Below are 576716 nucleotides of genomic sequence, written 5' to 3' on the forward strand. Positions count from 1 at the left end.
AAATTTTCATTAGTGCTAATAAAATTTACTCTGTAGGTTACTAATTTAAAATTTTGTCCACAGGTTGAACTGATAGTTGCTATAAAAGTAATAAAGTATTTATATAACCAATTAAAATTACAGTGTTAATGCTTTAATTTTTATAAATTGACTTCATGTTATTCAATGTGACTACAGTGCTACAATACCTAGTTATTTCTATGTGTGAGTATTATTTAATATAAAGAATACTGGATTTCCCTGTCATTCATGTGAAGCAATCTTAGATTGGAAAATTTTCCCTCTGCTACTTCAAATGTTTGATGTAATATGCATGTATTTTATGATCAACTCTACATACTGTTACTTGAGCATAATGTTCATAATCAGCATTGAAAGCCTTGGATAGTAACTTTACATGTATGTACCTAACAATACTAAAAGAAAATTACTTGTACATATTGTTAAATTAACTTTTATTGACCGTTCATTGCAACTAATGCAAAGTTACGCTGGCTGCATTGCACTAGCAAACAACTAAATACAGTGGAACCTTGATATAACACGGGTTTCGGGGGACAGCTTCAGGACCTGCATTATAAGTTACCTGTGTTATATGTGAAATATGTAAAACATATGTAGTCTTATTTAGGGGCATGATTACAGCCACTGTATATCCGAGTCCGTGGTATAAGGAGGCACGGTGTATCAAGGTTCCACTGTATTTATCCTCCAGAGCTATGGCATGTCTGTAGAGGTTCATATTTCCAATTCCCATAAGATAAAGGTTAATGTTCTTCCATTCTAAAACTACATATATAAGAGACAGCACCTTGATTTGTATGATTGATATAAACAGTCTACTGGCATATTTCTGATGGTTGCATGATCTCTGATATTTAGGGCATTTATTTTGAAATAATTTGATTGGTATAGTATAGCTACTTTGAGAAGTCAGAATCAGACAGTATGTGTATGGTTTAACAAGGTTGTCTTCTAAGTTGCTTCTTCTTCAAAGATAACTAACACCTATATATTCCATTTTTGTCAATAATGTTAAAAATAATGTGATTTTAACTTACAGCCACAATGCATTATAAGCCATTGATATATCTTTGTGAACTATACTGCATTGTAATGTATACTGTTACCATGTTCCTGTAGATTAAAGCCTGGTTTGTTGAACTGCATGTTTAGTTAAGGACTTAGAAGTCTTGTCCATTCTTACAATGTCTGATTTTGATAAATAAGGTGAAGAATTGTTGTAAGTTTGTGGTGCACCATTGATAGTGGTGTATGTCATAATTGCCAAAGTATTTGCTGTGAGGCAACATTAAATAATAATAATAAAATAAATTTCCTTCCAATTTAGCTTGAAAAGTTGATCACTTACTCATTACTGGTATCATTAATAACCAAATACTTTGAATACTTGCTGAAAGAAAAGCAAAATAAACATTAACTTGAATGAATAGTTCATTTAAAAAAACTGAAATGTTTTCCTTAATTTAAAGACTAATTCTTAATAGGTGTGTTAATATTAAGTATTCATGATAATCACTTGTACAAATGTATGTTATTATAAATTATAATTATATTATTACATGAATTTCAGTTGTTGTTATGATATCCCTGTAAGCAATTCATTGAAAGAAGCTTTGATTTTTAGATAATATTTGTTCTTCATATAACTGAAAATGCAAAAAAAGTGAACTGAACACTTCAGTTTAATTGTTTATGTCTCTATGTTTAAAATTGTATCTTTATTGAAAATAGTTGTAAACTTAATAAAGGTTATGTAGTTAAGTCCAGAAGCACTTGCATAAATCCCTTTTTAAAACTGACCCATGTTATGGCCTAATTAGTTTTTCTATTAAGTTGTATAATATTAACATGATAGTAAGCTGTTATTTTAAATTATACATCTTCTATCTCAGGAGACACATTTATACATTGGTTGTGTCATTAGCTACTTGGTTATACCTTGTTGTTTTAATGTTGTAACATCAAATATTACCCAATGGGGACTTCAGGGATCACATTTTTACTTTGAAAGTGGTCCTCCGGCATGTGATACTAAGTAGTCTTACAAATGGTTACAAATGCTTTGGAGGAGTGTTTTCATCTTCATCTGCAGAGTAGATGAAAATAGGTCTAAGAAGTTACTCCAAGACATTGGCAACCACCTATAAGATTACACATCATTGCAACCAAGAAGACTACACGAAACACATTTTCACCATTGTCAAAACCTCTTAATGTCACATATTTACCTTCCTTATAACATCCAAAACAAAATAATGATGGAAATATCAAAAATCAAAACTATTATAGTTAACTGTTCTTTTAAAGGCAACAACCATTTATACCAACAGAATTCTTCAAATTGAATGTCTTATTATAAGGTAAGCTTTTTGAACCAATATGGATCATTGACAGCCACAGATGAAGGCCTGCCACCCTTATTGTAATAATGAAATTCAGACACTCCACGGCCTGGGATGCCATTGACTGTGTACTGAACAAAGCGTTCTACCATGCGTGCTTCCCATTTCCACCCAACGTAATGAACTGCTGCATACTCCACATTCACCTGTACTGTGTATATTGTTGGACCTACAAACAGAAGATTCTTGTATAAAGATGGGTTTTAATTACCTTTAAATTGAAAATAATAATTTTTTCAAACTGTTCTTTCTGTTGTTCTGTCACTTAATTAAAATATTCTTTATATTTTTGTTACAGTGCATTAAACCTGTCACGGAATGTTCACTTGCATTAAAGTTAAGCTTAATTGTTTAGATTAAAAGATTGTATAATGTGTTATGTTCCATAGATCTTTCACAGTACAAGCCAGGGATATGGAACGTGAATATCAATATGTGATACAAATAGAGTACCAATACAAATATACCTACATAGTTGTTTCAGCTATTTGCATAAATATGTACAATATTTAATAATTTTCAGTTTGAGGCAGGAGTGAGATTAAAGATAATCTTTCAGTGCTGTCTTAAATGGTTTTATATCTTGACTTAAACTTTTGATGCTAGATGGAAAAGTATTGAATAATTTTGTCCCTTCATCTGTATGCCTTGTGTTTATACTCTGTATGTCAGAATTTGTCCATGTAGTTTAACAAAACAAATTTAATTTAAATTTTAACAATAACTTTATTACTAACCCTTTGCTTCTCCTCATACAGTAAAATAAATTAAAAGGATCATGTCCCTTCTAACATAGTAAATTCTCATTTAGAATTAAATACCCCCCCCCCCCCCCCCCCAAATGGGTTGACAGCAACATGCATTAGTGTTTTAAATGCAATGGGCAAAGGGTTAAATCAGTTGATTGGGATCTTGTATTGTGACACTAACCTGGTTTCTCCATTATATCTGTAGTTCATTCTTAATTAACTTCCTGTAATTAACCCCTACCAGACCACAAAAACTGATTGTGCGAGAGATGGATATGCTGTTGTATTGTGGGACAGAAGCAGATACTTGATAGGCCTACTTGGCCTGCCTCCTTGGTTAGTATAAAATAATATTGGAAAGTTGTAATCTGTACTGGAATACACTGAATTTCACAGATGATGTAAAGATACTGGAGTGAATTCCAATCCAGTTTACATACTTTCCACAGTAATCACCACTACAATAAATTAATGCATGTTTTAAACATTTTTTCTTTCCACTCTTCCATTTTATTTGTTTATCAGAAACTGATTGTTTAGAGAACAATGTAGTTTCAAATAGAGGGCCTTTATAGTAACTGTAACAGCATTGGAAATGAGTAGTCCAAGGAGATGTACATATTTTACTTTTCAAATGCATTTCTTGCAATTTTGTGTATGTCATTAGCATGTTCATTTATTACACGTACAAATCAGTTGCTGCACACCAAAATCACTCTACACAGTGTATTTTATATAGAGACAAATTGTCTCTCTTAGTATTCTGTTAAATAATTTTTAACTGTAATAAGAAGTGTTTCAAATAAAAATTGTAGATCCAAATGACATTGATAAGCTATTTTATATTATGTACTAACATTTTAATTATGATATTTTTTTACAAAAAGATCATTAAAGTTGAACTGCAGCTGAATGAAAAACATGAGTTATATCAGATTGATATGAACTAAAAGTAAATTTACCTGACAAATTTTGGTGTAGACAACCAGTACCATATTTCATCAAAATTATTTTAGAGACATCAGAGATAAAACATGGACAGACATTACCTCAACATCATGCATTGATTTTATGCATTCAAGGAATGGATAATTATTGATATAGCTGTTCTGGGTTGTTAATATCATTACCCATACCTGCTTTGAAGCTGAAGCTGTAGTCAGTTGGAGGTCTCCCATCTTCTCCATGTTCATAGAGCTCAAAATCACACCATTCCAGTGCATAAACTTCACCACTTGGAGTGTATACATAACCTACCTCCAGCCTGTGTGCAGAGATTTTATAGTTTTTGCTCATTAACTTTATAAATTAATTGAAGACAAGTGCATCTGATGTGAAATGTATTTATGTCCACATCAAAGCTTCAAATTTCTTTTGGCTATGTGTGACTCCTATTAAACATGTTTATAGTTACTCTCCATAACTAGATACCATCTCATCTATCACCATCTAGAAGACATACCACATCACATGAAATGGGGTCCATTTAACATCACATTTAATAGTGTTAGGTATAAAGAATCTTAAGTAATAATATACAGAATTAGAAACATTTAATACTGCTGCATATGACAAAGTGTCAAGATAAGAAAATATGAAAATCTCTTGTTTGATTTTAGCCAACTTTATAAAGGTGGTATAATTATGTAAAGTCTAAATTACTGTTTTGTAGATATAGATGTAGATATACAGAGCAACTTACCTGGAGGAAGTACAGGGCTGACAGATCACCCCAGTTGTTGCCTTTGTCCCATCATCTAGGAAGATCATGTGGAATGCATATCGGTGCATCAGATTCCAGTCTCTTCTTTCCCCTGTATGCATGTGTGATATATCTTACGTGCATATATTATTGAAGTGAAAAGGCCAATGCTAAATACTGCACTCAGTACTCCTTGATTACAATGTAAATCTTTATATACAGGTTGTCATGAAGGATTAAAAAGCACAGAACCATACATTTTGGTTTAGTGGTCAGCACGCATTTGGGAGGCCATAGGTTTGATTCTGATTGGCATGCTGTCAATTTGGTTTTTTGCATTTGTAAGTGAAACTGGTATAGATGATAATGAGTAAATAAATATGTAAACAAATTATTAATTTTAGGCAGCAAGAAATAACCTTCAATCCAATACGTATGTTTCAAAACTACAACTGATCTTACCGTAACTATGGTCACGAAATGATGGCATTTTGACAGTGTGTTTTTCACCATTGATTTCAATTGTTGCATTCAAATGTCCCATTTGTTCGTAGTGAGATTGATGAGCTCTGGAAACAAAGTTATGTTTCATTCAAGTGAATTTTTTATTTTACATTAACTCCATGGGAGAGAGTCATTCTTGAGAAGTTGATACTTGCTCAGATGGTTAACATATACCTTTTCTCTTCTGTAAACTCAAAACTTCATTATAATTTTCGCAAGAGCCTGCCCTCGGGCCCTGTCTTGAGCCATTTGTACTAAGATGGGTGTGATCTGGTAGGCACTAGCTGACATTTCAGAGGAGTTTATTGCTTCCTCTTTAGGGTGTTGATTTATCACTCTGCTGAACTACACAGTATAACATTCCAGAAGACAGCCATACAAATACCATGAGAACCATAATCAATGAAGTCCAGTGCACATCCATATACCCTACTTTTAAGATTCATTTGAATATTGCCCTCAGTTCTACAATTTAGTCTCCCAACTAAGCTTTAGTATGTATTTCTCATCTCCATTCATGCCATATATTTCACCATGCTATTCTACTTGATATGACCACCCAAATATTCTTTAATGAAGAATACATGAAGTGCCTCATTAAACCATTTTCTTCAGCTCCTTATTACTTACTTTTTCCTAGGCTCAAATAATCTCCTTGGCACACTTACACACATTAAAATGTTTGTATATATTTTTCAATTCAGCCAGGATGCTTCATGAGAGGTGAAATAAAATGAAAAACAAATTTCGTGACATCAGATTGGATCAAGTGAATCCTACCAGTTGAAAACTTACAGACAGACATACACATATAAATGTTTTTAACATTATCCCAGAAATTCTGCTGACTCAGTTGCTTGGAAACAAGTAGTAACCTAAAACAGTTTCTTTAAAAATTCATTAGACTCACTTTTTAAGGGCTTTGAAATATTCTCTTGTCCATGTTTCTCTGGCGAAAGCCCTAGCAGCAGAAGGCGGATACATATCAGTGTCATAGTTGAAAGGTGGTAGGTCTGAGCTCCAGGCTCCTTCAAAATTCACATCAAACATTTGAGAGGGATCAGACTGCAACCTGCAGAAATTTAAGACATACACACGTACTCAGGAGTTATAAATAAAACAAATTCCAATATCAATATGAGCGCTAATACAGAAGGTTCTTTGACAAGGAAAGCTATGTGTTCTACTATTTGATTCTTTAAATATAGTGCATGAAACATAGTGCATAGCTAGGTGGGTCATGTACAAAAAAGTTGAATATCGGGAGGTTGTGAGTTCAGAGATTAACTATCCTGACTGAAGTTTTCCATGGTAATGAGCCCCTCTAGGAAAGTGCCAGGATACTACATTAAATTAGGCCAAGACTGATACATTCCAAATCTTTTCCAATTCATTATACATTAATCATTCTGTTGGCCAGTATTGTTTAGTGTGAGCTACTAATCACAGTGTTAAATAAACCACAAGAAAAATGACCGACTTTATTGATTCTTAGATAATTTAATAATGCAGTTTCAACTGAAGAATTTACATAGCATCAGATGAAGTGGAAATCTGATCTTGAATGAAAGCACATAATCATGGTCTATTAAGGTACCATTCTGCCATTAGTTTCCAGTTCCTAGAGGCTGGATTAAATCAATGTATAATCTTAAGAGAGATCACAGTATGTTAAAGGTTCAATTATGATACCTCCTGAACAGAAGTCTAGATAATACTGTCACTGTAATCAGCTCAGCATTCTGGTTACAGTCTGCAGAAGTACAAGAATGTATTGTCAGTAAAAACTTCTGTATTACTTTACAGTAACGTTTATACCTGACACTTACTAGCAAACTTTTACATTACTCTGTATCTTGAGAAGTCTTAGGGTTTTTCAGCAATGAATGATACTTGCCTGGAATAAAAGCTGAGAGATGATAACAGCTGCATAATTACATTTCAGCACACATAAACACTCCCCATTAAGGTTAATGCTATGTTGCCATCTTTCTGATAGCTTTCTAACGGATACAGCAAACCAGTCTTTCAGTATGGTACACGCCAACTTGTGGTTACCGCTCTGTAAATTGTCATTCTTGTGAGATTGGTGGTAGCACAATGGCTCACATGTCTTCCATTGCATGGCCACTGCTGGATACTTAATGTTGAGGTAAAATCCAAATGCCTGACATTATCCTCCCATCTACGTCTAGGTCTCCCCAGTGGTCTCTTCCCCTCAGGCTTCCCAACCAATACCCGGTTCACAACTCTTGTCCTATCCATGTGTGCTACATGCCCCACCCATTTCATTCTTCTTGACTTAACCACCCTGACAATATTCGGGGAAGATTATATAAATTTTTAACTTCGTCATTATGCAGTTTTCTCCATGTCCCATCGTCTTCTCTCCTAGGCCCAAATATCCGCCTCAACACAAACACCTGCAATCTGTGTTCCTCCCTCTGAGTGAGAGACCATGTTTTGCACCCATACAAAACAACAGGCAAAATTACTGTTTTGTATATTTTAATCTTTGGGTTCTTAGATATTAGACGGGAAGACAAAATATTTTGAACTGAGAAGTAGCAAACATTTCCGGAATTTAGTCTCCTCAACATTATGTTTAAATTGTATGATGGATTTTGAACTTTGCAGTGATCTCAAATATGTGTTACTTATATAGGAAATAAGATTAACTTGAGAAATGTAATGATCTTAGTATATATCCATCAGATGCTAGTAAACATCTAGCCATGTTTCACAGTAATTAGACTTTGCTTTGACACAGTCATATAAGAAAATGACTAACCACATCTTTCCTTTGTAATTAAGTTTCCACTTCTTCATGGGTCTCACAAGTTTCAGCAAGAGTCCTTCTGCACCAAACTCTTCATTCTTTGCACCAAACAGGACGGTGTCAGGTAACTTGTGGCTGCACAGTAGACCTTTACCAGGTACCTATTTGGGGATACATTGCATAACATTTATTATGCATTACAAACAATTAGTAAGATATTTTAACGGATGAAGATACAATATGAAGGATGAGAAAATGATAAGAAAAATGAAAACTAAAAAGCATTAAAAATCAGTAATTCAGTTAAAAAGTTTATAACATAACACCTGATGACGGCTCTATGATAGCCGAAACATGTCGCAAATGTTCCATATGTAAATCGAGTACTCGATACGGAACGAAAAATGACATTTTAATCTTTTAATTATCTTATATTGTGATTGACGGCCAATTTTAAAATATTTTTAAAACAATTAGTAGTTAATGATATTCTCTCTCAGTCCTTATGCCATAATTTATATTTTACCTTCTTATGTAACTATGGAGTTAATTCTTCTTGAAAGATAAGAATAAAAGTTCTTAACTTCTTCAAAATCTATCTTTGGTTGACAAATTTAAAAACAAGTATTGAAAGCCAGTATGGCATGTTCTAGGATTCCAAAATAATATTAGAAAGTGTTTCAACATACGGCCACATAGCAGAGTCCATTGATCACGCCATGCTGTCTCCGCTCTGTCCCTGCTGCAAAGTAGTAACCATCTTTGTTAGCGGCCATAAAGAACACAGCATCAAATGCCTGTAATGAAGATGAGACGTAATCAATATAGATTGCATCTGGTTAACTATTGTTCATATCGTGCATCATGGAAGATTTAGAATTCCTTGGAAAGAATTTTATAGAGGCCCATTCTGGAAGTGAACCATGTCGTGGTAGGACCGCAGTTCTTAAGTATCAGAAATAACAGGATGAAGGGTAGTGTTGGGTTCAAAATATGCAGTAGAAATGGAATAGCAACTAAAATTGCAGCACCACTCAAGATTTACGAATCTCCCAAGGAACATTAAACAAATTCATGGGTAAACAAGATTTGAATGGTGTACTCTGCGGAGGATGCTAACATTATAAAAGGAGTTCTTTATGCCACATCATGTAAGCCATTGTTCCACTGGTGTGGTCCTTAGGTAATTCTTGCACTGATGCAATCTAAGGTAACTTTTGCACAACTATCTATCAGAACAATTACCTCCTTTCCCATTGTTAAGTAATTTGTTCCAACAATGGGGCTTCTGGTTTAATTGTGCAGGTTGCCTACTCCCGTATGAAACACAGAGCTCATTATGAATTCTTCACTCACTCTACAGTTTGGGGAAACATAACTAAAAAGTAAAGATGATGGAAAACTTTTTATTTTAAAAATGCACCATCACAAACGTTTAGATTTGAGATAACTAAGAAGTAATTCAATCATGTGTTAGTACATGCTCTGAGAAGAAATATTACTACATAACTTACAGTTGCCGTTACTTACGATATGATTTTAATATATTGTCATAAATGAGAAAGTATTTTGGATTAGTCTCAATTCCTCTTCCATTATTTAATGATCATTGTATGTTTTATTCTCCTATGGAAGTAAACATTACACAGGAAGAAGGATAAGCTACAAATAATACACATAACAAAGGAAATTTTAAAGGTAATTGTTGAACATTAACATGAAAATGTTTATTTCTGGCTCTTGTTGCGATCATATGAGATATGAAGCCATGTGATAATAAGTATATGTGAAATACTGGTAAGCACCAAGCGGCCTACATATACAGGAAACTCTCAGTTTACGAATAATTGTTGTAATAAATACTTTTTTTAAAAGGTTATTTATTTAAATCTTACAATTATGCTCACTATACGTTTGGCATTTCGTTTTATAAGAAATTCTATCTATTGGCGAATTAAAGAAATTTTGAATGAATTGTGACGTTCGTTATGGCAAATGTTCGTAAATTGAGTGTTCGTACACCGAGAGTTGCCTATATTGGCGAGGGCATGAACTAATGTAAAGATAAGTGAACTGCTGCACCATCTGTTGGGAAGGTATAAACTAATGGGCCCGCGAACATTTTCTGACCTTTTACCTTCTTGGTTATCCTATAACCTGGATAGAAACATCGAAAACTCAAAGCTAGGTGCTTAGCCCCCCTCTACTGGCAAAGACACGAACTAATGTAACGAACAACGTCTTGGAACGGAGCTCGTTCGTAAACCGAGAGTTGCCTGTAATCGTAATGCAAAAAGATGGCAAACCAGACTTTTACCAAAGTTAAAGTTCAGGACAATAAGTTTCTCTGAAAATTGGTAACTACATATGAAGTGATATGGCATCATAACCCAGAACACCAGCATCCACATCTTTAGTGCCATGAAAATGCAGTTTCATATTAATATGGAGGCATTATTTACCTCCAAAACGTTGGTAATTCAAGGTTATTTTGGTATCAAAACCCTCAATGTTTAATGCAATGATCATGTTATGTTTCGCACTGTATGGACTTAAACATTACACAGGAAGAAGGATATTTTACACATAACACATCTCATTCCTATCACATAAAATAGTGTTGGCTAATGGTTGACATCACAAAACAATGCAGCTAGTTGAAATGCTACAGTCTGTTTTTAATATTATGACATGCTGAGGTGAAGTGAACCTTAGCATCTGGAGAGAGAGGCTGTGCAACTTCCATATCAGCAAGAGATAAGCGTGTCTCCATGCCATAACCAGCTTTTTTCTTGCCTGCCTTGTTACCATGTCTGTTCTGCCACTGCAACACAACAAAAACAGTAACGATGATGTAGGATAAACTTGTCAACTAATTAACTACATGCAGCAAAATCCTTATTCAGAAGCTAATAGTTACCCAGCTAGTCAAGAAATCCCCACCTATTATGGAACTTGAAGGTCCATAGGAGCTGTGGTCCCTATGCTACGACACTTGAATCCACTTCACACCCTCATACCCTGTTTCTTTAAGATTTTTTTTTCCATATTATCCTTCCCTCTATGTTTAATTTTTCTGAGTTGTCTCTTTCCTTTGGGATTTTTAACATAGATATTGTTGCATTTCTCATAACTTAAATTGTCATACTTGAGAAGTACGCCGAGTGTGATAAGTATTTCTGAGGGTCCAGGAAGGTGCAACTGGGTGATATTTCTGGCGAAGAAAGTATTTATCCCGCTACACGCCATGTAGGCGCTTGGAGGGAGAGGAGGTATAGCTCCTCTCTTCCTTGACCTCGGCACTAGATGGGGGTGAGTGGTCAGCATCACGCCCCGGCCGGCTTTACCCCCGGGAAAGGACCCCGGTGCCCATTGTAGAGGAGGCTGGGTGGGCCCCAGAGCCGGTCTGGACGCAGAGGCTAATGGGAAGAAAAAAAGGGGGGAAAAAAAAAAATTCCTCTGCCCCCCGTCGGGGATCGAACCCCGGTCGTCCAGCTCGTAGCTAGTCACTATACTGACTGAGCTATCCCGCCTCAGAAATAAACATTATACATTTAGTATTTTTGCTGTGGTTGAAATAATTTTAAAGAATTTTTTTTATTGAGTCAGCATAATTGTACAGACGGACATACAAGTTTAGATACTTTTCTCTATACAAAGCTATCTTTACTGAAAGATTATCTAAGTGTTGGATCTGAGATTAAGCTCCTAACTTTGAACCAAGGGTATGATAATGTGCTGCGTGACCATAGCTGTCACGTGAAGATAGACAAGTGTCAAACATAGTGAATAGATGATTGGCAGGGGGAAATGAAGAACTCGGAAAAAGACGTGCACTACAGCCAATCTCACTTGAAGGCAACCAGGACTTGTCATGATAAGCCAGTATCCAGTCTCTGTTAATTATTTACTACACTGAAGTGCATTTTCGACTAAATCTGCAGCCATTAATAAGAATAATAGAATATTCAATGCAGCTACATTGATTAAAAAATATATATTTTCTTAGGCTATGTTAAAGCTGAATTAATGTAGATGTAATATGTAAAGAAGACACCGTCATAATATGATGGACAAAGTGTTTTTGGTGGTGAAAAAACATCCGTGTTTTCTCATTGGTTGCAAAATTTTTAAAAAAACTAGGTTACAGATAAATTTAGCTTAGTACCAAGTTTCTTGGGAACATATTTTGTTTTCAAGATTTTATTAAGATCGTGAATAATTTTTGTGAATTTTTGGTCTAATTTGTTTGTTGAAACGTTGTAAATATCTGAAAATGCATCATATCTTCATGGAAATAAAAGCATTCGCTACACGAAATTTTGACCAATATTAATTTTCATGAAGGAATTTCATGAATTTTAGTTAATTTGATTTAATTCATCTAAGGATTGATAGTTACATGTAAATGAATGACAGAAGTGAAATTAAGAAATTACATTGCTTGTTGAGAAATGTGTCTGAAATATATTTGATGTTCTTACTGTGGTGAATAAGACCATGGTCAGAGGAACATACTCCATCTTCAGCGCTGACGATCGATACAGTATGTTCCTCCAAGACACTGGCAACCTACTAAAAGTCTGAATGGTGTCATAACCCAGAAACCAGGACGGGAATCTAAAGCAGATTGTTACAAGCATGTAGGATGCCTTATTCTACTTTGATGTTATGAAGTATTAATACACATTTTTATATGCGACTTGAAGATTTCGTGGCGACTAACAGTGATAAAATTCACTCTGGCGATTAAAGCCTCCCACAACGGTTTTTAAAGAAGGAAGAAGATAAACATTCGAAACATTAAATATTTAACGGTAAATTTTATCCATCGCGTGTTCAAATGAAGATACGAATAACACACTTTGAGAATTTTTGAAGAATCCAATTTATTAAAGATATCGTTATCCCTACGCACTACGTTTGAAGATGTATATGGAATAGAGGTACAGCTTCGTGTTTTCTTAATCCCGCCACCAGATGGAGGTGAGTTTTCAGCTTCAAGCTTCGGCCGTATTACTACCGGGCCCTCCATTCCCATTGGGTAGGAGAGTAGGATTATTTCTCGGACTGGGACCTGTTCATAAACGTTCTTGGCAGATGATCCAGAAGTGGTTTGCCATTGCCTTCTTCTGTGTGTGAATGGAGTAATTGTTGGGATGCCACGGAGGAAAACTCCGTGTTGCCTAGACCACGGCCTTGCCCAACATAAGTTATAAATTCGGGCACCGCCGGGAATCGAACCCGAGACCCCAGGATTACAAGGCCAGCGTTCTAACCGCTAGACCACCTCATCTTATTATTATTTAGTGTTCTGTCTGAGGACAGGTCCATATGAACAGGATCCTTCCATCCTTTTCTCGGACTGGGACCTGTTCATATACGTTCTTGGCAGATGATCCAGAAGTGGTTTGCCATTGCCTTCTTCTGTGTGTGAATGGAGTAATTGTTGGGATGCCACGGAGGAAAACTCCGTGCTTCCTAGACCACGGCCTTGCCCAACATAAGTTATAAATTCGGGCACCGCCGGGAATCGAACCCGAGACCCCAGGATTACAAGGCCAGCGTTCTAACCGCTAGACCACCGTGGCGGTCAAGTGCGTATATAACTTAGTAAAATGTATATATCTACTTTGGATTCCGTGCAGAATGAAAATAGTAGCATTTATGGTTACTTACCCTTCTGAGTTGTAACATGATGAGAAAGATAACGTACTTGAGAGGGAACCATTTTCCCGGTTGTTTATAAAAGCCGCGTACAGATGGCGAATCCGGCTGTCTATAGAATATAATAATTGAAATTAAGGCCACGAACAATGATGCCCAGAGCAACATTACAGCCACTGACTTGTGTCGCAATTAATTGTTATATTTTATATTGCTCACAGACTGCTATCTTATGATAGTGATAAGACAGCAACACGGATTGACACAGATGGCACGACTGACCGTGTTACGTGAAGCTGAGATAAGATTAATTTCAATGGAAATGCTGTAAATTTTCAAAGAAAACATTAGAAACTTGTGCTCCAATCCAAGTTTCGTCTTCCAATTGGCGATAGCTTATTTTTTCCACCACGAATCCATGTTCAAGAGAGGGTTTTCTGCAAGCCACATTAAACCTTCAGATTCTAGAGCGAGTTACACTTAACTTGGATTTCACCTAGGCTAGCTGTTGCTACTAGAATGTGACGGCTATGTTTTGCGTTGAGACTCTCCATTTCCCGACATAGAAGACAGAAATATTTTAACTGAATGTCAATGAGCATATCCTTTCCAGATTATAAAATCACACGGTAACATAAATCATGATGATGTCAAAGATTCAGGGTTGTATCTGCCAAGTTTTAATTTGGTAATAATAATTACTAATGAAAATTATGCATTGAAATGAATCACAAAATTAGATATTATCACTTGTTCCCACTAGCGTCACCACACACACTGAAAAACTTGATGGGGAAAAATACAACTGAATTTATTTTCTAAATTGCATCCACAATCTAATGGTCACATAACATTTGGTTTACCTTACAGCCTTGATTAATGAAGAAGCTAGTTACAGACTTTTCAACTAGGATTTGATTACTAGCAGATTGTCTTCAATTTAGGGCCTCACACATCTTCCTATATAGTGTGATCTATGTCTCTGGCAGTGAAATAGGCAGAGCATGAAGTTCATAACATTCATTATTATTTTATTCACTTCACACTTCTAACAGTCGTAAATTATTTAAAATAGACCTTGGACATTCAACATTGTACTTACATAACCTCAAATTCTAAATTTAGAAAAGTGCTGAAATATAATATTCATATACTTCCAAATAATACACATTAATTTAACTAGGTAGGGCTGAAACAACCTCTTTCCAATGCTAGTCAATAACATGAATGGTTTGTTTCCTTCTGGCCACACACAAAAAGTGTTTTTGATTTAGCACAGATGAATAATTAGATGCATGTTTTTGCATAAGTGCTAATAGGATTAGTAGTCTTAGTGTAGCAGAATGTAATGCAGACACAGACACACTTTCATTAAATTTGCAACACTTAATTGAGGTATCAGTTCGAAGTAGGCTTAAAACATGCTGTTTATATGAGGGAAACTGCGTGCTACAAGATATACCCACATCACAGCAATTATAATATAAAAACCAAAACGTTAATCTGTTCATTATGCAGTTTCCTCCAGCTTCCCGTTACTTCTACTTCAACAACCATAGGCCTACTTAATTTTCTCTAAATTTGTGTCAATGTTATCCTCCTTGGTAGAGAGAATTTTCCACTACAACGACACCGAAATGCGGGACACAAATACATTTTTATGAGCTCATTAACACAGCCAAAGTCAAATTGATTTCTTTTTCTCTGCTACATCAAAGATTATACCGAATTTAGGTGAGGTGAAACTTTGATTGTTACAGAGTAAAATAAACATACTTGGCCATGGAATAAATAACTCTTCTTTGGAAGCATTGTAGCTGAGTTTCTATGGAAACGTATTTCTGTTTGTTTGTGTGATGTTTATGGTGTGTTATTATAGCTTCAACTTTGAACTGTAACGCCAGGAAGAGAGAGAGATTATAGTTTTTACTATCGTACACAATGAATGGCAATAGTAAGTAATATATTTTGAATATTTAAATTTAATTTTAACTTGCTTGTGTGCTACTTAACACTAAAAACGTTTATTCGGATGCAATTTTGTAAAGACAGGAACGTGATAGATTTCACAATTTTCATCACGTGCAATCCTCTGTGCAGAAGGCAGAAATACTTCAAAAAAATTTTCCATTTCGTAATTTACCTAGTAAGGATAAAGTAAAAGTGATTAATTTCTACTTAACCTTGGGTACCGGAAAAATGTATAAAAATTGTAAAACCGGAAATATATATATATATATATATATATATATATACACATAGGTAAATCTCGATTTGCGCCGATTCAGAATAACCCCGCTTTTGAAACCAGCAAGTCAAAAAAAAAGAAAAAAATATATATTTAATATTATTTATAACGTTTTACAATGTTTCTCGTACTGATTCATATACTAAGTCGTAATTCTTACATCGCTGATTTTGAATAAAACTAGGGCAGAACGCTCCTTTCGGAGCTCCTCGGAGGGGCTGGTCAAGTTTTTAAAAAGCAACCAACCCCTTCGGGGGGGTTGGTTGCGTTTTAAAATCTTGTGTAAGAAACTAAACTAAACCCCCCGAATGGAGGGTTAAAACACTTGACCAACCCCTCCTTCGGGGGGGTTGGTTTGCGTTTTAAAATCTTAAGTAAGACACTAAACTCGGCATTGTTGTGTTCCACAACAATGCCGTGTAAACAAATATCTGTTGACATTGTTGATGACGTCATTTTTTGACGACAAATTGGTTGACGACAACGACTAATCAGAAATTTTTATAGTAGAAGATTATAAATACAGTCACCTCTGCACTCATTGCTAACTACTTGCGAGATAATCTCCTCAAAATCCGCCAACATTGCGCAACAGTCACGTGAGCATTGGTCATTCTCTACGGTGAATCATTTGCGCTCAGTTCGCTACTTGTTGACACATTGAATGTGTTGAAAACTGTGTGCTGAACGTGTCTGTGTTGTTGTTCGACCACTGTTCTGCAGTAGCAACTGTTTTATATTTATAAATTGTAGAAGAGCCACCATGTCTGTTAAGAGAAGTGAATGTGTTGCTAAAAAGTTGCATAGGTCTATTGCGTTAGGCGATAAGATAGACGTAATTCTGACCATGTCCAGATTTGTCCTCGAGTCCACACATCTTAGTGACTGGTACTGGTCCTCTTTCTCTAGGAAGTAGAGCAGCTGGAGGTGAAACTGGTAGTTTACCTCATTGAATGCCAAGGTTAAGAAAGTGTGAGGATTTTCCTTAATTTTTCTTATATGCCAATACATTGTAGTGAAATTTTACCTTTGCTTAATTCTGTGTGGTGCCTTCAGATCGTAAGGGTGACTGCGAATCTCAGAAAGGATATCCCGTTCAGCCTGGTCCCTCAGCAGACACAAATCAGAGTTACCCACCTCCATATACAGACACTCCAGGCTCTGTAGTGCCACCGCCAAATGCTCCTCCATCAGGCTCCGGACAACCATGCGGCACCACGCCAAACCAACAAGCCAAGCCTGGTGGGGAAGACCCCCCTGGAGATTCAGCTGAGAACTTTGAATTCTCTGACAAGACCATTCGTCTTGGGTTTATAAGGTAACAGTATAATAAAGTGGATTGTTTCGAAGGTTAGGTGATTTGACTAGATGGTAATGTAATGCTGCTTATATCGTACTGTTTTCTTATTGATTGACCACTGGTGTTAAGATTAATGTTCGTTGTTGTTTCAGGAAAGTGTATGGGATTCTAATGGTGCAGCTATTGATTACGGTTGCGTTCATTTCATGGTTTCTATACCATGATGCCACAAAACAGTATGTTTTAAGTCATCCAGGGATCTTGTTTGGAGCTTTTGGTGTAACGATCGTATGTGTGATCGTGATGGCCTGCTGTGGCGATATACGACGCAAGTCACCCATTAACTTCATCTTCTTGTTTTTGTTTACAATAGCAGAAGCATTCATGTTGGGTGCTATATCGTCTACTTATGACACAGAAACGGTATGTTACTACCATTGATGCTTGTTATATTTGCCTGTATTCAGTTAGAAATTAAATTAATTGATATTGGTCAAAAATTATTATATAATTGGTACTAATAATCTGATATTTTTGGGTGACTAAATGAGAAAGGATAACATGAGCTGGACATGTAGCATGCATGGAGGAACTGACAATTGGAATAATTTCAGTGAAGGAAATCTTATTTGAGGTGAGGAAAATAGAGAGATCTAGGGACACACAGAAGGGTAATATTAAATGTAATTATAGATAATTACGTTGCAAAGGTGCAAAATGGCCCAGAACTGGGTCCATTGATCACTTTATTTTACGATAATTGTTTTGAAACTTTTTGTTCGAAAACAGGAAATACATCTGAGCCATGTGAATAACTATCACTTGTATGATTTGAGGTTTTCACAGCAGTGAGTATGAAGATTTCCGTCTTCTGGGTTGTTGCGCCGTGTAGTCTGGTCGATGTTAACCAAAGTTTCAGAGGTCATACTGCCTCCGTCATCAGGGCGATGAAGATTTCTGTCTTCTGGGTTGTTGCGCTGTGTAGTCTGGTCGATGTTAACCAAAGTTTCAGAGGTCATACTGCCTCCGTAATCAGGGCGATTCACCTCTGAAACATTGGTTAACATCTACCAGACTACACGGCACAACAACACAGAAGACAGAAATCTTCAACTATCACTTACTTAAGGAAGATCTCTTATCTTTTGATTTATTGACTGTTTAATGAAGGCAAATTAATATTAGATATTATGTAAGGTTTGTGAAATGAGGATGATTGTGAACAGTCGTTAAGGAATCAGCAGAATTAAAATTAAAAATCGGCATTTTATTAGCAAATACATTCATAATGAGATTAATCTGTTCAGTTCTGTTTCCAAGTACAGGACTGAGGAAAAAATTCATCTACCTAGACTATGATGTCTCAACAAGTCAGACTAGTGCTTGGTATTAGATCTTATATGTTTATGTGACACGCAAAGAGTAAAGGTTATATAAGTGTTAAATATTAATTAATTTTTTTAGAGTCTTGGGAAGCATTAGAAAACAAGGAAGTTGTGCGTATTTGCTTCCTTTCTTCTGAGCGATTGATCACTGTTCTGTATTGTTTCAGGTCCTGATGGCTGTTGGTATGTGCTCCGCAGTTTGTTTTGGTCTGACCATGTTCGCTTTCCAGACGAAATGGGACTTTACAGTAATGGGCGGTGCTCTGTTTGTTGCTCTCATTATCCTCATGGTCTTCGGCATTGTTTTAATTTTCATCCCTGGGAAAATCTTAACACTGATATATGCTTCATGCGGCGCACTGCTGTTTTCTCTGTATCTTGTATTAGATACACAACTTATGATGGGTGGTAATCACAAGTACTCTATATCGCCAGAAGAATACATTTTTGCTGCTCTAAATCTGTACCTGGACATTGTCAACATTTTCTTGTATATACTTTCCATCATTGGAGAACTCAGAGATTAGTATTCCACTTCATTCTTGAAGCAGCATCCAGATGTTGCAGCTGATGTTCATAATATTGACTGAAATTTTGTGACGAGGGTTTTGTTGTGGTTTTGTTCTAATATGGTACAGCAGTTATTAAGTTTCAAGAAAATAGAGATTTGAGGTTTCCATGGCAGTGATGATGTGCTTCTTGGTTTTGATGCTTTGTGGACTGTTTGGTAGATGCCACTGTTTCGGAGAAATATTCTGTCTCCATCTGCAGGGCTGAAGAGGGGCAGAGGGAGGATAGGAGAGAAGAAGTCAGCCCTTTTCAGGGCCCCACTAAGTGGGATTGATTCCGTGGTGAGAAACTCTCTCCATTCTTGATGCATGCTTGGAGTCTTCCTGGCTTAGTCTCTACCTCATTCCATCCTTATTGACCCGTTTCTTCGCACTTCCCTTCCTTCCCATGATTCACAGCATCATTTCTTCAGCCCTGAAGATTGAAACAGTGGCATTTATTGTTCAGTCCACATGGTGCCAAAACCCAGAAGATAATCATCGTTATAGACATTTGTCTTGCTCGTTTACTTGAAATATTTCTGTAGTCAACTGTTAATGTTGTTGAAGCTCATTGATACTTTTGTGCATAGTACTTATGCTCAAGGTCTACCAATTGTATTTTATGTGATTTAATTTGACACATAAAATTCATTTATAAGTCTTAACAGAAATTAAATGCATATTGTTTCTTAATGAATAAATCATGAAAGAAAAGAGATACATTTAAGTTTCTTTACCGTGTCATGATTTAGCTTCACAGAAAGCATTTCAGTTTCCACAAGAAGAATGTTGCTGTTAATTATATATTACGGCTTCAGCAGGGATTTTTGATTTGGTTCTCACAGAAAAGGAATGTTGACTTAAAAGTTGCTCAGAATACTTCATAGTTTTGCTTACAGTGAGCTATGTAATAATTCTATAGTTAGACACTTACTGAACATGTAGCATGTGAATCTTCTTCAAAATGACCATTCTCTTTTGCATGACTGTTTCCTGTTTGTAATTCTTAAAATAATTCATATGAATGCTCCTAAGGTTGAATCAGAAGTTGTGACTTCTGATTCAACTTCTGATGATTGAGTTGTCGCCCTTGGTGGACTAGTGGTTAGCATGCTAGCCACTGGACCCATGGTTCATGGGTTCAAACCCGACAGAGGTCGATGGATTTTTAAGGGTGATAAAAATCAATAGCACAACTTCCTTCAGAGGGTAAGTAAAGCTTCGATGGTTGTTTGAAGACGTCATATCATATAATTGTTGAATAGGTCAAACACTGCTAACGCTAAGTTATATTACCGTGGAGCAACTCATACGTCATGTTCCTTCAGAAATTACTTTTTAATTGTGAAATACGTTTCGTATTAACTTTCACTGCTCACGAGAACGTATTAAGCGAATGTTGTGTTCGAGGCTGCATTACCGACCGCTCTCTGCAAGTACAAAATGCAAGAATGATCTAACCTTATACATGTGGTACGTCTCCAGTCATCATAAGAACGTTCTTTAAAGTTGGAAACTATGGTCCGATTAAAATTGGCAAAGTTACAGGCCCATAGTTGGGGTTCTTATATTTCGAGTTTTCAGAACGTGAAACGCACGAATCTGGAATTTCGTTTATAAGCAGCCTGCGAATTCTCAAATCATCGGGGGGTGTTGCTAGCTGCTTCAATATGCATATAGATACTGGACGATATGTTATTTAATATCGGATCTTGGCTGGACTTGTGCGAAGACGTTATATCAAGCATATGTTATAAGAGGTGCTACTCAAAAGTTCAGAAAATTTGCCCATAAAAAATATTGCTTATCATAACTCGTAGTTTCCACCGTCCCCTTCGAAGTAGTCCCCTTGGGCATGGATACAGCGATCCCAGCGTTTTTTCCATGATTCCATGCATCCCTGGAAGTCTTCAAGTGCGAGTGTTTTAAGCACCTCCTGTGATTCTGCCTGGATCTCCTCGATTGTGTCAAAACGACGGCCTTTCAATCGAAATTTCATTTTGGGGAACAGGAAGAAGTCGCAGGGGGCGAGGTCAGGCGAATAGGGTGGGTGGGGAATCACCGTCGTGTTTTTGGAAGCCAAAACTGTGTGGGCGTTCGCGTTGTGGTGGTGGAGAACCCAGTTGTTGTTCTCCCACTTTTCCGGACGTTTGCGCCTAATGCTCTCCCGTAGCCGCTTCAACGTCTACGATCTGCAACCACAGCCTCTCGCACTTTCGCGATGTTTTCCGGTGTTGTGCTTGTCGATGGTCGTCCTGAACGCTCATCGTCGTCGACAGGCGTTCGTTTATCCTTAAAGCGTTTGTACCACAAAGAAGTTTTACTTTGACTCATAGCATTCTAACCAAATGCTTCCACAAGCACGCGGTGGGTTTCTACAGCAGTTTTTTAAGCTTAAAGCAAAATTTGATGTAGATTCTTTGCTCCTTGAAATCTGCCATTTAAAAAGTTGTCAGTGGAACCACGGTTTCGGAGAATTAGACGTAAATACGTTTATACAATGAAAGGAAGTTTATATATTGGCTTTATTCTAAATATTTCCTTTATACCCTCTTTACAATTGAGTAAAGTTTGACTAAGACTTTGCTTATTTAACTTAATTAGTTACGCTTAAGATGGGTCTGTGGTAGATAAATGTAAAGTAATGTAATGTAATATAATGTAAGGTAAGGTAATGAAAGGTAATGTAATGTAATGAAATGTTTTAAAGGTAACAACAATTCCGAGTAATGTAATGTAACGTTTCCTAGGTAACAACAATGCCGAGTAAACAATTGACGTTTCCTGGGTAACAACTATGCCGAGTAAACACGACGTTTCCTAGGTAACCAGGTTACACTTTTTCCTTTCCCTTTTTCGTTACACTTTTTTGCCGAATGACCCTTCAATATGGACGTATTTACGTCAAAAAATTGCCGAACCACTACAACACAACGATACAAAAACGGGTTTTACTATATTATTAAGAGGGAAGATGTCACTAATGGCAATCACGGAAATTCTTTTCAGGAACCCCGTTGCTGCCGATTAGTTTCCAATCTGAGGTGTTGTATTTCAGGCAGCATTTCAAACGGCAGTGCAATGGAGTGTGTTCGGATGGACATCTACTTCAGATCTGTGGTCGGTAGATGCCAGGGTTGTTCGTCACGGTGCGCATAGAACGATCATTGAATATCCCTACCGCTTAGGCCGGATTTGTTCACTGTTTTTCAGACGTTGCTATCACTGCCTGCGAGGTAATGGCGTAGCCGTTCGTTATGGTTTGTTTTATTGGGTCGGCGTCAAAGTAGTATGCGTTCTGAGTCCAATGTAGATCTTCTGTCATATATTGCAAGGGCGTGCAAGTTAATTTGATGTTATTTGAGCGTGTGTTGAATTTATGTATGTCATCTTACCCTTGTGTGGAGGACGTAAAGTAAGAAATATTTTGATTACATTGAAGGTCGGTTTAGTTGGCCAGTAGGTTATGAATGAGGTGTAGTGTCTCCATAGAAACAATTACTACTGGTCTCTCAATGCGGATGTTTATTTCAGTACTTGGTTTTGTTTCAGGTACGCGTGCCTGCAAGCGGATAGGATACTTGAGTCTGGCAGTTTTGGGTCCATAATTACTACGGAGGTATAGATTGCGACTGTATGCGGTATTCTCCAGCTTCCCGTCACTTCTACTTCAACAACAACACATAGGCCTATTTAATATTCTCAGAATTTGTGTCAATGTTATCGTCCTTGGTAGTGTAAATTTTCCATTACGGCAAAATTATACGCAGCTATGACACCGAACTGTGGGAAACAAATACATTTTTATGAACTCAGTCAAGAGTAAAATTAAATTTCTTTATCTGTGCTACATTAAAGATTATACCGAATTTAGTTGTGGTGAAACTTTGATAGTTATAGCGTAAAATCAACATAGTTGGCTATGGAGTAAATAACTCTTGTTTAGAAGCATTATGACAGAGTTTCTACAGAAACGGATTTGTGTTTGTGTGCTGTTTATGGTGTGTTATCATAGTTTACTTTTGTGCACAATGGAAGACATGGACATTAGTAAGTGAGATATTGAATGTTTAAATTGAATTTTAACTTGCTTGTGTGCTACTGAGTACGAAAAGCCTTTATTCTGATGCAGTTATGTAAAGACGAACGTGATAAATGTCACCACGGCAGAAATACTTCAAAAAAATTTCCATTTCGTAATTTAACTCGTAAGGATAAAGTAAAAGTGATCAATTTCTGCTTTGTCACTTAACATTTCATAGAAATGTTTTTAAGTCGTAACTTACTAGAAACTATGCTTGCAGGTTGCTGATGTAAACGTTTAAGCTATACTGCAATTTAATTAAAGGTGACAAAATTTGCTACCCTAAGGAATAATCGCTTCATTTGCGAAGTTCAAATATTTGTGCAGAAATTACTACAACTCAAAGTTACAATCATGTATAATATGGGGACAGATTAGATTCTGAGAATGCTTCATACAGTGTGGTTCAGGATCTGTGTTGCCAGTTTTTATGTATAAAAGTAAAGATGATACATGCAAAACTACAAATTTACTGACTGCAATGTTTAGGTTTGAAATTTGTCTGTGAAATCAACGCAAGAAATGAGACTAGGGCTTTCAAAGAACATGGTGCTGTTCTGGTCATTGACCCATGCTGGGTAAAGTGATGGGAGGTTGAAAAAGTTCTTTAAGTTTCTCTTTATATAGAAGCCTTCTATTGTGTATTTGAGTGTGTACTATTATTGTAATATTATTAATATAATAAAGTTGAGAGTGAGATGATTAAGGCATGTACCAATGATGTGATGTTCTGTTACAGTTATATTGTTGTTACAAGGCCCAGCACCAGCGATTGTTGCGTACAAGGACAAATATGTGGCATGGCTAATAAACGTTGTGGATCAAATATGCACTGCATATCTCCCGAGATGGTTCTGCTCCACTAAAGTAGTTTGGTTCCTGATAGTGATGTTCGTCATCTTATGTTTTTTCAAGGTAGGTACAAGAAGGAACAGATACACAGTTTTCTTTGGATAATATTGAAAGGGAGAGATTATATAAGACTCTGAAGTGGACTGATTTCACTTCTCAAGATTCAATGATGGGTTTTGGTTATTGTGATAAATCAGGGGACTTCTTCATAGGCTATGTAAGTATCAGGAGTGAAAGTGACTGTCTTCTGGTTTCACTGCAATGTAGCTGACATGTTAAGAGGTGCTTGTTGAATAGAGCAATGTTCCATATATTTTTGTTAGAAATGTAAATGCCACATTTATTGAAGACCTTTCCATAAATAACAGATTACTGTGACACACAAGTGTAAATGTTATTTTCTCTTGGTGGCAGTTCGTTATACCAGAGATGAAAGCGAGTTTCTTAAGAGTCGGCTACTGACCTCAATCCTGAGCCAGTTAAATCCATCCACAGTTTCACATCAAACAGGGTATACACAAAAGAATGGTGCGGTTTCAAAAGTTAATAAAAAAATTATTTCTCACCTTACACGGGCACAACATACACCGTCAGCGGCGGCAATAATTTTGTTATTATCTTTTGAGACTGCATCATTCTTTTGTGTATACCCTGTGTTTATTTAAGATACATTTCAAAAACCGCCACGGTGGTCTAGCGGTTAGAACGCTGGCCTTGTAATCCTGGGGTCTCGGGTTCGATTCCCGGCGGTGCCCGAATTTATAACTTGTGTTGGGCAAGGCCGTGGTCTAGGCAACACGGAGTTTTCCTCCGTGGCATCCCAACAATTACTCCATTCACACACAGAAGAAGGCAATGGCAAACCACTTCTGGATCATCTGCCAAGAACGTATATGAACAGGTCCCAGTCCGAGAAAAGGATGGAAGGATCCTGTTCATATGGACCTGTCGTCAGACAGAACACTAAATAAAAAAAAAATAGTTGACTAATGGAAATGTTGCCCAATCGCATGGACTAGATTCATCTGGCTGAAGATTGTGTGCAGTGGAGGAATCTTACAAACACGAACATGAAACGTATGTTTGTGTAACATAGAAGGCGGAAAATTCCTTGATCACCTGAGCAATTACAAATTTTTCAAGTATGGCTCTGCTCCATGCAGTTAATTTAGTTAAACTATAAAGGTAAGAGCAGGATCATACTTGATAGGACTGTACAGTGCGGAGCGGTCTAGAAACTGTTGCACTCTTAGATTATTCATACGCGAACTGGAAAGTGTCAGCTGTTTTATCTTGAGGTGAGTAAGACTGCTTCTTGGTTTATTTAAAAACCCTTTTTTTTAGAATTATCTGTGTGTAAAATATTAGAAAGGAAATAGCACTCATTTCATTGCACTGTGTACTCTTTTGGTTGTAATGAACAAATAGAGGAAATAGACGAGGCGAAGAAGTAAACGAGAGAAGGCAAATTAGGAGAATTCGAAGCTGGGGATGAAGTTAAAGAGGAGAGAGAGAGAGATGAGGAGATGGGTGTCCTGCACATATGAACAAACAATGTAGCAGACCTAATTTGCAGTAATTTTCTGATGGACAAACGACGCAAGGGGACTTTTCCATCCGTCCTGTTTCAACAAGTAGAGAATGGCGTTTCGTTAAAACTCGATTGAATCTAACGGGCCATTATTAAATAATTACACTTTCATTTAATTAAAACTGACAGGTCAAAATTCCTGGCTTCCTATAGGTTGCAATTAACCAATAAATATCCTAGTCTCTGCGATTGTTGGTAACTTCAAAGAACTTTGGCCGAAGTTGCTAATCACGTTTATATTTGACAGCATGTCAAAAATTATTGTCTTTTATTTGAAGGTAATTTATAAATGTATATCAAATTAAGAAAGATAAGATTGGGGGAAGGCTGGTTGCATGGGAGGAGAGATGATAAATTTATAAAAAAAATTAGTTTCAACCCCGACAGCAAGAGGCCACTTGGGAGACCTAGGTATAGATGAGAAGACTTTGAAATGTTTTTTTTTATTATTAGTGTTCTGTCTGACGACAGGTCCATATGAACAGGATCCTTCCATCCTTTTCTCGGACTGGGACCTGTTCATATACGTTCTTGGCAGATGATCCAGAAGTGGTTTGCCATTGCCTTCTTCTGTGTGTGAATGGAGTAATTGTTGGGATGCCACGGAGAAACCGGGGAAGCCCCCGGAGGAAAACTCCGTGCTTCCTAGACCACGGCCTTGCCCAACACAAGTTATAAATTCGGGCACTGCCGGTAATCGAACCCGAGACCCCCAGGATTACAAGGCCAGCGTTCTAACCGCTAGACCACCGTGGCGGTAGTCAACTATTTACGCTTAGATATCCCTATAGATTTTCAGGTTATAAATTAATGCGTTTCTTATATTCATTTTTAGATTATAGAAGTGTATTTAAATATAGTTAAATAAAACCTACATAAATTTAACAAGGAACCAAATGTATATTTGTTTGTTCCGACACCTTATTAAGAATATAATATTCTTTTGAGGTTTGGCGTGGTATTACAAAGGATTATGGCAAATTTCAGACAGTACGCTTTTCCAAAATGCTGGCCAGTCCACACTGTGCCAGAACCCGCAAGAACGTCATAATCAGAAAGTTTGTTCATTCTCAAACGTTAATTAACATCGAAATCGTTTGCTGTTGTTTATCGGAAGTTTATCGATTCGTAACTTTACAAGGAATTACAGAGTAAGACAATAATTAATTGGCTGGTAACAACGTTTCGGGACATAGGAAGTGCTCGTCGAGAGACAAGGGAGCTGAAATTACGACCATACCGATTTCAAGAAATACGTCTACTGCAGCAAAGGGATTTTTAGGGTCACGTTTTTTAATCCCAATAATAATTTTTACAACTACAGCTACGGTTATTTTCAATAAATAAATACGATGCTAGTAAAATTATTATAATTCATGTGAGCTAATTATAAAATTTGTTAAAGTTTAAATTTAATTTCGTAATCAATAGTAACTATTCTTTTGGCACAGCTATTGGCTACGAAAATGCTTTACTTCTACTTATATTTACATTTATCTCGGATATATGTATAAATAAATGTAATATTTACCTTGAATGTAATAAACTATATTCTCTATATCGAACGCTTTCGATATCCTGCACTTAAAACAAGTTTGAGATATTTTAGAACAGAACGTGTCAAATCGGCTTTTTATTTGTCAAGTACGTATATATACTAATATTGTACAAGAAATAATGTAAATGGGAGATTATCATCATAGACATACATTAAGAGAGGGTTACAGCAAGGAGCCATTTATTTTAAATGTTCTAATGAATGAAATTATAAATCTATAAAGGAAAAAGGTGTATGAATTGGGAAATCGGGACGAAAGAAATAAGCAGAGTCTGAAGTGGAGATGAAGTAGTGTTAATTACAGATAATGAAGATGATTTATAGAAGTAATTATATCATTAAATTAATTGTCAGATGTTTGAAATGAGATTTTCCCCAACGAAGACAAATGCTGGAAATTTAAAATAAGATTATTTTACATCCATAGGTTCTTCCAGAGTGTCATTAATAAATTTCAGTACATCAGCAAAATGTGATGGAATTACTACGTGGTAAGCGCAGTTATCTGTCAGCTTCTGACGGTGTGATGCGTCACTAGAACATTGAGTGTAGCGTCGGTGTGATATCCATTAACACAACGCAGCGAAGACGAATACCTCTCTTCCTATACGCTCCAGGACACTTCCAAGACATTCAAAATTATGTTTCAAGGCAATACTCAACGTGATTTTGATTATCAATTCCAAAATGCTATTTGCATGATGAAATGTACAAATGTATTTGATATTAATGCATCAGTATATGAGAACGTAAACCAATATCTTAGATAAATATTAAGTTTAAACACTTTGAAGTTTAAACAGTAAGGAGTGAAGTCCTATAAATCGAAGTCAAACAACAGTTTAAGACAACCAGAATATCCGGGCCTATAAATACAAATAAAAATGTCATCAGGTCTATTGTGATATATGCAGTTAAAACAGGAGCAAATATAAGAAAATAAACATTGAAACTATCACAATTTGGCGTATTTAGAAAGGCGGTTGGAAGAATCATAATGATCCTGTGGTAAACCGAGACGTTAGGCATAAATGTGATACGTAATAAATAGGACCGATTAAAATAACTGTGCATCTCGAACGGCACTCGGCAGAACACAGCGCGAAGGACCCATACATAGTTTATGCAGAAAAGAATCGTATGGCCTGAGGAAAATACAACGTCGAAGTTCGAAGGTTTTTTGCGATAGCGAAATACAGTTTTAGATTTTGTTATTTAAACCACAGTTTCGGAAGTTAATTCTACCTCCGTTATCAGACGGAAGGAGAACAAAGTAAAGGTAATCCTTTGTACCTCGTGTTTGAGCTAGTCTCAGACCTTGAGGTTTGACGTTAACTCTGCCAGGGAGGCTTACAAATTAGCTCCTTCCTTGTTCTCCTCTTACCTGATTAATCAGCTGCTAAAACCTTGCGGTTTTAATAACACCTGGACATCGGAAAAGTTCAACAGAATAATTTAATAAAAATGAGGTAATGTTTAATAATTTTTGTATACACATAAAATTTAAGTTGTAATTATATGCTTAAAAGTTGAAGTGACTCCGAAAATATAAGTAAAACGATCTCCGAATGCTCTGTGAGTGTTTGTGTCTCATGAAGTTAACAGTGAAGTCCTTTGTTCTTGCATTATACCTTACTACATAGGTCTAAGTTTGTAAAAGCTAATTGTTCACAAACAGCAATACATCCTACTGATTACTCTTTCGCAGTGACTGTTTTGAGGTAAACTGGACGGTAACATCACAGCAGCGGAGTTGCATAGAAAGTTAGTCCACTTTAATGGATGTCAGGAAATACGGCTGTTCTATAGCAGTCTGTTTTAGACCCTGAAATCGTCTTAAAGTATTCAGCTAACACGGTCAGGTGTTTCGTGTAAGCAGCTTTACGTGCCACGTTCGTACGTTCTGTGGTAACGTAATTACAGGGTTGTACATCGCACAGGGTTACAGAATACGATATTATTAAAAAATAGCAAGACATGAAATATAGTTCATAAGAGGACATATTATTATTATTATTATTTAGTGTTCTGTCTGACGACAGGTCCATATGAACAGGATCCTTCCATCCTTTTCTCGGACTGGGACCTGTTCATATACGTTCTTGGCAGATGATCCAGAAGCGGTTTGCCATTGCCTTCTTCTGTGTGTGAATGGAGTAATTGTTGGGATGCCACGGAGGAAAACTCCGTGTTGCCTAGACCACGGCCTTGCCCAACACAAGTTATAAATTCGGGCACCGCCGGGAATCGAACCCGAGACCCCAGGATTACAAGGCCAGCGTTCTAACCGCTAGACCACCTCATCTTAATATTATTTAGTGTTCTGTCAGACGACAGGTCCATATGAACAGGATCCTTCCATCCTTTTCTCGGACTGGGACCTGTTCATATACGTTCTTGGCAGATGATCCAGAAGTGGTTTGCCATTGCCTTCTTCTGTGTGTGAATGGAGTAATTGTTGGGATGCCACGGAGGAAAACTCCGTGTTGCCTAGACCACGGCCTTGCCCAACACAAGTTATAAATTCGGGCACCGCCGGGAATCGAACCCGAGACCCCAGGATTACAAGGCCAGCGTTCTAACCGCTAGACCACCTCATCTTAATATTATTTAGTGTTCTGTCAGACGACAGGTCCATATGAACAGGATCCTTCCATCCTTTTCTCGGACCTGGACCTGTTCATATACGTTCTTGGCAGATGATCCAGAAGTGGTTTGCCATTGCCTTCTTCTGTGTGTGAATGGAGTAATTGTTGGGATGCCACGGAGGAAAACTCCGTGTTGCCTAGACCACGGCCTTGCCCAACACAAGTTATAAATTCGGGCACCGCCGGGAATCGAACCCGAGACCCCAGGATTACAAGGCCAGCGTTCTAACCGCTAGACCACCTCATCTTAATATTATTTAGTGTTCTGTCAGACGACAGGTCCATATGAACAGGATCCTTCCATCCTTTTCTCGGACTGGGACCTGTTCATATACGTTCTTGGCAGATGATCCAGAAGTGGTTTGCCATTGCCTTCTTCTGTGTGTGAATGGAGTAATTGTTGGGATGCCACGGAGGAAAACTCCGTGTTGCCTAGACCACGGCCTTGCCCAACACAAGTTATAAATTCGGGCACCGCCGGGAATCGAACCCGAGACCCCAGGATTACAAGGCCAGCATTCTAACCGCTAGACCACCGTGGCCATACGAGGACATACAGGGAGTTTCTGAAAATTTCGTCGAATGAAGTCTGTATACACATCCTTGGACGCTTCATCTTTGAGTTGTGGCCCATTTTATTTAGGAAGGAGAAGGATGAAATTGCGATTTTCTTCAGTCTTTCCCGATCCAGGTCTGGCTGCTTGTTAATCCTCACACAATCATCATTAGGGGAGGACGGGGGAATGGCGATCAGTGGGTAATGTCGGTCAGGCATTTTTCCGACGAACGGTATCAGATAGAAGCTTCAAGCTGGTGCTGACATCTAGTGCTTGATTCAGTGAAGTTCAACAGCGTATTCCGCCATTTGCTTCAGGTGCAGTTACCGAGATAGTAGCGTGTGTCTCTTTTGTGCTCCAGTGACATAATACTTGAAATTGAAATATCTGAGGTGAGCGAACTTTCTTTGAATTATATGAATATTACTACGTCATTTGAACCGGTTAATATCGTGTTGAAATAACAAGAATTTATCCGCTTCCGGCTTGCGTTGTAAACTTGTAATTCTTGTGTTCGTCTCAGATTTCAAGCATGACCACTTTAGACAGATGGAACTATGGGAAAAGTTAAAAAATCTCACGCAGGTAACCGGGAAAACGCCCGAGTGGTACTTTGTTATTTTCTGGTTGTTGTCCATTGGCGACGTTTCAGACTAACGTTTGTTCATCATTTAAGTTTATCTGAGTTTCACAGAGAAAGGTTCTTGATTCTCTTGTGCTTAGGAAGGACAGACAGGCTTACTTATTATGTCAAAAAGAAAATTATTTTTCTTTTCATCATATTAAGTAACATTGACGATGCTTGAGAAAGACGTTCCGAGGAAAATATTATGGACCTAATAAAGTAGAAGCAAGAGAATAATGGAGGAAATTATGTAAAAAGAGTTTTATAATTCTTAATCTTCAACAAATGTTTTTTGGATAATCAAATCGAAGAGGACGAGATAAACAGGAAATGTGGGTCTTCGTGTCAGATAAGAGAAGCTTACAGAAATTTAATAAGAAAATTTAAAAGGAAAAGACCACTGAGAGACACGGGTTTAAATAAGAGGACAATATTAAAATGGATATTAAAGAAATAGTTTGTGGACTGCGCAAACATAATATTGAATATTTGAGTTTTAAGAAAAGTAGTGAATTTATATCTAGCTGAGGGACTACAACAAGCCTCTGACGAAGGAAACTGCTACATGCATTTAGATTTTGAACCTTACGTCGTTCAGGTTCAATATGGTGGGGCGTCGCAATTTGCAAATCTCTCTCCTGATGGTAGAGGCTATGAAATAATCGCTTTGGCCTAATTGGCTTCTGTTACGAAAACCAAGACCGGGTTCGAATCTAACCTAACCTGCGTAAACCCGATGAGAGGGGTGTGGTAGGGGCAGGACGTGTTGAGGCGCATGAACTGTTTTCTTATGGCCATCGCTCAGTGCTTCTCTGTAAGCGACGCGGGGCAGTCGTTGGTTCTCAGTGGTGCGCTGCGCGAGGCAAGTGTTTACGTGTTTCGCTCGACATGAATTGTACTAAGTCAAATGCGGGAAAAAATTTAAATTAATCGACGTTCTTCACGTCTTATGTTTACTCAAAATACTTGTATTTAGGCAAGTGTTTTAATATAAAAGCCCTAAATTATATTACGTGGTAGGAATGTACTATAACTGTTGTATAATAGGCTTGGTGTTTCGAATTTAATGATCTGGTTTATTAAAGACTTGACGAAGAAACATTCGACAGTCGTCAGAGTGTGACAGTGGGTTAATTAGATGTTAAAAATGGCAGATAATTTATTTTGCGGAGGATTTGAATTTATTGTCTGATGTCAAAACAAAATATAGTTCCAAAATGTTCATAGAATGGTGATTTATATCCGAAGTTCCGATATACAGTAATCTGAATTGCTTATACAAAATGGTTTAAAAGTGGTGATAAGAATATTTGGCCCTAAGATAGAGGAATTAACACGAAATAAAGAAAATTACATAATTAGGAGCTTCATAATTGTTGCTCGTCACCAAACACTGTTTTAATTGTAAAACAAAGGACAATGAGATAGGAAAGACTTGTAGCACGCATATAACATTTTCAGATATTTAATGGGAAAAAGACTACTTGTGAGAACCAGACGTAGATGGGAGAGTAATATTAAAACGGATCTCAAAACAATGGAATGTGGACAGGATTCAAGTGACTCAGAATAGAATATTTTTTTTATAAACACTGCAAAGCAACTTCGGACTTTGCAATTGTAGAGAATTTCTTGTCATTTTAGTATTGGCTACTGAAACAGAACAGAACCGTGGAGTTGGTTGCTTTTTTCACGACGGTTTATAGCCTTTGTAGTCTCGTACGTGGTTACCAAAATTTCGAGGAGAAAATCGCCTCCATGTTCAGGGTAGCTAAGGTGCAGGCCGAAATGAAAATCAGGGCAAACGAAATATTAAAAATCACGACGAAAGAATCCATAAAATATGTGTACTCCATACACTTTCATAATTTTTTTTAACTGTTTGAGTCAATTAATGTTTATGGAACTCTTGGTGTGTAAATAAAGTTTGTAGGAAAAGAAAGTGTTTGCGTTATTCAGGCTTCAACATTTCATTCGTCCGTCTGCACGCAAAGGCCGAGTCCATGCGTCATCTGAAGGATCTCTCTGCACCGGAGTGCTCGATTCGTTGCCCCATTCGTACGTTTGTTGTGGTCTGTGCCAGTGTTAGACTTCAAGCGGCGTCACTACTGAATACCCGTGGATCAAAGAAACGTGTATGACAGATGCGTGGTCATCTCGTTATCTTTAATCTCTAAGTAGACTACTTTATTTAACGACACTCGTTCAATCGCAGAGATTATTTAGCATACCTGTGAATGTTGTAATTTGACACATACACACACCAGCATTTTTTTGGAGGGACTGAGGAAAAACACGAGGAACTTCAGAATATCCTATAATAAAACCTGGTTTTTTTCGAATATAAATTATTTGTAGTTTATTTAACGATGCTCAGCTACTATATACAATGTCGAGTCGTTAATGAACAGAGAATTTGAAAGGACATGGAAGGAAGCGGTCGCTGTCTGTTTAAGGTACTATCACGGAATCTCCTGAAGTGACTTAGGAAAACCAAGAAGAACCTAGGCAAGGGTAGCTTGTCTCAAGGCCGAGTATGAAAGAAGGGACCTATTGATTTTGAGGGCTATCCACTTGGCCACGATATTCGGCTTGGTTCCTGTTGAACAGACCTTATAGTGGGCGTGAAATGTAGTACGCATGGGGAAATAATAAATGGGTACAAATGTCCTTTGGAAAAGTTCAAGATAGATCAGGAAGAAGATGGTATTTTTCCAAATGGATGTCAGAGAAATGAGTGTGAAGATCAAGTTCAGGTTAAGATTAAGAGGTTGGTTTTTGTCATCATGGCGATGAACCATCGGGTTGTATGATAGAAAATTCATTGAACAGCGAGATTTATGAATTATAAATTGTATAAGGAAATTGCATTGTGAAGCTATATCGTTCGCTTGAAAATATAGCAATAATAAGTAATTTTTTACAATAGAATTTTTTACGTGAAGCTTAGGTAAGTTTCAGAAATTAAGGGCGTACTTACGAACATTCTTAGACAAATCCTTATTGAGAAGCTAATAGTTGCTTTTCTAATCAAGCGATTTACCTCTTGTGATAATTCATGTTCCAGTGTGCTGACAAGAATCCTACATTAGACTTATGAATCCAGACGACAATTATATTTTTAAAGAATATTAACATTTAGTTTTGAGTATTCAATCCGACTGAATTTTAAAGTCACTCAGTACAAACATTCATTCCTCTTTAGTTTGTATGTGGCTCTGGATTATGTAATTTTCTCTCTTATGCAAAGTATGCCTGTAATTAAGATTAGATGTGAATTATAACTCGTGAATCTGTCAACAGCTCTTACTTAAACGGCTCAAACACTAAATAATATATATTTATTTTCGTGTAGTTATGAGACTAATGCGAATTTCGTAATGAGAAATTCTCTGTCTCCTTAAACTACAGGTGAGTCCTTTGTTCATTGTAATGACTTTTGCCCATTATATATAATGCAGATTGTTTGTCGTTGCTTGAACTCACAGATGAGATATTTAAATGTGTAAAACGCATAAAAACATGGATGATATGTTCCATTGTCTTTTTCTTGTAATGACGTGTTATGAGCGATATAGTTTAACTGTAAACTATTTTAAATTAATATTATAAAGTAATTATTAATTTTTACGAAGGATATGATAAAAAGGAAAAGTGGAGAGGTTTAAGGCGACTAAAAGATGTGGAAGGAAAAAACAATATGGTGGAAAGAAGGTAACAAAAGAATAAAATAAAGCGGAGTGTGGGGTATTAAAAAAAATCATGTCCCGTTGAATTACAATAGCCTTTTTTTACACTAGTTAATTATATTCATTATTATTGACGTTTATTCTTATAAGACTTACGTGCATAAATATACAGAATGTTTCAAAATGTGGCTTCTAAATGTAATTATTTCACTTAAACAACGAGACGTAAAAATCTCATTCAGATCACTATCTCAAGTCATTTATATTACGATGTGTTGAATGTGTTTGCCCTCGATCTTTTTGAAATATTGATTTCAGACCTTTATGTTGAAGCCCTGCAGCTTCAAAACTGATCCTGTTTTGCAACTTTCTTGACAAAGTTTGAAAATGTGTGCCTGTCAACTCCACCTTAACGTCACAGTTATCATGGAAGGCTCTTCTAACCTTTTCTGGGCTTTCAGATGGTCGAATATACTATTCGATGATGAATATCCGCTATTAGACACTTCACAAAATTAAACGAAAACAAATGATAAAAGAATTGCTTGAGTACTACAGTATTTCAGCAAACTTTCTCAAAATTACGACTCGTTCCGAAGAAAATTGAGTTCAAACTTGGCAGATACATGATAGACCATGTTGAAGGCAGCAAGGATTTGGAAGAAAGAGCCATAATATCTTTTGGGGCATACAAAAACTTTAGCCGGATAATCTGGAGAAGAGACAATTTGAGAAAAGAAGGCATATATGGGAAGATAAAAATATGATAGGCCTATAGTTAGCCATTCCAATACTCCGTATATAAATCTAAAAATAACCTAAATATGCAACTATATCACAGTGATAAATAGCAATAAGCAAGTAACGAAGTAAATTTAAATATGGTATTTGTTAGTTATCGGGACACATCGCTTTAAAAATGGGTTAGGTTAATGTGTGTGGATAAATGACATATACTTGAAAGTTATTATATTTTATTTCAATAAATGACAAATTATTATATTTTATCTGGATATGCATGAGATGTTAATCGTTGTTAAAACCTGTCTCCGGAGGCCAAAATTCGCTTATAGATTTTAGAATCGTTTTAAAAATATCGCCGTTATTATTTGTACGCCGCCACATGAATATGAATCCAGATATTCGACTCTCCCATTTTGTGTCCCGATAACCCACAAGTACCTCAAATATAATTTTAATATATATATATGTTATAATTTTTGGGAATTAAGCTCCTCGACTTTCATCGTACGTCGTCCAATGAATTTTAAAGACATGATAGGCTACATAGATAGTATACTCCCACAGTTCCATCAAAAATTATTAATAGGCCTGTGGGGGGTTAGAAAAAATCAAAGCTTCGGTAATCTAATGAACCATATTAACTAAAAAACGTGAGTGTGTAATGGTACATAATTTGGGAAGTTAATTAACTGTAATGAAGTTTTTAATTGTATATTTTTATAATTAAATAAATGAAAAGCCTTTGAACAGGTGTCACAGAATTTCACAGAAAATTATTTTATGTTGTCCATATTGTGAAAGATAGACGTGATTTTTAAATGAATAAGACTCTTTCGTATGTTTTAACTTCTTTCTGCCCTTATTTATTTACCACTGCGAGGGTCTAAGCCAGGGGTGGCCAACCCAAATGATCTTTCGGGCCACTTTGGAAATGCATCATAACTCCGCGGGCCACATATAAAATTATATATCCCCATATTAGATTTAGATACGCTATAGACATTTTTTGGAGTGAAAAATTGAAACATAATGAGTTATTATTATTGTGTTTACTATTATTCTTACATGTAAACATAGATAATATAATAATAATGATACTAATAAATATATTTTGTAAAAGTGTGATGAATCTCGCGGGCCGGAAAAATGTTCAAGGCGGGCCACATGCGGCCCGCGGGTCGCGGGTTGGCCACCCCTGGTCTAAGCACTTACATTTCACACATTTCAAAGAGGAAGTCAAAAGCGTAGCATGTTTTACTGGAACAGATAGTACAAAAAAAAATGTTTGCTTTAGAACGTGTATTCCGTTGTTCCAGTGCCAGTATGGATTTAGATGCGATCCTACCCGATGTGGGTGAATTCGGCTCCTACCAACAGCTGCTACTCTGGTTCGTCCTTCTGCCTGGAGTTTTACCCTGTGGATTCCACGCGTACAATCAGCTGTTTATGGCGGCAAGGCCAGAGCACTGGTGCCATGTTCCAGAACTGGACGTGCTGGCAAATATGAGCGTGGAACTTGCGAAGAATATGAGGTGAGTTTCGCCTTCACGTAACTTAACCAGGGTTTTATATTGATTGCCCCATGCGTTATCTGCTGCCAACGTCAATTCTAGATGAGTGAGATGAGATGTTTACGATTGATTGATAAATTGATTTAAAATTGGTGTACTGCTCTAGCTACTAGTGTATGTCTCTTTGTAGTAGTGATTTTTATTGCTTTGAATTCGAAAGGTAGCGAGTTCACGACCCGCAGACCGACCTCTTCTGTCGAGGACATGATGACAAAATAGCGTAACAACAAAATTACTGATTTACAGGAAACTAAATTCTTACGTTTATTTGTTTTGACAAATGTGCATTATTAGTATTCGTACGCCAAAATGTAACTGTCTCTATCTCTGTGTATAGATACATCAGTATCACATCTTTTTGGCATTTTAAATTTCCGAATCTCTTCAGTAGATTACCTTAGTTGGAATCTTGGGGCAAAGACCGACTCCTACAACATTTTTAAATACTTACCACTTACATAAGATTTCTAGTTCTCACGGCTGTAAAAATGTGGGTTGTGGTGTTCTGAGTTGTTTTTTACGCCGTGTTGTCTAGTAGGTGCCTCCATCATCATAGCCCTGATGATGGAGACAGCAAGGACCTCTGAAACGTCGGTAAACTTGTACCAGACTACACGGCGTAACAACCCAGAAGACAGCCATCTTTAAACTCCACGTACTTTTAAGATGGATGTGTGTGACAAATTAAATTATTTCAAACCCCCTTCTTCTACCACTTTTATTAGCAATTGTTCAGTGACACATAAAGACGTTAATTTTCTAATTGGTTATAATTATATTGTAGCCGTCAGAAAACTGCACGATTCAAGGCCATGGGATTGTCCCATTCCCACGTGGCTTAAGTCACCAGTACAGAGTTGTTAGGTTTGCTACGCTGTGTCTCCACTGTTCATCGCTCTACGACTTTGATGTGACCTTGAAGAATTTTAGTGGCATTTACTATAGGTTCAGAGACCATTATATGTGCTTGTGTAATGGGAGACAGATAGGGTCCCTGTCGTCGGTAAACCACAGCTATTTTAGCGGTGCATGAATCAAAGGCCGAATGATAATGGTTTAAAGTTTTCAGTCGCGAAACAGAGAGTTTCAATGAGAGCTTATCCATATGGTGCCTTTCAGTTGAACCTACTAGTGACGCTGATAAAGCCAAGTTTGCACAAAGTTTCTCTTGCAAACTTTGAAACAGATAAGGTCCATTGTTTGGTGACGTAGGCAGAATAATGGTCTATGTGAGGTAAACTATGCTTTCCACACATGGGAGTCGTAACTACCTCAGTACACTAGATCACAGCTGAATTATTGTGATACCAAGGGAACTGTGAAGCTCAGTACAGGACTTCCGAAGTAAACAGTTTAAAATAAGGACTAGTAACACGGATGTAATAAATAGTAATAATTGATTTGCCTTCCATGGGGAAAAACTTATTATTCCAGTTTAATCATCGTAAGCCAAGAATGTTTATGGCGATTGTCAGGTTTGTTTCGTTTTATAAATATAATTACGTATAAATATCTTAAAAATACTTAAACACCGAGGCAAGTTGAACTGAGAGTTCGATTCGGGCAGAAATTTTCTCACCACCACGTCCCAACGCGCAGTTTATACCTAGTGGATGCATCGAATCAGCTACGTTACAAGGAAATGTCTGCATCCACGGTATGGTGTTGAGGCACAAGGGTGAACTTTGCTTTTCTTTTACTACTGAGAAACGTGGAACGTTTATGGGTGGTATTTTTATGTTTTCACATAAAGACGACTTTAATTTTACAGTGTCTGTACCACTTCTCGCCAATTGCAACATTTCATCGCTGCGCATCGGTGAGGTTAACAACAGGCAAATTTAACTAAGCCAGAATCTGGGCTAGTGAAAGCCATCCACAGAAATGCATCACGAATCGTGTTCTTCACGAAGATGGCTGTCTTCTGGTTTTTTATGTCGTGTCGTCTGGTAGAAGTTTACCGACGTTTCGGAGGTGCTTACTGACTCTGAAACGTCGGTAAAACTTTACTAGATTACACGGCGCAACAAACCAGAAAACACCTAAAGTTATACTTGCCGCCGTGATAACCTGAAATCTCGCAAGTTTTCTCCATACTTCAGCGTCAGCTAAGAACAATTTATGGGCATTTGGCTGTTTGTCTATCCGTCTGTCTGCCTGTCTGTCGTTTATAACATTTTTGGAGCACATTATTACAACAGTGTCAGCCAATTAAGGCCGCGCGAGTAGTGGTGGCACATAAATGCGCGATGTGTAAGCCGAGAGAGGGGAGTTCAGTAGTAGGGGAGGGGGGTCGCAAGGCCTCAACTGCGGTGACGCACCGAACTAAACACAGCTAGAGCTACAAACCAACTGAAGCTGACACCCCTCTGGTGCGTGCTTCGGACGAGTCCATCTCATAAGACCAAAATCAGTTCTTTGCGCAAGTGACAGCACTTCTCGCGCGACCTCTACCATTCTTCTTCTCCTTCTTCTTTTATATTCAATCCTCAGATTGGTTTATAGCAGCTATTCTGAGCTGCTGATACTTGTGAAATCCTGATAATCTTTAATGCGGTGGATTCCCCTTGCCTTCCGCATGATATGTCGTTGACCCATCCGGGTTCATCCGCCTTTAGGGGTGATTTCTTACCTCAAGGACATGAGGGTGCCCTGAACCTCCACCCACTCATCCACCCTCCGAAGAGGCTGTTGGTAGAGGGTGACCACTTACACCGGTGGTCACTCGGTCTATGGACTCAGTTTAACGTCATTGGCATTTCTTATTCAATTAGTTACATGCTGACGTCATAGCCCGTGATGTGACGTGAAGAAAACCTATGAAATTTTAATGTACTCCAAAGAGTACACTTTCCATTCAGTCTTATGTAGTTTTTCCTCAAGTTTCATATACGAGAAGAAGTGAAGTGAAATAGGCTTCATACGATCTTCATAGAACTTCTTGATAAAGTTTGACTATTTTTCTTGTTCCTTGTGCCGTACACACTAAGTTCGCATGGAACCTGTCGATGTTCTTTTGACGCCGGAAAGTTTGCTTGTTTCGTTCTCACGTTTCTAGAGTTGACATAGAGATGGCAGTATTTCTGATGTCGCCTTCAAGACTCATCGCCAACTCTCAAGTTTCTTACGTTACATTTCAGTCTTCACGTACAAGAATGGCGTTTTTCTTGCGTATCATGTTTCTATAGAGTTCCCATTGAACGTTATAGAAAATAAAATAAAAAAAAATAAGGCAAGCGTTAATTTAATTATGATGTTACAACCTTTCAGCAGACAACTTTGATGAATCTTTTGGAAAATTGTGGAGTGAATAATTTAATCGAACACTTTCAATTTGTTCTGAAATTATTTCAATTCCCTCGACCAATTACAAGACCAGGCAATAGATGTTCTGCATTGCGTTGTTAAATTTGTCGCGTCATACTTTTAGCTTTATTTAAATTCGTTGATATTAACTCAATTTATGTTTCTTTTTAACAGTTCCCTTAACTTAAAATAAATTAATTCATAGGACATTGTAAAAGGGAGTTGAGAATGTACTGATTAGTCATGGCGCTTCCACGTCAGTTAACGCATTTTACCGCTCTCTTTACTTCAGCGTTATGGGGTATCTGTGTTCGCCATAAGTAATTTTTTCATCGCATACACGTTTTTAACACCGAAAAAAATTTATACAGCTGAGAATTCTCAAACCAGCGGTTTCTAAAAATTCGACAGTCTATTCTTCTGGATAACATCATGTGAACAGATATGTAGTTCTTTAACAAAGCAGTACTCACTTTGTTGTTGTAAAAGTTAATTATCTGTGTGAAATTAAAATAATTTTACAACACATACCTTTTCGTATTGTCTTATACTTCTTATGACTTATAATTAGATACGTAAGGGTCTTGAGATAAAGTAACTTATGTGTTTCAGAATAAATGTCCATCCCCATTTCCAAAGTATACTTTAAATAATTGAATGTAAAAGTAAATACCATATAGAAAAATGTGTAACATAATTAAAATTATATTTTATCACGTTCGATTTTTGATAAAAGTGACTATGAAAAAATAAAGATTTGACTGAAAAGATACAAACGAGATCTCCCAATAGTTTTAGAGATAAAAAAACAAATGCACGTGTTTCTTTGATAGTTTTTATGCAATTAATCTGCATTAATATAATAAACTATGCCCGTCACGCTTTTGAGTGCTGTTATTGTATCAGTTATGGCAACGCTACTAAGCGTTAGTTGATTCATAAGACTCCTATGTATTTGTTACACCCCAAATTTTCCACCGTAATCCTGTTAACGGATTTCCGACCTTTGCATTACGAAAAACTAATTAGTTCGGTTAAAGACTACAATATAAATTTAATCATTCCTCCGATTCGCAGTTTAATGTAGTTCTTAAATAAATAGACAGGTAACCTGCGGTTCCTATTAATATTATTATAAAAATGTGTTTTTTTATTTTCATAAGGACGTACAACACTTACATTCTTAAGAATAATTAATTATAATACTTTTATATTAAGAATAATCCTTAAAGTATTGTTGATGTAAGTTTTCTTTCAAACATATTCCTATCCGTGCAAATGGAAATATAGCGTAAATATTTATTTATTTACTTACTTATTTTTCTCAGTTTTCAACTGTGTATTTCAGAATTTAACAAACTTAGGGTACAACTAACTTGGGGAGGAAGACATAGCTGTTATTTATATAAATACGGAAAGAATTCGTAAAATCCTGGCAATTATTTGCTGTTGCAAAGACAAGTGTTCTTGGGTTTAGGGATAATAATTTTTTCGTGTGATATTCAGTGATACTTATCGAACGATGAAACCTAACCTAACATTTCTAATAATAAATGTAAGTATTTGTCGAAGGACAGTTGTGGGCAGTCTGATATTATAGTGTAATAAAAACATTCCCTGTGTTAATGATCAAGTAATTAGAATCATATTACATCTGTTTTGTTACATCCTGTGATGTGCGTTCATCGATTCTGAAGCTCCTTATACTTTGCACCCGTAGGCCAATTAGGCTGGATGTGTTCATATATGTGTGATAAGCTTTTAATCGTCCCTTGACAACATTAATCGACTGTTCTGTTGAGTATAAGTACCTACAACGGGATGTAGTCTATATGGCTAGAGCCCATGTTTACTTTAGTAGCTGAAGTCGATATATAAATCGACATATCGATAATGTATACATAGACTTAAGGTGAGATTCGTGATACTCAGAGCTACACTGGACCATGTTCTTTTCAGATTTCTTCGGGTTTCCTTTGTAACTCTTCATTCCGCCATTGACCCACACTAATCTATCATCGCCCCACGAGGTGTGCGACAGCTCTGACCAACCAGCACATCAAAACACCCTCGATCCAAAGTTATTGACTTTATCTCTCACCCGACACTTGGCTGGCCTCGAAGTGAAGGTTGTTAAGTTTTCATAAAACGTTGATTGCTGCAACTCTTCGAGACTTATATTTCAGAGGTTTTCGGTTCAAGGCTCAGTCTGGTAATAGGCCATTTTGGGATAATTTATATTTTTCTTCAGTAATGACTTTCGATATTATTTAAAATTCCATAAATACAAACAAACAAGAGATGGACGAAAACTGGACTTCGGCTTTTATTCCAGTTTGTATGCTTAGAAAGGCGCTTAAGACAGATTTTTTTGGGCAACGCGTTTCTTAGTAGGATTTGAGGTTCTCACGACGGTGAATCTGAAGATGGCTGTCTTCTAGGTTGTTGCGCCGTGTAGTCTGATAGATTTTACCAACATTTCGGTGGTCATTGCTGCTTCCATCATCAGGGCGATTATCGAACCTCAAGTCCTATATTTTAGGTGCCGTCAAAAATATTTCCCTTGTATGCTAAAAATCTAAAAATGTTTTTGTGTGGATATGTACTTAACTTCATAGAACAGGCTTCTTTCTTAGAAGTTGATATTGCTTAAGAAATTCCTCGCCTGTTATGAAACTCAGATTTGATTTCTGTGTTTGTAAGAGGCCATAACTGAATCGTGTCTTGGGCCAGTGGAATTCAGTCGACGCCATCACATGTCTATTTTACAGATTAAATTTAATATTATCATGCCATCTCTTCCAATTTCTCGTAACCTCCAAATTTACTCTTCCGTTTAGGTATTCCATGATACATGCCCCGCCTATCTCATCTTCGTTTATTTAATCACTGTACAAAGTTTGATGAAATTTTCTCCTGTGTCCTGTTACTTTCTCCCTATCTGGTCTAGGTATATTCCTCAGTACCATACGTAGCCCGTGATTCATATTTATACACTACACATTGACAAAACTTGGAATAATGGGTTAGAAAGTATAGTGACGTATTTCAAATAAAGTTAACTCAATCTTTGTATGAGTACAGCGCACATTCACGAGTAAGTTAATAGCAGACTAAATTCCAGGAAAGCTTACTACCATGGAGTTCAGAATAATTTCCTTTCTGATATCCAACAATTTTAAAATTAACATATGAAAATTATAAAGTTCTTGTTGTTTTGAATGCCTGTGAAACTTGGTCTCTGACGCTAAGGAAAGAACATAGATGAATGGTGTTTGAAAACAAGCAAATATTTGGACGTACTTTTTCACATTTTAAAATTTCTGATGTCGAGGTGAGTCGTACATTTGATGGCGTGTAAGAATCGATACAGCATCTTTTCCCCTGAAAATCTATTACTCAATCTAGAATACGTCTTAAAATTTAGAAAACACAACATTAAAATTTACAAAACCAAAATACACAACTCACAAGTGCATTGCTTTTGAGCATAGTCCCCCTTCTTTACAACGCACACGGTCTAGCATTGTAGAAGCTTCTGTATGTCCTCAGAGAACTCTGTTGTGGCTGTCTCTTTCGGATCGTGGTATTTGCCAAAATGACTGCCTCGTAATGAATGTTGAGGGGCCCAAACAAATTACTGACCGGTGTGTGGTTGATATTCTGTGGCCTCAAGAGTGTGGCTGCTTAAGTGTTTCAACTGTGCGAACAACAATATTGGATCAGGTATCGTCATGAAACAGCACAACTCATTAAGTGAAGCAATTGACTTCATCCTGTCATCCAACATCTCACTGTAACACGTAATTTTTATAATCACACTGCTTTTATAATAATATTCAAGAATTGGCCTTTGAAAATTCCAAAAAAGTAAGAGCATCATTTTCGTGCTGTAAGCTACGATTTAGACATATATTTAACATACTTCCAACCCCCTCCCCACCCAAGCGACGTACATGGCGTGTAGCGGACTGCTTTACTTTTTACTTTTATTTGACAGGTTACGTCTGATGAATTAATTCAATACTCTCGCTTTTGAATTCCTGCTTACAGTGGATGATCCATGTTTCGTCAACGCTGAAAAAAAGAGTTTTCCTCATAATACTGGCTCAAAAGGCGGTTATACATTTCGAAAATTTTAAACCAAAGCTTTTCTATGAGTTGTTTTGGAATCCATTTGTTTAAATCTTGCGGAAGTGAATTCTATTATGGATGAATTCACAGGCGGAACCGTATCTAATCTGAAGCTGGTTTTCCGTTTCATCGACAGCCACTTTTTTGTTGTTCAAATAAGCACTCGTATTTGTTGAATGTCCTCTTCAGTCTTCCACGGGCGAAGCCGCAAAGACTGTTCTTCGTCAGTGACACTTGTTCAACTGTTTTTGTCATGTTAGCCATTCGTACGTGCTTTACTGCTACAAAACATGGTCACACCCTCTGCTGAGAGTCTGCGATGAATTTTCCCTCCTCTGACGCCTTCACCTCGCAAAAACTTAATCCCTGTACGCTGCATTTATTTGGCACATGTCGTGAGTGAGTGAGTGAGTGGTTTGTTAATGACTTCAGTGGGGTAATACAGCTGTATAATAAAGGTAAAATACAGAATATCCCAAAAACATATATAAATATTCATTATATAAAATAAAGGAATTTAATTAAACTAAATTATTATATACGTCAGCATGGAAACGTAGTGCTTTAGCGAATCTAGTGTAGGTGTTCAAAATGACCACCGTTCGCTTCGTGGCGCAGATGACAGCGGTGAACAATTGACAGGCAAGCTGCAACCAAAGTTGTTTGTGTTCACATCTTTTGGGACACACTGTACATCAGTACCGCAACAAGTGGGATATTCCATGAGCGTACGTTTAACAGGGGGACCAGTAGAGAAAAAAAAATGACCACATTGCGGATACTTTTTGACTAAAGGTCGTACACATCTATAAGACTCCTGAAAGTCGACCTAGAAATAGGGGAGTTTTTTTATTCAATCCCTCTAGGGACTTGTTACTCCAGTCTTTTAATTAGGCTACCTTTACTTCCACACTTCTAAATTCATTATTCTTGTCAAACTATCATTAGACACTAAACTTGATAAAATATTGATCAGGAAGAAACTTGTGTGACAATGGAATACATCTCTGAAAGTAACTATTTGTAGAATATAAAAAAAAACATTGAATTCACCTATATTAGTCATACGATTAAGGACATTTTGCAATAAAATAATGTTGTATAACACTCTCAAATATTATAAACCAGTCGAAAGTCACGGTTGATGGGTAATAATCAGATGAACCGGGTTTGAGACTTTTCGTATCTCAGAGTTACTGGAGAGCCTGACTGAGGGTTTACGCGGTTTTCTCCAGTCTTTCGAAATTATTGAATTAGGGCAATGGAGACAAATTATGAATCAATATGTAGTTTAGACGAATTTGGAAAATTAATAAAATATAAAATTCCAAATTATACTAATTATTTCAGAAGATGTCAGTTAATTGATGTTGAAATTAAACATTCTTCGTTAAACATCGCTGATGAGGTTAATTTGTCAGTTATATTAGACTACAAAAATTGTAATAAATCTCTAGATTTTTCATACCTGCGTGCTGTTCGACCTATGATCTATTCAGGATATACATAGACTAGACATAAACACTGACCAAGGAGCGTTAATATAGTAGCTTCCTATTGATCGATAACCAGGGACATACCTATGAGCGCGGTTTACATAATTAACGTCACCTGCCACCTTAAATTTCATATGGGCCAGATTAATACGGAACTTAAACTGTGCAAAAACAAATTTATAAACGTTGTCACGAAGTCAGTCAACACTCGGATTAGTTTATACATTCCATTTAAATGATTTATAAATAATTATTCGTCACACTAAATATTACTATAATTATTTCACACATTTTATTTGGAAATCATAGCGAAATTAAATATTAAATGTTGTGCTCAGTTCGCTTGATTTGTGTGAGTTTTAAAAGTTTAATTTTATGGTGAGTTAACTTTGAACGTAGTTTATCGTCGTTTAATTGATTCTGAATTACTGGAATAAAATACCCTCTCTGTCTGCCTGTATAATTTCAATTTAACACAGTAAAACACAGGTTACATGCAACTGGTAAACAAGTTTCTACAAATTAATATTTCATTAAACATAAAACACGTAAGTGGTTTCTGGCGTATTTCAAATTTATAAATTAATAACATTAGGTTTTAATTAATCAAATTTTGCTTGTAATAGTTGATAACAGAGATGTGTGTGAAATATAAAATGGATATACCCAAATAAATAAAGTTTTTTTTTAGTACAGCAAATACAGCATGAATATTAAATTATCAAGTAATGGGGCACGTTACATAACGCACTTGCTGTATTACGCTGATGAACTAAATGTAACGGGGGGTTGGGGCTGACAGAGATGTGAGAGATGAGACAAATCTCTAAATCCTCGCGTAGGGTGAGAGATTACTGTTGTGATAAAGTTATAGGCAATAGAGATTTACTCTATTTTCGATTAAAACAATACAAATTAATGGTAGAAATATGTGTTTAACATACAAGTATTACACGATATTTACACAATTTAATGTTGGGGTTAGCACTTACGGGAGATATTAGAAATGCATTTAAAATTTATGTCTGAAAAACTGAAGGTAAGAGATAACTTGGATGACCTATTCGTAGATGAGAATGTAATATAATATTAAGATTGATAATAAATTCTTCTCGGGCTACCAGCCGTGAACTGACAGTACCCTGAGGACGAGGACGAAGATGGTTCTCGAAACGTCGATATTTTCTTCATTAAACCAACTGACAAGGCTGGTAGTCCGAGAGGAATCCATTATACTTTGTCGCTGTGAAAGTTTCAGATCACACATTAAGATTGATCTTAGAGAAATATGTTAGGGATTCTAGTGTTTTCGGATGATGTCCAGTGACGAGTTCCTGTGAACACTGTTTTTAAATGAGTTGGCTTTATAAATGATTGATACTTAGCTGCTAGTAGCTTCTAAAAATTGATTCTGCTCAATGTAGCCAGTTATTGCTTAAGGACATACGAGCCGGGTTACGTCCATGAAATTTGTTTATTTATATATACATAATTAATTATAATATTATTTGGGATTTCACAGGCAGTAGACAAAGAAAGCTATTTAATTTATTTCAAGCGTATTGTACTAAATATTCTCAATGCCGATTGTCTTGTTCCAAAGTTCTGACCGTCCTCAACACTCTACCGTAATTTAACCTCTGCCCCAACTTCGAAAATTCCAGTTGGAATTCAGAAGCGTTCGCTGCAAGCCATTTCATCTCCTTTATTTATACATGCCATCACCAAGTTCGAACCCATTCCAATCAAAATAGAAATGGATGTTTTTTTTTATTTTTCAGAACTCTAAATCCTGAAGTGGAAAAAAATAATAATAAAACTTAAAGTTGTAAAAGAAAATCCCCACGGAAAACCGATAATAAAGACTGAAAACCGAGTTCATTCCCTACTTCTTTTGTAGATTGTCTACATGTGTGAAGAAATCCATTAAATGATTTCATGAACAAAAGGAGCGTATCTTGGCTTGAAGACCGGCTATCCTGAGATGTTTCATGGTTTTCTCCAGACCCTCCAGGAAAATGCCTTGTTGTACCTTAACTTAGGCTATCCTTTCACATCCTTTCCAATTCATGATTCACTGCAATCCTCTCATTCGGCTCTATATAGTCTAAGATAATGAAAAAGCTCAGTTAAATAAATAAATAAATAAATATTAAAGATGATTGCGACTGTTGGGATTTAAGAGTAAATTACGAAACGTGTGCGTTGTAACTCGAAGGAAAGAAACTACTTGATAAAACTAATCATAGATAACATAAAAGTTACGAAATTTTTTATCAGCGTAATGACCGTCAACTTCTCAATCATAACTCCACCTCACAAACAATTTTTAATCAGTATTATAAAAAGAACATTGGAAATACCAGAATTCTTATTTCGGTTCACATCGATTTGAATTAGTTATTGTTAAAATGTATTTTCAAAGCTGATCTAACAATGTTATTATGTGCTCAGTGTTTGAACCGCCGGCCTTTATAATTAGACAGCATGCATGGCCTCATTAACAAAACTTTATTCGACTTTGAAGTTAGATTAACGTGGTTCCAGAAAATCCATTGAATATTTAACAAAGATTATCGTTAATTAAAACGATATCATTATATAAGTCTCTTCATTTGGCTTTGTAATATACAAGTTTAAATGGGAATTTGGATGTTTTAAAATACAGCGTATTTGCTCATTATCATAATCAGCATATTTCATAATTAAATTAGTTTAAGGTTGACCTATTTCGGTCATAATGGCCTTTTAAGTGGCCATATTTCTATTTGGGATTTGGGATTTATTTTGGGGGCCTGAAGTCTTTCAGTCACTGAACGTGGTGAAGCTAAGTAGGATTTGAGCTTTTTACGGCGATGAGTACTCATCGCCCTGATGATGGAGGCAGCAAGGACATCCGAAACGTCTTTTAAACTTCTATCAGACTACACGGGGCAACAACCCAGAAGACATCTTCTCTGTTGAAGGGAGTTGTTTCTGTATCCATGAAGTATTTCTTTTAAGGTTTCTGCACTTCTTTTGTGGTCTATAAGAGTATGTACTTGCATTCATTCTTGCAACTCGTAGTATTACATTTTTGTCACCCTTTCACTGCCGTACAAATAACGGAGAATTCGAAAAAGTCAGTGTCGTGCATAATTGTAATATTAACGTTTCCTAAAACAAGAACATCGTTAAACACGTGTGTATATATATGTGTATATATATATATATATATAGTATGTAGGCACATATAATCTACAGCCCACCGCAACTTGTCGGATATCCGCTCGATTCTCAAGACACAAGAAGTTGTTGCCGAAATTTTAAACAAATTAAACGAGAAAAATCTTAAAAAGTATTCATAAGATAGAAATATCGTAAGCGATGAATAAGTTCTTGCTATTGACTTTATAATGGATGACAAATTAATTTACAACTTTGAATTGTTTCCCCTCAGAATATGACAGTCTTCTCAGTGTTTGAGTGCGTGCTTAGAGTTAGAAAAATACAGTCGTCATGCGTAAAAGAAAACTCGCATTCCGTACATTATTTATGTTCTTCAGGTGCCCGTTTGAAAAATCAACCCAGAGATCTGCTACAATTTGTGTGTTTGTATTTGATCGTTCGAGAAATAGCCCATTGCCGTGTCTTTCCTAACCTCTTTTTTTCAAAGAACATCGTACACAAATCGTAACATCGGCGTTAAATAACCAATGCAGTTGATAAAACTTTATTAAATAAACAAATATATATTCCTAATGGCAACAGCAACTGTGCATTGGCCCATTACTTTTATTTTATTTAAAATGAACAGAATGTTATCTAGTTGAATTATGTTTTAGTGTCATTCGTTAGTAGGACGAAACGAACCTTTGATAAATGGTATGAAGAATACTTTATTCTGCTTTGCTTTGCTTCGCTTGAATTTAAGCAGCCCGAGAGGAGAAAAAAAAATCTTGCAAAGACTTGAAAATATTTATTTATGCAGCTCGTCAAGGAGAAGTCCTTACAAGTTTTCTTGAAAGGACCTAGTGGGAGCCTCTCAGACCTGAGAAATCCGAAGCACGAATTTAATCGAAATAAGACTGAAAAGGCGTTGTTATAGTAAGTAAAGTATGCATTGTAATATTTGAGGTTTTCACAGCGTTGAGTACGAATGGGTTGTTGCGCTGTGTAATCGCCCTGATGACGGAAGCAGTATGACCTCTGAAACGTTGGTAAACATCGACCAGACTACACGGCGCAACAACCCAGAATACAGAAATCTTTATACATATGCGTTCTTTACTCCTTGTATTATTGAAGGTTCCTAGCTCGCAGATACCGTTCTTATTAAATTAACAGTTTAGAGCCTTAAAGGTGATTGCTCCGATAACGACCCTTATTAATGTTAATTACTGTGTTCTAATTGTACTGTGCAGTTAAGAGTGAACGTTGAATGGAGTACATTGAAATCTCGAGTGTCATTTGTTTGTGGCCTCAGTCATTATGCTTATGAACTGTTTCCTACTACGTAACACGTGTTAGTGTGCCAATGGCCTTAAGATCGAATCCCACTTGGGTTACATGTTTTTATTATTACTTGCAATTGTAAATATTCCAAAGTATGTTGTTACTATTTTAGGTGTTAATGTTAACCTATATTTATTTTGAAAGGGTTTATTACACACAGATTTTGTATAGGTTTTGTTAAATTTCTCGGATTTCATATAAATGTTTAACATCGTCACTGTCTTTGTAATTGTTAACTTACAAATAATATTTTATGTATAGTTTATAGATATGTGCATGATTTGTCTCTTTATGTTATTTCACATGCATAGCTTTAATGGTACTATATTAATTATTGCAGTCAAATTGAAAGCAAAAAAAAAAATGCAATGACAAGTTTTTTTACTTTGTATAAGAAAAAACATTTTCAAAAATTGCATAATGTTTATGTATATATTTTGACGTACAATATTTATTTATAAATACTGATATATATGTCCACAGTCTGCTATAACGTTCAGTAACATGCAGAACCTGAAGAGAATATTTCGTGTGGTTCTCAGAATATAAACGGCAGTGCTACTTCAGAACGTCATTTGACATTTCATTTTCCGATTAAAATTCAGAGTGATGTCTGCTGACCTTGTGAAGGCGGTATCGTGATTATAAATCAGTCCTTTTTCGTGAATTCGCATACAAAGTCTTGTGAACATTTTCAGAAAACAACGTGCGATTGGCCTCTCAAATTCTTTCCCGATATGATCGATTATTTTTTGTGCTTCGATGACGCAGTTTCAAAACGTGAGACCATTTGTTTCGAGCAAGATGTGAAGATACTTGGGGACCATGAGTAATTAAGATATTTTCAGAAATACGGTCATGGCCATGGCTTATTTAAAAGAATTATCCCATTATTCGTTTGGAGAGACTGGGTAGAATCACGAAATATCTTAGGACAGACCGAACGCCGGAAGAGATCTGAGCTAATATACTATGACAGGGGTTAGAAACATTTTCACTACGGCGGGCCGCATTGGGCGATTCATACCTTTGTGTAGGATAAAAGAAAAAAAAAATATTCTGTAGGTAGAAAGCGAAACTGTTTAATGAAAGAAAGGAGTGTAGTTTGTGTTCACTTGAAAAAATACGTTGTCATAATTTTTAAAAATATTTGTTTTAGCATTTACGTGTTGTTAAAACGACTTAAAATTATTTGTAGTTACGCTGGCTTTATTGAAACTGGAATACCATGTACTTGAATTTGACGATATTAAGATATAAACTGTAGAATTTGGCTGTTTTATATTATATTCTGTTGTAGATGTGCCCCACCAGAAAAATGACTCACAAATCACGACTAATAACATAGCATTATTATCAACTGAATTAGAGTTCAATAATTTTTCTCCTTCATTTTAAACTTAGACCCCGAAAACGTTCCAATCAGGAACTAATGCAGATTCTGTTTGGCTATGTCACATCTGACTACTACCAACATATTAGTACTGAAGAAGTAACTATTGCGGGCTTAGGTATTACTTGGAAATTAAGGCATTGTCGTTGACGGTCCCAGAAGCGCGCTAAACGAGCTTCCTCTTCCGCTACACAAAGTAAGGACGCAGATGGAACGTTTTACTGACATGGAAAACACGAGGAGTGCTTATTAATTATGAATATTATGAACAATGCGGAACACAGAACGTGCTAAGTGCGTCCCTTGTCACCACGACACAGCGCTTTATGAGGTTGAAGATGCAATTATGTCGACATCCGACAAGGGGTGGTCTTCAACCTTTGTAGTTGGGTGTGGGGATAATAGTTCCTTGCCGTAAAGAAATTATACGTTAGGAACTTTTTTGAAACCAGAATGATCCGTCATATATCTTATTACCAGAAGAAGCGGATGTTGTTGTAAATAACTTGTCTGTATAATTAGTGTTTTGTAAATACATTATCCCTTGTACACGAAATGATGTTCTTTATTACGTCTGTACCTTCAACATTTATTCTCTTATTCCAGCGTATTTTCCTTGGGGTTTTCATTTAAGTTACGTGCGGGTCACGAACGGAGTAGAGTCCGAACGAACCCGTGGACAACAACCAGAACCATTTACATGTGCCCTGTTGATCATGGCTTTACAGCGTTAGGAAGGCGACGTATGAATTAAGTGGTTAAAACGCTGGCCTTGTAATCCTGGGGTCTAAGGGTTCGATTCCCGGCGGTGCCCGAATTTATAACTTATGTTGGGCAAGGCCGTGGTCTAGGCAACACGGAGGTTTCCTCCGTGGCATCCCAACAATTACTCCATTCACACACAGAAGAAGGCAATGGCAAACCACTTCTGGATCATCTGCCAAGAACGTATATGAACAGGTCCCAGTCCGAGAAAAGGATGGAAGGATCCTGTTCATATGGACCTGTCGTCAGACAGAACACTAAATAATAATAAGATGAGGTGGTCTAGCGGTTAGAACGCTGGCCTTGTAATCCAGGAGGTCTCGGGTTCGATTCCCGGTGGTGCCCGAATTTATAACTTGTGTTGGGCAAGGCCGTGGTCTAGGCAACACGGAGTTTTCCTCCGTGGCATCCCAACAATTACTCCATTCACACACAGAAGAAGGCAATGGCAAACCACTTCTGGATCATCTGCCAAGAACGTATATGAACAGGTCCCAGTCCGAGAAAAGGATGGAAGGATCCTGTTCATATGGACCTGTCGTCTGACAGAATACTAAATAAAAAAATAATGCGTTTGTCTTGTGAGCAGTAACAGGGAAATTAAAATTTTTTTGATGTCGAATGAAGAAGTATTGTGAAGATGGCTGTGTTCTGAGTTGTTGCGCCGTGTAATCTGGTAGAAGTTTGACGACGTTGGTAAACTTCTACTAGACTGCACGGCGCTACAACCCAACTTACAGCTATCTTCATACCCACTGCTGTGAGAACCGCAGATCGAACAAGAAATATTGTGGTTCATACGGTAAATATTTTTTCACAGCATACACAATTTGTAACGATATTAGTGTCACTACTCATAATAACAATCGAGATTAATGTAATTTAAGTAGCTCCACTTAAGTATGTGTGTAGCAGTAGCCAAACAAGGCCAACAACAACAACAACAATTTGAAACGACATTTCTTTTCGCGAATCCGTCCCGTCAGTTGCCTATTTGCCAGGTTAAGACACTTTGCCAAATGCTTTTATAACTTGTCCAGTTGTATACTTTACAGGAGGCTTCCGCAACATTTTCATTATCGCAGGCCGCTTTGACTGTTCACGTCTTTTTTGAAGGTCGCACGAAGAAAATATTTTTACTGTTTACTGAGCTTTCAAGTTGTTTTATTTTAAACTCATTATTAGTTTTATAAACATTCAAATATTATTGACACAGAAATTTTATATTATTTTTGTTAATTGTATACGATTTAAACAGAGAATTTTACATCTGCGCATAAATGCAATTTTAACATTATTGTCCTACATATTAAAAATGTTAGTTTTATTAAATATTTTCTTTGGCGTGTTTGCCCTTACGCTTAGATAATGCATGCATAATATCAGTGTTATTCTCAGCAGTAGAAAAATTTTGCCCTTCTAACATTGGATAATTCGAAAATCATGTGACAGCCAGAATAAAAACGTTGCGAGGGCCACATGCTGTCCAGTGGACGCAGTTTGCCGACCCCTGCATTATAGTCAGCATTAGTCATTTTCTAGCGATACATGTCGTATCACAACGATAATATAGATGAATTTTATTAATACACTAGATTTGCAACGATGAAGTATGGTATGTCTACCAATGGGGGAAATGATAATATAAGATAATATTATATTATTAATAATACAAAATTTGAAATTTTGTCCAAGCGAGTGAACTGTGAAAACAATTCTAGTGTAAACTTGTAGAAAAATGCGTATAGGTACATTACAATTCAGTATCAGCAAACAACTGGTAAATTTATTTCTAATGGTTGTTTCTTCAAGCTTTTGCGTCCAGACCGGCTCTCGGGCCAACCCAGCCTCCTCTACAATGGGTACCGGGGGTAAAACACGGACGGGGCGTGATGCTAACCACTCATCTCCATCTAGTGTCGAAGTCATGAATGAGTAGGAGCTATACCCCTCTCCCCCAAACCCCTTCTTGGCGTATAATGGGACAGTTTTACTTTTTGATTTTATTTCATTTGGTTGGTGCAGTTGGAAATAAATCCCCATTTGACATAGGTAGAGTATTATATTTTCTTAAAATTGGATGGCCCACAGTTAAATCGTTATATGTGGACTGGTGTTACAATCAGCACTTTTCATAACGGCAATAAAAGTTTACTACAAACTCAGACTGCATATAACAGCATTAATTTTAAGACAGTTAAAAACTTTCTTATAACTTTCTATAATGAGACCATTAATAACGGTTCATTTATTCTGACATTTTTCATCTAAGGAATAATTTTAGCTTCATAATGTCTCCATTCTCATTTAAAGTTCTATTGGGGGAGGGGGGTTAAAACATTGTATTTCAGGGACCATCTGCTTTTGTATTCGGCTAGTAATTGGAAAGTGGATGAAATATTAAGATCATGAATGTCGCAAGTTTTGACGCCTAGCTTGACGGTCAGAAGCACAGTGGCCATTTAACTTCGAGGAAATTAAATTAAAATCTTAGACTGTTACCATAAGAACATCCAACAGCTCACTTAATTCCTAAGGAATTTATTAAAGGGTTTAGTATCATATTAAGAGACCACAAGGCTTTGAATTCTACGGTTCTTGTAACCCAATGCCAGCCAAGTGACTAACCTAATTAACCAACTAACTAGTGATCAAGCTACGTAAATAGACCTAAGTAGCTACCCAATTAACCAAACCCCACCTACTTATACAATCATATAGGTTAAATGGTTGTACAGGACACGAGTCCTTTCTGAGAAGCTAATAGTTGTTGTCCGTGCCTTTCATAGTATCCGAATGCATATTGCTGTGTTTACAGGAGACAATTATAGATTCATCTGTCGTGAGAAAGATGAGTCTAGTATACAAATATGATTACAATGATGATATAAAGGTAAATGTAATGTATGAGAAATGCGTGCAAAAGTTTGGTTTGGAAACCAGAAGGGAAGACCTAGGAACACCAAGGCGTGAATGTTAGGGTAATAATAAAATTGTTATTACATGTGAAAATGTTGACTGGGTTTACCTGGCTTTGGCAGGCTGTTATGAACACGGTAATAAACCTTGGTTTTTTTTATTTGAGCATCTTGGTTTGGGACATATTTTGTTGAGGTCCGTAAAAGTGGGATGCACTCAAAAATGAGAGATTAACACTTTCCTATCATTTCTAGGGGCAGCGTTTCAGCAACAGGTGATGTCATTGTAACTTCGTTATATGTACTAACTTCATGTAATATTAAGCGTTTTCCAGGATGATTAATTTTTTGTAACTGTACAGAAAATAAATTTCGAAGAGGATTTAAAACACACACTGAAATCTATATTAACTTCATGGTAATAAGAAGTTGGTGAATGTTAATAATAGGATTTTAGTCAGTACATGGAAATGGATTGTAATGTATTTAATCAGTGGTTAGAATAATGAGGTAAATAATAATACATTAAAACGTTGAGTACATAATTCAAATTTCAGTGTGTCTCACAGCCAGTCAGGATGCTGTGGGGGAAAAATAAAAAAGTTGATTCCATTCTGTGAATGATGATAACTTTGGATATGAGTTAGTAAATTTAAGATCTATCATGCATTGTGAATTAATTAAAGTATAATTTCACCATCGCAGATGCTGAGTTTCTTTTTTATGAAGTCAAGACAGGCAATGCTGTTGGTTCATTGTTAATCGCTTCAGATACAATTAATCTTAATTAAAGCATTTCCTACTAGATGCCACCAAAGCAAGCCCGATTATCGGATTATCTGAGCATTTAAATTTTTCCCATAACGATAGAATGATAGTTTACTGCAATCTGTAGCACCAAAACAATTATGTTGAAAAATGGGTTTTATTAGTTTTCACACAATTATATAATTTAACTGTTTGAATATATAGGTACTGGCAGTGTCCACAGTGCTGCAGGTGGGAAATTTGACAAATGCTTGCCTTTTATACCAATATTTAATGCCGGAAAGTTTTAATAAATATCGTTGAATATCATAGGAAAAGATATTCCTAAGCCCAACATCTTCACAGGGACCCAGAAAATATTTTAATGTTGTGGCCCAGTACCTGTAATCTCCTCTTCGAAACAAAAATTACATCACGCTTTGTTTCTACACTACAGAAACCATCAATATCATCCGGACTCGAACCCAGGATAGTTTTCCTGGGCAGTGGCCCTGTTTCTGCATTCTTATTTTCGATGTAAAGAACGCTGGGCTTGGCGTCTTTTTCTAATCGTGCTGAGATTCCGACATGCAAGAAACTCTCTCACCAGGAATCGAACTTAGGACAATTTTCAGAAGTTATGGCACTTCTGTTCTCTTTCCCTATTCTTAATACGCAGTCCATGTTTGGTGAAAATCTATGTATCCCTTCTCGTGCTATAACGAACATAACATGTGATTACACCGACAACATTTACTTTATTCTTAGCTAGAAGCTTCGTAAAATTTATGAGAAATTTGGCGCAGCTGTAGTGGTTTGATGTTTTGCTGAAAAATGCGTTGGAACATAGTAAATCCATTCTAACTACAGGTTTCATCTTAGATTTATCATCAACAAAATGGTGGAGCGACTTACAAATCCTGCTTAAAAATATATAGAAGGAATAAGGGAAGAAACCTACAAGTCAAAGTGAAATAATGAAGCGGGAGAAAATGAGAGAAAAGGGAATGGGAATTAAAGTGAAAAAGGAATAAACAAAGAAAATCAGAAAAATGGAAGGCTAAAGAACGTAAGTAAAGTAAAGTTTGTCCCACTACACGCCATGTAGGCGTTTGGGGGGGGAGTGGAGGTATAGCTCATCTCTTCCTTGACCCCGGCACTAGATGGGGGGTGAGTGGTCAGCATCACGCCCCGGCCGGCTTTACCCCCAACTACGAAGTTAAAATATATAGGATCTGAGGTTTCCACGGCGGTAAGTCTGAAGTCTTCCGGGTTGTTGCGCCGCGTATTCTGGTAGAAGTATACCAACGTTTCGGAGGCCCTTGCTGCCTCCATCATCAGGGCGATGAGTCACCGCTGTGTAATGATCACCTCATATATTTCGAACGAACATCGCAACCGAGTTGATAACATGTTACATATTACTCATGATCCAGGTTCAAATCCCTGTTGTAACCTTTATCTCAAGTCTCATGATCCCAAGCTTGCCTCGGGGTCTTGAATGCGATGGCGGGCCGAGTCATTCATTTGTTTCTAGGCCCAACAGACCAACAGCTCGTACTGAACGTACGTCGTTTATAGACAATATGACGAATTTCAATGAATGATCATGGATCCCTAAGGCAACGATTCGGTCGGTGTAGTCTGTCTGTAAAATAAAATCCACCAGCTCAAACAACCAATCAACCAACCAGCGAGCCAGCCGACCAAAAAGCTAACTAAGATCTGTGTCCTGCGCAAGCGCAAGACATCGTCCCCTGTTTGGTAACACCATTCCTACGTACGAAACGTGTTGCTGGAAATGATAAACAGAGTTTAAAATGTACGAGATAACGGAAACTTTGTCGTGGCCGGTCTTTGCTGTTAAATACAGGGTATATTACTATTGGTGGGATATGTTAACATTCATGATAGTAAAAGTCGTAATTGTTAAAGTCCGTTTAATGTCAAAGACCGAACTGATATACAAAATTCTGGTTAAGCAAGTTACGAAATGTATTCACATTGTAACAATTCTCACGCGTTCGTCATAATTCGACCTTTAACCTTTGCGAATGTCAGTAGTGACGTCGGAGTTATCCGAGCCTATGACATTTGCCTGGGAGAGGCGTCTGATGCCATCTGGATGGGCAATGCCGTCCTAATTAGTGTTTTCACGCGTAGTTGCGCGGCTGACTGGGGATTCCCCACGCAATCACTTCGTGCCCAAAATCTCACGTAGGTCTTCATGTAACGTGCTAGTTTTTGTTTTGCGATCTGAATCAAAATCGGGATGCATTGATACATTTTATTAAAACTTCCTCAAATCATATTTTTTAAAAGAATTCCATTGAACGATCTCGAGTTGTTAGACGCAGATAGACAGACGAACATGGCGAAGCTAAAAGATGAATTTTGCAATTATCAGTTGTGAACGCTTCTTAAGGGTGAAAATGATAATTGTTCATTAAATAAAAGACAAAAGTATTTTTAAAAAATGTTTCAGACAAGGGAATAGAAGCTCAGTTGGTCACGAAACTCTCCACCATTTATGGAACATGGAGTTCTGCCAACATTAGACTCTATCTTGAGCCATTTAAAACAACAAAACACCTTCACAAAGTTTCTTTAAAATGCGTTTAAAATACTAACAGATAAATACCTAAAATTGGTCTTGTTTAAGGAATTTTGTTATACCTCATCTTGGTGATAAGTGCATTGTTGTGAAAATAATTAGTAATTCCTCCACAAAACATGCGAATGGAAACTTTATTATAAGTTCTAAAATTTTATAATGACTAACAATTTTGCTACTGTTAAACTTTTAGTTTTCGACAAAAATAAATTACGATTTCGTTTATAATTCAGGAACTTTAATATTTTCTTCGTTTCAGATAATATTAAAATAGTAGTTTTATACTAAACTCGATTGTACCACTTAGCACTCAAAGTGGTACTTAAAGATGGCATATTTATTTATACCGTCTTGTGAAATAAACACATTAATTTATTTTGATTGTCAGTGTAGATTCTTAAGAATCGCCTTCAGATATAAATTGAGCCAAACCACTAATTAAAATTGCCACTCTTTAATTACTAAGCCAATTTATTAAAGTTCTATATTTAAACGCCAATTCTGAAAAACTAAAATAACGTATTTCCACTCGCTCGAGTATTGTTTTGTCATTTCTCTTCTAGACCTTACTTGAGATTTTCATGTAAACTCACTCCACTTCCTCGTTTCTCTCTGTTACAGCTATCCTCCTTTTCATAAAAAGAACCTTCCTGAATTTCTTCAGCCAACGTCCAATAGCTTTTATAGACCAAGAAGTTTACTTCATATTGATGTGGGTTTCTAAGAGGCGAAGTCTAAGAATGCCCCTTCAAAGTTAACGCAACATTGGCTTCACACAATAAAGCTCCCAGTAGTGGCTTCTCACTTTTGCACAATACGAGACAAATTTAAAAGTTTTACCTCTACAGCAAATATGGCTTGTTGATTTCTTGCGGACTCACGAAATAAAAGAACGGCGACAAAGCAGTTCAGAAAATAAATTTTATATTACACTTATTGAAAATTTATTATAATTCTCCGTAGAGCAGTCATTCTTGAAAATCGAATTGTCATTCAGTTTTACCAAGAAGTTAACAGCCGTTTATTTAACCCGAGATTTTATAACAGCCCATCACTGGACCCCATCGTCAGTGAAATTAACCCATCTATATCTCATTTAAATGCATTTTAAACCTCAAGTACAACATTTCATATTGTATTGATTTATAATTTCCCAGCTGTTAAAAGTCGTGAATAGGGTACGCCATCTTGAAATAGTTAGGTCTGGAGTTATTACACTCAAGTCTCGTGACAGAAATTAAAGTCCGGTACAGCACTGATACAAAAAATCTGCTACACCACAAACATTCGCAGATCTATATTTCTACACTGTAACTTAATCACAATATAAAAATAATTTTTCCTGTACATATAACATAAATTGGGCGCCAAGGAAATTATTAATCGTCAAGAAGGAAGAAACATGAGATTGGAGAAAATTACGTAATGAGGAGCTTCATAAGTTGTAGTCCTCAACAAATATTACTAGGATGATGAAACAATGATGTTGGTGTGACCAAGACAGGTAGCAAGCATGGGAATGATGACATTATTTCAGAATTTTAAAAGGAAAACTTGAAAGTGCTTGGGAGACCCAGATGTAGATGGTAGGTAATATTAAATTGAATTTTAAACGAACGGGATATGTGGGTGTGAAATGGATTGAGGTGGCTCAGGAGCACCTGTAAACAGGAACTGTGCTTTCGGATTCCATAATAGAGTAATTATCGGCTTCTTATAGGACCTATTTAGTCTAAGATATTATGAATTGCTGTCTCCCAGGTCACGAAACTGCGAGTTCAGATTTTTGCGCATCAAGGCTCAAAGTTTTAGTTGTAATAGACAACTTGCATTCTATAAATATCCAGTTCGTATCCCGGGCGAGATACTGGCTGTCCTGATTGAGCTATTCGGTGGTTTTCCTCAGTCTAGTATAATGACATTAATTTAACAGGATTTGAGGTTCTCACGGCGGTGAGAATGAAAATGGGTGTAGTATATGGGTTATGGTGTCGTAGTTGGTAGAAGTTTGCCAACGTTTCTGAGGTCCTTGCTGCCTCCATCATCAGGGGGATTATCGTTGCTAAACTTATACCAGACTACACGGCGCTACAATCCACAAGACAGCCATCTTTGACATTGAGAAAAGTCATGACGGCCGCTTCCAAATTCTAACCTATTCAGTATAAATCGTTAAGATTCTGATTCGCATTAAAAAATTTCGTAGTCAACGTGAAATATCCATTAGAATAGATTCACATTTCCAACCCAATGACTTATAAATCGAGACTGTTTTACAAATTAAACTTTTTCATCTTTACATTTCTTTGTTTTCTTCATTAATCTTTTTATACAAATGTTTGAAGTTTAAAGCTGTCTAATGTACATTTCCCCTTTGCTATCAGAAAATTTTTAAAAATGGCCAATTTAACTGAAAGTTATTATTGAACCTAGTCTTCTATTTGTTCCATAACACGAAAAAGCGGAGGATGAAAATTGCCGTCAATGTCGATTTAAACATAATAATGACAGAACAGGGTATGTAATGAAAAGGACAGTACAGTCTACGTCAAAACTCAATATATACGTCCGGCCTTCAGGCCTATAGACATGAAATCTTTAATCTCTAATACAGAGGTAGATTTTGAGCTAATACAAGTCAATAAAGGTATACAAAACCTAGTACACATTCGTCTCTTGTCACCAGAATGCAGCACAAAATTGTAGCGTTAATATTTATAGTAAAACCTTCAGAACACTAAAACTTCAAATATTTTAGAACCAGAGTAAAAAATCATGATTCTATTTACGAATTATAGAACTGGTTAAATTCGGTTAATGAATGTTGCATATCAGCTCAAAATCTATTGTCTACGAGTATTCTGTCTGAAAGGTAAAATTTTCGCACACGTGAGGGCAAGATCTCAAATGCCGGCCCGTAATTGAAGTTTTTCATTGTTTTCTTCAGTCTCTTCAGGCAAGTGAAGGTATGTAGGCTGCGTCAACTTTCTACCACAACCTTTTTAAATTATTATTTATTACCATAATACTTTGGTAGGACATTATACATTATACATGTTACTTAATAATTAAAAGTCTAATTTTAATTTCTTAAATAGTATACACTGGATTAGGTTGCATACCATAACAGTGCGCGCATACCACTGTCAAAATACTTCACGGTTATATAATTATTCATTAATTGTTTCACGTTACAATTAGGCTTGTAGTGTGAGCTGCTGATAGAGACCCGACCCCTAAAAAAGAAATTTTTACGAACAAATCAAGGAGGATGAGATTTGGGGCTGATCACGTACCAGAACTTACAGTTATCTTTGGAATTTAAAACGTCAAAAATCGAACTGCTTCTCTGCACAAAGCTAAACATGAAGTGACTGCGACAGTCTCTACAGATGTAAATTACTGGGCAGCTACAGACGATCAGTCATTTCATTGTGAAATTGTTACTATAGGCCTATGAGTCTTACCAAACGATTTACAGATAAAATAAAATAAATCAGTGTGAAATATGGTTCTCAGTGTGGTGAGGATGTATTTGTTGGTTCTGTGGGTGAAAAATCTGCATAGAATCGTACGTATATATTATTTAGCCCTGAATATGGGAGCTGTATGTATCTCCGAAACGTTGTTATCTGCCTGAGTCCATACCGTGTCACAATCCAGAAAACCAACATGGACAAAATAAAATCAGGTTTATAAAAAATAAATTGTATCTTAGAACGCATATTATACCAGTCATAAAATATTTATTTTAAACTACCAAATCCCGAGGGAAATCGATACACAATTCACAAATTTGCTATCGAAAATGGAACGTGGAACTGAATACTAATTACTTACCATGGCCAACATCTTATACCGATAAATATGTAGCTTTTCTGTCTTGCCCTTAATACGTCATAAGGTCGTACATCGTAGCAGATAGTCACAAGTAATGCATGGCAGAAACCTCGAAGGTTTTCATGAAAGGACCTTGGAATTTAAAGTGACATTAAAGTGGGAAAATTTGCTAAATATAGCCTGTAATTTAAAATATAATAGATGCTGAAAGAAAATTAAATTCCGTAGTTAAAATGTTGTCTTTCCTTTAGAAATAAAATCATAAAAGCTGAAAATGTGAACTCAGATTCTTCATTAGTCTATAGCCAGCAGCGATTTGTCGCATTGTCGCAGTTGAAATGTAAATATTCCATCCCATAATTACGTCTACGTCATACTAGGTACATATTTCATAGAAATATAATAATGTAACTTTGTCTTCCATATAGACTGAAAATTTGAAATGTTAATGTTATGACATCTAGATCAATTATAACTTTTGCTTCACAAAAACGGACATGAATTTGAAACAACGGATATTATAATTTCTGTCATGTTTGCTGGAAGTACAAAAATAATATGGAGCTATGACGTCAAACTTGGTTCCTTTCAATTTGTTTTTACTCCTCTTATATTCGTTTAAATTAATTCAAGAACGAGAACGTTACGAAATTATTATAAATTTTCACTTGAAGAATCAAAACTTCCTTAACAAGAAATAAATTCAAACTTTGACACAAACGTAGGGACTGAATACATTTTCAGTGTAAAAATAACACGCGTTTGATTTTTGACTGATCGTTCATCAAACAGAACTTGATTTACCAAGGCCTCAACAGTCTAACTTTACAGTATGGGGCACAGCCCGTCGAGAAACTGATAGTTGCTCACCCCTTTATGAAACCGACGATTAATCACCTTGTTTACAAGAGCCTGCTACTGTTCCCTATTCTGAGTCAGATTAATACAATGCATGTATTATCTGAAACTTTCACGGCGACTAAGTATAATGACGTTTCAGAGGTCATACTGCCTCAGTCATTGCCCTGATGACGCAGGCAGTATGACCTCTGAAACGTTGGTTAACATCGACCATACTACACAGCGCAACAACCCAGAAGACAGAAATCTTCATACTCATCGCCCTGATGATGGAGGCAGTATGACCTCTGAAACGTTGGTAAACATCGACCAGACTACACAGCGCAACAACCCAGAAGACAGAAATCTTCATACTCTGATGATGGAGGCAGTATGACCTCTGAAACGTTGGTAAACATCTACCATACTAAACGGCGCAACAACCCAGAATACAGCAATCTTCAGACTCGCCGCTGTGAAAACCTAAAATCCAACAACTATAGGACTACATTTTTCGTCATTTAACGAGATCATTACGACTCTGCAGGTTACAAAGCGTCGGATGAAATGTAAGACGGTTATCATGTAAAAATGTGCTCACGAAACATCTCAGCGATATGTTACTTCCAAGATACTAATTGTGCATCCAGCCGGATACAAATCAGACGCATTTTTGCTGCTTAAAATTGCTTGGTCACAGGGTAGGAGATTGGGTAGGAAGCGGTAGGGTGAGCCGGGAAAATGTCAAGCAATGTTCGTTGTTTTTCGAAGATCCTGTCCCAGTGTTAGAAGACATAAAATGCAAACTAATGCTATGTCCTGTCATAATGTAACCCTTTCTGTGACAGGATGGACAAAACAACGCGCTAAGAGCTATGCTTACCAACATAGTTGGTACACCTACGTAACAGCTGTGATTCCTTGTACAGAATGAGAAAGGTGATGTGACCCCCATATTATATGTTTTTGTAATGATAATATTTTAGAAATTCTGTTTCATGTTGTGCTGTCTGGTTGGAATGTATAAACGTCCCTTGAAACACATCAGTGAGCTTTATAATTATCTCTCAATGTATTAAATTGTTACGACTTTTACAGAACTTTATCTGACAAACAGGGCTAAAATATCGTGTTAAAAGCTGAATCACAAGGTTAAATTGTTTTATATAAATCTGAATATTTATATTTTTTCCCTCTTTTTTATTAAATTCATGTAAACTTACCTACAGCGTATGGCATTTCTTACGTAAAGAACACATAATAATGAGCGTATAAGAATCGAAATTAAATTTACCTTACTTTTGGTATGGAATCTCCAATATCGAATTTGACTTAAATCTGTTTAGTGCTTTCGGGAATAAATTAGACCCATTATGCTTCATTTTACGTAACCTGCGAAAAGGGTATAAATTGAAGAACGCCACGGTCTGCCATAAACCGAAATAGGGATTATCATAAAATTAATAAATAAAAAACAAGCACATTATAATAAATGTAGTTACACAGTGCCAAATCTGAATGAGTTATAACGACAGTCCTGTTTCTATGCCAAAGTAGACCAATCAAAACTTCATTCTGTAGTTTCAACGACGAATAATACGACTTGAATCTATACAAATAAACGGTAATTCTACCTGAGATGATGAAATTTCACTGAAAGGAATATTTGAGCACAAGAGAGAGTAAATTACATGATGAGGGGCTTCATAATCTCTATTCTTTACCAGATATCTGAATATTTGAAGGGAAGGAATTAGTTGGGATACATGATGGTCCGTAGGAGGATATTAGTAAAAGTAAGTTTTAAGGAACAGGATATGATTGTGTGAACTGGAATTATGAAACACAGGATAAGCCCAAGCGGCGGGCTCTTGTGAACATAGTAATGGACCTTTGTTTTCCATAAAAGACGAGGAATTTATTAATTTATGAAGAAGCGCTCTCCTACATGGAGTTAGTAGGGGTCTAGCTAGAAAATTGAATCATATTCTGTTTTTTTCCCCCAGTCAATCCCTTTTAGCTAGCTCAACAGGGTTTATCGACAAATGCATGAGGACTTGACATAAAACGTGATAATATTTAAACTTATTGCAGTTTTGATAATTTATTTCAACTCAATATAGTATTAATGAAAATTAAATGCTTGTTTATAACGGAGTAAAAAAAACAAAACAGGCTTTGACATGTCACCCGTTTAAACATTTATATCTTGCAAAGGAACATAATCTCCTGCCACAATTGATAAACACGCATTTACACTTTTAGGTTATGTTTTCCAACAGGATGCCGCATGAATTGATACCCGATTGGAAGTTTAAATAAAAGCTTTATTATTCATATATATAAACACAATGAACAATTAATGGAGATTTAATCCTTTATGAATATGGAGGAACACAGATTGCAGGTGTTTGAGAATCGGGTGTTGAGGAGGATATTTGGGCCTAAGAGGGAAGACGATGGGGCGTGGAGAAAACTGCACAATGACGAGCTTAAAAATCTGTACTGCTCCCCCAGTATTGTGAGGGTGATTAAGTCGAGAAGAGTGAGATGGGCGGGACATGTAGCGCGCATGGATGGGACAAGAGGTGTGCACCGGGTACTGGTTGGGAAGCCTGAGGGGAAGAGATCTCTGGGGAGACCTAGACGTAGATGGGAGGATAATCTCAGGCGGGATCTATGGGAGATAGGAGTTGAAGGAAAGTGGATTTTGTTGGCCCAGGACAGGGTCCGGTGGAGGGCTTTTGTTAATTCGGTGATGAACCTTCGGGTTCGGTAAGCCATCTAGTTAGTTAGTTATGGATATAAGACCACCATTCTGTCGTGAAAATTCGGATACACGAAAGGCTACGTTCGTGATCACTCGACAGGAAATATCCCCCATAATTTCACTACATATCAAAATAATCAAGACCCTGAGTTTTTTTAACTCCAAAGGAGGAAGTCTCAAGGGTTTATGTGCGGGCTATTGAATGGCCACTTCTGTTCACTTCCACAGCTAGCAGGGTATCATTGGCCACACTATAGCCCGGAATTGAATCCCTGCGACTTTTTAAGGAAAAACTGTTGTAATAAAAAACAGCCTCAATAATACAACTCGGGGCTTTGATTCTTGAAATGTATGGTGAAATTTCGGAGGATATGTCCCGTCGACTGATCATGAACGTTCGTGTTTCGAAATAACACGACAGAACTGTGGTTTTACTGAGCATGTAATCCGTAAAAGGATGAATCTCCATGAATTGTTCTTTGTGTTCATATATATAATATATATACACACCATATGTACAATTATATGAATTTTAAAGCTTTATTTAAACTTTCAATGGATATCATTTCGAGAGCCACGCTGTACATCAATGCATAACCAAAGGTTGATAACCTAATATCTGCGGGATGTCCGAGTTTTAAAAAACTTTTAAATTACTTTCTGTACCCATGTGCATCCAAGTAGACATATTACATTCTGTTTTAACGATTCACTATTTCGTTAGAATGAGTTTATTTTATAACGATAGAGTTGTAAGTATAATGTGATAAAATCAGTGTGGAATATTTTTTACATTTATTTAGTAGATTGGTGTCGAAATAATATTGCGGTTGAATAATTTGATACAAATTAGTTTCTATACAAAAATAAGATCTTGCGAGAGAGTTATTAAATATTAAACTTTAATCACTCTTTATTGCACGATTGTTGAAACTGCAATAAAATAATATAATCGTTGCAAAATAAATGTGTTAATAAAGGAGGAAACTATTTCACCAGATGTTATTTGCGTGTTAAATATTAACAATATCATGCCAGACTGTAGACACTTATCATGTTGATCGAGATTAGTGATGAATTAGTTTATAACAGACTACCTCATATTGGAGTTAAAAGCGTGGTGATGGATTTTAACACAGTATTCGGAGGGACAGTGTGTTATATTCCAGAGTCAGACAAAAGCTCTGAACTGCCTGTCTATACACAAATGATCTTTCCATTTGCAACAAGGTTAACTGACGACTCGCTTTGTTAAGATTTAATTAATAATACTAATAAAGGAAAGGATATAGCAAACAGTTTTTATAGAACAAGTTTCAGGTTTCTTGCGTGCCTTTTTGTACCTGTCTGCAATAATTTTACATGTGTACAAAATTATGGTTTGGAACACTTGAAGTTCTTAAGGAGATGATGATGTCAATGTTGTTCTTTTGGATCGTGGCTTCGTGTGGAGTCGTATGTGGATACTAACGTTTCGGAGAAATATATAGTCTCCATCTTCAGGACTAAAAGGTAAAAAGAGTTCACAACCCAGAACAACATGGAAAAGATGATGCTTGATTAAATGTTATATGTAGATAACCACATTGAGAGTTTTAGTACATAACTCATTAATTTAGCTCACGAATCTAACTCCTGTCTAGGTAATGGACCATCGAGTGTAGAATGTTCTAGAGGGAAGCATGGGGCAAATGAAAAGTGCACACATTTTTGTCAGAAAACCTGAAAAGAAGTTATGAGTTGAGGGATCTAGTCATTGATGCGAGGATAATATTAAAGTGAATTTTAAAGTAAAGTGTGATGCTATGGGAAAATTCAGCTGTCTCAGGATAGCCTGTGGTCAGTTGTAAACACGGAAATTAAGATGCGGGTTTTATAATAAGCGGGGAATTCCTTGACCATCTGAGGAACCACAGTGACCCTTAGCGGCGGCCGAGTTACTGCTGTCTGTATTATTCCGCCACGGATTTTCAACAGCGAACTTGAAACAGAAAACATTATGACCGACACTAACCTGTTACTGCATTTCGCATTCTTTTATATTATACTTACCAATCGAACCTCTGTAAAGTTTTACGCTAGTTCAACACCTACATTTGTCTTGTGACATTTCATATAAATAAACACTATTTTAAATGTGTAATTAAATTATTTCATATCAGAATGTATTATGATGTTATGGGTTGTGAAAGTGTGGATTGGATTCAACTGCCTCAGAACAGTGACTATGGCAAAATGGCGGAAGCATGATAATGAATATTCAGGTGCATGGGATTTCTTGACTATCTCAGCTTCTCAGAAAGGAATTTGTTCCCTGGAGTTAGTTAACCGAATTACCTGACTAATAACGGAATTTGTGGCGAAGACGTCTGTCTTCTGGGTTGTTGCGCCTTGTAGGCTAGTAGGAGTTTACCGAAATTTCATAGGTCTTTGCTGCCTCCATTATCGCCTTAAAACGTCGGTAAACTTCTACTAGCCTACAAGGCGCAACAACCCAGAAGACAGACGTCTTCAGACTCACCGCCGTGAAAACCTCAAATCCTACAACGTAACTTAACACTGGTAACTTCCAGAAGGCGGACGCCTATTTAACAAAAATAAACCGAACGGGCATTAAATGTTACTGATGACGTCACGTTGTATACGGATAAAAACCAGAATTAATGTGGTAGTATTTCATAGACAAGTGAATGAACAGTGACGCGTATATTGATCGTTCTCACTTATGATACAATGTGGTCTAGTTCAGTTGAAAAGCTTGAACCACAATGGAAAACTTATTTTTGGCTGTGTGTGCGTAATAAATTTCTTGATTACCTTGACAATAAAATTATTATTGCACATCAAGTATAAAGAAAATAATTAAAACACATCTTTTCTTTAACTAATTACAGATGGATTCATAGGAGCTATACAGAGTTGGACCAGAAAACTTTGTAAATTTTAAAGTTACAATAAATCACGGAAATTCAGTTTTTTATATCGATACATCAGGATATAAATACACTAAAAATAACTTCTGAACAACCTAAAATGAAGCATCGAGTTATTTATTATCGTCAATGTAATAAAATTATAAATTTATTCTGTGTGTTATACTTCAGGGCAATAAAACACAGTTGTCAAATTTGCGTTGTCTGTATCTGATTAGAAATAATTGAATAAATCGTTTCGTCGTTAATTTGTAAGTATTCATTATTTTTATAGACATTTTTAAATTTAAAAAAAAATGGCCGCGAACATTCATTCCTGAGCTTACTGTTTATTTATTAAGTTATTTCGAAAATTTGTGGACGTACTGTCTATGTATGCATGTACATGAGTGTGTGTAAACACACAACGGATTTCGGTTCATTATTAATCGTTTGAAATAGTCTGCGAGAATGATTATCTAAATATGACCATTGGATAGAAACAAATCCCTATAGAGTCCAGCTGACGAAGAACTGAGTTGAACGTCAAACGATCGATAGTTTCAATCTCTCCAGAGCTTTCAGTATTGCACATCGGATCAGGGAACACAGCTGCAAATATCTACCTGAAGAGAGTGATCAATTTACAAACATGTTAATCAACAATCACATAGTCGAAGTTAACGTACTGATTTCTCATAGATTCGTGTGTTTTTTGAAAACATTAAATTGTGTGTAATTAAACCCTTCCAACATCATAGTTATTTAAAGACCAGCCAAATGCCGAGTTAGAGATGAAGCCCCCAGCTGAGGGCCGAGGGTATGAAAATGTGCTACTTAGTGAGGTGTAGGCCGGTGACAGATGCGTATAAATCAGTCGCAGAATTATGATTACTGGAAAAAAATCGAAGAACTTAGATAAAAACCTTCTTCAGTGCCACTTCGTTTAATATAAGTGTACTTATGCGTGATTTTCTCGCAGGACTTCTGACTTAAATTAATCAAAATCATACTTTTTCTGTGGAGACCATTAAATTATGCAACTTTCCAAATTATAATTTTAAAATATATTATTCAGAAAACAAAAATTCCGCTGTGTTCGTCTCAAGTTTATACTACGTACCATTTTAACCTCTTCACTATCATTCTGTTCATATGAGAAAGACGAGCGGACACTGCCTGGGAACCTTCTCACTTTTCACCATAATTTTCTCTTTGCTGTCACTCTCTGCTGTCCTTAACTCTCTCCCTCTCTCTTTGTTGGATTTTAAAGGGAAACTTTGCATGGATTAAGCTGTCTGGACGTTCATTTCGATTTGAAACTCGAACTTCAACCTTAGAATTCTATCACTACTGCAGAAAAGTCTCATCGTGTAGATTAATAAACTTTTACGTGGCCTAAAATATAAATGCCATTCCATTCTTATTCGAAAAAAGCCCGATGTGTGATACATTTAACAAAATAACTAAGTAATTAATTAACTTCATGGAGCATAGTCCTTATTGAGAAGATGACAGTCGCTCAGCTAGTTAATAAGTCGCTCACCTTTAATAGAACTGGACTGTTCATCACACTAACCGGCCATTGCAACCTATCCTGAGTCAGCTGAGTTAATTCAAAATTTTTGCAACCAGTTCACTTTGAATCCATTTTAATATTATCCTTCCATCTACCCCCAGATCTGCCAAATGATATTTTTTCTTCTGGAATAAGCAACAATTAATTTACTTCAAGTTGAATTTCACTTAAACCACTTTGGTTTACAGTCTGTGTAATCTCACGTGAGTAGTTGACAGCGTTTGAAAGACTTTTGGAGTCGTAATTTCTTGTTTTCGAATTTATGATCTGTGATGAAGAGCTAGAAATCGATATCGTCTCATTTAAATGCAAAGGAAATTCAACTGATGAGAAGTTTTGGACTAATGGAGTGTGCTGTTCTCCGATTGGGCGATTGAAAATAGACGCTACCTAAATTATATACAAGCGATTTGAATGGCTTCAGAATTCCGGATATTATACGAAGCCAGTGATTCTGGAATGCCAGCAATATGTTTATAAAATGTGTGACAACCATTTAAACCGTAGAAGATTCTGTTTGAAATATTATTTAGATTTATAATTCCTGGACTAAGGGAAAAATACCAGAATATTCATGTACTCTACAGCAGCAACATTAACAGTAATATATAATACGGAATATATATTTAAAAAAATTAATCAGCGGCAGTCTTTCGCTGTCGTTAAATTAAAATTGTAGGTTTAATGACGCTGGGTAATGTACGGACAAAGCGGTTATAATCAAGTCTGTTAAAGAACTGTGATACGCATGAAACAGGATTACTCCATGTCACACAGAATTTCGGTTGCCTTGGTAACCACGAAAATTCTTTGTGTACGGAGCTCCTGTCTAATGAGTTCTGCCATTTCACGTTTACCTGAACATGTCGGATCTCACAATGGAAAAGACGACATCTCATTGCTTGATATCTGTGCATTTGAACACGAGAAGAATAAAGTTTCTTGCTGGGACCTAAGGTTTTCACAGCGGTAAGAGTTCAGATTAATGTCTTATGAGTTGTGACATCGTATAGTTGTAAATGTTTAACAGTGTTTTAGAGGAAGACCACTTTTTGAATTTTACCGATTGTTTTGTGTGTGTGAAACATGGCTTCTAACAGCAATGCCAGAACACACAAACTGAGCGTTTTACGTCAGAGGATAGGGCACTGAGGAAAAATTTGAACCTAGATGAGACAAAGTATTAATAGAATAGGGAAGTTACGTAACGGAGCTTTATAATTTGTACTCTTTATCAAATATGAACAGGCTAATAGAACCAAGTAGCGTGAGATTGGCGGAGCATGTAGTAGGCATGAGGAGTTGAAAAATGCATAAAAATTTTACTTTAAAACCTAAAAATAAGTTATCGATTCGGAGACCAAAACGTATATGAAAGGATAATATTAAAATTAAACTTAAGTATGTTGTGGGTTGAATTAAAATTGCTCAGAAGGCCCAGTGACGGGTTTTGTGAACAAGAATTGTGCCAGCGAGTTAAAAGATTAGTAATTTCTTGATCAGCTGAATAATTATTAGCTTCTCATGCTCATTGGAATTTCTTAACGTCTTTCCGTTTGAAATCGCTGGAAGAGGTCACGGAATTCAGTGTCACCCAGCAAGGCCTTCTGTATATTTCACTTGCAGTAGGACGAAGCACCTGCTCTCTTGAATCTGTATTTTCGAATAGAATCGAGTGTGTCACACATTTTACATGCGCTGCACCACGTCCTATAGTCGAGAGCTCTTCATGGGCAGAAGCCTCAATCTAGCGACGATAATGTATTTAGATAAGAAACCCAAATATAAAACTCTAGTGCAGGGGTTACCAAAATTTCAAGATCTGAGGCCACATTTACTCTTGCATAACCATTCTCGGGCTTCTGAGTTGTAAAGGGTAAAATATCGAAATTATGCGGCAGTTTATTAAAGATTTTACTAACTTACTGTCGTAAACAAATAGATATATTGGTGAGATTTAAGGTTCTCACGGCGGTCAATATGAAGATCAGTGTCTTCTAGGTTGCTGCAACGTGTAGTCTAGAATTCATCAATATTATTATTAAAAGTGGCCCTTCGCTGGGACCGTGGGTTTGAATCCCACTTAAGCCATGGATGTTTGTCCGTGTTTTTATGTGTTGTGCTGTCCTGTGTACAGGTAGAGGCCTTGCGACGGGCCGATCCCTCGTCCAAGGAGTCCTACCAAAATGTCTATAGATCAAACCAACGAAAAGTTGGGACCCGCAATGCACAGACACTTGAAGAACGGGTCGTTACCAGCATCCCCATTATTATTCTTAAAAATACTAGACACGCTTCGCTTTATTAATCTGTCAATGTCAGGTTTAATTCTGTTGTTACGATTCTCATACTTCCGTCCAAGCGTTCGTTAGTAAGATGTGTTTTGGTTATTGAGTTGATGTTCTTCACAGCAATATTAATTAGGAAGTACTGACGACATTAACAGGACGTATTTTCTGAAGTCACATAATAATTTATCATAAAAAGTGACACAGTATTTTAAAAAAACATCCGCCACCGGGTAAAAACAAATTTGCATTTAATAATAAATAAAAAAATATATGTGTGCAGCATGCTACTCACTGGTCGTCTGTTGAGAACCCCTGCTCAAGTTGATTAATTTCCGATATCGTCAGACACGGAAACGGAGTGTTGAGGGAAATTTCCTGTTTGCACTTAACACATTTCATTCACAGAAAAACTGACTACAAGCTGAAGTGTGACTGAGTGTTATGTTCACCACAGTTCCTTCTCAAACTACGTTGTAGAGTACTAGAGGAAAAACAAGTTCAGTTTAACCCAATCCACGCTTTCGAATCATGTTTTAACACCCACTGTAATATTATTCTGCGACGATTCAAATGATATTCAGAATAGGGCTTCAAAAATTACCTTTGATGATTAAATTACAGGATCTTCGACGTTCGTAAATTAATTATGTAACCGCGCTTTTTAAATTTCAGAAAACATTTAGCAGGAGAATGTGTCAAGGGAACTGAGATAATTGCATGATGAAAAATCTTATAATTTGTACTCTTCAACAGAAATAATTATGGAGGTCAAGACAAAATAAGTGAGTTGGTTCGGGCATGTAGCAGTAAAGGGTGAGATGAAAAATTAATACAAAATTAGTCGGAAAATGCCGCAACAAGGTAGAATGGATCTTAAAGAAATAAGTTGTGAAGACGGGGACTGGATTCATTTGTCTCAGGATAAGGTCCAGTGGTATGAACACGGTAATGAACATTTGGGATTCGTAAAACGCGGGAAATTTCTTGATCAGCTGAACTATTACAGGATTCTCAAGAAGGACTCTACTGTGTTGAGCTGCTATTTGTTTATTAACATTCACAGTTTCGCGATCGATGGTACGAGGCTCGTCCACAAAGTAAGTTTCCCTGGGGCCGTTTACAGAAACAAAATACAATTTCATGGAAATATTTATTGCAACAGATACAGCAAGTGTCCAGCTATTTTTCAACATATTCGCCACCGGAATTGAGACATTTGTCATACCGTGGGACCAACTTTTGAATACCTGTGTCGTAGAAGTCTGCCGCCTGGGATTGGAACCACTGTGTGACAACCATCTCCGCCTCTCTGTCATTCTCAAAACGCTGACGCTGACCGGACAGGAATTTCTTGAGGTGTAGGAAAAGATGGAAATCACTGGGAGCGAGGTCCGGGCTGTAGGGTGAATGATTAAACACCTCCCAGCTGAACTCCTGCAGGAGACTTGCTGTCCGTCGAGCCGTGTGCGGCCTAGCGTTATCACTGACCGCACTTCACAGTCGGCGGGAGCTGGAATAAGAACCTCCATCTTCAACAGCTGCAACGATGCTACTGTGAGAACGCGGGAAGTACCGTTAGTGCATGCGCCATGCTACGTCATTGCTCTATCACGTACGCACAGTCGCTTCGCGCAATATAAGGTTTGCTAGCTGTGGGACGAGTGGGAAACTTTCTTTGTGGACGCGCCTCGTATATTCTCTACTCGATGCGTCGTCGTTAAGCATAAATAAGAGTAGTTACGCAAACTGTAATAGATTCTTAATTCGATTATACAAATATTATAAGAGTGAAATAGATTAACTTATCTGACACAAAGCTGAATTTAACCGTTTTCAGTACCTCTGGTAAAATTAATATAGGCCCAATGTTTTCAATGTCATAATTAATTTTGTTTGTCATTAAAGTAGAATAAACTGTACTAACAATAGCAATAGGACCCGTGGCAATAGTTGCCCCTGGGGGATTAGTTTACCATGAGTACGGCAACTTGTTTTTTTTTCTGTGTTCTGTACAGGGGAAGTTTATGTTACGAATTATTAAAGTCTGGTCAAACAAAATAAAAATCAAAACTACTAATGAGACTGGGACCTCGAAATACACACTTACAACATGAAAGTTATACAGCCGACTCCTATATAAATCCTGAAATAAAATAACCACATGTTTTGCGATTATTTCATCTGCTTAGAAAGATTTAAAATCTAACCTCACTTTTCATACTAATCAAATATCCTATCTTGCTATTGTAGTCTTCTTTACTTAATTAAGGGGTCCGCAGTGGCCACGTGGTCTGAGGCGTGGGCCTTGTGCCGCTTGGTCGCTGGGACCTTGGGATCGAATCCCACTCAAGCCATGGATGTTTGTCCGCGTTTTTCTGTGTTGTGCTGTCCTGTGTACAGGTAGAGGCCTTGCGACGGGCCGATCCGTCGTCCAAGGAGTCCTACCAAAATGTCTATAGATCAAACCAACGAAAAGTTGGGACCCGCAGTGCTCAGGCGCTTGAAGAACGGGTCGTTACCAGTATCCCAGTTTACTTAATTAATCTATGTATGCGAAGGGGTGTCATTAAACTGATTCATATTCTGGGACAAATTTTTAATCCGTTTATTACTTTAGAAAATAATACAAAATTTCTTAAGCTGTCTCTGCAACCGCCATCTTATGAAAATATACAACATAATCAGTTGGATCTATTGGGTTTGAGGTTAGCTTTATCCAATCGACTCATATGATCAAGCTTTGTAGTTTTATCTGATAAGTTAAGCAAAGCCAGCTTTCGAAACGTTAAGCATTTTTAAACTAACAGACGAAGAATAATGCTGAAGAATAAGCATTGGTTAATACTGTGCGTTCTTTGCACGGAGTGTGTAGGGAGAACGCATTATGGGATGGTGGTATATCCCTCCGTCTGTTCAATAGCCTCTACTGGAGAACAACTGGATAGATTGGGATTAAATTTTTTGCGGAGTTTGTGCTATTCTGCGCGACCTCAGGACCGTACTTTTGTATGTCCTACGAGCGGTGATAACAAAATGACGGATGAGGAAAGTCGTGATTTAGACACTGAGGTGCTGCGATCTGGTGGCCAGAGTTAGTGGCGGATTTTATACCACTAAATGCACGTTGTAAAGATAACAAGAGAATTTCATGTATGTTCCGGTATGGAAAAGAATTTCCGAGCTTGTTCATGTTTGTTGATAGCTGTCTTCTGGGTTGTTGTGCAGTGTAGTCTGGTAGAAGTTTACCGACGTTTCAGAGGTCATACTGCCTCAGTCATCAGGACCTACATGGCGATACAACCAAGAAGACAGACATATTCACATCCATTTTAATGTTATTCTTCCGTCTCATTCTCGAACTACCAAAAGGAAATTTTCGAAGAGACTTTAACAAAATTCTTTATACCGACCCTTATAGAATTTAGCCTAAAATTTTATATAGAATTGCGTTATATTACGATAAATCAAAATCTCTACGCATTCTGTAGCTATCTTAACACTAAGTACAGTCTTAAACTTTCTTATTTTTCATCCTGAAAAATAACCCCCCTGAAAGCATTCATACGGAGACTTCAGAGTTGGTTTCGACATCATGGCAATCAGAGATATTTCTGTCCCTACCTGTAATCGAACTACGCTCGTTTAGCCGAAAGACAGTCACTTTACTGAACGTATATCTAACCTCATAATTGAAAAATTGTGCCAAAAGTATTTATAGTTCTTGTGTTCTTGAGGGCTGCTGTGTTATAGACAGGCTATATGTTAGTTTTTTTATATTCTACTCGTACATGGTATCTAATGTGCTGTAGGTTTTTATGATGGATCACTTCAACCTTGTCACAGTAGCACAGCCAAAACAACAAATCCTTTAAAGCAGTTCCAGGATAGATCATAAATCTATAGTAATACAAATCTCATTCTAGTATAAAAGTACGGGTTATTAAATAAATAGAAATTAACTCGTCTAAATTATAGGGAATTCAATAGTAGCAAATAAAACACTTTCATGAAAAGTGTAGTAAAGTAACATTTAAAAATGAAAACCACGAATTTACTTAATTACGAAAGATGGGGAACGTTAACATGTATGCATATGTTCTGTTGTATTACATAGACGTTTATGTACATAGCAGGCCATGGATGAGTAAACAGTCTTTTGTTTTATTTCATTATTTCCACAGAGTATCATACAAAAACTAAAAATAAACAATATTGTGTAAAAATACGAATATCATTACTCGTGTTTGCTTAATTAAAGTATGTAATATGATTTCATATACCGAAATCTCAAATATGTTCCTATGTCGAGGTTATAATAATTGCGCTTCATTTTACTAGGCTACATGTACGTAAAAAGGCGTCCTTTTAACAGCATTACCGTGGCAACGGTTATTATATTTCGTATAGCCCAAAATCCCATAACAGCAAATGATCACCAACCATGCAAACAACATTGCATATTATACAGGTAGAAGCTTTGATAGCTTAAAGATGTAAATAGCTGTATGGCGTCTGTTATAAAATGAGAGTAATTTGAAAACCCACCGGCTCCCTGGAGCCATGATTTCCACACAAGCACGGAGTGGGTTTACAAAATTCTGACTCGCATTCAAGAGGCAGTGGTTTGAACCACGACCGGTAAATGGAGTTACTTTGCCTGTTCAATTGAATGATCATTTTGAAGTAACTATTTGAGTATACCAAGGAAAATTACGAAATGCCTTGGCAGTTATTGTTTTAATGGCTTATTTAACGACAGTGTCAGATTATAACTTCAATAATGAAATGTTTAATAAATTGCGAATTATAAAGGACATGGCAGAAAACAGTCTTCTGCCTATAGATTTTGTTTTTGTGTGGAATATTATTAGTTACATGTGGGTATAAATAAAAAAACTAAACATTGATGCATTTAGTGGGATTGGGGTTTTTACGGCGATGAGTAAGAAAATGGCTGTCTTCTGGGTTGTTGCGCAGTGTAGTCTGGTAGAAGTTTACCAACGTTTTAGAGGTACTTCCTGCCCCCAACATGAGGGCGATCGCCCTGAAACGGAATAAAAAAGGCGAAACACCCCAGATAACGGTAAGCTGAAGTGTTTCTGTGATCAAACTAAAACGACAATGGCTGTAAGTAGAAACACGAAAAGGTTAACTCAGTGGTGAGTTCAGAAGTGTCTTTTTCATTACTTTTGAGCTGCCAGTGAAAAGAAACAGAGCATGTCAACTTCCTTCCTCCAGAAAGTCCAATGTACTTTAAAGCCATGTCCAGTCTGTATTTTATTACAAGAGTTCTGTTTCCCAATCCTTTGTTAACTATCACCGTGACGCACTCCATACCAAGATGAAGAAAATACGACCTAAAAAAGTAATAAAAGCTTAAAATCTACCCGGAGTAATAGTTCAAAGTCTTTTAATAATTATACCTTTGACAGATTTTACATTTTTTTGCAAAATAGAAAACTTGCCCTGAAAATGGTGGCAAAATGTTCTCCGAAACCATCCGATAGTTCCACTCCGAGAAATTACTCATAAATTAATCATAAAAGTTATGAAACTGTAGTTCATCTAGTTAAGAAATTCCCAGCCATTTACGGAACCCAAGTTCACTACAGTGTCCATAAGAGACCGCCACTAGAACCTGTCTTGAGTCAGAAGAATTCAATCCGCTAGTTCATATGTTCTTTGTTTGCATCCGTTCTAATAATATCATCACATCTATACCTATGCCTTTTATATGGTTTCTTTTATCCAAGTTATTCACTAAAATTTTGCATGCATTTATCATTTTCTATGATAATGAATTTCTGAGAACATATCTACGAATACTACTTCCGCATTTAAATTTGCTGTTTATACACTCAGTAAAAAGAATTATAAAACTGGGTTGCTTCTTCTTTTCCAGTTTAGTAAAGAGTAAAGGATCCTATAATAAGAATGCCTACATATGTGTGTGAATTTGATGAAAAAACAATTCACTCCCGATTATGCGAATTAGAAAAGACCGGAAAAACTGTCGGATTATCGAAAATGTCGGGTAATACGTAAAAATAATGAAAAGTTGAGGGTAAATATTGACTCAGTTTACGATAATTTTAAATTACATAGAAAATACAACACGACATCAAATGACAGTACGTCGGATTAAAAGGAACGTTGGATTATCGTTTGTTGAGCCACGTATAATTTTTGTCGTGTGATAACATTTTTGAGGAATACAGTACCTCCATCTTGAACCCTGAAGATAAGGGCACTTTGTTCCTCTGGAACGTTGGTACGCAGCCAAAATGCTACACAGTGCAGGAACCCGGAAGGCCATCCATCGTCTCTATTCAAGTAGTCGTGCAAACCTCAGGTCTTAAAGCAGGAAAACGAGACGCTGTAAGTTAATTCACTACTGAGACTTTGCCTCCCTTCGCACGTTACAGAAGGGCACAAAACTCTCTGGCAATATTCGTGAACGTTTTGAGTTATGTGAGTGCAAAACTGGTGCTTGGCACGTCAAGTGTAATTCCAGCCCGTGTTGTTATACGGCGGGAGGAAGTGTATTCTCGCCTCGCGTTATTAAGACCTTACAGCTCAGCGCTAATTTTCAGTGCCTTGTAATTTAATGTTTTATAACTAGCGGTTTCGCATACAAAATATATTTTGTTTTCCAGAATAAATCGTGATGTTTTCATAAACATTAGCAGACTTTTTTATATTTTTTTTTCTAGAGGTTGGAATCTCACTTTTGTGGCTTATGAGATGCGTGTGGTTGGGGGATTTTCACAGCTGGGAATGCTTATCACTGTGCTAACAAGAGTCCGCCACTGTTACCTACACCGACCCACATGAATCCAGTCCACTCTCTCACAACCTCTATCTTTAAGATCAGTTTAATACACAATGCTCATAAAATGGCGGACGATTTGAAGAAAGTGTAATTGTTTATCGACAACACATACAAACAACTTATGCACTACAAGACATTCGCACTAGAACGTTCTATCACACGTGGTCACAGGTCTTTATCAGTTCCTTTTTCATATAGGTTCAGATCGACTTCCAGGTTTAATTTATGGACAACCTGTGCTATTCTCCGCTCCAGAGTTATGTAATGAGTGGAATAAGTCGCACCAAGAAGCGAACTATAAATCTGTCAGATGTTTTGATTTTCAAACTAATATTTTATCTCTCCCAATACGTGCTACATTAGCAGTTTGTCTCATTTTCCTGTAGTCTGATCATATTAATAATACTGAAAAAGAGTATAAATTATGAAGCTCCTCATTATTTCCTTAATTTTTCGTTATTATATTTCCCGTAGGTCCATTATATACAAAATATTCGTCCTATTAAATAAGCAGAACATTTTTGTTTAAACAAATTTTCTTCTCTTTCTTAAAATTAATCATTTTCCGATATGTAAAGGTTAATTTTTTTCTTAAAATACTTGAATGTGCCCAGTTCCTTCATAGCACAGAAAACACCGAAAATATTTGTATGTGGTTTATTTAAAATAAGATTACATTTAATATTTGAAATTCCTTTAATCGTTAAATTAGTTCTTCCACTAAACGTAGGCTATTGAAATTCTACGTTTTAAAATGCGATAATAAATTGTTACTGCAGAAATTTAAACGTTTACATAAAGGTAACAGAAAAATATGTAAAATGGCAAAGCTGATATATCATAATAAGGTAATAATAATTAACGTTAATAAAGTCGTATAAGAACGAAGATAATGATAAATGGTGGAATTGTTGAACAGTTCAAAACTTCTGTTACCTTAGTTGTGCAATATTTTATTAATGGAGCTATGACGTAGACGAAACACAAAACGTACATAAATTTCTGAGTGTAGGGTAAGATATGGAGAGATTTAAGAAATAAATAGATATAATTCTTAAAATTTTTATGTCAGTATGTGTACGAGCTCGTACCTTTATATAGTTATCAGAATTGGGCAATGAATAGAGCAGACCGAATAACAACAAAAATAGTATAAATTAAATTTCCTAAATAGGTTTCTAAGACTTTACCTCAAATACCAAGCAAACAATACAAATAATCGATGTCTCTTAAGAATTTAAGATATCATGAATAAAATAATTCGAGAACTCTGTGAACATATTTGGCACAATTGAAGCAGGAAGAAACACCCAATATGTTATGTACTACAAACTAAAAATAATCTAAGACTTTGGATGACCAAGGAGACACTGGGACGAAGCAGACTTTCTGTGCCTTTAAGATGGCGATTATGATGATGTTGATGACGAAGGTCCTGCAACGACGGATGCTTTACTGTTAGAGCGTAAAGGTAGGAGGCCGGGTGGGCTCCAGACTGGCCACTGGTACAGAAGGGAGGACTTTCTGCCGGTGGCACAAATCGAACCCATATCGCCCAGCCCATGGTAACTGACAACTGTCTTAACGCAGCAATTGAGCAGTTTGCATCCCAGAAGTCTTGGGTTATGTTCTCCATTCGAAAGTTCAGTTTTCGTGTCTTTGCCTAGACTTAACCAGAGAAGATGCTGGGTTGGTTCCATAAAGTTGGCCACCACCACTTCCATCTCAAGTCTTCCAAATTAATCATTCGAATTCATGCTGACTTTAAATGTTACGTAAATTTTAAAGTTAAGAGAGAAAAAAATCTTCATGTAAATTATGAGAAGTTTTCATTTATGCATCTTCATATTTTTTTTATAAATAATGAATTGTGGGAAAATAGAACAAATAATGACACGTAATAGAATTCTGCGCATAAAAACCTTGACCTTTCAAGTACTTTTTTTTTGAATCGATTCCAGAACAGTAATAAACCGGAGTGGCGTGGTGGAGAAGTATAAAAGTACGTTTCAGAAAACGTAATGAGGTGAGGACAAGCTTCCATATCCTGGATTTCTATAGGCTCTATTCGAGTGCTTGGAATTTCTTACAAAGGGAAAACAGATTACCACAATAATAAAAATGAGTTTTATATATATCAGGATGTGTCTGTTCATTCAATTTCAGTGGACTCAATATTAAGTTCAGTTATTATGGAGTTATCTGATATTCTCTTAACTACGAACAATAAAGAGAAGTGGTCCAAACAAAATAAATATTCTATATTAATCGTTATTATTACTTATAAGAATATTCAGACCTCTGTTGAGACGTAATTAGGCATCGATACGAGGATACTATTAAACTGGATCTTAAATTTTTATGAGATTGCGAACTTTATTGAAGTGACTTAAGATAGGGTAAGGTGGCGGGCTCTTATATACACGGCTTTGCACTGTTGGGTTTCATATAAACGGGTAAATGTTAACTACTCGAGCGATCATCAGTTTCTCAAAGGAACCGTGTTATTTACATCTTAGGAAGACCATAGATTTCAGTGACGTTACACTTTAGGAAATGTGAACTGTTGAGTTGGTATCCAGACGTGCACCGAGTGTACGTACGCCCTAAAAGTTCATAATTATTGAACGTACTGGGAATTGAAAAGCAAACATACAAACATTAATAAACTAGAACCAGTAATAAATGGACATTATACACATTTCACTGTACAGCGTATAGAGTAATCAAACGATTGAAATGTGCATTTTCAAATATTACCCACAATGCATCTCTATGTTTATTTACAGTAAGCGCGTTACTAAGACAACGGAGCGTCATACGTACTCATAGATCAAACACAGAACTGGGAGGTATTTTGAAAGGCTGTGCGCAAATTCTGACCATCACAACACCAACTAGTTTTATGTCACTTGATGTTGCATGTGTTCACGATGTATTGAGGAGAAACAAAGGCTTTTCTTTTGTAAGACTTGAGGTTTTCACAGCGGTGAGTATGAAGATTTCTGTCTTCCGGGTTGTTGCGCTGTGTAGTGTGATGACGGAGGCAGTATGACCTCCGAAACGTTGGTAAACATCGACCAGACTACACAGCGCAACAACCCAGAAGACAGAAATCTTCATACTCACCGCTGTGAAAACTTCAAATATCGCCCTGATGATGGAGGCAGTATGATCTCCGAAACGTTGGTAAACATCGACCGGACTACACAGCGCAACAACCCAGAAGATAGAAATCTTCATACTTATCGCCCTGATGACGGAGGCAGTATGACCTCTGAAACGTTGGTAAACATCGACCAGACTACACAGCGCAACAACCCAGAAGACAGAAATCTTCATACTTATCGCCCTGATGATGGAGGCAGTATGACCTCTGAAACGTTGGTAAACATCGACCAGACTACACAGCGCAACAACCCAGAAGATAGAAATCTTCATACTTATCGCCCTGATGACGGAGGCAGTATGACCTCTGAAACGTTGGTAAACATCGACCAGACTACACAGCGCAACAACCCAGAAGACAGAAATCTTCATACTTATCGCCCTGATGACGGAGGCAGTATGACCTCTGAAACGTTGGTAAACATCGACCAGACTACACAGCGCAACAACCCAGAAGACAGAAATCTTCATATTCTGATGACGGAGGCAGTATGACCTCTGAAACGTTGGTAAACATCGACCAGACTACACAGCGCAACAACCCAGAAGACAGAAATCTTCATATTCTGATGACGGAGGCAGTATGACCTCTGAAACGTTGGTAAACATCGACCAGACTACACAGCGCAACAACCCAGAAGACAGAAATCTTCATACTTATCGCCCTGATGACGGAGGCAGTATGACCTCTGAAACGTTGGTTAACATCGACACAGACTACACAGCGCAATAACCCGGAAGACAGAAATATTCGCTTTTCTTTTCATTTATCTAGGATGGAAAATTAGCTAACCCCATGGTGCAGGCTTCTATTTGAGGTTTTTATAAATAAACAATTTGTCGAGAAATCTCACAAATGAAACTTCTTTAATCTTTCATCGATAAGTTCGATAGTATCTCATTCATAGTTTAATATTTTCTTGTGATGTAAATGTGTTAATTTTTTAAGATTGTAAATTGGGTGAATAAGATGTATGAGGACAGGGTGCTGAAAAGAATATTTTTACCTAAGGAATTTCATTATGTATACGCATCAACAAATATTGATACTATCAAATGAAAAATAATGAAATGGACAAAGCATGTAGAACATGTGAGATAATTATTAATTTACATACAGTGTTGGTCGGAAAACCTGAAGTGAAGTGACCACTTGATGGTAATGGAGGAATACAGGATGTCCGAGAAAGAGTGCACACATTTTAAACATTTTTATTGAGAAAATAAACAGAGCTAAGAGAGTACAGTTTTCACCACATGAAACAGCAAATCAGAAAGTTTTTTCCCCACACAAAGTTTCCTGCAATATGGATTGGAAGAGGAGGGCCCTTTGCATGACCTGCAAGATCTCTGGATTTAACATCCATGGAATTTCTTTCTTTGGGTGCACACAAAGGACCAGGTGTACCACACACGAGTCACTTGTTTGCAAGAATTGAAAAACCACATGTTCCATTCTGTGGAAGGAATGATGCCTCAAATGTGTGGCAACGCTTTCCGGACATTTGAATACCGGGTGGACATTGTGCGAGCAACAAAGGAAGCTCAGGTAGAAGTACAGTTGGGGAAAAAAAAAACTTTCTGAGTTGCTGTTTCATGTGGTGAAAACTGTACTCTCTTAGCTCTGTTTATTTTCTCAATAAAAATATTTTATATGTTTACACTATTTCTCGGACATCCTGTTTATTAATATGGATCGCAAGGAAAAACAGGATTTTAGTTAGCAGACTGTTCATTCTGGTAGGATAGGAAACGTTTGCAAATCCCTGTGGTCATGGTGATAAATCCTTGGTTTCTGTAAATGGAAGAAATTTCTATCAGTCGGACGACTATTGGTTTTACAAGAACGGTTGTGCTCCATGGAGTTAGTTTGTTAAGTATTTTGATTGTTTCATTATTGTAAGTAGTTTGTCAACATTACGAATATGCTCCTGACATAACAAAAAGGAATAGCATTGGAAAACTATTTTAGTTAGACTTTATTATTTAAAGCCCCATTAAATTTCTTCTGGTAAATCAACGCGAATGCAGCAATCAAGGATTCTCAACATAGAAATACTTTGAACGTCAGTTTCTTGGACCACATTAAAGTTTTCCTATTCCTCAGAGTGAATACGAAGCAGCCTGTATACATTCACTTTGTGCAAAGAACACAAAAAAAGAGACATACGTTTTTGTCGAGTATATTTGCTCTGTGTGTGTTTAAAAACTAGAATATTCTATTAAGAACGGGAAGTCATGAATTCCAAAGAGAATTCCAGTTAAAGTATAATGGAATTCCAGATAGCACATTTATTTATCATTATAATGATAAATGGGAATCCTTCAAGTCAGTTGTTAGGAATTTTCTTGGAAGCAACAGGGCGCCTAACTAAAGGTACAGATGCAAACTAATGGTGGAAAAATAACTGGTTTTGTTTTGCTCTCAGAATTAAGAACAATTACTTCTCTACAAATTAAAATACATTTGTGAATGTATTACGTGTTTTATAACTGATAATATCTGAATTTTTAAATATGATTTAAATGATCGTTTTTTCTGAAACCGTAGCTTTTCTAAATAATACTTTAATTTCAGTTTCTGCTTAAAAGTAAACATTAGGCTTCTCCATTACATAGATTAGAAAAATATTTAAGGAAATAAACTCTTCTTAGAATCATGTGAAGCTAATAAAAACTGTGGTATATATGGTTACCAATGAGCTTGAATGAGTCTGAGTGTTAACCATTACTTGTTTGTTCAGTAGGAAGAGTTTATGGCCTATCTGCTTTCTTTGCTTTCCGCCATTGCTCTTTCTGCGCGACACTTGTGTACATTGACAAAACCCCTGGCGATATTCCCACAGCGTCTTGAGGCTGCATGAAGCTTCCATGCATCATCTTGACTCTCCCCTTGTCATGTTTCAGAATTAAGCCCCTTAAATGTTCTATCTCCCTATCGCGTGATGCTCCTCCCGGGTAGCCATGAATACTGGCGTATTTAAACTAACACAGTTTAACACAGGCTGAATAAATTAAATCATCGGTTGATTTTAATTTAATTCATTATGTCATTCCCATCTGTGAACACGTCTCTGAAGCGGTCTTTTTCCTACTGGTTGTCGAAATAAAATTTTATATTTCTCATCTCCCGTATGCGTCGTACTAAGTCCCCCCCCCGCTAACTAATTTGACTTTTCGCGTGTCCGCAGTCATATTTCAGTGTTTAGAGTGTCAGTATCCTATTCGCTGCTACAGTAGAAGTTGCCGCGCAATCTCACTGAGTTGCGCGCGCATTTCTTTGACTCCAGGAACTGCAAACGAAGGTCTCTCATGGCGTATAAATCAAAAAAATCCACGGGAATGTTGTACGGAATGCGTTTTACGCGTTTTAGACACACGCGGCAATTATCTGAAACGAAACTCTTGAGTATAAAGAGAATCACCGGTATTTGAAGAAAGCATATTTTGAAACTGAGATTTGAGGCTCGCACCGGGGGGCGAATATGACAGTTTTTGACTTATGAGTTGTTCTGTACGGGCTTACCTATAAAATCAGACGGCATCAGAACACCACAAGTGACAGATTATCCATCGTCCTTTATTTTGATCGCTAGAGACGCCGATGTCGTCCTAGTAAACAGCAACATTAAAATTTTAGTGTTTATTAATAATTAATTACACATATTGAGTATCGTGTGTCGTGTGTTTTTGGTTCCTTTAATTTCGTCTGAACTTCACGCATGGCGGTTCTGCAAGTTCACGTCTGTTTTCAAGGATATAACCCACACAAACGACAAGGCTTTACTGTACTTCAACATGATATGGTACTCCAAAGATTCTGTTTCATTAATTCGATTCAAATTGTCCAGTTTGTAAGCCCTTACATTTCGTTCTTTATCTTTGAAACCTGAATCCTTTGTCGTACTCATCACCCCTAACGTTGAAGTAAAAGAAGTCTCCAGAAGATTTTATTTCATCATTTTGTTACTTTTGTCCTCGAAATTGTATAAGACACAAGTTGGAAGGCCACACGTAATAACTACTGTAACACGGATAAAAATATGAAACAAAGACTCGAGTGTTGCTGTCTGCAGCTGAGAGCGTACTTGAAATGGAACAATAGGTTAAGTGATTTAATTTGTCATTTTTCGCTCAACTTTCTTATTCTCTAAGAAAAGGCAGACATTTGTTTGTGTTTTCTTGTTCCTTATTCACAATTTATTTGCCTTTTCAACGGCAGAATTTTTAGAGTGGAATTGCAAAATAAATCGGATGTAGACGTGTTTTAAGTGACTTCCCGGTTTTCGCCTAGAGGAAAACAAGGAAACGATAAAAGTCCCAAGACAGCTCAACTGCTGCCAAATGTTCGAACCAGATAACACCCGAATGAACAAATTCTGTATGAGGCAAACCTGGAAAATGTCCCAGTCTCTATACTCAAACCGGCAACATTTTAGAAATTAACAACAAATTTCTGGAAGAAACTTGCAAGCTGCTATATTATTATTATCGCTGGATAAAATTTAGTTTCATCCAAAGATTATAATCAAAACTGAATAGTTACTGATCTATATTTATGAATAATTTACGCCACCATACCTACCGTCTTTAGAACTGAAGATGGAGGCAGCAGTTCCTCTGAACATAAGTAATCGTACACAACACTATTTTATTTTTTGTAGTGTTCTGTCTGACGACAGGTCCATATGAACAGGATCCTTCCATCCTTTTCTCGGACTGGGACCTGTTCATATACGTTCTTGGCAGATGATCCAGAAGTGGTTTGCCATTGCCTTCTTCTGTGTGTGAATGGAGTAATTGTTGGGATGCCACGGAGGAAATTTCCGTGTTGCCTAGACCACGGCCTTGCCCAACACAAGTTATAAATTCGGGCACCACGGGGAATCGAACCCGAGACCCCAGGATTACAAGGCCAGCGTTCTAACCGCTACACCACCTCATCTCATTATTATTTAGTGTTCTGTCTGACGACAGGTCCATATGAACAGGATCCTTCCATCCTTTTCTCGGACTGGGACCTGTTCATATACGTTCTTGGCAGATGATCCAGAAGTGGTTTGCCATTGCCTTCTGTGTGTGAATGGGATGCCACGGAGAAACCGGGGAAGCCCCCGGAGGAAAACTCCGTGTTGCCTAGACCACGGCCTTGCCCAACACAAGTTATAAATTTGGGCACCGCGAGTATAAAGATGCATGTCTTCTAGGTTATAGCACCGTGTAGCCTGGCAAAAGTTTCCCGACGTTTCAAAGATTTTTGCTGCCTCCATTATCAGGGCGACGAATACTCACCGCCCTTATAATTTAGGCAGCAAGCACGTTTGAAACGTCTGTAAACTTCAGTTAGACTACACGGCACTATAATTCAGAAGACAGCCATTTTCATAATCGACAACTTTGTCGCCATGAGAACCTGAAATCTCATAAAGTACTTCTATTATTTACGATCCAATTTAACGTGTCATACTCCAGTGAGTAATTTTGTTGTCGCATAGCAACTCGGATCATGGGTCCAATGAAAATAATTAATTTTTTGCCCAACTAAATAACTATAAACTGTATAATTAAGTTAATACTTTAGTCGTAGTGGTAGCAAGCGTTAAAATTACTCTTCGTATGTCATTATCTAATCGCACTGCAGAATGTCTGTGTTATAATACGCCTTATTGTATGTCAATTTTCTCATGTTAAGTATTTCGCGACTAAAATGCGTCCTTGAAAAACAAATTTATTTATTTGTTCTTTATTTAATGACGCTTTCGGTATCTAGACTATATAGCGTCAGATGAGAGGGCGGTAGTGAATAATGAATTGGAAAAGATGTGGAAGGAAGCTGTTGTGGCCTAATTTGAGGTAATCTAATTTGCCTGGAACATATCTAAAATTGGATGTGCAAATTGAAATCGTGTTGAAGTATTTCAGGATCTTACTGAACCTTGACATGATAAATGACTAATCAACCAGACAGCTGACTAACCATTTATACGATTCAAGACGTACGTCTACTCTGAAGACTTTGTAGTCGTCAAAGTGGTCAAGAAATTATTCTTTCATTGCCGAGTTCGCAAGATCCTGCCACAGTACCTTTGACCATTTGTAGATTAATTTAATCCACAACTTCTCACTTTCAATCTAGGTTTCCCGAGTGATCCTTTTCATTGATTTTCCGTTTCTCCCGCGTGTGCTTCATGTCACCCTCGTCTCATCCTCTTTGGTTTGCTTGTCCTTATAGTACGACCCTTTAAAGCTGACGGGAATGGACTTTCTTGTATTGAACAGCAATAAAATCTATCGCAACATCGCAGTCTTTGCAAATCGCATTGAAAGTACATTTTTAACATTTCTTCTTAAAGTAAAGAAGATTTGAGAACTTCCATACAGCGACTGAAGCCAGTTTCTTGCCAAACGAACCAACATAAAACCGACTGCCTTACTCCAGACTCTTAACAAACGTAGACTCCGCCAGACCCCAATATAGACCCTTGCATAGCTTCGTTTGCATATTTTGCTACTAGAGTCGCCACCGTCAGAACGTAATTTCAAATTTGTTCCCACATCGCACGAACTTCGTACTCGTAGAGTGAAGTGTGACGGACATTGGCTGTTATACGAGGTGCGATCGGAAAGTTTCAAGACTGCGCGTATAAAAACCCGTACACTTATCTCAGGTATTAAATTCATCCATCACCCTCGAAGTAGTTCCCCTGGGAGTGAACACAACGATCCCAGCGCCGCTGCCAAGCCTGGAAGCATCCCTGGAAATCTTTCTTTGTCAGCCTGTCAAGCACCATCTGCGATTCTGCCTGAATCTCTTGCCAAAGACTCGCCAAAACGGCTACGGAAACCTATGAAATGCTAAAGCAAGCATTTGGGGAGTCCGCAATGGGTTGTGCACAAACTTTTGTGTGGCATTCACTGACTGGTGTAATTTGCTTGTCTTGGCATGCCCCTCACAGTCTCAGGTGTTTAATTCAATTGGGTTCTGTAAGTTAAACTGAAATCCTGTAATTGAGCATTGATCTAATGAAACATAGAAGTTTCGCTCGTCATCATCGACAGAGGTTCGGCGATTTTTAAAACGTGAATGCCACACAAAAGTTTGTGCACGACCCATTGCGGACTCCCCAAATGCTTGCTTTAGCATTTCATAGGTTTCCGTAGCCGTTTTGGCGAGTCTTTGGCAAAATTTGATGCACACGCCATGCCGAAATCGCAGGAGGGTCGGTGTAATGCACTACCAAAACGCCCGTAACTAAGAAACAAATGCTAATTCGATGATGCCGGCTGGCACACTGATTCACTATGAATGTAGGCCGCACCCCCTAGCGGCAGAAGCTCGTACTACATCAGGTTCGCCCTCTATTGACACAGTCTTGAAACTTTCCGATCGCACCTCGTATTAGGAGTGTTTAGATTATGGCACGGTCTGCAGAAGCAAGAATTGCAGTTTTAATGTGTGTAACCGTGTAAGCTGCTAGACTGGACGAGCACCTCTCTTTGGTGACAATATCTGTTTTTAAACTTCTTTCGTTCGGCGTAAAGACATATCCTTGACTCTACGGACTGCATGTCGCGTGGTAATGACGCTTAATTACGTCGCTTTTAAATGTGCTGCTTACGTCATCAGCCACAACAACAGCATCCCACATCTTTGTTTATATTTGACTGTGCTTAATGAGGAAATGTGGCTTCCAGGGGGTTAAACTAGCTATGAAATGGCAGATCCTTCAGACACGATGGGATGTCTTGCCAGGGAATTAGTCTGTCATAAAACAACTGAGAGGAACATAAAAATAACAAGTCTGGTTTTATTTTGTCTTTATGAGCTTTGAAATTCTCACGGTGATAAAATTATTTTGCGTTGTGACGCCGCGTAGATTTATAGATAGACACAATATTTTAGGAGAAATATAAGCCTGCTGGCTCCATATTTGGGATTGAAGATGGAAAATGTATGTTCAGCTGAAATATTGGTATATGTGTACGTGTGAAAAGTTGATGCAACGCGCAGAGAGTAAAACGTAAAAGTACCTGAGTTAAGGTTTACTACAGGTACGTACTTTACACATAAATAAAATTAAAGTTATATTTATAAGCCTAATCCAGACCACGGGTCAGAAATTTATGATGCACCTTTACTGAGTACTAAATACTTTTCTTTTATACTTAGCGTCAAATATAGCCTATAGACTGATAATAAAAAGAAAGAAAGAAAGAAAGAAAGACATACAGTTTATTTTTATATTGAAGGATTTACCTGCTTTTAAAGAGCTACTTCTCTAGTGAAATGTAGAAAATAAATAAAAGAGTGCAGATCTGTCTTGAGTTTCTTTAGATTTCGCTGTTGTGAGTATATCTATTGCAACTATAAATTTTAAATCTGGTACTGACATACAATATAAACTATTGACACATTTTGCATTAAACTTTGTTTTATTTTACTATTTATCTACTTATTAAACTATGAATTATAAATTGTTATAGTTATTTATTTAAAATTCCCCTTAAACTTTCGATATAGATTAAAATGTTTAATGTATTTCTTTTCAGAACTACTTGTTTGTAGATAGAATACTTTAGTAGGCCAATATGGAGAGTCAGTTTTTGGTTTTTAGAGAAAGTCACAACTTTCTCAATCAATTCCTTTCCCAAACTGTGTCAATAAGGTTAGCAGGCACGTGGTTCGGATTGCAAGACCAATTATCCGACTGCTCTATTGCTGTCTCTCGACAATGTCCTTTGCGATGCATGCTGGGATACGCGTGTTAAAATGGAGAATGTCCCAAAAACATGTGCACCCATAATACGGAATATTAACCTTATGGGTATAAATATTTTTGGGACGTTCTGTATTTTTTAGAGGATCATGGTTCTTAAAACGGATGAAATGGAGAATGAAAGATTGAATATTGTAATATTCCACGGGACGACGGATTTGATTCTATAATCTCCATGAACTCAAATGTCCATTAAAAACGAATAAAACAGACATCCGAAAGCAAAATAAACTAATGGATAAGTAAATAAATGAACGTTACAATCAAAGTAAAATGTAAATTTTAGTTCCCTCGGTGTTTTAAATTTAATAATCGGCACGTTACAAAAATGCATTTTAGTTTACTGAATAACAGCAGGAAGTTTCTGGCGAATAAATCGAAAAGTTGAGATTTCAGGTTCTCGCTGAGGTGAGTATGAAGATGGTTGTCTTTCGGAATGTTGCGCCATGTAGTGTGATAGTAGTTTGCTGACATTTCAGAGGTACTTGTTGCCGGCACTGCGTAGAATCTCAAAAGACAAGTCATCTTCAAAACTGAAAAGTAACTGATCTGTTGAGTATTTTCAATAGTATACATGCGTATCCCCCCCTCTACGTAACCAGCATTTTAACAGAAACATAGACGAAAGTGAGAAATGTCTTGAAAAAGAATTGGACAAAGATTTGTCGAAGGATTTTGTCAGTATCATCCTACACCAAACGAAAAACGGAAAGACAGTAGAAAATAAAGATAAGTTATGAATACAAACACTGGAGTCGGTATAAACTACGGAAACTAATGCATGAAGCCGTTCAAGAGAATATATTTTTTTGTCACACATATTGAGCATGGAAAATGAATCGTCAGTCTTCTACTAATGTCTACTTTAGAACTACACTATTTTACTCTATACTTGAATTCATCCCAGTAACCAGTTGTATGAACGGACTCGAGGTCACTGATAAACCTATAGCTGAATCGTACTTTCTTCAGTGAGTAAGTTTGGTGGCTGTGCCGCGTGAACTAAGAAACTCGGCAACAGACTCGCACTAGTAGCCCATAGCGGAAAGGCCACGCGATGCAGCCAGCACACACCCCAAATATCCTTACTGTATAAAAAGTTATATCAACTAAGTATTTTGTATCGAAGTAATTTTATAAACATACGCGGGATAAAATTCGATACATTTTTGTGTAATTTTTTTTATACAAATATAAAATGCGTTGGCCCTGGTATAGAATGATAGATTTGTGTTAATAGCGAATTACTTTCGAATTTTAACCCTTGCAGCTGTTATCTATGCAGACTTGTCCAAGTTCTTCTAATATAAACGGTGAAGTCTTTATGCTCAGAGAACTACCGCTAGCAACGCTGCCCGAGATGATTCGAATTCATGACCCCAGCAATAGGAATCCCCATCAGATGACACTCGTCTCGGTTCTGCAACACGCGAACTTACTCACCTCTCCAGAGGAGTAATAAAGACACAGTCATATTCAGAATTATAACTACTGATATGAAATTCATGTCGACTGGAAATGTACATGGTCAGAATACCAAAAGGGAACTAAGACATTTCGGATGAAGTTCAGAGTGAATTATCACTGACCAAGGTCTAAAACTACATGAATAAATTAATATGTCAGGTTTGACAGACTACGGAAGGGAAAGATTTTCAAACTTAGGCGTAATGATGAAATACAGACCATGATGAACAAGACAGGGTTAACAGCAGAAGTCGGAATTGGTCGATAAATGTCTCGGAAGTTTGACGGCGACGATAATGATAATGAAGATATTTAAAATAATCTACAGCACCACTTTGTTCGTCAATTGTTATTTAGTCATCCAACAACATTTACTGTCTTGATTATTTTTCAGACATTGACAGAATTATTTTAAATGAAGCATTGATGATACAGTATGTTAAATTCTTACAATTCTTGTTCTTTGTTTGAAACTCTTTATCAACATAAGAGAGAGAAAATCAGAGGGTGTTTTAGAACACTGTGTCTATGACAGTGGAAATGACAGCAGAATGAAGATAATTATATAATGTAGGGCTTCATAGCCTAATTTGTGATCTTCGTCAAATGATATGTATGATTTGAGGTTTTCACAGCGGTGACGGAGGCAGTATGACCTCTGAAACGTTGGTAAACATCGACCAGACTACACAGCCCAACAACTCAGAAGACAGAAATCTTCATCAAATAACTTGTTATAAGGGTGTGTTCAAATACAGGAGGGGTCAATTAGTACACGTAAAAGAGATGAAGAATGCGTACAACAGTTTAGAGAGCTTTAGTCGGAAAATCTGAAGGAGGAGACTTTTGGCAAGACCTCGAAGTAGAAGGGAGGGCATTAGGATGGATCGGAAATAAAGGTGTGAAGTTGCAGATTGTATTAATTTGGCCTCGGCTGTTATTAGTACGATAATGAACTTTCAAATTAAATAAAACACGGTTTTCTTGGCCATCTGGGAAGCTGTCATCTTCCGAATGAGCTACGTCACGACGTTACAGAAGCTAGATTTTTATACATTCTGTTGAAGATTATATGTATTTTTAAGTCACAGTCCGGGATGTATCCGTGTGTTCTGTGTTCTATGGCCTTTTTATGAGGCAGCAGTAGTAAACGGAGCATGTGTACTAAAAAAGACAATTTACTATGATAATAAATAACGTAATGATAATCTAAGAACATTTCTGTCGTATTTTATACGAAGTTTGCGTGATAAAAGAATACAACCTCACGTGATACGTCTGATATTTTGCTTGTTGCAGTATTCCTCATGAGATGAGAGATGGAACGCTGAGGTACAGTCAGTGCCAAATGTTTGACCGCAACTATTCAGCTCTGTTGGTGCAGGTAGAAACTGAGGAAGACCTGGATCGTCTCGAACAGCAAGTATCTGCCAGCAACCTCTCTCTTCCCACCACAGGCTGTTTGCATGGGTGGAATTTTGACTACACACAATACGCCACTACCGTAGTGACAGAGGTAGGCCACGACTTTTCTTTAATATTCAGATAAATGTTCAATGCCTTTGAACTTTATATGTTTCGTAGTCCCACACAGTTTGTTAGATTCTTACTTGAAAACATAAGTTTTTGTTTGTTGCTGGAGCAGGTGTTCGAACTGGTGACGTTCTTGGTTTATTATGTGCAAAATAACGTCACAGCTGTCTTTGTCTTTCAATTTATCCCATGTCTTATTTGATGCCTTCATTTCTGAATGTGACAGTATTTTACTGTTGCATAAATAAAACCAGCAACTGGCTCTTAGTCCGTTAATGCACAGCTACATTGCGGTACCGCTGTAATTATTCCCATACCAAGCAATTGTAAAACCAGCACAAGACTTTAGACACGTTGCGTGGGACTGCATATAAATTCGAAGACACTGGACATTTAATTTGCGTATGTTAAGTACATTACGTAGACAACGTATGGAAGACAGTTGCTAGATGGTCGCTGACTTGTTGCTTAGCTGTTTCTTTAAGATCCCTCTTTCAATTAGCTTCATTTATTGGCGAGAAGGCCCGAAGTATATACAAATAGCTTTTTTACTTAAGCCTCTCTTGCAGAACATTCAATATATTATATCACAACCAAGGTGTATTGTTATGTGGCGAGAATCGGAACTATTCACTCAGCAAAACGTTTTAACCTTTGACTGCACCATTGAATTTATTAGAGAGTTCAGCTCATTTACAGGCTGGATAACCACTGGATAAAAATCGACTTTTGTCGGGTTATTTATCTGGTAGGGCTATTAGAGTTAAAGGCAAATGTAAATAAAAATGTACTGAGGATAACAAGACGCATATTTCAGTCAATATCTTTATAATATCACTAATTTTCAAACTTTAAACATATCTACGACGTAATTTTTATATTAAATTATATGTTTATGATATTGACATTTTTATTTTTTAATGTTATGAGCTATTATTAGAACATTAATTTACAACTTTAAAAAATGTTGCTGTATTTGATGAGATTTAAGAATCTCATGGCGGCGAGTGTGAAGATTTCTGTCTTCTGGGTTGTTGCACTGTGTAGTCTGGTCGATGTATCAGGGCGATGAGGGCCGTTATGATTGTGGTGGTAAGCACCTCCGAAACGTCGGTAAACTTTTACCAGACTACACGGCGAAACAACCCAGAAGAGTCATTATCCTTATTGTAACTGATTACCACTCTTAAACTGTTGACGCGAAAAATACGGATGTCGAAAGCCTTTGAGTAGGCCAAGAGCCTTTTGTTCACAAGTTTATGAAAAATTAAATAAAATATGAGGATGCGCCCTGTACTCATGTGGTTCTGGAAATGGTCTGGTATCAGCCTCTTGTGAAAGTAGCAGTAACATTTCTGGTTTAACAAAGGACTGAGAATTTTTTTACCAATTGAGCGACTGTTAGCTTCTCAAAACACCTTCCGCTTCTTGGAATGTTTGTTAGGTGTGGATTAGATTTATCTAACGCAGGAAAGCGATCAGTGGCGGGCTCTTAACGGTAATGGACCTTCTGTCCCATGAAAAGGTGGAGAATTTTTTGGACCAGTTGAACGACAATCAGTCTCTTGGCATTCCTCCATGGAGTTAGGAGGTAGACAATGCGATGATGTATTTCACTGTAGTTTGAAGATAAGGTCTGCTTGTTCTATCTGCATCCAAGCAAGCGAAATGCACTGTATTATTCCTATGAGAAATAGGGATGATGGATTGTTGCAGACTAACGAAGCTAAAGCCCCGAGACACACAGCGTCTTTCAGACAACACCGTTCACTAACCGCACATAACAGCACTTACATCATAACTCGTAATTAAAATACCTTTTATGACGTATTTATAAAAAAATAAATGTAAAACCGCGTAGCGTATTAGATGCGACGTGGAGTTTCGTGGCATTACCGAAACTATTGAACCTATTTCGTCCAAATTTAATCTATTAGACAAATACGAAATTCTGTCGGACCATTTTATTTCTCTTTAGTTAAATTTATTTCAAGACTTATGTCCATCCAACACCATCCATCGTCATAGTATGGTGGTTAAACGTGGAGAATACTTACTCTTTACATTTCTTGGCTTATTTCTCAGGGCCACTTTTCTTCATTAAACTCTGGAGTAATATATTTTGTCACTTTCACAGAATTTTATAAAAATCTGTATTTATATTTTACGGCTGTTACCATGTGTATTTCCTGTTGAAATAGCTCAGGAGCCTAGACGCTGATTTGTAATAGCAGAAACCTGGGTTAAATACCGGGCGACTTTAAGTGAGGTTGCAGCATTGACCTGAGGATGGAAGAGGTAAACTCCTGTGAAACGCCGGTGAAGTTCTACCGCACAACTTGACGCAACAATCCATGAGAAAACCATTTTTTTATAATTTTTTTCCAAACTATTATGTTTGGGACTTAAAAATACTTTCTTTAAAATAGATCTTTGCTTTTCAGAAATAATACACATTACAAGTTTGCTACTGTATGTGTTCAGTGTATACAAATTGGCGATGATTAATAAAAATTGTTTTGAATTTTACAATCAGCGTTCCTTAAATGACGTTCAGAATCTATGCAGTTAAGTTTCCTTGCCTTCGTCTGCACTTAAGGTTTACGGTCGATCTCCATGTAAAGGCGGAGAGAATTTACTGCTCTATCATTAATTTTTACAACCTCAAAACAAAGTTTGTAATAATGGTACCGGGACCTTAAAATATGAGAGGAGATGCGAAAAAACTCAGGTGGAGAACCGAAGAATTAAGAAGATTTTTCAAGCTCCTCTTTTATTTACGGTGTCAGCTTCTTTACATAATTACATGGGTTGTCTTCAGCCTCAAAGTTTAAAAACATAAAGGAAAACACGTTTCGTAGTTCACGTCTTTCCTCCATTTATATTTTTGCTTTAAATCTGGTTATCATGACACCCACGGTTCAACAAATCTACTTAATCTTCTGTCTTAAACTAGGTCACATATTATGCGACCTACTTTTCTTTAAGTAAAGGTTTTGAATTCCAGAATACATTTAGTGTTTTCTTACGTTACATTCAAAATATGTTGCAACTCTTTCAGAGAAAATGAATTCATGTTGTTTCAGACCTCCAATTGTTCAGAACCTATTAATATGCAGATAACCTCAAACCCAATTGGTTTGACTTAACGACTGACGCGAAACTCCAAATAGTAGCACAGTATCATATAAATTTTCTTGCTGATATGATTATCACCTGTTAGAATGTTAACTTTATAACTACTTATTCCGAAGAATCTACAAGACTCTATGAGAAGAGCCCTTATTAAGAAAACCAATAGTTATTCAGCTGGTCAATAAATTCCTTGACCTTTATTAACTGGAAGGCCTATTACCGTGCTCAAAATCCACACCATAGCCCCTAACCTGGGACAATTAGATGTAGTCAACACGCTACTTCTGAACCATTTTAATATTATCCCAACATCACCTAATATTATTCGTCCTGTAGGGATGCATTTAGAACAAAGTTATTAAAGAGCTTAAGAATAAATCAATAAATTAATAATTGTAATCAATACGTATGAATTGAAAATGATATTTCATTGCGAAGATTTGAAACACATCAGACGTAGTCGAGTTAAAATGGTAATGTGACGGTCTTCGGATGTTTCGACATAGAATGTGTACTTGAACGTAACCCGAAGGGATTCACTCTGCGATTTAATTTGAATAAAATGGAACTGATCTATACAGAAACTCAATTTCATCGAGGAGGACTGGCTGAATATCTGGGGGGGGGGGGGGAGCTTTAGCTGTAAAAATCTGCTGAAGATACAAGAATATTAAAACTCATTATCGGATTATCTCAAGCATGTATGAAAAATTATGGCTTAGAAAAAACGTCGAAATTAATAAACAAAGAAACACGATACCTTCGACATAACTATTTTACATTTAAGTCGAACTGAATACGAAAGTTTATAATAATCTGGAATATTGAAATAATACATGTTTATGATTTGGATCTTTCAAGAACAAATAAAAATAATTCATGGGCTTTATGAGGGGATACTTGTATCTGTGAAATTAGGCGTAAAAAGAGATACAGTGAAGGTAAATAATAAGTTTCTCTGAACTTGGAAGAAATTATTTTATTATTGGTTTATTATTTTTGTTTTATTTTACGGCACTGTGTTTATTTAAGAGGTTTCGAATTACGTAATTACAGAAATTATGTTCAATAATACATCGTACAAGGCAGATATTAATTGTGGCAATCTGTGTTTGACCCTGATGGTGGAGGCGATACGTTCCTCCAAAGCGTTCATAACCAACTACAGGACTGCAGGGCGTCATAACCTAGAATACCAAAATAATTATCATCTTTATCAGAACATTTGTTCCCACATAGCACCTACCTTCACTTTGACGTCCGCATTTTTCGTCTATAAACATCTGCGCAGATCCCCCCCTCCCCCCCCCCAAATAACATAACCTAACCGACCCCAACCCAACTCAACGTAAATCTGAGTAGCCATCGCAATCTCGTGTGACGTCATTCGTCATTAATAAGATCGAGGTTGCTGCATTATGCTTCTTATGCAGTCTTCTCGATTGAAATAAATAAAGATTAAATCCTTGCTTTTTGACGCCACTAAATTCATTTTATTTACACATTTTCCATAAAGCAATAAAATTGTATTTCCCATCGGCGATGAATTGCGATAAAAGTTAATGAGCACTATTTTACAAGTAACATCGTATAAATGATTTAATAACGTTTAAAAATGCTGCAAGTAAAACTTTTGATGATACAGATATCTCTAAAGTTTGTTTAGTCTGTGATGAATGTACGTTTCTAGAACACGTTGTGCGGTTAAGTTACGTGTTTCTTCGCATGTGACACAATTCACCACTTTAGATTTCCGTAAGACTGGATAGAGCCGTTTCGAAACGTGATTTGAGTTTTGGCTATGCCGTTGGACTTAACGTGCCTGAACATCTTTGCTTTTTTCTTCTTAATGTCGAACGGACTGCTGTGTGTGTGTGTGTCGTACGGATATAAATGTGAATCAGTACTTCAAGCTCTCGGTGTGGTTACTTCATAGCCATCGCTGAGAGAAGCAAGTGAGTTCATAAGAATATTGGAACTATTCAAAATACGATCAATGACGTCGTGCCATTGGATAGGGATGGGGGCTTACTTCGATTCCAACTTTATTGCTTTACAGTAACGGTCATGTGGTCTCGGCTCTGAACCTTCCCCTGTTCTAAACGGTTGAAATGCCCTTAAAGTAACGACTACTTCAGTTTTCATTTCTCAGTAAGATTGAAAACAACGGAAGGTTTGATTTAAATTGAAAATTTAAATAATTTACCACAATAACGTCTGTTAAACTGTCTCAATTAAATTTTCAACTACTAACGTAGTTTATTTAGGTACACGCTAGAGATGTTACGTATGCAGAAATGGGAAATTTTACACGCATGAGGTATAAAGTTGCTTAATCTACAAACGTTTGTAGTTACAGGTTCAAGCAGGTGCTGAAGAACCTATTGTTTCTATTCATTTGCATCTTAAAAAAATCATAAATTTGTGGAAGTGGACAACTTAACGTTCCATTAAAAAGTACATTTTTATACTATGTTTTCAATGAACAAATAGTTTGTTACACGACATTTTATAACGAATATTCTTACGACATACAATATTACTTTTCTGGCTTAAAGGACGTCAGTGGTAAGTCTGGAATTGCTTGTGGACAATCCACATTTGTACATATTTATTTCAGTAGCATTTTTCCCCTAGAAATTATCCCATGGTCCACTAGATGCCTTATATCGTTTTAGATTTCATGACATATTTAATTTAACCAAAAATGCAGTTTACCTAAACACAGAAATGTCCCTCTTGTGAGTTGTAAAAATACTTCAGACATTAATGTAGCGTCTTACCTTAAAAAAGCATAGACCCGGCTGTTTAAGACGTAGCAACCCCGGGTCATGGCGAAAAATGTAACGTTGTTGCCAGCTCTTCATTTAAACTGTAAACGTAAAAGATTGGAGTTCCTAGATTGTAGACTATCGGAGATAAATTGTCAGGTGGCATTGTGCCTTGAAAATACGTGACTTTTAGCCAATGTCGTAAATCGAGTGGTCGTCTAATCGAGTACATATTGAAGTGTTCCACGGTACAATATCGATGAAACACGTCGACATAAACCCACAGCCTATCATGTGCATTCATGCTTCCCTACGCCTTGATGTCTAATTGTTACTGACAATGAGCTTTAGGAATGCATTTCTGATGGGTGTATGTGAAATAGTGTAGCCCTGTCTCTCTGTGTGAGGAGCGGTAACCCACCAGCGGTGTTCTGTGAGTTACACTTTAATAGTACTGAAGCCTTTAAACAGGTACGAAGCTAATCGACAGGCCTCAGGAGAAAGTGCCCTCAAGCTTTTGTTTGGAAAGTAAAGCAGCCAGTTAGGAACGCAGTTTCACGTTCAGATCCGTTCTTACAAAGTTCGCTGAATAGTTCGGATTATCTTTCAAGTCCCTTGCAACACGACACAAAATTTACTTCAAACGCAAATTGTTGGAAGTTGAAACTTTGTAACCTAGCGAAGTTGTTACATAACGCGCCCTCTGACCATGCATTTTATGTATAAGTAAACGTTCAAATATATATTTCGGTTAAAATAAGTATAATTTCATATGCATTCCAAATTGTTATAATCAACTTTATTGTACAGAGTGTTTTTTGAGAAGCTGATAATCGCTAAGCTATTCAAGAAATTCCGTGTTATATGAAACCTGAAAGTTAATTATCTTGTTTAGAACATCCCACTTGAGGCTGTTTTCAGCCAGATGAATGCAGTCCACTCCCTCACACATCTAAACAAAATTAAAACATTTTAGCATTTGCTATAGATTAGCCAAGAAATAAGGAACGTTTTACACCACGAAGGAAAAATATACCCCGTAACACTGGAATATGTTATTTTTAATGTAATATTTACTTTTAATTTGTCTATATTTCCTTATATTTTAATATTTGAATAAATTATATAAAAGTGATGGAAACTTTACAAAATGAATATCTCCTGATAGGCTATATATTGTGTAGAACAAGGGTCTGATGATGGCACAGTCGTGTCGAAACATGTAATCTTATGATACGCAAAATATTATATCGAATATTTCGAAACATAATTTTGTGTTTGACTTTATTGTTTCTTTAAGATCCAAGCAGATAGTCAGAAAACACAATTGATTGTCTTTCGAATAAAATTAAACCATAAACATTTGCAAAATATCACTTCATTAGTTGATAAACTGTGTGGTACGTATAATTACCAGAGTTACGAAAACGGAAGATATTCTCAGTTGCGAGATAATTCTATCTGCATGTCTTAACGCTTATACATTATTCAGAACATCCCGGCTTCTGATTTTATCTGACAAGTCATCTCGCTCGACGTCGTTAAACAAGCACAGTGCCGCTGCCTTTTCATTAGTCACATTCATGTTTACTCACCAGAGGCGATGCTCCTGTTTAAACACTGCTCGTAAGTATTAATAGTTTGTTCCGTCTAATGAACTGGCTAGCACGTCTGCAAGATCTGAAGTAGCAGTTCGAAGTGGATGAACAGACCACTTCTTTTTTTCATTCCTTTCCATTTCTTTCCATTTCTTTCGCGTATTTCCTTCTTATATCCCTTTCTTTTTCTTTGACACTTCTCGCTGTTCTACATTTATTCCTTATTCCCGTCACAAATTGCAGACGTTAGCCATCAGTGAGGTCACTGCTTACACATGACAATGAAAGAATAAATCGAGGTTTATCTGCATATATTTTAAATGAATATGTCTGCTTCTGGAATGTTGTTATGTGTAGTCTCGTAGAAGTTTACCAACGTTTTAGAGGTGTTTTCTGCCTTAATCATCAGGCACTGATGATGGAGGTAGCAGGTAAGTCTGAAACGTCGGTAGTCTTCACGGCGCTATAACCCAGAAGACAGCTATCTTCATAATTCCCGCCGAGAGAACGTGAAATCTCACTATATTTTACGATTTGCTAACCACCGAAATAATTTCTGAGTTGTTTTTTGAGGTATTTATGTTCAAATACGCCGGTTTTGGTACCTGTGTCACTGGGGATTCACCCCCATACGATTTCAATGTCATATCCGCGCCTGCTGAAACATATATACTTGTACATTATCAAGTGTCACATTTTATCCAAAATTGGAACGCGTAGATACGTTTTAATAAGAAGATTCAGTATTTAAATTCATGGAAATCCATTCAGCTGTTCCGGGTTAATATGAACGGAGATATGGCGAAGTTAAAGGATGAGTTTCTTGCAACCTTCAGCTGCAAACACGCCTGAAAGTAAAAGAGTAAGTTGCCTTCCTGTATCCAGAAATAAAGAAACAGAAACTGAGAAATAAGACAGCCCAGTGTGTTTGTGTTTCTCATATCCGCTAACTTGAAGCGGAGTTCCGTACGAATATGAAATGTCGTAACTTTTTCCAGTTATCGTTTCTTAGTTCAGTGACACCGGCTGCTTCAAAAAATGTAAATTAGTCTACGCTTTCAGCTGCTAAAAATTCTGTTTCTTCTTCTGTGAAAAAATATTAGAGAACTGAACCATACAAACAAGTTATCATATATATGTTAATTTTAAAATAAAGTCTCTTCTTTTTCATCGCTAGAACGTACGGGTGTAGCGTTAAAGTTATCACGTTGCACGGTATAAATGACTGAGTTTCTTGTCTGTTAATGTTGAGCATGGAAAGAGAAGAGAATTTCTGACTTCTGCAAATAGTTGCGCAATACGCCATGCTGTGAAAAGACAAGACACGTCGACTGTGGTCTGCTGGACTCTGAAGTCTTGTGGACTTGTCGTTGGTTAAAACTGTTTCCTAAGCGACAGCTCTCATGATCGAAGCAGCAAGTCCTCTGAAACGTCGGTAAATTTGTACATTACTACACGGCGTAAAAACCCAGTAGACGCCGATTTCAATTACTTTCTCTTCGTGTGACATCTTTATTTGTTCACTTAATACATCCTTTGTAGGTCTAGATATTTCCTGGGCTCTAAATAAATAATTTATTAAAATTGCTCAAATGCAAATAAATGTGTTAGGCGTATAATTTGTAACAAATATCGACCCTTGTTAGGTTTCGCGTTTATGCGTACATAAATAAAATTTTAAATACTTATTTTAAAATGTAGAATTGACAGAGAGGTCCGCGCGGTCTGAGGCGTGGGCCTTGTGCCTCTTGGTCGCTGAGACCGTGGGTTCGAATCCCACTCAAGCCATGGATGTTTGTCTGCGTTTTTCTGTTGTGCTGTCCTGTGTACAGGTAGAGGCCTTGCGACGGGCCGATCCCTCGTCCAAGGAGTCCTATCGAATGTCTAATTGATCAAAGCCAACGAAAAGCTGGGACCCGCAGTGCTCAGGAACTTTAAGAACGAGTCGTTCCCAGTATCCCAGAATTGACAGAGTGATCTGTTACTTCATTTTTTAATGGGATCGATATGGTTACATTACAAATTTCAGTAAACATCAGAGCACGCAGTTCAGTTGAAGTTACCAATTATTAATCTGTTCACTGATACGTATGATGTAACCACCAGGTGGATATGATAATTTGCACAATATAAGGGAAGGTAACGAATGTGTAACACGGGATAAATTTGCGAATTAGGCTTAAATAATGAATGTGCTACAAGTGTTCAACTGATAATAGAACGATGCTCATAACAACATACAGTTGAAACATCATCGGCAGTTTTCTTATTGTTAAACGGATGTATGATAACAAGACGAGAGTGTCCCAATCAGTGGTTCACTGGCCGATAGCTGCCCGCAGCCTAATTTACGACAGATTGATAATTATAATTATGATGAAAGCCAGACGAAATGCAAATCTTACAGAAAAAAAAACACTTGCGAGGCCCAAACGTGAATAGGAAGATAATACTAAAACGAATTTTAAAATAGGGGTTCAAATGTACAAGACAATTAAACTCGCGTTACATAAAAGACAGCGAATGTATTGACCAGCTGAGGTACTGCCAGTTTTTTAAGGACTCTGCTTCATGAAGTCTTGCTTCTTTCATGAATATCTCAAAATGCTTAATTTAGTCTAAAAATTTTACGTGAACGATGGAAGTTAAAAGTAGACCTACTGTAGGTTGTAGTATTTAAGGTTTTCACTGCGATGAGTCTGAAGGTGGCTGCATTCTGGGTTGTAGCGACGTGTAGTCTGGCAGAAGTTTAGTTAACCGAGGTTTCAGATGTCCTTGCTGCCTCCATCATCAGGGCGACTCATCCCAGCAAGAAAGCAAGGACATCTGAAACGTTGGTAAACTTCTACCAGACAACATGGCGCTGTAACATAGCAGACAGCCATCTTGTACTGTAGGTTATCTGGTTCACATGCCTCTGTCCCTCAGAAAGGATATTCCTGCTGAAGAATATAGTCACTTCCCATCTGGTGTCAGTAAAAGAAACTATGTGATCAATCACGAAAGTGAAATATGTAAGCAAGATTGATTACACGAATTTTATTTTGATTCGTTTTCCAAAACAAAGAGGGAGGGGTTGGAGTTACGTACACTATGGGGGGGAATAGGAGGAAAGCTAAACAATTATTATTTTTTTCTTAAGCTATTAAAAATATTAAAACTTTATTGATATGTTTATATACCGGTATGTTTTAGATTAATATCGTTTAAGAGAGAAATATGCAATATATTTACAGTTGGTAAATTACGTTTCTGAAAGCTGTCCATCACATGACGATGACAACTCGTCGGTGATCACAGCATTCCACTAGAATTCAATTTGGTTTGTTTTTGTGATGTGGATTATGTTGATTGATACGGGACTAATTAATGTAGTTAATTGCAAAAAAAAAAGAATGAAGCATCTGTTTCCTGCTCGCCTGAACTGCACAATCAAACCAGGAACTATTCAGTTATTGTTTACTGATTGATTTATTGAACGATTCTATTCCAATTACATTGGTTATAAAGCGACGAGTGGAATCATGGCTGAGAACGGTAAATTGGAAATAATGTGGATAATTGCCATCGTGGCCTTTGGTTGGAGAGGCTGAGAAAAATGATGAAACATGTGTTGTATCAGTAATTTGGGGCGAAAGAGAAAGTGGTATCTCCGGAATGGAAGTTTTAACCACTGAACCTCAAAGATCGGTAGATTTATTTCATATTTATTGGGACGTATTAATGTTTCGGTATTGTATTTTATATGTTGATATATCAATGAGAGAGCCTGGAAATGTCATAATTTAAGTTAAAAGTTACACGGACACAAATACTTAATTTCTCATGTTTTAAAGTCTACGTTTTCTAAGGGATTTACCATCAAAACTTCTACATGTATTCTTTGACTCCCCTGCCCCAACCACATGTCCAACCCAAAGTAGCCTACTCGATATTATGACCTAAAATACAATTTGAAATGTACAGTTCATAAGCGCTTACTCTGATTTTTTAATTTAATATTCTATATATCCTGTGTCCTTTGCGATATATTCCGATATATTTTCTTAGAGAAATGAAGAGTGATTGAGTGATAAAGTAGGTGGTACATATAATTACCACTATGCTTTAAATGGTTAATAAAGTGATAGGTTATAGTTAAGCCATATACGCCATATTAGAATGATAAATACATATAGCGATTTCAGTATTTCAGAGAAACAGGAGTTGTGGATTTCAGAATATATTTTAGATTTGATGCATAGGTTTAATAAATATAATTGTTTGGGATTTGTACATCCGGAGTTTACTGTTTATCAATTATTTATCATTATCGGGAACCTGGTTCTAAGATTAAAACGTACGTAATGAGGATTTTGATAGCTTTCATTAATACAAGACAAATAATTTAAGGTGGTGGTGTCAGTTGGAATTTTCCTTTAAACTTTGTTGTTAAGCCCCAGACTATAGTATCATGTTTCTTTTGTTGAGCTGGTGTAGCTCAGGCAGTGAAGTGTCTAACTACGGATCTGACGACCGCAGTTCGACTTCGGGGCAGGGTTAAATATTTTCTTGTTCAGCCTCTGCATCCTAACTGTCTTTGGGGCCCAACCAGCCCCTTTTATTAAGTATGTGTTCTGTTACTATAACTGATATTTTACGCTCAGATGGCTTCAAAACGGCCGTTTGACATTTTGCTTCTGAGCGCATCATAGACCGTGCTTTGTCCCGTAACTAGTGGCGACACAGTTGTCCATGTTGATAAATGAAGTTAGTTGCCTAGGTAACACACGGACAGGTTCACCAATTTATCCACTCACTGTAAGGGTTGTAACTGCGGACTTTACTGTGCTTCAAATGTGATTAATGCAATGCGGTCAGAGGGAATTTTAATTTAAATAGTAATTAAATATCTCATGCGAATATATATATATATATATAACGCATAGAACTACATAAAACTTCATAAAATGAAGCGTAAAAGGTAATGTTTCTCGATGTATTTCTATAAAAAAAAACTCGAAAGAGAAAAGCACGTATTGAAAATCTGATTGTCGCTCAGCTATTAAAACATTATTATTATTATTTAGTGTTCTGTCTGACGACAGGTCCATATGAACAGGATCCTTCCATCCTTTTCTCGGACTGGGACCTGTTCATATACGTTCTTGGCAGATGATCCAGAAGTGGTTTGCCATTGCCTTCTTCTGTGTGTGTGAAAGGAGTAATTGTTGGGATGCCACGGAGGAAAACTCCGTGTTGCCTAGACCACGGCCTTGCCCAACACAAGTTATAAATTCGAGCACCTCCGGGAATCGAACCCGAGACCCCAGGATTACAAGGCCAGCGTTCTAACTTTTTGGTCGGTCTTTTTGGAACAGGGCTATGTAAATTTTTGTTCGTCACTACATCATTTATTGAGCCAGTTGAATCCAATATATACCGATGCATTCTGTTTCTTTAAGATTCGCTCTAAGTGGGTCTTTATAATATGTTTTCTGGTCAAAATGTGTGCGTTTGTCAGCCAGTATAACCTATAGTCGAACATCGAAGAATGGTTGTGTAGATCAAGCTTATAGACGGACAGACAGATAGGCGGGCAGCCAAGATATTCTTAGAATGTGTTCATTGTATCAGTGTAAAGAACGCCTGTCGGTACTTCGACGTCAGATTTGAGGATAAGACAAATAACATCGATCGCCCTGATGATGGAGGCAGGAGAGACCTCTGAAACGTCGGTAAACTTCTACCAGACTACACGACGCAACGATCCAGAAGACAACCATCTTCAAACAAACCGCAGTGTTAACCTCAAATCCTACAAATTAGCGGCAGCCAAAGAGTCTTGCGTGCTTCATTTCTGTTATACAAAAATTGTGACTATTGTTTAACAGTTTCGAGGTTCTATAAAAAAACCCCTCCATTTGCGAATTCCTTTCATTTTCTGGATGTGAGTCTCCATTTTATCGTCATGTCAACTGTAGCCATCTTAATAGTCATTTTATGGGATACGTCACTTTTCCCGCATACTACGAAACATTTCGAAGTTCACAATATGATATTTATTTCTGTATGCTGATAGTTTTATTTAAATAAATTTCTGAAACCACTAAGAACATTTGTGTTCACAATGAATATTGTTAAAATAAAATATATAATTTATAGCCCCATAGTAAGGTTATTTTTAATTTGATTCAATTATTTTTCGATAATCGGAAAAAGCCGATGTGAATTCTCCTAGATAATAGTTGTTTATTACGCACGCTTACATTCCCGGTACAATTTATGTTAACACATTTTAAAAACTTTAAAACTAGCGCCATCTAATTTGGTTTCGATGTTAATTGGTGGTTAACATTTCACTTGATGCAGTACTCAGCGATTTAATTATATTTCATGTTTAATGGACCTATTTTTTGCAAATTAAAAACTACTTTTTATTATTAAAACTTATAATTTTCTGTTTTAAAAATAAAATTTATAGTGTTATGTGTCGTTATTAATCACCTGAAGCTGTAAATAAATTCGAAGTGTATTAATTCTGTGTTACCATTGGTCTATCTATATAGATTATGTTTACTAAGAGACTGTAACTATAAATGTAAAATAACTCTTGGATTAATTAAGCACGAGGCCAAGAAGACGTGTGGGGGAGTGGCAGTATGACTCCACGAATTCCAAACCTCGACACTGAACGGAGTAATTGAACAGCTTCACGCCCTGTCAACTTTACCCCTGGTAAAGAATTCCATTCCTTATTGAATAGGAAGCTGTATGGATTCTATTATGGATCTGAAATTGTAGCGAAGGGAAAAATTATGTCCCTGCCGTGAATCGGGCTTCGATTGTTCAGCCCGTAAAATAATCACTAAAATACCTTCAGGGAAATGTAAGCGTCAGATGTTCTCAGTAGAATGTGTTGTTTATGAACTTGCTGTACTTTGAGAGACCATTTATTTTATGTTCCTACGAGAGAATGGTTTGCGGAAAGCCTCTGGCCTGTTCGGTGGGATTTCGGTGCAACACCCATCTCTTTTGTTGATTAATTATGTCCACGTCCCTTGACACTTCTGAACAAGGTAACGTCTAATTGCGTGTCTGAAAGAATTATGCTTTCACTCTTTATGCTGTGTTTGATGATGCGCTGGAACAACTCTACTAAATTTATATGTTGTTTATGCTAACTAACAGTAGTGATAGTGTTTTATTATTCTTTTTATGCAGAATGAGGCTGTTAGAGAAAAATGATTTAGTATAAAACTATTAATAAACAGATTTTAAAGCTACTGTGAAACTATGAAACACGCTATTAGGGAAATATCAAAAGTAAATATATTCGAAATTTAGTAATACAATTTAATACGGATCTGAATGTTGGACGTTGAACAGAAAATAATAAGAGAAATGAGTTTCCTCATAGTAGTAGCAAGATGCAGTACGACGGATCACGAACGTAATATCAAATTTAAATGTTGTAATAAAAACTGGAAAAACAAGTGGCTGGAATATTTGTAAAGAATATTATAAACAATTAACTGTCGCTATTATTAATATTTATTATAGCTATTGTTGCATGCATGTAACAATCGTTGATTTATTTTTTTATTTGTAGTGTTCTGTCTGACGACAGGTCCATATATTATGAACAGGATCCTTCCAACCTCTTCAGGTTGTCAGGGACCTGCTCATACATATATACATTCTTGGCAGAGATGATCAGAAGTGGTTTGCCATTGCCTTCTTCTGTGTGTGAATGGAGTAATTGTTGGGATGCCACGGAGAAACCGGGGAAGCCCCCGGAGGAAAACTCCGTGATGCCTAGACCACGGCCTTGCCCAACACAAGTTATAAATTTGAGCACCACCTGGAATTGAACCCGGGACCCCAGGCTTACAAGGCTAGTGTTCTGACCGCTAGACCACCTTGGCGAATCGTTGATTACCACAGAAATAATTCCTACCATAATTTATTAAATCTTTACACATAATAACCATTTATAAAAAAAAATTATGTGATTGTTTTGTAATATATATATATCTGAAATGTGCCATTACACTACGAAATCCGGCAATAGACCATACACAGAAAGTTAAACTCTACCACACTGTACGCGGTATTTGACAAAACTCTGGTACCTATAGAAAGATACATTTGTAAAATATTATCCATGTAAACCTTTTGCAAATATAACATCAGTTGGGAGAATAGTGACTGAATTTATTTGGTTAATGATAGAAATCGGTGATTGGCTGTTATAAGACGCTAATGAACCTACGAATACCATAAGAAGAACGGAATTTTTCACCAGGTGAGAGACTGTTAGATTCTCAAGATAGACTTCTTTGCGTGTTAGTTACCCTGCTAATAATATCGGGTATTTAAAGATGATAGAATTTACGTTTAATAGAGCCAGTGTTATGTCCACTTCACAAATTCGCAGGAGAATGTTTGTCAAGGTAGATCTTGAAAAAAAGGGAACCAAATTTGTATCCTGCAGACACTGGCATTCAGTTTACTGATTGAATTGATGCAATTAAATCAGTTTTTGTATAATCACGTTCACAGGTCATTCTTTGAGAATCGTATGTATTGTAAAAAGCAAAATGCTTCTTTATAATAAGAACTCATCATTTATTCGATATCAGTTCATTGTGACGTACTCAACAATGAAGTGCTGGGTCCATCCTGTATTCTTCATTCATATTAACTGTAACCGACCTGTAACCGCACACAATAGACACATTCTATACATATTTTCCGCAATAAATCTCCAGAGAAAACCAATTATTCTTGAACAATAGCATTCCGAGGGATTTGGGAGTTTTAGATTGATTAATGTTTAAATGCTATTTATAATCGTACTATACCATGGTTGAACAAACTTATATTCATGGTTCATTCCTCCTAAAAAATTGCAGATAAATAACGTGATATTACAGCGCTGGGAGCTACATTTACTATTAGTATATCACTGTGAATCTTATATGGACTTTCTGCTATTAGTATAATTTATGAAGGCTGTATTTTGTTTGTGTTAAAGAGTTCTACTTCTTTGGTGTTTCTTGATTATGTGGATTGATGCGATATCAGGAGAACTAAGTATATAAACACAGTTTCATAAAGGACTGTTTTTATGGTGTGGAAAGTGTAATTAAAGACGCAAAGTAGAAAATTAATAAATAAACAGGCCTGCTATCAAGAGGGAAACAGTTTTAGACCAACATGATAATACTATGTAATGGTAAACACGAAACATGTATGACTGTTTAAATTATTTATCGTTGCCACGTGCATAATTATTATGTGTTAGTGCTGAGTGTGAGTTGTTATGTAGTCCATTATGCTCAAATGTGCAGAAACTTTAATTTTCGTAAGAAATATTAAACGTGTAGACGCGCTAGTTTTATGTAGACTACTGTGTAAAATGAGACGAACGGGACATTGTTCCTTGAAATTCAAAATTGATGCCCTGTGACACAAAATGTCTGTAAAAGTAGTTAACTCTCCAACTGTCAAAATGTCGTTTCTTTATAAACCAAATGAATACAGGAAAAGAATATAAGAAAATGTCCTAACCGGACGTCGCCGTCGAATGGTTGGTAGGAAGGCTTCGTATTTTTAAGGTACCGGATGCTGATTTCAACCCTGAAGCAGGCTATCCTCACTGAGATCTTTCGTGGTTCTCTCAGTTCCTTCGAGCAACTACCTACCTTAAACTGGCCATTACAATTTCCTGTCTTTCAAATTCATCATTCATTAATCATCCTATCGTATAATCTGATATACTGAAAGCCACGTTAAATAAAACACAAATAAATAAATATAGCCTTGAAATCACAACACACTTGAACGTGGTTTATCGAAGATCAAAGATGTAAGAATTCTAATACAAAATAATTATAATAGTTTATAGTAAATTAAAGTTTTTGCTACGTTTCTAAACATCAACTCAAGAAAAAAAAACTTTAATTCAAAATCATTAATCCCAACAGATTTAATTAGGGTCATTATAGTTTGACTTTTGGTATACTTGTCATACTGAAATATAGACGTAATTCTGTAATATTGGAAAACGAACCAGAGGAATCAGTCTAGTTGACCGAATGTAACAAGCCATCAGTTGGCAGTAATTGAGCACCTGATACAACTAAAACCATTAGCCAACCGATGGACCAGCGTGTATAATTTCATTGGTAAGAAATCGATATATCGCTATCGATAGCTCTACCTGTATACCCACCTGACGTCACCGCAACAGAACTGACTTACAATTTGATGTATTGCGTCATTTGCCCAACGTGGCACGTACCACGCATACGGAAGACAAGAAACGCGTACAAAGTTTTGGTCTGATAATGTGAAGGAAAGAGTCTACTTGGGCGATCTAGACATAGATGGAAAAAATAATATTAAAATGAATTTTAGAGAAATACTGAGAAATAATGAAACTTTGCGTTATATAAGAGGAGGAGATTTTATTGACTAGAGATCAGTGACTATCATATGTTCCATGGAGTTTAGAATCATCACTGATGTGGCCCATTACCGCCTCCAACTTTCTTCTCGGTGAAATAGAATCTAGTTCACATTCCGTACAAATCAGTTTGGATCAGCGGTGGCGTTACCGACTTGTAGAATGTCCGTCAAGACAAGAATCCTAATCGAGAGTTTACTAAATTTCCTTGTCCCTCTAAGCGAATTTTAGTAAATTACACTGAAATTGGCCTCGGCGCATTGCTTAACGACCATTTCAAATTAACTGAAAGTGATTAATCCTTCACACCATTCGAATCTAAATAAAGCATGAAAATGATGAAGTGTCGTTAAAAACTTCGAGGAATTAATTCCAGTGGTTTCGTATTACACTTTAGCTGGGAACCCAGGTTTCGACTTGGATGTTTTCTACTTTCTTCAGTTTTACGACAAAAAATCAGGTCTTAAATCGCAAAATAAAACATATTAATGTATTGTAATCGGGTGGAGATTAGGTAAGAGACGCCTAATCCGATTAAAGAATTACAGACCTTGCTCAAAGTATTCTAAAGATTTCATATTTTATTCAGTTACATTCTTATCTGCCGTTGAGTGTTTAAGTGCTATTTAAGAATTGATAAATTATTTGTGTACACTTGTAGCGAATGTCACATCCCTTCATACGCCTGCATGTTTAGCAGTAATGAACGGATTTAAGTTAAATTTGGATTGCGATCTATAATAACAATTTTCAGACAAATTTAATATTTCATAATCTGGACTTCAGGGAATAATACGCGAAGAATATTGAAAGTTTTCAAACATTTTGACAGAAACTGAAGGCTTATTCTCGAAAGCCGAAGTTATACAGACATGAAAATCTAAAGACAATAATTAAATTTTGGTTTAAGTCGGTCCAATATATTACATACTTTACATGAAGCTAAAAGGGCGGGAAACGAGACGGTAATCTGAAATATATTATTGTTATTTCTTTGTTTCTTCGACGAACAGCGTAGAAAAATCGTATGTAAAGCACTTCCAATTTTCTTCTATCTCCCTTTTAGATCCATTCAATATTCTGGTAATATATTTTATTTTTATTTTCCTGAAATTTGATTTACACAACATTTATTATAGATTATATATATATATATTTATAGACCTATACAAAAAAATGTTCGTCCACTGTTTCATAAACAAAACTCGTATTATCTTTCATCCTCCTATTCTTCTCCTTTATCTGGGCGTTTTACAGAGCCCTCTGTGACGTTTTGTGCCTAAATTCTAGTCGTTATTCTTTATCCGAGTCGCTCTCAAAACAAATGAAGTCAGTTCTATTTAGTCTTCAACAAATGAGCAATAAATCCGTGATATTGCTCCTTGAGCATCTCTTAGTTCGAGTCATATAAAGAGATAAGAAGCAACATCAGGCGCTCTTCAGTGGAACAATAGAATCTCAGATCGCTAAAATATCTTTCCTTTCATTTAACCTGATGTTTAGCGCTGCAACGGGCGAGGTTGTAATTAAGGCAAGATTCTGATACGGGAGGGTTTCCGTTGTAACCGATACCAAACTGAATTCTTCAAGGTCACACAAAAACTTTACTAACCTTACTACACGTCACCAAGTCGCCAGTGCAGCTTTGCTACGCTGCGAGTTGCGAACTTCACTTCATTATACTGTGCTCCAGTGTTCGTGTCGCGACCTTGAAGCATTCAATTTTGTGACGGTTTGTGCAGTTCATCTTAAGTAAGTCAAACACATAAAAAGGAGGTCTGTAGTCTAGACAGGGCGGAGTCCCTGTGCGTTTTTTGAATGCAGGGGAACCTCCCAGGCATTTAATTTAAAGGGAGTGATGTTAAACACTGGGCTGAGGTAAGAGGGGTCTGATGTGTAACCATCCGCGTATAATATACAGAGTTCGCGTTTATATAGACTTTTTACGTAATGTTATAGTCAAACAGAACATAGAACTTGTTTAATTTCCGATCGCTGTATTTGAAGGGGAACCATCCATATCTTTAAATAGCCTATGTGAAGTTCGCGATCTGTTTATTGTTCAATTCGGAATTTAAAAGTGTAAAGATATCTTAATTAATAAGGAACTATAACGGCTTCTTATCATTATTCATGACCATTTTATTGAACACGAAATTTCGTGCTAGACAGACCGGAAAATTTTGTTACAGAACTACGTTCTTGCAAAAGGCCCTGGCTGTTTGATCGGTGAATTTTAGTGCGCAAGGATAAAGTTAAAAAAAGCTTTTTCCTGCAAGAATAATATAATAATTCAACTACTGCCTCGTTCACTGACGCTGACTTTAAGTCCATGGAGCACATTGGCTCTTCCAGAAGCTTCAAGTTACATATCTGGTTCAGATTTTTCATATTTTTTATAGAACCTGAAAGTTCATTACCATGTTCACAAAATCCCAACGACTGGACCCTATCTTGATCTGACTGAATACAATCCAAAACCAAACACAGCCAACTATTTCTGTGAGCAGTGACTATGTCTAGTCTCCAAAGCAGTCTTCAGATGTTACGTTTAAAATTTTGTACGCATTTCTCATCACTTTTATTCTTTCTACGTGACTCGTCCATCTACCATTTTTCTGCTTCATTGACATAATGAAATCTGGCGAAGATTACTAAAGAAATGTTTTTAAAATGAAATTACGACTGAAGAATGAAGATAAATCTTTTATAGCCACAGTATTTGAAACTTGAGTTAAAATGTAATGTTGCTAGATATAGAATCATGGTAACAAGGTCCATGCACCCCTCCCCAACACATGGCAACTTTACTCCACCATGTTTCCTACTTTGCTGCGTTTTCCGTTGTTTCAGTCGAAAATAATCTGAAAAAGCGTTTAAGAGAAGTGTAAATACACAATGTACATGGTTGCTACTTTAAAGCTCTCTTTAAAACTAATCCTGCCTGAGTTTGTGGAATTAACCTTTGTCGGTGTAGATGTGACAACAGTGGGGATTTGACCCAAGTTTCATTTGACCTTCGTGGCCGTAGTAAAGAGATGTGCCCATTGGACAAGTAAAACTCACCCCGAAGCATGGCTTCTCATTGTAACAACTGCAGTGGCTTGTGACAGACGCCCTATATAAAATACACTAAAACAACGTCGTCCAGAAACAAATTACTGGCGCCATGCTAATTGTTGTTGTGACGTGGCGATGCGTTGTACGGTGCATTGTCTGCATTTCAACGACTATGTTCGTAACTTATTATTCATGAAAGTCTGCCTTGTTCGTTTGCTAGCACACAGAATTATATTTAGCAATGATTACCCTGAATTTTACGCTATTTAATTGTGAACGTACTAAATATAATTTCTAGCAGATATCATTATAAAACAATTATTCTCAGCAAATAAAACTATTAAATTAATTATTCGGTTTTGTCCGTCTAATCACAATTATATTTAAAATTTAAAATTACAAATAAGATAATTAAATTATAATTTTATGTTCCACATCGAATAATCGATTTACATTTGGAACATTTTTACAACATGTTTCGGTTTCATCGAACCATCTTCAGGTGTAATATTATATCAATAAACTTAAAACTCAACTACAATTTCTGTTGTGTAGCTTTTTGTGATGCTCATATCCATATATATATTTTTTTGTAGTTGAGTTTTAAGTTTATTGATATAATTTTACACCTGAAGATGGTTCGATGAAACCGAAACATGTTGTAAAAATGTTCCAAATGTAAATCGATTATTCGATGTGGAACATAAAATTATAATTTAATTATCTTATTTGTAATTTTAAATTTTAAATATAATTGTGATTAGACGGACAAAACCGAATAATTAATTTAATATTTGATTCACAATATGACGCAATTATACTATTTTATAAATAAAAAGTAGTTACAGACATTAACCTTAAACACTGGCAATATAAAGTTAAACCAAACTATGTAAATAATGAGAAAATGTAACAGATGGAATAAGTTAGCAATCCATAGGTTTACGTCGCGCCACGTTCTTAGGTTGTTGCATTAATGTTATCCGAGACAATTGCCCAGAAATGTCTGTAGGTCATTCTTGCAGTGATACTGATAAAAACGCTTGATTGATTTAGACGTCCTGGAGTGGCATCGGCCTACCCTCTCAATATAGGGACGGTGGAAGTACAGGGGTGTCCAGGCCTCATGTCTAAAACAGGCGCCATATGGCCTGTGGGACGAAGTCCCCTGGAGCAATAATCCTAGCGAAGGTCCAAGAAGGTCGTAACCCTACAGAATCCATATATATATATATATATATATATATATATATATATATATACACACACACATTAGATGAGAAATGAAAAACTTGAGATTAGTAGCTTATCCAATTTACGAAGTATCATATATCATGTGTCACGTTCACAATTTTGTCCAGTGTAGGGGATTGGTCGATGAGACCCCTACGGGATACCCTGTGGAGTCAATCCTCTTCGGTAATGTTCGTGCGGAGGCGAGGAAATTAAAAATGTGTGCTTCAAGGTTAATGGTTTTTATCGACGTTAAAAGTACAGTAGATTCTCCTCTGACCGTTTTCAAAATAAGTGATTGTTTATACACATTTTCCGATTGATAAATCATTTCATTACCTTGAAAGCAGGAATCCGGGGCTTCAAAAAAATTTAAAACTCCAGTTTTCTACCTGAAATAAAACACAAAGCATCTTCATTACAAAGATCAAATGGCTAATTATGTTTAAGGAAAGAAACCCTGTTTATTCAGATAATCGTATGAAGTACTCTGTGGAAAAAATGCTGAGTTATTGCGTGTTGTATTCGGTACATATAGGTGACCACTGTACTCTGAGGGTCTGGCCATTATATCAGTTTCACAGTTCTATGGTTAAATATTCATGCTTTTATGTTGCCTGTTACTGTCTCGATAAGAAGAACATTAAAGTTGTATCGATTATTCGTGATTTTTTCCCACCAGTCCCTCCAGCCAAATGCTTCCAACAGTAGTAAATTAAAATAGATCACAACCACTTCCTTTCAATTGTTTACACTTCATTTAAAATATGAATTTGTCTTTTCAAGATGCGCAGAATGAACAAAAGACACAAGAAATATGAAAACATTTTTTAAGAAGATTACGACTACATATGTTTTTCAAGCGTAGGGATTATTTCGAGTTTGATACAGTGACGTGTTACAACCGGGACAGGCATCTCTCACTTTTAAACTGTGCCAGTGACGAGATGGAATGAAGTCGAGTCAAAAAATTACTTTAGTGCAGTTTCCAAAAAATTGATTTCCCTACATCATTTTATGACCCTATTGGAAATACAACTAGTGTTTATCCAAGCATAAAAGTTTGTTCGTCCGCTATGTTGGTACTATCGATTTTGGGAAAGTAAGAAACTCGATTTGAGGGTAGTCCCAAATGGGTACATGCCCATATCAGTTTTTATCGAAATCTGTCTAGACGTCCTCGAGTTCAATCATGCGAACAGATCGACAGAAAGACAGACAGATATGAACAGCCCTTGGTGCGTTTATTTTATGGATATCGTTCAAAGAACGAATAATAACCGACTAAGATAGTAAATTGAAACAGAAATATCATTCACGTGTTTGTATAAAACAGAATTAGACGAATTGATTGTTTAAAATTAACGGCGGAAGAATATTCCGAACACGTCGCAGGAAGGAACCACATGTTTTGAATGCTTATGTGACCCAGCAGACCGGTACACGCGAATTCGATATCCAAATGAATCAGTGTGTAGTGACGCCATGTACACAGATATGTGAACAGTTACTTAGAAATGAAAATGTTACAAGTTGCGTACGCAGTTGTCTAGAATGTAATCTGTAACATACAACTAATCTTCATCAGAAAATGTATGTGCAGAGTGAAAATAAATGTAATATAACCCGTGATACAGATGAAAAAATCAAACTGAATTGTAAATCTACACGATACAAAGGTTTGAAATGGATTCAGGTGGCTTAGGACAATTCAGTGGCAGGGTCCTATGAACACGATAATGAACCTTCGGCGTTTCGTGAAAAACAAGTAATTTCTTGACATTTTGAACCACTGCTAGCTTTTCATGAAAGCCTACGCTCCATGGAGATGATTAGTTAAACAAGTTTTAAAAATGAAACAAGTTGTCAAGTAATTTAGAGAGATTTTAACAATATGACTCTTTTTGAGTATTACGATGATCGTTCTGATGATGGAGGCAGTAAGCACCTCGTATCGATAGTAAATTTATGTGAAACTGCATGGCGTAACATCCCGGAAGACACTCATCTTCATAATAGCCGCCTTCAGAATCTAAAATCTCACCTAGAATGACACGAGTTCACGTGTGTAGTGGTGACCAATTTGTTTCACAGAAGCACATGATCTGCGTAAGTGTTAACTGCTATAGCAGGAAGTGCGTAGCATTTAGCCGCATCTGTCACGTCATCTCCACATGTATTACTCCGTCAGATCCTATTGTGATGACAAGTCCTCAAGATTAATAATATAAAAAGAAGTGTATATATTGATAGGTATATTCCAGTATCTAAATAAAATCAACTATCATCTAATCTACTGTATTCAATTTTAACCTCGTCGCATCGCTTACCATTTCATGCATCTGTAAATTTATAGACCCCGCAAATATTTGTATCCGTAACAGATTTTAAACTTAAAATTTATTAAATTTTTAATGTTGATCCTGTTTGTGACTTATGGCACCGAGTGGAAGTAAACCCCGTTGTCGACGTTTCGGAGGAGACTACTACTTTCATCTTCAGAGGCAAAGTGTATAGGATAAGAATATATTACACTACACACCAAATTATTCCATTTTCCGTGAGTCTACATGGGGGATCACACGTGTCTTGGTATTTCCTATTTGATGGATTTTCAAAACGCTCTTCAGAATTGAACTTAACACACAAGTGTCAGTTTACATGACAAAATCCATGGATCAGAGTCCTGGAGAAGCTGGTCAATTAATTCTCCATGTTTTCGGAATCCGAAATTTCATTACCGTGTTCATAAAAGCCTGTATTAAACCCTGTCCTGAATCACCATTAAGTCCCCTGCTGAAATTCCCATATATATATATATATATATATATATATATATGCACAAGCCTCCAAAATGGTCTCAATTGTTAAGGTTTCTCTCCCAACCCCCGCGCCCCGGATTATAAAGCATTATCCAACAAAAGCGTTTGCACAGAATACTTGGCGATTAGTTGGAATTGACCGTCCGGCATAGAAGATTGTTTGGTGACTCACTTGTCTCTGTAAGCGTGGATTAACGCTGTTGTCAGTTCAATATTTCTTCATTCTGATGGTCCGCGCATATCACAGATTATAAAGTGGGTGATCCACAGAGCACTGGGACATTTCGTCCTCAAAACAAAGGAAAGGTATTTCGCACTCAGTACCTTAGGGTATTTTACCTCAGGCAGAAGACACTTTGTGGATTTTTATTTTATAGAGTTCCCGCAGTGCTAGGCTACTGAGGCTGAATTCGACGAATGATTTCATATTTTGTCAATATTTATTGCGTGAAATCTTGTCATGAGCGTTATCATTCGATATGAGTCGCTGAATATCATAGGAATTATGATAATTTAAATTATTCGTAAACCATACTTCTTCACCGAAACTCGAAGCCAGGACGGTTTTTGGTTTTTGTGACGTCATTTTCTGTAATCTCCTCGCCAAATTAAGCGATTTTGTTCTTTGTGCCGTTCTTCTATAATGCTTAGTTTACGAGCTGCAGAAATCATCTTCACTGGGATTCGAATCCAGGGTAGTATTCAGGGTTGTGGTTGTTTTTTTTTATTATTATCTCGTCGTCGATACAACTTTTGTCCTCGAGAAGCCTTCCAAGATGTAGAATCAACCTTTACCGGGTTCAGAACCCAGGACATGTTTGTAGAATTTTAACCTTCCTGAAATCTCTTTTTGGTTTGGAGCAATGAACATGCCGAGTGTGGTAAAATCGGTATTTTTATTCTGAAGCTGTAAGCAAATATACATACAGACAGGCACGCCCACAATTTAAATTTTATTTTATTGTAGTTCTCCACACGTCATGTCGTGCACTGAGAGAAACTTTCTGAAAGAAAATGTTCTGGCTTATTTTAATTCCTCCAGACAATCAGAGTACTTCAGACCACGATCAGAAAGTGAGATGCAAAGTGCAAAATTGGATTCGAATTCAGATTATCACCTCCTGTTTATCTTTCCCCTTTCAACTATTCTTGATCTTCTGCAGTTCTGCAGCAAAGAGATTTAGTGAGATTCAAGTCACGGCTGTCTTGATACTCTCTTGTTGAGGTCGAATAGAAATATTTCTTTAAAATGTAGACAATTTATTGTTATGTTAAAAAATTGAATTGCTCATTACAAGAAGTAGCCATGTAGCCATGCTAAAAGCGGGAACCCCTAAAATACAAGCACGGCTTGATTTACTTTTGTTATAATCTTGCTATGTTATGTAATAATATGTTCTACCCCAAATATCATTGATACTAGTTTCTTTATTTCACTGTTTCCTGATTATTCTATCATTGATACCGACAACAAGTTATGTGTTACGGAACATAAGGTTAAATAAATAAGTCAGGAAATATGTACATAGAATCGCCCTAACACGAGAAAAGTTAATTACACATAAGATTTTGGTTTCATTTTTATCTACAACTTTTGTGCTAATCATGTTTTACCCCGATAAATATTCAGCGAATTTCGCTCTTGATTTGAATATAAACGAATGTAGGTCTCCACGTAATGAGCCTATTAAATTCGATTTCAAATTTTCACGGCCGTGAGTTTGAAGATGGCTGTCTTCTGGATTGCAGCGCCGTGTAGTCTGGTAAAATTTTACCAACGTTTCATAGGTCTTTCCTGCCTCCTTCATCAGGGCGATGAGCACTGCATTGATGTCTCGTGAATGGCGATATTAACTGACTTCACCATTTTCCAAAAAAAAAACTTCAGACAGTTGCATTAGTTATATTTCTGTTCGTGTATGATTTGTTGTTTAAATACAGACGTTGAAAAAATCTGACGACAACGAAATTATTACACAGGTTTAAATGGTTTTAATTTAAGATAATGAAAAATCAGCATCTTTATACAACGACGTTAGTGTTAAATTAACTCTTTAACGCGAAAGCTCTTCCAAATCACAGCGAAAACACGACATTTCACCAATACACAGAACAACTGGCCAAGACTCTTCAAGGAAATAATCTCTATTTACATTAAGAATAACAAGAAAAACATGCAGACTCACTGAGTGTTAAAACAGTAGAGATATGTATTAGATCCCAAGAGGCTTTAAAATTTGGGCTTCATTTACATGTCATCAGATAGAAACTGACACGGAAATGCCATACAAAGTTAATCTCGTTACACGTAGAAACTCGACTGTAGCCTATTCGAGTGTGATATCTTTTTCTTCTTCTCATTACACGCAGTGAACATCCAGTGGAATGGAGCATTCATGCAATGCTCTTTCAAGTTCCTTGACATTTTAATGTCAGACACGAGGACGTAGAAAATAATTTTGGGATTTCACATTTTAATTATTGTTACAGCGTATACATTAGACACAGAAACGTGCGGTCCACTTCCTGTAAATCCATTTCATATAGTGGAATAATATCCAGAGATACAAGCGTTACAATTCTCATGTCGCTTGTTTAATAAGTCAATAAAACAAGTACGTGGTACACGTAAGGATACAAGTTTGGGGAAATTCTGGTAAACAGACGAAAGATAACAAATACTGCGAAGATATAATGAGAAATATTGTTTTATTGCGATCCATATGGTATAATTCGTAATATCATTAAAAATTATTCGCTTTAAATAGGCCTAGAACAATAATTGGAAACTGTTCTATTCCAAAAATTAGGCAATTGTACAGTATTCAGTTATTTATTTGTTGAATTCTGTATACAGAAGTTTGTCCGACTAACTGGGTAAATTAGACACTCAGAGAATTATTTTACAATAAATTAATATTAATTGGATTCTATTGTCTTGTTTGCTCGAAATATCGTTAAGACCACAGAGAATTCTCAATTTTGGAAAAAGTGCAATGCCTATGCGCCCACTTGTACGTGATAAACCGAATCTAGTCATCAGAGGTCTGCATTCTGACGTAAGAACATGCGCTGAGGGTGTTTGAGAATAGAACTCTGGCGAGAATGTTTGGAACTAAGAGGAACTGACAGGGCGATGTAGGAAATTAGGCCAACGTAATGACGAGCTTTGTATATACCCTTGACGTCTGCTTTCCTGTAATTCACCTACACAGACTAAAGAATATTACGAATCGATCTTCGTTCAGCGTGTTCAGTAATCAAGTCGAGAGTCATTGGATATACAAAGGCACTAATTACTACAAATCGGAGTTTTGATATGCAAATCGGGTGTACAGTTTTTGATGCTTGATTTTTTACAGTAACAAATGTGCACTGAGAGTATTGCCAAATGTGAAATTCGAATTTCAGATCAGCATCCTGTCTGAAACAGTTTTCCTGTAATCGGTTTAACAAACGAGTCTCCGCCATCATATTATTGTTTGATAAACACATTCATGTGCCTTGACAGCACTAATGGAGCGCCTTCTCAAGTTCGCTTCCCGGCACTAACAACAGATGACAGCACTGGCGTTTTACTGTGTCGATCTTTATAACCTTCAAGTGTTCGCTCGCAGGGAAGAAAAACACAGCAAGAGTGGTATTAAAAAATTCAGGTCATATTTATTCTATTGGTTATTTTTGTGCTCTTGTCGTTTGGTATGTAAAAGTTCTGAATATTTGAATTTCTTCCAAACAACAAAAAAGTTGTCTTAAAAATTTATAGGGAATCTTACACAAACCTCCACATATAGAGATTGTAGGTTACAAGATGCAGTGTGAGATATTAATTAAATACGTTTAGAAATGTATGCACGATATAACAGTTTTTGGCATGTTGTTTCAGTTATTGCCTCTGTGTAGTGTCTTCCTCTTCAATTTCAGTTTAAAGTACTTCTTGCTTTGATTTATGTTTTGTAAGTTACGCACGAAATGCGTGCAAAAAAAACGAATGGATGTCTTCCTGTAAATTGTCCGTCATTGTTATCCGATTTTAATGAAAATGGGAATGCATCGCCAGATTTTAGTTAGACACCCTCAGAATCAAATTTAATTAAATTCTCTTCAGTTGTTCTCGTGTTGTCACATTTGGCTAGTTGGACAGACGGACATGGCGAAAAGAATAGGAGCATTTTTAAAAATTTAAGTTTCGGGACCATCTAACTAACTAACTAACTAGATGGCTTACCGAACCCGAAGGTTCATCACCGAATTAACCAAAGCCCTCCACCGGACCCTGTCCTGGGCCAACAAAATCCAGTTTCCTTCAACTCCTATCTCGGATAGATCCCGCCTGAGATTATCCTCCCATCTTCGTCTAGGTCTCCCCAGCGGTCTCTTCCCTTCAGGTTTCCCAACCAGTACCCGGTGCACACCTCTTGTCCCATCCATGCGCGCTACATGTCCCGCCCATCTCACTCTTCTCGACTTAATCACCCTCACAATACTGGGGGAGCAGTACAGATTTTTAAGCTCGTCATTGTGCAGTTTTCTCCACGCCCCATCGTCTTCCCTCTTAGGCCCGAATATCCTCCTCAACACCCGATTCTCAAACACCTGCAATCTGTGTTCCTCCCTCTGAGTGAGAGACCATGTTTCGCACCCATACAAAACAACAGGCAAGATTATTGTTTTGTATACTTTAATTTTCAGGTTCTTAGAAATCAGATTTGAAGACAAAATATTTTGAACTGAGAAGTAGCAAGCATTTCCGGAATTTAGTCTCCTCCTAACTTCCTCACAAGTATCATTTTGATTTGTTATTGTTGTTCCCAAATATTTGAACTTTGTAACCCTTTCAAAGGATTTATTAGCTACCCTAAGATAATTTTGCCCGCCTGTCTTCTGATGACGAGATACTAACATGTACTTAGTTTTTTCTGAATTTACTTCCAGCCCCACTTGTCTACCAGCCTCTAGTAAAACTTCTGCGTTCCTCTTTATTGTATTTATATCGTCCCCCAATAAATTAACATCATCAGCATATGCCAATAGCTGATGTGTCCCGTTCAATTGCAAACCCTCCTGCCTACCTTGGACCTTCCTGATGGCGTATTCTAGCGCAAAGTTAAAGAGCAAGGGAGACAAAGCATCTCCTTGTTTTAGACCGTTCTTGATGAGGAATGTCTCAGATACATATTTACCTACTCGAATTTTGCTGCAGGTTTCATTTAAGCACATTTTTATTAGACCCACTAGCTTCTTTGGTATACCAAATTCAATAAGAATATTATATAGCACTTCTCTCTTCACAGAGTCATAGGCTTTTTTGAAATCTATAAATAACTGATGTACAGTCCCACCGAACTCCCATTTTTTCTCTAGTATCTGACGAATGCAAAAGATCTGATCAATCGTTGATCTGTTTCGTCTGAACCCACACTGATGATCCCCAATAGTTTCATTCGCATATGGGGTTAATCTTGCCAAAAGAATGTTGGATAGAATTTTGTATGAGGTTGATAGCAGCGATATTCCTCGGTAATTACCACACTCAGTCTTGTCCCCCTTCTTATAAATAGGAATAATTATGGATTCCTTCCATTGATGTGGCATCTCTTCCTTATCCCAAATTAACTGAATAAGCTTATGGATCCTCATATGCAACCCTTTGCCACCTGCTTTAATTAATTCGGCCGGAATCTGATCAATTCCTGGAGATTTATAACTTTTCAACTTCCCAATGGCTAGTTCCACTTCATCTAAGCTAGGTTCTGGCACCAACAGTTCAGCTGTATGCATTTTAATCTGTCTAATATCACCAGTATTATGAACATTTAAGAGCTCGCTAAAGAAATTTTTCCACCTATTCACAATTTTTATTGGATCTGCAAGCAAATTGCCACTATCATCCTTTACCAAATTGGTCTGGGGTTGATATCCTTTCTTAAAGTTATTAATGCCTCTGTACAGGTCTCTGATGTTTTTTTCCTTATTATTTGTCTCAAGTTCAGCAATTTTGCCCTTCAGGTATTCCCTTTTCTTAGTCCTAAAGGTTCTACTAGCCTCACGTCTCACGTTACATAGATTATCCGCATTTGTTTTGTTTGGGTTCTGCAACCATTGAAATTTTGTTTGCTTCCTTCGATCTATTAATTTTGAACATTCTTCATCAAACCACGGTTTATTTTGCTTTCTCCTGTAGTATCCTAGTTTCTCTTTTGCTGAAATTTTGATGCAGTTTTTGACATTTTCCCACTCCCTGTTGATGTCCACACTTTCATTATCCTCATTTGTCTCTAAAATTTGAAACCTATTCGAAATTTCAACTTGATATTGTTCCTTTGCCTCTCCCTCACTTAATTTTTTCAAATCAAATCTTTCTGTGTCAAAATTTTGTTTAGTTCGTCTACTTACTGAAAGCCGCTCCCTCACTTTTGCTACCACCAGATAATGATCAGTGTCGCAATCTGCTCCTATGAATGATCTCACATCAATTACATTTGTCTGCCTTCTCTTATCTACTAAAACATGATCTATTTGATTGTGTGTTCTGCCATCTGGGGAAGTCCAAGTGTATTTATGAACATCACGGTGTGGAAATTTTGTACTTTTTACAATTAAATCTTTTGACGTAGCGAAGGTCACTGCTCTGACGCCATTATCATTACTAAGTGCATGGAGACTCTCGCTGCCTATTGTGGGTTTGAAGACATCCTCCCTCCCAATTTTTGCATTGAAATCTCCTAGCAGAATTTTCATGTGATACTTGCCAAATGTATCAAATACTGATTCCAATTCTTCATAAAAGCTATCCTTGATATCATCGCTTTTGTCTTCAGTTGGGGCATGAACATTAAGGACAATGATGTCGCACCAACGTCCTTCCAAAATTACGTAAGACAACCTGTCACTAACAAATTCTACTCTCTTAACTGCTGCCCTAATTCTGCTATGAACAAAAAAACCCGTCCCTAGCTGATGATTGTCATTCCCCTTTCCATAGAAAAATGTAAAATTGTCCACTGGGATCGTGCCCTCCCCCTCCCATCGCACTTCCTGCACTGCCACTAAGTCTAACTTATAATTCCCTAATTCCCTACACACTGATTTCAGTGCCCCAGCCCTATAGAGGCTCCTAATGTTCCAGGTACCAAATCTCATGTCCTTTTTCAATTGCCGTGGTCGTGCCAAAGAGTCCGTCCTGATCCGAGGCTTGGTTGATTTTTTCGTAACACATATTTTTTTTAAAGGTGAAAGGTTGTTAGCCCTACACCCAACCCCCAACCTGGAGGACCAGGGTATCACTCTTAGTCTAGCGCATCTCCTTAGACCTGTCCGGCTTGGGTGACCCTACCATGAGCCGAAGCTCAGGCCGGCATAGCCCTAAGGGTCATTTGAGCACGCAAGCCTCCTCACCCGGCAGATTGCCTTCGACAAGGTGGTGATACCTTCGAGAAGGTCGGGACCATCTAAAAACATGTTTTTCAGAGTCTGCTCTTGGAAGCGTAATAAATGTGGTACTAAGTTTTAATAAGACTTCAGTGCATTTACAAAAGTTCACGTAATTATATAACATCACAGGTTGGGAATGCAGCTCGATTTATGAGCAGCGTTATGTGAGTAATGTTCCTGACGACGGGGTGGATGATTGGGGTTTGATTCCAGCCAGGGTCAAAATATCATTCTTAATCATATTTTAAATTTTTTATTTCCTTATTTACGTAAATTCTCTGTAGAATAGTTCTTTGAACTAGGCTAAATTCTGTAATCTTAAATGGCAAATATGTCTGTAGCCACATAACACAAATTATGGACGGCATTGAAATCCCTGGTCTCCAGTTCTTGCACCGTAACTCAACATTGAAGTATCATAATCGTTCTTGTCAAGAATCCAGATTTATATTCGCCACATCCAATTTTCTATGGATTCATACCACCTTACTAACCATGTAAATTACGCATTTTACTAAATTTTTATGACGATGGAGATTTTACCAAAACGTGTAGTGTAAGCTTGTTTTATTCAATTTTATTGACGGTATTTAAAAGTCTTTTTTGTTTCGTCCTCTCATTCTCCTACCTTCTTCATTTCCCTTTCGACGTCTCTCATCCTATTACTATTCTTTCCAGCATATTTGCTGTTTTATATCAGATATTCCAGCATATTTGAAAGCTACCTAGCGTTTATCATCTTCGTGCTGGGACTCCCCACACTAGCGAATTTGAGGCTGTAAATCAACCTCACGTTTCCTGAATGTTCTGAATATAGGTAGCAAACTGTTCATGGCTAAAGCGTATACTCGTTAATATTTGACACCGTGGATCGTAACTCTGCATTTATTGCCTGTAACTGTAATAAACTGTTCATCTGAACTACACAAGGCAACTTTAGTCGTGTAAAGACTTCAGAGTAACTGAATGTTACATGTAAGGTATCTTTTTCTGATGAGAATCTTTGGTTTGAATTTTCTTTGTTTTAAGCCATTTATCGTAATAGACGCGTGTCATCCATGTAACACTGCTCTATCTCGTAGTCATAGAAACATGTCTGTCCTTCCGGAAAATTACGAATAAAGGAATGAAGATTTTACAGTATGAAAGGTTTAAATTCGAACTTTTTCTTATGTTGGCTGTCTGCCGGTATTGTCACACATTTCAATTCTTTTAATACCTTCTTCAGATTGTCGTAGATGCTTATGTAAATTTCTGTGCCTATAATAAAACCCGAAAATATAGCTATATTACGAGTCAGTTGAATGTAATTCACGTCGTCATATCAAATTTCCGAATTATCTATTTAAAATTACCATCCAACCTATCCCTAGGTTTCCGGAATTGTCTCTTTTTTCTAGGTTTCCGTACTATACCTGCCATATGCCCATTTAATGATTAAATCATCCTAGTTATATTAAATACTGGGAACGACCCGTTCTTAAATTGCCTGAGCACTGCGGGTCCTAAAATTTCGTTGGCTTGATCTATAGACATTCGATAGGACTCCTTGGACGAGGGTAGTTATATCAGATGAGAGTACAAATTATGAAGCTACTCGTTATGTAATTTTTCGATTTTCCTTTACTTCATCTATCTTACATTCGTTCCATATATTCTCATGTCTAATTAGTGCTCGATTCGTTCTTACATCGAGGCAGAACTCCGTGTTCTTGAGCATTGTACATGAAATAGTCTACATCAAGATCACTGACCTAGATCTTTTTGAAAACCAATATCTCACATCGCAAGTTAGCGGAATCTTTAAAAGAATTTTGATATTTCCCGTCTCCAACAAAAGCGTCACTTCCATTCTTCTATCTGCTTCCGCTAGGGCGCCATTCCGCGGAGCGTACTGGAACTAACGTATTGTTTGTGTCCATTGGAGGGGAGTTCCCAAGCCGTCTACGGCCTTGTTCTGAATTCGTAGGAACTGTAGGTGAAACGAGCTTTTCTATCAGCCGTAGTAGTCGGATTGACACAGATCACACAGCGTTGGTTTCCAGTTTCTGCAGATCGAATGTTGTGGTTTATGTAGATAGATAACTTTGCAGCTTCGTATTCAGAAGGTATAAAAAATGTCTGCCTGTCGCAATATATCTCCGAGCTCCGATTTCGGACTCCGTGATGAAAGAAATCTGTTGGTTTCCTAATATATCTAGCAATCTTCAAATACTCAATTTTTGGTTTTTCTTAATAATATTGATTAATTAATATTGATATTGCTATTTCCTAAACACCTTACGGATTTACGAACATTACAGTTCAACTGTTCATAATTTTTTCTGAGATAAATTTGACTAACCTTGAAGGGGTGGCGGAGATGATCTCACTGTTCATGCGCACTCCGCCTACACGTACCCAAACACACCTTAATCTAGTAGTCTCCAGTGGTGCAGTGTACTATATATAGAATAATGTTGCAGGAGTAGACGCATGTTTTTGAAATGATATACCGTAGATGTTCATGACCACTCCATTTCCAACGGACTTCTCTTGATCCATTATCAATATATGTGTTAAGATGTCCAAAGGATCACGCTTTCGTAATTAATTCTGAATTGAATATTTTAAAATCGTCTAGCCCGTGCGTGCTGAGAAGACAAAGAGTAGAATACCGATAAATATATAGCGTTGATTTAAACTGACATACCTTTCTCATATAGGAAAGTCCTTTCCGTCCATATAGACTAGTGGTAGAAATACTGAGTCACATATATCAAGAGGACTTCTCTTCTAACGCCTGGCTTAGTGAGAGAGAAGGAAAGTGAAGTGGTCTCTATATTGAAAGATATTGAAAGGGGTTGCAATATCTGTAATGATGCTGTGAAAGCCTGTGGAATACTATCAGAAACGTGGAGCGGATGTCACTTTTTTGTAAAAGTAAAATTCCTCCACAACCATTCTCTAAAATACATTTTATTTCGTCCTAAATATGCCTTTTATTTACAGAGTGTTCCACAAAACGTCTGCCAAGTTGAAGGTGGCTATTCATCGGTCTCAACCGTTACATAATTCTGTGACAAATTCTATTTTAATAATCCTTTTCTGTCCTTCTGCCCTCCTTTAATATTTTAAAGAACCTGTAGATGTGGTATGGTCTTATCCACAATCACTTTCGCTAATTATTCTTGAAGGATTTATAACAGCAGAATCCTACCTGCATTTTCGTCGGGGTAAGATACCATTTATTTTGGAAGACGTTCGTCTCCAAGTCAGATTAAAAACGTGGCTACAACACAATACTCAATCGGTGATACATAATTTGTTGGATTGGTCGTGGAGGTCCACGTGTATGGCCATCCTGTTCACCAAATATCGCATACACGATGTGAACTCATACGGTGGTGATGCCATATGGAATAGTCATGAAAGCATACGGAAAGCAAGACGTGTTGTTTTAAAACGGGGTCGCTTATGCAAATCCAGGACATAAGGTCTGCATGGGGCAAAAATTCAGATTTGGCCCTAATGTTAGTAATCCTTGAATGAATTTTAATTACGTTATTAGAACATCTGAGGTTATTTTTGGCTTTTTGAGGAACGATAAAAAATATTAGTAGTCAAGTGTGTAAGGTCTTATCATGTTCTGCTGTTAAGGAGGAACGAAGTTTTAACGAGCTGTACGAAAATTAGGGAGTCAACCTGACGTTAAAAGTATAGCCATAACGTGTCTAGAGACATCTGCCACATCCCAGTGTCGCTGACGACATAGGGACTTTCCAACAGCTCACTTAGTTGCTTGACTTCTCACTGCGGAATCTCTGGTTCTGTGCTATAGCAATCATGGTGGGATCTGTGGATAACCAAATGACATTACGACAGGTTTATCTCCTAGTAATTACGTTTTCTCTTAGGAATCATCATGAGCCGCACTCAAATCGATGTCGTGGCAAAGTGGTTAGTATTTTTTCTTCGTATTCTGGAGGTCCTGTGTTATGATATTGACCCGGAGACCGGTTATCATTCAGTGGAGTTTTATTTAGTATGCGGAAATAATACATGAAATTAGGTCATGAGTTTCTTATCCCAGATCATTTCCAATTATTAATTAATTAATCATCTGTCATCCAACGCTGCGGTATATAGCAGGAGCCGATGACAATATCGTTAAATAATACACAATAAAATATTAATCAGTTGTCCTCATCTCAGTGCTGGCAGAATTACACCCAGTATTCGCAGTGCCAATAAATTCGGTCTCATCCTACTCTTGTCATGTTAACTTAAAATTCTTTGTCTTCGTTCTTTACGATTCTTTCGTATCGTTTCCCTTCATACCTGTCTCACTCCTCACACGCCCGCATCAACTGGTTTGGCGCTGCTGGGAGATGTCTCTCTCTCCCACTCATTGAATGATGGCGCTCTGCGATAAATTATGCGCGATGTGAGCTGAACGGACAAGGGTCATCGTGAAGTTTGTTCCCAGAGGCTTGCATCTATGAAGATGAATGTTACACAACGCACAAGTCAGAGCCCATACGTCACGCGTTTTCAACGTGTCTAAATTATAAATCGGACGACTGTAAGTTTGACAATGCAACCTTCTGATGGACAGAGCTGCGTTGTGAAAATCAAATGACGTATACTTGTTCTCTACCCCTTGGTTTTAGTGACTTGTGGTGAACTTGTAGTTTGTCATGTGTCGACAGTTTATGACCATATGCTGTTTTAACGTTATCAGCTTCCTTTCTATTGACACAGGCCGCAGTAAAGTAAATATAAATGCGACAGTATACTTGTCGTCATGGCCGACACATATAGGAAGAATCAAGAATAAGGGCTCTGAGAAGAGTGTTCGGAGCCAAGAGATCAGAAGTGAACTGAGGATGGAGAAAATTGCTTTGGCACAGTGGCCGCGCGTGGGCTTTGTGCCGCTTGCACACTGGGACCGTGGGTTCGAATCTCACTCAAGGCATGGATGTTTGTCAGCGTCTTTCTGTGTTCTACTGTCCTGTGTACAGGTAGAGGCCTTGCGACGGGCCGATCACTCATCCAAGGAGTCCTATCAAATGTCCAATAGATTAAGTGAAATAAAAAGAACGACACCTACGGGTAGAAGATGATGGACGGATAAAGAAAGAGAAATGTCTTTATTGTTTGCGCACTACACCAAACATTTTGTGGGTGATTAAATCGCTGATAACATTGATAGATATGTAACCATTATGGAAATGATAAATTATCACTATTTTAGTCGGAAAACCTAAAGGGAACAAATTGCTTCTGACAACTAGGTGTAGATGGAACGATAATATTAAAATGTATGTTAAAGACATGACGACTATATTCAACTGCCTTAGGATTGTGTCGAGTATGGCGTTTTCATCTGAAGGAGGTAATGAAGTTGGGGGAATAAGCAGGAAATTTGTACAGTTAGAATAATAGTCAACAAATCTATGTAGGCACTTGGGAAGAGCGAAGGTATAACTCATACTTATTCCTGACCTCGACACTTAGTGGGGGTTAGTGGTCAGCATCACGCCCAGGTCGGCTTTATCCCCGGGAAAGGACCCCGGTACCCATTGTAGAGGAGGCTGGGTGGGCCCCAGAGCCGGTCTGGACGCAGAGGCTAGAGGAAAAATCCTCTGTCCCCGTCGGAGATCGATCCACGGTCGTCCAGCCAGTAGCTAGTCACTATACTGACTGAGCTATTCGTATTAAGATCTAACACTCTGGCTCCCAAGCGAATTTTTCCAAATTTAAATTTCGTCCTGGAACACCCCAGTGACCCTAAATCCCAAAATGCAGGAACTTTACTGTATAAACCGTATAACATTTTGGGGGCTGTCAAAAACCTTATGAATCTTTCCTGTCGAAAGTGATGTTAGAAATACATTATTTGACTAAATGAAGACTGAGCCTGCATTTAAGCGATACGGTCCTGTGAACCACCGGTGTTTCTCGCGGTACTGAAATCGATTCTCATGAGATTCGCCGGTGACCCTCATGGGAGCCAATGGGGAAGAGACAATTTAACCACCCATACTGAATATTTTCGATTAAGATTATGTATTTGATAACGAGAAACGATAACAAAGGAAGATGTAAACTGTTTATTTTAGTAATATGTAGGCCTACACTTGTACAGCTGCCCAAACTGTAATGAAATAATGATACAACTTGTTTAATTGACCACTTCAGTTAACCCTAAGAATACAGGAAGCAGAAGTGCCTGTTATTTTCCTCAGTCGTTCTGGGAAATAAATGTTTTAAAAATAATGCGACATCACAAATTTATAACAATGAAAGAGGCATGGATATACAAGCTAAGATATGATGTGGTAGTGAGCCACGGTGGTCTAGTGGTTAGAACGCTGGCCTTGTAATCCTGGGGGTCTCGGGTTCGATTCCCGGCGGTGCCCGAATTTATAACTTGTGTTGGGCAAGGCCGTGGTCTAGGCAACACGGAGTTTTTTCTCCGTGGCATCCCAACAATTACTCCATTCACACACAGAAGAAGGCAATGGCAAACCACTTCTGGATCATCTGCCAAGAACGTATATGAACAGGTCCCAGTCCGAGAAAAGGATGGAAGGATCCTGTTCATATGGACCTGTCGTCAGACAGAACACTAAATAATAATAATAATAATATAAGCAGAATCTGCGTGCCACCGCCTCAGAATCCGAACCATTCCATTACCGGAACTGCAGTCATTTCGAGTCGGTACAGGTACATGTTTTTTTGGGCTTCTATTGTTACCCTCAGGTTCCACGGTCATTGTTTCGTGATGCCATAGAAACGTTGTTATAAATTAGTATGATAATAATGGTGTATTAGTGAGCAGGTATCTGCAGTATACAATGAAGTTCATTAGACCCCGTGGCCTGAAGCCAGTGTGATTGGCTTGTTAGCTTCAATGAATGCCATACACAAAGATAATTATTCATCGTGATGTTGTAACTGCTCGCCCTTGATCACCGTCTCTTTTTACATAACTTAACCACCCCATCGGTCTGAAACAGGAACTTGTTACTGAGGTACAAATGAAGGGAAGAGATTTTACGAATAAAATTTTGTATTATATTCATTGCCCACATGCGTGCTACATGTCTTTACTACATTATCGTCCTTAATTAAAATCTCGACTGCATCTAAAGCAGCAAAATACAGAAAAAAATCTGTAAGTGGTTAATCACTCTGATAATAACTTATTGCTTGAAGAACACATATTAATATTTCCTCTGTGGGATTTGAGGTTTTCACGGCGGTTAGTCTAAAGATGGCTGTCTTCTAGGTTGTTCCGCAGTGTAAGGCAATGATGGAGGCAGCAAGGACCTCTGAAACGTCTTTAAACTTCTATCAGACTAGACAGCGCAACAACCCATAAGATAGCCATCTTGATATTTCCTCATTATGTAATTTTCCACTTTTAGCCTCTTCATTAGGTTTCAATATTCTTCTTGTCACGTTGTTTTCAAACAGATTACTCTAAAAACAGATAATTTGTCCCCTTGGGACAAACAAAATCAATCAGCTAAAGCTGTAGTAATTATAATGATGAGTTACCTAGATCCAATGTATTGTGAGTTGTCTACCCTCTAGGGACTGTTTAACTTAACTTAGCTTTAACGTTCCTGGATACTCAAACTGAAAACTTCGTTCACTGATAAAGATAGCAGAGATGCAACTGAACAACAATTACATAGTATAATCGAATGGAATTGACCTTATCGACCCAGGAAAGGAATTGAGACGCTGTTCATTCGTTCGTCCAGAAATCGATTGCAAATGGAAATTCTATTTGCTTAGTCACATCTAACTGATGCCAGATCTAGATATACAGACTGGAGTATCAGTATCATACGAACTGCAGTAATGAACGTCTGCTCTGTTATTGGATAGCAGCCCACTCTTCCGCTCCACCAATCAGCACCATCAAATCAAACTCTCCGCTCACTGCTGCGCAAATAACGCTCCCAAAAACGCATAACCATTATATATTCACCCTGAAGATGGTAACTGCAGTATTTTCCGAAACGTTGGGTAACTCTCAGCATTAAACTCCATCCGCGAAAGGTAAGCGGTCCTTCCCGGGAAACGGGTTCAGCCATATTGACGTTCGTTGGGTCACACCGAAAATCGAGGCGGTGACTTCTGTCAGCTGTTATTTTATTTTAAAAAAAATCAAATAAAATTTGTTAATAACGAGTTGGGATGGATAAGGAAGGGGACGATCGTGACCTATTTTAAAACACAGGCCGGTCATCTGCCTGTAGGGAGTGAAAAAAAACTACTACAAAATTTCTTCCTACCAGATGTTACGACAAAGATCCAAAACTGAGACCTCTTGTATACGAAGAAAGAATTATGACGACTCACCCGGGACTCGCAAATGCTTTAGTATTCGCGTAGTTGACGTCTGTGGGTTTCTGTGAATAAATCGGCACGAAATTATTCCAAATGCTTCGCTGGTTTCCTCTCGTTGTCTCTGCGACATTCCTAACTTCTTTCTATTATGGTTCGTGAGGCAGTATTTTGCTTTGTTTGAGTCGGATCCTTAGTGATGATTTGTCGGTGCAAAAAAGGAAAAGAGTTTTTGTTCTCCGACACGCTCTAACAAGGAGATCCGCTGGGGATAATTAAAACTTCAGGAGCAGGTCCGCTTTTTCCAACCCACCTTACAGACAAAAAAGAATGTTATAGGAACACCCCTTACTCCTAGCAACCATTCTCGCCGTAATGGTTTTCTGTACTGAATGAAGAATGCGTCCAGCACCACTGAGACTGTTACGTACGTGATAAAACAAGGGAGCGTTAACTGATACATGTTTACCAGTATGACTCCCTATACAATTCTACGCCAACGATTATAACCCTTTCAGAATCAAATTTAACCAACTCCATGTTACACAGTCCTTCTTAAAAAGAAACAGTCGCTCAAAACATTTCTTGTCCATTTATGCAACCCACAAGTTTTATTGGTGTTGTACATGATAACCCGCAATTGAAATCTGTTATAAATCCTGCCGATGCCCTCACATCTGATTTTTGAGATCCATATTATTATTCCATCCATTCACCATTTTATAGGGTATTTACTTCAATGTACCTGAGACAAACCTTGCCACTGAGGTATAGTGCAGCAGCTATTTCTGAAATAAATTTTGTTTTTTTAATACGTGTTACATTCATTACACAGATTTTGGGTGGGGCATTGTATATTTTTCATGGGAGTCTTTAGAATGATGTATGACGTTCCTAGAATGGTGGTTTTCTGAAGTTCCCTAAGGTCGTTTTCGCCCGGTATGTTGGCCAAATATTTTTTGAGTGACATTATTATTATTATTATTATTATTATTATTGTTGTTGTTGTTGTTGTTGTAATTGGCCCTATGGTACATAGTGCAGCAGCTATTTCTGAAATACATTTTGTTTTTAATACGTGTTACATGCATTAAACAGATTTCGCGTAAGTCATTATTATTATATCTCATCTATTCGCCACTTTATGGGGTATGTACTCCCATGTATCCGAGACAGACCTTGTCCCTAAGGTACATAGGGCAGCAGCTATTTCCGGGATACATTTTGTTTTTAATATGTATTACATATATTATATAATTTTATTTTACGACAGCGTCTTTCGAATGATGTATGAAGTTCCCAAAATGGCAGTTTTCTGAAGTTCCCTGACGTCGTGTTCCCCCGGGATGTTGGCCAAATATTTCCTGAGTGGCCTGGAGACAGTTCCTGTCGCTCCTATAATTATTGGGATTACTTTTCCTTGAACTTTCCACATTCTCTGTATTTCTATGAGAAGGTCCTTGTATTTCAAGATCTTCTCTGCTTCCTTCTTAATCACATTCCTGTCAGTCGGTATTGCTATGTTATTATTATTATTATTATTATTATCATCATCATCATCATCATCCTTTCACCAATGCTTATATCTCCCAAGTAGTCCCTTCCCTTCAGGTTTTCTAAGATGTATTTATCATCTTGATGCATACTATGTTTCTCGCCTATCATATAAATTTTCAGTGAAAATGAATTATATCATATCTTAATATCTTGTCCTATTTCTTTCCTTCTTTCCTTAGTTATCTGTTTCCTTCATATTTATCCTTCTCGCCTTTCTCCCATAATCCCTTCCAGCCCCTTCCACATCTGTCTCCTTCCTTTTTCCGTATCCCTCTTTTCACTTCACAAATCACATTGCAAGTTTTAATTTTTCTTAATTATTATCGGAAGTACCCACTACATTTCAGTATCTATCAGACAAAATTTATTCTATTGAAACCACCCAATGATGTATTGAGCGCTCGTGAAAACATACAACCTCAGTGCAAAAAAATTTTCCACCTAACGTCATTACTAAGAAGTCTTTATAGAAATCGCGTTATGTGCCGGAATGTTTTCTGCGAGGTCCGTTCCTGCCATAAGGAAGCGACCAAATTTATAATTTTAACGGAATATAGTCCTAAGAAACTTCTGTTTCCTAGCCACAAAATTAAACCCATCACAACGCTTCCACTTCTCTAGAACTTACCTTTACCAAAACGACCAGTGGGCATTGTCTAGGAACCTAATCCTCGCCCACTAACAATTGTAGTGTCTCTCAGTGCCTCTCCGTCTGATTCTCTTTGTCTTTCTCAAGAAGTGGCGTTTATATAATAAACTAATCTATAAGAATAACAGTAAAACCTCTCTAAGTTGGACACTTGGGGTTCCACGAAAATGTGTCCAACTTACAGAGGTGTCCAAGATAGAAGGAAAGAAAAAATCAGATTGTGGTCTAATGACAATATAATCTATTTACTTACATACACTAACTACTCTAGGCTTACTTGAATTAAGAATTAATTACAATAGTATTAATAATAATCTTTTGAAGCCCACTCCCATGCATTGCGCATTACACCCCAGCCTCAATAACATTTTCTAAAGTTAATTCCACCAATTTTCGCTTCGATATCGCAAAAAAGGAAAATTCCATTTCTGTTAACACAGTCTGAACTCAAATTCAAGCACAGTACTGATGGAGTTAAAACTGTGTCTTCTGCAAAACTGTAGTCCAGTTAAGGGTTCAGCAAAAGAATAGTTAAACACTTGCAATGCATTCCAAAGATGGCTTCAATGTCCATAAGATAATCCTCCAAAGACGAGGCATTCATCAGTCAGAAACTCAAAATAACAAAACATGTAACTGAAAAAGTTTCCCTGAAAAACATCGAAGCTAAGTGCATGAACCTGTCCAACTTACAACAAAAGGGGTGTTCAAGTTCCAGGATAAAGGGGTGTCCAAGATATAGGGTATTGTGGACATGTAAAATTGTAGGATGTTCGCCGGTTCCAATTAAAAGTGTCCAACATAAAGGGGTGTCCAGGATATAAGGGTGTCCAACTTGAGGGAGTTTACTGTACAAGTCGAAGACGTGGATTTAAATACTTTAGGACAGTCACCAGTTGAGGGTCAAGATATTGGCTCTTCGGTATTAATGAAAGTCACTAGAATATACTGACCAGGTCACCGACTGTTAGCTTCTAAAAAGAACTCTGCTGCATGGAATCAGTTAATTAATATAAATTGGCTAGTAAAGAGCTTGATTTTAAACTAGCTTGAAGATTTAAAGAAAGTTACAAAAAAAAAAAGAACATTACATTCATAAAGACTTGTTGATTTTTGCTCAGCTGGAAATAATTACATTATAGTATGTTACCTTTCTTCTTTCTCTGCTCTCTGCTCTCTGCTCTCTGCTCTCTGCTCTCTGCTCTCTGTCTCTTAAATGACTTTATCGTGGATAGATTTTCTCTCTCGCCGCTACCCACAAAAATTCTCTCTAATTACAACTTACCCTTCTCTGTTCCACCAAATGCTTTATGTCAGATCCTTTCGCGTGTCAGTGTTTATCTTCATCTGGTTCATCTACTTTCCTGTCTTTAGACATCAGCGTTTCATTCTTCACTTAGTCGATAGACCAATACGTTATTAATCTCAATAGTATCTCAATCAGAGACTTCCGTTGATAAAAACCTAATACAGCAGAATCTCGATTATCCGACGTGCCGCGTCGGAACTCTCCATTTTATCAACAACAAACTCGGCATGTAGCGGGATGAATCTCACTCTCCCACTACCCTCCTTCTACATTTTATGTATTCAGTCGCTACAGACGTACTAATGTTAGGGCATTGGCGTGACCTTGCCGCAAAGAAAAGTAAGTAGTCTCAGAAGCAAATGCTCATTACTAACTTTTTCAAAAAAGTAAACTCTTTCATTTATAAAGTCTAATGGTTGCATAAAGCTCATATAGAGCTTTTTAATTTATAAAAAATAGCTTTATCGACCATAAAATTAGTACGTCGCATGAAGGCCCTGATTTTCCAAGACATGTTCTTGCATTTCCAGCAACTTTCCAGAATTCGTAGTTAATAAGTTATACCTTGTCCACGGTCATATTTTAAACTAGACATAGTAAATTGCAAGAGATTGTATGAGAATATGTCTGCCATACTGTGGTTTACTCAACAAAATTGCGGGTTACACAGCTCCTGTTATTTGTAACTAGGAAGAGACCGTGTTGGTCAGCTGTTTAGTGTTTTCATGCAGAATGAAAATTCAGCTGACGGTTGGTTATACGCTACGTAAGCTGCCATCTAGATTTATGGCCAGCGAGATACGTGAGTTGCTTCTCTATGTGCTGAAGTTTAATTTCTCTGCTAGCAACCGATTGGTGTTCGCATTTATTCTCGAAATATCTCGATCGATAATAGTTCGATTTATATAAAACATTATTCGTTATTAATAGGATACTTAACTTCAGTGTTGGAATGAAATCGTTCTGCTTAAATTACTCTAGATTTTCTTGGCAATATTTAAATGACAAATGCAGGGTCATAAAAGATGATTTAATGAAGTTACTGTATAGGATGGGTGGGAAGTAAGTAGGCATTAAATAATCGCTATACATTGGAAATATAGAGGTTATAACCATTTCTCAATGCCTACTTACTTCCCACCCATCCTATAGAATAGACCCTATAGTTTGCAGTCGTTCGAATAGATATCCGAATGCACTCATTTCTTTGCCAACATTACAATAAAAATCTGATTACATTCATTGAATTGTAACATTATAATAAAAATCGGAATACATTTATTCGATTTCCCATCATCAGAATACAAATTCGAATTAATTTAGTTGCCAAAAACCAAATAAAATTCTGAATACATTAATTAATTCGACTGTTGCATTCGAGTGTTTCAAAACATATGCCCAAAAATTATTTCAAAACCGGCGTACAGCTTAACTAAATCTGTTGGCCAGTAACAAAATAGGGTTTATATAAATAAAAAGCAAATTAGAGAATGTACACATACCTTAAATATTCTGGTGCGTTTTTTGAATTTGTCATTCGATCTTAGTGAATGGAAGGAAAATTCTTTAACCAGTCACTTCGAAGCGCAGAAACCCATTTGACTGTTCATGTAGATGGCCCATAATTTTGTCCGGTTTTGGCAAAAAATAGAATGTCTGGGCAAATTTTAATAAAACTCTCTAATATATAATATTGTGAAAAACCGTCCAACCTTTTTCCATTTGGGACTGAATGATTTTCGTATGAACTTCGCAGGGATGTAAACGCACTTAAGAACAGCTTTGTTCTAATTAAACTGTTCAATTCAGGGATTTGCCGCTAGATCTAATCACCGCTTGTCCAGAATGTGGTCTTTCATGGGCATTAGTTATTGCATTTATTATTGTTTAGTATTACACAGGCTACGTTTTTTGATATAGAAAATGCAAGTTGAAAATGCCTCATACAAATTTTTGGTTCAATGGAAACCCTTCACGCGAATGCTATACGAAAATAAGTTATGATAGGCGTGTAACCTCATGGGTACGGTTCCAATTGCTGAGAGGTATAGACTGCAACATTCACAGGAGAAACAATTCTAATTTTCTGCGTAAATTTGAATTGAAAGGTTACAGAATTCATGAATGAATACATATGAATTTATAAGGAAGTTGTGTTGACCTTTATGTGGAGAGCCTGTTATAATTGGAACAGTGGATATGTATATGTGTGTATGTGTAAAGAGTGTCTCGCTGTTCATTTGCGATGATTTGAAACTTTTATCTTCTCGGGAAGGTTTCTCTTATGATTGAAGTTTTAAATTGTGTAAATTTCTTCCAAAGATCTACTAGTTATGGCTTCGTACTTATTAGTGTAATTTGTTCTTCGTTTAATTTAATATATGCCACCTCGACTCTGCCACCAGACACTCAATTCCTGATAACGGCTTATGTAAAAAAGTGAAGGTTTTTATTAAAGTGGAAAACCTAGTAAAAAGTCTGAAATGCTTAAAAAAGCTGAAAAGTCTGGTAATCATATACCTTACGGCTCAATATGCTTTGTAAGCTTTATTATAAACCCATTTAACCATCAGCTGTGTTGTAACTTTTTTCAATGCAAATCGGATAGAAGTCTAATAAAGAAGACCTCGTCATTGCAAAGCCCCGGTCCTGTAAAACTGTCACGCGTGTCGCAAATGTTTTTATCAGGGTATGGTGATCCAGACAAGTGTGACTCGCTGTCGCCAAAGTTTTCTTTCAGATAAGAGTCTTCGAAATTATGGGTAAAGGCTGAAACCAAAGAACTCAGCGAATGAGTGACCTGTTTATGTAGTTAATTTCAAGGGATTCGTCATCTGTCTGTTTATCAAATATCGACGAACTAAATAAGAGTTTTTATTTATGTTTATGGACAATGTGCAGAGGCAGATCGCATGGATAAGGTAAATGCGTACAAAATTTTGTTTAAAATTCTTAAACAGAAGAGACCTCACGGAAGACTTAGTTTTAGGTGTCAGGATTATTTGTAAAATAATTTTAAAGAAAGAATGTGTTCACGGGATTCACACGACTTAGGACAGGGATCATTGGGGCCATTTTAAACACCATAATGAACCATCGTGTTCCATAAAACTTTGAATTTTTTTAACCAGCTGAGACACCAACACTTTACAATAAGAACTCTGCTTCATGGGGTTAGTTGTGTATGGACGATGGTGGTATGAGTTTTACTGAAAATAAGCCTTAGAAGATATGTGACCAATATAGGGACTATAAAACTTTATTGTTTAATTATTATATTTCGAGGGGGAAGATATTATCCCTGTTGTGTTAAAGAGGTGTCTGTATAAAATTATCTAATAATTATCATCCCCATGATGATTATTTATTTTTGAGTCATATTTAACAAGATGTCATTACAGTAATTGCCTAAGCATGTCTCGATTCTTATCTGCATGTTAGTGAATCGATATAACCCTGATTATTCTAGGAGATGTTTCCACAAACAGTTCTACAGCTTTCTGGATTTTTCTTTCAAGGAGCCGATAATTGCGTTGTACGTCTAATGTGGGCGTTGGGACGATATTGATTACTGCGTGTTTTCTTGCTACAAGCTGTCTCAAAATAATGGATTACACATCTAATGGATTACTCTTCTCAGACATATCCGGCTGCTGAATACCAAAGAGCTTTACAGATCCGTGAAAAACGTCATCATTCGCGCATTGTAAGAGCATGACTCATGAATTATAGGAGACATTTCTGAGGTTGAAGAAAAACTAAAACCACTCAATGTAGCGACCTAAAATAACTTATGAATGAATACTTTTTCAGCAAACTTTATAACAACATGACTATGATGAGGTACTTTGAGGTAATTTATGACAAAAGTAAAGTGTTTTTGGTTGTTTATTCTTCTTATTTGACACAAAAAACAACAAAAACACCGTTAACCATAGCAGGAAAATGTAAACACGGGGTTTCTATGAACATTACTGTTGAGAGACGAATAGACACTGTCCTTCTCAAACTACATCCAAATTAGATGGACAAATGTTTCTAAACAAGATATGTGCATATCATGGAAGACGTTAAAATAAAATGAACTTCTTAATAAGCGGATATAATCTTGAAATACACAAGAATAAGGTTTATTTCTGTTATCATTTCGAGTTATAATTCAGTCACTCACTGTATAGTGCAAGATATTGTTTGAAAAGTCGATTGTATACTCTGCTTATCAAAGAATAGCTCACTTTCTTTATGGAACCCGAAGGTTCATCAATGTGTGCTCAAAATCCCGCCACCGGACTATCCTGAGCTAGCTGCATCCAGATCGCTTCATCGATTCCTATCTCCGTAAGGTTTATCCTCCCACCTAAGCCTATGTCTTCATAGCTGTGTCCCTCAATCAGGACTCCCAACCAATACCTTGTAAACACCCCTCCCCTCCCCCATGATGATCGCCCTGATGATGGAGACAGTAAGGACCTCTGAAACGTCGGTAAACTTCTACCAGGCTACACGGCGCAACAACCCAGAAGACAGCCATCTTTAAAAATAGCTTTAGGTCGCATTAAAAATTGTCACATGGTATGGAAAATGACGTAAAATAAAGATATTATTAATATAGGCAATTCAAGTTTATTTACATCTTCTTTTCATTAGGGCGTATAGTAGAGTAAAGTCAGACAGTTCTTTGTTCCTAATTGGCTTGTGTACAGACGTAACAAACCGTTTCAACGCTTCAGAGCACAAGAGTTGAGTACAAGTTGGGTAATACGAAAAAAGTAGGAAGTTTCTTTTTGTGTCTACAGTGCGTCATGTTTGTGTTGAAATCGAATATATATTTATTATCTCAGTCTATACACAAACGTATTTAAAATGTTGTTGTTAAAATTTATATACCACTATAATATCTGTAGTATAAAATATTACAATAAGTTATATTATGTTATATTATGGCGCTTTTATCGTAGTATGATGTTACATTTATTATGGCGCTTATTATTAATTTGCACGACATGTTTCGATGTTTTATGACATCATCTTCAGGTTTATATCGTCGTTTTTATCATTTTAAAACTATTATATATTTCGATGCAATGCATTTATTGATTTATAGGTATATTTGTAGATTTTTCTTTCTTCATAATGCTCTTCATGTCTGTAGTTAGACGTTCATTTTTCTGTGAAATTAACGTCCAATTTTTACTATTATGAAATGAGCATGGAAATTGACATAGAAAATAAACACAAAGAAATAACACATGTAAAATATAAGAAAACATACCGATTTTGTGTTTTGTGATGTATCCTAACAACAACATTTTAAATACGTTTGTGTATAGACTGAGATAATAAATATATATTAAGTTTCTTTTTGTGTCTACAGTGAATGAATATTAAGAGGAAAACATTGGTAATTTTATACACAACTCTTGTGTTGTCCTGTGCAGTTTATTAGTTAATGGTCTTATTTTATATCAAAGGAATCCTATGAAGTTTGTTAGAATATTTATACCAAAGAGCTTAACTTAAACAGCTGTAAGAGGCATAATACATGTAAGTAGAAGGAGGAATTAAAACAAATAATTAAAAGAACTTAATTACTTTACAGTAAGCGAAATCAAAGGCTGAAATTAAGCAAACAACGCTATAAAATGTGTTATTTATGTTGTAATCGTGTTCTTTGTCCAATGGAATTAAATTTTGTTTTAATTTTGACTTTTCAAAGAATTTCCTGCGCCAGAGAGTGAGTGAGTTTAATTTATTTTTGTTTAGACTTCATTAATTTATGGTGAACATAAGGTACTGCTTGTGTATGGCTTTTTGATTTATTTGAATAGGAAGTTAATCTCAGTTGCTGAAATGACTGTCAGTGTACTTGAAACATGGCTGTCTTAGTGGCATACCTTTCATTTCTGTTACAGCTGTTAAAACTTAATAGCCTAGTCTCAACAGGGAGCAGCTGACCTTTTTAAAGTGGCAGTATAAATTCGTAAGTCAACGTTTCACACGTACAAGCAGAAAGTTAAACATCGTTATGATTAAATCGGTACAGTAAAGTTGAAATATTTGTTGGTGGCCGATTAGTTTCGCTGCGCAGTGATGTTGGTCGAGTCCATTCTCAACATCTCAGGGGGTTGTGATACATTTTTACTGATGGCTGCGTATGGAACACCACAGGTAAAAAAATTATGTGTGATGACAATAGAGATCAAGGTGCTATTCTGCGAGCCTGTTAACATGTCGAAGGGTCTGGGCGAGACAGCGGTCGATTACTAGCAGGCCTGCAAACACCAACCTATGATTGTAAATGTAAACGATAATGTCTCTCACCCGATATTTTCAGGTAAACTGGTGTTTACCTTACATGAAAATATATGTAACTAGGGTCAAGCTCACCACTAATATTAACTTTATGTACAGAAAAATAAGGAAGTTAATCACAATGCTAGTGTCGTAATATAAAAATTTGTTGGATGATTTTTAATTTAATTAACGTTTAATACTTCCAGAATATCTGTAGGCATTACCTTTTCGTCCATTACCGATTGTCCTTGACGTACACTTGTACGTGCATTATTAAATTTACCAATTATCGCCGAAGCGCCATTCAACCTAATAAGTAATTTGTATCAACATTCTAGTATTCTCAACTAAATATAGAAACGTAACATTAATTTTCTCTCAAAGTGTGGAAAGTTTACAATAATTCTGTCTATGTAAACATATCTAACGCCAATACTAAACTGTTGTGCTGAAAATATGCTATATGCATTGTTTACTTGAAAAATAGGTTTTCCCGAGAAACAACACAATTCTCATGATTTAATGTTTGTTTAAAAGTATCGCATAACATTTTCATGTTGCACCTTTGGTGAGAAGTGTAGGGTGTTAGTGGCACAATACCTCAAATGTGGTAACGGCAGGAAGAAACGAAAATTGCTTTCGAGTTCCACAAAAGTCGAGGGATTTTTGATAAGCTGACTGATTATTAGCTTCACAGAAATGAAACTTAAACTTGGATTGACTTAACTGATATGTCAATAGACCCAAAGCTCACAATCTGCCATTATCACACAAGGGACCATGGAATGGAGCAATGGACTTATAGCGCAGGCAACCTGGAGGCACGCTGTTAACTTACAGTGTTACAACCCCACTGGAAGGCAATGAGTCATGTAGACATTGACGTCCTGTCCCACTGGCTTGCTTAATGTGGAAACCGCCGCGGGGTCAAATGCCTCTCAGCCTCTTGATACACAACCTCGTTGAATCCACAATCGCGTGTTGATATCCGCGTTGACCTGCGTGGTAAAGTCTGTTCCCACGCTATCTTTCGTCTTCCCCCTGTCCCTCAGAACTGCCATCGTCATACTGTTATGCCCCAGAATCTTAACGGAATATTGGTTCAGACGACCGTGAGAAAAGATGTTGACAGGTGTTGTGAATATTCTGTTCCTGATTTAACTGCGCTGAGACTTCAATGAAAACGCAATTAAACTGGGATTCAAAATATAATTAAGATGGCTAAAGACAGCCATCTTCAGACTCACCGCCTTGAAACCTTAAATCCTACAAAACGTAATTAATTCACAAGAAAAACATAATATAATTATTAGTAATTTTCTCTCATGTAAGCTTATACAGAAATTATATATAATTATTTTCTCAAAATATGATTTAAACATTATACCTCCATGACTCTGTCTGCGGAAATGGCGTAGTGGAATTTCATCCTGCTCAAGTGAAATGATTATACCGCCACCGGTTGGTAATGTAGTTGTATTATCTAATGTTGCGATATAATGGTTGGTATCACCATGAATCAATCGAAAGGGACACTTTAAAGGGAATATATCGTTCTACATACAAGTATTTTGGGAATTGCATAAAATAAACATGTTATAAAGGGGCGATAGACTAGCGGTTAGAACGCTGGCCTTGTAATCCTGGGGTCTCGGATTCGATTCCCGGCGGTGCCCGAATTTATAACTTGTGTTGGGTAAGGCCGCGGTCTAGGCAACACGGAGTTTTCCTCCGTGACATCCCAACAATTACTCCATTCACACACAGAAGAAGGCAATGGCAAACCACTTCTGGATCATCTGCCAAGAACGTATATGAACAGGTCCCAGTCCGAGAAAAGGATGGAAGGATCCTGTTCATATGGACCTGTCGTCAGACAGAACACTAAATAATAATAATAATAAAAAGGGGCGATGACCTTCTTTATGTCTGTCCGATTCTTTCATTTCTGAAACTACTGGATTAATTTCGACTAAATTCTGTATTGTTGGTCTGTATTAAAATTGTACGTAAAATATAATTTTAGTTACTATCAGTCAATTGTAACCTATTATATAAATGAAACTCAACTAGAATTGGTAGATTTTTTAAATGTCATTCGTAATGAAAATAGTGCATGGCTGAAAATACGTAACTCGCTATGGTCTATGGTCTATACAAGAAAAATGAATTTGTGCCAGAAATTAATCCTAAAATTTCAAGGAATGAATGGCATTTTAGAGACGTTCTCACACATATAGTTTATTGCTTTTCGAGATTTATATAAATATGTTTATACATTTCAGAAATATACTTAATCTTTTCTATACAGGGTGAGTCAGAAGTATATTTACAAACTTCATGTGTGTCCTAGGATATAAAATAAGAAAAAAATGTTCCTATGAACATGGGTTCGCAAATGTTTCATTTTCGAAATAATAGCCAAAAATAAGTTTCAATGAATTGACTCTGTATCAAAGTGAATCCAGCTTCCAGCAAAGATTTTCAATTAGCGTTTGGGCAGGAATTGTTGGCGACATGCTTATTGGTCCACACATGCTTCCATCGCGTCTAAGAGGATCTTCATATCGGCGATTCTTAAGAAGACACTTGCCACATGTCCTTGAAGATGTACCACTGACTACAAGAAGACAAATGTGGTTTATGCACGACAGAGCTCGAGCACACTTCTCCCGTCGCGTCAGATATCATCTCAATGAACAGTACCCTCAGCGATGGATTGGGCGTGGTGGCCCAGTAGCATGGCCACCGGAACTGACTCCATTGGACTTTTATCTGTGGGCTCACTTGAAGTCTATCGTTTATGCAACACCCATAAACAATGAAGACGACCTATGAGAACGTGTGCAGAATGTATGCCAGATGATTTGAGGAAACCCTGGTGTGTACGAACGAATCCGTCAGTCTTGTGTACGTCGTGCTCGGGCATGTGTGGAGAATTGAGGAAGAACCTTTGAGCATCTGTTATAAAGAAGCATCCCTGTCCTTATACTTGGCAATAAAGGCATAAATTGAAAATTATTTTTGGCTATTATTTTGAAAAACTAGCATTTGCGACCCCATGTTTATAGGACATACTTCTGACTCAACCTGTATAAGAAAATGATGGCTTGTAACTTTGTTTGTTGGTTGGTGATTATTCACTGTTAAGGGATTTTGGGCCTTATAAAGTATTATTTTTGAATATTTGTGCTGTTGTAACCGTTGCCATGGCAATACTCATAAGGATTTTGGACTTAATGAGATAATAATTATGACTATGTACAGTATTAATACTGTACATTTTTCCATTATTCTTGTCGGGAAATTTATTAGTATGAAATATAAGGGGACAAGTATATTTTAGTTGTAATATCTCAAATACGCCGTGGGAGAATTATTCTTGGTTCTATGGTGTTTGATAACTGTAATGCTTATTTCTGTATGCAACTCCATAAATAACGCACGTATAAAATATGTATACTCCATTGAATTACAATTTACTTAGTGTTAGCGTTGGAGATGCGGTCTATCGGTAAATCGCATCCACGATGGAAACTAATCTGTCTTGTTGATAATACATTACAGGAAGCTTCCATCTCTCTAGAGAAATCTTGGAAGCTGCCTTCAATCTTACGATGTTATGGTCGTTCCTTTGCTATCTCATCGCCTGTGTCCGCTTCAGGCGTTACTGTGAACAAATTCTGGTTCTGTGGTCCTGATACGTGCTTCACCTATAATTCCTCGTCGAATTGTATACACAGACTCGCGAGCCACCAATCTATTAGTTTAATCCTCGTCTTTTGAATTAGTTCTGGGTTCATAACCAGTCACGTTCTTATTTGCATGGATTTAATCCATTACAGATTTCTTTCTGTATCTAACCACTATGACATGATGATGCATGGATGAATGTAAAGTTCCGTGTAGTCCTAACCACAGTACCAACTTATATTTCTTGATATGGTAATCCTAATAACTTCTGATGAAAAGTGTAAATTATGAATCGTCTTATTGTGCATTTTGCTGCTAAATATTGCCTTCAGCATTCTGGTCTGACTAACCACGTTATTTCTTTAGGAGGAGAGACCAAAATTTCATAGCCATATAAAACGTACAAAATTACAGTGCTCTGTATTTTAATCTCTACGTTTGTAGGTAACAAACGGAAAGTTAAAAAAATTCCTAACTCAATGGCAGTATGTATTTCTCCCAATTTAATATCTTTTTAATTTAGTGGTGAGAGTAATTTTAAATTCTTACTGCCTTCCCAGATAATTGAAACATGTCACATTTTCGAAAGACGTATTAGCTGTTTATATATTATGAGCTTTTCACTTTATTCTGATCATATTACGTGAGCATTTAATTGTATTCATATTTCTTTACTCCTAAACCAACCTGCTTAGTATCGTTTAATAAATTATACTACGGTGTTTATGTAAATTAACTTTACCATACATCAGAAATAATATTTAGGATATATGAAGATGTGGAGATAGAGATAAAGTCATTATTTATATATATATAAATGGAGGTTAGTGACCACTTATAACAAAATTAAACTAAATTAATTCAATACAATTTAGTTTATAATTTATTAACGCGCTTGTCAACACCGAATAACGCCAATTAGAGTAAAGCACTAAAAATAACAGAACAAGAAAAATGACATAAAAGATGAAGAAATAACACAAAAACAAAAAGAAACATGGTCGAATGTACAGCATAAAACCAAAATAATAAAGACGACGAGAAACTATATCAAACCATTAATTAAATTAAAATATGGAGAATTGTATCGTCCCTTTTGAACTCGGAGAAGGCACAACGGTGTTAGGTTAAGTAACCAAATTTGTTGAGATGAAATTATGTCATGCTGAAAAGAATTTAGTCATCGCTAAAAAAAATATATATTATAAGTGGTCATAAATAACAAATTGGAAACTTTGGAAAAATTGTTCAGTGTCTGTATAGGTCCACATTTGCTGACGACAGAACGGCTAACGTCCTTGATATTGGAAAAGCAGGATGAAACGGACACATTTTCTACAATGTCAAAATATGTGTTGAGTGTAATTAAGATTTCAGAATAACCCTTAATATTAAATTATAGAACGTGATGTAAATCAACGCACATGGATGATTTAAGACGTTTTATATCTACGTCGACTTCATAGACGGTAGAGACAGATGACGTAGGTAAAAAATCTGTCATGACATAACAATGAGGAATAACAATCAGACAAGATGTGTTAGATTTAAAATGATTGCTAAGGGTATCAGAGACATGTTAAGTCCTGTAATAAATTTTTCATTCAATTTAATGTAGGTTTATTATTATCCTTTTTAAAATTAGAAACATATTTCTAAAAGTGCTTAGTTTGAGATTTAGGTCTATCATTGGCAGACTTTAACCACCTTTGTCTATAGAAATTTTAGAACTTTACAAAAATATAAAAAAGAATATAATATTGTAGGCAGGACATCTGGTATTTTGTAAGGACGAAAAAATTAATTGTTCGTATTAATGTAATGTTTTAAAATACCCGAAAACCAGCACCTAAACTGTGTCTTTCTAGTATAGGTATGAGTTATTGAATCAATAACTACAGAATTCAGTAGATTATGAGAACAGTTAACTGCCTGTGCACACAAGAGCAGATATAAGAGGATAACGTTTCGTAATGTAAATATCCTCGCACGTAGTTGAGAAAAGAATTGTGAAGCTTAAGAAAATATACTTAGGTCAGCGCGCTAAAGAGGATGTTAAGTATAAATAACTGCCAGTTCAATATCGGAAATGGTAACGTTGACTTAATAAAAATTGGCACACACAAGATTAAGAAAATTCTTGTAATTTTATAAGATAATGTGCGACGTTTTGAACATTACCTTTAATTTTAGTGTTGTCATGCAAAATATCGTGAGGAAAGCTACTAAAATCTATTAAGAAGACTACATGGAAATTATATCTGTCTTAGTTTTCAGAGAATTAAAATAATTTTCAAATGTTTTATTATGTGGTTTAGGCGAAAAATAATTATTTCTGATTAGTAAGGTTAATGTCTGTTAATTTATAACTACCTGCCGAAGATGGAACATATATCGTGTTTAGATAATTTTTAAGATACTCATTTTATTTGTGTAATTGTTGCAAATCTTCAAAATCTTTCAAAACCTAACCTAAACCAAATTTTCCATCAAATTATGACTGATAACTTCTTAAAGCCGAAATTTAGGGAAACATGGCCCACAACATTGAACAAATTTCTGTTTTCCATTAAAGCTTTCTTATACACGTCACATATGTCCCTGTTGGTAGTCGTCGTGCCAAAAAGCTGTGATAAGTAAACCCACGAACGATACCATCTCACACTATAGTAACCGTCATCAAGTTGCACCCTTCAGGCCACGAAAGGACTTCAACGCCCCTCCGCGCCCCTCGCTTACCGCGCTTCTCTAAGTCACCAGAACAACGTTGATATCTGCGCTGCGCTCCGAGCTCTGAGCTGTCTTCATTCACTTGGGCTTCGTTATTCGTGCCGCGAAATTGTACGATATTGCTGTGACCTTGAAACATTACATTTGTTGACGGCTTCTGTAGAACACTGCACGTTTACTACGAAGGCGCGAGTAGCTTTGGTAATTGTGTAACAGTGCCCTAGTTGAATGTCCCATTGCCGTATGAATTAAATACATAAAGACTTTGAAGCAAAATAAGCACCTGTATGCACCTTCTGTCGCTTTTGCACACATTCTGTGTTATCTGGGACAACTACAGGTTGTGGTACAGGACCCCTGCCCTTTGATATTCAAATGAGCCAATAACACAGCGCCCTCAACTGTATTGAGGGGCTGGATGTCAGTGATTGCCGAACATGTTGATTTGTGAGGGAAATAAAAACAATCAAAAATTGATGTTAGTCTGCCCTCATTCTATAACATTTTTCCACATGCATTTAAAAAAATCATTGTATTTTCCTCTCTAGCTTTGACAACTTTTGTCCTAATGGAATACTTTCAAAAAATAGTTTGTTAGAGAACAGTCAGTTTCATTTATTATAGGCGTGCGTATTTTCCCACGTAAATACGAGTGAAACGAATGAAGTCTACTTTCCTCCAAATTATTTCTTCAGTAAGGCCTATAGAAAAGTAAGTGTGAATTTTAATTCGATATTTATTCAATTCAATAACAGACGAATGCAAATGTTACGATTTCAATAGTAGGTTACAATCAGAGATCTCGAGTGGTAGAAGTAACATTTAGACTAATACGGGTGTAAAATAAAGATCCCGGATAAATCGGGTGGGAGGATATAAACTGAATTCATTTAGCCCAGATTAAGGACCAGTGGTTGTTTGTTACGAGAACGACAATGAACTTCGGGTGTCACACAAGACCGGATATTACTTGACTAGCTGAGAGATAATGAACTTCTCAAGGACTATGCTCGGTGGAGTTCATTACGTAACCACAAATTCCTACCTTATTGACTAAATTTGTAAGATACAACACCAGAATTTTGCACCAATTCCACATTTGTATCTGTATAATCTTTAGTATAGTATTCATATGTTTACCTGTTTAATTTTTATATCTCTGTGTCAAATTTTATATACCATACTTAAATTAGATCATTTGTTTTAATTAAATCAAAAACCGAATATGTATTTTAATGTACAGAAACAATTTACTTTTAAAATTTTTGCATTTTATTCGACCATTTATTAAAACTTAAGTGACTGGATCTTTAGTCGCTCTGACCTCACAAATGCTGATATTATCGATTGTACGTAACAGAGATGTAAGACGTTTGGCTGGTGTCCAGTGGCATGATGTTTAAAGACTTGCAGACAAGAAAATTGGCCTACCATAGGAACATTCCTTTCAAATAAATAAGGAAAGTTGTCTACGAACAGAATCAGATTTGCAACAAACACTTCTTTGAAGGTACAGTTAACATTTTTGAAAGCACGTCTCTTTACTTCGAATTAGTTGTTTTCCTCGACCCTAAGACAACGTTTCATTCTACAATCTTAGCGTTACTGTCTGATCTAGACTTGGAATAAATTCAGGTTAACAGCGCCTCACTTTCTAAGTTGATTTCGTGTATTGCAACTCCTACAAAATTATATATTATTTTGTATTTCAGTGGGAACTCGTCTGCGACAGCGACTTCTACACGACACTAGCGCTGATACTACTCGGAACTGGTGGTCTCATAGGCAACTACATTTTTGGGTACCTGCAGGATAGGTGAGTATCACTTAACATCTAATAATTTGAAGTAAACTACTATATCGAAATATGAAGTTCGCCGATCACGGTGACCGTGTTGTCCAAGACACGCACTGAGGTGGATCATCATAATAATTAGGTCATTGATTCCAATCCTAAAAACTCTTGTTTTAATGCACCATAAGATGAGTTAAACAGAATGTTTACACGTCAATTTAACCAGAATTCTTTACACCCTTAACTGAAAGTAGTAGACTAAAATAGGCTAAGAAAAGGCGAGAATATCCTTTTTAAGAAGATGATTCAATTCACATTTTGTTGTCTCTTTAGAAATGAACTAAAGGTTAAACGCCACTAACACCTCAGCCCACTATCGGAGTCTATTGCAATTTTTCCCATACTTCTCTCTCAAAATAGTCTTATGAGGGTTTTTCTAAAAGCTTATTTTTCTTTGAAATTGTAAAATACAGTGTAAACTCCCTGACATAAGAACCAACGCTAGGTGAGATGTATAAATTCAAATTACGAATTTATTCAAAATGTGCCTAAAATACGAGGTGCGATCGGAAAGTTTCTAGATTGTGTCAATAGAGGGCGAACCAGATGTAGTACGAGCTCCTGCCGCTACGGGGTGCGGCCTACATTCATAGTGAATCAGTGTGCCAGCCGGCATCATCCAATTAGCATTTGTTTCTTAGTTACGGGCGTTTCGGTAGTGTATTACACCGACCCTCCTGCGATTTCGGAATGGCGTGTGCATCAAATTTTGCCAAAGACTCGCCAAAACGGCTACGGAAACCTATGAAATGCTAAAGCAAGCATTTGGGGAGTCTGCAATGGGTCGTGCACAAACTTTTGTGTGGCATTCACGTTTTAAAAATGGCCGAACCTCTGTCGAAGATGACGAGCGTTCTGGACGACCATCTTCGAGCACAACGCCCGAAAATGTTACGAAGATTCGGCAGGCCATTCACGAAGATCGACGTCGTACCATCAACGACTTGTGCGACATTGTTGGGATAGGCTATGGGACCTGTCAGCTGATTCTAAAGGAAGAACTCCACATGCGACGCATCATGACAACGCGCCAGCGCACACCGCCCTCGACGTTCGGCAGTTTTTGGCCTCAAACACCATGGCCGTCATCCCACACCCTCCTTATTCGCCGTGTGACTTCTTCCTCTTCCCAAAGATGAAAATTCAGCTAAAGGGAAGGAGATTTGAGACGATAGAAGAGATTCAGGCAGAATCGCAGAAGGTGCTTGACAGGCTGACAAAGAAAGATTTCCAGGGATGCTTCCAGGCTTGGCAGCGGCGCTGGGATCGTTGTGTTCACTCCCAGGGGAACTGCTTCGAGGGTGATGGATGAATTTAATACCTGAGATAAGTGTATGGGTTTTTATAGGCGCAGTCTTGAAACTTTCCGATCGCACCTCGTATAACCGAGAATCTAGGAGCCGAGACACAGCACTTCTATAACAATTTCTGGGACGTTGCGCCGCGTAATCTGGTAAACGTTTACGGACGTTTCAGTTGTGTTTACTGCACTTATCTTCGCCCTGACGATGGTAGTTCAGCTGGTCAAAAAGTACCGCACCTGTTGTGGAAACGGAAGATTTTTTACCATATTCACAAACGCTACCACCGGCCTCTATCCTAAGGCTGATACATCGAAGATGTTTGAAGCTATGACGGCAGTCAATACGAAGAGAGGACGTCCTGGTCTGCGACGCCCTGTGCTTTTACACGTAGATACCTCGGCTTCCTTCGGCCGTCTTTGTTCCCAGTGATGTTGTCAGGAATCGACCCTTATTGAGGCCCATGCAGGAATTGAATTTTTCATTACCTCTATGTCGATTTCTCCCTCTTTTTTTACTCCCCACTGCCTTTGGCCGCCGTCCGCCTATATAAAACTTTCACAAGCCGATCTTGATTTATTTTACCCCGATGATGGAAATCATCCATCTCGTACTCTTGTAATTTCATCATTCTGATAATATTTTGTTATAAAAAACATGAAACTACAAGATTACGTTGTCATTACGCCACAATCTGGAAGGACGATTTTTCCCTTTCCCATTATCTTGGACACCTCTGTAAGTTGGACACATTTTCATGGAACCGTAAGTGTCCAACTTAGAGAGGTTGAGCTGTACAGTGAAATTTCGGGTTCTCGTGGTGCGGAATATGAAGTTGGCTGTCTTCTAAGTTGTACATTATTTACTCCGGTAGATGTTTACACGAGTTTCAGAGGTGTTTGCTGCCTGCATCATCAGAATGTAGCTCGTTTCCTTGATGATGGAAGCAACAAACAAGTAAACTTCTACAGAATACATGGCTCAACAACCAACTTTTTCTCCTGTACACAAACATTCTTCAAAGTACCCTTTTCTCAAACACTCGCTGTCTACGTTCTTCAGTTAGAATGAAACAATAAACCTGTATATTTCTCTCCACTTCTACAAATGCCAAAATGGTGGTCATATAAACTATTTAAGTCGAAATGATATTAACGGCACTGCAATGTTGTCTAATAACATATCTATAAAAAAATATGTAATCTACTCTTATGTTAATGTACTTTTAAGATTGTCTACAACATGGTGACAATGCGAAATATTGCGTACATTTAGCATCAGATATTGTACTGAGCATTGGTATAGCCCTTGTCATGTGAGTTATGACGTCACATTTCAGATGACGCTGTGAGGCTCCTAGGGTACAGAAGAGTCTGCATATTTCGTCCGCAGATAACAAAACACAACACCAGGAATTTGTGTGTTTACTTTTAATTTTTTCCGACTAGGGAATTTTCATATGCGTTGTATCAACACTGATGTCCTGTTTGTTGTGTAAATCTTTTAATCTGTAAATCCTACTGTTATACGCTTGGAATTTAGGTTACGCGACAGGGTTCAGTTGTACTGTTTCCTCTTTGCATAATATATAATTTATTTTCAACAAGAGGCCTAGTGTTTTGCGTCAACGCTACTTACGGCAACTGTTGTGTAGTAAGAATATATGCAATCAGTACAGTTTTGTGTTTTAGAATTCCGAGGTAAGATATAAAGAGCGCGCGTACTGTCGTACGGATTACGCATTTTCAATCGTGTTATGTTTACCCATAGGTCCCTGTTCTTCCGCCCTTCCTGTTTATAACAGAGCATCAAATGTCAGGATTCGCGAACTGAAAGTCTAAATGTAATAACAAAGTAAATATTCTAGAGTATTGCGCTGTGCGTGCATTTCGTAACTTCTTTAATGTGTGTGTGTGTGTGTGTGTACATGGAACTTCCTTACTATGAGATTCACATTTTCTGTTAGCAAGGTTTTTAAGGGATCTCGAGCGAGTTCTCTACCTTCCAGAACAAATTTGTGATGATAATTTTTATTACTTTATTGGTACTTTGTATTGTCTAAGTCAAGTTACTCAGGCTCTGATGAATGTTAACAGCTGTAGTAGTTCCCGTATCAACCAATTTCCCCTAAGACCTTGGTCTTGTTCACCAATGTGCTTTTTAACAACACGTCCGTACAGTTTGCGGGCGACTGCTGCCAAACCCTTGGTGTGAGTGAATTCTCACGTTACGTAACTTTCTTACCGCAGCTCAAATGGAGCACGTAAGCAGCCTGACGTGCTGGAAAGGACATAGACGAGTAACTGAAACATACCCGGTCCAAAACTTCTGCTTAATTTTCGTGGTTTCTGTCCGTCTTTCCTAGCGATCAGGTCATGATCTGATCGGGTTACATTAAAAGCTGGGAATTTTTTGATTACCCGATCACACTGTCAGCTTCTCACAAAAGACTCTGTTCCATGAAGTTAGTTGTCCCCCATAATCTTGTAACCTAACAATGAACCACCGATTCAGGTTACAGTGTCCTGTAAAGGAAGATATACTTCTAAATACTTTGTAGACACGCGGTAGGGTTCCTATAATGTTTGTGAGATCATGACAAGATATCAGACAAGACAGGGCAGATATTCGTACCCTGGAGGGGATTCAAACTACCGGTCTTACGTGCTTAATCAATCTAACGTCGCACTTCTAGAGTGGAGTTGTTCAGAGAACGACTTTGTCAAAGTAAGAAATGATAACTGAACACTTAATGGTACTCAAACAATATAATAGAAGAAATTGCTGATCGGGAACTACGACGGTGTGCCGGAAAGTAATTTCCACACTTTTTCTAAGAAAGAAGTCAATATATCGATATAAGCTGAACTGCACTCTTTCAGTTAGACGTTCCTGCATTATAATGTAAAGTATCGTAGTTCTGCCGCTAGAGATCTCTGAATTACAGTTGTGAAAATGGCGCAGTGGGAAGAGTTCGTCAGTCAGTGTGGAATAAACAGCGTGCAGTGACTAAGTTTTGGCGTCAGAAAACTCTCTGCCGATAGACATACATCGGAAAATGAAAGGTGTTTGTGGAGATGACTGCATGGACATCAGTATTGTTCTATAGTGAGCCCCACGTGTCGAACATGCCAGCCTGAATAAGAAACAGGTTTCTCAGCAGGTAATAGTAAACAAACCTGCCGTTTAACGTGAGAGAGTGCATTATGGTTACGGATAAGAAATGTGCGCCCAGTAGGTTCCCCGAATGACATTGATATCATGTATTGGAAGTGTTTGTCCTGACATGGAGCAAGGTTTTCTCCAACAAGGCTTCACCCGAGCGCACGAATGTCTGTACGAGATATTCACCACGTTTGTTTTACTTTTTTGTGAGATTACAACGGTGATACGGTTCTGTCAGCAAGACGTACTGTTCTATCGTGACGGACTCATGATACTAGCTGGACTTTGGCGGAAGTTTGTGGACTGCAGAGGTAATTATATTGAAAAGTGCTGTGTAGATTTGCAGGCCTAAGATCAAGGAAAGCACCAGCTTTGTTTCATGAAAACATCTGTTCCCTTTACGATATGAAATGAAGCATTCCTTTAGAGCGTGGTTTCGGTTTCAGTAGCAGACCCCGCAGGCTATATAATTTATGCTTTTTAAAGCAAGGTAATTAAAAATAGTTATTAGAAATGATAGAATAGGTGCTTTCTTGGGTAACGGGAAGATTCTACCGTAGAGTCAACAAGCCCACAATACCGGTAACTTTCCAGACTAAGATGAAACCAGTGTCTTTATGTTAGCAGAAACATTACTTGCTGAAAGTCCGACATAATGAGGAGTGTGGACTATATAAAAGGGCCCAGTAACTAATGGACGGCTGGAATCCCCTTCACTTTGATAAGGGTACAGGGGTGTACACAGAAATAAATTAGTGTACATATATTATTGGTTCCTGTTTTGATTGTCGTGTATGTTATCGTAGAAAATTAATCTTTTCTGCTATATCTTGCCAGTTATGAAAAATTAGTCTCTAGTTCTTTAATAATGATGATTAAAAATTCAAAAGCATGAAACTGGTTTACCAAAATTCTCAGGCAAAAATGTTTTAAGTACGGTTAAAATATTTCATACAGTTAAGGATATTCTGTTGCAGAGGTTATATGACGTAGAATTACATGAGCAGATGACCATTCTAAGTATCTGAATACCTGGAAGCTATAGTCTGTGTTTGTAGCTGCTGGAAAGTGTGGGGTAATCCCCACACTAACCAGTAACCCGGACGAGATTCAAACCCGTTACTTCCCCAACACAGATCTAATGCGTGATAGCTACATAAAACATGTCCTCTTTTTGTATTATTTAACGATGCAATATCAGCATCGTGGGATATAAATCTAATGACACAATGAATGTGAAAGTTTAATTCGGAAGGAACTGGAAATTTTATTCTAAGAAAATAAATTAAATGCGAGGAAAAACAATTTGTACTTATCACAGTTTCATATTTGTAGTGCGACCATTCTGCAATTAATGAGCATAATGAAAATGAGGTGTAGAAACTGGCGAAAGAACGCGTTTAGAAAACATTGGCTCCTACAAATTCGTGAGTAATTTTTACTCCCATGTTTCGTGCTGTAGAAAGTTAGGAACAGTTCTGTATATTAAAATAAGTTTATTAAACATTTCACAAAAATCACATGACCGTAGACTAAAAAGTCTATCTGAAATAGAAACTTCGTTTTAAATTAAAAATTCATTTGTTTCTGTGAATATATAGGGTGAACAAAAACGTGAAATTACATCTAACGTATTGCAACGTGGATATGAAAAGGTGAAATAGAAATTAAACGAAAAAGTGTTCTGTTTGTTATGTTCATATAATTTTATTACGGACATTGATTCCTGGAATTTGTGTTAGAAAGAAACACCCGTAATCTAAATATTAAACAGTGAAGCCAGACCGTCGAAAGACTATGAATATATGTAGAATTTCTGTAATGAACTACGTCATGAACATCGATATACTAAGGAATTAGGCAGAAAGGCAAGAATGAATAAACAAGAAAAGAAAAGTGATGGAGAATACAACTAGAATTACGTATTTCTAAGTAAAAGTTCACTACATGTATGTGACATGAATTTCTATCACAGTTACATAGGATATAAAATGTGAAAATTTATAAATGTAGAAATAAGTACTTACGTTAATTATTGTACGCCGTGGCTCACTGACGCATCTCGTAAATCCCTTCAACCAAAACTTCTGCCCCCTCTATATCACAGTCCTAAAACCCCCATCTTCCTCTTAAGCCCATCACGCACAAAAACTCCATATAGTCAGTCGGACTAAAATTATACAGCACAGCAAATTCTTATTTCCCACTGGTGTAATTTGTAATTTGCTTTGCATACAGTTCCATATCTGTCAGGCGTCGTACCACAAAGTTCTCACCGTCTTTCTTCAATAAACCATTCGTATCCTGCATGGTTAATTGTGCCCGAAATGATTTGTTCTTTGTCAGAGCCTAATCCCTACCGAACGTCTCAGTGTAGTGGAGAATTTCGTGGATTTCCTCGGTCCCTACAGGAAAATGGTGGGAAAAATACTTCAAAATAGATGTTGTCTTCTGGACTGTAGCGCCATGTAGTCTGGTAGATGTTTACGAACGTTTCTGAGGTCCTTGCTTCCTTCTTCCTATTTAGGTCGATAGAGAAATTACAATAATTATGAATGATTAGCTCAAAATGATTTATGTGAGGGCAGTGTGATCGGGTTTTAGATGATTTGATCAATGGGACTGAGGAAATAATAAAAAATCACGATAGTATATTTTTGGGTGGAGATTCGAACCGGGTTCTTTCCGAATACGAAAAATAAGTAGCCTCAATGTTTCAGTACAATTCGTTCCCTTCTACATCCCTTCTAATTCATTATTCATTAATAATTCTCTCATCCGAAATTATATAATCTGAATTACTCACAACGTCGTTAATTAAACCACAAATAAATAAATGTATTGGCTTTTACTGGCCATCGTTTCTCAGTGCACTTGCTCTGAGTATATTTTTATTTCACTATATGTAACTTGTTTATTTTAGATTTTGGTTTTAGCTGCCCCATATTCTGTATTTTGAACAAATGCTTATTTTTTTCGATGATAAACTCCCGCACGACCGACAGCGATGTATTCTACCCTTCTTTCTGATTCTGCCCCGTCCACATTTTATTTAACTCATTTTCTTTGATGTCTTCATCTGGTTATTGTAATAGATGGTCTCGAAATTGTGTGAAAATCATGTAATCTGTTCCTGTTTGCATCTGTGTATTTTTTTTTTGAGTGGGGATAATGTTAAAATCAATTCTAAAATAAGTAAGCTGAGAGAATGCAGATTGGGTTTATTTGGTTTAGTCTACAAACAATAACATTAAAGAAAATTTCTTGATAAGGTAAACGAATATCAGCTTCTGAAAAAAAGAACTTTGCTCCATGCAAAAAATTTAATTATTTGTTTTTCATATGAAAATTAACATAAAGGTTGACATTAAAATGAAGACAATTGTTTTCAACACAGCGGGACCTCGACATAACGAGGGGTTCGGGGGACAGATTCAGTACCTGCGTTATAAGCTACCCACGTTATATGTGGAATTGACATTTATCTAGCATAATACATATGTAAAAGTATTGGGGGACATGATCACAGCCGCTGTATATCCAGGTTATACTGTATTTAGTACACGATCAGAATTTTGCTTCTAATTGTAAATAGTTCTCTGAATATCGTGATGTTCATCTTGGCTGTTGAAATTTTCATTCTGTGTTTGCATATTAACTGACTCAAAGGGTTTAAATTTAATTTGTTTCCGACTATGCCTTATCATAAACACCACTGTCGTCTCTATTTCAAAAGGAATGCTTCAAACACGCTGTAATGTTATATTACAGTTTGGTTTGTAACTGTGACAGCAGAGAGCAGTGCGGTCACAAGAGGCTGCGGTGTAGAGCTATTAGGGCGACACTATGCGGTCCGGTGTTAAACGTGAGACTTGAGGCTTGGTTGTGGCCGAGTGTGAAATTTTCATTTTAACTAATATGGGCCATAGTGATTTTCTTGTACCTGGCGATCGATATTTGCTGGTCCTGTGACACCACGTCCGAATTTGGGGTGAAGCAGAAAATCTCCGGACATTAAGGATACCTGTGAATGTATAGAATAAGCAGTAACAGCCGACACGAGGTGCTTCTCCACCTTGGTGTATGGTAGAGCTAGCATGTTACGAAACGTTTCGCAGAGCCTCGGAATTGGTCAAAGCCGGAAGGATAATATTAAAATGGTTCTTAAAGAAATGGAATGCGCGGGTGTGAACTGGATTCATCTGGATCACGATGGGGAATATTGGCGGTTCTTTTCATCACAGTAATGAAAATATGGATGTCTTAAAAGGAATGGAGATTATTGTTTAGTTTACTTAGTATACGTATCTCAAGAAGAACTTTGTACCGTGGAGTTTGTTTCTGACTGTCAGACAGTCGCCATATTTTATATAACCCGAAGATGCATTACCGAAGATTTCTGTCTTCTGGGTTGTTGCGCTGTGTAGTCTGGTCGATGTTAACCAACGTTTCAGAGGTCATACTGCCTCCGTCATCAGGGCGATGAATATTCACCGCTGTGAGAACCTCAAGTCTTACATGCATTACCGTGTTCACAAAAGAAATTTTGCTCTGTCCTTCACCAGTTCACGGTATCTCATATTTCTCTGTGATCTGTTTCAGTATTTTCCTCCATGTCCACACTTCTCGGTATCCCCAAACTGTCTCTTTCCCATAATTTTTCCATTATTATATTAACAATTTTACTGAGCAGATATTTAATTTAATCATTAATTTTCTTTTGAGCTATTTTACAGTGAAATGTTAGGTTATTCCAGTCTTCACTTGATGAAATACAACTATAATATCGTATTTATAAGTTATCTTCTAGATACCACAAAGACGAAATCAGGGTTCATCGAATTCAGAATTAAAGCTCAGCACCTTTCTTCTGGAGAGAGTGGTTATAACGAAACAGTCACGTGGTCGTGTCACCGGTCTCACCCGGACGTATCTTACGTTTGCAGCATCGGCCGAAGACCGGCCTACTTCATCTACCTGTTCATCGAGTGCCTCTTCGGAGTAGCCACCGCATTCGCACAGGACTTCGTCACTTGGAGCGTCTTCCGGTTCGGTGTTGGCTTCACGGTCCCTGCCATCCTGGGGACACCGTTCGTGCTCGGTGAGTCACCTTGGCTATGACGTCACACGTTCACTTTTATTTATTTATGTATTCATCTTCGATTCCGTATTACATCCAGTGTGTTTTCCACTGCGGCAGTTGGGGGTTTTGCAAGAACTTACTCTTCGATGCTGAGGTGTTTAAGGAAATGTGATTAAATACAGATTTCAATGATTAAACATTCGTAGTTACGCCACGCCATTACAGTAGACAAATGTGTGAAGCCACATATTCTCATTGGTAGAACCTGAATTTAACAAAAGTAAAAATAATTGAGTGTCACTTGAGAATGTTCTAGAAGATTGAAGACTAAACTCGCGGCCGATGCGAGTATTCAGGAAGTGCCGGGTTAAAAAATCTCGTCTATTATAATTTATGCTTATCGCTATTTTCCTCAGCCCTTCAAAGCAACTCCAGGGGTTGTGCCTTAAATTAGGTACGACTGCCTTTCTTTTCAGTTCTCTTTTTCTGATTATTCTATTACTCGATGTTTTATGTCTGATGAACTGAAATCGTTCTTAAGCAAGGCATAAACAAATAAATAAATAAATAAATAAATAAGAGAAACGGACAATTTAAACAACTGCATTCTTTCTGCGAAGTTTATTGTAAGAAAATTTCGGATGTAAACTAGTACTTCAGACAACTTCCCTTTTTAAAGCAATATGTGTATATATTTTTTTTTCCCAAAGAAAATCTCATTTGACTCTTTCAATTAGTTTCTGATTGATATATTATCTTCTTGTTTGTTAAATGATTGCATGATCCTGTACCAACCGGTGAACTGCAGGTGGTAACGTAAAAAAGAAAGGATAATTTAGGCGTGTGTCCGTGTATGTACAGTGCCCTCCAAATAATTGTTAAAACTTTTGTTTTTATTACTAGTTAAAAAGGAGAAATGACCCTCTGGCCTGACCTGACCTGACCTGCGAGTTCGCCCCCTACCAACTCTTTACGACTTCTGCCTTTGTCATTGTCTCTGTAAAATTTATGCCGCTGATAAATCGTCGTTAAATAAGCCAGTAGGTATCCACGATAAAAATTACAGCTACTGTGTAGGTAGGCGTATAATGTTAATACATTTGTTGGCTTCTGAACAAGTTACAAGATAATTTTTGCAGACTAGATAACATACAGAGGACTTGATTCGTTCTTGTACTGACTTCTGCGTGTGTTGTGTCGATTGCAAAAATAACACGTGAAACTGAGGGTTTGGGATTAATGCTGTGGGTTATGCCATAGATCTGTACATAAGGGAATTTACTTTTCTAAAAAAATATCGTTACTAGCTACAAGCTATTCTTTTCTTTTATTATTATTTCTACTGTCTAAACCACACCGAAGAAAATAAAGGCACTTGCTAGGGGTAGGAATTCTTTCCAGTGACAAGTTAGTATTATCGAGAAGGCTGGCATAGCGGGAGCTCAGACCTTTTCAATCATCAGCCTAGTTACCTAAATCGTGACATATTTTCCGTTGTTTTTTCAAAGTCTACATGTAAATGTCGTGGTGGCACCTAATAATAGGCCATGGCTTCGTCCTCCTAAAATATTTATGATCGTGATAACTACTAACGTTCTATAGGGATGTCTTAAGAAGGCTAGAACAGTGTGGACTGGATTAATCTGGCACAGGAGAGGATTAACTGGCAGGCATTTGTGAACACGGTAATAATTATTCGGGTTTCATAAAAAGTGAGAGATTTCTTGACAAGAAGGACTCTGATTTAAGGATTTAGCGTAATTTATATTCTGTTTATCTTAAGTTGATATAATTGCGTCATATTGTGAATTAAAATTTAATTATTCGTGTTTTTGTTTCCGTCTAATCACAATTGTATATAAATAAAATTATACATAAGATATTAAAATATCATTTACATATTTGGTACATCTTTTTACTACATGTTTCGGTTACATTGAACCATCTTCAGGTGTAAAGTTAAAAGTTAAAAATTATAATCTTATAAACTAAAACTTAATTACTGTTGTTGTGTAACTTCTGATGATGTTTACTTCCAAATTCATTGGAGTGAGGTACCAAATATGTAAATGATATTTTAATATCTTATGTATAATTTTATTTATATACAATTGTGATTAGACGGAAAAAAACACGAATAATTCTGTTTATCTTATCGAAAGAAATATAATGTAACCACTGTAGTTGAAGTAACGCCATTAGTTCTCCTAAGAGTTAATTACTTTTGGTTATCATTAATTAATTTAACACGTAGGCTCAAATGCAACGGTTTCAAAGTGGTTTTGTTGCAGCACAGCCTCGCAATATGCACACTAGCGGGTAGTAAGCAGGGCTGTGGAGTCTGAGTCGGTAAAAATGTACAGACTCCGGCTTCGACCTCGATATAAAATCTTAAGAACAATTTCTATACCTTATGAGCTGCCGGCGGTCTCACGTTTAGAGAGATTCAACGACGCGTTGAGCCACATGGTGTGGGAATAATGCTTTGTAACTTTGGCTCCGGCACCGTAAGAATACAAACTGGCTACAAATCAACCCATTTCTGCAATAACCATTAGACGTATATTTAAATATAGGTTATAAGTCTAAAAAGTAGGCTGGTGATGAAGAAATCTCTTATGGTGCCATTTACCGTTTTAGTAGGTTTACCCTTATTGATACATATTGAGATTTTATGGAGGAGTCTGGGTCGGTTTCGGAGTCGGCGTCGGCGTCGAAGTCAGAGATTTTAGTACAGACTCCACAGCCTTGGTAGTAAGACGTTTTTAGTCTTTTAGTAGTACTTCCGTTTATTTATTCAATGGCTTGGGGGATTGTGAGTTCTCTACACAGAAGATTGTGTCCGTCTAACACCGGGTTCTTACGGACCACAGCCTTAAATGTCTCTATGTCTCTAACTTTACTACACAGTTACACAAACACATTACAACTACTGTAGTCTTCACCGAATTGCATGCTTCAAGGTCACAGCAAAATGGTAACATCGAACAGCGTAATAAATTTATCAACTGGGGATTCTGTCCAGCGTGATTTGGTGGCGGGGAGGGGAGGGGAGGGGGTTTTTATTCTGTGACCTTGAAACATGAAATTCGGTAACTGCTTATATGGAAACCATGTCTTCTCTTATTCTTTCATTTGCATCTCGATTCATATAAGCATTCTCCTCTATTCCTTAATTCTACACCCTTGATACATTTTATCATTCATATCACAAAACGTTTTATGAAATATTTAAAAATAAACTTTTCTTCTCTACATACAGAGAATTCCATTTACTCACAATTTTTGCCGCTCAGCGTCCAGTTTCAGCACTGAACCCCCCCCCCCTCCCCGCCGTTTATGTACGACAACCTGTGATAATAGTCAAAACTCAAAAGCACTGTTCTATAAAATTTTAATACCCTAGGGTAAGGCTGCAAATTTACTCTCTACTGGTCTCTGGTACCTCGTTCGCAGACTGGAGAAGCGTTTTTCTGATCATCGCGGTACCCCTGAAGTAGGTCAACACACAGTCATGAAGGCGTTTAGCTTTAAGGCCTATGGCATAATTCATCCAAACAAATAATTGTGTGCTGTATGATGTGTGTGCCCGGGGAAAATGTTTTGTATTAATGACAGACACAGTCAGAATTTATATATAAAGCTCTGCATGTATGTTGACAGTTCAACTTCAACATATCAGAGAAAATTATTTAACTCTTTCCCAAACGATGTCATTTACAGACAGGATGTAGATATTTAACCCAAATAATTGAAAATTACAATTTAAAGTTCACGCTCGGTTATGACGCCGTGTAGTATTATTATAGGCTAATATCGTCGTTTCGAAATAAAATATCGCCACCATCTTCAGGATATCCTCTCTTCCTTCAAAACTTTGGTAACAATCCATAAGACGTCGTAGTCTGGAAGACCAAAATCGTTAGGAATTTTCGACAGTTTTCTGGTGAAGGAATTATAAGGTCAGAGACAATAAAACAACATAATTCAACTAAAGGTTTTGGATAGATATAGATGTTTAAAAATAGTAAATTAATAGAAATCCTTGTGTTATGGTTCATGCACGCTATTTATTTACATGATACAATCACAAAATTATCATAAATCTTCATAATTCATAGGTAAGCTGATTGTTTATAGTCTGTTTATGGTTGAATGGCCACAGTATGATAAATCAAACATGACATAAATCAAACATAAAACATAACAGTAGCCTAGGCTAACAACATTAAACGTCAATTGCACTTCAAAACTTTTCGACGTACATGTCTGTATGTCATTTACGGGGACACATTTGTAAAATAGCCTTGCTGTTATGCATACACTGTTTGATAATTTACAAAATTCTATTGACATAATTGATAATAAATGCGTCATTAGCCCCGATATTCATTTATAGCAGACATAAAGCAATTATTTCAAATATAATAGGACAGATGGCACGCTGTTTTGAACCAGAAATGATTTATCCCCGTACAAACACACAGTACTAAAAAGATGTTTTAATGAAAGTTGTAGACTCGTGAGTTTTATATATAGGTACTAGAAAATTGCCCGTCAATAATAAGTACAAGTTAAAGTCATTCTTCAAACACATTTTTATTAAAAAGTGTAACAGATGAGCATATAAAAATTAAAATCATTATTTATAATTACGAATGATGCAAAGCGTTAAAACTTAAACATCTCTTTTGATACGATATGTAGCAGTACATATACATAGCAGGCCATGGCATACTTAAAGAGCCTTTTGTTACAGTGAATTGTTTCCACAAAGGAGCATATAAAAATTAAAACTATGTAATGTTGTGTTATCAAAGGTTAATATCCTTCGATTTTGAAGAATCTACAACAATTTTACGTTTTACAATGTCAAATATGGTCTTATGTACAAGTTTTAGTAACTGCGTTGTGTTACATACACATATTAGGCCTCCTTTAACTGCACTGACGTGACAACGGTTATAATATTATCCCACAAAGCCCAAAATTCCACAAGAGTAAATGTTCACTATACCACATCAATGGTAAGAGCGCACACATTCATAACTATTAACACATAAGACCCAAAATCCCTTTACAGCAAATGATCACTATTTACTCAACCAAGCAACCAACATTGTTTGTTGTATGGATAGAGTTTTCTATTTGTTCGGTAAATTATTTATTATAAAATGTATAATGTTTGATTTGAACTTCATGTATATCAGGGATTATACTAGAACAGGATAGAATAAGCTTAGACCTGTCAATAAATTCAGTCCGGCCCGCGATGTTCTATAATTAATAACGTAGTATTTGATTAATTTCCCTTTTCTCAAGTACAGAATAAAAAAATCCTATCCGGTTCAGAGAAAAACAAATGAACGTTCCTGTATTAGACGGATATGAACCAAAATTAAAATCGACAGACAACGTTTTGTACAAACCTTCAATGTTTAATTAGATTTAAATCAGTTCTAGAGATTTTTTATATAAACGCGGGCGGTCATGTAAGTCCACTACCATCACGTACGTATTTACATTCACTTCACTCAGTTTGTTGAGAAGAGATGGTCAACGTTTGTGCTTTCTGTAACTGTAAAAAATAAATTCAAATAGACTTTGGTATACATATTGTATCAGTGACTTTTTAACTGAACAGTAATACTGCCATCCTCGAGCCGGTGATACTAATACAAGTGGCCATAGAAATCCTATGTCCGATAACCGTGGTTAGTTACACATTAATTGTGTAGTCAACAAATATTACCGCAATCAGACAGTACAGCATGATGGGTGTTCATATGAAATGTGGGCTGATGAGAGTTGGACTTGTATTAATTATTCCTATATTTCCGTATTGTACGCGTCCAAAATTAAAGGCCAGCTGACGGACAGTGACGTTGATGACTCAAACAGTACGAATTTGTTAACCATCTAAATGCATGATAAAAGTAAAGGCGAATTTTTAGGTTCTCACGGCGGCGAGGATGAAGATGTCTTCTGGGATTAATATCCCAAAAAGACAGTCATCTTGTTGAAAGAAAAGTTTTAAGAAGGAAATTTATTAACAGAAATATTTTAACCATGTGATAAAGATCGTACTCCGTTTAAAAGTATTAGAACAGTGTAAATTGAAGTAAAATTACTCTTATCGACTGAGTCAGTAAGTGTAGCATAGAGATAATTTATTAAGTTCCAAACCAATGTAATTTGTGTTGTTATGACTCTCATTTCGTAGCTGGGATGACCCTTTTCAGATTTTGGACCTGGAAACAGACTGTCTTGACCACTCCAGACAAATTTAGGGCTTCCACATTGATATAGGCCAAGACCGCTTCCTTCTGAAGTCATAATTCATAATTATTATTCCATCTGACACTGCAAACTATGCAAGTGAAGTGAACTGAGGAAAAATTAGTGAATCAAACCCGGTTTTGCCTCTCCGACAGCCTGAATGACATTACCGGACTTCATGATGGATAATGCCTGTTGAAAAGTTAATCACCGCCCTCTATAGAACTATAGGTTTGTTACCATGTTCAAAACAGCTTACCACTGGAGCTTGTCCTAAGCCAGTTTAAATTTGTCCACGTGCTTCGTTAAGATCTATTTTAATATTATCCTACTAGCTTTGCCTAGTTCTATCAATTGGTTTCTTCCCTTCAGGTTTATTTATCAAAATTACTTTGGCTATGCATTTTACATATATCCCATGCGTACTACATTCCTCGCCCATCTCACCTAATTGAATTGATCAAATTAATATCTGGTGAAGAGTAAAAATTATAAAACTTAAAATTTATGGGTAATTTTACTTGAAAAATGTTTCTTCATACATTTAAGTAGCTGGTTTCTAGGTAATCTACGTTGTATGGTAGTAAAGTATAGATGTCCCGCTACACGCCATCGAAGCTCTTGAGGGGAGAGTGGTATAGCTCCTACTCATTCGTGACCTCGGCACTAGATGGGGTGAGTGGTCAGCGTCACGCTTTATTCCTGGGGAAGGGATCCCCGGTATCAATTTTATAGGACGCTGGGTGGGCCTCAGAGCCGATCAGGACGTACGATGACCAATGAATAAATTCTTAGCCGTCAAATTATTCTATGGAATTACCTCCTTAAGCTATCAGATTGTGACTGTGGATTAAGGAAAGAACCAGTATAATAAAAGATTTATTCTGAAGAACTTTGAATGTGTATGATGGTTCACTGGCCACGCTTTGAATCTCCCTTTGAGTGCTACTGTTAACAAGTGCCCTGGTGTGGAATTTTTCTGTCCTGTTTCGCCTACAAATTGGATTATGTTTCCTCTGATGGTATATGTACGTGATTAAATGGCTTTACAAAGCGCGGTGATGTGAGACGAGAAGTCTGTTATCCGTCATTGGCCAGGAGAGATGAGGTACAGCGGTCTTCCAACTCTAAAATTGTTTGCTGTTCAGCTGTCTGAGTTAGATTACCTGCATTGAAGCCAGTTGTAAAGGATATGTAAATATATTCATAGCGACTTTATTGCATTTATCAAATGCGGATTGGATTCATCTAGCTGAAGTTGTGAACATGGTAATTAACTGTTAAAACGTATATAAATAACCGTCTACACAATTTTATTTAGCTTTCTACTATATGTTTCGATCTAACCAAGTCATCTTCCGGTTTGAGAGACTTGTATGGGAATGGCTTACATAAATGTGTGTATTCATGTATCTTTAAATGCAATAACAGATGTTAGGTACACGGTCATGTGAGTTTGGCTAAAGACTAATTTTAAAGTAAAAGTTAAAGATTTATTTAAACGTGTTTATTAAATTAGAGTTATATGTGACACCATTTTCTAAAATTACGTATAATAAAAGTTAAAATTAAGTTATTGTAATTTAAAAATTAAAAATTACAAGTTGTGATCTTGCAGTTAATTTTTAAAATATTGTTCGTTCTAGTTCAATAGTTTAAAATAATAATCAATTCGTAGAGAAAATTAGATTAAAATATATTATTTATTATTTAAATATATATTATTAAAATATATATCTCATGAATAGATTAAAATAATAACTAGCCAATATGTATAACTCGCATTTGCTTCCAGTTACAAAAATCAACTAAACCATGAAACCAGCAGCGAGTAGCAAACCGTATCAACATCACGTAACACTTTACCATTGATAATCTAAAGAGTGTAGCGCCTTAACGCCTCGTCCTAGGCAAAATATTTCAATACTTCAGATTGTAAACACATGAATTGCTCCAACTTTTCCTTCTTTATATTCTCTATATTTTTCCAAATAATAAATTCTCCTAAGACTATGAACTTATGGGACACGCTGTATAACATTTAATCAATGAACAAAGTGATATTATTTGTTTACATACAGCTAGTGTTACGAAAAATCAATCATTTACTGTTGTTTCTTGGTTTACGTAACGACACTTTAACAACTACCGAAGTCATTACTACGGAATGGTAGGACTTGAGAATGATGAATTTTTAAGACGTAGAAAAGTGGTCATGGTATTTTTCCGGGACCTTTGTGAACGAAACAAGGTCTACCTTGGTGTTCGATAAAGTAATTATGCACAGAATCTTACAAAAATACGTATACACACATTTAATTAATTTTCATTGCTGGAAACTCAATCGACCCTCCGCTATTTTCCATGGGAAAAGATAATGCGCTGTCATCTGTTAAGTGTAGACCGCACTAGCTTCTTCTAATTAATACAACCCACGGAGAAAGATAACAAGGTTAATATTCCGACGCCTATTTGGTGCACTCTGTATTATTATTATTATTATATATTATTTATTGTTCTGTCTGACGACAGGTCCATATGAACAGGATCCTTCCATCCTTTTCTCGGACTGGGACCTGTTCATATACGTTCTTGGCAGATGATCCAGAAGTGGTTTGCCATTGCCTTCTTCTGTGTGTGAATGGAGTAATTGTTGGGATGCCACGGAGGAAAACTCCGTGTTGCCCAGACCACGGCCTTGTCCAACACAAGTTATAAATTCGGGCACCGCCGGGAATCGAACCCGAGACCCCAGGATTACAAATATTAAATGTCTGAGGAAGGAGGCGAGTGACTTGGTTGTATTCATTGCCATGTATTTCGTATTTGCTTTGTACTGCGCGTTACCTGCCACAACTACGTAACGAAATCTCCTTAATGACAGACGACATGAATATTCTGAACACGAGCTCTGACATGTTAACTTGATTGCTCCTCGATGCCAAGTTTGGAGATTTGCAGTCTCTTTCAATGTTCAGGAGAAGATGCCAAGTTCGTCACATGCAGATGGCATTCACGAATGAATCGGTCTGATTAATTATAATATACAGAACCTTATGCACAATTCTGTGCCTCGGTATCTTACTAGACCCTGTTCTTACAATCAGTATGGTTTTACGTCCTAACAGCACCAGTTTCAAACAGAAAGGTGATTCTTAACACTGACTATGTTTCTTAAAATTCATTATGGATGTCGTACTTTTCGATACTCCTCCGTCTTCAATAGTATTTAACTTTATCAAATCTAAAACTTCTTGACGATGGTGAAGAGTCAATTGAATAAAAATTTTCTTGGATATTATCCATCGTCTAGTAAAATATAAAACTTAAAACGACGTTTCGGAGATGGGACTCTATCTCCGTCTTCAGGTTCCTACACAGTTGGGCCCACTAGATAGAGCTAATCCCTATCTCCGGACTTTATTTCGAAAATGGTCCGTTGAAATTAGCACTGTGAACCTTAGCCTTTCTTTCCGTAGGACTCTTTTGATGTTGGAGGGGTTGATTGTCCCGTTTCGAAACGTCTACCTACACAAATCAGTGCCTCTGAATGCTATTCGAACACAGAACACGATCTCAGTGTTCGAATGACAAACATCCACACTTGGGTAGACACTGACGACATAGAACATTATTAATTGCCTTAATACACCTCACCAAACAACATAGTGGTGTATGACCTAAAATATACCATAGATCACGTTAATACTTTTTTTATTTGTAGTGTTCTGTCTGGCGACAGGTCCATATGAACAGGATCCTTCCATCCTTTTCTCGGACTGGGACCTGTTCATATACGTTCTTGGCAGATGATGCAGAAGTGGTTTGCCATTGCCTTCTTCTGTGTGTGAATGGAGTAATTGTTGGGATGCCACGGAGGAAAACTCCGTGTTGCCTAGACCACGGCCTTGCCCAACACAAGTTATAAATTCGGGCACCGCCGGAAATCGAACCCGAGACCCCAGGATTACAAGGCCAGCGTTCTAACCGCTAGATCACCGTGGCAGGTCATGTTAATATACGCAACTTTTATTGAAATAATTCTGATGTGAATATTTAACGAAATACAAGTAAACGTACTACATTGGTCGGTGTGGTATTTATGACGTAGTGTTGGGACCGAACCTTACGGCTGAGTGGTTAGAATTTATGATTTGTTTTCAGGCGATTCCGGGTTCAAATCTCGACCCAGATACCCGTTATCCGCCGTTAAATAAACCACAAATTTATAAAATAACAAATACGTAACACTGGAAATAGATATGTAAATAAACTAAAAATCAGTGAGTAGTGCAGAGTTTCAAACAAAGCATTTGTAAACCATGTGAAATCGATTCATCGCACTCCGTTGAGTTTCGAATGTAACTCGATACATTTACTATTCTACAATGATAAGAATATTCCGATAGTCCAATCCTATATCCAGCGAGACCTACAAACTGTGCAACACATTCAGCTAACAGAAACCTTTGCATTTTAACTAGAATTGTAGGAGTAATCTCGACCAATGACAGAAGGGGAGACAGTAGAGGGAGTGGAATGCTCAGACAGAACGACGAAAACAGTTGAGTGTTGCATTACGTTTCATCTAGCGGCAGTGAATCCAATATTTTGAATGTATAACCTGGTTACTAATCGTACTATCCAATATCATGCACTGCTGTAATGTATTAAATACACTGGTGACTCAGACAAGAACAACAGGACGCATAGGTGACAAAGAATTGCAATATTATCACTGGAATCAAAATATGAAGCAGAAGTTAAGTGTGAGACACTGAAGCTGGTCTTAAAAGGAGGAGCTGTCATTATTTGAATTTAGTTTATGTACTTATAAACACAGAACGTAAATTCGTTTACAGAGGGAGTAAGGGTAGATTATTCTTTGAGAATATTCTCATGGACTACGGGACCTCTAGGGAAAACGGTCTCAAGTTGATTGAACTAGACGTATTTGCATTTCACTCAACTTATAACACTTTGTGTCCAATAACAACGTGTGCAATGCATTTCATTAAACATCCAAAATTCAGTTACAACCAGAGAATATTTGTCCATATTCCCCATTTGTTTGCGAATGGTTCGTGTGTTCGTGGTTGATTTAACGACGTACGTTCCATAAAAGGTTGAGAATTTCTTGATCAGCCCCTCAAGAATAACTCCCATTAATGGAATTACAGTTTGATGATACAGAAACTTCTGTGTTAATACAAATAAATTGTCGGTTTCCATAACAATAGGAGTTTTTGACGTTCTGAACAGAAGCTGCGGTATTGTTAAGTCAGTTAGTTAGATACAGTGCGTTCACTGATAAACCGGAAAGCAACTGTCACTTCCCGGATCCTGGCTCCAACGACATGACTCACAACCACGCGCTGCGAGGTTTTCCCGATATGAATTAAGTATCGGTCCATAAGCCGGGAAGTGACAGTTGCGTACAACTTTATCAGTGAACCCACTGTAATTGCTGCTCAGGTCACAAGATGTCTGGTTATTTTTTATAGAGCTCAGTTTGTGTACTTTTTAAGTTAAAATCATGCTGTAACTACTTAAAATGTATGTAACTCAAAGTTATATTTAATTTAACTTGTATTTATCTTCACAAATAAAATACATGCAGGGATTTTTAGGGAAATTTCTTTGAAAGCTACGATCGGGAATAGTGATGGACACTCAGCTAATCAAGAATTTTCCTCCTTTTATGGAACGAAAATTTCATTACCATGCCCACAAAAGCAGGCCACTGTATCCTGTACTATTTAAGAACGAATGTAATGTTATATTCCGAAGTAAGTCTGGGTCTTACAAGTGGTATATTCCCTTTGGGTCTTCCGCCTGAAATGTTTTATGCATTTCTCATTTCTCCCATTGATAATATTAAACATATATATTTTAAGATGAAAATTCTATTGAATGGCTTAAGGAAAATATCAAACGCCATGTTTTAATATTTCTTACAGTAACAATACTTCGTTTTATTTTCAAACATGCGCATTTTAAATTAATATTATGAGCAATGAAATAATTCCTTAACCTAGTCACTAATGTCCGTGTGAATAAATTTATTAATTTTTTAAGTTTACTTATCAGAACTAGTTCTTCGAGACTGTCAGTGAAAGAATAAATTAAAGTAAAATTTAAATTCAACTGGTTTGACGTAAATATTGGTGGTAGCGTTTCCATCAAACAGGATGCAATGGGAATACCGCAATGAATTTGTCTCCTTGACGTAGATGAAGTTCGTTCTCCTGTCACACATTTCCCGGAGCTGTACTTCATGGCACAAAGCAATCTCAGTGTGTATCTGAATATTTGAGCCCTCATAGCGTTCCGATTCTAATTTCCCTTAGTCTGTATGGTGTAGCAGTAATGAGTCAACATTTGCTCGTGAAACGGTCGACCCGCAATGGGTCTCATTATATCGTATTTTGCTTGAAATCATTTGGTTGAAATCAGTTCAGAATTAGAACCCTCACTTAAAAACAATAGAGACTTTCATAAGAAGAAATTTTAAAATTTTTTGAGTGTTTGTATTCCTCGTTACTTTTTCTTTTTATTTCAGACAAAAATTTGTTGTTAACAAATTTGATCAGCAGCATGAAAATATGTTTTACTGCACAAACGTCAATATTATTTTTCCCTCATATTATTTTTAAAATAAAGAAAATAAATATGTTTAAATTTTCACTAACTGTATTACTTGAGAAGCTGATAGTCACTCACTGGTCAAGAATTACCTGCCTCTTATGGAACCTGAGGGCCCAGTATTGTGTCTATAAGAACCCGACAGTAAACATTACCCTGAGACAAATGAATTTCGTCCACACCCTCAGAAAAGTCTTCTTTATCGATTTTAATATTATCCTCACATTTAAGTCCTTCAAGTGATTTCTTCTTTCACGCGTTGCTGACAAAAATGTTATACGAATTTATAATCTGTACCATGCGTGCTACGTGGCCCTCCCATCCCATTTTTCGTAATGTATTCAGCCTAATAATAAAGTATTTGATACTAATTGTGCAGTTTTCTCCAGCCTTTTGGTAAATTGTCTCTGTTACGTCCAAATATTTTTTTACATCTCTGTGTTCTCAACAGATACCACATCCATATAAAACCACACGTACAATTATAATTATACGTTATATATTTTAAGTGATCAGGAGATGGGGAAGTAAAATATGATAAGTACTAACAAGGCTTTCCTTATTAAAGTCGTCCAAGAGATATCAAGTACCAAATATTACGGAATATATTCATAAATTCAACATAATGGATAGGCGAAGTACACTACCCCATTAATATTTACGCTTTATGGAAGGAATACAGAACATAAGAAGACAAAAGAATTTTTTAATACCTTTAAAAGAGACTGCTTTGAAGTCGAAACAGGATTTAACTTGTTACATGGACAGAAGAGTAAGAATAAAGGAAGAGAACCATACATAACATCCCAATCAATAATTCATATTCACCCAGACGTCTGTTCGTATATCCATTCATCAAAACTGTGTGATTTAATCAATCAGGATAACATTGACGAATGAATGCGTCGTGTCTGACGCCTGCTTGCCTTGCTGACGTAGACAGACTGAGCGACAACCAATAGAAACCCCTCACCTTTGTACACAGAATCTCTCGAAACGTCTTCATGATTTCCTTTGAAGCGAATCGGGTTATAAGCAAAGACTGCAGGCCAGCTCCTAGAAGCTTTAATCTTTGTGAGCTCAAGTTCAGATTCAGTACTAAACTGTTTCAGTAATATGTCTTTTAACTCGAAACTCTTTGTCTGTGGCGAATATGTATTTCTTTATAAATGCATAACAGAAATGTATATAAACAAATTTGATCTGAAACTTTCACGGTGACTAAGTAGTTTAAATGCCAAGCAAATTTGATCACTTACAACAAACCTGGTGGCGTCTCTTGAACACCTGTTGTCCTGGCACACTTTCAGTGGCACTGAATACTTAAACGGCGTTTACATTTTATACGATTCTCAGCTGCTGGAATAAAACTTTTGAGATTTATGTGCTTCGAGCGCATATATCGATTATTAATAAACATGAGACAGAACTGCCTTTCTACATCAGTGTGCGCCTTTATGCACATCAACTGTATTTGTTATTCGCTCTTGATTATTCTGCTGGAATAATACAAAATTTCATGTTTTTAGTGTCTTTTAGTGTCAGTCTAGACAGAGTGAACATCAAAAGCAATCTCATTGGGATACAAGGCCTTGAAACTACAAATATAATTACAATTACTACAAATATAAAACCATTTGAAGTTTGCGTTATTGCATTTTTAAATAAGTACCTATATAAAATGTGGCTGTAGACGTCATCTGCGGCCCGCGGTACCTTTTAACGTTGTCCCACTAACTTATTAGTACCTTGGTAGTTATGCAACAAATGTACGTATCTTTGAAAACTCATTTTTTGTTGAAATCATTATTGTCTCTGAGAAGTTGCAACTTCAGTTGATTGAACTATGGCATGACTCAATATTACTTAGTACTTTCAAACAGAAACTTTTAATAATCTTTTATATGCTTTGCCAGTATTCTACCATCATGGTTCTCTGGAGTTATGTTAAGTTGGCACGAAATTTGGCAAGTGTATTTGGTAGCCCAAACACAAGCACTGGATAAATATATCCAGGCTTTCTCACGTATGAAGAAAATGGTAGTTCCGTTCAAGAATTATATGAAGTAATTCAAATTGGCGTTTGAAAAAAAAAAAAAAAAGGAACCACATTTTATTCTCTTGCGCTGAAAAGGCAGACTCAAGTCTTATATTATCGTTGTAAGTTTCGGGTATTTTTATTGTAGTGTTTAGTTGTTATGGTTGGACACATCAGCTATTGGCATATGCTGATGATGTTAATTTATTGGGGGACGATATAAATACAATAAAGAGGAACGCAGAAGTTTTACTAGAGGCTGGTAGACAAGTGGGGCTGGAAGTAAATTCAGAAAAAACTAAGTACATGTTAGTATCTCGTCATCAGAAGACAGGCGGGCAAAATTATCTTAGGGTGGCTAATAAATCCTTTGAAAGGGTTACAAAGTTCAAATATTTGGGAACAACAATAACAAATCAAAATGATACTCATGAGGAAGTTAGGAGGAGACTAAATTCCGGAAATGCTTGCTACTTCTCAGTCCAAAATATTTTGTCTTCCCGTCTGATTTCTAAGAACCTGAAAATTAAAGTATACAAAACAATAATCTTGCCTGTTGTTTTGTATGGGTGCGAAACATGGTCTCTCACTCAGATGGAGGAACACAGATTGCAGGTGTTTGAGAATCGGGTGTTGAGGAGGATATTTGGGCCTAAGAGGGAAGACGATGGGGCGTGGAGAAAACTGCACAATGACGAGCTTAAAAATCTGTACTGCTCCCCCAGTATTGTGAGGGTGATTAAGTCGAGAAGAATGAGATGGGCTGGGCATGTAGCGCGCATGGATGGGACAAGAGGTGTGCACCGGGTACTGGTTGGGAAACCTGAAGGGAAGAGACCGCTGGGGAGACCTAGACGTAGATGGGAGGATAATCTCAGGCGGGATCTATGGGAGATAACAGTTGAAGGAAACTGGGTTTTGTTGGCCCAGGACAGGGTCCGGTGGAGGGCTTTGGTTAATTCGGTGATGAACCTTCGGGTTCGGTAAGCCATCTAGTTAGTTAGTTAGTTTGTTGTTATGGTTACGTTAAAGATATTTAGATGATCCGAACCTCGTAGCATATTATATATTTTAATGTGTCCCGTCTGCCTAAACTGTTCTAACACCCCTGCTGCAGACTGTTAATAACATGATAAATATGTTAAATGCGTGAGTAATATGCATTGAATAATAATCTGTTTATCGATTAATACAGTTGGTGTATGATTCTAATTCCCCTAGTGATAAACCACAAATGGTTTGTGGCTGATAGATAAGAAAATGCCCATCTATTAAGTCAATTATATGGACATTGAGTACAGTTGCTGTGGTTTCTCGGTTTCCGTAATTATTAATTAAAACTAGGAATGCCAGGTGCGGGGCTACGCAGTCATTTGTTTCTGAACTGGAGGACCGTGGACCGGAACGTATACAGATGAATGAGAAATATATAATGAATATAGGGGAGAAAAAAAGAAATAATAAATAGGAATACGAGTCGGAGGTAGAAACAGAGACACGCAAATGGAAGAAAATGAGACGGAATGAGGATAAACATGGTAGAGAGGGTGGGAAAGAGAATAGAAAGTTAAAGGCTTTGATATTAAAGCAGGAAATGGGGCAAATGTGAGAAGAGGTGGTGCAGGGAAATGGGAGAGATAAGCTAATTGAAAAGATAGGAACAAAACACGGGGGACAGAAGAAGTCGTGTAAAGTAGGCTATGAACAAACACAATTTATAAGAGAAAGAGTCAAGGATTAATACGGAAGTCGCTAAAGATACGGATCCGATGAAAATAAACTATTAAATATCAGTTTTTAATTAAACAGATTTTCATACAGACAGCAGATAACAATTATAATCATCAGGTGCTTTATAAATAATGCAGAGCGTCAACAAATAATTATTTATTCAAATACAGTAGATTCCAATTAATTGGGCCATAGGGTAATCGGGGCAGCCGTTTATTTGGGACACATCTTAAAGAACAAACCATTTTAACTCTTTACGTGGAACTTCGCATAATTGGGACAGCTGCTTAATTGGGCCAAAATGTTCTAGTCTCGATGTGTCCCAATTAACCGGAATCCACTGTACTTTAATTGAACCAACGGGGGGAAAAATCTAAAGCAGCCAGGCTTTTATCTACGGTGTAGGTCCTCAAATTAATAAATTTATTCAAAACACGTCTAGGGATGATTACATTACACCAAGACGAACGGACACTTCCTTCACATTAAGCCTTAATTTAATACATTTATTGAAAGCAACTCACAACAAATGGTATATCCAGTTTTTGAGTAAATAATTAATCAAATAAATGTAGGAAAAACGCATGAATTAGGATTCATTTCAAAGAGACGAAACAGTTAAAAAGTAATGGAGGCTAATAACACGGAATCGACAACCAGCATGTAAACATAGTAAAGCACAACGAATGATGTGCATGTACATAAAGAAGAACAAATAACGGATGTGGGGAGAAAATACACAAACTTTGGCAGAGGTCGATAAACAGGAAGATTTACACAGAGAGAAGTTGGTAGTAGTGTAGCGACTCACCGTCAGTTTTGTAACCTGCTTTAAAGTGCAAACCATTGAGGCTAGCTTCTTGAAGTCTACGAACTTGGTAAAGCTTTATCAAAGAGAAACATAACCTACACAAATAACATTCTGCCTTTACACAATACAGTAATCACTTAACAGACTCAATAACTTGTTTTCAAAAGCTGTCCTGAAGTTGGACCTGAAAGTTGTGTTGACCGAGATCCAAGTCTTCAACACCACGACGTCTAACTCCATGGAACAGAGAGAGACCTTGTCACACAGCTAGACAAGAATCTCCTCACCTTTCATAGAAACATAAGGTTCATTGCCGTGTTAAGAGAGGCTGCCACTCGACCCTATCCTAAGCCAGTTTAATCCAGTCCACGAATTCTACATCCGCTACTTATTTAATATCAGTTTTAATGGTGGGCTCTCATTTGTAACGAAGTCTTCGCGTCATCTGTACTTTTACGTTTTCAGACGAAGATTTCGGACATGTATCTTTCCCTTTCGTGCTACATGTACCGCTCATCTCAGTCTCTCTCATTTGATACCCTAATAATATTTGAAAAAGACTGCAAACTGTGTATATTTGTCATTTTCGCTGTCTCTTAGTTGCAAATAAACTTCTAAGCACCAAAACTACAGATACTACGAACGAATGAACGTACTTCTTTCTGTTAATACGAGAGACAAATGTTCACACCCAACGTGTAAAATTGTAGTTCTGTATATTTTAATCGTTATATTCTTAGATAAATATTATGCTCTAAATGGTAGCAGTCATTGCTGATTCAAGGGGTAATATAATTCAACAAAAATACGGAATATTCCACATAGAACACAACCCTGACTACAAAACTTGAACCCTTCACGACGCATTGCTAAATTATTCAAGAACCGCATCGAGCGATTTCGATGCGATGTTTTTGTTTTATTTTTATTTTTCCCCTTCCTTCTTCTTCTTCTTATTCTTCTTCCAAAATGAAAACACGATCTTCTCGTAAATATACAATGTTCGTACCTGCACGGTTTCTGCGCAGCTGGCGTGCTCTGCGGTCTAGGAACAGGGGTGACCTTGAATCAAGTGCCACAGGGGAGGTTAAGGCTGGGCGCAGACCAATGTAGCAAAGCTGCTTTTGCCAAAAGCGCTTTTGTTGCAACGTGCTGAAACATGCTTTCGTATTGCTAAAGATAGGACTGGCGCACACCGATCGAGCAAAAACCAAAGCGCTTTTTAGCACGATGTAGCAGAATGAAGCAGAAAGCATTTTGCTCGTCTCACTTTCTCAGACCATTGCTCGCTCGTGAAGCAAGATGTAGCATTTTGTTGTGCGCATGCGCCAGCTGCTGTTCATAATTTGTATTCAAGTTAAACATATTACAGTGTCGTGTTGTGATCCGTTCTCCAGCTGTAATCCGAAATGGAAATTGATGCAGAAAAGTTAATCGTCGCGGTAGAAAAGAGACCGGCTTTATATAATTATCTATTAAAAGAGCATCATTTGAAATATGTAATAGAAAAACTCTGGGACGAAGTTGCCAGGGAAGTGGTTGCTGTAGCAGGAAAGTGGAGAATATGTTCTTTTATAATAATCTAAATATATTTTATCCATTGCCATAACAAAACACACAGCTTTTCTAAACCTTTTTCCATATATTTTTTTACTCAAGTATAAATTTTCCCAACAATACCACAATAGCACAGCAACATCACCATCTTCAGCCATGATGACGACTGAGGTACAATGAGCAGAAATGCTTTTGCTTTGATTAGAAGCAAGATGTAACAAATTGCTTTCAGTGGAAGCAAGAACGCTTCTGCATAGAGCACACGCGCTTTTGCCAAAAGCAGCTTTGCTACATTGGTCTGCCCCCAGCCTAAGAGAGTAGGCCTGCTTCTGAATTCATTTCTGTAATTGTTGCTGGGTTGAGTTTTAAACGATAACTAATAATGGAATAATCAGGTATGGTTTAACGCATAGCTCACTTCGTAAGTTAACAGTACGAAGGTTTCTGGAACTGATCTTAACGAATGTTCAGTCATCAGACTAAACGACGTCTAGACAGAGTATGACATTGTTTCATCCAGTGTCAAAGGTACTGGCTCTCCTGAATAGCAGTGGTTCCCAGTCTCAGACCGCGACTCAAACTAGGATCACAGAGGATAAGTTTGTTCTTTGAACGATGAAATATTCCAGAAGTGTTGATCCTGAGAATAGGAAGGTCCTGTTTATTGCAAGTTCCTCATTTCGGACATGCTTCAAAAGCACTGCGTTTACAAAAACCCCTGCAATTCTATCTATGATGAAGTGGTAAATTCGGTGGTGAGATCTGAGGTTCTCACTGTGAGGACTATGAAAATATCTGTCTTGTGGGATGTAGCACTGTGCAGTCTGGTTGACTATTGGCTGACGTTTCACTGATAATATAGGCAATGAGATCCTCTGAAATGTGAGTCCGTTATTACCAGACTAGACTGTGCTACATCCCGGAGAGCTATTTTATTAAAATACAGTTCACATTTTCAAACTATATTTAACGTAACATATAATTTAATATTATTTTTTCTTCTATAAATTTCTCTACCTTACCTCAAGGCATAGGTCTGTTATATGAAACAAAAAGTTGTCAGTGGAACCAAGGTTCCGGAGAATTTGACGTAGATACGTCTATACGGAAAGGAAGTTTATATATTGGCTTTATTCTAAATATTTCCTTTATACATGCTTTACAATTGAGTAAAGTTTGATTAAGACATTGCTTATTTAACTTGAATTATTTACGCTTAAGATGGGTCTGTGGTAGCTGAAAGTAATGTAAAGTAATGTAATGTAAGGTAAGGTAAGGTAATGTAATGAAATGTAATGTAATGTTTCCTAGGTAACAATAATGCCGAGTAAATAATTGACGTTTCCTAGGTAACAATAACAATTGAAGTTTCCTAGGTAACATAACAATGCAGTTACACTTTTTCGTTTCACTTTTTGCCGAAAGACACTGACCCTAAAATATAGACGTATTTACGTCCAAAAAAAATATCCTGGAAAATGAATTATATTTCAAGCCAATATTATTGAACGAATTGCGATTAGATAAAATATAAGCCGCGCCTAGACTCCTAAAGGAAAAAAAGTCAACTTGAGATACATACTCATAGATGGGCGGATAATATTAAAATGTATTTTAAATATAGTGAGAGTGTGTGAACTGGATTCAAATAGCCCAGGATAGGAATATAGTAATGAGCATTCGGCCTCCGTTAAAGACGTTAAATTTCTTGACGAAGCTGGTCAATAGAGTTAGGTAATTATGTCAACAAATTAATACTAGCCGAGAAAAAAATCAAGTTGTTGGTTGGTTCAATTCTCCCGTATAATAACTGTAATACAAGACTAATTTAATTTAGATTTCTTTAGGAAATGAAACTTCTTTCGACACATAACAAGCAGTTCTGTAGATAGTTTCCTCTAACTCAAGAGGATAGATTATAACAAAATAACTGCTATAGTTATGTTCCTGTTATTTTTTATTATTATTTAGTGTTCTGTCTGACGACAGGTCCATATGAACAGGATCCTTCCATCCTTTTCTCGGACTGGGACCTGTTCATATATGTTCTTGGCAGATGATCCAGAAGCGGTTTGCCATTGCCTTCTTCTGTGTGTGAATGGAATAATTGTTGGGATGCCACGGAGGAAAACTCCGTGTTGCCTAGACCACGGCCTTGCCCTACACAAGTTATAAATTCGGGCACCGTCGGAAATCGAACCCGAGACCCCAGGATTACAAGGCCAGCGTTCTAACCGCTAGACCACCGTGGCACGGTGTTCCTGTTATAAGTAGGCTTATGTCTTACTGTCTGGAAATGACTAGTTGGAAACTAAGGGATGTCCTACGTTTCTGTTATTACACGTCTGTGCGACTGACATTAAGAGACGTTACATTTCGCCCTCTGGAGAGAATCCTGGAGTAGTATAATGTAGAATCTCCGTCGACATTCCAGGGACACAGAAAGCAAACATGAGAATTGTCCCCAGAGAAGGTGTGCCATGTGCTTGTTTCTTCTTGCTAATTCATGGAATTGACTACTTTCGAGAGACACATCATGTGAAAAGACTTCCAGCTCGATGGAACACGGCTTTTCTTCAGAAGCTAATAATCACTCATCTAGTCAAGGAATTCACTAATTCTTTAATGGAATCCAAAAGTTCATTACGGTGTTAACAATAGCCCGCAACTAAATTCAGTCTAACGTTGTAAAATTAATTTTAATATCCTCTCATTTAGATTTAGATTTTCAGTTTGATCCATTCTATCAGATTTCTGTTAGAACTTTTTATTTTCTTGGTAGATACAATTTCCGTTATTGATTTGGCCATCCTAACCATAAGACTAAAAATTATGTACTTTAACCTCTCTCTTGAGCATACGCTGATTTGCGTAAGAACTACGAGGAGATACTGAACCGAGCACCGCGGATAGTTATCTCTGACTGCGACCGAGCAAGAACGGCTCATGTCTGCACGAAGCGTAAACAGAGGCTGTTGTTTGAACATAGAATCAACTGTAGTTAGGACTATAATTGTATAATTTAAAATGGCTGTTTACATAATGGTAACTATATGTACAACCTTTCTTAACAAGCAGTAACTCTGTATTTTGCGTACAGAGTATAATAAGCAGCGATTATTTTTTTAAACAGCGATAACCAATTTATGTTTCTCTTGGAGACGGGCTTTATTTCCTTTCAGAAAGGAACTGAATATTTTAATATTACTTACGTAAACTAGATGCTTCAAAGGCTTTAACTGTTCCCGTGAAATATAAATGTACTTTATCCGACGCCATAACATGACTTAGACGTTCTATTTCCGTTCATTCCCTGCTTTTTCTCTGTTTCTCCCTCTCTCCTTCCTTCTGCTTGTTCTTAGCCTCCTTTTATTTTGAATAAAGATTCTGTAGTACATATTAGAGCTTTAAAAGCAGCAGGGAGCATTTTACAACGTTTAATTACATTATGCATAGCAAGAAGTTTCAAGTGATCCATAACTGAACGTCACAGTGCAATGGTTAGCACTCCGGCTTCGTATTCGCGGGGCTCTGTTTTCGAATCTTGGCTCGGAGACCGTGTACATTGATATCAGATTTTGTGGTTTTCCTCAGTAGCTCTATGTAATACTAAGATTATGCTTTCGAAATAAGGCCAAGGCAACTATATTCTGCGTGCTATCCCTTAGAGGTACATATATTTTTTTGTGTGTTTAGGTTGTTACATATAGATATTTACCGACGTTTCAGAGGTGCTGCTACCTCAATTATTAGGACTCATAGTCCTGTTGATGTAGCCAGCATCTCTGAAACGTCGGTAAATTTCTATCAGACTACATGGCGCAACAACCCAGAGGACAGCAATCTTCATACGTGCAGTCGTGAGAACCTGAGATCTCACTAAATAAACTGAATTTGGCATAAACATAAGATAATTGCGGAAATTTTTTGAATGATGTGTCTACAAAAGATGAAATGTTAACCGTTTTAATGCTTTATAGTTTTTCAAGAAAGTTAGCTGTTCTATTTCTTTGTTTATACTCTGCTTTCAGTGTGTTTATGTCAGTCAGTTTTCAAAGTCTAGATTTGAAAGCTTCGTTGAATGATGCGTTGAGTAGACTTGTCGTGCGTAACTATAGAAACGTAATATCCATAATGACAATTTCTTGTGTTTTTTTTTAATATAGTTGTCCTGGTCTGAAATATTCTCATAATTATTTTGTTGTTATTGTTGTGGGTGCTTGGACAGAACTCTTGCTTTGTGGTAGTTGTATGAGGATGTTGTTGCCCTGTGTTTCATTTAGTGGGACGTTGACCGTGAACTTTTAACTTAGAAAGACAGAAAAAAATTGTAATTTCAACCTAATTTGGAAAAAAAAACTACAACCCAGCATATTTAACGATGTAATAATGCGTGAAAATAAACAAACAACTAAAAATGGGTTAATTAGGCCAAAATATGTAGTGATGTATTATATAAGGTGTGAATAAATATTTGTCTGTTGTGTATTGAATTTATCTGGCTCAAGATTGGGACCGGTTGTGGGCTGTCGTGAACACGATAATGAAAGTTTGGATACCGTAAAACTAAGAAAATTGTTTACGGTAGATTGAAATCATTACAAAATAAAGACACTCCTATTGAAATAAATATTAAACTGTGAGCACTCGTATTTAATGTAGGAATCATATTTTATATTTCTGTTTTCAGAGAAAGTCGCTCTTTATTTTTAATGTATGAATTCAAGTGATCATTCAGTTATTTAAAAGAACGAATAATATTTAAAAGTTTCTGAATTGCTTATCTCACTATTGGGAATGTGTAACAGATAGTCTATTGTGTTGTCTTATGACAAATTGGTAGTCAACTCATGCATATTTAGGGAGTTAGATAATTGGTATTACAGCACTGCTTCGCTAATTAAGGAAGTGTCTGTAACTGATTCTACATTAATAAAGCAGTAGTATTTCCTAGCTAGTTAATTTGCCGGAGTTCTTAACAGTCGGACGGAGTACTTTAAGCATTGTGGATCTATGTGTACGTTCAGTAGACTGCGAAAATGGGTAGTAAAGTCAGGTCCCACGAGAGTTTCGTCAGATATTAAAGTTAAAATAATCAGGTTCAATTCGTACTATGTGTGTACCGCAATTAAACGTGTTACTTTTTTGCGTGATGAACCCTGAGATTAAACTGGAAGCTTATCAAATAGATTTCACTAAAATGTTCCAAAAAATTTAATAGAAATATTTTTAATTTAAGCGTTGTATATATAGTGTGCATCTTCTTTATTAACACGGAATCCGAAGCTCGTCTAAATAAGAATCCAGTCTATAACGAGAAGAAAAAGCACTCCCCCATTACAAATATCAACTTCTTAAATTAATTATTCGGTTTTGTCCGTCTAATCACAATTATATTTAAAATTTACATAGGTTTCTTACTATTCTCACTGTAATCAACGATAATTTTCTTAAACATAATTAAGAAGTTGATAAGATAGTATAATTGCGTCATATTGTGAATCAAATATTAAATTAATTATTCGGTTTTGTCCGTCTAATCACAATTATATTTAAAATTTACAAATAAGATAATTAAATTATCATTTTATGTTCCACATCGAATAACCGATTTACATTTGGAACATTTTTACAACATGTTTCGGTTTCATCGAACCATCTTCAGGTGTAAAATTATATCAACAAACTTAAAACTCAATTACAATTTCTGTTGTGTAGCTACACAATTTCTGTTGTAAAAATGTTCCAAATGTAAATCGATTATTCGATGTGGAACATAAAATGATATTTTAATTATCTTATTTGTAAATTTTAAATATAATTGTGATTAGACGGACAAAACCGAATAATTAATTTAATATTTGATTCACAATATGACGCAATTATACTATCTTATCAACTTCTTAATTATGTTTAAGAAAATTATCGTTGATTACAGTGAGAATAGTAAGAAACCTATGAATGAAAAACGATAAGTTGCTGATTTTTAAGCAGATTCTACATTTAGTTAATAGTTTAAAGGGTTTCTTATACGTACTGCATATCCTACACATCTTGTCCTCCTTGATTTAATAATCCTAACAAAACGATAATTTTTATTATGGAACTTCATCCTGCAACTTTCTCTTACGTTGATAGTGCTTTATAAGGGAATCCTGGGTGAGAGGAGGCTCGGGTTCGATTCCCGGTACCGGAACCAAAAAACCTAACCTAACTTTCCTAACCAAAACTAACCTAAATTAACCTAACCTAGCTTAACCTAAATTAACGTAACTTAACGTAACCTAACCCTACCTAACCTAACCTAACCTTACTTAAACCTACGTAACCTAACCTAACCTAACCTTACTTAAACCTACGTAACCTAACCTAACCTAACCTAAACTTGCTTTATAAGGTACTTTACGCTAGTGTTTAAGTACTCTTATAGCACAGAATTCAATTATTTCCTGTTTCTGACTCCACTTAAGTTGTAATGTGTGGGTTAAATGTGACAGTGAAAAGTACACTCGGATCTGGTTATTCAATAAAACAAAACTTTTCATCGACGAATGGTGGTTATAAACAAGTGAGGTGTTCTATGTTTCAGGGTTAATTAAAAGTTTGTAATATGAGTAATTAGTCTTTTATTTCTAGTACATTATACATCAAAGCGACAAATCAGATGGCAGTAGTTTTTGTTAGTCATTTATTAATGTCAAAGTAATATGAATGTTGGGAGAGAGTTTTCATAATCGCGTTTTCATTCTGTTTTCCTCTCATCTCCTCGTTTAAAAAAGTTTGTAGAAACTCTACAGCTTTTCTCGATTATCAACGAATGGACATTGAAGGAAAAGGTACGCATTTCGAAGGCAGTTTAGTCACAATTAGGTTCCTATTTAAATAACTTGAGACCCTGAAATTATCTCGCGGCAGACATACTGAACATTTATAAAAGAAGTAAATTATAAAACAAAGATGGCGTTTACTCCAGTATGATGCACTTCGTATCATATCCACAGCTTTTTTAATTTCAGAGTTTTAATTTATTTTAATCTGTGCTTAACTGTGACTCATTCTGTATATGTAATATACCCGAAAATTAAATAGCCTCAGAACTTTTAGTTTTATTAATTATAATATGTCCCTTTTCCCTCATTTTGAGATATAAACTAAGAGCCCCTTGAGGCAACTTTCCATTTTGTTGATGAAACTTTTTATTTTCATTAGTAAAGAAAAAAGGAACTAAGTTTTAAAATCTCGATCGCAGAATCATGTAACAGCGATCCCTAGACGAACTCCATGTATTTTTCTCCTTTCTGCAACGTAAAATACTTTAGAAAATGATAAAAAGTTAAAGTACAAAACCCAATTTTTTAAATGACTAGCAACGGTGTAGGCTGGTAGAATTTTACCGGTGTTTCAGGGTGATTCTATGATCAGGAATATCACTGTCTTCTGAAACGTCGGCAAACTTCTACCGGACTATACGAACCTGAAATCTCACCTATATATCGTATTCCAACGTGACCATGAATCATGCAATTTGGTGGGCCTGCAGGTAGATATCAATGTTTCGGAGGAACATACTGTCGCCTTATTCAGTGCTGAAATGTATTTCTCTGAATCGTTGGTAACTACCTTCAAGTCCGCATGGCACTACAACGCAGAGGAACAAAGCCAACATATTAACCAAAATAAGAACGTAAAGTCTCTAATGCATAAGTTATCAGTGTGTTTCTGTATACCATTCTTCGCCTGCCATTCAAATTCTCAGAATAGGTTTTCTAGAAATGTCTATAGATTACTTCTGTCAACCGAGTTGTTATATTTATCATTCATATGAAGTTCAACATAATGCAGTGTGGAATAATCTAACAGTACTTGTCACAACACAGAAATCAAAAGTGTAGAATTGTATGATATCGTGTAGTAGCTACCTTTCTGTTTGTAAAATTTTTGATAAGGTCTATTTAAGGATGTAGTAGAAATATGAAAAATTCACGCAGGATTTTAATCTAAATACCTAAAACGAAGAGACACTTGTAAAACCTAGGCATAGATGAGATTATTAAGATGAATTCTGAAGAAATGGATTGGAAATGTCTGGAATTTATTCATCTGACAGAAGCAGACTTGTGGTAACACGATAAATTTTGTTTCCATAAAGTCTTTAAAATTTATTAACTAGTTGAGCGACTATCAGCTTTTCAATAAAGATTCTGCTGTTTGATGTAAGTTACATGTCACCACACAGCAAAATTCAATCTTGCCATCAACTCTTCATGCAAACACAGAATAATACTTTATACTGTAATTTGTTCATAGCATCACGAAGGAAAGTCGAATAGGTAATTATTTATATTTGAATTATATTCTAATTCGATATATCTGAAGTATAAAGCCGTATCTGACAACCTCTCTGCTGCAACTGAATTCTGAATAAATACTATTTTTTAATCACGCGGCATTTAAATTAGATATGATAGTTCTAAGACCATTATAATAAACATGAAATTCTATATTATAAAATGCCATTATCAAGACGTCGGAGTCACATGTCTTTAACCCTCGCCCTTTAACCTTCATCATTCTATTTTACCACTCCCATTCGCTGGCCTCCGTAGAAGCTATTCTTACCCACGTGGACGAAAATTTACATCGAACGTGTGCGAGAATTTTCTCCGAAATATTGGCAACCGTCCAGAGGACTGGATTACAACCCTGAAGACCAGAACGACACTTACCCACGTACAAGTAGTTGGTTTGGTTTAACACCGCCAGTAAATATTTTATGGAAGACATTTTCTTTTGAAATTATGAAATGGCGTTTTGGCAAAGCTACTCCACGAACGCTTCTCGGGTTTGTAACGTGTACATTTATTTTCCGATATTTTTAAGTGCAGCAATTACATTAGCAGCTGCTTGTGTCTGCTTCTACGATCAGCATCTGGGGCTGTTGCATCTACCGCGAAGAGGACTCTAGCCAATTGATACGCCTCTTCGCAAAGTTATATTAACAGTTTTCTTTATTTCAAGTTCCATGTCTGCAGTTAGAGAGGCTGGACATGTAGCATGCATTGAGGCATAAATGCGCGTCTCTGGAATACCTCATACGAAGTTAACACATGAAAAATCAAGACATGGATGACAGGATAATATTAAAATTGATCTTAAGAAACATGAAATAAATAGCTTATGAACCGTAAAGGAAAGCGGGGGTGGTAGAAGGACGCAAATTAAGATTTTTAAAAAAAAGTAAATTTCCGAAAGTAAAAATAAAAACCACAGAATTTAATATAGAAAACAATAAGCAAATGATTTTAACAAATATGTAGGACGTACAAAAAATTCGGAAGAATAAGTAATAATTTAAAAATTACAGAATGAAGGAAAAGAACGAATATAGATTGAAAGAGGGAGACAGATAAATAAAAAAGAAAGAAAAAGTGGGGGGGAAAATGGAACAAACTAATAAAGAGGGATACTGGGAACGATCTGTTCTTCAAGTGCCTGAGCACTGCGGGTCCCAACTTTTTGTTGGCTTGATCTATAGACATTTTGGTAGGACTCCTTGGACGAGGGATCGGCCCGTCGCAAGGCCTCTACCTGTACACAGGACAGCACAACAAACATCCATGGCTTGAGTGGGATTCGAACCCACGGTCCCAGTGACCAAGCGGCACAAGGCCCACGCCTCAGACCGCAATAAAGAGGGAGAAGTAAGAAACAAAATTAAATAAAGAAAGAAAACAAATAAGTAAAGAAACAGAGTGAAACATAAAATATACGAACATGGGAATAAAAAGAATATTATGGCTAAAGTGAATGGGGGTGCTTTCGGTTTATGCTTGTTTCATGAAGAAATTTGCAGTAGAACACTGCAAACTGTCGCGTTGCTACAATGCTTGCTGTGAAATATGCAGATATTCCCGACTGCTCCAGTCCACAAGAGCAGGTTCCACGGCGCGAAGCAGTGGCTGTTAAGAGAAACATTTGTACCTGCCTTGTACGCTTCGTTAAACCTAACCTAACCAATGTAATATATCAATCGACGAACATGAAGTGAACACGTTACAGTAATTCCACTGAATGGCCAATAGTTATTTATTTCTTTACAAGAATTGTCTGTAATTATCGAATATGAAGATTTGTATGTTCATATATAAAAAAATAAATCTAATCAGTGGACCCTATCCTTAACAGTTCGAGTTTATATCTTTAAACATAAAACTGGAATTGTGTGTGTTCGCTTATTGTTCGAGAACGGATAAACCGATTTGCACTAAACTTAGCACGCTTATTCCTTGGCACCAAAAATATAGTATAAAATGGTAAAATATCCGGAAAATTATCCTGGGTTTGAGTCCCGGTGAGGCCTGTTCCTTCAGCTCGGAAACACTAAGATCAAACTTAACCATTGTTTCAAAAGTCCTTGCACACGGCACTGCAACCCAGATGACTGTCATCTTCATGACCAAAATTGTCTCAAATTGTAGATTAGAAAAACCAATGCCAAAACCTCAAAAAACTGTCCTGGGTTTGAGTCCTGATGAGAACTCTTTTGTAGCTTAGAAATTAAGCAGGACAGAAGAAATGTTGAGGTTACAACACTTGTTCAGAATAGACAGTGGGATACAAATAACTTGCATCAATATTTCTGGAAATACATAGCTTGTGCTTCAAACATTCATTAGGATTATTTTTAAATAAATACAAGGAAATTAATACAATTTATCTCCGTCGATATATGGATGAATATATATATATTCCTGTGTAAATCTACTTCACGAAATTTTGTTGCTCATTCCTCTATAAACGTTTCGACGAAATACAGATGAAAGACGAAAGGAAAGAAGAAAGTAATTTGTCTACAATAAATTAAAATCAAGACCACAGGTGGAGTTCAGTTACAAGAAAAGAAGAAGCTTTTAAAAAATATCTAATCCCATCTGCTGTATGACTTACCACTGTTCTGTGGAAAACTGAATATTTATCGATATAAATCAGTTTTAAATATTCTCTGATTGTTAAAAACAGTTGAAATGTAATAGTCTCTAGACGCCTGAAAGCGAAACAAATTATTCGTGGAACTGCAATACTGAAGGTTGGTTTCATACTTATGAGTTCAATCTGACAATTTTACTTACATATTATAACCATTTTTTCTTCACTGTTACATCAGGGTGTGAGGAAGTTATAACCAGCTACGAAAAGATACGAACACATATACTATCGTATGAAAATTTAACTTCCATTTCTCATACATAACGTCGATAAAAAACAATTTTAATGAGATACAAGGTCTGAGGTATTCACTGCAATGGTTTACTGGGTTATGACGCTAGATCATTTAAATGAAGGCGATACATTCCTCTAAAACTTTTATAACCGCCTTCAAGACTATGTGGTGTCACAATCCGGAAAATCATAATATGTAAATTCATTGATAGTTCGACCCAGTTTGTCATTTTGCATTTTGTTTACTGTGTACATTAAGGGACGTATAATACAAAAACATATCAAGTATAAAACGACAAGGCTTTTGAATTTTCACTGTCAGCCTCATATACTCGAGTTTTGTTGATAAATGACAACCCTCGCCGAGAAAATGGGATTTCTGTAGCAAAATCTAAGCCGTGTTGCTCCGTAAGTCACTGCTTGAATCACGTTGACATCTTACGCATATTGGTTGGCAGTTGTACTGTTTCTACCAGCGCCTGTCATAGAAACACTTCTTTTACTCTTTTTTTCCTTGCAAGATGTTTGATATATGTCTGATAATGGATCCCTCACAACAGTCTACACCAGTTTCCATAAAAGAATTTCGGTATTTCAAACATAAATATTTATTGAATTTGATAACGTAGAATAACAAACCGAATTTTGACTTACAAATAACAGTACTGACAGGGCTCAACAAATCTTGACTCGCGTCACCATACACACAAAAATTTTACTTGTCAAATATTTCCTCCACAAGAGAAACCTTCATGAAGAACTGTTATCGATAAACGGATGACAACAGCTGACCTGCATAGTGGAGAGATGAGCCACTACTGTCGACAGCTCGTGACATGTTCAGTGTGTCGAACCGTTCGAAATGAGACAAAGCCACCGATCATTCACACAGTGATGAATAAAAACAACAGGCGAATTGTATTAATCTTTTCACTTTATCCCGAAGTTTAAACACGTCATTGTCGTATTAACAAAGGCCCTCGCACACACGCCGGTTACGAATTTACAGCTCAACATTAAAGAGAAATCAAAGCAAAATGACAGAGGGAATTTTTCATTAGTCGGTCCACAAGTGCAGGCCTAAATTTCTTTGTTGCATGCATTATGAATATTTGAGTTCGTCTTTCTTCTCGTGTACCAATGGACATGACTTTTGAAGGGTAGACATCCTTTGTTCTAATACATCCCCAAAACAAAATTCACATACATGAATATATATGGGCGTATAATGAAAATAAACGAGGAATAATAATATAATAAACATAACATTTGTAGTTGAGAGTGCAGGAGATGATGGAAAACAAAATGAAAGAAAATGTGGCTAAAATACGTTTACGACAGATTGAAAGAACTAAGAACACAGAAACTTATGAAAAGAAAAGTGAAACGAAATTTCAGTGCCACTAACACTAAAGCCACCGATTGAACAGAATACTGAGCCAATTTTATCCACCTCTTTCCCTCACAAATTCTTCATAAACGTGAAGATAATGTTTTCGCTCCTGAAGACCACGCTAAAGGGCTCTCGGGCAGCGTTGAGGTTGTCACACGTATGATATATTTCGTGTGCAGATTGAAGTAGCTTCACGCCTCGGCTACTTTACCCACTGCTTTCATTTGAAAGGTTGTTGGATTGGCTCCAAAGTCAGTTTAAACGTGGTCTCAAAGGGAAAAGTTTTTTCTTCTACCGGCGTCTTAATTTTTATCCGTAATATCAGACATGCACAGAACTTAATAATCTGCATTTATCTCAGTTTGATTAAATCAGCATTTTAATGAAATCGGGTTCTGGAATATAATGCGATGACTGAAGAAGAATTTCTAATAAAGATGTAGGGATTTTATTCAATAAGGGATGTTTTGGTCTCAGGCAAGACTCGTGCTACAAACAGACGCTAGCATCCGCAGACAGTCTCTGTAAATGGATGGACGCTAACCGTCGTAATACAGAAATACAACAGCAGAGTTTCATACTGAATGAATGTACGTGGTGTAAGTGACCTGGAATTTTATGTATACTTTTCTTTGGTCGACATAAAAACTCCATACTTGTTCTTTTATCCTTCTACATTTATACAACTCCGTTTATCTTTCTTTTTCTCCTTCTTTGTATCTATCCTAACAACTTCTCTTCTGTGTATGTCCATGTTTTCTGCTTTTATAACCATGCGGTATAACCTATCTAACTATCAACTCCGATCTTAACATTAACATCCAAAACCTCGTCTAATTAGCCCGTTTTCCGACCGATATTTGAACCCAGTACCTTCCCAATGCGAAGTGGAGTAGCTGATAATCACACCACGACCAAAAAATTATATTGGTTACACAGCCCCAGTACAGAGTTTCGTTTATAAAATTTCCATAGCTCAAGGTCTTATCTTTGAGCTCAGTTAAAATAAAGAACGTTCCATTAAACACGTCCGAAATTCATAATCGTCTGAAAAATATAGGCACTTTTAAGAATTAAGATTGCTGACGTAATAATTATACGAGTAATTTACATATCATAAATATAATTAAGTTAAACTTACAGAAATTATAACTAATAATGGCATTTTATTGAGTTTTTATTCGAGATAACACCCTTGATTATCTATGCACATTGTGCCCCTTCGCGAAGTAGTATTAACAGACCTCAGAAGTGACTATTGTTCGTTTCTTGTGTGAGTGGAAACTTCCATTATGTGATTTAACAGCCCAGACCTTCGTGCTCGATTTCACTGCATGCACTAGGGCAGAGGTTCCCAAACTCTTATACCTTTCGCCCCCCTCTTAAAACATTTCATAAATTCCACGCCCCCCTTCCAGAACAAGTGCAAGCAAACAGATTTGACATAAAATTTGGCTATTAGTATACAGCACTGTAATACAACTAAACTGCCCCAACCAAGCAAAGGATGTTAAAAATATTTCTCCGTATTTCGTTAAAAAAGTTTTTCATACAAACAACAATTTCCCCCCCCCCCCAAATAAAACCACTCGCGCCTCCCAGGGGGGGGCGCGCTCCACACTTTGGGAACCTCTGCACTAGGGAGTTCATACGTCCCGAAACATAATAGTCCGAAGTAGTGAGGTCAGATTACCTCGGTGGCCAAGCAACCGGACCCTGCCACCAAGTCCAACGGGTTTTATAATGTTTATTGAGAAATTCAGTTATCTGTCTACCAAAATGCGCCATCTTGCTGCAGGCACAGTTCTCGCCTAACGCTGAGAGGAACGTTTAACAACACCCACAGCTCATTTTATAGGAAAAGGAGATAGGGTTCGACTGTCAAGCGTCCTTCAGCTACAAACGGCTTGCTGAGTGGGTTTCAAATAATACCGTACCAGGTGTTACACGAAAAATGGCTCTCAAAATGTGTTTCCGTGAATTCTACGCAGTTCTGTCACCCGCATTGAAAAGGCCATATCTTCATAAAGATTGAATTTCATACATAAGTTTATTGGATTTCTTCGATTCAAACTGTGCCCCCCCCCAGCCCCCCCCCCCCCAAAAAAAAAGACGTCCGTGAGTTATGGAATAAGTATTTCGGGGTATCCTGTGTATTGAGTTTTAGTTTATCGCTAGGAATGTATCTCATTTTCCAATTCGATCCACACAAAAGGCATATTTGTCATTAACATACATGGACCGATTTGATGTGGCATCCCACAACTTCATTTACTAATTAAAAACCTTGAAAAATAATTACAGTTAATCTTCCTGGAAAAGCAGAATGTAGTTAAAATAATTGCATTCGTAACATACAATTTCTCTCCACTACTGTTTTACATTTTTGTTGGGAGTTGGTCCCTTTGACAGTGTTTAACAAAGCAGCTGTTGTCACATGACACGCGGATTATTCGGGATGGCGACCATCTCGATGTAATGCACGTAGCCTCCGCGTATATGTGATTGTGTAACAAATTTAATGGAAAAGAATCTTGAGAAATTGATAGTCGCTCTGATAGTTAAGGAATTATCTGCTTTTATGGACGAGGAAGGTATAACACAATTATAAGTAAGATACGGATCCAACAACTTCCTCCGAAACACTTCTAACCATCTGCAAAGCCCACAAGACCAAATTTTCACCCAAACTCCATGGTCAGACCCTGTTATAAGCTAATTAATTCCAACCCACAGCTCCACACACTATTTCTTTAATATTTATCTCCCATCTAGGTGTTCGCTTATTATTTGAATAGGCACCACTATATGATTAATCTATTGAATCTGTGGTCAATCAGTCTTATGCCGACATCCAGAGTAAATAATCTCGACCTGATGATATTCATTTGTATGTGTGTGTTATGCATTACTGACCGCGTCCTCAATAATGACGTCACATGGCAGATTCTATTTCTCAAGTACTGTTGTGATTAGGCAGCTTTTGTAAGTAATTTTAGAGAAGATGAAGTTTCTAAAGGTACAAGGGAAAGAAAGAAAGAAAGGAGTAAGGGTTAATTATCATCTAAATTCAACGGGCCTTTCCCACTGACAATTTAAATTATTTCAGCTAGTCTTTAACTGAAATACCATATTCTCTCGATTCTTAGACGCAATCGATTGTAAGACGGACCCCGATTCTATTTTTTTTAATTTTAAAAGATAGTGTAATTGCGTCATATTGTGAATATTATAACAATTATTTATTTTAATCCGTCATATCACAATATTTAAAATTTCTTATAATTAAGATAATAAAATATCATTCATGTTCCGTATCGATTGATCGATTTACATTTCGGAACATTTACACAACATGTGTCAGTTTTTATAAAACCATCATCAGGTGTAAAATATTTTACACCTGATGATGGTTTTATAAAAACTGAAACATGTTGTGTAAATGTTCCGAAATGTAAATCGATTAATCGATACGGAACATGAATGATATTTTATTATCTTAATTATAAGAAATTTTAAATATTGTGATCAGACGGATTAAAATAAATAATTGTTAATTTTAAAAGCTCTTAAAATCGAGTAAATAAAATAATAAGAATAGGAAGAAAACTCTTAGCACAAAGCGTACGTCTTGATTATAAATAATCTTCCTCCTTGAAGCAAGGGCCTTCATGGGAAGTTAATTGTCGCTCAACACCATTAATGCAATCACAAGATTCATTTACCTCGTTTACGATCATAAGTAAAACAGAGAACAAAATGCAAATTAGGAACTTCAGGAAATCTTTCTTTTGCTGGATAACGATCGCGCAATGTCGGAAAGTGGAAGGATGAGATTAAAACGCTTTTAGGATTTGAGGTTTTCACGGCGGTGAGTCTGAAGGTGGCTTTCGTCTGGGTTGTAGTGTCGTGTAATCTGGTTGAAGCTTACTGACGTTATTTATATGTGTTGAAATTTATTGAGCTTAGTATGCAGGGTAAATAATCAAATGAACCGTTTATTTCCTTTGTGCAAAGAATTTTATTGCATACGGTAGTAAATAAGCTTATAAATAGACTAAATTCTACAGAATGGCCACAAAGTCTCTTCGCATTTCTATTACAGGATATCTGTATGTTACCTTGTATTCCCTCGCTTGCTTGAACCGTTTCAATGTTCTTTCTGGCAATTTAGTCTACGTTGAAGGCTGAGTATCTTATTTTATGTTATGTGACTTTGGCATTGCCATCGGACTTATGTGTGGCCCGCACTGCAATGTCGAAGGTTTTATGTTGAGTAGCATTTCATCGCCCTGATGATGGAGGCAGTATGACCTCTGAAACGTGGTTAACATCGACCAGACTACACAGTGCAAGAACCCAGAAGACAGAAATCTTCATACTCCATCGTCCTGATGACGGAGGCAGTATGACCTCTGAAACGTTGGTAAACATCGACCAGACTACACGGCGCAACAACCCAGAAGACAGAAATCTTCATACTCTGATGACGGAGGCAGTATGACTTCTGAAACGTTGGTAAACATTTACCATGCTACACGGGGCAACAACCCAGAAGACAGAAATCTTCAGTCTCTAATAGATGTTTTTAGACGTTGAAGATTTGTAGCCACAGTTGAGAGATGTTTAAAATGCTCCTGAGGAAATCGTGGCATGTCGCCAAGTGTGGGCTTTGTGGAGGACATGGTATAGCAATCGTCCACTGATTATGTTATTGCGATATTCTTGATCTGTGGGAAGGAGTCCGCAATGTACCAGTGTACTGTCTTGCCGGAGGATACATGTTGATTATAGCCCGTTCTGACGCAGAAGCGGAAGGAACTACGTTTTAAGCTTCTTCAGACATGTCATGTGATTGGCACTTCAATGAAAAAATATTGACTAATTATGTGATCTGTTGAAATTGCTGAATATATTGTATTGTTACGAACCAGTAAACAGATTTTGTAACCATTTCGTATGCACAACTGGTCTACTTAATAACACGTGTGATGTCCAATAAAATGATTATTGTTTTATCTAGACATATTATTGAACAAATGTTTTACATAAACTAGCACGTGTTTATAATTACAATATGGCTCGTGGTCTGAAAAATGGGTAATAGTAACCCATTTACAGCCATAAATAACGAGTCTATATTTCACATCAATATTCAACAGTTAACAGGTACACTTACACTAAAAATGTTCTAAAAATTATATTCACATCTTTATTCTATTATGTTTGTTTTTTATCTTAGTGTATCTTACTATGTAAATTCTAATGACAGGATAATTAGTTAACAATGAAGTGGAAAATATGTGTAATGAAACGGTCGTGGCCTGATTTAAAATATTATTCTTGCGGGACTGAGCCAATCGGAGTAGTCATTTTTCATGCGGAGATTTAAACACGGGAATTTGTACATGTTCATGCAAACATCAGTTTGTCAGGTTTCGGATCTTCGTATTTTGTGAATTAATGCTCACTATTATGTACGGAATCTTATACGTCATCATTGGCACGTAGTGAATTATCGAATCGAGTGTAGGTGTTCAAAATAATCACCGTTAGCTTCGTGGGACGCGAAAATCAATAACAAGGTTAATATTGTAAGACTTGAGGTTCTCACAGCGGTGAGTATGAAGATTTCTGTCTTCTGGGTTATTGCGCTGTGTAGTCTGGTCGATGTTAACCAACGTTTCAGAGGTCATACTGCCTCCGTCATCAGGGCGATGAGTATGAAGATTTCTGTCTTCTGGGTTGTTGCGCTGTGTAGTCTGGTCGATGTTAACCAACGTTTCAGAGGTCATACTGCCTCCGTCATCAGAGTATGAAGATTTCTGTCTTCTGGGTTGTTGCGCTGTGTAGTCTGGTCGATGTTAACCAACGTTTCAGAGGTCATACTGCCTCCGTCATCAGGGCGATGAATACAGAAGACAGAAATCTTCAAGGTTAATATTCCGTTTTATATGTGCACATCTGTTTGTGACACCTGTAAATTTAGTGAGGAAAAGGAAAGTGGTGTGTTGTTTTGTTGTGTCTCATTTTTCTGTTGTTTCTTATTGTTTTTGTTGTCTTATGTTTTTTGTGTCTTATTGTAGGACCACTGCCACCGGATAAAAACCCATTTGCAGTCAAATGAATAATAATAATAATAACAACAACTATTAATTTCCTGTTTTGATAATTCGTAACTTTTATTTCTGAAACCTAATGTAAATAAATAAATTAATCCTACGCATAGTTTATGAACGCATTCGTGATTTTAAAACAAAGTTAAAACCGTTGTTTGTCTTACGGTAATCTATTTCGTGCTCATTATTCATTTTAACATTGATCTTACCAGTAACGACCATTAGTAGACGTAATAACTTCCTTTTATACAGTTCAGTAAATTGTTTACATTGCAGGTCGTTCCCTAAAACAAAATAACCAAACAAAAACAATTTAAAATTTCAGCTCTAAAATACACCCGCCCTTTCTCTTGCTTGTTTATCCCACATTACTTGTTATCCGTCTGAAAATTATTGAGCAGACAGACGGTGGCCGGAAAAAGCAAAGTTATAGATCTGCACATACACCCCTGGTGATAAAATTAGCAAAGCGTTTTCTTAGTACAAAATTATATTTCTTATCTACGAAAACCAACGTACTTGGAAATAAATTTTATGTACAGTATTATCCTACTAAACGCTTTTTCGTATTAGGAAGTTCCGGATTCGAATCTTGACCAAGGTATCATTTGTCTGACCGAAATTTTTCGTGGTGTTCTACAGTAATGCTTCAAAACAACCATGATGGCTTCCTGCCGTACACAAATTTTACAGTTCATTACATATAATAATTTTATATTTCGACGCTTTATAACCTATGTAGTTGAAAGGGTGTCATTAAACAATCCAATACTAAATCAGTGATCATTACCCCTTGTAACAAAATATTTGCTGTGTAAGACGACTTGAGTATTGCTACACGCTGAATGTTTTGCTTGAAATGGTCCGCGTGCCGGCAATTGGTGTTTGTATGGAGAGGAACACGTAAAAAAGTAAACAAATTTCAACCCGTGGGATTATCAATATATATAAAGTTTATGTTCCAACATAACAATAAATATACCGCGTACATTCCAAATTACTGAATTCTAATTCACACCTTTTGTAAATAAGAAGATAACTTGGTAGGATTTGACGCTGTTAACGCAAGCTTACTTTTCTATGTCGTTTGTAGTCTGTTGGGACATTCACATGGACACTGCTTATGGTACCACTTATGATATGTATAATTTAATATAGTTTATATTTCAGCTAGGAACATTTAGAATGCAAATGCGCACAGAACGCAAATAGAAACCTTTGTACAAAGGTATGGATTGCACCTTTCCAATCTTGTTACTAACAGACAATATGGCACAGATCACAGCTTGAGAAACTGATAAATATCAGCTGGTAAATATATTATCGGTCTTTCATAGAAGTTCAACGTCCATTATCATATTTGTAAAAAAATAAAGTAATTTGGCCCTAATTCGAGCTATAATATTCTAGTCAAAAACCTGGCACGTTCTAATATTATACTCCCATCTATGTCTAGATTCAATTTGTCATTCAGGATCATCATTTTCACAGCCTCATTCGAAAGTTCAAAACTCCCAGAACCAGTGCTTCATATTTCTGGATGTTGCTGGTTCAAGTCTTCCAATTCGCACAGATAAATGTGGCAGGGTCACATACTAATGTTGTGTAAACGACTTTCTTGTAAGTTGTTGACCACTGATGATAGAGGCAGTATGACCTCTGAAACGTCGGTAAACTTGTACCAGACTACACGGCGCAACAACCCAAGAAACAGCCATCTTCAGACTCACCGACGCGGAAACCCCAAATCCTACAAGTTTACATACAGTTTGAACCCGTAACTTTTATTTTTCATCTAGCCTTAACATTGCAACGCCATTTTGCTACAACTGACCCTTCTATATATTTTACAACACGTTGCAGGTCATTTCTTTAAATAATCATGGGCTTGGGGTTTATGTTTAATGCAAACTGTACTTTTGTTGTCTAGCTTAGAATCATGGGTTGGGTAGGAATGGAACTATTTTCCTGGGCGTCAGGGGCGAGTCTCTGGAGGCGATGGAATTGTTGATGAGTTTAATAAAAGAATGTTGCCACACTGTTGACAAAGGACTTTAATATGAACGTTTTACATCGAAATATCTACAGTTTTTAACACCATATTTGTTAATTACATCAACGCCACGTGTACGGTCAGAGACTTGCCCGTGACGCTTAGGGACAGAATTTAATATCTCCCCAGCCCACCATTTTGAACTGCGCAACGTAAAAACGACAATCAGCATTCTGGAAAAAAAAAAGTGCAAGACATAGATGGGTAGGAAGGCCATTTACAACAAATGGCGCTCCAACGTTAAGACATATTGTCTTCACTGTTCCTCCAAGCGCGAAAGTACAGATAAAAACAAACATTCCGTGAAGATGGCAGTCTTCTGAGTTGTGGCACCGTGTAGTACAGTAATTTTCCAACGTTTCAGAGGTATTTTCTGCCTCCATCATTAGGGCGACGTGGCGTTACAACCCGGAAGAACCTAACCTCAATTGTTACAAATATTTCCTGTTCAGACAGGTAATATCCAAACTCGTGTGCCGTATTGTCTTAAAGTAGAACACAGTCAAACGCACCCATCTTTAAAATCATTGACATTCTATGCTTTGTGATACAGTTCTTTTAATGACCCGACTGTCTTGTGTTTTAGCAATCGAGCTTGTGGGACCTTCCCGAAGAACAACATGCACTGTTCTTACCAACATAGCGTACTCAGTTGGACTGGTGGTGCTCTCTGGTGTTGTATTTCTCGTCCGCGACTGGAGACAGCTCGCTCTGGCGACGTCAATTCCTTTCCTCTCATTCTTTCTTTACTGGTGGTGAGTGAAAACAAGACACTTTATATTAGTAATTTTTGTGCATACGGATACACGTTTATACGTATTATTAATGGAAAAGTGTTTCAAACACGGGCACATTATGTGTTTTTAAAAACGTTGCACGTCAATAATACGTGTGAAAACGACCTAAATCTCATTGTAACGAATGTAAACACTTGGGAAGAGTAAATACAGTTTGTCAGCGAAAATTAAAGGATCCTATTACCAAACGAGCAACGTAGTGGGCCGACTTATAAAAATAGTTCTGTACCTGTAGGTCTGAGAAAGCGAGCGTTTAATGTAAGGAGCTGCGCTCTAAGTGTTCTCTGGAGGTTATGTGGTTTACGTGGAGGTTTCTATGACCCATCGCGGTAACTTACACTCTGATATTTATTGCCCCATTCATACTTAAAGTGGATTCACTCATTCTTTTGTTGATGCGTGCCGGAAACATGGCAAAAGTCTGACATAGTGTAAATAAATACTGAAGATTTCGGTCATCTGGGACTGCAGAAGTTTACCGACGTTTCAGAGGTGTTTGCTATATCTGTCCTAAGGGTCTGTACAACACGGAAATTCGAAGTCTGAGTTGTAATTGTGATTGTAAATCGAAAGTTTATTATATATTCCAGGTGTGGGAATAAGTCGTACACGGAAGTCGTCATTTGTTTTGGAACCTACATAGCACGTACGTCAGGATTCCTAACTGACGCCCGCTCCCTCTTCCAAAGCGTTTTAAATACAGCATTTGCTTTTGAAAGATTTATAAAATGCCTACACCGCCTCAAAACACCAAGACCGGTGTAAACTGTCAGTTATCCGGATTAACCGTGGAGCAAAGTGAAAACGAATCGTTAAACGTTGTTATACGTACGTGGAAATGTATATTCGTTTATACGGACTTCATAACAGCATAAACGTGGTTCGTGTATTTTTTTTTCACAAAGACCCAGGAAAACCATGCTCCCTAATTTACGTACGGGGTGAATTTTCAATGAATTCAAACTTTTTATGTTATGCAGTCCCGCCCAACAGCCGTTATTCACGCAAACTTGAAAACATCGGTCTTTATTTCGTACTATAGCAAGTTTTCGAAATGGTAAAATTCTTGGTCTAAAAATTCCAGCAAAAGACATCGTGTGCAGCCTCCCCCCCCCTCAATCCTGTGGCCAACTCCACACATGTTCCAGCCCTTTATGTCCCCGCTGGGGTTAAAAGTGCCGCATATTAATAATATATAATTCTTCTGTATATGCGCATATCTTGTTTGTACACTTGTTGCAAGGCATCTCCTAACTTTCTTTGACTGTTACAAATTCAGACGTTGCTGGCCAACCAATCGTGGTAAGGGGAGGCACGGGTAGGGATAGAACATAAGGTGTGTTGCTCTCCCAACCATTTGAATATTCATTTCTCCTCTTACTGTGACGTATCTTAGGCTTGCAGATATTTTGCTTCAAGTATACATTCACGTTTATAAAAATATAAAATGGAGCATACATAGTAGTAGCTTCAGTTCCGTCATCATGGTCCAGCCTGCTCATAAAATAATGTTAACTATAAATTATCCTTCTAATATCTGATATATAAATTATTAAAAGTGGTGGATATTCGAATTTTACGATGGCTTGTGTTGTGGCAATCACGTGTGCCAGCAAGTGAATGGGTTAGGGAGTTGAGCTAGCACGTAATCTGGTCCCGATTGTAGATAAGTATTACAACGCCCAGCTAGCTCACTTAAAGATATACAAACGTACACGCCTTTTTTTTCATAAACTATTCACAACCAAGGCTTTATGCCTGAAGATGACGTGGCTAAGTCTGAACATGAAGAACATAATTCATGTGGAATGAGATTCTGTAGACGGTTATTGACATACTGTATTTTCATTATAGTTCATGCACAACATAAAAACTCATAAAATTATTTTCGTAATGGTTTATTCTCTTATTTGGATACATTACTTCTTATGATTGATATACCACATGAGTCCCTCATGAAAGCGGCAAAGACAGTCTTTGAAAAGTGTAACTGTTGTAAGTGTTGCTCAGACCAATTAAATAAAAAAACTTGTTTGACGTTAGAACCGGGACATGCCACATTTCGCACTAACTCGTGTTTCACAACGTCGCTTGGGAATTCAAGACGTAAGACGCAATAAACAATTTTATTGCGTCATCTGTACGTTCTTATATCAGTGGAAAGAAAATTTAATTTAGCCACATTTTCTGGTCACGTGTAGGGAGGAACAATTCCTCGCTGGAATATGAAGCTGAACTCAATGGAGTTCGTAAGTATATTAAAGCTGAGCGAACAGAAGGAACTCTTAAACGTTATAACTTAAAATGACGTTATGAATAGACCTAAGAAATGACAAAGTTATGAGCTACGTAACTTTGGAAACGACAAATTTTTGAAAGTTTTTTTTTTTTGCTATTCGTATTATTTAGATTTATTGTTTATCTAGAGATAGGTTTTTAACTTGTGAAACGAGTATGTCTTTAAATATTTTCTTTAAATATTTTCTTAAAATAAATATAATAATTGATATTATAAACGTTTCATTAAAGTCAAATACGTGTCGCCTTCTTTTTCATTAGACTTTTCTTGCCATTTTTTGTAAGCATTTTGAGCCGGCTTTGAAGATCGAACTATTTTCTTTTTATCACTTAGGACACGATCGTGAAAAGTAACATCATTTGTTCTTTTGTGCCCTTTAGGAAATGTAGTGAAAAATAAGTATGGATCATCAGAGATAAAAGATAAAAGTATTGGGATCAAAATTTAAAATACGTGAGAAATCTAATATCGATAAAGTAAAATAACTGAAAATAATACTACACATATAAAAACATGCAAAGACAAAAACCAGAGAAGAATTTAGCGTTCCATATCAATTTCAATTAATTAATCATATTCTAACTCGGCGCTACATAGTCTAAGCCGTAAGAGACGTTAAATTAACCACAGAAATAAAATAATAAGGTTACAATAATCTTAGGTGTAAATACACAGATAATATTAATGTGAGGGTTAGTAATAAATTAAACTCACTGATGACAGATTCACGTGGGGATCTGAAGATGGCCATTTTTAGACTCACCGCCGTCGAAACCTCCAATCCTACAAAGTGGGAAACACGGTAAATATCCTCCGTGCTCCATAAAAGACAGGGAATTTCTTTAAGACGAGCGAGTGTCATCTTCTCAATAAATACTTTGTTCCGTGGAATGTTTCTTATTTGATACTAATTTTCCTTAAATTACAAATCCAAAATTGAATCTCCTCTTATGGAAACACCTACCTTCATTCTGAGTTCCGGGGTTTGGTACATACCGCTTGTTAATTCTGTAAGAATATTTTTGATTTACTTTATCCCAAATAGAATGCGAGGTTAGGATTCTGATTAACAAGTTGTTTAAAATGTATATTCTGATACAATATTCCTCTTAACAAAAGTGTTTTTTTTTCTGAGTGCGAAATCCTGTCGCATTCGTAATGTGAAAACAACACGACACTGCAGGACATTGTTAGGCTACACTTCGTTCATGATGTGTATGGGGGTGCAGGCGAACATATGCCAGGAAAATAATGACGTATTTCTAGTCCGCAGTCGAGGAAATGCCCATAAGCGGAATTCACGTGACGTTTCTCTGTGTTACACCACACCAACAGGCGGTCAGGAAATGAGTGAACAAATAAATTTATAGGATTTTTGGTTCTTACGGCTGTGACTACGAAGATGGCTGTCTTCTCAGTTGTAACACCGTGTAGTCTGGTAAAGGTATACAAGCTTTCAGAGGCCCTTGGTGCCTCCATCATCAGACTGATGCCAGCATATATCTTTCCAGAACCGCCATGAGGGAAACAACAACGACCTCTGAAAATTTGTTAAACTATTAGACTACACGGCGTTAGAACTCGTAAGACACCCATCTTGACAATGTTCGTGTCCTTGGGTTTTCGCGGCAGGAGTTCAATGATGGTTTCAGGAATGAGGCGCGTCGAATGTTGAGGGTTGTCCAACGTTTCGGAAGAAATTTCGATTTCGTTCTGAGGGGAAATATGTACATTGGTCGTTTCTTGGAAGCCAGGCAGTAGGCACTTGGTGGTGATTGCGGTATGTTGATCATTCATGATTTAAAATGTCATCAAGGGTACGTGTTGATCATTCATGTCATCAAGGGTACGTTTAGAAATTAGGTAGACAGTTACGCTGCAATGTCACCGCAATGTGGATGATCCCCTGTGTCAGTTCTCAGCACTGTCCACCTCGAAAAGGCACTGGCTGACATTTACGTGTATACCAGGAGTTTTAACAGTTTTATATTTATTTGAGAACTCTGACCCACTGGCCCACTGCCATCGCCGCCGCTCACACAGCTGCAAGATGGCGATCGCACGCTTCAAAATGTGGAGTTGAAGTTAACAGCTCCTGCATCCGAACTTGTGGCTTCCTACGTCAAACTCAGGCCAAAGTACCTAGGATGCGTTGGGAAGACAAGGAGAGTCTCTACTGAAGATCAGGAACAACAGACGATTTACTGTTCCGGCTTGTAGGTCCATCAAGTTATCAGGCAGCCTGTGGCAGCCGTCCGGTTCAGCAGACCACTGGAAGTAGCGTGACGGCTTTTAAAAGCGTCCCCAGGCGACGCAGGAATAAAAAAGTGGTAAACGAGAAACTGTCTTCCTGTAGTAACAGAGCTGCTGACTTTCTCCTGGGGAAAGTGTGTTGAGCTGATATGGATTCAAAAGAGGAACAAAGCTCAGGACACTGTTCGTCGTGAAGATACCACCAAGATGAGATCCGAGTGTAAAAATTTGGTTTCCGATAACTAAAGAAAATTTCGATACAGTTTATAAATAGTATTTAGAAGATGAGATCAGATTTTTGTATTGCTTTCTAAAGGGAAATGCGAAATATAACTCCATGGATCGGAATCATTATTGAGAAACTGTAGTCAAAAACTTCCCTGTCTCATATGGAAACCGAATGTCATTCACGACATTTTTCACATCATCATACGATTGATCTCTATCCTGAACCAGATGAATCCAGTCCACGATCTCCTAAGTTTTAATATTATCTTCCTATAAAGATAAACCCAAATATTACGTCTTCCTCTCACGATGTCTGGTCAAAATTTTGTATAAAAATGGCTGCCCTTTGCGTTTTATCGTCGTGTAATCCGCTAGATGTTTAATGACGTTTCGAAAGTCCGCACTGCCCTGATGATGGAGGCATCAAGGACCGATAAAACGTTCGTAAACTACCAGACTACACTGCTTTGCAACCCATAAGATAGCTATCTCTACGCTCGCCGCCGTGATAACCTTAAATCTTACGTTCAGTTGTTGACTGCCCTAGTCGGTCCAGTGTTACCAATACTTTACACGAAGATCAGAGCGAATTTGTGTTTAAATTGTTCGAGTTTCTTAAATAAGTATAAGTATGAGTCGTTGAAAATCCTCTTCTTGGGTCGCCCTTGGTTCTTCAATTCACGTTCTTTGTTACATTTAATGGTCTGATAAGTCTGTCTCTTTTCATTACGTCAGCATAATACATCCATTTTTTTATGGTACAATTCAAAATTTTGTCCAATATACACTTGGGTGTTGTTTTAGTTAATTTAATATGAGATGATAATGTTGCGTCATATTGTGATGATTATAATTGTTTAATTTCGATAGAAAGAGCATCATTTCAATATATTTTAAATATTTTAAATATTAAATGTTAATTGTAGTAATAATATTTTAATATTTAATAAAATATTTTATTGTGATTAGACGGTTAAAATTAAACAATTAATTTAATATGTTTATATTTATTTTATATTCGTTAAAGTGTTTTTAGCTGTTTTCAGGAAAATAATTTCAGCTTCTATAATTCAAAATGTGTCTTTTTAAAACCTACAAATTTCACTCGAAACAAGTTTCGATATGACGCAAGCATGAATGCAAGCTTATATCTAGTGCATTTAGTTTTGCAGCAATAGATTTGTGTTTGCTATAAATAAACATCAAGACCTGTGACGCATGAAAAATCTCGAAGAACATATTTATAACATGAATTAAAGTAAACCTTGAAGTCTTTTTAACTAAATTAATACGTGTTGAATAGCTTATTAGCTTAAAATACATCCTAATAACGTACGAGAAACATACTTCACTACAAGACAACATCAATGCTACTGGTTCCAGCTATATCTTCTTATTTCAGCGACAGTCTGGCATGATTTGGGTTGCCGTGACAACGCAGGACTTGTAAGTCAATAACAAAAATTCACTTCGCATAGTGTTCTGGGCACGTAAAGGAGAAACCTAACACACAGAAACTTTTATTTCTTTCTCCGTAATGGATGATGAGATTTCTATGTCGCTTCGTTTTACGCCTAATCAGAATCTGGAATGGTTACTCATGTTTATATGTGGGTTTCTCTATTAAATTTTAACTCAATGTTAGGAGTGTATAAAGATATTCGTACCTATTCGTGTGCAGGTATATATAATACCGTGGGGAAAAAACAGTTCATAGTCACGCCTCAATTTCTGTCATATTTTTGTCATGCGTTCTGTCCGTTACTGAAATTCTCAGTTATCTTTATACGTATTTACTGCTAATGCAATATTAAAACCAGTCACCAGGAAGTACAGGGTAATGGATTCAATTTCTGGAAAGAAGAATGATCAACACAGATATCACAATCCATAAAATATGAGTAATTATTTTCATTTACATGTTGTTTAAATATGGCAGGAACCTCAGTTAATATCGAAATCGATACGATATTTTATTAAAAAAATATTCTATATGTATATGGATTCAGCAAATCGATATAATGTGTTATTTTTTGTTATCACAAGAGAACTCTTAAATATCGAAAACACGAAAATCTGTCTTCTGCATTATAATACGTTCCGAGTGATTTTCGGACGAGAGAAAATCACGAATAGCCATGTCAGTATTCAAAACCATTCTGTTATATACTTCAATAACGTATAAAGCCACAATATTATTCGATATGATTATACACGTATACAATATCGATATATAATTTTATATCTATTGAAATCCCTAATGTACTCCGAGGAGGATGTTGAAGGATAACATTAGGCCAAGAAGAATATTAAGAAGATAGGTTGAGAAGATGGCAAGTGGACGGGACTGGATTAGTAGGGGTTTGGTATTTTGCGATTTTAAACCTTCAAAGCTTTGTTGTCAATGTGCACACACACACATGAGTAGAATTTGTAACAAAGTATTAAAACATAATTTGTTGACCAGAATACACTTCATATTTATGTCACACCAATTTCATTTTACGTTGAGCCGTTTTAGATAAAAATTATACATTTCTGTTTCAGGATCCTGTAAAGTTGGGATTATATGCTATTGGACCTGTTGGAATGTAAATGGAAAATGATAGATACGTATGGCATGTTTCAATAAAATCCGTTAAATTGTATTGGAGATAAAATTAGAGAACCAACCTCTCCATTAAGCATTCATTTTGTGCATAGAAATGCCTTCTCGTTCTACAGTGGAGTTAAAGTCAGCTATGCGCAAATTTAACAGTTATGGCTGCTAATGTTTATGTAATTGTGGAACTATGGTTTCTAATTCACTGGAAATTCTCCCACAGTTATTAAAAATAAGCGATGACGTCTTTAAAATTACAAGGCGAAGAAGACATATGACATTCCTTTGTATAGATGATAAATTGCTTTAGACTCGTTGAATGTTTGAAAGGGACTTTTTCATGGCACATGAAGCTACATAGATTTTTCCAATTTGTTATTTTTATTTTGTGTTAGCAAAAGCGCCCATTGTCTTCTGGAATTATTTTATTATTAATTGGATATATACATATAGCCCGCTGTTTAAATACTGTAACACAATGGGAAATGCTTTATAAGTTATATAAAAAGTGACCTTAAAAATCAAGTGTATATTTTAAACATTTGTTGTAGCTAACAATTCATTTTTTTTGAAATCCTCTACAGCCGATTGGTACCAATATACCACCTGCTGTAGCAATTAACAAATCTGCGTTTTGTATTAATGGATTTCGCATGATTCTCACTACAGAAAGCTAGTATTTCGTTAAACTTTAAACAATTATTCACTGTAATGGTGACGTATTTTTGTTTTCTTTGAGGTACGGATTGAGTGGAAAATTCGATTATGCGCGGTCTACCAAACACGCTGTAGTTGCTTAAGAAAAATGTTGTTGCATCTTAAAACGCTCAAGATGATTTATCTTTTATATATGTATTTGTGTTACCAACTTGGTTTGTTTTATTCAGCTTGAGTAAGAGTATAAACATTCAGTTCAACTGTTATTCTTCAACTTCTTCCTCAAGCGTTTTCCAATCTCTCTTCGTCGCGAAAACTGTTTGTAACTCGCGGCCTCAGTCTCGTGTTAACTGGAGTTATATTGCGTGTGGCATCGCCCTACGTCAGCATTATGGAATCAACACGTAAATGTAAAAGTGGTAATAAAGATGATAAAACAACAGAAAGAAAGAAAGTTGAGAAAATAAAGATTCTAGACACGTTGAGCGGTGGTAAACATTCCGTGAATATTTTATTTTAAAGTTTAACTTTCCGTTTCTATCTTACTTAAATGCTTAACTTTCCGGTGGTATTTTATTAAATTATTACACAGTTTCTTCTTAAATAAATATCATTACTGTATATTTATGATTTTTAGTTCATATACTATGAATTTCCACAGCCGCGTTCACATATCTCCCATACAATATTACGTTCACCCAAAGCGGATATACCGAGAAACGTATCCTCCTCACAGGACAAGAGTTCACTATACTCTAATTTGCCTAATGATTATTTTTAATTTTTCAAATAGGAACATTTTTCAAACCTGACGTTTTGTCTGTACCTGTTTCCTCTGCCAGGTCTGTCTGTCAGCTTGAACTTCAAGCAACTTTTCCGGACTGTGTGTAATGCTTGCAGTCGTCCAAAATGTTTTCTGAATTGTTAGTAGCTAAGTGAGACTGTCATTACACCGACGAATATGAAGATGGCAGTTTTCTGGGTTGTTGCGCCGTGTAGTCTGGCAGAAGTTTACTGATGTTTCAATGATGCTGTTGCCTGCAATCACCTCTGAAACGTCAGTAAACTCTGCCAGACTAAAAGGCGCAACGACCCAGAAGAAATCCATCTTCATGTTAGTAGACACTTTCCGATTCAGTTTCCAATACGTTGCTTTCGCTTTGTCACAATGTCCGATGTGGTTTCTGTTACCCACAGTCCTTTGTTTCTGAGTGGGCACTTTCCCAAAAATAAGGCGGCTGTGGCCGAAGTCAAGAATGAATCTTTATTTCATTTCCATACATGAGACCATTTAACAGCTGTTCTGTGATGGAGTATATTTATAGTTATAATTTTGGCATTAATGTACTCTGTATTTCTTGTTGGGTCTACTAGAAAATGACACTTATGAAAGATGTCATGGCCAATATAGTTCGTCCATATTTATTTTTAAAATTTACTTTGATGTTTTTTTAATTACTACGAAGGCAATGCACAGCGGTGTAATGTTCTGCGTTCATGTGACATTGTATCTCCGGACTAGTAATTCATTACATGGATTTCCCTTTAGCAGTCATTCAGTTCAAAATATAAATTAAAACTCTGAATGGAAAAACTCGCTGACTAAATCCCACCCATGTTTTAACTACCTAAGTTCGACATATGATGTGACTATACCACAGAATCGTCTATTCCGTCGTAACATATGTAAATGTAACCGCTAGTTTAGGTATGCGAAATGAATGCTTGGAATTCTGTAAATTAAACCACAAAATACTTGTTTATTCATATATACGCCTATCTGTTTGTGTATGCAGGATGAGCTATGATGGCTTTCTCCCGATGTTGGAACCAGTCAGTTGTTAAACTCATTAACTTATGCTATAATGAAACCACGGGCTGCAGAGCTGACATATCATGAAATAATTGTTTCAAAAAAAAATATTTATTTTACGTAATCTTTTTCTCCTCATAAACACATGTGATAACTTGTTTTAGTTAGAGAAATATGGAGAAGGCATTCGTGTAAGACAAAATGGTTCTGAGTATGACAAATTTCGCCACAAAAGTTCTCGCAAAATAAGATTTCTACTAAGACATCGGTTAAGGCACCTTAATGATTCAAGTTTGAAGTAAAACTGTCAAGCATTAGTGAATTAAACTGGCAGATATTCGAACAGGTTTTTTAAATACCATACTAACCACACTAAATCTATGGTAAGATATTCATTAATAAACCACTGAAACTTCATATAGGAGCCTGTATTAATTTTTATAATACTGAAACATGAAATAACGCTAAATTTCCATTCGGGATCCCGAAAGTAGTTGCCTCACCACGTGACCCTCAAATAATTTTTATTGTGCCATTGGATAGCATTTCGCTCTTCCGTTTCAGAAATCAGCATTATCAAATTCAATGCTCCATCTACTGCTTCTGACTTCCAATAATGCCTGACCATTAACATATTCATCCTGTAGATGGAAATTTCAGTATATGTCGAACGCCAGATAATTCTCAACATTTTCATTACCAAAAGGTGGTAGACATGTTGGCTGTAGTCTTTTGTGTTATGTTAGGCTGTTACCTACAAGACTACACGTCATCACAATCCACAACAAAATTCCATTCGTCGACCGGGTATTTATATTGAAACAATTAAACTGTATATTTCTTATCATCGCGTATTTTAGATAAAATCGTATTAATTAATTCTTGCAAATGTGTGTTAAAATTTTATTCTCTTTTAATGAAAATACTATTACTTACTTTCGTGTTATGTAGTAAATATACAAATTTAATTACACGTCCTGTTAAAATATCTAATATGTCTTATGTATTTTTATTGAATAACTCCATGGATCTAAGTCCTTATAGAGGAGCTGGTAATTAATCTACTAGCCAACAAATTTGCCGCCTTGTATGAAAACCAATTACTGTAATAAAAACAGCCCGCTAGTGGGCCCTTTCTTCAAATGGCTAAAACATTTCACAATTTCCCTCCTTATTTCTTTAAGATCCTACCATCTGCGACTTTGTCTTCCTCCAGGTATTCTGACTAAAATCTTTACACATCGTACATGGATCTACACTCTATAAACTCATGAAATGCCTTTGTAAACATGTACCGGAGTTGTGTTACGGATCAACACATCAAGAAGTTTATCTCTGGAACGCACTTCTTAAATTAATGAACACACAGACCTAAAGTATAAAACTTAGAGGTGGACTGTGTACGAAGGTGCGATCGGAAAGTATCAAGACTGTGTCAATAGAGGGCGAACCGGATGTAGTACGAGCTTCTGCCGCTAGGGGGTGCGGCCTACATTCATAGTGAATCAGTGTGCCAGCCGGCATCATCAATTAGCATTTGTTTCTTAGTTACGGGCGTTTTGGTAGTGCATTACACCGACCCTCCTGCGATTTCGGAATGGCGTGTGCATCAAATTTTGCCAAAGACTCGCCAAAACGGCTACGGAAACCTATGAAATGCTAAAGCAAGCATTTGGGGAGTCCGCAATGGGTCGTGCACAAACTTTTGTGTGGCATTCACGTTTTAAAAATGGCCGAACCTCTGTCGATGATGACGAGCGTTCTGGACGACCATCTTCGAGCACAACGCCCGAAAATGTTACGAAGATTCGGCAGGCCATTCACGAAGATCGACGTCGTACCATCAACGACTTGTGCGACATTGTTGAGATAGGCTATGGGACCTGTCAGCTGATTCTAAAGGAAGAACTCCACATGCGACGCATCCCAGCCAAGTTTGTGCCAAGGCTCCTGTCTGAGGACCAGAAGCAGAATCGACTTCTCATTTGTCAGGAGCTCAAAGATCTTGCCGGATCGCCGGATTTAGCTCCGTGTGACTTCTTCCTCTTCCCAAAGATGAAAATTCAGCTAAAGGGAAGGAGATTTGAGACGATAGAAGAGATTCAGGCAGAATCGCAGATGGTGCTTGACAGGCTGACAAAGAAAGATTTCCAGGGATGCTTCCAGGCTTGGCAGCGGCGCTGGGATCGTTGTGTTCACTCCCAGGGGAACTACTTCGAGGGTGATGGATGAATTTAATACCTGAGATAAGTGTACGGGTTTTTATACGCGCAGTCTTGAAACTTTCCGATCGCACCTCGTATTGTTAATATTAAGAGAATATTTCGTAATAAACTGCGATTATATACACTGATCTTATTGCAAAAAGTCGTGCCAATAGTACAGATTCATTGTGTAGTCTTTCGTGTATCGAAAAGTGTTAAAGTTACAAGCAATGCCTGCGTTTAGTAGGAATTTGCTTGCAGCATTATGATCATCGTGGCAGAAGTACATGGTACCACAAGGTATGTATGGAAGTATGCAGTCTGTCACAACTTGCCACATCTCCGGTGTAAAGCTATGAGAACACGTCCGTCCGAAACGTTGGAAATATCTTGTCGACGATAAGAAAGAATGTGTGTGAATGTATTGATGAAACCTAGACTGTTGAATCTTCTCCTAAAGGGAAAACATCACGTCCTACCTGTTTACTTCCGTTGTTATCTGTACTATCTTTAAGTCTGCCATTAGCGTGTGATTATTCGTTGTAGTTGGATTGTTTCAAATATGTCGGCAGTCCGCAAGACAGATGCTAACTGTTCAGCGCTAGGATGGAATCGATGTTTTCTAGTTGCATAGTATCTATACCCTCGCCTGTCCTTGTGGCCAAGCAGGTTTTCATTTCTCTCGAGGAACGTTTACATACAGTATGATCGTTTTGATATGAGGGCATAGTTCAGTGCCAGCTTTACTTCAGTAAAAACTTTGACAGTGAAAGAGGGAGATTAAAGTAGATTCAAAGCAAGTCAAATCCGATTTATGTGAAGTGTGGCCGAATATCGGAGAACCGACTAGAAAATTAATCAGAATATTATAGAAGAATTAAAAGTTTTTATTCGGCTGTCATGGATTATGTCCCCTTGCTTGGTCAATTTTATAACTAACTTCTTCTGAAATAGTGAGCGCACATTTTCAGATTTCGGCAAACCTCTTTAAAGTACTTGAAGAATTCTATTGTAGAAATAAACGGATCGTTACGGCATAGAATAGAAGCCACACGAAAACTTAAGAGATTTATGATTTACAAGTAATTGACGAGATAAACTGTACATTCGGTAGGCAAGCAAAATGTATAACTTTCATAAGTGCTACAGGTCCCGCCCAATTTATTTCAATATAAAAAGCTAAAATCAGATATTCTGTTATGAATCTCATTCAGTTATGGCTACAACATCCTTATGTCAAACGGTGACCGCTTATAAATATATTATTTATTTATTTATATATTTATATATAAGCCGCCAGGTGGTCTAGCGGTTAGAACGCTGGCCCTGTAATCCTGGGGTCCCGGGTTCGATTCCCGGCGGTGCCCGAATTTATAACTTGTGTTGGGCAAGGCCATGGTCTAGGCAACACGGAGTTTTCCTCCGGGGGCTTCCCCGGTTTCTCCGTGGCATCCCAACAATTACTCCATTCACACACAGAAGAAGGCAATGGCAAACCACTTCTGGATCATCTGCCAAGAACGTATATGAACAGGTCCCAGTCCGAGAAAAGTATGGAAGGATCCTGTTCATATGGACCTGTCGTCAGACAGAACACTAAATAATAAAAATTTATATATACACCTAAAGTGTTAATTTTTTCTGCATTGGTTTGACTCCGTCTTTAAACTGCTTTCACACGTGAGCCCGTGAGCCGCTCAAGTGAGCGGCTCGCTGAGCCTGTATGCAGCTCATGCGGAGGCGATAAGCAATTCAGAGTTCGGCTTACATGACCCTCCGCTAGAGTTACCAACTTCACTCAGTCTCTCCAGCAACATATTTTCAGTGTATTAGCAGCGTTCATCAAATCATGTTGCGACTTGAAGTAATATTAATATTTTAGAGCATAAATATTATAAATGATTAATAAATAGTACCTATTACAAACAACTTAATGGAGTTTTTTTCCCCCCACAATGTGACTCTCCCGTATAAATGCGTTGGCTAGACTGGCTTGATCTGCAGCTCACTGAGCCTCGTGTGAAAGGGTTCCATGTTAAAGCAGGCAAAACTCTCCCCGCCAGTAGCCGCTACTAGCGGCTCATGAGCCGCTCACACAGGTTCAGCGGCTCTCGTCTGAAAGGGTGCAATGCATTTTGCTGGGATTTCTATCCCCAGCAGTCGCTTTGCTGCGTCATGGTGATAAATAAATAAAATAAAATTAGTTAATAGTAATGCATTGCGTGTATTAATAAATTTTGCCGTAATAGATGAGCAGTCTCATTATTTAATTGAATAAAAATTTTCTTGGATATTATCCATCGTCTAGTAAAATATAAAATATAAAACGTAAAACGACGTTTCGGAGATGGGACTCTATCTCCGTCTTCAGGTTCCTACACAGTTGGGCCCACTGGATAGAGCTAATCCCTATCTCCGAAACGTCGTTTTACGTTTTATATTTTATATTTTACTAGACGATGGATAATATCCAAGAAAATTTTTATTCAATTAACTCTTCACCATCGTCAAGAAGTTTTAGATTTGATACTCATTATTTAACCTTCTATTACAGAAACCCGGTCGACAAATGGAACTTTCGGTGGTTTTTAATACAAAATGTTATCATAGATGTTACATCCAGGTATTAGAGTATCACATGCACCATGTTCTGATGGCATGTCGAGTTCAGATGTCAGACTGTCAGCTCGATATAACTGCAGACTCGCTCCTTGATACTCAGCGGACACATGCTGACTGTGTCGGTGGTCTCGTTCTACAAGTACGTCAAACAATTCCATTACGAGGTCCGAAACGACAGTTGACATTCGAGTTTATCCTGACACCTCGAAACTCTCTACTCAGAAACTAAGAACAATGTACAATGTATTACTGCGCAGATGTCAGTCGGTTATACTGTCAGTTGGTTCGATCTGCTGTTATTTTATGACAGTATTAAATGATGAGTTTTATATGGACATGTGAATGAATGATATATTCAAAGAGGACTGTTGGAAATTCTCCATGGTTTATATCACAGCACTGTCTGAGGGTTTGAGCGGTGAAATTGTGGAAAATCACGGAAATCTCATTCAGAATGGCTACGATACGGCCGGTTACATATAAAACATTCTAAGGACAGTTACCGCTGTGATAAGATGTTCTGTTTTATTTCGTAGTGACGACGTTTTATTCCAAAGCTCCCTCTCCCTATCTTCGGTCCATATATTCTTCTCGACCCGTTGTCCTCTAAAGGCCTCAATCTGTGTTTTTCCCATGGGTTGAGCGACAAAGTTTCATACTTATACAAAACAGCATGTAAAAATAAGACTTTTTAAATGTTAAGATTTACGATTTTAGACACAAACATGACATAAAAGTATTATTCAAAATTAACCTGGTCTTTACTTCCTCTTGAGAATTATTTTTATATGTTCCCATCTTTCGCGAATATTTGAACTATTGATCTTTTTTCGAATGATCAATTTATTGTATTTCTGTGCAGTCTGTTGACGAGATTTGAAGAACAGAATTGCAACAGTTTAAGTTAACATGCTGTAGCGTATATAGATGGAGCTTAAATATCGTTTTAGGCATTGTACGTGTGACAAATGGTGCCCATGTTGAATGAGTGTAATGTTCAGAACAGACTTTGAGAGTTAACTTCGCAGATGACACTCAGATAGTGTGTCTATGTATTTTCATAAAGGTTTTATTAATGAGCAAATTTGTTAAGATAATTTATTTACATTCTGTATAGCTACTGCGTATTCTCAGCCTCTATATTTAAACCAGTGTCTCTGCTGTAATTTAATATTGTCTTTGGTATTCTTTGCGGTACTCGAGTTTCTGCTCAATAAATTAACATAACCAGAATAGACCAGAAGTTTGTTCTTAGTCCCAAACCCTCCATTTTGTGTGCATTGTTAATGGCTTGCTCTGAATAAATTCTAATAAAATAGGCTATTAAAATGTGCGCTTGTTAAAATATAAATATCCGCTAGTTCTGTTACTGTTTATAATAATTGGCGTCTCTTTTAACCGTTTAAAGCCAAGTGGAAAATTTGAGGTCATGACCTAATCGTTGTTGAGTCTTAGATTGATGTCTTGAAGGTGTGGATTGGACTAAACTGGTTAACATCCATTTTCAAGTTCTTTAGGTGTAAAGGATTTCTTGATCACCTTGGTAACTGCCGCAGTTCAGAGAACCCTGCACCAGGGAGTTATTTTGATTTTTGATTCCTAAACTTTGATTAAGGAATTTCTCAGTATGCAATTAAATCTGAAGAAGTCGACATCGGACCCCGTGAAAGAGACCTTCTTGAGAAGCAGACAGTCTCTAATCTGGACAAAAATAACCCTGGTACACCTGGGAATTTTTAATATTATCCTCACACCTACATGTTGGTCTCCTGAGTGGTCTCCCTTCCAATGTTAAATCTAAAATTTTGCATGCATTTCCTCATTCACACTCGATTTTATCGTCCCTGAGCCGAGTTGTAATCACGCCCATTTTGTATTCTTGAGGTTCTGGGTTTAAATCTTGACTGGGAGACAGAAAACTTGTATCTTTTTAGATGTTCTTTTTTCAGTACCACCAGGAAATTTCGGGTTAGTACCTTAAATTAGGACACATCTTCCTTCCTTATACTTCCAAATTCATTATCCGTTAATAATGTTATTATTCGATGCTACATAAACTGTGTTATCGGCAGCCATTTTAAATAAACCACAAACCCCCTTCATCTGTTCGCCACAATAGCAAACGTATTTCGTGGAGCTTTCTTTAAATATTGAATCAGTACACAAGTTAAAAATAATGTTTCTTTCGTTTGGAAAATTTACAACGCGAACTTTTTTCACAGAAGTCCACATTTTTTCTTCGTGTGAACTTTTATATCACAGCGAGTAATCACATGTCAGGAACAGTGCACAGCACAAAATCGCCCGATTAGAGTCCAAATAAAATATGCAGCACAGTTGCCTCATTTGCGTTAAGGAATGTGGCATTCAGGTAACTTAGATGTTCAGGCAGCAGACGTCTGTTTTCAACGTTAAAACCTTAGGTTCAAACTCAGGGCAGTTCAGTGCGGGATATTTAGCCGACAAAATTACCATTGTCAAGTCCCGTTGTAGGATTTGTGGTTTTCACAGCGGTTAGTCTGAAGATAGCCTGTCGTCTGGGTTTCTGCGCCGTGTAATCTGGTAGACGTTTATCGACGTTTCAGAGGTCCTTACCACCCAGGAAGATGGAGGCAGCAAGGATCTCTGAAACGTCGGTAAAATTCTACCAGACTACACGGCGGAGCAACCCAGAAGATTTTTTCTGTGTACTTCAGTTGTAGACAGTTTTATTCTTGAATATTTTTTACCTATCATCAAATGTTTTGTCTGTTAAACCATAAAGTAAATAAAACCCAACATTGTGGGAGCAGAAATCACGGTTAAACACCTCTGTGGTCTTCAACTAGCATGTAAGACCAGGCTTCACATCTGTGCGGTCTGATGTCGTAAAGCTTTTTCCCATTCTTTTGCCGTTGGAATATTTATCTATCGACTTTGTCTTTACATATGTTTTTCTATCAAAGATAGGGGACCATAATTAAAGATTCACCAAAAGACCGACCTCAAGAATCTTTCAACTGCGTGAACATGATCATCTATTTTCTTGTACTTAGGGTACTTCCCGAGTCACCCAGATGGCTGCTGGCTCGCGGGAGATTCGAAGAAGCTGAGAAAATCTTGAAAAAGATGGCGCGAGTTAACGGCAAATCTCTCCCTGCCAACTATATGGTACAGCTCAAGGTGAGGGAGTCAGTGATTATATTTGACAAAAGACCTATAAAATTATGCGACTTTTAATGTCGGAGGAGTTCAATGAAAGACATCGCTCGTCATACGAAGTTGATTTCCGTAAGTTCTGTAGTCTACATCTATTGTGCTCTGCGCATTGCAGGTAACCAGAAGTCCAGAAAGAGAGATCACGTGTAGTTTACAGCTCAAATCAATCAACTACTACTGCTACTAGAATGCGTTTACTGATAAAGTTGAACGCAACTGTCAATTGTGGCTCCCGGGATACTCTCTTTTTTGCGGTAGATAATTTATTTTCTTGGAGCTATACTTGACGAGTTCCGAAAAGACTTTGTAGCGCTTGGCGGTGAATCATTGAGTACCAAGCGGGAGCCCACAGGAGACATTTACGTTTAACTTTGTTAGGGAACGCTCTGTACTACTATTGATACCTCTGTGATGTGCGTTGTTACTATTTCTACTAATGCATTACTAGAAAGTCTGAGAAAAAACGTAAGACGACCACATTACTTCAACATTTAAATAATTAAAGCGGCACTACCAGAATAATTAATTGACAATTATATAATTTAGTAATATAATTCTTTGTATAATTAAAATGATATAGTATTAAACTACATTCTATTTATTGAGATGTATTGGCAGTTCACGCTGTAAGGTGTCTTGAAATTTTAGTTGGTATCGAACCAATAAAGTCCCTGCTTTATATCTACATAAATTTGTTATCAATCAGATACGTTTATGAAGATGACGTCTTCTCGGGTGTTGTGCCGTTTAATATGGAAGCGATCGCCTGATAATGGAGACAGTAAGGATCTTTGAAACGGTGATATAATTCCGCCAGACTGCACGGCCCAGAAGAGAGCCAACTTCATATATAACGCCGCGAGAAATCTGACATATCCGTTTATAATCATAAGATCACTAAATTCATTTCAACTTGCTTATAGTTCCAATGTGGCATTTATTTCATTAATGAATTGTCATTTCAGAGGAACCTACTGCTTCTACTTTCAGCGCAAGTACCAGGTTGAACGCTACGTGAAGCAGAAGGAGAGGCGTCGTAATTATGGCGTCCTGGATCTATTCAAGACCCCTAACCTGCGCCGGAAAACTCTAATCATCACGTTTATTTGGTGAGTCTTAAAGTCATAGTTGTTTCTTTGTCACGAACATGCGTAGGGCACTGACAAACTCCAATGACAACTAACTAGCTGTGTCCGTCTTAGAAGGTAACAGTGTACTCATCTAGTCAAGAAATTCGCCTTCATTAATGGAACAGGAAAGTTCAATACAGTATTTACGAAAACCAATCACTGTTCCCTATCCCGAGTTATTCGAATCCAATCCACACCTCAAACCCAACTCCCCTAAGATCCAATTTAGTAATATCCTCCGGTATTGGCTTAAGCCTTGAGAGTGGAATTTTCCCTTCAGGATTTCCAATCAAAATGTTTGTACTCATTTATGATATATATTTTGCGTGCTACATGCCATGCCCACCTAATGATCCCTGATTTGATCATCCTGATAATATTAGGTGAGAAACACAAATTGTGGAGCTTCTCTGACTATCGCCCTGATGGTGGAGGCAACAAATACTTTTGAAACGTCCGTAAATTTCAATTAAAGTAAGATGGCTGTCTTCTGGGTTTGATCTCCTTGTAGTCTGATTGAAGTTAACCGACGTTTCAGAAGTGCTTGCTGCATCCATTATTAGATCGATGAAACGTCGATTAACTTCTACCAATCTAAAATCATCTTTGTACTCATCGCCGTGAGAACCTAAAATCTCACCTACTTTACTTTGTCTACCTATGCTACAAGCATTTCTCCTTCGGCCAATGGTTGTAGCATGCATAGAGATGATATAACTGTATATCAAATCTAAAACTTCTTGACGATAGTGAAGAGTCAATTGAATAAAATTTTTCTTGGATATTATCCATCGTCTAGTAAATATAAAACGTAAAACGACGTTTCGGAGATGGGACTCTATCTCCGTCTTCAGGTTCCTACTCAGTTGGGCCCACTAGATAGAGCTAGGTCCGGAGATAGGGATTAGCTCTATCTAGTGGGCCCAACTGAGTAGGAACCTGAAGACGGAGATAGAGTCCCATCTCCGAAACGTCGTTTTACGTTTTATATTTTATATTTTACTAGACGATGGATAATATCAAAGAAAAATTTTATTCAATGATATAACTGCGTGAAAAGTTTTAGGATCATTTGGTAGACCTAGACTTAGATGGCAGGATAATATTAAAATGTATCTTAAGGAAACTGCACTTAAGTTAACATGACGTAGACCAGTGGCGAGCTCCTATGGACACTAATAAATTGTCGGACTCCATAAAAGACAAGAAACGTCTTGACTAGTTACTCGAATTTGTGCTTCTATAGTAAGACTGCTTTATGGAGAGAGTTAAATTAAATATTATTCTTTCGTCTGTGTATAAATTTTCTAGTAAGATTATTTATATGATTCCTTATTGGTTGGAGTTTGACGGATATTATTTCAGCTATGTATCGTGGATATTTCTGATTCGTAAACTTGCATGAACAAGCACTGATAGGCACCATACAAGAAACCTTTATTTCCTCCTTGAAATTCAATTGCTCTGGCAACATTATACTGGAAATTCCATGTTCCACAGCAGGAAATTGGAATTCGTCAGCTGAGACCACCTCCTGTTTGTCTGGGGAAAAGAGCTACTTTGTTTACTCAAGTAGCTGTATTGGAACCGCATTTCAGAGCTATATTTACATACATTTCCAGATCAGAAGCCAATTGTATCAGCCTGTGTAAAATATTGATTTTGTACTCTGGTAGAATTCTAGATCGAAAATCGTTACAATCCATTTAAATTAGCATTACGCAATCTGTCACGAAGCCCTTCCAACTACGTTGCTCATACGTGGATATTTTACAGATGGTAGGCCACGTAAAATAACAGTGCGATCAATACGACATTGTAAAATAAACTACTATTTAACTAAAGCGTGTTCTGAATTACACCAAAACCTTGTGTTGTATCTCACAAAAGTTTGGTGCAGGAACTTAAGTGATTTAGAAATAATTACAATTTTCTTTATACGTAGGATTTGAGGTTCCTTTATACGGCTTATATATAGCAACGAGGAATGATTTCTTTCGTATCATAATTTCTCGCCTAGATTCAGCAGGGATTCGTTTGTTGAAAGTGTGTTCTCGGGCCAAAGAGTCGAATATTTGGGATTGTTTTTCCATCGGGTTGGATGTTATAATAGGAAAATGCGTTCTCGGCCAACCAGAAAAATATTAATGACCTCGCTCTTGTGTTAAATAATTAGAATATTAATAATAGTAATACGATTTATAGAAATAAAAAAAAATATTTTACTGTCTAATATTTACCCAACATTTTAAACTTGGCTTACCGGACGTGAATTAACAATTGTGAGGAAAGAAATATCTTGTTATTTGTTGGTCTTTGGAATACTGATCGGCTAAATACCTCTGGTGATTTCAAAGGAGACTTCGAAGTTGAAGGCTGTGTTGGAGTTTCCTTCTTTCTAAAGAAATTGATCCGCTTTCAGTTTAATTGTGTCCCTTCTGCTTTGTTTCGTCTTTCTTCATAAGGGGCAGTGCAGCTGGATATAGCTGATTCTGGAGTTGTTCTAGCTATTAGTGTCCTTTCCTCCAGTGACGTTGATCAAGCTGTCTAGCTGGTTAAAACCGTATTTAAAGTCCTTTAAATCCATCGGCGTTTCATTTCTTTTAATTTCAAGCGATTTCTGAAGTTCAGTATAATCCATCTTTCTTAGTTTCCCTGGATGAGAGATTCCTAGCTGATCCACATTAGCCTGGTCCATTTCAAAATCAAGTCAAAAACTTGTTGGGTAGACATTTTTAGTGTCATTTAAAATCCCTAAAAATTATTAACATATTGAGGACAAAGTCCTTCCAGGTGCCATTTACAGTGGACTACATTAAATCATTCTAAGAATTAGCAGTGTTGATAACATTATTTCAAATGCTGCGCTCCTTTCTTAACGTCCTCTAGGTCTGGACTAGATTCTATATCAGTTGCCTTAATTTATTTATGCATTATCGTATGTGCATAGTAATTTCTGTACGTAGAAGTCACTTTCTGGACCTTTGGTTGCGGTAACGGAGTGGTGTTAAGACGCAGAAACACCTTCCTTCACATTTTGTATAATGTCATTAAGGTTCTCAAGGTAACCATGAGAATTTTTTTCTAAATACGTAAGGCCTTTAGTGATAAATTATTCTATGAATATTTCCGTCTTCTGGGTTGTTGCGCTGTGTAGTCTGGTCGATGTTAACCAACGTTTCAGAGGTCATACTGCCTCCGTCATCAGGGCGATGAATTCATGGCCCTGATGACGGAGGCAGTATGACCTCTGAAACGTTGGTTAACATCGACCAGACTACACAGCGCAACAACCCAGAAGACAGAAATGTTCATACTCATCGCCCTGATGACGGAGGCAGTATGACCTCTGAAACGTTGGTTAACATCGACCAGACTACACAGCGCAACAACCCAGAAGACAGAAATCTTCATACTCATCGCCCTGATTACGGAGGCAGTATGACCTCTGAAACGTTGGTTAACATCGACCAGACTACACAGCGCAACAACCCAGAAGACGGAAATATTCATACTCACCGCTGTGAGAACCTCAAGTCTTACATAAATTATTCTCCTTACAACAACTTTTCGATATAATAATAAATCAGTCAAAGAGTCGATCTTTTAACAGTGACCGAGTACTTATGATCGGACCTTTACCTCACCGACGACACTACTTTGACCCTACCCTTAAAACTTCATAGAGTTTTCAGTATAAACTAAGAAAGACTCCCCCTTCTATATTAGCCCAAGCAGCGGGGCCAGCTTAAATCTTAGTGGAATTTCTTCTTCCTTGGCAAGATATGTTCTGGCAGGTAAAAGAGACCTGTCTAGTCCACGTCAAACACATGCATTGAAAAGCAGCCCCCTCTTTAATTAAGTCAGCCAACTTAGGAGCGTTGTCAGTAGCAGCCAGCACGTCTCGGTTTGCTGCCTTACCAGTCAAATTCAAATTGCAGAAGTTGTCCCTTTCCTTAATACTACGTTACCAGCCATGCATGTCCCCAGATGGTGATTCAATAGAAGCTTCACACAACCACCGTTTCAAATCACCACAAAGGCTCGTAGCCTTTTAATTTCCACAAGACTACACGATAGTAAGACGTGTTTAAAAACAACACTTTCAACCATTGAAAAGTTATGACGGTGATGGTGATTGGATTTTGCTGAGAATTCGATCCAGTGGCGGCTTTTGTGAAAAAGATAATGAACTATCGGGTTACATAAAATTCATGAAGTGTCTCTTATTCTTAGCAGGTGGCAGTTTCTCAAGAACATTGTCAAATGAAATCACTACAATCATCCAACTGTAACGTCGTATTATTTAAGACAGCGTCGTTATATACCCTGGGACACATTCACATGACAAAAACTCATAGGCGAGTGGGAGTTCCAAGGTTCAAATATCAAACCTGAGACTACAATGTTGAGTACTTTCAAGGTCTTTCCCATTCATTCTATAAAATGTCACTATGATAAATTTGGCCACGACTGCTTCATTTCATACCTTAACATTCATTCTATAATTTTACTATATGATCTGATATCATGAAAGCAACGTTAAATAAAGTGCAGATAAAACCACGGAACGAAAGAAATAATACGAGGTGCGATCGGAAGGTTTACAGACTGCGCCTATAAAAACCCGTACACTTATCTCAGGTATTAAATTTATCCATCACCCTCGAAGTAGTTCCCCTGGGAGTGAACACAACGATCCCAGCGCCGCTGCCAAGCCTGGAAGCATCCCTGGAAATCTTTCTTTGTCAGCCTGTCAAGCACCATCTGCGATTCTGCCTGAATCTCTTGCCAAAGACTCGTTAAAAACGGCTACGGAAACCTATGAAATGCTAAAGCAAGCATTTGGGGAGTCCGCAAAGGGTCGTGCACAAACTTTTGTGTGGCATTCACGTTTTAAAAATGGCCGAACCTCTGTCGATGATGACGAGCGTTCTGGACGACCATCTTTGAGCACAACGCCCGAAAATGTTACGAAGATTCGGCAGGCCATTCACGAAGATCGACGTCGTACCATCAACGACTTATGCGACATTGTTGGGATAGGCTATGGGACCTGTCAGCTGATTCTAAAGGAAGAACTCCACATGCGACGCATCATGACAACGCGCCAGCGCACACCGCCCTCAACGTTCGGCAGTTTTTGGCCTCAAACACCATGGCCGTCATCCCGCACCCTCCTTATTCGCCGTGTGACTTCTTCCTCTTCCCAAAGATGAAAATTCAGCTAAAGGGAAGGAGATTTGAGACGATAGAAGAGATTCAGGCAGAATCGCAGGCTGACAAAGAAAGATTTTCAGGGATGCTTCCAGGCTTGGCAACGGCGCTGGGATCGTTGTGTTCACTCCCAGGGGAACTACTTCGAGGGTGATGGATGAATTTAATATCTGAGATAAGTGTACGGGTTTTTATACGCGCAGTCTTGAAACTTTTCGATCGCACCTCATATATATGCGTAAAATATTGTTCGCATTATTACAATATCTGTTCCAGTCCATTGTTTAGTCTCATACATTACAGTTCACGTCGAAGTTCAATGTCTTCTTGAAATCCTGTAACTAAAGTTGTAAGCCTGTGATATATCATGAGCCGTAAATAGTGTTCTTAGTATCTATATTTATCGGGATTTGACAGAAAATAATACTCAAACTTATCGGGTATGTGGTACAGTCGACACGTGATTTCTATTTCAGCTCCATCAGAGACAAGTGTGGAAGATGTGAGTAAGTTTGCAAGCTCGTGCAGAACGTTGAACAAATTCACATGCTTCGCCGATCACGAGGTTCTTAAATTTTTGACTTACTTCAGCCTTTTAAATCAATACGTTTTACTGATGTATTTATTTTGAAAGAAATGAATTAAATAAGATAAAAAATACTAAAACTACTAAAACATCAAGCGGGCTTGATGGTGTAATGCACCAACTAAATTTAGCTTCACTAAAGATTGTATTTTAATATATATATATAAATTTTGCCACGAATAAACTGATTGTTTTAAGATTTTAATAAATTGTTTTGAGGTATTAATTACAATATATTCGCTAATACAAGTCTCAAGTATTACAGATACACCAACGATTTCCGCACGTTTATTTTAACGTGACGTAATTAAATGACACCTTTCCTCATAGCAGGATTTGAACCTTCGACTTTTAAAATACATTTAAATCTGCTCTGTGTCGTAGTATGTAGAATTTTCTCTTGTTGCTGTGCTACTATATGGAAGAGCAGTGCCTCGTGGTAGATATCACATCCTTCCTTCATATATATATATATATATATATATATATATATACATACCAATACAATCTGTGAATCCATTTCCCTTTTAATCGAATGTAATGGAAATCTCTCCGAATGGCTTGACTTCTGGACATCTGCGTCACAAGCAGACGTCAAGAACGTCAAGTTCACTTGAAGCACTTCGTCATATAAATTCGTTATTTGAGATATAACATTTTGATATTCCATCTATCATTCACAGGTCTGAAACTTGGGGAGGCATTGCAATCGTGCGTTTATACATGACATGTCTGCCGTCTAAGTTTATTATTATTTGTAGTGTTCTGTCTGACGACAGGTCCATATGAACAGGATCCTTCCATCCTTTTCTCGGACTGGGACCTGTTCATATACGTTCTTGGCAGATGATCCAGAAGTGGTTTGCCATTGCCTTCTTCTGTGTGTGAATGGAGTAATTGTTGGGATGACACGGAGATACCGGGGAAGCCCCCGGAGGAAAACTCCGTGTTGCCTATACCACGGCCTTGCCCAACACAAGTTATAAATTTGGGCACCGCCGTTAATCGAACCCAAGACCCCAGGATTACAAGGCCAGCTTTCTAACCGCTAGCCGTCTAAGTAATATAATTAATTCGTTTTAAATCGAAGGGACTACATTTCAGGTCGATAGAAGGAGTTTTATTAACGATTCTAATTGCTGTTTTCGGGGTATGTTGCGTCGTATAGTCTGTAGTTTACCAACGTTTCAGGAAGTGCTTGCTTCTCTGATGATGGAGACAGTAAACATCTCTTAAACGTCGGTTAACTTCTACCACACTACACATGCATCAACCCAGAAGATAACCATCTTCATGCTCGGCTCTGTGATAACCTGAAATCTAATTTAACGGGTATTTAATCGAAATTCATTAATTTTATGCAAGCTTTACATACGTTATTAAATAATGTCAATTTATTTTATTTATTCAAGATATTTTTCTAATGTCAACGTTAGGTAGGTAAGTATAAGAATAAGATATTTAGATCTGTGAATAATGTGAGGTTTAAAACTAATATGTTGATGGAATTTCCAAATATCAGCAGTTCTTAGTTTTTTACTTTATTCAACGACGTTTCGTACACAATATGTATATAACGTGAAAGATGACGTAATTTTGGATGGCGTATAGGGAAATGGCCGTGACCTACTTTAGTGTATCATTATAGCCTGTTTATTGGAAAACTCTACGTCAGCAACATACGTTTCTGAGCAGGCAAGAATTATATTTGGAACCACCAGTATACAGACTAGGAGCAGACCGTTCAAATTTATCGCCAATTGCTTTTTGGTTATTGACAATACCGATGAGGAACACTGTAATTAGTATATCTGATGTAAGCATTCAGTTCGAAGGCTTCAGTATTTGGGGAGAAAGGGCAGGTAGGAATTAAAAGGCTTTGCTCAAGCTACGGTGTTCGGATTCCTTTCGCGAGATTAATGTCACTGTCCTCTATCTTTGTCCGTTGCTTGGTTACGTGATAATAAGACGCTGTTAGAATTATAAAACAGTTGGATTTTCTTCTTCTAAACTTAACTGATATTGCACTGATTCCTAGCGAGGTAAATTTATTTCGCATTTACATTTCGGACGCGAAGCCATCAACGTTTCTTTTGCATTTTCTCCAAGGTGTAGGAAATGAAGCTCCTAAAGGTAAAATAACTACAAATTCGTGTTTTAAAAAGTAACGTCTTGGACTAAATTTGTTTTTATGCAAAATTAACTATATCAAACATAGAGACATTCTTTACAAGCTAATTTTCCCGCCTTTCATAAAAATCGAAAATTTGTTTGTGTGTTCACAAGAGCCGGCTATTGGTCACTATCCTCAATTTAATTAAATCCAACCTATAAACTCCCACCCTATTTCCATAAGACATATTTTAATATTATTCAATAATAATATTATTCCTTCAAGTTTACAGATAAAATTTTGTACAAAAATGTAAGAAACATTAACTTAATCTTTGTACAAGGTAAATTATTTTTCTCTTAGTGTTTTGGTTTATAGATGACATTGTTTTGTTACTTCAACACTTATGTTGGTAACATTGATCATTTGTACCATCTTCTCTTTTACACATTTAATCAGAGTTATCATAACGCAATCAGTAACCACCGAAATTTGAGCCCAGAAAGAGGTTCGGTTTCTCACCAAACAAAGAAAAAAGTTAAACTTCTCGGTGAGTTTATTAATTTTTACGTATAAATATCGTGTTTTATTTTACAATGTTATTAGGCTATTTCATTTGATGTAAACATTTATTCAACAGACAACGTCGTATTTACGTATTATGTTTTATTATTAAATAGCACAAACTAAGATTAACATTCTAGTTGTAGCCAATCTCAAAGTCGTATGATATATCGTTAATTACCCCATGCAAATCATTTTAATGACCGATAAAAACTTCTTAATTAAGTTCATAATTTATGTTCATCACCAAGCATCAATTAAGTTATCGGGTCAAGGTTATATGGACGAGGCATTTAGTATGCATAAGATATATTAGAAAGGTGTACAGATTTTAGTCTTTAAGAGAGAACATTTGAAAAACCTAGACGTAGATGGGAAGTTAAAATTAATAATAAATTAGTAGATTGTGAGGGTGTGTAGTGGATTTAACTGGCGTAGGATAGGATTTGGTAAACACTGCAATGAAAGAGTTGATTCCATAAAAGTCGGGAGACTGTATCACCAGCTGAACAACTATCAGTTTCTCGAGAATTAGCCTCTTTTTGTTTCACCAGTCATCGTAACACAGAGAGATGATTCTTTCTACCCCAATCCGTTATAGAAGGTAAGAAATTGCGTATGAAAAGTGCATTTGTCTTTTCAGCCCCTTTTAAGTTTGAGGCAATAAATAAACATGTGTCTACATTTAAGTTAATGTATTGCCTCTAATAAAAGGTCCGTATGATACAGCATCCTCTAAAGGAAAACTGACGTAGACTGTATCTTGAAGAAAAACTGATGGAAAAGAATGGTTAGTTCATGAATTTTGTCTCCGGCCCCATTTAGCACTGTCTGAGAAAATAAATATCAAAGGTAATAGATTTATCAGCTGAATGTAAAAATTTTCACTGAGATGAACAAAAGCCAGTGAGTAAAAAGGTTAGTCTATTTCAGTGGTCGGCAAACCGTGGGCCGCATTGTGTATTTATTTGTAGAGGGCCGTAGAAAAAAAATCCTAATTCCGTAGACAGTAAGCAAAACTGAATTTATTTAACTGGCAATGTATAATTAGTATTCACTTAAAAACGGATCATGGCTGTATTTATCAGTACAAATGAGTTCACGTAAAGACGTTTATTAGATTTCATACAGTTGTGAATTTCATAAAACCTTTTGTTGTTATTACCACAGTAATTTTCATGTTGTTTTGTTAAATGCCATACGGTTTGATTAACAGAACAATGTACCTTTGCGTGAAAAAGCGATTTTAACATGAAAGACCTACATCTACAGAACTTATGTTCCATTAATATTTTTTTCTCGATTATTTACCTCTACGCTTTTATATATCAATTTTCCTCTCAGTCGCAGAAAGATTTCCCTTCTCTGGGCAATTCCCAAATCATGTGACGATAAACAGAAACGTCCCTAGGGGGGAGAATCATTTTATTCGGGTCCACACCCTAAAATTTCTAGGCGAACAAGAAGTCAAATAATGTGAAAAGACGACCGATAACCTGTAAGTTTAACATCGCTAGGCCGAAGTTGTATATTTATTTTAAAACGTATTCTTCTCTCTGTTCTGCAACTACTATGAGAAAAGTATACTTTAATATCTTCGTATATTAACATTTAATGGGCCTCATAGCACGCACATTAATCGGACTAGGACTTACATGCCCTCTCTTGGTCGCATCATCGTTTCTGTTGTGTAATCAGTGCGCATGTTCTAATGAAGCAAAGAAGGCAGTGCTGAATATTATTTGATCAGCTGTGCCGTCCCGTTGCATAAACCGTGCCGCAACGAGCAGATCCAATATCATTACTATGAAATAAAATTGCCAAGAGGACTAACGTGAATAATACCGGCGATGTCAAATGACTAGCCACTTTGACGATAAATAATTGAAATATTGAGAAAGTGGAGATGGGACTTAAGATCGTGTCCAGTGACGAGCTTCGATACTAGTGATTTTTAAACTTTTGGTTCTGCTACCAGGGAGTTACTTTTACATTTAATTAACATAATGAAACTTTTAAATTCAACATATTTTTATCCCTTTCCCTCTTTCTTTCTTTCCTACCTATATTTTTCTTTTTCCCCAAATTTTCATTTTCATTATTTGTTTCTCTTATGTCTTTCGTACCCTCCAAAATATGCCATTAACACAACAGCAATGAATGAATTATCATTGCTTTGTGTTACGTTATTTGAACCTTTTTCCATTACTTCGCTGTCAAGCGAGCATAAATCTGTGATACGAATAAATATTACAGTCTAATGTCAGGTTTTTATAAAGGAAAATTGTATTATGTTCTGAGTTCAACAACAGCACATATCTTCTTAAGTTTAGCCGTTTTTAACCAAACTTTTGCGTGCGGTTGGCATTCCCTGCCTGCCTCAGCCTCCTCGTTTCGATCACTCTAATAATATAGCTTTAAACTACATAAACCACGTAGTATAGATCGATTCAGTGCCTTGACGAAGCACAGATATGTAAAAAAATCTAATGTTACAATTCGACTATTAGAAGAGAGTTCAGGAAGTCGAAACTTATTCGATTGTCACTGGACCTAAACGCAGTTTATTATCGCAGTTTTATAAACAAGCTCTTGTCTTTGGTTTGTGCTCTTTCAGAGTCTTAGACCTTGTAGTGATACAAGTTATTTTAAAAGTGTCATTTGCGACGTTGCAAAGAATCCTTCTCACAGAACAAATATTTTGTAAACAACCGTACACCGAGCCAGGGAAAATCACCAGGAACACAGACCAATAACAGGGAACATACAAAGACGAAGTTCAGCCACTTAACAGGCATACAGGATAGTAGATAATATGCCCTGATGATAGAGGCAGTATGCACCTCTGAAATATCGACCTACTTCTGCCAGAATATACGGTGCAACATCCTGTACTGTACATCTTCATTGCCATACTTGAAACAACTGAAATAATTAAAATACAAATAATTATTCTTTGTTAGTTAATCCTCGCGTATTTCACTTTGTTTATCCCTAAATCATAATTGTTCTTATGTCCATTTCTTCACTCAGGTACGTCTATTTTGATACATTTCGCTCGCTGTTGTGAGGACTGGGTTCCGTTGTAAGCGATCAGAAAACTAACTAGAGCGGATTCCTGCGCAAGCGCAAGACAGTCCCTAGCTAGGTAACGCCATTCCTGCGCACTATACGCATTGCTGTAAATGGTAAACTGTGTTTTAAAACTAAAACGTAAGTGGGCTTACGCTAACGGGGGTTTTGTAGTGGCGGAAAGCCTTGACTATTCAAACTAGAGCTATTGCTACAGGCGAGAGATGATCCCATCAGGCAACTTGTGTAAAAATTATTTTGGTTGGATGGCTCTCTAGAATTTGAACCCAGAAGTGTTGGGATCACTTTGACTGAGGGCCTCACAGAAGTGCCCACCCCACACATTGCTGACGTCACGGGGGGGGGACACGCTTTCTGACACTATATGTGCAATAGCGGACTTTGGTATTAACGCTATTGAACATTCTGACTCTTCTTTGGAGTCTTAGGAGTTAGAGAAAATAAATTCTTGCAGATGTCAGCACCGAACCTTATCACATGGTTCCCATTTGTAAACATTGCACGTTCTGGGTGTCTCAGGTTCACGAATACCAGTGTGTACGTGGGGCTATCCTACTACGCGCCAGTACTCGGTGGTGACGAGTTCCTCAACTTCTTCCTGGCAGGAGCAGTTGAACTGCCCACGTACTTTTTCCTGTGGCCCGCCATGGACTGTTGGGGGCGGCGCTGGACTCTGTGCACAAGCATGATAATAGGAGGCGCTGCTTGCCTTGCCACCTTCCTCGTGCAGAAAGGTGCGTACGAGAGGACACAGCAGAGTCCTTCTTGAGGAGGTAATGATCTCGTCAAAAAATTCCCAGCCTTCTACAAAACCCAAAAGTTCGTTACCACATTCACAAAAGCCTACCACCGGTCCCTATCCTGAGCCGTATTGATCAAATCCACAACCACCATCCCCATTTCGTTACAATCACTTTTAACATTATCCTTCCATCTACGCCAATGGATTTCGAGTATACTCTTCCCCTCAGGATGTCTAACCAAACGTTTGTATACATTTATCTCTCCCATGTGCTACATGCCCCGCCCATCTCATCCTCCCCAACGACATAATTTCTACCTTTCAAATCGTTATAATCTTATACTCTTCTCATTTAATCTGATGCTGTAGAAACACTTCAATTGAAACAGCGTAATTAAATTAACTAATCGATCAAGTTTTACCGTAGTTTGGAAATTAGTGTTCCCAAAAACGTCCTTTGCGTTTCAACAATGAAGTTACTGATAATCAAACTAGTCTCAAATGAACTATATGAATGAGACTATATTTAGCAAGTATATTGCATTTCTAAGATGTTGAACTATTTTATGATACCAATATTTTTCAGTTATAGATCGTGTTACATGAAACGGATTTGAGAATATAATCACTTATATTCTTCGCAAGATACTGATGGGGTGATTAAATCAAAATTGTTAAATGGGCAAGACACCTAGCACGTACGAGCTACGAGAAATGCATACTAAATTTTTTGTCTTAAAAACCTAAAGAAAGACAATGACTTGGGATATTTAGAAGTTGACGGGAGGATAATATTAAATTCGATTCCAAAGTAGGCCAAGTGGCGGGTTTTATAAACACGTAATGAGCCTTCAGATAAAAAAAGACTAACTGAACCACTACTAGCTTCTTAAGAAACACTATCTAACATGGAGTTAGTTATCTTTTTGTGTGTAAAACTGAATGAAATATTTCCATGTGTTTCACAAACACATTTCTCCAACTGAAATTTTAAACTATTTCGTGGGTACGCATAGCAAGCCTACAATATGAATTTTCGATTAATCGTGATTGTGGTTTCAGAAGCATGAGCTCGAGGGGGCTTATGGACCTTCCTACGACCACTCGAACATGATGATTGGTTGAAGCGTACACATACTTGTGTCCTGTAGATAGCGCTATCTGTTTCGAGGCCTCGGATTTGTGAAACGATTACATCTATAGTTTGGTCCAACACTTCAGTAAGAGTAACACAAAAAAACCGAGAAAGAAATTGCTCTTTTATTATCTTCCCTGTTGATTAAGGTTTATTTCTAATATGGATCCGTGATTGATAATTCATTATACTTCTATATTTTGATTCGGGAAAACTGAAGGTAACTGGTTATTTGGACAGGACGTAGGATAATGAACGGTTTAGGAGGGACTGAAAAATAACAGAAACACTGAATAAAAATCATAATTCAAACAAGTACCTCTCAAGTGCGTATCAGACACGTTTCATGACGTGATGTGTTTGTCATCAGTTCTTAAATAGAGACCTGCATTGAATACGACTGTCTTCCGAATTGTAGCGTCGTGTAATCTGGTACAAATTTAACGACGATTATCGCATTTATGATTGAGACAGAACCTCTGAAACGTCGGTATGTTTAGATCGGACTACTCGCGTTACAAGCCAGAAGACAGATTTTTACTTACCGCCTTAAAACCCTCAAATCCTACTTACAGACCAGCATTAAGTACATCTGCAACCCCACGTAGACCAGGGCCTGACTAGAGGCAATTTAGCTAGCAGATATCACGCTGAGCGTTGCCTCTAATATATGATTGCTGTGGGTGTTTAAACGAGGTAGGCCATGGAAGTGTAATCATGCATACAGCCGAGATTACATGTCCTAATGTGTGCATAACGACTAAGTATATAGATCATTTTGTACAGATTACTTACAGCTCAGCTTTCTCTGACGTTGTAACAAAAACTACTTGTTACGCTATCAGTTTCGGAGAAACGGAGAGAATAACAAACTTGGAAAGGTTAATCCCTTCTTTGGAATAAACATTTAAAAGTTTATTCTTTCCAGTTTCGAATATATCGTTGGTATTAACATTAATTTATTTTATACAAATTTTATTTTTATTTTGAGATTATGAAGATGGCGGGCTGTCTTCCGGATTGTTGCGCCGTGTAATCTGGTATCCTGACTGACTGCTTGCTATATCTCAAACCGATTACTCGCGTGCGGCTTACTCATCGCCCTGATGATGGAGACAGCAAGTACATCTGTAACGTTTGTGAACGGATACCAGGTTACACGGCGCTACAACCAAGAAGACAGACGTCTTCAAAATTTAATTTTGGTTTTTGGTTACAAGAGATATAAATTGCTCAATTATTGTCTGTTATAGATATATGATACTGTAAATATATATATAATTGATTTTATTATTATATTTCTTTAACATATTTACGCTGATTTTTTTTAAAAAAATAAAACCCGCTTATTACATTTACTAGGTTTGTAAAATACTATTCACGGCTTGAATTGACAAAAGATGGCAAAATGTTATTTTTGAAAACAATGTCATATCTAAAATACGTTTATATAAGAGAAAAATATGTATTTTAAGCGATATATATTGTTTCTAACATGCAACATATCCTAGAATGTTTCAAATTAGATTTATCTCTATTATATATAGTGATAGTACGCTGTAAACGACTTATTCAGAATTTTTTCTCTTAATAATAGCAACTGAATAATTGTGGCACACGTTTTGTCTTTGAAGGGACATTTTAAATCCAAATGGTGGGCTCGCAGATAAGGTGACGCTATTCTGGGCGGGGGGGGGGGGGGGGGGGGGGGGTGTCAGTATAACCTTCAATGCAAGGGTTACAGCCGTAATATACGGCTATCGATTTAGAAAATAAGACCAACGTATGGTTGAAATTTATTGGACTTTCATCTGCGCCAATTTATTCATATATTCGCATAGTATTTTTCAGGTGCAGGAAGACGAATGAAACGTATGTAACAGTCTAGTCTAGCGATTTTTTTTAGTAATGTGTCAGGGAATTATGAATAACCCTGTATTGTAAACATTTATCTGAGGGGACAAAAGAAAGTCATGATCGAAGTCTTCCGGGAACATACCCAACTCCTCGGTTTCAGTTAGAATCGGCTGATAAATAAAATTAAAATAAAAAAGTTACTGTAAGAAGCAGTAACCCAGTTTCGAACCATAGACTTCTCGCTGGCAGTGATTGGTACAGAGGCCTATCTGCACTATCGTGCTATGGTAATTATTAAGGATACTTTAATGCAGTGTTATGAACAGCAAAAGATGATACGTTTTCAAAAGTTCTTTGTCGTTTCTTCTGCGTTTATTGATAATGTCGAAAACAACTGTCACTTCCAGACTTCCGGCTGGAACTACATGACTCACTCTCAAGATGTAAATATATGAGTCAAATATCGCTATAAAGACAATTAACTAACTAACTAGATGGCTTACCGAACCCGAAGGTTCATCACCGAATTAACCAAAGCATAAAGACAATTAAATCAACTTATTTATATTATAACAGTTACTGCCGGTTGCCGGAAAGACAGTTGCGTTCAGCGTTATCAGTGAACGCACTGTATAAAGTTATTCTATAAAAGCCACCCAACCCCCTCTTTGATTTTAATTCTGCACAACGACGGCTTGTGTCCTCCAGTGAATTAGATGGAAAGGCAAGTTCAATATTGATATAAAAAGTATTTCTAATGGAGTCACTTCACGTATGATCCCCAATAATAACTGCCATGGTCTTGCATACATTTAGCGTCTCGATCAATTTGGCAGTTCTTTGGCGATGCTATTCAGAGCAGTCGCTGTCACAAGCCAAGGCCACTTGCATGTTTTAGTACTAACTACCTTCTGCCTTGTTTTTAAAACCTTGAATATTTAAAAAAAGTAGAGTCTTCTTTTGTTAGATTGATGTGTTACTGAGACGTGCTTACTTTTACATCTAGACACACGACGGAGTTGAGCTTTGTCAGTTGATTGTCTATTGAATATTATCAATGCGCATATAGCCAAACCGATGCATACTGTAGGACTTTTCCACGTATTATTCCTTTGAAGTTGAAGCTCGTCAAAATTATATTTAAAAATCCATTCCGTACCTCAAACAAAACACTACACGTTATCACTAAAAATATCAATTTGTTAACACTGTTTAAGGACATAATGCCTGTTTACACCGATAATAAAACAAAATCCATGAAAACAAAATGCAGACTTTCTAATTGTTACAACACCTGGGACAAAGGTCTATAGGCACCAATGAGCTTTAAAGTGTTAATTTAAAAACACAACGTTTCGGAAGGTGCCTCTGAATCCGTAATCAGCTAAAACTAATTAGTTGGGTCCAATGGGAAAATCTAATGTCAGCCCCCAGTGAACTCAACTGATTACGGTGCTGTGTAGCTGTAAGCTCCCGAAACAATATTTTCTTTTAACCAATAGACGTCTATTGTTCAATTAGCAGTAAGCCGTGAATGTGCGGCAACTTCTCCGACTTACCTGTGATGCGTGTGCTCGAATTACTATCCTGCAGGGGCTAAAACACTTGCGTCAGCCGCTTTTGGCTTGGCACATTGTACTCACTGTGCCCACATGCTTTTGCCAATCCTAGCCACGAAAATACACCACTTCGTCTATAGAAATTCAGACCACAATACCTGTGGATGTGAAAACCATTAGTCACAACGTTCTCCCTTATCAGAAACTGTGTTAGACTAGGAGGTTCATCTAGAATTAAACTGACAGACAGCTGCATGTTGTGATATTCTTCTGAGTTTTGGCGCCATGTACACTCGTCGGACCAAGAAGTGTAAACTTCAGCCCTGAAGATGGAGTCAATATGTTACTCCGAAACGTTCTCATCTACCGATGAGTGTGTATTGCTCCAGTACTCAGAACATAATCCATAGCGCCAACATCAAATCAAAAATGGTATTTCCCCTAAAATGTTAGGAGTGTCTTGACTAGCTAAGTGACTATTAGCTTCTTTGTACTCTGCACTGTGGAGTGTTGGTTATTTCGTTTTATGGTTTGTTTTCCAGACACTAACGTTACATTGGTTCTGTACTGTGTTGGGAAGATGGGAATTTCTTCGTCCTTCGTGGTGCTACCGCTCATGGCTTCAGAGCTGTATCCGACAGTGGTTCGTGGTCTTGGAATGAGTACGAGTTCAGTGGTCGGTATGCTCGGACCCATCTTCATTCCATTAGTCGTCTATTTGGTAAGCCATGATTTTTCAGCGTTTAAATTTCGTACAGGCTTTGTAGAAACATTGTAATGGAATATAATCATGTTGTATCTTTTTACCCTCAGAAGACTTTGTGGTTGTCCGCAGTAATTTGTAAATATTCATAGTAATTTATTGATTAGTCATAGATGATTCGTAAGTATATTCCGGTAATCGAAAGTGTGAATGAACGGAAGCATCTACGGAGGTATTCGATCCTTGGTTCAATAACTGACGTCATACTTAAGACCTTGAAAATAAAACAGTTGGACAATAATAACGAGTATGAGAAATGGACGATATTATTTTGAGTTGTACACCGTGTGGATTCGTAGTAGATACATACGTTTAGGGGACATCCCGTCTCCATCTTCAGGCCTAAAGACTAATCATCAGTCTTTTATACGTATTGTTTCTGTACTATGATGACTGATAATATTTGCATAAATGAAGTGTATTTAATATTATATATTAACCAAGTGAGAATTATCATATGTAAATTTAAAGGTGTTCTTCATATAAGAAGTTTTTATAAAAATTTTCTATCACAATAATGTTACAAAACTGTATCCATTCATCAGAAGACCTCAAATTGAGAATCTCCTGACCTTATAATTATGTGCTCTGGATTATATTTATATTTTTAGAACAAGGACGAACTTTATATGGAATTAGAAATAAATTATATGAAACCAGAATTGATATATTTTCACTCGCTCTGGTTTCCTGCGTCTCATAATTTGCCGATGTTTCATCGATCTATCGAATGTGCATAGAAACGAATGTACGTACAGAAAAACAAACAACAACTCCCTCTTTGTGTCCTTGATAAAGCACTACTTCCAGCGGAACAAATGCGAACAGGACGTTAACGTTCTGTAACGTACTCATTCATTAATTTATTTCGCATTGTTACTCCTAAACTATGCCGGCAAAAAAAATAGAAAACACGATGTTCGTATCAAATATTCCATTAAGTGTCTTGTGTAAGTACTGTGCACAGCGCTGTCAATTAGTCACATTGAAAGCGCCATATCATTGTTCACTTCAATCGACGTTTTAATAATCGACTATTGTTCACTTCACAGATTAGTCCTACTAAACCATTCCGGCGAGTAAAGCATTCTATATTGACAGGTAGAGAAAATAATGTTTTAATTCTCCACCGCTATTTCCCATTTAAATGTTGCAATGTGGTGGTACCTCGTAAATTCATTCCACACTCAAAATCAGTGTCTCTACTAACAATAAAGTATTACATCAGCAATGGGTTCTGAGGTTTTTTTATTCAGGGGTAAAGACGATGTACCGCCACGGTGGTCTAGCGGTTAAAACGCTGGCCTTGTAATCCTGGGGTCTCGGGTTCGATTCCCGGCGGTGCTCGAATTTATAACTTGTGTTGGGCAAGGCCGTGATCTAGTCAACACGGAGTTTTCCTCCGGGGGCTTCCCCGGTTTCTCCGTGGCATCCCAACAATTACTCCATTCACACACAGAAGAAGGCAATGGCAAACCACTTCTGGATCATCTGCCAAGAACGTATACGAACAGGTCCCAGTCCGAGAAAAGGATCGAAGGATCCTGTTCATATGGACCTGGCCTCAGACAGAACACTAAATAAAAAAATAATAAAAAAAGACGATGTGTCATGGTACTGACCACTCAACTCCATAATACCGAGGTTAAGAATGAGTGGAGCTATGCCTCCATTCCTTAATACGTATTCATGTCGTGATTCTTAATAACTAAGTACCGATATCAACGTAAAAAATAAATAACACTCTAAAACTGAAGACATTTCGGATATTGGCGCTATCTCTGCAGTTAAGAAGATAATGTCTGTCTGAGCGGAGAATTGACTTGATCTTCAAACAGACGTGCCTATCTTTGCATCCATTCTCATAAACAGTATAAAAAAATTTGCTGACTCTCAATTCTATGTTTTCTAGATTTTTAGTGTTTCGTCTTATTCTTCTATTTTTAGTAGTTAATATTTGATATGTAATTTAGTGTCTTAGTCGGGTCAATGGTAACTCATTCATAGTATCAAATAGCATGCAGACTGCTCCAACATTGGGAACATTTACAGTAAGCGGCGATGTTTTTAGGACGGCATTCAGCGTAACTTCACGGCTTAAACGCTTAGTCAGTTATCCGCTCATATTAACGGTAGACTTATCTGTGGCGTCCGTTAGGTTAGGTTATCTTCATCAGTAGGTTGAAACAAGCAGAAGATTTATAACTGGCTTCTACCGTGAGCCAGATTAGTCTTTTATTTGTAGAATATTTAACCATTTCAGGTGCAACTGAACATTGTCCTCCCATCTACGTCGAAGTTTTCAAGTTGTCTTCCCCATCAACGATTTTGTGTGCATTTTATTCCTACCATGCGTGCAACATGTCTTGTTTCCTACTGTATTTGATATTATAAGTAATTTTAGCGGATCAATATTTTACCTACTGTGTTTTGTGTCTTGTAATAAGTTGTTGTTCAAATTGAAAATTTATTCTCAGCGAAGCGTATTTATAAAGAATTTCAAGAACTGCTAGAAATATTAATTCTGCTTCGTATTCAGCCAAGACGCGATCATCTCTTAGCTTCATCTAATATCAAAAAAGCTACATACTAGGAATCTTTATGCTTATTTATTAACATTAATAATTTTTAATTTTATAAAAGGACTATCACTATTAGTACAGTCAGCAGAAGTAACTGTGACGATTTATGAAGTTTCATAGCTTACACCGAAATGGTTTATGCTATCTCATTGTATTTGTATTTAAAATCCTAACAAATACGAGAGTAGAGTACAGCGTATAGAAATTCCGTGAGGTCTTGTTCAGTACCGAAAACAAAATTAGGCCTCTAATCCTACGACTTTCCGTCTCTTCCTTCACACACGACAAACAAAGGACTCAGACCACTGCCCGCGTTACATACATTTGCACTTACCTCTGTGAAGGAAAAGGAGAGGAACTTATCTCTGATGTTAATCTGTGAACCGCGTCGATCCAATATCAGCACTAACAATAAGAGCGTTAGCTTTGAATAATATGGGGGACTAACTCTAGATAGGCTCTAGTCTAATCCCAAAACCCTCGATCATTACTGAGATTATTCACGACTTTCACATCCTCAACCATTCTAGATCGTAAATCCAATTCATTAACTCATTGTCATGTGGTAGTTTTACAGCGTTACTGAGAGATACTAACCCATACAGATTTCAAGAAAACTAGTGTTTTATTTAGGAGAGACGTATTATCATAGAATTATTATTATTTCTATTAAACTACTTGGGGGGAATTAAAATGTGTCAAATAAAACATTTAAAGTCCAATATATTCATAATGGGCTGAAACAAGTAGACGCTTTATAGCTACGAGGTGCGATCGGAAAGTTTCTAGACTGCGCCTATAAAAACCCGTACACTTATCTCAGGTATTAAATTCATCCATCACCCTCGAAGTAGTTCCCCTGGGAGTGAACACAACGATCCCAGCGCCGCTGCCAAACCTGGAAGCATCCCTGGAAATCTTTCTTTGTCAGCCTGTCAAGCACCATCTGCGATTCTGCCTGAATCTCTTCTATCGTCTCAAATCTCCTTCCCTTTAGCTGAATTTTCATCTTTAGGAAGAGGAAGAAGTCACACGGAGCTTAGAAAGGAAGTTGGGGTCGGTTCTTGCAAGATCTTTGAGCTCCTGGCAAACGAGAAGTCGATTCTGCTTCTGGTCCTCAGACAGGAGCCTTGGCACAAACTTGGCTGCGATGCGTCGCATGTGGAGTTCTTCCTTTAGAATCAGCTGACAGATCCCATAGCCTATCCCAACAATGTCGCACAAGTCGTTGATGGTACGACGTCGATCTTCGTGAATGGCCTGCCGAATCTTTGTAACATTTTCGGGCGTTGTGCTCGAAGATGGTCGTCCAGAACGCTCGTCATCATCGACAGAGGTTCGGCCATTTTTAAAACGTGAATGCCACACAAAAGTTTGTGCACGACCCATTGCGGACTCCCCAAATGCTTGCTTTAGCATTTCATAGGTTTCCGTAGCCGTTTTGGCGAGTCTTTGGCAAAATTTGATGCACGCGCCATTCCGAAATCGCAGGAGGGTCGGTGTAATGCACTACCAAAACGCCCGTAACTCAGAAACAAATGCTAATTCGATGATGCCGGCTGGCACACTGATTCACTATGAATGTAGGCCGCACCCCCTAGCGGCAGAAGCTCGTACTACATCCGGTTCGCCCTCTATTGACACACCTCGTATTTGTTTTAAATTTTTTATTTATAATACGAAATTAGGAAGGTCTAAGGAAACCAAGAGTAATCGAAACTGAATGGTACACATCAACTTGTGGCATGTGCTGATGATGTTAATTTATTTGCAGAAAACATTACAATAGGCGCTAAAGAAAGACAGATGTTAATAAAGGAACGCAGAGAAAACTAATTTACATATTAACGTCTTGGCTTTAGACAGCAGGGCAAAATCATGAAATAAATACAGAGTCTTAGAACATGTTACAAAATTTCAAATACGGTAACGAATCGTTTTTAATCAGGAAGTTTCTGGACAACTGAGCGACCAGTAGCTTTTCAAGAACTTCAAAATACAAATTCGATGGCCTGATGATGACACACTTGTGGCCAAAAAATTGTTTTATAATAAAATGTGTAGATTGAAAATGATTTTAACACTAAATTCTCAAGTAGAACTCTGAACCATGGGTTTAGTTAATTAGTTATCAACAATTTTACGTGTGAACGTCCATTGTGTACGCATTTCATCTGTAAAACTGAAGTATCTAAATCATATTCCTGCATTTTCATCCACTTTTCTGACTTTGTACGGAAACAGTGATTTATGCATCAAGTTCGTGTGTCTGTTACCAGTTAATAAAGTTTAAAACAACTGACGGATTATGACGAAACTTTACAAAACATTATGCCATCAGTTTAACCCTACCCATGAGGCCATTTTTTAAAATAAATTCCTATCGTTAGTATGCGTGGATGGCGGCTGCGATAACTTTGGGATGGGAGCGACACTTTAGCATAGTCGCGTAGTACCCTGAAACTAAGTGTAGTAAGAGACCAAACCTTCTACAGATTGCTCGACGAGAGATGAAACTTTGAATTCGGCATATGGAATTTTGTATAAAGATATATAATTAAAATATCCACGTATTCTGTTTGAAAATCTTTGCGATGAAACCTTGATGTTATATCAGGTAAACCTCATGCAAATTATACGTAAAGAACAGATTACGAAATCGTATAATTATTTATTTGTACATATTCATTTCTAGGCAACCTACACAAATTGAAGTATTTGTTCCGAACTTGGAATTTCATGATCTCAGCATATATGATATTATCCTATTACCCTGGGATCCTTAAATTTGTGCAGAAATCATACTCCATTGCCCTTAAACTTTATTCCCTCTCCCATTGACTCAAAAATATGCCCCATTCTCTATTTACACTGTTTCGTCAAAATTATAAATTAGGTAGCAGTAGTTATTGGTTCTGATTTGTTTCCGATTAAAATCAATGCACAAACCACTTGAACAATTGTTCCTAATGGCGAGATTCTGTAAAATCCTTTTAACTGTCAGACGTGCACACAGTTTAACAACAATTTTTACAAGCTGTTTACATAGAACTCTGTATAAACGACGTGTACATTTTATATTGCTTGTCTCGCTTTGTACGAGATTCAGTCACGCTTTTACGAGTGTCCCCAGCCCGGAATAAATACATGTTTCCATCAATTCAGACCTTAATTGCATTTATTCAGTAACAGGTTTCAATTGAAGTGGAGTGGCGAGTAGGAACTTCCCTCAAAATTTACGCTTGAAAACATTATACTACGGTTTTCATTCTGAAATGTTTCAGGAAAGCATTTTCGTGTCCATGTCACAGCTCAGGCTGCTAGATGTTCACTTCACATCAAGGAGTCTCGGGCTATCTCGTGGTTATCTCCGTGCGACTTGAGGCTAACAAAATTAACCTTTTGTTTAAATAATTAGACAAGTGTGAATTTTGTTTGTTTTGGCAGGGAGAGAAAATGATATTGGTATACAACTAAATAAATATCAATAGTTTTGTAAAATTATAAAATTCAAGTCTACTATGGAAATGCCAAATGTAAATTCTAATTATTTTCGTTTGTCAGGTGGGCTTCGCGACATGCAGACCGTAATCTGCATTTGTATAAATTATACGAAAACCTTTGAAACGTAAGAGTATAATACGTATTTCAGAACAATCTGCTGCTAAGTAGCTGCCATGTTGTTGTAAAATGTATCGGCTCCGCAGCCAAGTCAAATCAAGACAAAATCATTTGCAGGATTCATATTGCACAAGGGAGCCAGCGCCTTACGACAGAATGCTGTAAAGTGGCGCCATGATGCGGATTTCGGTACTGCATTTATTTTTGTATGTTCACTTAGTAATCTCTGATGACACCAGAGTGTACTGACTATCGCGTATTAACTGTTTGTCAACCGTAGACCTCTGGTGGTTGGTAAGTTGTCCGCAAGGGTCGCGATTAGAGTAGTCCACTCTTTTAATGTCTTCTTTACTCCGAATCTCTGTAAGTTTTTGCGCATTTTTTCATCATATGTTTCACTTATACATTGGAGTAAAATTATATATATAAAAAAATCATGCTTTCTGTCTACATTTAGTATGTATTCCATATAATCAAAATGTACGAGAATTATGAAGAGGGGGTTCGTGGTACCGAAAAGGTTTGGAGGGGGGGGTTCTTTGTGAAATTTTATAAAGATCAACATGCTCTCATGTTATAACCTGTTACACATTGTAATAACCACACTGTAATAAATTTGTTAATATGTATGTGAAACTACTGTCACTATTGCTTGCAATATAATTGTACTTGTGAATGATGTCCATATTCATGGATAAGGAAGACAAACAGCTAATTAACAAGGAATTTTACAAAAATCTGCAACAAATAACTGATAACATTATTTTACATTTGTGAGGTGCGAGTATAATCTTAAATAGGGTATTATGAAACATCGTGGGCATGTGAAACAAATTACATTTGGTTTTATCTGTCAAAATTTAGTTTTTCTGACCAGAGAGTCAGATATCTACCCTCACACCTCGTAAGCAGTGTGGCCAATAGTTTTAAATTCCTGATCTGTCAATCATATACAGTAGGTAACTTACACGACTTATGGTCCAGGGCGAGGAGATGTTGGTGCTGCCTCTGATTGTAATGGGGTTACTCTTGGTGGCTGGAGGTGCCTGCAGCCTGCTGTTACCTGAGACCCTGAATCAGCACCTTCCACAGAGCCTGGAAGATGGTGAGAAGTTTGGGAAAGATTGGAGTTGGAGGAACTTAGCTGCCTGCTGTCCACCAAGGTAAATACACACGGGGGCTAATTTGAATTGTGTAATGAAAGGAAATGTAAAATCAGCAAACTCTCTGGTAGGATTGAGGTCTTCACGGCGGTGAGTCCGAAGATGGCCGTCTTCTGGGTTAGAGTGCCATGTAATCTGGCAGAGGTTTACCAAGATGACACACATCACCCTGATGACGGAGGCATCAAGGACCTTTGAAACGTTGGTGAACTTCTACCAGATTACACCGTGCTACAGCCGTCTTTGGAGAACACTGTTCCATAGAGAAATTAGTAGTCGTGGCACATAAATGCGGGATGTGTAAGCCGAGAGAGGGGAGTTCAGTAGTAGGGGAGGGGGGTCGCACAGCCTCAGCTGCGGTGACGCACCGAACTAAACACAGCTAGAGCTACAAACCAACTGAAGCTGACACCCCTCTAGCGCGTGCTTCGGACGAGTCCATCTCATACGACCAAAATCAGTCCTTTGCGCAAGCGCCAGAACTTCTCGCGCGACCTCTGCATTAGTTACTGCAGACATGAAATAAAGTTTGAAATCAGTGCCATAACGCAATAAATTTTATATCACCCTGTTACTATTGAAATGGTGTTAAAAATTTATGTTAAATAAAGGAATAAATTAGCTGGACATTTTAGCACCAGTAATGCATACAAAATTTGCCGCCACATCTCATAAGACAAAAGAAAAGAAAGTTTTAACTCCTGATCTTTATATTTAAGCAAAACATATTTTAAGTATATAAGTAATTGTGCATATAAGAGAAAGAAACGTTTTCTTTCTTAGTTTCGCCTTGCTTTTAAATATGGTCTTAAATCTATATTGGATTTTCTAGGGTAGGGGACGTTGTGCCTGAGGGAAAACACACGTCCATTGAATCACCTTTACGGAGGTAAGGAAAATTGTTTAATTCTAAACATCACAGCACTAATCTCATAATCAAAACACACCACTGCTTAATCCTGTATGTTTAAGTTATCTGCAACTCAAACTCCGAAGCTATCAATCAGCTCAGTCAAGTCAAATTTCATTAAAAATTATTAAATATGTTTTTTTTTTCCAGCCTTATTCAACATCACATTACAGAATCAAAACCCGTGACAATAGTAGAAGGAAGAGCCCCGGAAACTCCTGAAACAACAACACCAACAACTGAAATCATAATGGAATCAGTTGCTGGCAACGCAGAGGAAACCATGAGAATAACCGTGGTTTGACAACACGTATCATGGCATGGCGTCATAGGACTGCAGGTTTATATAACCATATAAGCTGGCAGTTCATAATTTCTCGTAGAAGAACAAAATAACGAAGTTGGACAACTTCTGTGATATTTGAGAATGTAGATTCATTATTATTATTATTTTTAGATCTAGAATATGGCCAGAAAATGTACATATTTTATGACTCTACTCTTTCTTTCTTTTTCTTCTTCTTCTCTCTCTTTCTCTTTTTCTTCTCTTCTTCTTTCTTTCCTCCTCTTTCTTTCTTTTTTTTTTTGCATGTCAAGAAATCCTGTAAGTCCACAAAGAGGCTGTTTGATTCCTCTTTAGCAACCAAACTGTATGATACAGTGCTTCGTAATTGTTTGGATTTCGTACAGTCTTAGCAATCCCGAAATTTTGTCATGATTTCTGCCACTTTCACCGGTCAAAGTGCTGCGATTTTACCATGAATACTTATTTCTGCATCCTTCATTCATAAACAGGTTGTTTGGTGCAGAAACTGTGTTATCTTTCCTGACGTTTTAAAGGTTTCCCTTAGTTTTTACAGGAAAACATGAAGATATTTACTTCACGAATACATGGACCATCCCTGCCACATCCTTTCCTATTAATCATTCATAATAATCTGCCCACTTTATTTGGCACTGTGTAATCTGCAATCGAAAGGGCGATTTATCGCTTAACTGGTGATGTGTGGTCTGCGAGACTGCAGAAAAAAAAAATGGGGGGAAGAGGAGAAGAGATTATGGCTTGCTCTGTTCTCTTTGCCTTCTTATCTATTATTTATACATCTACTCATATTTCCTTCCTTTCTTCAGTCATTCGATGCTGTTTGTATTGCAAAATGTATTTCAGCCGCTGTCTGGCAGACCACTCGTCACCAGTTATGTGACTTTTTTGACTTGGCTGCTCTCATATTTACCACGAGTAAGTGTGTAGGGTCCTTAAAGTGGGTTACACCTCATGATCCAAACTTTGGATAATTTATTTGGTTATATTATCGAGAACGTTTGAGTGATGTCGAGCGTTAAAGTGTACAATTAACGGTGACCGCAACGGGGAGAGTGACAAAATCAAGAAGTTTACACTTTGCAGATTTTTGCTCAAAAAAGCATTTTGATAGTTTCTTCGTGTATTATACTAGAACATAATAACAACTATCAAAATGAATAACTTTTTTCATATTCTTTCACGAAGGAGTAAAAAATATACGCCAGTTCCTAAATTCATGCAAATCCTGCAGACATTTTAAAAAATATCAATGAAACGTACTAAATAATTTCATTTAAAAGCATTATTGTGATATATACATCAAGTAAGATATGAAGCAGTAGATTTAAAATTTGTTTGTACGCAAATAAACCTGGGATCATACATGACTACCGAAACTCCAGCAGTCTCTCAGACTCCGCATCACTGTTAGCACCACATAAAACACATATCAGCAGTTAAGAGTTAATAATATATGTTACCAATACATATCTAGCTGACAAATAAGTCACTCAAAACTCCGTGTATTTTCAATAACGGGCAAAGAAAGCAGTGATTGTACGAGAATATTCTCAATAAATTATATGCAGTTTACACAGCTGTGCTTTTGAAAAAAATCTAAATTGAGTTCTATTCTACATTTTGCACATTAATACTTCAACTACATGTCTCAAAATCAGTCCAATGTTGCATTCATGTGTGCCCAGCCTGATCTATTACTGTTATCACAAAGTAGCGTAGAGATTTAAATGGGAACATACCCTCTCAGCTAAACACTTTCACTGCCTGGGATAGTTTAACCCTCCAGGACTCGGGTTTGAGCGCAGCGCCGCATTTTCAGTAAAAGTCTGATAACTCTTTCTAGGAATTGTTTTCTATCCTGTCGCTTTATCTATGTTAAGAGGAAACCCCCTTCCATGGTAATTTCAAAGGAAAAATTTCTAGCTACGACTATAGACCCACTTTGTTCAGTTTACTTGTAGAATTCTGATAGTTCGGCAGCCCGCTCACACGCGAGTGTTTGTGTTCCAAAGTGAATTGTTTTTAAGTTTGGGTTAATTTCGTCTCTATTGGTCACGTTTACCGATAATGGCTTTTAAAACAAGATCTTCTGATCCCAATGTTTAGTTGAAGTGGTTATTAGAACAAGAAGAACGTGAAAGAGAACAAGTGAGTGCAGGAGAAATTATAGATTGTGAATTCGATGATAGTCAGGATTCTGATGATGAACCACGAGAGGAGAATCACGATAGTCAATCAGAAAACTCGGCTGAAAGTTTAGATGAAGATTCCAACGCAGGAATAAGTGATCTTTATCTTGGCAAAGATAAAATGAATAAATTTCGAAAATTTCCCCTATGAAGAAGTAAAAAGGCGCCAATGAAAAAATTTATCTCTCACTTTCCTGGGGTCAAGGGATGTGCAAAAAACTGATAAACCGAGATCGAGTGCTGGCAGGTATTTTTTCCAGATAATTTATTGGGTGATATCACAAAATTCACAAATAAAATTAGAGAAAATTATTCTAGGCAAAGAGACTGCTTAGAAACTTCAATCGATGAAATCGAAGCTTAAATTGGACTTTTGTACAATGTTTTAACATTTTATCAGTCTCTTAATCGTAACTGCTTAAATAAATTAAAAGTCAGTAATAGTCTGATTAAGTATTTGCTCAATTGATGGGTTGCGGCGCGGCGCTCACACGCGAGTCGGGACGTTCCAAGGGCGGACGCGAGCGCTGGAGGGTTAAAGTAATTTTATTTAAATCTAATAAAGGCAAGTCTCCAGACAGATTCACCATCCATTTATACTCTACTTAAAATATCACTTTCTGACAGTTTATTTACAGGAGTAATCATTTCATAAAACATAAATTATGAGTTATGCATGTGTTTGTTCTTGTTCAAAAAAAGGTTGTGGTTGTCGGCTAGACTGGTATGAAACTGAGGGCTCACATCTTTCTAATACCTGAGAATTTCATTTTATTCTTTATCTATCTTCTTTTTATTCAATTCAATTCAATTCTTTATTATTAGTGTGCTGTATCAACAGCCTGATGGCCAATTACAGATACAGCACAGAGATGAGCACACGAACACAATAAAAACATAAAAGGTGAAACAAGCAGAATATAAAATACATTAATACAGAGGACATTAATACACAAGAAAATTGCAACTAAATATATTAGCATATTTGTAAAAATAATTTAAATCAATTAAGTAAATAATACTATTAGAGAATGTGAAGAAGTGTGACAATTTTCGTCTCGAATATATCCAAGCATCTAGCAGATCAAAGGGCTAAAACTGAACATAGAAAAATCTCTCAGATTCCGAGCAGGGATGCGGAGACCGACAGCTTCCTTGTAATAAAACTATTCTTAAATAAAATTGAGTAAAGTAATAATGAACTCTCAATACAGTAGATTCCGGTTAACCGGGCCATCGGTTAATCAGGGCAGCCGTTCATTTGGGACAAATCTTAAATAACAAACCTTTTTAACTCTTTACGTAGAACTTCACTTAATTGGGCCAGAGTGTTCTAGTCCCGATATATATCCCAAATTAACTGAAATCCACCGTATATACAATGTCCCAAAAAAAATGTATTCATAAGGTTAATAGCCCATATTATGAGTATACATTTTTTGGGTCACTCTTGTGTGAAAGAGAGCAAATATTTATGTGAAATATCTCTGATTATTACTAATGCTGCACTACATGTAACCTTCTCTCATCCTATACTTGGTAAATCTGCTCAAATTATGACCGCATTAACTTTCTTTTGGCCATATTTAGATGCAAGCCGTTGTTACAGCATGGGAAATTACAGAGAAAGTAGTTCCTGTTCAGTGTAATCAAATATATACCGCACGATTATTACTTCTTCAGTTGGTTCAGTAATATAAATTGTTTTATCACACTTCCAAATACGTCTACAACTGATATAACAGCCAATGTCTGTCATGATTGTACGAATGCAGTTTGTGTGATGATGAAAAATTTTAAAATAAAGTTTTTACAGTGGTAATTCTAATAGCAAGAAATGCAAATGAGTCTACAGTGGTGATTATAATGGAATCTGGCATCGTTGGTGTTTGGTAGGAGTTTGGAGTTGGGCGGTAGGTTTTGTGTTTGTGCGTTTGGCAGGAATATGGTTTCATCCGCTGTGAAGACATTTTCATATTTACTCTACTTTACAAAGAAATTTTTATAAATTTTGTATTTTCAATGCAATCTGCAAAAGATAATACTGCAATAAATCGTATTACTGTTCAACACAAAAAAATGTTCATTTCTCTCAACTTTGGTGAGTCTATGCTAATATATTCTAATAATAATAAAGGCTTTGTATGGATCTGGAACCTGATTACTTTAAAAGAAAAACATAAAATGCAAATGTATGAAAACAAGTGCTCAGGAAAATATTTAGAGCTAAGAAGGATGAAGTAAGTGAGCAATTTAGGACATTACAAAATAGAAATCTAGGACGCTAGGATTTTTTTTTATAATTTTGTCTCGTCTTATATTTTTTCCTAATTAAATCTGTCTCCGTCAATCAATTTTCATGCCTTTCAACATACTTATCACACCCCACTTTCTATTCCTTGTTCCTTATAGATTACACAATTTAAAAATTTATCCTCAATTACATTAAAATTCTTGACTGACATCTTATCACACTCTCAGAATAAGCATCTCCTTCACCCATGTAACGAGCATCTCAGCATGCAGAACCTACATCACCTACTGGCACTTCACCTGCCTCGTATTATGGGATCTAGTCCTGCATCTCAGAATTATCATTAAGATGAAATAATATTTTTCTTTGTATCAAGTGCTTCATTTCTGTTGCACAGTGCATCCTTGAATGTATCCTTTCACTGTGTAATCAATTTCTGAAAATTCTTTCCACAGCTGGGCAAAATGCTGACTGAATGGAATAACAAGATTTGGCTCTGAAGTCACTATAATGTTGTCCCAATTTCCTGAAACTGCTTGCATTGTCCAATTACAGGAACCACTCACAAGAATGTGATTATTAATCACAGCAAACTTGTGGTGCATCAGGAAAGGGGACTTCTTCATGCGCACAGGCACTCCTGAGACAAAATTTAAGAAAACTATAAATAATTTAATTTGCACAAGAGTATAATAAAATCACAGCTGTAGAAAAGAATAAACTTAATTATTCTAAGCTAACAGAATTAGTTCACTTAAAATTGTTTCCAAATACTGTAAAAAGAAGAATGTAAGATATTACATATACGGAAGTATTTAATTTGGGGAGGTAGGTAAGTGTTTATGGCACACGTGGGAGAAATTATAAATGCGCACAAAATTTTGATTTGAAAGCCTAAGGGGAGCATGAAAAAGGGTATGGACTGGATTCATATGTCTCAGGATGTGGACCAATAGTACAATCTTGTGAACATAATAATGACCCTCCAGGTAACATGAAAGGCAGAAAATTTCAGACTGAGTGACTATTGACATGTACATGTGGGATTTTTAAAGAAACACCCTCTTTTATTACATCCTGTTCATGTAATCTAGATATCAAGCCTACAACTCACCATATTTCCTGAGTGCATGTACTTGAGCACCAGTGCTACCTGCCATGTCAGCATCAATTATAATTCTTACTTTAACACCCTTTCTGTGCATCTTAATAATTAAGTCTGTCACACATTTCAGTGTAATCAAGTACATACACACATCTAAGGATGATTTGGCACCTTGCAGCAGCTGAATGAGACGTCTGGATAACAGAAAATAGTTTATCTCAATAAGGTTACAAAACTTGGCGGGGGAATCACACTTCATCAGGCAATGCCAGGGACAAAAGTACAGCATAATTAAAATCTAATAGTAGTTTTGGTGATGTATACCTCATATTAAAATACGAACAGGACTTCTTGTCGCAACTTATCATCCTGTAGCAGTGTTCCTTACATTCAACTCCCTTATCCGTAAAAAACATAACCTCATTCAAATGACCCGAATTTTGTTTACGTTTTCTATATCGTTCAATGTAATGCAGTACAATTTCTGCAATCACTGCTGCAAAAACCAGTGACTTTGCAAAATTCGTCAACGAAATCATCTTCAAACGTCCTTAAATCTAATTCCCTTACGTTAATTTCTCGGTAATTTTGTTGTAATAATTGTTACAGACTGAGGGAAAGATATATGTAGATTAACATCAATACAACATTATTACACTTTACAAAGGAACTTCTTGCTCTGTTTTATACCATTTTCAAGCAACCTCCGTATTCAGTACATGCACAACCACATAGTCCACAATTTTTCATATTGCATTCCACAGATGTATAACATATTTTTTTAAACAAATTTCTTGTGCGAATTTCTTATTTCAGGTTTAATTCTTCTCTCGCCAGATGGCAGAGTGAATGTATAAATGCAGAGATATTTACTGGTATGTAAGCATACCGATTATTAGTATTTGTTATCTGTGTTAATAATGTTGTTCTTACGCCATTGCTTTTATTATGAATTGCTTGTGCATTATTTGTTTAGTTTGGAAGTATTATGTATCTCATTAGTTTAACTTCATTGTGGAATAGTAATACTACAATATGCCCAATACACAACAATGAATTTAAATTTACAGTCGGAATGTAATCTTGCTGCAATCCTATAATTTTCATTTTTCGTAGGAATGTCCTGATCAACATGTCTACCAAAAATGCTTTCTTGTTTTTCATTAACTTTTAATGGACGATATAGAACAAACAAAGGATCATAAAATCTCGGAAAATGTCGGCAAGTCTGTATTTTTGCCAGTATAATGGATTGCTGACAGAAAAGGGGAAGAGTAAATAAAAATTAAAATTCTGCCCAGAAAATGACGCAGTATATGCCTCCATAACTTTGATGTCTACCTACAATCCAGGTAACTAACACTGTTATATTCATTTATAATTATTTTTACTTGCAGCTTACAAACAGAAGCATTTATTGGAAGTTATGTGAAATAAATTCTTCCCAGAAGTTGTTTAAATGGAACTACATACTTTTTACACACCCTCAATTCCTTTGTGATTGTACTGAAGATATTTTCCCCTCTCCTTGTCACACCAATAGACTGGTATCACAGTCAAGCAGTTAGCAATCCTGTTTTATATTCTGGAAGTTCTGGGTTCAAATCTTGGCCCATAAACATACTATCCATATAGGTTTCTCATTGTTTTCATCATTCGAGTTGAATTCTGAGACAGTACCTAACATTTGGTCATGACTGCTTTCTTCCACATCTTTTCCAATTCACTGGCCATTTTGATCTTCTGGAATGTGATGACATGTAGTCTTATAGGTGGTTTACCAGTGTTACTCTAAAACATTAGTAACTGCATAGCATCACAACCCAGAAGATTGCAATCAGAATTTCACCATCATGTTATTTTCAATTCTTTTTTACTAATCATCTTATCATTCAATGCTCAATAATCTGATCTGTTGAAAATGTTATTAAATAAACCAAGAATAAAATAAAAAGTCTGTGATGTAAAACCAATGTATTTCTTCATTTGTAAGTCTATTCTAGTGATTAGGCTCTGTATTGTATCCACAACATTTACATGGCTTCATCTGTGGCATTGTAAGTAATGCCACGTTTGAATGGGATTTATTAGTGATATCTGCTGACACAGGAGTCTAATCGGATTGAATCAGGTAGATATATATTGTAGTGATTGTGCCATGTCTCTTCAGTAATCTTCAAGATGGAACTCCAAGGCATTGATTATTCAAACCTCTCTCTGTTCGGGCCTGACGCCAGGTAAGAGTTCAGTCACAAAATAAATTAATAACCCTTTTATTTTTGCATACATTTTTTTAAAATTTAAAATAGCAAGCATATAAGTGTCAGTCAAAACAGACATCAAACAGATATACATTAATAATTATAAACCAAGCACCGCTTTGACTTCATTCATTTTTATCATTGTACCAAATGACAAAGTTTTATCCAGTATTCTTTATTTTCAGATGTAAATTGATTTGACATCTTTATTTTGGTGCTCTAAATAGAATTCTGTTGCCATTTGTTTAGTCCTCATATTTCACATTACTTAATTTTTGAGGTTTGGTGGTCACCATGTTCATAATACTGACAACAAGAAATTAAAAAGTATGAACATGGGATAAACTTCATTGTTATGATGTTCAAAGTTTCACGAAAAGGGGTCAGTTTGTTGAAATCCTATTTAGGAGAAAGTGGGAGAAGGGGGCATATGTAGGATTTGAGGTTTTCATGGCATTGAGTCTGAAAATGGCTGTCTTCTGGGTCGTTGCACCATGTAGTCTGGTAGAAGTTTACCGACATTTCAGAGGTCCTTGCTGCCTCCATCATCATGAACATAATCTTAAAACACAGCATCATGTTGTGTATATTTTGTAAGTATGAATTTGTGCGTCCCTATCTACCATGAAAATTATGCATTTTAGTGTATGTCAATTACATTTAGCACCTGAGGATGGCGAGAGGCTGAATATATAGTGCCTAACATCTCACTATTCTAATTGAAGTAAACACTTATATAGTTGTATTGACAGTGTCCTTAACACTTTAAACACCAACATGTGGAGGTGTATATAGGAGATACCCCATTTGAATTTAAACTACATTACCAGCTGTCCTCACTGAACTATTTTTGTGGTTTTCCTCAATATTGGTAGATGAATGCTGGCATAGTTACCTTTTAATGGGCCAAGACCCCCCTCTCCAAACTTTTATGTGCTAAACTTCTTAGAAATGATCATCTTCCCATCTTATTCAACACTAATTAGCCTCTGTACTTGAAACTGTCATTAAATAACATGATTATTATCTGTTTTTCTCAGCCTTTATAGTCCTTTGATGTATCTTTTCTTATACTACTTACAGAAAATCAGTGAATGTTTTTGAGGTCAACATATTATTGACAAAAATTAATAGTATATAAATAAATTGTCACCATCTCACACAAATTATTGGCAAGTTTATTGACAACTTTGTTGTTACTTGAGAGCTGCTTGATTCAAATTCAGTGAGCCATCTTCAGGCTCTAAATATACTTGCTCTGGAAGCAGTGTTTGTATAAATGTTGTGGAAGTAAGTTTAATGTTATACAGCATTCAGTTCTAATTTTTAACTTTATTCAGTGCTTTTACCATATCAATATACTACATGTATGTTATATAAACATTCCACTTCCAGTTCTTGTATGTTTAGAGACTGGCGATGGCCCACTGAAGCTGAAAGTTGCTTGCTCATTCCTGGGATCCAGTAATAAACATAAACAATTCAGATATCAAATAATTGAAAGACAGGCTCAAGCAAAGCAAGCAATTGACTTCGCCCACTGGCCCGCTCTCTGAACTGTGCACAAGCAAAGGGCGGTTATACATATGGGTTGCTTAGATTACACGGTATTAGTAGCCCTGAGGATAAGGACATAGATGGTCGTTGGAATGTCAACAAGTTTTGATCATCTGACATGGCTGATGGCCCAAGATTTTATTAATATAGTTTTCAGTATCAAAGTCATCAATAAATTTGTGAAAATTTCTGTGTGAGACATCCACAAGTTTAATATATTATTTCCATGTTTCAGGGTAGCACCACGGTTAATGGGGTGGAATGTGCCCGTTGAAGAGTTGATCCATATACCGTCACACTGGCTGTCATTCCCTGAGGTTGACCCCATGATGCATTACTCCCTTGGTCTGCTCTATTGTTTCTTCTGTGTTGCTGCTCTTGTTGGCAATGGACTTGTCATTTGGATTTTCTCCACGTGAGGGCATTGTGTCAGCTAAATGACATCCTTTATATGCTTCACCTTCTTTGAGACCATTGATATAGTAGTAAAATTAAATTAATGTACTTTCATAAATATACTGTACTGACTAATGTAAATTAGGCCATGGACTGGATGATGGGTTTAATTCCCAACATGGACTTGAGATTTTTCTCAGAAATATCAGAGCCACACTAGCTCTGGGGCTCACCCAGCCTCCTGCCCAATGCGTACTAGGGTCTGTTTCTCAGGGGACAGCAAACAGGACATTAAATTGACCACTTACTTCTGTCTAGTGCCAAGGTCAAGAAAGAGAGGAGCTATATCTCCACTAACCCCAAGCGCCTACATGGCATGTAGCAGGACAAACTTTACTTTTTAATGATTCTTTAATAATGCTAGTAGACCCAGAATGCAACAAAACATATTTTCTGGGAGGGGGGTTTCCCACAAAATTACTGCTTCTAGAATTAAAATTAAATCCGTGGCGTAACACCTCCAGAGAGCCAAAAGCCGACTAGCTTGACTGCTGGCCTCACATTCACATGCCTAAGCAGAGGTGAACGATCATCCAAGGGTGACGTGTGGTCAGCACAACGAACCCCCAGCCATTGCTAGTTCTCCTGACCGGATTACGCTACACATTGTAGCTCCCCAATTTCCTCATGATGCTGGGTTGACACCGGTCCCATACACCAGTCAAAAGCTCATGAGAAAATTTCTTCTCCCCCGAGACTCGAACCGGCGCGCATTCCGTATCACTGGTCCGAAGCATGATGCCTCAGACCGCGTGGCTACGGCGCGGGACTTCTGCTTCTAGAATATTCTAATAAAATCAGTGCTTGCTTGGGAAAATAGATACAGCAAGAGTATAAAACACAAAGTATTTTACATTGAAAGATATCTGCATAAACAAATGTTGAAAACGAATTTGTAGGGCATTTCTCTCTGTTTAGCAATTTGTTATCTGTATCTGTGACAGAGAAAACATTATATTGATAACATAAGACAGCTATTTTGATCAAAAGCTTATGACACAAACTGAACAGTGGAAATGTTCCAAGAATTATTTGGTGATTACATTATTTATTGAAATGTGTAGCCCCAAAAAAACTCTGGATCCATCATCACTTAGCTGCTGTCTTATGGAACTTTTCGAAAGATAATATGTATTAAAATAAACATCATGGAGAATTTAGACGGAATATTGAGACATGTGTTTTGAAAACTATTCAAGTAACTCTTCACTGTATTGTATGGAACTTTTTACAAAAGATCCAAAGAATGCTCACTGATGGTGGTGGTCCCTATCACTAATTTCTGTACAGAGCGAAGACACTTCAGACTCCATCAAACATGTTTGTGGTAAATCTGGCAATAATGGATTTCCTCATGATGCTTAAGACACCAATCTTCATCTACAACTCGTTCAATAAGGGATTTGCTGCAGGACAAGTAGCATGCCAAGTCTTTGCTTTTATTGGATCCTGTTCAGGCATTGGTGCCGCCTTAACTAATGCTTGCATTGCCTATGACCGATACATGTAAGTTTATGTCTTACTAATCATATGGCTTCTGTGTTCTGTATTTTGTATTCTGTATGCATTTATAATTACAAAAACCTAAAGATTAAAGTGTACTGACTAATTTTACCTTTGATTTGATTGAGAGTGTTTAAGAAATACTAAAGAGAATGAACATAAGAAGTAAGAGGAGGATAGAACATTACAGAATCAGAATTTTATAATGTGTAGTGTTCATCTAATATAAGGATGAAGAAGGAGGGGAATGTACCATGCATGGAGGAAAGTGAAACAGAGAGACTACTTGATAGACCAAAGTATAGATGAGAGAATAATATTAAAATGTTTGAAAGTATGGACTGATATTCAGTTGACCCATACACGTTTGTGTGGGAAAGATTGGGTTCAGTAAAAACTTGGAATTTGGTTTGAAGTTAAAGTCCATTCCAATGTATTACATTATTTATATTATATTATATACTTTTCCTATTATAGTCCTTACATTAATATTGTATGAGCTGCGTAAACTCAGTCAGTATAGTGACTGACTTCGGGCCAGACAATTGGGTTTTGATCCCAGACGGGCAGAGGATTCTCTTCTAGCCTCCGCATTCAGGCGAGCTCTGGAGCCCCACCAGCCTTCTATCAAATGGGTACCAGGGGTTGTTTCCCTGGTGATAAACCATGGCTAGGCATGATGTAGCCCACTCACCTCAAGCTTGAGTATGCTTTCTCCCGCCTGAGTGCGTACATGGCACATAGCAGGATGGCTTACTTTTTACTTTTCTTTACATTGATATTTTACATTTTCCACTTGTTTCAGTGTTCCACTATCCCGACGGTCAATAAATCACTTGCAGCAAAGCTACCGGATATTTAAAACTAAATTAATAATGTAACAAACCACTACAGTAGTGACTGTTGTGTCTGATGGTTATTAAAATAATATTATAATGTGTCAAATCTTTAAGGAAAACTCTGCATCAAAGAGTTTGTTATGTATATACTAACTAACTAGATGACTTACTGAACCCGAAGGTTCATCACCGAATTAACCAAAGGCCTCCACCGGACCCTATCCTGGGCCAACAAAATCCAGTCTCCTGCAACTCCTATCTCCCATAGATCCCGCCTGACATTATCCTCCCACCTGTGTCTAAGTCTACCCAGCGGTCTCTTCTCCTCAGGATTCCAAACCAATAACTGGTGCATACGAGTACAATTTAGTATGCTTGTTAATGAAACATAGTATCTCACAAGTTTGTCATGTGTTTGAAACATTTCAGGTAAAGGCAACTTACGTCTAAAATGTTCATGATCTGCTGATGTTTTCTAAAATATTTAGCTATAACTGTGATAACTGTACAATGAATCCGTAACTGCTATTGCAGGACAATTGCAAGGCCATTTCACGGGAGAGTGACAAGGGGAAGAGCTGTCGTCATGTTGGTATTCGTGTGGGCCTATACTCTGCCTTGGGCTGTAATGCCAGCATTGGAGATCTGGGGGCGATTTGTACCAGGTGAGGTTTATAAGAGAGACAGTGCATAACAAAGATGGTAGTAATGGAAGTATAGATGTGTTATCAACAAGGATTTCTATATAGATTCAAGTCTTTGGTTTTATGGAGTGTATAAGTGAAGTTCATGGTAGAATGGTTAGCAATTCTCTTTCATATTTTGGAGATCCTGGGTTCAAATTTTGGATCAGGCACCCACTATCCTTGCTCAGGTATCTCATGGTTTTTCTCAGCCTCTCACCTTTGTGGAACAGTTCATTATCATGTTCACAAAAGCCAATAACATCCTATTTTGAATCGGTCCAGTCCACATTCTCACACAATCTGTTTCTTTAAGATATATTTTAGTACTCTCTTAAGATTCTCGGGCTAAAATATTCAAGGCATTTCTCATCCAAACTCTTCTAATTTCCTTGTTACCAGTGTAAATTATGAAGCTCCTCATCATGCAGTTTTCTCCATTATCCTGTCACTTCATCTCTCAAGTCCAAATCGTGTTCTCAATCGCAGTCAATCTGAATTCCTCTCTCAAGGTATTAACGCAAGTTTCACACTTGTGAAAGATCTTTTTGTTTTTATATAGGAGATAGAAACTGAATCGAGCTGAAGAGACATAAGAGATTGAACTCAGTTGTAGTTTCACTTTGTACACACAATATTCATTTACATATGTTCATTACTTGGATACTTGGACGACCAGTTCTTCAAGTGCCTGAGCACTGCGAGTCCTAACTATTGCTGGCTTTGATCTATAGACATTTTGGTAGAACTCCTTGGACGGGTGATCGGCCCGTCGCAAGGCCTGTACCTGTACACAGGGCAGCACAACACAGAAAAACGCGGACAAACATCCATGGCTTGAGTGGGATTCGAACCCACGGTAACAGCAACCAAGCGGCACAAGGTCCACGCCTCAGACCACGTGGCCACTGTGAACCCCATATGTTCATTTATCTTGGAAATAACAGAGACCTATGTCTCATTTTTCTTTGCTGAATTCGTTGCATTAGTTGTACCTAAACCATTGTCGTAGTTTGATAGTTGTGACATGTCCAGCCGTTTAGGCAGTGTTAGCTACTTTCAAACCTCATAAAAATGACCAGATGAAAATAAAAATAGTTTACTTATTGGATGACAGATGCAGAATGTCTATAGAACGGCTTTTGTAGAACGTTTGAGATATTCGGTCTTTTGGTTAATTTTATACAGGTTTTTGAGTGCTGACAATATGTGGCATTTCAGAGGATAGTGAAATATGAATTACGATGATTTTATTTCACTCACCACACTTTTCCGTTACAGAGGGCTACCTGACCAGCTGCAGCTTTGATTACTTGACAAAAACACCCGAGAACCAATTCTTTGTGGTAACAATCTTCATCTTCTCATATATACTGCCCATGAGCCTCATCATCTATTTCTACTCACAGATTGTTAGTCACGTAGTTAACCACGAGAAGGCCCTGCGAGAACAAGTAAGTTGTCAGTTTTGTTGTTCTGCTAAATGATCTGTGAGTTATAAATATGCGGATCAAATGGGGACAGAGGGGTAGAATAATGATGAAATGCAGCACAAAATGAACAAAGTTGAAGCTTATTGAACAATAACAGATTTGTTATAGAACTTACGAAAGGTATAAAATATAATAATGAAATTCAGTATATATTTATTTATTATTTCAGTCTATACACAAACTTAATTTTAATTTTTAAATGTTGTTGTTAAAATTAAAATTTAGCGCTTTTCATCGTTATTACGATGTTACATTTCAGCGCTTATTTTACGACATGTTTCGATGCTATTGCATCATCCTCAGGTTTTTTATTGTTATTTTCATCTTTAAAACTAATATATATTTATTAATGCAACCATTTATTGATTTATTTGTTTTGTAGATTTCTTTTTGTAGGTATTCCTTTTGATATTCGTAGTGTTTTGCATATTTTTGGTCAGTTGTTCATTATTCTGTGAAACAATTAATTAACATTCGAATTATTAATTATTAATATGAAAATTAGTTTGGAGATTGTCGTAGAAAATATATTTGTAAAATTATAGGAATATAAATTCAACACAAACATGACGCATCTAAACTACAAATTCAATAATAATGAAAATTAAAAATAAGAGCACAAGTATCTTGCGGTAGACCGGGGTGGGATCGAAACCCCAAAGCCCACATCGGCAACTTAAACTAAACTCACACGTAATGGATGCTGGTGATGCAAGAGGAAAAAGTCTGAGACTATTTTAGAATGATGCATCAGACATCATTTTGAAAGATATTCCACTGTGTATTGTGAAATTGGCAGTGACTCCATTTCTTCAGTGAGAGTGGTTGGCAAGGAGGGGACGTTGGAGTAAAGCCTAAGGAAAATTACACGCGCAAAAGGACGTGTTTAGATAGTGGCTTGTGACCACTGGTTAGAGGTGCATACAAATACATTATACACAGCACATTATAATAAAAGAATAATTTTATGAAATTTCAAAACCTTCCAAGAGCATTTATTGGTTCTTACAGAATTAATGTATGAGGATTTGGACTAGATTTGTTTTCCTTATGATCCGCCGTAGCACCAGTCAGTATAGTGCCTGGTTACGGACTGGATGATCAGGGTTCGATCCCCGACGGGGGTTGAGGATTTTTCCTCTAGCCTCTGCGTTCAAACCGACTCTGGGGCCTACCCAGCCTCCTAAAGGGGTACTGGGGTCCTTACCCGGGAGTAAAGCACGACCGGGGCGTGATGCTGACCACTCACCCCCGTCAAGTGACGAGGTTAAGAATGAGTAGGAGCTGTAATCCCCCCCCCCCAAGCGCCTACATGGCACGTAGTGGGACAAACTTTACCTTTACTTTTTACTTTTTACTTTGTCTTCCTTAGGATAGGGTCCTATGGCTGGCTGTTTTAAAGCCAGTAGTGAACCTTTCATTTTCAGCTGAGCAAATATCAGCTTCTCACGAAGAACTCTGCTTCATAGACTTAGTATGTTACTTTTATCATTTCTCTCCATCTGTCTCCATGTAATAGTGCCCATAGTACAGGGCGAGAGTTGATGAAACTCAGAATGGCAGATTCTTACTATACTTTGCTAACTTATGTTCAGTTGAGTTTAATTTATTCTAATCAACGCTTTGCTTCTGGGCTTAAATAAACTTTTATACATATCTTACCAGATTTTTTTGATGTGTTGTCACATATGGCAATTTGTATTATATTAATATTATAATGCATGAATTTAATTCATTTTGAAGGCCTAAATATATTCTTATATATTCTTGGTCATATTTCACTTCAGAGGAAAAGTCTTGAATGAAAATTGTTAAGTACTGTACCACAAAGAGCAGTTGTTATATATTATGCAATATTTGGAAAACAGATTTAAAGGAAATCACTAATATAACAATGATACTTATAAATGCACCACTGAAATGTGTTCAAGCTCCTTCAAATGGCTATTTCATGTATGGGATTTTCTTCAGATAAGCAGCACTGAAGTAATTAAATTTACTTATTCTTCTTCTTCTATAGCTCTCCGGTCCGTATTCGGTCCATGGCCTCCTCAATCCTCCTCTTCCATTCGGTCCTCCGTTAGGTCCGTCTGTCCGAGGCTATGATTGAGGTTTCGAAACATCTTCCTTTTTACGGTGCAAGGTTGTTAGCCTTGCGACCAACCCCCAACCTCGAGGACCAGGGTACCTGTCTTAGTCTGACCTCTCCCCCTCGACCAATCTGGCTAGGGAGGCCCTACCAGTAGCTGTGCTACCGCCAGCATAGCTCAATTAAATTTACTACCAATATTTATTATAACAATCTTGTGAATATATATTCCCATTCAAATTGACAGTTCTGTTATTTACCGTCATTGCAATGCGTAGTGATTACTTTTTGCATTAAACAAAGAAGATTGAAGAAAACCATTCCATGGATAAGATATCTCTATGAAGGTTAGCTGCCATGTGTGAGAAACAACATGTACGAGGCGCGTCTCAAAAGTAAGTTTCCCAGGGGCCGTTTACAGAAACAAAACACAATTTCATGGAAATATTTATTGCAACAGATACAGCAAGTGTCCAGCTATTTTTCAACATATTTGCCACCGGAATTGAGACATTTGTCATACCGTGGGACCAACTTTTGAATACCTGTGTCGTAGAAGTCTGCCGCCTGGGATTGGAACCACTGTGTGACAACCATCTCCGCCTCTCTGTCATTCTCAAAACGCTGACGCTGACCGGACAGGAATTTCTTGAGGTGTAGGAAAAGATGGAAATCACTGGGAGCGAGGTCCGGGCTGTAGGGTGGATGATTAAACACCTCCCAGCTGAACTCCTGCAGGAGACTTGCTGTCCGTCGAGCCGTGTGCGGCCTAGCATTATCACTGACCGCACTTCACAGTCGGCGGGAGCTGGAATAAGAACCTCCATCTTCAACAGCTGCAACGATGCTACTGTGAGAACGCGGGAAGTGCCGTTAGTGCATGCGCCATGCTACGTCATTGCTCTATCACGTACGCACAGTCGCTTCGCTCAATATAAGGTTTGCTAGCTGTGGGACGAGTGGGAAACTTACTTTTGGGACGCGCCTCGTATATATTCTTTTACCTAATTCTGATTAACTGATGCTGTACCTAGCTTGTATTCTCAGGCTAAGAAGATGAATGTGGAGTCCCTGCGCAGCAATCAACAGCAGAACCAGGTGTCGGCTGAAATTCGCATCGCTAAGGCTGCTATCAGCATCTGCTTCCTGTTCGTAGCATCGTGGACACCGTATGCTGTGATGGCCCTCATTGGAGCATTTGGAAACCAGTATGTAATAATGACATAACTATGTAGCCAGCCTCACTAACAGCAGTCGTATGGTTATTACTTGTTTGTCTGTTTATAGTAAAATTTTAACAGCAAGACTTCAAGCGACCATAAAACCTTTTATTTATTTGTCATAAATATTTTCTAATACAGAAGTTCTATGGAATAAAATTACCCGCTTTCAATTCAAGGAACAACTTGTTTGCAACCTTTTCCATGCAGTTGGAAACCACCGAGGAAAACTGACCCTCAAATGGTTGAACCTGCGTTTGTGTTTACGTATAACAGGAAATTCTACAGTTTCTAAAATCTCCCATTAAACACATGAATAAAATCCGATAGCAAAGAAATGTAAATATGTGCGATATTCCTTTCAATTAAAAATAATATTACGGAGTGACGGCTTGAGGAATGGTTCTAAGCGGCAAAGTAAACTCTTCTGAATATGTAATATGTAATATATATTTTATTTTGTTGTTGTATGTGGGTTTTAAAGAAAAGTACATGATTTTATTGAAATACACGCACAGTGTACTCTTAACTGTGGAATTTAAATTGGGCCACCGATGGATGCAGGAATTTAAACACCTGGTACTTTAAAGGTTAAATTGTTTCAGCTTCAGAGTCCTTCGTAAGATGCTAATAATCATTCAGCTAGTCGAGAAACTCCTTGCCTTTTAAGGAACCCAAAAAGACCTTTGAACCCTGTCCTAAGGCAGATGATTCTAGTCTGCATCCTCACACCCTGTTTCTTTACTCTGCTCCCCTACATCTCCCAGATCGTATCTTCCTTTCAGATTTTGTGACTAAAATTGTGTATGAATTTCTTATCATTCCCATATATGCTACATGCCTCACCCATCTCATCCTTCTTCATTTTATCATCGTAATAATATATGGCGAAGAGTACAATTTATGATTCTTCGTGTTATGCAGTTTTCTAGAGAATAATTTAACAGAAAACTCAGATTTTATTACAGAGATTTACAAATCAACTATGCCTTTTACATAAATTTAAATTGTTTGATGCCGACAAAATGTTCTAGGTGGATATTGTCATCACAGACCTGTCATAATATGAACGCCATGATATAGGCATATAAGCATCACCTAATATTGTTAAGACAGTGAAATGTAGGGTATTACAATGACATGGGCATAGACAGACAAGAAATACGTACAGAATATTGATGAGGAAACCTCTTGAGGAATGTTTGCTTTGATGACAAAAGAGGAAGACGGGTCTTCAGGCGATAGGGTACAAGGACTGAATATAGATGGATCCTGTTGCAGGCTTTAGTATTTGTCGTGTCGAACATTCAGATTCTGCTATAAGAGTCAGTCAGTTGGTTAGTTGTTGTATAAGGGGGAGATATAAGCAGAAAGGTGTATTAATATGCCCTTTAAAAATACAGTCTTGCTGACTGAACGCCCATATCAGTTTACTCAGAATATGTATGTATTAATTTCATAGTATCATTATACTAAAATAAATTTGTTATCTCCGCGTCACACAAACCTGTTGATAAACAAGTTGTAATTTTTGCATGTTCTAGGGCTCTCCTCACGCCTGGAGCGAGTATGATTCCAGCTTTAACTTGCAAATTCGTTGCCTGCCTGGACCCATACGTGTACGCCATAAGTCACCCCAGATACAGGTGAGCTAAAGTTCTTTACTTTAAGGAATCTTAAGGAATATCAACAGCTGTGGTCTTTTGTAAGAAAACTTAGGTGGATATTGTTTCACACTCTAAAATACAAAGATAGAAAGTTTGTGCACGACCCATTGCGGACTCCCCAAATGCTTGCTTTAGCATTTCATAGGTTTCCGTAGCCGTTTTGGCGAGTCTTTGGCAAAATTGATGCACACGCCATTCCGAAATCGCAGGAGGGTCGGTGTAATGCACTACCAAAACGCCCGTAACTAAGAAACAAATGCTAATTTGATGATGCCGGCTGGCACACTGATTCGCTATGAATGTAGGCCGCACCCCCTAAAGGCAGAAGCTCGTACTACATCCGGTTCGCCCTCTATTGACACAGTCTTGAAACTTTCCGATCGCTCCTCGTATGTTTGGTAAATGTTAAGTGCAAGATACAACATAGGCATTAAATAATTGCATCTTCCAGAATTGAGAAACATACTTTGTTTAACAGAGTTGAGCTACAGAAGCGACTCCCATGGCTCAATATCGATGAGACACAGCCACAGAGTGAGACCACCTCTGCCATCACAACCAACGTCAGTACTGACAGCACGGGCACTCCGGACTAAACTACTCCCATCTGCCATAGTTCGCAGCATAGTCAGAGGGAGGACCTACTGCTCTTGATTTCGCAGAATTCTGCGTAACTTTTTACTTCGTTCATTGCAATTCATTGTAACCAATTACTTTTACGTGTAATTAAATCACAAATTTCTGATTTTATGAAATGTGAAAATGCATTAAAAGACCTGGGAATACTCAATATTTCTATGCAGAAAAGACTGAGCCTCCGTTGAATATGTTGTCTACTTTAGAATTTGTTTTCTTCATTAAGGTCATTCACCAACTTACACATGTCATTACTTAATTTTATTATTCTAAGTCTATTAGTCATCTCTAATATTAATTTTCTTTCTTTCCAGTATTTCATAAAGAGGGACACCGTATTGTGCACTTAACTATATTGATTCAATTAACAAGGTCACTCGTCCTGTGCCTGTGTCGGGTGATACAGAGAACGCATCTTGCAGAGAGCGAGTCCGTTAGACACCGCGTCCGACAGAGAAAGGGACGTGCAGAGACCGGTTCTGGCCCGGATATTGTGGAGGAACTTTTGACAAAAATATAAAAATTTTCGAAAAAACGAAAAACGTAGGACATCGTCCAAAAGGCGCACAAAACCAAAAATTTTTGAAAAATTCTCAATTCAAAATTTTTGTCGAAAATTTCGAAAATTCTTAGTTTTCTTCGCGTTTCATGCCATTTGCAGCCATTTTTAATTTTTTTTAAAATTTCGACAATTTTTGAAAATTTTCAAAGGGGTACCCCTTTGAGAAATTTCAAATTTTTCGAAAATTTTCGAAAAATCAAAAAACGTGGGAAATCGTCCAAAACGCGCACAAAACTAAGAATTTTTGAAAATTTTCAACTTTTAATTTTCTTTCGAATTTTTCGAAAATTTTTGGTTTTGTGCGCATTTCAGAGGGTTTGCAGCGTTTTTTGATTTTTCGAAAAATTTGAAAAATTTTTTCTTCTAAATTTGACCTGGCCCATCCCTATCGGGACTAGACTCCGCCGGACTGTCTATTTCACACAGTCTCAGCCGTACCCAGTCTGCGAGTCAACCGGTACCTGCTGTACACGGTGTGTGATTCACGAGGTCTGTGCTTGACTCCGTCTCTGGTTAACAAGGTCTCTGCGTCACTCGTCCTGTGCCTCACCGGTCTCTGCTTGATGCGGTGTGTGCATCAGCCTGTACGTGCTTGACTCGGTCTCTGCCTCACCCGATCTCTGCTTCCCATTTTGTGTGACTCACCACGTCTTCGCCTCACTCTCTCCGTCTCACATTTCTCTGCCTGTTTCGGGCTGTGCCTCACCCGGTCTCTGCTGACCCAGGTCTTTGCACAGACGGCCTGGCATATGTCGGGTGATACAGAGAACGCATCTTGCAGAGAGCGAGTCCGTTAGACACCGCGTCCGACAGAGAAAGGGACGCGCAGAGACCGGTTCTGGCCTGGATATTGTGGAGGAACTTTTGACAAAAATATAAAATTTTTCGAAAAAACGAAAAACGGAGGACATCGTCCAAAAGGCGCACAAAACCAAAAATTTTTGAAAAATTCTCAATTCAAAATTTTTGTCGAAAATTTCGAAAATTCTTAGTTTTCTTCGCGTTTCATGCCATTTGCAGCCATTTTTAATTTTTTTAAAATTTCGACAATTTTTGAAAATTTTCAAAGGGGTACCCCTTTGAGAAATTTCAATTTTTTCGAAAATTTTCGAAAAATCAAAAAACGTGGGAAATCGTCCAAAACGCGCACAAAACTAAGAATTTTGGAAAATTTTAAACTTTTAATTTTCTTTCGAATTTTTCGAAAATTTTTGGTTTTGTGCGCATTTCAGAGGGTTTGCAGCGTTTTTTGATTTTTCGAAAAATTTGAAAATTGTTTTCTTCTACATTTGACCTGGCCCATCCCTATCGGGACTAGACTCCGCCGGACTGTATATTTCACACAGTCTCAGCCGTACCCAGTCAGCGAGTCAACCGGTACCTGCTGTACACGGTGTGTGATTCACGAGGTCTGTGCTTGACTCCGTCTCTGGTTAACAAGGTCTCTGCGTCACTCGTCCTGTGCCTCACCGGTCTCTGCTTGATGCGGTGTGTGCATCAGCCTGTACGTGCTTGACTCGGTCTCTGCCTCACCCGATCTCTGCTTCCCATTTTGTGTGACTCACCACGTCTTCGCCTCACTCTCTCCGTCTCACATTTCTCTGCCTGTTTCGGGCTGTGCCTCACCCGGTCTCTGCTGACCCAGGTCTTTGCACAGACGGCCTGGCATATGTCGGGTGATACAGAGAACGCATCTTGCAGAGAGCGAGTCCGTTAGACACCGCGTCCGACAGAGAAAGGGACGTGCAGAGACCGGTTCTGGCCTGGATATTGTGGAGGAACTTTTGACAAAAATATAAAAATTTTCGAAAAAACGAAAAACGTAGGACATCGTCCAAAAGGCGCACAAAACCAAAAATTTTTGAAAAATTCTCAATTCAAAATTTTTGTCGAAAATTTCGAAAATTCTTAGTTTTCTTCGCGTTTCATGCCAATTGCAGCCATTTTTAATTTTTTTAAAATTTCGACAATTTTTGAAAATTTTGAGAAATTTCAATTTTTTCGAAAATTTTCGAAAAATCAAAAAACGTGGGAAATCGTCCAAAACGCGCACAAAACTAAGAATTTTTGAAAATTTTCAACTTTTAATTTTCTTTCGAATTTTTCGAAAATTTTTGGTTTTGTGCGCATTTCAGAGGGTTTGCAGCGTTTTTTGATTTTTCGAAAAATTTGAAAATTTTTTTCTTCTAAATTTGACCTGGCCCATCCCTATCGGGACTACACTCCGCCGGACTGTCTATTTCACACAGTCTCAGCCGTACCCAGTCTGCGAGTCAACCGGTACCTGCTGTACACGGTGTGTGATTCACGAGGTCTGTGCTTGACTCCGTCTCTGGTTAACAAGGTCTCTGCGTCACTCGTCCTGTGCCTCACCGGTCTCTGCTTGATGCGGTGTGTGCATCAGCCTGTACGTGCTTGACTCGGTCTCTGCCTCACCCGATCTCTGCTTCCCATTTTGTGTGACTCACCACGTCTTCGCCTCACTCTCTCCGTCTCACATTTCTCTGCCTGTTTCGGGCTGTGCCTCACCCGGTCTCTGCTGACCCAGGTCTTTGCACAGACGGCCTGGCATATGTCGGGTGGTACAGAGAACGCATCTTGCAGAGAGCGAGTCCGTTAGACACCGCGTCCGACAGAGAAAGGGACGTGCAGAGACCGGTTCTGGCCTGCATATTGTGGAGGAACTTTTGACAAAAATATAAAAATTTTCGAAAAAACGAAAAACGCAGGACATCGTCCAAAAGGCGCACAAAAGCAAAAATTTTTGAAAAATTCTCAATTCAAAATTTTTGTCGAAAATTTCGAAAATTCTTAGTTTTCTTCGCGTTTCATGCCATTTGCAGCCATTTTTAATTTTTTTAAAATTTCGACAATTTTTGAAAATTTTCAAAGGGGTACCCCTTTGAGAAATTTCAATTTTTTCGAAAATTTTCGAAAAATCAAAAAACGTGGGAAATCGTCCAAAACGCGCACAAAACTAAGAATTTTTGAAAATTTTCAACTTTTAATTTTCTTTCGAATTTTTCGAAAATTTTTGGTTTTGTGCGCATTTCAGAGGGTTTGCAGCGTTTTTTGATTTTTCGAAAAATTTGAAAATTTTTTTCTTCTAAATTTGACCTGGCCCATCCCTATCGGGACTAGACTCCGCCGGACTGTCTATTTCACACAGTCTCAGCCGTACCCAGTCTGCGAGTCAACCGGTACCTGCTGTACACGGTGTGTGATTCACGAGGTCTGTGCTTGACTCCGTCTCTGGTTAACAAGGTCTCTGCGTCACTCGTCCTGTGCCTCACCGGTCTCTGCTTGATGCGGTATGTGCATCAGCCTGTACGTGCTTGACTCGGTCTCTGCCTCACCCGATCTCTGCTTCCCATTTTGTGTGACTCACCACGTCTTCGCCTCACTCTCTCCGTCTCACATTTCTCTGCCTGTTTCGGGCTGTGCCTCACCCGGTCTCTGCTGACCCAGGTCTTTGCACAGACGGCCTGGCATATGTCGGGTGATACAGAGAACGCATCTTGCAGAGAGCGAGTCCGTTAGACACCGCGTCCGACAGAGAAAGGGACGTGCAGAGACCGGTTCTGGCCTGCATATTGTGGAGGAACTTTTGACAAAAATATAAAAATTTTCGAAAAAACGAAAAACGCAGGACATCGTCCAAAAGGCGCACAAAACCAAAATTTTTTGAAAAATTCTCAATTCAAAATTTTTGTCGAAAATTTCGAAAATTCTTAGTTTTCTTCGCGTTTCATGCCATTTGCAGCCATTTTTAATTTTTTTAAAATTTCGACAATTTTTGAAAATTTTCAAAGGGGTACCCCTATGAGAAATTTCAATTTTTTCGAAAATTTTCGAAAAATCAAAAAACGTGGGAAATCGTCCAAAACGCGCACAAAACTAAGAATTTTTGAAAATTTTCAACTTTTAATTTTCTTTCGAATTTTTCGAAAATTTTTGGTTTTGTGCGCATTTCAGAGGGTTTGCAGCGTTTTTTGATTTTTCGAAAAATTTGAAATTTTTTTTCTTCTAAATTTGACCTGGCCCATCCCTATCGGGACTAGACTCCGCCGGACTGTCTATTTCACACAGTCTCAGCCGTACCCAGGCAGCGAGTCAACCGGTACCTGCTGTACACGGTGTGTGATTCACGAGGTCTGTGCTTGCCTCCGTCTCTGGTTAACAAGGTCTCTGCGTCACTCGTCCTGTGCCTCACCGGTCTCTGCTTGATGCGGTGTGTGCATCAGCCTGTACGTGCTTGACTCGGTCTCTGCCTCACCCGATCTCTGCTTCCCATATTGTGTGACTCACCACGTCTTCGCCTCACTCTCTCCGTCTCACATTTCTCTGCCTGTTTCGGGCTGTGCCTCACCCGGTCTCTGCTGACCCAGGTCTTTGCACAGACGGCCTGGCATATGTCGGGTGATACAGAGAACGCATCTTGCAGAGAGCGAGTCCGTTAGACACCGCGTCCGACAGAGAAAGGGACGTGCAGAGACCGGTTCTGGCCTGGATATTGTGGAGGAACTTTTGACAAAAATATAAAAATTTTCGAAAAAAACGAAAAACGCAGGACATCGTCCAAAAGGCGCACAAAACCAAAAATTTTTGAAAAATTCTCAATTCAAAATTTTTGTCGAAAATTTCGAAAATTCATAGTTTTCTTCGCGTTTCATGCCATTTGCAGCCATTTTTAATTTTTTTAAAATTTCGACAATTTTTGAAAATTTTCAAAGGGGTACCCCTTTGAGAAATTTCAATTTTTTCGAAAATTTTCGAAAAATCAAAAAACGTGGGAAATCGTCCAAAACGCGCACAAAACTAAGAATTTTTGAAAATTTTCAACTTTTAATTTTCTTTCGAATTTTTCGAAAATTTTTGGTTTTGTGCGCATTTCAGAGGGTTTGCAGCGTTTTTTGATTTTTCGAAAAATTTGAAATTTTTTTTCTTCTAAATTTGACCTGGCCCATCCCTATCGGGACTAGACTCCGCCGGACTGTCTATTTCACACAGTCTCAGCCGTACCCAGGCAGCGAGTCAACCGGTACCTGCTGTACACGGTGTGTGATTCACGAGGTCTGTGCTTGCCTCCGTCTCTGGTTAACAAGGTCTCTGCGTCACTCGTCCTGTGCCTCACCGGTCTCTGCTTGATGCGGTGTGTGCATCAGCCTGTACGTGCTTGACTCGGTATCTGCCTCACCCGATCTCTGCTTCCCATATTGTGTGACTCACCACGTCTTCGCCTCACTCTCTCCGTCTCACATTTCTCTGCCTGTTTCGGGCTGTGCCTCACCCGGTCTCTGCTGACCCAGGTCTTTGCACAGACGGCCTGGCATATGTCGGGTGATACAGAGAACGCATCTTGCAGAGAGCGAGTCCGTTAGACACCGCGTCCGACAGAGAAAGGGACGTGCAGAGACCGGTTCTGGCCTGGATATTGTGGAGGAACTTTTGACAAAAATATAAAAATTTTCGAAAAAAACGAAAAACGCAGGACATCGTCCAAAAGGCGCACAAAACCAAAAATTTTTGAAAAATTCTCAATTCAAAATTTTTGTCGAAAATTTCGAAAATTCATAGTTTTCTTCGCGTTTCATGCCATTTGCAGCCATTTTTAATTTTTTTAAAATTTCGACAATTTTTGAAAATTTTCAAAGGGGTACCCCTTTGAGAAATTTCAATTTTTTCGAAAATTTTCGAAAAATCAAAAAACGTGGGAAATCGTCCAAAACGCGCACAAAACTAAGATTTTTTGAAAATTTTCAACTTTTAATTTTCTTTCGAATTTTTCGAAAATTTTTGGTTTTGTGCGCATTTCAGAGGGTTTGCAGCGTTTTTTGATTTTTCGAAAAATTTGAAAAATTTTTTCTTCTAAATTTGACCTGGCCCATCCCTATCGGGACTAGACTCCGCCGGACTGTCTATTTCACACAGTCTCAGCCGTACCCAGTCTGCGAGTCAACCGGTACCTGCTGTACACGGTGTGTGATTCACGAGGTCTGTGCTTGACTCCGTCTCTGGTTAACAAGGTCTCTGCGTCACTCGTCCTGTGCCTCACCGGTCTCTGCTTGATGCGGTGTGTGCATCAGCCTGTACGTGCTTGACTCGGTCTCTGCCTCACCCGATCTCTGCTTCCCATATTGTGTGACTCACCACGTCTTCGCCTCACTCTCTCCGTCTCACATTTCTCTGCCTGTTTCGGGCTGTGCCTCACCCGGTCTCTGCTGACCCAGGTCTTTGCACAGACGGCCTGGCATATGTCGGGTGATACAGAGAACGCATCTTGCAGAGAGCGAGTCCGTTAGACACCGCGTCCGACAGAGAAAGGGACGTGCAGAGACCGGTTCTGGCCTGGATATTGTGGAGGAACTTTTGACAAAAATATAAAAATTTTCGAAAAAAACGAAAAACGCAGGACATCGTCCAAAAGGCGCACAAAACCAAAAATTTTTGAAAAATTCTCAATTCAAAATTTTTGTCGAAAATTTCGAAAATTCATAGTTTTCTTCGCGTTTCATGCCATTTGCAGCCATTTTTAATTTTTTTAAAATTTCGACAATTTTTGAAAATTTTCAAAGGGGTACCCCTTTGAGAAATTTCAATTTTTTCGAAAATTTTCGAAAAATCAAAAAACGTGGGAAATCGTCCAAAACGCGCACAAAACTAAGAATTTTTGAAAATTTTCAACTTTTAATTTTCTTTCGAATTTTTCGAAAATTTTTGGTTTTGTGCGCATTTCAGAGGGTTTGCAGCGTTTTTTGATTTTTCGAAAAATTTGAAATTTTTTTTCTTCTAAATTTGACCTGGCCCATCCCTATCGGGACTAGACTCCGCCGGACTGTCTATTTCACACAGTCTCAGCCGTACCCAGGCAGCGAGTCAACCGGTACCTGCTGTACACGGTGTGTGATTCACGAGGTCTGTGCTTGCCTCCGTCTCTGGTTAACAAGGTCTCTGCGTCACTCGTCCTGTGCCTCACCGGTCTCTGCTTGATGCGGTGTGTGCATCAGCCTGTACGTGCTTGACTCGGTATCTGCCTCACCCGATCTCTGCTTCCCATATTGTGTGACTCACCACGTCTTCGCCTCACTCTCTCCGTCTCACATTTCTCTGCCTGTTTCGGGCTGTGCCTCACCCGGTCTCTGCTGACCCAGGTCTTTGCACAGACGGCCTGGCATATGTCGGGTGATACAGAGAACGCATCTTGCAGAGAGCGAGTCCGTTAGACACCGCGTCCGACAGAGAAAGGGACGTGCAGAGACCGGTTCTGGCCTGGATATTGTGGAGGAACTTTTGACAAAAATATAAAAATTTTCGAAAAAAACGAAAAACGCAGGACATCGTCCAAAAGGCGCACAAAACCAAAAATTTTTGAAAAATTCTCAATTCAAAATTTTTGTCGAAAATTTCGAAAATTCATAGTTTTCTTCGCGTTTCATGCCATTTGCAGCCATTTTTAATTTTTTTAAAATTTCGACAATTTTTGAAAATTTTCAAAGGGGTACCCCTTTGAGAAATTTCAATTTTTTCGAAAATTTTCGAAAAATCAAAAAACGTGGGAAATCGTCCAAAACGCGCACAAAACTAAGATTTTTTGAAAATTTTCAACTTTTAATTTTCTTTCGAATTTTTCGAAAATTTTTGGTTTTGTGCGCATTTCAGAGGGTTTGCAGCGTTTTTTGATTTTTCGAAAAATTTGAAAAATTTTTTCTTCTAAATTTGACCTGGCCCATCCCTATCGGGACTAGACTCCGCTGGACTGTCTATTTCACACAGTCTCAGCCGTACCCAGTCTGCGAGTCAACCGGTACCTGCTGTACACGGTGTGTGATTCACGAGGTCTGTGCTTGACTCCGTCTCTGGTTAACAAGGTCTCTGCGTCACTCGTCCTGTGCCTCACCGGTCTCTGCTTGATGCGGTGTGTGCATCAGCCTGTACGTGCTTGACTCGGTCTCTGCCTCACCCGATCTCTGCTTCCCATATTGTGTGACTCACCACGTCTTCGCCTCACTCTCTCCGTCTCACATTTCTCTGCCTGTTTCGGGCTGTGCCTCACCCGGTCTCTGCTGACCCAGGTCTTTGCACAGACGGCCTGGCATATGTCGGGTGATACAGAGAACGCATCTTGCAGAGAGCGAGTCCGTTAGACACCGCGTCCGACAGAGAAAGGGACGTGCAGAGACCGGTTCTGGCCTGGATATTGTGGAGGAACTTTTGACAAAAATATAAAAATTTTCGAAAAAAACGAAAAACGCAGGACATCGTCCAAAAGGCGCACAAAACCAAAAATTTTTGAAAAATTCTCAATTCAAAATTTTTGTCGAAAATTTCGAAAATTCATAGTTTTCTTCGCGTTTCATGCCATTTGCAGCCATTTTTAATTTTTTTAAAATTTCGACAATTTTTGAAAATTTTCAAAGGGGTACCCCTTTGAGAAATTTCAATTTTTTCGAAAATTTTCGAAAAATCAAAAAACGTGGGAAATCGTCCAAAACGCGCACAAAACTAAGAATTTTTGAAAATTTTCAACTTTTAATTTTCTTTCGAATTTTTCGAAAATTTTTGGTTTTGTGCGCATTTCAGAGGGTTTGCAGCGTTTTTTGATTTTTCGAAAAATTTGAAATTTTTTTTCTTCTAAATTTGACCTGGCCCATCCCTATCGGGACTAGACTCCGCCGGACTGTCTATTTCACACAGTCTCAGCCGTACCCAGGCAGCGAGTCAACCGGTACCTGCTGTACACGGTGTGTGATTCACGAGGTCTGTGCTTGCCTCCGTCTCTGGTTAACAAGGTCTCTGCGTCACTCGTCCTGTGCCTCACCGGTCTCTGCTTGATGCGGTGTGTGCATCAGCCTGTACGTGCTTGACTCGGTATCTGCCTCACCCGATCTCTGCTTCCCATATTGTGTGACTCACCACGTCTTCGCCTCACTCTCTCCGTCTCACATTTCTCTGCCTGTTTCGGGCTGTGCCTCACCCGGTCTCTGCTGACCCAGGTCTTTGCACAGACGGCCTGGCATATGTCGGGTGATACAGAGAACGCATCTTGCAGAGAGCGAGTCCGTTAAACACCGCGTCCGACAGAGAAAGGGACGTGCAGAGACCGGTTCTGGCCTGGATATTGTGGAGGAACTTTTGACAAAAATATAAAAATTTTCGAAAAAAACGAAAAACGCAGGACATCGTCCAAAAGGCGCACAAAACCAAAAATTTTTGAAAAATTCTCAATTCAAAATTTTTGTCGAAAATTTCGAAAATTCATAGTTTTCTTCGCGTTTCATGCCATTTGCAGCCATTTTTAATTTTTTTAAAATTTCGACAATTTTTGAAAATTTTCAAAGGGGTACCCCTTTGAGAAATTTCAATTTTTTCGAAAATTTTCGAAAAATCAAAAAACGTGGGAAATCGTCCAAAACGCGCACAAAACTAAGATTTTTTGAAAATTTTCAACTTTTAATTTTCTTTCGAATTTTTCGAAAATTTTTGGTTTTGTGCGCATTTCAGAGGGTTTGCAGCGTTTTTTGATTTTTCGAAAAATTTGAAAAAAATTTTCTTCTAAATTTGACCTGGCCCATCCCTATCGGGACTAGACTCCGCCGGACTGTCTATTTCACACAGTCTCAGCCGTACCCAGTCTGCGAGTCAACCGGTACCTGCTGTACACGGTGTGTGATTCACGAGGTCTGTGCTTGACTCCGTCTCTGGTTAACAAGGTCTCTGCGTCACTCGTCCTGTGCCTCACCGGTCTCTGCTTGATGCGGTGTGTGCATCAGCCTGTACGTGCTTGACTCGGTCTCTGCCTCACCCGATCTCTGCTTCCCATTTTGTGTGACTCACCACGTCTTCGCCTCACTCTCTCCGACTCGCATTTCTCTCCCTGTTTCGGGCTGTGCCTCACCCGGTCTCTGCTGACCCAGGTCTTTGCACAGACGGCCTGGCATATGTCGGGTGATACAGAGAACGCATCTTGCAGAGAGCGAGTCCGTTAGACACCGCGTCCGACAGAGAAAGGGACGTGCAGAGACCGGTTCTGGCCTGGATATTGTGGAGGAACTTTTGACAAAAATATAAAAATTTTCGAAAAAACGAAAAACGTAGGACATCGTCCAAAAGGCGCACAAAACCAAAAATTTTTGAAAAATTCTCAATTCAAAATTTTTGTCGAAAATTTCGAAAATTCTTAGTTTTCTTCGCGTTTCATGCCAATTGCAGCCATTTTTAATTTTTTTAAAATTTCGACAATTTTTGAAAATTTTCAAAGGGGTACCCCTTTGAGAAATTTCAAATTTTTCGAAAATTTTCGAAAAATCAAAAAACGTGGGAAATCGTCCAAAACGCGCACAAAACTAAGAATTTTTGAAAATTTTCAACTTTTAATTTTCTTTCGAATTTTTCGAAATTTTTTGGTTTTGTGCGCATTTCAGAGGGTTTGCAGCGTTTTTTGATTTTTCGAAAAATTTGAAAATTTTTTTCTTCTAAATTTGACCTGGCCCATCCCTATCGGGACTAGACTCCGCCGGACTGTCTATTTCACACAGTCTCAGCCGTACCCAGTCTGCGAGCCAACCGGTACCTGCTGTACACGGTGTGTGATTCACGAGGTCTGTGCTTGACTCCGTCTCTGGTTAACAAGGTCTCTGCGTCACTCGTCCTGTGCCTCACCGGTCTCTGCTTGATGCGGTGTGTGCATCAGCCTGTACGTGCTTGACTCGGTCTCTGCCTCACCCGATCTCTGCTTCCCATTTTGTGTGACTCACCACGTCTTCGCCTCACTCTCTCCGTCTCACATTTCTCTGCCTGTTTCGGGCTGTGCCTCACCCGGTCTCTGCTGACCCAGGTCTTTGCACAGACGGCCTGGCATATGTCGGGTGATACAGAGAACGCATCTTGCAGAGAGCGAGTCCGTTAGACACCGCGTCCGACAGAAAAAAGGGACGTGCAGAGACCGGTTCTGGCCTGGATATTGTGGAGGAACTTTTGACAAAAATATAAAAATTTTCGAAAAAACGAAAAACGTAGGACATCGTCCAAAAGGCGCACAAAACCAAAAATTTTTGAAAAATTCTCAATTCAAAATTTTTGTCGAAAATTTCGAAAATTCTTAGTTTTCTTCGCGTTTCATGCCATTTGCAGCCATTTTTAATTTTTTTTAAAATTTCGACAATTTTTGAAAATTTTCAAAGGGGTACCCCTTTGAGAAATTTCAATTTTTTCGAAAATTTTCGAAAAATCAAAAAACGTGGGAAATCGTCCAAAACGCGCACAAAACTAAGAATTTTTGAAAATTTTCAAATTTTAATTTTCTTTCGAATTTTTCGAAAATTTTTGGTTTTGTGCGCATTTCAGAGGGTTTGCAGCGTTTTTTGATTTTTCGAAAAATTTGAAAATTTTTTTCTTCTAAATTTGACCTGGCCCATCCCTATCGGGACTAGACTCCGCCGGACTGTCTATTTCACACAGTCTCAGCCGTACCCAGTCTGCGAGTCAACCGGTACCTGCTGTACACGGTGTGTGATTCACGAGGTCTGTGCTTGACTCCGTCTCTGGTTAACAAGGTCTCTGCGTCACTCGTCCTGTGCCTCACCGGTCTCTGCTTGATGCGGTGTGTGCATCAGCCTGTACGTGCTTGACTCGGTCTCTGCCTCACCCGATCTCTGCTTCCCATTTTGTGTGACTCACCACGTCTTCGCCTCACTCTCTCCGTCTCACATTTCTCTGCCTGTTTCGGGCTGTGCCTCACCCGGTCTCTGCTGACCCAGGTCTTTGCACAGACGGCCTGGCATATGTCGGGTGGTACAGAGAACGCATCTTGCAGAGAGCGAGTCCGTTAGACACCGCGTCCGACAGAGAAAGGGACGTGCAGAGACCGGTTCTGGCCTGCATATTGTGGAGGAACTTTTGACAAAAATATAAAAATTTTCGAAAAAACGAAAAACGCAGGACATCGTCCAAAAGGCGCACAAAACCAAATTTTTTTGAAAAATTCTCAATTCAAAATTTTTGTCGAATATTTCGAAAATTCTTAGTTTTCTTCGCGTTTCATGCCATTTGCAGCCATTTTTAATTTTTTTAAAATTTCGACAATTTTTGAAAATTTTCAAAGGGGTACCCCTTTGAGAAATTTCAATTTTTTCGAAAATTTTCGAAAAATCAAAAAACGTGGGAAATCGTCCAAAACGCGCACAAAACTAAGAATTTTTGAAAATTTTCAACTTTTAATTTTCTTTCGAATTTTTCGAAAATTTTTGGTTTTGTGCGCATTTCAGAGGGTTTGCAGCGTTTTTTGATTTTTCGAAAAATTTGAATTTTTTTTTCTTCTAAATTTGACCTGGCCCATCCCTATCGGGACTAGACTCCGCCGGACTGTCTATTTCACACAGTCTCAGCCGTACCCAGTCTGCGAGTCAACCGGTACCTGCTGTACACGGTGTGTGATTCACGAGGTCTGTGCTTGACTCCGTCTCTGGTTAACAAGGTCTCTGCGTCACTCGTCCTGTGCCTCACCGGTCTCTGCTTGATGCGGTATGTGCATCAGCCTGTACGTGCTTGACTCGGTCTCTGCCTCACCCGATCTCTGCTTCCCATTTTGTGTGACTCACCACGTCTTCGCCTCACTCTCTCCGTCTCACATTTCTCTGCCTGTTTCGGGCTGTGCCTCACCCGGTCTCTGCTGACCCAGGTCTTTGCACAGACGGCCTGGCATATCTCGGGTGATACAGAGAACGCATCTTGCAGAGAGCGAGTCCGTTAGACACCGCGTCCGACAGAGAAAGGGACGTGCAGAGACCGGTTCTGGCCTGGATATTGTGGAGGAACTTTTGACAAAAATATAAAAATTTTCGAAAAAACGAAAAACGCAGGACATCGTCCAAAAGGCGCACAAAACCAAAATTTTTTGAAAAATTCTCAATTCAAAATTTTTGTCGAAAATTTCGAAAATTCTTAGTTTTCTTCGCGTTTCATGCCATTTGCAGCCATTTTTAATTTTATAAAAATTTCGACAATTTTTGAAAATTTTCAAAGGGGTACCCCTATGAGAAATTTCAATTTTTTCGAAAATTTTCGAAAAATCAAAAAACGTGGGAAATCGTCCAAAACGCGCACAAAACTAAGAATTTTTGAAAATTTTCAACTTTTAATTTTCTTTCGAATTTTTCGTAAATTTTTGGTTTTGTGCGCATTTCAGAGGGTTTGCAGCGTTTTTTGATTTTTCGAAAAATTTGAAAATTTTTTTCTTCAAAATTTGACCTGGCCCATCCCTATCGGGACTAGACTCCGCCGGACTGTCTATTTCACACAGCCTCAGCCGTACCCAGTCTGCGAGTCAACCGGAACCTGCTGTACACGGTGTGTGATTCACGAGGTCTGTGCTTGACTCCGTCTCTGGTTAACAAGGTCTCTGCGTCACTCGTCCTGTGCCTCACCGGTCTCTGCTTGATGCGGTGTGTGCATCAGCCTGTACGTGCTTGACTCGGTCTCTGCCTCACCCGATCTCTGCTTCCCATTTTGTGTGACTCACCACGTCTTCGCCTCACTCTCTCCGTCTCACATTTCTCTGCCTGTTTCGGGCTGTGCCTCACCCGGTCTCTGCTGACCCAGGTCTTTGCACAGACGGCCTGGCATATGTCGGGTGATACAGAGAACGCATCTTGCAGAGAGCGAGTCCGTTAGACACCGCGTCCGACAGAGAAAGGGACGTACAGAGACCGGTTCTGGCCTGGATATTGTGGAGGAACTTTTGACAAAAATATAAAAATTTTCGAAAAAACGAAAAACGCAGGACATCGTCCAAAAGGCGCACAAAACCAAAAATTTTTGAAAAATTCTCAATTCAAAATTTTTGTCGAAAATTTTGAAAATTCTTAGTTTTCTTCGCGTTTCATGCCATTTGCAGCCATTTTTAATTTTTTTAATATTTCGACAATTTTTGAAAATTTTCAAAGGGGTACCCCTTTGAGAAATTTCAATTTTTTCGAAAATTTTCGAAAAATCAAAAAACGTGGGAAATCGTCCAAAACGCGCACAAAACTAAGATTTTTTGAAAATTTTCAACTTTTAATTTTCTTTCGAATTTTTCGAAAATTTTTGGTTTTGTGCGCATTTCAGAGGGTTTGCAGCGTTTTTTGATTTTTCGAAAAATTTGAAAAAAATTTTCTTCTAAATTTGACCTGGCCCATCCCTATCGGGACTAGACTCCGCCGGACTGTCTATTTCACACAGTCTCAGCCGTACCCAGTCTGCGAGTCAACCGGTACCTGCTGTACACGGTGTGTGATTCACGAGGTCTGTGCTTGACTCCGTCTCTGGTTAACAAGGTCTCTGCGTCACTCGTCCTGTGCCTCACCGGTCTCTGCTTGATGCGGTGTGTGCATCAGCCTGTACGTGCTTGACTCGGTCTCTGCCTCACCCGATCTCTGCTTCCCATTTTGTGTGACTCACCACGTCTTCGCCTCACTCTCTCCGACTCGCATTTCTCTCCCTGTTTCGGGCTGTGCCTCACCCGGTCTCTGCTGACCCAGGTCTTTGCACAGACGGCCTGGCATATGTCGGGTGATACAGAGAACGCATCTTGCAGAGAGCGAGTCCGTTAGACACCGCGTCCGACAGAGAAAGGGACGTGCAGAGACCGGTTCTGGCCTGGATATTGTGGAGGAACTTTTGACAAAAATATAAAAATTTTCGAAAAAACGAAAAACGTAGGACATCGTCCAAAAGGCGCACAAAACCAAAAATTTTTGAAAAATTCTCAATTCAAAATTTTTGTCGAAAATTTCGAAAATTCTTAGTTTTCTTCGCGTTTCATGCCAATTGCAGCCATTTTAAATTTTTTTAAAATTTCGACAATTTTTGAAAATTTTCAAAGGGGTACCCCTTTGAGAAATTTCAAATTTTTCGAAAATTTTCGAAAAATCAAAAAACGTGGGAAATCGTCCAAAACGCGCACAAAACTAAGAATTTTTGAAAATTTTCAACTTTTAATTTTCTTTCGAATTTTTCGAAATTTTTTGGTTTTGTGCGCATTTCAGAGGGTTTGCAGCGTTTTTTGATTTTTCGAAAAATTTGAAAATTTTTTTCTTCTAAATTTGACCTGGCCCATCCCTATCGGGACTAGACTCCGCCGGACTGTCTATTTCACACAGTCTCAGCCGTACCCAGTCTGCGAGCCAACCGGTACCTGCTGTACACGGTGTGTGATTCACGAGGTCTGTGCTTGACTCCGTCTCTGGTTAACAAGGTCTCTGCGTCACTCGTCCTGTGCCTCACCGGTCTCTGCTTGATGCGGTGTGTGCATCAGCCTGTACGTGCTTGACTCGGTCTCTGCCTCACCCGATCTCTGCTTCCCATTTTGTGTGACTCACCACGTCTTCGCCTCACTCTCTCCGTCTCACATTTCTCTGCCTGTTTCGGGCTGTGCCTCACCCGGTCTCTGCTGACCCAGGTCTTTGCACAGACGGCCTGGCATATGTCGGGTGATACAGAGAACGCATCTTGCAGAGAGCGAGTCCGTTAGACACCGCGTCCGACAGAAAAAAGGGACGTGCAGAGACCGGTTCTGGCCTGGATATTGTGGAGGAACTTTTGACAAAAATATAAAAATTTTCGAAAAAACGAAAAACGTAGGACATCGTCCAAAAGGCGCACAAAACCAAAAATTTTTGAAAAATTCTCAATTCAAAATTTTTGTCGAAAATTTCGAAAATTCTTAGTTTTCTTCGCGTTTCATGCCATTTGCAGCCATTTTTAATTTTTTTTAAAATTTCGACAATTTTTGAAAATTTTCAAAGGGGTACCCCTTTGAGAAATTTCAATTTTTTCGAAAATTTTCGAAAAATCAAAAAACGTGGGAAATCGTCCAAAACGCGCACAAAACTAAGAATTTTTGAAAATTTTCAAATTTTAATTTTCTTTCGAATTTTTCGAAAATTTTTGGTTTTGTGCGCATTTCAGAGGGTTTGCAGCGTTTTTTGATTTTTCGAAAAATTTGAAAATTTTTTTCTTCTAAATTTGACCTGGCCCATCCCTATCGGGACTAGACTCCGCCGGACTGTCTATTTCACACAGTCTCAGCCGTACCCAGTCTGCGAGTCAACCGGTACCTGCTGTACACGGTGTGTGATTCACGAGGTCTGTGCTTGACTCCGTCTCTGGTTAACAAGGTCTCTGCGTCACTCGTCCTGTGCCTCACCGGTCTCTGCTTGATGCGGTGTGTGCATCAGCCTGTACGTGCTTGACTCGGTCTCTGCCTCACCCGATCTCTGCTTCCCATTTTGTGTGACTCACCACGTCTTCGCCTCACTCTCTCCGTCTCACATTTCTCTGCCTGTTTCGGGCTGTGCCTCACCCGGTCTCTGCTGACCCAGGTCTTTGCACAGACGGCCTGGCATATGTCGGGTGGTACAGAGAACGCATCTTGCAGAGAGCGAGTCCGTTAGACACCGCGTCCGACAGAGAAAGGGACGTGCAGAGACCGGTTCTGGCCTGCATATTGTGGAGGAACTTTTGACAAAAATATAAAAATTTTCGAAAAAACGAAAAACGCAGGACATCGTCCAAAAGGCGCACAAAACCAAATTTTTTTGAAAAATTCTCAATTCAAAATTTTTGTCGAATATTTCGAAAATTCTTAGTTTTCTTCGCGTTTCATGCCATTTGCAGCCATTTTTAATTTTTTTAAAATTTCGACAATTTTTGAAAATTTTCAAAGGGGTACCCCTTTGAGAAATTTCAATTTTTTCGAAAATTTTCGAAAAATCAAAAAACGTGGGAAATCGTCCAAAACGCGCACAAAACTAAGAATTTTTGAAAATTTTCAACTTTTAATTTTCTTTCGAATTTTTCGAAAATTTTTGGTTTTGTGCGCATTTCAGAGGGTTTGCAGCGTTTTTTGATTTTTCGAAAAATTTGAATTTTTTTTTCTTCTAAATTTGACCTGGCCCATCCCTATCGGGACTAGACTCCGCCGGACTGTCTATTTCACACAGTCTCAGCCGTACCCAGTCTGCGAGTCAACCGGTACCTGCTGTACACGGTGTGTGATTCACGAGGTCTGTGCTTGACTCCGTCTCTGGTTAACAAGGTCTCTGCGTCACTCGTCCTGTGCCTCACCGGTCTCTGCTTGATGCGGTATGTGCATCAGCCTGTACGTGCTTGACTCGGTCTCTGCCTCACCCGATCTCTGCTTCCCATTTTGTGTGACTCACCACGTCTTCGCCTCACTCTCTCCGTCTCACATTTCTCTGCCTGTTTCGGGCTGTGCCTCACCCGGTCTCTGCTGACCCAGGTCTTTGCACAGACGGCCTGGCATATCTCGGGTGATACAGAGAACGCATCTTGCAGAGAGCGAGTCCGTTAGACACCGCGTCCGACAGAGAAAGGGACGTGCAGAGACCGGTTCTGGCCTGGATATTGTGGAGGAACTTTTGACAAAAATATAAAAATTTTCGAAAAAACGAAAAACGCAGGACATCGTCCAAAAGGCGCACAAAACCAAAATTTTTTGAAAAATTCTCAATTCAAAATTTTTGTCGAAAATTTCGAAAATTCTTAGTTTTCTTCGCGTTTCATGCCATTTGCAGCCATTTTTAATTTTATAAAAATTTCGACAATTTTTGAAAATTTTCAAAGGGGTACCCCTATGAGAAATTTCAATTTTTTCGAAAATTTTCGAAAAATCAAAAAACGTGGGAAATCGTCCAAAACGCGCACAAAACTAAGAATTTTTGAAAATTTTCAACTTTTAATTTTCTTTCGAATTTTTCGTAAATTTTTGGTTTTGTGCGCATTTCAGAGGGTTTGCAGCGTTTTTTGATTTTTCGAAAAATTTGAAAATTTTTTTCTTCAAAATTTGACCTGGCCCATCCCTATCGGGACTAGACTCCGCCGGACTGTCTATTTCACACAGCCTCAGCCGTACCCAGTCTGCGAGTCAACCGGAACCTGCTGTACACGGTGTGTGATTCACGAGGTCTGTGCTTGACTCCGTCTCTGGTTAACAAGGTCTCTGCGTCACTCGTCCTGTGCCTCACCGGTCTCTGCTTGATGCGGTGTGTGCATCAGCCTGTACGTGCTTGACTCGGTCTCTGCCTCACCCGATCTCTGCTTCCCATTTTGTGTGACTCACCACGTCTTCGCCTCACTCTCTCCGTCTCACATTTCTCTGCCTGTTTCGGGCTGTGCCTCACCCGGTCTCTGCTGACCCAGGTCTTTGCACAGACGGCCTGGCATATGTCGGGTGATACAGAGAACGCATCTTGCAGAGAGCGAGTCCGTTAGACACCGCGTCCGACAGAGAAAGGGACGTACAGAGACCGGTTCTGGCCTGGATATTGTGGAGGAACTTTTGACAAAAATATAAAAATTTTCGAAAAAACGAAAAACGCAGGACATCGTCCAAAAGGCGCACAAAACCAAAAATTTTTGAAAAATTCTCAATTCAAAATTTTTGTCGAAAATTTTGAAAATTCTTAGTTTTCTTCGCGTTTCATGCCATTTGCAGCCATTTTTAATTTTTTTAATATTTCGACAATTTTTGAAAATTTTCAAAGGGGTACCCCTTTGAGAAATTTCAATTTTTTCGAAAATTTTCGAAAAATCAAAAAACGTGGGAAATCGTCCAAAACGCGCACAAAACTAAGAATTTTTGAAAATTTTCAACTTTTAATTTTCTTTCGAATTTTTCGAAAATTTTTGGTTTTGTGCGCATTTCAGAGGGTTTGCAGCGTTTTTTGATTTTTCGAAAAATTTGAAAATTTTTTTCTTCAAAATTTGACCTGGCCCATCCCTATCGGGACTAGACTCCGCCGGACTGTCTATTTCACACAGTCTCAGCCGTACCCAGTCTGCGAGTCAACCGGTACCTGCTGTACACGGTGTGTGATTCACGAGGTCTGTGCTTGACTCCGTCTCTGGTTAACAAGGTCTCTGCGTCACTCGTCCTGTGCCTCACCGGTCTCTGCTTGATGCGGTGTGTGCATCAGCCTGTACGTGCTTGACTCGGTCTCTGCCTCACCCGATCTCTGCTTCCCATTTTGTGTGACTCACCACGTCTTCGCCTCACTCTCTCCGTCTCACATTTCTCTGCCTGTTTCGGGCTGTGCCTCACCCGGTCTCTGCTGACCCAGGTCTTTGCACAGACGGCCTGGCATATGTCGGGTGATACAGAGAACGCATCTTGCAGAGAGCGAGTCCGTTAGACACCGCGTCCGACAGAGAAAGGGACGTGCAGAGACCGGTTCTGGCCTGGATATTGTGGAGGAACTTTTGACAAAAATATAAAAATTTTCGAAAAAACGTAAAACGCAGGACATCGTCCAAAAGGCGCACAAAACCAAAATTTTTTGAAAAATTCTCAATTCAAAATTTTTGTCGAAAATTTCGAAAATTCTTAGTTTTCTTCGCGTTTCATGCCATTTGCAGCCATTTTTAATTTTTTTAAAATTTCGACAATTTTTGAAAATTTTCAAAGGGGTACCCCTATGAGAAATTTCAATTTTTTCGAAAATTTTCGAAAAATCAAAAAACGTGGGAAATCGTCCAAAACGCGCACAAAACTAAGAATTTTTGAAAATTTTCAACTTTTAATTTTCTTTCGAATTTTTCGAAAATTTTTGGTTTTGTGCGCATTTCAGAGGGTTTGCAGCGTTTTTTGATTTTTCGAAAAATTTGAAAATTTTTTTCTTCTAAATTTGACCTGGCCCATCCCTATCGGGACTAGACTCCGCCGGACTGTCTATTTCACACAGTCTCAGCCGTACCCAGGCAGCGAGTCAACCGGTACCTGCTGTACACGGTGTGTGATTCACGAGGTCTGTGCTTGACTCCGTCTCTGGTTAACAAGGTCTCTGCGTCACTCGTCCTGTGCCTCACCGGTCTCTGCTTGATGCGGTGTGTGCATCAGCCTGTACGTGCTTGACTCGGTCTCTGCCTCACCCGATCTCTGCTTCCCATTTTGTGTGACTCACCACGTCTTCGCCTCACTCTCTCCGTCTCACATTTCTTTGCCTGTTTCGGGCTGTGCCTCACCCGGTCTCTGCTGACCCAGGTCTTTGCACAGACGGCCTGGCATATGTCGGGTGGTACAGAGAACGCATCTTGCAGAGAGCGAGTCCGTTAGACACCGCGTCCGACAGAGAAAGGGACGTGCAGAGACCGGTTCTGGCCTGCATATTGTGGAGGAACTTTTGACAAAAATATAAAAATTTTCGAAAAAACGAAAAACGCAGGACATCGTCCAAAAGGCGCACAAAACCAAAATTTTTTGAAAAATTCTCAATTCAAAATTTTTGTCGAATATTTCGAAAATTCTTAGTTTTCTTCGCGTTTCATGCCATTTGCAGCCATTTTTAATTTTTTTAAAATTTCGACAATTTTTGAAAATTTTCAAAGGGGTACCCCTTTGAGAAATTTCAATTTTTTCGAAAATTTTCGAAAAATCAAAAAACGTGGGAAATCGTCCAAAACGCGCACAAAACTAAGAATTTTTGAAAATTTTCAACTTTTAATTTTCTTTCGAATTTTTCGAAAATTTTTGGTTTTGTGCGCATTTCAGAGGGTTTGCAGCGTTTTTTGATTTTTCGAAAAATTTGAAATTTTTTTTCTTCTAAATTTGACCTGGCCCATCCCTATCGGGACTAGACTCCGCCGGACTGTCTATTTCACACAGTCTCAGCCGTACCCAGTCTGCGAGTCAACCGGTACCTGCTGTACACGGTGTGTGATTCACGAGGTCTGTGCTTGACTCCGTCTCTGGTTAACAAGGTCTCTGCGTCACTCGTCCTGTGCCTCACCGGTCTCTGCTTGATGCGGTATGTGCATCAGCCAGTACGTGCTTGACTCGGTCTCTGCCTCACCCGATCTCTGCTTCCCATTTTGTGTGACTCACCACGTCTTCGCCTCACTCTCTCCGTCTCACATTTCTCTGCCTGTTTCGGGCTGTGCCTCACCCGGTCTCTGCTGACCCAGGTCTTTGCACAGACGGCCTGGCATATCTCGGGTGATACAGAGAACGCATCTTGCAGAGAGCGAGTCCGTTAGACACCGCGTCCGACAGAGAAAGGGACGTGCAGAGACCGGTTCTGGCCTGGATATTGTGGAGGAACTTTTGACAAAAATATAAAAATTTTCGAAAAAACGAAAAACGCAGGACATCGTCCAAAAGGCGCACAAAACCAAAATTTTTTGAAAAATTCTCAATTCAAAATTTTTGTCGAAAATTTCGAAAATTCTTAGTTTTCTTCGCGTTTCATGCCATTTGCAGCCAATTTTAATTTTTTTAAAATTTCGACAATTTTTGAAAATTTTCAAAGGGGTACCCCTATGAGAAATTTCAATTTTTTCGAAAATTTTCGAAAAATCAAAAAACGTGGGAAATCGTCCAAAACGCGCACAAAACTAAGAATTTTTGAAAATTTTCAACTTTTAATTTTCTTTCGAATTTTTCGTAAATTTTTGGTTTTGTGCGCATTTCAGAGGGTTTGCAGCGTTTTTTGATTTTTCGAAAAATTTGAAAATTTTTTTCTTCAAAATTTGACCTGGCCCATCCCTATCGGGACTAGACTCCGCCGGACTGTCTATTTCACACAGCCTCAGCCGTACCCAGTCTGCGAGTCAACCGGTACCTGCTGTACACGGTGTGTGATTCACGAGGTCTGTGCTTGACTCCGTCTCTGGTTAACAAGGTCTCTGCGTCACTCGTCCTGTGCCTCACCGGTCTCTGCTTGATGCGGTGTGTGCATCAGCCTGTACGTGCTTGACTCGGTCTCTGCCTCACCCGATCTCTGCTTCCCATTTTGTGTGACTCACCACGTCTTCGCCTCACTCTCTCCGTCTCACATTTCTCTGCCTGTTTCGGGCTGTGCCTCACCCGGTCTCTGCTGACCCAGGTCTTTGCACAGACGGCCTGGCATATGTCGGGTGATACAGAGAACGCATCTTGCAGAGAGCGAGTCCGTTAGACACCGCGTCCGACAGAGAAAGGGACGTACAGAGACCGGTTCTGGCCTGGATATTGTGGAGGAACTTTTGACAAAAATATAAAAATTTTCGAAAAAACGAAAAACGCAGGACATCGTCCAAAAGGCGCACAAAACCAAAAATTTTTGAAAAATTCTCAATTCAAAATTTTTGTCGAAAATTTTGAAAATTCTTAGTTTTCTTCGCGTTTCATGCCATTTGCAGCCATTTTTAATTTTTTTAATATTTCGACAATTTTTGAAAATTTTCAAAGGGGTACCCCTTTGAGAAATTTCAATTTTTTCGAAAATTTTCGAAAAATCAAAAAACGTGGGAAATCGTCCAAAACGCGCACAAAACTAAGAATTTTTGAAAATTTTCAACTTTTAATTTTCTTTCGAATTTTTCGAAAATTTTTGGTTTTGTGCGCATTTCAGAGGGTTTGCAGCGTTTTTTGATTTTTCGAAAAATTTGAAAATTTTTTTCTTCAAAATTTGACCTGGCCCATCCCTATCGGGACTAGACTCCGCCGGACTGTCTATTTCACACAGTCTCAGCCGTACCCAGTCTGCGAGTCAACCGGTACCTGCTGTACACGGTGTGTGATTCACGAGGTCTGTGCTTGACTCCGTCTCTGGTTAACAAGGTCTCTGCGTCACTCGTCCTGTGCCTCACCGGTCTCTGCTTGATGCGGTGTGTGCATCAGCCTGTACGTGCTTGACTCGGTCTCTGCCTCACCCGATCTCTGCTTCCCATTTTGTGTGACTCACCACGTCTTCGCCTCACTCTCTCCGTCTCACATTTCTCTGCCTGTTTCGGGCTGTGCCTCACCCGGTCTCTGCTGACCCAGGTCTTTGCACAGACGGCCTGGCATATGTCGGGTGATACAGAGAACGCATCTTGCAGAGAGCGAGTCCGTTAGACACCGCGTCCGACAGAGAAAGGGACGTGCAGAGACCGGTTCTGGCCTGGATATTGTGGAGGAACTTTTGACAAAAATATAAAAATTTTCGAAAAAACGTAAAACGCAGGACATCGTCCAAAAGGCGCACAAAACCAAAATTTTTTGAAAAATTCTCAATTCAAAATTTTTGTCGAAAATTTCGAAAATTCTTAGTTTTCTTCGCGTTTCATGCCATTTGCAGCCATTTTTAATTTTTTTAAAATTTCGACAATTTTTGAAAATTTTCAAAGGGGTACCCCTTTGAGAAATTTCAATTTTTTCGAAAATTTTCGAAAAATCAAAAAACGTGGGAAATCGTCCAAAACGCGCACAAAACTAAGAATTTTTGAAAATTTTCAACTTTTAATTTTCTTTCGAATTTTTCGAAAATTTTTGGTTTTGTGCGCATTTCAGAGGGTTTGCAGCGTTTTTTGATTTTTCGAAAAATTTGAAAATTTTTTTCTTCAAAATTTGACCTGGCCCATCCCTATCGGGACTAGACTCCGCCGGACTGTCTATTTCACACAGCCTCAGCCGTACCCAGTCTGCGAGTCAACCGGAACCTGCTGTACACGGTGTGTGATTCACGAGGTCTGTGCTTGACTCCGTCTCTGGTTAACAAGGTCTCTGCGTCACTCGTCCTGTGCCTCACCGGTCTCTGCTTGATGCGGTGTGTGCATCAGCCTGTACGTGCTTGACTCGGTCTCTGCCTCACCCGATCTCTGCTTCCCATTTTGTGTGACTCACCACGTCTTCGCCTCACTCTCTCCGTCTCACATTTCTCTGCCTGTTTCGGGCTGTGCCTCACCCGGTCTCTGCTGACCCAGGTCTTTGCACAGACGGCCTGGCATATGTCGGGTGATACAGAGAACGCATCTTGCAGAGAGCGAGTCCGTTAGACACCGCGTCCGACAGAGAAAGGGACGTACAGAGACCGGTTCTGGCCTGGATATTGTGGAGGAACTTTTGACAAAAATATAAAAATTTTCGAAAAAACGAAAAACGCAGGACATCGTCCAAAAGGCGCACAAAACCAAAAATTTTTGAAAAATTCTCAATTCAAAATTTTTGTCGAAAATTTTGAAAATTCTTAGTTTTCTTCGCGTTTCATGCCATTTGCAGCCATTTTTAATTTTTTTAATATTTCGACAATTTTTGAAAATTTTCAAAGGGGTACCCCTTTGAGAAATTTCAATTTTTTCGAAAATTTTCGAAAAATCAAAAAACGTGGGAAATCGTCCAAAACGCGCACAAAACTAAGAATTTTTGAAAATTTTCAACTTTTAATTTTCTTTCGAATTTTTCGAAAATTTTTGGTTTTGTGCGCATTTCAGAGGGTTTGCAGCGTTTTTTGATTTTTCGAAAAATTTGAAAATTTTTTTCTTCAAAATTTGACCTGGCCCATCCCTATCGGGACTAGACTCCGCCGGACTGTCTATTTCACACAGTCTCAGCCGTACCCAGTCTGCGAGTCAACCGGTACCTGCTGTACACGGTGTGTGATTCACGAGGTCTGTGCTTGACTCCGTCTCTGGTTAACAAGGTCTCTGCGTCACTCGTCCTGTGCCTCACCGGTCTCTGCTTGATGCGGTGTGTGCATCAGCCTGTACGTGCTTGACTCGGTCTCTGCCTCACCCGATCTCTGCTTCCCATTTTGTGTGACTCACCACGTCTTCGCCTCACTCTCTCCGTCTCACATTTCTCTGCCTGTTTCGGGCTGTGCCTCACCCGGTCTCTGCTGACCCAGGTCTTTGCACAGACGGCCTGGCATATGTCGGGTGATACAGAGAACGCATCTTGCAGAGAGCGAGTCCGTTAGACACCGCGTCCGACAGAGAAAGGGACGTGCAGAGACCGGTTCTGGCCTGGATATTGTGGAGGAACTTTTGACAAAAATATAAAAATTTTCGAAAAAACGTAAAACGCAGGACATCGTCCAAAAGGCGCACAAAACCAAAATTTTTTGAAAAATTCTCAATTCAAAATTTTTGTCGAAAATTTCGAAAATTCTTAGTTTTCTTCGCGTTTCATGCCATTTGCAGCCATTTTTAATTTTTTTAAAATTTCGACAATTTTTGAAAATTTTCAAAGGGGTACCCCTATGAGAAATTTCAATTTTTTCGAAAATTTTCGAAAAATCAAAAAACGTGGGAAATCGTCCAAAACGCGCACAAAACTAAGAATTTTTGAAAATTTTCAACTTTTAATTTTCTTTCGAATTTTTCGAAAATTTTTGGTTTTGTGCGCATTTCAGAGGGTTTGCAGCGTTTTTTGATTTTTCGAAAAATTTGAAAATTTTTTTCTTCTAAATTTGACCTGGCCCATCCCTATCGGGACTAGACTCCGCCGGACTGTCTATTTCACACAGTCTCAGCCGTACCCAGGCAGCGAGTCAACCGGTACCTGCTGTACACGGTGTGTGATTCACGAGGTCTGTGCTTGACTCCGTCTCTGGTTAACAAGGTCTCTGCGTCACTCGTCCTGTGCCTCACCGGTCTCTGCTTGATGCGGTGTGTGCATCAGCCTGTACGTGCTTGACTCGGTCTCTGCCTCACCCGATCTCTGCTTCCCATTTTGTGTGACTCACCACGTCTTCGCCTCACTCTCTCCGTCTCACATTTCTTTGCCTGTTTCGGGCTGTGCCTCACCCGGTCTCTGCTGACCCAGGTCTTTGCACAGACGGCCTGGCATATGTCGGGTGGTACAGAGAACGCATCTTGCAGAGAGCGAGTCCGTTAGACACCGCGTCCGACAGAGAAAGGGACGTGCAGAGACCGGTTCTGGCCTGCATATTGTGGAGGAACTTTTGACAAAAATATAAAAATTTTCGAAAAAACGAAAAACGCAGGACATCGTCCAAAAGGCGCACAAAACCAAAATTTTTTGAAAAATTCTCAATTCAAAATTTTTGTCGAATATTTCGAAAATTCTTAGTTTTCTTCGCGTTTCATGCCATTTGCAGCCATTTTTAATTTTTTTAAAATTTCGACAATTTTTGAAAATTTTCAAAGGGGTACCCCTTTGAGAAATTTCAATTTTTTCGAAAATTTTCGAAAAATCAAAAAACGTGGGAAATCGTCCAAAACGCGCACAAAACTAAGAATTTTTGAAAATTTTCAACTTTTAATTTTCTTTCGAATTTTTCGAAAATTTTTGGTTTTGTGCGCATTTCAGAGGGTTTGCAGCGTTTTTTGATTTTTCGAAAAATTTGAAATTTTTTTTCTTCTAAATTTGACCTGGCCCATCCCTATCGGGACTAGACTCCGCCGGACTGTCTATTTCACACAGTCTCAGCCGTACCCAGTCTGCGAGTCAACCGGTACCTGCTGTACACGGTGTGTGATTCACGAGGTCTGTGCTTGACTCCGTCTCTGGTTAACAAGGTCTCTGCGTCACTCGTCCTGTGCCTCACCGGTCTCTGCTTGATGCGGTATGTGCATCAGCCAGTACGTGCTTGACTCGGTCTCTGCCTCACCCGATCTCTGCTTCCCATTTTGTGTGACTCACCACGTCTTCGCCTCACTCTCTCCGTCTCACATTTCTCTGCCTGTTTCGGGCTGTGCCTCACCCGGTCTCTGCTGACCCAGGTCTTTGCACAGACGGCCTGGCATATCTCGGGTGATACAGAGAACGCATCTTGCAGAGAGCGAGTCCGTTAGACACCGCGTCCGACAGAGAAAGGGACGTGCAGAGACCGGTTCTGGCCTGGATATTGTGGAGGAACTTTTGACAAAAATATAAAAATTTTCGAAAAAACGAAAAACGCAGGACATCGTCCAAAAGGCGCACAAAACCAAAATTTTTTGAAAAATTCTCAATTCAAAATTTTTGTCGAAAATTTCGAAAATTCTTAGTTTTCTTCGCGTTTCATGCCATTTGCAGCCAATTTTAATTTTTTTAAAATTTCGACAATTTTTGAAAATTTTCAAAGGGGTACCCCTATGAGAAATTTCAATTTTTTCGAAAATTTTCGAAAAATCAAAAAACGTGGGAAATCGTCCAAAACGCGCACAAAACTAAGAATTTTTGAAAATTTTCAACTTTTAATTTTCTTTCGAATTTTTCGTAAATTTTTGGTTTTGTGCGCATTTCAGAGGGTTTGCAGCGTTTTTTGATTTTTCGAAAAATTTGAAAATTTTTTTCTTCAAAATTTGACCTGGCCCATCCCTATCGGGACTAGACTCCGCCGGACTGTCTATTTCACACAGCCTCAGCCGTACCCAGTCTGCGAGTCAACCGGTACCTGCTGTACACGGTGTGTGATTCACGAGGTCTGTGCTTGACTCCGTCTCTGGTTAACAAGGTCTCTGCGTCACTCGTCCTGTGCCTCACCGGTCTCTGCTTGATGCGGTGTGTGCATCAGCCTGTACGTGCTTGACTCGGTCTCTGCCTCACCCGATCTCTGCTTCCCATTTTGTGTGACTCACCACGTCTTCGCCTCACTCTCTCCGTCTCACATTTCTCTGCCTGTTTCGGGCTGTGCCTCACCCGGTCTCTGCTGACCCAGGTCTTTGCACAGACGGCCTGGCATATGTCGGGTGATACAGAGAACGCATCTTGCAGAGAGCGAGTCCGTTAGACACCGCGTCCGACAGAGAAAGGGACGTACAGAGACCGGTTCTGGCCTGGATATTGTGGAGGAACTTTTGACAAAAATATAAAAATTTTCGAAAAAACGAAAAACGCAGGACATCGTCCAAAAGGCGCACAAAACCAAAAATTTTTGAAAAATTCTCAATTCAAAATTTTTGTCGAAAATTTTGAAAATTCTTAGTTTTCTTCGCGTTTCATGCCATTTGCAGCCATTTTTAATTTTTTTAATATTTCGACAATTTTTGAAAATTTTCAAAGGGGTACCCCTTTGAGAAATTTCAATTTTTTCGAAAATTTTCGAAAAATCAAAAAACGTGGGAAATCGTCCAAAACGCGCACAAAACTAAGAATTTTTGAAAATTTTCAACTTTTAATTTTCTTTCGAATTTTTCGAAAATTTTTGGTTTTGTGCGCATTTCAGAGGGTTTGCAGCGTTTTTTGATTTTTCGAAAAATTTGAAAATTTTTTTCTTCAAAATTTGACCTGGCCCATCCCTATCGGGACTAGACTCCGCCGGACTGTCTATTTCACACAGTCTCAGCCGTACCCAGTCTGCGAGTCAACCGGTACCTGCTGTACACGGTGTGTGATTCACGAGGTCTGTGCTTGACTCCGTCTCTGGTTAACAAGGTCTCTGCGTCACTCGTCCTGTGCCTCACCGGTCTCTGCTTGATGCGGTGTGTGCATCAGCCTGTACGTGCTTGACTCGGTCTCTGCCTCACCCGATCTCTGCTTCCCATTTTGTGTGACTCACCACGTCTTCGCCTCACTCTCTCCGTCTCACATTTCTCTGCCTGTTTCGGGCTGTGCCTCACCCGGTCTCTGCTGACCCAGGTCTTTGCACAGACGGCCTGGCATATGTCGGGTGATACAGAGAACGCATCTTGCAGAGAGCGAGTCCGTTAGACACCGCGTCCGACAGAGAAAGGGACGTGCAGAGACCGGTTCTGGCCTGGATATTGTGGAGGAACTTTTGACAAAAATATAAAAATTTTCGAAAAAACGTAAAACGCAGGACATCGTCCAAAAGGCGCACAAAACCAAAATTTTTTGAAAAATTCTCAATTCAAAATTTTTGTCGAAAATTTCGAAAATTCTTAGTTTTCTTCGCGTTTCATGCCATTTGCAGCCATTTTTAATTTTTTTAAAATTTCGACAATTTTTGAAAATTTTCAAAGGGGTACCCCTTTGAGAAATTTCAATTTTTTCGAAAATTTTCGAAAAATCAAAAAACGTGGGAAATCGTCCAAAACGCGCACAAAACTAAGAATTTTTGAAAATTTTCAACTTTTAATTTTCTTTCGAATTTTTCGAAAATTTTTGGTTTTGTGCGCATTTCAGAGGGTTTGCAGCGTTTTTTGATTTTTCGAAAAATTTGAAAATTTTTTTCTTCTAAATTTGACCTGGCCCATCCCTATCGGGACTAGACTCCGCCGGACTGTCTATTTCACACAGTCTCAGCCGTACCCAGGCAGCGAGTCAACCGGTACCTGCTGTACACGGTGTGTGATTCACGAGGTCTGTGCTTGACTCCGTCTCTGGTTAACAAGGTCTCTGCGTCACTCGTCCTGTGCCTCACCGGTCTCTGCTTGATGCGGTGTGTGCATCAGCCTGTACGTGCTTGACTCGGTCTCTGCCTCACCCGATCTCTGCTTCCCATTTTGTGTGACTCACCACGTCTTCGCCTCACTCTCTCCGTCTCACATTTCTCTGCCTGTTTCGGGCTGTGCCTCACCCGGTCTCTGCTGACCCAGGCCTTTGCACAGACGGCCTGGCATATGTCGGGTGATACAGAGAACGCATCTTGCAGAGAGCGAGTCCGTTAGACACCGCGTCCGACAGAGAAAGGGACGTGCAGAGACCGGTCCTGGCCTGGATATTGTGGAGGAACTTTTGACAAAAATATAAAATTTTTCGAAAAAACGAAAAACGGAGGACATCGTCCAAAAGGCGCACAAAACCAAAAATTTTTGAAAAATTCTCAATTCAAAATTTTTGTCGAAAATTTCGAATATTCTTAGTTTTCTTCGCGTTTCATGCCATTTGCAGCCATTTTTAATTTTTTTAAAATTTCGACAATTTTTGAAAATTTTCAAAGGGTTACCCCTTTGAGAAATTTCAATTTTTTCGAAAATTTTCGAAAAATCAAAAAACGTGGGAAATCGTCCAAAACGCGCACAAAACTAAGAATTTTTGAAAATTCTCAACTTTTAATTTTCTTTCGAATTTTTTGAAAATTTTTGGTTTTGTGCGCATTTCAGAGGGTTTGCAGCGTTTTTTGATTTTTCGAAAAATTTGAAAATTTTTTTCTTCTAAATTTGACCTGGCCCATCCCTATCGGGACTAGACTCCGCCGGACTGTCTATTTCACACAGTCTCAGCCGTACCCAGTCTGCGAGTCAACCGGTACCTGCAGTACACGGTGTGTGATTCACGAGGTCTGTGCTTGCTCCGTCTCTGGTTAACAAGGTCTCTGCGTCACTCGTCCTGTGCCTCACCGGTCTCTGCTTGATGCGGTGTGTGCATCAGCCTGTACGTGCTTGACTCGGTCTCTGCCTCACCCGATCTCTGCTTCCCATTTTGTGTGACTCACCACGTCTTCGCCTCACTCTCTCCGTCTCGCATTTCTCTGCCTGTTTCGGGCTGTGCCTCACCCGGTCTCTGCTGACCCAGGTCTTTGCACAGACGGCCTGGCATATGTCGGGTGATACAGAGAACGCATCTTGCAGAGAGCGAGTCCGTTAGACACCGCGTCCGACAGAGAAAGGGACGTGCAGAGACCGGTTCTGCCCTGGATATTGTGGAGGAACTTTTGACAAAAATATAAAAATTTTCGAAAAAACGAAAAACGGAGGACATCGTCCAAAAGGCGCACAAAACCAAAAATTTTTGAAAAATTCTCAATTCAAAATTTTTGTCGAAAATTTTGAAAATTCTTAGTTTTCTTCGCGTTTCATGCCATTTGCAGCCATTTTTAATTTTTTTAAAATTTCGACAATTTTTGAAAATTTTCAAAGGGGTACCCCTTTGAGAAATTTCAATTTTTTCGAAAATTTTCGAAAAATCAAAAAACGTGGGAAATCGTCCAAAACGCGCACAAAACTAAGAATTCTTGAAAATTTTCAACTTTTAATTTTCTTTCGAATTTTTCGAAAATTTTTGGTTTTGTGCGCATTTCAGAGGGTTTGCAGCGTTTTTTGATTTTTCGAAAAATTTGAAAATTTTTTTCTTCTAAATTTGACCTGGCCCATCCCTATCGGGACTAGACTCCGCCGGACTGTCTATTTCACACAGTCTCAGCCGTACCCAGGCAGCGAGTCAACCGGTACCTGCTGTACACGGTGTGTGATTCACGAGGTCTGTGCTTGACTCCGTCTCTGGTTAACAAGGTCTCTGCGTCACTCGTCCTGTGCCTCACCGGTCTCTGCTTGATGCGGTGTGTGCATCAGCCTGTACGTGCTTGACTCGGTCTCTGCCTCACCCGATCTCTGCTTCCCATTTTGTGTGACTCACCACGTCTTCGCCTCACTCTCTCCGTCTCACATTTCTCTGCCTGTTTCGGGCTGTGCCTCACCCGGTCTCTGCTGACCCAGGCCTTTGCACAGACGGCCTGACATATGTCGGGTGATACAGAGAACGCATCTTGCAGAGAGCGAGTCCGTTAGACACCGCGTCCGACAGAGAAAGGGACGTGCAGAGACCGGTCCTGGCCTGGATATTGTGGAGGAACTTTTGACAAAAATATAAAATTTTTCGAAAAAACGAAAAACGGAGGACATCGTCCAAAAGGCGCACAAAACCAAAAATTTTTGAAAAATTCTCAATTCAAAATTTTTGTCGAAAATTTCGAATATTCTTAGTTTTCTTCGCGTTTCATGCCATTTGCAGCCATTTTTAATTTTTTTAAAATTTCGACAATTTTTGAAAATTTTCAAAGGGTTACCCCTTTGAGAAATTTCAATTTTTTCGAAAATTTTCGAAAAATCAAAAAACGTGGGAAATCGTCCAAAACGCGCACAAAACTAAGAATTTTTGAAAATTCTCAACTTTTAATTTTCTTTCGAATTTTTTGAAAATTTTTGGTTTTGTGCGCATTTCAGAGGGTTTGCAGCGTTTTTTGATTTTTCGAAAAATTTGAAAATTTTTTTCTTCTAAATTTGACCTGGCCCATCCCTATCGGGACTAGACTCCGCCGGACTGTCTATTTCACACAGTCTCAGCCGTACCCAGTCTGCGAGTCAACCGGTACCTGCAGTACACGGTGTGTGATTCACGAGGTCTGTGCTTGCTCCGTCTCTGGTTAACAAGGTCTCTGCGACACTCGTCCTGTGCCTCACCGGTCTCTGCTTGATGCGGTGTGTGCATCAGCCTGTACGTGCTTGACTCGGTCTCTGCCTCACCCGATCTCTGCTTCCCATTTTGTGTGACTCACCACGTCTTCGCCTCACTCTCTCCGTCTCGCATTTCTCTGCCTGTTTCGGGCTGTGCCTCACCCGGTCTCTGCTGACCCAGGTCTTTGCACAGACGGCCTGGCATATGTCGGGTGATACAGAGAACGCATCTTGCAGAGAGCGAGTCCGTTAGACACCGCGTCCGACAGAGAAAGGGACGTGCAGAGACCGGTTCTGCCCTGGATATTGTGGAGGAACTTTTGACAAAAATATAAAATTTTTCGAAAAAACGAAAAACGGAGGACATCGTCCAAAAGGCGCACAAAACCAAAAATTTTTGAAAAATTCTCAATTCAAAATTTTTGTCGAAAATTTCGAAAATTCTTAGTTTTCTTCGCGTTTCATGCCATTTGCAGCCATTTTTAATTTTTTTAAAATTTCGACAATTTTTGAAAATTTTCCAAGGGGTACCCCTTTGAGAAATTTCAATTTTTTCGAAAATTTTCGAAAAATCAAAAAACGTGGGAAATCGTCCAAAACGCGCACAAAACTAAGAATTTTTGAAAATTTTCAACTTTTAATTTTCTTTCGAATTTTTCGAAAATTTTTAGTTTTGTGCGTATTTCAGAGGGTTTGCAGCGTTTTTTGAATTTTCGAAAAATTTGAAAATTTATTCTTCTAAATTTGACCTGGCCCATTCCTATCGGGACTAGACTCCGCCGGACTGTCTATTTCACACAGTCTCAGCCGTACCCAGTCTGCGAATCAAGCGGTACCTGCTGTACACGGTGTGTGATTCACGAGGTCTGTGCTTGACTCCGTCTCTGGTTAACAAGGTCTCTGCGTCACTCGTCCTGTGCCTCACCGGTCTCTGCTTGATGCGGTGTGTGCATCAGCCTGTACGTGCTTGACTCGGTCTCTGCCTCACCCGATCTCTGCTTCCCATTTTGTGTGACTCACCACGTCTTCGCCTCACTCTCTCCGTCTCACATTTCTCTGCCTGTTTCGGGCTGTGCCTCACCCGGTCTCTGCTGACCCAGGTCTTTGCACAGACGGCCTGGCATATGTCGGGTGATACAGGGAACGCATCTTGCAGAGAGCGAGTCCGTTAGACACCGCGTCCGACAGAGAAAGGGACGTGCAGAGACCGGTTCTGGCCTGCATATTGTGGAGGAACTTTTGACAAAAATATAAAAATTTTCGAAAAACGAAAAACGCAGGACATCGTCCAAAAGGCGCACAAAACCAAAAATTTTTGAAAAATTCTCAATTCAAAATTTTTGTCGAAAATTTTGAAAATTCTTAGTTTTCTTCGCGTTTCATGCCATTTGCAGCCATTTTTAATTTTTTTAAAATTTCGACAATTTTTGAAAATTTTCAAAGGGGTACCCCTTTGAGAAATTTCAATTTTTTCGAAAATTTTCGAAAAATCAAAAAACGTGGGAAATCGTCCAAAACGCGCACAAAACTAAGAATTTTTGAAAATTCTCAACTTTTAATTTTCTTTCGAATTTTTCGAAAATTTTTGGTTTTGTGCGCATTTCAGAGGGTTTGCAGCGTTTTTTGATTTTTCGAAAAATTTGAAAATTTTTTTCTTCTAAATTTGACCTGGCCCATCCCTATCGGGACTAGACTCCGCCGGACTGTCTATTTCACACAGTCTCAGCCGTACCCAGTCTGCGAGTCAACCGGTACCTGCTGTACACGGTGTGTGATTCACGAGGTCTGTGCTTGACTCCGTCTCTGGTTAACAAGGTCTCTGCGTCACTCGTCCTGTGCCTCACCGATCTCTGCTTGATGCGGTGTGTGCATCAGCCTGTACGTGCTTGACTCGGTCTCTGCCTCACCCGATCTCTGCTTCCCATTTTGTGTGACTCACCACGTCTTCGCCTCACTCTCTCCGTCTCGCATTTCTCTGCCTGTTTCGGGCTGTGCCTCACCCGGTCTCTGCTGACCCAGGTCTTTGCACAGACGGCCTGGCATATGTCGGGTGATACAGAGAACGCATCTTGCAGAGAGCGAGTCCGTTAGACACCGCGTCCGACAGAGAAAGGGACGTGCAGAGACCGGTTCTGGCCTGGATATTGTGGAGGAACTTTTGACAAAAATATAAAAATTTTCGAAAAAACGAAAAACGGAGGACATCGTCCAAAAGGCGCACAAAACCAAAAATTTTTGAAAAATTCTCAATTCAAAATTTTTGTCGAAAATTTCGAAAATTCTTAGTTTTCTTCGCGTTTCATGCCATTTGCAGCCATTTTTAATTTTTTTAAAATTTCGACAATTTTTGAAAATTTTCAAAGGGGTACCCCTTTGAGAAATTTCAATTTTTTCGAAAATTTTCGAAAAATCAAAAAACGTGGGAAATCGTCCAAAACGCGCACAAAACTAAGAATTTTTGAAAATTTTCAACTTTTAATTTTCTTTCGAATTTTTCGAAAATTTTTAGTTTTGTGCGTATTTCAGAGGGTTTGCAGCGTTTTTTGATTTGTCGAAAAATTTGAAAATTTATTCTTCTAAATTTGACCTGGCCCATTCCTATCGGGACTAGACTCCGCCGGACTGTCTATTTCACACAGTCTCAGCCGTACCCAGAGTGCGAGTCAAGCGGTACCTGCTGTACACGGTGTGTGATTCACGAGGTCTGTGCTTGACTCCGTCTCTGGTTAACAAGGTCTCTGCGTCACTCGTCCTGTGCCTCACCGGTCTCTGCTTGATGCGGTGTGTGCATCAGCCTGTACGTGCTTGACTCGGTCTCTGCCTCACCCGATCTCTGCTTCCCATTTTGTGTGACTCACCACGTCTTCGCCTCACTCTCTCCGTCTCACATTTCTCTGCCTGTTTCGGGCTGTGCCTCACCCGGTCTCTGCTGACCCAGGTCTTTGCACAGACGGCCTGGCATATGTCGGGTGATACAGGGAACGCATCTTGCAGAGAGCGAGTCGTTAGACACCGCGTCCGACAGAGAAAGGGACGTGCAGAGACCGGTTCTGGCCTGCATATTGTGGAGGAACTTTTGACAAAAATATAAAAATTTTCGAAAAAACGAAAAACGGAGGACATCGTCCAAAAGGCGCACAAAACCAAAAATTTTTGAAAAATTCTCAATTCAAAATTTTTGTCGAAAATTTCGAAAATTCTTAGTTTTCTTCGCGTTTCATGCCATTTGCAGCCATTTTTAATTTTTTTAAAATTTCGACAATTTTTGAAAATTTTCAAAGGGGTACCCCTTTGAGAAATTTCAATTTTTTCGAAAATTTTCGAAAAATCAAAAAACGTGGGAAATCGTCCAAAACGCGCACAAAACTAAGAATTTTTGAAAATTTTCAACTTTTAATTTTCTTTCGAATTTTTCGAAAATTTTTGGTTTTGTGCATATTTCAGAGGGTTTGCAGCGTTTTTTGATTTTTCGAAAAATTTGAAAAAAATTTTCTTCTAAATTTGACCTGGCCCATCCCTATCGGGACTAGACTCCGCCGGACTGTCTATTTCACACAGTCTCAGCCGTACCCAGTCTGCGAGTCAACCGGTACCTGCTGTACACGGTGTGTGATTCACGAGGTCTGTGCTTGACTCCGTCTCTGGTTAACAAGGTCTCTGCGTCACTCGTCCTGTGCCTCACCGGTCTCTGCTTGATGCGGTGTGTGCATCAGCCTGTACGTGCTTGACTCGGTCTCTGCCTCACCCGATCTCTGCTTCCCATTTTGTGTGACTCACCACGTCTTCGCCTCACTCTCTCCGTCTCGCATTTCTCTGCCTGTTTCGGGGTGTGCCTCACCCGGTCTCTGCTGACCCAGGTCTTTGCACAGACGGCCTGGCATATGTCGGGTGATACAGAGAACGCATCTTGCAGAGAGCGAGTCCGTTAGACACCGCGTCCGACAGAGAAAGGGACGTGCAGAGACCGGTTCTGGCCTGGATATTGTGGAGGAACTTTTGACAAAAATATAAAATTTTTCGGAAAAACGAAAAACGGAGGACATCGTCCAAAAGGCGCACAAAACCAAAAATTTTTGAAAAATTCTCAATTCAAAATTTTTGTCGAAAATTTCGAAAATTCTTAGTTTTCTTCGCGTTTCATGCCATTTGCAGCCATTTTTAATTTTTTTAAAATTTCGACAATTTTTGAAAATTTTCAAAGGGGTACCCCTTTGAGAAATTTCAATTTTTTCGAAAATTTTCGAAAAATCAAAAAACGTGGGAAATCGTCCAAAACGCGCACAAAACTAAGAATTTTTGAAAATTTTCAACTTTTAATTTTCTTTCGAATTTTTCGAAAATTTTTGGTTTTGTGCATATTTCAGAGGGTTTGCAGCGTTTTTTGATTTTTCGAAAAATTTGAAAAAATTTTTCTTCTAAATTTGACCTGGCCCATCCCTATCGAAACTAGACTCCGCCGGACTGTCTATTTCACACAGTCTCAGCCGTACCCAGTCTGCGAGTCAACCGGTACCTGCTGTACACGGTGTGTGATTCACGAGGTCTGTGCTTGATTCCGTCTCTGGTTAACAAGGTCTCTGCGTCACTCGTCCTGTGCCTCACCGGTCTCTGCTTGATGCGGTGTGTGCATCAGCCTGTACGTGCTTGACTCGGTCTCTGCCTCACCCGATCTCTGCTTCCCATTTTGTGTGACTCACCACGTCTTCGCCTCACTCTCTCCGTCTCGCATTTCTCTGCCTGTTTCGGGGTGTGCCTCACCCGGTCTCTGCTGACCCAGGTCTTTGCACAGACGGCCTGGCATATTTCGGGTGATACAGAGAACGCATCTTGCAGAGAGCGAGTCCGTTAGACACCGCGTCCGACAGAGAAAGGGACGTGCAGAGACCGGTTCTGGCCTGGATATTGTGGAGGAACTTTTGACAAAAATATAAAAATTTTCGAAAAAACGAAAAACGGAGGACATCGTCCAAAAGGTGCAGAAAACCAAAAATTTTTGAAAAATTCTCAATTCAAAATTTTTGTCGAAAATTTCGAAAATTCTTAGTTTTCTTCGCGTTTCATGCCATTTGCAGCCATTTTTAATTTTTTTAAAATTTCGACAATTTTTGAAAATTTTCAAAGGGGTACCCCTTTGAGAAATTTCAATTTTTTCGAAAATTTTCGAAAAATCAAAAAACGTGGGAAATCGTCCAAAACGCGCACAAAACTAAGAATTTTTGAAAATTTTCAACTTTTAATTTTCTTTCGAATTTTTCGAAAATTTTTGGTTTTGTGCATATTTCAGAGGGTTTGCAGCGTTTTTTGATTTTTCGAAAAATTTGAAAAAAATTTTCTTCTAAATTTGACCTGGCCCATCCCTATCGGGACTAGACTCCGCCGGACTGTCTATTTCACACAGTCTCAGCCGTACCCAGTCTGCGAGTCAACCGGTACCTGCTGTACACGGTGTGTGATTCACGAGGTCTGTGCTTGACTCCGTCTCTGGTTAACAAGGTCTCTGCGTCACTCGTCCTGTGCCTCACCGGTCTCTGCTTGATGCGGTGTGTGCATCAGCCTGTACGTGCTTGACTCGGTCTCTGCCTCACCCGATCTCTGCTTCCCATTTTGTGTGACTCACCACGTCTTCGCCTCACTCTCTCCGTCTCGCATTTCTCTGCCTGTTTCGGGTTGTGCCTCACCCGGTCTCTGCTGACCCAGGTCTTTGCACAGACGGCCTGGCATATCTCGGGTGATACAGAGAACGCATCTTGCAGAGAGCGAGTCCGTTAGACACCGCGTCCGACAGAGAAAGGGACGTGCAGAGACCGGTTCTGGCCTGGATATTGTGGAGGAACTTTTGACAAAAATATAAAATTTTTCGAAAAAACGAAAAACGGAGGACATCGTCCAAAAGGCGCACAAAACCAAAAATTTTTGAAAAATTCTCAATTCAAAATTTTTGTCGAAAATTTCGAAAATTCTTAGTTTTCTTCGCGTTTCATGCCATTTGCAGCCATTTTTAATTTTTTTAAAATTTCGACAATTTTTGAAAATTTTCAAAGGGGTACCCCTTTGAGAAATTTCAATTTTTTCGAAAATTTTCGAAAAATCAAAAAACGTGGGAAATCGTCCAAAACGCGCACAAAACTAAGAATTTTTGAAAATTCTCAACTTTTAATTTTCTTTCGAATTTTTCGAAAATTTTTGGTTTTGTGCGCATTTCAGAGGGTTTGCAGCGTTTTTTGATTTTTCGAAAAATTTGAAAATTTTTTTCTTCTAAATTTGACCTGGCCCATCCCTATCGGGACTAGACTCCGCCGGACTGTCTATTTCACACAGTCTCAGCCGTACCCAGTCTGCGAGTCAACCGGTACCTGCAGTACACGGTGTGTGATTCACGAGGTCTGTGCTTGCTCCGTCTCTGGTTAACAAGGTCTCTGCGTCACTCGTCCTGTGCCTCACCGGTCTCTGCTTGATGCGGTGTGTGCATCAGCCTGTACGTGCTTGACTCGGTCTCTGCCTCACCCGATCTCTGCTTCCCATTTTGTGTGACTCACCACGTCTTCGCCTCACTCTCTCCGTCTCGCATTTCTCTGCCTGTTTCGGGCTGTGCCTCACCCGGTCTCTGCTGACCCAGGTCTTTGCACAGACGGCCTGGCATATGTCGGGTGATACAGGGAACGCATCTTGCAGAGAGCGAGTCCGTTAGACACCGCGTCCGACAGAGAAAGGGACGTGCAGAGACCGGTTCTGGCCTGCATATTGTGGAGGAACTTTTGACAAAAATATAAAAATTTTCGAAAAAACGAAAAACGCAGGACATCGTCCAAAAGGCGCACAAAACCAAAAATTTTTGAAAAATTCTCAATTCAAAATTTTTGTCGAAAATTTCGAAAATTCTTAGTTTTCTTCGCGTTTCATGCCATTTGCAGCCATTTTTAATTTTTTTAAAATTTCGACAATTTTTGAAAATTTTCAAAGGGGTACCCCTTTGAGAAATTTCAATTTTTTCGAAAATTTTCGAAAAATCAAAAAACGTGGGAAATCGTCCAAAACGCGCACAAAACTAAGAATTTTTGAAAATTCTCAACTTTTAATTTTCTTTCGAATTTTTCGAAAATTTTTGGTTTTGTGCGCATTTCAGAGGGTTTGCAGCGTTTTTTGATTTTTCGAAAAATTTGAAAATTTTTTTCTTCTAAATTTGACCTGGCCCATCCCTATCGGGACTAGACTCCGCCGGACTGTCTATTTCACACAGTCTCAGCCGTACCCAGTCTGCGAGTCAACCGGTACCTGCAGTACACGGTGTGTGATTCACGAGGTCTGTGCTTGCTCCGTCTCTGGTTAACAAGGTCTCTGCGTCACTCGTCCTGTGCCTCACCGGTCTCTGCTTGATGCGGTGTGTGCATCAGCCTGTACGTGCTTGACTCGGTCTCTGCCTCACCCGATCTCTGCTTCCCATTTTGTGTGACTCACCACGTCTTCGCCTCACTCTCTCCGTCTCACATTTCTCTGCCTGTTTCGGGCTGTGCCTCACCCGGTCTCTGCTGACCCAGGTCTTTGCACAGACGGCCTGGCATATGTCGGGTGATACAGGGAACGCATCTTGCAGAGAGCGAGTCCGTTAGACACCGCGTCCGACAGAGAAAGGGACGTGCAGAGACCGGTTCTGGCCTGCATATTGTGGAGGAACTTTTGACAAAAATATAAAAATTTTCGAAAAAACGAAAAACGCAGGACATCGTCCAAAAGGCGCACAAAACCAAAAATTTTTGAAAAATTCTCAATTCAAAATTTTTGTCGAAAATTTCGAAAATTCTTAGTTTTCTTCGCGTTTCATGCCATTTGCAGCCATTTTTAATTTTTTTAAAATTTCGACAATTTTTGAAAATTTTCAAAGGGGTACCCCTTTGAGAAATTTCAATTTTTTCGAAAATTTTCGAAAAATCAAAAAACGTGGGAAATCGTCCAAAACGCGCACAAAACTAAGAATTTTTGAAAATTCTCAACTTTTAATTTTCTTTCGAATTTTTCGAAAATTTTTGGTTTTGTGCGCATTTCAGAGGGTTTGCAGCGTTTTTTGATTTTTCGAAAAATTTGAAAATTTTTTTCTTCTAAATTTGACCTGGCCCATCCCTATCGGGACTAGACTCCGCCGGACTGTCTATTTCACACAGTCTCAGCCGTACCCAGTCTGCGAGTCAACCGGTACCTGCAGTACACGGTGTGTGATTCACGAGGTCTGTGCTTGCTCCGTCTCTGGTTAACAAGGTCTCTGCGTCACTCGTCCTGTGCCTCACCGGTCTCTGCTTGATGCGGTGTGTGCATCAGCCTGTACGTGCTTGACTCGGTCTCTGCCTCACCCGATCTCTGCTTCCCATTTTGTGTGACTCACCACGTCTTCGCCTCACTCTCTCCGTCTCGCATTTCTCTGCCTGTTTCGGGCTGTGCCTCACCCGGTCTCTGCTGACCCAGGTCTTTGCACAGACGGCCTGGCATATGTCGGGTGATACAGAGAACGCATCTTGCAGAGAGCGAGTCCGTTAGACACCGCGTCCGACAGAGAAAGGGACGTGCAGAGACCGGTTCTGGCCTGGATATTGTGGAGGAACTTTTGACAAAAATATAAAAATTTACGAAAAAACGAAAAACGGAGGACATCGTCCAAAAGGCGCACAAAACCAAAAATTTTTGAAAAATTCTCAATTCAAAATTTTTGTCGAAAATTTCGAAAATTCTTAGTTTTCTTCGCTTTTCATGCCATTTGCAGCCATTTTTAATTTTTTTAAAATTTCGACAATTTTTGAAAATTTTCAAAGGGGTACCCCTTTGAGAAATTTCAATTTTTTCGAAAATTTTCGAAAAATCAAAAAACGTGGGAAATCGTCCAAAACGCGCACAAAACTAAGAATTTTTGAAAATTTTCAACTTTTAATTTTCTTTCGAATTTTTCGAAAATTTTTGGTTTTGTGCGCATTTCAGAGGGTTTGCAGCGTTTTTTGATTTTTCGAAAAATTTGAAAAAATTTTTCTTCTAAATTTGACCTGGCCCATCCCTATCGGGACTAGACTCCGCCGGACTGTCTATTTCACACAGTCTCAGCCGTACCCAGTCTGCGAGTCAACCGGTACCTGCTGTACACGGTGTGTGATTCACGAGGTCTGTGCTTGACTCCGTCTCTGGTTAACAAGGTCTCTGCGTCACTCGTCCTGTGCCTCACCGGTCTCTGCTTGATGCGGTGTGTGCATCAGCCTGTACGTGCTTGACTCGGTCTCTGCCTCACCCGATCTCTGCTTCCCATTTTGTGTGACTCACCACGTCTTCGCCTCACTCTCTCCGTCTCGCATTTCTCTGCCTGTTTCGGGTTGTGCCTCACCCGGTCTCTGCTGACCCAGGTCTTTGCACAGACGGCCTGGCATATCTCGGGTGATACAGAGAACGCATCTTGCAGAGAGCGAGTCCGTTAGACACCGCGTCCGACAGAGAAAGGGACGTGCAGAGACCGGTTCTGGCCTGGATATTGTGGAGGAACTTTTGACAAAAATATAAAATTTTTCGAAAAAACGAAAAACGGAGGACATCGTCCAAAAGGCGCACAAAACCAAAAATTTTTGAAAAATTCTCAATTCAAAATTTTTGTCGAAAATTTCGAAAATTCTTAGTTTTCTTCGCGTTTCATGCCATTTGCAGCCATTTTTAATTTTTTTAAAATTTCGACAATTTTTGAAAATTTTCAAAGGGGTACCCCTTTGAGAAATTTCAATTTTTTCGAAAATTTTCGAAAAATCAAAAAACGTGGGAAATCGTCCAAAACGCGCACAAAACTAAGAATTTTTGAAAATTTTCAACTTTTAATTTTCTTTCGAATTTTTCGAAAATTTTTGGTTTTGTGCATATTTCAGAGGGTTTGCAGCGTTTTTTGATTTTTCGAAAAATTTAAAATTTTTTTCTTCTAAATTTGACCTGGCCCATCCCTATCGGGACTAGACTCCGCCGGACTGTCTATTTCACACAGTCTCAGCCGTACCCAGTCTGCGAGTCAACCGGTACCTGCTGTACACGGTGTGTGATTCACGAGGTCTGTGCTTGACTCCGTCTCTGGTTAACAAGGTCTCTGCGTCACTCGTCCTGTGCCTCACCGGTCTCTGCTTGATGCGGTGTGTGCATCAGCCTGTACGTGCTTGACTCGGTCTCTGCCTCACCCGATCTCTGCTTCCCATTTTGTGTGACTCACCACGTCTTCGCCTCACTCTCTCCGTCTCGCATTTCTCTGCCTGTTTCGGGCTGTGCCTCACCCGGTCTCTGCTGACCCAGGTCTTTGCACAGACGGCCTGGCATATGTCGGGTGATACAGAGAACGCATCTTGCAGAGAGCGAGTCCGTTAGACACCGCGTCCGACAGAGAAAGGGACGTGCAGAGACCGGTTCTGGCCTGGATATTGTGGAGGAACTTTTGACAAAAATATAAAATTTTTCGAAAAAACGAAAAACGGAGGACATCGTCCAAAAGGCGCACAAAACCAAAAATTTTTGAAAAATTCTCAATTCAAAATTTTTGTCGAAAATTTCGAAAATTCTTAGTTTTCTTCGCGTTTCATGCCATTTGCAGCCATTTTTAATTTTTTTAAAATTTCGACAATTTTTGAAAATTTTCAAAGGGGTACCCCTTAGAGAAATTTCAATTTTTTCGAAAATTTTCGAAAAATCAAAAAACGTGGGAAATCGTCCAAAACGCGCACAAAACTAAGAATTTTTGAAAATTTTCAACTTTTAATTTTCTTTCGAATTTTTCGAAAATTTTTGGTTTTGTGCGCATTTCAGAGGGTTTGCAGCGTTTTTTGATTTTTCGAAAAATTGGAAAATTTTTTTCTTCTAAATTTGACCTGGCCCATCCCTATCGGGACTAGACTCCGCCGGACTGTCTATTTCACACAGTCTCAGCCGTACCCAGTCTGCGAGTCAACCGGTACCTGCTGTACACGGTGTGTGATTCACGAGGTCTGTGCTTGACTCCGTCTCTGGTTAACAAGGTCTCTGCGTCACTCGTCCTGTGCCTCACCGGTCTCTGCTTGATGCGGTGTGTGCATCAGCCTGTACGTGCTTGTCTCGGTCTCTGCCTCAACCGATCTCTGCTTCCCATTTTGTGTGACTCACCACGTCTTCGCCTCACTCTCTCCGTCTCACATTTCTCTGCCTGTTTCGGGCTGTGCCTCACCCGGTCTCTGCTGAACCAGGTCTTTGCACAGACGGCCTGGCATATGTCGGGTGATACAGAGAACGCATCATGCAGAGAGCGAGTCCGTTAGACACCGCGTCCGACAGAGAAAGGGACGTGCAGAGACCGGTTCTGGCCTGGATATTGTGGAGGAACTTTTGACAAAAATATAAAAATTTTCGAAAAAACGAAAAACGCAGGACATCGTCCAAAAGGCGCACAAAACCAAAAATTTTTGAAAAATTCTCAATTCAAAATTTTTGTCGAAAATTTCGAAAATTCTTAGTTTTCTTCGCGTTTCATGCCATTTGCAGCCATTTTTAATTTTTTTAAAATTTCGACAATTTTTGAAAATTTTCAAAGGGGTACCCCCTTTGAGAAATTTCAATTTTTTCGAAAATTTTCGATAAATCAAAAAACGTGGGAAATCGTCCAAAACGCCCACAAAACTAAGAATTTTTGAAAATTTTCAACTTTTAATTTTCTTTCGAATTTTCCGAAAATTTTTGGTTTTGTGCGCATTTCAGAGGGTTTGCAGCGTTTTTTGATTTTTCGAAAAATTTGAAAAAAAATTTCTTCTAAATTTGACCTGGCCCTTCCCTATCGGGACTAGACTCCGCCGGACTGTCTATTTCACACAGTCTCAGCCGTACCCAGTCTGCGAGTCAACCGGTACCTGCTGTACACGGTGTGTGATTCACGAGGTCTGAGCTTGACTCCGTCTCTGGTTAACAAGGTCTCTGCGTCACTCGTCCTGTGCCTCACCGGTCTCTGCTTGATGCGGTGTGTGCATCAGCCTGTACATGCTGGACTCGGTCTCTGCCTCACCCGATCTCTGCTTCCCATTTTCTGTGACTGTACACGGTGTGTGAAGTTAAATTTTTCAAATTTATTTGGTTTTGTGCGCATTTTGGACAATTTCCAGCAATTTTTGACTTTTTTAAAATTTTCGAATAATTTTCAAAATTCCACCAATCTGATGAGTTGCGGAAGCGGTCATTATCGGACTGTTTATGATGTAGAGTGTCTGACGAATACTGTCTGTGCATGTCTGTAGCTGTGCACGGACCGGTCTCTGTAAGACACATCTCTGACGTGCCGTCTCTGAGAAGCCCAGGTTTGACCTGCTGAGACATGAGTGCTGCAGAGGCTGGTTGGTGCAGACGAGGAAGGCAGCAAATGGGTGAGATGGAGGCCGAGTCCGGCAGAGACAGGATGTGGCATTCAACGAGACTGGCATGCATCTCTTGAGATCTTTGAAAATAATTTGAAGATTTTCACATTTTTCGAAAAATAAAAAAATGCTGGAAATTGTCTGAAAAACGCACAAAACCAAAATTTTTGAAATTTTTGAAAAAATTTTGAAGGTGAAATTTTTCAAATTATTTTGGTTATGTGCGCTTTTTGGACAATTTCCAGCATTTTTTAAAATTTTCAAAATTTTCAAAATTCCACCATCTGAAGCGGTGCGGAAGCGGTCCCTCTCGGACTGTTTCTGATGTAGTCTGTCTCTGACGAATACGTTCTGTGCAAGTCTCGGGCTCTGCACTGACTGGTCTCTGTAGGTTACGGCTCTTACGTGCCGTCTCTGAGAAGCCCAGGTGCGGAAGACAACACGTGAGGCAGACGCGGACCTGCAGAGACAAGAGTGCTGCAGAGGCCGGTTGGTGCAGACAACGAAGAAGGCAGCAAGTGGGTGAGATGGAGTTCGAGTCCGGCAGTGACAGGGTGTGGCATTCAACGATACTGGCATGCATGTCTTGATGAGATCCTGGAAAAAAATATTGAACATTTTCAAAATATTCGAAAAATAAAAAATGCTTGAAAATGCTTGAAAGGTGAAATTTTTCACATGTTTTTGGTTTTGTGCGCTTTTTGGACAATTTCCGGCATTTTTTGATTTTTTAAAAAATTTGAAATTTTCCAAAATTCCACCACCTGATGCCTCGCAGAACTTGTCTCTCTGGGACTGTTTCTGATGTGCTGTGTCTCTGACGAATGCGGTCTGTGCCTGACTCGGGCTCTGCAAGCACCGGTCTCTGTATGACATGGCTCTGACGTGCCGTCTCTGAGAAACCCAGGTGCTGCAGGCAACACGTGAGGCAGACGCGGACCTGCAGAGACCGATTCCTGCAGAGGCCAGTTGGTGTAGACACCGACGCATGCAGCAACCGGGTGAGATAGAGGCCGAGTTCGGCAGAGACAGTATGAGGCATTCACCCAATTTCGCAGGCATCGCTTGAGGCGAGTTTAGAAAAGATATTCAAATTATATAAAATTTTAAAAAAATCAAAAAATGTTGGAAATTGTCTGAAAATGTTTTGATTTTGAAATTTTTCGAACGAAGCGTGAGTAATCGTGACTGAGCATTACGGAGCCATGCAAGCAAGAGTGACGAATTGTCAGCAATCGTTTCCTATTTAATAGTGTGACTCAGTTTGACCAAAAGTGATGAGAGAGGCAAAAGTTTATGAGGTGTGACCATGGGTGACTGATCATGACCAAGAGTGACTTAGCGTAACCAACTATGTCAGCGACAGGAAGCATGACCAAAAGCGACAGAACGTGACAATTATTTACAAAGAGTAATCATGCGTGACGAAGCGTGTCTAGGCGTGACTACGTTTGATAGCGTGCCGAATCGAGATCACTCGACCAAGATTGAGCAAATATGACGACACGAGTTGAAGCGTGAAGTGGTATTACGAAGAGTGACAAAAACTGAAGAAGCGTGACCGAGAATGAGCAAAAGTGAAGTAGCCAGACGAAGCGTGACAAAGCAAGACTTAGCGTGACCAATCGTGACGGAGAGTGGGTTCTGACCAAACGTGGCCTAGTCAATAGAAGCTTGGCGAAGCGTGACCAAACGTGACAAAGCGGACTCGATCATAGACCATTATTATGGCTATACAGGACCCTCGATATTAGACCACTGTAGTTGCTCTCGTCGTCCATGAATTGTACAGTATCCTGGATAATAGATCATTTATATGGTTGAACGGGGTCCTTTGTCCTCGTCCATTGTAATGGCCCTCACCCCAGGCCACTATAATGCTATAAGAGAGCCTCTATAATACCAGTGCAATTGCTGTGTAGATACCTTGACCATTCACCTGTATAATAGCTGTAAAGTAGTCTTGATCGTAGACCATTATGTCTACTTTTGATTGGACAAGGGGACCTATGTGGTTAATGGTATAGGGATGTACATAGGCGTATATATATATATATATATATATATATATATATATATATAATATGTGTGTGTTTATATACATGGGCGTCTATATAGTCAATGTTTTACTTATGACAATATTTTACGAATTTAAAACTGTGACTCAAAAAACTTTTCTTATAGGTATGAATTAACACGCCTCTTTTGACAGTATTAAAGACATGCATATAGACATATCAGGGGCATGTATAGGGGATCGTATTAGGCACCTTTATGCTCTTAAACTACCAATGAGGATCTTAAAATATTCACAGGCCATCGAATGGACAGAATCAGACATGTTAGAAGGTTACCGAGGTAAAATTACAAATACGTTTAGGGGAAATAAAACGTATAGAAAGTTAAAAGCTATAATATTTATTTTAAATGTATTTTTCAGACTTCTTAGTGATAAAAGTGTATTTGCTTCTGCAGGAAATGACAGATAAGCTATACGTAATTCTTAAATTGTTACCTGATGACGAAAGCAGAATCCAGGTCTTCAAGCGTTGTTATTTTGTAAACTAGGCGATGGAAAACTCCAAAAGCGTAATTAAACACAAAATTAAATTAATCCGCCAAGTTTTAATGTAGATCTTTACACATAATTTCACCAAAATCCGATTAACAGTTTAGGAGGCATAATGTGAGTACAAACATGGACGTTCTCCCATTACGTGCTAATTCCAATGCACTTTGAGTCAATAAAACCCATTCTTTGTTTATTGTAAGAAACTTTCGAAAGAGTTATGTGCAAATGTTGATGGTCTCAAGCTTATCTGTTGTTAATTTACAACTCTGCCGTCTACACTAGTAACGTCATCCTATGCAAATACAAAGACAAGACGAAGTGCAGAACACACCAGTTTCGCTCTGGGTTAACTTACATCAGCTCGGTGTTCAGAACAATGCGCAACACCGTCGTTCTTTGTTTCATGCTGTCCGTCATCGGACAGTGCTCATGCGTGGAGTCAACAACAAACAATCATCCGATTATAGGTATTGTTTAAATGTATTTTGCTGAAAAGCAATGTGGTGTTATTTTTATTATTATTTAACAGCACTGCAGCTTCAAGAATAAATATGGTACAATTCATCTGATCACAGTTTTTCGATGAATTTTGAGTTGTTTTTATGATTCAGAAACGTAAGAGTATTAGTTCTTTGTTTCTTATTTTCTACTGGTTACTGTCTTCTCCTAGACACCAAAGTTGTCATTCGAATTTCACTGGCGTCGTTTGTTTTGCATAAAGTTCAAATTAGATGTTGTTTTTGTCGAAAACGGATTGCCGAACAAAAAGTGGATGCAGAACACAAGATTTATAGCCGCAACATAACAATTTCTGAAGTGAGATGTGTGGTGCCTGTAATGTGATTAGCCCTTCAGCAACAGATACGAGGTGCGATCGGAAAGTTTAAAGACTGTGTCAATAGAGGGCGAACCGGATGTAGTACGAGCTTCTGCCGCTAGGGGGTGCGGCCTACATTCATAGTGAATCAGTGTGCCAGCCGGCATCATCGAATTAGTATTTGTTTCTTAGTTACGGGCGTTTTGGTAGTGCATTACACCGACCCTCTTGCGATTTCGGAATGGCGTGTGCATCAAATTTTGCCAAAGACTCGCCAAAACGGCTACGGAAACCTATGAAATGCTAAAGCAAGCATTTGGGGAGTCCGCAATGGGTCGTGCACAAACTTTTGTGTGGCATTCACGTTTTAAAAATGGCCGAACCTCTGTCGATGATGACGAGCGTTCTGGACGACCATCTTCGAGCACAACGCCCGAAAATGTTACGAAGATTCGGCAGGCCATTCACGAAGATCGACGTCGTACCATCAACGACTTGTGCGACATTGTTGGGATAGGCTATGGGACCTGTCAGCTGATTCTAAAGGAAGAACTCCACATGCGACGCATCCTGTCTGAGGACCAGAAGCAGAATCGACTTCTCGTTTGTTAGGAGCTCAAAGATCTTGCAAGAACCGACCCCAACTTCCTTTCTAAGCTCCGTGTGACTTCTTCCTCTTCCCAAAGATGAAAACTCAGCTAGAGGGAAGGAGATTTGAGACGATAGAAGAGATTCAGGCAGAATCGCAGATGGTGCTTGACAGGCTGACAAAGAAAGATTTTCAGGGATGCTTCCAGGCTTGGCAGCGGCGCTGGGATCGTTGTGTTCACTGCCAGGGGAACTACTTCGAGGGTGATGGATGAATTTAATACCTGAGATAAGTGTACGGGTTTTTATACGCGCAGTCTAGAAACTTTCCGATCGCACCTCGTATGTATGCACAATAATTAAAAATCAAGACAAATTGCAATTTCGTAATTTAATACTTGGTAATTTATTCCTGCAAATATATTTATAGCACTCCCAGTCATATAAATCCATTTAAACCACTTCGGACCTTCCTAAACCATCAAGGATTTGGAACTTTCACTCTGACAGACCTCATTTTCAGGATCTTAGCCGTTAATATCTTATTGAATTATCAGCAAAATCTCACTAATTCGGAGTAAGAGTTATAATTCCGTATAATATAACACTTTAAAGTCGTATTTAATAATGAATATTTATTCAGAATCCAGCAACATGATTAATTTATGAAAAAATAAAAATGTTTGAAGCCGTAGCTCGTCTAAAGAGTATTTACGCATTAAATCAGTTCGTCAAAGAAAAACACAACGTGTCTCCATTTAAATAATCAATTTGTTAATTGACTTTTCGGGAAATACTAGCTGTTTACCCTGAAAATCATACAAAACTCATAAATACACTCTGTGTGGGGGGGGGGGGGGGCAAATGCAGAATTTGGTACTGTTAAGCAGGTGGAACAGTTTAACTATGTGCTTTAACGGATTAAATCCACATTTTAGGATAATTCTGCATTTTGTGTAAGTAAAATATGTAAAATAAAGAAGCAGTTCGAATTAGTGAAGTCTTATTGTGCCTATTGTACCAACTACCCTAAAGAGGACACAGAAGATATTAGGCTTTTATGGCTGTTCACTTTTAATGTGAATGCTATTTCTGTGTAATTACATCTTTTATATTTACGCTCTACTGCAATCGTTTCGGTTATTCCGTAGCTAAAACTTGTGCCTACCTAAAACGAGAAGACTATCTAATTGTAAACTATAATTTCGAACTTCGTCAAATTTAAGAAACGTTTCGCGATGTATTTAATCAACATTCGCAATCCTGTGTAATTTAATGGGCGAAATGACGTGTGTCGCCAGGTGTACTTGCGCAGGAGAAAGTATTGGAGAGTGATCCGCAGTTAAACACTCATGTTAGCTACATTGCAGCTTCCTACGTGAAATTCCTGGAAGGCGCTGGGGCTAGGATTGTTCCAATCATGTAAGTCTTACTAAGTATTTATGATTTGATGTTTTCAAAGCGGTGAGCTTGAAGATTTCTGTCCTCTGGATTGTTGCGCCGTGTAATATGGTAGATGTTTACCAACGTTTCAGAGGTCATACTGCCTCCGTCATCAGGGCGATGAATTCATCGACATACACAGACTACACAGCGCAACAACCCTGAAGACAGAAATCTTCATTGCTACGTATTGTCAGGTCACACGTGGAGTAATTAAGACATCGAATAAAGAACTTCTTGAAGGCAAATTAGGTCTAACGATATTACTGACAGACAAATATTGAGTCGATCGTATTTCTCTTGGCTGTGAAGCTTTCCAACGCTTTGAAAGATCGTAAAAGCTCTATCTTCAGTCAACCCTGAAGACTTGTGTAGTACTTTCCTCAGACACAGTGGTAACCAACTACAAGCCCACACGGTGTTAAAACAAAGAGATTCACAATCGATATATGCATCGTCTTAAGAACCTCAAATTCAAGATAAGTATCAAAATCTCTGCGTGGCAAACAGAGTAATTTAATGTCTAACGAGCTACTTAAGTGAGTAATTGACTTACTAATAGGTTAACTGATTAACTGAATAACCAATTAAGTACATGGTATCGTACAGGTTATACTCACCCAGTAACCAGAAAATTTGTTCATCACCATCATCAACAAAAAAAAAATCGCTATCAGCACCTACCTCAACGCAGTTCCATCCGGTTTAAGTCTTCCCGTTTGTCATGAGGTCTTCCAACCACGAATACGAAACCCTACAAATTAAATCAACAGATATTTACAATAAAGGTAATACATTTTTGTTGTACATCGCTTTTTTGTTTTCAGGATCAACAAAACGGACAAATATTACGAAAATATAACCAATCATGTGAACGGGTAAGTTTAAATCAGCGATCAACAACGAGGTTCTTGAGTTTACGTCCTACGAACCTGCGATACTATTCTTCTTGACTGCGGGCCAGCAGGGTCTAATTTGTAGACCCACCAGGCCAGGGTACCACATGCGTTCACTGTTTTCCAAGACGAAACACGTACGGACAAACTCGGCGAACTCTATTACGCTTTCATTTTATACACATAGTGCAAACAATACATATAACCCAATTCTACAGTGGAAAACACGTACTCTAGAATTGCTGTTTATATTGTCATACAGAGTTTTACTTCCTGGCGGAGATGCACAATTTGACGCACCCGGTGGATATTCAGAAGCTGGTCGAAAGCTGTTTGATCACGCAATGAAGATGAACCAAGCTGGCGACTACTTCCCTGTGCTGGGAATCTGCCTCGGGTTTGAGCTGCTTACTTTCTTGGCCGCCAACAACGTGGAACATCGCGCCAGATGTTTCAGCTACAACGAAGCTCTGCCCTTACAGTTTACAGGAAGTAAGTTACCATCTGCACAGAGCATAGTCGTTCTTGGGAAGCTAACAGTCGCTCAGCTGGTCAAGAAATTCGTCTTCTGTCATAGAACACGATATTCAGATTAATGAAGTACAAATCCTCATATCCATCGTTATCTATTGGGTTATGATTCGTTTTCAATAAGTTACATAATTACTGTTTTTATTCATAATTTCTGTTCGTCTCTTTATGCAGATGGAAACATTTTAAAGAATTTAGAAGTAATTAGTTCTTAGCAACCTAAACATACACTTGATAAAAAAATTAGCTTTGTTTCACTGGCCTTGGAATAAGTTCCTTCTTTACTTCTCACTTAAAGACAAAGACAGTGCCAATTTCCAAAAAAGCAATGCATTTTAGAGTTTTTCGTTGTTTTTTTAATATTTGGTGTAATTTAAACAACAAATGAAAAATAATGAATGGTAAGTAATAAGTATGTGCCAAGATATGTTGAAAGACTTTCTTTACTGTTTCAGGTTTCTTCACAAGTAAATTGTTCGGAAATGCACCTAGCAGTACAATAGGAATATTGGGAAAGGAAAACGTGACCGCCAATTTCCATCGATATTGTCTAACAGAGAAGGTAAAGTGAGACTTGAGGTTCTCACGGTGGCGAGTGTGAAGATGGCTGTCTTCTGGGTTGTTGCGCCGTGTAAAATTTACAGACGTTTCACAGGTACCTGCTGCCTCCATCATCAGGCACTCATCGCCCTGATGATTAGGTTTCACCAGTGCCCAACCCTATTCGGAACCATAGACTTAAATTTGCTTTTGCCTTATTTTTCCTTATTCTACAATTGTTGATTTAATTAATATACAAACTCTTCATTCATCTGTCATTTATTTTGTCAGTTCGGATGAAATTTTCTACCTTTGTTCTGCTTTATAACGCAGGCGCAAAAGTGAACTCTTATCTCGGTCAAACAAACAGAAAATAATATTTCTGGAAAAGACAAACTGTATGACAAATCTAGGCGTCAGAACAAAGGGGGGGGGGGGAGATACTGAAAATTTTGATACCAACTGTACTGAAGCGAATTCAGTGTTACGTTCCGTAACCTTAGTACTTCGATCTCTTTTGAGATAATAATGTTTATGAACTTCTCTGATGATATTTAAGCTTTCAGTAAATGGGTAATTTAAAGGTCACAGTGTAACGCAAAATATAAAGTCGCCGAATCCTGGCTTATTAACTGTAATGCCTGTGTATTAGTGTTATGTGACTATTTGCACATGGAAATAGAAGGCATTGTAATAAATTCCACTTATAATTTTAATAGCCTTTTTATGATCAAATTTCAGGGTCTATGCAAAGAGTTCTCATCAGACTGCCGCATGTGGCCCTCACATATGTTTTGTGTGGACCCATTCATCTTTTTGTAACTTTGAGTCATTCCGTACAATGAGAAACGCCTTTGTCAGAAAACACGTCGTCAGTGTCTAACAGTTGGCCTACCTGTCTCTGTGAGCAACTGTAGTGCAGTTTTATAATGGACATCAAATCACGATCGTCTCACTGATGAACGAAAATTACGTAAACAGAAATTAAATCCGATACTGAAATATTACTCAAACAAAATCAGTGTCAATACCTAACTAATAACTGATTTTGTTATTAAAATTATAGAATAACGTTTGTAACAATGGGCATAACTCAGTAACATTATAATAAATTTGCGAAGGCGTTTCAATTAACGTCCTTAAGTGGTCCGTCTGAGAAAAAGCAATGTGGCTCCAGCCTGGAAAAAGGCTTTAACCCGACTCCACGTACAAATATATGTACTGAATACGCCGAATAATGAAGCAGCATCATCTAATATGGCAAATTATGACTGATTACCTGGTTATTTAACGACACTGTTGTAAATGTCTTCTGGTATTACAGTCCGATTCGGATGACGGATTTCTCTACTGTAACAAACAAACCAATTAAATGACAAATAAGCATTTAATTCTCTAAGTAACTAACTGTTATTAATGAAAGAAAGTAAAGAAAAATTTGACGATAGCTGTATTTAGGGTTTTGCGCCGTGTAGAAGTTTACAAGCGTTACAGAGGTGTTTTCTACTTCCTTCATCAGGGCGGTCACCGCCATAGCCATCTTCATATACGCCACAGTGAGAACCAAAAAAATTATTGTTTCATGAAACAGAATGTTCTTCAGTGTGATCACTAAACCCACCACTTTACCCTACTGGATTTACAGATACACAACCCATTTTTCCATGACAATTTTTAATATTAATGGCCAAGTGACTAAAACTGTATTCTCACTTTAATTTTATCAACCATAGTTTTGTATGATATCACAGCGACAAACATTTTTAAAATCTTGGACTATCTAGTGTGTCATTTGGTTAAAAATCACCAACGTCCCTGATTCGTTGGAGATTTATACTGATATGGCTGATACCCGGAAAATATTTTATTAACCACAATTTTATACACACTTCTGGTTTCCATCAGGCACACGGGTAAATTGACAAATGAGTAAGGTGATGGCGAAGACAAAATATGTTAAGTGGGTTTATGAAGGGTCTTCTTCCCACGTAACCAGGCTAATGAGAAGCTCGTATTTCAGAACATCACTGAACTGCATCTCGATGAAGAATGGCAATTTATGACAACGAACAAGGATTCGGACGGCTTGAAGTTCATATCCTCGTTGGAGCACAAAAATTACCCACTGTACGGACTGCAGTTTCACCCTGAGAAGAATATTTACGAGTGGAAGAAGGGCAAAGTTCACCCTCACTCGGCAAACGCCATACGAGTCTCGCAGTATTTCGCAAATTTCTTCGTAAACGAGGGTAAGACATATGAAGCTAAAAAAATTCAGACATCACAGTGGAACATGTCAGTTGACGCGCCATAAGGTGCTGTTCCCAGACAATCCTTTAATTGATTGCTGTTGCTTCCAATCTTATAAATTTATTTTAACTTACTGTATGAATCCGAATCCTTGATACTCTTAAACTAAGTACAGTAACAGTCACAAAATTGCAGGCTTTAGGGTGACAACAAATATTACAAAGTTGCAACACTAACAGCGAAGCCCAGGTGATTGAAGACAGCTCAAATCTCGCACTGTATCAAAGCAGGCAACGCTGTCCTGGTCGCGCGGTAATGGGCGGGTGTCATTTTGTGGCCTTCAAACATGCAATTTGGTGACGGAGACAACTATCGAGAAATTCGCCGCTATTAAACTTTCATTATATCATCATCTCATTACATCATTCACAAGAGCAGGTCACTGGGTAAGATGTTTCTTATCGTCCGTCACCCTGCCTCCATAAAGTCCATATTAATATTATCTTATCATTCATACCTAATCTTCCAAATGGCCTGGTTCCCTCAAGATTCCAAACCAGAGATTTGTATCAGATGGCACTAATTATCGTTCCCACCTCATGTATTATCACGGCTTCCATGCGTGCAGGAAATCATAAATTACAAAAATGGCTTTCTCCTATAAAAGAAGATGTTGACACAGAATTTTAAGAAGATTTCCAATTGGTTTAAGGGTGACAGGCACACGGATACAGTAAGCGTATATTTTCTTGCAATAAAGTAAAGTAAGCTAAAACGTTTTATTCTTTTACAGCCAGAAAGAACGCCCACAAGTTCCCGATCGAGCCTGAAGAAAGAATACATCTTATCTACAACTACCCTGCGAAATATACTATAGATCGTACAGTTTTTGAACAATGCTACGAATTCGAAATATAATTGATACGTCTTTTCACGTAGTTCTATAATGTCAAATGTTAAGACGTATTACACATAAAAGTAATCACATGTCATATTATGAAACCAAAGTCTAGACTATGTACTCTTCGTCTCAGATCCGGCACGAACGATAAGCGAAATTTTCACGATAAAATACGTTATATTGAATAAATTTACATCTTATTTGACTTGTGTTTAATTAAAAACTAGCAAGAAGGAATGAATAACTATATCAACATTAATACGAACACTTATAACGGTTACAAGAACTGAAATTGCCCAGTTTTTACATAAGCCTAAAAAAATAATATGTCGGTCGGAGCGACAAATTGCCTTCATCTTCATGGTTGAAGACATGGGTGAACAGAGTCACAGCACTACACTGCATCGACACACAGTTGACAACAATCAGAACTCTGTAAAGGAACGTCAAATCTTTCACATAAGCTGTTCCATCTTTGTAAGATTTGAGGTTTTCACAGTGGGTGAGTATGAAGATTTCCGTCTTCTGGGTTGTTGCGCTGTGTAGTCTGGTCGATGTTTACCAACGTTTCAGAGGTCATACTGCCTCCATCATCAGGGCGATGAGTATGAAGATTTCTGTCTTCTGGGTTGTTGCGCTGTGTAGTCTGGTCGACGTTTATCAACGTTTCAGAGGTCATACTGCCTCCGTCATCAGAGTATGAAGATTTCTGTCTTCTGGGTTGTTGCGCTGTGTAGTCTGGTCGACGTTTATCAACGTTTCAGAGGTCATACTGCCACGATTAATCGCCCTGATGACGGTAAACATACTACACTGCGCACCAACCCAGAAGACATAAATATTCATGTTCCATCTTATTTTTCCAACATATTCTACGCCACTCGTTGTACTAACAGAACTGTTCTTTTAACAGTTCTGTTTCTGTAACAGGCATCTTGTTGTTTAGAGGAAAGGACGGAACTTAACAAGAATTTGAAATCGTAATTCTCAGGAAAACATTTGGGCCTAAAACGAACAAAGTATACCTTGAAATAAACGAATAATTTACGATACTATACAACGAGAAATTTGATGAATTTATACAGGAAAATCAAGGTCATATAGTATCGGTAGGACAGTGAAATCTAATACGCTGCGATTGTCTGGGTATGTGTCTATAAGGTAAGGAGACACAGCATGCATAGGCCTCAAAATTTTGATGGAGGAATCACCACTTGCAAAAACGAGAAAATATAGAATATAATTGGCAAGATGGGTGTTATGGAACTGGTTGGCTTTGTTTGGTTAGGTTAGCAGAGTTCATTACAAGGTCGGTTATTAAAAAATATTAATATATTCGGCTTTATCTCGTGAATTTAGCCCGTAGGCCTTCACTAGGAAGTCAGAAGTAGCAGGGTTTAAACTTGCCGCAATACTGAGATTGGCAGGGTCTTCCAATCTCGTGACAAAGGATGGCAAGCGAATGCAAAAGACAAGTAAAAGCATTTTACCTCCAGACCCTGCACAAGTCTTGATGGTCCTTTGCTTAATTGTGACTGCATGTAGCCATATGCAGCATTACTGAAACCTGAAACAAAAATAAACTTAATTGTAACAACAAAATTACTTTTCTTTAAAAATAACATTTCATATGGCTACCACTTTTTGGTTATATGAGGTACAAACTACCTCGACAAATTCAAATAGAGATGGTTACCTTCTGGACTGTTGCTCCGTGTAGTCTGGTATAAGTTTGCCGACGTTTCAGAGGTGCTTGTTACCTCCATCATCACTGCAACGAGAAAGTGAGGATGGAAGCAACACGAATCTCTGAAACGTCGGCAAACTTCTACTAGACTGACTGCACGAAACAATAGTCCAGAAGGAAGCCATCTTCCCACACACCTCTGTCAGGACCTCAAATCACACAAGTACATAGAGTGTCTCATGAACGCACAAACCATATGCAACTGTAAACTAGAGACTTTGCATATTTTTCCAGCTGTTTCTCGCCATGTTTGCGAACAGTAAACCCTGTGCTGATTCTGTTTTTGTTCAGAACAGATTCTTTCTTGAATTCTTCAATTATTCCGTACTGCAACGTCAAACCATTCCTTGAACAATCTGCCTCTTATCAAGTAAAACAAGATTTCCTCGTATAAATCATAGAAATTAAATTTCTTATGCATAGATTTCCTGTTTTACACGCGCTATGACGGTCCACTCGACACTCAGTGATCAGCTTCACGCTGTGACCGACTTTGTTCCCGAGGGGAAGGGCCTCCGAAACCCATGCGAGTAGCCCCTGGACACCCCTTCTTCAAAGAATGGAACCACGGCCGTCCAATCCGTATCCAGCCACTTTACTGGCCTACCTATTGATATGTAAAGAAACAGAGAATGGAGGAAACAAAGAAAGAATGAAATTAATACATAAAATAAGAAAATAGATAAATGAAAGGAACGGGAGAAGTATCAAAGAAAGAAGAAGGAAGTAAAGATAATAGGAAACAATATATGAAATAAGGGAGGAAACAAAGAAAGAAGACAAAAATAGCAGAAGAAAAAGTGTGAAAAACTGAAAAAAGAGGAAAGAAAGAAAAATGAGTACAGAAAGAGATTGCAAAGGACCAGAAAGCAAAATAAAGAAAAAAATAGAAAAATAAGAAATATGTAAAAAAGAATATAAATTATGACACAGGGACGAAATCTATAAGAAAATTGCATAAAAAGCGAGGGTGGAAAAGGGGCTGCAAATAGACCATGACACATCTCAGTATTATCTGCGAAACTTTGCCTAGGGCGGGCACTGAGCTGACAAGAGATAAGCCTCGACATCGCCTCTGTCCAGCGCCGGCCGACACAGCATCTAGTAGCGTCGCAATGGAACCTCAAGAGCTGGTGCTGCTGGTCGTGGCTGTTCTCTGTGGCAGTGCCTCGGGGCTTCCCCTCAACAACCGCCCAATTATAGGTAACGTATCTATCACATGATTGCAGTCAAGTTTATTTGTTTACGTTCATCCAGCTGCAGAAGTAAAGACCAGGAGTGATGGCCGTCTTCTGGCTTGTTCCGCCGTGTTTATTTTTTTTTTGTAGTGTTCTGTCTGACGACAGGTCCATATGAACAGGATCCTTCCATCCTTTTCTCGGACTGGGACCTGTTCATATACGTTCTTGGCAGATGATCCAGAAGTGGTTTGCCATTGCCTTCTTCTGTGTGTGAATGGAGTAATTGTTGGGATGCCACGGAGGAAAACTCCGTGTTGCCTAGACCACGGCCTTGCCCAACACAAGTTATAAATTCGGGCACCGCCGGGAATCGAACCAGAGACCCCCAGGATTACAAGGCCAGCGTTCTAACCGCTAGACCACCGTGGCAGGTTTCCGCCGTGTACCCTGGTAAAATTTTACCGACGTTTCAGAGGTCCTTGCTGCCTCCAACATCAGGGCGATCCAACAAGTCAGAAGACAGCCATCTTCAGACTTACCGCCGTGAAAACCTCAAACCCTACAGAGAAAAAGAAATCTTCATGCATAATAAATTTCAGTTGTAACACGGGGCTCGAATAACGGAAGAAAACTGAAAAGGGGTTATCTCCCGGATGCAGGTCATTGATTCTCAAGTCTTTGTATGACACGGTTACAAGCGTTAAGCGGAATGAGATAAGAATGTCGCTCATGATCGACGGAAAGCTACTAGCTCGTTACATAAAAGCAATATCTTTACACTAACCGCAGAAAGGGTTTGTCAGGATAGACTCGGTCGAGATTCGAACCGGCGACACCTGGTAATGGAGGCAGCAAACACATCTGAAACGACTTTCGCCGCCGTGAGAACTTGAAATCTCACCTAGCCGAAATTTTTCATTTTCCTCGGACGCTCCAGGTAAAAGTGTATATTGAATCAGGCTACCTCTCGTGTGAATTGTTACAGACCATATGTATTTTAACATAAAACGAACTTATATTTCTCGGTGCTGTGATTTACAATCACTTTCCATTCTGTTGGCTATTTTTACAGAAGCTGGCATTTACCACCAAAAATGACATTTTTTCTGTTCTTATACAGTATGACAAATCTAGCAACGACAGGCATTTGTTTGACTATGACTATTTGTTTTTCTTTATCTTTACAATTTGAATCTCACCTGAATCGAATCTGCCCTTATTTATTTCATCCACTGTCCAAATTTTACTTCTATACAGGCAACCTGGCACTTCATATGACCTCATAGAATTTAAGAAGAAGTCTTTCCTTGTTGGGATATTCATAATGAATTACGGAAAAGAGAAATACATCTAAAATGTTGGCCGGAAACCGTCAAGGGAAGAGATAATTTGTAAAACATTAGAGTTAAATTGGTGTGTGATATTAAATTGACGTCTGTAGTCAGCTCCACAGGGTAAAGTCAAACTGTGGGATTTTGTCAGTTCACTTATAAATTTTCGTGTTCCAAACGCAAAATCTTTTGACCGACCGAATGTCTTTTTAACTTTCAAGGAATACTTTGCACTATAAAGTTGATTCATCATTACTGTTCTTCTTATAAGTACCAACGTCGTCATCATTAAGTATGATGACATTTGCATTATCATACCTAACTGTTCTGCATCATATATAATTTCATAATTAGGTCGCTGTAATTAGTAGATTCTAATAATGCATAATTCTCACTGCCGACAGGCATCCTATCACAAGAACTAACGGATTATATGAAGGATAAATTCCCAGGTAATTACACAAGCTACATCGCCGCATCTTATGTCAAATATGTGGAAGAAGCCGGCGCTAGAGTCGTACCAATCAAGTAAGTGCATTTTACATGCTACTGTCCGCCCACAAAGAGAAGTCCGCTGGGAGAGGAGAGGGTACGGTATATTCTTTCACAAAACATGCGTCCACCCAGTAATGCACAATGCATGCGCTACAGGAACCTAGTGGGACAATGTGTTTGGCATAGGAACAGGCGGAGTGCGCATGCGCGGTATGGTCACCCGCTCCAGTCACCCAGCCGACTTCTCATGTGTTTTCGATCATGTATTTAACCGAATATCATCTTTATCATCAAGCGTAAACTGTAAGATGTTTTAAAAATTTTGACATGACAAAAGAACAACTAAAGTCTGGTACATGCTTAAACAATAAGCTATTTTAGTATACGTCTATTGCCAGTCCACATATCTCAATTGAATTTCAGTCACAAATAAGATAAAATGGAGTTATCAGATTTTAGGAATGAAAAAGATAATGTGATAATTATTGTAGAATGTAGGCGAATTCTAAATGGAAGAATGAACTTAAGGATTGGTATTCTACTTGGACAAAGAGCAAAATGTGAGATTCCCCATTTCAGCTGCAACCACATTACTTAGAAAAGACACGTAAATCCATAACTCATTGACTCGGGAAGAGTTCTCACTTCCACAAAAACTGTCGCATTATCCTTTGAAAGGGTTACAAAGTTCAAATATTTGGGAACAACAATAACAAATCAAAATGATACTTGTGAGGAAGTTAGGAGGAGACTAAATTCCGGAAATGCTTGCTACTTCTCAGTCCAAAATATTTTGTCTTCCCGTCTGATTTCTAAGAACCTGAAAATTAAAGTATACAAAACGGTAATCTTGCCTGTTGTTTTGTATGGGTGCGAAACATGGTCTCTCACTCAGAGGGAGGAACACAGATTGCAGGTGTTTGAGAATCGGGTGTTGAGGAGGATATTTGGGCCTAAGAGGGAAGACGATGGGGCGTGGAGAAAATTGCACAATGACGAGCTTAAAAATCTGTACTGCTCCCCCAGTATTGTGAGGGTGATTAAGTCGAGAAGAGTGAGATGGGCGGGACATGTAGCGCGCATGGATGGGACAAGAGGTGTGCACCGGGTACTGGTTGGGAAACCTGAAGGGAAGAGACCCCTGGGGAGACCTAGACGTAGATGGGAGGATAATCTCAGGCGGGATCTATGGGAGATAGGAGTTGAAGGAAACTGGATTTTGTTGGCCCAGGACAGGGTCCGGAGGAGGGCTTTGGTTAATTCGGTGATGAACCTTCGGGTTCGGTAAGCCATCTAGTTAGTTAGTTAGTTAACTTTACGATAGTCAAGCTAAGTGATTGTGACAGCCTATGATTTGATTACTTAAATATGGAATGGGTTTCTAGAAGTCCACGTACCGCGTACCAGAATAAGACAAGCCTTCATACTAGAACATAATTATTTATTTTTGTTGTCATTTTTATTTCTTGCAGAATTAACCAGACCGAGGCTTATTATGAAAGTGTGATAGATACTGTGAACGGGTAAGTGGTTTTTTCTGATATTATTTTTAGAATGTTGTTATAATCAATTATAAGGCATAATTCGTTATGGGTGATGAATTGTACATTTATATAATCGACATGCCACAAAATCCATGTGCTGTGTGCTGACTTGCCAATTCAAGACTGATAACAGTAATGACTCATCCGAAATTATTAAAATCGCCGCAGTTACCAAACATACAAAAATTCATTCTGCATCTGAGAGGCCATTTTGTATACTGATATTTCACAGAACGAAATAAGTGGATGTTGTTTACCGATGGTTAATGAAACATCGTTGAAACGTAATTCATGCTTGTGATACGTTGAATATAATACTCGAATCTTCGTATAAGTGAGGTTGCAATAGCACGCCACTGGTCCCTACAGCCAGATGAATCCACTCCATACCCCCCACACCCTACTATTTCTGTTTTGATACGTATTCTCCTTTCTAAACTTTGATTTTTACAGAATTTGAATATATTTCTTAGTTACCAAATGCATGCTATATTCCTCACCTATATCATCGACCTTGATTTGCTGACCATAATATTATTTTGTGATTAATACATATTGAGAGATCAGTTCTTTTTATTTATTTACTCGACTTCCTGTTTCTTCTTGACTATCAGATACAAATATTCTACTTAATTCATAATTTTTATTTATGGAGAGAGGCCACGTTTTACATCCACATAAAGCAGTATGTATTTTTATAGTTTTATATATTTTAATGTTAAGTTAATAGAAAAGAGACGGAAGACAATATTTCTGAACTCAATAGTACGCACTCCGAGAACTAAATGAGCTGAAGATTGGATTGCAACTTTTACCAGTCTCAACACTCTTGTATTTATATGAGTTTCTCTTTATTTTCCAACCCTCAGGGTTCTGTTTCCTGGAGGAGCTGCCAGTTTCTCTGCGTCTGGAGGATACGCTGATGCAGCCTGGAAACTGTACCAACGTGCCGTATCGAAAAACAACGCAGGGGATTATTTTCCTGTATGGGGTACATGCCTAGGATTCGAACTTCTGACCTATCTTGCTACTCGACAACATAATATCCTCACAGCATGCGATTCGGAAAATGTGGCCTTGCCACTTAAGTTTAAGCTAGGTAGGTCAGCTTTAATTTTCACCGTAACTCCAACATCTTATTCTGTGCAGATGTAATCAAGATCAACATTATCACCAATACCATATCAAAGATTAAATAAAAAAGTATTACATGGTTTTTTATCAGAAGCAATAAATTATGACTCGACCACAACTCGATTATATAATCGTCTGCTAACGAATCTAGTAAGCTACCCGAAAGTCTTATTTACAATTTATTACGATGTTATAAATAATATATTATTTAAAAGGCATTAAGAATAAGAAGTTTGTTCAATAGGAAACTGGGATTAATGAGTTCTCCCTGTATGGCATTTGGAATATTTTTAAAGAACGTAGAATAATTTAAATATTAATTTTTTTTTCCATTTTTCGCGTCTCTGTCTGCCTTGTTGTATTTCCGAAACCGCAGCATTCGGCCACTGGAATCTAATTAAATATCCCTGCATCAGACATTAACTTCGTGAGTTTCTTATTGACATAAAAATTTGTGTTCAGGGTACAAAAACAGTAGGCTGTATGAGGATGCCCCGAAGAAAATTTTGAACATCCTAGCATCACAGAACGTCACTGTGAACTTCCATCACTTCTGTGTTACTGAGACGGTAAGTGACAGTATAATTAATACCTTATACGCAAGCCACTTACATCTAATTCTCTTTAATTTGATGCTATAAATGAGACACATGAAGTTTGAAAGATGGCTGCCTTCTGGGTTGTTGATACCCGGTACCTTGAAAATCTCACATCACTTGTGCCTTTCTTCTATTTACGAAATATGTTCGTAATATCTTGTAATACGTTAAAATTACAAACATGACAATGGAGCGAGATTTTTGTCTGACATGTTTAATGCACAAAGGGCAATGATGAGCCTTGAGCACAGAAATATAGATAATTCCAAGACGACTCCTGTTTTACTAACGACCTTTTTCAGCTACTTAGATAATACGAGGTGCGATCGGAAAGTTTCCAGACTGCGCCTATAAAAACCCGTACACTTATCTCAGGTATTAAATTCATCCATCACCCTCGACGTAGTTCCCCTGGGAGTGAACACAACGATCCCTGCGCCGCTGCCAAGCCTGGAAGCATCCCTGGAAATCTTTCTTTGTCAGCCTGTCAAGCACCATCTGCGATTCTGCCTGAATCTCTTCTATCGTCTCAAATCTCCTTCCCTTTAGCTGAATTTTCATCTTTGGGAAGAGGAAGAAGTCACACGGAGCTAAATCCGGCGAATAAGGAGGGTGCGGGATGACGGCCATGGTGTTTGAGGCCAAAAACTGCCGAACTTTGAGGGCGGTGTGCGCTGGCGCGTTGTCATGATGCGTCGCATGTGGAGTTCTTCCTTTAGAATCAGCTGACAGGTCCCATAGCCTATCCCAACAATGTCGCACAAGTCGTTGTTGGTACGACGTCGATCTTCGTGAATGGCCTGCCGAATTTTCGTAACATTTTCGGGCGTTGTGCTCGAAGATGGTCGTCCAGAACGCTCGTCATCATCGACAGAGGTTCGGCCATTTTTAAAACGTGAATGCCACACAAAAGTTTGTGCACGACCCATTGCGGACTCCCCAAATGCTTGCTTTAGCATTTCATAGGTTTCCGTAGCCGTTTTGGCGAGTCTTCGGCAAGAGATTCAGGCAGAATCGCAGATGGTGCTTGACAGGCTGACAAAGAAAGATTTCCAGGGATGCTTCCAGGCTTGGCAGCGGCGCTGGGATCGTTGTGTTCACTCCCAGGGGAACTACTTCGAGGGTGATGGATGAATTTAATACCTGAGATAAGTGTACGGGTTTTTATACGCGCAGTCTTGAAACCTTCCGATCGCACCTCGTATAGCGTAGAATTATAGATTAGTGAATAACAAACTGAAAATTATAAGTAAGCGTATCGATGTTTAAGGTCTTATCTCGGCATTTTACTGGAAATCTATGTGAAATAAAGCAGGATAGCCGAGGATTATACTAGGACTTCCTAACACGAAGCTGGAAGGAGACGTTCAACCAAAAGTAGGCAAAACAAGTTGCTATCAAACGGAGTTTATATTCCCTTGTACTTTAATAACGAATTGTTCTTTTAAGACAGCTGATTTGCGACCTCAACATTGATGTCAGTGTTTACTTTTGCGTCAAGGATGCTGTTAAGGCGACCGAATTTATTGTCCCAGGTTGTTTGCATGCGTGTGTTAGAGATATTACTGGATGCGGTGATAAGTAAGAAAATATTAGAAGAGAGACTGCTGCCAAAGTTACGTGATTGCGTAATATCTGGTCGAATTGACAGTCACGGAGGAAGTCTTGGCCACGCCTTGCTGAAAACATTTCTCTCGGGTTATATTTCTTGACAGCAGTGTGAGTTATATGCGAACGTTCAATTGAATGTTATTGATATAGAGTATTTTTTTATCCAAGTGCTCCAATTTTTAGGTTTTCATGACTAATAGAACCGCTCTCAATTTCTTAGCAATGTGAAGTTATTTGCCCACATCTGTACCATGATACGACATTTGCTTGGATGTTAATTGCAGATACACAGAAACAGACGTCATGATAGCCATAAATTTATTCTGTGTTATATTTTGTTAAATATTTACCATCTCACTAAAGCTTCAGATGAAAGCTGCAGACAAAATTGAGAGATGTATATTTGTGGCAAGAAGAATGAACAGTTTTTGCAGAGGCATTGAGAAAATAATATTTGAGATTACAGAAGACAGATCAGAACTAACTATACTAATAGATCCATAGAACAGAGTCCTTATTCAGAAGCTAACGGTCACTCACCTTGTTAATAAATTTATCGTCTTTCATGGAACCCGAAATTTCCTTATTGCATTCACAATACGAGGTGCGATCGGAACGTTTCCAGACTGTGTCAATAGAGGGCGAACCGGATGTAGTACGAGCTTCTACCGCTAGGGGGTGCGGCCTACATTCATAGTGAATCAGTGTGCCAGCCGGCATCATCGAATTAGAATTTGTTTCTTAGTTACGGGCGTTTTGGTAGTGCATTACACCGACCCTCCTGCGATTTCGGAATGGCGTGTGCATAAAATTTTGCCAAAGACTCGCCAAAACGGCTACGGAAACCTATGAAATGCTAAAGCAAGCATTTGGGGAGTCCGCAATGGGTCGTGCACAAACTTTTGTTTGACATTCACGTTTTAAAAATGGCCGAACCACTGTCGATGATGACGAGCGTTCTGGACGACCATCTTCGAGCGCAACGCCCGAAAATGTTACGAAGATTCGGCAGGCCATTCACGAAGATCGACGTCGTACCATCAACGACTTGTACGAGATTGTTGGGATAGGCTATGGGACCTGTCAGCTGATTCTAAAGGAAGAACTCCACATGCGACGCATCATGACAACGCGCCAGCGCACACCGCCCTCAAAGTTCGGCAGTTTTTGGCCTCAAACACCATGGCCGTCATCCCGCACCCTCCTTATTCGCCGTGTGACTTCTTCCTCTTCCCAAAGATGAAAATTCAGCTAAAGGGAAGGAGATTTGAGACGATAGAAGAGATTCAGGCAGAATCGCAGATGGTGCTTGACAGGCTGACAAAGAAAGATTTCCAGGGATGCTTCCAGGCTTGGCAGCGGCGCTGGGATCGTTGTGTTCACTGCCAGGGGAACTACTTCGAGGGTGATGGATGAATTTAATACCTGAGATAAGTGTACGGGTTTTTATAGGCGCAGTCTAGAAACTTTCCGATCGCACCTCGTATACCGTCACCAGACCCTATCCTGAACTGGATGAACACAAGATGGCTATCTTCTGGGTTGTAGCGCCGTGTAGTCTGTTAGAAGATTACCAGATTACACGGCGCTACAACCCATAAGAAAGCCATCTTCGGACTGACCGCCATGAAATCCTAAAATCCTATAGATATATCCCACACACCCACCATATTTCCTTCAGATTTCGTATTGTTACCATCTACGCCTAGGTCTTCCAAGAGGCCTCTTCCCTTCATGTTCTGTCAAGGTCAAAATTGTATCAGCATTTCTTATACATATCCCGTGTAAACCAAAATAAATTTCGGTCAACAGCTTTATGATTCTCCTTTGATATGCGTTCAATGGTTTTGGAGACGGGCTTAATGCCCTCTGATTTTATTGGGTTCACCTCTTGCACTTACCGCAAAGAAATCGTGATGACAGACAAGCGTTTATATCGACAGATGACAGATGAAGTAATGTACTGTGGCAGACATGCGATGACAGGGATTACGTGGGAGAAACTCGAACTTAAGGAAACTTAGCTGGGTACAGTGGCCTCAAAATAAATCCGCGCTTGGTTTCCAGTTACAAATACATACGTGGGAGAGGATCGAAGACCGCGAACTGACAGAACATCCTTGTACTATCGGATGTGAAATGTTTACGTTTTAGAAGTTAGACGTAGCGCGTGAGGGTAAAGGAGTGTGTCTGCATTACCAATGGTTTATAGTCCGTTCGGTTCACAAAATACACTAGTGGAAAAGTCAGGGTATTAAAATGCAATCGATTGTGTCGAACTGAAAAAGGGAAATTTTGAGTTACACTATCCATGCTCAGACAGGATCTTCTTCCCTTCACCTCTTACAGCGCTGTTCAAGGTCGCAGTTATTTGAGTCCACTGTGTATACAAACAGAAGTACAAAAGGCTGCTAAAACGATGTGTGAAATTGTCGATGTTGCGGTTCTGCAAGCAGAAACCAACGTTTGGGGTGGGGGGGGGGGGGAGAACACGCAGTCAGAATCTTCCCAGCTGCAGAAGTTTGTTCAAATAATAATCGCATCCATCCCACAAAAGAAAACACTACACTTCATCGTTGCAAAGTTAAGTTTCTTAACGTTGTTTAAGAAACAAATAATCGCTGTTCATACACAAAAATTCAAAAGAAACACATGAAAAATGTAGAGTTAGTTATTATTTTTTTTAAAAAAAAAAAGTAATGAAAAGTTATCACCAGGCTTTGAAGGGATGATTAACAATTATTGACTGACAATTAATCTTTCATTTAAGATTTCTGTCTTCTGGGTTGTTGCGCTGTGTAGTCTGGTCGATGATAACCAACGTTTCAGAGGTCATACTGCCTCCGTCATCAGGGCGATGAATATGCCAATAGGGTGTGAGGAGTTGGATTTATAGGCAGGGAAGTGAAAGGTTTAGCCTGCCCCGAGCCAATGGGAGCAGGTATGGGAGTGGACCAATGGTAGCACGTGGGCGAGAGTGGGAGAGGGAGAGAAAGTAGAGAGAGAAAGGTGAGTTTAGTTGTATGGATCACACCCTATTGGCATATTCATCGCCCTGATGACGGAGGCAGTATGACCTCTGAAACGTTGGTTATCATCGACCAGACTACACAGCGCAATAACCCAGAAGACAGAAATCTTGATACTCACCGCTGTGAGAACCTCAAGTCTTACAATCTTTCATTTGCAGAATCTAACAGCAGTGGGAATGGACAAAGATTGGAAAGTTACGGCTGTCGACACTGACTCGGAAGGTCTGGAGTTCGTATCCAGCTTCGAACACAAACTACACCCCTTCTACGGGGTACAGTTCCACCCTGAAAAGAACTCCTTCGAATGGAAGGCGACCAAATACATCCCACACACTGCCAACGCTATTTTGGTGCAACAGTACTTTGCGAACTTCTTTGTAAAAGAAGGTAACGTTTTTCTTTCCCGCGTCTTTTTCTCTGTTCGCTGCTTTCATTCGTTGACCATTACAAACGCGGAGAGAGATAACTCGGTACTTCCCACATCGAAAACTGACCCACAGTCGATATCAACGACCTTCGATCAGATTACTGAAATAAAAGTCCCCTTTCACTGTCTTAAAATGTAACCGGCAACATCGAGGTCAGGAAACAAAGACAGTTGTCTTCATATGAGAATCACACTGCGGACAAAATGAATAATTAGTGAATGAATTAACAGTACGTGTTTTGTGATGTCAGGTAAATTATTCAACACAGAATGACGTAGTATTACAAAACGTGCACGTTGGCCTCCCAAAACTTATCATTCACGGTGTATATGAATCATTGTTATGGGCCATGATAACACAAACAGAAGACTTGCTCTGTTCTTACCTGAGAAATCACCGTAACTCTGTCGTACATCACCGGGTACTACAATAAACAAGTCAGTAACAACAGTTCACGTTTTGAGATTTAAGAGTAGCTGCGCTGTAAACTACTTAATATTACAAGACGACACCGCGTCATGACACATATCCTGAAGATGGACGCGATATTTTTCTCCGAAATGTTTAACACGGTGCCATCACCTAGAAGACCACTGCACACGTTCATGATTTCTGTGTATCACCTACACATAATGCATGGCCAAAAATAAACACGACTGTCGAAAAACATGACGTGCTGGCTTACGTACTAGAAATGACTCTGAAAGACCATGCTGTTTTTTTCTTTCGTGGCAAGAAAGACTTGAAGTGAATCCTTGTGGATGTCAAAAACGAACAAAACAAACTGTTTATTCATTAACAGCGTCGTTGTAGTCCACCTGCTGCTATTTGTGGCAAGAGAAATATATAAACACCAATAAACAATCCAGATTTAAGAGCGAAGCGCACGGGTCCTTAAAAGCTTTTACTTCCATTTCTCTCACCCCCCCATGGACATTTTCTCATTTACAAAACCGAGAGTTGTAGTACGACTATGTTTCGAAAGAATGTACTTCAAGCAATTTTTAGCACATTACTAGTGTGAAGAGTTTATTCAAATGTTTAAATTTCATCCAATAGAATGCATTTTTATTTTATAATTAGCGGGATAGTGTACGGTAGACGGAACAGCCACTACAGCAGGTGCATGGCTTGTGCACGTGGTGATTTCGAGTGCAGTACTGTGCTTTCCCAAGAAGAGTTAACGGGTGTCGGTGTTTTAACTGTGACTTCTTGAAGTTTAATTTGTTGTGAATGGATAATTTTGCTTCTCCCAAACGAACCCCGCGCGCGTTTAGCAAATATTGCAACGCTGCGGCCACAAGGGCATTCCTTCACTCTTATATCTGGAAGCAATGTAGTCAGAAACATGAGGGGAGGGGGGGATATGTGTAAAAGGCAAGGTGACTGATTACTTTAATCAGTCACCTTGCAGTAGATAAGGATGACACGCAATATTATTTCCCAGCGACAGTACGTCACTGATCCCTGTCTTATTTATTACGTCGGTTATGCCTTCAGCTTACATAGGACGTGCATTTGTTTTTGACGTAAATACGTCTGTAAGGAAGGGTCATTCGGCAAAAATGTGTAACGAAAATGTGTTACGAAAAAGTGTAACTGCATTGTTATGTTACCTAGGAAACGTCATCTGTTTACTCGGCATTGTTGTTACCTATAAAACATTACATTACATTACATTTTATTACATTACATTAAAATACCACAGACCCATTTTAAGCGTAACTAATTCAAGTTGAATAAGCAATGTCTTAATCAAACTTATCTCAATTGTAAAGCATGTATAAAGGAAATATTTAGAATAAAGCCAATATATAAACTTCCTTTCCGTAAAGACGTATTTACGTCAAATTCTCTGGAACCGTGGTTCCACTGACAACTTTTTCTTCTGTTCGCAAGACAGTGACGTAGACGAAACGCACAGTATTGTCCTAGGTACTGTAAATGACTTAGCTTAATGTATTTTGAACTGGAATACGTCGGATTGATCGGACTTCCTCATCGCCCACACCTTCACTGATGAAGATCAGGGTTCAGCTCCTCAGTCACCACAGTAAATCATCTGCTCACCCCGCCCTAAATGAATCAATGACCTCATTAATTACCTAAGTAATTCATATCTGTCTCTTTATGGAATGTCCCAACTTCCAATTTGTTTAATGTTTGTTCATAATTTGTCTTTGTCTTTGATTACAGCCCGAAAGAACCATCACCAATTTCCCTCGCAAGACGACGAGGAGGCAGCTTTGATTTATAACTATCAGCCGACGTACACAGGGAAGAATGATTCTACTTTTGAACAATGTTACTTCTTCAGTGACTGACATTGGTTCATTGTTGCGAATGAGGTCAAATGAAAGCCCGAATTTGAACAGTCCTTAACACAGATACCTGACTACTAATGTGTACTGTAGACAACAGCACAATGAAATGAACTAGTTATACACAATAAAATAAAATGTAAAAATATGTTTTAATATCCCGCATTCTATGAAAATAATTCAGAGCTGCTTACTTCCTCAAACATCAGGGCGGTGGAGGTAGTTTGCACCTCTGAAACGTCGATCAATTTCTACAAGACTGCCCGAACACAGTCATCTTAATACTCACCGCCGTGAGAACCTAAAAATCTCACAGCCTACTGCACCTCCAACGTCGGCCTGGACGCGAACTGTGGCAGGGTAACGGGGGAAACGGTTTTGGGCTCACATTCGAGGATTTCCGGTACGACATGAGAATAATTCTTGCGCAAGAAATTTTTCAGAAATATTTTGATTTTATCACTTTCTATGGATGTGAAACGTATTTTCGAACTCTGCGTGACACTACTGGACGATCAGATTAAGGGCGGTGAGATTGACGGAACATGTAGCACAGCAGAGAAGAAATGAGAAAAGCATAGAAAGTTTAGATGGCTGTCTACTGGGTTGTTGCGCCGTGTAGTCTGGTAGAAGTTTATCGACGTTTCAGAGGTCCTTGATGCCTCATTTATTAGGCCGATGCGTCCATCATCCGCCACGAAAACCTAAAATCCTACTGGATTAATTTGCCTTCGGATAATCAGTGACTGATTAAGAATGATCTTCGGTGTCCACCACCTGATCGACTATTAACTTCTAAAGAAATCTGTTGGGCAAATTGGCACTGGGATAATTATTTATACTAGTCCTTCGCTTTTCCCATATCAGTATTATTACAGCTTCGTTTTCTCTCTTGTATCTCATGGGGGATGGAAAAAAAATGGACCATTAGCGACTCTTTACAAAGAAGACATGGTCTCACCCCATCGAGACAATAACCAACATGTCACTCACATTGTCTCTTTATAAATTCCTTTCGGTTCTCAAAACAAGCTAAACAGCAAAGTAATAGCCCAAATTATTAACTATTATTTGGACAAGATTTGTCCTTAAATTATTAAATTTACGTAGTCGAACAAATGTAACGTGGCAATTGTACCATCAGAAATTTACTAAATTTTTATTTTAATGTACTATACTGTACTGCAGATGCACGAGTATATTTATAATTCTAATAAAATAGATCGTTCTACCACCCAGCGTTGAACAAACACAGTGTTTGTTCAATTGTAACGCGCAGTGAGACGATGTAACAACATGATTCACCTACTGTTCCATCTGATTCAACTAACATCAACCTTGGGCGAATGAAACTGCGAAATTAATTGCATCATATTGTCTAATGGTCGCTATAAATAACATACCTCAGCCAGAAATGTGTAGTGGGTCTCCGCCCCGCTACACAGCCTGATAATGTCCACATTTGAATAGAAAATATCATTAAAATACCAAGGAAAATCAAAATCCTGTTTAGCTACCAGCCCAATATATTTTTTAACATTTAACATTTACAATACATTAATAAAATATTATTCTAAAAGAATGTGGTTACAAGAACACACGTGCAAGTATTTTAATTTGCTGTGTATGTAACATAAGAGTCGTGTTCTTGAGGAACACTGCTCTTGTATTAATCTCCTTTTGCATTAAACCCTTTTTTCACAAAATTTTTTTTAGATGAACTGAGAAGATGCCATTAATTAAGACAGTATTTTATTACGTTCTGCCAAACTCGCGCATAGAAGAGGCCCCTCCCCCCCTTCAGCAGAACGCCCTTATTACGTCATATTTAGCTATTTTTCAACCTCTTCCGTGTATTTCACGGTCACCCAGTGTGTGTGCAATTGGTTCCAATGTAGGATGGAATAATACATTACGAGGGAATCGAGGCGCGAAAATAATTTCCCGCCAAAGTTACATGAATACTGGGGTTACCAGTTTCGAATGAACTTTAGTGAAAATTAAGCTTGAAGCGTACTTCCCAGTAACCATTGGAGGTTAACACAGGAGCCAAACAGATGTCTCTCATATTAAACGTGTTTCGATATCTGTTAAATTTCGTTATTTCAATTTAAAGTGTCATTGTCCAGTTACCCAACGTCGTGGTAGAATTATCGGTACTCCTTCTTTGTATTATAGACACCCCGGGTTCGATCATCGGCCCTGAGATAGACTAACCTGATAATTTTGTTAGTTTTCTCAGCAACTAGTGAAATTGTATTACATACGGGAATGATTAGAAATATATCGAACAGTTTTGTCAGAAATCTTGTAATATTTAAGACAGTAGGATAATATTAATCTATATCTCAAAGAATTTGGAAGGATGTTGATCAGATTCAAATGACTCAACAATACGAACAGTATGTTATGAATGACAAATTTTTTGGATTGCCATGGCAGTTTATTGAAAACGATTCATAAATCTTTTGGGGTCAAGTTCAATTTGCGTTACGAATTGTGTACATTTACCCAAATTTTCATTAAATTTACCTACTTAATTGAGCTGGTTTGTATGACGTTAATACCATGACTGGTTTAACGACGGTTTATCAACTGCATAGATGATACAGTTTTGAATGACTTGATGTTGAAGTGGGAACGATCCGGAGGGAAACTGTAAGGTTCTGAGAAAACACTAAACACTTTCAGATGGGGTCCTCGCTGGGTCTGAGTACGAAACAATGACTCGGTATTCAGCCGAACGTTCGGTAAAGTACCATGAGCGGGCGAGCTAGTATGCCAGCCGGCCGGTATCACAGTCTGCGTGGGAGTGCCTGGCACTCCATGGTGAACCTCCCCAGGCTTTATCTCACAGTCAGTGTGAAGCAGAATGGCGAATGTCGAGGTGGTGTTGCTGCTTGGGTTACTTGTTGGTGTGTCTGCCCTAAACAACAAACCGATCATAGGTGAGTTGTTACAACTAATTGTCTCCGTGGTACCAAAATTACAGCCTTTTATTGAACCCGAAAACTCATTATTGTGTTTACAAGTTCCCGCCAATGGACGTCATATTAAGCCAGCTGTCTCCACTCAAAAGTCCCAAGATTTTTTAAGATAAATTATTTGAAGATGGCGTAATTCGTACACCGACAATTTTGTACACTATACCTGGAAGGAAAATGCCACACGGGAGACGTGTATATCGATGGTATGAACGCGATCTGACTGTGAAACTTCAGCCTTGATCGAACTGATTCGTAGTATAACCCAATCAGAACCGGATTTACAGCCGGGGTTGGGGATTTGTGGTTATACTGCAAACATAATTTTTTTGTGTAATCAATTGATCGGTTTCCGGCAATGATTACATGGGCGTTATTCGCCGTCAAAAAGGAATTTTGATTTCATGTAAGCCCTGAACCTAACGATAGAATTCTGCGCACACTTTGACAAACCTTCGGGTTCCTTAGAATCAATTTCGAAACCAAAATAATATAAAATACGGCGACCCCCCGTGGTTTGGTGTGAGAAAAAACTGCTTTTTGAAATTTACCGGTACGTCATCGTGACTGAGATACTGCTGTGCCCGTCACGCTCGGTCGCCATATTTGTAAATATGCTTGTATTTTACTTGGCCTTCACAAAAGCTTACGTGAACGCGTACAGCAACGCGTTTTTGACAGAAAACATATCAAACAACGTTCTTATGGTTAGTACTGAACGTGTCTACGATTGGAGTGGATAAAAATGAGGCTTACGTGCATCGTTAGCGGAAATGAACACAAAAGCTTTCAAACTTGTCACGAGATTCACACAGGCAACTTCACTGGCCTTCAAATTCATTTAACGCATAGACAAACTTGTTAAGCCAGTGACACTACAGATACTTAAGTGTGTACCTGATATTAGTAATATGTACATTACTTAAAAGTATGAGGTTTGGGGCTTTTCGGCGTAGAAAAGTTAAATTGATCGCGGGGGTGCGACACGAAGTCAAAATGTCCCCCCTCTCCCCGAGATATGACGATTATTAATATTACTGCGAAGAATTTGAACCCCGAATATCATTAGGCCAGATTATCGTTAATGTAGGCCTGCGTTTTAGGTTATGTACCAATCAATTCTTTTCGAATATCCGCCGTCTTCCCTCTTTATCCACTTTGCGTATTATGTATCCGTGGTTTTTACGTATAGGCCTGCGTGTTTAGTGAAGGAACACAGCGTAAGTTCTCGTTAGTGTCGACAGCGGTTGATGTTTTCCTACCCACAAATTCTCTTGCCATTTTCAGTGGTTTTAAGCTACGCTGCTGTCTCGGTATGCTGTATTATACAGTGTGTTCCATTTTAAACGCAATTTATGCTACATATGACCCCCTTCACACAAAACAATGCGAAACCGATTGTAGTATTGAATTATTGTAGCCGTTTCACGTCATTGCAGGCACTTTCAGTAATTTCAACTGCTTTCCCACTCGATACGCATTTGTCAAACATCCTGTGTCCCGAAATTTTGTTACCAATGCCTACATTGTCTTAGGTATTTAGTGCTGAAAGCTTCACGAACATGAGACGATTTCTATGCGATGTAATACTACAGAAATATCACACGTTCTGCTCGTGAATTCGCCTATCTTCGCACATCACAGATTTTGCGCAACTGACGTGAGTAGCGGCCTAGCAACCAGGATCTGTAACTCGAGTGTCACGTGTTGGTTGAAGGACTTGCGGCGTTGGACCTGCTTATGATTTAATTTGTTACTTTTGTACATATTTATTGGGTTGTTTTGCGTTAATATGACACACTGTACAAAGCGGTTTACACATTCAACGACGCGCATTATTAAACAGGAAACACGCGGTTTTCTGCTACGGTTACCTGACGGAGTTGTGAGGAAAAACGAATTTGTCATATCTGGACCACAAAGGAAGAAATAACAGTTAATTAACACGACGTAGAACCGTCTCAGTTTGGAGCGACGCAATTTCGTCTGAAATGTTTCCGAAGGATTAAATGGGCAAAACATGTAGCATGTAGGGAAACGAGATGTATTGAAAATTCCGGCTAGGAAGACCTCAAGGAAAGAAATATCTTCTGAAAGATTTTTATTCTTCTGGTGCAGTATGTTACATACGTCGAAGGTTCGTCACCGTTAATAGAACAGCCGATCAAAACTAAAGTAGATTTAAATTTTCAAAGTAATTTTCTTTAAGATCTGTTGGAATATTTTTGTTTTCGTGTCTTGTTCCCCATACCTGCTAGTTCCATCTTGTCGCTTGTTGCCTGTACGTGCATATTCACTACAACCCACCGTGAGGAATATTTGAGACGCAATTTTTCTGAATGTGAATCCGACGAGCTAATTTACTGGGTACAGAATTTCAAATAGGAATGAATATGAAGAGGCTTCAAGGTCGAAGTAAATATGAAAATAACACATAAGTTACATTTAGCACAGTCAGCTTACAAAAGATCTTTACATATGAATTAATGCTATTATGAACTTGCAAAGTGGTCGAAGTTCACGTTACATCTCGTTTTATTGAGTGTAATTTTTATATGACTATTGTCTAGAGGGTAAAATAAGTCTTATAAATATTATAAACAAATCTTTTCTTTTAGGAGATTTTCAAGTAAAGTCTTTCGAATGCGGTACATGACTAAAGTAATCCTTTGGTACTTGTGACTTCTGTTTGATTTAGGCTAAGGACTTTGGATGATGAAATTCATCGCATCCATTTTCCTTGACAGACGAGTTGACAAATGCTCATGTGTAAACACGATGAGACAAACAAGCGATCACGCCAAACGTGTTCAAAATACTTACGTAACGGAAAGTGTTAACTGAGTTTGTAAGTGTTTACATTGCTACAGTGTACACCCGAAGGGCGAAGCGACAGGATGCTTTAAAGAACCGCGTAACGAGGTCTCCGTAATTGTGCTTTTAACAAAATATCAGATTATCAAGAAGGATGAGATTGTGGTTATGTAGCCCGACAGAGATGAGAAATGCGTACAAAATTTTGGTTGACAAGCCTTAAATTTAGAAACCACTTGGAATACTTGGGCGTGGATTGGAGGATAATATTCAAGCGAATCAGAGAAACTAGGACTGGCTCTGTTTAATGTGCGAGCAGTCAGCCATTAACTTTCGAACTCTCACCAAACACACCACACAAATTCTGATTTCGATTGAATTACCTAATCTCTTATCTGCGTAGTGAACTTGACATGTGATTAAGCGCATTTCAGTTTATCCAACAGCGAATTCTTGGAAATGGACACTTGAAACGAATATCCCGAAACAAAATTGCTTCTCTAGCAGTCAAAGCAAAACACACGAGTTTGACACAGGGTCTAATTGGATACTGGGTAAATATTTTGCGTCATACAGAACAAATCTTGTCTTTCACGTGAATGGTTGACTTCCACTGAGGATTCGCAAAGTTACTGGAGGCCCCAGTATGTTTTTGAGCGTAATAATTCGTTCCCCACATGGGCCAAATCACGGAGATGAGTTTGGCATGCAGAACGTATGCGAATGGTAAGGAATGCACACAGAAATTTAATCGGAGAACATGTAATCAAAGAGACCATGTGGGGACAAATAAGCGTTGTTTGAAGTATCTTCAGGGTCTTTTCTACATGGAATTTTTCTTTAACAATTCGTTATGGATTCGAAAGAATTTGGTCGTGTTGTTTTAGTATAATAGGACAATACCAAAATATCTTACCAGAGGGACAGATTTACCATTAACTCCTCAACGTGGCCTGTCTCGTAACAAAGTAATCTCTCTGGGTAAAGGTACTGATGCAATATTCTGGCATTTAAAACAAATTCGGAGAAGGTTTTATTTAACGACGTTTTTTCAACTCTGCGTTGATATGTGAATGGCAATCTTTTGTAAGGCAAACATTACTGACAAGAATATCCAAACTTATTCTTTTCATAATTCAATTATTGACCACCAACTGTCAATGTTGTGAAAGATTATAAATTTATTGTATCATGAATTTGTTGCAAATTTTAGTTTCGAGTCATTGTCAGGTACATATTCAGTTTTATCTACATTTCTAGCCCACTGTCCTTAGTGACAGCATCTTATATTCTGTAAGACTTGAGGTTCTCACAGCGGTGAGTATGAAGATTTCTGTCTTCTGGGTTGTTGCGCTGTGTAGTCTGGTCGATGTTTACCAACGTTTCAGAGGTCATACTGCCTCCATCATCAGGGCGATAAGTATGAAGATTTCTGTCTTCTGGGTTGTTGCGCTGTGTAGTCTGGTCGATGTTTACCAACGTTTCAGAGGTCATACTGCCTCCATCATCAGGGCGATAAGTATGAAGATTTCTGTCTTCTGGGTTGTTGCGCTGTGTAGTCTGGTCGATGTTTACCAACGTTTCAGAGGTCATACTGCCTCCATCATCAGGGCGATAAGTATGAAGATTTCTGTCTTCTGGGTTGTTGCGCTGTGTAGTCTGGTCGATGTTTACCAACGTTTCAGAGGTCATACTGCCTCCATCATCAGGGCGATAAGTATAAAGATTTCTGTCTTCTGGGTTGTTGCGCTGTGTAGTCTGGTCGATGTTTACCAACGTTTCAGAGGTCATACTGCCTCCATCATCAGGGCGATAAGTATGAAGATTTCTGTCTTCTGGGTTGTTGCGCTGTGTAGTCTGGTAGATGTTAACCAACGTTTCAGAGGTCATACTGCCTCCGTCATCAGAGTATGAAGATTTCTGTCTTCTGGGTTGTTGCGCTGTGTAGTCTGGTCGATGTTTACGAAAGTTTCAGAGGTCATAATGCCTCCGTGATCGCCCTGATGACGGAGGCAGTATGACCTCTGAAACGTTGGTTAACATCGATCAGACTACACAGCGCAACAACCCAGAAGACGGAAATCTTCATCTTATATTCTCTCCCAACAATCTAATAACAGAATAAATATCTTCCTCCTACCCGGAAGAAAGCCGTCTTCATAGTCTCCTGTTTAGTTTAGGCTAATGCTTGTCGTGTTTGTTTTCAGGTGTTCTGTCACAGGAACTCGACACAGAAATACAGAATAGCTACGGAAACAACTACTATACCGGATACATCGCGGCCTCATACGTCAAATTTCTGGAAAGCTCTGGGTCACGGGTCGTACCAGTATGGTAAATTCAGTATTCCTGAAGTGATGTATACGTTTTAAGAATTGAAAATGTATTCCCATAATTCCGCAGAGGTTTAATCTTCTCTGATCATCTCTGTATGAAGGAAGCCCCCAGTCGGGCGTAATAATGTACCTCTGCAGACATGTCTTCGTTTTAAATTCAAGCGCTGAAACATGCAGTCAGCGAATCGCCAACTCCAAAAAGTAATTATCTCAAATATCAAACGGCAGCGTGCTCTGCAAACACGTGACAGTCGGCCAATGCTGATTTGAGGGATCTTCAAATTACAGACTTCGCATGTATTTAAGACCAAAATTACGTGCAAACACGCAATAGTTGGGCGCGACCAGTCTGCATTAAATCCATTTCGCCACCTGCAGCTTTCCGTATGTAAGGTTGCATATATCACACAACCATTACAAATTCACCTTGAAGATGGCAGTTGCTTTGCTTATCGAAAGCCTAATTTTAACAGTAAGCTTTTCACTTATCTTTTTTATCCTTTTATTTTCATGTCTCGTTAAATTTGGAACAAGAATACAACAAGCCGTCTGATAGGTTTAACCAAAATTTGCTGTGGAGGAGAATGTACCTGTTACCTTGGTTTGGGTGTCAGACTAGCTAGCGTTCGCTTGTTTACGTGCAAGCAATGAGCTTTCCGTTTAAGAACACGTTTCCGGACTTTGTGTTAAGAACGAATGACAGCTCCCTGGAAGTGTAGTAATGGTCTAACGCAGTGGGACCAGTCTTTCAATACTATTTATATTTTGGGTTAATACAAATCGTATCGTTTTAGCTATGTCATTGAGAACAATTTATCTCAAAGATAGGTCATGGCTATGGAAAGGACTTAACGATAATATTTACACGATAAAATAGTGCAGTAGTAAGAAAGAATTAATGATTTTACAAATTTAGGTGTTCTATGTTTACTTCAACTGTCAGTGATAAACTGAGACTTCAAAGTCACTAATAATTGGGTTAAGAATGAGTTAGTTTCATGGCTGTCTGTTACCGGGGTTCGATTTCCGGCAGAGACAATTTTTTTCTGTTCTCCACAGTGGTTGTACACCCCACACAGCCTCCTGACCAATAAGCAAAGGAGGGATTACTTTCTCTGGGGTATAACGGCCATGGTGTGAAGTCGGCCACTCACCTCCATCGACTGTCTACGTCTTCATGGCTTTAGGCTAGTTTACTTTTACACAAACCTTGTATTTTGAGGATAACGAAATACAGGAGTTTGCAATGATTCATCTGTTTCTGACCTGCACATACCCGATTTTTTTTTATTAGTGTTCTGTCTGACGACAGGTCCATATGAACAGGATCCTTCCATCCTTTTCTCGGACTGGGACCTGTTCATATACGTTCTTGGCAGATGATCCAGAAGTGGTTTGCCATTGCCTTCTTCTGTGTGTGAATGGAGTAATTGTTGGGATGCCACGGAGAAACCGGGGAAGCCCCCGGAGGAAAACTCCGTGTTGCCTAGACCACGGCCTTGCCCAACACAAGTTATAAATTCGGGCACCGCCGGGAATCGAACTCGGGACCCGATACAAAATTTAATTAATAATTTTACATATAAAAGGTACCATTGTCAGAAACTTTTGAACTTCGACTATTTATTTCTACTTCATGAGATTTACAATAGTATTTCTTTCAGGACAAACCAGAGCACACAGTACTACGAGTATGTCATCAGCTCACTTAACGGGTAAGTTTTCATGACACATTGGTTTATACGTGGTGACGAGACGGTCTCGGACGTTGCGAAATTGTTTTTGATGATATGCGTGGTGCTATTAGGTTCGTCAGATGCTGGGAGCATGAATCCACTCCGAAGATACTCTAAAGTATTTACATGCAATTCACTTCTGGAGATACGAACAAAATTTGTCGAGGGAAATCTAAGGTCTTGTAGTATTCTAGACGGAAAACCTGAAGGGCAACGACGGAAGGAGGATATAGACTAGAAGAGAGGATTTAAAATGGAACTTGTGAAAGCGTGTACTGGAGCTGTCTTGCTTAAGGTATGGAACAGTGACGGTCTCTCGTGAGGACGGAAATTAACTTTAGGTTTAAGAAACGGCATGGGAGTTTTATAGTAACAGCGATTATTATAAAGTACTTTATTCTATGCACGTGAATACCCGTCTAATGAAATCCCTACTTTATATGGAAAGTTTATAAACCCTTCTTATACAGCGCAGCAGGTAAATGAAAATTGAGTCCAGCTCGTCAGCTTGATGGGGTTCTGGCAAAGAACCTCGCTGTAATTTACACGACCATAATGAGTAGTTTTATGTGAAACTCGGTTACTTCAGCACATGGCTTAAAATATTCGTAATGCAGGGTATGTGAAGGGAGGGGCCATGTAAGATTTGAGGTAATCACAAACGTGAGGGCACGGATGGTAATTTGCGCTGTTGCGTCTGTATCTTAACTGTTCGTCTACGTGTCGGAGAAACATGCTGCCTCCGTCTTCGGAGTGAAGTAAGGAGTGTTGGAATTTGAATGATTTATGTAGAGTTAGAAGGTTCAGGCCAGGGGAAATGGTCAGTCTGAGCCATTGGTTGACGATGTGGAGATAACGCCAGATCCAATAACAAAGACATTTGCAGGGCACCGCATTTAAATTCTGGATCAGGAGAGAGAGAGAGGAAAAAAGTGATAAATGTATTCGGCTATAAACGTAAAACACATAGATGAGTGAAAACTGCAAGTTGTCCCATATTTTTTAGAGTAGAATTTCGTATCTCTGTGATTCCTACAGATTGCTGATACCTGGTGGAGCAGCTCCGTTCACAGCCACTGACGGATACGCCAGTGCTGGTTGGCAGCTGTATAAACTGGCTGCCAAGAAAAATGATGCCGGAGTCTACTTCCCCGTGTGGGGGACCTGTCTGGGGTTTGAACTCTTGGCTGTTCTCTCGGCAAACCGGACAGATGTCAGGAATCTGTGCGAGGTTATCGATATTGCACTTCCACTTACTTTCAAGCCAGGCAAGTTAACGCACGGGTCACGAAGGCGGCTGTGAAGTCATTGGAGGAAACTCAAAACCAATATATTAATTAACTAAATGAGTGGAACAGAATCGTCCTTTCGTAAGTTGTTTCTTGTGTAGGATGAAACTGGTGAGGTCCAACAAGTGGAAAAACAAATTTTCTTGTCCATTTCCAGGTTGATCACGATGATTCATTAATATTTCCACAATAATCCAGCATTGGTTTTTGTCCGAAGTCAGTTGAATCCAACCCACACGCTTCAGCACCCATTTAACATTCTTCCCCATCTACATCGTCTTTGATTTCGTCTGCGTAATAATGTTGAGTGAGGTGTACAAGTTACGAAGCTTCTATTTATGTAGCTTGTCTCCCATTACTTTCTCATCCACATTCTCCAAGACCACTCATCCGCGTCTCCCTACATCACAGGCCAAGTCACTGCCCAAATTTTTGTTGTGCATTTTAGTACTGTATCCTCTCTTCTTCGCGTCCCGTAAATAGGGAATCAGCTCCCTCCTACACTTCCTTATTTCCGGAGCAAAGTCCTCGTCTACGCTTAATGTGGAGCCACTCAGGTGCTTAGTGTTCCTGAGTACCCCTAGCTTAGACGCGAACGTGGTATATTTAACCAATATCGGAAGCTCACATCTCCTTCGACCCAGCCGGCCTACGTAATCGATGTTCCCTTTCGGGATCTCTAGTTTCATCGTTTGCTGCCGTTCCCCCCACTCTTTCACAACCTGGTTGATCTTCTCATAATCACTGATAACTTCATTTATTGACGCTCTTAGCGTCTCCAATTTCTGTCCTAATTCCTTCGTCCCATTCCTCAAGTCACCTATTTCTTGGTTGTGCTTCTCCAGAAGCTCCTTGATAACTTTCGTCTCCCAAGCTTGGTTTTTAACATGGGATAAGATCTGGTCGATCTTGTCCTGATCGGTTGGCGGCCCCGGGTTTGGTTCAACTCCTCCAATCACCAGAAGAGTAGCTAGTACCAGACCCAGAAACCACGTCTGTTGCCCTGCCAACTCAACTTTCCAGCTCCCTTCCTCGTGCATCCTGCAAACGCGCCAATTCTGGCCCTGTAACTTTCTAACGTGACATCCATCCTTTCTTGAGCTGTAGAAACACGTCCGCTCACCTCCGTAGCTACAACTGAACTCCATTTTAGTACTGATTCAAGAGGCATTTGACAGTAACAAATGCTCTGTGTAGTTTATTACATTAAAAGCCTGAACACACCATCAGCGATTTATAACTTACGAAATCTGCCGTAAAACACAACAAGAAATTTTAACTGTCCCAAGTACACCAACTTTACCAGTCTTCCATTGAAGTTGTTACTACTTCAGTCTACTCTTAACAGTGCCTAGTAGTCGAGACGCCTGGGAATACCGAAATGGCAGCGTGCTCTGAAGCACAGGCCGACTTTGCCAAATGCAGACACACATTTAGGACGTTCAGTTGCTCATTTGTTTATACTTTCATTTCGGGGACTTTATGTTTAGCGCTGCAAATCCGGTAGTTGGTTCCTGCCCGTTTGTTTCACGTGCCAGCCTCCTTCGTCCTAACTTTGTTGCGCAAATCGCAGGAGATTCGACTTGCTCGGCTTCTTCTGCAAGGAGATTTAAAAAAAACCAAAGGGAGCATACTGGAGAACATGAAAGATGTTTGGTTCTATGAAAGACTTTACTCGTCATGTAATATTAATGGTTAAATTAAATCATGAAGCTGGGCTATAAGAAGTGGCTGAAGGAATATATTTCATTCAGACGACCCAGGTGTGGGGTTTACAAAAAAGAGCTCTTGTGGATTCAACTGGCTGAGGAGATGGTGCTGGGACAGGTTTTGTGATCACAGTAATGGACGTTAAGGTTTCATGAAACACCGTTCATTACTTCATCAGCTCAATAACTCTTTATGACTTTTGTAGGCGTTGACAAAGAAGCATGTAATTTTCCTATTGCAGATTACCGGAGTAGCAAACTTTACAAAGAAGACGCAGATGGCGTTCTGGAAATACTGGAGAAGCAAAACGTGACGTTCAATTCTCACCACAGGTGCATCACAGAGGAGGTTTGATTCTGGACATATTCTCTTCCAATTACGATGATTTTATTAAGAGCTCTGTCTATTACCCTATTCGCTCACACGTCCTTCGACTTTGTCTCCTCCCATGATTATCTTTGTGGTTTTTTTGAGATTCAGGGAAGAACATAAAAACAAATAAGGGAAACATACAGCAATTATGAACGGTTCAAATTCTCAGAATTTTTTGACCTAATAGTTTGTTTTGGACAGTGATACGCTTTTGGGACCCGCATACTTTATGAGATATTTGCACTGAATTTCCTTCCAGAAATTGAAAGAATCTGGTGTGGCAGATCAGTGGCACGTTCTATCAGTCAGCAGACACAACGGAAGCGAATTCATATCCAGTTTTGAGCACAAGAAATATCCGTTCTACGGCGTGCAATTTCATCCTGAGAAGAATGCTTTCGAGTGGAAGATCGAATCTATTCCTCACTCAGCCGGCGCCATATTGGTAGAACAATTTTATGGGAATTTCCTGGTCAATGAAGGTAAAACCCCAACATGTTTTAATTGGCATTGGTGGAAAGTTGGAACTTTGGTTTTTCTCATGTCGGGAATCTTTGATAAGTAAATGCGCATGCCAATTGGAAAGGATTCTTTATAGTTCTCTTCAAATATAAGGTGATAAACAGAGTCCAGAAAATAAATAATACTAATTATATATAGGTCCTATGTGGATTGCACACGTCCAATACGATTGTAATTACGTTTAAAAATAAGGTTCAATTTATTTTATTAAATTTACTACACTAACATCACACACTAAAATGTGTACTGTATAGAAACATATATATATATATATATATATATACACACACATATATACATACACACACACAACACTAGGCACAATCCCCCCCCCCCCTCAAAACGCGATCTATCGAATGACACCCGTTTTCTTACGAAACACGTATTAAGTGTTGCTTGATGCCTGTTTTATACATTAAAAGTCTCAAGGACTTACATTGGGGTGAGCGGGTAGGCCACAGTCATCGTTCTGCATGAATTGCCCATACGTTTTTTTCGTCTGGAGTCTTAAAAAAATATTTTAACACAACTTTTCGGAATTTGTTACGTCAAAAGCGAAGTGGCCATATTAACTTTCATTCCGTTAAAGTTGATTCATGAGCGTGAGAATTTTCGCTGGATAAGTATCAATTGTTTTGACTGTTTACATAAACCACAAATGGCCAGCTACAGAGTTTGTTTTGCGGGAAGACACAGCCTGCTGACCTCATAAAAATACTTTCAATATTAAATTGTATGTTTATAATTTAACGCGGCCTTTTTATTAGAAATTTATATGTATTGAAATTGGGCCGTTAACGCCCCGAAACAAGTTTCTGACCCCCCCAAGAGACTGCTGCTCCCACTTTGACGAAGGATGTTTCGCCAGTAGCATTATCGCACATTTTATAACATTAACACAGTAATTAGCATAAAAATAAGTACACGTACCTTAGATGACGTCATTTCTGCACTAATTGTGTTGCAATTTATTTTTGCATATCCAAATGATTATCAAACGTCTGGGTCTAGTGGTTATCGCTCCTAATTCGTAAATGTGAGTTCCCAGGTTCAGATCTTGGTGCAGAGACCAGCTAACGTTATTGAGGTTTTCGTGGTACATCCAGTCAGACCACGTGATGGTACCACGACATATCGTCTCCAGTTAATTCACTAGAAGTCTTACCATTCAGCATTGCGAAATCGAGTTTCTGAAAGTGTCACTAACTAAACCACACATAGATAAAGAATACGTAAGGGAACATTCAATATGTTTCGAATTTTATGACGTATGATTTAAATCCGTATTTTTCAGCTCGGAAAAACAATAATTCCTTGTCCAGCGTTAAAGAAGAGTTGGAAGCAGTGATCTATAACTACCCCGCGACATACACAGGAGATAATACTGTCTTCGAACAGAGTTATTTCTTCACAGATGAACAGCAAGTGTTTACCCCAGCTACAACAACAACAACAACTACGACGACGACTACTACAACCACAACTACTGCTGGTACAACAGCTAAACCCACTACAACAACTACCACAGACACAACTACAGCTGAAACGGGCACTGAACCCAATACTGAAACAACAGGCATCACATCTGCCCAGTCACATGACAGACAGAGCGCCGCGTCTGCGCACAACTCTTTACCTTACGTCACTCTGTGCGTCACAATGTTCGTGGCTTGGGTGGTGAAACAGTAGTGTGAACGGAATTAAACTTTTTAAGACGCTGATTTCCAAATTGGGTTCTGTTTACGCCCCAAGGATCCACTTGTAACAAACAAAATACTTTCATACTGGGAAAATGGATGCTGTTACTATCTTGAGATGCAGCTCTTTACTATTATTTACTGACAACTCGGAAAATATGCAAGTTGTGAAACAAAAGTATCTATAAATGTATAAATTGACATTGTTCGTTTTGTTTTTCACGTAACAAAAGCAAGTTGTTTCTGTCCTCCTAAAAACGGTCTTTGTAGTTTCGGTACGAGGTCCCATTACCACGTTTTGAGCACTAGTGTGTTCGGAAGACAAAGTTTTGGGCACTGTCCTAAGTCGTTAACTATAATAATTTTTCAAAACTTCTCATATACTTACCCTAAATTACCGTCAAACTGTGAAGAGGTTAGTGTAGGAAAAAATATTGCATAGTCAGTTTTAAAGACTGAAGTTCGTTTTTACTAATAGTTTTTCCAAAGAATACATATTATAGTGATAGTTTTCGTGTAACAGAAACTATTCACCTTGCGCGCAATATTAAATATGACATTTGGCGAGTATGCTAGCGGCAGGGTGTAGTCTGACCTTCCCGCTATGCGCACGCAGCGTCTGAAGTCTTAGCGGCACATCTGCCATCTGTTAAGCAGCCCATCAACGTACGAGTCTGGCTCGGCGAGCTTGATTCGTGAGCCGGGCTCGGATATATTTCACCACACGTGCATAGCAGACTCGGCTCGTGACACCCCACTCACAAACGAGTTTGGCTCGATGGAACCCGAGCCAATGCGGACTCGTACGTGGATGGGCCGCTTTAGACCAAATGTACTGTGGTTTAAATGACGAATTTGGTATTAAAATCTGCAGTAACATTAATTATAATGGAACTCTGACGTTATATCCTGAAATTTCTTTGAAAACGTGGGGAATGTTTAAAATAACGTGATATGTGTTGTCTTTTCAAGTTTTAATGTCAGAGATCTTTGAAATGCGGTGTTTTAAACTCTGAAGTGTTCCTGATTATATTTCCAATTAACTGTAAGATATAACCACAATTTTGTATTATAAGAACGTGTGAGAAGCTGTATTAAAGTGTTCAGTAGGATTGTATACAAGTCTGAAACAAGTAAAATATAATAATTTTTGACAATTTATAATTTGTACTCTTTCCTCTTACCAATACTATGGTAACTAAGCTGACTCATTTCTTAAATTAACTGTCGATGTAAAGAGCCTGGAGGTCACGGTTCCAAATCTCAGCCCAGAGACCCGATATAATTGACCACTTCTTTCAGCAACGTCGCGTTAATTGGTGAAGGGAAGCTGAAATGTCGGGGGGGGGGGGGGGGATCAAGATGTCTGTCAGCCTGAGGATGCCTAATGAAACTTATAAGAAAAAAAAAGAACGTCCAAGTTCGACACAATCGGAGGCATTTTAATACAATGACTTTTGCACTGCACTGAATTTTATGAACCAAAGGGACAACTCGTGTTAACCACTAGCAGTGCACGCACGCGCCAGTGCTGCAGCCTAAAGGTAATAATTTCACTGAGTTATCTGTCGCTTCGCGGTTTTCCCCCACCTCCCACGTGTGCATTTCATCCTCTAACCATCACAGTCTTTTTTTTTTTCCAAGAAAGATACAGAACTCTCATGAATACGATTAAACGATCCTTGAATCTTAGGAAATATATTTGGAGATGGAAAAGTCTAACCAAACTAACAAAATCCCCGACAGTAATAAAACTAAAACACAATGTTAGCTCCGAAGCACGACAGACACAATCCTGTGGCAGTTTAATTAATCTCTGTACTCCAAATACGATTTCTATAACATCTAACTTAGGGCCATTTCACACGAGGCTCAGTGAGCTGCAGATCGAGCCAGTCTAGCCAACGCATTTATACGGGAGAGTCACATTGTGGGGGGAAACACTCAATTAAGTTGTTTGTAATAGGTACTATTTATAATATTTATGCTCTAAAATATTAATATTACTTCAAGTCGCAACATGATTTGATGAACGCTGCTAATACACTGAAAATATGTTGCTGGAGGGACTGAGTGAAGTTGGTAACTCTAGCGGAGGGTCATGTAAGCCGAACTCTGAATTGCTTATAGCCTCCGTAAGATCCGCATACCGGCTCAGCGAGCCGCTCACTTGAGCGGCTCACGAGCTCACGTGTGGAAGCAGGCTGAGTGTTACCCTCCCCCTGCCTTCCCAGAATTACGAAAGACGTGCGAGACGCTGAACAACGCACACTTGAAGTTCGGTTATCGGTGTGACGCACTTCCATTTCATTAATTTTTTCATAACTTCTGTGTTTCTACCCGCACAGAATGAAACTGAAAGGAAACACGTGATTTCATATCACATGGCTCCAACCCCCTTTGTTTCGATCTTTATGACATAAATCTACAAGCAAGCGCTTGGTATGTCTTCCAAAGAACAACCACGAGTTTCAGATCGATTTCTCTCGACACAAACGACAATCACTGCTTCGAACAATGTTTCTTAAAACAGTCCGGGTTCATAAGTTGTGACAGAGAGTTCTGCGAATTTAATGGATTGTACTCGTTTATCTTTACGCTGTATTGCTGTAATTTTTAAATGTATACATTCTCTCTATATTCCAGCTAGTATATATTATACTTAAAATGCATGGGGAAATTCTGGGGAGGAAGGCCCTTGACACCCGAAAAGTTTAAACAATTTTTTAGCGATTTAACCACTGAATCCTTCACAAGTGCAAATTTTTAACCTTTACTGTTTCACGAGGGTGTGAAAGTAGGTCTGTTAAGTTAAAGGACGGATTTCAGCAAGAGTGTTTTAAAACACAGCTGCAGAATTTTTGGATTAATGACAGATGAAGGCGGAAGGACAAACTTTGTATAATTTGTAACAACAAATTAGACTTAAATGAAAATTTATGATGACATGTTTCGACAGGCAGTTATTTGTTTGTGTTAAAACTACATTTCCATCAGTTTCTCTTGTGGTATATGCAATTGTGATAAAAAATACTGTTTATTTCAAATAAAACTGTTTATTAATATTATTAAAGTTGTTTGCTGCTCTGTGTATCCCACTATATAAAATCCTAACAGGGCCTATGTTATATTTCGAGTTTGTTTGACTAGCGCTCTGTAATTTCTCTCACTTCCTTTAAGAAGCTCCAAATATTAAAATTAAAACGTGTGGGCGGAGAGAGCCAGTCTGGAGGCAGTCTTGAAAGAGAGTCCTGTCTCTTGCGAGAACTGAAACCAGGTCGGTTAGGTCACTGCCAGTCACGCAGAGATAGAGCTCAAAAATTTATGGTCGCCCCTGACGACAGGAAAATTTCAACTGGCAGCTAATTTTGCACTTTTTACGTTCCGGAAATGGCTTTTGGGGAAGCAGGTGCAATTTCATTGCACGATATTTAACATCTATCTTGTGATACTGCCCAGAAAATTGGCGTATGAATTAAATCCTTTCGGCTTGTCAGACTAGCCTAAATTTTCAAATTTTCTGAGTGTCCAAACTCCCTTAAAAATTCTCTGAGAAGAAATTATTTTCTGGTTACAAGTTTTCGAAAAATTTTCGATCCCTGCAAATACGTACCTTGGCTCATAATTTATTTTTAATGGATATTAAAGTGGTCAATACTGCACTTGATTCCTCTGATAATGATCCGGGTCCATTAACTCTAAAGTACAAAACTGATCTTGAATCACATAAGCAGATAATCGAAAAGCCATGCCCACCAACAATATAATATTTATCGATAGCTGCAATTCAATATATTTATAACGGATTAAAAAACACAAAATACCGATGTGACTATACAACACCCCACGCAGGTCACGCCATATTGTAACCTGCTCGCGCCAGACCGTCAGTTGTTTTTAAAAAGTCGAAATGCAAGGATTTCTTTCTCACAAATGCAGCGAGTGTTTGTTTCGAACTCTACCTGCCAGCCAGACAAATCGACAGTATCTCGTCTGGTGAATCGATTCCGTGACATTTCCAACACTTAATATAACCTTGTCTTTTGTTTTCTGCTCTCGATGTAATTTATTTTTTTGACAAATAGAATATATATTTTATTTTAATATTTTCCGTCAAATCACAATTTTAATAAGATAATAAAATATAAAATATTTAAAATATCATTTCACGTTCCGCATCGAATGATCGATTTACAAATTGGAACGTCTCTTACGACATGTTTCGGTTATATTTAACCGTCCTCATGGTATAAATTAGATTGGTAAATTTAAAACTCGAATTACAATCATTTACAATGTTATGCAGTTTATTGAAATGTTCTTATCAGATTACTCTTATATATTAGAATGAATAGAATATATGTTATGTGACTTTTCAATCACTATGTATTACCATGGTCAGTTTTCAACTGGGCTGGTCCACGTGTGTTGAAGTAATTCTGCCACGTGGGGATTCCCCGTACCTTTCTCAAGACATGACCCAAGTCTCTCTGGTAGAAAGAAACGACGTCACTGGTGACGTAACTCTTCCAAACAAAGCACGTGCTACTGATTCAGGTGCAGACACGTCGTTTAGGATCGCACCTCACACATAGCTGGGAAACTTTTTATGAAAAGCATCTTCTGCACTGTTGCACAAATCTTTCCAAAAATGATTAATACACAACATCGTTTTTGTTTATTCTTAACAATTTAGTTTTATTTATAATTTGTACGTTTACATATAAATCATCATCAGCTCTTATGAATTACGCCTTATGTCTTCTTTCAAATCAGAATTACTAAAGAAATTACTAACCAGTTCTCGACATTTGGCAGGACTCCCTAGAGGGGTGATCAGCCCTTCACAAGGCTTCTACCTACGCAAGACAACACAACACGAAAAGACGAGGACAAACATCCATGCCTTGAGTGGGATACAAACCCGCGATCCCAGTTTTCTAGCTGCCCAGTCTTAAGCCCTTATTCTACGCGGAAACTAAGATCGGCATTGAAAAACATTTTGAAAAAAAATACCGATCATGATGGAACGTTTTACGTCTTTTTCCGTTGACCATTTGTTTCTACGATCAATTTCACTATCATGCTCATGTACTCCAGGTAACGGAGTATTCCGATTGGAAAAGTATATCGAAGGCAAAAACTACGCAGTGGCATAACTGTTACACTTTTATTTCCAATTGCCTTAATTTGTTTTGTTTAATGCTGAATTACGTCCATTTAGGGAAATATATTTGACTAGGAGAGTCCCGCGCATGCTTCGGACCGGCGATACGGAATGTGCGCTGGTTCGAGTCTCGGGGGAGAAGAAATTTTCTCATGAGATTTTCGACCAGTGTATGGGACCGGTGCCAACCCAGCATCGTGAGGAAATTGGGGAGCTACAATGAGTAGCGTAATCCGGTCAGGAAAACTAGCAATGGCTGGGGGTTCGTCGTGCTGACCACACGTCACCCTATATCTGGTTGGATGATCGTGAACGTGAGGCCAGCAGTCAAGCTAGTCGACTTTGGCTCTCTGGAGCTGTTACGCCACGGATTTATTTATTTTTTTATTTGACTAGGAGAGAGATGTTTTCAGCGGTAAAATTACTAGCACAAGACCGATAGTGAAAGTGTGTGTGGGTGACGACTACTTTAACAGCCAGAGATCACGGTCTAAAGGAAAGTATTGTGCCCTTAAGATTCATGCGGTGTGCTTACAACTTAGCTGAGTAACATTTCAAGAAACTGAAATTATTGTGGCATCATTGACCACTACATGTGTAACGCGACCTTTAAATGGGGCCGGTTGTACTATATATTCGACCCAGTGGCCCAGTGCTATATTTGGAATTTTGTGACACGTATCAGAGGTGTAGGGGGTGGAGGGACTGGAACAGAATTCCACGTGGAGCCTCCGTGTTGCACTGCATGTAGGTCATTGCACTAGAGGACGACGACCCATTCAAAAACTCTGGTCTGACGTCATAGGTAAAAAGGACCAATAGGACGCTAGAGTTACGATGTTGAAGGGGGTTGGATCTGACCTCGTTTCATTCATTAGTAGAACTTTGGGGTCATCCACGCGGCTAACTAACGTCATTTGTTTGTGCATGGTACCTTGTGATGCGTGGTGTGGTATCCCTTGATTTAGCAGGAACCAAAGATTATTAATCCTGACAGATGGTTCAGTTTTAGACCGTGGTTGTAGGATTTATATACGGCACAATACAGAGAATTTCGAAAAGCACTTTCATAACTGAAATCAACTCAGCAAAATGGACGAAAACAGAATGAGGGTGTTTGAGAAATAGGTGTTGACAGGATCTCAAAGAAACGATGCATGTTTGTGTCTCTCGATGGGGTCTGGTCTGTTAACGGTTATCACCAACACGGAAATTAAAATTCGGGCAGCATAAAAGGCTTGGAACTTCTTGACCTGCTGAGTAACTATTAGCTTATCAAGAAGGACTCTATTCCACGGACTTAGCTGGTACAAACTTCGCTTCAAGAACCCGGTGATAAACCTATTCCAGCAGTTATTCTTAACTAAACCCGGGTCTTAGAGGTGAGAAGTTAGCGTCCAGCACGGCCTAGATATAGTTGGTACAACGCAGTATGAAAATAACTTAAACAAACGCATGGTACAGCGACGTAATTAAAACTTTCAGCATTGCAGATATTTCAAGGTGATAGGTCGGTCACACACTCGTAAGCAACGCTCGGCACATTAACATTTGTTCAGCCAGACATTTTATTTTCTTTGGAGTTATTGATTGACTCCTGTATAGTTCATACGTCGCTGGACTTCAGTTCATTTATAGCATGTACATATGTTTTGGCAGTGATGTACCGCTCATAAGTCGGAAACAGCAGCTGTGTGCGCGAAGCTGGAGGCCATGTGCAATTTAAGACAATCCTCTCGAGGTACTAGGCGTGTCAACTTTGAGTTAAAAACAAACGCAGGCCTATGTATTAATTTCGTTACAGGACTAATAATTAAATCTGCCTTACAACTTTTGGTGCATACCCACAATATGAGGTGCGATCGGAAAGTTTCTAGACTGCGCCTATAAAAACCCGTACACTTATCTCAGGTATTAAATTCATCCATCACCCTCGAAGTAGTTCCCCTGGGAGTGAACACAACGATCCCAGCGCCGCTGCCAAGCCTGGAAGCATCCCTGGAAATCTTTCTTTGTCAGCCTGTCAAGCACCATCTGCGATTCTGCCTGAATCTCTTCTATCGTCTCAAATCTCCTTCCCTTTAGCTGAATTTTCATCTTTGGGAAGAGGAAGAAGTCACACGGCGAATAAGGAGGGTGCGGGATGACGGCCATGGTGTTTGAGGCCAAAAACTGCCGAACTTTGAGGGCGGTGTGCGCTGGCGCGTTGTCATGATGCGTCGCATGTGGAGTTCTTCCTTTAGAATCAGCTGACAGGTCCCATAGCCTATCCCAACAATGTCGCACAAGTCGTTGATGGTACGACGTCGATCTTCGTGAATGGCCTGCCGAATCTTCGTAACATTTTCGGGCGTTGTGCTCGAAGATGGTCGTCCAGAACGCTCGTCTTCATCGACAGAGGTTCGGCCATTTTTAAAACGTGAATGCCACACAAAAGTTTGTGCACGACTCATTGCGGACTCCCCAATTGCTTGCTTTAGCATTTCATAGGTTTCCGTAGCCGTTTTGGCGAGTCTTTGGCAAAATTTGATGCACACGCCATTCCGAAATCGCAGGAGGGTCGGTGTAATGCACTACCAAAACGCCCGTAACTAAGAAACAAATGCTAATTCGAAGATGCCGGCTGGCACACTGATTCACTATGAATGTAGGCCGCACCCCCTAGCGGCAGAAGCTCGTACTACATCCGGTTCGCCCGCTATTGACACAGTCTGGAAACGTTCCGATCGCACCTCTAAGCAGTTAAATCAGTATCGTACTTCAAAAATCATTTACATAAGATGCCTTTATGTTATCCTCCTGTTTCTTTCCCTGCAGTTCACCATCTCGCTTTCCATCAATAAATCTATGTGAATTTGCTCACTTCCACCCTTTCTACACGTTCAGCCAATCGTATCCTCTTAGATCTCAGAATCCTGATAAAGATAGGTGACATAGAACCGTGAAGATGTCTGTCTTCTGGTAAAATAATGGTAAATTTCTATCAGACTACAACGCGCTACAACCCAGAAGGCATCTAACATCGTACTCATCGCCGTAAGAACTTCTAAACCTATTTATAAAACCACGAAGTTCGTCGTTGCGTAATGCCCGAAAGGTTTCACTTGCTTTGTCTTCCACACACTTTTCAGAGTGTTTCGTTACCAAAAAATGTGTAAACCAACTGACTAAATAATGGTATTATTCCTTCATCATACGAAATGTTCTTCGGTACAGTGCAGTGTCCCGCAACAGGTGTGCCAACACAATGTTTTAGCTCTGTCACGAGTTTTCATAACAGGTTGTACATTCGAACGTTATTATTTGAAAATTACAATATCTTATCTTTCGTAATTAAAATTCGTAACACACACGCACACACTGTTTCATCATCTAGTTTTATTGAACGTGTTATGTTTTGTTTTCATTCTGTCTGCATTCCTACTAGGCAAGGATTTATATATACTTAAAAAATATTACTCCGTTGTGCTATGGTATGGGTTTTTATGGCATCAGTTGAGAAATTGCCACTTTGCAGTTTCATACAAGACCTATGTCAAGTATTAAAGAAGGAATAGGAACAGCAAACATAAAAGAATTAAACACTTTCATTTTAATATAAAATTAAAGTTTATTAGAACTAATTTATCTACTAACATCTGAGGTTTTACAAGTATATTTCAGGTTGATATGATACATTCTTTACAAGTAGTCATAATTATGTAAATCAGAGGTATTAAACCTGGGGTACGCTTACCCCCGGGGGTACGTGAAATTTAAAAAAGCACTGAATAATCAGGGCCAGATTTAATACATTATTTTAGATGTAATTTATTTAATTTATTTTAGATGTAGATTATATACTATGTATAACTTGAATTATACACCAACAACTTTGGGGGTACAAAGTTGAAGAGAAATTATATCTGGGGGTACGAGAACAAAAAAGGTTGAATACAACTGATATAAATGATACAATGTCAAACCAGGGCTCAGATCTAAACAACTGTGTTTATCTGTTAATCTTGTAAGATTAATTGACTGTAATTATAAATATAATGCACATTGGACATAAGCCGACATATAGTTTCACGAAGATGGGTGGCAGCCCTGCTGGACTACCGGCTGCTGATCGATAGTTGGAAAAGTTTATTATTGCTACGAATGAACTAATCACCAGAAGGATAATTTTAATAAACGGTAGCAAAAGGAATAATTTTGTAATACTTTGCAAATTGTAAATACTTGGGTTGCCGGAATCTTATTACAGAAATCAACAAATATTTAGAAATAAATGTAACAAAATATAACAAGATTAACAGGATATCGACTGAACAAACTGAGTATGTCAGTTAAACTGTACAGGAGGAAATGTTAAAATTAGAAGTAGGAATGTTGAATGCAACAGTAAACAAAGCACAAGCGAGACTTTTGCATCCAATAAAATTAAAATTATTGACTGTTTCTCGGCTGAATTTCACTTCATAATTGTACATAAAAATTAACTTGAAAGTATATAAGTAATTTATCTTTGACGAATAGGAATCACCAATATACTGTTCTGCAGTCTCTGGAAATAGTATTACACCAATACTGAAGTACATACATTGAATTCTGTTCGTATGTACTGATCTCACTAGACCTACATATAATAAATATTCTCGTAAATAATCTCAGTTACTTATGTGTATAAGAATGTAGTTACAAAGCTATAAATTATTATTTTTTGCAAACTAATTTAAACACGAACGAATAAAGTGTTCGCAAAAGATTTCAGCACAAATCTGTGGTGTTACAGGGCAGACGATTAAGCAGAAAATTCACTGCGAGATCCTCCGAGTTAGAAAGTCCATATTAAAACAGAGGCACGTCACTAAAAATATCTTAATTTGACTGACACACTGAAATCATCAGTTAATTGTATTTCTGTATAGACGTCTAAATTTGTTTCTCTTGTAACAAAAATTCATCTATACTGATTTAACCATATTTTCCATAACAACACAGATTTGTACCGAATATAGTCACTAGTAAAACATCTATAATATTTGCTATAAATACTGAAAAATAATTAGGCCCACAATTTTAATACGTAACCATGTAGCGTATTTTACAAATGTACCTAAGTGAATATAATTATTAAAATGCTGTAATTTTTTTGCATTTTATCTGAAATATACCGACTGTTTCCAATATAAAATCATATCCATAATTTAATTCCGCTAAAACTTCATTCTGTAACGAGGGGAATAAAGGACTAAATGTATGAAAAAAATCTGCTTCATATTTGTTTCGTGATTTCGATGTGAAAATCAAAACACTCTGAATTACCATTTCAAGTTTCAGTGACTATAATGTGGAAACCTATCAAGGCCCTAGATTTTTTCAGTGACGATTACTGCCTGCCTTATAATAGATATTATTACAGTATTACAAACAGTTCCTATAAAATATAAGAAATGTTGAAACATACGTTTAAACTTGTAATACACAGGAATAATAACAATTTATTATCTATACTTTGTGGAAATATTTGTGGCCCTTCCGTATATAAATTTCTAGTTCTAAAATTATTTACGTCAGCATGTGTATTTGAAATATATTTATCACAAATTTCACTATGAGAAATTACAAATTCCGTGATGTGAAACTGAATATATATATATATATATATATATATATATATATATATATATATATATATATATCCTGTAATATGTTGTTAATAAACTTACAGTTTTGTGGCGAATAAAATTCGCACTGTTCCTGAGATTATAACAGATTAGTCACTAATAAATGTTTTCATGCAGTTTTAGGCCAACATTAGGAATACAAACATTAACTGTCGCTTTGTATTGTCACATGTGATTACGAAACTGTAGGAAACAAATTAAAGCACGACTCTGATGAATTAACATCTTCATGGATATATTATAATATGTCTTAAACTTCAATTCTTCAGTTGTTGGCACGTTTTCAAAATTGTGGTATTGTGTTAAGCGAAGCAAATAGTTTGCAGAATGAATAAAAAACAAATGCACAGTAAAACACTTTATAAATACAAATTTATGTGTAAAGTGCAAATAATTTAATCAAAATTCTTTCTGGCCCACCATACCTGTTCTCAATAGTTTAGGGTTACTCGATGATTTGCTATTCCTCAGGGGAAAAAAAATGCAAGTCTGTAAAATATTTCACTTTTTAACTGTTCATCGGTTAAGACCAGGAAAGTGATGGTGGTTGCCAAATTTTGACGACCCACAACAGGCAACAGACGGTAGATAAAAACAACGATATCCCTTGGGTACTCTTTGTGTAGGTAGTCCAGATAGGCCCCTGACATACGTGTAAGTCACGGGGGGTCTTAGTATACTCTTCTTCTTCTTCTTCTTTTCACCACTGGCGTTAGTACCACTTGCCAGTCTGACGGTGTCTGTGTTTGAAAGCCTCGGAGAAGCACAACTAGCACTGTGACTTCTAGAACTTATTGTCAATGACTGAAAAACTTCTTTAAACGAAGATCTCTGGCGAAGACTTGAAGATGGGGATGATGTAACATTATGACGTGGTACATGGCCGCTACTTGTATCACTTCCGCTGCTACTTTCTCCACTATTTCCGGTTGAGTTTTGATGGCTTAAATCTGAACTTGCACTCCGGTGTACGAATCTGCCTTTCTTGCCACTGGGATATTTTTTACTCCTACTGTTTCTGCTGCCCGCCGATCCACAGGATCTCTCTTCCGAATCTGTCGACTGTGATGTGTTATCATCCTCCTCGTTGTCGCGAAAGTGCCGAGGGTGACGTAAATGTCGGCCGATAGCTCGAAATAGACCAATTCCTCTGAGGTCACGTGTTGGTGAAGAAGACATCGGGGAGACGCTCCTTGGACTGCCAAGTGAGGGTGGATTCAAAGACACGAATACAATTGACGTGTCTGCCTTACGGGATGTCTCTTGTTCCATTTCTCGTCACTTGCTACTCTCGAAATAATTAATGTAACCAATCGGCCTCAACGACTTTTGGACTCGCGTTCAAATTGTCTTTTCTGCTTTACAGTATTATTCGACACTTTTATTAAGTCGAAAATTATGATTATTAGGTGTCAAAATTTCTGCTGATGAATGTATTCAAATACACTTTAAAATACAGCAGCAAAGTACATTTTCATATATAAAAAATGTTCTATTTCATGATAATGTATCTCATTTAAAATTATGTTTTAGTACGAAATTGTACGAAACAGTTTTATATAGTTTGTATTTTGTCCACGAAATGTCGGATCCTCCGTAATAAATGACAATCTATTTGGAAGTCAGCGCAATTGCGATAGATCGATACGACGCAGCTGCAACAAGTCCACGCAGTGCAGCGTCCGGAAACGGACTGTGTGCTCTGCCGGCCGCTTGCCAGGTACATCACAGTCCCTTTCGGGCATGCGCAACAAACTTCCCTTACTCGTATTACCCCCAACCAGGTCAAACCAACGAACTCGATACAATATAGAAACAACACGTGATATTTATTGTTCAGAAGCTGGAAAACGATGGAAAAGGAAAGGTGAGGGGCAGCATGGAGGGATTTGTAAGAAATAAAACAAAATACGTAAGCAAAAACGTGAATCAAAATACAATGTGACAGAGGACGTTCTTCATACGCAAGAGGCAACTGTTTTGAAACACGTGCCACGGGGCAGACAACTGAAAAGCTGCATGGTACAGTAAAGTAAAGTAAAGTTTGTCCCACTATACGCCATACAGGCGCTTGGGGGGAGAGGAGGTATAGCTCCTCTCTTCCTTGACCTCGGCACTAGATGGGGGTGAGTGGTCAGCATCACGCCCCGGCCGGCTTTACCCCCGGGAAAGGACCCCCGGTACCCATCGGATAGGAGGCTGGGTGGGCCCCAGAGCCGGTCTGGACGCAGAGGCTAGAGGAAAAAAATCCTCTGCCCCCGTCGGGGATCGAACCCCGGTCGTCCAGCCCGTAGCTAGTCACTATACTGACTGAGCTATCCCGGCTCATGCATGGTACAGTACCAACCACAATTAAAATATGTTCTTTGCAAATTCTGTATTGTTAATAAAACATTCCGTGGTTTTCTTCAAAATTCACTAATCATGTGGTCTTACTGTTTTATTTAACTACACAGAGCATGTAAGTCCTCTGGAAGCGAACTCCACTCTTACGCACGAGGTCACACAGAATGGAAACCTTATAAAGTCCGAATATATAATTTATTTCATACAGCTGTCTTGTTGTCATTTTAGACTATACAAAGAATTACTACACCAAAGTTCCGTACTTTCCGAAAATCTATCACCGTACAACATCGCGTGGCGTTTTTGGAAGTACAAGTGATTTTACCCTACAAGTTTGTTCGTCCGCCATGTATGTATTACCGATTTTAGTAAACTGAAAAGTACGATATTAGGGTTGTACCAAATGGCATAAAGTCCATACCACATACCATCCAAATCCATACATTGGTTCTAGAGTTGATCGTGCGGTTACACAGGCGCGCATGATTAACCTTTTCTCATGCACATCGGGGAAAGAAAGCTGTTAAAGTTTAATAATGCACCACCTCAACGACTCCGCTACCCTCACGTGAGCTCAGCTCCAATAAATGTCTTCCCCGTACATTCCCTGAGAGTCAGAAATCCCTGCCCACCGACTAACCCTACATCAAAATATCCCGAGATAACCTTTAACCCCTTCCGCTCACCGAAGTGTGACAAGTTGTTGCACTGGGCAAGCTACTGGGTTTGAACCCGTGGCTACATCAGTAGAAGGACGAGTCGTGTGCGGGAGGGAGGTTACAATAAAGACCCTCAAGATGAGAACACGATTCCAGTGTCTGACGTCATATGATCACGTGACTTGTCGTGACAGCATAAGAACTCGGAAGACTGTTAATAATTAAAGTGATGGAGTGAGGGACTGCATTTTGCAGACTTCGCGATTCAGCGCAATGCACGTGACGATCGGCACGCCTACATCCTATATAATGGAGTTTCAAGTCTTTCAATCGATGAAACTCCATTGTTACCTTATTTACATGCTGTTAAACATTTCAATAAGAAAAAAAGAATACACGCATTTCTCCGCTTGGATTAAAAAGGCCACGCGTCCGTTTTGCAGGCCAAACAAACTTCGAAACAAAGTATGCACGTGACCCGTTCAGCTTGGCTCTTCAGATGTTTAATACATTCATATACATTCTTTGGAAGAGTACAAGAAAGTAAAGGATAATTAGAATTGTCGTTGCCATCAGTCCGTTCCAAGTGTCACGTATGAAAACTACTGAATAAATTTCGACGAAATTTTGTAATGGGGAAAATTTAATTTTTGTCCGTATCGCTTTAACATATGATCCCTAGTTCACAATAAACTAAGATCGAATGTTATCGATTTCCTAGACAAATCATTAGGGACTCAATGAAAATAACAATGGTATAACACAAAATATGAACTTATTGAAATAAATTTTCTGACTCCATGGGTTATGATAGGGTGTGATTTCGATTGTTCAAAGAAGTTAAACACCACTTCATAAAACTAAACGTTTACTCTACGCAGAGTTCAATGTCGCTTAGCCGGTGAAAAGCGTCACTGTAACGAATGGGAACGTACACCAATAAATACTAGCAAACTCTACAACACGCTTCTGGGACGAGCTGACAGTACGATTAGTTATTTAAAGAAATTCCCCGTCTTTTATGGAACCTAAAGGTTCATTATCCCCCTCACAAGAACCCCCTTCCAGTAAATATCTGAACCACATGTCTAGTCCACACCCTCTAACTATATTTCCCTAAGATCCGTTTTAATATTATCCTCAAATCTACGTATCTTCCCTTCAGGGATTCCAACCAAATATTTATATGTATTTATCACCTACTCATGAGCGGTACATGTCCCACCCATTCGATCCTGTCATATGATCATCCTAATAACAACTTCAGTGATAAGATTACGAATTATGTGATAACGTATTATTCTATTTCCGATTTTCCGTAATGAAAATCACAAATGTTTTGCCACAATTAAAATCAGGTAGAGATAAACTTTCACACACATAGAAAACAACAGGTAGAATTACACTTAAATCCTTTAATCCTTGTGGTAGCACGAGGCACTGTACGCTATTAAGTTTGCCCCGAATTTGCTAGAATTTAACTTGTTCTTAATTTCTTCTTAAAAGCAACTCCGATTCCAGAATATTCAAAACGTTGTCACATATTCAAAGGATTTGCTTTAATCGCTTTTAAATCATGACGACAGATAAACACGTGTTCTTTGCGTTTATTTTTACCAACTTCTATGCTAGAATATAACAAACATCTGTAATTTATCGTGATATTTATCTTCAACCAATGAACCAACATCATCAGCACAGACCAGAAGCTGATGTGCCCCATTCAATTCCAGTCTCTTTTTGATTTCTTTGACTTCCTACTATCATAAAGCAAAGCTGGAACACAACAACGATGCAGCATCTCACTGTTTCAGACGATTCTAGAAAGTAAATGCATCAGATAAATCTTTATCTGTACGAATCTTATTACAGATTTCACTTAAATACATTTAATTAGCTTAACTAATTTAACTGTTAACTTTATTTAATGAGAATTTAATACTTACTTCCTAAATAAATTATAGGCTTTCTTGGAGTCTATAAATATCTGCTACACACTCCTATTATATTCTCATTTTACCTCCATCATCTGAAGAAAGCAGAATTACTGATCAATAGTCTATCGATAACGTCAACATTGATGATCCGTAGTAATTTCATCTAAGAAAGAAGTTAACCTTGACAGAAAACGTTGATTAACATTTTTATGTCGTATTTACAATAACAGATTCCTTCTGCTGCTTTTGAATTCTTCCTTACTTGGAATAGAATTAATAATTTTGTAATGAATTACCTCCAGTATGGATAAGTTCTGCCAAAATATGATCAATGCCTGGCGACTTACATCTTTCCAACTTTTTAATTGTAATCCCAATCTCAAAAGAACCAGGCTTTGGTCTAGGTCATAATTCTCATCTTTTACCACTTCCTTCTTGGTTGTTAACCCTTCTTAAATTCATTTATTTACGACAAGCAAGCGAAAGCCTTCTTTCTATCGGAGGACGCTTTGAAACGAAGTTCAGGCCCAGCTCCGTAAGTAGTGAGCTAAGCTAGGTAATCTAAACACCAAACTTATTTTAGACAGTGACATTTCAAAGACTCTAAGCCTATTATAAAGGTCCATGACAGAATTTCATGCCCTATTTCCAGAGATTTCCACCGATATGAATTTCAAAGAAGCTCCTCTGGCAGTAGACTGGTTGCATTATGGTATGCAACTGTGCGAGATCCGACATGTATCGATACTGGAATGACGTCATAAATTCATAACGTTACAGGCTTTAAATAAAGCAGCATGGTTAAAATATGAGTTCGATGATCTGATATCGATAATACAGAACGTACCAGTTAAACCTCAATCCCAACTAAATACAAATAGAATTTGTAAACGTTAGTGACGAATGTAACAAGACTAATGAGTTGATATTGTTATCAAAAAAATTTGCAGAATAGCTTTAAAGCTTATGCTGAAAATCTCAACAATATCCGACGCCGGACATATTGTGTGTCGTGCACAATTCCTATATCCCGAAATCCCACACAATATGAAGTTGGTCCAACGCGAATTCACCAAAGGCACCGCTTTCGAATGTCGTGCCCCCGTGTTGGGAGAGGGTTTACTGTATTTATAACAAACGCCCTCTGTTCTTCAGTGTTAAACGCCATCTTTATAACAAAACTATCAAACGAAACTCCATTCATTACTTTACGCAAACATTCCATCATCATCATCATCATTGGCTCTACAGCCCTGCGTGGGCTCTGGACTTCTTCAAAAGCTTCTTCCATTCTTCCTCATTCACAGACAATCTGTTTGCCAGTCCGCCGTGAATGAGTCCATCCGGCAGTTGCTTCATCTGATTTCGTAACAAGTTGCTTTTTACAGGATTGGGTTGTCAGCCCCACGCCCAACCCCCAACCTGGAGGACCAGACCTCCGTATTTACACCCCCCGGGAGGTAGGGTGGCCCAGCTATACCCCCAGGCACCGGGTAGCTCGGGTACCTTCCCGTACCCACTGATGTGGGTCCCTGAGGGGCAAACATTTCAACACCAGAACAAATAGTCCTACAGAATATAGAAAATAACATAAATTAAAATTGTAATTTCGTAAATATCGCGTATATACCAGGGATATGAGTCGTGAAAGGAACGCTAGCATTTCGCCGCTGAGATCTGGGTTCAATCGCACGTAACTTCAAGTGTGATTCGTGGTGGACAAAGCGGCATTAGTGTTCGAGTAGGGTCTTCACCTGCTAATCATCGTTTCACCATAACTCCATATTAATCTATCACCGTCCCACGAGGTGTGCAAGCAGTACAGTCCTCAGGAGATTTACCTCTGACCTATCATTTTTCTGGTCGTGGAGTAATGACATTTTTATAAAGAAAACAAGAAATGGATGACAACACCAAAATAATGCACATAACTTGAATTATAGATCTAGTTCAGTAATCTGAACAATTTTTTTCCAGTACGACGAATATTGAAGACAATTCGTATTTTCTAGCTGGAGAGTCAATAATTTAATGTACGTTGGTATGAAAATTTTAGTATCGTTAAACTATATTAAGTATATATTTTGGAACAGCTGAAAAACACATCCTGTGCCTCAATATGGTCTTTATTTATGGCTGTTTAGCTACTGAAGTTTGTACATTTTCTCACAGCCAGTTACGATTTCATGGTACGATGAAATATTACCGAATTGAATTCATCCATCGACTCTGCATTTATGAAACCATTAACAAACACTCGGACAAACAGTGAGTGACACCGATTACACAGTATTCACTTCCGGGTACAGTGTCATCGATTTTCCATGGCCTGTACCAAACAGAAGCACCGCCTAGTGACACAACCGAGAAACTCTAATTGAGTCCATAGATTATGTGGAATACTTCTATATACCACGGTTGTCTAGTGGTTAGAACGCTGGCATTGTAATCCTGGGGTCCCTGGTTCGATTCCCGGTGGTGCCTAAATTTATAATTTGTGTTGGTATCACGGAGTTTTCCTCCGGGGCTTCCGCGGTTTCTCCGTGGAATCCAAACAATTACTTCACATTCATCATCATTTACATACAGAAGAAGGCAATGGCAAACCACTTCTGGATCATCTGCCGAGTAAACGGACTTATCGTCAGTCAGAACACTAATAAGCCCGCATTCAGCTCGCACGCCTGTGTTTAACGCCGTATAACTTTATATGGCTGATTCACACCGTACCACTACGTATCTCGCTTACCGCGTCGGTTTGAAAGACGTGTAATACAAGTTGCATACAACACACATGCAAATCGGTAATGTACGATTTCTGTTCCACGGACGCTTAGGTAACAAGACAAGCACTTTGTTAATAGCTCTTTGATGACGGCAATCCGGCCGCCATTGTTATCTGGGCTGCAGGGGTTTACTTCCGTGGTTTCTACATAACAGTCGTTAAATGATGACGTATAAGCTGTTGGGTCGGTGGACGCATAAATCAGAAATAGGTTCCTTGTTACAGAAATCGATATTTTACAAGCCAATTTCTGACTTAAATGCCGCGACCGTATATATATCTGGTAGTTAATTGATGAAATTAAATTTATGGAGACTGTGAACCCCGAAGAAAATATTTAGCAGCAGCGTTTTAAGGCAATAAATAAGTTTTTTTTCCTTTTATGTGGTAAAAAGTAAAGTTTGTCCCACTATACGCCATGTAGGCGTTTGGGGTGAGTGGAGGTATAGCTCCTCTCTTCCTTGACCTCGGCACTAGATAGGGGTGAGTGGTCAGCATCACGCCCCGGCCGGCTTTACCCCCGGGAAAGGACCCCGGTACCCATTGTAGAGGAGGCTGGGTGGGCCCCAGAGCCGGTCTGGACGCAGAGGCTAGAGGAAAAATCCTCTGCCCCCGTCGGGGATCGAACCCCGGCCGTCCAGCCCGTAGCTAGTCACTATACTGACTGAGCTATCCCGGCTCATCCTTTTATGTGGTACAAACACCAATATCCACAAGACGACTGGACTCCCAGATGACAAACAATCGCAGAAGTTTATTCTTGTGTAAAACGTAGTTAATTTTATGACAAGATTTTAAGGAACTACTCATCGTGTTTCACAACTATTCTTGTTCCTGACCGCGTAACAGCGTTAAAAGTACAACTAAACGAACATGTGGAGTAGTAGTACCGTACCTTGTATATTACCATCATTCTCCAAGCTATTTTTTTCTGAGGCTTCTGTACGGTATGTTTCTCATTTTCCCAGGAGTGGAGGTGAAAATGCAAGGAACTCCAAAGAACAGAATCCTTCTTGATAAACTAACAGTCAAATATCCCCATAGACGGAAGATTTTTCACCGTGTTCATAGCAACCGTCATGTCAGAGGTCATTTGTCATGTTTCGTAATGAATTAGTCTTTTACGGTATGAAATTGTGAGACTTATACCCAACCCCAAATGTGGAGGACCACCCCTTGCCGGCTGTCCATGCTTGCTTCTTAAATATGTAAGTGCTAGCCAACATATCCGGAGACAGTCTCATGCATGCGTAATCTGTCAATGAGCCAAATTACGTTGACAAGGGACAGATTATGACGACGATAATAATAGTAATACCATGGGGTACAGTCCTTCTTGAGAAGCTGTTAGCCACTCAGTTAAGAAGTTACCCGGCTTTTATGATACCCCAAAAGTTTATTAACGCGTTCAGAAGAGCCTTACACCGGCCGCTATCCCAAAACAGGTACATAGGTTTCAGTCCACACCACCACAATCAATTTAACAAGCCGTAATACTGTTCTGAAACATCGCCTCAGTTCATTACAGTCACGTTGTATATTTTTTATATGGATAAGAAAAATGGTTACAAATATTTCAGGCCGTGTACAACTTGTAGCAGGAATACCTTCACAGGAGGTTCTGAATATTTTGGATGAAGACCATTCTGACGTGATTAAGTAAATTATTATTTCTCGTTTCGATAATTTCATTGAAAATACTAAAAAGTAGACTGATATTTCTCTAAATTTCAGACAGTCCTCAACCTAATTTTCTCTTACGCAACATCATTTACAGTACTTATACACTTAAATCCAATTCTAGTTAATAGAAAGTTACTGTTATTATAGTGCTTGGCAGTTAGGCAACCCAATTAACACTACTGTGGGTTGCATAATAAGAAGGTGTATAAAGTGGCATGAGCTGAGACTGGATCATAATGTAAATAACAAGAAAACGAATGAATGGGTCTCTAAGGATATTTAAATTATTCAATGCCAAATTACGTAACACAAACAAGCTACTTCAGATGTGCAACTGTTTTCTGGACCACATGCAAAAGTGTGGACAGAAACGAAGTAAGGAATCGAAAATATGACTGTCTTCTGAGACGTGTAGCCTGGATTATATATATATATATATATATATATATATATATATATATATAAAAGAAATATGATTTTAGGGTGTAGATTAAATTCGCCTGGTTCAGGATACGGACAATTTGCCTGCTCTTTGTGAACACGGTAATGAACATTCGGGCTCGATAAAAGGAAAGTAAATCTCTTGACTAGCTAAGCGTACCGCTGGCTTTTCAAAGAGTCTACTCCTTGGAGATAGATGATCATCTTACGTGTGGATTCGTTCCGCCACTGCAATCTAACAGTATTCAAATCATTCTCGTATCAACCGATTAGACTACAAGAGATACCGCAAGCAACCCTAAGGTCACATCTACCTCTCTGACTGAGGTACAGAGGATAACATTAACATAGATGTTAAGGAACTAGTAAGTAAAGATGGTAGATAAATAGACTGGCCCAGGATAGTATTCAATGGTATTAGCTGTGTTGATTTTTTGAGTTAAGCTACCAGACATGTTTAACATTCATCAAATGAGACTAAAGTTGTGTATCACATCACCATTCACTGAAGTTAAGGGTGACAGGGATTCTAAGTGATGGCTAATTACGTGCGATTTGACAACGCCTGAAATCTTAACTGCGCCTGTACTGGGATCGAACCTCGTGAACCTAGTATGCAAGTACCAGAGACACACACACGGAAAAAAAACAGGTAGGAACATGTACTTTTTCGTAGACGGATATCTGAGCACATTGGCTGTAATAACAAAGACACAGCGATAACTTTCACTGCTAATGCATAGTCATCTACTTCTGAAGGCCGCATTGCTTTCATATAAGGTCAAACATCTTATCGGCATAGTTGGCTTAGCGGTTTCTGACAGCACCTTGAGATGTCGCTATGACGTCACAAAGGATATGTGTGTATTGTAGAATGTACGCAAAATAGAACGTTTAAATATAATACTTTCGATCATTTAGAGGCCGTACCACTGATTGGTCATCCATCCGCGGATCCCTACCACCTGTTAGGAAGCCTTAAGACGGTAGGAAGCTAAGGATTAAGTCAGACTGAACGAAAAATTGAAAAAAAAATTCAGTTTAAGTTAAAGTATGAGAACACGGACTGATGAAATAGAGCAAATCTAAATTACTAATAAGTTTACATTGTCATCCATGTTTTTTGACAGTTGCAGAACTATTTGAGATTTTGACTTGATAATGTTCTTCAACTTCCACGTCGTTTAGATTCCTGAGATTTATTCCATTTTATTATTTTACTTACTTAAAGTCCCTCCTTAACCGTAGCAACCACATATGTCGCTGTTGCGCTCACTCTCTTCAAACGCTGGAGAGAAAACTGTACTTGAATTCCACCTTTTATCTACGAAGACGATAGACTAATTACGCATCTGCCCATCAAGAGACGTCGAGGTGCGTTTATAAATTTTGTTATATGTGAATACTGTACCTTCCGAAGTCAGACTTTTTCATGGTAAAGTTTACTGTTAAAACCTCGTTACAGTCACTAATTTCTTTTAATTTTGGGATTAACAGTTGAAAAACGTTTCGATTAGTATGACAATACATTATGTCGTTTTAGCCGTAAAATAAGCGTAGGCTAAATAATAATAATATTATATAATACATGTAAAACGTACTAAAAAATGTATTTAGGAAATAGCTGCTGCACTATATACCACAGGGGTGAGGTTAGTCTCGGGTACATAGATGTAAATACTCTATAAAGTGGTGAATATATGGAATAATAATAATAATAATATTAGGATTATTCTCTTTTTTAACGAAATACTTAATCGTTATAATTTAGAAAAAACTGAAGAATGAGATGAAAAAAGTAAGCTTTGATGGTATTCCCCTAAAACATAAAACACTGATGAAGATGACGCTTATAAACACGCCTAAAACTGGAAATGTCATTAAATGGGACAGAAATAATTTACAAACACGACGTTTTATATTGTGAATACCTCACCGGCTTTCATCTGCAGGTACAAATGTATTATTGCAGATATAAATACTTTTCCAAAGAAAATGGCAAATCTACTTGTATTAGCAAAATACTATAAACCTGTAGAGATTATTAATGAGATTAGAAATGTGAAATGAATTCAGGATTTAGTGTAATCACGATTATTGCAAAGCCTTTCATATTACGTTAACATTCTACATTATTTATCCTTGTATTTTATTAAACATTCACTACGTGGACAAATTTTATAAATAAAATGTTGGGGATCTTTGTTAATTATATATTGTGTGACTGCCAAAAAATTTCTTTTGTAAAATAATTCGATTTTGAGAACAACAGTCGACTTGAGCTTCATGTGAAATAAGTGTATATTTCCCTGTATCAAAGTATACATAAATGCAATTAGTTTTTTTGGAGTTTTGAACCTGCGGGCTGGCAGGTAGAAGAAAGAATGGACACGACCTTCCCTACTTACAGTAATTTCAAGCATTTTGTATAAAGAACTCATAACGGGTCAATTAGGTACAATAATCTCTAATAGGATCCTTGATGACCTTTGATGGTCAATATTGACCTACGCGGCATGCAGCATCAAAAGCGTGGTCATTACAACGGAGTGGACTATCTGGCGACTAATAACATACACGAGCATCAAACACGTGGCATGCGTTCAGAAAAAACCCAAAGGAAACATGACTATTGTCAAACTAAGAAAAGAAATCTTCGGTAAAAGATAATTATTTCGTAAACTAACAGGCCTACTTGAAACGTTCTGTGTATGGTTATTCCAATTTTCTTTCATAATTGGAAATAGGATTTTATGGTCCACGTGATTTCTTTCTCATTCAGATAACAAAGGAGTTAGAATCACAATGCCTATATACTGAGCTGCCTGCGTACATAATTAATGTCTTTATTTCTTGAATAACAAGCTAAAGAATCAGTTTTTGTACCGGAGATTTCTTCAAATAAACTGTATTACAAAAATAATGAAATTGCCTACTCACATCTTACACATCTTTCACAAACTCTCTCTTCATTCTTGTAACTACGTTTTAATTATATTATTCTGCTATTGATATGCATCTTTAGTGAACTTCATAAACAATGTAAACAATAACAATGTGAACCCCGTAACTGATGAAAAAAAGCTACTGCACTGCAAAGTACAGACACTGAATTCTTCTAATTATAAAATTCAAATTATAAAAACGAAAGGATGCGACATCACACATCTTTTATATTATTCACCGCCACGGCGCATGGTAATAGGTCGTGTCAATGACATACAGATCGCTTCATGCATTATCAATCCCTCTGCGCGAACAAAGCACTCGTTTTATCTAAGATCGCGCAGCCACGAGGATCAACAGAAGGTAATTCTACCGTTATCTCTGTATAAGGCAGAGGACTTCCATAATAAATGCTTAAATAAAAAAGGGTAATTAAATAGATATCAGAAAGGATTAACAACACAACAACAAATTTCAGTTACGTCCTTACTTATAATGACGATCAAAATTAATCAAAATCCTCCTATAACACGTGCAATATATAAAAGTTATGGCATCCTCAGAATAATCGAAGCTAAACCAAAATTAAAAAGCGATCGTCCTGATAAAGGAGGAACTAGTTAACATACGTAATTCCTTACGATGCCTATCCGTCTGTCACAGAATGCCCAAGTTTTTAGATTTATCATGTTGAATTACCTTCACTTTTAAATCAGAATGTAATTTAATTCTATATGAGAAGTTTGGTCAAAATTTCGTTCACCTGAAATAAGACGAACACAAGTATTTAAATGGGCGCAGACGATAAAAACGTAAAATTGTAAAGAAGTTCTTTGTCCTTTCACCATAATTATTTGAATTATTGTTCAAACCATTCTACAGAATTATTTATACATTGAATGTGATAATTTAAATAATGTAAAAAGATAATTATTTATTTTCATCCGTCTTATCACAATATTTAAAATTTCTTATAATTAAGATAATAAAATATTATTGATGTTCCATATCGATTGATCGATTTACACTTTGGAACATCCTTTACACAACATGTTTCAGTTTTTATAAAACCATCTTCAGGTGTATAAGATTTTCGAACTTAAAACTCAAATATTATTCCATTTGGTGATGTTTTATGCCATTTGTTTTTCGAATTTGGGCGAGGTGTTGTACACCTGAAGATGGTTTTATAAAAAACTGAAACATGTTGTGTAAAGGATGTTCCAAAGTGTAAATCGATCAATCGATATGGAACATCAATAATATTTTATTATCTTAATTATAAGAAATTTTAAATATTGTGATAAGACGGATGAAAATAAATAATTGTTAGACTATTCACAATATGACGCAATTACACTATCTTATCTAATGTAAAAAGATAGTTTCAAAAGAAATAATTAAGATTTGAGGAGAATAATATAAATCTTCGAATATAAGGCATTCAGCTAATTCACATAAACTACTACAATAAAAGAATTCTAACAGCTCTACAATTAAAATGAATTCGAGGGTATACAAAACAATTTTAATATAAAAATATAAAAAATATGGAACTGTAAGGCTGACAATGGTAACTTACAAAACCAGCGCTGATAAATAACAGTTAACACTTGTGTAATTTTTCACAATTTTCGTGGCATCAACAGAAACACTTTGTGTAAAGCGCCCATTTCTCTCTCACTTCATGCCTTATAAAAAAATGATTGTAGGAATATGGACAACGTCTAAATTTGAAGGCTGCCTTCTTCTTATTCTTCCCTTTGCAATTCCCTAGCCCCAGTCGTCTGTCGTCCACAAGTTTCCCTGGCAACTGTCTAGCAAGTTTTTTGAGGGTAGGGATGGTGGTAATGCGTTTAGCAACCAAGTCGAGGCTTTGTGGAAAGCGGTTTTGTCGGGAATTGAAGTGGCATGACAAGCGATGTTGAATGTTCTCCTTTAACACGGAGACTAAATCAAACATCTTCAGCGTACAAAGCCAAATAACGGCTTCTGAAGACATCGGGGTGTAAAGGACACAAGTTCAGAAAGTATATTTCGTGCCGGAAAACATATATCCCCATGTGTTCTTAGAAATCTGCATTTAGAATCATTAAATTTGCCTTATTCAATAGTTTCCACATTGGCCACCAGACCTCATCATTTCAGTGCCTACCTTAGAATTTCTTCATCCGTAATCTTGTTATCACCGCTCGTAGGTATTCAAAAGTATGATTTTGAATTCGTGCAGAATATGACAACCGCCACATAAAATTTAAACCAAAATCCGTTAAGTGGTTCTCGAGTTGCATCGACTGCACACACCCAGCCCATAATGCTTTCTCGCTACGCACTTCGTGCAAAGAACGCATAACATTTTCAATATTTCGAAATCCGACCACTGCGACACCTATGGTGAATTCATGAGCTTAATAAAAAGCTTTTGTCAATCATGTTTCAACTGGACAACGCGTAGTAACGTCACGTTGATCCTTTAACTACAATTTAATTGTTTTTAAGGTTCTTGTGAATATTACATCCAACGTCTGCACTGTCTCCATCAAAAATTGCGACAGTTATTCACAGCCATCTCGTTTGGGAAAAGTCAATCACGAAAATTCCTAAGTGCGTCATTCCACCCTTACCCACTAAGTTGATCTGTATCTGCTGGCTGTTAAAACGTTTATTTTTGAAAACGAAGTTCTTAACAGTGAACCGATAGGAAGTAACCACCTAGTACCCGACCTTGCACGCTTCATTAATTTCTAAACGCACTCACGAGAGATTTTTCTTGTTACTGTTTCTTAAAAAAATTAACTATTCTTTAGGTGGAGTCAAAACATTCCAATTCACACAAGCTTATAACATTCAAACTATTCAAGCATGCATTCCTTTGTTATTCAAGGTTATAATTTAACTTTCCGAAGTTTTGTTTCAATTCATAAAACTACGTCATAACAGTCTACGTAAAACAAATGAAATCAAGCGCAGGTTTTATCAGTCAGGAAAACTGATGAAGTATTTATATTAATTCTGATCATAAGTTTCACAAAATTTTAACCACTTCATTTCTCCAATGCATTTTGTAGGCAGATAGGAAGACAAATCGGAAGAAAATACGAATCCGTTCTTCTGACCTTCATCAGGAAGGAAAGTTCTATGATACAGAAAGAAAAGAACAGGGGGGGGGGGAAGCAGTTCCATATCTTTTCATGGCGAATGTTCCTTTACTTAACCTTTATAAGTTCATCGGAATTCAGTAAGGATTTGTATAGTAAAAGTGGTTAGAATGGAAACCTAAATTAAAAGCTTATTTGTCTTTAATGGAAAAAATCTCCAATGTATTAATTTGTAAATTATCTGCTTGAATATTTTTTTTAATTAATACAATTTTCTTCCGTTGTGCATCTTCAAACCTTTATATGGTGTATTTATTACTCTAACACTTGGTAAGAAATTGACCAATATAATGTAACATAGATTTCTGAACTGTATTCGGGATCATTAAGAGGCCGACACACGGTATCCAGGCTAATCGTGGAATATGCTGTATTTATCTACATATACAGCAAACCAACATGAAATATCCGGGTCTCCAGGAATAAAGTAAGCTGCTTTAAATTTGTGTATGGCCCTGAGCTTCGAGCGTAAAGCTTCAGCGTCCGACTTACGATCACAACGCATTTTCAACTTCTGCTCACGCAAGGTCGTGTTATTTCCTTACAGCGGTACTCTTGCACAATCAGGTTTTACTGTGCTTAGCACGAGTTAAAAAAACTAATGGATAACAAAGCCATTAATCACTATCAACAGGAACAAAGAAGTATTAAATATGATAAGTGTCCACGCACGTCCTGACGGAACAAAACGCAGGTGTGTGTTATTAATAATTTGAATCAAGATATCTGTCTTCTGGGTTGTTGCGCAGTGTAGTCTGGTCGATGTTAACCAACGTTTCAGAGGTCATACTGCCTCCGTCATCAGGGCGATGAGTATGAAGATTTCTGTCTTCTGGGTTGTTGCGCTGTGTAGTCTGGTAGATGTTAACCAACGTTTCAGAGGTCATACTGCCTCCGTCATCAGGGCGATGAGTATGAAGATTTCTGTCTTCTGGGTTGTTGCGCTGTGTAGTCTGGTAGATGTTTACCAACGCTTCAGAGGTCATATTGCCTCCGTCAGCATCTACCAGACTACACAGCGCAACAACCCAGAAGACAGAAATCTTCATCTCTAAAGTTGTAAGTTTGAGGTTTTCACAGCAGTGAATCCGAAGATGGCTGTCTTCTGGGTTGTTGCACTGTGAATATTCATCGCCCTGATGACGGAGGCAGTATGACCTCTGAAACGTTGGTAAACATCTACCAGACTACACTGCGCAACAACCCAGAAGACAGAAATCTTTATCGCCCTGATGACGGAGGCAGTATGACCTCCGAAACGTTGGTTAACATCTACCAGACTACACAGCGCAACAACCCAGAAGACAGAAACCTTCATACTCATCGCTGAGAAAACCTCAAATCTTACAATTTGAATCATGTTCGATATAGTGTGGCTAAGAATCAAAGTACGGAACCAAAAACTTAATTTCCCTAAAAATTACAAAGATATGCACCATAATTTTACCGCAGTCAATGGTTTGTCTACGAACTGATTCCTGTGACATTAATCGAAAAGTTAAAGATATGACAAAAACATTCACGGTGTTGGTGAGATTTCAAGTTCGCATTGTGCCGATTGTGGAGATGTTGCCTCTGAAACGTCGGCAAACTTTACCAGACTACGTGGCGCAAGATCCCAGAAAAAAGACGTCTTATTTTTTGTGTTCTCTTACCCGCATAACACACAGTTCTTGTTTAAAAATCTTTCAACATTTGACTTACCCTCTACTCATCAGCGGAACTCTATTAGACGCCTACACTACACATATTTCAGTATCTATAACCTGATTCTATATCCTCATACCCCAGACTTCAGTTATAGGGTTGTAGGGTATCGAAACGTCCGATATATGTTCAGTACAAATTTGTATTGCATTCTGTGGGCGTCTTGTATTATCCAAGGCAAGACTTCTATTTTCGATGTTGAAAGAATGAGACGCCATTATAAAGAAGTCTTTTACATGCTTTTAACAAAATCAGCATGAAACGGTTACGTCTGCTCTAGCTTATTCAGTGTTTCACTGCCCGTTACTTTCAACGATATCGTAATGCCATGCCTTGCCTTGCTTCTAATCCTCCTGGACGCGTTACAATACCAGCGTCGTCAAATATCTTCAAACCCTGACAGTCGGATTGTCTGCTAACTAAACTTCAAGATAAAACAAAGCAAATCTGCATACCTTCAGTATCATCAACTCCAAGCATCAGAGCCGAGATCCTGATAAAATCTTTGCCCTGTTTCGTAACCTCGTTTACATTTTACAAGATGGCTGTCTTCTGGTATGTTGCTTACTGCCTTGAGGATGGAGGCAGTGAGCAACTATGAAACGTCGGTCAATATCAACCAGATTACACGGCACATCATTCTTTATTACACCCACGTCACAATCGTATCTGTGAGAAACGGACGTTGAGTCTGGATTTTATTTAGAAGAACCTTTATTCCGCGACCAGCCACGTGCCGGGTCAGAGATGAAGTCGCTAACTATCGAGGGCATGGCAATGTGAAACTTGATCAGATCTATCTTAAACCTCTTCGGGTGATGATGATAGATTAGTGTCAAGCAATGGTGGAATAATGATAAGCGGGATAAAATCTATAGAGAACTCGAATTAAACTCTGCTTCAGTATCACTTGATCTACCACGCATCTCATTTGAAGTCTCGGTGAATGAACCAGGGTCTCAGAGGTAATAAGGCAACGTCTGCCCGCCTAAACTGTCGTACGGCTGACGGTAGAAATGGTAAAAGAAGTTAGAAAGGAAAGAATGAATGAGAATAAGAAGTCTAGAAAGAATAAAAGGCTACCTGTGTTGTAGTGTATCAGCTGTTGATGTTACCTCGCTAATGAACGACCAGATTTAATCTAAATTCTAGCCTGACTGAAGTTAGAAAGTATCTATACTTCATTAACGCATTAATTCCCATACAATTCTCTCATTGTGACCTGGATGTCAGGGTTACTTAAAGGAAGGGTATGGCTTGTTCACCTCGTTTACGTCACGACCATCGTGCGCAACTTCGCGTTTCTATGATTCTACAAGGGTAAAATATACTCCGATGTGGAATATGGAAAATTTACAAAAAGTTACATTCAGACCGCCTCTGAGACCCCCGAAGCCTTCCACCAAGACGGTACCTCGGTCTCTTTCACTGGAGATAAAATGTTTGGAGCATGGAGTTAGCCACTCATTTCCAACTAGCACTGGAGTCAAAATACGAGTTCAACCTCAACTCTTATCACACCCAACAACGTGGTCTTTAAACACTAGAACAGCTTGGCCTTATTTGTAAGTTTATTATTGAGAAATTAACCAAAAATATAACACGTTTATATGCGCACTTAGCTCAGGTTCGTGGAAGTTTCGGGGTAAAATCGATCGAGAAGAAAAGACTACAATAATTTTAGTGATCAATCTGGAGACAATTATTGACTTTTGAATATAAAATTGAAGATTACTTTATAAGTTACTGTCATCTACATACTTACACAGTTCAAAACCCATAGTCTGAAAAAACTGTGAAGATAACTTTTGTATGTGTGTGAATTGGTCTGTAAAAACTGAAAACGAGGTGGTGAAGAATATATTCGGAGTTAAGACAATGTATCAAGACAATCAGAAAATATCTTGATAAAGTGAAAGATGTCTTCCGGGCTGTAGCACCGTCTGGTAGATGTTTACAACGTTTCAGATGTATTTTCTGCATCCATCATCAGGGCTCAATCTTATACTCACCGCCATGAGAACCTCATTTTCAATATGGAATGAGGTTAGCCCTTTCACACTAACCCAACTGAGTAGATGACCGTTCCCTTTTCGCCAGACGATGGACAAAACCCAAGAAATTATTAATCCGAGTGTAACACACCATCGTTTAAAATTGAGAAATTGTGTGTTTCAATCAAGCTTCGAATTTCCCCACTGTACAGTTTAACTGCTGCTCATTCCATAAGCAGGAACGTACATGAAAAGGCTGTGGCACCGCCAGAGTAATCAACAAACACGAATTTAAATACAAGTACGTTTTTAAAATAGAAGAAAGTAGCTGGCACAGTGCGATGGTCCGTAATGCTCATTGAAGCAATAAGGAACTGATACATAAAACATGTGACACTTCTCACAAAACAAAACCATAGAAAGTTTTGGACTTCAAAAGGTGGTTACGTGGTACAGGAAATGGGCTCTAGGCGTGGCAGTCACTAATGTAACATCCGGGAAGAAATGTCCAACAATATATGAATTATTCTTAATTCTTCGCGTTATGTGAATACGCAATGCCTTAAGCCACCTCTCACTTTACCTTTCCTGAAGGTAAATATTTTAACATCGGTGTTTGCTTTATATAAAACATAAACAAGTTACACAATCATATGCCAGATAATTATTAGCAGTTACTAAGGGAAAAAAAATTCTAGGCATATTGTCACTTAATTTCCTTATTTTTTTTAAAAATCTTCATGGTAAAAATATCAAGACTTCTATAATAATAATTACGAAATTTAGTGATTCATTTCTCTACAGCCTTTCCTCTAGCATAGATTCCTACTATATTACATTTTCCATAAACTCTCATAATCTCAAAGTTTCGCTATCTTTAGGATTCTTGTAATTGGTGACACGGAAACAATATTTCACACAAAATGTCAGGACCCTACATGAACTCTCATTAGTGTTGCTACAACATCACATTCTGACATTATGACATGGCATATTGGCATTAATGACAGTAGCGCACGAAGAGTGGAAAGGTTAGGTTAGCATCCAGTCATTTGATGTTCGTAACAAGTTCTATGAACATTTGTGGGTGGAGGACGAGAAACAGGGTGGGATACGATAACTCGCCTGTCTTTCTTTTTAATATACGTATAAATATAAATGCCAATAAGCGAGCGAATGAATCCACCCACATACACAGTTTTAACGTGACTATGTTATTTTTAATAAAAATCGATTGGGGAAGTATTTGTAAATACGATATATATAGTAGTAAACGAAGTCGGATGAAACTACCAGGACATGTAACAAACATGTGGTAACAGGACACATACGCAGTTTTTACATTTAATCTTCAAATGAGAGAGATACTTAGACGGAAACAGGAAGATAATTTTAAAACATCCCACATAAAGAAATGATTAATACAACTACTTAGCGTCAGTAGAATGCAGACAACACACGAACATCAGATACATTTTAATATTATTAACTTATTCACGCCTGGGTACCTATCCATAGAGGATTTCCCTTCAACGTTTTTTTTTTTTACTAAAATTTGGTATGACAAATCTAACAGTGCGAAATTTAAAAATCATTCCAGCAATATATTTATTTGTCAATAATACAGCGTACCATTTTATCCAGCCATGTCATTTTATGCTCTCCCCTACCCATGTAACATTAAAGGCAAAACACGTAGGAATGTAAACTCCTGAAACGTCGAAAGAACAGACAACGCGTAAGGTTAAAATAAAATAGAATAATATTTTAGAACATAATGTGTGCATACAGTTGAATTTAACGATAAATGTATAAATAAGGAAAAGTGGAAACTCCTGAGGAGATTCACCTGTATTTATTTTGAAGCTTCAAAAATACGATTCTTTTGAATTTCTCTTTTAAAATCTCTTACATTCCGCAAAGTGATTAAACAGTCAGCCAATAAAAACTACTTTAAAAATCTCGTAATCTAAATTATTAAAAACGGTAACTCGTTCGCATAGACAGCGTACAGTAATACCACCGTATCCTTTCATTTTACAGTCACGCTTCTGTTTTGGTGTTCAAATAAGGAGGGAGGGAGTATATGTGTCCCCAGGGCTTACACACCTTGGCTAACTGGTCTACTATACTTTACAACTTCCGGTTACAACAAAAAAAAACTGTATCTCCTCGAAAGTGACCTAAGTATTCAGCAAGGTTATGTGAAATATAACTGGGAAGACGCTAAGACGTCATAAAATAGATACGATTATTAAACAAAACATTTATTCGAATGTTTAGATCGTAAAACACGGTCTGTAAGTCTTCTTACCTTACCGGATCGAAACTCAACCGGTGCACCTAAATGTTATTAAAGGTTTTGCTAAATACTTCTAGGCAAACGCGTTAAAATAGGTCACTATAATTTCATTCTGTAAAGTAAAGTAAAGTTTGTCCCACTATACGCCATGTAGGCGTTTGGGGGGAGTGGAGGTATAGCTCCTCTCTTCCTTGACCTCGGCACTAGATGGGGGTGAGTGGTCAGCATCACGCCCCGGTCGGCTTTACCCCCGGGAATGGACCCCGGTACCCATTGGATAGGAGGCTGGGTGGGCCCCAGAGCCGGTCTGGACGCAGAGGCTAGAGGAAAAATCCTCTGCCCCCGTCGGGGATCGAACCCCGGTCGTCCAGCCCGTAGCTAGTCACTATACTGACTGAGCTATCCCGGATCATTTCATTCTGTACAACTCTTAATTCCTCACCATAAAAATGTTTTATTTTCTCTTATCTGGCACCATGCAACAGAATCTTTATTGTCTAAACTGACTGATAAATTCTCTAATTTTGAAACCGAAAATTCATCACCCTCATCACAAAATCTGTCTACGTAACACTATTCTGATCAAGAACAATATATTTACTTCAGACCCATTTTAATATTATTATCAATTCTACACATGTCTCCCAAGAGGTTACCGTCCATGATGCTTATAAAATGTGTGAATGATTTATTCTTCACTTCACTTGTTTAAACACACAGCCAAATATTCCATGCCATCCATTTGAATTAGTCACCCAAACAAGATTACGTGATGTTCAAATGAGTAATATCATAATTATATAGGTATTTTTTTAATTACTTTGTTACTCTTTCATTCAAAGATTCTCGCCAATATAACAAAGTGGACAGTCTATCGCTGGACCGGGTCTCAGAAATATATCGGAGATGGCTACACCACTATACGGGAAGGTGCGACGGCTCAACGGCGCTTTCAGACCACAGATAAACAGGACACTTCTCAGTATTTAAACCACTGCTCTTCGGGATGTTTAAGTCTTCGTTAATACGAAGTTATGATTATGAAACAATACATTAATAATATCACTTTTAAATTTAAAACGTTTAGGATTACTGCCATAAAGCACAGTGGTACCTATATATAAACTTGTTTAACATCAACCATGTATCTTTCCCTCAGAATTAATTATTGATACGTGGGATTCACAGAGTAAGCAACGATAATTTCCTCAAACAGAATTAACAAATTGGTATTCATATTTTCTTTGAGGTACGCACAGAAATCTTAAATATTTAGAAATCTAGCTTCCGGTTTCAAAGGGTTAAATGTGATTATAAGTTACAGTAAGTAATTTCCATGCATATGTAGTGTGAAAACAATAGTCTGCTTATGAGATAACATAACTGGAATGTGTAACTCAGGATATTGAAATATTACAATGTGTACTTCGAAATAAAGAATTGCTTTTGACGGATAACAGAATATAACAAATGTTTGTCGCTTGGGTCACTGCTACAGGTAATCAATGCGGTATGGGATCATTTCCAACTTGACCGTGGCCACATCATAGTGGCTTCCTCTTACAAATCTGTGCCCCCCTCCTCGTCTATAACTGGAACGTTACTGTACTATATAAGCCCCCTTCAATACCGAGGATACAGTAATAATATCTCAACACAAGACCGCACTGAGGTAGCAAGCGACCACAAACAACACAGCCATGTTCAAGCTTGTAAGTTAGCACCTATAGATTTATATTAATAATATAATAAGACAAAAGAAATAATGTAAGATTTTCTGTAAAACCTTTCATTTAAATCTCAAAATTATTCCAAAGTTACGTCTATTAAATATGTCTCATATGTGGCACTAATAAATGGTTAAAGGTAGATTTTTCTAGAGTTAATCTAGGGACGTGTTTGCAAGTTCTTACTTCTCAGATTGCGCCAATATTTAATTTATAATAATTAAGTTCTTTAGCAGATTACAGTTTGCAAGAAATGTATTAAAATTTTGGTGGTAAAACCATTCACAAAGCGAAGATGAGTTAAGAGTGTAATACTAAAACGGTTCTTACACATAAAGGTACAGAGGGTGTATTATTTGTGTTTGTTTTATGATACTTAGTCAACTGAATATATTCGAATTGGAAAGTAATTTTAAAGATAAATAGAGAATAATATGGACAAGTGGTCGAGGCCTGAATCAAGGCACATTATTTAATAAAATGGGATAGAAACACAATGTTTAAAAATGTCGGTCCCCGGTCGATATTTCGAAATGGGTAGTTCCACATCGTGCACACGTAAAGCTCCAACCACAAGCAACTTACAAGAATATGATCGAAGTGATATTAGACTATGATTTAAATTTGAAACGTTCTAACAGAGAAGTATTAATCGTCTGAATAAAAATAAATTCCAGTGTTGAGTAGGATTTGAGGTTCTCACATCGGCGAGTACGAAGATCGCTGTCTTCTGGGGTGTAGGACCTTGTAGTATGGTAGAAGTTTGCCAACGTTTCAGAGGTCCTTGCTGCCTGCATCAGGGTATCATAACTCCGATTATGGAGGCAGCAAGGACCTCTGAAACGTGACAAACTTCTAAAAGACTTCACGGCGCTACAACCTAAAGACATCATTAAACAATCGTAGGGCTCCGTCATCAATCAGCCACTCAGTCTCCTGTTTCACTTTAATTTGTATTTTCGTTTTGGTTTCAGATTGTTCTTGCTGTCATTCTGACATTGGCTGCTGCAGCCCCTAAACCCGGCTACCTGCATGCCCCGGCAGTTGCTTACGCTGCCCCTGCCATCCACGCAGCCCCCCTGGCCTACGCTGCACCAGTTATTGCTGCACCAGTGGTTAAAGCTTACGCTGCCCCCGTCGTAGCAGCTCCCTTGGTGAAAACGTACGGCCACCCTCTGGCTTACCACGGATTGTATGGTGGCCATTACTTCTAACTCATCCACCACATTCACCACGTCACTCCATTTCAAAATGTTTTGTACAGAAATAAACGCATCTTGCTACGTGTAGTAAATGTCTTTTTATTATTTTTGAAAGAGTTAACTCGTACTTTTATCCAGACCCACCAACAAACAATATGATTCATAGGTCTCTTATTTTGGGGCGTAACATCATATTTCCAAAACCGCTTCAGTCCATAATGCCTGGCATAACTACTCACGTACTGGGGACAAGACCGTGCGTCCTACGTCCGCTAGAAGTAAAAAAGTTAATCAGAGGGGTACCATATAAGGAAGTATTTATTGTTCGTGCTACAAACATAATTTCCTAGTGGCTGTACCTCGCTGTCTCAGGTGGTTTTCGGTTTACGTAGTATATACGTTTATTTGGTGATGTAGACTAAGCGCGCCTTTTCGGTTCGACTACTGTAAGTTAACTACAGTCCGCAGACCAGGAGAAAATCCCTGCTAGGAATTCGTTAAACGCGCATGCGCAAGATTTCGCGGTGAGTGACGACCCATCCTAAAAGTATTCTTTCCACAACCACTGAACGAACAATCTTTAATGTGTTCTAATGGATACAGCTTTAAGATTACCTCACAGTGGCAAAGTTATTTAATCTAGAATATTATGACAACGCCCACAGAACACATTAGAGGTGCACTCACTACACGCTACTCCTAACTGCTTGATGTTTTCAGTCTGTGTGTAGTAGCGTAAAACTATGGCGTGTCACACTTCCCACCAATAGCTGCCCTCTAGTCCAGCTGATAAGTAAAATTCCCTCCGCACCGACCAGAAACGACTTCCCCTTGCAGGGATTTTCTCGTCATCTGTGGACAGTATCTACTCTTCGATTCAAATTAGACGGCGCTGCGCAGTAGCAAGAGCGTCATGCGAATTGGACCAACCGGCTCCAGTCACTCTTCTTACTGCTACCATAACATTTCTTTCGCTGCGTGGTTTGTACAACTCAACTAATATTCTTAGGACAGCAAGTTGTAGGAGGTTACGATGGAATCGACACTTAACACAGATAAGAAACAAATGCTTACAAAATTTTGTCGAAAAATCTCTTGTAAAGCGGCAACATGAGAGAATAAAGAGTCTTAGGAAAGTGGGCTTTGAAGACGGGTGGCTGACAGAACTGACTCAAGATCGTGTCGAGCGGCTGGTTTCAGTACTAGCAGCGCTGAACCTTCGGACTTTGCTACCATAGAGTTAATTTCAAATCAGTCGCCTGATTAATAGGTGGATCATATTAGATTTCACTCTGATGTTAAACAGGCCAGAGTTTTTGAACTGTAGAAGCAGGAGTGGTAGTAGCAGCAGCAGCAGTAGAACTTTTAAGAGTCATTTAGAACAGAACGTATGTACACAATACGTGGTTACAGTTAATAATAACAGTTATTGTATTAAACCTCTCTAACGGGCCCAAACGAGTAGGTATCCTTCACTGAAGACAAGAGAAGATCCAGTTCCCGAAACGAGTGTTCTACAGAATGATGGAATAAGTCCAAAAGGCTGACAATACGAAACGTAATAGACCAAACCACCATCATTATCCGTCATTACCTTACGATCAGAATGTCAGTTTAACTTGAAGACGATCCAGGTTACAATACAGAGTAAAAGGTGTGACCAGATCTTGTACATGAAAACTTTCAGAGGCAGAAATAAAATATCTTAGCCTACCTTGCTTAAGAGCATTTCGCACAAGGTAATAAATATAATTAAGCGGTGTAAGTGGTTTTAACAAGGGCACTTTACGTCGGAATGGACAATTTCCAGAATAGTTAATTTACTTGTTTATTAAGTAGCTAAAAATAAATTATATCCATGAACAAGAGACCTTGAAAACCAAACAGTACGCACAACCTTTTACGTAACCAAAAGTTTCATTACCGTGTTGACAAAAGCCCACCAATGGTACTTATCCCATGTCAGATGAATCCTATCCACACACTCCAATCCTACTTGCCAAAGATTCATTTTAATATTAACCTCACATCTACGTCTAGGTTCTTCCGAGTGGCTTTTCCCCTTCAACTAAAAGTTCGTACGTATTTTCTCTAGGGCAATATTTTGAAAAGGTGGTCCTGTTGTTGTTATGAAACCACCCAAATACAATGAAGTATGATGAACTAAACCAACCACAATAATCTGTTACCATGACTACAATCAGGAAACACTTAAAATATAATGTAATGTTTTAGCAACCAGCTCATATTCTTGGCTGGCCCAGGACAGGGACCGGTGGAGGGCTTTGGTTAGTTCGGTGATGAACCATCGGGTTCCTTAAGACATCTAGTTAGTTAGTTAGATCTTGTATTCTTGTGGGGATTAAATTTTGATGGTATTGTAGTAAAACGACAAAAATACAAAATTTAAAACATGTACTTCAGTTTGATAAAGGTAATGATACAGTTTTCGATGTGTCCCAAGTACCAGAGGGCGAAAATAAATTCAGTGCCGATGCAAACAAACAAAAAATATTTCTAAGATAATTTCCTAATTAACTACAAACTCAAACAGATTTCCACCTGGACATTGTGATTAGGAAAAAACTTACCTTTTTAACTTTTAAAGTTTCCTTTTTAACCACAATCTCTGTTAAATTACTAGATCTTTCTATTTTCCATTAAGGCTATAATGTGAGCTTTCGACAGAGCCACGAGCTACTGACATCTTATATTATTATTTAGTGTTCTGTCTGACGACAGGTCCATATGAACAGGATCCTTCCATCCTTTTCTCGGACTGGGACCTGTTCATATACGTTCTTGGCAGATGATCCAGAAGTGGTTTGCCATTGCCTTCTTCTGTGTGTGAATGGAGTAATTGTTGGGATGCCACGGAGAAACCGGGGAAGCCCCCGGAGGAAAACTCCGTGCTTCCTAGACCACGGCCTTGCCCAACACAAGTTAAAAATTCGGGCACCGCCGGGAATCGAACCCGAGACCATAGGATTACAAGGCCAGCGTTCTAACCGCTTTCGTATCTACCACGGCATGAAATCACGCCCTTGTTTTTCCACCCACTAGTTAAGGAGACAGAGGATAAATGACTTCCAGCCGTGAATTTTCTAATCCTATTAATTTTTGCACGTGATATATTATTTTAATTTCGTGGCCATTTGGTCCAAATTTAGAGTTTTGAAAATCAGTGCAATTTAGCTCTCACACATAATGTCTTAAAAATTAAAGCTAAATGTCTTTTTCTTGAATAAAAATTTCAAGTTACAGTAATAGAAAAAACGTTTATTCAAATAAAAACCAGCATAAAAGTTGTAGCTGTATTACCTAATACGGACAGAGACCGTCAAACAAGACATGTTTACTGGAGTGTTTCCAGATTTTATAAATTCAAATTAGATTCTATAGCGATGCCATGATTTGAAAGCGTTCCTCTTCCGTCTCCTCACATAATCCTTAAGTAATTGTACTTGAATCTGACAGAATTTCAGTTGGAGATACTTGTATAATTAACTAAAATATTCCCATCTTGACCTTCCCCAGAGGTAAACTATCTCGCTGAATACAAGAATTCCAGGCGATCGTCATTTAAACAGATATTTTTCTGAAGCCTAATATAGGCAGTAAAGATTGTATTGTCGTATTCGTCCATCTCCCTTTAATTATCGCTACTCGATATCCTGACAGGTGAATCTAATCCACACAATCACTCATAGCTTATTTCTAAAAGATTCATTCTTGGCCCACATAAACCTCTTTTACTGAATGTAATGTTGGTTCATACACGCAACAGAACAATAACGTGTTACGGTAAACAGTTAAATCAAAAACTAATCCACCGACTTGTAACACATAAATTTAATTTAACTTTATTAACTTCCATCAAATGGTATAACCATTTCAACTTTTAATGTTGTATTATCATATCTGCACCAACAGTCAATAGCAACCTGTACGTAACCAACTGGAGATGATCCTGATTGAGTCGAAACATGTTGGTATAATCAACAATTTAATAAAAAACAAAATAGTTGCGTGGACAGACATATTGTATTATGATTTAATTAGGTCTAATATTTTGTTCGAAGGTAATTTAACGACACTATATCATCACAGATGATACGGGATAGCTCAATCATTTAACTTCCACGATTGAAGTTTAATAACCGAATTTTCAGTCCTGGAAGAACAACAAATTTGTGAAAAACAACCATACATTATGTTCAAAGTGTACCAGGGTTAAAACGGCCGGAACACGATCTTCTTTGAACAGTTGGCACTTATTTAACCGATTACAAAGCAGTTCAGAATCTTTCATCGTGCTGTAAAGGATTTTTAACCTAAATATTAATAAATACAAAATAAACATTTTACCCGTTACTTTGCTTGAGTGTGAAACTCGCTCTTTGACCACAAAGGAAGGCTACAAATTGAGCGATGGTGTTTCAGAATAGAGGATAAGGGAAAATAACAGTGAGAGCTTCATAATCGTCATTCCACCACTTCCGTCAGTCATCAAATTGAGGACGAGGAGATGGGTTAGGCATGCAGCACGCATAGTAGTGAAATGAGAATGGAGTACACATTTTTAATCACAAATTCTGAAGTTGTGAGAACATTTGAGAGATCTAGGCATAGATGAGAGGTTTACCGTGATACATTTTAAAGAACTGGCAAATTATTGCGAACACAGTAATCGGGTTCCATAAATGACGGAAATATCTTAACCTATTCAAAGTGGTCTCTTCACACACAGAGTTTTAAAAATATGAATCAATAACAAAATTAGCTACAAATTACAGAGCAAAGAATCCTGGAACTGTACTCTATTTTAATCCCATTACATATAGAAGACTTGACGTAAAAATCCATTATTTAAATAAAAATAGCTTCCTTGTAACACTCTTCGCATTCAGACATATTGATGTGTTGTTAAAATTCAGATATAGGAATCTGGAAATAGCTCTCAGCATTGTAATCAGATTCACCCCTTACGTAACAATGTCCTACGCGTAACATGGAGATGACGCAACAGAAGGGTATTCGAGGCTTTCTCTGTCACAGAATATGACGCCAGTGTGACTCCATTGTCAATTCGACTCACGCGGATGTTACTATGGTAAACTGACGTAACATTGGCTAGCTGGACACTTGATGTAACAAAGGAGTATCTGGAGACGATATATAAACATCACCACTGAAACAGCAAGGCATCATATTCAAATTGTTTCTCTTCAAGAGGACCATCCACACAGAGACCATGTTTTTCAGACTGGTAAGTTTATATTACCCAAGGGGGATCAACTCCGATTCTCAAATAATTGTTTCTGAAAAAATTAAGACAACATATCTAGGTACACTCTTTGCCAATAACAGCTGGTATAAATTTATCCTAAAATTACTTAAGGACGTATATTGCTGTCTTCTGGGTTGTTGCGCAAAGGACCTCTGAAACGTCTATAAACTTCTACCAGACGACACGGCGCAACAACCCAGAACGTCTTCAGACTCACCGCTCCAAAAACCTCAAATCCTACTTAAGGACGTACTTTCAACTGCCAAGCAACGTCATGAGGTGAGTATATAATAAATGGCCTATAGGCAAGGATGTAGGAGCTGATCATAGCACTCATCTCGGCTTCAGGAGCAACACGCAACACGCAGCTCAACCAACTTCATGGAGGACAGCCCTTCTCAAGAAGCTAATAGTCGCTGAGTTCGTCAAGAAATCCCTCGTCTTTCGTAGAGCCGAAATATTCATTACCGTATTCAAAATCCCACCAATACACCCTGTACTGAGCTAGTTGAATCCAATCCACAGAGTCACAGATAATTCATATAATGTTAGTATTGGCTTCTAACCCAATATAACACAGTTCTAACAGGAATATCAACACGGTAAATCTCTCAGCGTGATAGAATACTATCGGACAAGCAAATACGTTTACCGACTGCGGATAATGGTGCTGCGGTCTGTTTACATCCGCTCGGGGTGTCTACCAGTGGTCATCGACGTGTACAATGTGACGTATAAAACATCAGATGATTAAATAATAACGCTTACATGACTAATGTACAATATTATTTATACCTTGACATCGTCACCGTCGGTATACGTTACTATTAACAAAGAGTGTGAATAACGGAAGCGCCAGACATATTTTATAATACTGATATAACTTAATTATTTACCACGTTCAATTCTGTACACAGAATACTGGGCTTTTGCGGTCCACAGCTCTAATATAATGCCTAGTTGTACCATTTTTCTACTATACAATATTTATTATTTTACTATAATTATAATCCCACTTTCCTATTTCAAATTAGATATAATTTTATACAGGTATGTTTCTATATTTCTTAATTCTACAGCGTTAGTACAATTTAGCATCCCCTTGAAGCTGCCTAGTCACTAACGATAAGCCATGTCCTACTCACAAACTGACCCCTCCGTTTAATCGTTTCTGAAAGTTATAATCGTATCTGAATATTTTTCTTCTCCTTACGCAGATGGCATCACCCTTTTTTTAAATCCTCTCGTCACTCACAGTTTCCAAATACCAGTCTTTATCCATGCTAACCCACTTCTATAATTTCTTATACAGCAAACTGTGTATTCTTCCCTGGTACACTCCAATTTCATGTGATATTAAAATATTAATGACCATCCTCTTACATTTGCACACAGATTAATGTTCTATCATTTCGCAGGGCTGATAACAATATCTTAATCTTATGCACAGTGCTTCCTGCTCGTCGCCTTGGCGGCTAGTTCAGTGACAGCTGCGCCTGGAATTCTAGCAGCCGCCCCCGTGGCTGCATACGCCGCAGCTCCGGTGGCCTATGCCCCTGCACCAGCCGTGGTAACCGCCCATAGTTCGCAGGTGGTCGCCCAGCGATTCAACGCATTGGCAGCACCGGTGGTTGCAGCTGCATACTCTGCCCCTGTTTACGCCGCTGCCCCTGCTTATGCTGCATACGCGCATGCACCAGTTCTTCTAAAATGAAATGTATAAATGCCTCAAGCTGAATATGGTACAATTCTGTCTTTTAAGTCAACCAACGACATTTTGTGTGATAAATGATAAATAAAGACTTGCTTTACATTCGAAATAATAGTTTTATTTTTGTTATTAAGTTTCTTAGCCCTCAAAAACAAACTGAACGTTTACTGTGAAGGTTAACGAGTGGAAGACAGCCGACAAAGGGTGGTCCTCCGACTTAAATGTTGGGCGTAGTCACAGAGAAAAAACTGACACGTGTAAGATTGTCCTATTGGACTTTTTCCATCGTTTAAATTATTAAATTATAAGTTTTCGAAAGCTGAATTGCGTTTTCATCATCAGGTAAAGAGAAGGAAGAAGGCAAAACTGGGTCTGGTCTGAGACCACCTCAGTAAGGAGGTCTAAGAGATAGGCTTTCTACCCTCTTTTCCATTTTGCCTGATGACGAAAGCAAATTCCAGCTTCCGACCTCGTGATTTTATAATTCAGACAATGGATGATTTCATACGAACAGTTTTCCACAAAACGCAGCATCATCAGAAGCTTTCGAAGTTCGAAATAACAGCAAATAGCTAACTGTTAAACAGCCCTGGGAGTTAGAGACAAAATTCTTTAAAACGACCAACGCAACAGAAAATTTATATGAAATATACCAGAACATGCAATGTCTACAGGACAGATTCACTGAAAAGTATAGCCCCTAATATAAAATACAAGTACTCCTCAATTAATGTGACAGTTGTGTTCCAAAGAAAACTGGCAGAGGGTGAAATCGCATAAAAAATAAAAGTCCCTCTTTCCTTGAATTACTCATCAGCCACCTACATTATCACTGTACTCCGCTCCTTCCCATCGCGTTCAATCGATCAGCATAGAGTGAGTGCTATTAATTTAAATCTGTCTAAATTAGTTGAACACATCCAAATGAAATCGCATTTTTCGATCATGCATAAAAAAGAGTTCTTATAGTTGCAAAGAAATAGGATTCGAGTAAGTGGACTGGGTTCATACGAAGACGGCTGTCTTCTGGGTTGTAAGGTCGTGCAGACCAATAGATGTTTACCAACGTTTCATGGGTCCTCGCCGCCTCCATCATCAGGCTCTGAAAAGTCGGTAAATATCTACCAGACCTCACGGCGCAACAACCCAGAAGACTAACCCTCATATTGTACATGTTATAAGTTTAATGAAAGTTTCGTACATAAATACAGAGAAATTCCATAGCTCAGGTTAGCCGCCGTCCTCTCACGGCGTAGGCCCCGATTTGGTCCCATGGCAGTCAATGTAGAATTAGTAGTGGGAATAGTTTTTCAGTTATCCCATGTAAAACCCATTCAACCACAGCACCTTATACGCTCATATATCATCTGGGGGAAAGACAATGTAAACGTTAATGGCCTATTTCCACATAGAAACAGCCTCACACAAACAAATAATTTAAAAATCCCGTCGCTTCCATATCACGATTTTGCGCGTTCTCCATGCTATTAGCATTACATGGCTTTCCAATTGCATAACACATCTTACCTAATTTAATCAAAATTCTAGTAGAAACGTGCGGACAGACGGATATACAGGACAGGCACTGTTACGTTCATTTTATACGCATCGTGAAACGAACTCATAATTATTTTTAACCGTCGTTGTTACTTTGTGACAGGCTGGAGAGTCATGACCACGTTCAAGTGTACATTCACGTATATTAAAGTAGCAGGAATCGTTGTAAACAAAACACTAACGTTATAAGCTTTCACTTCCGGTCAGTCGTCGTTCACTATAAGCACCCAACAAACATGGCACCCTGCGCCAATAACTCTCACTTTCCTCCACGTGCGTCTCGCGTAGTTTTACAACACGCATTTAAATGGCGAGCTAGTGAGAGTGACATTGGCGATTCTGTTACTAAACAGACATTTCTTTATATAAGCAGATTAACAATACAAAAAGATTAAATTAGGCGCTCTATTGTTTTATAATGGCGAGAGGAACATAATAAAGGAAAATTAATTCTGTACAACATCTCTTCTCACCCTGGTATTCTCAAACTTCAGTTACCTCTATATTATTTGTATTTTTACTCAGTTGGGAAAACTGCTATTTTACATTTAACTATTATCTCTCACTTTCGATTTCTTTTGGAGACACTTGTGTAATTAGGAACAACCTTTAATGTTACCTTCGCATTTAATACCTCATAAAGGCATTAATTGGTTAAAAACAATCATGTTTAGAGAATACAGTGATAATTACATTTGTACACTATTTTGTTGTATAAAGTGACGCCGACAGATTAACAATTGTCGGCAAAATCACTGCTGTTTCACCGGCCTATCCACGTCGTACAAACCTCAAACCTCACGAACTAAATATAAGCCTAAGAAAATAACTACACGATCTACTAAATTACAAACCAGCTACTTAATCTAAACGTAAATGCATATTCAAACTAAATTAAACTCTTTGAACGTGGAAGTAGAAGGTTAAAAGATTCCTTAAACGTGAAATAGATTACAAATCCCGGACATGTTGAGAGTAAGCCCATGTCCTGATGGAGACATTCCTTTTAGCACCGTGCGCTCCATCTACGCTCGTGCCAATGATGAAATTTTAAATCACTATCACGCACACGAGAGATTTCACTGTCACTTATGTGCAATGCCAACAAAGACTATGTAATGAAAGTGGCATAAGAAACGACTTGGAGGATTAAAGCATTCAATCATCTCTGCAAATAAATTGTATGCTCCTCGGACAATAAAGGAACTTCAAAAACCAGTACAACCTTCGATGGTTATTTAGACGCATTTTGTGATAGATACCGATCCAGAAAATCAAGGAAGAATGCTGAGAAAAATATCAATATCTAAAAGATAGCATACAGTACGTATGTGAGGAACTTTTTAATTTGAACTTCTCACCAAATAGTAAGAAGGTAATAAAACGAAGTAGGAATGGGACAGATGAGAAACGAGTAGCGAACTATGTCGGAAAATGTGAAGAGACAACCTGAAAGATCGAGGCGTAGAGATGAGGATAATATTAAACTGGGGCTTAAATAAATACGATAAGTTGGTGTGGTCAAGACTCACGTGGCTCAGAACAGAGCCGAGATATTGTGAACACGGTAATGGATCTTCGAGTTCCATCGAAGGCGGGAGCATCAAGAAGGATTCTGTTCTGTTGATTTCTTCCATCAACTGAAGTCGATATGCCAGCCCTTTCCGTTAGAGAACACGAAATAGACAAGTGATTATGATTTACCAACTGGGAAATGTGTAGAAAGAAAAAGATCGATGTACATGTTTAAGACACTGGTTCAGTATTTTCTTTTAGACAAAGAGAGAAACCACAAACACGTCAGTTATGACAACTGGTGTCCTGGACGAGATTCGAAGCTGGAACTCTCCATCACGAGGTGTAACAGGGTAGTAGCTTACCGTTGCTTTTTTGGAAACATAAAATTTTCACATTACTCGCGTAAGCCTACTACTGTATCCACGGCTTCACATCCTATTTATCTACTACTTATTTTAATATTGTTATCTCGTCTACGTCAAGGTATCATTCGTAACTTGAGGTTAAATCCGCGACTTTTGTCATCTCTAATTTGTAATTATTGCCACATTCATTATATGTCGTTATATTATCTCATTTTAGCATGTAATATAGTTAAAATAACCTCTAATATTTCACATAGAATCATAGAAATCCAGTATCTACATACTTATTGCATTATCTACAGACGACATGAACCCATACTACACGCAACATTATGACCAGTGATGCAATATTATAATGCTGGAAGAAATTTCTCCCCTCCCTGGAGTTCTCTTTGGGCACATCCCAAAGAACACCCCTACATTTTTCACGAGTATATAACACTCTCTCGTATCTGTAAGCGGCACACACACTTTCTGATCCCACACACAGAGAGCCAACACGTCAAAATAACCATGTACTGCTTCAGCATGGTGAGTTTACCAATGACATTTCAAAGAACAAATATATTGATACTGCAATTGTTTTTGTTGATAAATAGTTATTAGGAAAGCCCTTAAATTTCTTATAATCAAAATACCTTTAGAAAATTATTTGAAATATTTACAAATAAAAAAATAAACACGGGACACTATTTCAACTTCTACCCGGTAACGTTTCACAGAAGGTACTTTTTAAAATCAAATTCAAACTGTTCGCACTATATATAAACTACTTATCTTTTTTAACTCACCTTTTGCATAGGCTTATTTTTATAATAATTTACTTGCAGCAAATAGGAATAATAACAATTTTATTAGTATTTTATGTGTTCCTAACATTAATTGTAACTATAAGAATTGACAACATTTCAAAAGGGTCTCTCGTGAAGTGATATTGATTTATAAGTTAATTACAGACGCTGTTTCAGCTTCGGATATTATATTCCGTCCGGTGAGATCGAAGGAATAAAATTAATTGTGAGCTGATAACAATTTGTAGTGAAACTACTGAAGTACATTTAAAGGTAGTAATTTGACATTCCGCTGGAGAGACTGGTTACAATCTCACATTAACGCCGTTCACCAGGCCGAGGTTCTAAGTGGATGTCTCATGAATACAAATCTAGGGCATTGCTGCTGTAGCAGTAAGATAAATTCATAAACTTAATAATAAAAGTATTTTATCTTTCCGTGTCTAAAATAAAAATAACATTAATAACATACAGAATTATGTACATTTCCATCAATTACGAACGTGTCACCTATTCAGTTTCATAGAATGATAACATATGTCTTTGTTCCAGATCTCAGTCCTGGTCGTAGTGCTTGCGTTGAACGCCCAGAGCACTCAGAGCGCACCGGGCGTCGCTGCACCCGTAGCATACGCAGCTTCCCCAGCTGCTTTAGCAGCGTATGCACGTGCAGTGCCATATAATATACCGCCTTTCGCAGCTGCTGTGAACGTACAGACCAGAGCCCTGGCTGCGCCACTGCTTGCCCCTACGGCTTATGCAGCTGCACCTGCAGCCTACGCAGCTTACGCGCCTGCGGCTTACGCAGCTGCACCTGCAGCCTACGCAGCTTACGCGCCTGCACCTGCAGCATACGCACCTGCGCCTGCAGCTTACGCGCCTGCGGCTTACGCAGCTGCGCCTGCAGCTTACGCGCCTGCGGCTTACGCAGCAGCACCTGCAGCTTACGCGCCTGCAGCTTACGCAGCTGCACCTGGAGGAATCGCACCTGCGTACTCTGTAAGTATAAGCTACAGTTCTTTTCAATGTCACGAAAAAATAGGATAGTGGAATTTTTGAAAAAATTTCACGAAATATATTAAACAAGACCAGACTTTTCGTCCATGCGCCATGCAGAACAAAATGTTTCTACAGATATATGGAATTAGTTGACAGGGAAAGAAATAGTAAAACTGTGATAATTTCGAAGTATCTTCATTATATATACTCAACCAATAAAAATCGGGTGAGCTAATTAAGGAAGATGATATGGGCAGGAAACATAGTTTTCGTGGTGTTCATTACAAAAATTTGATCGGAAAACCTAATAAGATGACAATTACCAGATTAAAGAATTTCATTTCAATGGATTCGGCCTACAAACATATTAACATTTGTTGTCAAGGTATAAACAGAATACACACGGTTAAGCTAATGTATAAGAGAGTGTTCTGGTTACTGTTAAGGTAAATATTATGGCAAAATTGTCCGTGTTTAAGTAAGAATGATGAACCGTGGTGCGAAAATGAAATTCCGCCTGAAGTCAAAAGCGATACTTACTTTTCTACCTCCATCATCAGGGCAATGACATCGCCATGATGATAGAGGCAACAAGCACTTCTCAAAAGCCGGAACACGGCTCAACATCCCAGAAGACATAATTTTAATTTAGAAGCTTTTATACTGTCCACACGCCGCTAAGACAGAAAATAATACAGAGATCTCTGCTCATACAGGAAATGTGACTTTTGCAACATGTGACAACAAAACATTGTTTGTTTGAACAGGTTCATCCCCCTTCAGCTCTGGCGGCTAGAGTAGCTGCAATTCCAGCCATCGTGTAAAAGCTGACCCCCACCAGGACTGCTCACCCCCTCGAAACAACCACCAGACGTTGGCACGAATTAAGTGTTTTTCATACACGGAAATAAAACATTATTACTGTTGTTACAAGGTTCAATGATCTCATTGTGGCAACCTACGTCCGTCCTGTTTCCTTTCCATATGACTGACTCATAATGAGCACGAAACAAAGCCCTTATATAATCCTTCCATCTACACCTAGGTTTTCCGAGTGGCCTCTTTCCTTTAAACATCTCAGTCAAGTTTCTGTAAGCATTTATCATCTCCTCCGTACGAGCTACATGCTCCGTCCATCTTATTTTCTTTGATTTCGTTATCCTAATAAGATTTGTTGCCGATCACAGTAGCTGCGCAATCTAGCGCATGGGTCTTGGTCCCTTGGATACAGATACTGTGAGTTCGAATCTCACCTGAAACACAGAAGTTTGTGCTCGTCATTCTGTGTTGTGCTTTTCTGTCATACGAGACCTGCCTAAACTCAAAGAAATTATTTCGAAAACTACAATAATGTCCTCCAAGACCTGTAGGGTCACTAGGAAATAGAAAGATGAAGAAGATTTAGTGAAGGTATAAATTCTGGAGTTTCTCACTATGGATTTTTCTCCATCCTCCTGTATCACGGCATTCCTCTTAGGTCCAAATATTCCCCTCAGCATCGTGTTATTAAACACAATGTGTGGTCGTTCCTTAATGTGAGAGAACAAATTGCACACCCATACAAAACAACAGGTAAAATTATATTATTTTTTTGATTGCTGACAGGAAGGCAAAATATTCTGAACTGCATGGTAACAAGCTTTTCCTGAACGTAGTCTGCTCCTGAAACACTTTGCATCTTATAAGCTAATCCCAGTAAGAAGAGCTAGTATCCTTCCCAGTCGAGGTTCGAACATGATACCTTCTAAACACAAAGTACAAGCGTCGTCAATTAGCTATTCCGAGGGGCTACAGGGGATTTTGAAACAAGACTTCATCCCGTGGTATCACATAAAACTGTACAAAAAATTTCACTGGCTGGGTAAATTTTAAATCCGATCGGAACTCAGACGCGAAGAGAAATATTTCTACTCCTGCAAGGAATCAAACTGTGGTCGACTGTTATGCAGACCGTACTTACTTAACTAGCAATGGCTTCACATAGGTCATTAAGTAAATGCACTCGCAGACTTTTATTTAGCCAATGTACTTATGAAATTGCTTCCTGGTAACAGTCGTCAAACGAATGACGGAAACAGCCAATGTAGATGAGACTGTTGGCTCATGCTGTTTAAGAATCCGTTCAGGTCCAACATCTCGCAGCACTAAACATCATTTTATGCAATTACCAGTAGTAAACAAACAGCAATGTACAGATTTCAGCGTGTTTAATTTTCCTATATTATTAGCTCGCTTAGACACACTGACACAACAACACAGCGAAGTTCGAAAATGATCATAAATTAGATTGAATAAGCATTCGGAAAGAGAAGATCTCGATCAATTTGAAGGTCCTACTACAACATTCGTTTGAAGTAACTGGGTAAAACCACAAAATACTAATTAAGATACTCGAGTGTCATGGGGAGGTTTAGGGCAGTTTATTATTGCACAAGAGTGTACCTGCTTCTGACAGTTTTTTAAAGCACGGTGTGATTATTGTATGGTTTCGTTTTAAATGGTACATCCTGTAGTCACAAATAATTTTAAATAATTAATTTATTTATCTGGAATTTGACTTATCTCAAAAAGAATAGTTTGATATTTCGGAACAAACGGGGAATATAAGATATTACAATTTAAATTGTGTGATATACAGAAAAATAACTAGGCTTCAGAAAATGAGAATAAAATAAAATAAATAAACAACCATAAATAAAGAAATAATCTTATACATCACAAAAGTGATTCTGGTAATTCAACTGAGTTCTGACTAACGCAGCTACGTGACAATATATTGTGGTTAGACTTTATAAAGAACAGTACCGCACCGAACAGCCAAGTGTTCAATATTCCACGAGGGTCGCTGTGTATTAGTTTACATGAAATACGGTCGAAATTAGAGCACATCGGATAAACTCTGGGGGTGGGAAGGTCGGTCACTGAACCCGAGTCACTGCACATGCGCAGTCATAGGAAAAGTTGACGAGGAAAAGCGCCAAAGTACAAATGGGTCACAGATCACAACTGCACAAGATTCTTGACGTCACAACAGAAAAGATTGGGTACCAAGACGGAAACGCTGGCAGGTTGGTGGGATTTTGGTGTCGCCTTACGGAAAACCTGAAGGAAAGAGACCACGTGGAAGACTCAGGCGAAGACGACGTGTGCCTTTCCCTGTGGGATTGTATTTACGGGTTTCCTATGCTCCGTGTTCAAAGTAATTATTTCCTCACACAGCATTAACCAGCTGTTCTTTGTTATGGTTAAGTGTTGGTGTTTTCTTTGAGGTACGGACTTAACTTTAACGAACACGGTGATGAACCTTTGGATTCCCGTCTATTCACGGGTAATGTCCTGACTAGCTGGATGACTATCAGCGTCTAAGTAAAGTTTCTGCACCGTATGGTTGGTTAGCTAACTGCCTACTCAAAAGTTTGACGTCGAATTGGTAAATACTTGTGAATAATGAAATTCAGATGCAACGTAGCTATTTGTCTCGAACAAAATAAAATCCATGAAAAAGCTATTTGAGTAGCGAGTTTCAGATTAAAACCTGCAACTTCAGAAATTCAAAGCAGGAATACCTACTATTTATTTGTGACTGAGATTTCAGGTTCTGGTTTGTTCTGCCGTGTAGTCTCACTGAAATTTACCGACGTTTCGGACGTGTATACTCATTGCAGTTCAAGAAATTCCTTGCTGTATTTACTAGGACTCACTACTGGACCCTGACACCAATACTGTCCACAGACCAGGAGAAAATCCCCGCGGGGGAAGTCGTTTCTGGTCGGTGCTGGGGAAATTTTACTTATCAGCTGGACTAGAGGGCTGCTATTGGTGGGAAGTGTGACACGCCATAGTTTTACGCTACTACACACAGACTGAAAACATCAAGCAGTTGAGATTAGCGTGTAGTGAGTGCACCTCTAATGTGTCCTGCGGGTGTTGCGATAATATTTTAGATTAAATCTCTGTGCCACTGTGAGGTAATCTTAAAGCTGTACTCATTAAAACACATGAAAGATTGTTCGTTCAGTGGTTGTGGAACGAATGCTTTTAGGATGGGTCGTCACTCACCGCGAAATCTTGCTCATGCGCGTTTAACGAATTCCTAGCAGGGATTTTCTCCTGGTCTGTGGACTGTACTAGTTGAATATGAAACTCAAGATCTCACCCTATTTAAGCTGCATTGTAATATTAACCTCATATTTGCGTCTACGATTACCAAATTCTACGACCAAAAATTCTGTATTTATTTCTCATTTCTATGTGTACTGACATTAGTTAATAGAAGGTATATTTTTCACTAATGACCCATTATCAGAATGTCAACTACAACTGGCTTTTGAAACACTTTCTGCCCTAAAGTCACTGAATTATTGAAGTAATAAATCATCTATAAGAACGGTTTTCTGTACGCAAAATCTCGTGCAAGAGTTAAGAAATACTTTGTACGCACTCACGACTCGAATTACGCAACAACAGTCACGAACTCCACCTTTGGTAACGTACAGAGCCGTGACAACTGGGTTAGCAATGCCATCGCATTTACCGAATACAAACAGCGAGTCTGCGGACTCGCGTTACGCACAGTCAACTGTAGAGGTCTCTTGCGATTGAGTGGGATGAAACGAAGCCAGCACCTTCATACTGCGGCCTCAACGGCACACAACATAACTTCGCCTCACGAAAAAGGGGCACGAAACTAAACATAGCTAAATAAACCAAACCAATAGCCAATTATCGTCATCTTTGACGTACTTTTTCAGAAATTACAAATTACCTTATGCTCAAATATAAATGTTCTTGAAACGATAACACATTCCTTTTGAGTTTCACATTAAATTAAATTTGTTTATTTGAGGTCCGCAGTGTGCCGCTGGGACCGTGGGTTCGAATCCCACTCAAGCCATAGATGTTTGTCCGCGTTTTTCTGTGTTGTGCTGTCCTGTGTACAGGTAGAGGCCTTGCGACGGGCCGATCCCTCGTCCAAGGAGTCCTACCGAATGTCTATAGATCAAGCCAACGAAAATTTGGGACCCGCAGTGCTCAGGCACTTGAAGAACGGGTCGTTCCCATTATCCCAGTATGAAACAGTTTGTAAAAATCAAAAATTTTACCTGGAAAACTTACATTTTAAGCGAATGTTTTGAAGTCCTTAATATGTGTATAATTTGCACGTAAGCAGCAGACGAGATAAACATAAAAATTTTCAATGTCCTTCAGAATACGGAAAATAAATGAGCATCTAATAATTTCACGGGCCCGGTTACAAGTGTTATAGGGCCGGATGTGGCCCGCGGAACACCAACTTCACCACGCTGATCTAAGAGATGATTTGACAGATAAATATATGCAGACGTGCGCATAAAACGATACATAGATAAACACACAAATACGATAGATAAAAAAAAGACATATATAGATATACAGATACATAGATACAAAAATACAAATAAAGTGGATGGAGTGATAAATGAGAGACTTTTTATATCACACATCAACATCATTTCGCCATTTATTATGGTCCATGATATATAGGCCTTTTGAATGGCTTAATATACAGCTAAACACACATACGTACATAGACCTACATAAACCCTTACGTGCATAGTGTATGTACATTATATTACATACAAGCATGCACATACAGATCCTACATAAGCAGATAAATACATAATTAGGCAGGAAGTTAAATGTTCGCCACTGGACATAATCCTTAATATTTTCCTGCCAGCTACACCTCGGTCTTCGAAATTAGCTACATTAAAAATTATGACACGAATTTTATTCTTGTTCCTACGAGTTTTATAATTACTTCTATTTCATAAATAACTCAAAACAATTTTCTCAGACCCATAAAATCATACAAAATACTGACACACAATACAGATGATAAACGTAATTAAAATTTAAAGCCCACTGGTAACTATATGTACCGCCTACTTTAACAATCAGTAACTCTGAAATTTGTACGAACATGTTTCGTATGATTACCAGAATAAACAGTTATTATTCTCTTAAATAGCATTAACCATTTTATCTTTGTTATGGTTGTGTTTTTTTTTTCGGTAGATACAGGATTTTTAAATATTGTTAAGACGAGCTTCAGCTTCAAAGGGTTCGAAATTAAAATTTCTAAGTTATTGATACACGTGTCTATATGGTATATATTCGACGAAAAAAAATATGAATGCCCTCGAGTGTCACTTGAATCTATTGATTTTGCAACATTATTAGAGTACAAACGGATAAGACGAAAAAACCGATGTTCATTTCCACATCTACAGGACAGGACAGAGAAATTCAAACTGCCACAGAAGTCTGATCGCCACAGTAATAAATGTACTAATCCCATTTTTTGATGCAACGGACTGAAAGCGTCTTCTTCAAATTCTGACGTGCCAAATGGAAAGAGAAAACTTCGTATTCCTACAGCAACTAAAGGAAGTGAAACATCCAAACGTCAAATATATTCTGCTCACGAGTAAGTGATGGCTTGGCAATCGCAGGAGAACTTCATAGTCCAGTGAGGTATAAAAACAGTTGACGATCTGAACGGAGCACACATCAGCTGATTCCAGCAACAGTACACTACCAACATGTACAGCAAGAACTCGGTGAGCATTACAGGTGTAATTTCCAAAATTGTACAAATATTAACACTACGAAACATTCTGTACAGGACAGAACAGTCAGTATATAAGGTTAAGCGTTATGTAATAACACCAGGACGGGCGTTTAGTGGGGAGGGCTGAAATAAAAACGCTGACCGCTCGAAAGTGACAAAATGTCGTTCTTCTTCTCGTTAGGCTACCACTAAACTACAATATTACTGCCCAGATTTCTATTCAGATTTAAAATTTAGAGCTATTACTGTGAAGTCATTTAAATAAAATGATCTGTTGATAACGGCTGTCTTCTGGGTTGTAGCCTCCATCATCAGGACGATGAGTCGCCCTGATGATGGAGGCAGCAAGCACCCCTGTAACGCTGGTATACTTCTACCAGACTACACGGTGCTACAACTCAGAAGACAGCCATCTTCATACTCGTTGCCGTGAAAACCCGTAATGTCAAAATGGTCTCTTCACTGAATAATTTATCTCATAGAATTCGTAATTCTGTTAACCTAAAATTCTTGATTCAGGAAGGCTTGCGGTATCTTTGTTTTCTATCTTTCATCTAAAAACTTCTGAACCAATGGATTATCCAAGAAACCTGCTCTTCATATCATGTCACTAGGAGCCAAAAATGTTTGGGACCGGCCATATTAATATTACTAAATCAGCGGCCATGTAAATTTCGAGAAGTGAGCGATACTCGATACTCTACAGGTTTCCCCGACTTATGTTAATCGATTTACATTTGACTACAAAGCTATATTTATAGGATATTTCTTGCAAGATCTTGGAGATTGACGTAAGAGACACAGATGTATAACCTATTAAATTTTAAGAGTTATTTACACTAACAGAAATAATTTCTCGATGCAATAAATGCCAAATGTACGTAGGAAGTAAACTTATGTTAAATTTTACTTGTGATAAACTGTATTTCTATTTGTAAGAAAATTGTAAATCATTATTATTTAAGACCTTCTTCAGAAGTTCATGGGGTCCGCAGTGGCCGCGCGATCGCTGGGACCGTGGGTTCGAATCCCACTCAAGCCATGGATGTTTGTCCGCGTTTTTATGTGTTGTGCTGTCCTGTGTACAGGTAGAGGCCTTGCGACGGGCCGATCCCTCGTCCAAGGAGTCCTACCAAAATGTCTATAGATCAAACCAACGAAAAGTTGGGACCCGCAGTGCTCAGGCACTTGAAGAACGGGTCGTTCCCTGTATCCCTGTTGAGAAGTTCATAATCATTCACCTGACAAACCTTTTCTTCTTTTATGGAAACCGACGATTCATTAACGCGTTTACAGGCGTTAAGAAATGAATCCTACGCTGAACCAAGCAAATCCAATCACCAACCTCACGTCCTATCCCCTTAAGAACCATTTTAATTCTGTCCTCCATTATTATTATTACAGATGCTTGTGTTGGTCGCCGTGATGGCTCTGGTAACAGTAACAAGGGCAGGGGTTGCTCCTTTGGCAGCTGCGGCCCTGCCGTACGCAGTTGCACCCTTCGGAAGTTCATACACCGCCCATTCAATCAACCACGCACTCGCCGCCCCCGTTGCTGTCCCTGCTGCCGCCCCCCTGGTTGCCGCTCCCGCAGTCTATGCGCCGCAAGTTGCCGCCCCCGCAGTCTATGCGCCGCATGTTGCCGCCCCCGCTCTCTATTCACCCCATGCCGCCGCCTACATAGCCGGTTAGAAATGTACGCCTCCATCAGTCAACTTACAAGAATTGGCAAGATTTCTGTGATAAGCATACGACCAGACGAAGGATACAAATTCGTGGGTTTATTGTTATATAAAAATTCGATGATTTGTTTTAAAAAACTTCTAAACTTTCTGGTTCAGATGTACAAACAAAATATACATTTTTATCTTATAATGAAAACGTTTTACCGGAAGAAATAAAGTCTGACGATAAGAAAACTTGTAATTTATTAAACTTCCTTAATTTTATCTTGTGAAGTTACCAAGAAAAACTACAATAAACAAGCGTATCGCACTCTTTTTTGTAAGTTCGACTTTCCAAGTTTTCCCGTATTCTTTTCTCACAGAATGTTTCCTGTTTAACTTACAAACTTTTAAAATTTAATTGATAAATGCCAGGAGAAGTGAACTTAAATGTAACGACTATATAAATATTAACGGCGTATCATATCTGCAGGGGGTACAATGAACCCTGGCTCACATAAACGAAGATTTTTTATTATTTATCTCGAAAGTTGTAAGAGCTCTGCCCTTTTGAAATCATCCATCACTTTAACGCCATCTTTTGTTTTTTAAGCAACTGATGAGAGTGCCTCGTCTTCTCAGGCAGAATATTCATTACGAACGCAGCTTCAGTAATAAGTTCAAAGCAGACTGGTCTCAGAACTGAGCTCACCTTGGAAAGTTATTGAAGCGAATCCAATAGATAAATCTACTGTTGAAACAACAATAGCAACATTGACCACCACAAACACTACCAAAATTATTTTTTTTTTGTTAAATACAGAATTGTTATTTTTCGGTGAAAATATAAATATCATACAGGGAGAAAAAACACAAGTCAATTAGATGCTAATAAGCCAGGTGGTCTTTCAGGCGGAAAAATCTAACGATAAGTACAATGTCCCAAACAGCAAGACCACTCTCTACGTCAACGATGAACTTCTCTGAATCATACGTTTCCATTTTTTAACTGGACACAAAATATTTTTGGAAAATATGTGTCCTCCATTGGTGTAGACACGGCGTGACAAAGCAGCGGCCCTTTTCGATGTCTGTAACCCGAATCAGTTCTCGAAATATGAATTATATAAGGCCCAAATTGGCCCAGTATGAATTCAAATGCATGCCAAATATCTACATGTGTACTGCTGTTTTACACTCAGTTAAATAAATGGAATTGTGTTTCAATTAACTTTACATTTGTGTATGGAAAAAAAAAACCACGGTGGTCTAGCGGTTAGAATGCTGGCCTTGTAATCCTGGGGTCTCGGGTTCGATTCCCGGCGGTGACCGAATTTATAACTTGTGTTGGGCAAGGCCGTGGTCTAGGCAACACGGAGTTTTCCTCCGTGGCATCCCAACAATTACTCCATTCACACACAGAAGAAGGCAATGGCAAACCACTTCTGGATCATCTGCCAAGAACGTATATGAACAGGTCCCAGTCCGAGAAAAGGATGGAAGGATCCTGTTCATACGGACCTGTCGTCAGACAGAACACTAAATAAAAAAAAATATGGAAAAAAAATCCTAAGCTTAAGTTCAGAATTAGAAAAAAATAGATGGTTATGAATATCCCCACCCATGTGATGGTCCCACTAACAGGGCCTTTATTTAAGTGGCCCTTGGTAGACAATGTGTAGACTATTTTAGTTTTCGAAATATCGATCCAACTTAAGAGTACAGAAGCAAATCACCAACATTCTTCAACGTTTCTACGGGCAATTAGCGAGTGGCAAGTACTTCAGCGCCTTGCGACAGACTGAAAGACCCCGAACCGTGGCTAATACAGCGTGGCTGTCTCCCTCTGAGTACTGCAGAAAATTGAAAGCAGAGCAAGGTTAATGTGGTGTTGAAATACGAAGAAAATTAGTTCAGCATGACTAACTTTAAGCCTTGTCATATCTATGATCTGATACTACCTGACAAGGATTTATGAACACAGGTTTGTGGCCAAGCCGATTGTAGGGATTACATAACTAAACAATACAGGAACTTCCTTGTAACTCCAAGAAACAGATATATTCTTGAGATGATGATAGTCGCTTAGCTGGTCAAGAAATTATCCGACCTTTATAGAACCCCAAGTTTCACTACTGAATCCACAGGAACAGTTAATAGGTTACACATTTTTCTCTATCTTGTCAGTGTCTTTGTCTAAGCTCCAAACATTCTTCTAATCACTTTGTTCTAACTCTCGCTTTAGCACGTTTTACGTCACGATGAAAGACTCAGTATTACACCCATACAAAACAACAGGGACATTTCATTTCTAAGCAAGATTTCATGATTTCAAGTACGAAGACTTCTGTATTATGGATTGTAGTGCCGTGTAGTCTGTTAGAAGTTTATCAACGTTTCAGATGTATTTGCTGCCTCCATCATCAAGGCAACGACTTTTGAACTTTTGAATCTTTAGGATTTTAAACAGGAGGCGGGAAGAAAAATATTCAGAACTGCACGGTAATAATAATTTTCAGAATACCCTTAACTTCGTGGATGTAATTGATTTATTATAAAATAAGGAAAGTAGTCTACAAATATTTAAACCTGTAAAGTCTTACTTTAAAGTTTTACTGCGACGACGGAAATTGTGACCAACAGCTTTCATGTTACACGATTACACATTAAGTTTTAACTACAAATTTAAACAAAGCAGGTTTGTGCTTCTGAAGTTGTGACTGGAATCGTCGAACAAAGTACCTATTGTAAATCAATCACTAGCTTACGAATACCAAAAGAAGACAAAAGTTTCTAGATCAACCACAACCACTCCCACAGAAAGACCTTCTTACTCCCTTCTATGCGGTTATTGCTTCGAAATTATTACTTCAACTTGCCAGTTATTGGCAAACTCTTAATTAAAGTTTAAATGATTCTTTCAAGGTTTCGTAACATCACAAATCTAAATGATTAATCTGCGAGCTTGACCTTCACCACAAGCCATTTCAAATGAGATGTCTTATCTGAAAATATCGGGCCAGTCACACTATAATTTACAGCTGGCATCATAGGTTATTTGAGACAGACGGAAGGACATACGCACTTACAACCCTAACAGGGTTCAGAAAAAAACGAAATTTGGTGATGATTAAAGCGGTTATAGGTCTCGGAATTAGAAACTAAACTCGATGGAGTAGAGTTATTCTTAGAAGCTGCTAATTTTATTTGGTCGACAAATGCCTTGCCTTTTATGTAACCTGAACGTTAATTACCTTGTTCACAAAAACCAGCCACTGTACGTTACTCTAAGGCAATCTGATCCAACCCACATCCTCACACTCATTGTTGTTAAGATCGATTTAAATTTTTACTCCCACCACGCATAGGTAACCTAAATTATTCCTTTCTTAAATATATTCCGATTAAACTTATCAATACATTTCGCATACTACTCATCCATGCTGCATGTTTCAACAATCAGAAGCTTATTTAATTGTTTGTCCGAATAACATTCTGTGAATGATAACAATGGTTATTGTGATGATAACTGTAACAAATGCTAATATCACTTTCTGATACAACAGGAACAATACGCCGAAAAGAAATACTAATGTCTCCAGAGTTACTTACGTACACATCCAGTTTTGAAAAGGAATAAGTTACAAATTAGACAAGATATATTTTTAGAATGGCTAGTCTTCGTTTTCCCTGCAACTACACACAAAATGTTTTACTCTTTCATATGTTGGATTTTGTGATGAAAAGTAACAGCATGTAACAGTGTGAATTTTTGGTCTTTACGCAACAATTAATAAAAAAATATTAATTATTTACTTAACAACGCCTTTTCAGTTTGTTATTAAATGATGTAGCGTAAAACAATAGGATGATTAGTGAATTGAAAATGGCGTAGGAACAAGCGATTGTGTCCTGTTTCAAGGTATTTATTCCAGTGTTTGTCTAGAGAGAAAAGGTCAGTCAAGGCAGCTGGTCTCCAGGCCGAGATTTGAACCAGGGACTCCCTAATACAAGGCAGGAGTACAAACCATTTTATTGCGACGTACAGCGAACCACTGTAAGTAGAGACATCAAATACAGGTCAATATGCAACAAACACTCTAAAGGTAGCCTTGGAGAGAAACAACAAAGGTTGTTAAATTACACGTCTAATATATCAGTTTCCTTCGTAGACTGTACTTCGTATATCACCAGAATGATCAAATAGAGAGCAAACATGCACAAAACACATTGGCGAGATGAGAAATTCGCACAATGTCTTAGTCCGATAAACTAAAGAGAAGAGGTAACTGCAAGACCTAGGAGTAGATGGGAGATTAATTTGTCCCTGTATAGAGCAAATAGATTTGTAAGTCAGCGTGGCTCTAGACAGCGGATGTTCGGTCGAGTTCAGAGCAAGGCCACAAGAAGGTTTCGAACTAATTACAGACATACTAATTACAGACTTAACCGAAACTCTGTTATAGAACTAATCGACTAATTGACATTCAGTGCAGAAATAGGGAAACACAATTCTGAGTGGTTCAATATTCCTTTTTTAATGGTTACCACATCTGTCTCGTATTCGAGAGTCCAATTCTCGGACCGAAGAAGGCCTATTCTTTGTTCTTCCTGTCACAATTTTTAACAGCAGTCTACAATAAGCTTACGTTAATCAGCGACGAACGCTTCCTTCTAGAACCGTCAGAATTTACCTTTCAGCCATACATTATAAAACTATAAAGATAGACTCTAAAATTTTATCTACGAAAGAGTTATTAAATAAACTATAAATGTAACAAGTTAAAGAAATATATAAAATCGACTTTAGGATCAGTTTCTTGGGTATAAATTAACTCGATTTAACTCTACGTAACTAATCAATTAATAAAAATTCATCATCTCTTATGGAACTCGAAGTTACACCTCTACGTTAAATTTGTCTCTATCTAGAACTGAGTACAAGCTTTTGAAGTAATCGAGGTTAATACGGGCCACATGAGGAACTGATATTTAACGTTCCATTCTATTGCAGCAATGTTTAATGGCGACAACGAAATTCTTGAGAAGCTAATAGTCGTTCAAATGATCAAGAAATTTCCCGACTTTTAAGAAACCAAAAGGTTCATTTCCGTTTCAAGAATCCGCCCAGTGTGAGCCACTTGAATTCAATCCTCGTCATTAAACGAGCATTTTTTTAAGATCCTTTAAAATATTATTCAGCCATCTGCGCCCAAGTTTTCGGTGTTCACATAATATACTGACAAACGATATTCAATTACTGATCTACAAATAATTATCACCTACTAGAATTAAAATGGATATACCCCCACATTCAATAATGGAATTTAAGAAAAAAACACGCCATATCGATTCTCATACGATATCAAATGTAACACGCATGCCAATTTCAGAAATTTCAAAATATGGAAACATGTGTCTTGAAATCGAGGAAATATTTACTAATATTTATAATATTTAATATTATATATTATATTATATTATATATTATATTATATTATAATATTATATATTATATTATTTAATATTAATATAATATTTACTAACTATAGAAATGCATGGGTCTACTCAAGTTGCCAATGCAAATATATTGTCGAATTCTTTGTGTTGAATTTTGTATACCATAATTGGCCTCGATGTTTAATTACTGCGAATACAAATCTACTATAATAAAGCTTATTACAAACAGAGGTGTCACACTGCAAGGACATACTTTTCCTCCTCCATTATGTTAAAAAAAATAATATAAAACCGTTTCATATAAAAGTTCCAGTTCAAAATGAGGTCCATACTTTTTTATCCTGTACAATTTTGAGAAATTCCGTAAATTTTTTAAAAGACATTCTTATAAAGCAGAGGTTATGTACGACCAAAACGAACCAAAATTTGAATTCACACATAAACGTTTTGTGTGGAAACCCATTACCAAAATAAATCAAAATACATTTAATGTTTTCGAATATAAAATTTGTGGATGGACGGATTGGATTGCTTCTCCATTATGCATTCCTTTTATGAACTTGGTACAAATAAATCTTCCGTAGTCCTGTCAATATTAATACTCGTCAGAAGAATTGCCAAATCATCACTGTTTATCGCATTTCACAAACTTTATAAACATCATTACGGTGATGTCACAAGAGAGAATATCACCCTGTGTGGGTTATTTACTATTGTTAAGACGATGACTACGCCCCGCTCGTGTTGCCAGGAGGTTGGGTGATACATTCCAGAAACGGCACGCGAACTTCCCACACGGTAAGAAGAAAATTCAATTGTTGAACGAAGTGAAAATATCACAGTACCACGTGGCCTATTGACACAGTTCCAGGATCTTCATAACAAAGGTTACATAACCTATACAATTGTTAATAAAAGTGTCTCTAAATCTATTATAAAAATTTGTGATTTCGTCGTCGTCAATAAATTACGTCATCAACAATGTCAACTATAAAGAAACTCGGCATTGTTGTGGAACACAACAATGCCGAGTACAACACAACAATGCCGAGTTTAGTGTCTTACTCAAGATTTTAAAACGCAACCCCCCCCCCCCGAAAGGGGGTTGGTCATGTGTTTTAACCCTTCATTCGGGGGGTTTAGTTTAGTTTCTTACACAAGATTTTAAAACGAAACCAACCCCCCCGAAGGGGTTGGTTGCTTTTTAAAAACTTTACCAATCCCTCCGAGGAGCTCCGAAAGGAGCGTTCTGCCCTAGTAATTTAAATTATCAAGGACAGAAGTATCATATATTTTAACTAAAATGAAAAGTTTTAGAAATAATTTGCAATAAATATACAAAGAAAAAGATAATATTTGTGTCTGTTCGAACATACGTATAATTGATTAATTAATCGATAAACTTATCGATAAGAAGTACAAGAAGCAAGCTTCAGGAAGGGAGAATCAGGCACCTGGAGCAGAAATCAAATGCAGCAAGGGAAGAAATTAGTAAAAATGGCAGCTGTATTATTGAAGAGCAGTCTAATTTAAATGGCTGGACTAAGTATATAAAAAAAATGTCAAATTCACAACCCGCTGGTTCTCTGCTGATAATGTTTCTTGGAAGATAGAATTAAAAAAAATAGTTTTAGTTCACCGGAAACAGACACACTGGAAATTAGCCAGCAATAGGGAAGGAAATTCAGATCATTCACAGGAAAGTTAGAAAGTAAGAAAACAAAGATTTTTATTGTTTGGCAACAGTCAAAGGAGGGGAACTGCAGGAAAACTTTGGCACTAAATTTTATGTGTGTATTATTTTTAAACCAAATGCTCCTCTCGCATAGGCTGTGATCTGAAGAAGCTTAGTAAAGGATTTTCCAAGCAATATCAAACTGTGGGTTGGCAAGGAAGTAGCTTCCATAAAAATATTATCGTATACAATGAAATCTGAAACTCATTTCCGAGATGAAAACTATTAAAAATGAGAAATTTTTAGACCTACTCAGGAGGTACCACGAACAGTAGATTGATGGAAAAATGTAATTAACTGAAAATGGTGTTCTCAAGATAGCTAACAGGAAATGTATTAAAAACTGTTAATCAAGAAACGCATATCAGGTGTTTCTAAATACCTTTTGTCGGTATATGATTTATTCCAACATTTGTATACGTCTTGTGTGAAACCTTATTTTAGGTAAAACTTTTATAATATTTTCCTGTATATTTTGTTTTTTCATGACTTATTCCAAATCTTATTGTAATTCTGACTGACTTTTTGATCCATGGAATATATTACGTAGTATGTATGTATGTGCGTGTGTGTAATTAATTCTCTAAAATTAACACCCGAAGGTTAACACCACTTACTCGCTACTGCACAAGGCCGTGAGTCAATTCCAACCACGTCATGATTCATCTGCTTTTCGGTAAACCAAGCAAAACGGTTTCAGATCCGCCGGCCATAATTCTATACGACTATAGTTATAGTAATAGACTGTCCCAATGTTTCTCAACCTGGGGAAAGTTTCATTCTTTCTTACAGACTCGCGGGCCTTATAGGTATAAATGAGGACAATTTATTGAAAGCCACGCATTAAAATTCTACTTAAACAGGCCTAATACTACAAACAGGTTCGCATATTACTCAATAATTTTATTTAACAAAGTCATTCATTACTGAGGAATTCACCACTGTTTTCGTTTGATTAATCTTTCAACATCTGGCTTAATTTTTGTTGTTCAAATTGCCATGCATCCCTCCAACTGTTCATCACAAACACCCGTCATGAATGTTAATCTGAAATTCCTTATTAAGATGAACAGAGCTCAAACCTCTAGTCACAGTAAAATACTGACATTAACAAAAGACGTATTTTGATATCAGGTAATTATTTTTCATAATATACAGGGACAAAGTTACACTAAAAAGTAAGCATACCACACAAACTAACGGGTTGAAAGCCTATGGTCTATCTCATTTTAAATTCCGATACGGTAGTCCCGACACGAGCTGCGGACCACAATTAAGAACCGCTAAGTGTATATAATAATTAGCGTCTGATCGACTAGTATAATAAATAGTTTCTTGCAGTGAGTAATTCTGCTTGCTGTAGCAACATTCGAATCCAGGCTGGGGCTGTTATGCAACCACCTAGTACAAAATGTCGAAACAGCAGGACTGTCAGCGCCGTACTGATGGCGTTGTAACTAACATAATGACACATTGCGCATGCCCCTTATCGGAATGGCGTGATCCATTAAGGAATCACAGTACTTGAATTAAACAAGAGAGGGGCAAGATAGATATTTTATATGGCCCATGATCTCCCCTGACAAACTGATAGTGGCTCAGTTAGTCAACAATTCTGGCCTTTTATGTATCTCTTAGTTTAATTACCGTAATCACAAACTAGCCACTGGATTCAGTCCAAAGACACATAAATCCAGTCCACAATCACAAAACTTTTTTCTTTTCGTTCCATTTAATATTATTCCTCCATCTCCGCCTAGGTCTACCAAGTATTCTTTTCTCTTCAAGGTTTCATATTAAAATATGTTTGCTTTTATCGTCTCTTCCATCACTCCAACATGCAATAATAATAATAATAATAATAATAATAGCAATAATAATAACAGAAACATTAGTCATATCGTGATTTTATTCGGGGAACTATCCATCTTAATGCCATCTCCCGGCCTTCTATTTGAGGAATTTGTCTTGTTATAATAATGGTGTAGCTGTGCAAATCTATTAATTGCTCTGATACAAAAAAAATCATTTTCAAAATTAATTTTAAACGGTTTTCTGTTACGATGTTATTTAACAAACAACGATGAAAGTTTTTCAGCAAGAATAATGCGTTCATAGCATGCGATCTTTAGACAAATTTATGAGAATTAATTAATTATTACGTCCGCTTGTTTTCACAAATACTAACGCAAACGGAGCTGTATAGTTTTTATACAGACAATTCAATTGCAAAATTACAGCCTGGTCTGTTGCCGATGTCTGCATATGAGGTCGATCCAGATCAGCAAACCGACACACACTGAAGTAATTACCATCGCCTGCCGTACGAGGCGTACGACTAACCTACCCGCAGACGACCGCTACTTACGTACGAGGACTTTCAACATTCAGCTTCGCTAACGAGGTGCATGACTCGAGACTGTTAACAACCTGACATGTTCGGTCTTCTTCTTATTCCTTTGTTCATCTCTTTTTACCTTATTTCATTCTTCCTGGACGTATTGAGTTCTTTTTGTTGGTTTCCCAAATTCACAACTTTATAAATTCAGTCTTTTTGAGATTTCATATTTCCTTGATTCAGCTGTTTCATTTCTTTTTATTTCCTTCTTTTGCTTTCTTTCGCTCTTTATTTCCTGCCATCATTCTTATTATCTTATTATTTAATATCGTTCTTTCATTGCCCTCGTAATTGGTCACGAAATTCCAAGTGTAATAGCAGATCAGGCAATCAAATAATTCACAAGTAGTCGAGATGTCAGCTGTAACTGATCGATCAACTATTTAAACAGCATTTGATTACGAAAATTAGCTAATATAGGCTAAAATTTCATAAATTATTTCAACAATATTGTATTCATGTCTTGACAGATAGACTGGTTTGTCTTGAAACGAAACAGAACGACGTATTTAACCTCACATCCATCCTCCATCTTGTACTCTATACTTGACATGAGTAAAGTATTTTAAAATATACAAACCTACAACGTTTTTACGACAGAAAGGCTTTCTCTTTTTTTTAAAGTACATGCTTGTCCGTTGTAAATGACGAAATGACACGAGTTATTTGGCTCATTGTGTCTTTTACATTCGCATAAGCAACATCGAACATAAAATTGAAACACATTTAGTGTGTTGTCATAGTAACAAGTAATAGTTATTCTCTGTACATGACATTGTACAAAGCGGAGAATTTATTGAGCTCTGTGTACTTGCCGTTGTTAAGAATGTGTTACGGGATGAAAGAATAAAGAATGCAAGACAGTTAGAAGATAAAAATAATTTAAATAAAAGCGATGTCGAGGATTGTATTTAAAAGGCCTTGAGATACTTCAAATGATACTGCTCGTCCATATTGGAAGCCTGAAGGCAGGCCTGAACATTAAAATTGGCAAGCTCTCGTCCCTACACTATAAATAAACAAGTAAAGCAAAGCTACACGCCATTTAGGTCGCTTGGGGGGAGAGATTCTACACTATAAATACGTATTGAAAATAGTTTTACTGTTCCGAATGAATAGTGTTAAAACCTTGAGAGAAAGAAGCAGACAGAACAGTAGAAGGACGAAAATAAAAGGAAAGAAGTTACAGAAATAAGGAAGTAAAGAAATTATGCCAAGGAGAAAATAGGCAAAAGGCGAGCAAAGAAATGAATAAAAATACGAAGACCGTAAGATAAAGCATGCAAAAGAATGAATGTAAGAGAGAATGGAAGAAGAGAGGAAAATAAATATAAAAGAAGGAAACAAAATTAAATATATAAATAAAATATAAAACATTTCAATTGTAAATGCCATCTTATTGTAGTCGGGGGCAAATCTGTCGACATAGCTTGCGGGTAGAAGGAAAATAAATGAATGTGTACCAAAACCATTACCGACGTACGAAATGAGACAGCAAGCTACAAAGTACTGTCCAATGGGAAATAATGTTTATAATACGGACAGTGTATGCTAATTTATCTGCTGCCCCTTCCACGCCCCTGATCTCCTTGCCTTTTACGTCAAACGGATATCGAGAGCGCAGACTGGTCCCGACTACGATACCAATTTAACGTGACAAGCAAGCCTGACCCACATGTGCATCTTCGCTAACAAGAGTTGTATTCTATTAAAAGATCTCTTTTCCACAGGCCCTACTTTGTTACCATCTCACGCGATCTCATGGCCGTTTGTTACCAGAGATTTAAAACCTACCGAAATGGGATCATCTGCACGTGGCAGGTGTTCGTGCATTGTTCGACAGTAGCTGAGAACTTCTGAGTAGGATAATAGAATCATTAGTGGATAATTAAACAGAAGGGAGCTGTCATTGTCTCCGGGCCTGAACCTGGGACCTCCTACATATGAATCAGGAGTGTTAACCATTTCACCACGACATTTGGCGAGTGACGTATCGGGCAAACACAATGTCTACCCACAGAGTAGCTCCTTAGAAATTTTAACACGTAATAAACACACGCACATTCATTCATTACTCCTTATGAAATTTTCTACATTACTGTACCTTACAACGCCCCGCCTATAACAGAAACAAGCTCACCAGATCAGAATAGTGATAGAACACTTTGATTCAGGAGCAGGCTTCAAGGCAAACTGACTGAGATTTATCGTGGGTTCTCCCAGTCTCGCAAGACGAATGCATGTGGTGGTGGAAGGAACTGACACCTAGATTCGTGTCTAATGATGGACATTGATATTAGCGGTGTTGATCTTTCAGGATTTCATAGACTGTATCAGCGCCATGAATCTTCCACAGTTAAATGCGTACTCCACATCTGTCTAGATCTGCGTGTTTCCGTTCCTGCCAGTGCAGTATCGACATTTGGCTGTCTCGCCGGTTAATGGCTTTGCATGTAAGGTAAAAGCCTTGCGTCGTGATCGTGGCAAGGCCTTCTGAAGCTGTCCACTCCACTTACTTTCACAGGTTTTAAAACAGTCTCCTCACGTACCGGCCAACACCCTTCAAAACACGCACTATTTCATTTCATTTCATTTATCGCCAAAACACGAAAGTGGCCGATCTTGACGTACAAGACCAGAGTTGCAGAGTAGTTTGCAATCTGTTCTTCATCGAAAACAGAAATTCCAAGAAATTGATTTGTTCAAGCAACCGTGTCCGCTCTGTTTACGTAATTTCTTACGTCTTATAATGTATTTACTGTTTTGTTTGATGAAGATAACTGTTACCATAATTGTCATTATTTTTATTTTTTATTTGTAGTGTTCTGTCTGACGACAGGTCCATATGAACAGGATCCTTCCATCCTTTTCTCGGACTGGGACCTGTTCATATACGTTCTTGGCAGATGATCCAGAAGTTTTTTGCCATTGCCTTCTTCTGTGTGTGAATGGAGTAATTGTTGGGATGCCACGGAGGAAAACTCCGTGTTGCCTAGACCACGGCCTTGCCCAACACAAGTTATAAATTCGGGCACCGCCGGGAATCGAACCCGAGACCCCAGGATTACAAGGCCAGGCCAGCGTTCTAACCGCTAGACCACCGTGGCTGTTATTGTCATTATATCATAATTAATGTTCAAAGACTTCGAAAGTCAACTCATGTCCAATTATTATCCATGTCTTCAACGACTTCAACCAGATGGTGGTAATTTCATGTAAGATACTTCAATGCGTTAAAACCACTCGAGATGGTGGTCTAGAAAAAAGCTGTCTATACAATACAGTAACAGTGGCTCAACACTTAGATTTATTAAAATTAACATGTATAATACGTGAAGCTTTAGCGTCAACTTAATACAACGACGTCTGAAAGTAATTTGAAAGTGACACGGCTGATCGCCTGAGATCTCATCGAAACTTAATTTGGTGGGAAACCACAGAGTCCATAATATTTCTATATGAAATACTTTTAGTACGTTGAAAGTCACTGTATTGACGACATATAACTGTAAATGTGCATGTAATAAAACCAGATAAGGCCCGATCCTGACTGATTATTGAAGATAACAACCGCAGATCGACTGTAATTTCAACTTTCCATTTCACCCACAACCCAAAATTCATGACCTTGATCCACATCCAAATTTTCGTAGGTGAGTTAAGGGCCATTAGATTATAAATGAAGACAATTTACTAAAACTTCATGACGTTTTATTAAAATTACTACTACATACTCATCCAGATACAGTATTTGTTTTTTTTTCCAAGTTTATTAATTTGTTATTTTTACCAATTATTCACCTACAATGTACGGTGGTCTAGCGGTCAGAACACTAGCCTTGTAAGCCTGGGGTCCCGGGTTCAATTCCCGGTGGTGCTCAAATTTATGACTTGTGTTGGGCAAGGCCGTGGTCTAGGCATCACGGAGTTTTCCTCCGGGAGCTTCCCCAGTTTCTCCGTGGCATCCCAACAATTACTCCATTCACACACAGAAGAAGGCAATGGCAAACCACTTCTGATCATCTCTGCCAAGAACGTATATGAACAGGTCCCAGTCCGAGAAAAGGATGGAAGGATCCTGTTCATATGGACCTGTCGTCAGACAGAACACTACAAATAAAAAAAATCACCTACAATAAACCTGTTAAGTCTTGTCAAAAAAACAATAATTCACAGAGAACACATGGGCAAGTCGCGCGTTGAGTACCTCTGATTTAACCTTTCGAAAATAAGCAACATTGGGCAGTCGTGTTGGACTTATCGTAAATACAAATACTTATAGACTTAACTAAGCTCTCAGTAGCTCAGACTATCGAAAATAGACTTCATCACGAATACTTTTGATGATTAATGAAGAATGAGTTTAAAGGAACATGAAAAAAGTGGTCGTGGCCTAATTTGAGGCACTTTACCAGGATTCTCGTGGAGGGACTAAGGAAAACCACCAACCCCACAGTGAGGACATCTGGTCTCGGGGCCGAAATTTGAATCCCTTGATCAGATACGGACATTCCGATATGTACCAAATATTATGCTCATTTGCACAAACACAAAATTGTAGTAAATTAAAAAAGAAAATATATTTTGGATAATCTATTAAATAAGACCGCAGTTTTCTTGAATATTACGACGAAAAGTCTAATGGATACTGACAGACGTTTCAAACAAGCTTACTGCCTCCATCCACATACTCATTGCCGTGAGAATCCGAGGTCTCACCAGCGATACAAGATTGCCAACGTGTGTCCTGCGCTTATGCAAACAGTGAGTTGTCTTCAGGTTCTGTGCCTTTGGTATTAACGATGTTGAACGTCCAGGTCCTGAAATCAGTGCGAAGTTAATCATCAATTCTTGCTGCTACCAGATCCGGCTGCTTGTCTGTCCTTCTAACTAAACCCGAGCAAACTGTGCCAGTTCAGCGTGAAATCAAGCAGCAACCTTGCTCCGGCGACACTCAAGGTAAAACCCACTTCCACAGATTAACTGTTACATTATTTAACAGCGCTGTTTCAACAACTGAGTACTAATTGATAAACTTATGGTTCTTCATACGGTCGAGAAACTCCCCATATTTATTTTAATACAAGGTTTAATTACCGTGTCCTAAAGCACACTCAGCAAGTCAATCTTCTGAGTCAGATGAATCGAATCAACATCCTCACAACCTGTCACAGACGATTTTAATATTATCCATCCATCTAGGTCAATAGTATAAGCATTCACAAAGATATATGATCACTTAATGGAGTTAAGTGTTTTGGAGGCTAAACTGAAGAGTTCAACAACTGATGTGTCTCAAAGGGCAAGTTGAAATTTGTTCTATAATTAGCACCTCCCTCTTATTTTCACTTGGTAATTTTGAAGAAAAGAATTAAGACCACGTGTTCATGAACAAGTCTAAAGTGGAGAATATTTATATTTGTAGAATACCAGAGCCAGAACTTGATTTTCGGAAAAATTTTCTCAAAATAAACTATACCAGAACAGTAAATTTCCTATACGAAATTATGTGACATCACACATATTTAATAAATCCTCACTTCATGCTTATAACTAACATTTTCTACAGGCGTCTTTAACAAACTCAGTAACAAATTTTAATAATAGCATTGCAGTCTGACCTCTTGGCTGACAGATGCTTCGCGTTAAGTACCTTGTAAGGGAAAAAAGACACTGAACTTCTGAAATATTACAACGTGTACAAGTTTTCCGACGTTTCGGAGGTGCTTAATGCCTCATCATCAGGACGATGACTCATTGCCGTGATGACTGATGCAATAAGCACTTTTGAAACGTCGGTAAACTCCTACCAGACTACACGGCGCAACATCCCAGGGAACAGTCATCTTCAGACTCACCGCCGTTATAACCTCAAATATAACAAACTCTAAATTATTCTTGCGTGCCATTACATTCAGATTCTAACACCAAAAGCGTTTTCCATTATATACCACATTGTGGTAAAGTATGTAAATAATAATTAAATAGTTTTATAGCCTACATTAAATCGTATATGGCTGCCCGGCGAAGAAATCACAGCAGATTTAGAAAGATATAAGGACCTGATTACTTGCGAGTTCTTGACGCGGGAGTGAAGAGCAAGGTGATAAGCGTTGCGCGCGCACCTCCACGCTTTTTCTACGTTTTACCCGGCCGTTCCGAGCATCGACCAGGCCGTGCCGAGTGCAACTATCCACATCACAAGGGAGCTCAGCTAGCGAGTAATCTATCCCTACTGTACTTACTTGTATGCAGTTTTCCTTATAGCGACTCTTAACAACAGCGAAACATAAAGGGGGGGAGACCCAAGTATTTCTTATTACAGAATATGTGACAAAATCAGGTGATGGGAATGTAAGGGCTCCAGATTTTTCACAATGCGCCCTCTTCCCATAACTAGTATAGCCACCTCCAATTTGAATTCGAATTTAAGTTACAGTCAGTCATATTGACAGTTCACTGTCACGGTTCGCACGGTGTATGATGACGTTAAGTGATTATCATAAATTCAAAACTAACAAGTGAATGAAGTGATATATAGTTACAAATCTGTCATTTGGCACGGGATCAACACACAGATTTCATTCCCACCCAGACATTCCTTCAAGTGTTTCACAAAACACACACGTAGGGACACGTAGCCAATACGACTGGGTGTTTCTAAAAATATGCTCTCACCAGAACGATACAAGACACACCAGGGGCCAAAATCAATGTTTTATGACGATCTTGATCTGGTCTGTAACGCCGTGCCGTCTTGTATGTAGGCGAGCATTAACGTTTCGGAGGAACATACTTTCTCAGTCTTCAGGGCCGTGAGATTTTTTTTTCTGTAATACTGTGTTCTCTTACACTGAGCTAAATTAGGCGTTACTTTTCTTGATGCTGCTGTTGCGTAAGTAAACAAGTCAATTTAAAAAATGTTGATTCCGTATTCTTTGCGTCTACTAACAACAAACTGAGGGTCATTTACTTACGTCTTTGTGCAACAGATGCATTTTACATGTGCCGCTGGTATTAGTGATGTCGTACCGTCGAGTTGTGTCACAAACATCTTTACATATAGATTCCTTATATTTAGCTTGAGAAGTGTTATAGTGAATTTCTGAGCGTCAGAAATTTAATTTGATCAGACGACCGGATAAAGCTCTTAATTAAATGACCTCGAACTCGAGCAGGTAGCAACACATTTTTTAACACACTGTAGAAGCCGCCTTGAACTGAATTTGCGTGTTGTAGAGCAGACGTGTGTTAGAATCTAACGGCCTTTCACCTTCGTTTCTTTCAAAAAGTCGTCTTTTGTCTGCTAAACAGGATATCCGTGTTCGATCGAAACTCGGTGCCAACTCACTGCTTCAAACAAAAGAAGAATTCCCTTTACAATTATTATGTGTACTTTACACAAACGCATAAAGGCCTGGCCATGTCTGTCTGTCCGTCCAAATGACTAAACTCGAACCACTGGGCGAAAAGGGATAAAATTTGGTATGGATGTTATGCCATTAGGGGCTATGCGTGAATGCAAGAATTGTATCTTTTATTTTCCTACAATTGGCAATACGAACTTGCAGGCCTGACAACAGTAAGGTCTTACGTTGCTTTAAGTAAGAGTTTTTTTCGAAAAATAAACAACTTTGTTGAAGTAACTCTTTGCTTTACATAAAAACACAAGACGGTGAATTCTGGTAGAAGTTTACCAACGCTTCAAAGGTCCTTGCTGCCTTCATCATCAGGGCATCACCGCCACATAAATATCAAATAAAAATGTATTATCTGCTTAGAACACAATGTAAACCCTTTGTATTCTGGTACGTACTATATCTTTTAAGTCTCGTTCCTCAACTTTCCAAAAATTTCACATCTTAATGGTACAGAAACCCGAATTTAACTCAAAACCAGGTACGTAAGGTGTGCGACACATGAAACACTCACAGCGAAAATAAAAAGAAGCAATCAAAATTGTAATAGCAAAAAAAGCGGATGTCGTTAAGCGAAACAGTCTGATATTTTAGCCTGAAGGCAAAAAAGTCAAAGTTGTTTCTGGTATGTAATTAACAAACAAGCCGTGCAGACGTGTGGGAAAACAGACGTATAACTTCACGCATTCTTAACCACGCCGCTAGATGGACGTCAGCGGCTAGATTTACGACCCAGCCACGTTACTCATGAGGTAAGAACCTCATTATCCATCGGATGGGAGACTGGGAAGGCTCCAGAGCCGGTCCTAGACGTAGCCTGAAGAAAGAAATAAACATTCTTCTACAGTCGCTGTAGACAAAACGCAAAACAAACACGGTATGACCCACAGACGACCAACATGCCATCAGTGGCTGCCAGAACAAACCTTAGTACGATCTTGGGCATCTGAAAACTATGACTGCAGGCATTGATTCAGCTCGAAACATGGGCGTAAGTTCGCAGAACGCCTGTGAAAATAGCTCCGTCTTACATGTTGTTTTCTTTAACTTCATACTAAAATGTGTTCATACACTTCAGTTCTGGCGGAATCGGATTACAATCACGTCCAGGTTACTTTAGTTACAACTGTTACTTTAGCGAAACAGGTCAAAGGAGTTTTTCACCACAATTGGACAGAACCCCACTGTTGCGGACAGACATGGATAGGCCCATAAGGAGTTCTTCGCTCACGCTAGAGCGTCAGAAGCAATCTAAGAGTGGTTGATAGACTTTGTTAGCTTCATTTCTGACAGATGAAAACAGTAGCATGAGACCTCATGTCTTCACGACAATGATAATTTATATCGTGGTTTTCTGAGTTATGGTAGAGTATGATCTCGATGGTGGCTACCAAGATTTTGGAAGAGTTCGCCTCGAGTTTTGCGATACAATCTACCTGAAGACGAATAAGTTTCACCTAAAACTTGATAACCTTCTACAAAACTGCATGACGTCATAACCCAGAAGACCACAATCCAAAATGTAACCTGAGAAATGAAAGAGAAGAAAGAAAACATATAATAACAAGTCCATCAATAACCTTAAAAATTTCACAATGTGCGTCATTAACTCCAAAATATATCGCGGAACCTTAAGCAGTTAAATTACGATGATAGAGTGTTTATGTGTAGATCCATGTGATTAACTCAAGTTGTAGGTACCTTGAATCAAAACAGTAAGGGTCATCTGTGGAAGGTTAGCAGATCCAAGGCTGGCGGAGGGTCAAGCTGCCCTCAGACCCATTAGTGACCAGAATAAGGTGTGTCTTAGCCTCGTGGCTCTGAAGAAAGAAACCTTACATTACTCACCTACTTAACAAATTGAGAAATATATGTCCTCTAAAAACATCAGTTTTGTGAGTCCTAGTATGTAGACCTGCACCTGAAAAAAATAATTAAACAAGGCGCATATACAGTATTTTCCAAATACGTTCTTTACGCATTTGTTGTCATAGTGGCCTCTATGTTAGGTTTATTTCAGGTACCAAATTCTCGTAAATGAAGACCGACTATGAGTCCCACCTAGCTGCCTGTCTAAAGAGTACTGAGGATTTATTCCCGCTGGTAAATTGGCCGAAGCGTGAAGCTGGCCACTCACATGTTACTTTTTTATTTGTAGTGTTCTGTCTGACGACAGGTCCATATGAACAGGATCCTTCCATCCTTTTCTCGGACTGGGACCTGTTCATATACGTTCTTGGCAGATGATCCAGAAGTGGTTTGCCATTGCCTTCTTCTGTGTGTGAATGGAGTAATTGTTGGGATGCCACGGAGAAACCGGGGAAGCCCCCGGAGGAAAACTCCGTGTTGCCTAGACCACGGCCTTGCACCGCCGGGAATCGAACCCGAGACCCCAGGATTACAAGGCCAGCGTTATAACCTCTAGACCACCTCATCTTATTATTATTTATTGTTCTGTCTGAGGACAGGTCCATATGAACAGGATCCTTCCATCCTTTTCTCGGACTGGGACCTGTTCATATACGTTCTTGGCAGATGATCCAGAAGTGGTTTGCCATTGCCTTCTTCTGTGTGTGAATGGAGTAATTGTTGGGATGCCACGGAGAAACCGGGGAAGCCCCCGGAGGAAAACTCCGTGTTGCCTAGACCACGGCCTTGCCCAACACAAGTTATAAATTCGGGCACCGCCGGGAATCGAACCCGAGACCCCAGGATTACAAGGCCAGCGTTCTAACCGCTAGACCACCGTGGCACGGTACTCACATGTACCTGAAGATAAAGACGCGGGGCCTTACCTCCACTTCCCAATACGTCTTCATAGCGTTGTGTGTAAATTTGCATCCAAAATATCCTCTGTTCAGAATTTCTCCTTTTTCTTTATGGCATTTATTTTATTGCACTGTGAAGTAAGATCACAAGCATAAACCAGAAGCTACAGTGTCCCATCCAAAATTCAATTCTTATAGTTTTCTGGGTAATTTCTAAAGGAATATAGTTGAAAATAAATGGTAATAAATCATTCCATTGTTTCGAAATATTATAAATAAGAAACAGACAAGACGAGTGTTTAAATAAACACAGACTTCATATGATTTTCGTCTGAAAACCACAAGAAACACATAAATACTCTATGGCAAAATTTAAAGCATTTGATATGTATAGTTACCATCGGCATATAAATAGGTAACCAGTGTACAATCCGAAACAACATCACTGAATTTATAATACTTTGGTCTTTGTAATATCCACGCAAGTATGTTACAAGTTCTATCTGACACCAGTTGCGTGATAGATGGCTGTAGTGAAGCTGTATCAAATAGTAAGGTAGTCTACAAACTATCACTGATATTATTGATTCGATTGAGAGATTGTAAAATACACGTAAAAGGAAACGGTAGACTATAAACAAGTTCTAATTTTTATGACCTGAAGCTTTCACGGCGATTAAGTATAATAAATTATTCTCGGGCTACCAGAAGTGTACCGACAATACCCTGAGGACGAAGACGAAGACGGTTCTCGAAACGTTGGTGTTTCCTTCATTAAGCCACCTAACACGGCTGGTAGCCCGAGAAGAATTTATTTTTGTCCTAAATCTTTATTCATTAAGCCTGCTAAGAATAATTAACATCGCCTTAACTACTCGGTATCTAATGTCTCGTTTGTAAAGATGCGGAACATGACACAAAGGTGAGTTTGGAAGTTAGTTATAATGTTTAAGACACACTTTCTACGCCTTACGATCTACATTAACGCGTTAAAAGTAACTCCGAGACCACGGTTTAGCTAAATTCATAATAAAAAATAAGGAACAAGTAGGCCTAATTACTCCTCGAAGCTAAAATGTATGGTCTTGACTCCGACTCGGCCTTCATCCCATTATGACAAGCAGTTCAATTTCCTAATAATTAGGTGAAGGCAAGGTCACACTTGTATCAGTGGGTCATAAAGCTGGAGGCGAGGTGGGAGTACATTGGCAATAGTGTTATTATACATGGGCAAACAACTTGGCTTGTGGGTGACGTCACAATTCTGTGAAATTGGCAGTAATTCTACCTGTAATTCAGAACACATCTGACCTCAAGAAGCGAAGAACTTGAATAAGAATAAAATACTCTTTGTCAATATAACGAAATCTTAAAACACAACGTTCAAGTAAGTCACAATATGGAATCGACTACACGGCTTGATGTGCTGTCCAGAAATGTAACCTGAGAGAAATGTTTTCAGCAAAGGCGTGGCCAAGACGTACTCCGTGACCATTACGAGCCGCTCGTAATTCTCGCTTAGTCTGTCCTCACCGAGATATGATCAAATGGTAACAGGTTTGACCAGGTTCAACGCCACAGACGGCTGCCATTTTTAATATTAAATGTCTGTCTATCTATCTATCTGTCCTGCTGATCTGGAAATACTAAGTTCAAATTTCGGTGTAATTAAGTAACCCATAAACCACTGAACTTCATAACGATTACTTTCTAGAAACACTCCCATTTTGTAAGTTAGTTGGCAGGGCTATAGAATGTCACGGTCTAATGCTCCAGCTTAGAAATGCTGTGTCACAAAACACCCAAATCAGATACCACGCGAAAGACGAACTGACGAATGGCAATTTGAGAAGAAACGGTCATGGCCTATTTTAAGGTCAATAGCAAGGCCATATTCGAAGGCGAAATTTCCCCAGTACGACTCATAACGCGGGCATGTAGCACGCATGACGGACGACAGATTCATACAAAATCTTAACCGTAAATCACAAAGGAAAGAGACCACTTAACTTAGACGAACATGGGAGGATAATATTAAAAACGATCTTAAATAGGGGTGTGAGTATGGACTGGATTCAACTGGCTCTTAATAGGACTGTAGTATCGGGATCTTTTGAACACTATAATGAAACTTCGAGTTCTTGACTAGATGAACGACTATGCTCTTCTGACGAAAGACTGTTCCATGTTCTTAACGTGTTTTCTGAGCGCGAACAAAAATTCGATGTTCGTTATGTTAATGCAGGCTAACATTCTTTACATGTGACAAAGTGACACAGTCATTCAAATCCAGTTCACGTTCTGTCCATCTCTGAACATACCGGAAATGGTAGTTCCAGTCGAAAAGCAACTGAAGATGATTAGCACATCCTGCTACATTAGTAAGGTGTAGCCATTACATTTGGCATAGGTAATCGAGTGTTGACCAAGACAAACTAAGTCAGGTGTGGCGGAACGGGGAGGGAGGGGGGCTAGTTAGACGTTTCTATGGCGAGAGAGGGATAATAGGCACACGTATGAAAAGTGAAACGTCTTACGTTGTAATCTTTCTTGGCCCTTGCACCAATTACATCACATCCTTCTCTGACTGCTTGTGTTTCTTTAGACCTCCCTTGGGTTAAATTTGCCCCTGACCTCCATAATTAACTGTGTGGTGGGGCCCACTCGTATCCTAACCTCTATCCTACCGATACCTTGTTCTGGTAATTTTCACGATAGGTGGGGACGCAAGAATCTGCTCGGATGTGTTTTACTGAGGTATATAAACCAAACGGTCAGCACGACAAACCAGCATTCGTTTTGTAACGCAGACCGACCGCAAACTACAAACATGTACAAGCTGGTGAGTTTTATTTATTTTTTACTTCAGTTCACAAAACGGAGACAAACACGCACAGTCCGTTTACTTTATTCAACTATATTTTTTAGAAATAAAGCAAAATTAACATCGAAGTCACAATAAAAACAGAGTGTAACAAACATTTAAGAAATTTTAGATTTTAAGCATCTGGAAACAACTATGAGAAACACATGTATGGTTCTTGATCAAATTAGGAGCACAATTAATTCAAAAAATGATTGTTATTATTAAGTTTGAAAACGTTTATAATTAATTCTACATTTTACGAATCTGAAGCTGAGGGTAGGACATACAGAACAATTTCGTTGCTAGTTATTTAATATGGGTTGAGGATATATTAACTATAACTCCAGATTTGAAGTTCTTACATCGACAAAGCATTAGAATGTCTGTTTTCTGGAATGCTGCACCGTGTTACATCGTCCTGATGATGGAGGCAATAAGGTCCTTTGAACCGCCAGTCAATATCTACCAGACTAAGCGGCAACACATGCCAGAAGACAGTCATCTCAAACGATTAGTGTTGAAAACTAAGTAGCCAATAACCTAAGATATATTAAATAAATTTAGAATGTGAGATCTGAAGTTTTTACAGCAGTCAGGATGATATTCTGAATTTGATGTTTGGAAGACTCGTCGGTAGGTGTTAACGATTAACCACCTATTGAATACAGAGCCACTACTTATTTTCACAGATTCTCCTGCCTCTCTTCTTCGCCGCCGTTTCGGCTGGCTACCTGGGCGCTCCAGCAGTCGCTACATACGCTGCCGGCCCCGTGGCCTATGCTGCCCCTGCAGCATATGCCGCCCCTGCAGCATACGCCGCCCATGCAGCATATGCCGCCCCCGTAGCCTATGCCGCTGCCCCAGCTGTAGTCAAGACCGCCGTCGCCGCCCCCCTCGCTACATCCTACGCCAACACCTACAAGGTTTCCCTCAACGCCCCAGTAGCTTACGCCGCCCCTGCCGCTTATGCAGCCCCCGCTGTGGTTAAGTCTGCGGTTATTGGAGCCGCCCCAGTGGCTTATGCTGCACCTGCCGCTTATGCCGCCCCAGCTCTGGTCAAGTCTGCAGTTGTTGGTGCCGCCCCCTTCGGATACGCCGCTCCCCTTGGTTATGCGGCCCCCTACGGTTATGGATACGCTCATTAAGAAATGATGAAACACTGGATGTGTATCATACGTGTACATATTTGTGATATTTATCATTTTATATTTTATTGTGACATCGCCCGCCATGATATTAAATAAATGACTGATCATTCTGAAGAAAAAAAATCTGATTTATTATTTCTTGCATGAATCACACTTCTCAAGGTAAAACCTCAAAGCAAGAGTGAGATATATGAGATTTGAATTTCTCACGGCTATCTTCTGGATTGACATGACGCCCTGTAGTCTGGTATTTGGTTACCAACGTTTCGGAGAAAAATATCGCTCATATTTCTAGGACTGTCAGAAGCGATACGCTCCTCCAAAACGTTGTAACCACCCAGGCTTACATATTTTCATGGTGTCACAACACTGAAAATTACGATCGGCAAGAGCTAGAGATGTTCTCCATTCTAAAGTAAGCATGTAAATCAAATGCGTTCTTTGCAACTGTGCCTTCATCAGTGACTTTGATATTCATTGACTGTAGACAAAACTCATTGTTACAAACTGATCACAGAAATCATTCTTCAGAGCCAGTAACACTTTCAGTTATATTTGGTAAAATATTCACCGTATCATAAATGGTTACGTAATGTAACCGAAAAATTAAGTTAAAGTTATGATGAGTTGCACCTCCCAATTTTTATAAAAATCTAATGAACTTCTACTTACTCTTCACGTAAACTACAGGTTATGACATGAACCAAAACAAAACTACATCGAAACTTGTCTGTTTCTCTGGTACAAAACATTAGAATGGGCAACACTATGTATTCCTCTGATAAGCTTCACACAAATATTTGGTCAACCATAGAAACATCCACGGAAAACATCAGCTTAGGAATCACCAGACTATAAAACCTTTTACAAAACTCATACTACTTCATCAACTAGACCTTGTGGCCTGTTGTAATTTATAATTACAAACTAAATTATGAATCAATTAACACATGAAATGATTCCTTGGACAGGTAATCAGCCCGTAACAAAGCGTCTACCTGCACAGTACAACGCAGCACAGAAAGACGACGAAAACCCATGCCTTGAGCAAGATTCGAACCCAGTATTCCAGCCTCTAAGCTACCAACAACCACATCGAAGACCGTTCGACCCAACTTACACTTACACACATTAAATGGCATTTACGAGGACAGGAGATCTGGGCGGACACGGCGAAGAACAGTAGTTTCCGAGCATGCGCATGAAGTAACGTGCAGTAATTACTCTCACTCGGGTATCAGCACGCAATGCTGTTTACGAAAGACAGAGACACCTGCCAATGTCCTGCGCTGACTACTTAAAAAGCAGCGAAATAACGGTTTCTAAATGACTGAGACAGTGGGTTCAGTTCGCTATACGGGATGTACCACTTAAGACGCGATAAAAGCATGTACAGCAGCACGAAAATTAAATCAGAAGCAGGTACATTTGTAATAACAGACTCTAAGAACCTTCCCTGCGACACTCCAGTAAAGTTTAACCTGGTTGCCAGGCCGCTGGTAAAGCCAATGTTAAAAAATGTTGTATTAACGAGCAGAACATGTGTTCATTATCGAGTATTACAATACATCGACTGGTAATAAAGTTTCGGAAAACAGACAATGTTTTTTCTGTGACAAGCTCTCACCGAGTAATGAAAGAGCTGCAATTATAGCTGTGCCTGTGTCAAACAACAGCGGAATTGTTTTCGTCGATTTGTGCTTGAAGATGTTCATGTGACTCATAGACTTCTTCGAAAAATTTTATTAAACGACTCGACTTACTACATGCAACGGACAGATGGACGAAGAGCCATATGGCGAGGTTTGAAGGTGCATTTTTGTAAGTTTATTTGCTATAAAGTTGTCCTGTTCTGTCCTGGGGTAAAAAGTAAGTAAAGTTTGTCCCACTATACGCCATGTAGGCGTTTGGGGTGAGAGGAGGTATAGCTCCTCTCTTCCTTGACCTCGGCACTAGATGGGGGTGAGTGGTCAGCATCACGCCCCGGCCGGCTTTACCCCCGGGAAAGGACCCCGGTACCCATTGTAGAGGAGGCTGGGTGGGCCCCAGAGCCGGTCTGGACGCAGAGGCTAGAGGAAAAATCCTCTGCCCCCGTCGGGGATCGAACCCCGGCCGTCCAGCCCGTAGCTAGTCACTATACTGACTGAGCTATCCCGGCTCTCTGTCCTGGGGTAGTTCAAGTGATATTAACTGTGAATCGTCGGATTATGCACCATAAATTGAACTTTCTATCGGTTGTAAGAATATGTTATACGTTGCACAACCTATAGTTGATTATGAATTGATATTTAATAATCTCTTTACAATTCGATCACCAGGAATGGCTGAAGAAAACCAAGTGTCACTAAGAAAAACTGGCCTTGAGTCTCGGTTGTTAAAGCTGACACAAAACTCGTGAAAGTTGTACATATGTTCATGTCCATACAAAACATAACCTGCATACTGAATTGTTCACTTTTCAACCTAATTATTTTTTAACGTTGAATAACGTTTATAAAATCACGGTACACTCGACGGAAACTGTAAGATGTAACGTAACGTTGGTGTGTAACTTCTTCAAACGCCAATAACTCGAGACCTATGTAAGATAAAGAATATAAACCTTTATGTAAATTAAAGAGCATATAAAGGGCTTTTTCTACATGATGTTTAATTTATTCTATAATGCATATTTTATACACTGTTGAAATAATTACCCAAAACATTTAATAACTATACTCCCGTTCCTTAACTTCAACCGCTTGCCACGTCTAAGGCGTAAGAGTTAGATCCGGACGAATTGCGAGTGAAATACGTAAATAAACACGAGCTTTTCAAATTCGCAAACAGAATTCAGTTTTGACCATTTATTTGGTAACAAAGAACGGTTCTAGACTGAGTGTGTTGAGTACATGATGCAACACATCGATAAGCTGTCGGCGGATGACGTCACGTATACGAGGTGCGATCGAAAGGTTTCCAGACTGCGCGTATGAAAACCCGTACACTTATCTCAGGTATTAAATTCATCCATCACCCTCGAAGTAGTTCCCCTGGGAGTGAACACAACGATGCCAGCGCCGCTGCCAAGCCTGGAAGCATCCCTGGAAATCTTTCTTTGTCAGCCTGTCAAGCACCATCTGCGATTCTGCCTGAATCTCTTCTATCGTCTCAAATCTCCTTCCCTTTAGCTGGATTTTCATCTTTGGGAAGAGGAAGAAGTCACACGGAGCTTAGAAAGGAAGTTGGGGTCGGTTCTTGCAAGATCTTTGAGCTCCTGACAAACGAGAAGTCCATTCTGCTTCTGGTCCTCAGACAGGATGCGTCCCATGTGGAGTTCTTCCTTTAGAATCAGCTGACAGGTCCCATAGCCTATCCTAACAATGTCGCACAAGTCGTTGATGGTACGACGTCGATCTTCGTGAATGGCCTGCCGAATCTTCGTAACATTTTCGGGCGTTGTGCTCGAAGATGGTCGTCCAGAACGCTCGTCATCATCGACAGAGGTTCGGCCATTTTTAAAACGTGAATGCCACACAAAAGTTTGTGCACGACCCATTGCGGACTCCCCAAATGCTTTGCTTTAGCATTTCATAGGTTTCCGTAGCCGTTTTGGAGAGTCTTTGGCAAAATTTGATGCACACGTCATTCCGAAATCGCAGGAGGGTCGGTGTAATGCACTACCAAAACGCCCGTAACTAAGAAACAAATGCTAATTCGATGATGCCGGCTGGCACACTGATTCACTATGAATGTAGGCCGCACCCCCTAAAGGCAGAAGCTCGTACTACATCCGGTTCGCCCTCAATTGACACAGTCTTGAAACTTTCCGATCGCACCTCGTTGATAAGATGTAAAGGTATACATTAATGTGTAAATAAAATTTTATTTCAGTACAAATATACTTCTGCAGTTAAACGTTATTCAACGTTAACTAGGAAACCGTGGTTCCACTGTCAATTTTTTGTTCTGGTCAAATGCGATCCACTAAGAAGTTAACTTGAACGTCTTTATTATACGGTTTTTTGCCTACAAGGCAAATTACGTGCTTCATAAACAGCAAAGTCACAAGTCTTTATGGATCTCAACAGATTCGTGACTATGAGAAAATAACCGTTCTCATTTTTAAAAGAATTATCATGTCATAATGATTTTCAGGTAAATCACAACTCATGTAGACCTGCCTTTAAAACACTGGCCACTTCTGTTAATGACAGAAGAATGTGAAGTGATGCAGTAAACTCCAAGGAAAGCAAACGAAAGAATAAAATAAAATAAAACAGTGAGAGAAATAAAGCGAGAAACACACACAAAAGAAGAAAATGCTAACACGAAAAGAATGAGTAATAAGGAAATATGTAAAGACGAAGTACGACAGTAAGATAGAATGAGACAAGGAAACAAAAACAAGAAAAGTGTAAAGAAGGTAAATACAAAACACCAGAAAACTAGAGGAAGGAAAGAAAGAAAGAATAAAGACGATAAAGGAAACAGGGAATGGAAGAAAAACTGAAAAGACAGAGCAACAAGGGAAGAAAACAATGACTTGTAGTTAACAAATAAGTGTTCAAATCGAGGATTACAGACCTTCGAAGTTTTTATATTTCAAGGTCAGTGAGAAGGCTTTCTGTCACCGTTTCAAGGCTGCTCGTCGTCTGTGCCACAGAAACCAAACGACACGTGCTTCTTGACAATTACCTTTCGGGTTGGAGAGTCTGATTCTGACTTCGCAGTATTGACATGCACTTGTTCGTGCTTATTGAATGAAACTTACTGTGAAAAGTGAGCTCTCCTTCACACACTACGCTGTGTTTGTCTCATACATACACAACTAAACATTCTTCATTTCATTACATTGTACTCAGCTTCTTTTACCAAAGTGTCGGGCAGTAAACTGATTGGACGAGAGAAACTACCAAAGAATTTTAACCGATGTTAAAACACCCCTTTCATTGGTGCACTTGCAATTCGGCTTACTCCACGTATTTGCCTTGGACGTACAGAAATAAACTTGCACGCATGCAAATTAACAGCTAATTTGAAACATGGCTACACTAAAGTTCATTTTAAAATACAGAATAATTAATTATTCGTGTTCTTACAAAAAAAACTGTTTTAACTTCAGATTCTAAGCATCGTCGAATTTAATTGGGATATGACCAGCAATCAGTGAGTGTGAAAAATTCTAAAAGACGTGGGTATGGCTTACTTTAGCCGCTCATAAGACTGTGGTAACTATGTGTACCACTTGTTTTAACGTTCAGTAACACGATATGTATCCCACACAATATGTTTATGTGTTTAATTTCGTTTTCAGAATAGACGGCAAAATTTTCTTAATATAATTAAAATATTACAATCTGTAACGCTGAAAAGGTGTGCTTTCTCTGAAGTAGGAATTAAATCACTATACAACAGTCAGACGAGCTTTGGCCTTTGAAGATAACAAGGCCGACTCAGGTCTCGGATAGGAAGACACAATTATATTTATTAAAACTTTAATTACTTTACTACAATAACAATTAAGAGTAAATAACAAGGAATTAATTGCTTAAAATTATTCAGTGTCAGGAATTTTTCCATCGTCTGTTCTTTAAAACCATGGCGTTTCGGAGGCTGGTTCTGTCTCCGTCTTCAGGTGAGAGGTACTTACTCTGTTGGGTCCCTTAAAGAACAGACGATGGAAAGAGTATGACAATGAATAATTTTAAGTGTAAACTACAGTCGTCAAAACCCTTTAGAATTGAATTAATTACTTCTTCGTTGTATTCTCTACAAGGAATAATTAAAATCGAAAACAGGTATAAATTCTCATGGTTCGTTGTAACGAAAATTCGTAAATCGAAGTTCGTTAATTGGTTCATAGATGTAATTGGCCTAAAACGACTTCATGTTCCACAGCGAGAATCAACCAAAGATTCTGTCTCTCTTTCGCTTTGAGATTCATAACAGCAAATCAGTCGGTAACCAGACAGGTTACTCCGCAGTAAACAGGTGTTCGGCACAGGTTCACATTTGGGCTGACAGTTTGTCCGACACGTGAATTCATTTGGGTAATTGCTACAAAAAAAATAGACGAGGAATTTCACCTGAGACAACGGGTTATTAACGGGTGTTACGTAACGTAGATTATCGTTACACAACTATCATGATGACTGACTTACGATTGTGTGAGATGAATCGCTTCTAAATCTGTGGCATGTACACCGCTGTTAGCGTGAGTTGCTTCAGGGCTGGTATAAAGCAGAAGGTAAGAGGCAACAGATTTCAAACTGATAAAAACGTGGGAACGCAAGCGAAAATATGACTAAAAGAATAGAACACAGCTTTCTACAGACAAAGGACAGGGACTTACGCAATGGCGTAACTCAAGTCTCCGTGTGGATTTTCTAGAGGAATAGATAGTTTACGGTCGAACATTAACCACAAGGAAAACACTGTGAATCACTTTTTCTTTCCTTCATCCTTTCCAACACAATTTTTATTTGTATTTGCTTCCTTTATGTTTCTCTCTTCTCTTCATTTAATTTTGTAGTTTCTTCTATTTATCTTCCAATTCTTCAGTCTCAATTCTTGCTTCGTTCTCCTTTCCTTTCCAATCCTTCGTTCCTTCTCTCCGTTTACCTACATTTCGTTATCTCATATTCTGCCTTGTAAACGTACCTCCCGAAGACGCAGACGTACAAACGACAGACAGAAACAAGAAACGAAACGTGTTTCAAAACGACACGACAGACAGATTTATAAGACAGGATTTAAACGCATGACCTTGAGTTATGTGAGTGGCTAAACGGAAGAAAAGAATCACGAAAAGGAATTCAGTTTCGAAAGGTTTTAAATGTAGATTTTTGTCATAAAGCACTTCACGGTCATTCTGTTGATAGAGCGCTCCGTATTCTGTGGCTATTCAGAGATTACAAAAAAACTACAATGTCATTGACAAACCAGTAACGGTACGGTAGCCTTCCCGAAACAAAAGTAAATGGCTTTGATTTAAACACGCTTTACAATTACTTCGGGTGTGTGCACACTGAAGAATTTGTTGCAAAAAATATTCAAATTTATTATTTAAATAGATGGTTACGAGCCTCCACCCTAAAATTATCTATTTAGTTAATTAATTCAACATGCATGATTTCTGGGTTGTTGCGCCGTGTAATCTGGTAAACTTTTAACGACGTTTCAGAGGTCCTTGCTGTCTCCATCATCAGACCGATGAGTTATTGCCCACAGAACGTATTTATGTGTTTAGTTTAGTTTTCAGAATAAACAGGATTAAAAAATTCGTCTTTGTAACAAAGACGATGTTTCCTTTGGGGTAGGAACTGAATTTTAAACATTACTTTGATAAACTTCGTGTTTCGAACGGTTAACGTACAACTGGGGCATAGGTGTGTTGCCTTGGAGGCGCAGGTTGAATTTCTAAATAACATCAGGATCAGATTTGTTTTCAAGCAGAGAAATGTGTGCACAAATACCGCAATTCTACACTTTTACACACTCATAGCTTGTCTTATTTTGTTATTTCAAACAAGTCACGCGCGCACACAGTAAAAAATAACATTCAAGTATTTATTTAATAAATGATATGAAGTATCCTTCTCGTTGTTGGGGGTTGCCCTTGCAACAGATCGGTGACTGGCGTTACGATAGAACGTCCCTGACCGCCATAAACATCATGGTTAATGTGGGCGGAGGGGTAAGAAGCAACAGGTATATATAAAGTTGAAAATGCACCAGGTCTTCAGCATTCGATCGCAGAGACTGAAAGCCACATTCAACATGTACAAGCTGGTAAGTCTACTGCTGTAGCATGCTTTAGGGTATCGGAGAACTAACGCAGGTTTTCAAATTTAAGATCCAAAATTACTTATTTACAGATTCAATTTACAAGTTTTTTTTTCTGTTTCAACCATAATTATCTTAAAACCTGCCATGTAAAAGGGATCGAGAATACACAAATTTGAATTAACTCTTTAGGAAATGACGTTCTGTGAACACGATGACGAACGTTTTTATAAATGGATACAACATTTCTGTCAGGAAGTTATTCCTTTGGAGACCTAATCATAGATAATACTCCGGATAAATATAATATAGTACTTATTCCGATAGGACTTTGTCATTCAGTTTATTGTAGCCAGCGACGTTTACGAAGCGTTTCAGTTTTATACAACAATCATCAGGCAAGAGGATAATATTAAAATATAAATTAAATAAACAAGGAAAGTGTATAGAACTGAAAAATGTTTGCAATACAGCATAGCACAGTAGCGAGATGACTATACCAAATTAATAACAAAATATTTAAGCTATCACAATATATTTAATAATTACCACGTAAATTTTACCACTTAAAGTTACTATTCAAGAATTTATGTGAAGAAACTGAGAAATATCACGTAAAACTTCAGCCAAGGTAACTGATTTCCGGGTCAGGATTCAAACCGAGGAACAGCAAGTCTGTATAATAAAATTCATGTTCATACAGACCCTAACTCAGTGTTAGCCGGGTAGAGACGTTTAACACGAAAGCTCCACCACTGATTCAGGTACTGTTGGTAATAAAGTAAGAAACCAATTATGTATCATTGCAGCCAGTAAATTACATCACAAAATCAAGCGGTCAAGGGAAAAGCTAAGATGTTTGAAGAGAGAGTTTTAGGTCATCAGTGAAGTATCAAGGCATACAATCTCTTGATGATTATTCTCAGTCACTTTTACACACGAACACAAACACACACACATAGCCATCATAAAGTTATGATGAAAGTTCGAAGTCAATGTACATAACTGGATTACTTTTTATATTATCATTTTTAATGTAATAATAATAATAATATATAACAAAATAATTGCTTTCAAAAGTTGTTAAGATGTTTTTATCTTTAAAAAATAATTAAAACTTATTAAAATTACCGGCTAGTTTGGTGAGTCCTGGTGTATTTGTGTTTGAGATGTGTCTTGCAGTCTTTGTACAACGCTATAGCACAAGACACTGACTTTAACATTCCATGAGACACTTTGCTGACGGCGAAAAATGTAGTTTGTAGAACGGAACTAGATTATAAATACGTCTAACGTTTTTTCTTTAAAACTAATTAGTATTTGTGATGATGAAACAAGTGTGTTATATAAATCAGTGTTTTAAATTACAAGCACGTGAAGTATGTTAAGTTACGAAACGCCTGTAATTGACAATGAAGTATTCGCTGACTTGAAGGTTGAAGCATTCCGTGGTAAACCAAGTGGATACAATATCAGCGTAATGTCTATATACTTCCATCGTCTATGACCGCATTACTTTGCCCTAGATGAAAGTATCACACTCTTTCATCGAAATTTATGAACGTATCACCGAATATTCCATAGGCTAAATAGAGGTCTTGAGTAGAACCAAACGTCTGTTTCTGATTTAAATGTTATAATCTGTATGATGAGACTAATAATTACGGTCAGGTAATAATGACAGTTAAATTGTCCATTTCCAAGCATGTTCTATTTACGTCAGTTGTACAAATATAACTTCAAATGTAATCACTGTCCATGACGCTTATATATATATATATATATATATATATATATATATATATAAATCAGTACCATAGGCCTATGGCATATTTTGACAACCCGTTATCAGATAAACTACAAAACAATACTCGATAACTTTTCAAGTATTCTAAACTGAAACAATTAATTCTTCAATTATTGTAATTAAATTTATTTGAGTTACATACGTTACAATATATTTATAAGATATAATTATATGATATTTATAGGGGTGAGGACTGCTGGTTGGTCATGATTTTTAAAATCACCCAGACGACGTAAAAATATAACCCCATATCTTCCACATAAGATTTATTCATTGACTATTATTTATCTTCTTATTCGTGACAAAACAAAGAAACGAAATGCAGTCTGTCACATATACTTCCCATAAGTTTAATAGAAATGCGTAAAAATACGTTTTCTCTTCTTTGCTGATTCAATTGTGTATTTAAAACTAATTGTTGACAGAACATCATAGATTCAGAGGGCCTTGAATTTGTATTACATACTGAGCAAATAATGCAACGTATAGTTTACGTTACATATTGAAATATATACGTTGGTTGGTGTTTTTGAGCATTATTTGAGACATTGACGTTATTACTGACAGGTAACGTTATAGTCATTACGACCATGTGAGGCTTTGGACCTTCGGTGCAAATTAAATACTCAGACTCGGCTACATATGAAGACTTATTCTCTTAAATCTCACGTTGTTTCAAGAAACAAAGAAACGTCAATCCGTAATGTGATTAGTCTACAAAAATTTTTTAGTCCCATTCGTCAATAACATTATCATGGCGTGGAGAACAAAAATAATGTACAGTCTTGAAACAATAGATAATGTATATTTTAAAAGTGCATAAACGAAAAAGTATGAATGTGTCACATGTTTCTTGGTCTGATAGACGATAGTCTAGGAATTACCAATAATTTAACATGCACACGTACAAATCTGCTCGCAGTAAGATCTACGCATGTACAATCCTTCGGAGCCTTAACTTCATTATTTCTTTCAGATCCTTCTACCTCTCTTCTTCGCCGCCGCATCAGCCGGCTACCTGGGTGCCCCTGCTGTGGCCACCTACGCTGCCGCCCCCGTGGCCATCGCCGCCCCCGTTGCCGTAAAAGCTGTAGCACCAGTTGCCACTTCATACGCTAACATCCACAGGGTCGACATTGCCACCCCCGTCGTCAAGACTGTAGCCGCCCCCGTCGCTTATGCTGCCCCCGTCGCTTATGCTGCCCCCGTCTCTTATGCCGCCCCCGCCCTCGTCAAGGGACCCATAGCCGTTGCAGGTCCCGCCATACACGCTGCTCCATTGGCTTATGCTTCATATGGATACCATCACTAAGAATGGAATTGTCTGGAGGGCATTGTCACTGTCGTCTATTTAATGTTACATCAGCATTTGACATGGAAATAAATTAAGCATTTGTACAAAATATTTACTTTTACTTTATTCCTCACGTCAAAATTATCACACAGACACGAATTCATTATGACATTCTTAAATACAGACGCATATGTTCCTTACCACTCCTATGAAAAAATTACCAGATTATTTACATCCTCTAATGAGGAGTGAGTGAGGTAGATGGAAATATACTAAATAGTATATCAATGTATAGCTTAATGTAGAAGAAACTACAAAGTAAAGGAAAAAATCGATATTTTCTACATTTATGAAACACTCTGTGCTTAGAAAACAATATTCTAGTTTCGTATTGAGCAGATTTAAATTCACAAATTCATATAAAATATGCCAAGTAGGACGAGCGGCGTGGTCCGAAAACCTGTCCTGGAATATTTATGAGGTAATGATGCTTATGTGGTTAAAAACATTCGTCAGTGGCTTTAGAGAGCAGCTGAGTAAAATAACACAGCGAGACTTTAATTTATAATTTTAAGAATTCAGTCCGTACCTTAAAGACAACACAGCATTTCATTCTACAAAGATTAAATGGCTAATGCTGTATTCTCTTGGAACTATTCTAAACAAATAAAAACACTTTAAAGGTTTGAATGGACATGAAATTACTAATCTACTGCATCAGCCAAGTCACGCCACGTTACAAAATTGAGAAGGCGAACGGATGATCCAGCTTATGACCTGTCCAATTTGGCATTAACTGCAGACATTTTTAACGCAGATGTGGAATATTCCGCTTTGATTTCTGCAGACTCGGCATCGATCAGTAACTATTTCTAAACCCTATACAGCATTTTCTCCCACTTCGATGTCAAATTGTTTTGGTCACACTTCATGACGCAGTATTTATGAAATGACACGTCAACTTCATGTTGATAAGTCTGTGGGTTTCTTTCTAGCAAAAGCGAAAAATATTGCACAAAGCACGAGTTATAAAATTACAGATACAATTTCGTAAATAAATCCTGCATTAGTAGAAGGTGGCAACCTCTAACGACAAGTAAATGAAATACTTCATAACGTATGAAAGGTTTTTCTTCTTTTTTACTGGTTTTAACTCGAGGTCACAACTTCAGTTACTGCCCATATTTTATAGAGAAAAATGCGGTATTATGTAAATGTCAGCAAGTTGCAGTCTTAATGGAACAATCAATCTCAGAATCAATATCAAGGCAAGATAATACACCTTTTAACAAAAGCTTCAGCGCCTGCTCAAATCCAGGAATATGGGCCTCGAAGTTGGTATGACACTTACAACTAAATTAGATTCGAGATTCACTCCATTTTATTATACGAAGAAAAGTAACAGTCCTAAACAGGCCTGAAGATGGAAGCAGCATGACCTCTGAAACGTTGGTGGACATCGACCAGACTACACAGCGCAACAACCCAGAAGACAGAAATCTTCATACTCATCGCCCTGATGACGGAGGCAATATGACCTCCGAAACGTTGGTAAACATCGACCAGACTACAAAGCGCAACAACCCAGAAGACAGAAATCTTCATACTCATCGCCCTGATGACGGAGGCAATATGACCTCTGAAACGTTGGTGGACATCGACCAGACTACAAAGCGCAACAACCCAGAAGACAGAAATCATCATACTCTGATGACGGAGGCAATATGACCTCTGAAACGTTGGTGGACATCGACCAGACTACAAAGCGCAACAACCCAGAAGACAGAAATCTTCATACTCTGATGACGGAGGCAGTATGACCTCTGAAACGTTGGTGGACATCGACCAGACTACAAAGCGCAACAACCCAGAAGACAGAAATCATCATACTCTGATGACGGAGGCAGTATGACCTCTGAAACGTTGGTGGACATCTATCAGACTACACAGCGCAACAACCCAGAAGACAGAAATCATCATACTCTGATGACGGAGGCAGTATGACCTCTGAAACGTTGGTAAACATCGACCAGACTACACAGCGCAACAACCCAGAAGACAGCAATCTTCATCGCCCTGATGACGGAGGCAGTATGACCTCTGAAACGTTGGTGGACATCAACCAGACTACACGGTGAAACACCTCAGAAGACAGCCATCTTCAGACTCACCTCCGTCAAAACCTTAAATCCTACATCGTTCATGTGTGTTTTTTGGTTGTTATTTATAGATATATAACATTTTTCAATTTTCACCTTTTTCCTTGCTTTTCTTATTCTTTCTATAATATTTTCTATATTGCCATATGTCGTATGTGTTGGGAATAACTGCTACTTGAATTACTGACTGGGTATGGGGCACGACGTAATATTACCAAAGGGGCACATTTTTCTTCGTCACCACAAGCTGAATCTGCATACTTAGGGCTCTTTCGGGTATAAAGCTGACCGACCTCTCACCATCTAAGCCGAGTTTCAGAGTGACAATTTTCTATATTCTTTCTGTGGTCAGAGCGGTTTTAACTTCCTGTTTCTGACATCACAGTGTTCAAACACTGATTCGATTCGAGCCAAGTATTGAATCCAACACGTACTGTATACGACAACTGCGACTTTAAAAGAACTTTCACTGCTAATTTGTTTCTCTCGTGGTGCAGTGATATAAATTCCATTGTTATTGTATGTAAAGTAGTCGAATGCTATTACACAAAAATCTGCCTACATTCTTGCAACAAAGTTTGGCAAACTTCCAACAAGTTGGCCAATCTCGTAACCTGCCCGTGACCCACGTGTCTATCCCACGGTCCACATAACAAAGAATCCAATCAATTACAGAGTATGTAACCAGCCCATCCGTCTGTCTAATGGATCACGAAATAAGAAATTTTTGGCTTCTGGGCACAGCCTTGAGGTTAGATTTGAAGAGGGGCACTGGTAGACCTCGCATCTGGCAGAACAATTGACGTGATTCGGAAATGATACAAGTTCAAATTATGTTAACAGCTACAGATGGAATTCCTGCCGATCCTAATGGCTGAGAATTTGAATCTTAAAGATGTTACCACTTCTGATTCTAAGTTGTTTCTTACGTCAGTAAATCGTGTTAGAATAACGTATAAATGATAATAATTGCCTGAACTTCTGGATGAACGAATTGCTGTTTTTCACGTATGACGTGCTTCTGGAGACAAGGCGTGGGGTGGACTGCCGTTACATCTTAGTCATCAAGATACGGCTTAATTGAATCAGCGCTAAGAAAATCGTTGGATTGGTCGTAGTGGTCCAGTACGTTGGCCGAATGGAAATCCCAGCTCGGTGTCCGGGTATCCCTACTGAGGATTTCCGTCGTTTTCCTCAGGCCTCCTCGGTAAATGCCAGAATAGTAACCTACATTGTCAGACCCTGACCATTTCCTTTCATATCCTTTCCAACGCATTACTCTTCTTTTCATTCGAGAATATATTCAAGCTACTGACAGTGTCGTCAAACAAACCACAAATAAGCAAATAAAGAAATAAAATCTTAGTAGGATTTGTGGTTTTCACGGCAGCGATTATGAAGATGGCTGTGCTTCCAGAAGACAGCCAGCCACTTTCTAAATAAAATCAATGCGTTTCAAATTTAGTGATATTTTTCATGGTTTATTTTGGTTAACACACAATTTATTCGTTAACTGAAGTGTCATGTCCGTTTCCTGAGCACCTATGAGACTATTTGTTCTTCTGCATCAGTACAACAGGAACAAATTGACGGATTTTTCTGAATACAGTCATAAAGATTTGCCTTTGTAGGCTATTCCATTTGGTATTTTTTATACCCCGTGTCTCTAAAAGTAGCGAAATAATAGGCGTACTAAGTTCTGAGATGGCGAGAACAGTAGTGTTTATCACTGCCGAATATAAAAAAATGAAATTACTAATGTTTCTTCAGTCTGTTAACTTCTAAAATTATGAAATTGTAATTAGGTTAGTTATTTATTAAAAGTGGTAAGTAACAACACAAGGAATGTATTTCTTGACGATGATATGTTAGAACTACGTATAATTAAGTAACTGGGTCCTACATAGTACTCTTTCTTTTGAAAATTTGTAGTCGCTCATCTGTTCAAGAAATGTTCCGTCTTTCATGGAACACGACAATTCATTAACGTATTTATTAAAGACCGTCTTTGAATCCCATCCTGAATCACATGAATGCAGTTCACATCGTCATACTCCGATTTATTATCACCATCGTAATAATAGTCCTCAACATGATCGGTATTCTGTTAGTCTCTTCCAATTATATCGATTAAAACTATCTGCTGTCCGTTCATGGGAAGTCCCTAGCATCTTCTGTCCTTGCCTCTGCATTGATACAGAAAACAGCTTTGGGATTCGTCGGTTTGTGTTAATTTTATTCAAATGTTATAGCTACTTGTCGGGATAGAAGTCTGCTTGAAATACTCCCCGAATGTATACTTCCAAATTCATATATACTGACCCATTTTAGTATATACAATAGACTCTAAAACCTCTGTAGTTGAAATATCGTCGTCATGTAACATGAACATTAAATATCGTCCTTGGAGGATAAATCAGTGAATTTATTGTGCAGTTGTTTGAATCATTCTTAAGAAAAGCTACCAGATTCCTGCGGTGTGGAATCAGACCATCGTAAGATATCTACAGCCACAGGACAACTCAGAGAAATATTCAAGACTGCAATTAACCTAAAGAAACCGTTCCCAGTGCTGTCACCTATCCAAGTACATACAAGTAACAGGCATTTGTTTATGGCACATCTTAAAACGGCCGCAGCTTTAGAACGGTTTACAATATCACTCATCGCCCTGATGATGGATGCAGCACAAACCTCTGAAACGTCGGTAAATTTTTACCACTAGACTACACGTGCTACAACCCAGAAGACAGCCATCTTCCGACATACCGCCGTGAAAATCTAAAATCTTACTTAGGACCAATGGTTTTTTTTACATATTTTTACTCTGAATGTACCTCTCGAATCACGAACCGCTGTACGGCAGGCCGGTTGTGAATTCACTGTCCAGGCCTAGGATGATAACTAAAGGAATTCGAGACGGGCGGAGAGAAAAGGACAAAGCGAATATGGGGACAAAAATATGAATAAGGAGCATTGGTTAAGAAAATAAATTTATGATTGCTTACGTCTGTAATCCATCATTGTCCCTAGAGGCGAGTATGAGAAGAATTAAGTTGCAGCATTAGACATAGCGAGCGAGGGAACTGGTATGTAAAAAAGCCCGATTTGCACAAAGCCGAGAGAACACGAGCGACGGACACACCTCATTGAGTCGAATGTTCTTGTACTTGAAAGCGAATGTCAAGTCTATCAATATCAATTACGTATCTCCTCCACCTGCGATGTCTCGACAGATTCTTTGTGTTCAAGAGGACAATATACTACTCCCACAACGTTGTTAGCGACACAAACGAGTGCAGTCTCATCTTCCGCCTCAATACATTCGTTATTTAACATTACAGAAACCTGTGACAATATGAGAAAAATAAGATCGAATCGCAAATAGCAAACTATATAAAACACCGTAATACATGGTATTTCTTCAAAAGCCTCGTAGTCACTTATATGTTGAAGATGAAGGCGGCAGATTCTTCTAATACGTAGGTAAAGACGTACAAGATCACGCGGCATCACAATCCAGAAGAGAATAAAAATGTTAACATCCATGGAAACTTCAAATTTCTTAGCTACCAGCGTGTCAAGAAATTACCTTTTGTGGTTACAGAAGGTTCATTGTACGAGGTGCGATCGGAAAGTTTCTAGACTGCGCGTATAAAAACCCGTACACTTATCTCAGGTATTAAATTCATCCATCACCCTCGAAGTAGTTCCCCTGGGAGTGAACACAACGATCCCAGCGCCGCTGCCAAGCCTGGAAGCATCCCTGGAAATCTTTCTTTGTCAGCCTGTCAAGCACCATCTGCGATTCTGCCTGAATCTCTTCTATCGTCTCAAATCTCCTTCCCTTTAGCTGAATTTTCATCTTTGGGAAGAGGAAGAAGTCGCACGGAGCTTAGAAAGGAAGTTGGGGTCGGTTCTTGCAAGATCTTTGAGCTCCTGACAAACGAGAAGTCGATTCTGCTTCTGGTCCTCAGACAGGATGCGTCGCATGTGGAGTTCTTCCTTTAGAATCAGCTGACAGGTCCCATAGCCTATCCCAACAATGTCGCACAAGTCGTTGATGGTACGACGTCGATCTTCGTGAATGGCCTGCCGAATCTTCGTAACATTTTCGGCTGTTGTGCTCGAAGATGGTCGTCCAGAACGCTCGTCATCATCGACAGAGGTTCGGCCATTTTTAAAACGTGAATGCCACACAAAAGTTTGTGCACGACCCATTGCGGACTCCCCAAATGCTTGCTTTAGCATTTCATAGGTTTCCGTAGCCGTTTTGGCGAGTCTTTGGCAAAATTTGATGCACACGCCATTCCGAAATCACAGGAGGGTCGGTGTAATGCACTACCAAAACGCCCGTAACTAAGAAACAAATGCTAATTGGATGATGCCGGCTGGCACACCGATTCACTATGAATGTAGGCCGCAGCCCCTAGCGGCAGAAGCTCGTACTACATCCGGTTCGCCCTCTATTGACACAGTCTGGAAACTTTCCGATCGCACCTCGTAGTTTTGCAGAATCGCATTCTTGAACCACAAATCGAAACAGCTGAATTCAAGCAGAACCTTTATTTTATTTTGTTACTATCTAATCTGACAGTATTCTCCCATCAACATCAAGGTCTTAATAGTGGTTTCTTCCTTTAAGATACTCCGAATTTATTCTATAAATGCCACACCAAGTTCAGAATCTCATTTACATTTTCCGTAGATTATGCCAAGCCAGACTTTATTTGGAAATTCACATTTCTTGACTTGAGGGTGTTTATTCCGGCGCTCGATTCTCAAACTTAATCATTCCTTAAGATATTTTTACGAAGGTATATTGAATGTATTTGCACATGCAATTATCAATAACGAAGGAACTGAATTCAACTCTGTGAAAATCTCTTCACCAAATGTTACTAGGGTAATCAAAACAAGGAGAATAGATTGGTCTTGTAGTACGTACAGAATTTTAGTAGAAATATCAAAAAGGAAGAGACCACTTGAAAGACCTAAGCACAGATAGAATGATAAAAGTAAAAAAAAATATGTCATTACGTGCCATGTAGGCGCTCACTGATAAGATCGAAAACAATATTGAATCTGCTCCTAAACCAATGGGTCATTTAAGAAAATTATTAAAGCGCCGGTTTCGAATTTCCTTCGTTTCTTATTCGTGCTAAAACAATAAAATTTTTATTTGTGGATCTCAAATATTTTGTATGAATAACACACAACTAAACAGATTACAAACACAGCAATGCATAAATGAAAATTTGTGCAATTGATCTCAAATGTTCTCGGAGAAACATTTTGTCGTGAGTTAATCAGAATAATCAATTACGATACTTTACGCGAAAGTTGTGAGATCATGCCTATATATCAGTTAATTAGCAAAACCAGGAAGTGTATTCAACTGTCGCCGTACTTGTTTCACATAGGCTGACGCAAGAACGGTAGTGATTACTACAGAAATATCAATGCTACTAGGCAACAGCTGTCTCTATCAGCCATAGTGGTAGAGTACACGATTCTTTATCTGTGGAACGTATCTCATAGTCTGTCTCACCTGCGACATACCTACAAGGCCTTTGGAATTAAAACCATTCTTCTTGTGGACACGGTTTCAAACATTATTACATTGACTCCCATAATTTCTAGTGTTCTTACGACGAATTTCCTTCGATACAAAAAAATTCCAGTTCCTCAGACTTAAATATTAGTTGGTAAAAGACAGATGAATGTCGTCTGCGTTACGCGAAGCTTACCGACGTTTCATGGTGGTTGCTGCCTCCACCACGAGGGTCAAGACCATGTAGTTAAATTACAAATGAAACCTTGCTACATATATCAGGGAAATTTTAGTGGGCCACACATTCATTTGTTTCCTGATATGCATCCGGAAGTTCCTGCGACCGGCCATCAGTAATACACAGGGCTTCAGGTACTTCTTTAGATGGTCTCCATGTTCAAAGTTAATATATAAATTAATATTCTTTCTCCAGAAATAAAATTCTCTGACTTCTCTATCAAAATTTACTCCCTGTCTAATCTCCTACTACACTTCGTAATTCTCTACTTCGACATTATAGTTAGTCCTTTAAAAGGAGAGTAATCCAGATGGCGGTCAGCGGGCCACCCGACGCAGGCCACTTATAACCAAGACCGTGAAATTATTTACTAACTTATTACTAGTCTGTACAAACCAGTGTATTTTCTTTGCTTGGATGGATTTAAAAGAACATCGTGTTTCAAGTCTTATCTGCTGTATATCAAATCTAAAACTTCTTGACGATGGTGAAGAGTCAATTGAATAAAAATTTACTTGGATATTATCCATCGTCTAGTAATAAAACGTAAAAAACGTAAAACGACGTTTCGGAGATGGGGCTCTATCTCCGTCTTCAGGTTCCTACTCAGTTGGGCCCACTAGATAGAGCTAATCCCTATCTCCGGACCGGAGGAACCTGAAGACGGAGATAGAGCCCCATCTCCGAAACGTCGTTTTACGTTTTTTACGTTTTATTACTAGACGATGGATAATATCCAAGTAAATTTTTATTCAATTGTCTTATCTGCTGCTTTACGTACAAGTTCCACACATGTTATTACCTTTAAAACCCTACACGAAATGTAAATTTTACAGTTAAAATCTTTGTCAGATACAAACTGTTGAAAGAGCTAGTTGAAAATAGTATTTAATACTATATAATTTTAATAACATTTATATTTCAGCAAACCTACAATTATGATTAATACAGTCATTTACCATTTCTGAAGAAGTGTGTTAAAAATAACTAAAATTGGCTATTAGTTTAAAAAAAATAGTGTTTGGAGGAGTTTCTTGTCCATTGGATAAAACGGGAAAACTATTGTTGGCCTCAGGAAATATAAAATTTTAACCGCCCTGTTTTAAAAGATTAAACGAAGGGATGTACCGAATGTAATTCCAACTGCAGGAGTTTATGAAGTGTTCTTTTCAAAGATTAACAACACCTTTAACATACTAGGCCTCCGGAAGCCGTTCGTTCGATACTGGACCCTTACTGGAATCTATCAAAAAAGTTCCAAATATACACAATAATCATATAGTCATGTGATGATCTATACAAAGGAAATTTGGTACATCACAAAGGAAGAGGACTGTAATTTTTAAAACAGTAACAAAATAAACGCCAGTTTAAACACGATATGATTCAGAAGGTCAAACACTAGATCAGGAGTTGGACTTATGTCACTTTAGCACTATACTTGACGTTATCGTCAAAACAAATGTTAACCTATGGAAATCGCAGACATGACACAGTGCTCTTGACCGTTATTGGTAAGCACCACCCTTCAACTTGGAAGTATAAAAGCAGCTGAGATTATCCACAAAGTATCAGTATCTGCATTCAGACAGAAACACACAAACACACATCAACATGTACAAGCTGGTGAGTATTGGTTCCAGAATCACAGCTGGTTCTAGAATTCTAAAGCAATAACTTTTGCTTCTGAGTATTTTTTTTAGAATTATTACAACATTGCATTGCGATGGTAAATCATCGACAAATAAACCCACTGACGACTTTTAATATGATTACAATATTAACTATTTCGCTTACTTTCGCAGTGTTTGCAAGTCTAACGCAATATTTATTTTTATTTTTGCCAACATCAGAGCGACGTTGTCTATACAATGAGACGTAGTATAACACCGCAGGATTTAAATTATTCAAAAACGCTTAAAGACTTCTATATAATGTTATAGATAACTTAATATTCGAGAATACTTTTCAAAAACTATTGTACGCAGGGGTAAAAATTCGTGTTAACCATGTTAGCCCGGCTAACACTTTGAAAAATGAAAAATAAAACATTTTTGTGTTACTTTCGTGGTTTGGTGGCACTCCATTCACTGGAACATAGCAGAAACGATCAGACAGAATGCATCGTTAGCCACTGCTTTATGTTTTCATCACATGCAATAATAAAATGTAAGCACAATGGAGAGGTATCAGTCCGCATATTTTATTTAATAAATTTACATATTCTGACTTTTAATTTTGTTGATTTTAAAGTTCTAGTATGGAAGGTTGTTTTGCGTAGTTCTGAGTCTTTAGACAGATTGTGATTAAATTTCGTACACGACCCATCTGTTCTTATGTTTTAATTAAATATAATTCGTAAGTCCACATAAATTTATGGTCTAAACACATTTCTGAACGTATTTTGTTAAGTATTCAATATATGTCTTGAGAATGTCTAGACGGGATAAAAATTTGACGGCGGTTAAAATGTGGACTGTGGTCTTTTGCATTGTGCCGTCATGTAAGGCTGTAACTCAGGATATTTTACAGGCCTTTTGGAATGTACTAGGCCTACAAGTTAGTGTAGATGATGAGCCAACATTAGTAACCACCTTACACAACGTCACAACGCAGATCACCACACCCTGGACTGTACTTTATTTGTTACTCTGCAGAAAAAGCAAATTTACAATGTACTAGCGAAGTCAAAATTGACGGAGATCGAACTTCCTTGTGTTGAACAATCAAACAAAATATTGCAGCATTATCTCTGTAAAATCCCACTTAAATTACAAAACTAATAACATATCTTTGTACAGTAAACTTAAAAATAAGAAGATTTCTGTCTTCTGGGTTGTTGCGCTGTGTAGTCTGGTAGATGTTTACCAACGTTTCTGAGGTCATACTGCCTCCGATGAAACGCCCTGATGACGGAGGCAGTATGACCTCTGAAACGTTGGTTAACATCGACCAGACTACACAGCAACAACCCAGAAGACAGAAATCTTCATACTCACCACTGCGAAAACCTCAAATTATACAAACTTAAAAATATCTTAACAGAAACCGAAGCCAGACTTCAGAATCCGCCAGACACCACCATAGGCGCCACGACAGTATCGTTTACATTTCTTGTTTCCAGAGTTGCCATCGTCAGACTATAATTTTAATTCTTCTCAGGTTCTGTTGTCTCTCCTCTTCGCCGCCGTGTCGGCTAGCATCGTGGGCACTCCGGCCATCGCTACGTGGAGTGCCGGCCCCGGCCTCGCTCTGTCCCCAGGCATCGCGACAATTGCCGGCCCCGGCTTGGTGCGCACCTCTCCCATCTGGGCCGGTGCCGCACCCTTAGCATACGGCGGCCCCGGTGTGCTTGGGGCACCCCTTCTTTCTGGCTCAGCCATTATCCATTAACAATGAAGTGATGACACACCGAGTGTAGTCGTTGAATTACTTTCAATAAAGATATTTTAGAGATTACATTTCTTTTTGTTCATATTCCTTGCCTAAAAATAAATCCTCTCGATATTGGAGCATACTCTATGGAGAAGTTCATTTGTAAAACCAATATATTGGGGAATAATATCAGGATGGAACTTACAAAGACAGATTCGATGAATTACTGGTGAATAAAAGTATCTCAGGATCCAGTGGCGAGATTTTATTTGCGGCGATGAAATTTTCAGAACCTGCCAACTCAGTCTAATTAATTCGTGAAATCTATCACGCAATTTATAAGTAAAGAGCATGTTGTCCAACCTGGACTTTCACCTGGTGACTTTGCAAACATTTGTAAATCGCATGAGCTACAGTCTCAGAAGATATTAGAAGATTTTAAAGACTGAATATTATAGTTCTAATGCTACGAATTCGGACAGTATGAGCAAACACATTACTCGGCGCATAATGCTGATTAATGCCCTGACTTCACCTATACAACAAGTTACTTGCCGATACTTACATCCGCCTGTCACCTCGAAATGTGTTCCTACCATCCTCTACAAATACACTCGTGTTCGCACTTGACAGAGAGAAATGCTGTGCTTCTACGTGTTTACCAACACTCATGATCGTGTAGTTTGTCCATTCACTCCACACGACAGACAGCCTATAAAGTTCACAGAGTGTCTTTAAGTACACTTAGAACAAAGTAAGTTTGTTGCAGTCAGTGAAGGCCACATGACTGGGACAGCGACGGTCGATGCCTGTCTGGTTTTATTCAACAACCTGTGACTTGCAATAAATGGCGTAGACGAGGAAACTTAGGACAGTTGTTGAGGACAGTCAGCTTCACCGCCGAGTTTGCAACACAGCAATCCCCAAGCACAACCTGAGCTAAAATTGTGGTCCAGGAAGTCCTGAGACACGTTGAAAGGATGGAAATAAAAGATTCGAAGTCGAAAATTGTCGAAAAATGAATATCAGATCAGATTTGAGGTTCTACGGCGAGAAGATGGCTGTCTTCTGGGATGCTGCACCGTATAGTCTAATCTATAAGACAACATCCCAGAACAGAGACTGAAGCATAAGAAAGAAAGAAAACAATTTGGTGTTAATTAAATCATTCTATGTTTAAAACGATCACACAGTTTACGTGTGGTAGACACATCGTATGACCAACTTTATGAAACAGTATCCTTAATAAGAATTTTACAGTTATTGAACTATAAAATTCCTCTGAGTTTTATAGAACGTGAAGTTTATTACCAAGGCTTAAAGACTTGTGATATTTACAGTTTTGATGGTTCACTTGCGTTACATGAGATTAAATGGGAGACCACTATTAAGCTCGATTTTGAATAAAATATAAGGGCGTGAAATGGTAGGATTTGTAGTTCTCACGGCGGTGAGAACAAAGTTGTTTCTCTTCTGAGCTGTAGTGCCGTGTAATCTGGTAGAAATTTATTAACATTTCAGAGGTCCTTACTGCCTCCACTCATCACCCTGATGATGTCGGCAGCATGGACCTCTGAAATGTTAACACATTTCTACCAGATTACACGGCGTTACAACTCAGGGAACAGTCATCTTCGGTGTAAAATGGATTCAACTGGCTCAGGATAGGGTCCAATAACAGGCGACATACTGTGAACACGGTAATAAAACTCAGAGTCCCATAAAAGGTAAAGAATGTCTTGACTAGTTGAGCGGCTGTTAGTTAAAAAGACGACCCCCCCACGGAGTTATTTTTTTATGGTTATTAGTATAATTGGACGTTTAGACATAATCTGTTCAATATAAAGACGGGAAGCTTAGACTTCAAGCTTGAATAAGTTTTATTTCCCACTTCTGACGAATCCGTGATTAGAAACTGAATATATTATCGACATTTTTCCGCTGGGTGACACTAACGGTGCTTCCCTCTAGAGTGAAAGCGTGTTAAAATATGCAGCACTACCATCTGCGTCTTATTTAGTGACTCGCGGCTGAAACTCTCGTCATAAATGTCACCATCGTTGATTATCGATACTTGTTGATGACTGACGTCATTGTCCATTCGACTGGGAGTAAACAGTAGTGGCTTTCTTGCATTCAGAATCGAGAACATACGTTATTGTGTTATGGCCAGTTACTTATGGATGCATTAGTACATAATATAATATATTATACAGGATGATTCAAGAGGTTAGGGCCAAACTGATGGGGCTTATGGAGGGACTCAGAGAGAACAACTTTCGAATAGGAATCCATGTCCTCCGAAGTTATTCTGAGTCAGTCGAAGTCTGATAACATACCGCTGAAATAATTCGTTTGTAAGATTGCTAATGTAATTCTTGTAAAATAATAAAAAAAATTAAGCCAGTAGGAGAATAGCAAAGTACGATTATTTCAGCACGAAGCCATGAACACGTACGTATGGGATTCTTATCCGTTGCATTAAATTAAGATGAGTAGTAGGTAAGGTTCATGCTCCAGCATTATTCTATTCATTATACGAAGTGGGCCAATCCAGTTAAACATATAAATTTACCATTAATTGAAACACATCACCCACTCATTGGCAGGCATAAAACGTCACCAATTAAGCAAATTTTCTTACGTAAACAAAGTTCAGACAGTTCAGACAAAAGGTTTTATGATGCGAAGAAGTAACTCGAACAAAAAGATAGGCAGACATCCACGCAAACAGTGAACAAAATTAAAAGCCACGAGCTTGGGACCAAGTAACAAAGCAAGTGGGAAGGGGTTGGAGTAAGGACAGGACCCATAAATAATAACTATCGCGATCTGGATCAGACTTCGAACGACTGAAAGACAAGGACGAGTTACGCCACTGAAAATATGAACCGAGGACTACAACGAATAGAACAAAGGGGTATACAATATTTTATTACACCGCGCTGAACTGATTCAGCATTACTTCGCTGTGTAGTCAATTATCAGCTTGTCTTTTTATTCATAAATGGAAACGATCACTTTAGACGATATTTCATTTGATGGATCGATCGGTTTGATTTTTCGTGTCGATTCTCCGTTGTCCATCTCACTTAAATCATTTTAATTTAAAGCTGAACTGAATTCTGTAGGTCAGCGGAGAATGTAGAATGTAGGTGCCGTTAGTTTCATGTGAAATTGGTGCTTGAATCTGCCAGAAAAAAGATTCACTTCCCACACAAAAACGTTACTTCTGTCAATAATAATCTTCGTTAGATGCTACAGCTGAGAAAGACAGAAAGACATCTCAAGGCGCAAACGTGTCCTCTAAAATACAAATAAGATTAAACCTTTCTGAAGAGATTCTGACAGCGTACGATAACAGTGCAAATCAAAACATATTTAACGCCAACATTAAAGACACGATTCCAAATCAAACAATAACATACGAGTCCTGACACTTTTTTCCAATATTTCAACGATTCTGTATCAACTGCCGTATATAAGTATGCAAAGTAGTTTCACACACTAAAGGAAGAACACAGATTGAGAGATGCTTAAGAAAAGGGCGCTAAAGAGAATTTTTGGAACTAAGAGAGATTTAGTAACAGGATGACGGAAAATTACATTAGAAGACACTGTCTTTTGTACTGTTCACTAGTTTCAGCAGATTATATTACGGTAATCAAATCGAAAAGAATGAGACTGTTGGGACATGCAACATACAAGGAACAGAAGATAAAGAGATGTAAGATTTTGGTCTGAAAACCTGAAGGGAAAAGCCATCCAGAAGACCTAGACATTAAAGGGAGGATAATATTAAAATGGATCTAAGAATAGTATGTGGGTGTGAATTGGATTATTTACGTTCAGAAAATGTGCCAATGGCTGGCTCTAATAAATAAAACACTGAATATTTGCGTTCCGTAGAAGAAAGAAAATTTATTTACTGTCTAAGCGTCTGTGGAAATAAATCTCCACCGATTCTCAAACACTGAAAGTGGTCGGCATCATGAACTGGGCAATTTTGTCCCGTGGAGAAAGCCCCCGGGCAGGGGACTGAACCACGGTTGTCCAACAAATTGTCATTTATTTCAGTGCAATTTAATAATCTTGCTCCGTCTGTAATTCTCCTGGTGCCCGACGGTCAAAATAAAGTTGTAAGTTATTTACGGTACAAGTCATCAATCAGATGCAAGTTAGGGGATGAAAACTGTTTTTTTTTGGGGGGGGGGGGAATTTTAGAAGAGGAGAAGTAAAAGTTGGAATATTGAAAACTATGTGGATTTCTGCATCAGCAAGTTGGCGAGACTGTTTGCACATTAATGTCATGCTGATTATGCCTAACTTTGTCAGTCACATAATTAAGCTCTTAGAAAATATCTTTTTGTATTAATTCCTCTCCGACAGACGGCTGACCGTAAGGTAAGGATTCTGAGGACACGCAGACAACGTACGCCATGAAAATTATTTCTATTGAAATTAAAAAAAAATCTAATAAAACTATATGTTTTACAAAGTGCTTAAATCCTTCGATTCTCGAAATCGTATTTCCTTTTCCTGTTCAAATACAAACGTTTGTTCTTTAACTCAATTTTCTCGTTTCTTCCCACGATTCAAAATTTCCGGGAACTTTACATCTGTCCTGGGTGACAGAAGAAGCGAGGTTGAGGGAGCACGGCTGGTGGTCGGCCTGCAGGGGCAAATGGACGATACGAGTGGCTGTCCTGGGACATTACAGATGAATGTGTGGGGGCTGAGCCCTGTGTGAGTGAAATTGTTTCACTGGTAAATTACTGATCGCAGCACTCTTCCTCCGCTTTCCTGTTTTTTGTCTTTCCTTTCTTATTTCTTCTATTTTAGGCGTAAAATTCTACTATTCAATTTGCCATGTCCATCTATTCACATGTAACAACTTAATCGCTGAATGGATTAACAATAGACAAGTTAGAACTGTTACGCAAAACTCTCATTTCCTAACTTGCTCCTCTCTACCTTGCATTCTGCCTTCCTGTATTTTTTACTCCTTTATTTTTCATAACTTTTCTCTGCGTTTCTTTGTTTCTTTTTTCCTTCGTTTCTTCTTTTTCCTTCATCGTTTCTTTCTTTGCTACTTCCTTATTTCATTTCACTTACTTCTTTATTTCATTATTTTCTTCTTTATTACTTGTACAGTAACTTAGTCACGTTTTCTGTGCAATTTTGTTGGCAGTCGAGCTAATTTTTTTAGGAACGTTTCTTTCTTTGCAGTTAGTCTCAGAATACAAAGCAAGGAACAACATTATACGAGGATCTGAGAGTCAGTGCCTCAAATGTCTACATTCCTGCCTTATTACAAATTATTTAATGTTTTTCACTCTGAAATGAGAACTGCGAGGTTCAACACGACTATTACCAAGGCCCGCCATTGTCCTCAAACCCCAGAGTTCCACCACATCCAAGTCTCACATTTTATTCACTATTATCCATATTAAAGTTAGCTTCCAATATGTTTCCCGTTATTAAAATTGGCCACTTTCCAGCAGATTTCCCTACGAAAATTTTGCAGGAATTTCTTGTCCCCCATTCCTGAGGTCCAGCCACCTGCAACTTCATATAATTTATGTTTAATGTCTCTACAAGTTTTCAGGTTGAGAAATCAGTGACAGTAACCTAAGAGCATAGCAAAAGACTACAACCTGAAATAAACCAGGTCACCTGGAACTGTCATAATTATTAAATTAATATTTAAACATTAAATCCTACTCTTATGATATCCGTTTCACAGAGAAATTGTTATAGGGTGTGGACATTGGTGATTTCGAAACACTTGTACATTACCATCAAACCGACAAGAATAGTCAGTGAGGTTAGACACAAAAACGATAGTTTGGACACTCCTCTGTTCTAGTCTCAATTCATGGAAGGGATATGAACTCGTGACCAGCCGTACTTGACCCCATAACGCTTACCACCCCTATGGGTTTGAAGTATAAAAGAGCGGTACGCCACAGCATCAACATCTTCACACGGACAGTGTGTGCCACACCTCAACATGTACAAGCTGGTAAGTAGCCTACCTACTCCTTTATCGATTCTAGTGGCATTTCTTTCAACTCTTAAAAAAATGGCATAATGTTAGAATAAAGCTACAAAGGCCTGCAACTTTTTTCTTATCAACGTTAAACATCTTTATTCTGCGTCTGTTCTAGTGCCACGGCACTGTCATTTCGATATACGCGATCACTGCGTCGATATCCGCTTTTCCTAATCCCAGCGGCACATCCACCAATTATTTTCACTGTGTAACTCTAGTACAATTTGTTTAAAAATCAAAATAAATACAACCTCTTACATAATCTGTATTGTTATTGTTAGATATTGGACGCAATTTAATTATAACACTTTGTAAACGCCAGGACAAAAGAATGCAAATGTTACCAAATAATGAAGTATACTGGAGGACAAATCTTCAGCCCCACCACCAGCACCACAAATTAACTCTCGAGAACGAATATTTTGTGCATTAGAGTAAATAAAAATCTTCGCTTATAATTTAAAATATAGTTTATATTATAAAGGAGAATAATATTATACATACTATATATTTCCACTATTCCATACTTTACAAAAAAATATATACTAAAATAAATACATATTAGAATTTTCTTATGTCCTCCGTTTATATATCATAACCTTATTTTTCTGCGGTCCTGCAATTTTACCGCCCTAGACGACCGCATACTTTGCATACTCTTTAAACTGGATGTGGCTAAAGTTGAACCCCCCCCCCCCCCCCAACCTCACTAAATTGACCACTTTCATTATACTCATTAAGAATTCATTATAAAACTCCTGAAGTTTAAATGGATGCACCATGCTGGGTGTTGGTCATTAGGTTGGAAGTCCACCCACACCAAACTTTTTATTATAGTCTCAATGCTTATTAAAGTTCACTATTTTTTTTACTCGTTTCGACCTTAATCGATCATCTACAGGTCATCTCTTTAAGTTCTCGAAACGAACAGACATGACTGCTGAACTGTATACCTATCTGAAACAGACAACATTCGCGTTGATCTTAATAAATACTGAGACTACAATAAAAAATTCTTGCGTAGAAGGACCACCAACTTCACGATAAAGCACCTCATTATACCAAATTCTCAATTCACATGTCACTTCCTGTCTCGAATGGGCAATTAATTAAACATATTTTTTTGTACGGACAGAAATCGTTCGCTTCGTTCCGGTTCTAAAAAAAGCAACGCAAAATATTGTCTCTTTAATATTCGTACGTTAAGGTCACAACCTCTTGTGTTAAAATGATCACTCTCTTGAGGGTTCCACGAATTTCGAGGCAGGTTACTTCCGCGTGTAGACGATCTGACATCAATAACTACGTTCTACGATACTGTTATGACCCTTGACAATATTAATTGTACGACGAGATAATGAACTCTGTTCTGAAGGTTGCCGCCCCTGAGTGCAGCGACCCAGAGTAACAAATACATAAATCAACGGTAATGAGCCAACCAACAATATTCAATAATCACGTACCAATTTTGTGATATTGTCATTAGAGTGAGGCACGTCTGATATTACTTATAATATAAGATTTGAGGTTCTCACAGCGGTGAGTATGAAGATTTCCGTCTTCTGGGTTGTTGCGCTGTGTAGTCTGGTCGATGTTTACCAACGTTTCAGAGGTCATACTGCCTCCGTCATCAGGGCGATGAGTATGAAGATTTCTGTCATCTGGGTTGTTGCGATGTGTAGTCTGGTCGATGTTTACTAACGTTTCAGAGGTCATACTGCCTCCATCATCAGGGCGATGAGTATGAAGATTTCTGTCTTCTGGGTTGTTGAGCTGTGTAGTCTGGTCGATGTTAACCAACGTTTCAGAGGTCATACTGCCTCCGTCATCAGGGTGATCGTAAACATCGACCAGACTACACAGCGCAAGAACCCAGAATACAGAAATCTTCTTACTTACAATAAATTACAGTCTTCGGTTTATATAAACTTCGTTAACGATAATTTAAAATGTTCATAATTTACCTTCTGTTTGTCTCAGATTATTGAGTATTCTTTATTGTTTAATGCGCCATATTTGAAACACGTACATATGAGAATACTAGGGTAGCTATTTATGCATGCGTCAGGCGTTAACATCTGTTTCGCACAGCTCCTACAAAAAAAACTTGTTTCATTTTCCACAGATTCTCCTGCCTCTCTACTTCGCCGCCGTTTCGGCTGGCTACTTGGGCGCTCCTGCTGTCGCTACATATGCTGCCGCCCCCGCTCTAGCTGTCGCCCCCGCCCCCGTGGCCACGTCTTACGCCAACACATACAAAGTGTCTGTCAAGGCTCCAGTGGTAGCTGCTGCCGCCCCTCTGGCTTACGCCGCCCCCGCTCCTGTGGCTTACGCCGCCCCTCTGGCTTACACCGCCCCTGCGGTCGCCGCACCCATCGCCTACGGTGTTCCTACTTTAGTTCATTAAATGAAAAGTTACTGTATTTATGTCACCGTGTGACGATGTTAATCGAATTACTTAAATAAACAACATAAGTAATTGATACTGCTGTGCTAATGTCTTGTGTGTTTGATGGAAAGCCCTATTCCAATACTCCCTTCTGAATTTGACGTGTGTTACGGAAACACCTAGTTCGAATCCTGACCAGATCTTCTTACAGATATTTTAATAAACTGGGCGTCTCCCAAATCGCTTCAACTTTGCTGTACATCAGGCAAGCCAACCTCGCCGGGCTGTTCGATGTTTCATGCGGCCCGACTCAGTTCTCGAGCTATACACGTTGTGCGGCTCAGAACGCCCCAGTTTTAATAGACTGTTTTCCACACCGATGCAACGACTCCCGCATTTTAAGAGTCCCATATCACACATTCGGTTCGACATGCCTGTTGTACACACGATCCAATCATCTGCTCATTAGGACAGGTGTAATCTTTAAAACTGATTTAGCGTTATTAAATTATTTATCGGCCCAATCCATATGAGTAAAAATTTAGCAGGCCTGTGGGAAATTTTATATTTAAGAGATAAACCGATTTCGAGTTTTTGAAATTCTGCTAGCAAATAAGGTAAGAAATGTAGGTTAGTGTTACTCTATAAAGCCTACAGGGAAATCCTCTTCTCAAACTGCAGGTTCTCTTTTCACTCACTACACGCCTTTTTAGATGTATTTTACCTCATTACTTAAACAAGACTGAAATTCCATTGCTGTTATAAACCCATCTGGCTGGGAACGAAACATTTTCGTGTACACACAGGGAAACAACGCAAGCTTCTCATCACGGAAGACCAAGGCTACGCCAAGGTCAGTCCACGTGGGACTTGTGATGGACAAAGTGGCACCTACTGATTTTTCTCCGAGTCCTTCAGTACCATTCGACCGCTAATATTAACTCGTGTATCACCTGGGGGGCTGGCTAATAAGCCGATATCGAGACACCGTAACAGCACCAAAAATCATTAGACAAAAATGATGTACGACGCAGCTAGGCAGAAAGAGACAGGGAATTAATGGACGGTTGGTATGATGACATGAAAAGTAATTTACTGTGCAGAACTCTTAAAAGAGAATTGACAGTCGCCTTACATGCTTGCACAGGTACAAATTAAATTGTCCTGGTTTCGTAAAATCACCAAAGTCATAAAGATGAACAACGCACGCCACATAGGTTTCAATTAATCGTACCACAGGACACAGGGAGTTTACCAACGGCTGAGAAGAAACGAACAGAAACTGCCAGACCAGGGGCTCTAAAGAGAATATTTGGACCCGAAGGGGATGAAGTCACAAGAGGCTGTACAAAATTGCATAATGAGATGATCCATAATATGTACTCACAAAATTATTAGGATGAACAAATTAAGGAGAGTAACAGTCGAGGCACGTAGCGCGCATTGGGCAGAACTGAAATGTGTTTAAAATTTCGGTTGGAAAAACCTGAAGAGATGGGACCACTCGGAAGACTTGGGGGGGGGGGGGCAAATGGGAGGATATTTAAATGGATTTTATGGAAACAGGGTTGAATGCTGCTGGGCTCAGGAGATAGAACGGTGGCGGTCCCTTACGAACACTGTGATAAAGCTTCAGGTTCCATAAAACGCGGGGAATTTGTGGACTAGCTAAGCTTACTATTACATTTTCAACAGAATCTGTTGCACAGAGTTAGTTTAGTTAGTTACAAATATTTACGTTTCATGAATATTACATTTACAAAGATATTAAGAGTATATTAAATTTGGGGAATTTTTTCTGACACTCGGTTTAGAATATTTTCGTCTTCTCGTCTCCTACCTAAAGATTAAATTAATGTTTTATTTGTGTGAGAAACTTGAGTGTCTCACCCAATGGGAATAACAACAAAGAATAATCTCGCTTGAGAACAAAATGCTGAAAAAAGTATTTTGACATAAAGTTGATAGGAACAACTGCAGAACATTCTTAGGTTGACAAAATCAAAGAAACTGAGATTAACGGACCATGCAGCACGCATGGGAAAGATATAAAACACACATAGTGTTTTAGTTGGAAAGTTTGAGAAACCAAATAGATGGTAGGATAATATTAAAATGTATCTTGAAGAATTAGAATGCGACGAAGTGGCATGCTTGATCTGGTTCAGTATGCTGAGAAAACGTCCTTAAATAACCCAAGGAACAAAAATAAACTACATTTTCATTGTTAAATCTATTTGGAAGCTCTCATTTGGATACACGGGGAAGAATTTGCATGGATAACATTTTACTTTTAAAGGATAAAACTTATTTAAGTACCATTTACAAACACAGTTCTTGGCTATTTAACACACCACGTTAACATTGCAAATGAATTTTAATATCATTAATAATATACTTGTTGTTTATTGTGAAAACAATATGAAACCCATGAGTGGCCTCTGAAAACGTCAAGCAGGATTATGAAAAACCGGAAATGAATTTTCAGTTTTGAAGTGGGATGAATATGACTCAAGGTCAAGCTCAATGCCTGACCACTGACGCAGTGATAACTGACCGATATGGAATATTTCCGCCAGGGGACACTACAATACCAGATTGCACTAGGTTTCTTATCCTGACATCTGTCGCCAGAGTGATGAATTTCTAGAGCAATGGGCCGTTAGTTCTGGCTCTGTAGGTACAGAAACCACGAAGATAGTAGCAATGAATGTTTGGGCAAATGTCACGCCGATCGGTCGGTCTTTCTGTAATTGTGTATTGAACAGATATGGACTAATACGAAATGCAAGCCTGTAAGCGGTAATTTCTTGACATATAAAAGCATTTTCATCAGAGTTCCCGCTCTGTAGTCAAACTGTGTAGATATTACGATTGACAAAATAAATCCACAGACTCATATAGTATTTCTTCAAGATTCATTTTAAAATAATATTACCCTTCGACAAACACTTAACTGTAATAAAAGAAAAAAAAATGATGCGAAATTTCCAAAATTGAATTTTTCGTGCAAGCAAAATATGCAGGCCTGTGGACATAATAAAATAGTTTTTAAAGATAAAAAAGCCGGAATTGACTTCAACCAGTCCTAATATGGCGTCAGAGAAAATATTACATTTTTCTGTGTTACCGGATGCCTAACCCACTTCGTGGTTGAAGTGTTAATAAATGCAGGAAATTGCATCAGATTTTCTCTGTCTTTTTCTTTAACCTGATATAATAACGATGAGAAACTGACGGTGGCAAATATGTCCATATCGGTCATCTAGATCATAACACTGCGTGGACTTATAGGGGGAAACGAACATACTGCCCCCATCTGCAGCCCCGGAGACAGAGGCAGGATGTTCCTTCGAAACGTTGGTGTCTACCTACACACCGCGTTACTGCTCGGAAGACTCAACATCGACAAATAAAGGCAAATTAATCAAAGACAAAATTTGATTTATGAGAGTTTATTTCAGGAATTTCCTGACACAAGACAGTTATTTCTTTACACATCACATGGTACCTCTTTCGGTACGGAAGATGTTGAGGGTAGAGCATTACAACAAGGTCAACACGCCGGAATGACAGATTCGCGTGAAGCCACGCCCGATCTGGGAGTTCTCTGGTATAAATACTGTGCCCTACACTTTATGGACCACATTTCACGCTTAGCAGCAACACAGACCTCAGAACCACATCAAAATGTTCAAGTTGGTGAGTAGAAACATCCCTAACACTATCCTGGCAGAAACTACGTGTTCGATTTCTATCGACTGAAACATAATGAAACCTTTTATTCTAATCTTACTACACTAATTTTGAATGCACAGAATAAATTCTCAGTCCATCATAAACAAATTCTGGCGTAATAACTATTTAAAGATTAATGGTAACTACATGTACCACCTACTTTAAAATCAATAACTGTATTTTGCCCACAGCTTGTGTGCGAGATTCTGAGAATGAACAGCGACAGTTTTCCTAAATAACATTAATCAATTTATCTTCGTATTGGAGACGCTTTAATTTTATTTGAGACAAGAAATTAATTTTTAAATACTATTTAGATTAGATTAGATTAGTGCTTCAAAAGACCAAAGAAAACTGAAAACCAGGTCTAAAGTTTTCAAAAGCGCTTTAAAAAAAAATCTGATTTGGTTACTTCGATCACTGACGTAACAAAATGAGACTTTTAAGACACGCTGTCGATACTGACATATAATTACACTTTTTGAGTGTGAATTTTATTTTAACATTTTCTGCTAGTAATAAAAAAAAAGTAATTAATAATTCACAGGAAATTAATTACATATATTCTGACCTTAATGCACCCACTCATGACTCAGAAAATAACCATCTTTGATGTAACCAAAATGTTCATTACCATTTCTACAAGATCCTGCCACTAGCCTCTACCCGAGCCAGACGAATCCAATCCACACCTCCCGACCCTATTTCTCTAAGATAACAACATGTAAAAATATAGTTTTGCACATTCCTCTAGACGTACATTGGTTACAGATGTAGTTCTTATGGTATATCAAAGGTCAGTGGTTGGTTATCCAGCCTGTGAGAGAGCTGAAGTTTGTAAATATTAAACCGAATGGTGCCGTCTCCTAGCAACGGGTTCCCTTGAATGAATAGTTCCGTTTCTCGCCACATAAACATCCGCCTGTATTACACCTGTGTGTCCTAGGTGGTGTTGTCAGCTGTTCTGGTGCTCGCCGCTGCACGACCCAGTGGCATTGCTGCCCCCGCTATAGCAGCTTATGCCGCCCCCGCTCCACTTACAATCGCCGCCGCCGCGCCCATAGCCACAGCCATCACGAAGACTGTTCAGTACGCTTCCACCCCCGTGGTTACAGGATATACTTCTCAGGTAAGGTTACGCCAATGTCCTCTCGTACCAGTAGTTGTTAAAAGTTTCATGACAGGGCCAGAGGACTGATAACCAATGCTCGGATCCATGAGAAGATATAAATGACGTGTTTTCTCCGTCTCAGAATACGTGAAAGATTTCGAAGAGACACTGTAGGCTTACGGTACCCAGCATCGTTATAATTTAGTTCCGTAACAAAGATAACTAAGTTTAATGATTTAGTATAACAAAATCATTGCCGGTTTAACCGATGGTAAGACTACGTGGTCGCCCAAAGTGGCAGAAACTGAATAAATAAAAAAGAAACACCATGAAATAGCGAAATCGGCAATGTGACTAGTCGACACATTTCCTGATAAAAACAATTGCCTCGTGAATGTGAACCTTCAGTCGTCATTGTCAGTTGCACGACAAATCTTTTGCTAATAAATTCTGTTTCGCTTTTGTTCAGTTTTATTTCGTATTTACGGGTTACATCTAGAAAAATTAGTTGGCAAGTAAATTTATTAGTCGTTATTAAAACGAGAAGCTGAGAATAGGGAAAACTGGCGAACTCTTTTTGGGCAGAATAATGGACCTGTCATCAGACAGAACACTAAATAAAATAAAAAATTAAAACTTACGCACTATTTTATGCATTTGCGTGATCTGTAGCCACAACATGATTAATTTCTATGATCAAATTGCATTGTGCATACTAATGCACAATATTTATTTTCGAATATTGAATGCGAAAGGGGGGGGGACGTTGAAGGTTTGCCTAGGGTGCCGAACAACTTTGCATCAACCCTGAACAGAACAATTTTAACCTAAATTTTAGGTATATTAATTGTTAGAAATAATCTTACATGTAAAAGACTAGCATACATTCCAAATAACTCTTTAACTGAATGATCATGGCTGTTAGTTTATGGTAGGTTAAATTCAAATAAAAGGTAATCGAGCAAGTCGCCAAAACCAAGAACCATTCTGACTTTTATTCTGGAGGTACCTGGTTCGAATTGCCTTTGCAGAATAAAATTCTGATGATTTTCGTGATCTTTTCAGTCCCTCCGAGCGAATGCTGGGATAGTATCTTGAGGTATGAAATGTGTACAAAAATTGAGTACGGGAATTTTAATAAAAAAAACCTTCGGGAAATCCAGGCATTGACTAGAGGAAAAGCATAATATTAAAATGTACCTTAAAGAAATAGGACTGGATGATGTGGACTGAATTCATAGGGGCCATTGACGGTCTCTAATGAACCTGGCAATAAAACCTATGTTTACACAAAATACGGAAATTTCTTAATTAGCTGAGCACACTATCAGTTTATCAAGAAGTACTTTTCTCAACAGAATTAGTTAGTTAGTAAATTGCGACAAGACTTATGAATTTAACACAAAAACTTGAAACTTAGTTCCTACGGCGGCGTGTATGAAGATGGCTGTCTGTGTAGAAGTCTGCCGATGTTCCATAGGTGTATGCAGCTTTCATGGCCGATCTGATGATGGACGCAGCATCTCTGAAACGTCTGTAAACTCCCACACAGACTACAAGGCTTAACAACCCAGAAGGCAGTCATCTTCGAGCAAAACTGAATTTTTAAATCATAACGATTTTATGATAAGTTTGTGTATGAGTGGTTTATGCTCTCTTCAGGTGATCAAACCCTCTCTGGGTGCCCTCGCCACACCACTGCAGACAGTGTCCCAGATCCCAGTCGCTGCCCCAGCACGCACAATCGCCACCATTGTGCCACAGGCTGAGATTCGCCAAATCGCTGTGGCCACCCCTGCGTTGACCACCTATGCTGGGCCAGGTGTTGCAGCTGTGGCCGCCCCCGCTATAGCCAGTTATGCTGCCGCCCCCGCCATTTCAACCTACGCCGCCCCCGGCTGGGCCTGGTAGAATATGTTACCTTTCTGAATACCACAAAGGCTAATTATTTTCCTCAAATGCATTACAAAGATACTGTATTTTACTAGTATTTGTTGATATACAACGAAAAGTGTTCATCAGTCTGTCTGAAAATATTTATAGGCATTAAACGTTTTCCATTATGTAGTCTATCTATATAATTAACTTAAATAAAATAATTTCAATGCATATTATGTGTTCTTTGTTATTAATCACACACACGATCACGCCTTAATTTACAGCTTAATACGTATTATGTTCAAGTACCTGAGATTCTTAAAAAAATAAAAAAATAATCAAACGATATAAAACAAAAGATGAAATTCCACTGTAGTTTTACTGAAAACTGACAGATTATTTTTCATAAAAAATAAATTGGAAGTTCCTTATATAAAAGACTGCGTCCGCCCAACACCGAGTTTTGTGGTCCAAAGCTCTTACATATAAATTTATATTATTGCTACTCTCATACTGTACAATATACCTACAATTCTACTTCGCTCCCACGTGTCCCAAATTACAATCTTATGCCAGCGTGATTTTATTCTCCCGTTTACAACTAATAAATTACATATAGCTGTTTACCTATATTTCCTAATTCTACAGTATCGATACATGAGCCGGGATAGCTCAGTCAGTATAGTGACTAGCTACGGGCTAAACGACCGGGGTTCAATCCCCGATGGGGGCAGAGGATTTTTTTCTCTAGCCTCTGTGTCCAGCTCTGGGGCCCACCCAGCCTCCTCTACATTGGGTACCGGGGTCCTTTCCCGGGGGTAAAGCCGGTCGGGGCGTGATGCTGACCACTCACCCCCATCTAGTGCCGAGGTCAAGGAAGAGAGGAGCTATATCTCCACTCACCCCAAACGCCTACATGGCGTATAATGGGACAAACTTTACTTACAGTATCGATACAATTTGTTATCCTCTTAAAGCTATCTAAAAATTACACAACGAAAAATCAGTGTCCATAAATATCCGAAGTCGGACGGATGTTGATAATGTTATACTGTGCGTTCCTTCTTACGCTCGGCTGTCGATATTAGTAATGGTCAATGATTCAACTTATAATAACAAATTATTTGGGCATAATATTCCTATTATTATTTTGGAGGCTTTTCTCGTGCAACAAATCGTCTATGGCGGCGTTTCTCAACCTATGGTACGCGTACCACGGGAGATACGCGAGCCAATGTTGAGTGGGGAAACGTTTAACGGATTTGCATGTGTTTTACAAAACATGTTTAAATCGTTTATGGACGAGGAAACGAACGAAAATGTATCTCAATATAGAGGATGGCCTATATGATTTACGCTTCAAACGTAAATGGAGGGCTGTCTTCTGTGGTGTAGCGCCGTAGAAGTTCACCAACGCTTCAGAGGTCCTTGCTGCCTCAATCGTCAGGAATCGCCCGTACTATATGACGCTACAACCCAGAAGACAGCCATCTTATTCGTTCTTATCGCGTGAGAACCTCAAATCCTACTTAATCATACATCATTCATGCGTCCGAAAACGTGTGTTCCTGTGGAACTAATTACAGGACAGAAATGTTGACTTTGAGGAATGTGTATCCGTGATCAGAAAATCACGCGGGGAAATCAAGATCCGTAATACGAAGTTTCTGTTTGTGTGGGAGTGTCCTTGGTACCTGCCGCCTCCCTCTCCAATCCCAGGACCAGTTGGACTGAACTTAAATTTAAATTTACCTGGCCGCTTGAAATGATGAATTCTTGGATTGCCAAGTGACTCATTTCGAAATCGACAGACTCTGTGATGCCCAAGAATTGAGGTTAGAAACCAACTTTTACTGTAATGTACAATATTTTATTCTTTAAGAAGGTGATGTAGTGGTAGTAATTTAGGCAAGATAATAATTGTCCTATTGAGTTTTCTTGTACGAGTAGTTCCCTTCCATCACTAATGGTAAAACCTGAAATACGCAATGAAACAGGTTTCCTTACAGATCTTTACTTATTGATCATCAATGATCATTATAACGTCCCAAAACAACCTCAGCTGACAAAACAGCATCGTTAGGCCTACCATCATCATCATTATCATCATCAATCTTCCACATCGCAGTCCAGTTCAGTGGCCTGTTAACAGCGTATGTACGATCTCCTCAAAGACCTTCCTCCACTTCACTGTTAACGCAAAATTGGAATAGGATTCTTGGGTGTTTCGGAAACATTTATCGTAATCATTTAAGAGTGAGACAGTTAAGACTCTTTTAAACTGTTCTGACGTTTGCTGTACAAGATTTGGTTGCTTTGTTCCACGTGGCATGAGGCAGCAGTGTTAGAAACATGTCATCACGTGGGAATCATTTAAAATTTACACTGCATGACGCAACTCATCCGAATTGTTACATAAACACGATTCATATCCAAAATTAAATGACGAAGTTTAACGCCAGTCCAGGTCGTCATTATTAATCTCGTATTTATTCTAAAAAAATACAACTTCCTTCGTCTGGATTTATTGTAAGCGCGCATCTGGAAGTGACCTTAAGGTTGTCCACTGAAATGAGCGTTGCATATTATAACTCATAAAAATCAATACAAATTTAAATTTCTGACTAAAACAAGCGAAACAAATCTTGTAATATCTGACAGGAGTAAAAAAGGTATAAAATGGGACATAATTCTGAGAATCCATGTAGGTACTTTTACAGCGCTAGAAACACATTTCTTTTGAGTAAACACTGTTTTAAAATATAAGATCATAAAGATTACAGTACCTTATGTGAAGAACTTAGGAAGCCAAATATTGCTTTCACAAAGAATAATTAAACGTTTAATAACTTGTTTTATGAATAATTTCCACGTATACATTCCAAGTAAATATCAGTGTATATTAAACTTCATATTTCTGTAACATATTCGTTAACAAATGTCGATTAAATCAATTAGAGTTCTAATTAACTAAACATCGATAAATTGTAAGCATAAATGTCTCTTCATTCTGAAATTAATCTATTGCTTAAAACGTGTGAGTATGTTGTAAAGGTCAAAATACAGCAATCAATAAAAAATAACCTATATAGATCTTTTAGACATAAATTAGAAAGGTGTCATATCTGAAACTAAAATTAATTAATTATTGACGAAATAAAATACTCTGTCCTCGAATTTGGTAATCAATCATTTTTAAGTTGTTAAAATATTTTGTATAAAAATAATATTAACAATATAACTATGATACCATTAAAACACGTAGAAAACAATTAAGCAGAATGACCTTGTAAATAAAAGTATCCGTATGCGTGTTTCTTGTCGGTCTTGAGTTTACAGAGTGGAATCTTAAATTACGCAACAATACAGAATATTGAGGGTTAGAATAAATATAGCCACATTTCTTTGCCATCTCTGTAACAACAAAATACAAAACAGAAAATATTGTTTTACTATTTCTCACACGCATTCCTTCACCGAACGTCTACTTCGTATTCGGGATGTCCCGGGTTCAATCCTCGGCCCGGAAACAGGCTATCCTGACTGATCAAATTCCGGGATAGTACCGCTTCCTTCCACACAATTTCTAATTAATTACTCACCACCATTCACTCATTCGAGAGTGAAAATGCGTCATTAAATAAACTATAAATAAACAAAATAATCATTTTATGACGTTTCGAGGGCAGGATCTCGATGATGCCCTAGTCTCCGCAGACGTATCATATCCCGGTGATGATAAGGGATATGGCTCCCGAAACGTCGGTTTTTACGGCCACCTGACGCAGATGATCGCCCGTGAAGACTCCATTGAATTCAGTCACCAAGAAAGCTACATATCGTACAATATATTTTTCCCATTGTGTCCTTTATATTGTCTCTTAAATTCTGAAATTAGAAATCTTATGCAGACGACTATATTTTCTACAAAAGATCCTGAAATACTTGCCAATATTTCAAACAAAATTTCAGAACTTTCTGTTTAACTAACCGAACGTTGATGCCAAGAGCCACAATATTCATATTTTCTTACAGTAAATTATCAATTTCCGTCACAGTGGCCTTAATCAGCCGGACACTGGGACCGTGGGTTCGAACCCCACTCAAGGCCTGCGATGTTTGTCCGAGTCTTTCCGTGTTGTGCTGTCCTGTGTATAGACAGAGGCCTTGCGACGTACTGATCACTCGTCCAAGCGGCCCTGCCAAATGTCTAAATAGATCAACAAACCTCCCTAGTGGGAGGAGACCAAGGACCGTCAGGGGCTTCAGAGACACTGATAAAAATAAGAAAATTATCAATTACCCCTTCAAAACCTGGTGGTAACTTTTTTCAAAAGCGCGCACTTATATGATGCCAGAACTACTCTAATTAATAAAATGGGTTTTCGGGTAAAATAATGTCATTGCGTTTCAGTCAGATATTTATTTTCCGTGTTTAATTTAGAAATTAACTGCCAATATAACTAATTCTAGGTAGTTAATTACATAAACAACTGACTAAATAATCTCATGCAGTGGAGCACCCCAGAAATTCATACTTTTATACAAGAATATTTCCATTATTTTAGAATCTCAATATAGATATTTGGTTATTTGTTTTCCCATGCGTGTTCTAAGTCCAAAACATTACAGCCACTTTAATCCGAGCACTCTGAAGTCGGTACTAGGAGAGCGGAAACTATAATCACCCAAGTTTTATCATCCTAGTTTGTCTTGGTCTCACGTTCAAATCAAAACGCTGTCAAACATTCTGCATCTCACCTACAGAGCCTTCGACATTACTGCACTCAATTGCGAATAAAACTGTATAGTCATATATAACTGGCTTCCTGACTGTCAGACTGTCAAGAAGTGGACAGAAAAGGTTAATGAACCTGAATATGGATGTCTTCTGGGTTGCTCCGTAGTTTGATAGACGTTTACCGACGTTTCAGATACATTTCAATATTATTCTGTTACTACGATCTGTTTAAAATTTTGTAACGTAAAATTTTCTAAATTACTAAAGATCAAGAAAAATAACAGTTTAGCCAAACTTATTTTTATGGGAGTGAAACAATTAAATAGGCGTCGATGTGGGTATTTGGGTTCAAACGCCGTGCGGACATGTAGGAAGATACCAACGTTCCGGAGAAACATACAACCTCGTACATTCTCACAGGGCGTTACATCCCAGAAGACCAGAATCGACACTTCACCACCGTCAGACCACGAAATATTAAATTACAACTGTTTTAAGTGAAAATTGGTCATAAAATGTGTTAAGTACGCTTAGGTCTAAGTTACCAACGTAGAAAAAATATATAACTAGAGGTTTCGTGATTTATAAGTGATCTAGATTGCAAAATCAAAGATGTTACGATGGGCTGGACATGTGGCTAGGATAAGGGAGAGAGGAAATGTTTTCAAGATTTTGGAAACCTCTTAAAACCGGCCACCTGGAAGACAGAAAAGAAGATGAGAGGGAAATATTAAGATGGATCTTAACGGAGCCAAGTTGTGAGGATGAGATGTGAATGGAACTGGTCAATTATAATTTCCAGTAGGAGGCTTTGGCTATTGCAGTCTTGAGTCTTCGTGTTACTAAAAACCTTATGCTACAAGTGCACAATAACGTAGTAACATTGGCTAAAGCTTTAGATAAAGAATGCGTTGGTCGTCAGCAAACAGTTCCGGATCAAATGAAGTCAGATACAGAAGCAAGGCCCCGCGAACACCTTCAACTAGAGGCAGTGTCCTTGTCAGGGACGGCGAGGGCGTGGTTCGAGCCCTTGGGGCCTAGCCTAACAGTGGTACAAAAAACTTATATGGCTGGGCCCCCACTATAACACAAATTAACTTAGCCACGCGGCCATCTAAGACACTGAAGGCACCACCTTGCGGTGATACAAACATTTAACACTGTTACGTCCACATGAAAGCAAGATATAGGATAAGTGCGAAAGAACACTTTTGCAGGAACCATAATATATTTCCTCATGAATGGTGACCAAATAATATTACTATAGCCAGCAGAGCGCTGATTGTCAGTGGTAACCCTGATGATGGGGACAGAGTTGGTTCCCGAAGCGTCGGTATATTACGGTAAACAATTAACGCGGCTGATTTCCCTTGAAGATTTTATTGATTGTACTCGCCGCGAAAGTCTCAAATACTATATTAATGACAATTGTTACACTTTTAAACGCAGAACTAACCAACAAACAATTCACACACAAAAAAATAAGGAAAGTCATATAATTTAGGAAATTTTATTACTAGAGCGAACAATTTCTTATGTTCTCTGACTTAAATACTCCGGAGTAGAAATACTCTCTACCCAAAATATATTTTAAGTAGGGATACTCATAACTATCTCCCCTATCTTTTCTCTTACCTCATACCGTCTATGTATGGCATCACTATCAGTGATTGTGTTCAGACCTGATGATTACACACAAATGTGTGTACCTTAGATCTACAAGTATTTTCATATCGATTATCTGTAATGTTTTATAACTCAGTAGCCATGAAGTTCACTTGTAACAAAAATGTAGCAAAGATAACCACATTACAAACATCATACCATATATTTCGGCCGAGGCTTGACAACCATTCCTCAAAAAAATTCTTTAAATATTTGTAATAAAAGTACTAGAACTTAAATAATATTTGTACTTTGTCGCGTAACAATTTTATATAGTCCGTTTTTAACGTGTTGAGTTTCAAGCGGAATAGGAAATATGTCAAGGAAGTACGAATAAAAATTAAACTGGCCTGAAAAGTACTTGTATAAACCCATTCAGTGATATCAGTGACGAAACATACTAACGGGTAGAGACAACCTCGTTATTTGCGTTGGTCACATCACATTTGGGGACGCTGAAATGTGAATTTGAGGGTGGCGCCGTTGGAAATAACAGGATAAGACGATCTGCTTTTAATACCGGATGACAGTGTCACTGTGTGTCCGGGCTGTATAGTTAATTCTTGATCGCGGCAAGGTCATTGAGGGTGGAGTCAAGGTATAAAGGCTGTTGAGGTCCCAAGCCAGAACATTGCAATCTGCAGCTCCAAGAGGCTCTTAACAAACACATATCAACATGATGAAGCTCGTAAGTGTTTTAAGTGTTATAATACTGTGCTAATATTAGTAAGTGTACACCTAAAGCAAACAGGGAAGTTAATACCAGTGTAGAAAACCGTTCATCTATGCAGGAGACTGTATGAGTTAAACTCCGAAGGTTCCAGCATAACTTAACACTGCTTAATTATGCTTTAGTCAGCTATTAAGTAGCCTCTGATATGAGCCAACATTATTATTATTATTATTTAGTGTTCTGTCTGACAACAGGTCCATATGAACAGGATCCTTCCATCCTTTTCTCGGACTGGGACCTGTTCATATACGTTCTTGGCAGATGATCCAGAAGTGGTTTGCCATTGCCTTCTTCTGTGTGTGAATGGAGTAATTGTTGGGATGCCACGGAGGAAAACTCCGTGTTGCCTAGACCACGGCCTTGCCCAACACAAGTTATAAATTCGGGAATCGAACCCGAGACCCCAGGATTACAAGGCCAGCGTTCTAACAGCTAGACCACCGTGGCGGTCATGAGCTAACATGCAATAAATAAAATATGTCTGGGATTAATAATTACGCGGAAATTAATATTTTTAACCTTGATCTATGCTGTCTGGTTCCTCGAAACGGGACTTCGTGTGGGTACCGTTGCATACATTGTAAGGAAATTAATGAGTTTTCATTGTACGTACGTGAGGGGTACTGCGCAGACAGACCTAGCTGGTTGTATCACTAGATGACAGCACAATACAAATCCTGATACAGCATTCAACAGAAAGATGGCTGCGAAGTGCACTTAAGACTATTGAACCAGAGATAGGACAGTCTTAAGTGGCCTAACTTCGTGATGGGATATGATGACAACTTTTAGTGATACAACTGCTACTGCTACTACTAACAAATTCAGGCTACCATCTGAAAATCCAAATAAATTCACGAAAATAAATGTGCATGTACATTCAAAACCGAAATAATTTTTTGTTTCAGGTAATTTTCGCCGCCATGTTGGCTCTTGCTTCAGCGGCCCCCAGTCCCAGCCTCCTTGCTGCCCCCGCCCTGACAGCCTATGCCGCCCCCGCTCTAACATCGTATGCCGCCCCCGCTCTAACATCATATGCCGCCCCTGCCGTAGCTGTCCACAACGTCCCTGTTGTTACTACTGGTTACCGCGTTGCCTACAGTGTGGAGCCAGTTGAGCAGCACGGTTACAAGATAGTCTACTAGATGTCACCACTAACTTCGCGTGAAACTATCGATTATCGCCACCTACCGCCGTCAGTTCTCAGAATTGGGTGTGACCGAATATACTCAAAAGCAGAAATGCACTTATTTGAACATTCCATTTAGTCATTGTTGTCCATTATAATTATTTTAATATGCTTAAATTAAAAACATAATTGCAATATACGTGTACTTTATTTCACATTTCTAACTATTGTAACGTATCCTTAAATTAATAAAATAAAAAAAAAGGTGTATTGGTGGTGCCTGAATAGGACTGGCTCAAGATAGGGACCAGGAGTGTGTTCTTAAGAATATGTTAACGCGCGTTCCTATGGAAGTCAGACGCGCTATCGCTGTAGTAACCCGCTTAGATGACACAGAGGTTTAATGACAGCAATCTGTTTCGAAGTTCGAGCCGGACGAAGTGTTAGTGGATTGGTTAATAAAAGCCGCGCTCCCTGTGGGAAGTGAAAGTGTCCTGGGGATTCCCTTACGCCACACACTTTCGCTTAACCGCTTTCAGATCCGTTGTGGTAGTCATTCAGATCACCGCACGAAAACAAATTCCAGGGAAGTACGTTGCTACGTAATCTTACCCTGCAGTGTGTGGCACATGCGTTACTATAGTTACGTCTAACCCAACAGTCCTGGTTTCGTTCAGTGCCTTTCGAAGGTTCTTGCCTTGAGCGACGTTACGAAGTTTTACGGAAAATTTGAGGTTAGGATAACATCGGGTGCCCTTAAAACTCACCAGAGCTGCTTAGAGCCCCTTCCTTCACTGTACACAAAAAGTAGGTAACGACAAGTTCAAAAATAAACGAGTCTTTAAAAATGAATGTGTCACAAGACTTACCGCAGTGCTGATCTGGAAGCTAGAGGCAATGGTTTCGGATGTCATCAGAGTTCTCTAGGTGTGGACGTCAGTGACTTCTTGTTCACAGTAACTAACAGCTGAGAACACCTAAAACCAAATACAGTCTTTGTCAAAAACTGCATACAAATCGGGGAAAAAAAAATGCGGATACTTGAAATTCGCGGTTGGTGTTACCATAACTACAATCTGTACTACGGTAAAAAGTTAACGCGGCTGATTGCCCGAGAAGATTTTATTGAATTTGTTCCCGAAACGTCGGTGTACTACGGTAAAAAATTAACGCGGCTGATTTCCCGAGAATATTTTATTGAATTTGATTCCGAAACGTCGGTTTAATACGGTAACCAGTTAACGCTTCCGATTACTTAAGTATTGTGAATATAGGCATTCGTCCATGTGAGCATTCGTACGTGTGAGCATTTGTCAGTGTGAGCATTTATCAGTGTGTGCATTTGTCAGTGTGAGCATTTGTCCGTGTGAGCATTTGTCCGTGTGAGTAATTTTCGTGTGAGCTTTCATGACAGTGAGCTTCTTTCTGTGCGCAATTTTCGTGTACGGTTTTGTCTTGTACGGTTTTGTCATGGAACCGTTCCCAAATCGTGGTGCGTTAGGGCCTTGTAAACAATGGAAGGAAGAGAGACAAAGAGAGAAAGAGATAAATAAACGTATAAATAAACAAATGAGAGCAAGAATTAACCATAGACAGAAAACGAAGGAAAATTAAAATTACCATTAAAAACCTCTGTACCGTCTTCAAAGTAATTTGTAGTATTTACAATACATCTTCAAGGCATGTTTTTATATTCTGACACAAATAAGCTCGTACACCTTCAAAAGATTTTTCTGTCAACAGGTTTTTGAATAAAAACAATTCTTATTCTCGACGCGGTCCATCCCCGAAAGCCGATGTTGTACAATTCCTCGCTTCCGTTATACACGGCACGTATCCATCATATCAATTCCTCAAATGTAATCTCAGTAGACTCAAAAGGTAATGAGCGTGTACTTTAAATAAATAACTGGCAAGGGTTCATCTGGCTTTGAGATGGGGACCAGTGGTGTGCTGTTGTAAACACAGTAATAAATCTTCTGGTTGCATAACGAGCGGGGGTTTTCTTCATTGGCTGAGCGTTCTATCGGATTATCAAGAAAGACTGCTCCATGAAATTGCTTTTATTGAGGGAGGAACATAGTTTGAGGGTTTCTAAGAATAATGAGAATATTTATACATACGAATGAACTAACAGAAAATGGAAATAATTTATAAATTTACACACTGTGTTTCAGTTTTGTTTACTATGCGTTTATTATTATTAAGTGTTCTGTCTTACGACAGGTCCATTGCTCTGCCCAAAAAGAGCTCTCCAGTTGTCCCTATTCTCGGCTTCTCGCTTTAATTCCTGGAACGTCATCTTCTTTCCTTGTTTAAGGTCGTCGGTTAGCTGTATCAATCTTCTTCCCAGTCCTCGCTTTCCTTCAACCTGGCCTTCGATGATATCACTCATTAATCCATTCCTTCTCATAATATGTCCCAGCCAGTTAGCTTTCCTTCGTGTCTTTGCTCGTTGACTCTCCTCAATACTTCTTCGTTGGTCACTCGATCCGTCCACCTGATCTTCTCTATTCTTCTCCAACACCACATTTCAAAACTCTCCAGGTATTTCTGTTCCTTCTTCCTGAGTGTCCAAGTCTCTGCTCCATACGTAACACTTCACTAGTTTCTTCTTCAACTATGCGTTACGTATGAGAAAATTAGCAATAGAATCAAAATCATGTAAATTTCACAATGTCTTAACTGGATCCCAAATACAGATGACTTCAATCTCTAGCACAAAGAACAAACTGTACTTTCCTTTCAATACATGTTATAATACTATGAATTCATCACAAATCTATTTTTTATGCTTTCATAAAAGCTAAAACGTTTGTCGCGCAGCTCAAGTTCTTCATAATTAAAACGTGTGACAGAGTCCAAGTACCCTTAACGTCGACATCAGACGCATGTGAGATTCATTAGCTTGAAGCTCCGGCCGCTTACCCACTGGATAAGAGGGTGGTCACAGACGACTTGAGAAATCCCTCTTTGTAAGAAATCTAATTTCAGTCGCTAGCTCGCAGCTGTCACTCTGCTGGCTGGAATTACCGGCATCACCTTTATTTTCACGATGGTCCTAAAATATTTTTTGTCGCCCCAAATTCCTCTTACGCCTGACTTTACTTTCACCTTTCAAGAGTGGCCTTGAAAAAGCACACGTCTTTTGTGTGTATTTTGTCCTTGTTTTTAACCCCTTAAAAAAACTCTTCTTGGAAAAGTGTTCAGTGGCGGATTTAGGCGTACTGACGCACAGAAATATTCTACAGAACTAGAAAATTCATCATGCAGGAGATCAGAAAAATGTAAAATTAATCTACCAGTCTTTTATTTATTTAAAAGCTTTCACGTCAGAAGCTTTTTCTCTTTGCAGCACACAACAACGACAAAATGTGTATTACCTGAAGCGATCCTACTGAGTCCAGTCCACACTCCATGCCCTAGTTCTCTAAGATCCATTTTAATACCATCCTAATGTCTACGCTTAATTTTATGTCCCTTATAATGAAGTTTCCAGTACAAATCCAATGTATCCAGATATAGAAGCTAACTGAATAAGTATTCGCGACCAGCCGAAAGGGGTGATCCTACAGGTTCGAGGTTAGCTGGGGGGCTAACAACTCCTCTCCGTCAAATCAAATATATTATAAAATGTTAAATAAATATCTCAAGATATAACCAGATGACGGTCTCTTGTGAAGACTACAACGAACCGTAGGGTTCCACAACAGACGTGGAATTTATTGACGAGCTAGGCGACTATTAGCTTATCAAGGACTCTGATCTATGGACATAGTTAATAAGTACATATTATAACCTTTTTTTCGGTTATTTTCAGCAATTTCCGATTGTTTACAATATACTTGATTGCCGACACGCCACTGCGTCGAGAACCAAGGATGGGGCAGTAAACATCTTGAGAGCGAAGCTGTAAGAAGGTGTAGGCATTAATACCTGCTCCGTGATCAACATCTCCATATACCTGTCTGGACCAACACATACAACACACTGGACTACACATCTATACCCTATAAGAACCGCCATGACCATTAGGATTTAAGGTTGTCCCGCTGGCGTATACGAAGATGACCGTCTTCTGGGTTGTTGCGCCGTGTAGTCTGGTAGAAGTTTACGGACGTTTCATGGCCCTGATGTTGCAGGAAGCAAGCACCTCTGAAACGTCGGTAAACTTCTATCTGACTACACGGTGCAACAACCCAGAAGACTGCCGTCTTCATATTTCTGGTTAATTTAGTCTGAAATGATGAAAAAAAACTACAGACCGATACTGTTTAATAAATGAAGAAATTGATTTTTAATGCTGATTATACGGAACTTAACACCGTATCAATGCATATGTTGGAAAACACACTTAACAAACATGTGATATACATGTTTTAGTGGGCTCTCAGTTTACGTCACTCTAAGAACACTTACGAATTAGCTGAATCCCGTCATGAAGGAGGGGTCAGTGAATGACGTCTAAATCATTATTTTACATAAGAATACAGCCATGTACCTGCTAATAAAATTAAGTGGTTGCGAATTAAATAGTAGTACTAACAGAATTCAAGTTTAAATATTTGTATGTGCGTGTTCCAAAATACATAAACAGTCCAAGCCAATGAATATTTCAGAAACACTGCACTACCTTGACAAAACAAGTAGTCACTCAGCCTGACAAGAACATTCCCGGCTATCCTGATTGAGATTTTTAGGGGTATTATTCGGACGCTGATATTAATTCGGCCCGTGACTGTACTAACAAAATGTAAACAGACAAGACAAAAATCTAGATTGTAAGTGAAGTTTTGGAGTCCCTATACATATATTGAAAAACCGAGAAAACAGTGTGTAGTCCATTCGGCTTTGACTTTTAAGTCTATCGTAACATCCTTAGAACACAGAGAGTTCAGAATATTACGCTTGAATTAATTAATAATGTTACATGCGGGTATTTTGGAATAATAACCGTTCCCCGATAACGCGAGAGTTGTGTTCCTGGATAACATCGCGTTGTAAAAAATCGCATTGTAGAAATCGTTGGTCCAACTCGAATTAAACGGTTAAGGAGAAATAGTTATCATGGTATCAGTGAATTGTGTGCATTCGTTTCTATTAAAACCCACACCGAAACTCATTCTATGTTCTATTAACATAACCTTTCCACTCCTGTGTTCGTGGTTTACTTCTATGAATGTCTTTATTTGCTTTGTTTCGATCGTGTTACATCCAAGATGCATCCGCGTTATGAAAACAGATTTATCTTATAAATCAATGGCGTAATAGCCAATTCGCTTTATAAAAAGCGTTACAGGTAAAATTAATGAATATAAAGTATACTGAGCCAGTGACAATAACTGGCAAGTTCTTGAAACAATTAAAACACAATTCTCCGGTGCCAAAGTAAGGGAAATCCCCAAAAAAATTACAACCGAAAAATGATTACTTTTTTATTACTTATTAGTGCCTATTTCATGTTACCTGTAATTTATCAAAACCCAGAACTTCAAGCTTAATTTCATGTCGAAACTGTATATGTTAATACATGTATATACTAATACACTAACTGACGATCTTAAACAAGGAAAGAAGATTAAGTTTCAGGGGTTAAAACGAGAAGCTGAGAATAGGGAAAAATGACGAACTATTTTTGGGCAGAACAAGGGACATGTCGTCAGACAGAATACTAAATAATAATAACTAATACACCTGGTTTGTGAGGACTTTTATAACTTATATCTTAATTGCGTCATGTTTGTGTTTATTAATACAATAATTTATTTACCGTCTTTACACAAACTTAAAAATGTTGTTAAAATTACTTAAAATTATAACATTTTTTCATTAGATACAGATCTTGTTACATTTTACATTGACGACATGTTTCGATGTTATCTCATCATCATCAGGTCTATCAATTAAAATCTGTTGCACTTCTTGCTCTGCGTATATTGATTTGTTTTATTTGTTTGATTTTTTAAGTTCCTTCCATTAAATTTGAAGGCTGTGCCCGGATGCTTTAAATCTGTAAAATTAATTTTAATTTTCAAATCGTGATTTTGGATAATGACATAGGAATCACGATTTGAAAATTAAAATTAATTTTACAGATTTAAAGCATCCGGGCACAGCCTTCAAATTTAATGGAAGGAACTTAAAAAATCAAACAAATAAAACAAATCAATATACGCAGAGCAAGAAGTGCAACAGATTTTAATTGATAGACCTGATGATGATGAGATAACATCGAAACATGTCGTCAATGTAAAATGTAACAAGATCTGTATCTAATGAAAAAATGTTATAATTTTAAGTAATTTTAACAACATTTTTAAGTTTGTGTAAAGACGGTAAATAAATTATTGTATGGACTTTTATAACATTGTTTTCATTTCCTGAACTTTCAGGACTTATACCTCTTTATCACGACGTCGGCCAATTACTCCTGCTGTCTAACTCCTGAAAATGTTAGTGCTCCAAAGATCGAATACATATTTTACTCTCATTCCTCTCAGAAAACAAGACCATGAACAAAATTCCGACTGTACGGTTCTCTGACTCCACAGTCACCCAAGTCAACATTTACTTCCCACTTAGAAAGATGGCTTTGTATGTGGGTAATGTAAATTTAAAGACCAAGCCGAGCCAAGCCCCGTGCAAGGACAGTCTGCAGTCTATGGTCGTTTCAGTAACCGGGAGGGGGCATTACATTTCCCCGATATTGTTGCACTGCTTAACGTAGCAGTGGGAGGAAGAAAGCACTTTCTCCCGGAACTCTCACTGCAGTGAGAGATATGCTGCTTGCAACGTAAATTATGATTTCCCATGCTTAATCATCACACAATGAAGTCTTGCACTCGACGCTGAAGCAAAGCTCCACGTCTTCGAGACTCAAAACAGGATACAAGCAGGGAAAAGCTATCGGCCTCACAGTTCGGATAATTTACCTCTGGTTAACCACATCTCAATATATTCCGACAAAAACCAGTGGTTATCTAGCTTGTGAAGGCGCTGAAGTCCATGGATTTTAACAAATGGTGAAGTCGTATAACAACAACGGTTATGAATCTTAAATATTGTCCTTGAATTGTCGACCGAGGTTGGTGGGTGATGACGGCAGATTATACTACTCTTTCCAAAACATGAGATCGTGACGTGAAAACAAACCAGCCAGTTACCAGTCTCTTGTGTTTTTATTCGGGGTGTTAGTTACAAAAGAAAGTAACAGGCTTTTAAAATTAAAGCAATATAACTTGATCTTGGATCATAGTGTCTCGGGACAGCCACGATATTTCATGCTTAAACAGGATAAGCCTGACTAACACCTCAAAGGTCTCAAGGTCAAGCTCCCAGACTCGTAGGTTGTTGATACAGTTTTGTTGAATAAATATTTTCGTCTCCCGCCATAAAACCAATGTCCCTGATTGGAATACACACACTGGGATAGTGGGTGGGCCCGAGACCGAGTATGGATGCGATGGAAAAGAGAGAAATATAGAACCTCAGTAGTTCAGATTATAGACAGTCACTTTACTGTAAATGAACTATCACGGTTAATTAGATGTGCTACTTGCTCGCAAAGCACTGGGGTTAAAAAAAGGAAAGGTGTGCTCCAGTTTGTGAATTGGAAATTGGAAATTGGAGCATTCTTTGAGACTTTCCATACCTCACTGCCCTTGTCTATTGCAGTTAAAAAATTACTATTACAACCTAAAGCGTACTACAGATTATAAACTGGACAGAAGTCAGAAACTACTTTGCGCTGCATTTCTTGAACAATTTACCTCATCGGAAAATATTTCAAATTAAGGTTATATATCTTGTTGATATATGCGTTTTAAGTGAGAAGAATTTTATGAAGGATACAATTAAGATGGATGTTTCCTAGGATATTTACACAGAGATGAAGAAGTTTCTTCTGAGCTGTGACGTTGTGTGATCTTGTAGTAGATTACCAAGATTTCGAAGAAACATACCACCATCTTCTTCTCGGTTGACATAAACCCTAAAGATGTAGACGAAACGTTTCTCCGAAACACTAGCAACAACTTACAAGTCTACACGTTGTCAGAACACAGGACACCAAAGTCAACAGGTTAAGACATGCGTTCGCTTAATCAAAGTTAACTCACAGACAGGTTTTACTGAGTACATTTTTATTGCTAGTAACGCAATCTAATGAAACTGTGTAATATGGTGTTCAGCCGAAAACAGTTTGAGAGTCGGTAAGTTCAGACAGACATGAAGACGTCTGCGTGTTATTACAGTTTTATGACAAGGAGGCGTGACCTCCGCAAAGAATTGAATTTTAAAATTGAATTGGGTGGATATTCTTGACACCATTGATCTCACGTGCAGGCGGGGAATCCCGGACACGAGTGGGTCATCGTACTGAAACACCTTGTCTTACTGAGCAGAGTCATCTGGCCGCAGTACATAAAAACTAATGTTACGTAACATGGGGAATTCTTCAGAGTTCAGCGCAACATTCGCAAGACAGCGATTTACATTGGCTCAGTTATGGCGTAATACAAATGCATTCTTAAAGTATTCGCTTTGAAAACTAACCGATTCAGATATTTCATTATATTCTTAAGTTTCTACGGGCGAATTCCGAGAACCATTCACTTAAACAAGCCAGGGCTGCTTCCTCTTCAGTTAATCAAGTTCCTTCTATTCGGGAGGCCCAGGGTTCAGAGGACGAATACAAATTAAGTATACGAGATTTTAGGTTCTCACGGCGGCTAATATGAAGACTGTCTTCTGGGATATTGCCCTGTGTAGTCTGGTAAAAGTTTATAGAAGTTCCAGAGGTTCTCGCTGCCTCTGTCATCAGGACGACGAGCCTGATGATGGAGGCATACGGACATCCTAGACGACAGTTATCTTCACAAATCAGGGCGGATGAAGCAAGGAATCATCCACAAAATGCAATGGTACATTTGAGCAACGCATTCCTCATTTAAAGCAAGAGTTCGCATTAAACAGCGGTAATGCAGCTGATTTCGAAAGCATTCCGTCAGATGCTCAACCAGTATACCGGGTGATATGTACAGAATGCCAATGTATGAAATAAAGATATTTTAATCCACTAAACAATTATATACGTCAGAAATGGCACTTTATGAATTAGTGAATCTAGTGTAGGTGTTCAAAATGGCCACCGTTCGCTTCGTGGCGCAGATGACAGCGGTGAATAACTGCTGCTGTGTAAACATATTTTTGGGACACACTGTATTAACATGTAGGCCAATGCATTGTATTCGTGCCAAGAAAAAAAAAACAACCACTTCTTCTTTATAAGCAATTCTTTGTTTTGTACTTGGGAGGTTCCCGGCTCGAACCTTGGTCTGGACGAATGGATATCCTTTTACTTGTTGTTTACTTACACAATTCCTTAAAATTCACATGCTTTGTATTTAGGTCGTCAGTTAAAATCTGTGCTTGGACAGACGCCTGCTATGGTCTCTACCCTCCAGACAATACGGAAATTGTCGTTCAACTTTCGTAACAGTTCACGGTCACTGCCTACCAAAATATCATCGCTTAAAATTCATCATTAAACCATAATTTCTGCAGTTTGTGGCTACATATTATTTAACATTTAATTAAGTCTTCTTTTCTTGTTAATTTTTATGCCGATTAATAAATTGACCTCAAGACTGTTAATTCAGCTATTAAATAACAAAATAATCTATTATTATTATTATTATTATTAGGAAATATGTAATTTTACACATATCTCTTCCTTAATCCTGATATCTGAGTCTGAGTCATCTGTAATAGTGTAGCTAAGGTGCGATTTAAGGATCCACTCTTGTGTGTCAGGGGCATGAGAATTTGAAAGTGGATATTACGTTATCACAAGAAATACCACAAAATACATAACTCACGGAATAACCCAAGTTTGTAACCTCTCCGATTTTATAATGTAACAAACTTATGCTGGAAGGGGGTGTGGTGGGGGTTCGCTAAGACATCCTGGAGCAGCCAAGCACACCCTCACGGAGTCTAAAGAATGTTTGAAAAAAGGAGAAGGGAATAAAGACATTTCGTAGGAAAAGGGTTAGAGGAGGAGAAGGCGAGAGAGAGCTATAAAACCTGCATCATGACATACATTTCTTCAGTCAGAAGAAAGTGAGATTTGATGAGAAGCGTTGCAGTAGCTCAAGAACCAAGTGAAAGACTGTTTCTACGATACGTGGACGGCATTTGTTTCAGAGGTTAGTGACACCTGTATAACATTTCAAACAGCGAAGATCACAAACATATTTTAAAACAGTGAAAATATATATTAATAATTAAATATACAGTTTCCCGAATACGTTCATAAGTCCTTCATTGGCTTAGGTGCTCATGTACTGCAGCACTAATAACACACCAGATATGACATAGCAGTTTAAAATAGTTTTCATTTTATTTATTCGATATATCGACAACTGTTCGAAAGAAAAAATTGCAAGTTTTCATTAGACATATTTCGTGTTATATCAATTAGTATTACGATGGAAGATAGATGTCTTCTGTGTTTTAGCGCTGTGTAGTCTGGTAGAAGTTTGTCAACGTTTCAGAAGTCTTTGTTGCTTCCAACATCAGGGTGATTGCCCTGGTGACGTAGGCAGTACGGACAAATTGATAACAGTTCGATGCAAATTTCATTAAAAGGAACTATCAGACAGATTCTGATAAAATTTATATTTTTTTAAGAACGTGGAGCAAAGACCCCAAATACAAAATTTGAAACCTGAAAAAATTTTGAAGGGAAAAGAGTACTTTGAAGACAGAGGTAATGATAGGAGGATAATATTAAAATGGAATTTCAACAAGTAGAATGTAAGAGTAAGGACTGTTCGAGTGAAATATTCTTTTGACTCCGGGTTTGAGAGCGATAAATAATGAATTACTGGAGCAAGGTTTGTGAAATTGTCAGTGGAAAAAAGATTATGACCATATCTCGGAAAGAACTGAACAGAAGGTTGTATGAGCTAAACGTAATTTAGGACTTGAAGGAATTAACTAGGAATCAAGCCCCGTAGACCATCAGCTTATAGCACAACAATATTTATAAACTGTAAGTAATGTAAAATACAATAAACTTTTGGAATACAGTAGCACTTGAGAGCTTATGACTGAGGGAAATTTTGAATGAGGAGAAACGTGTTCTGATTTGAATACAATGAATAATTCTCCTGTGTCTTTAATGTATCCCAAATGTAAGAAAATAAGGACACGAAGTCAGACGACAAACGAGGTATACATATTTTCAAAATGAGTTATCTGAGATGTTGCATACATCACTTCTGATTATAAATTATAAACAATTATAATGATGCTGTGACATATCTATCACACTTAACACACTGTATTCTTTATAAATTTCCGTGGATGTATTTTACATTATATAGATATTTATTTTATTGAGACGGTTTAATAAGACAATAAATTTCGATTCAAGCTTGATAAAAAAAACATCTCCCTAGAACGCCAGTCGTCCTATTGATACATGTATCCTCGATAACAAATTTTCATGTCATTTTAATAAAATAATAATGCAGTCATAAAATAGCGAAGATTTGAAAGGAGACTGTAGTGGGCAATATGCATTAATATACTACGTAAAAATCAAACCAGTGAAAGTCGTAATCGAGGAGACATCTGAAAAGGCATTCATGTCTCCGAACACTACAGCCGTTTCTACAAAAATCCACTCGGTAACAAAACTGGTTATTTTTGTACTTTGAGGCTTGCAACGAGCTCTATTTTGACAGACTGTACTTTCCAAGAACAGTACATTTCCAGTGACCTACTACTCGCACCTTGTAACCCGAAACACATGCACTTTCTTCATAACAATATTCTCTTCCCTACATATTACACGTGCAAAGTTGTATTTAACTCGTTCTTCATCTAAATGGATGGAAAGTGTGATTGGTGCTAAGTCTGTCTGTGAAAGGAATATGGTCACTTGATTCTAATTAGTTACAGCAGGTGGCTGAAGCGTTAAAAATGAAACGAAAATCTACACTCATTCATATGTGATCACACATTGAGAGCAAGATAAATAACTCCATGAAGCAGAGTCCTTCTTGAAAAGCTGACAGTCGTTTAGCTAATTAAGAAATTTTCCTAATTTTGTAGAAACTGAATATTCATTTCAGTGTTTACACGCAAAGATCACTGGTTATTATCCTGAGACAAGTGAATACTGTCCACACCTCCCACCCTATTTCTTTAAGATTCATTCTAATATGTCATCTCATCTATGCCTTGGTCTTCCAAATGCTCTCTTCCCTTTAGATGTTCTTACTATAATTTTTAATGTATTTATCATTTCTGTTATGCGTGTCCGCGTTTATTTGAACACCCTAAATAAAAATTTAAACTTTCCCAACAACTTTTAATGAAGAATTCCAATATCAAATCGCAAAAGCCTTTAGACAGGTAAATGAGTAGAGACGGTTAATGCACCGATTGGAAAGGACACACAAAAGTTGACTGCAATTTCATTTTCTGATTTAGTAATTAATAATATTAAACACAATGGCAATCTGCGATAGTTTGCTGAGAGGTATAACGCAGAGATGGTCCGGAAAACGCCAAGGCCAGTCAAGACTTCACCCTGACCGTGACCAGTGAAAGTCTGAGCGAGCCTTTCAATTTCACAGCTTTCACTTCACAAAACGACTCCCAGAGCAGACGGCACGAATAATCAGGTCCAGTAAATAATCGGTTCCAGTTTGCTAAACGTCGCCTTTCTAGAAATTTAAGTAAAATATAAAATTACCAACGTCGTGGACGTATAACTGAACTTAGTTTGGAGTGATGGCTACCCTTTCGGAAAACAAACATGGAAGTCGAGCCAATAACACGTCTGATTTTGCTCTGATGTCTCAGCTTTGAGTGAAGAACCTAGACTATCAAACTATCAAAGAAAGTATTTGGGGCTAAGGCGAAATAAGTGGAAATCAGTAAGTATTAGGACATAATCAGGGATGACTAGATTTATTCTGCTCATTACACCCTGTTCCAGAAGGAAGCTGACAATGTAACTGGAAGATGGAGAGAATTATAGGCTATTTTAGAGTGGAAACCTCTAAGAAATTCGTACATCAACTAGAAGGAGATGAAAAATAATATTAGAAACGGTAATCAGATAAACTGACAGGTAATTCACAGTTGACAAAGAAATTCTAATTCATGTGTGCTCAGATAAAGTCAAATAAGTTACTGGGACAATGAATTGGAAAGGATGTGGAAAGAAGCGGTCGTGGTCTATTTTTTGTTTCCATCACGGTATTTGTTTGGAAGGACTTAGGAAAACCACAGATGCCCTCAATCAGGATATCTGGTCTTCGACCCAATATTTTGATTTTCCCGAACTTATACAATTATGGAGGTCCTGTCAGAATGTATGAGAACCCTAAGGTACCAGCAAATACATGTTTTGTCTATATTAAGGCCATGAGCCATTTGATAACACAAGTCAACACGCTTCTGGTAACGTGATTGTAAGATAACTCTTCACATTAAGATGGCTGTTTTCTGGTATGTTGCGCCCAGAAGTTTGCCGACGTTTCAGAGATACTTGCTGCCTGTATCATTAGAACGACCATCACAAATATACGTAAGCCGGGGAAGGGACAGAGCACGAGCCATCATCCTTTGCAATCTTACTGTGACGTAGCTCACGCTCGCAGATATCTTGCGTCAACTGTCCAACACAATGATGTGAATAAGAATTCGCGGCGACATATTTCCACGCCACCATCTTAATTTTGTGGTACGTAATTCAACAATCGTAAAACTTGACCTTGCCTCGACAGAATTGTTTTCCTGTTTGTGCTGGCATTTGAATCTCCCTCACTGTTTCGTTTCATTAGACTGACTGAGAGTCCGGAACTGATCGCTCTCACATGTGACCGAATTCACGTTCTTAGCGACGAGGTTCATCAACCTCGGTTTCTTCACGATGCATTTCCCGGCAAGAGTTCGACGTCTTGTCTTATCTTTAACAGAGTGGCTCGCAGACAGTAGTTTTCTTCTTAAATTATAATAAGGGAAGTTGCGATTCAATTTTTTTTTAAATAGACACAGATTTGTTCCTTATTCTAAATGAACGTAACTTTATTATATTCGGAAAATACTCAACATTTTGTAGTTCAGGAAAATTTTACTTCCGTCTTCCATCTAAACATGTGAAGGTTAAAATGTACGAAGGGATAACTATGGTGCTTATACTGGTGTTAACGGGGACCTTTAAACCGTGTATGTATATAATCGTGAAGCCGGGCCTTGAATAACGGGCGTGACATGGTAAGACATGCGTCAGACAACGTACAAGAAAAGTAGGTAAAATTCGCGGCACGGTTGGCCGGTCTAGATAAATTAACTTCTGCTCAGCTTAGTAAGTAGTCCAGACGGAAACACGCATCACATCTTAAGGACAAAGAGTTCTGAACACACCCACACTTGTTACAGCATTTGACCAATGTTCTAGACTTTTATAATAATTTAATTCTTGAAATTATTAGCCCATATTTTGTAATTCTTCGGAAATGGGGGGAGGGGGAGAGAAAGCAGATGAATAAATATTCAAATAAATAAACAGATTTGAACAGTTATAATATTTAATCGTTTCGATAAAATTCCGTTCGATACTTTATGTAAGTCCGCTTTTTTCTCTGTTGTCAGAACTTCCAACCAAAATCTTTTACACACATTAGATCTCCTCCATGAGTGCCAAATGTACAGTACTTCCCTGTGTAGGCAGAGACCATGCGTTGGGCCGTCTGAGACTCGAACCAAGCACCTTCCGAATAAAATTCTAAAGCGTTACAGATACACCATCCAGTTCGCTTGATTTCGATTACATTTCACAATAAGCTGTACAATGTAAATTATTGGCTGAATTCAATTTTGAATTTCGTCGGTTCAACGTAATTAATTCTCCAAAAGAAGCTCAAATCAGATATATAAATTTTTCAGAAATACCTCATTCTACAACAAACTGCTACGTAATCATAAATACAGATCCCATAAGTTCTATAAATGTTGTTTTGGCCATTTTTAGATTTGGTGCATTGCCAAATTTAACGAAATATAAGATAAACATTATTTTGCAACTAAACAGCGTCCCTTTTTACGACAGATTAGTTTTTGAACAACAAAAATTATTATGAGATGATAAAGTTGCGTCATATTGTGATAAATATATATTTGTTTAAATCTTGTCAGTCTAATCACAATAAAATTCCTATTAAATATTAAAATATTACCATAATTAACATTTAAATATTTAAAATATATTATATGATGTTCTCTATCGAAATGTAAAAAAGTGATGATCTAAAAGTGAAAAGTGATAATCTTATGTAAATCGAACATTTCGATAGAGAACATCATATAATATATTTTAAATATTTAAATGTTAATTATGGTAATATTTTAATATTTAATAGGAATTTTATTGTGATTAGACTGACAAGATTTAAACAAATAAAAATTATTATTTTTATAGAATTTACGATATATGATGTTGATTACCTTTGACAAAAATTGATTTTTACGTGTAATAAATGAATATCAAGACAAATGAATGCCACAGAACTTCAAAGAACGCGCTCAGAAAACCTGTGTTCTCCAAACTCGATCACAACTTTCCATCCTTAGTATGTGGGACTGGGTGTTTTTCGAACCGGAACAATCATGAAACAACACAACATACGTACGAATACCACTATATATATTATACTTTCGTTTTATTGCGACAGGTTAAAGACACAAGTTTGGGTTTGGTTATTCTGCGTAGCTGTAAGAGCACGTGGGTAGATTTAGGTCGCCGCAAACAACGTAATACGTAGGCGACTGACATCAAGTACATGCTGAGACACTTTGTCTTACTTTTGACACAAGACAACATGAATCTGAAAACACACACTTATTTATTTATTTATGGAATACATGCCTGAAAGAAGAACATACATTGCCGGCGTTTGAGAAAAGGGTGATGTGTAGACTATTCGGAACTAAGATGGAGAAAGTGAAAGAAAGAATAAGTGACAGTCATAATGAAGAACCTTATAATTTACACTCTTCGCAAACTATTATTATGGATGATCAAATCAGGGAATGTCCCAAAAAGATGCATACACATTATAATACGGAATATTAACTTTGTTCATATAGACTACACCTTCTTTGATGCCTGTATGTGTGGAACATGCAACACGGTTACCGGACATCAGAAATTCGCAAACAAACTGAACTCAGGAACCCTTATGACGCGACTTGCGAGGCCTAGGCGTATTTCAGAGAACATTAATACTGACCGTAAAGGAACAGGATAAGATGCTGTAAATTGGACTCAACTGGCTAGTGATAGGTTCCAGTGGTAGATTCAGTAAGCCTAATGAACCTTTGGGTTTCATAACTAATAGTGCATGGGGGAGAATGTGTTCAGAAACTGAGCGATCACTAGTTCCTTATAAAGAGCTCTGCTCCAGCAAAGTTTGAGGCAGAGAAATTTAGATATTTATTTGGACTGAAATTCTTCCTTCGTATTCCAGAGTTCCCAGTTTCAAATCTAAAGCCAATGGTCGGGACTGAGATTTCCGATATTTTTCCTCAGTACCTCCGGGAAATATCAGACAGTATCTTTAATTAGGCCAGGACAGCTTCTTTGCATGCCTCTCATTAATAATACTACAATTCGACGCAACACAAACTGAGCCACTAACAGCTTTGTTAAATAGAAAACAAGTAAATAAATAAATTGAATTTCTCTGGTAACAAGATTACGAAATCAAATACTTTCAAAGCAAACCTTGCCAGCAGACTAAATATTTAAAAGTAAAAATATAAAAAATGTATATTTTAATGGGGCCCGTGTTTTAAAAAGTAAACGAATAAATTGTGTGACGAATCGTTTCTTACAAAATCGATATAGTTCGATATGAGCATAATTTGTTTTTAAGGATTATGTTATGTATGATGGAACAAAGAAAGCTATAAAACTATGGAGAACCGCCACTCAATTCCTTTGTTTCTGGAGTGGGTGGTAGAGAGAGCTAGCGCCCAGCACGTCACAGGAATGGGAAAAAGAGAAACTCGTCAGAAGCCGACAAACAAGGAACAGCGTGGAATATTAATTATTCCTTTTCAGACAAAAACGTATTGGGTACAAGCCTGTTCCCATTTCATATTCATCTTTTAAAGAATCTTACTGTGCCCGTGTCTCTTCGGTTCGTAACGAAATGCAAGTTCTGTAGTCTGCGACTGTCCGATTTCTTAAGCCGTCCACTCTTCCGTGTAACAATACTAGAAAAATATACTCTGGAGACAGGCAAGGATGAAGATGGCTGTCTGTGAGTTATTACGCTGATAAAATCGGCTCTAAGGACCTGCGGACTTACATCTCTCTTACTCGAAGAACATAACAAAAGCCACAATTATTCCAAGGTCACTGTTGCGATGTGATCAGAGGTCATTGTTTTGAGCCAAAAAACTACTTCGGCTCCCATTTTTGCAACAACGCGTCTTAATAATGATCCCGGTTCATGTGAGCTGCCTAGTTCCTAGATAAGTTTGCGACAGACGGGTTCCTCGTTCACGCTAGAGCGTGCATAACACCTGAAGCCTATGTAGCCTACAACCTGCCTAATATAGAAATAACTTTGCATATTATTTAAACTGTTTGAACATAATGCCTGTGGTCACACTGTGCTTTTATCGCATTCTGTTTTGCAAGACGATAAGTATCCTTAAGAATACAAGATAAATCAGCTCTTACTTCCTAGCTGTAAATTATTATTATAGTTGTCTACAAGTGAGTCAAAAAACTACGAGTAATTCACGAATAAGGGTAAAATACGAGGCGCGTCCCAAAAGTAAGTTTCCCTGGGGCCGTTTACAGAAACAAAACACAATTTCATGGAAATATTTATTGCAACAGATACAGCAAGTGTCCAGCTATTTTTCAACATATTCGCCACCGGAATTGAGACATTTGTCATACCGTGGGACCAACTTTTGAATACCTGTGTCGTAGAAGTCTGCCGCCTGGGATTGGAACCACTGTGTGACAACCATCTCCGCCTCTCTGTCATTCTCAAAACGCTGACGCTGACCGGACAGGAATTTCTTGAGGTGTAGGAAAAGATGGAAATCACTGGGAGCGAGGTCCGGGCTGTAGGGTGAATGATTAAACACCTCCCAGCTGAACTCCTGCAGGAGACTCGCTGTCCGTCGAGCCGTGTGCGGCCTAGCGTTATCACTGACCGCACTTCACAGTCGGCGGGAGCTGGAATAAGAACCTCCATCTTCAACAGCTGCAACGATGCTACTGTGAGAACGCGGGAAGTACCGTTAGTGCATGCGCCATGCTACGGCATTGCTCCATCACGTACGCACAGTCGCTTCGCGCAATATAAGGTTTGCTAGCTGTGGGACGAGTGGGAAACTTACTTTTGGGACGCGCCTCGTAATATAAGAAACGTGGAAACTCCAAGAATACGAATCAAATTAAAAAACTTACAAACACTGAGCAATTATAGCTTTAGTTTGTAGTTTTCTAAGTTGTGAAACCGATTAATCTTGTAGGTGGTTGACAATGTACAAGTTATAACCTGAAGACGAAGATGACTGGTTCCTCTGAAATTTCATAAACCACCTAGAAGGCTGCATTGTGCAAGAACCCATCAGGAGAGACAATCTAATTCTCACAGGCACAAAAGCCTCACTTTTTTCACACGTAATGTTTATGGGCTTTTCAGGACACAGATATGAGGTGGCTCGTGGTGCTGGCCTGTACTTTGGCGTTGTCTCTTGTGGCCTGCGAGAGCCGAGCGGAGAGCGACGAATGGGCTTGGGGCAAAGGTCGAGACCAGAGTTCCGATGACAAGCAAACAGGTACAAAGCCAATGCTTCACTAACTCCACACAGCAGATTCCCTTTGAGAAGCTGACGGTTGTTCAGTTGCCAATAAATTTTCCGCCTATTCTGAAGTCTAAGGTTCATTACCGTGTCAACAAAATCCTGCCACTGGGCCCTATCCTGAGCCAGATTAATTTAATCACCCACACACTCATACCATATTTATTTAAGAGCAATTCAAATTCAATCCTGTCATTTACACACAAGTATACCAAGTTATCTCTTACCTTCTGGTCTTCCGACTACATAACAAAATTCACTTCTCGTTCCCCCACTCGTTCGACGTGCCTGTCTATCTCATTCTCCTTGGATCGATCACCTCTTTGATAAAGTGTACTCATTATGCAGTTTCTCATTACCAAATATTCTTAGACTTCTTGTTTCTGCCTATATCTTAACTGCTCTCTGGCATTCAGTCTTTGGATGTCCTCACCTTGAAGTCAAGAGACTTACGTTTCACACCCATACAAAATAACAGGCAAAATTATACTTTTTATATCTTAAAATTCACATTTTTGACGATGAACGGGATGACAAAATGTACTGACCTGAATAGTAGCAAGCATTATTCGAATGTAATCTCCTTTTAACTTCTTCGTTAATGTAATTTTGATTTGTTACTGTCGTTTCCAAATATGAGAACCATTCCTCAGCTCATAAAATGTATTAAATATCATTATACTATTATTTTGTCCTGAATTCGAACGACGAAGCACTAACATGTATTTATTTCTTATAAGTTTCCGTGTGAACTAACCTCCTTTCTAGTGAAACATCAAACACGAAGGGGCTGTACTGAAACATCCGGCTATTTCACCTCCAGTCGAATTCTGAGTCTCAAGAAACAGACTAGCATCTATAAATTAGAGATTCTACGGAAGTGGTGCAATATAGTCGGCATGGCAAATAAAATTGTTTTTCTAGTCTAAATGTCTTTGCTAACACTGATTATTCTTTAATTAAACCATATTTATTTGTATTATGGTCATTCCAATAGTATTTTACAGACTGAGCTATGATCTCTGTTTCGATAGCGTCAGCAAATTAGAATTTTCTGTGTTGCCGCCCTCTGTAATACTTCAAACCCTTCGTCTATCTTTAAGACCATAAACACTCCACAGTAAACCTCATATCTTACAAAATAAAACGTCTGTATCCACCAGGAGTGCTAGATGCGTCCAGCAGTAGTCAGATTCTGAACGTGACGTCAAATGTCGAAGTAGATGAAGAATCCCTAATCGATAGCATCGTGACATCGACCCGTCAGGGGCGAACTCTGCAGCAGGATGGTTACAACCAAGTGGCCAGCGACCCGCAAGTGAGGGAGGCGTTAGAAGCCGGGAATGACTCTCAGGCTCGCCACTACATTCGAGAGAAACTCTGTAACTTGGGACTGATGGCAGTAAGTACTGGAAAGTTACACAACCGTTGGAAATCCCCCAGAAAATTAATCAAGGTTTGACTGCTATCATTTGAACCAGACCCGAATATTATCTGCGGCTGGGTCGGGCCCGTAGAGACCTCTAGTGGGGCTATTACAGCATTGACCCAAATTCACGTACAACTTCTGTTCCGGGTGCATTTTTTAAAGATGCGTTCACATTTGGAATATAGAATGAGATTACGATGATATTACAAATATAAGTCGCTTCTAAACAAAGCCGTAGTGATAATCTGAAGTGGATATGAAATACTTTACACAAAAAATAATTCCAACCTACTTTCCCTTTCCTTCACACATACAATCACTTGGAAAGACATTTGAGAAACTGTAACGATACATCAATCAGCGTATCTGGACCTCTATAGAACTTTATCTGAAATGGGTTTTAGCCTAAACAAGAATGGTTTACGGCCAAACAGAAAACTCTATTCTGACAGAAGAAAGCCTGTAGGCCATTGGACAAAACTTATTGACAAACAGATAAAAATAAGATGTGTAACTACCACGTAATTATTTTATCAAAACTTTAATCTAAAAAGCCATAAAATGACTTTTAAGTATCTTCCAACTTGTGTCTTGCAGTGCGAGCCTGGAATCGAACCAAAGCGCCCATACGTACATCCCCACGACCTGATCTACGCTCAGCCAGTCCATATAAAGCCAGTGGGTCGTCCGATTCCCGCAGTTCCAGTTCGAGGCCCGCCAGTGCACTCACTCGGCGGATACGGGCCCCCTAAACCGATCCCTTTCCCCCCTGGTCCAGGGCCAATCATACCCCCTTATCGGCCACCACGACCTCTACCCGGACCCATCTACGGAGCGCCCAAACCCTTATCCCCACCCGTGTACGAAACAATCGAGCCAGACTTCCACGACTACCATCCTCACCCGCCTCTTAAGAAGCCTGTGGAAGTGGTAGTCAACTCTAACGGAGGAGTTCAACAACACGTGCATCACCATTTTCACCACGGTGATGGTGGTGTGGTGAAGCCTGCAGTTGTGGTGGACCAGTCTGGTCCACTGATACCGACAGGTCCTGCGTTTGAATCTGGACCGGTGTATGGTTCTGCATCAGTAGGACCTAGCTCTTCTTTCGCTGGTGGACCAATAGGAGGAAGTGGCTCTTTGTATGGTGTTGGGCCAATAGGAGGAGGAGGAGCTCTTTATGGTGGAAGTGGTTCTTCGTATGGTGTTGGGCCAATAGGAGGAGGAGGAGCTCTTTATGGTGGAAGTGGTTCTTCGTATGGTGTTGGGCCAATAGGAGGAGGAGCTCCTTATGGTGGAAGTGGTCCTTATCTGGGTCAAAGTCCGTTTTATAAAAAGGAGCTGTCTATCAAAACGCCTCTAACAGGTAAGATAAATAGATTTATAGAGGATATCTGAAGTTTACGTCGGCTTAATTTACGACAATTCACATTCACGACATTTATATAACATTATCTACGATTCATTAGACGTCGGCGGGTCGGTATAATTTCCATCGGACTTATTTTATTCTCAAGTGTTTTAACATTTAGATTTCAACCTATCAAACCTTGTTAAGTGTCCACAACAGCCAGCCATTGGAATAAATTCCACAGTCGTATCCTGCTACTTTAAGATATATTTCAATGTTATCCACACACACATACAGAGGCCTCCCCAATGGCTTCTTTATTTCTGGTTTCCTGACGAAAAATTTGTGTGTACGTCTATTTATCATCTTTGAAATGCATTATCGATGTTCTGCTCGTAGGAGGATACCCTAATAATATTTGGTGCCGAGTACAAATTTTGTGTAAGTTCCTCAATAATATTGAAGATGAAGATTTCTGTCTTCTGGGTTGTTGCGCTGTCTAGTCTGGTCGACGTTTACCAACGTTTCAGAGGTCATACTGCCTCCGTCATCAGGGCGATGAATATGACCTCTGAAATGTTGGTTAACATCGACCAGACTAGACGGCGCAACAACCCAGAAGACAGAAATCTTCATACTCACAGCTGTGAAAACCTCAAATTATACAAGATATTTCTTGCAAGATTCAATATAATGTACAATGAGCCTACACTGTTCATTATTTCACATCACTCCATGATTATGGTGTTTATTTATTGCATAAACAATTCTACTGTTTAAGAGCTAACCACACTTTAGTTGTCGACACAGACAATTCTGCGGTATTACTTATAATCTTAACGTCGTATGTTTAGGTAACGGTCTGGGCTCCACCGTATCTTCATCAAACTACGCAGATCGGTACCCCGCTTACGAAAACCCTCGCGCTGATGGAGTCCGAGGACTGGCAGATTGCGTATGCGTTCCATACGACCAATGTCTTCCACATGAAGTGGCGCGGAAAGAAGACGGATACTATATCGATCCTCGCACCAATGGCGGGAAAAATATTGAGGCTATCACACTCGACGATGTTGTCATCACTGACGGAAACGGAACTATAATTTCTCGACATGCGAAAAGAGAAAACGATGATTCTGACGATTACAGTGCACAAGAATCCCACGATGAAGACAAAAAGAAAGTCATTGCAGACGAAACTCAAGATGGGGAGAAGAAAAATTATGAAAAGGATGAAGAAGAAATTATAACTGGAGATGATTCCAAGGAAGAAAACGTATCGGAAGACAGGAATCGTCGGAGGAGACGAAGAGAAGTTCCAGTCAACAAGGACAACAATGAAAATGATTCAAAGAAGTCTGGCGTTCACCCAGTGAGTAAACATGCAAACTAAACTATCCATAAAACGTCATAGGCATTCATATTTAGAAAAGATATCCAAAATCGTAAATGTCTCGTAAACGTTAGACGCTCAATAACGCAATAATGACTGTCTTAATCTGAGAAATCTTATTTAATATCCAAACTGTTCAATAATTCATAATATATTCCCATATTAAAATTAAATATATCATAAAAACAATAACTGTAAAATTAATTCAACTACAACTGCATTCGAAATATTTGATTTAATATGCACATTATTACACAATTTCTAATAACTTCAAACATTTTTTTTCAATTAAATCAATCATTTCATAATGATGCGTGATCTAGCTCCATTTGCATTAGAAATATCAAATTTAATATTGTCTACTAAAGAGTTCTTAATATTGTAAATAGAGGTATATGTTTATTTAATGTCATTATGAAAATTTAAAGTATGCAACATACGATAATAACTATTTTTTGGATTATCTTTTCTAATAAGATATGCTTAAATCATATTTTGCTTAAGCTACTGTTTTGTGCTGTATATATTTGCTTCCGCATTTCAAAGAATTGTCTGGTATTAACCGAAATTATATAAATTAAACTGACGAAAATTTTAAAATCGGAGGGCTGTTAACCATTTTGTTTCCTATAACAAAACAAAAGTTGTAGTAAACATTTTCAACTTCTCTACCTACATCTGAGTCGCATAATACGAAAAATGTTTTCTTTTGTAATACGTCCACCATATTCTGAAAATACGCTGTTCAAATCTCGGCCTCGTTAACGGATATTCTGATTTAAAGTTCCCATGATTTTCCTCAACATCTCCAATCGAATGCCTAGATAATATGTGCAAATAAGTTGCGACCACTTCCTTCAAAATCTTTACATTCTCACTAAACATTGTCTTCTCATAAAATTAAAATTTAAATAGCATCCACAGCTGAAACAATATCGTTAAACGCCCTAAAACAATCAATGTTCCGATCTCATTAAGCAGACTTTTGGCTAAAATTTAAACCAGGGAATTCTTTACTACAGTGCACTGTAAATACCAGTAGCAATTCTAATGGTGTTGGGGGAATGGTCGCTTTAACACGGATCGCTTTCTTTGTGCTGCCTGCGATGGTACAGGTTACAGAGGACGTCACAGAAGAAGAGAGGGGACAGGAAAACGACAAACTGGATGAGAATGACACGCGAGAACAAAGAACTGCTGAGGTGGGTGGACAGCTTTCTTGCTGCCCCAAATTGTAATTCAACTGAGATATATTTCTTCTTCACTCAGTGAAACATAGAAAGTAGGATCTACATAAAATCGTACATTTCTCTAATAGAAATTTTTCACCACATTTCAGAGAAAATTCATTTAACATTCTCCATTGTTTCCTGCTTAAATATTTATTTTACTTTCCTGTATGTGTTTGCCAAAAGCATGTTTCGTTACATCTTGTATTAATTTTCAGTCTTTCTTTAAAGTAGACTTGTCTTCTTGTATACTTTCCACGTAATTCTGACGTCGATTAAAAGAGGCTTTATCTATAGCCTACAGACCTGACGCTTTAGTAATATCGCCTAAAGTTATCGAGACATATAGATCCACTTTCGCACGCTTTGTTTCTCTTCTAACTTGTGCAATAATTTCCATCCATCTTCTTTCTCCAATTATAGGCTCTGTACGTTTGTTCGGATATGTTTCTGACTTAAATATTTCCAAACCGTCTTTTGTCAAGTGCATTGTATAGCTGAAAAATTCTTCGAGGAATTATTTTCTGGGAGCATGCGACTTGCATGTCCCTTCCTCAATAAATGGTTGAATATAGAAATTTAGTCCTCGTGACCTTAACCAGATTTCAGTAAGACACTCTTTGTATAGTTAACATTCAAGGACACAATCATATACAATCATATATTCCCTATTGTTTATCTCAAGATTTCACTTTCTGAAGAACCTTCAGTGTTACGCTACTTTGAACAGCTGGCGATGAAACTTCTGCATTTAACTATTCACAAATGTAATTTTATAAAATATACATAAAGAAAATTATAGTTAATTCTACTTATATGTCATCAAACTCTATCGTCTACCAACATAATTCCGTTGCTACAGAAATCCAAGGCCTTTATAATCATATAAGACATTTCTTACACTAGGATTTTATAATATTAATGCATGTTCGGTTACAAAGTTACAAATAGACCCTTGAACGCGTAACAGCTGTTATCTTCCATCTATCACTTGGTTATATAGATGACTCAAATCTTCTCTGTCTAAAAAAAAAATATCTCATGAATGTACGAGAAACTGATTACTTGGTAACTGTATTCTTATGCTGGCATTATCTTCTTTCAAATAACTCTCCTATGACGACAATTCATTTTCTTGCTTACGTACCTACATTCGCTGTTTAGGGGTATTTTACGACAAATATCTTGTCAGTCGGAGTGACTACAGTTCTGACGTTGGAATAGATGTTTAGGAGAAGAAGATTAAACCCATAAAGTCTCTCCTCTGCCTCCGAACCTCCTCCTCAGGCTCTGGTTGTTATTGTAACCATCCAACCTAATGTAACAATTTAGTATTGCTTCACAGAGGCAATGAATGACAAATATCAGTTGATCCCAACACAGTAGTTAGCGTTTTTCGTTTCTCTCCGTTTCTGATGTAGTTTATACGCTTTAAAACCGGTTTATAATTCAAAAGTGATCTCTATCCACCGCTGTGTCGTTGTTTGGCATAAATTTAATTAGTAAAATATCATTATACGGCGCCATGGCGGTAAAAGACTGAAAGTTGGTCAACGGGAAAGTATATTCACAAGATAACATAACTACAGGCAGCACATATCATACAATAACGTAGCTGACAAATCTGAAGAGAAAAGACCACGTGGTAAACCCAAGAATATATGTGAGGGTAATATTAAAATGTATATAAAATACATAGGGTGTGAGGATATGGACTGGATCCGACTGGCTCACGATAGGCTTTGACAGTTGGTTTTTATGTACACGGTAACAAAACTTCGAATTAAACGAAAGGTAGAGAGTCATTGGCCATCATCCAAACTCTTACCAGCTTTTCAGTACGGACTGTGTTGTACGGGCAGATAATTTATGAATTTACGTAAATGTGTCGATTTCTTTTAAACTGATATTTCAACTATCTCCCCCGCCAAAGAAAGTTTTTGACACGTTTCTGGTAGTACCACCGTGAACTGTATGGACCATGCTCTGTTGGGACATTGATATGATTTCTCAACACTAAGCACAATCGCTGAAACTAACAAACGCATTACAAGGGGTTGCTATTTACTTCTTGCAGCGAATTTTTGGTGATACATCCAAGTACAAACTCAGCCCGACATTTGGAGTATCTTTCGGACTACCTCAAGGAGGAGGAGGAGGTTATCCTTTGAATCCTTACGGCCCTAACCCAGCTCTTAATCCTTATGGAGGTTCCGTGGGAGGTTTGGGTGGAGTTAATTTAGGATTAGTCAGTGTTAATCCTTTACTCTCAGTTCAGGTAACGCAAGATGAATACGGTGACAAAATTGTAAAACCATTAGTTAATTTACACGTTACGCCAAATCACGGTCTCGTTCATAAAATCGGTGGCTTATTACATGGTTTTCACCACAAACCATATTACCCCGTATATTCGCCATTCAAACACGATCACCAACATCACCACATTCACACATCAAAACCTTACCCCTCATACTATTACCCTCATAAACCGTCGTACTTCTACGGAGGGCAATACAAACCCAGTTACCACTACGCACCGGGGTACTATGGTTACCGAGGTAACGATGAATATACCGGGTCAGGGAGTGGTTATTCCGGTGGATATATTTCTGATGAGGAAGATCAGTATGACAACGGTAATGATTATGTTGATGATCCATATTCATCATATTCACGTCACAGTAGGGGCAACCAAACAACCAGAGACCCGTCCTCAACTTCCTCCTCTTCTGGTACTGGAAGTTCAACAAAGGTGCAGTTCCCAAGTGACAGACGCCATGATGTCAGTACCAGAACCAAACGACAAGTTAACGATGACATAGGCGGACAAAATGAGGTGAACCCGGTTGAGGAGGTAAGATCCAAAAACCGAAACAATTTATGAAACACGTCTCGGAGTAGGGATACGAAAATACATTAGTCCAGTGGTTCTTAACATTAACTTCGTTCGTACCACCTCTCGCTCTTTTGATGTTCGAAAGTCCCCGGTCTCCTCCACTTAGACAGAAAATTGTATTTCGTATCTCAAAAACGTTTATAAAATAACTGCTAGTATTATTGTTGGTTATGTAAACGCCCTTAGTGTCCATAAATGACATTTAAGCTACAGAAAACAAATACAAAGAAAACAATTTTCAGGAAAGCATATAAAGTACAAAAAAGTGAAAGTATTAGCATCAATGTGAAGTATATAATTATGGATGAAATATACAAAAATGGCTTAAACTGGAGAATAAAAAATTATGATAATTTTCGATGACGAACTTCTGGGCTGTGATGCTGTGTGATCTTGTCGCCACACCCTAGAAGATCAACATCATCACAACCGTGAGACCATCAAATCTATCGCGATAATTATTAAGTTAATAACAACAGATAAGATGTCGAAACTGACAGAAAGTGTTTTAATTATTTTGCTATGTTGATGTGAGGGGTACCGTAGGCGATTTACTCTACAAAATGCAGACTTCAGTAAAACATACTTTGAACACTCTGGGGTGTGACCCAGAGTTAGGAATCGAAGCAATGGCGTATTTCACTTATATGTGTGAGACTATTTCATGCACTACAATGAATCCACTGTGTGACCAACTGTCATTTTAGTGACTTTCGTTTGTTTCAGATCATCATAGATTAGATTCCGTTATGATAACTTAAATCCCTAATTTAGAGTGCAGAATTTTGTAAATGACTGCGTTAAAGAATCAGAGGTGATAGAGCTGATTTATTGTAACTGATGCCACACGTCAAAGATATACATACACAAAAGAAGTATCAATATCGAAATATACTTCTTATTTGCAGTACTAGAGATTTTAATGGAATTTCGGGGCAAAATTAATATGAATTCGATTCTGGAAAAATATTTTTGTAAAAGCTAAACAGCTAAAAGTTGTTTCTGTAACAGGCTTTAAAATGCGATTTCCGAAATCCATTGCACATTTTTACTGACTGTTACAAACATTAAGGAATTTTAAATTTTAGTCAGTGTTAATTATAAAGATGCACAAAGCTGACTCCCCTTCTAACTTATACGTCTATGCACTCTGTTCAATGCGGATCGAAGACGAAATGACTCGGCCCGACCAACACAGAAGTTGAAAGACAGTGGGATAATTGATCACAGTTAGAAAATGGGTTGTGTATGTTTCTTTCCAAATTATTTTATGATCTGCTGAAAACTTTATTTTACATTTTGGAATTTTCGAGTAAATAACTACTCAGTCTTAATATGCATATGCTGGTATTTGACATTTACTACAATTTTCTGATTCTGTGTCGAATATGTAAGAATAAATTTAAATTTATTTATAAAGTTAGTCCTATATGTTCACGCTACTTCTCACAGAAATTGGGGTAAATCCATAAATTCGATTTTAATTTTAATTAGTTACGTTTCAGAAAGTTTCCAGTGTCAAATATTTGTAATCATTTAGAGTAACGAAAGAAAACAAAATAGATAATTTGCTTATTTGGATTATTACATCAGAACAGTTTTGTAATTTACATCGACTTAAATAATTTAGAATTTATGATTTAGATTGTTTCTTCTGATAATATGAACTCCCGGACTCTGTTCGATTACATTTTATTCTACTTGCAGTTATCAAACAGTAGGTCAGACATTGTTATTGCAATTTTTTCTTACGAAACGTGTTGAGTTGCTTTCAGGTGTGACGATGACCACAACAACAGAAGGATTCTGCAGATTAAGGACGGATGATAAGACAAAGCAACATTAGAAAATTACACAAACCCTCAAACCCAATTAAAACTAACCTTTGTGACTGGAACTATCATATGGACTCACACACAACGACGTTTCTTAATTTCGACTTTGTAATTTCACAACTTTACACTTCTTTCTGCACAACTGATCTTCGTGTCTGTTTGAATGGGTGGAATATACAGCTTCTATGTCGATAACAAAACCCGCATGCTATTAACTAGAACTTTAGTTTAAATATATTTATCTTCAAATTTTCCTAACCTCTTGGCATAGCATCAATAATTTTGTCTACTCCAAGTAGGCATACTTACATAAAATTAAATCAAACACCTCGAAAAGTAATTATCAAATCCATCGCAGATTTAAATATATGTAAAACACATAAGTTATTCAGTAACTTATATATATCGGTTTTCATCCCTTGACGTTTATACCTAACGCCAAACGTCACTCACCGGACAAAATATGCCAATAGGTTGCGGTAAAATTAATACTGGATATTAGGTAAGTTTGTACTAATTTCATATTAGACCTTTTTTACTTTTTCAGCGTTTGCATTCGATGCCCTGTTTTATGATTACGTCACTCATCACTCATAAAATAAAATATGACGAATAGCTTAAGATAATCGATAAAATGGCTTTGGATGTATTGTACTTCTTGAATTCACTGTTCAGATAAGTTAATATTTGCATCGTCTTCAAAATTCTTATCAGTAGTAAAACATAATACGTTGCTTCCCACTTTACATATACTAAATTAAATCAATATATCGGTGTAGCTAAGAACACCAAATTGATTACAGATACGCTTAAACTGTAAATGTGTTATTTCCAATATACTTAGCTCTGTATAAGATAATTGGCATCTCTTTTTCCTCCTGATATCAGAATATTAATACACAATACATTCACAAACTGATTCCATACTTCTAACATCTTACGAAAATAATCGCATAATGCATGAAAGGTTATTATTGTTAATACTGGGTCTATGGGTAAGTAAAGAAAAATAAATTATGTACTTGCATAAAGTTAAAACAAGCAAATATTTGCATCTTCAATCTGAAAGACGAGAAATACATACAAAACGTTAGTCAAACAACTTGAAAGAAGTATACAACTTCGGAGATCTAAGCATAGATGGAATGATATTAAAATGGATATTAATATGAACTACATCGAACTGCTTTGGAACAGGATTCCTGTTAATAAGTTATTAAACATTCAGATTCCATAAAAGATCCAGTTCAGTAACTGTCATCTTCTCAAACAGGGTTCTGTTGTACAGTTAGCTGGAATTAATGTCAATCATGAAACACGAATCCATAATCCATATCTTGTTTTAAAGGAATTCAGATGAATTAAGACTTAATCTCCAAGGATGTTCCCTGAAAACATCAAAGTGAACAGTTTTTGGTGCAATATATTAACGAAGAACTTAAGTAACTAGTATAGTTAGGATATTGTCAGCTACATGAGCCTAAGATGGGGAAAGCAATGTATAAAGAATTTTAGTCAATAAGCCCACTCGAAAGACAGTGAAGGAGATAAGAGGAAAACATGAGATCTTAGGAAGACTGGAACCGACGCAGGATCATGTCCAATGAAGCCTTTCGTATATACGAACTAATCCACCAACAGGATATTTAAATTATTGTAACCTCTGTTTAGCGCCAAGCGATTTATGGAGGGCGATGTGGCCCACAATACGTGTGCTGTCGGAGACCTTTGCAGCCCAATAGACCCCCTTATCCCCAGGGGAAGGCCCAGTGCGGCAGACGACACACACAAGGTGTTAATGGTCGCATCAAAAATCCAGTTTATGTTGACGGAGACAGCGAATTTGGTGAGTATACTAACCAGAAGTTTGTGGCAGTAAAAACTGCGATGTTAAAACATGCTTGAACATAAAATTTAATTGTACACTTACGTTGACGGCAGAGTGTGCTTACAGTTTATAGTTTTTCACAGCAACAAAAACACTGAAACACCGCTTCAATAATATTTTATGATCATCCATCACAACATATTTTAACATACTACGTCTCTTAAAAACTTGAATTGGACAAGAAATAAATCTCTTTTAGATTACGCCAATTGCTTCAATTGTTGAATAAGATCGTTTTTGAAGCAGAGAGTGATTTTGAAGGGCTCCGTGAACTGTAATGATGTCAAAGTCGTGGCCACAATTAAATGTCCACACGGCCAGTGACGATGACGCTTAATCGAGGCGAAGCGTGCACACTTAATTAGAAACTTAATTTTATGGCGTAATTTCGAAGTATCGTTCCGAAACGTTAATTTTCGAATGAGAAATAGTAGACTACGTCCTAGTAGGTGCTTTCTGTACACTTCCAACTACCGGGATACGATTACAGAATTATACTGGGCTGTTTCTTACACACTAACAAGTAATAAATAAAGATAAGTTCTGGCTGGACAAACGGGATAATTTTCTGGAATGGGTAGGAATTCTCTTCGCTATCCAGACCGGCTCTGGGGCCAAGGCTATTTTTGGCAGGTATAAAACGGGCGAAGCGTGAAGGTGGCTACTCAACTCCATATCGAGCCGAGGTCAAGACTGAGTAGAGCTTTAACTCCATATCCCTATACACCGCCATGATGTGGTGCTTAGGACATAAAAGTACGTTAACGTTATCCCGATTATCCGGAGCGGACTAACCGGGCTCTACCTGCTTTGAACCAAAGAAAATCTGTCGTGAAAGTTATAAAGTTTGAAAGGGGATAAATCTAACAATGACATTTTATTTAACGTGTTAACATAAACCAATTGCTGATAAAACCCAAAATTTATGGCAAGAGAACATTAAATTATCCGTTGAAATCCTTTTACAAATAGCTGGTATGTACTGTATTAAATTTTATATAAAATCCTTTGTTATTAATAAATCTTTAAAATATTAAGTGGTGTCTGTAAATAAAATTATATATCTGTTACATCTACGTGTTTCTCTTTAATTTCTACGGATTATCCAGAGTTTCGATTAGTCGGGAGAACACATTTCCCAACCAACCCAGATGATTGGGAGTATACTATATCCTAAATGAATAATGCTTCTTATATAATTCAGGTGAATATCCATGGCAGGCCGCCATCCTGAAAAAGGATGTCCAAGAGAGTGTATATGTTTGTGGCGGAACCCTGATTGATAATCTACATGTCGTCACAGCAGCTCATTGCGTCAAAACGTAAGTTCGTTCATCCTTTCGCTTCGTCAAAGTAAATCCCTAAATAGCCTATGTCAAACGCTAACAAATAGAGATGACGAAAGTTTAATAAAATACGAAAAGATAGAAAAGGGCGAAGGAAAAAATTCACAAAAAATAAAGGAAAATAATATAGTAGATAACTAGTAAATATACAAAATCATTCCCTGATTAATTTCAACGTACCTTTCTAGTTGTCACGAATAAATACATTTTCATAGGGGCATGGAGATTTATTTTCCAATGTTGACCAATGTCCATACTGGTTATAGGTACAATGGACAAGATCTGAGGGTTCGTCTGGGTGAATGGGATGTTAACCATGACGTCGAGTTCTACCCATATGAAGAACGAGATGTATCTGCAGTCCACATACATCCTGAGTTCTATGCTGGCACACTATATAATGACATTGCTATCCTGAGACTTGTACAGCCCATAGACACTTTACGTAGTCCTCACATTGCCCCTGCATGTTTACCTGACCCCCACACCGACTACGCTGGTTCCAGATGCTGGACAACTGGATGGGGCAAAGATGCATTTGGAGACTATGGCAAATATCAGAATATACTCAAGGTATGGTTTACTCATTTCACAAACAGTGAATCAAATGAATGTGTAATACTTTCATGTTTGTCAGCCCATATGCATGTTTCACACCTAAAGATACTCAACGAATTTCGGTAAAATGTTGTATTGGATTAGCCTACACTGAAAGGTGATATATAAAATATTATTTTAGACTACATTGGTTCATTACGTTATGTGAAGCACAAGTCAAACTCTAAAATTACTCAGAAATGGCTCAACACAGAAAAAATGTGACGAAATATTTATGTTATTAATGTCTATACCATTCACTGGAAATGTTTTTCGGTATGGTGGACGTTTAATAAAATAAAAAGCAACTTCTATTCAGTTGATTACTGTCAACAATGAATAATTATCAATTATATAATGCATCCAAAATCACACAATTAATTTTTGAAAGAACGTGCCCCAAATTGGAGTACACATTTCTATGGTCAAGGTTCCCGATTTTTTTTAAAGAACCTGGCATGTGAAATTCTTAGGACACAGATCTGATAAGTTCTTTACTTTTTATAAAAATCCAGTACAACACAATGACCACAGAAAAATAAAATTTAAGTATGACTTAAGAGTACTGAAAGAATTAAATTACAAAAATCAGACATCCCAAAAATAAAATGTAACTTTTGGCAAATTAAGCACCTGTTATAATTTCGATGTCTTTGCAAATATTGATTTTTTAAAAGCATCTCTAATTTCTTCACAAAAAAAATCACTAAAATTTATATATAGACTAACTACAAAAGAAGTATATATACTTTATCGAAGTATTTTAACAATACCGAGAGACAAATAGCAGAGTGAGTAGCGGACAAACACCGATTCCAAGTACAGGCAGAAAATTTAATATTAAAATAAGAATTTGAGAACACAAAACATGGTAGTGGGAACATTTAGAATAGACTGAAAATTCCTTAAAGCTTTATAACAACCAAAGAGACACCTTGATGTCAACAGACTATAAATGAACCCGATTTGATGCAGACTAGCGAAAGACACGTTATATTGGATAATGTACTTTATACAGAAGTAAAGTAAAGCTTTCCTACTATACGCCATGTAGGCGCTTGGGGGGAGTGGGGATATAGCTCCTATTCATTCTTGACCTCGGCACTAGATGGGGGTGAGTGGTTAGCGTCACGCCCCGGCCGGCTTTACCCCCGGGAAAGGACCCCGGTACCCATTGTAGAGGAGGCTGGGTGGGCCCCAGAGCCGGTCTGGACGCAGAGGCTAGAGGAAAAATCCTCTGCCTCCGTCGGGGATCGAACCCCGGTCGCAGTCACTATACCGACTGAGCTACGCCGTCTCGTTATACAGAAGTATGACATGAGACTTCACTGAAAATATGCTCTGACCATTGTATATTGCAGGAAGTGGACGTGCCTGTAGTATCGTATCAGCAGTGCCAACTGCAACTGCAACAGACTCGACTGGGGTACGACTACAAACTGCATCCAGGCATGATCTGTGCCGGAGGGGAAGAAGGAAAGGATGCATGCAAGGTAAGTACTCGGACACTCTCGTTTCTGCCAAGAACATTTCCTTTAGATACTGAATCACACATTAACAACTTAAGAGCAGATTATTATTATTATTATTAGTGTTCGGTCTGACGACAGGTCCATATGAACAGGATCCTTCCATCCTTTTCTCGGACTGGGACCTGTTCATATACGTTCTTGGCAGATGATCCAGAAGTGGTTTGCCATTGCCTTCTTCTGTGTGTGAATGGAGTAATTGTTGGGATGCCACGGAGAAACCGGGGAAGCCCCCGGAGGAAAACTCCGTGTTGCCTAGACCACGGCCTTGCCCAACACAAGTTATAAATTCGGGCACCGCCGGGAATCGAATCCGAGACCCCAGGATTACAAGGCCAGCGTTCTAACCGCTAGACCACCGTGGCTAGCAAGAGCAGATTGGATTAGGGAAATGCTACCTATAAATCACTTCAGAATGTTTTATCTTAACTTGTTCTATACAAAAGCCTGAATATTAAAACATACAAAACTGTAAGTTGAGTAGATTCTAAACTTTTATGCTAAATTACTGTAAGTTTTAAGATTTCTTATATCACATATTACACTTCCACACTGGAGTAAAAAAACATGAAAAAAAAACTATACCTTCTACCTACAATTTAGTTAGTCTATATTCTAACTAACTAGATGGCTTATGGAACCCAAAGGTTCATCACCGAACTAACCAAAGCCCTTAAATTTCAGGGTTAATCAAAATTTATCAGGCAATTTTTCAGACTGGGTCCATCCTAAGAGAATGGCCTTAGAAACAAACAATTATCTGAAGCAATTTAATAGTCACCATGACGACAGCTGTTAAAAATCGATGCATGAGTAAATACCAGCCAACATTTTGAAGCCATCCGCATTCTTGTAAAATTTGTATTAAATGTAACTCTACAACAAAAATTCTGGTACTTGTGGGTTATCGGGACACATTCCTTTAAAAATAGGTTAGGTTAGGTTAGGTTAATGTGTGTGGATAAATGACATATACTTGAAAGTTATTATATTTTATTTCAATAAATGACAACTAAACTAACCTAACCTAACCTAACCTAACTTATTTTTAAAGCAATGTGTCCTGATAACCCACAAGTACCAAAATTATAAATATATTAAATAATTTGTGAGACCCAGACACAGCTAAGAAGACAAGACAGATTTAAAATAATAAAATAGTGAAGATGTAAAATTAATTACACCAGCTCAAGGCAATTCAATTGAAAAGTTGTTATAATGATGGTGATAAATATTTCTTTATCATCTGGAATATTATAAATTACTCAATGGATCCCTTTACTATGGCTAACTGAGACTAAGATATGTATGGGAGATAAGAAACATAAGCATTAGAACAGATTCATGAATGAATAGAAGGCAAACATTTAAAGGAAGGAAACTGTAGTGATTAATAATTACAAGAAATCTATAAAAATGAGAAATGCAAGAAGAATATAAAAGATATACAGTCAAAAGAAAAGAAAATGCATAATCTGACTGCCTTGGAACTGAACTAAAAGTTTGAAATAAACTTAAGTTGTTTGTGTTGTCTGAGAAATAAATGTGTTTTTCTTGTGTAGGGTGATGGCGGTGGTCCCATGGTGTGTGAACGTGGCGGTACTTGGCAACTTGTTGGCGTTGTCAGCTGGGGTATAGGATGTGGACAGTATGGTGTTCCGGGGGTCTACGTCAAAGTAGCACACTACTTGGACTGGATCAGACACATTGTTAACAATAGATATTAATGCAGAATGTCTTCACTAACCACACAGTGAAAGAGATTTCAATACAATGAAATGCACTTAAATATGAAAAGTAACTCCAATAACAGGTCTGTAAGATGAGATGGGAAAAATGTAAATGTAATCAAAACTATATTCAAAATTCTTAATTGTTATGAGCAATCAGATTCTGAACCTCACACAATAACATAAGAACACACAATGGATGAATTAAGTTACACGCTGAACATAAAACAAAATTAAAATTAAACTAACAAAATTTTTGAAAGGTTAGGAAAAAGTCCTTCCTCTAGCATCTTACGCAGTAAATACTGACGTTCTCTTTCCCTCGCCACAGTAAGAAGCTGACCACTCACTTTCACCTAGCACAGACTCTCACTAGCACTAGAATGTCCATTGGATGTTGCCGGACACGGAAATAAGTCAATAAAAAAAGTAGCTCAGAGGTTAGAAATGCATGAAGCTTTACCTCCACTGTCAAATCTCCTGTGATGTATAACAACCTTATTATTTTCCTTCTTTAGCAGGATCATTTTAACTCATATGGATGATTTTTAAAAATAATTTAAATAAATATCGTAAATGAAGTATATTTTGAAATTTGATCTGAATACTGAACATATGTATCAGTCAACATTCATACTTATATAGGTCAAATAATGTATTTGATTACCAAACATGTATCATTATTGCAAGTGAATAAGTTACATTATTTATCCATATCACATGTACTTGAATGAATGTTTTTATATTCAAGATATTGTCAATACTTAGCACTCATTATCATAATTATCATCTCACATTTCTCATCTATTTAAACAAATGAGTTTGTCTGATTCATGGTAACATTTACTTTTAGTAAAATGTACATGCGGACAAAATTTGTTTGATACTGAAATTAATACTTGAAACTCTTTTAAAATGAATTTAATTAATGTTGATAATTGTATCATGTCACCTAACATGAGGTTAATTATCTTCATGGTACATTAAAACAAAACAGTTACCCACGTATATATATTTTTTTAAATTCTATCTAAATTGCAATTTAAAATTAAAAACAAAAACATTAAAGTTTGTTATTAATAGCACAACAAATAAGTAGACCACAAATAAAGTTTCGTACATTTAGTCCATCCTCATTCCAATATGATTACCATGTAAATGAATTTGTGATAATTTTCTTAATAGTTGAATTAACAAAATTTATGTAAGACCATGATGAAGATAATCTCATTTAAAAGATTTATTATGTCAAATCATAAAATAAAACTGACTGTTGATATTACACGTTATAAAATTTACTGAGCATTTAGTTGTAAACATATAAAATAACTTCATCCTTCAGCTACCTGGATCATTATGTTGTAAATAACAGGATCATGTGGCAACAGTGCGTAACATTATGTAAATGTAACTTGGTACACAGTTACAATAACACTTTGGATTTCTTGTACATGCCATTGTTAATTATATCCTCCAGTTATTTTATCTGATTTTCTTATAAAATATTTAATATTCATCAGATATGCTGTCAGGGGATTTTAAAATCAATTGGCTAAACTCTCCTTTGGTCACATGCAAAATACTAAATGTATTTACTAAGACAATGCCCTGTTCAAGAAATCTGGAGACATGAAGTAAGGCATCTTATGTGAGCCTACATAGTTACTAAGAATTTTTACTTTTTAATACTGCAAACTTTTGTTGAAGACTATGGATTTGTAATTCATTTTTAAAATAAACTGTTGTTATTGTATAAATGATAATTTTTTACTATTGATATTGACATATTCATACCATAAATAAACAGGGTAAGGGCATGGACTAGATTCAACTGGCTCAAGACAATCCAAAGATGGGCTACTGTGAAGACAGTAAGAAACCTACAGAATGACTCAATGTTATTCTGCGTTTACCATAATCAAATTTATGCTATTGAAGTCTCAAGAATTCTTACTACAATAAAGTCTACAAATGGGTGTTAGCAAATAACATACTAACGTGAACCTAACCTAAATTATTATATCGCAAAGTTACAGAAAATGCGATAGCAAATATTACATGGAAGACTATAAAAAAACGCCAGCTTTTAGAAAAGTCCCGCAATTATTTGCGACATTGGATAAAAGAAAACAATACGAAAAGAATACTTGTTGATACTCACATGAAATCAGCGTGAATTGTGTGGTGACGTGAAAGTTCATTATAAGCAGATAATGAATCATACTTAAAACTGTCACACAAACTCTTTATAACATTATAGAAGTACTCTATAAACACTATGAAAACTTTCTTCAGACGATTATACGTGGCACCACTTCTAGAATAATATTTGCACTACTGATGGGCACTGCCTTACCATTTATATTACCAAATTATTGTTTTATAGGAACGACAATAAAATGAACTACGGAAAACGGGTGTATTCAATACCTCGATCTAGTAGGAAATCGACGATAAAATCTAATTTTTGTAAAAAATGAGCACATTTGTGAAATATAAATAGGCGATTATCAATTAGTACACCAAGGAACTTTCTTAATTATACGAGGGTCACTCAAAAAGTTCTGCCCCATATTTTTTATCTCGGCCAAATATGGTCGGAAAGAGCCACATTGCTGCTGAGTATGTGGCTGGATATGAGACGGATGGGGGTGACTTCCATTCACGAATTGACTGGGAATGAGACATGAATTCACCACTTAAGCTACAAACGAAACGTTAATCCATTTGTCTTCAAGACAGTTTCCTAAACAGGGAAAGTAATGGCAACTGTCTTCTGGGACATGAAAGGTGTTATTTTGGTCAACATTCCGGGGAAAAGAATAACAATAAATTCCGAGGCGTGAAGTCACTTCCCTGAAAAGACTCGTGATGCGCATGGTGCGAGTTCGATCACGACGAGAAATGCAAGATGCCCTTCTCTTGCACGATAAAGCAGGACCACATACAAGTTTGAGAACAACAGAAACCATCACAATACTGCGTTGGACTGATGCCCCACCAGATTTCCAACTGTTTGGTCCAATGAAGAATGTCATTTGTGGACAAACGTTCTGGCATGGTAAAGAGGTTATCAAGGAGGTGAAAATATGGCTCAAACAAACCTGAGAACTTTTACCAACAAGGAATACGGGCCCTTGCTACCAGGTGGCAGAAAGCTGTAGGAAAAGATGGAAACTATGTAGAAAAATAGTGCTTGAGAATAAAGATGTAGCTATTCCTACACCAAATTTCTGCTCTTTCAGATAACTTATGACAGAGATAAAAAAATTGGGGCAAAACGTTTTGAGTGACCATTGTAGCTTGTCTGCATATTAGTTATTGACATGTTATTAGTCACATTTTATTAAGTTTGCTTTATCAAAATTTAAAATACAGTAAGCACATTGGCTATGAACCATTTGCTCTCATGGCTGTAAATGTATGGCTCAACAATTGTGCAAGGCAGCCTAAATCTGATTTAGTAATTATTATAATATTATCCATGGATGACTACATGGCTGCCCTGGGGCTCAGACACCCACTGAACGATTTTAGAGGATGCCGAGCACCCCCTGGGCCTCCCTTGCCTTCATGTAACCATTTAAACTATTTTCCCATAACTGTTATGTTAATCAAAATAAGAAAGTACTCATTTTGGCATATAAATTGTAGTTTTCTGTAACACTTCCCACCTCTGCTGGTGGAGTTGTATCTGGTCATTTTTATTTTGATGATGGAGATTTTTGGATTAAAATATGGGTAGAAGGATCTATGGAACATAAAATAAATTCTGTTCTATTCAAGAGCGGCAGAGGCGAGCAACAAACCGTAGACACACTCCATCTTTTCCTTGTATTCTGGTGCCACTGTTTATCGCCAGCTGCGTTTTCAGTCCTATGAGATTGTCAGGCTACCGCTGAACACTTGCCAGTTCTTACTCTGTGTAATATTTATTAGATAATGAATGTATAAATATTTATAAATTCTATAAACCATTATTATTTTATAAAGTTACTCATGCGTTCAAATTTATATGCAACTTTCTTTCTTTTGAACTATTTCCATCGTCCTAATTTAAAAGAGAAAACCACATTTCAGAGACTGGCTCTGTCTCTGTCTTCACATGACAGGTACTTAATGTTGTGGTTTTCTATTTTAAAATAGGACAACAGAAATAATCCAAAAATGAACAATTTTAAGTGTAATCTGAGCCCTTTAAAATTAAACTTTCTTTCAACAACAAAGTGTAAATATTTCAGCAGAGTAGACCTACCTCATTCACGGGTTTGTGCATTGTAGTTTTGGTTATTCACGTAAAAATTACTGCAGTAACTATGCACCGAGTGAGGTGTAAGTCCCTCAGTCTTCTTGTTCAGGCGCGCTGAAACGCACAACAGCCCACGTCTCAGCAGCTACGTAAGCATTGTGCAATGAGTGTATACATAACATGGCCCAGTTTCTTACTTACTTATCATCTCACAGGCTGCTAGGTTATAAGTAAAGACACATTTCTGTTTAACAAAATCAGTCATTAAAGTAAAGTAAAGTTTGTCCCGCTACGTGCCATACAGGCGCTTGGGGGGAGTGGAGGTATAGCTCGACACTAGATGGTCAGTGGTCAGCATCACGCCCCGGCCGTGCTTTATCCCTGGGAAAGGACCCTGGTACCCATTGTAGAGGAGGCTGGGTGGGCCCCAGAGCCGGTCTGGACGCAGAGGCTAGAGGAAAAATCCTCTGCCCCCGTCGGGGATCGAACCCCGGTCGTCCAGCCCGTAGCTAGTCACTATACTGACTGAGCTATCCTGGCTCTAAAATCAGTCATTACTGAGATATATGAAGCTGCTTTTGCTTGAGCAAAGTTTCACTATCAGGTTCACATGCGTCTCTGCTAATGTTATCAGTAAAATGAATCCTAATTCTTGATTTTATGTTCTTTATTAAGCTGCACAAATATGGATGACATTATAATTTTTCTTCCATTTCTTGACCGTTACTTCGGTCTTCCGGCGCCTAATATTTTCTTCCATTCTTCTCTATTTTCCTATCCTTGTGGAGGTAGTTTCCACTCTATCATGATTCTTGCAATTCTGTCGTTCCATCCTGGTCTTCCTCTCTTCCTTCTCTCTTTTGGTTGCCATTTCATAGTCTTTTTTGGTAACCTTTCCTCCTCCATCCTTTGCACGTGTCCGTACCAAATCAGTTGTCTTTTCTCTATCTCCTCTATTATATTCCGATCCACCCTCATTTCCAATTCCGAGGCTTATTTTGATTAGGCTTTTTTAGCATTATGGTATTTCTGGCAGGCGAGGAGCTGGGCCACCATGTCAACCCCCAACCTGGAGGACCAGGTAATTTTTTCTAATATTGGGAAAATATTTTGCAACATACAGCATACACGATGGTGGTCTAGTGGTCAGAACACTAGCCTTGTGATCCTGGGGTCCCGGGTTCAATTCCCGGTGGTGCTCAGATTTATAACTTGTGTTGGGCAAGGCTGTAGTCTAGGCATCACAGAGTTTTCTTCCTGGGGCTTCCCCAGTTTCTCCGTGGCAGCCCAACAATTACTCCACTCACTCACACATAGAAGAAGGCAATGGCAAACCACTTCTGATCATCGTGCCAAGAACGTATATATGTATGAGCAGGTCCCTGACAACCTGAAGAGGTTGGAAGGATCTTGTTCATAATACAGTCAAACCTCGGTTCACAAACTTAATTCGTTCCTGAAGGTTGTTCGTAAACCGAAACTATTTTCCCCATAGGAATTAATGTAAAATGGATTAATCCATTCCTGGACCCCAGATGATTGCTTATTTAAAATTTTACAACAGTACTTTGTGCATAAGTTCTTAACACAAAATCAATCGAAACCGTTAAATCTATCACAAAAAAGATAAACACAACACTAAGCAGATCAAATATAGACGAAAACTTAATTTAGTTTTACCGTACCTGTATGGAGGAGAGTTCGACGGCGTAAGTGGAAGGTGGTGAAGAAGTGAAATGTTATTGTTTGGAAGGGGATTCTTTTTCTTTTTTCTGTCTCTTGGCACCACTCGACTCTGCATCAGACTCACTGGGCCTCTGTCTCACTAAAACGTTGTCCAGTGTGATTTGTTTTTGTCTACGTTTTAAAATGTTCCTAAAGTGACACATGGCATTATCATTGAAAATGTTTATTCTGCGGCTTGCTACTGCTTTATCGGGGTGATATCGTTCAACAAAACTTTACACCTCACCCCACTTTCACAAATTTCACGGATCAAAGAAGTAGCAAGATCAGAGACACGAACACCATTTTCATGTTTGGCTATGATTTCTTTCTTAACATCTGACATGATATTGGTATTTTTTCTTTTCACTTTGCTGCTATCATTGTCTTTCTTTGGCCCCATGCTAGATCATTCTTGTACGAATAATGCCGATGCTGATACTCCCAGCTTATCGCTCCACGATGTTGACGGCTTGCGTGTTCGTAACTCGAGACACAGTACGTAATCCGAGACGCTTTGTGTTTGGAAAATTTGTTCGTAAACTGAATTGTTCGTGATCCGGGGCGTTCGTGAACCGAGGTTTGACTGTATATGGACCTGTCGTCAGACAGAACACTACAAAAAAAATACACAGCATGACTGTTAAAAGAATTATGTGAACTGCACAACACACTGGAGAACCTCATGTGGCCTGTGGATTGAGACCCCCTGACTTAAACTCTATCATACTTTAAAAATAACACCATGGAGAAGAGTCATGAAGGATGGAAAGACGATACCTGTCCCACATATATTTATTTTCACTCCACTGACAGTTGCATAATGCATATAACAGGAGTTTTCAAACTTTTGGTGCTTAGAGAACACCTGCAATATTATTTTTTTGTGGTGTATTTTAATTAGAAAAGAGAAAGAAAGAAAGGAAAAGGAAAGCTGTCCTACTGTATGCCACGTAAGAGCTTGGGAGGAGACGAGGCATAGCTCTTACTTATTCTTAACAATGGCACTAGATAGTGGTGAGTGGTCTGTTTCACACCCTGGCGGCACTTTACCCCAAGGAAAAGGACTCCAGTACCCATTGGACAGGAGACTATCTTCTAAACCAGTGGTCCCCAACGCAGCGCCTGCCAAGGCTTTCTTTGGGTGCCCGCGTTGTTACCAAAAGAGGTTATACTGAATAATGAAGGCCGTTCAACCATGAACATTATAAAATCAAAGCACAGACTCGACTTACTGACGCCCATCTTAACAATTGTTTGCGAGCAGCAACATCATCCCACACTCCCAAATTTGAAAAACTGGCCAATGAAATGCAGTGCCAAACATCACATTTGAGTAATAATAATTGTACTTATAAAAGTATGTATTTTTGATTGCGTGGTTTCTTGTATCATTAAACGTCGTGTTGTTTTGCGTATTATTTGGTGTCCATATCTTATTTGTCCAGAGAAAAGAAAATTTGGCTTTGTTAATTGGTTGGTGCCCGCCACGATCTCATAAACTCTCAAATGTGCCCGTAGGCACAAAAAGGTTGGGGAACACTGGACTACAGAATCAATTTCCATATACAATTATATACAGCCAGATACATCATAACAGAGACACTATTATTATACTCCATTGAATTTAAAGCAGAGAACACTGATAATTTAGAAGTCTTATTCACTGAAATAGTTATGCACTTTATGCAGGTAAAAATATCTGACTATAGTTCAGGAAATCATAATTCAAAATGTGATTCACAAATCATTGCTGAATTAACTGACAGAAAACTTGATAAATGGTAACTAAGTTACACAATTTCCTATCATAAAGTTCTAAAATTGTAAAAAAAGTAGATTTTGTTATTGGAATAAATTATTTCAACTAATATTTAATACAAAGAAATGTAATAAATAAACCTCTACCAGACGTAATCCTAGAAGTTAACCAGCGATTTATTGACAAAGAAGACTGATCCAAAAGTGCAACTTTCAATTTTTTGAACACTAAAATCCACAGCAAGTACCAGAAAATACCAACTTTCTTATCCGAACTCACACAGACAGTTAACTCCGCTGGATATTTGCATACAACTCTGGGCTTCGTGGTGTTCCTATTCCTGGTTCAAACATTACATTTGGCTCTTCATCCTCTCTTGCCTTTCTTGACAGACTGTCACGAGTCTCGCCAAAAATCATTTCCATTTCTGGTTCTTTTGTCACATCTCCTCCTTTAGCACGGCGATCAGCAAGAATCATTTCCTGGAGTACAAATAAGCAAAACAATTTATGAAAATATACAGGGCTACTGGAAATCATGTCTTCTGCAATCTAAGTTTCCACAAAATTCATATTTACAAATAACAAATATGTAAGATTTGAGGTTTTCACAGCAGTGAGTATGAAGATTTCTGTCTTCTGGGCTGTTGCGCTGTGTAGTCTGGTCGATGTTAACCAACGTTTCAGAAGTCATACTGCCTCCGTCATCAGGACGATAAATATGACCTCTGAAACGTTGGTTAGCATCGACCAGACTACACAGCGCAACAACCCAGAAGACAGAAATCTTCATCGCCCTGATGACGGAGGCAGTATGACCTCTGAAACGTTGGTTAACATCGACCAGACTACACAGCGCAACAACCCAGAAGACAGAAATCTTCATACTCATCGCCCTGATGACGGAGACAGTATGACCTCTGAAACGTCGGTAAACATCAACCAGACTACAGAGCGCAAGACAGAAACCTTCAAATAACAAATATTTTCAAAATATGGGAAAATACTGTACTTGTTATAAATCCGCATCCACTGGCAGTGTAAAAGCGCACATCAAAAACAAAACACATATCTTAATCGACATAACCAGCATACAACATTTTATCTTACCCTCAACAGAGGTGGAAACGGTATTGTCCGAGGCAGGATTCTCACTTTCTCCAATACAACCTGGGAGTCTGTCTTGCAATATGCCTGTTCCTCATCTTTTGGAAGGAGTCGATAATCCGCCTTATATGATGTACTGCATACTTCAACAATTTTGGGATACTTACGACCTCTAAAAACTTTCTCGGCTAAAATTCGCACTTTACGAGGATCCTGAAAAATATTAAATACACAGCCAAAATAAAATTAAGATAAAGGCCGGCACTGTGAAACAATGCAATGTGTTTGGTACTCATTATACTTCATGAGCATGTGGTTAACATTTATTACACAATTTTACTCAGTGCAGGGATTAGTCACCAGGGAAGAGCAAGAACTCCACCTTATAACGTCGTATCACCCAACATGACGATTGGTCACAAGGGAAGAAACAGATCCACCTTCCTCCCCAAAATATAACTGTCCAAAAGTGACACCAAATCTGATCGCCTAAACTAGGAGTGGGCAATTATTGTTACTTGGGGTTGGAGGTAACAATGGGAAAGAAGGCTGAGCACCTGACACAAAAAGTTCAGAACTTTAATGACTGCTCTCTATTATTCATGCTTACTTTACTTTGATACTTTGATGACCCGTTCTTCAAGTGCCTGAGCACTGCGGGTCCCAACTTTTCGTTGGCTTGATCTATGGACATTCGGTAGGACTCCTTGGACGAGGGATCGGCCCGTCGCAAGGCCTCTACCTGTACTCAGGACGGCACAACACAGAAAAATGCGGACAGACATCCATAGCTTGAGTTGGATTCAAACCCATGGTGCCAGTGACCAAGTGGCAAAAGGCCCACGCCTCAGACTGTGCGGCCACTGTGACGGATTAATTAGCAAAGTAAAGCAAACAAATGTCTTGACTTACAAATTAACAACAACTTAAATTGTAAGAAACATATTGAATACATTATTCCCAATCTAAGCTCTGCATGCTTTACCTCAATAATCACACCACACAAGACAATACTTTAAAATTAGTTTACTTTGTTTACTTTCACTCTGTACTGTCCTATGAGTTAATCTTCTGGGGGAAATTCAACAGACAGTAATAAAATATTTTACATCCAAAAGAAAATAATTAGAATAATCACAAGTGCTAAAAGCACTGCCTCTTGTAGAAAATTATTTTGGAAAATTACATGTGCAAGTGAAGTCTTACCCTGCGTACTATCACTTGTGGAACAGAACTTTGGCAAATTTAAAAGAAATATAGATATAAACAATTTAAACACAAGATGTAAATATGATCTTCACATGCCAAATATCAAAAAGGAGTATACTATATTGGTATAAAGTTATTCAATAATCTTCCACCTACAATTAAATGTTTAAATCATGATTTAAAAGTATTGTAGATCACATTAAATGATTACCTCTTAACTCATTCCTTCTACTCTGTAGATTATTTTACCTCTGTTGAAAATTCTTAAATTTTATGTATATCTGTATGTGAAATAAGTTCTGTACTTGTATTGAAAATTCTTAAGTTTATGAATACCTTTATGTGAAATAAGTTCTGTACTTTCATTATGACATTATCTACATCATCCTTTGGTTTAGCCTAAATAAGGATCTATGAAAACTAAATAAACTCTCCAAACAGCAATGGGCAGATATGATTAGTTACACTTTGAGGTTATGTTCATGCAAGTCTTAGGAATGCGAAAAGAAGGAAATGTACAAACACCAGGGAACACAATCTAGATACTATTTACACGCCAAAACAAGACACTGCTTCTACATACTGAAAAATAATACCTCGTTTGCGAGTGCTTGAACTTTACATATTTTCAAGTAACTTGGTTCAGGATAACGTTCAAAAGTACTTCTAACAACTATTCGCCCTACACCAAAATTCTTCAAGTTTCCAACAATTTCCCACAAGGTTTTCCCTTTAAAAGAAGTCGTTCTTCCAACATATTTTATCGGCATATTTTTCCCCACACAACACACTATAACAGGTTATACCAACATTACGATCACGATACCAACGGATAACATAACATGCTGTGGTAGGGAGAAAATACGGTGTCGCTAACGGTGAACGAAAATGGAACTGTGCATGATGTCAACTTTGATCATAACCATAGATTTTAATTCACATATACAAATACTGTAGGAATATTTGCTGAAGTTTCTTAAATTCCATTTAAGCAACTTATTTTTCATCTAAAAAGGCCAGTTTCGTTAGCAATTTTGATAAACTTAAACACGTAATGCAAAGTATTCCTTAAAATTGTAGGATTTCAGAGTCTGACGGCGGCAAGTACGAAGACGGCTGTCTTCTGGGTTTCGGAGGTCCTTGCTATCTCCATCATCATGGTGATAATGATGGAGGCAGGAGGGAACTCTGAAACGTTAGTAAACTTCTATCAGACTACACGGCGCTACAACCTCCTTGATTTAAACTAATAATATGAGAGGAAGCAAACAAATTATAAAGTTAGTCATTATAGTTTTCTACAACTTCCTATTGTCTTCTTCTTGTACATCTAAATATTCTCCTCTACACCTGTTTTCAGCCACCCTCAATCCAAGAATGGGAAGTGGAAAATACCCAAGTAGACATCATCTACTTAGTTCCAGAATGCCTTTGGTTTTAACTGAGCCATTTATAATGTTGTAATATGTCATTACCATTGATCCTAACAAATTCCTGAACTCTGCTTTATATTGATCAGAAGCATCTACCTAACTGTGAAATGGCATATCTGCCCATGTCTTACTTTTTGTAATGTTAAGATAGGTAAAGTTGTCCCTGTGCTTCATTACGCACCACACCATAATGATATATTCTGTACCATGTCAAAATAACATATGGGGATATGGAAGGAGTGGTCGGTAAAGTTTTTTAACCCTCCATTAGGAGGGGTTAGTTTAGTTTCTTACACAAGGTTGGTTGTGTTTTACAAACTTGACCAATCCACTCGAGGCGCTCCGAAAGGAGCGCTCCGCTCTAGTATAATTTAAATACAGAGGATTTGTTTACTGACCTGCTTACGCAACAATACAAATCTGTTGCTTGAAAACGTACGTGTTTGTTGTATCTTGAGACAACAATAGTAACAACACGCTGTGCATAAGTACAACGCAACAAAATGGGAGTCTCGATTTCTACAAGACCGAATTGTGGTGGCGCATAGGTAATGTACTTTATTTGCATGTTCTTTCTTAGCTTCTAACTTAAGAACGAAAATGTAGGTTGTGTTTTGAGTTACTACTTACTAATTGTGGTTATGAAATCGTAGTTTATGGTTATTATGTTTGTTTTATTGACGTAAATACGTCTATACGGAAGGGTCATTCGGTAAAAAAGTTACAGTGGAACCACGGTTCCGGAGAATTTGGCGTAAATACGTCTATACAAGAAGTTTATATATTGGCTTTATTCTAAATATTTTCTTTATACACGCTTTACAATTGAGATAAGTTTGATTAAAACATTGCTTAATCAACTTGAATTAGTTACACTTAAGATGGGTTATATGTTATAAAATTTGTACACTTTAGAGTATCAACATTTCGTGCAAACACCATATCTATACAAGATCTTGATCTAGTAGTACTACATTGAGGATTTGACATCAACATTAAGCCAAACGTTTCCTCCATAAATGTGACAAAGCTTTGATTTTCCTCCTTCTTAAAATAATATTAAAATCTCCTGTCAATATTATCGGCATTGTATTAGGATCTTCAGTGGCCATAACTGAAAACATTTGTATAATTTCTCAAATGACTCAAAATAAATCTCTTACAATCATCAATAGGTGTGTGGTTACAATTAAAACTTTTTCACCATTGACATTACACTCTGGAGTTCATTATTTAATACTTCTATGTTTTAACATTTTCTGTACTGTCTCATATATTCTGCGTTATGGAGTCTTTTAGCTTCAATGTCATCCATCTTGTACATAGTATGACACAACAATAGATTTCTTAATAATTCTTATATAAGATAAGTACCTGTGATATTGTAAAACGTTTTTACCAGCACAAAATTATATACTCTAAGAAGCACTTCTTCTAAAAGCGATTCACAGCTCAGCTCTTTCCCCAATAACGAAAGTGGATTGTTGACGGCAGTAATTAAGCACAACATTGCCGAATAAACAGATGACGTAACAATTATTTTCTTAGGGAACAACAATGCACGCAAGCTGACCATTGTCGGTCCATATTTACACATTTTTGGTATGGATCTTACACATCTTCGTTACGCTTTTGACGTAAATACGTCTATATTGAAGGGTCATTCCGCTAAAAAGTGTTACGAAAAAGTGACAGGAAAATGTGTAACGTGGTTACCTAGAAAATATCAACAATTTGTAAATATGGACTGACAACAATGGTCAGCTTGTATGCATTGTTGTGTTATCTAGGAAACGTCATCTGTTTGCTGGGCATTTTTTTTGTTATATTATTGCCGTCAACAATCCGCTTTCGTTATTGGGGAAAGAGCTGAGCTGTGAATCGCTTTTAGAAGAAGTGCTTCTTAGAGTAGATAATTTTGTGCTGGTAAAAAGTTTTACAATATCACAGGTACTTATATTATATAAGAATTATTACATTACATATCATTACATTCAGCTACCACAGACCCATCTTAAGCGTAACTAATTAAAGTTAAATAAGCAATGTCTTAATCAAACTATTTACTTAATTGTAAAGCATGTATAAAGGGAATATTTAGCATAAAGCTAATATATAAACTTCCTTTCATTGTATTTATTGCTTAAATATAATTTAAATACATAGACGTATTTACGTCAGATTCTCCGGAACCGTGGTTCCACTGACAATTTTTTTAACATAAAAGATACTAGGGTGTTGCAGTTTATTATAATTTATAGTTTTGACGTAAATACGTCTATAAGGAAGGGTCATTCGGCAAAAAGTGTAACGAGAAAGGGAAACGAAAAAGTGTAACAAGTGTACCTAGGGAACGTCGTGTTTACTCGGAATTATTGTTACCTAGGAAACGTCATCTGTTTACTCAGCATTGTTGTTACCCAGGAAACGTCATCTGTTTACTCAGCATTGTTGTTACCTAGGAAACGTCATCTGTTTACTCGGCATTGTTGTTACCCAGGAAACGTCATCTGTTTACTCAGCATTGTTGTTACCCAGGAAACGTCATCTGTTTACTCAGCATTGTTGTTACCTAGGAAACGTCATCTGTTTACTCGGCATTGTTGTTACCCAGGAAACGTCATCTGTTTACTCAGCATTGTTGTTACCCAGGAAACGTCATCTGTTTACTCAGCATTGTTGTTACCTAGGAAACGTCATCTGTTTACTCGGCATTGTTGTTACCCAGGAAACGTCATCTGTTTACTCAGCATTGTTGTTACCTAGGATACGTTACATTACATTACATTTTATTACATTACATTAAAATACATTACTTTACATTACATTCATCTAGCACAGACCCATCTTAAGCGTAACTAATTAAAGTTAAGCATTCAAGCATTTTTGTTACCTAGGAAACGTCATCTGTTTACTCGGCATTGTTGTTACCTATAAAACATTTCATTACATTACATTAAAATACATTACCTTACATTACATTAAAATACCACAGACCCATTTTAAGCGTAACTAATTCAAGTTGAATAAGCAATGTCTTAATCAAACTTATCTCAATTGTAAAGCAGGTATAAAGGAAATATTTAGAATGAAGCCAATATATAAACTTCCTTTCCGTAAAGACGTATTTACGTCAAATTCTCCGGAACCGTGGTTCCACTGACAACATTTTAGTAATTTATAGTTTATTTAACGATGCTTTTTCAGTAGTTCAGACTGTATAGCGTCAAATGAGAGGTTGATAATGAATAAAGAATTGGAAAGGATGTGAAAGGAAGCGGTAGTGGCCTAATTTTGGCCACTCTCCCGGCATGTGCCTAGAGATACTGAGGAAAAAACACGGAAATTCCAGTCATGATAGCCGGCCTCCGGGCCGAGATTTGAACCCGGTAACTCCTGAATACAAAGTAGGAGTGCTAATCACTCTACCACGACGTTCGTTGACAAAATTATTTTCAACGGGGTTGAGAAAATAAATTTTTACAAAATACTTTAATGAACGCTCCATTCAGTGGGCGAATTGCGTGATTTAAGCAGTCGGTATAGTGACTGGCTACGGACTGGGCGACCGGGGTTCGATCCCCGACGGGGGCAGAGGATTTTTCCTCTAGCATCTGCGTCCAGACCGGCTCTGGGGTCCACCCAGCCTCCTATCCGATGGGTACCGGGGTCATTTCCGGGGGGTTAAGCACGGCCGAGGCGTGATGCTGACCACTTACCCTCATCTAGTGCCGAGGTCAAGGAAGAGAGGAGCTATACCTCCACTCACCCCAAGCGCCTACATGGCGTATAGTGGGACAGCTTTACTTTACTTTTTTACATGTAAAATAAGGATACTTTAGGTCATATCTGTAATTATAATTTGTTACAGAGCTAAAACAATGACCCAACCCCATGCCACCTTGAAGACCTTCAAGGTACTCAGCCATCTAGGAAAAGGCGGTACGTACAACTTTCTGTTAATATTTCGCTAATTAGGTGTGTATTTATGTTTGTAAAACATGGACCTGATTTCTGAGCCTTATGGATCAATTGGCAGAGCAGAGTAGAAGCAGAAGTAGTAAGAGAAGTGCAGCCCAACCTCAGTTTGGGAACAAACTTTGGTTATATCTAATCATAACCTTCTTAAACTCAGAGACAAATCAAAATGATACATCAGAATTATCAGAGATCTTTGCTTGTTTCCGTAATCAGTTGTAGAAGACGACAGGGAACAGAGAGAAATTTTCTATATCTCCAAGGCAATCAAAATATTCTCCCAACAGTATTTTTCTTTCTCTGACGGATGATATTGTTTTTAAATGTCTTCTGAGAAAACTGGACTGGCATCCATTATGTCTGTTTCATGATGGAGAAGAATATAAAGATATATAAATTCTTAAACTAAACAAAAACCACACTTACAATGTTAACCAACCTCAAGGAGGTATTTAAGAACATACTCACTAATGGAATTCTTAAACGGGTGGACAATAAGGAGGTCAGAATTTTCTTCCTAGCACACTTTCATGTTAACTACAATTGAATCAGGGGTTAAATATATTGTTGCAGGGTGGGGAGGAGGGGAAAAAAATCACAGCAAAGTTCTGTAGCCTGCTTCTTGTTTCCGATGTCAATAACAATTTATGTCTGCATTGTGACAGCACTACTAAAGTATCCCACTACTGCCATTTATAAATATAAGTGACCGATCTTATTAAAGACAAAGTATTTTGTTTATTTTAATGTAATAAGCTCAGAATCAGGTGTTAATGAAAGTGGTGTAGACCAGTGGTATTCAACTTTTTTTATTCTCGTACCCCCAGATATAATTTCTCTTCAACTTTGTACCCCCAAAGTTGTTGGTGTATGCTTCAAATTATACATAGTATATAATCTACATCTAAAATAAATTAAATAAATTACATTACTGATTATTCAGTGTTTATCATAAAATAATGTATATTTTTTAAATTTCACGTACCCTGTAAGATGGTTTCGCGTACCCCCGGGGGTACGCGTACCCCAGGTTGAATGCCACTAGTGTAGACCATACTCTACTGAACAACATATTTTATTGTTTAATATTATTTAAACAGTGCCCATCGAAGACCTGCAAAGAACATATTTGTGCACAAATATAAAAATGATAGGATTTGAACTAGTTCCTAAATTATCAAATTGTACGGAGTTCACGTGACCGGGTCAAAGAATATTGAACACATTATTACAATAAAATTTATAACTATGAAAATATCAAGCTCGCAAATTTAAGTGAGATTTCATTTCTGTGAGCCTGTAGTGTTGTTCATAGTAAAAAGTAAAGTTTGTCCCGCTACGTGCCATGTAGGCGCTTGGGGTGAGTGGAGGTATAGCTCCTCTCTTCCTTGACCTCGGGACTAGATAATGGTGAGTGGTCAGCATCACGCCCCGGCCGGCTTTACCCCCGGGAAAGGACCCCGGTACCCATTGTAGAGGAGGCTGGGTGGGCCCCAGAGCCGGTCTGGACGCAGAGGCTAGAGGAAAAATCCTCTGCCCCCGTCGGGGATCGAACCCCGGTCGTCCAGCCCGTAGCTAGTCATTATACTGACTGAGCTATCCCGGCTCGAAATTAAATTCTATCATCATTTAAAATTACAACTGTGATGGGAACTATTTTAGTGAAGATTTCTGTCTTCTGGGTTGTTGCACTGTGAATATTCATCGCCCTGATGACGGAGGCAGTATGACCTCTGAAACGTTGGTAAACATCGACCAGACTACACAGCGCAACAGCCCAGAAGACAGAAATATTCAAACTTCGCTGTGAAAACCTTAAATCTTACAACTATTTTAGTGTTTCTTCAATAGTGTAAGGAATGTGTATTATTAACTCTTTTTAGCCGTGAAAGTTTGATATTGCACAAAACTTTCATAAAGAACTCTCTTCTTTATGAAGGTAGAGTTTGCAGATATGAGGGCCCTCTGTTGAGCAAATATCAAAGATGACACATAATTGAGTGATTTTACAGGATATGGGAACGTGTACCTCGTTCGTAAGAAAGGCGGTCTTGATGATGGCTCACTGTACGCTATGAAAATAATGGAGAAGCCTGATGATGCATTATCACTTCAGGATAGTATAACAGAGCGTAAAGTGCATGAAAAAGTAAGCAACATCCCATTCTTGGTCGGTCTCCACTACGCCTGTCAGACAGAAATGAGGCTGTACCTGATAATTGGTGAGTACATAAAAAAATTATAAAGACGTGTATTTATTATCACTGTAAAAACAGATTTTAAGAACTGAGCTGTCTCATTAGGGATCTGACCATGTTCACATATAAATAATTTTAATCTTAAGTACCCAATGCAATACAATTTAATATTAATATATAGATATATATTTATTATACAAGTCTATACACAAACTTTTAAATTGTTGATGTTTAAATTTTAAAATTTAAAATCACCATTAATATTCTGCGCCATTCATTGTTATTTCGATGTTACAATATTACGCTATATATTACAACATGTTTCAATGTCATAGCATCATCTTCAGGTTTTTATCATTTAAAACTATTCTATATTTATTAATGCACGCTTAAATTTTAACATCTACAATTTAAAAGTTTGTGTATAGACTTGTATAATAAATATATATCTGAATTTTGAACACAAACATGACGCATCTAAACTATAAAATTAATATATAGTTTTACAATTTAATGCTCAATTTGAGTAAATGTAATAAATATTATAATTGTAATTTTATTCAGAAAACATTACCCAGTATACACAACACACAACAGATTAGTAGCATGTAGAAGTGTATGAAGACGGGCAAATAAGCATGCGACTTGTATCACGTATAAGATAAAGTATCAGTATGTGTTTTGTGTAAAGACAGTAACTATAAAGAAACAAATTCTAACTACAACGATGCTCTAACATGAAACAGCACCATAACTGCATGTGAAGGGCCCTCTTTGGGCTGCGGGTATCGTCTCGTAGAGAGGCGTACATCACCACTTTGTGAGAGATCCCAGATTCATTCTTAACTTGGAGAGAAACCCATTGTCTCTTTCTAAACTGTCTTGTCAGCTTTCGATTTCTGCCGAGTGTCACTTTGCAATATCGCTAGTACTGAATTCAATATGCAACTCAGTATAATTCAGTGAACTCTATAATAACCACCATTAAATGTAACAGCAGAAATCATATAACACTGCGATCACAAAAAGCAAACCAAATAAGTAAAGACAGCTCAGAACTTGCAGCATAACAAAGCTGTCCTAGTGACACATGGCCACAAGGTGAAGGGGGGATAAAATCCTTCCATTGCTTGGAAGCTATTATAGTAGCAGTAAGCGTCCTTACAGTAAAAAGGTCGTGTCGTTATTGTTCCAGACTATTATGAAGGTGGTACTATGACAAATCTCTTAAGACAGAAAGGTCCATTTACAGAAGATCAAGCCAGAATTTATATAGCAGAAGTTGTCCTCGCAATAGAGCACCTTCACAAGGTAGGTACACTGTTGCACTATGGTCCTTTCTTTGCCAATAAACTACACAAGATCGTATAAAACCTAAAAGCACTTAACTTATTAATTACACAACTGCACAATTTTTTACTTCATTCAATACTTTTTTATTCACTACACGGTGGTCTAGCGGTTAAAACGCTGGCCTTGTAATCCTGGGGTCTTGGGTTCGATTCCCGGCTGTGCCCGAATTTATAACTTGTGTTGGGCAAGGCCGTGGTCTAGGCAACACGGAGTTTTCCTCCGTGGCATCCCAACAATTACTCCATTCACACACAGAAGAAGGCAATGGCAAACCACTTCTGGATCATCTGCCAAGAACGTATATGAACAGGTCCCAGTCCGAGAAAAGGATGGAAGGATCCTGTTCATATGGACCTGTCGTCAGACAGAACACTAAATAAATAAATAAACATAAAAAAACAATTTTTAATTTCTGTAAAAAATATCTGAAGTGATACCAAAAGCTTACTGCATCAACCTCAGAATTTCTGCTTATTTATTCTAAATAATGCTTTCAGGTTTAATTAGCACGGAATCTGATTGTTAAATTTCCCCCACAGTAACATGGCGGGATCTATCTTGCTTATTAATAATAATTTTATGTTTATGCGCAAAGTGTGTAAGCAACAAGGTAGAAAGATAGTAACTAATAAACAAACTCACCTGCTGAGAAGTTATGCATTTGTTTCTTTCAGATGAGAGTAATCCACAGAGATTTGAAACCAGACAACATTCTATTGGATGCTCGTGGTCACGTCGCAGTCGCAGACTACGGCATTAGTAAAACATTCCGCAGTCCTAAAAAGGTAAATTAAATATCCACCTTATCTCTTGGTCGGTTTACTTACAGGAACATACACGGTGAAAATCTAGGAGCTATGTGGACCACTGTATCAAACAGTATTATTTATTTGACAGTCGTCAAAGTACAAGAACCAAAAAGAGGGGAGAGGTTTCATGTGTTAGACCACACATGCTGAAGAGTATTTAGGAAAAACATATAACTAACAGATGTCTGAAGTTCTTTGAATCTGAGGGGTGAACTCAAAAGTACAGAAATGTATTATCTATAGCACCGCCACACGTAATTTTCTCCTTCGGAGTTTCTTAAATAGTTATTATATAGTTCGAAAACCAATGTACCAGTCCAGAACCCCTGTAACTGGTGGAATTAAAAAATTTGAACTGGCCAGCAAATCACGTGTGAAAGATCCTACGCTAGTAAGTCATGTGTGGAGGTTCCCACGCTAACAAGGGATCTGGATATTGTTAAGAAAAAACCTTGGAAAATGCCAAACTGGAAAATCAAGGATGTGGTCTTCAGCATTAGACGTGCTCAAAGTTTTGTTTCTATTAGTAGAGAGTTGCTTTGTGTCTGATTCTTGTCACAGATATTTAAAATGTTGTTTCGATCAACAGGCCAAACGTACATATTCATTCTGCGGGACTAGAGAATATATGGCTCCAGAAGTCATCAGATCCAAAGGTTACGGCTTAGTAAGTATCTTATATACCTTGAAAATGTGAAAATAATGATTTCACTGCTTCATGTAACTGAACTAACAGTATAATTAATTTACTAATCTGAGTGTTTGGAGCTGCAAATAGAAACTCCTTTAACAATGACAAATGCATGAATTTGTCAGTATACGTTTTAGGTGGCAGAACTGAATTTGGTGCCATTTGGTACGATGACTGATACATATTTGCCAGAAAAATAGAATTTAAAATACAAGTACTGAAATTTTCAATAATTGTTCTTTAGTATCATTCCCTTCATCTGCCCCAAACAAGAAAGAGCTTTAAGTGTCTATTTTCGTTGTATTATTTCCCTTCCCCACCCCCCAAAAGAAAAGGGGGGAAAAATTTACTTAGATACAGACTGAGCTTTAAAGAATAAATGTAGTATATTAAGAGATTTTGAATTAAAATAAAGACCAAAAGTACTTCTGAACTCTCAGTAGTTCAAAAGGCATTAAAGAATGTACGAAATCTCAGGCACTTTAACAAAGTAACCTTGAAAATTTGCTCCTATTACCTTTATCATTACCTCTCTCTCTGTCTACAGGCAACATTTCGGGAAGGACTTAACAGATTTTAATGACACGTGTTGATTAATGTGAAATGAAATAAACAAAGGCTTCTGTCTGGTAGATGTCCACCAACGTTTCAGAGGTCATACTGCCTGTATCATCTGGACGATGATCACATTAATCGCCCTGATGATGGAGGCAGTATGACCTCTGAAATATTGGTGGGCATCTACCAGACAACACGGCGCAACAACCCAGAAGACAGAAATCTTCATACTCACCGCTGTGAAAACGTCAAGTCTTACATGAAATGAAATAGTTTGCCTGTACAATGAGAACTTAGAACAGTGGATAATAAAGTGATTTTTAAGGTTATGACCAAGTTTTCGCGTGGAAAACTCAGCACAGTCTGTCTGGCCAAGAATCAAACTGATACCTATGTGAATTAGATAAATGAAGAAAGAATATTTTTCATACGTAACTGAAGGCAATAAAGGAACAACATTGGTTTCTGTTTCTGGAGACACTTGTGAAAACGTGTCTCAAACATGACGAAATTAAAATGACTGAATGCAGTTGTTGACCTTAATCTGAATTGTTGCAGGCAGCTGACTGGTGGAGTGTTGGCGTACTAGCGTATGAGATGGTGAAAGGAGTCAAACCATTTAAATATAATAAAGATTGCTCTGATTGCACGCTATTTAGGTAAGTCCTTATCATTTGGAAAGAGATGTGTGTTTCCTGTGAACACCATGTTGCTTTGAATAAATTTCTACACAAATTAGTTAGTGGCTAATACCATGACTGTGAAACTTCAGTAAATTAGGTGGACACATTTAAAACTTATAGAGAATTAACTTTAAGAAAGGGGGAAAAAAATGCAAGCACAACTATGACCACAACCATTAAGAAATGAAGTTGGTGGAGGACGTCGACTGAATTTAAGGGACAGAGTAATAGTTTCTAAAGCTGAATAACATAACATGTTTAATCTAATCCAGTGGTCCCCAACCTTTTTGTGCCTACGGGCACATTTGAGAGTTTATGAGATCGTGGCGGGCACCAACCAATTAACAAAGTCAAATTTTCTCTTCTCTGGATAAATAAGATATAGACACCAAATAATACGCAAAACAACACGACGTTTAGAGATACAAGAAACCACGTGATCAAAAATACGTACTTTTATATGTACAATTATTATTATTCAAGTGGTAAGTTAGTGTGATGTTTGGCACTGCATTTCATCTGCCATTTTTTCAAATTTGGGTTGTGTGGGATGATGTTGCTGCTCGCAAACAATCGTAAAGATGGGCGTCAGTAAGTCGAGTCTGTGCTTTGATTTTATAATGTTCATGGTTGAACGGCCTTCATTATTCAGTATAACCTCTTTTGGTAACAACGCGGGCACCCAAAGAAAGCCTTGGCGGGCGCCGCGTTGGGGACCACTGACCTAGACCATCTTCCTTATCTCTTGTATAACCTACTCTTGATATCTTCTTACAAATTAAACACTAATCAGGTCTCTTATTTTTAACAAGCATGTTTTTAATTGCAAATACAAGAATGGATATTTATTTTACAGTAAAATTCTGAATTGCAAACCGGTAATGCCAAGGAGTGCATCCAAGGACATGAGAGATTTGATAACCAGACTTTTAGAAAAACAACCAAGATACCGTTTATGCACAGGAAAACGTGATGCTAAGGAGATCAAGACCCATCGATTCTTCCGCGTAAGTTCTTTGCCTGCGTCTGTTACATACACACCTGTATAAATGTTTTAGTTCTAAGCTGTCTTTTCCATGCAATGCACAGGGGAAAATCAGGCACAGTTTGCGACTTTTATCTCCAGAATAAATATCATATATATTTGAGGATAAAAATAACAGGTTTAGGAAGACAGTACATAATGTACTGTTAAATTAGAATTTCTGAAGAATGCTCTCAGCACATTCCTTAAATTTCCTAACAACTTCTTTGAAACCCTGATGGCATAATTAAATTAATACTTCATTTCAAAATCTTCGTCTTTAAATTGACATGTTCTCACGTCTACCTTGCACACTTTACTCTGTAATCAGAATTAATGTTTGTTCTTCGTCCTACAGGACATCAACTGGGAAGATGTCAAAAATAAAGTAATACCAATGCCATTCGTGCCAGTTTTTGATCACGGAATTAATAACACCATTCAAGAATATTCAATTTTGGAGCCACCCATCTCTGAGATGGAGAGGGGAAAAACTGTCAAGGTCAGAACAAGTACATTGTCCAATATTTAAATATTTAGTGTTTAAAATCAGGATTTATTTCTGACGCTCCTACTACCTTCGGAAAACATTTTCAAAGCCGAGAGCTATATTGTCTCGAAGGAGTCAAGGCAATTAAGGCTTCGACCGGGATGTTCTTTTGTTAAATCTTATGTGGTACCGCCTGATTCGACTTCTAATGGTTAAGTGAAGTGTTTTCTTCGCGGTACGGTCTGGATTCGTAAATATTATGAAGACGAGCTTCGGCTTCTAAGGGTTAACCAGCTGATTTTCGTAATGGTGAGGTGTAGTGTTTTCTTCGCGGTACGGTCTGGATTCGTAAATATTATGAAGACGATCTTCGTCTTCAAAGGGTTAAGAATGAACGTCCTTCGACCTTAGCCAATGTTTGTGCTCTGGAACTCTGATATGGTGCAGCGAATGAAACCACGACTATCATGGTGAATTGCAGATGATAATAAAATTGTTGGAAATATTTTATGACTGAGGTACAGCCTGCTACTGAAAACAGAGCTTAATATGAGCAGAAAATATTGTGAAGTCTTTTTGAGAAGCTGATAGTACGCTCAGCTAGTTTCAGAACTGGGCGTGTATAACAGTTCTTAACATGCTACTTCTTTTATGGCAAGGAGTTGTTTGCGTATCACCCATGTCCAATATATTTGCAGCCACCCTCCATATCTCCATATATACTTTAATACATTGGTGGCTGACTACATCGAGTTGACTCGGGATCGATATCAGTGATCGACTTTTACTACATCAAGTTGACTTGGGATCGATATTAGTGATCGACTTTTACTACATCGAGTTGACTCGGGATCGATATCAGTGATCGACTTTTACGTTAGCAATTTTTAATATTTAGACCCTAATACGAGAGAAACATGTTTAATTTTTATGGGCCTATGAGTTCTATAATGACAATACCCATTTTACTAAACATGTTTCCACAAAACTTAATTTCTTTTTACCTTATAAACACCGCGGCAAAGAAGATACATTACGTCTGAATTTACTTACTGATATGTGACCTTTGTAACTGGTATTGCAGGGTTATACATTCCCACCACCAGAATTTATTCCTAATGGAAATTCTTCTCGCAGTTCCTCTCAGTGCTCAGACACAGTAAGTAATAATATTTTAGCTGAATTAATTTCTCAGAAGTTTTGTCTTTCAAATATACACGTTGCAAGTCATTATATTAAGAGTTGTTGCTCTTTATTTTAATCTAACATAATAAATTATATTTTTATTGTTCAGCTTTTAAACATACACAAGAAATTAACAAAACTAATTATTTAATAAACAGCTACAGCAAAACCTTCATATTTGACTATTATAAAAATTAGGAATGATGAAAGTACTAAATGAAGAAATCATTGCACGAAACTGACTCCTGTTTTTGTGTCCAGAATGCAGAACCAATGGCGAAGAGAAACATTATTAAACGTCAACCTAAAAGAAACATTCCCAACAGAATTCCTGAACCAGGTAAATATCTTATTTCACAATACATGTACAATTTCAAATTTATCCAGACAATAAAGCTCCATACTGATGTTGCTCTCTTGGGTTTTAATGCTGTGAGGACATGCAAGTACACGCCAACATTTCACAGAAACATAGTGCCTCAATTGTCAACCCTGAAGATAGTGGCAGTATAATCTTCCAAAACATTGGTATCATCCTACAAATCCATATGGCTTTATAACCAAGGAGACCGACATTGACAACCTCAAATCCCGCATAGTAAAATTCTGTTTCCTTTATTTCTGTATAAAAGGAAATTTAATTACATTATATGAACCCTGTGCTTATTTTACGTAAAATCTTTGTAATAGTTTAAATTTACTCGCTTTAAGTATTGTATTATTATGACTTGTCACCTGACTGACTTGTGGATCCATGCAATGTAATTAATACGGATAATTTGTGTGCGCGTGTGTGAATTTGTCATCTGCACAGTTTACAAATACTGATGTGCAAAATTCTTTTACAGCTATCAAGGCTGGTCCTTCCAAGGCAATGCCATGCAAGCAGAAGCGGAAACCTAGCTTCAAACAGGCTGTACCACCTTGCAAGAAGCATAAATATGGCCGCTCACCGCATGACACTGAAGACGTCACAACCAGCGAAACTTAAAAAACAGATACCATTTAAATGGCAAAGGGAAAGCAGTCAACTTACAGCCACACTGCCCTATGGGTGCATCGCATGGGCCATCACAGCCAAGAAAAGCATAGCATGGCCCAGTGCCATTCAGCACGGAACAGCATTGCTCGGCTGTGCCCATCTTGGCCAAGCAGTGCCCTGCAAGACCCTAGTACCACTTAGCACAGAAAAGTAAAGTCCAACTGGGCTTTCCTGGCAATACTGGATTCTGCTGAGTGATCCTGGGCCGTCCTGGATGGTATTTGGCCTTGCTGAGCCAACCTTGGCCCAATAACACCCTGCAAGGCTCAGCAAAGCCCATCAGGGCCCAACACAGCCCATTTCAGCAACGCTCATATCAGTTTTATTATTTTGTAAGCACCTGTACAAAAAATCAACAATAAAATATCAACTCAATTATATCAGATGATGGGTGTCGTCTGGATTGATGCGCTGTGTAGTCTGGTAGAAATTGACAGATGTTTCACAGGTCCTTGCTGCTTCCATCAACAGGGTGATTAAGACTGCAAGGACCTCTGAAACGTTGGTAAACTTCTGCCAGACCACACAGCGCAACAACCCAGAAGACGGAAATCTTCATACTCTGATGACGGAGGCAGTATGACCTCTGAAACGTTGGTTAACATCGACCAGACTACACAGCGCAACAACCCATCTTCAGAGTCACTGTCGTGAAAACCTCAAATCCTACATGAATTATATCAATTACCAAAAATCAGTTGTCCTAGTCAGACATTTTCTTTCACGGTGGAAAAGGATGTCTGACTTGCATTCAGGAGGCACCCAGTTTAAATCTTGTTCAGGCACTAAGCCAAGAGTCAATAACTGAACCTCCAGTTAAGCAGCAGTTAAATTCAATGTATAAATTCCCACCCTATTTTTTATCAAAGAGACATTTTAAAACTGTCCACCCACGCAGGCCTAGGTCTTGCAAACAGCATTTCTGAGTAGCATTTCGTATGCAAAGGGATTCTGAATCATCACGTATCAGGTCTCACTTCCAACGACAGACTTACGGCTTATCTGCAGTGGACGAAAATGAGGACACTGATGCATGCATTTGAGAATTTCTGTTATTCGTCGAGTTTAAACAATATGACGACTTTCGCCATTAGAAGGGTAAAACTACATTTGTTAGTGAAGTAGAGGGGGGAAATGTTATCGAGGGAGTATAATTACAACGATAAGAAAACAGTACAAAACTAAGTCCTGTTTCTTCCAGTGAACAAGGAAATTCCTATTCTGGAATGTAGAATCATGAAATAAAACAATTAAATGTAAAAGGAAGAAAAATTACAACATTAAGTACCTACATCTTTTCATCCGGTCTGTCAGTAAACACCTTTTCAACTTCCTCCATGAATCATTTCGTCCTTTGTTTCTGCACAGACAGCTCGTTACATGAGCGACAATACGCGGCAACACCGAATCTAATGATGGGAAATTAGCCACAAGGCGCACTGAGTCTGTTATTCTTCTTTTTCAGGGGTAGCCAACTTGAAAACAACACACTAAAACTTATCCTCTGATCACGACTCATGAAACCTGTACCACAGACGTGTATCACACAATGTAACGTTGCCCCCTTTCCTCTCACATTCTCTTTTATTATCTTCCGTTTCTTTCTCTCACCCTCCTCTGCTTCATTTGTTTTTCTCTCTCTCCCTTCCTTCCTTACTTTCTTACTCACATTCTTTTTCATTTTCCTTTTTCAGTCCTCCTTTCGAAACACACCATAAAAGTGTGTAAGAAGTGCGTATGCAGCAGAGTGGTAAATCTCCATGCATTACTAAAGCACTCGGCACTAGACAAATGTGTGTTCAGCCTGCCGATACGTCTGACCCATCCACTGGCGCCAGTGACGGAGGGAGGGATGCGGCGGAGAACAGAACCTTTGCAACGTTACGTAAACTGACTTTCTTCGTGCATCCATAAACCACGGATAAATCACAGAAACGCTCTAAGATTGTAGTCTTTTGGGTAGCTGTGCCTTGTATATATGTACACCAGCGTTTCGGGAGGAACATGCTGCCTCAGCCTTTAAGGCTGAATTAACTTCAATCAACATGGTGCAGGAACACAAATCAATATCTTTCCTTCCAGCGCCATAAACACTGTGGAAGTCCTGCATATAAACACGTTTTAACTAGAAACATAAAAAAACGTAATCGCCATTGTTTTAGAGTTCCTTGTAGGCTCTGCGTCATTCGTATACCTACCACAAACAATAAGCGAGCAAAGATATCTCAGTGGGTGATGATTGGCTGATTGGACGACAGCGGTTCAATCCTCGACAGAGGAGCGCAGCGAAAATCACCCTGTATTCGCCACCCGGCTTTAAAATGGGTGCCGGTGATTACAATTCATCAGCAATCAATTCAGCAATGCTGTTAAATTAATTTATTTTAAAACTTTGTCTAATTTTCACATTAATTTCACAGTTTCACAACCGTGAAGGTCTAAAATTTCACTGCCGCAGAAACCTTAAATCTACTGCTTAAATTACCCATTTCACAAATTTAAATCGTCTAATGTATTCTGCAACACTCTGTATAATCGTATCCGTCTTCTTAGGGTCCATGGAAAAGAAAATTAAATTTTAGGCTCATTATTTCTCGTATTACATGTACAAATAAAACATTATTAACCCATTTCAAAGAAAATATATTGTTATAAAATGAAAAAAAAATCATTCGAGGAAAAATAAAAAAATTGATTGTGGTGATTTGTCACAAATTATGTAATTTAATAAATGTCTTTGATTATTTTTGGAAAATTTAATTCTAATTTTGTGAGATTCTGGTCTACTTCTAAATCCAAATCAGTTCCTGTTGAATTTTCTTAAAAACAATAGTGGATTTAAGGTAGTTAAAATGTTGGACAACCCTGATCTATGTTGTAGCACGAATATTGTTGTGCGAGAGTTTTAATCAATGTCAGAAAGATTTCTGTCAAAAACGGAGGAAGATTGTTGCCGAGTGAGAAGCTGTGTCGTGTGAACTTTGTGACGAATCATCCAACACGCCGTGGCGCATTGTTCAGAAACATAAAAGCATCGCGAGTCGTCTTTGCTTTTGTGACGTCAGTTCGATGTGATTAATATCGCTTCAAATTTTGTACAGAGTGTGATCAATCTGAAGATTTTAAACACCGCCCAGAAAGTAAGATCAATACTGGTTTCTTATCATTAATTTCCTAACGATTTCCATTCAACACAGTGAATCACACGTCTGAAATAGCCAATTACTTCCGGAACTTTTATAGCATTTCACTGACATTGTTCCATTTTGTGCGAAATTTTAAAATGTAATGCCCATTTAAGAGGCATTATTTACTACGTGCTTTCAGAAGCCAGGGGTACATTTTACCAGGTATTTAACTGTGACTGGAACACCACAGATGCATAGCAGTGTAGTATACACTACACGTATAAAACATTCTAACCCAATAAACTTTATTAGATTGACGATAAATTTGTGGTTTATTTCATAGTGCTAACTCTGAAACTAATTTATCCAACGTAACTGGAGACATCAATGATTTTACGTCAGACACATTTTTTAAAGTTGAATACAACAAATAGAAAAGCAAGGGAGTTTTCCTCCGGGGGCTTCCCCGGTTTCTCCGTGGCATCCCAAAAATTACTCCATTCACACGCAGAAGAAGGCAATGGCAAACCACTTCTGGATCATCTGCCATGAACGTATATGAACAGGTCCCAGTCCGAAAAAAGGATGGAAGGATCCTGTTCATATAGACCTGTCGTCAGACAGAACACTACAAATAAAAAAAATAAAAAAAAGAAAGAAAGAAAGAAAGAAAGAAAAGAAAAGTTCCCAGATGTTATTTAATCATTTAATTACAATTCCTGTCGCTAAAATAAATACCGGTGAGACGAAACTATTCATGTTCAATATTCGCTGAATATCTATACGTAAATTTCTGTATTTTAATTTCTTAAAATGTCGCCATATATGAGGGCAAAGTAAAACTAAAATTACAAAAATCGGGCCCGAATACGTAGAGCACAAAATTCGAAGGAGAATGACACCGAAAACTCCGGGCCCGGACCCGAAACCAACGCGCAGTACTGCCGCGAATATAGGCAACGTAAGCGCGCTCGGACAACTCAGGCGGCATCTGACGAGCCTGGGTCAAGTATGGATGTGTACCAATTAAGAAATAATCATTGATAAAAATGATTATATTTACAATATCCCTAAGTTAAACTATTAATTATTAACTAATATTTTCGTTAAGAAAAAATAATATAAAAGAACTTTTATGAATTTTTTTTTCTTCATATGTAATAGATAGGTATAGTTCGATAGATGAAATTTTGAATTTTTGTTTTGTTTTGTTTATTAGATGAAAGTGTTGTTTTGAAGAGGAGTGTATATGTTACAACTCATCCTGGGCTCCAAGTGTGTATCTCAAAAACTCAAAAAGATACGAGGCTGTGAATTTGAAAAAGTTTGAAAATTTTCCTATTTTCTTAAAATGTCGCGATATATGAGGGCAAAGTACACGCAAGGGAAAACTTGTATAGATTTGACATTTGCCAAGAGGTATTCAAATAATTTCAAAGCCATGTGTATCCTACTTCTCATACCACTACCCTGTATTCAATAAATGTAAGTTGCAAATGAATTAAACGATTCAAAACAAAAATTTTGTTTAATTTCAATATACTATTCACGATTGACGTTTTCACGAAAATAACTGCGGCAGTGCCTATCAATTTTTTTAAAAGTAATTTTATTTGTGTGCATGTTTCCAGTAGCTTAATTTCTTCCCATTTCTTTGTCTCTGCCTGCTTTGCTTCTTTTCAGTTTTTGTCTATTTCCGTCTAATTTTATTTTGTTGTTTCTGAAATTCTTTGCTTCTCTAATTCTTTCTCGTTCCATGTGCACCCCTGGTATAGAAACAACTGTACAGTAGTACAAAGTTTCCACAGAGAAGAAAAAGGTCTACCACTCCTCTGCCGCTTCATATGAACAACCTCTTTGGATGCGAAGAATTCTCCTATGTGTCAGATGGTAGTACAACAGATAGCGCTACTATATATATCACTGTCCATTGAATTCAATACCGAAAAAGCAGGTGCAGGAGATGTTTTGATAAAACGCACGAGATGTTTCTAGTGTAGTCCTAACGGAAGGCGCACAACACTGTGTTGGAAATAAAGCTTAGCATATTGCAGAGAAAGCATTCCATCTTATCTTTACGTGTACTTTTTTAATTTTCCGTGCAATCTTATAATTTGTTGTGGCATAACAAAAATGAAATCTTAGATGATATATTGAACAGATGAACTAAATATGAGATATGTGGAAATATTATAAATCGATAATGTAATTTTAAATGTAAATTGTCAAAACAGTACTTTGAATAATCAAAATTGTACGATTGATATTATGGGAATTTACAGTAAAAAATAACTTCCTTGTAAGAAATTTAAACATGGACGAAACTTACTTAAATTGTTACTGTTTTTTAATTAGCGCAATTTTGCGAAAGGAGTTTCAACTTGCATAGCTCCACACATTTTCTGATATTTTGTATATTTTTTTTCCATTATTACATATTCCGACCAAGACTAAAGTTTCGCACCGTCGCCATGTTATTAATTGTTCACACGTAACAAATAGTTTATATAGACGTACGAATGTTAGTAAATTAGTAATTAATATTTTGTTATTTTGCATTCAGTAAACAATTTCCGAAGCCGAAACTGCATATTCTTTAAATGTCTATATGACACTAACCATTAACCAACGCCAATTTGCTCTCACCTTGCACGGAAATCCTGTTACTAGTAAATTAATAATTGCTGTGTCTACAAACAGGTAGGAGCTCCAGGGACATGACGTTCATAACTTTTATTAAAGTCCCTTAATTGGTTATAAAATTATTAGAAGGGACAAACTCACAAAATATATGAAGATTCTGCCAAGTGTCTGAAGTGCTTGATCTCTTCAGGTTATCTGAATGCATTTATGCTGGCCTTGTAATCCTGGGGGTCTCGGGTTCGATTCCCGGCTGTGCCCGAATTTATAACTTGTGTTGGGCAAGGCCGTGGTCTAGGCAACACGGAGTTTTCCTCCGGGGGCTTCCCCGGTTTCTCCGTGGCATCCCAACAATTACACAGAAGAAGGCAATGGCAAACCACTTCTGGATCATCTGCCAAGAACGTATATGAACAGGTCCCAGTCCAAGAAACGGATGGAAGGATCCTGTTCATATGGACCTGTCGTCAAACAGAACACTAAATAATAATAAGATGAGGTGGTCTAGGGTTAGATCGCTGGCCTTGTAATCCTGGGGTCTCGGGTTCGATTCCCGGCGGTGCCCGAATTTATAACTTGTGTTGGGCAAGGCCGTGGTATAGGCAACACGGAGTTTTCCTCCGTGGCATCCCAACAATTACTCCATTCACACACAGAAGAAGGCAATGGCAAACCACTTCTGGATCATCTGCCAAGAACGTATATGAACAGGTCCCAGTCCAAGAAAAGGATGGAAGGATCCTGTTCATATGGACCTGTCGTCAGACAGAACACTAAATAAATAATAAATAATGTATTTTTATCAGTTCCACACGTGTTACATTATCATCCTGATAATATTAAGTGAAGATAACAAATTATCAAGTTCCTCAAGCCTTCTCTGTATTTCCGTTAACAGGTTATCTAAACAAATAATTATTCTACCCTTATTGTAAGCTGAACATTTTCATGGCGTACTAATGAGGAAACGTTAACAAAGGGAATTGTTTCACGGGTGAAGGCCCGGAGATGGATTCATCTTTCCAGCTTTTACTTTCATTCAAACGTCTTGTTCTCCCTTTGTCTCTTTATTGTATTTAAACCCTTTATCAGCTGACTCTGATCACCCCAAGGTCGTCGACAGATCATTTCAATCGGAATTGTTTTTGAGCCGAATAACTGCATTAATGTCATCACCAAAATATGTAAAATGAGATAAATGGAAAAGTATGTAAAATACATTAATGGGAAGCCAACATTTTCACGAACGAACAAATTTTTCGCTGGCTCTATGCAGCACAGTCGTTTCTAAAAGGTTAATAGTTGCGTAGCTGGCCAAGATCCTGTATTTTATTTTTTCGTGACCCGGATAAAACTAACCCAAATCTTCATACATATCTTTACTACATTCTTTTATTTTTAATATTTATTTGTTTATTTGGGGTCCGCAGTGGCCGCGCGGTCTGAGGCGTGGGCCTTGTGCCGCTTGGTCGCTGGGACCGTGGGTTCGAATCCCACTCAAGCCATGGATGTTTGTCCGCGTTTTTCTGTGTTGTGCTGTCCTGTGTACAGGTAGAGGCCTTGCGACGGGCCGATCCCTCGTCCAAGGAGTCCTACCGAAATGTCTACAGATCGAGCCAATGAAAAGTTGGGACCCGCAGTGCTCAGGCACTTGAAGAACTGGTCGTTCCCAGTATCCCAGTATTTGTTTATTTATTCGCGTTATTTAAACTGCAGTGGTTTTATATTGCGGATTGTAATGTAATAATACAGTGTATAGGTCTAATGTATGAACAACATCGAAAAAACTACGGTCTAAACATGGATGTGGTCATCTGTTTTAATTATCGCAGGATTCACCTTGAGAAACTTCTAAACTCCGTAAGAAACCTGTCGAGTGTCACTTTATTATTACAATACTCTGTCTAAATAATACACACCTTAGTTACTAATAATTGTTTCATTAAACGTATAACGCTGAAGAATATCTCATTACAAAGGGATTAGAATGTAATATATATTACAAAAGAATACTGATATAAAGTTATCTTCTGAGTGATAAAAGGGTCCTGAGTAAAAGCACAGTCGATAGAGACAGAAAATGAGTTTTCAACTGCCTCAAAAATGATACAAGCGAGATATTTATTTCAGACCTCCTTTATGTGTTACGTTCGAATAGGACAAGTCCGGCAAGAACATTTAATTTTACTGTGTTCTCTCGCGTCAGATACGCCAGAGAATCTGCACGCCTGACGTAGTAGGAGTGGTGATGATGGCAAAAAGTTAACTGTGAGATGCAGCAGCAGATAACAATAACAACAGACACGGAATCTATGAAGCTTGAAGATAAATTGAGCGTATTAGACGTTTATACTAATTGGATTCGCTTCATTAAATTGCAAAGTGCATACTTTCAATTTGCTATAACAGATTCATATCTTTATTATTTAATACAAACATTTTTAAAACTTATTTTTATTTCTGTGCTAATCATTTATTCCCTTTTGTCTTGTACCGAATCTACAAAACTTCGGGGAAATTATTTAAAAATCTTCCATCTCCCTTTTTCTCCAACCCAATTTTCTGTCGGGTAGCGCGTAGCAGCCAGTGTTTCAAAACTTTTAATTGCTTGCTCTGGGTCTCCTTACACTGGCCTGTCTCAGTCTGTAGACGGTCGTGTTTCAAAGCGAACGTGCATAATGGTGAAGGACCGATGTTCAGAAACTGGACACCATTCCAGAAGCTAAACCGTTTCACAGCAACTCTGTCCACAAAACACATTAACTATAGAATAACGAACTGACGAAGTAATTGATTTAATAATTAACATATGTTCTTCTCTCATCGTGACGTATTTTAACAACGCAGTGATATTAACAAAACTTAAATCTAGACTTACACGTGTGAGTTAAAAGGTTAAAATTATCTGTCATTGTGTATAGAACATAAAGATTTATAAAGTTGGATTTGAGGTTTTCACGTCGGTGAATCTGAAGGTGGCTGTCTTCTGGGTTGTTACGCCGTGCAGTCTGATAGAAGTTTACCGACGTTTCAGAGGTCCTTACTACCTCCATTATCAGACCAATGATGGTGGCTGCAAGAACCTCTGAAATGTCTACCAGACTACACGGCGCAACAACCCAGAAGACAGCCATCTTCAGATTTATTAACATTTTTATCACAAGATAAACAATTCTGATAAACATAGATTACATTCGTAAAATAAATAAATAATTTAATTATTTTAGTAGTATTTCTGTCGATAGAATTTGGCAGGGAAGAGGCAGATTCATTGGTCTAGCATAACGCATTGTCATACAAATATGTCCACACTTCATAAAGCGAAATGTACGACTACATCGCAGAATCGATTAACAGAGTGCGATTTTATGATTTCGTTTTTTCTTATTTTCTGAAGAAATTTCACTGATAACGCAGTAATTGAATTCCCGAAGCTTTACAAATCGAATTAATGCAGGGAGGAAAAAAGGGAGAAAGAAGTTAATAAAATAACATTAAACACCCTCATAATTTCGTCAAAAAATTTAATAGCGGGATTTTCCTCCCTTTTTCCTTTAACCCTCTTAAGAAAGTTAATAAAAGAAGCAGAGAAAGAAACTGAAAATGTACTGCTAGACACAAACGCACAGTTGAAATTTCCCCTTTGATATTGCTATATAATGGGACTCCCCTAGCACCCACATGATACAATGCTTCAACACGTGACTGTATAACGAGACATCTGGTGAGTAAATACTAGGAACCAAGAAAGAGGACGCAGAGAATTTGCGTAATGAGGAGCTACAACACTTGTAATTTTCACTACATATTATTATGGTATCATATCAAGGAGGATGAGATGGGAAGGCATGTAGCACTGTGGGTTATCCGCGCGTTTAAGCAGTAACTCACCACTACATCCAGACCATGGCGCCGGATACAGGTGAGCTGTCGGCTTCACGCTGGAACCGTTCAATCAACAGAAAATGGGAACTGGAACGGATAATAAGCAACGTAGTCAGTCACCAAAGGCTGTCTGAACACAGTGGTACCAAAGTGAATTCATGGTTCTTATGAAAATGAAATTCCAGTCAACCAGTCTGTAGTCAATAAATTAACAGCTATTGCAGCTCAGAAAATGTGGTCGTATAACGATGGGTTCTTTGGAATGATTACTTCTATTTCTCGCCACATAACCGTGCGCCTTTATTGGGACATACATGCTTAGAAACGCAGACAGAGGTAAATGCACACGCCATTTTAGTTGGAAAATTTAAAGAAAACAGACTATTTGAAAAAACATAGATTTTGTTTAATGTTAAGGTGGATCTAAAGGCCGAAGTTTCTACTATTTATCAAATGTTAAAAGGTAAAACCGTGGAGGATTTCGTGACGAACTAAATGTACTCTGCTCCGTTGACTTTGAAACTTTATACCCTGGCAGGGATTCAAACTATCACAGTGTCTGACAGTGCGCGTCTTAAACTTCGCAGCGAACGGGCTAAACAAATCCTCATCTATAAATTATTATTTTTATTATTAGTGTTCTGTCTGACGACAGGTCCATATGAACAGGATCCTTCCATCCTTTTCTCGGACTGGGACCTGTTCATATACGTTCTTAACAGATGATCCAGAAGTGGTTTGCCATTGCCTTCTTCTGTGTGTGAATGGAGTAATTGTTGGGATGCCACGGAGAAACCGGGGAAGCCCCCGGAGGAAAACTCCGTGTTGCCTAGACCACGGCCTTGCCAAACACAAGTTATAAATTCGGGCACCGCCGGGAATCGAACCCGAGACCCCAGGATTAGAAGGCCAGCGTTCTAACCGCTAGACCACCGTGGCGGTCATCTATGAATAGAAAATAAAAAATAGATAAAATTGCTTATATTAATTAAATAATTGTCTGAAGCATTGAATATCCATTTGAGGCATCTTAAGATCGCGGCCCTCGCTTTGTGTGAGTCTAACATTAAAATACTAAACCATTTTACACCATGCAGGACTGCGAGACAGAAGGGGTTAATAAATTATGCATGAGGGGCGCAAGGAAATAAAAAAGATGGGAAATTTCAGCTAGGAAGGACGAAAAAAGAGGCGCTTTTAGGAGACAGGAAAACGGAATCCCTCGAAAGAAGAGGGAAGGGTAAGAACTGCTGAATTTGGATAGAAGTTTGGGTTGAATGGGGAAGATTGTTGAAACTGATTCTTCGTGACAATTATTCTGATGGTTATTGTTCAGGGGGACTGAAGATCAGAGAGTGTAGTCTTTCGTTATAGGAACTGAAGGGTTGGAATAGAGGTGGTTGGCGGGTGGAATTCAAGATCAGAAGGAAGCAGAAGCAAATTCCTTCTTCTACTTTTTTTTACAGGGAAGGTTTTGGGGTGAATTTTATCAGAGGTGGACATGGAGTTGTCTACGCCAAATTCTTAAATACGGAGAAAATAATACAAATGTCTGACCGCGTAAATATTCTTTTACTTCTGAACAGAAAATAGGTTCTCTTGCTCAAAATACAATGACGTAACTACAGTCAATGAAATTTCTACCACGATGTATAAACGAATAACATTACAATCGAGTAGTCAGCCATGCAATTGTCTATCACCGCTTTGTCCCATAACTTACGTTCAATGTTTCCTGATACTGTTACTCTAATTAAACTTTATTTCCTTATTTTTTTAGCATTTCTACTTATTAGGGTGGTACCGGGTTCAAATCTAGGCCCGGAGACAGGCTACACTTACTGAGCTTTTTCGTGGCTTTTAGTAACTTCAGGCAAATTCCGATATAATACCTTACATTACTTCTTCTGATATCGTTTCCAGTTCATTATTCAATAATTATCTCGTAACTTGACGCAAGAGTCTGAGTTATTGAAAGTATCGTTAAATAATCTACAAACCTCTTTATTTATTTATTTATTTATTTATTGGAATTTTATGTATCTTCTTCCACCTTTCTTTCTTTTATTGTCCTTATTTGAAATTCCTTTTATTTAATGCTCATACAAACACACAGGTCTGTAGTACAACATTTACTTGAAATCTTAAAGGACACAGCGTATTTGGGGGATACTCTTGAAAAGCGTCTTTAAAAGTAGGATCTGAGTATGTTCAAGGAATTTCTTTAACTTAAGACAGGGTCCAGTGAGGGCCCTTATAAACTCTAATCCTTCTGGTTCTATTAAATTATACCATCAGCTAAACACACCAACCTAAAGTCCAGGTATTCATTTATCATAAATCATAAACTGGAAATCTGAAGTTAACAATGCGACACACAGACGTCAGTAAATTTGTAAAATAGAGTACAATCTGACGGATAAAATAAATACTGCATCAAAGACCGCCTGTAGCGACGAGTAAAGTCGACAATAGCATCTTTTTGTCGGAGACAGTATGACCTCTGAGACGTTGGTAAACATCTACCAGACTACACGGCGCAACAAACCAGAAGACAGAAATCTTCAACCTATTACTGTGCTTAGCTTTTCTACCATTTCGTTTGAGCTCACTAAAAAAAAAAAAAAAAGAATATTTATTTTCATACGCTTTAAAACTTCGTTTAGAAACTATTAAAGCGAAAATGGATATAATTTTTAATGGCTGGTTTTGGAGAATTAGAGATAAGAGAGTGGAAACAGCAAATTGTCCATTAAATCTTCTGATGTAATTAGAATAATACCAAAAGTTTGAATTGCTTTACCCACCTGATTCCTTTTTGTTAACTGCAGGTATCTGCTACTAAGCGCGTCATCAAATATCATGGCATCATATTTAAGGGAACAGAATGTCTACATTTGTACATTATCCACCGGATGTTAGTGGCGAAAGTACCTACATGATCCAAAACTGTCTGCTGGTACATACAGCAGAGTTATTGAAAAACGGATAGTGACTGAACTCATCATGAAATTCCCTGAAGGTTTATTTTGGGATACAAGGCAGCCCGCCACTGGACTCTACTCTGAGCCAGCTGAATCCAGTCCAGACCACACATCCTCAGATACATTAAAACATCTTGAAGTTGTGCCTTTGCTCAAGCACCAAGCTCTGTTGATGCATGGTGGGAATGGAGGTATATTTCTATACATTCCTGACACTCGAGATCTTAATAATAAATTTTGGAATAGTTGCATTTTTCATCCCACAAATTCCTTTGAAATGAAGGAATAAATTTAACAATAAAAATTGAACATATATTATACCAAAAAGGGTCATTTAGTTTAATTTGGTTTTTATATTTTCAATACCGTTAAAAAAAGTGAAACTGTGTTTGTGTGTTACATGGCAGAAAGTTGGTGGAGAGAAAGTTCAAATAAAATTAAACAAAGGAGGATAGAGATTTGGGAGAATAAACCACAGTTTAAAAGAGACAGAGAGAAGCAACAGAAATAGTTATTTAAACGAAGTCCATAAGAAAAGCAAATGACGCAAAAGGGAACAGGGCCTAGGAGAAATGATGGGGGTGGGTGGGATAGGCTGAGGGTGCAATGTCACCCTCCGAGAGAGTGCAAGCCCCCCCAACCCCTCCCCAACCGCTCTCCGACATTTCATATAAATCCCGAAAAGATAAAACCCAAGCGGGAGAGAGCCCGGGCCATTTGAGAGCAAATGGAAGTTTTTATCAGGCTTCTGAAGTCAATTTTAAGAAGTGAGTTAAAAGTAGCAGCAATGGTTGGTAGCCGAACTTCAAATTGATTATACTATTCAAGATAAAGGAACAGCAAAAGCTTTGCCATCTTCTTCTGAAACCAATTCGTATCTCGACGATGATACTTCTGGAAGTTCGGATTTTTGGAGGGCGACAGGCGACTGCTATTTTCCTTTCAGAAGCTAAAATCTTATGCACCCGGCATAGAAATCGTTTCGTTGCTATGGTAACACATTAAAATATGACAATCAGGCTAGTATTTATTACGAATACCTTATACAAAACGTATAAAATTAATGCATATCGGGTAATCGTGTTCAGTCGTTCGTAACTACATGGCGGATTTTAATGGACTTCAGTAGCGGTGGTGAAAACTTGCAGTTTTAGAACGTAATTAGCTTTCATCTGTCTTAGGATAGGGTCTAACTGTGATTTCTTTTGGATACAATAATGAACATTTCGGGTTAGCGTTGACTAGCTAAGCGTCTATTAATTTCTCAAGAAGAATTTCTGAATAAAATCTTCTCGGGCGATCAGCCGCGTCAAATGGTCAAACAATAAAACCGACGTTTCAGGGACAATCTCTGACCCCCATCATCAGGGTTCTACTCCGTGAAACACGTGGCTGGATTCCTAATTCCCACCACGGAATGTTCTATTATAACCTTTCCTGGGCTCTGACGACTTTACACAAATCTGGAATCCATTTCTTAGATGGAAGAGCCCAAAATGTTTATTCCATCAGCGGAGAAACAGAATTATTATGTGGCCGGGGACCGAAACTGAGATTCTCTGAATGAATGCCCAGCATCTTAAATCGAGAGAGACTATGGTCTTCTTCCTCTAAAAGCGACGACGTCTTTGGAGGGGGGGGGGGAAGCTAACATGGAGTATGTATTTGGGAAACAAAGACCTGATGGGGAACTATAGGCCACTTGGAAGACAGCAAGAATGAGGTAAGATGGATCCCTGGAGACAGGCTGTGAGCGTGGGAGATGGACGGAACTGTTTCAGGATCGTGTCCAATCGCGGTCTTCGATTTATATATAAAGTATTCAGACATATATCGAGCCTCGCGGTGGAATTAGAACTGGCTACTGTTAAGACAATCTGCCCTATGACGTGTACGAATTGATCGTGTTCCATTGTTTCTTAGAGCACTTCAGGTTAGACTGTAAACAACATTAGTAAAGTAATTTGCATTAGAATTACGACGTCGGGGTAAAGCGGTCGTAACTCCAGCGGTTAATTGGGGTCGAGGAAAAACGTTAAAGATAAAAGTTTCTTAAAATTAATTACGAATATGTAGAACGCATTTGTTTCTCATAACAGATTGTTTTTGTAAGACGTGGCGGTGAGGTTAAGTCACTGGATAGAGCAAGGGGCACAATAGAATAATAATTGAGCATTTAATAAAGGTAAATGAAGAAAGAATAGAAGATAGGAAGGTTGAGAGAGAGAGGAGATAGATAAAGAAAGAAGATGTCTGTCTTCTGGGTTCTTGTTCCGTGTAGTCTGGTAGAAGTTTACCGACGTTTCAGAGGTCTTTGCTGCCTCCATCATCAGGGCGATTGCTAAGGAAGAAGTCTCAAGGGTTTATGTCTGCGACATTTTCCTTTGGGGTTATCTTTAGGAAAAACTATTTACAAAAAAAAAAGCAGCCCCAATAATACAACTCGGGGCTTTGATTCTTAAAACGTGTGGTGAAATTTTGGAAAACATGTGCTGTCGAATGATCAAGAACATAGCCGTTTGTGTTTCGGAAGTGGCACGACAGAACGGTGTTTATATATATATATATATATATATATATATATAAATACATACATACATAAATATATATATATACAATTATATGAATATTTAAGCTTTTATTTAAACTTACAGTCGGGTATTATTTCATGCGCCACTCTATAGGTAGGTTAACAACGTTTCGTATGGACATACTGCCTTTATCTTCAGAACTGAAGTGAGATAGAAAGTGGATATTTTATACAGTGTCAGGTTAAGGATTAGCAGGGTGGGGGAATTGACCATCCAGAGGCAGTAGAATATGTGAAAATAAAGCCTGGATAAAGATGTTTGGACTTATACGTACTTTGGGTTACTGCATAACGAGAAGATCTGATTCATACAGGCTTACGTCGTGCTGTTAGAATATTAAAATATAGGTGGCTATAATGGGCTGAAAATGTGGCTTGGACAGGGAGACAAGAAATGAACACAAAAGTTTGATAGGGAAACCTCTTGGGAAACCGAGAATAACATGAAATCGTAATATTAAAATGAATCAAGGTAGTTTGGTTATGAGGACTTGAGGTGGATGAAGTTGGCTCAGCAAATTATTAAGTGGCGTGATTTTATATTGGTGGCCGTTAAACCCTCTTCTTACGCTATCATAGTTACATATTCAAAAAAACTTTATATCACAATGTATTTAACCATTACATTACTGTGTACTGTACTTTATATTCATTATTATATTTAGTGTATTTTAATTACATTAATAAATTTGTACATCTCCACAATGGAAATACGTTATGTATTTTCGTATTTAATATGTTTAATTTTTTCCCAATACGGCTTTACACATTCTATAATACATTAGGCCTAATGTTAATTTTATATTGCCTTCAGCAAAATGTTTTTCAAAATTCTGAATATTACATAATTAGAGTTTTCATGTTTAGTACCAATTCAACTTTTACTTGACACATTGATGAAATAAAGGCATAATCAGTGACTAAAATTACACAGTCTACGGTCAATAAGCGCTGAGCTGTGTTACACAAAAGGGATAAATTTTAATAGCAAGTACATTTTATAACGATGCACAGTTTTGTGTTAATTCTTTTTATTAGTGAAACTGAGGATTTCTATTCCCATGCAGCCCCATTCCAAAACACAAAAGACTTTAAACGCACAACAAAGCTTATAAAGTAATACATTAATCCAATTCTTTAGTAGGATATAAGAATTTTGTGCCGACAGTTGGGGACAAGAGGGGAGGAGCGCAACGTGTCAAACGGGCTGAGATAAGCTGGTTGCCAACATCCAGGGCTAACTCTCTTTTACATGCAGCTAATTCTAACGCAGACGCAACAGACGAATCCGATCATACAACATAAAAATGAAGACAAAGGAGAAAATCATGATCCCATGGACATGTGAATTGTAAAATTCTATAGCCGTAACAACCAGTAAAAAGTGTGTGTGGGGGGAGGAAATTCTTCGCTTGCCAAATTTCCTTTGTTTCTATTCAGTTTGGCAGGAAAAGGCGGGTATAATGGTGGATGGGGAAGCTTAATATCGTGCTTGTTACAAGATCAAAAGAACACAGAACTTTGTTTGTAATCACATTTTTCAGTTCCGCGAATTGGAATTTCTTTCTCCGTGTCTACCGAAGTTGAAACTTTTATACAAGTAACATTTAAAAGAGCTCCAGAGTGGTGATACTGTGATTTTTGCAGCCATAACAAGACTTGAGCATTGCCTCAATTTGCTTGGTAATATCAGCCCAGTCCGTATCGTTTGATGCCTGTTATCGGATTTCGAAACGGGTTCAGTGGTTATAGAAGAATCTGAGGAACACAATAGAATTTCCAATCGGAATTCGCCCCAAAGAACGAAATTTTATTTCATTTTTCAATTCATTTATTTCCATATTGAATAACACTTGTCTGTTCAAGGCAATTTTTCGGTCGGTTAGACCGTTATTCTACTGTATTACTTGCGTGAACTAATCAGGTAATGTAGCACGCCCTATTGAATGCGATGTGATAAACGGAATATAATCAGAAATGGAATGGAGATGCTGCAAAAAGAAGTGTTGGTTTATTTAATGAAATTTTTGTAGCTTGAAAGCTTTAACCTTCATAAGTACGTACGTACCATAATTATAATTGTTATTAATTAACTCTATAGATCAGATTTTTTATTCAGAACCTAACAGTCTCTCAGCCAGTCAATTCCTCCGTCTATTATAGATCACGGAGAATCACTATCGAGTTCATAAACGCCAACATTTGCACCTAACTGAAAATAAGATAAACACATACACCAGTTTTTTTAAGAACCATTTTAATATTATCCTCCCATATCCTACTATTTCAGATTTTTTTACTACAAATGTTGCGAATATATCATCAACATTCTTATAATTACAGTGCGATCTTCAAAAATCAGTATGACGGTGAGTTTTCAGGTTCTCATGGAGGCGAGTGTGATGATAACTGTCTTCCGCGATGTTGCGCCGTACAGTCTGGCAGATGTTTAGTGACTTTTCAGAGGTTCTAGCTGCCTCCATTACCAAGACAGCCATATTCAAGCATTATGTTCATCCGAAACGTCGACAACGACCAACAAGACTAGACGTTGTCACAAGCTAAAAGAAAACAATGTGCAATGCAAACAGCGATTTCAAAAATTCCCCAAGTTTAGGAATTAAATTGGGGACTTGAGATGTTCTTGAAATTACTGTTCAATTTTGAAAATGTTTATATTATTATTACCATTGCCATCACTATCATGTCGATCGTCCTCGCTTGAGAGAAGACTACAGTCTATGAATTGTGGTTAAAAGAAAACAAATTGCGAGGTTTTAATAAAATTACTGAAGACGGGTACTGACATCTGGCGACAGAAGCTTCCTGGCACACTGGCACGAAGATATGTCCATGAGGTATATTTCAGCGACCTAAGTAAGCCTCTATTGCTTGGTCACAACAAAGCGAACATTACACGGGGCAGAACTGAATTGAAAGCAAACTGAAAAGGAAAAAAAAAGTTTGCTGTTTCTTCTTATGCTATGGACCAAATCTCCAGCAACAATACACCTGCCTCTTAACTGTTCTTATTTTCTTTTCCTCCGTCTCTTTTCTCAATCCTTCACAATGAACAGGGGTGTGAAAAATTCATTCAACATACTTTATAAAATAAACAGATATGTTAATCTGACGGCCTGTCATATAAAGGACAGTTTCATGTTCCCATGCTTCCTTGCACCCCAAAAAATAAAATTAAAAGAAGAAAAATGTTTGTTGCTGTGGACAAATAACGTAGTACGTAGCACGTAACCTTGCTGTATACATAATATAATATAATATAATATATTTGGTTTAGACTATATACAGAGATCTGTGGCCGCCTAACACCAGGTTTTCACGGCCACAGTCCTTACATACGTAGCACTATTAGCACTACTGCTTACTACAACTATTCACTAATGCTACTCTACATGACTATTCCTTAATCCCTAATACTATTTACATAACTCTTTCTTATTGTTCTCGTGCCTTCTATCTCAGTGGCAGTTCTAAATTCCTAATTTTGACCTGTCTTTTACATCTTACTTTGTACAGAAATTTCCCTACATCCCTGACCTCCGTGTCATTCGTAGTGCTTAAAATTTTCTTGAAGGCCAACTCTTCGCCAACGGTGAACCACTTGTTCCTCAGGAGCTGTTCCCTCCACCTCCCGGTTTCCGTACACTTTAATAGTATGTGAATCTCGCTTTCTGTCGCCCCACATAAAGGGCATATTTTCCCATCCATGCCCCCCCTCATCCCTCTCAGCTTCCAAATACCCGCTCTGAACCATGCCCATCCCTCTCTCTCCACCCTCGTACAGCAACCAATGTAGCCCTGTCTACCCCACCCTGATTTCATCTCCCCGTACAACGCCAGAGATCTCTTTTCTCTAATTTTAGCAAAAACGTTCTGTCTTTCTATGGCGTTGCACCTTTCCTTTAAAATTTCCCACGTCCTGCCCACACTTCTTCCTTGCGGATCCTGCCATTACTGGTAACGATGTTTGAAAGCACGAAGGGAATAAAGAAAGGGAAGAAAGATGAAAGCGATTGGCTTTAGGATGGACAGATAAAAGGAATGAGAAAGGAATACGGGACAAAAGAGAGGAGATAAAGGTACGAAATGAAAAACAAATTAAAAAGCGAAAGTATTCATTCCCAGATGAATTACGACGCGCTTTCTACACAAGTTTGAAATAAATATTTAAGAAGTAAGGCTGAGGTGCAGTGGCTAAAAGCTATTCTTCGAATTTCGAAGTCCTGAGTTCATATCTCGGACTACGGTTATGATGTTTGATAATTGTTATGGTTTCTTTCAGTCGCTCGAAGAGAATGCCGGGACCCTGCATTAATGCGAATAACACCCGCTTCATTTCAAATTAGTTATTCATAATAATCCTGCTATCAGACGCTATATACGTAAAATATATGTCATCTTTAAATAAATCGAGATACAAAATAAAAAGAATCAGCATTATATCGGTCTAAAAAATTCAGGAATGTATCGTAGAATCATATTTTTGAAAAGTAAGTATATGAAGCAGAGTCTTTCTTGAGAATCTCATAATAGCTCAGCTTGTCAAGAAGTTTCCCGCCATTTGGAGTCCGAATGCCCATTACCATGTTTGTATGAGTCAGTCACTTGAACGTATTCTGACCCAGAAATATCAATATCACGTGTCATTTTCTTTTTAAGATGCATCCTCTTAACCTATGCTTCGGTCATCGAACCGCGTTCTCTTCCAACAAAAATTTTGTATACTTCATTTGTTTCTTCCACGTGTGCTACATACACTACCCATATCACTTAATATTTGGTTAAGAATAATTAGAATTATGTAATTTTCTACGTTATCCTGTTATTTCCTTCTACAAAATCCAAATATTTTCCTCAGGACCCTGTCCTCACACACACACACACATATATATATATATATATATATATATATATATATATATGTTATTCCTTCAATGTGTGCCAGAAAACTACGAGTCATGATCAGGTAAAGATTTGTAATAAACTAAACAAGTTTCATCCGGCTTTAACCTACAGAAAAACCTGCATCAACGTATTCGTTAAGAAGATCAAATAGGAAGCGGCAGTTTATTTTAAGATTTTACAACTTATTGGTAATTTTCTGTAGTGACCGAGGAAGGATGCAAAGAATCTCGGCGAGAAAAGCTGATCTTTGGGTCGATAATCGCTCTCGGAATCTCTTGAATATGAAGCCGCTACATTATCCACTCAGCTAATTATGTCAGTGTCTGGTACCAGGTAGAATGAGCACGAGTAATTCTGGTCGAGTGCTAACGCTCAGATCACAGCTGCTCCGCAGGGTTTATAGGTGACCCGGACAGAGTAGTGTTGCAGCTAGCCGCGTGAGCGAGCAACAGGCACTGCAGCCAGCGCTCACAGACCTGGTTGCTAGTGGTAATCGATTAAACATTTGATATGAACAATTAACTCTTCAAAGTCGAGTGGTAACAATATGTACCAACTGCTTTAACAATACGTAACTCCATATCAGACACATTGTACATATGGGTTTCGCGTGATTCACAAAAGAAACATCTGGCTGTTTCTGCGTTTTCTTGATGTGTAGTCTGACAGAAGTTTGCAGACGTTTCATTCGTTTTTGTTGTTTTGATGCTAAACAGCGACTATTTCCTTAAAGAGCGTTAACCAGTTAATCTTTGTAACGGATAAGTGTTGTTTCCTTTGCGGTACGGAGTTCTTAAATATAATTTAGTCGAGCTTTGGCTTCGAAGGGTTATACGTAATAAGTCAACACATTTATATGTCTTGATAAACACTACATTATTTATTATGAAATTGAACTATAATAATTCCGAGATGCAGGATTTCTTTAAAAACACTCATAATTTTTAGGGTATTTTTTGTCCGTTTTCGTATTTACAAGATCCTGCCAATATATCCTATTCTCAGGCAGTTTTCCGACTGTAACGTGTTATTGTATTGAATATTTTTCGTCTAACCACTCATTTCCATCCAGTGCTTGGGGTTTAGACACAGGGACAAATTTAGACTAAACCGTGTTAGCCGGACAAGTCTGGTTGAAGGTTACAAAATAAATTATTTTATCCACAGTTTATTGAAGGAAGCTTTTATCAGCTGTCGAATGGAAAACTTATCACGGATATTGTATTGGAAAAGAACTGGATGGATCGTTGGTAGCATTATATTTCATTATAAAATAATTTTACTTCTATTTCTTAAAGGTTTGTTACTTTTTGTATTATAGAATGTGGCCTAAACTAACTTAATCTCCCAGGATTCGTCTGCAGAGATTACAGAAATCAAATAAAGTCGCCAGTCATGCCTCCGAGCCAAGAACTGGGATTTTCCAGATAATGGTACTGACAGCCACTGGACCTCAAAGTTCATGTTTCCTGTTTCGTTATCAATATCAACACGACACTGAATGGACACCCTGACATCGTAAGTGCCCTCCATCCGATTCGCGGACCGAAACTCCGTTGTTGTGGTAGTTAACCCTTTCAGCTACAAGAAAGGGAAATATAAAAGAATAAAAAGAGGGAGACAAAAAAGAATAACTACAGTAAGAGGAAGGAGAAGAAATAACAAGAGGTAGAATCCGAGAACAAAGAATAATAAAACAAAAATAATGGAAGAAATATTACATGAAAGTAAGAAATAAAATACAAGAAAATTGTTCGAAGAAATTAACTATGTATGAAAGAAATAAATATTAAACATTTCCATTAAGACAACTACAAATTCAAGTACACTGTAGATATGTTTCTCTTTACGGGGTTGCCTTCTTAGCGTCGAAGGACGGTCTACATCACTTAACGGAGCCCGCACAAAAATACTGCATCTTCGGTTCTCTTTCTAGCGGAAGGAAAAATGGGGTTTGGGGGGCTGATCATCTATCCAGGATCCCCTTATTGAAAGAACGCATTCAGAAATTCAAGATATTCAGTTCCAAGTTCACGAAGTGTACGAAAGTATATTTCTGAAGACTTCTTATTTTTCCGAGGCATATTATCTCAAACGTCAATAGCTAAGTGGCTACATGTATTCATTCTTTTCTTATACTTCACATAAAACTTCCCTATTCCAGCAGACAAAGTTCAAGACTTGTGTAGTAATAAAGTTTTCTTTTAGCAAAAGAACGCGCGCCGATGAAATCTGGAGAGAAAAAAAAACTGAGCCAAGAGACGTCGAAAATCTGTGCGAGGACATGGATCATATTTCCGTAATCCTGTTTCTCAATTTAGGCCCATTTGACAAAGACTTAAAAGACCACGTATCACCATTTCTTCATTTGTTTCTATGGACAACGACGTGTGATAACCTTCGCGGTGTGTCGACTCTCTCTCCAAAAAACACTGACGAGTTGGAGTATGGGAGGTCCTGAGAAAAGCTTATGTTCCTTAAAATGCTCCAATCTATAAATCAGCAAACGATACACTAATATTTATTTAATTGTGGTTTATTTAACGACGCTGCCGGAATATGCCAGCTTCGAATGATATGATAATTAATTAATAACGAATTGGAAAATATGTGGAAGTAACAGAATGTGGCATAATTTAAGTTACTGTCACAGAATCTGCCTGGAGGGACTGAGTAAAACCACTAGAAGCTTTTGAAGGATGGCCGATCCCCGGGCTAAAATGTGAAAGTTATATCTGCCGTATACGAAGCTGAAATGATAACCACTCAACCGCGACTTTGAAGAACCTCGAATTTGTCACATAAGATCTCATAAATTTTAAATGTGTTATCAATTGTTAACGTTTAGCCCTGAAAAGTGCTTAGGTCAGAATATGTAGCCTGTGTTGATGATGTGATGGGATGTAGAGCCGTGTATTCTGGTATAAGTTTACCGACGTTTCAGGGGTGCGTAAAAGTGCAGAATACAGCTATCTTCACACTAGCCGAAGTAAAAACCTGAAGTCTTACATGTTGATGATTTATTACCATACCAAATTTCATACGCCTGTCTCATATGACTCATTAGTTATCGCTATCACACTGAAAGAAAAAAAACCACAAAACTAAATGGTTACGCGCGGCAGCCATATTGTTATTTAAATTCCACAAACAATTACCAGGTTCCATATGTTTGTGAAAATGTCTTGTGATATAGTTTCAGTGCCCTTTATTAAGTATCGCTTATGGCGTTCGTACCTAAAGTTAACAAATATTTTCCAACTGCAAAGTTTACATAACATCACATGGCATCCAGATGGAAAAGAGTCATGCCATCTTTCTACTGTCTTGGAGGGCCTGAGGAAGACTTTGATAGCCGGTCTCCAGGCTCTATTATAATCCAAGTCCCCCCGAATTCAAAGCAGGAGTACCAACTACTCAACCGCTACGCTCGGTATGCAACGTGGTAATAATATGGACCATTATCATCATGAGGATAATCAATTCAAGAAAGATGAGAGGACAGATCATGCAGCACGCGCTGGATATATATACATATATGAAACACATGCATACAGAATTCTAACTGCAAAATATAGAGGAAAGAAATCACATGGAAGGTCTATATATAGATGAAAGATAATATTAAAATAGATCTTAAAGAAATGGAGGGTGGGGGTTTGGACTGGATGAAATTCACTTACAGTAGTGGCCGGAACGGGCTCCTATGAACACGGATGGCTAATGGACCTATTAGTTTCGTATTAGCCGAGCCATAACGCTGCTCCACCGAAGTTATCATCATTATGGTGGTGCAAGTGATTGCCTTGAAAAACAGATCGTCAAATATTTGTAACATTCTTTGATGTTATAAACTATGTGACACACCCGGTAGATATTTCCGTTCCCATGACAACAGTGTCACCAGTCAATTGTTTAGCTTTTGATGTCCTCAGTATAACAACTCCGCGTGGCCATGCCATGTTTGGGGGTTTCGGAAGGGTGGCGCTGAGGTCGCTAAACCACACGTGCGTTAATTATTCTGAATTAGGTTTTTAATATTTATTTTTTCAGTCCCTCTACTTAAATTCCCATGACCGTTTCCTTCTATATCCTTTCCAATTCATTATTCACTGATCATCCTATCATTTGGTGCTAAGTACCCTGAGTTATAGACAGCGTCATTAAAATAAATTACATATAAATAAAGGCATATAAATTATATCATAATAAAATTTAACGTACTCGGATTATGAAGACAGACTAGTATCGAAATGTATAGATGTGTATTTCTTTAAAGAACAGAATGAAACAATAGACGCCAATAGCCCTGCTGTTATGGTGCAAATACAACCATAATATAAAATTACACACAAGATAACAGATTACATATTTACGTCTGAAACGTTTGTGAAGATAATCAAATAAAGGCTATAGGAAAATCTTAATCATCTCCACATTTTATATTAAGCAGGCCTACAATTCATTTCAGACGATGAGCCAAATCCGAGACAAATTTGGCACTGAATATGAGCTTCTTGTAAACTTAGGTTTATATCTGACCGCCTGGGGTCTCGGGTTCGATTCCCGGCGGTGACCGAATTTATAACTTGTGTTGGGCAAGGCCGTGGTCTAGGCAACACGGAGTTTTCCTCCGTGGCATCCCAACAATTACTCCATTCACACACAGAAGAAGGCAATGGCAAACCACTTCTGGATCATCTGCCAAGAACGTATATGAACAGGTCCCAGTCCGAGAAAAGGATGGAAGGATCCTGTTCATATGGACCTGTCGTCAGACAGAACACTAAAATAATAATAAATAATATCTGACCGATAAAAATCAACACTGAATTCTCTAAACAGTCTTTAATGTAGAAACTCAATATCAATTTTAATCGAATTCGATCAGTATATGTGTAATTAAATATGCGGACAGACACGATGTGTGCAAAGAATTCTTAATAAACTAATAACAAGTGAGCCTACTTTGGGAACGTCCTATCATCAATGGAAACAAAACCCACACGCGATACCCAAACAAATGGAGAAATCGCGTTTCATTTACATGAAAGGATAATACACGGGCAAATATAACGACTCTATTAATTGTAATGCTATACGGGATTCCCCAGACAAGGTCTCAAAGCTTTTAAATAGATGTTTTTATAATTCATTTAAGGATAACTGCAACCGATTATTCAATAAAAGTGTACGCGACCTTCGAAATTCAACGAAAAACTATTTATTTTGTACTTTCATCTCCTATTCTCAAAATATGCCGTTATACAGAAGAACACAAAAAAGATCGTTATGCTATCTGAACGTTTTCTACGAGGTCCGCGCCCATTTAAATACATAGCAAGAAAGCTTTAAATCATAAAACTGTTTTTTATATAATGCAGATATAATATCAAATATTATATGTAAAAACAAGCGGCACGATGACGTCAGAGTAACAATACGATAAATGTACTACATTTTTTTTGTTTTCTATGAAAGTGACTAACAATGTTTTACGTGTGATAGTTATCTGAATTTTGTAAAGGGAGATTTTACCTTCATAAAATATAATACAATTTTATATTAAGGTTAATATAATATGACCAAAACGCGTATTAAAGTAACATTGAAACTTTGAAGGCCAGTATTACTCCGGATATTCCATTGTTGTTCTCATCTATTGACATCTGAGTCTGTGAATGATAATGATCTGGTAACAATCCGTAAATGTTATGTCAGAAAGTGGCTTACGTACGTTTTAATTACTCTAAACATACTGAATCAACGCTTATACAAAATCTATATATTAATTACACAAATAAAAACTAAGTACGTTCGACAACTTAAGAGACCTGGAAGGAAATTTATCTGAATCCTTTAAGTGGTTTCAGAGATTAAACATTCAGACTATACGGTAAAAACATTATGTATTCGTTTTATATATTTCATGCCACGAATACATAATATGAAGCGGTGCTGTAATGAAGCCTGCATATTACACGCTGTGACTAATGTCACTCATGTTCTATTAAAGGATTATGTATATAAAGAAACAACACATGGAACCTACTGATCAATGTAACGGAGAGAAGACTTGTTTTAAAATGTGTTCGACAGAACTGTGACGACTGGAGCAACGTAAATTTAATGGTATTTTAAAGATTTTTCGTGTGTGATTAAATGAAGATGTGTGAAAAATCGACAGCCTTCATATTAATTGTGTCGGTATGTGATATTAACAAAATAATTAATCTATGTAAAGCTGTGAAATAAGAACAAAGTTTGAGGGTGTCTGTGAACAGGGTGATGAGGATAGTATTTGTACTTAAGAAGTAGGGCGTAATAGAAAGTTTTCGAAAAATTTAAAATCGAGGTGCTTCAAAATTTGGATTTTTATCCAAAAATTACTAGAGTAATCAAATTAAGGATTGTAAGATGGTCGAGGCGTGTGACACGTGGCAGAGATGAGAAATGCGTATAAATATTTTAAAGGAAAACCTGAACGGAAGATATTACCCCACTTTGTAAAATCTAAGCGCGAAATGGGTGATAATACTAAAATGGATCTTAAATAAATACGGTGTGTTGTTGTTCACCGAATTTACCTCACTCAGTATTGGGTAAAATAGCGGGATTTCATGTTTTATAAGATGCCTGGCCGCTGGGACCGTGGGTTCGAGTCCCACTCAAGGCACGGATGTTTGTCCTCGTCTCCTCTTCCAGTCTGGTAGGTAAAGACTGGCCACGGAAGGCAAGGCGAAACCACCATGGTACTTTCTGAAGAAAAAGTCCCGTAATGGGGCTGACAACCAATCCTAAGGACCGATAACTAGAAAAAAAAAAGACGCAAAGACGAGGGAATTTCTTAATGAGCTGAGCTACTTTGAGCTTCTGAGCAATTTGACATAGAAAAAACAATTATATAAAATTAACAGAACAAATAAAAGTGAAATATGACTGTGATGGTGACCTGGTTTGTGTGGATTTGCAGGTAGGTATCAAAGATTCGGGTTAACAAACTGTTTTTATCTTTACCAAGGAAGAATTTTAATGTGAACGTCGAACTCCTTTGCTTAAATAAACCAGTTAAAGCGGCTGATTGCCCGAGAAGATTTTATTGATTGTACTCGCCGCGAAAGTCTCAAATCCTATATCCTTTGCTTCTTACTTTGTCTCATACTTAATTTAATGACGTAATTTATACAGCCTAGAATATATGAGGGGATTATAAATGACAAGTTTGATTATTTTATTTATCCTATTTATCTTTTATAGGTATATATTTAACAATAAATTACAGATTCAATTATGAAACGTTTTATATAGGATAATTTATACCATACATAAATTTGAGCAGCACAACGCAGAATTGTTGAAAAGCTAGCAGCTCAGCGAACCAAAAAATTCCCTGGCTTTTATGAAATCGGATGGTTCATTACCGTTTCCACAAAAGCACGCCATCGGTCCCTGCCCTGAGCTAGACAAATCCAGTCTACAGCATCAAACACTGTTTTCTAATACAAGTAAAGAAATTCTAATTACAGCTACTCCAACGTGACAGGAAAAATTCAGAGGGTTGAAGGGGCAGAGTTTTTAACAAACACAACGTTAATCACCAGGTTCACAAAATCCAGCATTCACACCCTATCAATTAGATCCGTTTTTTTCTTCTAACATAGTCTATGTCTTATAAATGGTCTCTGACAGAAACGTTCTTTCACCAAAAATTTGTATGCGTCTTTTAAAATTCCCTGTGTGTCTTGTCCCAGAATCAGACACGAACAAACCGAGTAACAAAAGCTGTAGCCAAATGGAAAACGAAAATTAAACTGAATTATGCATTACGTCATCTTTGATTAAGAAAAATTTTAATTAATTAATACTGTAATAAATGTTTATCTAACCAAACTAAAATAAATTTTTTATAAAAGTTTCTCTCAGGTATTTGAGATAACTTCAAATGATTATTTGTACTATTAAGTAAAGTGGTTGTTAAAATTGTCAGCCCTAAATTAAAACTGAAATGCTTTTATAATTCTTCGTAACACTCCCCAGTATTAAAATCAGTTTTCCCTTCTCTTGGTGGTTTGTGCTCAACGGCTGAATATGATCATGTCTACGTCACATCAGTTGTTCATAAATTTACTTTACTTTTAATAATGGTACAGAAATAATAAAATATTTAAGACATATATTACTATTATTCCGTGCGCATGCATATGGCATATGTGTGTGTATGCGTGTACGCACGCACGTCGTCTTCATGTTGAGTTACAATTCAAACGTCGTACAAGTGACCCATTCCAACAGCAAACAAAAACAGAAAATAAATGACACAGAAACACAAGAAATAATTCATTTCGAGCGAGTCGGAGATAATGAATTGGATTTATACCGAGGGATATCGAATGGGCAGATAATTTTGTTGTTTTTGTTTTCATGAAATAACTGGAATGTTAATTACGTTTTGGTGAGACAATTGGACTATGATGACAATGGCAACATTACTCACGCTTGTCGATGGTAACAGAACATTTGATTTGTGTTCCACAGCTACTGCCGACACAGGCTGTTCAGAATTATTGTTCATCGATTTATTTGTACAAAAAACTGTAATGCTTAATGATCTATGCCAATTTGCTTGTCACCAAAATCGTCATTTATATTCTCCGTAAGCGACCCTCACGTCTCTGCTTGATTGATTAGTTAAGCGCAAGTGTACCTTGATCACACCTGACGACTTTGACAGGCGTATTTATATAAAGATTATTTAACGACTATAGAGTCTCGACAAAAATGATGACAGTGAACAATTAATTAGAAGAAAATGTGGAAGGAAGCTGTCGTAGCCTAGTTCAAAGCACCATCCCGAATTTTCTTGGAGGTTTTGAGGAAAAGCACGAAAACCTTCAGTAAGGATAACCAGTATCCGGGCCGAGATCTGAACCTGGTACCTCCCGAATACGATACAGGATTGATACCCACTTGTTAGGTACAGTAGATGACCCATGTAAGACAGACGTTACGTCACTGCATTGCCAGGTTAGTCAGACCAAACCTTGAAGCATCAGTGGATGACACCGCTTAGTTTAACTCCCACCACGTCACAGCGCAACTGACAGTCATCTGTCTTCTTGTTTGAATTCCACTTTAGATGAGCGGTCTGTATATTACGAATCGCGCATTTTCAGTCTTAAGTCCCTCGTGGGCACATTACAAGTTCTGCTTCTCTCACAGAACGGAATATATGTCAAAGAACCCATCAATAATTTACACACTTTGACCTTAATGACAGAAGATGACAAATTACACTGCTTTGTTGAATTAATAATGTGAAGGCAATGAATGACATCTATCTGCTTATGACCGGAAATAACGCTTTAAGGAAATAACACGACGTTGCGTGCGCAGAAGTCGAAAATGCGTTGTGATCATACGTTGGACGTTGCAGCTGTGTGCGCGAACCTGAGGGCCTTCCACAAACTCTTAGCACTTTACCTCTAAGAGAATACCTCGATCCGTCGACCCAACTTGAATTTGGGAAGTACCCATTTCGAACCTCATAGTACCTTATTTTGCCCAGGACAGGGTCCGGTGGAGGGCGTTGGTTAATTCGGTGATGAACCTTCGGGTTCGGTAAGCCATCTAGTTGGTTAGTTAGTACCTTATTTTCTTTGTTTGTCGTGTTCATTTAACTACGTCTTTAACAGCTTAGTTATTTAGCGTCAAATAACCAATGAATAAAAGACTGAAAAGTGTCTGGAAGAAAGCAATAGTTATTGCCAATTCAAGTTATTTTCGGGGCATTTTCCTGGATGGTTGAGAGAAACTTCAGAAAACGTCAGTGAAAAAAACTTACGGGCCGAGATATGAACCCAGGACTTCCCGATGTAGCAGTACGTGACTTCCACGGTCGGCATTTGTCTTCGCCCTCTCCATGCCAATGTCTAGAGTATGGCTTTAAGTAGGTTACGGCAGCTTCATCGAGATAAGTACGTACATTTCCGGGCAATCAACAGCCTCACAGGGCACTATATTATTTTTACGAAAATTCTCAAAAGTACAAATGTTTTGCGTGATAACATGTTCCGAGGAAGATAATCAAGTTGGCTTTGCATTTAATAAAAGGTAGCCCAAACCTTTAAGTAGAAGTTTTTAATTTGCTCTTTTTTGATTTAATCATACTGATATTATTCGGTGAAGATCAGTCTCTGCAAATTTTAAAACTCCTCATTATGCAGTTTTATCCATCCTCCCGTTACTTACTCTCATATCAAACAATCTCGTCAGTATTTTGTTCAATGCATCCTCACATCCTGAATTTCATATCCGTATGAAACGACAGGTGAAATTATTATTAAATAAAAATGGTAGCGAGTTAACAAAAATTTAATAGCCTCCCTCGGTACAGTAATTTAGTGATAAATGTGATGAACCTTAAGATTATATATATATAATAACAATTTTGGAGCACATGAAAACTTTCACCTGCAGAATGAATAACACAGTTGTCGTATGGCATTAAGATATAAAACTTTTATTTAAACTTTTTTGTGTTATTAATATTTCAAAAATTATTAAAAAAATAATTTAATACTGTAGTGCAATATATGGATATGAATATGCAGTAACAGTTTTCTGTCCGCAATAACCTGCAAAATATTAATGAATGCCTTCGAAAAATACGTTTTATCCGTTTCATAAACTTATATTTTTTGTCAATAATGAGGATGAAATTCGACGTGACTTTTTTAAAGACGCTATTACACAACATATTTCTTCAGTTGATAATATAACGTTAAGAAAAATTGGATCAGTTTCATTCTATACCAGATCCCAGTTTCCAAAATGAGACGTTTTCAGATCGACGTTACCATAAACATAATAAATTTCATAACTGGACCCATTAGTCTGTTCCACCACCCAATAGCCCCCACTTGGTCAACACAAAGGGAGGTAGAAAGAATGTCTGAGACCTAAAGAAACACTGTTAGATTTTTAATCAGTGCTGTTTCAACTGCAGATGTTAGAAAGCGTCGAAAGAGATGAATGATGAATAGTTTAAGGACTTGGATGTTATCATGGAGATAGTTGGAAAGACCACGAAAGACTGGTAACTTATCCGAGAGTTGATTTTTGTACATCCCGAATAAATCCCACAGCGTTACAGCCTCTAAACTCTTTTGTATTTTGTCACTTGTTACAGGTATTTTGTGTCCAAGGATTGTCTACTGAGGACGGAAATAAGAAATCACCATTGGGCAGATCTTTAGAAGGTAACAAAGAGTTGGGCCGAAATTAACTCACTTTTCTTCCTAAAGAGAAAAAACATTTTTATGAGATGAGATGCCGTCTGCGTATAAATCATGTTCTTTCCCATTTCAGAGATATCGATTTTCAAGAAATTTGGTAGGCGAATGGTTATGTTGTAAGAAAAAAACTAACGACCACATAATTATATTTTTTGGACAAACAATGACATGATCTCTCTCGTGTTTGTCGGAATATATGAGCGTTATGCCGTTGAAGGTCACCCCAAATTCCTGATTTATTTGTTCATATTGAAGTCTGAAGAGACTGCAAACAATATAAATTGGACCAAAACATAGCTAATTTATTGATGTGATAGTGCAGGTTATGTTATGACACTCTATCAGCTTCTGAGGTTATGCAGTAACGAATAACGCTTTGTAGTTGTGACTATGAACAGTGAATTAAAGTCAGGTGTGGATATCAGTGACCTATTTGAATGCCATTATTCAGGAATTTTGTTAGAATGAAAGGGAACTGTGTAGAGAATAAGTACCACGCATTAAGTTAATGCGACACGCGTCATGCTTATTGACTATAGATGGTAAGCTTCACGTTTCGGCTTCTTTAACCGCGGAGTGACTGAGGAAAATATATATTGCCGTAGTCGAGTAATTTCTATTCTTGTTATAATTTGATTGTAAAATATTTCTCAAAATTTAAGGTAGTTTTTTATTGGTTCGCAGAAGGATGTGGACTATTTTGAAAAATGCTAAAATGATTTTGTAAGCACTCTATTTAAGAACCAGGTCTGACATTTGGGTGTAGGAGAATATAACGTTACTTATAACAAATTTTCTTATTATGCATTTTCTTCCAACGACTTCGAATTTCATATAAAAGTGATGCAGATTAACAAGAAATTAAAAGCCTACTTTTCATTAAAAATCTCAATCAAATGAAGAGGTTTAAAGCAATTATAAATTAATATATGGGTATACATATATATTTAAAGTCAATTTACATACAAACAACTTTAATTACACTAGGTTTTTTGTACGTGAAATGAACTTTTGCATGAAAAACTACAAGTAGGAGAGGGTTATAAGACTAGGCCTACATACAAAACTGTTAACCAATTCCATTATGTTCAAAATTTTATCACTGCCTGAATTTTTTCCTGACTTAACCTCAGGGACAGGCAAAGTAGTGCCACTTGGAAGCGGATTTGGAGGAATAAGAAATTCGCCTACAGAAGAGCGTGGACTGGAAGTTTCCGAGACTGGAAATTACAATGAAGGAAAAGCATCACTAAGATCGAGTTTGGATGTGGGGCAAAAATCATGGAAAAAAATTTGGCCGTCACAAGGGAGAAGTCGATCGGTCTACGTCACATCTCAAGGAATAGCTCATTTGAGAAGACAGGCAGGAGACTCAGGTATTTCAGACAGAAACAATGAGGTAAATGTTGAAATACCCAAATGGAACTCAAATTGATAATTAAGACGACAGTCTTCTGGGATGTTGCTCCTTGTAGTCAAGCAAAATTTGAACGACGTTTCAGAAGTACTTGCTTTCTTGATTTAAGCAGCAAGAACATCTAAAACTTTGTTAAACTTCCACTTCTTTTGTTTATAAATACATTTGCAGACAATTTCAATAAAAAACACTTCAATACTTGTAACAGAGCAAACCTTCGTCCGACGCCGGGAATACATTCCTCGAAAGCGGCGCTTTTGGTGAAGCCGTGTTGGACGAACTGAATATTTTATAAGATTAATGGGGATAGGGGAACGCGTCTGTGGAAAGCCAAGTAAATAAATAAAGATTTGAGGTTTTCACGGCTGTGAGTATGAAGATTTCTGTCTTCTGGGTTGTTGCGCTGTGTAGTCTGGTCGATGTTAACCAACGTTTCAGAGGTCATACTGCCTCCATCATCAGGGCGATGAGTCTGAAGATGGCTGTCTTCTGGGTTGTTGCGACGTGTAGTCTGGTAGAAATTTACCGACGTTTCAGAGGTCTTTGCTGCATGATAGGTATAAATTCTACCAGACTACACAGCGCAACAACCCAGAAGACAGCCATTTTCAAATAAATAAAGACATCATATAATCTAACAACTTTTCTTTGCTTCATTATCACCTTTATATTTGCGTTTTTGATTCCAAAATGCTGTCGAAGGAAAGTGTCATAGACGATAAAATACGAGGAAAACAAAACGAATCAAATTAACACGGTAACAGCGCAAGCGAGAGATACTGTAACCGCGGATTAGATGCGGTTTGAGAGACGAAGGCGTGGGAGGAAGAAATCGGGATAACAGTTTAACTAAACACTGTTCCAGACTTTGAATTAAACAAAATCAAAAGAGCAGGGGTATTTTCCGTATGTTACTGCATCGTATTTGGAACAGACCGCGTATAACAGAATTTTCTGCATTC

At 38.2% G+C, this 576716-nt stretch overlaps 22 protein-coding genes and 2 long non-coding RNA genes across 37 annotated transcripts in view; 19 read left to right on the forward strand and 5 right to left on the reverse strand.

The window, feature by feature from the left end:
* Positions 1-438: 438 nt before the first annotated feature.
* On the reverse strand, positions 439-14028 carry LOC110840871 (uncharacterized). 2 transcript variants are annotated; one of them, XM_022086148.2, is made up of 9 exons: positions 13840-14028; positions 10871-10984; positions 8850-8957; positions 8173-8321; positions 6292-6453; positions 5340-5446; positions 4878-4989; positions 4312-4439; positions 439-2595 (listed from the first exon to the last, which is right to left on the reverse strand). In XM_022086148.2, the coding sequence occupies exons 1-9, from the start codon at positions 13993-13995 to the stop codon at positions 2378-2380; spliced, it is 1254 nt and encodes a 417-aa protein (XP_021941840.2). In that variant the 5' UTR covers positions 13996-14028; the 3' UTR covers positions 439-2377. The 2 variants fall into 2 exon arrangements, with proteins under 2 accessions (XP_021941840.2, XP_087213676.1); XM_087357550.1 differs by lacking the exons at positions 10871-10984; positions 13840-14028 and adding an exon at positions 10298-10558.
* Positions 14029-15667: 1639 nt separating this feature from the next.
* LOC147872311 (protein lifeguard 1-like) lies at positions 15668-20029 on the forward strand. The gene is made up of 4 exons (XM_087357555.1): positions 15668-15781; positions 17132-17393; positions 17528-17798; positions 18928-20029. The coding sequence occupies exons 1-4, from the start codon at positions 15769-15771 to the stop codon at positions 19285-19287; spliced, it is 906 nt and encodes a 301-aa protein (XP_087213681.1). The 5' UTR covers positions 15668-15768; the 3' UTR covers positions 19288-20029.
* A 2524-nt stretch (positions 20030-22553) lies between these two features.
* Positions 22554-28965, forward strand: LOC147872312 (uncharacterized). Its single transcript, XR_015537449.1, has 4 exons — positions 22554-22726; positions 22864-23361; positions 24135-24310; positions 27824-28965. It is a non-coding gene; the product is annotated as an uncharacterized LOC147872312 (long non-coding RNA).
* Positions 28966-30701: 1736 nt separating this feature from the next.
* Balat (Beta-alanine transporter) lies at positions 30702-249650 on the forward strand. Of its 4 annotated transcripts, none has more exons than XM_022083194.2 (13): positions 30702-30993; positions 36976-37191; positions 94873-95089; positions 153906-154009; positions 163461-163615; positions 204030-204198; positions 221954-222080; positions 223107-223225; positions 235339-235553; positions 240655-240833; positions 248063-248241; positions 249074-249130; positions 249302-249650. In XM_022083194.2, exons 2-13 carry the CDS (start codon positions 36983-36985, stop codon positions 249453-249455), a joined length of 1884 nt encoding a protein of 627 aa, XP_021938886.2. In that variant the 5' UTR covers positions 30702-30993; positions 36976-36982; the 3' UTR covers positions 249456-249650. The 4 variants fall into 4 exon arrangements, with proteins under 4 accessions (XP_021938886.2, XP_021938867.2, XP_021938816.2 ...); XM_022083175.2 differs by lacking the exon at positions 30702-30993 and adding an exon at positions 31636-32088; XM_022083124.2 differs by lacking the exon at positions 30702-30993 and adding an exon at positions 31638-32202.
* A 2593-nt stretch (positions 249651-252243) lies between these two features.
* Positions 252244-255563, reverse strand: zuc (Mitochondrial cardiolipin hydrolase zuc). The gene is made up of 3 exons (XM_022083244.2): positions 255349-255563; positions 255034-255218; positions 252244-254559 (listed from the first exon to the last, which is right to left on the reverse strand). The coding sequence occupies exons 1-3, from the start codon at positions 255561-255563 to the stop codon at positions 254300-254302; spliced, it is 660 nt and encodes a 219-aa protein (XP_021938936.1). The 3' UTR covers positions 252244-254299.
* Positions 255564-255921: 358 nt separating this feature from the next.
* Positions 255922-269582, forward strand: LOC110839227 (opsin, ultraviolet-sensitive). 3 transcript variants are annotated; one of them, XM_022083217.2, is made up of 9 exons: positions 256245-256376; positions 257195-257261; positions 259078-259257; positions 260589-260804; positions 262175-262305; positions 263605-263777; positions 266953-267113; positions 268670-268771; positions 269271-269582. In XM_022083217.2, the coding sequence occupies exons 1-9, from the start codon at positions 256358-256360 to the stop codon at positions 269386-269388; spliced, it is 1167 nt and encodes a 388-aa protein (XP_021938909.1). In that variant the 5' UTR covers positions 256245-256357; the 3' UTR covers positions 269389-269582. The 3 variants fall into 3 exon arrangements, with proteins under 3 accessions (XP_021938927.1, XP_021938920.1, XP_021938909.1); XM_022083235.2 differs by lacking the exon at positions 260589-260804 and having other exon boundaries at positions 255922-256376; XM_022083228.2 differs by lacking the exon at positions 257195-257261 and having other exon boundaries at positions 255923-256376.
* A 47467-nt stretch (positions 269583-317049) lies between these two features.
* Positions 317050-324916, forward strand: LOC110829402 (gamma-glutamyl hydrolase A). Of its 2 annotated transcripts, XM_022063092.2 has the most exons (7): positions 317051-317212; positions 319452-319572; positions 320421-320471; positions 320752-320981; positions 321476-321582; positions 323581-323809; positions 324604-324916. In XM_022063092.2, exons 1-7 carry the CDS (start codon positions 317122-317124, stop codon positions 324726-324728), a joined length of 954 nt encoding a protein of 317 aa, XP_021918784.1. In that variant the 5' UTR covers positions 317051-317121; the 3' UTR covers positions 324729-324916. The 2 variants fall into 2 exon arrangements, with proteins under 2 accessions (XP_087213394.1, XP_021918784.1); XM_087357268.1 differs by lacking the exon at positions 320421-320471 and having other exon boundaries at positions 317050-317212.
* On the reverse strand, positions 321581-482240 carry LOC147872313 (uncharacterized). Its single transcript, XR_015537438.1, has 4 exons — positions 482124-482240; positions 326202-326278; positions 322840-322910; positions 321581-321740 (listed from the first exon to the last, which is right to left on the reverse strand). It is a non-coding gene; the product is annotated as an uncharacterized LOC147872313 (long non-coding RNA).
* On the forward strand, positions 327505-340290 carry LOC110829401 (gamma-glutamyl hydrolase). The gene is made up of 7 exons (XM_022063090.2): positions 327505-327661; positions 329375-329498; positions 330938-330988; positions 331879-332108; positions 332606-332712; positions 337544-337772; positions 340010-340290. Exons 1-7 carry the CDS (start codon positions 327574-327576, stop codon positions 340135-340137), a joined length of 957 nt encoding a protein of 318 aa, XP_021918782.2. The 5' UTR covers positions 327505-327573; the 3' UTR covers positions 340138-340290.
* On the forward strand, positions 342928-356758 carry LOC110829400 (gamma-glutamyl hydrolase). 2 transcript variants are annotated; one of them, XM_022063089.2, is made up of 7 exons: positions 342928-343082; positions 348140-348266; positions 349933-349983; positions 351043-351272; positions 353245-353351; positions 353635-353857; positions 355192-356758. In XM_022063089.2, the coding sequence occupies exons 1-7, from the start codon at positions 343007-343009 to the stop codon at positions 355584-355586; spliced, it is 1209 nt and encodes a 402-aa protein (XP_021918781.2). In that variant the 5' UTR covers positions 342928-343006; the 3' UTR covers positions 355587-356758. The 2 variants fall into 2 exon arrangements, with proteins under 2 accessions (XP_021918781.2, XP_087213393.1); XM_087357267.1 differs by lacking the exon at positions 342928-343082 and adding an exon at positions 346015-346658.
* Positions 366230-368247, reverse strand: LOC110829403 (uncharacterized). Its single transcript, XM_022063093.2, has one exon. It carries the CDS (start codon positions 367703-367705, stop codon positions 366950-366952), a length of 756 nt encoding a protein of 251 aa, XP_021918785.1. The 5' UTR covers positions 367706-368247; the 3' UTR covers positions 366230-366949.
* LOC110829405 (uncharacterized) lies at positions 389994-391412 on the forward strand. The gene is made up of 2 exons (XM_022063095.2): positions 389994-390103; positions 391093-391412. Exons 1-2 carry the CDS (start codon positions 390092-390094, stop codon positions 391330-391332), a joined length of 252 nt encoding a protein of 83 aa, XP_021918787.1. The 5' UTR covers positions 389994-390091; the 3' UTR covers positions 391333-391412.
* Positions 396430-398430, forward strand: LOC147872314 (uncharacterized). The gene is made up of 2 exons (XM_087357271.1): positions 396430-396589; positions 398061-398430. The coding sequence occupies exons 1-2, from the start codon at positions 396575-396577 to the stop codon at positions 398322-398324; spliced, it is 279 nt and encodes a 92-aa protein (XP_087213397.1). The 5' UTR covers positions 396430-396574; the 3' UTR covers positions 398325-398430.
* On the forward strand, positions 402232-404484 carry LOC110829426 (uncharacterized). Of its 2 annotated transcripts, XM_087357269.1 has the most exons (4): positions 402232-402292; positions 403105-403321; positions 403367-403551; positions 404319-404484. In XM_087357269.1, exons 1-4 carry the CDS (start codon positions 402275-402277, stop codon positions 404373-404375), a joined length of 477 nt encoding a protein of 158 aa, XP_087213395.1. In that variant the 5' UTR covers positions 402232-402274; the 3' UTR covers positions 404376-404484. The 2 variants fall into 2 exon arrangements, with proteins under 2 accessions (XP_087213395.1, XP_021918816.2); XM_022063124.2 differs by having other exon boundaries at positions 403105-403551.
* Positions 410073-412083, forward strand: LOC110829404 (uncharacterized). Its single transcript, XM_022063094.2, has 2 exons — positions 410073-410153; positions 411569-412083. The coding sequence occupies exons 1-2, from the start codon at positions 410136-410138 to the stop codon at positions 411854-411856; spliced, it is 306 nt and encodes a 101-aa protein (XP_021918786.2). The 5' UTR covers positions 410073-410135; the 3' UTR covers positions 411857-412083.
* On the forward strand, positions 434309-446600 carry LOC110829420 (uncharacterized). Its single transcript, XM_087357010.1, has 5 exons — positions 434309-434449; positions 435163-435616; positions 436593-436725; positions 443298-443394; positions 446172-446600. Exons 1-5 carry the CDS (start codon positions 434438-434440, stop codon positions 446505-446507), a joined length of 1032 nt encoding a protein of 343 aa, XP_087213136.1. The 5' UTR covers positions 434309-434437; the 3' UTR covers positions 446508-446600.
* Positions 455940-457899, forward strand: LOC110829406 (uncharacterized). The gene is made up of 2 exons (XM_022063096.2): positions 455940-456066; positions 457603-457899. The coding sequence occupies exons 1-2, from the start codon at positions 456055-456057 to the stop codon at positions 457831-457833; spliced, it is 243 nt and encodes an 80-aa protein (XP_021918788.1). The 5' UTR covers positions 455940-456054; the 3' UTR covers positions 457834-457899.
* On the forward strand, positions 463759-466353 carry LOC110829408 (uncharacterized). The gene is made up of 2 exons (XM_087357270.1): positions 463759-463840; positions 465996-466353. The coding sequence occupies exons 1-2, from the start codon at positions 463829-463831 to the stop codon at positions 466275-466277; spliced, it is 294 nt and encodes a 97-aa protein (XP_087213396.1). The 5' UTR covers positions 463759-463828; the 3' UTR covers positions 466278-466353.
* On the forward strand, positions 469866-473217 carry LOC110829421 (uncharacterized). The gene is made up of 3 exons (XM_022063118.2): positions 469866-469961; positions 470944-471126; positions 472771-473217. The coding sequence occupies exons 1-3, from the start codon at positions 469950-469952 to the stop codon at positions 473017-473019; spliced, it is 444 nt and encodes a 147-aa protein (XP_021918810.2). The 5' UTR covers positions 469866-469949; the 3' UTR covers positions 473020-473217.
* LOC147872315 (uncharacterized) lies at positions 479932-481449 on the forward strand. Its single transcript, XM_087357272.1, has 2 exons — positions 479932-480080; positions 481034-481449. Exons 1-2 carry the CDS (start codon positions 480069-480071, stop codon positions 481268-481270), a joined length of 249 nt encoding a protein of 82 aa, XP_087213398.1. The 5' UTR covers positions 479932-480068; the 3' UTR covers positions 481271-481449.
* Positions 482241-491377: 9137 nt separating the features above from the next.
* LOC110829422 (uncharacterized) lies at positions 491378-519158 on the forward strand. Of its 3 annotated transcripts, none has more exons than XM_087357265.1 (11): positions 491378-491462; positions 500010-500145; positions 501333-501571; positions 502196-502964; positions 503804-504321; positions 505458-505544; positions 511977-512151; positions 513398-513515; positions 513806-514112; positions 515498-515629; positions 517228-519158. In XM_087357265.1, exons 2-11 carry the CDS (start codon positions 500019-500021, stop codon positions 517390-517392), a joined length of 2637 nt encoding a protein of 878 aa, XP_087213391.1. In that variant the 5' UTR covers positions 491378-491462; positions 500010-500018; the 3' UTR covers positions 517393-519158. The 3 variants fall into 3 exon arrangements, with proteins under 3 accessions (XP_087213391.1, XP_087213390.1, XP_087213392.1); XM_087357264.1 differs by lacking the exon at positions 505458-505544 and adding an exon at positions 507649-508428; XM_087357266.1 differs by lacking the exon at positions 505458-505544.
* A 4988-nt stretch (positions 519159-524146) lies between these two features.
* On the reverse strand, positions 524147-528302 carry mRpS34 (mitochondrial ribosomal protein S34). The gene is made up of 3 exons (XM_022063123.2): positions 528043-528302; positions 526241-526450; positions 524147-525613 (listed from the first exon to the last, which is right to left on the reverse strand). The coding sequence occupies exons 1-3, from the start codon at positions 528214-528216 to the stop codon at positions 525419-525421; spliced, it is 579 nt and encodes a 192-aa protein (XP_021918815.1). The 5' UTR covers positions 528217-528302; the 3' UTR covers positions 524147-525418.
* A 1031-nt stretch (positions 528303-529333) lies between these two features.
* LOC110829424 (ribosomal protein S6 kinase alpha-5) lies at positions 529334-543270 on the forward strand. Of its 2 annotated transcripts, none has more exons than XM_022063121.2 (12): positions 529334-529427; positions 532751-532821; positions 534870-535079; positions 536251-536366; positions 537083-537193; positions 537807-537884; positions 539025-539125; positions 540006-540156; positions 540532-540675; positions 541748-541822; positions 542110-542188; positions 542697-543270. In XM_022063121.2, exons 2-12 carry the CDS (start codon positions 532761-532763, stop codon positions 542837-542839), a joined length of 1269 nt encoding a protein of 422 aa, XP_021918813.1. In that variant the 5' UTR covers positions 529334-529427; positions 532751-532760; the 3' UTR covers positions 542840-543270. The 2 variants fall into 2 exon arrangements, with proteins under 2 accessions (XP_021918813.1, XP_021918814.1); XM_022063122.2 differs by lacking the exon at positions 529334-529427 and adding an exon at positions 530715-530829.
* Positions 543271-569087: 25817 nt separating this feature from the next.
* Positions 569088-576716, forward strand: part of LOC110829415 (uncharacterized) — a 13304-nt gene continuing 5675 nt past the window's right edge. For both annotated transcript variants that reach the window (XM_022063111.2, XM_022063110.2), the window contains exons 1-3: positions 569088-569250; positions 574232-574301; positions 575471-575713. In XM_022063111.2, coding sequence (XP_021918803.2) covers positions 569206-569250; positions 574232-574301; positions 575471-575713 — 358 coding nt within the window. In that variant the 5' untranslated portion in view covers positions 569088-569205. The remainder of the gene's footprint in view (positions 569251-574231; positions 574302-575470; positions 575714-576716) is intronic.

The sequence above is a fragment of the Zootermopsis nevadensis genome, unplaced genomic scaffold, assembly GCF_977971745.1.
Source record: "Zootermopsis nevadensis isolate Lab colony 2312 unplaced genomic scaffold, Znev_1.0 Znev_ptg000028l, whole genome shotgun sequence".
Taxonomy (NCBI): domain Eukaryota; kingdom Metazoa; phylum Arthropoda; class Insecta; order Blattodea; family Termopsidae; genus Zootermopsis; species Zootermopsis nevadensis.

Bases quoted from the DNA above. Each gene is read 5' to 3' on its own strand.
- LOC110829422 (XM_087357264.1), top strand. From the start codon at position 500,019: ATGAGGTGGCTCGTGGTGCTGGCCTGTACTTTGGCGTTGTCTCTTGTG. The intron at 501,572-502,195 runs GTAAGTACTGGA...TGTGTCTTGCAG, and splicing joins GTAACTTGGGACTGATGGCA to TGCGAGCCTGGAATCGAACC. The intron at 502,965-503,803 runs GTAAGATAAATA...TCGTATGTTTAG, and splicing joins TATCAAAACGCCTCTAACAG to GTAACGGTCTGGGCTCCACC.
- LOC110829420 (XM_087357010.1), top strand. The intron at 435,617-436,592 runs AAGAAATGATGA...TTCCTTGGACAG, and splicing joins CGGTTATGGATACGCTCATT to GTAATCAGCCCGTAACAAAG. The intron at 443,395-446,171 runs GTAAGTCTACTG...TATTTCTTTCAG, and splicing joins CATTCAACATGTACAAGCTG to ATCCTTCTACCTCTCTTCTT.
- LOC110829426 (XM_022063124.2), top strand. The intron at 403,552-404,318 runs GTAAGTATAAGC...TTGTTTGAACAG, and splicing joins GAATCGCACCTGCGTACTCT to GTTCATCCCCCTTCAGCTCT.
- LOC110839227 (XM_022083217.2), top strand. The intron at 267,114-268,669 runs GTATGTAATAAT...TGCATGTTCTAG, and splicing joins ATTGGAGCATTTGGAAACCA to GGCTCTCCTCACGCCTGGAG. The intron at 268,772-269,270 runs GTGAGCTAAAGT...TTTGTTTAACAG, and splicing joins ATAAGTCACCCCAGATACAG to AGTTGAGCTACAGAAGCGAC.
- LOC110829400 (XM_022063089.2), top strand. From the start codon at position 343,007: ATGGCGAATGTCGAGGTGGTGTTGCTGCTTGGGTTACTTGTTGGTGTG. The intron at 349,984-351,042 runs GTAAGTTTTCAT...TGATTCCTACAG, and splicing joins GTCATCAGCTCACTTAACGG to ATTGCTGATACCTGGTGGAG. The intron at 353,352-353,634 runs GTTTGATTCTGG...ATTTCCTTCCAG, and splicing joins ACAGGTGCATCACAGAGGAG to AAATTGAAAGAATCTGGTGT.
- LOC110829403 (XM_022063093.2), bottom strand. From the start codon at position 367,705: ATGGAACAAGAGACATCCCGTAAGGCAGACACGTCAATTGTATTCGTG.
- Balat (XM_022083194.2), top strand. From the start codon at position 36,983: ATGGATTTAGATGCGATCCTACCCGATGTGGGTGAATTCGGCTCCTAC. The intron at 204,199-221,953 runs GTGAGTGAAAAC...TCTTGTACTTAG, and splicing joins TCATTCTTTCTTTACTGGTG to GGTACTTCCCGAGTCACCCA. The intron at 223,226-235,338 runs GTGAGTCTTAAA...TGGGTGTCTCAG, and splicing joins CTAATCATCACGTTTATTTG to GTTCACGAATACCAGTGTGT.
- zuc (XM_022083244.2), bottom strand. From the start codon at position 255,563: ATGATTTCGTTGACGAATTTTGCAAAGTCACTGGTTTTTGCAGCAGTG. The intron at 255,219-255,348 runs GTATACATCACC...TCTGTTATCCAG, and splicing joins TGTTCGTATTTTAATATGAG to ACGTCTCATTCAGCTGCTGC. The intron at 254,560-255,033 runs GTGAGTTGTAGG...ATTTTGTCTCAG, and splicing joins ACATGCACTCAGGAAATATG to GAGTGCCTGTGCGCATGAAG.
- LOC110840871 (XM_022086148.2), bottom strand. From the start codon at position 13,995: ATGTTGCTCTGGGCATCATTGTTCGTGGCCTTAATTTCAATTATTATA. The intron at 8,322-8,849 runs GTATGTTGAAAC...ATCCCCAAATAG, and splicing joins ATGGACTCTGCTATGTGGCC to GTACCTGGTAAAGGTCTACT. The intron at 5,447-6,291 runs GTGAGTCTAATG...CTTTGTTTCCAG, and splicing joins TATTTCAAAGCCCTTAAAAA to AGCTCATCAATCTCACTACG.
- LOC110829424 (XM_022063121.2), top strand. From the start codon at position 532,761: ATGACCCAACCCCATGCCACCTTGAAGACCTTCAAGGTACTCAGCCAT. The intron at 539,126-540,005 runs GTAAGTCCTTAT...TTTATTTTACAG, and splicing joins TCTGATTGCACGCTATTTAG to TAAAATTCTGAATTGCAAAC. The intron at 540,157-540,531 runs GTAAGTTCTTTG...TTCGTCCTACAG, and splicing joins AGACCCATCGATTCTTCCGC to GACATCAACTGGGAAGATGT.
- LOC110829402 (XM_022063092.2), top strand. From the start codon at position 317,122: ATGCGCAACACCGTCGTTCTTTGTTTCATGCTGTCCGTCATCGGACAG. The intron at 317,213-319,451 runs GTATTGTTTAAA...GTGTGTCGCCAG, and splicing joins AAACAATCATCCGATTATAG to GTGTACTTGCGCAGGAGAAA. The intron at 319,573-320,420 runs GTAAGTCTTACT...TTTTGTTTTCAG, and splicing joins GCTAGGATTGTTCCAATCAT to GATCAACAAAACGGACAAAT.
- LOC110829421 (XM_022063118.2), top strand. The intron at 471,127-472,770 runs GTAAGGTTACGC...TGCTCTCTTCAG, and splicing joins TTACAGGATATACTTCTCAG to GTGATCAAACCCTCTCTGGG.
- LOC110829401 (XM_022063090.2), top strand. From the start codon at position 327,574: ATGGAACCTCAAGAGCTGGTGCTGCTGGTCGTGGCTGTTCTCTGTGGC. The intron at 327,662-329,374 runs GTAACGTATCTA...CACTGCCGACAG, and splicing joins CAACAACCGCCCAATTATAG to GCATCCTATCACAAGAACTA. The intron at 330,989-331,878 runs GTAAGTGGTTTT...TCCAACCCTCAG, and splicing joins GTGATAGATACTGTGAACGG to GGTTCTGTTTCCTGGAGGAG.
- mRpS34 (XM_022063123.2), bottom strand. From the start codon at position 528,216: ATGCCGATAAAATATGTTGGAAGAACGACTTCTTTTAAAGGGAAAACC. The intron at 526,451-528,042 runs GTATTATTTTTC...AATATTTTTCAG, and splicing joins TTCAAGCACTCGCAAACGAG to GATCCTCGTAAAGTGCGAAT. The intron at 525,614-526,240 runs GTAAGATAAAAT...TTTGTACTCCAG, and splicing joins CGTTTCCACCTCTGTTGAGG to GAAATGATTCTTGCTGATCG.
- LOC147872311 (XM_087357555.1), top strand. The intron at 17,394-17,527 runs GTAACAGTATAA...TTGTTGTTTCAG, and splicing joins ATTCGTCTTGGGTTTATAAG to GAAAGTGTATGGGATTCTAA. The intron at 17,799-18,927 runs GTATGTTACTAC...GTATTGTTTCAG, and splicing joins CTACTTATGACACAGAAACG to GTCCTGATGGCTGTTGGTAT.